Below are 449,832 nucleotides of genomic sequence, written 5' to 3'. Positions count from 1 at the left end.
GGATCCACGCCTTCCCTCCCCCTCATCACCTCTTCCCTATTCCCTCCCCACCCTGAAACACCCTATGCAAACCTATGCCCACAACTCCCTATATCAGGGCTTTTCAGACTGGGGCGTCGCAACACCCCAGTCTGTGGGCCCTGCCCTGTTTCCCCTTAAGGGGTGGGGGTAGCCAGGAGGCAGGGAGAAGGCAGTGGCACGATCCTCAGGATCGCACCTCTCGGGGGCTGCAGGGGCTTGGGTACACTTACCAGAGCCTCCTGCAGCCTCCCGGGGGGTGCAGGAAGCCCTGCATGGCTGTCCACAGGGCTCCCAGATGCTTCATAAGTGAAAGTGGAGCGATCGCACCTTGCCTCCGCTAGACCACTTAATTTCACTAACCTTAATTTTACAATAGCTTCCCTTATCCTCACTGAGCTTTAACAGGGTACCACTAGTTGGTGCTGTAAAACTTTCCACATTTGTATAAGTACAGCAGTGCAGTTTCCTTAAGGTAATTCTCTAAACTGGCATAAGCACTTCAAAGAGGGCATATAAATCAGCATTAACAGGAATAATATATTTTGTCCTCTAATGACACCCTTCTTATTAATAATAAAATGCAAAGGCCTAACTAGTAATTATAGCCAAGTCAATAGGACATATTACCTAACTTGAGTATGTTGAAGTTCATCCTTTTCCCTCTTACAACTGGTTGTTTTGCTTTCTAGTACAAAGTTATTGAAACTATCACCTGACTTTGATGATAATTAAGTACAAGTGTGATCTTAAATTGAAACACCTCTCAGAATGTACAGAATGAGCAGATTGCTAGGAAGCACAGTTCTCATATTTTAAAAATGTGCTCTCTTTTTTCCTGAATGGATGGTTAGTTGATTGGAATTTATTTTTGTGCTGCATTAACTATTTTGTTTCCTAATGGCTTAACCAAGATTATCTTGACATTTTAAAAATACTAATGAAAACAATTAAGTATGGGCTAATCCTATCCAGCTTTCCAGCTCTAGTGTAGTCACAATTCATCCCCATGGTGAGGGAACACATGCTCCCACACCTTGAGAAGGCCCCAGTGACTGTCCCTCCACCACAGGATGTAGCGCACACTCCTCTGGCACAACTGCACCAGCACTGGAAAATTGGATAGGATTGGGCCCTAGGCGAGTTAACATGGGGTGGGGGATAAAACATAATGGTATTTGTGTTGCGTATTTGGTTGGACAGCATCTAAAAATATATATATTAGGCTAATTTTATGATTCTGTAAATTTATATACTATACCTGTATTTGTTAATACATTTTACCGTCAAGTAGTCATTTCCATAGCAAAATGTAAAAAGTTCATAAAAACCTATAACTATAATTCATTGTAATATCTGAATATCATACTTGCGCTTAAACTGACTTACAGCGTAATCTTAAGTATATTAATCTAACACACGTTAGTCCCAATCATATGCATGTAGATTCTATTAGGCTATGCAGCCTACATTCCATCAACTTTGCCATCTCAAGTGATTTCTTATAGCTGAGAGCTACACTAAGTTGAGCTGAACTGTGTTTTAGATAAGAGATATGCCTCCTCTCCCTAGGAGTCACAAGGGTAGCAATATGATATCTATGCGATTATTTCTCCCATGGATTTTTACCCTGGAACATTCCAGGGTGGCAGTCATGGAGAGTATCTCTCCCCGTGATAAATGTTTGTCACTGCAGACAAAAACCAATCAAAGGGAAAAGAAGGTGGGGCTGGGAAGCCCAATCCTGGGCTGCTCTGGGTGCCCAACTTCAGCTGCACCAAGAACAGCTGCTGCTGGATCCTGCATGCCTCGCACTACTGCAGGCGGCACCTTGGGAGAAGGGGACTTTTGTCCCCTTCTCCTCAGTAAGGGAAGCAGACCTGCAATGGGGCTACTTACTTTACCACTGACCAAAAGGTCAGCGGTAAAGCAAAGCCATTCATGTAGGGTGCTGAGCCCTGCACGAACGGACAGGATCCGGTGGAGCAGAGCTCCACTGGACCCGGCTCCTGCCTCCCCGCTCCCTCCCCCGGCATGCCTCCTGCCTGCCCTCTCCCTGCCCCCACCTCCCTGTCACACCACCCCCGCCCTCTCTCCTCCCCCCGCCAGCCTCCCCCCTCCCTGGAACGCCTACTCCCCGCCCCCCTACCCACCCCGCTTACCATGCCATGGCTTGGAAGTCTGTGAGACCCCTGAGCAGCGGAGGCTGGGCGCCCACCCTGCAGTGAGGCTCACTAATGTCCCTTATGGCACATTTGCGATAGTGCACAGCGGCACAAAGCTGCAGCACCAAGCCCAAGATTAGCCTCTAAGTAAGCACAGGGGTGGGACTGACATTCTCTCACTTCCCTGCACACATACAGGTATACAGGTACATGCTGGAGAAATAATGCTTGACTATAATGCTTGACTATAGATTGCAACTGAATTGAAAAAAAAGCATGTTACAAATGCATCTGAAAGTCTGAAGTGGAAGTGTTCCTTTTGTAAATACGAATCCTTTTGTATCGTATGCTCAAGACAGCAAATTTCCCTAGTTCCCTATCAATTATACTGCCAATTCAAGGTGTTTTGTTTTTACCTCTATAAAGTATTTTACGACTTGAGCTCAGCTTATGTTAGGAAGTACCTCTCTCTATATGAGTCTGCCTGTCTGTCAACAAGAGAAGGATATCTTCTGTTGTAAGTCTCCCCCCCCCCCACCATAAAAGGTAAGTATGTTGGTGAAACACAGCACACCCCTTTTTGGTCCTTATTTTGAGAATTACATACCGAAAATGGCCAGCTATGACAACATTCAGATTCAAGTCAACGTATTCATGCTAAAATCAAATCAGGTATACCCTTAAAGACACATTTTATCATGTACATAAATATGGGTAATAACCTAAGTGCAAATCTATGCATGTCTACTCAGAAGCAAGTCCTATTGCATTCCGTGGGGCTTAACCCAAGGAAAGTGTGTATAGGATTTCAGCCTAGGAATTTAGAATTTAAAACCAGTGCAGTTGTATCTGCACTTCATTTCAGTTGAGACTAATTTAAATCGGAACACTCCACTTTAATTATTTTGTAGATCAAGTTGGTGATCTGGGCATGCAAATAGAAAGACTAATATTTGATTATTATGGGGAAAAGGTTTTGACATAAAACAGTAGATCAAGGTTCCTTCAAATCTAGTATGTTGACTGAAGATAGAAATTTACTTCCAACTCAAAGCATACAACACAAGCTAGCCAAGTCATTCCATTCAGTGGAATTTGCTCTGGAAAAATGCTTTGAGGGTCTGCTGATTGTTAAAACTAAAAAGAAAATCATAATGTATTCAGACATCTTTGCAGTGCTAAGGAAAATTCCATCTACTCTCTGAAGGTAATCAACATATGCCTTGAAACTATGTTCTTATGCACGCTGGCCATTCTCATATTCCTATCTTGTTTTGCTGTGGGTGCTCTTAAAAAATCATAAAATCATCCAGCCCTTTAAAAGACATGGCAATCATTTATTTTAACAGTATGGCAAACTCTAGTTGTAGATTTTTACTTATAACTGCTGCAGTGCATAAGACTGTTTTCTTTTTATATGTGTTAAAGAACATGGGCCATTAATTTTGTAGGAAGCATTTTCACTTACCTTTTGGGAGGGAGAGTAAAATGTGTTACTATTCATTCTCTCTCTCTCCCTCTCCCTCTCTCTCTCTCTCTCACACACACACACAAATCCAGAAATCCTCTTCAGTAGTTAACTAAACCGAGAATGTTGGACAATGCTCCTTTTGCATTCTGACAATAATTGTACTTTGTCAATATTTGCTTAATTTGAGACAGAATCACCAGTTGCCCAAGGTTTCATTTTGTAATGTTTAACTTATCAAGTATCAAGGTTTGATCCAGACAGTCCAGATAGGGTTATTTGTCCAGCCATGAAGTCCATACATTGTGTAATGCCTTTCTGCTGGAGGTCAGCTTAGCCCCACAGGCTCCAAGTTAATACATGGCTTTTTTGGTTGGCATTTGTGGGTAGCTGGGTTCAGCTCTTATGGGAGGCAGCTGATATTTGGTAGAGGCTGCTTGGGGTTATTTTGAGCATGCTATATTTATTGTTTTGTTGTCCTGCCTAATTATTCATTCTAGTTTTTGTTTTGATTTTTATTATATATGATTTCTTGTAGATTTTTGCTTCCGTTGACCATCTTGAATTGGTGATAAGAAAGCTTGTACTTTTAACTTTCTAAATAAAAAGCTATAATAAGTATACTTCCAAGAATGTTGTCTAGGTATTAGTGTAAGCCTGCTCTGGACTCAGCATGAACAGACTGATCTATTTTTTACAAATCTCTGGTTCTAGTTCCTGTCCTCTAACATTTTATTTGAATGTAGTAATTAAGCATGGCTTGTTATTCCCATGAAGTTGGATTTGATGTAGATATTTTTAGTCATCTACATTATGCATGTGGCTGGAGTAGGCTACTGACTATACTGGGATTACCAGTCATTCTGGTTTTTCTGTGGTGGAGGATTATACAAATACCTGTACAGAGATCACGAGTAAGCATGTTGAAATGTATTTGTTCTAATTGCATTTCTATTCCGACCGCCCAATCCTATTGAGCTTTAATGCTGGCAAACAAGCACTCTACCAGCTGCGACTGCCTTATGGCAGTTGCAAAAGGGATTCCAACAGCATGTGGAGCTGCCTGTTGCCAGTGCCAATGGGGGGGGCCAGTGACCCCGCAAGTGGCAGCAGCTCCCTCAGGACCTGCCAGCAGAGATAAATTGGTGGGGAGGGGCGAGACGGAGTGGGAAGAGGACAGAACAGGGTGGTGGCAGGGGAGGACCTATCGATGTGGGCCTCATCCAGGGACCTGGTTCCATCAATTTTACTAGCCCAGGTCTGAGTAGACTCCTGGGTAAGGGAACTAATGTTCCATTACAACTGCCCCCCCCCCCCCCGCAGGATGCAATGTGAACTATTTTGGGAGATTGGTATTGGCAGAGGATGTAGTGTGTGTGTAACTTGTGAACACTGAAAGACACTTTTGACCCCTGAAAGAGTGTATATTTTACTTCGATATGCACTGTCTGAGGGAGCCACAATTGGCTGCAGTCTTCCAGCACACAGTGCAGTGGGGCAAAAGATTAGAAACTATCTACAACTAACTTGAAATGCTCAACTGTTTGAACTGCAGTTGTTGATGTTTTAAGGTTTAGGTTTGTCTAAGAACTAGATCTACAGTTCCATTTAAACTAAGCATAACAGCCTTCTTTGTGGCATATAATTAATGAGAATATTTCATCCTTACCTTGCCAACAGCTTCCCTTGCTAGCCCCATCTCTTCCTTAAAGTCTGCAAGGAGAGGGCAAGGTGGTGTTGGGCACCCTACCTTAGGTGCCTAATACCTTAGGCTGCCCGTTTAACATATTTAATTTTATAAAGTACAGTTCAGAAACAACATGATGCTATAATACTGTTAGGCAAATTCTTGAGCAACACACAGCTTATCTTTTAACCCAATCCTGTCCTTCTGAAATGCATAGGAATTCAAAAGTCCATAAGAAACAATGGGGAAGGGGAAAATACTGGAAGATTTCAATTCCAAACATCACCTCTGCCCTGTCCACTTTCTGATAGCAGAGAATAGGATAAAGATATAATTTATTTAAAATAATTTACTGTTGTATTACTATTATTGCTTCCATTTAGTGGGAATCTCCAATTCTCACTGAGTTAAAAGACAAACATTCTATATGAAAACCTGTTGTGATTCTCCATTTCATAATGTTGAATGGCAGAAATAACACAGTATATCATATCTGTTCAGCAGAGGTCAGTATTGCAGCATCGCAAAATGTGTGTATAAGACTGCAGCCTTAGGAATCCTGCTTTCACACTACAATACCATATGACAGTAATCAAATCACACACACACCATAAGTAAAAGTAAAAACTGAACATCTCCCTATCACTGCTTAATTCTCCCATTGAAACAAATGAGTCTAACTACAGAGTCACGCAGGGCCAAGGTCATACCTGCATATCTGTGGATTCGGGACCCATGGTTTTACCTCACTGCAGGTCCGAACCCATGGATTTGCACAACCTATAATCCTCCAAACATTTGGAGAGCCTTCTGAGGGTTGAGGAGGCCATGCGCAGCCACTCCGATCCTCAGGAGGCCTTCTGAGGCCTTTGGAAGGCCAAGAACCCGTTATCAGTTCCAAACCAGAAGTGCCAATTTTCAGCCAAAAAATCAGCTGATTTGTGTGTGTGAGTGCAAGAGAGAGAGAGAGAGAGAGAGAGAGAGAGAGAGCATAGTAACAGTTACAAGGGGGAGAATGATTAAGATCAGGGCCTTGATCAAGTAATGTAGGATGGGGGGTTTCCTTTGCTTCACTTTATTTAATGGAAAATGTTAAGGTTATAGGGGGTTTTGTATCAAATTATGAGAGGATTGGTGTAGGTTCCCAGTCTTGTCCCAATGTGAGCAGGTTGCAAGAAAACACTTCAAATACAGCAGAGTACTTTCAGCAGTTGTATTGAGCAAGGGATATCACATTCAGAGTAGTCATTCAACAGTCCAAGAGTCAGCATGGAGAGCAGCCAGTTCCAGTATAACAAATCCAAATCAGTTCCAATAATACACAGTCAAAGGTTCAGTCCATAAGTCAGTAATATCATATACATACAGTATCCAGCCACTGGTAACAGTTATTCCATCAACTCCCCTACTGCTGCACTTGAGGCTCCATCTGACTAACCCTATATAGTCAGCTCAGCCAATCAGTACTGGCTTGGTCACACTCAGGGTGTGCCTGTCCCAGGTGCTTGCTGATTCTGCTGAATCATCCCTCTACACCTGCTCCCTGAACCAACATGTAAGCTGTAGTTCTGCTTTACTCAGAACACAAGCTGACAGAACCTACTCCCACGTAGATGTGTGTGTGGAATTATAGTCTTGAGAATCTTGCCTTCACTTTACAATAACCACCTATCATGGCTTTGTGCCTCCAAAGGAGTGAGGGAACCACACTGCATGGTCCACCACCACTTATTGATCTGGATGGATTCCTGAGGGCTCTGGGATTTTCCTGTTGCCAGAGCTGGTGACTCATCTAGTGACGTGGAAATGGGAATATGACCAGGACTCATGATCAGTCCTAAGCATCCTCTACCAGCTGTAGAGCTGAGAGCTGTTCCTTGGTTTATCAAGGAGCTGCAGACAATGAGGCTGCAGGGCAGACACTTACAGCAACAGTGGTGGAAAACTTGTGCTGAGTCAGATCATACATGGGCTAGAGCTCATTTTAGAGTGGTGGTGGTGATATTGGCAGCCAAGAGGGCTTTCTTCTCTGCCACCATTGCATCTGTAGAGAATCATCCAGCTAAATTTTTTTGTGTAGTCTGGGGTCTGCTCCATCTGCTCTCCCCCCCCCCACCAGTAGATGGGGAGGAACACACAGTGGTTTGCTGTGATGAGTTTGATAAGCAGTTCACTGATAAAGTCGATCAGATTCGGCATGTCTTGGACACCACATTAGGAATATCTAATGACGTCCCTTTGACACCTGACTATTCTTCCATCTGGGATTCATCTCAGCTTGTAGAACCTGAGGATATGGGCAGGGTTCCTTGGAGTGTGAGGCCATCTGATTGCCTGCTTGACCGTTGTCTGGCATGGCTGATTAAATCTGTACAAGATGGGCTGGCTTAGTGGACAGTTAGAGTGGTGAATTCCTCTCTAAAGTGGTATCATTGACATTGAAGCAGGCAATGATTTGCCCCCTTCTTTTTTGGACAACTTCTGGCCAGTCTCAAATATCCCATTTTTGGATGATTGAGTGGGTGGTGGCATTTTAACATCAGAGGGTCTTGGAAGAAACTGATTTAATCTGGATCCATTTCAATCTTGCTTCAGGCCAGGGTTTGGGATGGAGATGGACTTGATCACTTTGGTTGTTGACCTGCACTGGTGACTGGACAGGTGTGCCCCTGTTAGTCCTGTTGGATCTCTCAGTGGCTTTTGACATATGGTGTCCTGAATCAGTTGGCTGGATTGAGGTTTGGAGATTCTATCTAGGGGTGGTCCTACTCCTTGCTGGTTAACAGATCCCAAGGGGTGATGCTGGGAGATGTTTGCCTGGTCTCCTGGTCCTGATACAGGTATTGGACCATCACCCTGCTCTGAATGGTGTTGCACTCCCTCTGAAGGAGCAGATTTGCAGCATAAGGGATCTCCTGTGCAGTTGTTCCTGGATTCCCAGGTGATGACTGTGGCAAGGAGAGCCTTTGCTGAGCTTTGGCTGATCTGAGAGTTGCAAGCATACCTGAAATGTTCAGTCCTAGCTATAATAATAATAATAATAATAATAATAATAATAATAATAATAATAATAATAATAATAATAATAATAATAATAATAAACTTTATTTATACCCCGCCCTTCTCCCCAAAGGGACCCAGGGCGGCTTACAACATGTTAAAAACAGATTAAAAACATAATTTAACAATTTAACATAATAGTGACCCATGTCTTAGTGACATCTAGATTAGATTACTGCAATGCGCTCTACATGGGACATTTTGAAGTCAGCATGTTTCTACATGGGGCTGCCTTTGAAGACTGTCCAGAAACTGCAGTAAGTGCAGAATGTGGCCACCCGTATGGTTGTGGGGACTCATTGATTTGACTCAGGCTGGCTTCTGCACTGGCTGTTGGTTTGGTTCTGGGCACAATTCAAGGCGATAGTTTTGACCTTCAAAGCCCTTTACAGCTCAGGACCAGTGTATTTGAAGGACTGCCTCCTTACATGAGGCCTTCTGTTGGGACAGACAACAGAGGGAACCCTTTTAACTTGCCACCATTGTTGGAGGTAAGGGTAATGGCAGTGAGGAACGGGGCCTTCTCGGTGGTGACACCCCATCTGTGGAATTTCCTCCTCTTGGAATTGAATGGATTCCTCCTTGGAGACCTTTCAGTGGGACCTGAAGACCTTTTTATTCAAGATAGCATTCTATAGTTGACATAATAGGATGGCATTTTAATTAATGTAATTTTAACTGTTTTTACATGATCCATTGGTATTTGTCTTGCTATTATAATTTTAATTGTTTTTAATTACTGTTTTATAATTGTTTTATTACTGTTATGTTTAAAACTGTAAACTGCCTTGATCGCCCTCACTGGGAAAAAGGCAGAGTAAAAATTCTTGGTACACATGTGTTATAATGTGTTGTGTATCATTCTTTGATTTCACAATGTTTGCAGTTCTGAGAGCCCAAGCTTATCCATATCAGAAGTCAATGCCATTGTAGCTAATGGGGCTTACTCCTAGGTAAGTGTGGATAGGATTGCTGTCTGTGGGCCCAATCCTATCCAACTTTCCAGGACAGGTGCAGCTGCAATGCAGCCCCTAGGCAAGGGAACAAATGTTCCCTTATCTTGTGGAGGCCTATATAACTACCCTCTCACCACAGGATGCAGTGCACACCCCATTGGCACGGCTACACCAGGGCTGGAAAGCTGGATAGGATTTGGCACTCTGTTATGTTAAATGGATTTATGCACTTGTCTCTAAAAGGTGGCTGTATTGCATATAGCCAATTTGTTCCAAGAATTGTTGTGCAATTAAGTAACCCCATCACCTAGTTTTTAAATTCATGTGACAGTAGAGGTGATCAATTGATTACTGCAGTGCACAAATAGTAGCTAAAATGGGACCTGTTGTATATTGCAGAAAGCTGGGTTGTTCTGTGGATGCAACACTTAGGAACAGAGGCATTTCACACTCTGACACAAAGATGTATTCTTACATCTGGATCCTACTTATGTTTGTTTACCAGGATGTCTCACTGAATTCAGTAGGTTTAATTCCAAAGTAAATATGCCTAGAAATTAGAATTATAGTACTAGAAGTGGCTCAACAGAAGTTTTTTGATGTTTCTTTTGGCAATAGGGATACACATTCATTTTGTAAAAAATGGAACTCCTGAATTGAATCAGGCTCATACATTTCATTTGCTGCTAGTAATGAAATGAATGTGAAAGCCACAGCTTAGCTCAGAATAGCATATGCTTCATTTGGTAAATTCATTCCTTTTTATTTTTTCCCCTGAATGTGGAATAAGTCACGTTCAGGGTAAAAGAGTGCAGGAGCGAGTAAGGAGAGAAAGTCAGGAGAGCTTATATGTCAGTCTTCAGCTCTTAACATGTTTTAGTGGAATTGTCCATTTCTTTTTTTCAGATCAGAGCCCTTCAATTGCACTGGCAAGGGAAGAACTTGGAAGTCTGTAAAGACAAACCACAGGTTGCTGTTACCTCTGTGTATCTCCTTTTTGTTTTGGAGTCAGTGTTTTTCTAAGTGTTGCAAACACATTTCCCAGTCACCTCTTAGAGTTTCTTTCTTAATAAATTTCAGCCCATTCCCATCTGTGCTGTCTCCTTATCTTTCCTGTTCCCTTGTGATTAGTTACCTAGTGATTTGTTTAAAAATAGTGCAACTTGTTTAAAAAATAGTTTCTAATCTGATTTTTCTGAGGTTCAATCCATTGCACATTTTTCTGAAACTGCCCAATCCATATTGCCACGCTGCTGCGGTGGAGTAGGGCCAGTGCAGCTTCCACTGCATCCAGCATGGGATTTGTGGCTGCTGGAGTTGTCCTCAAGGTAAACGGCTGCTGGAGGTCTCCTCAAGGTAAGGGGACCTACTCTTATCCTGGGTAAAGCCCTGCAGCTTCTAAGGGCAGCAGTGCACATAGTGCCAGCAGAGGCCAGCATAGGATTGGGTTGCCTTCCCCATTGAACACAAAGGGACTTGCTCCTAAATAAACATATGGAATCTCCCTGTGAGTCTGTCAGCATTCTTTATTCCAGGGTTCTCCAAACATTTTGGCCGGAGGGCCGCATGAAATATCTGGCACAGTGCTGAGGGCCGGAAGAAAATTTAAATATAAAATTTAAATAAATTGGAGCTGAACTTAGATGAATGAATAAATGAATGAGTGGGCTCTTTCACTTAGCCTCTCCGCCCCTCAGAACACCCTCCAGATGCAATCAGAGCACAGCTCTGGTCATGTTCAGTCAAGTGGGCCTTAGGCTTTCAGGGGACAAGAGACTGGTAGTGGGCCAAATAGAGGCTTGCTGCGGATCGCACCTGGCCCCCAGACCGGGGTTTGGAGACCCCTGCTTTATTCATTAAACCTTATACTCTTTGAGTGAGTGGATTAAGAAGAAAAAGTTTTCTTTTGTAGCCTGGTGCTCATCTATGACACCTTTTCCCTGGCAGAGATGGGTGTTCCCCTGCCATGCCAATGCCTGCCACTCTAGTGCCTACATCTGGAGTACTCCACCATACCGAAGGTGGCCACTGAAGCACACTGGACAGACCTCAGAGAACTTACAGGAAGTAGCAGTAAAGCCAGGTTTCCTGTTGAAATCAATGGGACATGAAAATGAATTGTTTTAATGACAATTGAACAAATTCATTACAATCTAAATATGATGAAAAATGAAATTTATCATGAAAATGAATGTAAACATGATTTTTTTTTCTTATAGAGAAGGGCTGCCATAAAGAGTGTACAACTACATATGCAGTGGCTTATCCCTATGACTCCTTGTGAAAGGAGAGCACTTGCTAACTATTTTCCATCAGTCATTTTTAGTTAAAACAGCTTCTTGATGTCAGTTAACTCAAATCACAGTTTTAATCAACTATAATCTTAGCAATTTATAGCTTAAGATGCGTGTCAATGTTCATATTTAATTGGTTCATTTCATGTCAGTTTCACTCTAAGGGACACAGGCACACTCTGAAACACTGTGATCTTATTCTGATGTCACACATCAATGTTTCTCATAAGTTCTACATTTCGAACAAAATTCTTCTATGTGTTCTATGTTACAATAACTTTATTTGGCATTTAGTTTTTAGTCAAGCATTTTAGTTCATTGCAGTCAACTGAACCAGCAAAAATTTACAGTGAGCAAAGGGAGGGCAGAATGGGGGGGCAAAAGGGTGGAGGAAGGGCAGATCAGGTCTGGGATTTACAAACTGTTTTTTCCCTTCCCCATTACTCCTACCCTCCTCCTCTCTCACCAATATAATCCCTTCATTATCTTTTGGTAATTTTATCCAGCTTGGTTATCCTTAATGCTGAACCATGACAATAGAATAGCAACAATAACAAATATTAAAATACATAGTTGGAGATAATGATTCACTTGGTTGAAGATGGTAGCAAATTTTGACAGATCATATTAAATATCACTGAAGTACCCAAGAATGATTTTCATTCACCTTTATGTAGTCCAAGATAGCTAGATAAAGAAAACAATCAATACATAAATGAAACAAGTATATGTATAAAAAAGAGAAATAGAGCAAAGAAAAGAACGTTCTTTTAAACAGATCGTTCAATAGTAGCTGAGGGAGAGCAGAGCTGTAAGTGCTGCAAAAGTTGCCCTGTAAGCTGTCCCTCCTCCCCCTCACTCTCAGAGCCTGTCTTGGTGCAAAAGCCCCCAAGAGTGAGGGGGCAAAACTGCCCCTTACACCATGAGTTTTGGAGCCATCCAGGACTTACAGCTACGCTCCCCCCTCTGGCTCTGCTACTGTCATTCAGTAAACCATGACATATAATAAAATCATAATTTTCTCTAATACAGGAGAAGCACAAGTTTCACAGCAGGCCTGTTTATTCATTCCAAGGAACATACTGCAGCACATGTGAGTCCAGGTGGCTGTCTTCTCAGTTCTTCCTTGTGCTTCGATTTTCAGTCTCAGGGAAAGTTCCAGCGTTGCACTACTTTGTTCAGCCTCCTGTGAAGTTGTAAATTGCCTTGTCTCCATATCTGATGAAGAACAAAGCAAGAAATTTTGTGACTGTTTTGAGATTCTTCCCTTTGTTCTTCTATCTGACTTGAAAATGCAAATCTTCTGCCATCCTCTTTCTTCACCAGGCTGAAGAGCAATAAGATTTTATGGTTCCCTGAATCTTATTCTGTTAGCTAGCTCATGGTGGAATTTGGGATGGAGTACTAGCAGTTGGACAAAAGGTTCAACCTCACGGACATGCACACCCTGCAATCCAGTGCTATGGCTTTATCCAAATCAAGTCTTCTTAGCTCCTTTTGGGGGTGGGGGAAAGGCATTCATCATGGAACTCCTGAATAACATATAGTTTGGCCCTTGTGGGTTTAGGTAGCCTGTTAAAGTCAAACATTGGTATAAATACATTGGGCCAGGCAGAAAGTCACTCTGATAAAACATTGTTGTGTCCCCCTGTTGCCCCTCCCCCCTAGTCTCATTAGACCCTTGGAAGCTTCATGAAGTAACCATTAAGGCAGAGATGAGAGAGCTGGGATGCTGCTAAAACTCTCAGCCCACACCCCTCCACCCACAACACATCATTTCTTAAGCTGGAGTCATTTAAGAGGCAAAGCAAAAAAAAGGGGGGGGGGTGTCCAGCTAGAAATACAGTCCTTACTTGTCAGCTACTTACATTTGTCCAAGAAATCCCCAGCCTGTATCAGTTTTTCAAACTGTGCCACTGTCAGGAAAATCTGTGTGTGTGTGTACATGTATGTATGATGCACATGTATGTATGTATATGTATGTGCATGAGCAGATATCAAGGGTGGGCAAACTTGCTTAATATACAAACCACATGTTTGAGAGCCACAATATTTAAGAAGCATTTGCATTCTTAAATATACTTATCCACTATAAACACTAAACTTACATTTTAAGCCTGTAGACTCTCAGTTTGTATGCAGTAAATAATTATAAAGTTTGCAAATGTCTTATTTGCCTTTTATATTGGGATGCAAAAGAAGCTCAGCCAACATAGTTCCAGGAGCTGCACATTACATGTCAATATAATGACCTACGTATATTGGCTCCCTTGGTGTATATTTTTCATACCACAAAGACAATGTTCGCAAATACCAGGGGAGGAGTTATCTTATACCTGCCTGACTCATGCCAAAGTCAAATTGAAGCAGCTGGAGCCTTTTGAACAAATAATCCATCAGAAGGGGCCCATTACCATTAGTCGCACTAATGACCAATTGCACCATTAACTTAAGCAAACCTCTTGAGCAGCATATGTTCTGTTTTTCTTCCATCCATAGTTATTGCAGTCAAAGGTAGTTGGTAGATGAGAGAATGAGGTGATGGGTGCCTCTGCCTGGGAAGGACAGGCTGTCAAGATAGACAGCATGCTTTGCCATCTCTGATGCCCAGTCCAGGACAATCTTTTTCTTCCTTGGGCCAACTTACGGACATAGTCATCTTTCTGCAAAAGTACTTGTTCTAAAATCTTGATTGTCATGTAAATATAATTTTCCCTAACAGGGCCAGCCTGTTCATGACGTAGACTGAAGTGCCTGCCTTTAGGGGCAGATTATTCCCCCCAAAAGCTACCAATAGTGATGGGGGTCATCTCTGCTGTCCTGCTTCTGCACTTGCTGGATTTGAAAACAAAGAGAAAGGATAAGAATGTGGTGCACTTGAATAGAGCATCTCCTCACTGCTCTCCTCTCCCCCATTTCCTTTACAAATTCAGTGATTACCAGAAGAGGAAATGCAAGAGAGTGGGGGGCTGATGCTCTGTCTCTCCCCCCTCTTCTGTCCCCTTCCTCCTCATTTTAATCCAGCAAAAGTAACAGAAACCTGAGCAGCAGTGGTGGCTCTTCATTCTTGCTGGTTTGCCATTGGATAAGGAGGAAAATTTGGCACCTCAAGCACCAGAAAATCTTGATCTGTCTCTCTTCTCTATCTGTATTCAATAGCAGTGGACTTATTTTTTATTTTAGTTTTTTTTTTTAATTAAAAGCGATTTCTGCTCAACGTTGCATATCTGCAACAGGGATCAAATGTGTACACCTGTGGGCTAGGCAGAAATGGGTTAGCGTTTGCTTGGTGGGGGACCTTATGAACACAAGACTTACAGCCCTATCATCTTATCCTCCACCAGCCCAGAGTGTGCCGTGCTGCCAATTGAGAATGTGCTCCATGCACATTCTAGTCCAACCCCATTTCTAGCTTCTTAGACATATGTTCAGTGCAGAAGAGATGACCAAGGCACTTGGAGAGATGTATCATATCTGTTTGACTACTTTTAATGGTGTGCATCAGAGAAGTGTGGGGTGGGGCCGTGGAGCATCCCCCTCATAGCTGGAAAGATAGGGATGCCCTACTGTTCTCCTCCCAGCTGCTAAAAGGAGCCAAACAGTGGGGTAGCTATATTGGGAGCACTCGCTTGTCCTGGTCTCTCCACACTCCCTCTTGCCTGGCTGAGTGTGTGGCAGCAGAGTGTGGGCGCTGAAGCCTCTTCCACTGCCACCCATGGTTCCCACTCAGGGCGCTTTTCCACTCCCCTTCTCGCCTGCCTGAGGTTAAAGGGAGCCAAACAGAGGGGTCCTGCATGCCCCCAAGAATGAGGGAGCATGCACCTGAAAATCTCCAAGCATGCTCTCCTCTCCTCTTCTCTCCCCTCCTTTGAATGGGGCTGGGCAGTAGCACACTCACAGAGGAAAAGTGGCATGCTGCCTGCCCTGCATATGTGCAAGTCACTCTTTCTGTTTGTTTACTCTGTGTCTGGAAGCCTAAAATGGCTCCCCAAGGGTCTGTTTGCCCTTTTTCAAAATTGCCTCCTGGGTCTGTTTGCCCTTTTTTAAAATGGCACTACCTGGGTCTACTTGCCCTGTCTCAAAATGGCTCTGCCTGGGTCTACTTGCCCTTTCTCAAAATGTTGCCACCTGAGTCGATTTGCCCTTTCTCAAAATGGCACCACCTGGGTCACTTTGCCCTTTGCAAAATGGTGCCACTGACTTCATTTTGCCCTTTTTCAAGATGGTGGCTGCCATCTTATTACAACCCACCAGAAATTCAATCATGACCCACCAAGTGGGTCGCGACCCACAGTTTGAGAACCTCTGTTCTACACCAAATGTGACACTCTGGTGAGTGTGTTTTCTGCACTGATTGATGGCAACAGTGAGTCAAGCAGTGGCAGGTGACCAGTCACTTCAGCCAACAATTGAAGCACATCACTAGATAGACAAGACAAAACATTGGTAAAATCACCATTTAATTCATGTGTTGTAGTCTGAACACAGAAGTTGTGGCAAAATAATACACCAATGTGTTTTCAGTTTTGCTTTTCCGCTCTGTGATTTCATTGCCAACCATAAAAGGATTTCACATCCTTGAAGGCAAAGGCTGTCTTATCACTCAATGGTGCTGCAAAATAAATCTGTCTCCAGCATAATTAAAAGCAAGACACTTTGCACAGCAGCTGCAAATGAGTGCTAAATGCAGGAAACAAATGTTGTATCGATTATGCACTGATCTCCAATAAATAGTGTCAGTTCCAAGATTCTGGGGGCCTCTAGGACTGTGACTTCTGTGAGCCACCCAAACCTGAAAAAGGTAAGATGCAAACAGAATTATCTCACAGCAGAACCACACATCTCATGCAATGCCCTGATTTGTACTCTGAGAGCTCTTTTTGATCAGGAGAAAGCCATCAAATATAACTTCACACTGTGCAAAGGTGAACGTCTCCATTTTGCTCCCACCACCAGGAATAGCTCCAAAGGGGAGCGGGAGGGGCCACTTGCACGCCACAGTAAGGCTCCCTGCAAAACTTAGGGAGCTAACATAACCAACTTTCCAGCACTGGCAAAGCTGTACCAGTGGGGCATGTGCTGCATCCTGCAGTTGGGGGGCAGTGACCGAGGCCTCCTCAAGGTAAGGCAATGTTTGTTCCCTTACCTTGGAGTTGCATTGCTCTAACCTTGGTGCTGGAAAGCTGGTTAGGATTGTGCCCTTAGTGCTTTGTACCCCCTCTAGCTATGCCACTGCAGAGGACCAGTGGTAATGGGGAGGGGGAAAGAGTCTTTCTATAAACTTTTCCTTCTGATCCATTTCTTTGGTCAAAATTTCCCAAACACACCCCCAGGTGCTTTTTTTTTTTCCTCTGAGAAATTTAAGATTCAGGTGCCTGCACTTTTTATCTCTTGGGGAGGAAAACAGCTAGGGATGATTTTGAGTGGACGAATGTATGTGCAGGAAGGATCAAACATCTCTTCCTGCTGCCAGTTTTCTATTCAATCTGAAGCCATCTTTGGCTGCTCAATTCGATAAAAAAGAGCCCACCATTTAGGTGTTCAATGCAAAGAGAGAGTGGTGGTACTTGTGGGGCCGAGCAGTGGCGTAGCTAAACTGGGCTGGGGGGGTCCATTGCCCACTGCAGCAGAGTGGTGGTTTTACCATGATTGCCCAGCAAATGACATGAAATTAGTCCTTCTGCCCTTATCTCCATATGGCTCCAAATAGACCCATTTCCGGGGCCAAGGCTGTGCATGCATGGAGCAGGGGGTAACTGTGTAGGTGTGGGGATGATGCAACAACACAATGACACTGGGTAACCACCCCAACTACTGGGGGCTAGGTTCTTTCCTGTTATTGAGCCCCCAGCAAGTGTTCAGCCTCTCCACCCTTCAGATACAGCTTTGTTAATATATAAATGGCAATTTCCCCTAAGAACCTTCAGAAGAATTTGGTTTAAATGTCTGCTTCTTACCCTTAATCATTCTGAACCCTTAATCATTAAGTACTGAACCCTTAATCATTCAGTACTACATTTTTAATCTAAGCAACATCGTTTGAGATACAGCAACATGAGCAGTTTGACTCATTTAAGTTTTTATTGCACCTCCTGCTTAAAACATTTTGTGAAGAAATGAAATGGTTTTGATTTCAAAAAAATTACATCCTGGGAGAAAACCTGTGGAAAAAGTACCACAGCTCACAGCCCAATCCTATCCAACTTTCCAGCTCCAGTGTAGCCACAATGCAACCGCGTGGTCAGGGAACCCATGTTCCCATACCTTAAGAAGGCCCCAGTTACTGCCCCTCCACCACAGGATACAGTGCAAACCATACTGGCACAAGTGCACCAGCACTGCAAAATTGGATAGGATTGGGCCCTCAAATGGCCAAGATACTGTAAGGATATTGAATTTCCCAGAATTAGGCAGACTCAAGTTTTACTGAAAAAAGTTGATTAAAAGTCTAATAAAAAGAAAAGGAGATAACAAAACCAAAGAAACAAGGAAAAAAGTTAAGGAGAATTGAATTTGGCAGGTACATGGTTAATTGCCTGCCATCAATACTGAGCAGTGCAATAATACAAATTGCCAGCAGATGGTGACAAGGCACTGCAGAATCTCACATATGCCTTGTAATTCAGAGCTCCACAACAAGGTTTGGATGAGCTGATGATGCAGAGAAGGCAAACTAAAATCAACATGAAATTCATACAGTTTTTCTACCCATGTAAGCCCTTATCTGATGTTATCTGGGTATGGCGCTCTCTTTACACTCACCTACTGTGCGGGGCCTCTCCTGCCTGGAAACCCATGGAGTGAAGTGCTCTGGCTGTTGGAACAAGAAAGAATGACTTATCATTCAGTAGTAATGACTTCATCCTGCTACTTGATTTCTACATTTGCTCTCCTTGGGAGGGGGACTGCGGGAACACAGGCCACTGGCACCCCTTGAAACTGGATGAACCAGTTTTGCTGGCTGTAATTTGCATCCCAGTTCTGCATATATTATATTAGATTGGAGAAATATATTGAGGGCAATGAAATTCAAGTCAAAGTTCTATAAATAAAAAAGCCGGAACCCTAAATCGTGGCCCATAGTGTTTAACCATTATAAATGGCAAGGGGAAAAGCTTTCCATTAGTGTTAGTAGAGACAAGCTTTCATCTTATATTTTCTGGTGTGTTTTATATCCTTTATATACTGGCTGTCTTAAGACAAGACTTCATCTTTACATTTGCAAGTGTATAAATTGCAACCAAATTCATTTATGTGGGTGTAAATCTCATTGATTCTATAGAAACTAACATTCAGGTGTTCACACAGATGATTTAGCAATGAGCCCAACAGTAAGGAGTTTTCTTGCACCAGTCACAGAAGAAGTTTCTCAAATATATGGACTGATCCTGACGCGAGAGATACTGGGGATTTATCTTGGGACCTCAAACATGCTTAGCAGAGTTCAGAGCTCTAATTCAAATGTGCAGGTATGATCCTCTTGGATGACAGTGCCATCCCAAAATGTGCTTGGGGAATTCCGTCAAGGCTGGCCCATTCATGAGGCCAGCTGAAGCAGGTGCCTCAGGCAGCAGACTAGTGGGGGGTGCCTCCATTGCTGCTGCTCTTCCTCCTCCTTCCATTTCCTGAATTGGAGAAGGAAGAGGAGGCGAGAGAGGAAAAGGAAATGTGGAGAGGAGGAGAGTGCCGAGCCAGAACTCTGGAGAGCAAGAGAAACAGAGGCTGATACATCATTGGGTAAGAGATGGCAGCATTTGGCATACAGTCTCGCAGGGCCTCGGAGAGGAATTTTATCAGGGGGTACTAAGTTTCTTTTGGGCCCCTTTGCGAAGGGGGAAGGGTGAAACAGAGGGGGGAGGGTGGTGACAAGCAAGCAGAATGGGGGCAGGAAGGGGTGAAGCAGGGGAGAGTGAAGACAGCTAGAAAAGTCTTCAGAGCCCAGTCTACCCACCCAGTGGCATCATTAGCTAGATACAGGAATACAGAAAACCAGACACATTCCTAAGTCTCTCTAAAATCTTTTAAATATTGAAAATCGTGCAGAAAATTAGCATCATTGTATTTAGGCTCACACTAGAATGGAGAGGGTCCTGTGGGTACTAAAACTTTCTTCTGTAGCAGCTATAGTCTCGTAGCTGTGTCCCTGAGCTCCTATGCACTACTTCACGGTAAGCAGGTCCACCAGCCAAAGAGCTAGTGTAGCAGCTCTACAGTTTCCTCCCAGATTTGACACTGTGTTAAGGAGTGTCATGTATGCATTCCTCATCCCAGCATATATAGCTTACCAGTAGCTGTAGTAGCTGCAGCCGCACGCTCATGGTAATATCCCCAGCATCCTGTGCAGGCAACCAGTCAGAGTAGATAGAAAAATGTAAGATCCCAGGAAATTTCTGGGCCCCCTCTTTGGACTCCTGGGCCCCCTTCTTGACCCTGGGCCTGGGTCCAAATTACCCCCTTTACCCCTCTCTCCTAGGCCCTGGTCTCAGGCATTAGGAGGTCTTGGTCTAGCCCTTACTTCTGTCCTCCTAAAGAAAACTTCTTGCATATGAAAAGCTAACCTATCAGAAGATTTTAAGCCTAGGGTTCTCTCTGACAGGTGAGATTGCACATTAAACTCAGTGTGGAGTGCTTTCAAACAAGCAACCTATAGAGGCACTATACTGTGATGTATAGTATAACATCTGCATGCTTTTACATTTGAATTAGCTCTGTGACCAGACAAGGCCTGTAGAAAGAGTTTAAAAAAGAAGTAACAGTCAGAAGTATCTGGGATGTTGTCAAGAGGTTGGTAGCCAGGTAGAGCACTGGCCAAGTGCTAATACTAACCAGAGGGCCCTCCCAGCTGGCCTAAACCCTAAAGCTTCAGTACTGGTGCAAGTGGTACCACCCAATGTATTATCAGGTAGGAATGCCATGGGGATTCAGTGCAGGGCTTTGTCCCAGGGCCCCCAGCCACCTGGTGCCAGTATTGAGAAATGTTTTGGGTAGAGCATTGAATGAATGAATTTTTTAATGAATGTAATTTTAGTGTGTTTCATCAGCGCCTTATATGTTTTATTGTTTTAATTGTCTCATGTTTGAGCATTGTTTTAATATTTCATCTTGTAAAGATTGTATTATTGTAAACTGCCCTGGGTGCCCCAATATGTGGTAGAAAGGTGGGACGAAAATTCTTTAATGAGAGATTATCCAATAATCCAGCATTAATCCAGGGCAAAGGGTAGGAGTTGCTGTGTCCCGTTCAGTTTAAAAAATATATATATTCTTTTTTTTTATAGGAAGAGAAGAGACTTTTATATCAAAAAGGAACATAATTATCATAAGGAGATTTTGAAATCGACAACAAAATAACGAGAATGAATATTGACTAGCCGTCACGTCTGTGTTATCTAATGCACAGCACAGTATGTTTAGAAGACCTGAAGCATGCATGCTTCTTTTGCAATCTCTCCAGTAGCTTTTCTTTCTTTTCTTTTTCCTGTCTGTAGACACTGGCCCCCTTGTACTGAAGCTTCTGCAAAACCTGAGCCTGCTTTGGGGAAAAGCATCACCGTCAAAGAAAAAAAGCTCCTGCCTGTGAAAATGTCAGCCTGGGAACCACGCTAAGAAAAGTTGACTTGTAAAAGTCTGTTATATTTAAGCTGAAGCATTACAGATGTGAAGTGATGAAAACAAAGAAACAAGTTGTGAAGGCATGAGCTGTCAGGACTGGTATCACAATCAAGTTACAGAACAAATGACAAGTGCTGGTTTAATTGCCTTCTGGAAAAAAGAAAGGTTGAGCAGAACTGTTTAGTTGCTTTAAAAACCAAGCAGGTGAATCACTGCAGACACCCGCCCATAAGTCGATCCCACAGATAAGCCGAGGGCAGGGTTTGAGCCAACAATCATGGAATTTTCTTTGACCCTCCGATAAGTCGGGGGTTAAACTTGGGGGGGGGGGGGTCTGACTATAGTTTTGTCTGATTTTACCTGAGGCCAGATCCTGAAATATAACCTACCACTAAATGTTACTTAAGAACTATAGTCTCTAATTTATTAAAAACATAGTAAAAGATCATAAGATACATTTTTATTCTTTATTAAATTCTGGTCTTCACTACCTTTTTGTAAACACTATCAGAGTAAGTGCACTGTAAACTACATATCAATAAAACAGTGGTTCCCAACCTGGGATTCATGTACTCCCAGGGACACTCAACAGGACCTTTAGGGGTACTTGAAAAAGAATGGAATAATGGCAGAAAAGGCAGGCTGTGCTCCAGAATGCCTTGCAAGGCAGGAATGCCTTGCAAGGACCAGCAAGGCAGGAAGGGAGGTAGCTAGCTGACTGTGAAAGCCCCATCAATAGCTAGTTTTTGGTCATCAATTCATCTGTGAACCAATGATTGAAAACCAGCACAGTAAAAAAGCTGAAACATAATATGGAAAGTGTTCAATCACCCAGAATTTCTCAGGACACTTCTGGTGGAAAACAGTGCAAAGGCAGTGTCTTCTGTTCTTCAAACAGATAAAAAGAGAAAATATGTGATGAATACATGAAGTCTGGACTTTCATATGGAGTTGAAGGCTTGTATTCTTAATTACAAACATTTTGCTAATATGAAGGGTACAATTTATGGAAATGGGCTGCCAAGGGATATGCAAGTGAAAAAGGTTGGGAACCACTGCAGGAGATCCATGAATCAAATCCACCTTTAAGGTATCTGGTGTGTTAAGCCACTACATACAATGTATAACACATAACTGGGAGTGTGCAATTCAATTCACAGCAGAGAGATGCAGCTGCATATATTTGCAACCTTTTTACTCAGAGGTAGACCCACTGCTTTCCATGGGTGTTATTCTTAAGTAGTTGGCAACCTTCAGTTTTGAAAGACTATGGTATCACACTCTGAATGGTGGTTCTGGAACAGCATCTAGTGTGGCTGAAAAGGCCGATTCGGGAGTGACAATCCCTTCCACACTGGGAGCAAGTGCAGTCTGTCCCTAGGTCTGTCTCCCTGGCTATGGGCCTTCCTTCTTTGCCTCTTTGCCTCAGTCTGTTGGCCAAGTGTCTCTTCAAACTGGGAAAGGCCATGCTGCACAGCCTGCCTCCAAGCGGGCCGCTCAGAGGCCAGGGTTTCCCACTTGTTGAGGTCCACTCCTAAGGCCTTCAGATCGCTCTTGCAGATGTCCTTATATCGTAGCTGTGGTCTACCTGTAAGGCGCTTTCCTTGCACGAGTTCTCCATAGAGGAGATCCTTTGTGATCCAGCCATCATCCATTCTCACGACATGACCGAGCCAATGCAGGTGTCTCTGTTTCAGCAGTGCATACGTGCTAGGGATTCCAGCTCGTTCCAGGACTATGTTGTTTGGAACTTTGTCCTGCCAGGTGATGCCGAGAATGCGTCGGAGGCAGCACATGTGGAAAGCGTTCAGTTTCCTCTCCTGTTGTGAGCGAAGAGTCCATGACTCGCTGCAGTACAGAAGTGTACTCAGGACACAAGCTCTGTAGACCTGGATCTTGGTATGTTCCGTCAGCTTCTTGTTGGACCAGACTCTCTTTGTGATGACATTCTTAAGTAATGGTGCACTGAATTGTAGCCTGGGAAGGAGGGTCCTATCCTGGTGTTTCAAAAAACAGACCTGCTTTGCAAGCATTTGCCAAGCAGAACCAGAACCAGGCTGCAGCAGAAGGACGAAGAATAAAAGGTTAACTTTGGCTGGAATGTCCCAGGAAAGTAACTATAGCAACTAAGGAGGTTCCTGCTTGAGTTGAGCAACAGCTCAGCTGAGAAGCAAGCTGTTCAGAGTTGAAAGGCTCTGCCCTCTGATTGACCTGGAGATCAGGCCAAGTGAGAATTGGAGCTGGATTACTTGGCAAAAATTTCAATATACTATACTATATGATATAATATTATATAATAATATATAGTAATATATTATATAATTATAAATTATATTGTATTATATATTAAAATATATAATTATATAATATATCTAATAATATAATAATAATATATAACTATATAATATACTATACCTCTACAGTAGTTTGGAGTAGCCTCATCTCATCATGGCTAGAAAGTTAGATGTATCTGGGAGCTATCACATCCTGGGTGATCTTTCATCTTTCTTGGACTCATTCTGAAATTCCTATTTGGACAACCTATGTGAAGAAGAATCAAACGTTGGGAAAGGAAATGGATACCAAAAAGCAATAGATGAATTAGAGAATGGTTGTGTAGCATATGTATGATTAACAGCCCAATCCTATGCAGCCCAGTCACTTCTGCTGTCATGAAATGACTGCTGATGGAGCTTGCAGTGCTCTGTTGGTGGCCATTTTGCAAGTGCTGCCATGACAAGCAGGAGCAATGCATCTCACTGACGGATCCTGCCATGCCAGGTAAGGTAGTGGTGGGGGTGGAAGTTGGCAGGGAGGGTGCGGACTGGTGGCAAACCTGGTGGAGAGGAATGGAGGGCACGGAGGCAGTAGGAGAATATGGCTGCAGTGGAACATGCGGGATTTCTCTCCTTGTTTTTGAAGCTCCTGCCCTTTTGTTCTTCTCAGACTTGTGCCAGCTAAAGACCTGGATCAGATCTGAGGAGACTCATTGGAGAGTAGGAGGCTTATAGAGGGGTATGGGACAATTATACCCCTTTCCCTTCCCAAGCCTCCCGATCTCCCCCCCCCCCCACTGCCCTGGATGCAGTGCAGGCCCTTTTGGTGCAGCTGCATCAACGGAGGGTGAGAAGGACAGAATTGGGCTGTAACTTATGGGAATTGTTCATAATATCAGTCAGAGAGGGTGATTGCTATTAGCACAGGCAAGAATCCTTAAAGCAAAGTTAGCAAACATCCAGACAGAGATTATGGTGGAAAAACAGAAAGTACATAAGATCAAACAGAACATAAATACAAATGAAAAAACTATACTAGCTAAAATGTGAACAGGCTACAGAAGATAGGCAGCGATTTTCAACCACAGTGTTGTGGCACACTGGTGTGCCACAGATGTGCTGCGGGAGTTTGGGGAGGGTCATTTATTAGTAGGGCAATTGGGGGATTTGAGCCCCTACAGCATCATGGTGTGCCTTGTCAATGGTCAAAAAACTGATGGTGTGCCTTGCCATTTTTATCACCTTGTCAATGTGCCTTGAGATGAAAAAGATTGAAAATCTCTGAGATAGAGTATAAGAAAGATAAAGCCCAAGTATTGTTTTATTATGTATTAGCTATTTATTTATTTATAGCATAAGTATTAATTATAAATGTGGTAGACATGTTTTCCAAGGAAACAAGTAAATTTCTCTGAGCCTTGGCTTTGGCCAGATATGGAGGGTAGTAGAAAGACAAAGGTGTGAGTAGGTCTTGTTGTTTTATTATTCATTTTATTGTTAGTGTATTTTAATAATATTATGTATTGTATGTATTTTAAGTGTTGTTAGCCACCTTGGGTGCCCTTCAGGGAGAAAGGCGGATTAAAAATCAAATAAATAAAAGAAATAGGTGGCACGTGGTCCTCATCTGTGCAGCACGGCATGGTGGCAGAATAGGATTGGGTTGTTTGACCTTCACCAGATGAGAACTGATTGACACTAGATATGCAGACTAGCTCCTGTGTTGGTAAATCAGTTCTGCCCACTACATTATTTCAGATACGGCAATCCCTGCATCCATTCAAATCAATGTGTTCAAACAAATTCAGAAGTGAGTAATTTTTGCTACACATTTTAATATTGTTGAGGATGTCAATTAAATGTCAATGTCAAGGATGTCAGTGAAGACAGGCCACATTATGAATACAATAAATGCCAAATAGAAAGTTCAAAATGTCATTGAAATTTGATTTTGAAATCTGCAATATTGACAATAAATGGAAATGGAAAACATTGAAGCAGCACTGGTCCAAGATGTCCTGGCACCTTGGGCAGTGCACCCTTACGTGACAGCAGGCACAGCAGCACCTGCCTCTCCTCCTCCTCCTTCCTAGTTTTGAAAAGGAGATGTTTAGCTCAACACTGTTCTCTCCTCCTGACTTCCACGTTGTTTTCCTGTTTCTTTCCAAATCCAGGCAGTGAGAGAAGAGTTTGAAGGTGTGAGGAGGTGGGTGCCCTCCCCACCAATCCACTGCCTGAGGTCACTGCCTCAATTGGTCTTGTGTAGGGGACAATCTGGCATTAAAATGGTAAGAGCATAAGAAGAGTTCCATTAGATCACCTCGAGATCCCATCTAATCCAGCTTCCCATGTCGCTCAGTGGCCCACCAGATGCCTCAGGGAGCACGCAAGACGACATCTCTGTATCCTGTTGCCACCCCTTGCACCTAGCATGCAGAAAGAGGCTACTATCTGTGATAGTATGGTAACATGGTTTCTGACAGTATGGAAAAATTCATACTTAAATTCTGTGTTGCAGATACTTTTACTTTTAACTAGAATGCAAGCCAAGGATTAGGGGAAAAAACTGACATTTTTCAATATTTCAGAATTAAAAGCTATTGAACATTTTGATTCACTTATTCAGTGTTTTTAAAAAATGTGTATACCCCATGCCTCTCCCTCCCAATAAGCAGTGCTCAAGGTGGCTAACAATGAAAGCTGAAAACAACATTAAAATCCCCAAAATCCCATAAGAACAAAAACTCTGAAGCATTTGAGATAATATATAACAGCAGAGTGAGAAGAAAAGAAACTTCATTTTAATAGTTGGGGAAGCTTTTCAGCAAAGATAAAAGTTACAACATTTTCTCTGTCTGTTTGATGTCTTCGAAGAGAGGTTTAAACCCAAGCCACTTGTAATTCACCAGCAATATACAATAGACTCTAGTTGAAGGCACTATAAAACTAGTTTATGAGCACTTGGAGAGTAAAAAAATTGAGTTTTATTTTAAATTGTGCAGAAGAAGTGGCAGCTTATAAGCTCAAGGTCCGATTTTCTGTTGCCTAGCAGACTGTTGCCGCACTGAAAATGTGTGGAACGAGATCGAATTGTGTGATTTCACTTGCTTTGAGTGGATGTGGGTGAAAGGCTATGCAAGTGCATTGGAGCTCTTTTCCTCACCAATCTCCTAGCACCAAGTCCCATTGCTGAAATGACACCCACTACACACACTGTTATTGAAAATGTCTCCTTTGCCTACCATAGGATATTATGGGATATTGCAGAACTTCAATTTACTTTCACCATTCTGGGATCAAATCATTTCCTATGCTTGAGAGACAGGATCTTACAATTATTTTTAATTTTCATTATTTTTAGTTATCCCCTATACAACTGAGGTGTCCTCTTTCAGAGGAGAAACTAAGACTAAGATGAGTCCCCAGGAGAACCTCAACAGCACTCAGGGAAGCTAGGGAGCTGGTATCCCATGGCACAAAGACCTAGGCTGGGAGCCACAAAAGGCAGGTTTGTTAGCTTGCCATAGCCAAAAGCACACACGCTTTTGCATGGCTAGACAGCAACACCCATGGCAGGATAGAAGTGGAGACAGTGTATGTATTAAGATCACACTGGCCAGTCAACAAAGCTGCTCTCTAAGTGCCAAGATCCCCACAAACAGCACCTTGTAGAACATTTAGCATCCCACACCACTACAGACAGGCACATCTGGTTGCTTGGCTATAGCACACAGTGCAATGATTGGGCTAACCTGTGACACAGGGTTGCTATTTCAGCAGCCCACCCATTCAGCATCACACAAACACACACCCCATTCCCTTTGCATTCTTGCTGGCACCTGCCACACAGTAGCCCTGTCATTGGGCTGCAGAGAACCTGTGAGCAATAAGGAGTTTCCTCCCCTTACTGGAGCTAAAGTAATCAGAGAGTGGGGATGCTGTAGACCCTGAGCTGTGGTAGCAAAGAGGACCCTCATCTCTACCCTTCAGAGTCCCACCTTGAAGACAGATGAAGTAAGGAACACCCAGGGTAAAGAGGAGGGAGGCTTATCTGTTGTGAGTCTTTTCTTGGGTCAATCACCTTCCACCCTACCTCTTTGCCTCAGATATGTTAGAATAGTGGTTCCCAACCTTTACAAGCCCCCGGACCACTGAGACAAAAATTAGAATCGTCATGGAACACATACGGCGGGGGGGGGGGTCTGGTCTCCCATGGACTATCAGAGAGGACAGAGAATGGAATTTCCACAGCCACAGTGGCTGTGGGTGGTCAGTTTTCCATCCGCTTTGGAGGTCCCACTGGTCTGTGGGAGATTGTTTGCTCAGTGAGACACTGGAACTGATCAAAGGCAATTTTTTTTCCTGAGACCTCACGGACAACTTCTCAGGGTCTTGTGGGTCTCCAAGGTCCACAGGTTGGGAACCAGTGTGTTGGAGGGCAGGGAATTGAAATCTGCCTCATCCACATCTCCTGGCAACTTCCCGGGGTCTTAGCTATTCCGTTGACCAGCAGGTTGTGTGAGAAATCTATGTACGGACTCATTATTTCATACTATTGGCACTTCAGAGTGACTCTATCTACATTGTGACATTACACTTGAGGCATTCCATTATGCAGGAATGCATAGCATAAGCCTATGCATTTCTACTCAGAAGTAAACTCCACTGTATTCAGTGGAACTTACTCCCAGGTAAATGCGAGTATACAGTATTGGCAACCTTCAGTCTCGAAAGACTATGGTATCGCGCTCTGAAAGGTGGTCCTGGCACAGCGTCTAGTGTGGCTGAAAAGGCCAATCCGGGAGTGACAATCCCTTCCACACCGGGAGCAAGTGCAGTCTGTCCCCGGTCTGTCTCCCTGGCTATGGGCCTTCCTTCTTTGCCTCTTAGCCTCAGACTGTTGGCAAAGTGTCTCTTCAAACTGGGAAAGGCCATGCTGCACAGCCTGCCTCCAAGCGGGCCGCTCAGAGGCCAGGGTTTCCCACTTGTTGAGGTCCATCCCTAAGGCCTTCAGATCCCTCTTGCAGATGTCCTTGTATCGCAGCTGTGGTCTACCTGTAGGGCGCTTTCCTTGCACGAGTTCTCCATAGAGGAGATCCTTTGGGATCCGGCCATCATCCATTCTCACGACATGACCAAGCCAACGCAGGCGTCTCTGTTTCAGCAGTGAATACATGCTAGGGATTCCAGCACGTTCCAGGACTGTGTTGTTTGGAACTTTGTCCTGCCAGGTGATGCCGAGGATGCGTCGGAGGCAGCGCATGTGGAAAGCGCTCAGTTTCCTCTCCTGTTGTGAGTGAAGAGTCCATGACTCGCTGCAGTACAGAAGTGTACTCAGGACGCAAGCTCTGTAGACCTGGATCTTGGTATGTTCCGTCAGCTTCTTGTTGGACCAGACTCTCTTTGTGAGTCTGGAAAATGTGGTAGCTGCTTTACCGATGCGCTCGTTTAGCTCGGTATCGAGAGAAAGAGTGTCGGAGATCGTTGAGCCAAGGTACACAAAGTCATGGACAACCTCCAGTTCATGCTCAGAGATTGTAATGCAGGGAGGTAAGTCCACATCCTGAACCATGACCTGTGTTTTCTTCAGGCTGATTGTCAGTCCAAAATCTTGGCAGGCCTTGCTAAAACGATCCATGAGCTGCTGGAGATCTTTGGCAGAGTGGGTAGTGACAGCTGCATCGTCGGCAAAGAGGAAGTCACGCAGACATTTCAGCTGGACTTTGGATTTTGCTCTTAGTCTGGAGAGGTTGAAGAGCTTTCCGTCTGATCTGGTCCGGAGATAGATGCCTTCTGTTGCAGTTCCAAAGGCCTGCTTCAGCAGGACAGCGAAGAAAATCCCAAACAAGGTTGGTGCAAGAACACAGCCCTGCTTCACTCCGCTTCGGATGTCAAAAGGGTCTGATGTGGAGCCATCGAAGACAACAGTGCCCTTCATGTCCTTGTGGAAAGATCTGATGATGCTGAGGAGCCTGGGTGGACATCCAATCTTGGGGAGAATCTTGAAGAGGCCGTCTCTGCTGACCAGGTCGAAAGCCTTTGTGAGATCTATGAAGGCTATAAAGAGTGGCTGTCGTTGTTCCCTGCATTTCTCCTGCAGTTGTCTAAGGGAGAATACCATATCAGTGGTGGACCTGTTGGCTCGGAATCCACACTGCGATTCTGGATAGACGCTCTCTGCAAGTACCTGGAGCCTCTTTAGTACAACTCGGGCAAACAGCTTTCCTACAACGCTAAGGAGAGAGATGCCGCGGTAGTTGTTGCAGTCACCCCTGTCACCTTTGTTCTTGTACAGCGTGATGATGTTTGCATCCCTCATGTCTTGAGGTACTCCACCTTCTCTCCAGCAGAGACAGAGGATTTCATGCAGCTCAGTGACGATGATCTCTTTGCAGCACTTTAGGACTTCAGCAGGGATGCTGTCTTTTCCAGGTGCCTTGCCAAAGGCAAGGGAGTCCAGGGCCACGTGAAGTTCTTCTAGGGTTGGTTCACTGTCAAGCTCTTCCAGCACAGGCAGGCATTCAATGTTGTTCAGTGCTTCTTCGGTGACTACATTTTCTCTGGAATATAGCTCAGAGTAGTGCTGCACCCAGCGTTCCATCTGCTGCGCCCGATCCTGGATGACCTCGCCTGTGGCAGACTTCAGAGGGGCAATTTTCCTCTGTGTTGGACCTAGGGCCTGCTTGATACCATCATACATCCCCTTGATGTTGCCCGTGTCAGCTGCTATCTGTATCTCGGAACAGAGCTGGAGCCAGTAGTCGTTAGCACATCTCCTGGCAGTCTGTTGGACTTTGCTGCGAGCAGTTCGGAGGACCTGCAGGTTGCGCTCACTGGGACAGGCCTTGTATGCTGCTTGAGCTCTCCTCTTTTCCTCAATGACTGGTGTCAACTCCTCAGAGTGGGCTTCAAACCAGTCTGCCGCCTTGTTGGTCTTCTTGCCAAATATGGACAAGGTGGTGTTGTAAACGGTATTCTTGAAATGTTCCCATCTGTTGGATGCGTTTGCGTCAGCCGGGCCTGGAAGAGATTCCTCAAGCGCTTGTGCAAATTCCTCCACTTTTCTCTGATCCCGGGTCTTGCTGGTATCAATGCGAGGTCTTCCTTCCTTTTTCGTGTGATACAGTCGCTTTGCTTGCAGTTTCACTCTGCTGCACACCAGGGAGTGGTCAGTGTCGCAGGCAGCACCATGATAACTGCGTGTGATCTTGATGCTGGGAAGGCTGGAGCGTCTGGTGAGGATCAGGTCGAGCTGGTGCCAGTGCTTTGATCTTGGATGTCTCCAAGAGACTCTATGTTGGGGCTTTGTGTTGAAGAACGTGTTGCTGACACAGAGACCGTGATGACAGCAAAACTCTAGCAGGCGTTGGCCATTTTCGTTCATCCTCCCAGTGCCAAACTGACCTAAGCAAGTGGGCCATGAACTGTTATCAGCACCAACTCTAGCATTGAAATCGCCGAGGATGAACAATGGCTCTTTTACAGGGATTTTCTTGACAGTGGTGGCCAGGTCATCATAGAATTTGTCTTTGGCTTCTGCTGGAGACGACAGAGTCGGTGCATAAGCACTGATGAGAGTGACAGGTCCTGCTGATGACTGGAGCTGCAGGGACAAAATTCTTTCACTTCCCACAGTAGGTGGGATGATGGATTTCAGCAGGGTATTTCTGACCGCAAAGCCAACGCCATGTTCCCTGGTTTCGTTTGGTGGTTTTCCCTGCCAGAAAAATGAGAAATTTCTCTCCTTGACAGATCCGGAATCTGGCAGCCTAGTCTCTTGAAGGGCGACGATGTCCATCTGCAGTCTGCTCAGCTCCATGTCGATGACAGCTGTTTTGCGTGCGTCGTCTATTTCTTGCAGGTCATCAGAGAAGCCAGGTGTCATTGTCCTAATGTTCCAGGTGCCCAGCTTTAGGGCAGTAGTTTTCTGTTTTCTGTTGCATGGTGCAGAGTTGTCGATCCGCTTGTCGGTTTTCACCCTAAACCCCACGCACCCCATGAGGTTAACGGACCGTGGCGAGGCAACACCTTACTGGCTGGGGACTGCCCAGCTTAAGGCGGGCGGTAGCTGCCCAATGAGATGCAATGATCTCTCCCACCGTCGGAAGCGGCCCCTGGCGTCATGCTCTACGCCAATCAAGCAAAGACTTATAACCGGTAAACTGCTGCTTCCCGTGTTGTGCCGACACTGTATGGCGAAGTTGGAGTGTCCTCTCCAGTGCGCGAAGCCTGGGTAAAGAAGGTATGGAGGATAGGCTGTTACTCATGCAGCAAATCCCCCCTCTCCACGTCGCTGGAATGGTCCAATGGAAAGGCAGAAGCCAATACGGTTGGTTCTAGCGGCGTCGTAGGAGTTGCCAGAACGTGACTGTGTTCAGCCATGAACTGCCTAAGGGACTCCGGCTCCTGATTTTGCCTCGAGGTTGACTCCTGAAGCCTTTTCCACAACTGGATGTAGCCACAAGGCAGTGGAGGTTTGAGGTCAGAGTTTCCTTCTCTTAGATGAGCTGCCTTCCTAGGCTGACGAGTCCCATCTACCCGGATGGGGAACAATGCGAGTATAGCATTGCAGCTTCCGATTCCTTCTTTTGTAGACTTTTGACCAACAAGACTCATGCTGGTTTGAAGCCCTTCTACCACAGAGAGGAGGCTGGCTATTTTTAGGTTTGTCTTCATCAAAAGCAGAACTATCGTGCTTTGGAATGTTCAGGTCTTTTGTCGGGCCAACACCCCCCTTTCATGTCTGCTAGTGTTCTTTAGCAGAATGTGGGCAGCCTTCTAGCACAAACCTACTGCTTCCTCCTGTCTTAGGAGGAGGGTTTCTACCCAGGCAGCCTTCAGACAACTGCACCTAGGCATACCTGAAACTGGTGTGGTCAAAGGCATTGGGACAGGATCCACCGCTGCACTTCTCTGGTGTTTATTGCCAATAATGAAGTGATAACTGAATCATCTTTTAACCTGCTTTTGTCAATTATCTCACTTCTGGAGCTGCAAAGGATTGTGTGAAAGGCAGGGTGCAGCCTTCCAATGTGTTAGTAAATGGGAGCAGGAGTCCCAGGGAGAACAGCTAAATGCAGCTGAGCTCCACTCATGATTGATCTGCCTTCCTTTTAGTTTTAGAGAGTGCTCTCAAGTATTAAAACCTCCCCACTCCTCGGAGAGAGGTAACAAAATTAAGTGTAATCAAAGCAGTAATGCCTGAGATAAGTTCTGAGTGATTCATCATCAGTGATGCAGCTAAACTAGCCTGGCAACATAGGGAGAGTTGGGGGGAACAAAGCTGAGTTTGGGAGGCTGGGGGGGGGGGGTCCTCATCTGTCACAAACTGGGAGTTTGGGCTTCTTTTTGAAACCTGCAAGCACAGTCCTAGCGTGAATTGTGTGGTTGGCAACAGCAGCCATTTCCAAACATTTAACGCTAGCTTGGCTTTTCAGTTCTCAGACTGTAAATAGTACTGCAGAGCCATTAAGAAGACTCATGAATCAGACCATTGCCATAGAATCCTAAAGGGGGATGCAGACAGCTTGTAGCACATTACTCAGTTCATGGGGAAAGCCTCGCTAAATTCATGATCTTCTCCTTGGTTTCCAGGGTATATCCTTTAAGAGTCTTAAGGAAAAGCATCATTTTGCAGCAAATGTTCCATTCCTTGCTGTGCCCATGAATGCCACAAATAGGACCAGGCAGTAAATCTTGCATGATTTTGATCCTTCCGCTTAAATGGTTTTGTACCGACAATTTTCCAAGGTCTCAAGTACATGCACATTTTTTTGCAGTAGTTATAACACTGGATGGAATCACATTTAGGATGTCTCCTGCCAGGCGTGTACAAACAGTGAATCAAAATACTGCACACAGAACTGCCCTAGTCTGGAAGGAAGAGATGAGATGGGTAATACGTTTCTCTCTTACCTGGGAGAAGAGTGCTCAGAGAGAGAGAGAGAGAGAGCACGCGACATCACAGCAGGGAGGCAACCATGAGTGCAAGAAAAGAATTCATTACTTCTTATCCACACACCCCTTTTGTTCTCAAAATTGGACTCTCCAACGTGATTGGTCAGTCAAGGAAACATCTGCTACGTTTAGTTTGGCCCCTCTTGGTGCTCATCTTGTCATTCAGATAGCCTAGGTCCACCTGTTTTCAAGATGAGTTGATGAGGTGAATTTTGGCCAGGGTCCAGCATGCCTACCTGCTACTCTAAGAGCAGTGATGGTTCAGTATCCTAGTCTTTCACTTTGCAAGATTGCACACAGTCATGTGATTAGTGGAGACATATTCCCCCCCCCAAATCTCACAATCACAGTTAGCAACTCTCTTACTGTCCCTCCCCTCACTTGTCCACACCTTCCAAAGATACAGAATCACTGCCTCACATTCTCTCTCTCTCCCCCACCCCCAGTTTAATCCTGCACTTGTTTCAATCCTGTCTCTTCACTGCCCTTCACCCACTATGTGATCAGCCGGCCCTGTCCTTGTCAACACTTTCTGGCACTTTTGATAAGAATTTGAACATAGGATTTTTCCTCCTTTTCAGAAACCACATATACTTCCCTCTCCATGCTTCTTGTCAATTTTTTTTGTCATGTAATGATTTAATTGTATTAATTTTATTAATTCAAGATTAACTGTAATGTAGTAGTTTAATGTAACTAAAAAAACTGGTAGTGTGCCTTGACAATTTTAGTGCCTTGTCAGTGTGCCTTGAGCTGAAAAGGGTTGAAAATGGCTGATTTAAAGAGTTCTCTAACTGGGGGCACCTGTTTATTACTTCTGCCACACATACCCCACCCCCAAATGAGCTTCAGGAATCCCATATGAAAACAGAATGTTTAGAATACGTAGAATACAGAAACATATTGCACCATATTGTGGAGTCTTATGACTGTAGCTTGCAGAAGCCATTTGCAGCCATGTTTATTTCATCTCCCTCAGGCATGCTTACAATGTGCACTCTCAGTTTGCTTTCCTCCATGATCTTTTTAATTAGGCAGCTAAGTGCCTATAAAATTTTTAAACCCTTCAGAATACCAAAATCCAATCAAAGAACAAGACATTTATATAGCTAGTATATGGCAAGCTGCCACCTACTCCTTCTCCAGTGTCAGTCCCTATCCCCCATGCCTGACCTTCTCTCCTCAACATTATGCTACCTTGGATTTGTGTTTATTGATCATATAAGCATTTGGGTTATCAGGTCCTTTGGATCAGGTCCATTACCGATTTAACTCATATCTCCCTGATAGATATCTGATTCTAGACGTGAATTATCCCAGCAAGTGTTTTTTTGTGTGTGTGTGCTTTGTTGGTTGGCATAATGCAATCTACTTCTGAACCAATAATGCATATATCCCATAGGTTTTCAGAATCTCTGACCTTGAAGCTTGGCATTTCCGGTGCTTGCTTATGCTGTTTCTTTTTCTGATAGACACAAATAAATGTCTCAAAAATTGTTTGGTATTGGACCAAAAAAAAAAAAATTATGAAAGGGACTCTTCCACCCAACTACATAGAATTGTCTCTAAAAGCAATTTTTAAAAGTCTGAAGCTGTAAAACATTTCCTGAAAAATAATAAACGCCCCACCTTCTAATTAAAAGTCAATAGCTGAATATTGCTTCTTTGTGTAATATTGAAAAGGTATAACCAACGAACTTTGACATTGTACATTGAGTATAAGGCTACGATTTATGTTGGCACATAAAGGTAAAATTGTGTACAGTTGAAACTCCCTTAAATTCAACAAATATGTACTGTCTCTTTAAAAGCACGTATGAGAGATGTGGTAACTGAAGAAACAGCAGCTTTGTTCTCCTATTTCTGACTTGCTCCAGAGTATAAACAGAGTAAATGGAATGAAGGGGTGAAATTTGCCTGCAATATTTATACTGCTGTTTTTCTCTGTCTTTTGGGGGGGATCCTAGCCCATATACTTGAACATGCAGAAGTTGTTCGTGCATAAGATGTGTGCTGACTGTAGTAGTATAAGGAAACTGGCTGTTAGGAAGAAAACATTTATTCATGGCAGCATAAATCATCATGCATCTCATTAAATGCCAACTTCCAGTAGTCCTCTTTTTCTGAGAAAAGTCTTTTTCTAAGAACCCAGTGGTGCATTATGGAGAGACAAATGGACACGACATTTCTCCCTGCATCTCCATACCATGGAATTGAAGAGAGAGGAAAAACACATGGTATAACATCACATTCAGGCTGACTTTACTCGGGAGATGTGATAAGAGAGATAAGTTAGCAACATTTCCCATAACGTAATTTGGACGTAACAACGTGATATTCAAAAGTATGTTCAAAAGAATAGAAACATGAGAAAACGGTCATAGCTGAGGAGGGAAGAGTGCCATGCTGAATCCACAAATTATTGGTGCAATAGGTTGAAATGTAATTATATAAAGTCAAAGGTGAGAATACAGGCATACGCGTGGAATTCCTTGGCATACGTGTGGAATCTGTTCTCGGACCCCCTGTGGATACCAAAAAAGGCAGATAATGAAATCTATGGTTTTGGCTCCTTAAGCATTCCGGAGGTGATTGGAGCTGTGCTCTGGTTGTCTCCGGAGGGCTTTCTGAAGCCCACAGAGGCAATGCCTGCCTGTGGCCTCTGTGGGTTTCACAATGGTCCCAGAGTGCAAAAAAAGCAACTTCCACTTTCAAGAGGGAAACTGGAAATGATGGTTTTTGCCCTTACAAGGCATTCTGAGGCCTGGGAATGTCTTATAAGGGCAAACAACATCACTTCCAGTGGAAGTCATGTTCTCTCACACTCCTGGGACATTCTGAAACCCGCAGGGGGACATGACATGCGCTTCAGAATGTGGATTTCTGAAAGCCCTCTGGAGGTGACCACAGCACAGCTATGGTAGCCTCTGGGCACTTCATCAGGTAGGGGGAGGCAGCATTTGGCAGGCCTCCTCAGGCTTCAGAAAGTCTTAGGCTGGCCCAGAGTATGAGGCTACTTCATATGAAGGAAATTTTTTAGATGTCAGTTGCACACAAGGAAAAGTCTCCTCTTATCCCCAGACTAAGATCACTGAAAAACTGGGAACCTGCTGCTCTCACTTTCTTATGTCATCCAGCAGGAGATAGCAGCAAATAATAATGTCATTTCCTGAAGTGCTTGTCAAAAGAGAATTCTTATTGATGGCTTGCTCTGTTATTTAAGTAGCTACCTATTCCTATGAAATCCATTTTCCTAAATGGATGAATTTTCACCAGAATTCTTATTGATGGCTTGCTCTATTATTTAAGTAGCTACCTATTCCTATGAAATCCATTTTCCTAAATGGATGAATTTTCACCGTTTTGATTAGTTCCAAATCATCATGTACTGAGAATGACTCTCCCATCAGGCATAGAACAAACTGTCCCAGAGTTCTTCAGGTTTGTCATGATTATCATTGCCAACCTCACTGGCAGAAGGATTTTGCTTCTTGCACAAGAGAGGGTGGTTGGGCATTATTTAAGTCTCTGTGTGAACTTTGATTTGAATGAATGAATGAATGAATGAATGAATGAATGAATGAACATTTAAGGGGGCTTTTCTTCTTAAATAAGGAAAAAGAGCCTGCCTCATTTTAGCCAAAAAGAATGAGTTCATGTTTCGTTTTGAAAAGTGTGTACAGAGAATTCTAAAACCATGTACAATCTAGGTGTAAGGCCTAATTAGAAATATATGTTAGTCAAACCACTTTAATTCAAAGTGCAATCCAAAAACTATTGCAACTTCCATTCATTGCAATGGGGCGTACCCAAGAACCTGCAGTATTGGAAGTGGGAGCTTGGTCAGTAGGCTGGGTTTAGCAAGGGAGCCAGAGTTGGGCTCACAAAAGGAATGAGGAGCTTCCTTGTGGATCTGTTGGACCAGAACTGAGCAGTCAAAGACTGAGGGTTTTGTAGTGGTCCTGATGGACTCATCCTTTCTTAGGTCTGCTCAGAGACACATGGGGCTTGTCTCTCAACCAATCACCTTGCTCCATCACTCTCTTCTGTGGCAGCTTTGAGTTGAATTATGAAAATTTGGAGTACCATTGTGACACTACATTTTTATGTTGCACAAGTTCCACACAATGATTATAATTCTCCCATAAGCCCTCTAAGACACCTGGGGGCAATTCCCATTTCTATTTAGGGAAGGGAGGGAAGACGAAGTGTATTTCCTCAAAGTTAGTGCAGCTTCCTCTCTCACTTGGGATCAAACCAGAGAGGAAGAGGAAGGAATTGCTCTTAGCCCAGGTAAGCTAGAGGAGATTGGAAGAACTAGAAGAACATGCAAGGAGGGGAATTTGTACAAGGGGAATGGTAGGGAGGCAAATCAAGAAGTTCTGCATGAGGGGGATGGGTGAGTTGAAGAGGTTCACATGTGTAGGAGGAGAGGGAAGCAGAATTTGTGGGGTTAAGCTGGGAACTACTCGTAGTTCATTTGCAGATGACCTGGGACAAGGAACAGGGAGTGCATCAAAGGACGATGAATATGGGGTGATATACACAGGAACCTAGAACTTCAGGGCCTGGTTAATTCTGTTACCAGCCCTCCATCCTGTGTAGGGCAGATGGATTGGTGGTCTCAGATATAGAGCATGTCAGTGGCAGGTCTTGCTGGTGTGTTCAAGTTCAGCTTGTAACTATGGGGAAAGCATTGGCATAGCTTAGGGGGCAGGAGCTACATTCCCCCAGGTACCATGCCTTGAGGGAGTGTCTTAGAGGCACTTCCAATTTCAGAGGCCTTGAAGACACCCACTCAAGGCATGGTACCCACAGTCTCAGATGGTACGCAGTGCCCCCTGGGCCTCAGAAAGCCTCCTGGAGGCCTCTGAAAAGCACTTCTGGTTTTTGCTAAAATTCAGAAGTGCCTTTCCAAGGTTTCTAAGATGTTGTATCTAAGGTCTTGGGAGGTGTTAAAAATGGGGGGGGGGTGCTAAAGATTTTTGTCCTCCCAGGTGCCAGATGCCTTAGCTATACCACTGGGGGAAAGTTGTTCAGAGAAGGGGGGAAAAATCAGAGAAGGGGGGAGGTGATCTTTGGTGGGGGAAATGGTGAAAGAGGCAAGAGTTAACCTCCTGCTCCCTATACGCTGCAGTCCTAAACAGGATTGAGCCCCATAGCTTTTTGTGTGTGAAAAAAGGCATGCCTGGTTAGAAGCACACCTTTTAACTTGTTTTGGTGCACATCTAGCTGTGCTCTTAAATAAAAGAGTTTAGTGTGGTCTCTCGGTCTTCGGATTTTTAAAACCTACTCCAACAAAACGGAACTTCTGCAGATTTGTGTCCTGTGTGATAGCTGCTTAGTGCTCTGTCAAATAAATCATGAACATACCAGGTTTGTGTTAAGTTTTATGTTGCTCTGGCCGTGTCTGTAGCGTATAAGAATGAGAGCCGCATCTAAAATTTTACTCTGTTTGATAAAAAGATCCTTCGTGCTGCTATTTTATGTCTTCACCCTGACCCATTAAGGATTGGTGCAACATTCAGAACAATGACCCAACGTCAAACAACTAGTATCAACATTCTGAGGTTTAACAATGGGGGGGGGGGAAGGATTTTAGAAATGTTAGGATTTTTTTTTCTTAGTTGAAGGGTAAGGTTGGACCGTTTCCTCAGACTCCAAGCATCTCTTCTTAGGACAGTATGAAAAATCCAAGTTCTCTGTGTGCCTGTGTGTGTGTGTGTGTGTGTGTGTGTGTGTGTGTGTGTGTGTGTATTTGAGATGCAAGGCAGCCCAAGACCTCCTGATGCCTGAGGCAGTGTCCCAAATGCTGTCCTGCCCTTAGCAGGTGATGGGCCCACCTCTGGTCCTCCTAGTGAAGGCAATCTACTGCCTGACAGCCCAATCCTATCTAACTTTCCAGCACCGATGCAACCGCAATGCAGCCCCCGGGGTAAAGGAACAAATGTTCCCAAACCTGAAGGAGGCCTCTGTGACTGCACCCCCAACACAGGAAGCAGTGCAAACCCCATAGGCACAGCAGCACCGGCACTGGAAAATTGGATAGGATTGGGCTGTGAGGTGACAGCTTCAGTTGGGCTCCAGTTTGAACCATCCCTGGCGAGATGTCTGACAAATGACCAGCTCTAAGCAGGCTGAATTAGGGGGTGGAGAGCCCAATCCTAATGGTGGCAGTGCTGCCGAGTGCAGTGGCAGCAAAATGGAGACCACTGTATCCAGTGGCAGTGCCGGGACTGCAGGAAGCTTCCTTGGGCTGCACTGGTAGCCACAGATTCAGTGGTGGCAGGATGGTGCAGGCCTTCCTGCCTGCACTCCTTATTTACAAGTAATAAAAAAACACTTTATTGTGCTTTTGCACCAGCTCTAGCAAAACTTAGGATTGGACCGTAAGCCTCATCAAGCCATGTTATTCAATTAGATGCACACCTAATTTGACCCTAAAACTGCATGTGCAACCCTCCCCTCCCTCTGATATCTCATTTATGTCAATTTCTTGATTGTAGGTACCTCAAGGCAGGGACTTCCTTTCTCATTCTGTATAAAGTATCATGTATATTGACTGAGCAAGGAGTGTCAAGAAGATGTACACACATCGAATAGTGTCAAATTTATTATGCCATGATTCACATGGCATAATACTGTGATACTCGACTCACACATATTCTGCATATGGTGTACGCAGAAGCAGTTGCTTGACCCAGTTAGCTAAGTTAGTTCTTCTCCACAGACCTCAATGCCCAGCTAACACTGTTGACTAAGTGATCTGCAGACATCCACCAATGTGTGTGCTGGAATGTTTTCACACATCTCTTCAGCCTGACCTGGAAACATTTCTGTAGTCAGGCAGTACCCATTCTGGGATTCTGCTACAAACATGGCTCATAGCTGGTCTGGCTCTTGCATCTGATGCTCTGTATTTTGGCCAGAGCTGGATGGTGGAATATAGGCAGTACCTGGCAACTCTCAGATTGTCTCAAATCCTGACTCTCTTTAAGATGTGGAAGTGAAAGGTGTCAACCAGTAGTAACTGAACTAGCAGTCTATCAACCTGTTCTGTGTGCTGGCATGAAAAGTGTACAAGTTTTCCTAAAACTGTTGACAGTTTGATGCTATACAAAAAACAAGGAGCCTCCACGCTGCATTACTGAGATGCATCTATAGTACCAGGCTGGCTTTGAAATAGGTTTGACAAGGCAGAAACATTCAAACTGAATAAATGATTTGCCTTTGTTTGGAAAATCCAAGTGTCATTTACTTGGCTCGTGATATACAGAGTAAAGAGACACTCAAGAAAGAATTGTGATTATACAGCTTTTCATTTTGCTACATTGTTTATGCGCACAGCCTTGAAGATAAAGCTTGTAAAGACAATAAATCACTGATTATAACTTGTTTTTATTGTGTCACAGCCAGATATTTAAAAAGGGGATTAAACATAAGTAAGTTGCTTAGCCATTCCCTTCTTTGTTCCCATGTTCGGTGCTTTGCTTCAGGCAGCAAAATGTCATGGGCTGGCACTGCCTAGGGGAGCTCCATTAAAAAAAAACACTCTACAATATTCCAGATGGATCACTTTCATTTCCTTAGCAGTGATACTTGAGTAATTAAGCAATATGGTTCAACCAGCAGCACTTTTCCAAGGTCTATTCAAAGAGGTGGATAAAGAACTAGTGGTCAGTCTGTTCATATATTTATCTTGAGTGCTGCAGAGCACAATCCAGAGAACTCAACTGGCCCAGCAGGTCCCCTGCACTGGCCCAAGAGTGTTGCAAAATGTGCCATAAAGCATGTTTGCGACTACTCTCATGCTGACTAGGCTGGCATGAGGACGTGCACCAACCTTCCTGTGCCTGACCCGGACCTGGAGGGGGTAAGTAAGTGCCAGCTGAGGGGGTGGGAGTGGGTGGCGGTAGGGTTTAATAGAGAGAGGTTGCTTTTGGGCAGGGGAAGGAGGTCTAGTTTTCCTAAACTTGATAGGAGATAGATCAGGGAGACAGGATGGGCCACAGCAGTGCAGGCCGAATCCTAACCCCCGTCCCTGGCCTGATCCGCCTTACATAGACTGCTTGAATTTGCACTAGGGTAATCTCTGGTGCAGATCTGAGTAGCCCCACACTCACAAGATTTTGCTTGGGGTAAGGGGTAAAATATCCCCTCAAGTTACACTCCAGCCATCAACTACCTTGCACAGGATACAGCTCAGGCCACTTGGCCTCCCTTTTCCAGCACAAGTTAGGATTGGACTGCTCAGCAGACAATTATGCCTAATTAGAAAACACTCATATCCTTTCTGCAGCAGTCTGTTCCCAGATGAATGGCCACTCCTGTCATCCGGCTGAGCTGGAGAGGGCTGCTCTAGGCACAGAAAAGGCTGGCCCAAGACCTCCTGATGTTTCCCGAAATGCTGCCGCCCCTTATCCAGTGATGTGTCAGCCTCTACTCCTCCCACTGAGTGCTCTAGCTCAGCACTCTCCTCCCCTCCACATTTCCCCTTCCTATCTCTCCCCTCTTCCTTTTCCAATCCAGGGATCTGGAAGGAGCAGTGGAGGCAAGTAAGCAGATAGAGATGGGTGTCCCTCACCACACTGCTGCCTAATGGGGACCACTTACAGTTGTCCTCAAGGATGGGCCAGCCCAGGGCACAGAGCAGTACATTCAACAAGCTGCAGGGGACTACCAGGCAAGACAGCAAAATGAGGAAGCAAAATGAACCAAGAGGCCCAAGGTGCAAAGCTATAGAGGGACTCAACACAATCATCAAGATAGGAAGAATTACTAAAGAACTTCCAAAGGAATTCTGGAATGAAAGCTGTCATGCTAGCAGAGAACAAGGCCAGACTGGAAGTTTAATTAAGGTTCCAATCGAGAACCTTGTCTGAACCTGCATACACTGCCTGAGCAGGCCAAGTTGCAGCATGCCTTGGACTACCATGTGGGCACTTCTGCACTAGCTTGGGCTGCTGCACTGGTGTGGTGGCATCCCAGTTTTTTGTATCCTAGAGGTGACAGTGGAAGGGCACTGCTGGTCCGTGGTCCTTTTAGAGGTGCTTGATCCTGCACATCTCAGGCTTTCTAGAAGAGGGAAGGCCTAAGAGTTCCTCAATGGTCAGTTAATGGGTGGAGTAAGGACTCTGCAGAGGGCAGCTCCCTCTCTTCTTCGAATATAAATAATTAAAAGATGCATCATACATATGATACCGGGTAAGGCCTGAAGAGCAGGACTGGCCATGCCATGAATCAGGGAGAAGTGGGATGCTTCTGAGGGCAGATGCTGGGCCAGTTCTCACAGACAGCAGGGCAGCTCACCTAGTACCCTTCCCATGGATGGCCTACAAGGAAGAAAGTCAAAATGGCACAGCAACTTTTCTTCATCTTTTTTTGTTTTGTTAGGATGAGGTAGAGGTGTGAAAGGAAGGAAGGAAGGAACTGAGGTGTGTGGTCTTAACAGGAAAAAAGGACAGGGTAGGAGTTCCATTTGCTGCTTTGCTTTGTCTATGAACACCATTTTTAACACAAAATGAAAAACTCTTCACTGGCCTATTGAAAGCCAAGCTCAGAAGCAGAGCACCTGCCTTGCATGCCAAAGCCCTCAACATCAATAAGAGAGCTGTGAAAGGTTCCTGCTGGAACCCCAGATAGCTGAGAGTTAAGTAGACAATGGAGCTATGTAGTTCCATGGACCAATGGCCGGACTCTTTGTATGTCCAACCATAAGATTACCAGGACAGAAAGAAAAATGGTGTGTTCGTGTTTTTGTCTTGATCATATAGTTCATTTAGAACAGTATATGAACAGTATATCACAGTATATGAACACAGTATATGTGTGAGGACAGTACTTGCCTGGATTCAAGATTATAGAGAACAGTCTTGTCTTACTTGGAAGAAATATGGATTTTACTGAATTAGAATGATAGAAGAAAATGGAGAGATAAACATTTATAAACAGAAAATATTAATACCTTATTGAGTTTGTGCGATAAGCATAGCCGTAAGCTAGAACCCAGTGTTTCCTTTCTGAAATGTAAAGATGTCAGTTTAGTTAGGCCAGCAGTTAGGTTACTTTCATTCACAGGAAAAACATAAACTGTACTGCTGTGAAGTTGTGTTTCTGAATGATGCAAAATTTGAACTGCTCCATAAGCCCAGATGAAAAGGAAAGCTGCTCAGAACTACAGCATTATGTGTAATATTCCCGGTGCTGAGTGCATAATACCTAAATGATGCACAAAGAAATGGGAAAAAAGACTTTCAGTATGAAATCCCTGAAGACATCTGGTCTCTTTTGTTTTAAAAAGTTTAAGGTTGAATGTAAGGGGGAAACTGCTTTTAACGCAATGACATCTTGCAGCTTGGAAAATGGCAAATGTATGAATCCAGATACAGAATTGTTATTGTGATATTCTTCACACACAGTGATTATGTACTTACGCTAACACTTTTTGCAAAATAGTCATTAATATTATATCAGCAGTGTTAGGCATAAATTGCCACAAGTCCCATTGATACACTTATTAGTAAACCTTGTAAAGTTTACCAAATTGATATTCATTCATGATTTCCAGGGTCGTGATTATGCAGCTCTTAGAGTACTGAGGGATTGTTTTGGATTTAAGTAGGTTTGGCACTGAAAGAAGAAATGAATCTTTAGATGGGCACAAAAGGGTGATATGGGACCGTAGGAGTCATTTACTACTCAGTATTATTGGCAGGGATGCAATCTTCAGGCAGTCTTGGTCTGCAAATAGGGACCTTTAAAAACCAGAAGTTATAGACATACATAGTACTTCCAAAAGTTTTATGACACCCATGGGGTTTGACTAAAAATAAATCTTCCTGCAATATGTATCTGACATGGTGTGAGAGACTGGCGAATGCAGAGGACACGATAAAACAGTGGAGTGGAGATTATAATGAGGAAAAAGAAGGCTAGAAGGGTCATATGAGTAATGAGGGACCACAGTCAAGTCTGATATAGCATGTAAGTATGAAGCAAGGCTACACATGGCAGCCAACAGAAAAGAAACTAGAAATATGACCTCATCCTGACTAATGAGGGGCTAAATGGCAGTTGGAAGTTGTGCAGCAAACTGTGGGTCCAGCAGACCTTGTATGCCTCCTGAGGACATGGAATCTGCACAAAAATAGTGCCCCAAGATATCTGTTAGAAAGGAAGAAAGACATTGGGAGAGATTTCTGGCATGATGGAAGAAATGAAGAACTTGAAGACATCAAAGAACATATCGGTCTAAATCCAAATTCAGCATAACAGGGCTTATGAAATGACCAGGATGGCTCACCATCAACCTGAATAAAATGCAATTTAAATTGAATAAAATGCCATTTTAAAACATTTAAACAATCAAACAGTTGAAGAAGCTCTAACCAACACCAAAACAGATGGATAGCCAGTTTAGAGGCAGCTATCAGGTAACTATTCAAACCCCCAAAGCTAAGCAGGTCAAGTATGAAGGTGAAATGGTACCATAGATGGAACCAATCTGACTTCTTCGGATCCATGAGCTACCACTTGTCCTTAAATACCTGATAATACAGACAAGAATTCTCAGAGATACTGAAAGTGATTTGAGATGACCAAGCTGAGATGTTAGTAGCTAGTTCACATGAAATGGCCATTGTGGAACTTCTTTTTTCATTGATGTGATGGGTTCATGGACATAATCCAGACATATGACAAAATTAGAACTTTGAAGCTATCCTCTCTGGTGATGGACCATTGGTCCATCTAGGCTAATATTATCTATGCAGCCTAGTGGCCCCTCTCCAGGATTTCAGATAGGGGTGTTCCCCATATCTAACTGGAAATGTCAGAGATTAAACTTTAGACCTTCTACATACATAGCATATGCTCTATCAATGAGCTAGTGTCTCTGTTACGGCTTGGTAAGCGTTCACAGCAAGAGGCTGTCCAGCTGCACCGTGTGCCTATCTCTCAAGGCCAGAGTGTAGGCACTCCCGGGAACAAAGATGACAGACGGCAGAAGTTCTCCACCAAATGTCTCTTTACTATGTACAATATATACAACAACAGTCCAGATAACACACAATTACGAATCACACTGACGTAGCCTTCGGCACAAAATCCACTCTGCACGGAATCCACACTCCAGCTTGCCCTCGCTGGACTATATACTGGCTATAGCCAATCAGAGCGAACTAAAAGTGCAAAGTCACTCTGGTGGCATATGGGGTGACTCACCAGGTGACAGTCACCTGGTATGCATCACCAGATGTTGTATCATCTCCTCCCATGATGCTGTGCGCAGTCAGGCCAAGACTTAAGGGCCTGACACTATCCAACCTGCAGATTACCTGCAGGCCCGGGGATGATCCCATAACAAATCTCCCCAAACTCATGGTTGATACTTTATATAGTGAATTCTGACCTTGTCATATGCTTGCAATATGTCAAGTTACGGGCAGCCCAATCCCGAGCTGCCTGGGGCACCCAGCTTCTGCCCCAGAATCGGCTGCTGCCGCATCTTGTGTGCCCCAGGCTACCGCGGATCGCACCTCCGGAGAAGGGGACTTTTGTCCTCTTCTCCCAGGTAAGGGAAGCAGCCCTGCAATGGGGCTACTCAAGTTACCTTTAGGTAAAGGTGTTCATGTAGGGCGCCGAGCCCCACACGAACGCCTTGGATCCAGTGGAGCAGAGCTCCATGAGACCTGCCTCCCTCCCTCCCCCGGCATGTCTTCTCCCCACCCTCTCTCTGCCTCCCACCTCCCCATCATGCCTCCTCTCAGCCCTCCCTCTGCCTGCCTCCCCCCTCTCCAGAACACCTCCTCCCCATCCCCATCCCTGCCCTCGCTTACCATGCCACGGCTTGGTGGTCTGTGAGACCACCAAGCAGTGGAGGACGGGCGCTGGCCCAGCGGTAATCCTCTCAGACATGCCTTAAGGCTCGTTTGCAACAGTGCGTGCCAGTGGGAAGCCGGCGCACTGAGCTCAGGATTGGGCCGTCAGTCACTTCACCAAGAAATCACTCCTGTAACCATGTTAAACTGATCATTACACTCCATATATCTCTTTCCAGGTTGAAAAATTGTATACCAGATACAAAAGAAGGAGAAGTGTAATAGAGGAGTGAATTTACAAGTTATCTATGATGCTATCGCATTAACTGGATAGGATATTTATTTATTTATTTAATAAATTTATACCCTGCCTTTCCTATGCTGAACCAAATGCCCAAGTTGATTGGCAACCTTCAGTCTCAAAAGACTATGGTATAAGCCTACTGCACCCAGTATTCCCAGGCAGTCTCCCATCCAAGTACTAACCAGGCCTGACCCTGCTTAGCTTCTGAGATCAAACGAGATCAGGCATCTGCAGGGTAACAGTTGCTACAAATGCCCAAGGCAGCTTACAAAACTTTATAATCAAGTACAAAGCATCACAACAAGTAGAAATATCAAACAAGGCATTTAAACATTAATTTTGACATTGTATAGTGAAAAACAATATCAAAACAGAGCAAAAAGAAAAATTTTAAGAGAAAGAGAAAAGAACTCATTGAGCCAATGGGGAACCGATTAGTCCAGGGAGGCAGTCAAGTCATCACAGTATATCTGAGACACAAAGGGCAAAAATCCACTCAGCAACCAAATGCCAGATGAAACAGGAATGTATTGAGCCTTCACTGAAAAGCCATGAGAGAGGGAGTTATTCTCAGTTCCCCTGGGAGGGCATTCCATAGTTGTGGTGCCACCACAGAGAAGGCTTGCTCCCGAGTCGCCACCCCTCTGGCTTGGGACAAAGGCGGCACTTGTAGAAGAGCCCCTTCAGCTGACCTAAGAGGGTGGGCTGCAATGCATGAAAGGAGGCAGTCTTTCAGGTAGCCATGATCCAGGTCATGGAGGGCTTTAAAGGATAGAACTAGCACCTCAAATTGGGACCAGAAGCGTATGGGCAGCCAGTATAGCTGCTGAAGCAGTGAGCCAGCCAAGTCAGAACGTCTATCCCCTGTAACCATTCTGGCTGCCACATTCTGCACTAACTGCAGTTTCCGAACTGTTTTAGCAGGTAGCCTCACATAGAGCATATTGCAGTAGTCCAGTCTTGAGATTACTAAAGCATGGGTTACCATGGCCAGGTCCAAATGGCTCAAGTATGGTTTCAGTTGGTGCACCGGCTTAAGCTGGTGAACACACTTTTAGCAACTGCTGCTACCTGATTTTCCAGGGAGAGCTGAAAGTCTAAGAGAACTCCTAAGCTGTGCACCAGTTTTTGTAAAGGTAGTGCAACCCCATTCAAGTTGGGTAGGTGATTCAGTGGCTGCATTGAGGATTTCTTGATGAGGAGAACTTCTGAGAATAGTTTTCCAGACCGGCAGCAACACAGTTTAGTATCCAGTGTGTTGAAAAGGTAAACCACACAAGATGGCAATTACTATTCTATTCTGTTACATCAGGGGTGTCCAAAGATTTTGGCAGGAGGGCCACATCAGCTCTCTGACACTATGTCGGGGGCCAGGGAAAAAAAGAATTAATTTACATTTAAAATTTGAATACATTTACATAGGTTTACATAAGTGAATATATTAAAGATGAACTTACATGAATGAATGAAGCTCAAGGCCTATAAAAGGCCTTACACAAAGCAAGGCTGGCCTTTCCTTTGCTGCTGCTACTGCATCACAGACGTGAAACAGCAAGCAGTGGAGAGGGCTCTCATCCCACAGATCACGCAAGCAGTCAAACAGTCGCCCTCATGCTGAGAGCAGTTGCGTTGGGCCAGTGTGGGCTCCCATAAATCTCTGGAGGGCCAGAGGCTCATTGGAGACGGGTGCTCCTTGAGGGCCGCATTGAGAGGCCTCGAGGGCCACAAGTGGCCCCAGGGCCAGGGCTTGGGCACCCCTGTGTTACATTATTCTATTACTGCTGCAGTCAAAACAACACAGAGCCTTTTTATTAAAAGCTGACAAATTTCTTTTAGCATCAGTTTTCATAGGCTGCAGTCCACCTCATCAGATTCATTAAATCTTCAGTAACCTTAACCAGGGATATAAACAAAATAAGCACAGTGTCAATTCAAAATTGGTGATAACAACCTCTTAGCAATGCTAAGGGTCCAATCCTGTCCAGCTGTTTCAATTGGGCGTGTGAGGTGGCTAGTCACAGTGGCCGAAAGGTAAGATTTATTCCCTTATCTTGGGGCTACACTGTGGCTGCATTGGCACTGGAAAGTTGGAGAAGATTGGGTCTTAAGGGCACAATTCTATCTTGTGATGGAACAGGAAAGCCAGGAGGCTTGCGCTGTATCCAGTGCAAGATAGGGCTGGAATGTGGCTCAGCCAAAAGTAAGGGAAACTCTTCCCCTTACCCCCAGGTAAACCACTGCAGCCCCTATGGGTCTCCTTGAACTTGCGCCACATCAGGACAGTGGAACGGCTTGGGAACGGAGGCATAACAGCTGGATCCCAACCCCGCCTCCTGCTCCCCACCCGCCCTCGGACCACCTTCCACCCACCCACCCCATTCCAGAACGCCTCCCTCCTCCCCATCCACCCCAGAGCCTTGTGTAGGCTGACCTCGGCTGATGCAAGGTTCCTCCTGCAAGCCGCCACAGAAGCTGGATTCAGGCTCCATGTGCCAGCAAACCACTGTGTGGTGGTGCAGCTTACTCTAGAGGAGGTTCAAATGTGCTTTACAGCATGTTTGTGACCCTCCTAGGACTCACTGTTAGAATTGCGCTGCACGTCAATTAACTTTGCAATGTGATGAAAATCTATTTCCCTGGACTGAGGCCTGTTCCATCACCTGTGGAGATGGTGCCTAGTCTTGTTCTAAACTTCTGTTCAGCTAATTCTCTAATTGATCTCTTTTATTCATGTTGAAGAACTGTCACCTTGAGATGGATAAGAGAATGCCTAGACTTGTTGAAGCCCCTCTGGTTTCCCATGTTGCCAATTCTGTTATGTCTGTGTGGGTTGATTCTTTTACACAGAGGCTGTCTTTTATAGAGAGCAAAAGGTCATTGCTGGCAGATCTCACAGAACGTCACAACAAATCTCACTATATCATGTTGGAGGATGAACAAATGAATGAAACCCTGATGGTGTAGCTCAGGTTGTTGGGTCCTGCAATGGTGTTTCCTGTGCAGATATGGGAACAGAAATGGCACTGTGCTTTGTGGCAGAGTCTGTTCTCTATGCTTGCATCTCTGACATATCATTTATTGCTGCTTGGTAAACAGCCTTTTAAGATTCAAAGAACTCCAATTTCTGATGATACTTTTGTGTCATTATTACAAAAAAGGGTGCTTTCTTTCTCTACTATGCAAGACCCATTGACAGTCAGGTCATGTCCATTGGTCAGAACACAAAAGCTGTTCACTCCGGTTTTCTGCAGCACATATCAATTTGCAAGGAGCTAGAAGGGAGTGGAACCAAAGAAATGGGTCAAAGGAATTGGAAAGGGAAGTGGTTGTCTCATCTCATATTTGACAATCCAAAAGTATAATCCATCTCCCATGTTCCTAGGAAAAGAAGATGAACAATAACCATGTATTCTTATTGGCCTTGTGACATGGCCGCCTTTCTGCTCCAATTTCATTACTGTGAATCAGCCAGCTCTAGTTTTTATGAAGCTTCTTTCCTTGCCATGCTGAAAGAAACCAAATCTCACAGCACACAGGCTAACCCAAAGTATGAATCATGCCGAAAGCTTTCTGGTTTTGCCTTTGATTAATTCCTACGTGTCTTGCCTGGTTGAGACTACACTGTAGTCTCTTCTTCTTGGGCCTAATGAAGTTCTCCACTTGCAAATAGAACAGGCAACTCGTGGCTCAGATTTGTATCCGGAGGCTCACCTTAGTTTCATCACAATGCTGAAAACCTCTTATTCCAGCCTGGAGGTGACATTTCCTATTAAATGCTGATATTCAGAAGCACAAAATGTTACATTTTCCTTGAAATACATGAGAGTCTAGTAAACAAATGGCATTAGGCCTTTTCTCCTCATTGCATTTACTTCAGACAAAATATTACAGCAAGCAATTTGTGTTCTACTGGCAAACCCTTTTTCTTCATTTTGTGGGGAAAATAACAAAATGTTGGGCACAAGTACATTAATGCCAATGATTACGAGTGCAACTGACCAAGGAATGCAGGTTTGCCATCTTCATTTGTTTCAACGGAGTCTGCAGCGTAGTGTCACAGTCAGTGTCATCACCAGGCTTGGTGTTCACCCAGTGCGCCAATCCGCCTAGCTTGCCTGCAGATCACTGTCTGATATCTGCTACTTATTTATTTAAACTCTGATAACTGAGTAAGAGGCACTTTTATCTGACCTCTGCTATCTGACCTCTGCTAACTGAGTAAGAGGCACTTTTTCAAGTGGGTGCTCCTCTTTTTTTAGCAGGGGAAGAGTAACTGGCCCTCCTCACCCCAGCAGTGTCTTTTCTAGTGGCTGTCTGCTGGTGTTCTTTTGCATCTTTTTAGATTGTGAGCCCTATTGGGACAGGGAGCCATTAGTTATTTGATTTTTCTCTGTAAACCGCTTTGTGAACTTTTTGTTGAAAAGCGGTATATAAATACTGTTTAATAATAATAATAATAATAATAATAATAATAATAATAATAATAATAATAATAAACTGTGTATTTGTTGCATTTCTATCCCATTAATGGGGTCACCTGCTACTTTCCATCACACCATGCTACCTGCCAGTGATTATCTCATGGATTCTACATAATAAATCAATGAACAACAAATGGAAATTTCAGAGAAAAACAACCCTAGGCTTTATTCAAAATATTTTTCAAAAGAATTCATTATTTAAGAATATAAGAAGAGCCCCACTGGATCAGGCCAAGGGCCCATCTAGTCCAGCTTCCTGTATTTCACAAGTGGCCCAACAAATGCCCAGGGGAACACACAAGGCAACAACACAACCTGCATCCTGGTGCCCTCCCCTGCATCTGGCCATCAGAGGCAGCCTACCTCTACCTTGCACAGACCTACCATGACTTGTAACCCATAATGAACTTTTCCTCCAGAAATTTGTCCAATCCCCTCTTAAAGGCATCCAAGCAAGAGGCCATCAACATATCCTATGGCAAGGAGTTCCACAAACTAATTACACGCTGGGTAAAGAAAAATTTTCTTCAGTTTGTCCTAACTCTCCCAACTCTCAACTTTAGTGGATGTCCCCTGGTTTTGGTGTTATGTGAGAGGGAAAAGAGCATCTCTCTGTCCACTCTGTCCATCCCCTGCATGATTTTGTATGTCTCAATCATGTCCTCACTCAGGCGCCTGTTTTCTAGACTGAAGAGGCCCAAACGTTGTAGACTTTCCTCATAGGGAAGGTGCCCCAGCCCAGTAATCATTTTGGTTGCTCTCTTTTGCACCTTTTCCATCTCCACTATGTCCTTTTTGAGATGCAGTGACCAGAACTGGACACAATGCTCCAGGTGTGACCTTACCATTGAGTTGTACAATATTAGCTGTCTTATTCTCAATACCTTTCCTAATGATCCCAAGCATGGACTTAGCCCTCTTCACTGCTGCCACACTTTTATCAACACTTTTGATAAAAGCTGGTCAACACTTTTATCAAGCTGTCCACCAGCACCCGAAGATCTCTCAGACAGCTCAGAACCCGTTAGCTCATATGTAAAGTTTTGATTCTTTGCCCCAATGTGCATGACTTTACACTTACTTACATTGAAATGTATCTGCCATTTTGCTGCCCAGTCTCCCAGTTTGGAGAGATCCTTCTGGAGCTCTTCATAATCCCTTCTGGTCTTCACCACCTGGAAAAGTTTGATGTCATCTGCAAATGTTACCACCTCACTGCTCAACCCTGTCTCCAGGTCATTTACGAACAGGTTGAAAAGTACAGGTCGCAAGACAGATCCTTGGGGCACACCGCTTTTCACCTCTCTCCATTGTGAAAATTGCCCATTGACACCCATTCTCTGTTTCCTGGTCTTCAACCAGGTCTCAATCCAGGAGAGGACCTGACCTCTAATTCCCTGACTCTGGAGTTTCCTCAGAAGCCTTTGGTGAGGGACTGTATCAAACGCCTTCTGAAAATCCAGATATCTAATATCCACAGGTTCTCCTGCATCCGCATGCCTGTTGACCTTTTCAAAGAATTCTAAAAGGTTTGTGGCAAGACTTACCCTTACAGAAGCCATGCTGATTCTCCCTCAGCAAGGCTTGTTCATCTATATGTTTTAAGATTCTATCTTTGATGAAGCATTCTACCATCTTATCTGGAGCAGATGTTAGGCTGATCAACCTATAGTTTTCCATGACCTGTCCCTTTTTTAAAGATCGGTGTGACATTTGCTGTCCTCCAATAAGGAACAACTTGCATATTTTGATCAAGAGATCAGTGACTTCATTCTTCAGTTGCTTAATAACTCTTGGGTGGATGCCATCAGGGCCCAGTGACTTATTGATCTTTAATCTGTCAATGAGGTCTGAAACATCTTCTCTTTTAACCTCTATCTGACTTAATTCCTTGGTCAGGAGGGGCCGTTCGGGCAGCGGTATCTGCCCGAGGTCTTCTGCTGTGAAGACAAATACAAATAACTCATTTAATTTCTCTGCCATCTCTAAGTCTCCTTTTATCTCCCCTTTCCCTCCCTCACCATCCAGAGGGCCAACCGCTTCTCTGGCGGGTTTCCTGCTTCTAACATATTTGAAGAAGCTTTTATTATTCCTCTTAATGTTGCTGGTCATGCGTTTCTCATAGTCTTGCTTGCCCTCCCGTATCACCTTCTTACATTTCTTTTACCACAGTTTATGTTCCTTCTTATTCTCCTCATTAGGGCACGACTTCAGTTTCCGGAAGGAAGCTTCCTTGCCCTTTACAGCCTCTCTTACTTGGCTCGTTAACCATGCGGGCACCCTTCCTTTGCGGTATACACTTCTCCTGGGCTTCTATTACTATTGTTTTAAACAGCTTCCACACACTCTGGAAACTGCGTGAAGATTGAACCCTCTTTGCCTTCCCTTTCAAGTTCTTCCTAACTAGCCTCCTCATCTGTGGAAAGTCTGCCCTTCAGAAGTCAAGGGTTTTTATGCTAGATTTGTTTGGCACTCTTCCCCCAACATGCATGGTGAAACTAATTGCAGCATGGTCACTGTTCCCCAATGGCTCAGTAACCTCTCTAACTAGGTCCTGAGTGCCACGCAATATTAAATCCAGAGTTACCTGTCCTCTGATGGGCTCCATGACTAGTTGCTCCATGACTAGTTGCCACAGTCATTTGTGGCATTCTACTCATTATGAGATGTTTTAAACAGAGATTCCTTGATACAAAAATTAGATTACTGCTAATTAATCTCTTGAGATTCACAGTCACTGTTGGCACCAGGTTGCTGTCAACTCTGGGGTAAAATTCTGCAAAGGGCCCTCCATGCCCCCATCTTATGGTGGTGGCTTGGCCACTGCCACTGTCACCAGGGTTAGGGGGTCTGGCCACGGAGGACTTTTTATGGCTGTGGACTGTTGCTTTTTTTTTTTTTTAATTGGATGCATGATACATTTGTAAACACATGCAAATGATGCTGGGTGCCTGCCAAGAGAGCAGGCCAATAATGTGGCGTCAGATTCCAGACAAGAAGCTTCAGCTCCCAGAGGCCTCAAGGAATTTGCCAGACCCATCACTCCCCAGACTCTAGCAGGCTGGTTTGGGAGAAGTCTTCCCTGGCTGTTGTTTCTCAGAAAATGCTGTGAGTGGCCACACCTTGCTTGCACAGCACATGAGAACTGGTGAATACAGCCACATACTGGCAGCTTCCTAACAGAGTAAACAAAAACATCAGCAATCGCAAAAGAAGGGTTCCCAACCCTAGCTGCCCTCACCACTTCCATGACTAAATTCAATCAAAGAGTCCAAGCCAATCAAGCTGCTGGCCTCCACAGGTAACTGCTGTACCTTTGGTAGGATGAAAAACAATAGAAGCATCTATTTAGAGCTGCTGCTGATGAATCAAAGGCCATCAAAGGAAGGTTCCTTGAAGAGATCACTCCTCTAAAGATTCCACAGGGTTACAAACATACTAAGGCTTTCCTGGCTGAATGAGTTTAAAACATAATTTATCATGTTGCTCAGGTCTTTAAGCTATGGATTAAAACATATTAGAGGATCTAGTCCTATATAGATCTATATATCCTATATAGGAATAGAACCTATAATGTGTTTTAATCTGTGGCTTAAAGAGTTGAGCAACATGTTAAATTATGCTTTAAATCCCACAGGGTTCTTTGACAGAAAAGCTGTGTCATCCTACATATTTCTCATTCCACATTCTGCCTTACAGTAGACACTTTCAATGACCCTCCCCAATTCTGTTTAAAGCACCCCTAGTTTTGCCACCACACAAGAACTGCAGTGCCAAGTACACAGGATTGGTAGCTACTGAATCCCTTCTCTTTCTAACTTTTTCCTTTCTTCCTTTCCATGAGGACAAACCAAGAAACTGCTGCTGTAGTGCCACTGAGCAGACACCCTTCCTAGCATAAAGCCACTGCACCAGCACATGCTGGGCACACATCAGCAGAAATGGATAGGTAACCTTGCTTTATGGCAAAGCCTAGCTATTGACCCACAAAACCCGCTTCTCTTTCCCTGTCTCATTAGTCAAACTGATAGCATGCTTAGTGCTTCTGTCATTTCCCTCCTTGCATGTGAGTGGTGTGTTCATGTATACATTTAGAACTTTTAATTGAAAGATTGCACTGCTTTTATTTTGGATCCCCTTCCCTGCACTTGTATTACAGTAATATTCCCACAATAAAGGTCTTGTTGTAGCACCTCTTCTTTTTATGGCAAACCGCTAAACTGTACCATTTTACCCACTGCTCACAGTCTTGGCACATGCAATTAATTTCCTTCATGTGCACATGGTACACGTGATTTGAAAAGCACACTTGCTGTCAGGCCCCTCAACCAATGTTCCATTGGGCTGACCCAATGCCACTCCTACTCACAGTTTGTTGCTTCTATGTAGGTATATGGTGTTGGAAGTACTATATTTTCTACTCTTTTCCGGTAAGGGCTGCCCCATTAAATTCCGTTTAAAATTCTCTTTGATCTTTGTGTGGGTACAATCAGGCTGATGGGTCCATTAAACCAAACTAAACTGTCAGCTTTTGGATCACAGAGATAAGGTAGAACTCTGAAGGTAGACTTTTCAATAAATATTTTAATAGTGGAGCACGTCTTCTGTTTTGTTTTTTAACTGGCATGTTTTCTCATGGATAACTTTTCCTGTGAGGGGTTCTCTCCACATACATTTACAAGTCGTTTAACCAGAAGAAAAATACATATCCTTTTTGGAAGCCAAATGTGTTTTAGTTGTGTTAGGTTGCAGAGATTGAATGTGGAAATGTGTTTATTTCAGAGTGACACATAATTACATACTTCTAGGTTGCTCTGTCTGCTTTAAATTACTTTATGCAAATCTCATTTTCAAGGATTATATGGAGAGCAAAAGTGAAATTATTCTACGTATTCATCATTGTACTATCTTTCCCTTCTAATGATAATTTTTAGATGCAATATATTTATTTTATTTGGAGGGGGGGGAGAGAGAGAGAGAGAGAGAGAGAGAGAGAGAGGTAATTTGGCCATTCGTTATGTGACAATATCCCTCAGAGAAAAGTTAAGTAACATAATATAAAAATGCAGAATCTCAAAAGATATTCAAATAGGAAGCACCAATATGCAATTTTCCTGATTGTGTGTATGTGTTTCTGCAGCTGGATAATGAGGAAAAGACACAAAACCTTCTAAACATGCATGGTTTGTATAAAAATGAATGAATTTCCATCATTTGGACATGAGAGATTTGCAGTGTGATTTCTTTGTATAAAGTGGCGAAAGATGAACTTTCAAAAAAAAGGATAATGAGTGTAACAACTAGAGATTGCTTCTAGAGCTAGAAAATTGCTTAGATCTTTTCTAATGTCTACATGGTATATGATGGCTGTCAGCCTTTGACACCTGAACAAATACAACTATCTTCTCCTGAGTTAGACCTTTAGTGCATCAGTCTCAGGATGGTCTACTCTGACCTGGCAGAAGCTCTCCAAGTTTTCAGATGGGGGTGTTCCCCTATGGGGATGCCAAGGATTGAACCTGGATCTCTGTGCATGCAAAATGTGCACTCTGTCATGGTGCTATGGTCCTCATGGTCCAATCCTAAAAGGGCCTTAAACGTATGAGCATTCATAGAAATATGGGCACACATCAGTCTATCTTTATTAGATGTTTTGTCATGTATTACACACAGAGAGCATGAGTACATAGAGTGTTTCATTTTAGAAGTTCAAATGCTTTTCAGGCAGAAGGTTGCAGGTGCAACCCATGGCATCTATGGGCAGCCAAGGGAAACTGTGAAACACTCTATATAAAACTTGTGAGAACTGTTGCCAAATAAACCAAGGATCTGACTCACTAAGGGCCCAATCCTATCCTACTTTCCAGCACTGATTCAGCTGAGCTAATGGGGTGTACGCTTTATCCTGCATTGGGAGGGCAGGGGCCATTCTCAATGTAAGGGAATATTTGTTTCTTTACCATGAGGCTGCATCTGCACTGGAAAATTAGATAGGATTGGGCCTTTAGGCTGTTTCATACATAGGATCATCTTAGTTAGCAGCTGTCCAGGTTCAAGAGCTAGAGTAAGTGCAATTCTCTCTGGCTAGTGATGGTTACGTAGTTCAGGGGTCAAAAAAACTGTGTATAGCCTAGAAGTGTGTATACGTATAGTTTCGTGGTGACTCCATTTTATCTCTATATGCAACTTCGAGTGGACATAAATGTGCATAAATGTTCAACCTGTTCATAAATGACCTGGAGAAAGGGCTGAGCAGCGAGGTGGCTAAGTTTGCAGATGAAACCAAACTTTTCCGAGTGGTGAAGACCAGAAGTGATTGTGAGGAGCTCCAGAAGGATCTCTCCAAACTGGCAGGATGGGCAGTAAAATGGCAGATGTGTTTCAATGTAAGTAAGTGTAAAGTCATGCACATTGGGGCAAAGAATCAAAACTTCACATATGCTAATGGGTTCTGAGCTGTCTGTGACAGATCAGGAGAGAGATCTTGGGGTGGTTGTGGACAGCTCGATGAAAGTGTTGACCCAATGTGCGGCAGCAGTGAAGAAGGCAATTATATGCTTGGGATCATTAGAAAAGGTATTGAGAACAAAATGGTTAATATTATAATGCCATTGTACAAATGGATAGTAAGGCCACACCTGGAGTAGTGTCCAGTTCTGGTTGCCACAAATCAAAAAGAACATAGTAGAAATGGAAAAGGTGCAAAAGAGAGCGACTAACAACCCAATCCTAAGCATGTCTACTCAGAAGTAAGACCCATTAGAGTCAATGGGGCTTACTCCCAGGAAAGTGAGGATAGGATTGGGCTGTAAGATTATTACTGGGCTGGGGCACCTTCCTTATGATGAAAAGTTACAGCGTTTGGGCCTCTTAAGCCTAGAAAAGAGGCGCCTGAAGGGAGGCATGATTGAGACATACAAAATTATGCATGAGAAGGATAGACTGGATAGAGAGATGCTCTTTACACTCTCACATAACACCTGAACCAGGGGACATCCACTAAAATTGAATGTTGGGAGAGTTAGGACAGACAAAAGAAAATATTTCTTTACTTAGCGTGTGGTTGCTCTGTGGAACTCCTTGCCACAGGATGTGGTGATGGCATCTGGCCTAGATGCCTTTAAAAAGGGATTGGACAAATTTCTGGAGAAAAATCCATTACAGGTTACAAGCCATGATGTGTATGTGCAACCTCCTGATTTTAGAAATGGGCTATGTCAGATGCAAGGAAGTGCACCAGGATGCAGGTCTCTTGTTATCTGGTGTGCTCCCTGGGGCATTTGGTGAGCTGCTGTGAGATACAGGAAGCTGGACTAGATGGGCCTATGGCCTGATCCAGTGGGTACGTCTGAGGTGTTTTGCACCATTTGACAAGAAACTCAGAAAGTGTCCAGGTCTTTCCACTGTATGGAACTCCCAAGCTTTTTGGTCAGGGTACCTTTCATGAGTGGTGCTGAAGTCAGTTTTGGCACAGCCTATCAAATTCAGTTCTCACATTAGACAATGCCTGATTGACTTTTCACCAGTGATGCATCATACAACACTTGTGAACATTGCTAAGGCAGTACAAAAGTGGGAAAGATGTATAATCAAATAAAATACCTTCTGTTCCATGTAGAATTTACATTCAGTGAGAACCAGTGTGGTGTTGTATAGAGTGTGTTGAACTTTGGCTGGAGAGGTGGGGTGGTCACCTGGAGAGCTTTTAACTATTGAGAAGAGGATCTTCTACCTCAAAATATGTGACTTTCCATTTGGGGGGAGAGAGGAATGTACATGTTCCCTAACCCTAATCACTATGTAATTCTAGAAATTTTGTTTCTATTGACTCTTTACCTAGTACACTACTTCAAATTAGTCTCCAGCTTTCTCAGAATAAACTCTATGTTTTTCTTTATTTCTGCCCTACAAGGAATCTGTTTGTTATCCTTAGTGTTGGATATAGAACCAAGTAATTGTTGGCTTTCATATTGGTTTTTTCAGCCTGGCCTGGTCACAATCTGAAATCTGTTTGGCACCTAGCACAAGTTAACCAAAGCAAGTTTGCAAAGCACCTTCATCAGTTGGAAACTATAGACTTACATGCTTTTCTAGCACACTCAGGGCCCAATTCTAACCAATTTTCCAGCACTGGTGCAGCCACAATGCTGCCCCAAGGTAAGGGTGTTCCCATACCTTAAGGAGGACTCTGTGACTGCTGCCCCACCACAAGATGCAGTACATGCCCCACTGGCACAGTTGCACCAGCATTGGAAAATTGGATAGGATCGGGTCCTCAGATTTCTCTCTCTGAGTGCCCCCCCCCCCAAGATCTACTTGAAGAAGAGCCCTGGGGAATCTGAAAGATTGCTCACTGTAATACTGAAAGAATCACTCCTTGTTTTTTAAATAGCTCTAAGAAGCCTGAATCAGAAGGAAATCCAAGTCAGGTCTTGCAAAAGACAGATGTAGAGACAGAGGCCTGGCCTGACTGCAGTGAAGGATCAGCTTCATTGATATCTACTTATTTTTACTACCCACTTGGACACAGTAAAAGTAGCACAATTGCTGTGAATACTTCTCTGTTTCTTCTGGGAAGGATCTCTGAAGAATCTTACATTCCTGGCTGTGCTACATCTGAATGGGACTTCCTAATAAAGGCATTGCCATACTACTGTATACGGGCCCACCCCTGGAGGGGCCTGGAGCAGGCTTGTTCCACCCCCAGGGAGGCCTCAGATTAGCTGGAGGGGAAGGGGTTCCAGTTCCCTTGTCCTTCTCCTTAGCAGAGCTGCCACACCTGGCTTGGGAGCAGAAGCTGTTCACCTCACAGCTCCCTACTTCACACTGCCTCCTCTCATCTCTGGCTTCCCTGTTTTATGGAGCAAGCCAGCCCCCTTTTGGCCCCTCCCCTTCCTCCAGGTGGGGCAGAAAAGGCCTGTCCTGTTCCTGGCTTGTTTGCCCTGCCAGCCCCCTCTGTCTGGTGGGGGTGAGCCAACCTTCCTTGCTCCCCTCAAGGGCAGGGAAGCCTCCCCACCTTGGGCATGGGGTGCCTGCTCCAGGGTAAGTCGGGGGTCAGGGCATCTAGGAGGGGCCCCGACATACTACTACTACTACTACTACTACTACTACTTGGAGTGACCTTAGGCAAATTGTACTCTCTCAGCCTGACTTACCACAAAGGTTTGCTATATAAATGGAATAAAATCTTATGATCTATAAAATCTTAAAATCTATATAAACAGAATGAAATCTTATAAAACCTTAAGAAGGGTGGGATGGAAGACAAGTGAGGTAAAGATCATACTACAGACATGGGAAATTAATGCAAAAATCTGATTTCAGCATCACGGATGAAAGAAAGCCATAGAACTGACATCTTTTGACTTTTGATCTTGCAGTTGTGACAAGCCTTGTGACAACTCATAATTGTCTTGCAGCAACTCATAATTTCACATTTCAGACTAGCGCCTAAAGGCAGTGTGCCAGTAAGACTCTGTAGGTCCCAACAGGGGCAGACCTTTGATCTCCAGGTTCTTGACCTGGTAACTTGACCTGCTGCTTCAATGAGCTGGTGACCTCCACTCCTGCAGTGTGAGAAGAACAGCAGGATGTGGGAACTGGCAAGAAGTGAAGTGCAGATGAAGGGGGAGTGGAGTTTGTGACCCATAGTCCACTTCGCAGGCCCAGCAGGGACTTGCGGTAGGTGGGGAGGCAGATACTCCCCACTGAAGTCCTTCAAAAAGTACACCGTGTAGGGTGTACCAGCACTCACAACCCACGTGCAAAAGTGCGTGGGCAGGGTGACCAATGTCATAACCGAAAAATGTGCGACATCCAAGAAAAACGCAGGACACCACAAAATGAAAGCTAAAAACACTCGGATATTGATTTCATGTGGTTAATTTAAACACTCTCTTACTTACTAAATTTGAAACTGTTACATTGTGTTGGCAACCTTCAGTCTCGAGAGACTCTGGTATCGCGCTCTGAAAGGTGGTTTTGGAACATCGTCTAGTGTGGCTGAAAAGGCCAATTCGGGAGTGACAATCCCTTCCACACCGGGAGCAAGTGCAGTCTGTCCCTGGCCTGTCTCCCTGGCATATAATTTATTAATTAGGAGAAGACTAAGCGCTGCCTACAGGGAAAAGGAGGGAGCCAATGAAGAGGCCACGTCTGGTCACCCTGCAGGGCGTGGGCCTCACAAGGCCCAAGGTGGTGCTTTTCGAAGGACTCTGCTGGGGAGGCTCCCCCCCCCCCACTGCGCGTCTCTTAGGCCCAGGAGTTTTTCTTTGGAACAAGGCGTGGCAAGCACCCTGGAAGGACCCCAGTGGATGCGCCTAGCCCCCCTCAGCGAGACCCCGCCTCCCGCCTTGGCTCCACCCAATCGGGCTCTCCGGGCCAGTCGGGGCAACTTTTGCGGGCAGGCGGCGCGAGCGTGCTTCGCTCTTGCAAGGGCGCGAGTGGAGCTGGCGCGCGCTCTTCTCACTGCGCCCACGCCAGGCGCCGGGGCAGCAGCAGCAGCAGCTCTCTTCCCTTCTGCAGGCTGTAGCTGGAGAAGCCCCTCCTCTGCGGCCACGCCTCGCACCGACCGTCTCGCCCCCCTCGGCTTCGAACAATAGCCCCCCCCGCCCCCGAGGACCGCCACGAGCCGTCCGGGAGGGCACCCCTCTCCACTTGCTCGTGGAGACGCCCGCGCCTGCCATTGGCAGAGGCTCTCCGCCGTGCCCGCAGCACCATTCACAGTTCCGCGCTCCCATTCACAAGTCCCGTTCACAGACCCCCCTTTCCCTCCCTGCCAGCCACACGCCCACCCCAGCCTTCCCCTGAGCACAGGGGCGCAGGCGGGCAGCGACGGACTGCTGGTGCTCTCCGCTCCGCTCGGACCAGGCGGAGGCAGAGGGGAGCGCCCCCCTGCCAGCCTCGAACAAAGGGATCTGGGCCGACGCACGAGGCGAGGGCGGCCGCGGGCTCCGTCCGGATGCGGTGAGAGCGGCGAGAGGAGGAGGGAAGGCGGCGTTGCCGGCATCGCGGAGCTGCCTCCACCATGGGCTGCTGCACCGGGCGCTGCACTCTGATCTTCCTCTGCACGCTGCAGCTGGTGAGTGGCTGGCAGGCTGGCTGGCTGCCTTGGCCGCTGGGCACTGGTGGGGCTGCCAAAGGACCCTCTCGCCTCCCCCCTTCCTGCTACCCCAGTCCTGGGCTGACTACCCCATGACCCCCCTCCCCGCCTTCCCCAGATGCTCTCCCTACCCATGCATGCTGCACCTGAAGGACTGGTCCTTCTCCATCCCGCTTCGCCCCATCAGGCACTGCCAACTCTCCTGCACTTGTCCCCTGCTGGCTACCGCCTGACTGTAAGCACGACCTTTTTCTGAACAGCCGGGCAGGAGGATGATGATGGTCATCATGGCATTGAAGTGCCCCTCGCCAGTTCATTGCGGGACACGGGATGTGGCAGGTGGAAGGCCACTGGCGCCCCCTCCCTGACCAGTGGTGCTACCTCCTTTGGGGTACTTGGCCACCTGAGAGTGTGGGCTGCCCTTGCCCACCCCCAGAGGGGCAGCTGCACCTGCTGAGGGTCAGGGGACACCTTCCTACCTCAGAAGGATTAGTTACAGATTCTGAAGGATTGCTAACCCCTGTGTTGATTGTTCCAAGCAGTTTCCCCGTTGCCACAGGCACAGGCTACAATCCTATCCACACTTTCCTGGGAGTAAGCCGCATTGACTATAACGGGACTTACTTCTGAGTAGACATGCATAGGATTGGGCTCTTACTCCCTTGAGAGGAAGGGTGACATCTGTTTAATAGCTGGCATTGCTCCCCCCTAGCCAAGAAATGGGTAGACTGTTTCATATTACCCACTGCTTACCTATAACAAGTAGTGATCCCAGCAGAAATCCTGGATATTGTCCATGAGAGCAACCTGATTCTTCCAGACCTGAAGCAATGCCAGTTCAGGTTCCTGTTGGGATTTAAGTTATAATATGTGCATCTGTCTAAATGTCAAAGTCTATTGTGCTTGGTAGAAAGTATGTTCAGTTGTTGGCTGAGGATCCCCCCCCCCCCCCCCAAGAAAGGCACTTAGTAATGCTGCCTGGTTTTTGCTTTGGTCTCTTGTGGGCTGTTGAAGGTTTTCTGTGCTGGCCAAGTCTCATGGACTTTAAAGGCAGGCTTTCATCCTGGCTTCATTTCAAGGCAGTTTGAAGCATCTTTGTGGTGCGAGGAAGAGCTTTCCTCTCTTCCCCTGCAGTGTGTTTAAATCAGAGAGTTAAATATTGCAAGGCTCTGTGGAAACCTCGCTCATTCACGGTTTCTCAGTTTGACAGCTGGATATTAAGACCACTTGGTGATCAATATGAGGTCAAGGTGTTCAGGCGGCACTGAAGGATAATGGGGGTAACTTGTGTCTTCGTTAATGGTTTGGAGGTTACAAGGTTAACTCTTAACTCTGATTTTTTTTTTGTTCTAAAGTTGGATTTTACAGTGTAGTTTCAAGAAACGCACTTTTAAAAAACATATTTATTTTCCTGTTGTGTTCATGCAGTCAGGAGTCACTGACTTATTTCTGTCAAAGGTGAAGCAAATAGATCTGAATTTTAAGAAGGAAGATCAGGGGTGGGGAAGTATTTTGCTCAGAGGAAATGCCCATTGTGACTCCATGGTTAAGGGGCCTGGCTTTGCTGTTGTAGGTTGCCAGATCAAGCCCCACATTCTGCTGTGCCTTGAATAAAAACAGTTGTCTTCATATGATCTTGTTTCTCCCTGTCAGGGGGTTTTCATTCCTTAGTGAAGCTAGTATGACAGCTTCAGTATTAAAATATTTGAATCTCAACAGTGCATTAAAAGAGAATTTTTTCTTTTAAGTTGAATTTAGAACATTGTTGCTGATACACCTGACTCATGCCATGTATCTGTGATATGTATGTTTTAACCTGTTTGATGCAGTGGTGCCAAAAAGTGGTGCCAAAAAGGTGCCAAAAAGGTGGAAGCTAATGTTTGCTCTTGGTACATTGATTGAAAAATAGAATATTGTGGTTGCAATGTGGTTGGTTCCCTTTTTGCATCTCATGATGTTTCCAAGGAAGAATCCCATGTAGTCTGAAATGAGAGGAGAAAAGCAGAGTGGGAAGAACTGCCATCTATCCTCTCAAAGAGCACTCCTTGTTACTTGCTGTATATGCTAATCTTGAGGAGTTGTCACTTTACCTCTAAAGAGTGCCTAGAGCTTTTTCAAGGTAACCGATGCCATGAGCTAAGGCTAACTGCAGTAAACATCTAAGGTAACAGAGAGAGAGATGGCATCAATCCTGGCTTATATCACAAAATGAAATGAGTTTATGATGATTCATTAACTTCATTCATCCCACTGTATTCAGAGGGTCTTACTCTTAGGTTACTTTGCACAGGGCTGCAGCCTGCTGCAACCATGGAGCGCAGTCAGTGATGGTATCAGGTTGCTGGGAGTCCTGGAGAAACTTGTCTCTTGCTGGTGTGTTGGGCACTACTGCTGCCACTAGTAGTGAAGAGTCATAGTCAACTTGGCCTGATGGACCCTTTGATTGATGTGCCCCTTGGCTGGTGCCCAGCCTTGCTGACCTCTCTTGCCACCTTTGAGGACAGTGGGATTTAACTTCCAAATATTCATAAGATTGTGTCGTCAACCACTTTCCCCACATAGTCTCTAATGCTGCATGCAAAGAAAGTATTATAATTCAAACTTCTGGTTTGTTACTGAAGTGTTGTGGTGCGGGATGGGAGAAAATGGAAAACCTTTCTGTGGTCTCCATGAGATTTTGGTAAGAACAAGGAGATAGCGTACTATAGTTGATTTTTAACTCATTGCTCTGCTTCACTGCTCCATTCTCATCTTTAGATAGCATGTTCATAGGCTGTAGAAATAACTAGAGCACAACAACATGACTGTATTAGACTTCTAAAGAACATGTTGGTAGTTTGCACTTTCAGGTGAGGAAAGCCCACTGGGAACCTGATTTTTACATGGCTGAAAACTGATCTGTTACTATAGTACTGTTCTGCCCCAAAATTATTATTTTCAGTGGTCTAAGAGATGGAATTTCAAACAACAAACAAAAATCCTTCATTTTGAAGACCAGATAGGGCAAATCCTATCCAAATTTTCAGCACTGATGGAGTTGTGCTAATGGGGCGCACACTGCATTCTGCAGCTTGAGTGCAGTCATGGAGGCCTCCGCATGGTAAGGGAACATTTGTTTCCTTACTTTGTGACTTCATTGCAGCTGCATTGATGCTGGAAAGTTGGATAGGATTGGGCCCTATGACATTAACATGTCTCTGAAGGTTACAGTGGAAGTGCCACATTTCCTGAAAGCTGTAAAGCAGCGATTTTCAACCACTGGTGTGCCACGGTTGGTCTACAGGCGTGCTGCGGGAGTTTGGGGAGGGCCATTTATTACTAGGGCAATTGCGGGATTTGAGCTCCCTACCAGCAGCATGGTGTGCCTTGTCAGTGGTAAAAAAACTGATGTTTGCCTTGACAATTTTAGCACCTTCTCAGTGTGCCATGAGATGAAAAAGGTTGAAAATCACTGATATAAGGACTGTTAACATACTGTATGTGAATAGCCACCATATATGTAGAAGGCTATGCATAAAATTCATCAGAAACATACTATACTAAACGATCAAGCAGCTTTCAAAAGTGGTTCTAACACGAAGACTTTCATTTGTTCTAATACTTACACTATGTATTGCCCACTGTCAAATCTCATATCATTTTAGTGCCTAATAAATATCTGTCCAGATAGATTGTTTTAGTGGAATTTATTTTTTGTGCTTAAAAAAAAAATGAAACAAAGCTGTAATATGTTTGGGTGGGTTTGAGAACTAAATCTAATCTGGTAGACATCAATCGAAAGGTCCAGGGTGTTTCCAGATGATGAAATAATAGGGATGTTGAGCTAATGATTGCTGATATTGTTACCAGTGGAGATGTAGGGAGTGGGGTCAAATCTTCATTACATCACAGGTTTTATGGGCAGTGAGCACACCCAACCCAGTGGCATCCCCAGGCATTGCTGTCATTAAAAGAGATTTATTTTTTCCCTTGCATTGATTTGTCCCATTGATTGTGGAAAATCTCTTGACTAAGTGATAACAAAAGCCAAATCACTTGCCTTGCTAACCTGCCTGAGTACCAAACACACAAATGACGTATGTGGGCTAATGATTATCTGGGCTAAAAAGTGCAGGGGAGAAAAGCATTTTTTTTTATCATGCTTGCTGCCTAATAAACACATGATGAAATCAGAATATGGGTCTGTTTAGCCCAGTATTGTCTATTTTCTACTGAGAATAATTTTCCAGTGTCTCAGGAAGGGATCCTTAGAGATGCCAAGGATTTAACCACAGATTTTCTGCATGCATAGCTTTACCAATAAGCTGTAGTTCCACTACTGATTAGAAGTATTTATATAATATATAATAATAATATAATATACAGTATTTATATACCGCCTTTCTTGGTCTTTATTCAAGACTTTATTCAAGGCGGTTTACATAGGCAGGCTTATTAAATCCACGCAGGGATTTTTACAAATTGAAAGAAGGTTCTCTCTTTCAAGAACCACCACATTCAAGCTGTTACACTCCGATCTGGTTTAACATTCTGGCCTCCATCCTCCCACGCTCCGAGCAGATGGAACAGCTCAGCTGCAGCTTGCCAGCTGCTTCAAGGTCGCACGGTGCCAGTGGCCTCGAACTGGCGACCTTGTGGATGTTAATCTTCAGGCAAATGGAGGCTCTACCCTCTAGACCAGACCTCCTGCCCAGAATGTATTTAGAAATACATTCTAATGAGTTGAAAAGGACTTGCTTTGGGTTTCAGCCCAAGTAGTGTTACAGTACCAGTGCTTCCCAAACTGGTGGGACATGATCCACCTGCCAGGGAAGCACTCATTCCTGGTCCCTTAAGGGGCAGGGCAAGGAGATAGCAGCAACACAGTCCCGGGGCCAGAGAGGGGTTGTTTAACTTCCAGCATCAAGCACCGGTATCCAGGGAGTGTGGAGATCTCATTGCTGCCATCCCCCCACCCCTCCATAAAGACTTACTGCAGTCCCAAAGTCCTACTCAGAACCACTGTGTTACACTAAATGTATGGCTGCTGCTAAAAAAACATTTCCACACATATAGTTTTTCCCTCTTTCCATCATATCTCGTACATCTTTTCTTGTGTAATGCCCAATGCACCTTATTCACCTATTCCATATCACTGGCTGCTAGTGGTGGTGGGAACCTGTGATAGCTTAGTTATTCTAGACATTGTAATATAAACTTTATAAAATTGTAAACTTTAGTTGAAAAGCGGTATATAAATACTGTTAATAATAATAATAATAATAATAATAATAATAATAGAAGCAGGGGAAGTAACTTATACTTAACCATTGATGGCAGGACAATTTAACATGAATCAGGGTCATTTTGGGTGAATAAAAAAAGCAGCAGCATTGAAAGTTAGCTGGAGTCAGTTTGTCAGTTTTACTGATGTTTCAGTGGGGTTGAAATTCAAGTATGTTTTTATTCACAGAAAAAGAACAGTGTATGGTATCTTCCTACATTTTGGAGATGTTATGGACCCATGCGTTATCTAGAAGGGCAAACTTGTGGCACTATTAACTTTTGACGATTAACTATTAACAGCAACTGTTACCCTGCACATGCGCAATCTCGTCTGATCTCAGAAGCTAAGCAGGGTCAGGCCTGGTTAGTACTTGGATGGGAGATTGCCTGGGAATACCAGGTGCTGTAGGCTTATACCATAGTCTTTCGAGATTGAAGGTTGCCAACCATTAACTTGAAGGTTTTTACAAGAGATATGCCTCTGGTATAGTATAGTACCTCACATAGCAGGTTAAAGGTTTTAATATGAAACAAAAAGCATTAATGGGTGAAGTTAATTTTATAAAATATAGAACACTGTACTTCTGGAGTACATCACTCCAGCACTGTGCATGCTATATTGACAAGTAGTGTGTTTCCAGACGCACTTCAAGGTGTTTTTTGACCTTTATAGCCCCAGCTGTTGTGACTAATGTACCTTAAGGGCCACTTTCTCCATATATGCTAAGATACTTGTTCATATAGTGCATAATTAGTCTGTGGAATTCATTGCCACAGGATGGAGTGATGGCTGCTAGTTTGGTTGGCTTTGAAGGGGATTGGACACATTCATGGAGGACAGGTCTAACAGTGGCGATTAGTTATGATTGCTATGCCTACCTCCAGTTTTGGCATCAGTGTGCCTCTGAATTACCAATTGCAAGGGAAAGAAGTATGCTTCTCTCCTGCTTCTCTCCTGCAAGAGGCAGCTGGTTGGCCATTGTGGGAAGTATAATGCTGTACTAGATGTACCCTGTGGCCTGATCCTTTTCTTATGTTCTTTCACTCTTCATTCCATTGCTGAGGTTCTATTCTGCATGTGGCTTTTCTAAGATAACTAATTAGGGTTTTCTCTGTGCTGGCTCTGCCATTGTGGAACTCCTTCATATTAGAAGCATGCTTGGCCCCCACATTGGCTCCTTCAGATGTTTATTTAAGACAACCTGGTTTCCTTTTGTATTGTGTTTGGTTTGGATTAGTTTGGTTTGCTGCATATTTTTGTTTGCTCTGCTTCCAGTAGTTTTATTTTGCATTGGGAAAAGCGAAGTAAAAATATTTTGAAATAATTTCATAGTCTGGTAGTTTTGTAAAAAGTGCAGAATCTACCTGAATTTTTAGCCAGTTGCCCATTTTTGCAGATACCACGTTGCCAGCTTTGTCTCTGTGTGTGTCCTAAATGACCATGTTTCACAACTCCCTGGGAATATGGTTTTCAGAAATGGTTAATAAATGGAAGTCAGTGCTATATGTCAGTGTCAGTGTCAGTGCTATAAGTTCAGCTGAAATGTCTGCGTGACTTCCTCTTTGCCGACGATGCAGCTGTCACTACCCACTCTGCCAAAGATCTCCAGCAGCTCATGGATCGTTTTAGCAAGGCCTGCCAAGATTTTGGACTGACAATCAGCCTGAAGAAAACACAGGTCATGGTTCAGGATGTGGACTCACCTCCCTGCATTACAATCTCTGAGCATGAACTGGAGGTTGTCCATGACTTTGTGTACCTTGGCTCAACGATCTCCGACACTCTTTCTCTCGATACCGAGCTAAACAAACGCATCAGTAAAGCAGCTACCACGTTTTCCAGACTCACAAAGAGAGTCTGGTCCAACAAGAAGCTGACGGAACATACCAAGATCCAGGACTACAGAGTTTGCGTCCTGAATACACTTCTGTACTGCAGTGAGTCATGGACTCTTCGCTCACAACAGGAGAGGAAACTGAACACATTCCAGATGCGCTGCCTCCGATGCATCCTCGGCATCACCTGGCAGGACAAAGTTCCAAGCAACACAGTCCTGGAACGAGCTGGAATCCCTAGCATGTATGCACTGCTGAAACAGAGACCCCTGCGTTGGCTTGGTCATGTTGTGAGAATGGATGATGGCCGGATCCCAAAGGATCTCCTCTATGGAGAACTCGTGCAAGGAAAGCGCCCTACAGGTAGACCACAGCTGCGATACAAGGACATCTGCAAGAGGGATCTGAAGGCCTTAGGAATGGACCTCAACAAGTGGGAAACCCTGGCCTCTGAACGGCCCGCTTGGAGGCAGGCTGTGCAGCATGGCCTCTCCCAGTTTGAAGAGACACTTGGCCGACAGTCTGAGGCAAAGAGGCAAAGAAGGAAGGCCCATAGCCAGGGAGACAGACCAGGGACACACTACACTTGCTCCCAGTGTGGAAGGGATTGTCACTCCCGAATCGGCCTTTTCAGCCACACTAGACGCTGTTCCAGAACCACCATCCAGAGCATGATACCATAGTCTTCCGAGACTGAAGGTTGCCAACACAAAAAGATGTCAGTGCTATATAGATTTTTTCTGTTGTCTGAAGTGGGAAGTCTTTTCAGACCAGTTTTAAGGAACTACACTTTCCATCTCACGATGTACTGTTTGTAGCTCTGTATTTGGAATATCTCATCCTGAACTTCAGGTAGTTGTTTGGTGGTCAACTTAGGATATGGAGAACTCATTCCTTCTATATGAGAACAATTTTATTTAAGTATGATCTTGAGCCATAAAATGGGTGCAACAGACCCTGTCTGTCATCTTTTATTTAAGTTCTGTGAATTGGAAAACCATGGCCATATTATGCATTGTCTTTTTTCTTTCATATATATTATCCTACGTTTTACCCATTATGACATAGACATAACTGGGTGGAAATATAACCCAAACTATTGGGTGGGCAAACATCAGCATTTATAAATCCCTTCTTAGCTGCAGTGATTTTAATTCTTTTAAATACATATACTTTAGATGTTGTAAGTGGAGAAGTGAAACGTTTAATCTTTTGTGTGTGTGGAATTTTAAAATTAAACGTTTAAAGTTTCTGTAATTTTTGGGTCATTGTAATCTAGATCTTCTTGGATTTTAATAAAATATCAGAATTTGGTCTTGTTGTCACAGGTAGGTGCTGATGTCAACCCAAGTGCCAAAATCCAAACAATGTGATTTTAAAAGAAAAACTAGACCAGATAATCAAGAATCAGAAGTCAGATTGCAAATCTTAATTACCGATCAAAATTAATGAACTGTCACCTGGATTCATTATAAGCCATGTGGCTCAACCAAGGGCAGTACTGGTTGGCTGAAGGATGAGCAAAAAGATGCAAGTTTGGATAGAAAAGGAACATAAGAGAAAGCATTATGCAAGTTTTCTGGTGCTTACAGAACACTTTGGAGAGAAGAAGTGTTGGTGAACTCTTTCATTTGCATTGCAGTTTGGAGAAGGTCAGAAATAAACCTCATAAGTCTTCTGTTCTTTAGAAGAGATTCCTGCTGCTTATTATCTCATCCAACTCACATGTACAATACAAATGAGAGGTCAAGGGAAAGGACATGTGCTGATGGGCAGGCTTGTGAGAAGGCCAAGAATGCTTGTCTTTGGCAGGTGGGTATGTGGATGCCCTGTCTGTCTTTTCACCAGACTGTGGCCTGTCACAAAATGCAATCTAGTCCTTGCTTCTGCCTTTCAAATTTTAAACATAATGCAGAAATTACATTGGTCAGTGACACTGTGGCTTTATGTATAGCCATAGAAGGCTGAGCTGGTTAAGAATTACAGCACAATCCTATACCTGTATATTCAGAAGTAAGCCCCACTGACTTCAAGGGACTCTTATTCCCATGACAGTGACAACCCTAGACAGTTCGCTTGACAGTGAACCAACCCTAGAAGAACTTCACGTGGCCCTGGACTCCCTTGCCTTTGGCAAGGCACCTGGAAAAGACAGCATCCCTGCTGAAGTCCTAAAATGCTGCAAAGACATCATCGTCACTGAGCTGCATGAAATCCTCTGTCTCTGCTGGAGAGAAGGTGGAGTACCTCAAGACATGAGGGATGCAAACATCATCACGCTGTACAAGAACAAAGGTGACAGGGGTGACTGCAACAACTACCGCGGCATCTCTCTCCTTAGCGTTGTAGGAAAGCTGTTTGCCCGAGTTGTACTAAAGAGGCTCCAGGTACTTGCAGAGAGCGTCTATCCAGAATCGCAGTGTGGATTCCGAGCCAACAGGTCCACCACTGATATGGTATTCTCCCTTAGACAACTGCAGGAGAAATGCAGGGAACAATGACAGCCACTCTTTATAGCCTTCATAGATCTCACAAAGGCTTTCGACCTGGTCAGCAGAGACGGCCTCTTCAAGATTCTCCCCAAGATTGGATGTCCACCCAGGCTCCTCAGCATCATCAGATCTTTCCACAAGGACATGAAGGGCACTGTTGTCTTCGATGGCTCCACATCAGACCCTTTTGACATCCGAAGCGGAGTGAAGCAGGGCTGTGTTCTTGCACCAACCTTGTTTGGGATTTTCTTCGCTGTCCTGCTGAAGCAGGCCTTTGGAACTGCAACAGAAGGCATCTATCTCCGGACCAGATCAGACGGAAAGCTCTTCAACCTCTCCAGACTGAGAGCAAAATCCAAAGTCCAGCTGAAATGTCTGCGTGACTTCCTCTTTGCCGACGATGCAGCTGTCACTACCCACTCTGCCAAAGATCTCCAGCAGCTCATGGATCGTTTTAGCAAGGCCTGCCAAGATTTTGGACTGACAATCAGCCTGAAGAAAACACAGGTCATGGTTCAGGATGTGGACTCACCTCCCTGCATTACAATCTCTGAGCATGAACTGGAGGTTGTCCATGACTTTGTGTACCTTGGCTCAATGATCTCCGACACACATTCTCTCGATACCGAGCTAAACAAGCGCATCGGTAAAGCAGCTACCACGTTTTCCAGACTCACAAAGAGAGTCTGGTCCAACAAGAAGCTGACGGAACATACCAAGATCCAGGTCTACAGAGCTTGTGTCCTGAGTACACTTCTGTACTGCAGCGAGTCATGGACTCTTCGCTCACAACAGGAGAGGAAACTGAGCGCTTTCCAGATGCGCTGCCTCCGACGCATCCTCGGCATCACCTGGCAGGACAAAGTTCCAAACAACACAGTCCTGGAACGTGCTGGAATCCCTAGCATGTATTCACTGCTGAAACAGAGACGCCTGCGTTGGCTTGGTCATGTCGTGAGAATGGATGATGGCCGGATCCCAAAGGATCTCCTCTATGGAGAACTCGTGCAAGGAAAGCGCCCTACAGGTAGACCACAGCTGCGATACAAGGACATCTGCAAGAGGGATCTGAAGGCCTTAGGGATGGACCTCAACAAGTGGGAAACCCTGGCCTCTGAGCGGCCCTCTTGGAGGCAGGCTGTGCAGCATGGCCTTTCCCAGTTTGAAGAGACACTTTGCCAACAGTCTGAGGCTAAGAGGCAAAGAAGGAAGGCCCATAGCCAGGGAGACAGACCAGGGACAGACTGCACTTGCTCCCGGTGTGGAAGGGATTGTCACTCCTGGATTGGCCTTTTCAGCCACACTAGACGCTGTGCCAGAACCACCTTTCAGAGCGCGATACCATAGTCTTTCGAGACTGAAGGTTGCCAATACAATACAATATTCCCATGTAAGAGAGTGTATAGGATTTAAACCTTAGGTAGGCAACTAAACACTTTGCTGGTCAATTTTATATTATTTCACTGTCAACTTGTACACATCTTTTTTTTTCTTAAATAAAACATCTTCTGTGGTGGTTTATAAAGGGGTTTAAAACCAGTCTAATTACTTAGAAGTAGTTACTTCTGAATAGTTAGCTTATTGCAACTTTCAGCGTCTACGGAACAGAGGAATTCCAAGGTGTGTTAGCTACTCCTGAACTCTGCTCATGAGTCAGTAGGGAACAGTAGAGATGGAAGCAATGAGTCTCGAGACTCTGATTTGTCAGGAGTGGTTAATCCTCCTCTAGCCTCTCATTTACTCTCTCTCCTTAATATAATATATGCAGTATAATACTGTTTATAAGATTGCTTCCTGTAGCACCATTTTGTTATGAAACTTTGTCTAGAGTGTAATTTTTATCGCATTGTAAAAATGTAATAGGTTAAAATCCATAAAATTGTTCAAAAGATTGGTGCAGAAAAGTATAGTTGTCTGTTCTGTGCTTTCAGCCAGTGGAAGCTATGTATTCTAACACTGCTTTCACTTGTACAGTAGCTCCTGGCTAGTGCAAGGACAGCTGCTTGCTACTGAGAAATGCTTTGGAAGAGGAAGCAGTGAACGAGGCAATCTGCCCTAGGTGCCTTCAACAAAAAGCTGTAGTTTAGTTCCCAAGGCTGAGTCACAGCCTAGCTCTGGGGTCGGCAACCTGCCATTCTGGAGCTGCAAGCGGCTCTTTCAGCCTTCTGCTGCGGCTCCCTGCGGGGCCAACCCGTGGGGGGGAGGGGCTCACCCCTCCCGTGACGCAGCCGCTGCTCACCAGCCCAAGCGCACACACGCAGCTCTCACGCTGCTGCTGACGTTCCCTCCCGCCTGAGCCAAAGCGCCAGCCGCCTGCCTGTGTAGGGGAGGGCGCGTAAATGAACAGGGTTTGAACACCCTGATGACCCCCTTCCCACAAGCAGCCCTGACCCCACGGAGCCAAGGCAAAAGCAAGCAATTGAATGCAGCTGCTCTGTCCTCCTCCCAAGCTTAGAGCACAGTCCTGTGCGTGTCTCCTCAGAAGTAAGTCCCATTGTGCTTGCTCCCAGGAAAGTGTGCACAGGATTACAGCCTTCAAGCTCCCCACTCAGCATCCCCCCACACTCACTCACGTTCTCACTGCTCCATTTCCTTCACTTGGAAACTTGAAAGGGGTTTGGAGACCCCTGCACCAGATGGTATTCTGTATATGTTTGTATACTGTATGTGTAACATACTGTATATGTAGCACCAAAGCATATTTCATGGTTGGGAAGTAATCACTGTTAGTATGCCTTTTATTTTATGCAGTTTTGAACTCTGAGCTTGTTTGTTCAGGAGCACCTTTGTGAACAGTGTTCAGTAATACTAAGTGGTCTTGTTCAGAGGTAGTATTGTGTGGAAAGGCATTTACAGAAGTACAGAAGTAAATGACAGTAAAGAATGACAGTATCCTTCACAAGCAGTTCATCTGTGCACAATCTAAAACAGTTGTTCTCCAACTGTGGGTCTGGACCTGATTTTTAGTGGGACCTATAAGAGGGGAGTGTATTATATAACTGTGACCTACAAGAGGGGAGTGTATTATATAACTGGGACCTATAAGAGGGGAGCGCAAACTATATATGCAGTGTTATCTTCATTTTAGATGTCAAAAGGGTTTTGTGGCTCCTGCGGTTTTCTTTTTTCCGGAAATGGGTCCAAAAGGCTCTTTGAGTGTTTAAGGTTGCTGACCCCTGGCCTAGCTCATCCTATCATCTTCCACAGCTGCTAAGTAGCGAGAAGCTGGTCAATTACACAGTGAGCTCCCATCTGATGGACTGTTGAGTGCAATATTGTGAAGACATCTACTTTAGAACTACAGCTTGAGATTAATTATTCTCATGAGTTCCAAGCACTCATGTGGATGGCAAAAAACATAGGAAATCAATTTAAAAAACAAAGTTTCTTTGCTCCTGTGATTTAAAAACAGCCTTGCTGACCTTTGTGATGTAAGATAAGAGTCATTAACACGACAATCCATCAATCAGTCCTCCTCCAAGAGCTTACAAAGAGCTGAGAGCTTACATTCAGCCCCTCCCTTCACCAATGCAAAGGGATCACCTTTCTTTCACGTGCTCAGGGGGAAGGGAGGGGTCCACTGGGGAGAGAAGGATTGATGGATTGTCAGCGAGCTGCCTTCTCTCTCTCTCTCTCTCTCTCTCTCTCTCTCTCTCTCTCTCTCATTAAGGAGGCTATTGTTAAAGGACTATTCAAACTTAACAGTCTATTGTTAAGGGACCTTGGTGATGTAAGATAAGACTCATTAGGAAGACAATCTATAAATCACTCCAAGTGCTTCACTCAGCCCCTCCCTTCACCCATGCAAAGTGATCACCTTTCTTTCACATGCTCAGAGGGAAGGGTCGCCTGGAGAGAGAAGGATTGATGGATTGTCAGACAGCTGCTCCCCCGTCTCTCATTAACGAGGCTATTGTTAAAGGACTGTTCAGTTTTTAAAACTGATTTTAAAGGGATGCATTTTTCCTCTTCTCCAGGGATCAGCACATTCCTTCTCATTTGCAGGGGGGTATTTGTGTTGAGTCAAATCCGTGTATAAAAATTCTGTGTATAAATAGGCTGGACCTGTATGTTATAATTACCACCCATAGTACTGTTTTCCAGGAATATGCCCATGGTATTATTGTAGTTATTACTGTTTATATATAATGAATCAGAACTCAAGTGATTCCTTAAATGGAGGATTGGGATATGCCCCTGCTAACTGGGCAAAGAGGCATCTTTTAAAGCAGTGTTTCTCAGACTGTGAGTTGGAACTCACTAGGTGGGTCACGAGCCAATTTCAGGTGGGTCCCCATTCATTTCAATATTTTATTTTTAATACATTAAACTTGGTGCTACCCTGGTAAGTGACTGCATTTGGGGCAAATGTCACAAATCTATATGGTTAACAGACTACTATGAAGATGCTTTTAACAATGATAGTAAATGGGACATACTCCTGGATAAGTGTGGGTAAAATTGCAGCCTAGGATTGTTAAAAATTTTCTTGTTTGATGATGTCACTTCCAGTCATGACATCGCTTCTGGTGGGTCCTGACAGATTCTCATTCTAAAAAGTGAGTTCTGGTGCTAAAGGAGTGAGAACCACTGTTTTACAGTGACATTCTCTTATATTCGTCAGATTTAGTGCAACTCTCCCTTTTTACCCCCGCATGATGTCTTTTTCAGTGGCTATTGCTGGTGATTTTTCTGCACCTCTTTTTAGACCAGGGGTCTCCAAACTTTTTGGCCAGAGGGCCGCATCAAATATCTGGTGTGGTGTGGAGGGCCAGAAAAAAAATTTAAATATAAAATTTAAATAAATAAATTAGAGATGCAACTTAGATGAGTGAATAAATGAATGAATGGGCTCATTCATTCAACCTCTTTGGCCCTCAGAACACTCTCCAGGCACAATGAGAGCACAGTTCTGGTCATATTCAGTTGAGTGGTCCAGAGGCTTTCAAGAGGTTGGCTGTGGGCCGGAAAGAGGCTTGCTGTGGGCCGAGGTTTGGAGACCCCTGTTTTAGACTGAGCCCTTTGGGGACAGAAAACCATTTACTGATTTATTTTGCTATGTAAACTGCTTTGTGAACTACTTTTTGTTGAAAAGTGATATGTAAATAATATTATTATGGTGTCAGAGTATCATATATGCATTTGAGGCATTTGGTGGGCCACTGTGAGACACAGGAAGCTGGACTAGATGGGCCTGTGACCCTATCTAGCTGGGCTCTTCTTACATTGTCACAGGTGTATATCCCAACTTTTTCTTTTGCTCAAGGTGACTCACAAACAAAAATTACAAGTGCAATTTTTTAAAAAAACTCCCAAAAACAAAAGTTGTCTGATCACACTATCAAAACATGCATCAGAAAGTAAAAAAAGAGATAAGAGCATAATAATCAGTCATGATAAATAGTAGTTGGAGAAGGCCAACTGGAACAGAGATGCCTTTAGCCTTTTCTGGGAAATTAGAAGGGAGCAAAAGAAACCTCCCACAGGAGGGAATGTCACAGGGAGGGGGCCACCATTAAGAGAAGCCTCTTAAAGATCTGCACCAGAAGCTGCTCTTCAGACAGAGGCAGTACACATAGGAGAGCCTTCCCAGAAGATCTTAGAGAACAGGTAAACTCATGAGGAAGAAGATGGACCTTCCTTGATCCCAAGCCATTTAAAGGTTTTGCCAGCACCTTGGATTGCGCCAAGAAACAAACACATGAACACTGCTTTGTTTTTGCTGTATGCGCCGCAAAGGGGATAATGGGTGGTTGTCCGGCATCACCATGCTATACCTAGACGCTGTTAGTATCCCTTTTGTGATGAATGAACTCCCCTTGATAGCTGTTTTTTCTATGACACTTTGAAATCAGCCCCATTACAACATTGTTTTGTGTGTTCTTTCTGTTCTGCGTTTAGCAAGAACTGTAGCTCCTAGACTGCTAGTCTGCTGGGATTTGCATGCATCAGTTTATTGGCCATCCAAGCCCTCCTGACCAGTTGACAGTACAAGTAGGGGTGTCTAGATGGTAATAAACTGTCCAGTCAGGACCAGGACTGACAGCACCCTAAGTTTCTTAAGGTCATCCTCAAGGTTTCTTAGGTGTGTTTTGTCTTGGTTCCCTCAAACAGGTCACATGTGTTACCATGCTCTTATCTGCCTCCTGGAAATCCAAGCAGTGTGGTGGATTCTTCAGATAAGGAAACAGTGAGATTTAGCCCTGCGGAAAGCCAGGGAATTATGTTCATATTCCCTGTTATCATCTGCTTGTATTTAACCAAGATTCATCCTTGGGTACTGCCAATGCCCAAGCCATTTCCTAAACCTGCTTATTGTATTCTTTCCTACTTGCCTTATCCAACCCCATTACCACCCTGTATTTTAAATAATCCATTTGTTAACCCTTTATCTGCCTGTAGTTTGTTGAACTCATTCAACAAACCCTTGCCCTAATCCAGGGGTGCTCAATAGGTGGATCGCGATCTACCGGTAGATCGCGAGGCAAAATGAGTAGATCGCGGAGTGCCGACCCCCCCTTTCAGGTGCCTCTGGGAGGAAACGCCGGGAGTAAGGCCCATTGTACTCAATGGGGCTTACTCCCAGGTAAGTGTGGCTAGGATTGGAGCCTCACAGCCTAATCCTAGGCATGTCTCAGGAGTAAGTCCTGTTATACTCAGTGGGGCTCAAGGTACACCAACATACATTGTACACATAAATGTTATATGTTATGATGGCGCGAACATTGTAAAAAAAAACTCTGATAGATCTCCGGGCCTTGCTGGGTTTCAAAGTAGCTCTCGAGCCAAAAAAGTGTGAGCGCCCCTGCCCTAATCCTTCTCTGACCTTCCGTTATATGCTCCTGCATTAAAATTGTGACAATTGGAGGGAAGCTTTTGAGGATGTTCTTTTTCTATCTGGCTTGTTCTCATGGTGGCAGTGGAGTATATTGGTTTTGGCTCTGACATAGAGACAGATGTGGAGAAAGAAGGGAAGCACCATCATCGGAGCTTCTCCCCCCCCCCCCAATAAGCACAACTCATTTTTTCTTCAGGGTAGAAGCATTGCAAAGTTTTCCTACTTTAAAAAATAATTTCAACAGAACCTTGTAGTGCTTTAAAGGCCAACCAGTTTTAAAACAAAGTCTTTTACACCACCACAAGACTCTTTTTGGTTTCTGCTGCAGCAGACAGGAAAGCCAGGAGGCTTGCGCTGTACCCAGCGCAGGATAGGGGCCCAAGGGCACACCTGATGTCACTATCTTAATTTGGTGGCACACCAGCTGTCATTTGAGAGGAGGGATACAAAGAAATGTTTCCCCTTGCCTCGGGCCAAGCATCAGCCAGCCCCAAACCTGCGCTGGATTCAGTGCAGGCCCATTGGTTTGCCTGTTGCAGAGCAAGTTAAGATTGCGCTGAAAGTCATTTAAGGAGAATTAATTGAAGTCTGTTGGTTACAGGTCATAACTTCACTATCTTTGGAACATTTAATGCCAATAAAGGTTTGTTTGATTGATTGATCGATCTTTGGAACATCTGCCTAGAGTTCTTGCGTTTTTTAAGTATGTGTTTGTTTTCTGTGTTTTACTCCATAACAAAATAGTTTTAGCTTTCAAACAAGCCAGCTAACATGAAAAAATAACTACCAACCCAGCTAAAGCTACTCATGAGTAAGTTATTTTGGAAATGATGGAACAAATTAGTCTTAATTAAATACTGTTGCTTTATCTTAATTGCAGCCTTCATTAAACTTTTTTGGCTTAGTGTACGTGGCTGTGAATTGGCTTGAATGGCTGGTGTTGTGGGAGGATATTTTACTATTGCCAAGTTCCAGATTTAAAATCCGTGCAGCAGAGCTGCTGTTAACCCAATAGGGAGAAAAAAAATATAGGGTAACCGGCGATTGCTGCTATAGCTATGTGGAATTTGTTGAACCCAGGGAGGACCCTGGGAAGCCAGCTGTTGGGTGAACCACAGGTTTGAATATGTTATACTGTATAATTGAATGTTCAAAGTCCATCCAGTTTTAGTGGTTCTGTGTTGCATTCTAACTTTCTTCTCACTATCCAGGCAGTTCTTGAAAGTCATGTTTACATTTGGATCTGGATTAATGGGTAAACTTGTGCTTTGTGATGCTTATGGGTAGCTTCTTTTGGAATGTTTTCATTTAGGTGCTTTACATTGTGGCTTGCAGAGTGAAATTCAGGATGACACTTGATCAGCTTTTCTGTACACTTCAACAGCTTGAGCAAACATGATACCCAGCATATATTAGATGCAGTTTGTCTAGCAGGCACAGACTGAGTTGCCCCATTGTACTGGCAGGTGCTTTCCTGAGAATGAGGGGATGAATGTCCTCTTTCCCTGAGGAGACCACCAGAATTGCAAAAAAACCCACTAGGTTGCAGTGCAGGCTGCGGTGGCAGAATTGGCATGCGTGGGTGTTGGTGTATAGGACTGGGCTGTTAATGATTCAGCAAGGTGAAAACCTTTTGTACAGTTAGCTAGGTAAGCTAATTGCTGTTGGTCAAAGAACCACAAGACCATTTTGTTGGAGAAGGATAATCTGCCTATTGGTAAGAGGAAAAGAGGAGGCTACCTTTATGTATATGAACAGCAGAATTGATTAATTGTACTGGCAAATGCAGTGAATGCGGGAAGTAGTGTGTTGTTTTTAGCAAGGGAAGCAGATGTACAGGTTCATTATGAGCTCAATTTCTTGAGCTAAGTTCTTACTGATATAGATTGCTACTTACATGGGAGTAGTTGGTGAAACTCCCAAACACAGTTCATAAAGATGGCCTTTATTCTGTGGTATTTGATCAGCTATTGGTGTGTGACATTATGGGACTACTAATGTCTTTAATATAGGGAGCATGTACCTAAGTGACGAATGAGCTAATTCTATCTAAGGTGTTCAATACTGTGCACAATTATGACCAAGGCAAGTTCTGCCAAATCTTTATTGGAGCCAAAACATTCTGGTTTTGTGTACAGTATTTGAGAACAATTTAATTCTAAAATGTTAGTGCTGGATTCTAATTTGTGAAACCTGTTTTTGGTTGGTTATTGTATTCTGTTGGTGTGTAGAAGTTGGAACTGAGAGATGTCTTGTCCCATCATTCATAGATTTCATTTTGATGAAGGTGAAGTGGGGAGAAGCTTGAGATTTTTGGCTGCCATCTTTCCTAATAATACTTGTTTTCTCTGTCTTTGTCACCAACTTGTCTTTCAATAACCTTTTGAGTAGATTTATAGAGTGAACACTTTCTGTGCTCTTGGTTTCAACTTTGATATTTCATAAGAAAAGCCCTACTGGATCAGAGTAAAGCCCCATGTAGTCCAGCATCCTGTTTCTCACGTGGCCCACCAGCTTCGTTTGAGAAGCCCACAAGCAGGAGGGGAAGGCATATTTATCTCACTCTATTGCTTCCCTGCAGCTGGTATTCAGAGGCATACTGCTGCTGGATCTGGAGACTGTGCCTAACCATCATTACCATCATAGTACCTTGTGGAACAAAAATCACAGATTAATTATGGGCTTTGTGGACAAGCATGTCTTTTGGCCCAATCCTGACTGGGCCTGATGCTGTTTCACTGATGGAGGCTGCTTTACAGCAGTTATAAAGCAACCTCCTCCAGTGTGTGTTGCCAGGACACTGGTGGGGAGGCCGAAGTGGCCTTTCATATGCCAACAAATGCCCGAAGACCCGCCAGAGTAGGTAAGGCTGTGCAGGGGGTAGTATGGTGAGGGGCTGGGTGGAACGGAGCAGTGATGGGGAGGCATGGGTGGTGAGTTCAGCCGTGGCAATGCTTGCCAAATCCAGACTCTCTTCCTGGCCCTGATCTGCCTTCCTGGAACAATGCAGACTTGTGCCAGGGATATTGCTGGCACAGGTTCAAGTTGACCTAGAGCTTCTGCTGGAGGTTACTGTGGGGCAAGGGAACTAATACTTTCTTATCCCAGAGGAGGCCTCCAGCGGCCAAAAATCCCCCTGGGGATTCAGAAGAAGCTGCACCAGCGCCATGGCATTACTGCACGTGAATATAGTTGGGATTGGGCTGCCAGTTTCTGTCCTAGATCTCTCCCTCCAATCAGTTGCATTGGATGATCTCTCATTGTGAGTGTGTGTGAGAGAGAAAGAGAGGGAGCAAGATATCTCTCTCTACTTCATGCATCTTCAGATACATTGCTTGGATTCTGAACCCATGTAACTGTGGTGTTTCCAGGCTTATCTTCGAAGACAATTATTCTATTCATTATCAGCTAGCATGGCAGATTAAAAACTCACAGTTCATGCTAACAGAAATGGAAAAGTATGAAATATTCAGTTCCACAAATTACTTTTTCCAGTATAGTTAATAATTATCTTACATTAGATAGCTTGTGAATTGTAATTTCAGATTTTCAGAAATCCAAAATCTTGTAGACAAGTTGTCTGCTTTCATTTAGTAGATCATTCTGAACAGTAGTTCAGACTCCTATTAGTGGTGTAACCAACTGCTACTTAGATATAATTGAACATCCCATTATGTGTATGTGGAAAGATTTAGGTCCGGAGGTCTTTGTGATAGTACTTATTAGTCAATCACAAGGAACTAAAGACACAATTACGTGTTCCCTTAATTGTGCAATTGCATCCTAGGAGGAGTTTGTTTTAAAAATTGTGGATGGGATGTAAAACTGGGCATAACTTTAGCAGAGGGATGGGGGGGGGGCTTCAGTAGTTACTCCCACTGGGAATTGGATCACATTTATGCCCTCCCCCCATGTTACCCCATTGATTTATTTTTAAATAAAAAGGAAAATCTTCCACTGGCTTTTAATGAAAGTGCTTTTTTCCCTACTTTCAAAAGTAGCACATGAGAGAGTGAAACTGGGATCAAAGTCATGGCAACTGAGATGAAAATCATGGATGAATTAAAAAACTTTTGAACTTTGTTAAGAAATCAAGTAATAAATTTGGAGCAACTAAAGTTGCACCCCTAAAGCAGCTTTTCTGGGAGTAAACTCCATAGATCACAATGGGACTTACTTCTGAGTATTGTATTGTATTGTGACAAGTGCCTAATTTGGGACTCATTAACGAAACATGAACAATGTATATTCTTAAAATCCAGCTTTTCCATGAAGCTTTTGGCCCATTGCCTTAGACTAGTGTTTGTCAATCTTTTTCATCACACGGCACACTGGCAAGGCACTAAAATTGTCAAGGCATGCCATCAGTTTTTTGACAAATGACAAGGTACACCATGCTGCCAGTGGGGACTCACATCCCCCAACAGCCCTTCTAATAAATGACCCTCTCCCAATTCCCATGGGCACACCTGGGGATCATTAGTGGCACGCCAGTGTGCCATGGCGCAGTGGTTGAAAATGGCTACTTTAGACCCTTTCCTCGTTTTCTCTTTTCTCTATCTAGATGTTAACACCCTCAGGGCTAGGGAACAGTCCTCTCTTTCTGTGTAGGATGCCAGATGATAAGTAAATCTATATTCTTGAACAATCTTTATAAATCTCTAAATGTCATTCAGGAATAGTTACCCTTATCCAGGCTCAGTTCAAGTTCTCTGGTACCTAAGATGACACACCTGATGTCACTATCTTAATTTCGTGGCACACTAGCAACCATTTGAGAGGAGGGATACAAAGAAATCTGCTCTGTTCCTCTCTTTTTTTTCAAATTCAGGGAGTGAGTAGTAGTAGTGAAGCTGGATGGGCAGACAGAGGCCTAAGAAGGGCTCATGGATGAACCAGCTGTGCTTATCACGCAGACAGGATTACCAATGGCTTGTGCGCACCAGAGAAATGACACCAAAATCCGTTCTCACCCACCTGGGTGATTTCTACTCTAATTGTAATGTTAAGGAGAGTTATGGTTTATATAAAAGGGTTATCCTGTGAATACTTAAAGTGATGATAATCCTTTTATATAAGCCATTAGGTGTAGGTTTATTGCCAAAGGCAGGTATTCTCATGTGAGCATAATGTGTACTCAAACAGTTACAGGAACTAAGAGAGGCTCTACTCATTATATAGGACTTGACACAAAAAATGTATGTTTCCTCTGTAACATGTAGTCCAGTGTACCCATTCAGTGCCAAATAGAGTTTCTCTGTCCTCACCACCATCAGCCAAGGATACAGAATGGAAGAGGGGGAACCAACCACCAGTGTAATCAGTCTGTGAATTCAGGATTCAAGGAATGCTATAATAGTTGTTACATAGGAAGATGTGGGACCTTGAAATAGGGCTGCTATTTTTGAAGACTGCTAAGGGTTCCTTATGATCTGTAATTCTACTCAGAGACAAGTCTTTCATAGAAAAAGGATTTCTATCTAAAATATAGAGGCAAATCAGTCTTGAGGGATTCATTATCACGTTAAATGGTCATATGAGTAGTATTGGCAACCTTCAGTCTCGAAGGACTATGGTATTGCGCTCTGAAAGGTGGTTCTGGCACAGCGTCTAGTGTGGCTGAAAAGGCCAATCCGAGAGTGACAATCCCTTCCACACTGGCAGCAAGTGTAGTCTGTCGCTGGTCTGTCTCCCTGGCTATGGGCCTTCCTTCTTTGCCTCTTAGCCTCAGACTGTTGGCCAAGTGTCTCTTCAAACTGGGAAAGGCCATGCTGCACAGCCTGCCTCCAAGCAGGTCGCTCAGAGGCCAGGGTTTCCCACTTGTTGAGGTCCATCCCTAAGGCCTTCAGATCCCTCTTGCAGATGTCCTTGTATCGCAGCTGTGGTCTACCTGTAGGGCGCTTTCCTTGCACGAGTTCTCCATAGAGGAGATCCTTTGGGATCCGGCCATCATGCATTCTCACGACATGACCGAGCCAACGCACGCGTCTCTGTTTCAGAAGTGCATACATGCTAGGGATTCCAGCACGTTCCAGGACTGTGTTGTTAGGAACTTTGTCATGCAAAGTTTTTTTTTTTTTTTCATATGAGTAGACTTTTGGATAAAACCAAATTTCAGATGTAATCAAAGTAATTTAAAGTTCTTCTGTCTCTAGGAGGTATCAGTGAGTATAGATTCAGAATTATGTGCTCCTTCTCTTACCATGAATTGCAGTTCCTTAACAGAGCAGTGCTAGAGGCAGTATCACAGTTTTTACTGTCATCTTTTGTTTTCTTCTCCCCTTTGTGTGGCCAATGAAATCTTTATGATCTTGCTAAGAATTTGTGTCTTATGGCAGTTTTTGTTAAAGAAAAGAACCCTCCTGCAAAGAGCTATCAAAACACACAGTATATAATTATGAACTGGAATCTGTTGCCATTAAAAAAAAATGATATAATGTACCTAATTACAAATCATGGTGATACAAAAGGTAGTGAGCAGCTGTAACAATGTTTTCTTTGCATTTTCTTATTGCTTTTACCTCCCTACAGAGATGTGAAGGTAGGTGCATAAGCACATAATGCATCCAATTGTCTTCTCTCAGACAGCATAAAAGCTGATTATATTGTACTGGTCTGGCCTCTGAGCCTCAAAACTCTCAAATTCATCAGAAGTCACCAAGTATCAAACCAGCATCTTTAAAATGATAGGCTCAATCAGAAAGAGCAATAAACACTTTCTTGTGGTAAACCCAAGCCAAAAATTGGTGTTTGCTTTTGTAATAAGTTGGATCTGCTGTATCATGAGTGGAACCTACTCTCTTCTATACTGCAGACAACCCTCGAAAAGCTGGACTTGACCATTAAAGAACCTTTGGGAATACTGTGTGATACGACATAGGAGGTATAGAAAGAGCAGTAGAAATGGTCCCTCCTTTGCACTAGTGGAAGTGCTGTTCTACTTGTGCAAACTGTTATGTATGCAAGTTATGCAGGATCGAAATCTTGCATTACTGATTGGCTCAGACTTATTGCTGGTGAGGGATTGAAATCCTACCATCCGATTGGCCCTCTAGTTAAGGTTTCAGCTGCACCAATCATGGGATGTCTGGGCAGAGCTAAAGGCTATAAAAAGCCAAGGGTGTTTGCCTTAAGTCAGATTCATTCAGATTCATTGCCAGGTCCTGTTCTGAAGATGGAATAAATGTATTGAGCTGTTATCTCTATGCCTTCCTTTATTCGCATGGACCCACTATATAACACAAACTCTTCTCCGGATCTAACCCAATGTTTCTGAGACTGCATGTTTGCCAGACAGGTGACTAAGATGGAAAACTCCAATTGGGACTAAGGTCCCAAAATTTAGTGTTTTCCTCATAAAAGGAGATTTGGAAGCTTACCTCTGTAGTGAGTATTTGATCTGGAGATACTACAGAAATACAGTCCAGTGCTGTAGTTTCTGGAATATGTTTTTTCAAAAAGATTATAGGCAGTTGGTTTATAAGTTTGCTGCTTTCGTTTTAGGATACATTTGAACACTATCAGAATCAATGATCTTAGTAGTTGAGCTATCCCTGCTATCCCTCTGCAATCCCCCATTACCCTCATCCCTGCTCTCCCTCTGCAATTCTCCATTATCCTCATCCCTTCTCTCCCTCTGCAATTCTCCATTACCCACAACTCCCCTCTCTCCTCCCTCCCTCTCTGCAATCCTGCATTACCCTCATCCTCCCTCTCCCTCTGCAGTCCTCCATTCCCCACAACCCTCATCTCTCACCCTGCAGTCCTCCATCCCCCACAATCTCCCTTTCTGCCCTTCCACTCCTGCATCATCCCCTGGGGGCTGGGGATAAGAACAGGCCCTCAGTTTGGCTGTACTTGTTGTAAGAGGCGACCAAACAGCCACCGGGTAGATGGGACTCGTTAGCCTGGGAAGGCAGCTCATCTAAGAGAAGGAAACTCTGACCTCAAACCTCCACGGCCTTGTGGATACATCCCGTTATGGAAAAGGCTTAAGGAGTCAACTTCCAGGCAAAATCCGGAGCTGGAGTCCCTGAGGCAGTTCGCGGCTGTACACAGTCACGCTCTGGCAACTCCTGCGACGCCGCTGGAACCAACCGTATTGGCTTCTGCCTTTCCATTGTACCATTCCAGCGACATGGAGAGGGGGGATTTGCTGCATGGGTAACAGTCTATCCTCCATACCTTCTTTACCCAGGCTTTGCACACTGGAGAGGAACCACCATTCAGAACGCGATACCTTAGTCTTTCGAGACTGAAGGTTGCTAACTATATATAGTAGCTGAGCCTCTGGAGCTTTACCTTATTGGTGATTTCTTAGATTACAGGGGGTTATATCCTATTACAGTTAATCATGACTAAGTGCCACTGCAAACAGAGAGACACGTTAGTCCTAATCCTAATCCTGTACTCAGAAGTGTGTTAGATGGGGTTTACTCCTAGTAAAGTGCACATAGGAATTGCAGTCTTATTTCCATTAATTTCAGTGGCATTTCGGAATTTTGCAGTGCAATCCTATGTGCTGGAACAGGCAAACCAGGAGACTTGCACTGTATCCAGCACAAGATAGGGCTCCAAAGTGGCTCAGCTGAAATAAGGGGAAACTTTTCCCCTTACCCCTGGGTAAGCCACTGCAGCCCCTATGGGTCTCCTTGAACATGCCACTTCCTGAGGTGGCACAAGTTCGAGAAGAGTGGAGAGGTTGAAGCTGCACCGCACTGCTCGGGTATGGGGACTAGGATCTGGCATAACTGCTGGATCTGAGCCCTGCCTCCTGCTCCCCTCCCACTCACCCCTGGGTCTGCCCTCTGGCTGTCCAACCCCCCCCCCGCCCTGGAATACCTCCCTTGTGCCTCCTCCCCGCCCTTCCCAGAGCTTGTGCAGGCAAGCTTGGCTGACACAAGGCTCTGGGGAGGGTGGAGAGGAGGCCAAACTTGGCTGACACAAGGCACGCTCCCTATGTCAGTGTGGAGGCTGGATTCAGCCTCTGCGGGCCGGTGCACCTCTGTGTGCCAGCCCAGCCAACTCTTGACGAGGAACAAGGGACTTGTGCCAGCCTAAGGGAAAGTCAGGATTGCACCCTTAATGTTCTTGGATACATCCAGTATAGTGCTTAAACAGGTTCCAGTTTTCTGAAAACTCAGTATGCATTGCTAAGAATATATTCCTCTATGGTTATGTTGTTTAGTCTCCTGATTTTTTTAAATTGAAAATGGAATTGCTGGTGTTTTGATCTCCTATTAAGCCTTGTTAGTATTGTATTGGCAACCTTCAGTCTCGAAAGACTATGGTATCGCGCTCTGAAAGGTGGTTCTGGCACAGCGTCTAGTGTGGCTGAAAAGGCCAATCCGGGAGTGACAATCCCTTCCACACCGGGAGCAAGTGCAGTCTGTCCCTGGTCTGTCTCCCTGGCTATGGGCCTTCCTTCTTTGCCTCTTAGCCTCAGACTGTTGGCAAAGTGTCTCTTCAAACTGGGAAAGGCCATGCTGCACAGCCTGCCTCCAAGCGGGCCGCTCAGAGGCCAGGGTTTCCCACTTGTTGAGGTCCATCCCTAAGGCCTTCAGATCCCTCTTGCAGATGTCCTTGTATCGCAGCTGTGGTCTACCTGTAGGGCGCTTTCCTTGCACGAGTTCTCCATAGAGGAGATCCTTTGGGATCCGGCCATCATCCATTCTCACGACATGACCGAGCCAACGCAGGCGTCTCTGTTTCAGCAGTGAATACATGCTAGGGATTCCAGCATGTTCCAGGACTGTGTTGTTTGGAACTTTGTCCTGCCAGGTGATGCCGAGGATGCGTCGGAGGCAGCGCATGTGGAAAGCGCTCAGTTTCCTCTCCTGTTGTGAGCGAAGAGTCCATGACTCGCTGCAGTACAGAAGTGTACTCAGGACGCAAGCTCTGTAGACCTGGATCTTGGTATGTTCCGTCAGCTTCTTGTTGGACCAGACTCTCTTTGTGAGTCTGGAAAACGTGGTAGCTGCTTTACTGATGCGTTTGTTTAGCTCGGTATCGAGAGAAAGAGTTATTTTCTCAAATATGGGGTTATTTTGAGATTCATCAACATTCAGCAGTATCTACATGGAATGTATAGAAAACAGTCATTTACTAAATGCAACAGCTCCTGCTAAGGGAAATAAAATATGAAAAGTCATAAATTATGTGCTAGAGATAACATCTCAGAAATGTATAACACTACCCAACTCAAACATTCCGCATATCCCAAGTGTTCTTTGATGAGGGAGCTATTTGTCCTTCTGGGGCTGGCTCCTCATAAGACAGTTGCATTTTCTCTCAGAAGCACTTAAATTATATCCTGAGTCCTAAAGAGAGCATTCCCCATGGTTTTAAAGAACATGGAACAGAGGCCTATAGTCTAACCCTCCAGGTAGTTGAGTGCTTCCTGATACATTTTCAGCTCTTCACTTGAAACAATAGGAGCTAAGAGTTTGTTCAGTATCTCTCAAAAGGCACTCAAGCCTGCCAGGATGAGACCTTAACTACTGCAACCGTTGCACTGAATGGCTTAGGTAAGTGCAGACACACTTAGATAGGACCATTAGATGAAGTCATTGAACCATTAGGAAGCGGAGGGAAAAAAGTTACTATTTCTAATCTAAAAATGTTGTGGTTGAGGATATACACACAGAGTCATCCTTAGGGGAGGATTTCTTTCACACTTTCCAGGACTGCGTGCACTACTGTCTAGCATTTCACTTCTAGGAGAGTTTCAGTTTGTAATGTTTCACAGATATCGACACCATGCTGAGTGTCTTGGGTCATCTATTATTCACATGTGAGCAATTTTGCCAGGCTAAAAATGTGTTCTCCTTATTCGTACTTCTTTATTTCCCTTCTGCTGTTGAGGACCTCTTGCAGGTCTACTGTTACCACATTCTTAAGATTTTCCAACAAAATGATCTCCGGTACCCACACCTGCAGACTTTTCTTTCAAGATTCATACAAAAAGGCAAGCTACCTATTGAATTTCAAGAAAGCACCCCGGATTTTGAGCCTGTCCTATCAGGTTATTACAAACACTCACTCAGTTACTCTAAACCTGCCTTCCAGAAAAGATGATTTCATCTGTGGAAACTGTTGCACTATCTGCATGGCTAACAGCAAAAAGAAGAGTTGAGAGTGCATTCTTCTGCCACCAAGGAAGTAGCATAACTATTGTAGAAAGTAGCTGTCTGTAATTTGAGGAGCTTATATTCTGAAGATTTCTAAAGCAACAGTTTTCAGCCAGTGTGCTGCGGTGCATTGGTGTGCCATGAATGGTCTGCAGGTGTGCCACGAGAGTTTGGGGCAGGTCATTTATTAGTAGGGCCATTGGATGATGTGAACGCCCAACAGCAACATGGCGTGCCTTGTCAATAGTTAAAAAAAACTGATGGTGTCCCTTGACAAGTTTAGCGTCAGTGTGCCTTGAGATGGTTGAAAATCGCTGCTCTGGAGGGTAAAGCAAATCTGGCTATGGTGACACATGCCTTTGTTACATCAAGACTGGATTATTATAACATTCTTTAAGCCTAGACCTATAGGCATGTTGCACTGCCAGAACTTGTATACCAGCAGCATAGCCTGCGTTATGGTGGTCGCAAAACACAACCCATCAATCTGTGCATCTGTGTTCATGCTGCAAGCAGTGAGCTACTGCAACTGTGCATCGCTGGCCTCCAGAAAAGCCTTGGCACTGCAAGTTGGGTGGGGTGGTGTGCAGAACGGGGTGGTGTGCAGAACATGGTGGAGAACAGGGCAAGGAGTCGAGTGTTGAGCTGGGACGGGGTTGATATTGGTAGCACCAGTGTGACCAGTATCCTGTTCCCCTTCCTAGCCTTGATCCACCTTCCCAGACCCACCTTGCTACAGAAAAATAGCAGGATCAGAGGCTTACCCCCAGGCAAGTTTTGGATAGGATTGGGCTGTTGTCATGGTACTGCCCTTAAAAAGTGTTTGAGAACTTCAGTTTGTGCAAAAGCCAAATGGGTTATGAATTGTGTGTGTTTGGACTGTTTGTGTAATTAGGACACATTTCATCCTTGGTCCCAAAGTAGCACAGTGCCTTGGGTTTGCCCTATGTCTTTCTGCTTAAGTGATATTTTGTTATCCTTTGAAGTTTCTAGCATAGTTGTTTTTAAAAACCTAGCGCATGAACTTGTAGTACTTGTGGACAGATACTAACTTAATTAAATGCAGACAGGAAATAAATGCAAACCATGCAATTGTTATGTTTCAGAAATAGTGGAATGTTAGATTTTAATGGGTACATCATAATGATCAGTCTTTGTTATAGTGCTTTGGGAAGTAATTATCTATGCTTGAATGGCAACAGAAAATATACAGGCTAGGACTGGGAAAGAAGAGAGAACAAAGGTGAGAAGTGGAACAGTATCTTGAGATAGGAAAAGGAACAGGAAACGGTTCCCTCCATACCCTCCAACGGAATGTTGTTTCTGTATCTGTAACTTGATCCCGAACCAGCAATATGGTACAAATCTTTGTTGCTCTGTGCAGGTGGATCAGGCCAAGGAAGGGGTTTGGGATTTGGCATGTGCCACCGCTAATCCCATCCCCTCCCAGACCAGTTTTGCCCTATCTTCACTCTCCTCCTACCCTGTTCCAGCCCCACACAGGTCTTACTTTCTTCAGTAGGCCTCCTGACAACCCCTGACATGTGTGGGAAGGCACTGGCCTTCACGACGGCACGCTTGCTGCTTGTGCTTCCACAAAGCACTTTACGGCTGCTTTGTGGCAACCTGTACCAGCAGAATACGTGTTCCACCAGCACACCTTTGAGATAGGATTAGGCCTTTTGTCTTACTAAAGTATTTCACTGATTTCAGCTGTGTTTAATTATGACCATCTTTCTTTGTGTAGTGCTCATTCTCTGTAATTTGTTGCAAGATTTGGATCATGTGATTGGATTGATGGTTATTTCTAATTAATGTAGCCACATACAATAGGTATATAGCTTGTTGACAATTGTAGTTCATCAAAAATAAAACTGTGTTTGAAAATTTCTGCACTGGGTCTCATCCCATCCCATTCCCCTCCCCCATTTGCTCAACAATACTATTAAGAGCTGTAGCTTGTGCACTAATTGATAATTCCAGGAGTTGGTGTTACTTGGGATTGATCTGTGATTTGAATGACAGAAAGTCCTTAGCCTTGTCATGTGAATTTTTTTTAAATTGTCCTATTCATGTCTGTCTCCTTTATACTGGGCATTCATTAGACATATGAGGGGTTGTCATACTTCTCTTTTGCTTGTTAATGAATTTTAGAGATTCACTGTACAATATATAATCTCTTTCTGATGTTTCTTTAGAACTTTGCAATTTTTAGTCAACTATTTAATACTTGCTTTTGGGCACTTTTTGCTTGTTAAAGTTAAAAGTAAAGGCCATATGCTTATGAATTGTTGCACATAATTGATCACTATGCTACACGTACAGGCCCATTGTTATATTCCTATAAATATATCTCTGACCTTTGGGAGGGGTAGCTTGCCACCTCTCTTGTCTTTTCAGCAAGTCGGAAAGTAGACCAAGTAAAAGTAATAAGTAATTTCAGAATAAGTAAGCTTGCTTAATTTTTAATTTGCCACCATGAATCAGACCTTCAGTAAGCTCACTGTCACAGGGGCATGACATCAGTCTAGAAGCCATTTTGGAAATATGTGTTTATTTCTAATGATTTCTAATGATTCAAACTAGTAAAGCTACTTTAAAAAAAGAAAACACATGAATGAAAGTTATGTCATGATTGAAAGTGACATCATCAAGCAGGAAAATGTGTAACCATCCTAGGCCGCAATCCTACCCACCCTTACCCAGGGGTAAGTCCCATTGACTGTCATTGTTAAAAGAATATGCATAGTGGCTTGTTACAAGTACAGGTCTGTAACATTTCCCCAAATGCAGTCACATCCCATGGTAGCATCAAGTCTAATATTTTAAAAATAAAATATTGAAATGAATGGGGACCCACTTGAAATTGGCTTGTGACTCACCTAGTGGGTCCTGTCCTATCCTACTGACTACGCCAATTTGTCCTGCCCAAAAAATATCCCGTCTCCAAATGCCCGCTTTTTGGCTAATTAACACAGCAAGAACAGTAGCTGCAGTGTGCAAAGGAAATGAATAAAGAACTCCTTATCAGTTTGAGCAATTAATACAATTTATTGCTCCAAACACAGACACTCCCTGTAATTCCTCATGTCCAGAAGCTTTCCGCTCCCCAAAACTCGACTTAACTTAGTGGGTAAAGGTCTGAAGCCTCCAGTCCCCAAAGTACAGTCCAGTCTTCCCAGTTCAATCTTTCCCATAGTAGTCTACTGCAGTACAGTCCCTCCTCTGTGTCAGAGTCCTACAGCAGGGTCCTGGTAGTCCTCTCCTGTTTGTGTCCTTCCAGCAGAGTCCTAGCAATCCCTTTCACCCAGTGTATGGGTGTAGGTCCGTCCATGTTGATAGGTCTGGGCATCCCTTAGGTCTTTGTAATGTCCTGTAGGTCTGGGGTCTTGCGCCTTCTGAAGCTGCCCTTTATCCCTGTTTGTCCCATTATCCAAGATGCAGCTCAACTGTGAGCTGCGTTGTTAGTCCATGTCCATTCAAAGTCCCATCAAGGTCAAATGAAGCTCAGGTGTCCATCAGAGTCTCCAAAGGCCTTGATTGATTACAGCTGTGGAGCCAGCCCTGCCCTTCCCAAAGCTGTCAAACAGCTGTCAAAATATGGGAATCGCTGTCAACACCACATCATCCACTTGATGATCTTCAGATCTTCCATTACAGGTTCCGACCCACAGTTTGAGAAACACTGCTGTAGATTCATGTCTGGTAGTGCTGCTCTCTAACCAATATCTGAGTCTGGGCACAACTAATCTGATGTCAGTACTGAATTTTTCCTTATTCTTGCCTGCTTTACAGTCCTATCCTATCAACGCTTTCCTGGGAGTAAACCCCACTGACTTTTATGAGACTTACTTCTGAGTAGACATGCATAGGATTGGGCTCTTATTCACCTATTTTGGACCTTCCTGCCTTGTTGCTTAGAGTTCTCATTACCCTGAAGGGGCTGCTGGGTCATCCAGATGCAATCGCTGTTGTTGTTGATCACCTTCTTCCCAAAGTGAAAGTTACAAAGAACTTGGAGTCAAGCAAGCTCATTGGACTGTGTGAAGCATACCTGATTTCCCAGAGCAAGAAGGTCAGTGGTTAAGCTCCTTCCCCCCAGTATCCAATGCATGGGTAATGGCTTCAAGTTATAAAAAGTGGAATCGCACACATCCCTTTGCACATTTGTCATGATCTGGTGCCTGGAGCATCTGATTCTTCAACAGGGGCCGCCGCCGCCACCTTGTTTACCATGGTTAAGTGTGGGTGCAAGAATCATGTTCCTGGACCAGTGTATTTAGGGTAGAGAATGTACCCAGAAAAGTCATGTTAATGGTTTGTTTTATTTTCATTTTGCATTTTAGCATCATTGCCAGCTTTTGCTGACCTCCTGCAGATGGATTAATTGTGTCTTGCTCTTGACCATTGCATTTTTTCCCCTCCATTGTTCAGATGTCTTGGACAGGCATTAATCAACTTCTTGTGTTTTTGCCATTTTACCTGCCTGGTCTCAGTTTACTAGAGAGGGAGCTTTTTCTGCTCTGTCTTCCTAGGCTGCTACTGTCTGGCTTCTAAGGGGACCCCCAGGTATTTTGGGGTTATCTGGGAGGCTTCGTCAAGTCAACTTCCTTCTGCCGTATTTCTGGCTTTAGGGGGTGGCAGCAATAGCTTCCATTCCAGTTAAAACCAGTTGCAGGACAAGATGGAGTGGGTGTCAGTTGCTAGGTGCTAAACCCTGCACTCATCTGTCTAACTTCCAGACTGTCATACCAGGAATTCCTTGGTTATTTAAAATAGAAAGAATTGCACCTGTGCCTCTCTGATGTATGTTGGAGTGTATGCTTGAGTCATTCCACAAATTCAGCAAATAAATCTAAAGAATATGACAGGAATAAGGGCATTAGGAACAGTCAGCTAGGTCATACCAATTATTTTTAATAAGAGCTGGTGAGGGTTTCATAGCTTGTTTCTTCTTTAAATCCTACATGTCTGAGTCTTACATGTACAGTTCAAGGATTTCAGTTTGTTCACTTAATTGTGTCTCTTGGTGTTTTTTTTGCAAACAAGTTATTCCCCCCCCCCCGACATTAAATCCTTATTTGTATGACATTTTCCAAGTATTGGATGCCTTCGACATAAATTTCTGCAAATGATGTGTGGCAGCTATTGAAGAGAATTAGCTGTGGTTGCTGGGGAGTGAGAGAGCACTTTTGCCTGAATTGTTAAGAATATTTATATAGGTATAGCGCTTTTTAATTTCATAAACCCACTTCCTTTCATTTTGTGAAAGAGGCCACTTCAGTTATCAAAAGATGAAAAATGATATTCTCCTTCACTGTTACAAATATTGTTTCATGTCATTCCTAACCTAGAGGCAAAAGATACTCAAAGTGTTTGTTGAAGTATTGCTTCATCCACAGCTTCAGCAAAGATGGGATAAATGAAAGCTATTGAGCTTTTATAAAGAAAGAAGTTGAACTTTTAAAATGGCTAGGACTTCTGGTTATCAAAGGAGGACCTGTGTCCTAGGATTGTGAATTGTTTGTTGTGTTGTTTAAAAGTTAAAAAAGAATCTCCAGTTTGAGCATTGGAAGGTGGAATATAAGAAAGATACTGATGTTCAAATGGGACCTTCCAGTGTGTTTGTGTATGTGTGATTGTGAGGCTAAAGGGATACAAATAATGATGGTTTAGTTATTTCAGGTTTGTATGCAGAATATATCATCAGTTGCCTTCTCTTCTCTATATGAATTCTTCTCTCCATTTGAATACAGGTATGCTGTATTCAGGTCCTACTGCATTTGGAAGTATAGTGGGTGAGTACTCGAGATAGGGCTTTCTTGGTTGTGTCATCCTTCTGGAACAGCCTCCACAGCAGTTATTTATGCTGCCTTTTTCAGGTGAGCAGCAAGTGCAGTTTTATTTCAGTGAGCTTTTGAAGATGTACATTTGTAACCAGGGTTGGGATTATCACCATTACTTAGTTTTATCCTGGTGAAGTAATTGGTAGTTATTATTTGTATGAATTTTATTGTACTCTATTCTACGAATACCATAGAAAAACATAACTGCTTTCAGATTTATAGATCAGTTTGTTAGCATAAACGTGAAGCTTTAATTAAACATTCCAAGGTCAAGACCAACTACACGTGATGTTAATGACATAATTGTGAGCACACCAGAGCTATTTCTTTTTGTAAATTGCATGCACCTGTGGCAGTGGTGCTCAGACTTTTAGCACCAGGATCTGGAATGTTTTTAGAATGAGAATCTGTCAGGACCCACTGGAAGTGATGTCATGACCGTAAGTGACATTGTCAAGCAGGAACATTTTTAACAATCCTAGGCTACAAACCTACCCATACTTACCCAGGAGTAAGTCACATTGAGTATCATTGTTAAAATATCCGAGAGACTGCTGAGCCGCAGAAGCTGGGCAATTGCCCCGCGCTAGCCCAGCACCGGCCGTCACTGGGTTAGCACTGGTGGGAGCCTGGCGCTGAGGCTCGCAAACGTGCTTTATGGCACATTTGTGACAGTGCTCGGCAGCATGGAGCCGTACCGCTGAGCACAGGATTGGCCCCTGAGTAGGGCCAGCCTTAGGAACTGTGGGTCAAAACAGTGAGAAGAGACTGTACCAAGCTGGAAAAGGAGGGAGGGGAGGGTTAAAGCTGAGTGTGAACAAGACCCCCTGCAGCTACCATCTCCTCTCTAAAAACCAAACAGAGAGAATCTTGCAGTCTAAGAGCCCAATCCTATCCAATTTTCCAGTGCTGGTGCAGCCGTGCCAGTGGGGTATGTGCTGCATCCTGCAGTGGGGAGGCAGTCACAGAGGCCTCCTCAAGGTATGGGAACAATTGTTCCCTTACGTCGGGGCTGCTACACTGATGCTGAAAAGTTGGATAGGATTTGGCCCCAAATCTTATAATTATGATTAATGCCCTTCAGAACTTTAGGAGTCCTTTAGAGCCAACTCTATTTATTTTATTTTTCCTGCTCCTTTATTTGTTGTTTTGTATCCATAATGAAATCTACAATTTTTAGTTTAGTGCCTTAATTCTAAGGCACTTTTAGTCTAGTGCTTTCATGATTGAAAATTCTCTGAAGAGTTAGAACAATCACAGGCCAGAGTAGGAAGGGTAGCTTTGTTGTTCTACCTTTTGATATAAACGCTGTAAGACTTCATATGTCCTTGAAAATGTGTATTTTAGAATGAAGTGGTAGCTGTTGTAAAGGTAGGGTTGATAATGCAACTAGAAATGGGTTCAAGTATGTGTTGAAATGTTGGCTGTTTAGCAAATATATTAAATGTTTTGGTTGAAGCAGCTGTTGACTGCAGTGACTAATCCTGTGACAACTAAGGGCCCAATCCTATCCAATTTTCCTGTGCTGGTGCAGTTGTGCCAGTGGGGTGTGCACTACATCCTGTGGTGGAGGGGCAATCACTGGAGCCTTCTTAACGTATGGGAACATGTTATCCCTTACCTCAGGGCTGCATTGTGGCTACACTGAAGCTGAAAAGTTGAATAGGATTGGGCCCTAAGATGAAATGTGAGAACCGCTGAATTATCTCTGTAGCAGCACAATAAAATTGGCTAAAATTCATAGTAGAAAGTAGATTGCTTCATTTTAATTTGTAGAAGCAATCACAAGACTTGGGAAATATAGCCTTTTATCCGCTATCTAATTTCTACGTTGCCTAGCCCTGATTTCTTCATGCATTTTTAATATGAACTAAACAAAAAAAATAGTTTTTTTGTGTGAATCAAACTATTTCATAATACCCTGGTGAGCTTCCTCAGCAGGGATCACTCTATTTAATTGCAGGGGAAACTGCCTCAAAGCTGTTATTCTTTTACAGGATTTGTGGGTTAATGTGCAAAAGACTGACAGTCCAATCCTGAGCTGCCCAGGGCGCGAGGCTGTGGCAGCGCCGAAAATAGCTGCTGCCACATCCTGTGAGCTTTGGGCAGCCGCTGCCAGCTCCTTGGGAGAAGATGACTTTCGTCCTCTTGCCCTGGGTAAAGCGAGCAGCCCCGCAATGGAGCTACTCGATTCACTGCCAATGAAAAGGTCAGCAGTGAATCAAGAGCCTCCATGGAGGGTGGCGAGCCCAACACAGATGCTCTGGATCCGGTACCACCTCCCTCCCTCCCCACTCCCTACCCCGGCACACCTCCCGCCCTCTCCCCACCTCCCTGACATGCCTCCTCCCCACCCTTCACCTGCCCTCCCCCTGCCTCCCCCCACCCTGGAACGCCTCCTCCCCACCTCCCTCTACGCCCCCGCTTACCTCTCCCGTTTGGCAGTCTGCACAACTGCGGTTGGGTGCCTGCCCGGCAGCTGGGCTACCACCGGTGCTCGCCTGGCGGTAGGGCCCGCAATCATGCCTTACGGCATGTTTGCGACAGTGCGCGCTGGTGGTGAGCCAGCGCGCCGAGCCCAGGTTTGGCTTCATAGTAGTTTTTATAAAACCTTGCCCCAAAGGCAAACAACCTTGCCTTTTGCATACATTTGTATAGAACCTTAGGATCAGTCCAGAAGACCACCAAGTGTTAAATCTTCTATTGGGAATTGCCATATAACTTGTGACCCTGCACAATGCAAAAGCAGAAATAGTTCTTTAGCTCTTGGGAGTTATTCAAAACCCATCCAAGATGTGGCTGTCGCTCAGGTAAAACGCACACTGGAATGTTCAGGGCCCCAAGTTCAATCCGCAGCATCTCCAAGTATGTCTGGTAAAGACCCCTGGTGTTATATTGCTGGCAGTCAATATAGCCAGTGCTGCCACTTGATGGATTAGTGGCCTGACTTGGAATAATGCTGTTCTATGTTATTAAGATTAATTAATAACAGGGGCTTGGGTGCACTTACCAGAGCCTCCTGCAGCCTCCCTGTGCGAGCGTCTGCAGGGCTCACCAATGCTTCAAAAGTGAAAGTGGGGTGATTGTGCTTCACTTCTGGTTTAGTGGAAGTGGAGTGCGATCGCTCTAATTTCACTTTTCAAGAATCGGGAGCCCTGCAGACACTTGCGCAGGGCTCCCTGCACCCCCGGGAGGCTGCAGGAGGCTCAGGTAAGTGCACCCAAGCCCCTGTAGCCTCCTGAGTGGCTTGACTCTGGGGATCTGCCGCTGCCCCCTCCCTGCCTCCTGGCTGCCCCGCCCCTTAAGGGGGCAGAGGACAGGGCCCACAGGATGGGGCATCGCGATGCCCCAGTTTGAAAAGCCTTGCTATATGCATTTTCCTGGGAATAAGGAATCATTGAACACGTTACTTCTGAGTAGACATACATAGGTTTGCAATATAAGAGAAGTACTTGTTTTCTGAACACCTGCCAGTGCAGTTCAAGAGAGTTTTAGTGCTTGTGGTGCAGAGAGTTTTAAGAAAGGAGAGAAAGGAAAATAAAACTTTTTAAAGAATGTTCCACTCTCTTCTGACCTTTACTAATGTTGGTTGGTTGGCAACCTTCAGTCTCGAAAGACTATGGTATAAGCCTACAGCACCCAGTATTCCCAGGTGGTCTCCCATCCAAGTACTAACCACGCCTGACCCTGCTTAGCTTCCAAGATCAGACGAGATTGGGCATGTGCAGGGTAACAGAACTGTTTTGACTGCCATTCCTGAATCTGGCCATTTCATTGATGGGGAGGGCAGGGGGATATCAGGCTTTTGGAGAGTTGGAAAGGGTAGAGTAGTCCTTTTCTTCCCTCCTGAAACACTCTTGTATAGTGCAAAGATGGAATTGATGAAGCTTTGGTAATTCTCCAACCCTAACCCCTCACTTTGGGATCTTTACTATATAGTGTTAAGGTCACTGGTTCTCACAGTGAAGGAAAAATGCAGACACAGTAGTTTCCACCACAGTCTATTTACAAATACGTACTGATATGTACAGCAGCAAAAAGTCCACAGCAATCTCTCAGCAATGTAGTTCATTTCAAATGATACAGAGCAGAGTGAAGAAGAAGAAGCCAGAAGCTACATCCTGGTCCTCCACCTTTACCTTTATATTTCAGTTAGCCAATCAGATTTAACATTACATCATTGTATTGCATTGTATTGCACCAGTTTTTGATGACTCAGCATGACTTAGCACTTTTAGCTTGGTTACAGACACCAGTTAGAATGACGTTTAGTGCCCTGTAAATTCTGCTTCCATATCCTGGCATATTGTCTAGCAGTTTATTTGAAAATTCTTCCCAAGAGAGGAAATTATTTACCATTAACGTACAAAAAAACAATACATTAAAATACAGATTAAAAACAAACAATATAAAATACACAACATTCAGCAATAAAATGCACAGTAAAATCATTAATTTGTAAAAGCAGCCATTATAAGGCCTTGAAGGCTTTCCTAAATAAAAAAGTCTTCAGGCCCTGCCGGAAAGTTAATAACAAGGAAGCTGTCGTCAGTTCAAAGAGGAGGGAATTCCATAATGCAGGTGCCACCACTGAGAAGGCCCTGTTTCTGGCTGCCATGCCCTTCACCTCTCTCAATGGCAGCACAATCAAAAGGGCCCTGATGGTCTCTGATGACCTCAGAGAATGGACCGGACTATACAGAAGAAGGCAGTCTCTCAAATACATTGGGCTTAGGGCCCAAGCCGTTTAGGGCTTTAAAGGTCAAAACCAGCACCTTGAATTCAAAGTGAACCAGAAACGAACCAGGCTGAATTGAAGGTGCTGAGGAAATATATGTTTCCTCAGAAGGATAGTTTCCTGAAGTTTTATGAATACACTCCTGTTTCTATATGATGGGCTATACAAGATGCTTGCTGAAGGGTGGTGGTGATTGTGGGGAGTTACTAGAAGACAGATTACATATGATATTAACAGATCACCCCTGCTAATTGGATAAGAGGCACTTTTTCAAGTGGGTGCTCCTCTTTTTAGCAGGGGGAGAGTAACTGGCCCACCTCACCCCAGCAGTGTCTTTTCTAGTGGCTGTCTGCTGGTGTTCTTTTTGCATCTTTTTAGATGGTGAGCCCTTTTGGGACAGGGAACCATTAGTTATTTGATTTTTCTCTGTAAAACGCTATGTGAACTTTTAGTTGAAAAGAGGTATATAAATACTGTTAATAATAATAATAATAATAATAATAATAATAATAATAATAATAATAATAATATTGATGTTAAGTTTGGGAGATGTGCAGAAGCTTATGAGAAGGGATTGTTCAAAAATGAATGGTTTATTATCCCTAGAAGGAGAGTGGCATGCATTAATTAACTATGGTAGCTTCTATAAAGCTACCATAGCTTGAGCAAGGAAGTGAAAGAGGCAGGGATGTTGGACAAAAGTCACTTTTTGGCATTCTTGATATCTAGGGAAAGGAAAGCTAAATGTTTTAGCATTTAGCTAAATGCTAAATTTTTGCAAAGCTGATTTCTGTGAGCTCAGAAAAAGTTAGTTCTAGCTCTGGGATAAATCTTGTTTAAAGGAGAAAACAGTTCAACAGGGATGGGATATTTTGAAAAATGAGATACTGAAGACAAAAGTGCAAAGTTTTCATGAGAAGAGAAATTGGGAGATGTCTATGAAAAGCAGCCTGGCTGCACAAAGAGTTTTCTGAAAAGTAAGAGGAACATGTGCAACAAGTGGAAGGAGGAACAGGTGACAAAGGGTCAGTATACAAGTGTAAACTGTATCTGCAGGGATGATGTCAGGAAGAATAACAGCCCAATCTTAAACCAAATTTCCAGTGCCAGTGCAGCCCTGAGGTAAGGGAACCTTGAGAAGGCCTCTGTGTCTGCCCCTAGAATGCAGCAGGTGGCCTGTTGGCACAGCTGCTGGAAAGGTGGATAGGATTGGGCTGTTAAACACAATGAACACAGAGGCTGGTGTGGGATGCCAAAAGCAATGAAAAAAAATTCAGTCAGAGGCTGGATCAAGGATGCTACAGTTGTCTTCACTGAGCTTGAGTACTGAGCTAGATTCTAACACTGAGTTGGACTCACTAGATGATCACTATCTTCCAACTCAAAGGTACCTTCCAACTCTAACATTCTATGATTCTATCAACACTGATCAAAGTTAAGACTTCTGAATAATGTCTTGACAGTATAGGTGTGCCCTGGTATCCATGCGGGTTCCATTCCAGAACTCCCCTGCTGTTGACTGAAACTGTGGAAACCGGTGAATAGCTCCCCACCCTCTGCTCCGCTTGCCTCCAAAGGATCCTTTGAGCCCAGCAGAGGCTGTGAACATCCGTCTGCAGGGTTCAGACTGACCCCTGGAATAAAAAAAGTCACTCCAGGTTTTTTTTTTGTAAAACTGGAAGTGACATTTTTAATGCCTTGTAAGTCATTATGAAGCCCTCAGGGACTTTCCTTGGCCTCCAGATGCCTTATAAGACATGAAAAATATCACTTTTGGTTTTACAAAAAAACAACCCAGAAGTGACTTTTTTCATTCTAGGGCACAGTCTCAGCTCAGACTGCTGGGATCAGATGACCCTCTGGAGACGAGGGGAAATGAGCTGGAGGGGGCGTGTGCCGGAGACTTGTGTGTGTGAGGGGGCGCAGAATCTAATCCGCGGATAAGTGGATCCACGGATATGGGATCCATGGATACAGTGGCTGTCCTGTAGTATGTTAACTATAAATGCAGTTGACACTCATAGTACTCTGATAACATGCTATATAGTGAGAAATTGCTCTCTGATATGTATGCCTTTTAATAGGTCAGCATTATTAAGGGGGAGAAGGAAGGTCAGGCTAAATCATTGGAGTCTTTTTTCAGGCTAAATCATTGGAGTCTTTTTTCTAGCCAAGAAGGCAACTGGCAGGATGCCAGAGAGTAAAAATAAAGCAACCAGCAAATATTGAAATACAAATTTTATATATTTATGGTTTATTTATTCTGTAGCCTTTGTTATACTTTCAGTCCTTTGGTATTGATGAAAGTATTTTAATTCTGCACTTTTGTTATTTTTTTTAATAAAATGATTTTGCATCTAATGAAATGAACCCCCCCCCCCAAGTATGCAAAGTTGATTTGATATTCATATCTTTGTGATCTCTTGGACTGAGATTTCTGCAAACAGAAAATATAATTTATTTCACATGGCTTATTTCATGTGCTGTGTTGGAAAATGATATACGGTGAGTAAATTTTAAGCAACAGGAAAGGAAGCTTTTCAGGAAAGATTTAAAGAGAGAAATTGACTCAGTAGCACCGGGCTGGGAGTATTGAATTTCAAATGAGCCAAGAGTAGGAGAAAGAAGAGGACTTTCCTGAGTTGGGAAAAATTATGAGAAATTTACAGAATTGAACAAACAGAGGAGAGAGGGAAAGAGAGAGAGCTAAAAAAAGATAATGTAAAACAAAGCATCTTCCATGAAGAAGGAGAATTGCTTGCTCAGTATTTGTAAGCACATGTCCCAAGGTTTTTAATGTATAATAAGAAAGGAATAACAGTAACAGTTTGAATGCAAGTAGAATGTTTTGTTCCACAATATTTACCACTTCTGTCTAATTTTAGAGCTGAATTTTTCGTGCAAGTCCTACCTTCCTAGTATTGTAACATGGTGAGGGATGTCTTACAAAAATGAACAATAAATCATGCATGATAACACAGGCCAACACACGTTTTGCTTCCTTAAACGTTACACCAATTCCGTGTATATTTGGGGTGCCGATTCAAAAAATGGCATCCGTTTCGCCCTGTCATGTCTAGTTTTGGAGATACGGCATAGCCTCTTTAGTGAATGGTTCAAGCAGCTTCCTCACGAGGAAGCTTTCATTTTCTGATGCTTGGGGAACTCTGCAGAGGGTCGTGCAGGGCTCTCCACATCCCTGGGAGACTGTTGCAGGGACTGGTAAGTACATGCCAGCCCCTGCGCCCCCCTTAATGACACGATCCTGGGGAGCGCATCATTGCCTTCCCCCTGCCCCTGCTGCCTTTCCTGCTCCCCTGCACACACTTACAGTGGTTCTTGAACTCCCTGGGAGTTTGAGGACCGCTGCTATAAGTGTTTGAAGGGGTGATGGCACTGCAGCGATTGTGTCACTGCTACAACCAAGGGGCTTCATAACATACCTGGGGGGTAGTGTTGACCATCTGGAGGGTGTGGGGAGGGGCTTGCAGCCCTCCCCACTGCGCCTAACAGTTCATGTCTCCAATAACAACCGACTTCCAATTGGAAGTGCAAACCAGAAGTGGATTGTGAGGTGGGTTGAGATACGAGCTGTTTGGCGCAGCGGGAAGGCCCACAGAGGGGACTGTGAGCCCCCCACACCCTCCAGATGGCCAGCCTTTACCTTTAATTCCTAAATGGCTTGGTATGGAGTACCTAAAGAAGTGCCTTCTCACCTATGAGCATACCCATTCATTATGATCTGCTTCAGTTCTCTTACCAGTTGACATGTGGCTTGAGTAAGGATGGAAACAGCAGAAGATATACCTATGGGGGCAGTGTCAGTGGCTCTTGCCCTGCTGAGGTGGCAAGGGGAATTTGTGATGTCTTAAAATATTAATAAACATGAATATTCATGTTCTGTAATGGGCAGCTGCATAGTTTGCATACAATTTCTCCTTTTTCTTTCTAGAATTTGAATTATATTTGAATATCATGTCAGAAGGAGTCAGGAAATAGGATTCTCTTTCTGTTGAGAAGAAAGCCTATGGGTGGTACAGAATATCACAACTAGATTGATGTTATACAGTGTTAAAATGGTAGGCAGCCTTAAGCAGTGTTCACAGATCAGTCCTAGAAACTTTGAAGATGCTTCAAAGCTAATAGTGTGGTGGGTGGTGGCATCTCATAAGAATCTGGCAGAAAATGAAGATCTTGCAGACAATTTAGAAAAAAAAATACTTATCTTTTACAGTTTTGCTTGTGTTTGAGCTCAGAGTGCTTAAGCTGCTTATATGCAAGTTAACAGAAGTGCTGCTGCTTAACCAAAACTTTAGGAAGTAAATTAAATGGTGCCCTTTAAAAAATTTCACTTGCAAATGTTTAGTTGAAGGTAACTGAGTTGTGGAAACATCAATCCCTTTGAAAACTCACCCTCCCATAACCAAAAGCTGTGATCCCTCAGGGAGTCTCTTAATGCACTAGTGTCTTTTACTCTAACTTGCAAAAACACTGGAAGCATTGAGGTTTCCTTGAAAATACAGCACTAACAGCTTTGTTTACGAGTTCAAATCTGTCACTGGAACACATTCATTTGGGTTTGGTGAGAGCTATTTTTCCCCATTTGCAAAGTTAGCCCTGGGAATTGTTCTCTTGAAATTTTAACAAAGCATTAATGTAACTGTACATAATAGATTATCTCTTAATTCAAAAGATCATTTTTTCTAAATGTTATAATTTGAAAACAATTGAGTTAATAATGATGTCTTATATTGGTTCCGTCCCTGACACATTAACTGCTCATTATGTCTTCGAACTGTGTATTGATCCATCTTATTATGCCTGCATCTTCCATTCTAAAGCAGGGAGAAAAAGCTTATCAATTGCACCCATGAGCCTGAATTTATTGGAAGAGTTAAATGACATTTAATGCACTGTATCTGGGAAATACTGCCAGCAGACAAGCCTATTATTATCTTAATGGAGTTTTTGAATTGTACTCCACTAAGCTCAGCAGTATCTTCTAAAGAATTTTCAAACTCATCAGCAGTTAAATATCGTCTGAATTGTGTGTATTCCTGATTTGTTTACTTAATAGGCATACAGATTCAGACAGTGTTTTCCCTTTTCTTCCAACTCTGCTTTAAGATAGTCGTAAACAATCCATTCAGTAAATATAGCACTAGGATATGGATTCATGTTTTGCCAGAATTTGACCGGGGAGGGGAGGTAGAATGTGCACAAGCAGTCAAAGAACTTGGGGAATGGTAGAACAATTGCGGTATATTAAAGAAAGAGGCAGGCTGGAAATGATTCTAAAACACAATGAAAGATGACATTCAGTAACATTTTGATCAGGAGTAACTGCTTGCTCCCTACTTTTGTTGACAGATCAAAGCTAATTTGAAAGATGTTTTGAAATATTCCCTTGATGCTCAATTTGTAAGTGATCACTTGCAGTAATTGAGAACTGACCTCCTTGGAATTCTAGACATTTAAAAGCCACAGGCAGATTTAGGGATGGTTTTTCAAAACTCTCCTCATCTGAATTTCTTCCTGAATTTGGGGGGCTTGAATTAAACAGTCTCGTTCCCAAATAGAAAGCACTTCATTGGGAATCCTACTGTTTTATACCTGACTTTTTGTGCAGAGTTCTCTCGTGTTAGATTTGCCACAACTTTTGATCATTTAGTCTCTTCTTATCTTCCTCCCCTCTTCATTACTCATGTGCATATACACATTGAAAGAACACTTGTATTCTTATTTCTAGGTCTAGCACCTGCTGCTGCTGGATCTAGTTGTTGTGATTAGTATTCATGAAAAACCTGTCTGTCATGAATTTATCCAGTTCCCTTTTGAAGACATCCAAGCTAGTGACCATCATTGTATCTTATGGCAACAAATTTCAGAGACCATGTATTGTATGAAGGAGTATTTCCATTTTCTGTCAAACCAAAATCTCAAACCAATCAATTTCATTGGATAACCTCAGGTCCTAGCATTGTGAGAGACTTCTCTATCTTTAAACATTATGCATAATTTTATAAGTGTTGTGGCCAATCCTATACTTACTGGCTGATGTTCTAGTGCAGGGGTGCCCAAACCCCGGCCAAGGAGCCACTTGCGGCCCTTGAGGACTCCTAATCCAGCCTGCAGGGAGCCCCCAGTCTCCAATGAGCCTCTGGCCCTCTGGAGACTTGCTGGAGCCTGCGCTGGCCCGATGCAACTGCTCTCAGCATGAGAGCAACTGTTCAATCTCTCGTGTGAGCTGTGGGATGAGGGCTCCCTCCACTGCTTGCGGTTTCACGTCTGTGATACAGTCGTGGCAGTGAAGTGCAAGGCCTTTTGAGCTATTGCAAGACATTCATTAATTCATATAAGTTCCATCTCTAATATATTCATTTATGTAAATTTATTCAAATTTGAAATGTAAATTAATTCTTTTTTTTTTTCTGGCCCCCATGTCAGAGAGATGATTTGACCCTCCTACCAAAAAGTTTGGACACCCTTGTTCTAGTGTCTCTTCTGCTGGTGCTGACATGGTGATACATGAAGCAACCTGCTCAGATCCATGGAGACAAAACTCTAGCAATAATCCAGTTTCAGATTGGGCACTTGGATTGAAATTCCACTGCAGGCTGCCCACACTGTCAACACTCCTACACAGTTTGAGTACGCCTGCCCCCTCCTGGTAAATTAAAAAGACTTCCAGACACCCATAGACCAAACTCCAGAATTGTACTTCCGCCATGGCCTCCAGCAGGTACAAATCAATACATTTCAGTGCACCTAAAACCAGGTCTCCATGAGATAATAATAACCACTTCCATTGGGGGGAGGGAGCTACTTTTAGGGAATTGGATCTTTGCCATCATGTCAGCCCAAAGTGGTGACTCTCATTAGATCTCCTCCTGCTTGCAAGTCAGTACAAGGATGAACTGCACCTCCCTTTGGAAGGAACTGAAAAGTCTGAAGTCCCTTGATGGAGCAGAGCTTGTTACTGGGCAGTGACTGAGCTGCACAAAATGATTTGGAGAGGCAAATGTCTTAGGATGACTTCCTTTTCTTTCTCTCTCTACCTAAGAGTCAAAAAAGAAGAAAGGTGAAACCTCCAAACGAATGATTTATTGGTACATATAAATTAACCAAACTCCTATATCCCCTGACATTCTTGATACATAGTTATCCTATCACTATTACAAGAATTGGTGATGGCCACTAGCTTATATATTTAAAAGTGTATATGCTATCAGTGTCCTAAATTCTGTGTAGAATTTAAAAAAGTGTTTCTAGCAATTCTATTTATTTTTCCCATTTGATGTGATAAGAGTTGGTAAAGACTTAAATCACATCCATGAGAAAGAGCATATGACCACATGAATTTGACCAATGAGATAAATCAGGTAGTTCATTAATTTTTAAGCTCCTTCCAGTTAATGGCTGGTTTGGCTATTGGACCGTGTCAGGATGGGTGGCTCAAAAAAGCTATATATTTGACTTGCAGAGTTATGTTACAGAGCTTGCCACCAAGAGAATTAACAAACCGCTTTCTTTCCGTTTGTAGTTCTTAGTTTTATAGGCAGTTTATTAATTCTTTCTTCAAATGCTATAAAGCTAAATGAATAAGAAAAATTTAAATTGAAATTTATTACTGTCTCTATAAAAAGTGCATTTGCAGATAAAAGAAGTAAGATTTAAGCTAAATGTGAAATGAATTCCAGTTTCCAGCAGGTAGTCTCTCCCTCCTGCCCTTCTCTCTCTCTCTTTCCCCCCTATTTAGCTAGCATGACATTAACCCCTGTGAGGTTCACCAATACTAAATTGCTTACTGGGCTAACTTCATGCTCTTCAAATGGACCCTTTGCAACTCAGCTGGCAGAATATAAGTTTGAAAATAAATACATACAATGAGATAAAGTAACTGCTGGGCAGCCATTCCACATCTTTTTCACATCATAGTGAATACCCTTCTCTGGTCTGGCAACCATATGCTTAGGAAAAGAAACTGATCTTTGCTAGTTTTGTGCCATCCAAAAATTATCTCTAACTCAGGACTGTGTAATAAGTAGCTCTCAAGGTAAAATGCAGCATAACAACACTTGATAAATCCTGTTTTTGTGGCCTGGGTCTGCAAAACCAAGAGCACTTGGCCAACTGAAAGTCATTTAATGCATGACTTAAATGCTGTGTGTAGGCTTCAAGAACTGTGCTTTGAACACTTGTGTTAATTTCATTGAAAGGGACAAATCAATGTTCTTTTAACTGCTGTGTGTGTTTCACTGATGCAGGTTTAACTATATAAATAGTTAACTGACCTCCCTCTTCAACAATACAGGTGTGTGCCCCTTAGCGATGTTCCGGCTTACGCCAGGATCGCATATGCAATGACCACGCATCCAGAGGGTTGTCTGAGCCTCGCAGACGCATCATATGTCTGAGCACTGCCACTGCAAGGCTCAGACTGAGGGAAATTAGGTCTCTTGAGTGATTTCTGGCTTCCTCTGTGAAACCGAAAGTCATGCAAGAGATGCGATTTCCCTCAGTCTGAGCCTTGCAGAGTCAGTGCTTGGATATGCACTGCCTCTGGGAGGCTCAGATAACTCTCCAGAGGGGAGAGAAACATCTCCTTCCCTGTGGAGGGTTCAGATTGCATCAAGTGCCACTTGACGATGGGGATCGCAGTCCCGATCCTCGTCATTAAGTGGCGCACGACTGTACTAGAGCCAGGGGTCATTCGTTAAAACTATTAAAACAGACAAAAAGAGGTGCTACACCCCACAGAATATTAATTAGTTTGTGGAATTTATTGCCACAGGAAGTGGTGAATACTAGACCCACTTTGTTGGCTGGCATCCAAGAGAGATTGGATGAATTCATGCTTTTTGCATGCAGGCGATCCTAAGTTCAGCACCTGGCATCTCCAGGTACAGCTTGGAAGGACTCTTTTGAAACCCTAGAGCAGTGATTTTCAGTCTTTTTTGTCTCGCAGCACACTGACAAGGTGCTAAAATTGTCAACACCATCAGTGTTTTGGCAATTGACAAGGCACACCATGCTGCTGGTGGGGGACTCACATCCCCCAATGGCTCTACTAATTAATAACCCTCCGCAAATTCCTGCGGCACACCTGCGAACCATTTGCGGCACACCAGTGTGCCACACCACACTGGTTGAAAATGGCTGCCCTAGACAGCCTCGACCAGACAATGTAGAACAGTGGTTTCCAAAGTGGTGGGTCGTGACCCACCATGGAAACAGGAAGCAGGGCATTCCCCCTTAAGGGGCGTGGGCCTACTCTGATGGCAGTGACAGTGCTGCAGAGATCCCAGCTTGGGGCTGGGGCTTGTTTTTTTACCTGAGGAGCAGAGCTGGCCTCTTGCAGGCTCCTGGAGGCTCGCAGCCCCCTCCAATTGTCCTCCATGGCTGTTTAATCAATCCTTATCTCTGATCAGCAGTCATTTTCATTTTCGGGTGTAAACCTGAACTAACTGCTGATCAGCGATAAGGGCTGTTTACACAGACACAGAGGACATCGGAGGGGGCTGCGAGCCTTCAAGAGGCTTGTTCGGTCTCTCAGGTAAAAAATAAGCCCCCTTGGTAGTGACGGAGCTGAGTTCGCTGCAGCACCATCACTGCCCCCTTCTCGCCCCCCTCCCTGCCCATGCAATTACTTACCTGGTTCCCAGCTCCCCTTTAGGGGTTTGTAAACAACTGGTGTAGATAATATTGGGCTAGATGAACCAGTGGTCTCACTCAGGAAAAGATAGTTTCATGTGTACATACTCCAAAGCTTGTTCTCTGAAAGAGGAATCTTGACCAGCCGTTTTGCTCTGTAAATCACTTTTCAGGAACATACTGCATAGACAGCATTATGGGATCGTTGTTCTAAGAGAACCAAGTTTCAGTCATACTGACACTGTCAATCAGCATCTCATGTTAAGCTTTTTCCATGAATGTGTAGTTTACAGATGTCGTAGTGGCAGTGTTTTAACTAACTAAACAGTGTTTTAACTAACTAAACAAACCAGCAAACCAGGGGCTTTCTATAGGGTGAAGGGTTCCTATTCACCACAGAAGGATTACAGTGTTCATTCTCTTTCTTCTCCTGATTCATAAATTCTCACACATATATTATTTCTATCCTCTGTTAATAATATCTGAAAATTCTTAGAATCTTTTCAAGGAAGGATATTGTAGTGTTGGTTTTATTTATGTAATCTTACAAAGATGTCTACAATGTAAAATGTCGTGTACTGATTAGAAAGAGTATGAGGATTGGGGTGTTACTTGCTATACATTGTTTCTTAAACTTCCAATGCAAATTACTTTCGGAAAATGGAGGTCAAGGAAAAGGTAGAAGACCACTCATTATCTAACAATTTTTTTTGCGTTTCTTAGAGGTATTCATTAGTTCATTTTCCTTCTAATGAGATTATAATAATGGCTTTCAGGAGCAGCATTATTGAACATTATTAGCTGATTTAAAGATGCCTTGCCCAGATGACTCTGCATATGAGTAAGAGATCCCTACTCAGTTTTCTGTAAACCTTCAATAATTCACTAATAATCTAAAGCAAAGTCACACTGTTGTTCTGTCATAGCATGCACATGAAGAATGGACAACATACACAAGTTTCTAAACATCAGTGCACATCCACCTGAAAATCTTGGTCCAATTTCCAGTCTCACTTTCGCACATATTTAAGGGTGTGTGTAAAAACTAACAGTTTCTTTTAAAAAGCATTAGTTTTTTCCTCCCACAAATGCCAGTGTAATCTCCTTATATGAGGAGCAACTGTATCTTCTACATGCAACCCTTAATTAATTTTTTAAATTAAAAAACCCAGACTAGACCAGAATTTGCTTGTAATCCAGAGTCAGACTAGATGAGTGCACGACCTTGGTTTTCAGAAGTGTGCTTTCAATTGGAAGCACATCATTAAGAAAGAAAACCTTAAAGCCAGTGGTTCTCACACATTTTGCACTGGGACCCACTTTTTTGAATGAGAATCTTTCAGGACCCATCGGAAGTGATGTCATGACCGTAAGTGACATAATCAAGCAGGAAATTTTTAACAATCCAAGGCTGCAATCCTACCCACACTTACCCAGGAGTAAGTCCCATTGATTATCATTGTTGAAAGAATATACATAGTAGCTTGTTAAGAGTACAGGTCTGTAATGTGGTCACATATCATGAGAGCATCAAGTGTAATATATTAAAAATAAAATATTGAAATGAAAGGGGACCCACCTAGAATTGGCTTGCAAACCACGTACTGGGTCCCTACCCATAGTTTTGAGAAACAGTGCCTTAAGCCATTTCTGTCCAACGTTGCATATACACAACAGGGACATAAGGTGTGGGTGGTCATCTCTTTTTTTGCATACTGTTTTCCTGCTGCAACTGGTATTTTGCCAAATATTGCCAAATCTTGAGGACAAAATGCAGCATTAGGGTACATTAGTCACAGACTACTGATGCTGGATTGGTGCTAGAGTGTCATGTTAGCAATAAGATGGAAACAGTGGTAAACCTAGTGCTTGGCAAATGGGGCAAATGCCCTGGGTACTGAGCCTGTGTGACTCCAGGACCACATGGGAAGCCTTTTGAGGCTCCCAACGCGATCAGACAATGGGAAAGCTTCAGAATGTTTCTCCAGTTGGTCCTGGAGTTGCACAAGGTTCTGTCACACTGGGTAAGTAGGGGGGTGGCATTGCAGACCTTTGCCCTGGGCATGGCGAGGGATAAGCCCATTTCTTGATGGAAACAGTGTCTATGATTCCACACAAATAATTTTCTGCATGCAGCTTAATGGAGCACAATGCTGGAAGCAAATAATGCTTTCATGTTGCAAAGTTTGTCTCTGCTTAATTTTCAGGACTGTTTAGAAAACCAAAATTTCTTATTTCTAGGACTCAATCAGCTTCTGAAATTAGAAAAGTGGGTTACTTTTCACAGGAGGAGACTGCCTTATAATTGGCCTGACTCCAGCATCTTTGACTTGAAGCCAAAGAGAATGTATGTGACTCGAGGAGCTTCTTGCATTATTGTTTTTCTAGCAGTGGGAGGTGAATTTCTCCATCACATTAAAAGGGAGGGTAGACAGTTGCCCACCACTGAATTTCAGTGGCACAATTAAGAGCAGCTTTACATGTTATACAGCAAGATGTTGCCCTGTAACTTGTGGAGTGTACACAGCAGATGTTTCCTGCAGCAGATCCATAAACTATAGATAAGAGACACTCACTTTAAAGCACTCAAGTGTAGGTGTTATGCTAACTCTGGTCAGATCAGGGTTCCCATTCCTCAAGTTCCTTTCTGAACATTACTACGGAAACACAGTGAGAGCTGACTCTGCTCCCTCTCCTGCTACTTTTTGAGAACATCGGAGAGGGAGAGGGTGGGAGAGGGTGAGGAAGTTGTCATTCCTTTTATCACACCTTTAGTGTAATCTTCAAAAAGATGCTTCAGTGAGGAAAGTGTGGAAGCTTTGGATGTAGAAACAGCTTAAATGTGGACACCTTTTATTTTAAAATGTGTATATTCCACTTTTACATTCACACTGTGGGCCCAGAGAAGCTAACAGTGATGGGAGAAAAGATCCAATAATCAACCATCAGGCCAAAATGCACAGCACCAGAGCAGGTTCATTAAGAAAACCACTAGGATGTCGTTTATGCTACTGAAACTCACTCCCAAGAGTTTGAGATGAAACTGCAGCTTTAAATGAAGTATGAGGCTGCAATCCTATGCACACTTTCCTGGGAGCAAGCCCAATGTAACACAGTAGATCTGCATAGGATTGTGCTGTGAGTTTCAGAGTCACTACAAGTAGCCTTTCCAGGATATTGAGCTATGTGTCTGGAGAATTGGAGTGGGAGCCAAGGTTGCAGTGATTCCTACATCATTGATAGGTTTCCAGGTTAACATAATTCCAGAGACACAAAGGACTGTGTCTTCTCTTCACTTCTCAGGAGTGTAACATTACATGGATTTGGAGGACAAGCTAGTATGACTAGGAAACTGAGATAATGCTCACCTCATCAGAGTAGTTCACTTGCCACAAACCTAAAAATGTAGACTGAAGACTTGCATTGTAGGTGACAAGTAACATCTATTTTTGGTACTGCTTCTTCTTGCACATAATATTTAGTAAACAGGCAGCCCAATCCTATCTAAACCCCCATGTGGTGATGCCACAGCACTGGCACAGCTACTGCGGTGTCCTGTGGGGGATTTTTGGCTGCTAGAGGTCTCCTCAGGGTCAGGGGGCATTTGTCCTCTTGCCCTGGGGTAAGCCTCGGCAGCCAGTATGTGTCAAACTGAACCTGCATCAGCTCAACAGTGTTGACCTGGGCAGGTGGTTCAGACCCAGGAAGGGGGTCAGAATTGGTGTGTGCCACTTTTGAATCTGCCACTCCCAGCCTGATCTGCCCTCTTTCCTGTCCCGTCACTGTCCCATTCTGTCCACCCCTCCTTTGTTCTGCTCACCTCATTCAACCCCTTACCTTCCTCCAAACCCCTGCATGGACTTACCTGCTCCTCCTCTACAGAGGCTGCTTTGTTTCTGCAGTAAAGCAGACTCTTGCCAATGCAGCACTAGTTACACCGACTTTGGAGTGGGATAGGTTTGGGGCATTAATATGCATTATATGACATTATTCTATATATCTTGCTCCTCTCTCCTTCATGGCGGAATGCCTTGTTTGTGGGACAGGACATCTCACATCTCAATGCAATAGCCAGGTTTGGGAGCACGAGTGGAGATGTGGAACTGCTTTTTTTTTTTTGCCACTTCCAACTTTAACTAAATTATAGAAAACCTAAGAGCAAAGTTCCTACAGATATCAAAGAAAGCCAGCATGAAATTTACTCTTTTGGTTCTCTGACTTTTCTTTAAAAAAGGAGAGTTGATTAAGCGAATGTGAACATAGAATGGTGTTCTGTTATTCGTTATGAGTAAGGGTAAAATACAACTTCTAGGTGCTATAGAAGTGCTCAAAAACACAAGTACAGAAGCAACTAGAACTCCATGACCATTTAAGTTATAAACAACTTCTAGGAACAAAGGCGCGCCTCTCTCTTTTACTCTTCCTCCTTTTCCTGCTTCTGCTTAATCATGCACAGCTGGAGTTAACTTTAGAGAGCACATTTTAAATAAGGGCTAACATAACTTACTGAAGTCACTAGTGGCCAAGACTGTGAAACATGTAGTTGAAACTAATTAATGTGATTCTTGTTCTTAATACCCCGAAGATCCAAAGGTAGTAGGTTGATAATTACTGTTCTTCATATTTAGTGAGAAAGGAGGTGATTAGAAATGCTGCAGCACTGTACAGGTCAATTGTGCATCATTATTAGCACCATTTAATGCATTTTAATGGTAGCTGATAAGGGGCAAAGTGCTATGTAAGCCAAAAGTAGATGTTTTGTTCCATTATGCATTAAATGTGTAGGCACAAATAGGCTCCCATTTGCATTCTTTATTGTTTGAGCTCCAGTGCTAAGGCTTGTTCTTGCATGAGGCTAGACAGCATAATTGTGTGGGAAATTACTTGTGCTGATGACAGCAGTCCATAATGTTTAGGTAAGTTTGGTTTTGGCGAGATCAGTTGACACACTGTGCTCAGCAGTGAAACCAAGGGGAAAAGTAATTTTTATACTTCCTCGATGGTAGGGCTGCTAATGGAATTAAAGAGCCTTTTTGTTGTTCAACTCTGTTCAGCTAAGGTACTATAGCTCCCAGTTTGTGCTGCTGCTGTACTCTGCAGTCAGAGGGGCATATCTCGCTGCTACTGTTCAACACAGAAGAAATGGTGCCATGAAGTGAGTTTTTCCATAAGGGGAAAAAACAGCAAGTTGCAGGAGAAGATTGTTCTAACTTGGTCTAGATTGTTTCAACTTTGTCCTATCCTTTGTGCCCTATCCTTGTGCTTATGATGCTATTGGGGAGGTGGTTGAATTGTCCCATGTGGGCCTTGGCTTAATATCATGTGCAGTATTTTGAAGCAGTTGCACACCACAATGGAAAAATGTGGAAGCACCCACAGTGTTGCCAGTCTTTAAGAAAATCACTCTGTACAAACCTGGAGTTACAGGTCATGGTTTGTGATCCACTGGGATTCTGTTCTGGAACCTTCAGTAGATAAAGCAAATCAGTGGATACTAAATCAGTGGAAAAATAGCTTTAAAGGCCCACTTCCAGGTTTCTTGTTCCTCCACTGTCACTCCAGAATGCATTGGTATAGATGCTGTACAGCAGGGGAGGTTTGAAAGCCTCACGTGGGAACGCATGAACCCCAGGGGCTTGGTGGACATTGGTGTGATGGGGTAAGGGCAATAAATAATGAATCCTCTGGTTTTGAGAGACTCAAGCTCAAATAAACTAGTTTTACATCAGAGACATAGTCCTCTGTAGTCTTTTTTTGGGAGTCTAGGCAGCTTTCCATACCACCAGTGTTGCATCCCTAAACCCTTTGCTGTGGACCTGTCCCTGTGGGAGAAGTCTGCAGGGGCTCTGGCCATAAAAGTGGTGATGGGGAATTTGTGTATTGGTTGTGCAGCCACAATAATGGAACCTGTCTACATCACTTGCATATTGGGTGCTGCCCTAACCTTTCCTGATCAAGTAGCAGGATCATGTGTTTGGTTCTGGTTTCTTGATTCACCTGAGAGATCTGCACATGGAAATCTATTTCTGCACACACATTTCTGAGCTTGATTGGGCTTCTGGATAGAAGAGTAAGATGAATCATTCTTAAAACTACCAGTGTTTATACAAGCAAGTGTCCTTAGTGAGATGAATGAACTGGAGAAGTTGGCAATAGCTTCTTGGAACTTCTGTAGAACTGGATTAACAACTTGACGATAATTTAAATTGCTAGATTACTGTTTTTGAATTTTTCAGAGTTTGTGGGTCACCGAAAATCAGGGAAAAAATGCCCCTCTTTTTCCCGTGATTTGTATAACCATTCGTCTCTGCAATGGTTGTGTGCTGCAGACTGACAGCTTCATTTTATGGTATTCCACTGAGTGCCCATCTAGTAAAATGCATAACCTAAAGATAATTGCCTTGTCCAAATTGGAACAGTAATTACTTCTTTCACAGACCCACAGCCCAATAGTAACCAGCTGGCGCAAATCTGGGAAACCAGATGTAATGCTGCAAGGTCTGGGAAGGGGGTCAGAATACAGCAGAGACCTGTTCTACTGATCCTACCCCCTCCCCCTGCCCCATTCCTTCCAATGTCTAGATGAGGTTTTAACATTATCTTTAGCACTTGATCAGGAGTGAGAGAATCTATAGAATTCAGTGAGGTATATATCAGTATAGATTATATGTTTGTTCAAGGACTGTCTTTTATTCTGTCTAATGTGATATTTTATGTTTCTACCTTTATTTTTCTCATCTTGTAGCTACAGGCATCCCTCCCCCAAATTTATTACATTTCATGCAAAGAAATTGTTGCTTATGCAGATGTGTCAATAGGTTTCTGGATATGCCACATTTTGTTCCCATTAAGTGAGAACATTAAAGCCAATTAGTGAATTACTTAATGTGGTGTAAAATGATTAGCATATGGAAAGTCAATTAACAAGATAAAATTTGCAATAATGCCTTAAAGGTGAATTACAACAGTTCTTAAAAAAAATTTTTTATAGCAAATCAGATGTGCCCAGTTTTTCTCAGAATCCAAGGCAATGGGATCTGACAGCTTCAAAATGGTATCTGTGCTATAGTGCTAGTTAAAGACTTCTGAAATTTGGGATGTGTTATGTTTCAAGGCAGAGAATCCAGCCTCTTCTTAGCCTACTGCATACATCCTATCCCATTCCTTCATACCACCCTTTCTCCAATCTCTTTCTCAGTCCCTAGAGATTCTGCTCACATGTGCATGATGCTCCCAGCTTTGGTAGGGGAAGGCAGTGATATGCTGCCTACCTTCTGTTCCCGTGAAGGCAGGCAGCATATTGCCCTGAGACAAGTTGAACCATCAAGAGACACTTACTCTCTTATCATCAGAGTGTTGAATGGGAAGCATTATTGTATCAGATCTAAAGCTACAGAAGCAATTCCAAGTCATTCGCAGCAGGGGTGCAATGTCAGTCATAACTTTTTAAGACTGACATTTAACAGATTGTAAACTGCAAAACGCTGAACATAAAATTATGCTCCTTCTTATGTGAACTGGCTAGTCTACAATGTTCACTCTTGTCCTGCACTGCTATGATGTAGTGGTAATGCCTGAAATGGGATGATATACATAATGCCTTCAATAGATGATACAGAGTGCTCTGTTCCGCTTCTTAAGAAGTAGAAATAAAATTGATATAATTGTTGTTGTGGGTTGTTTTCCTTCTTTTGCTTTTGAATATTCCCTGAGTACCATAGACTTGGAGAATATCTTCTCCCATATATGTTTCTCCTATCCTTACATAAGAGGGAAAGATTTTGCTTTGTTGTCCATCTTTGTTAGAGCACAGAATTCATCCTCTGAAAATCTAATGGAGCTGCAGTACTGCCCCCTCCTGCAGCAGTGCACACAAAATGTCCCCTGATGGCCAGCTGTGCGTCCCATCAGCAGCTATTTTACAACAGCAGAAGTGATTTCCACTGTCATAACTCCAGCCGCCCAGCAGCCCAATCCTGGACAGGATTGGGTTGCTAAATAGTGCCATTTGAAATATGAATGGAAGCAATAGCAGTGGTGCAAGGAATTAAGTTGGAGTTTTCACCAGCAGAGTTGATCAAATACATTTTGTCCAAAGATTGTGACCTGTTTCAGTCCAATGTTGTCATAGTTTTTAAATCAATATTGGAACCCCCAGCACATACACACAAATGGATGAACATTCAGATAGTCTGACAAATTTAAGACAATTTTCAAAACTTTAACTTCTGTTAGGGCTAAGTTGGTGGGGTAGGAGACTGTACCCAAATCTAACCTTATTCTCCAGGTTGAAACTTCTGAAGTCAGGGGCTTGCATGGAAGCTGAAACCTGAATGGTTGCAAACTACTGCATGCTGCCCACAAAGTTGGTGGTTGGGTCCCTAGCCCAATCAATCCAGAGGCTTTGTGCTGCTTGTCAGTCAAAGGGCTAGTGGTTCCTTGGATCAGTTAGGTGCTGTTGACAGATCTATGTTAGACTTTGGGAAACAAGAATAATGGCATAGGAACTGTGCTTCTGACCATAACCAGGAAGATCATAAAATTTTCATCTCTGTACCGTTTGGTAAGTGAAATCTACTAGAGCAGCATCAGCCATAGTTACTGGTACTCCTGCATTTGGAGAATCACTCTTAGCCATGCCACACAAGATATCTGAGGGAGGCACACCATTGAAGAAAAAATGGAGGAAAGCTGGTAGTTGTGAATTCTTTAGGTTACTGGAGCAGTCTTGTGTTCCTAACCTAGAAGTAGCTTTGGTTTGTATGGAAAGGAAGCAGTTGAGTTGAGGGTTCTTGAACATATGAAGCTGATCTGTACTCAGAACATGAATGTGTTAAAGTCAGATTATGTTCAATATTGCCTACAGTTACAGGCAGTAGCTTTCCAGTGCTTCAGGTTGGGGTCTTTCCAAGCCACACTCAGAGATGCCAGAGATTGAACTTGGGACCTTCTGCATGCAAAGCATGTGCCCTTCTATTGTGCTACAGCCCTTCTTCCATTGGCCAGAATAGCTGTCTGGCTTTGCCCCCGTACCACAGGGACAAGATGCCACTTAGTTTATTGTATGGTTTCAATTCTAAAAGTCTTGTTGGCAACCTTCAGTCTCGAAAGACTATGGTATCGCACTCTGAATGGTGGTTCTGGAGTTGCATGGTGCAGAGTTGTCGATCCGCTTGTCAGTTTTCACCCTAAACCCCACGCACCCCATGAGGTTAACGGACTGTGGCGAGGCAACACCTTACTGGCTGGGGACTGCCCAGCTTAAGGCAGGCGGTAGCTGCCCAATGAGATGCAATGATCTCTCCCACCATTGGAAGCAGCCCCTGGCGTCATGCTCTACACAAATCGAGCAAAGACTTATAACCAGTAAACTGCTGCTTCCCGTGTTGTGCCGACGCCATATGGCGAAGTTGGAGTGTCCCAGTGTCTTTACCCAGTGTCTTTACCCAGTGCGCGAAGCCTGGGTAAAGAAGGTATGAAGGATAGGCTGTTACCCATGCAGCAAATCCCCCCTCTCCACGTCGCTGGAATGGTCCAATGGAAAGGCAGAAGCCAATACGGTTGGTTCCAGCGGCGTCGCAGGAGTTGCCAGAGCGTGACTGTGTACAGCCGCGAACTGCCTCAGGGACTCCGGCTCCTGATTTTGCCTCGAGGTTGACTCCTGAAGCTTTTTCCACAACTGGATATAGCCACAAGGCAGTGGAGGTTTGAGGTCAGAGTTTCCTTCTCTTAGATGAGCTGCCTTCCTAGGCTGATGAGTGAAATTTAGTTCCTTTCAGAATCCCTTTCTGATCACTTTGTTAACTCACTGTGGATTTTTGTCAAGTTGTCTGATGAGATGGGCTTGGAAGGGTTTTTAGTTTAGATTTCTTTTTATTTTATGAACTTTAGGCTAAAGAACAAATGTACAGTATAATTACCAATGTGGCCTTTTAGATACTGGTAAAATAAGGTCTTTTCTTTTTGAACTGGCAGGCATTTTACCTTTATTGTTTAATCCCATTTGCTTTGCTTTATTTGGTATATTAAAAATGTATTCTTTGAATTGGTTAATAAAATGCTTCCCCAATCATATAAGTTTTCCTATATGGTTTTATCACTTTTACTGTGCTGTAAATTAGTAGAACTCTGATGTAAAAGGAAAAGAAAGCTAGTTATAACGGTTAAGTGTTTCTGAAGATTCACTCCCAAGTACACAGTGATGCAGGCTCAACAAGAAGGCTTTTCAGACTTGCAGTTTAAATTAACTATTTAAACTGCAAGTCTGAAAAGCCTTCTTGTTGAGCCTGCATCACTGTGTACTTGGAAGCGAATCTTCAGAAATAATCCTTGGTGAATGCATTTACAGTGACCTGATACGTTGTTTTTTGAGGTACCACTTTTTAAACCAGCTGGTCTTGTCTGAATGTGTTGATTGAATGGGTTGTTGTAGCCAAAAACTTAGTCAATCTGTCATACTGATATTCCTGTAAAATCTGTGAAGACTGAATTGAGAGTCATGATGTTTCAGGAGTCCTATTTGATAAATCAGACTGATAATTGTCCAGCTTATATACAGAGGTAGAATCTAATAAAGTAATGCTGAGTAGATGATTTGTTTGAAATCACAACTATCATGTAATGTAGGAACAGGTTGTTTTTAATTTGAATGATGATCTCTAGAAGTGTGGCTATTTAATTTGAGTGATCCAATATACATGCATTTTGTTGTTCCTATGAGTGGTCAAGGGGGTTAAGGACATGCTGTATCGCTTGCTGATGGTCATTTTTAGTATAAAGAGGCTCTAACTTTATATCACAAGACAATAGAGGGCATGGTATTTCTGTGAGCACAAAAACATTGATGTTTCAATGTTCGTAATGCAGGCCAGAATGATGTGCTCAGCCTCAAAGCAGGCATTCCAGTTTGCTTCATTGGTGAAATGGTTCAGCATTACGAGCAATTGCTGAGAAACAAGTTCAGTGGTGTACCTCCCCAGCCCTGCTCCTCAGGACAAAGGCCCTTGATGGCTCCACCCCACAGGGTGCTGTTGCCCCGCATGTGCAAATCTGTCCTCCCCACTTACCTGGAGTGCATGGAGCCTTGTGCGACTCCAGGGTGCATTGTGGAAGCCTCCTGGAGCTTCCCCGACACTTTAAACTGCTTCCAGCAAAGCGGAAGCAAAGTTTTCAACTGTGTCGGGAGCCTCAGTGAGGCTTCCGCACAGTCCTAGAGGCACATGAGGCTCTGTGCTTGGGGCATTTGCCCCTTTTGTTCAATGGCAGGTCTGCCACTGAATAACTTTCTAGAATGTGCACTTTTTTCCCTGATCATGCATCCCTGGCTCATCTAGATTGTGATGTTTGAGTAATATGAATGCGTAACACATATGACACTTCGCCCACTTTTCCCCATATCTGCACATCCCCAAATCTTTTCTCCACATAATGTGTACTGTCCCAAAATTACATCAAAGACGCTGTTTGTAAAACATGCAACCTTCGTCTGACCAAGACCAGGAATAGTAGTTTATTGATGGTCCCCCGAGGAAACAACCATTGTAAAATTGGTGTATGCCGCAACATAAAGAGGAGCAGACACAGCTGGTAGCCTGCTTCCAATTTCTCCAAGAAGTGTCGCATCTGGTGGAGATCAGAAAGAAAAGTTGATTCCTTTGCTTTGGGCTTATGGCAGCTTTCACCTTCAAAAGGAAAAAATATTGTTTGTCTTCCAGCAATTGACCCAGGTATAAAACTCTCCCATTTTGTTTCTCTTTCCTAATGTGCCCTTTCCCATTTTGTGTTCAGATAATACACACATAAAGTGCTTTGAAAGGATGTCAGCTGGCCTTGGAAATAAAATGTATGGAAATGTTTTATTGCTGCTGGTAATAATTCTAACGATTGCTTGCTTTAATTCAAGATTGATGTGGTTAAAATTTTTCTTTCACTACTTTCAGGCCTATTTCTACATGCACAGTATGTGCATTCAGAAGAAAGCTTAATTGACATGTTATAACTTTGCATTGCGTAAATATCTGCTGTAAGCTGCCATGAAGTTCCTTTGATTAACTGGTAAGATGTACATGTTAAAATAAACAGTAAATGAGCCTAGGATTGTAGCCTTAGCTTTTTCATGTCCCATCTTCTGCCCTCCTGAACTTCGCTTTTACCTACCTTTTGTTTTCTAGAATCTATGTGCTGTATTAAAAATGACAGCTACAGTATAGCTGATTTTGCTTATGCTTTTAAAAGCTCAGTGGACAGTGGCACATTGGGAAGCTGAGTTTGGCTGCAGCAGCTTCCCAGTGCATGTACTCTGCACATTACAGCCGTGTGTCTCTCCTATTTTCTTTATGGTGTTTGCCATGGCAATGTCTGCATCCAGTGTGAATTACCTCCAACCAAATTTCAGCATTTGTGTGAATCCCTACATTCCTCTTGTAAGAAAGTTCAACCTTCCTTTCTTTGAGTGCAGCCAAACAGACAAAAGGTAAGCACCCAGCTTTGATCATCCTGGGTTCGATGATAAAGCCTAGCTGCTGTGGAGTGGATTACTTTTGTGGAAAGAACCAAATCCATCCCTTCATTCACAGTTCTAGCTAAGGGATAATGTACAGTCCACTCATGGCAAGCAGTGATATCCAGCTATTAAATAGTTTAAAATGTTGTGCTAGAATAGATTATGTCTGAAATGGTGCTGCAGTAGCAATTCCCAGTTAGATTCCTCACTTTAGCAGTCATCTCAGCAAGTCAACTAATTTACGTACTTTCTATAAGTCTCTTACGCCTGTTTTCAATAGACTGGTGTATTGAGAGTTACTGCTAGTTTGTTGAAAAGACACAGGTCTGCACATGCTCTGTCACAGTTTTACATGTGACATGTAAATTTCATAAATGAGTGGAGTCCTGGGGAACAGGACACTGCTGGCGCCTAAGCCTTAATCATTAACTTTTAGAGAACCTTCTAAAAGATTCGCTTTCAGGAAATGACGTTTCACGCTTCCTAAAGTCCAGCGATTTTCAACTTTTTTCATCTCATGGCACACTGACAAGGTGCTAAAATTGCCAAGGCACACACCATCAGTATTTTGACCATTGACAACGCACACCATGCTGCTCATAGGGGGCTCAAATCTCCCAATGGCCCTACTAAAAATGACCCCCCCCCCAAACTCCTGCGGCACACCTGCGGACCATCCACGGCACACCAGTATGCCGCAGCACAGAGGTTGAAAATGGCTGCTATATTCAGTATCATAGCAGTATGTTTGGACTGTACAGGCAATTTATGTCTGTCTGAGGGATCCTTCATTGCAATGCCTTGTGCTGTGGTATTGTCAATGTTGCCAAACTGCCAGCTGCTACTTTAATTGCTCTGAAAGATATTGAAAATATATCTAGGTGAGAAATCAAGGTCACTTGAACTTGGGTTTGTGTCCAAGTGTGTCACATTATTTCAAATTGCATTTCTCATGAAATAGGAGCCCTGTTAAGTGTGGAGACGGTCTTGTCACTGCAATCTTTGGCCATACCACCTAACCCTCCCTTATGAGAGCATTTCTCTGCACAGACAAATGCTATCCTGAAGCCAGAGATTAGAGATGTTGGGCAGATAAACACTGTACTCAGGGGAGCAGAGGAAGGACTTTAGGTGGTGAGGTGGGGCTTGCTTCTCTTTTTCACCACATTTGTAAACCTGTATAACCACCTTGGTTATAAATGTCTGAAGGGGGCTCTCGTCCAGTGTTTCTCAACCAGTGGTACTACTTGAGGTAGTATCTAGTGGTACTTGTGGGACCCCCAGACCCCAGTGCCTGGCAGCAAGACCAACAAAGGAATGTGACAAGCAGCAGTAGGAAGCTTAGATCGGTAGGCAGCGCTCCAGCATGTACTTGCTGCATACTCAAAAAAGCCCTCGTATCTGACTTGAGCCTCTAACCAGTGTTGGTTGTGTTGCATCTGGTCTCCCAATCTGGAAGTACTTGGCAATGACATCATTGCCAGTTACTTCTGGTGGTACTTCTAATAGGTGGATCTTGTGAAGTGGTACAGTGGGGGACAAACTGAAAAACGCTGCACTAGTCTGTCTACTACCTTGTTAATTTCAGGCTGCTTCATAAAGAATGTGTATTATGGGCAAATAAGACAAAATTGAAGATTCATTTTAGTGATGTCATTAGTAATCTAAAGTTATAAAATGTAGGAAAAATGTCCCCAGAAATGCAACTTAGGATGGCACCATTCCCTGGATAAAGTGCTGGAAACAAACATCAGAACAATATCTCCAAAACACATTGCTCTCTACTCAGATAGTTGTTCAGTGCAACCCGATGCACTGCAGCCTTGAGAGTTTCAAAGCCTTATGTTCCTCAGTTGAAATAGTGAGGATAGAAAAGGGAAAGCTGTGGTCCATTGATAATGTTGCCTGTGAGGCATGGCAGATTGCTGGAGGCAAGAAAAACAGCAAAGAATCCCAAGTGCTAGAATTCAGAAGACAATGGGAGGATTTACCATCCTCTTGTTCCCTTAATAGAATCCATTTTCTTAATCTGTCTCATGTAGATTGTTAAAGCAGTGGTTTTTAAAGAGAGTGGTTTTTTAGAGAGTCTGGTCCAACAAGAAGCTGACGGAACATACCAAGATCCAGGTCTACAGAGCTTGTGTCCTGAGTACACTTCTGTACTGCAGCGAGTCATGGACTCTTCGCTCACAACAGGAGAGGAAACTGAACACATTCCACATGCGCTGCCTCCGACGCATTCTCGGCATCACATGGCAGGACAAAGTTCCTAACAACACAGTCCTGGAATGTGCTGGAATCCCTAGCATGTATGCACTGCTGAAACAGAAACGCCTGCGTTGGCTCGGTCATGTCGTGAGAATGGATGATGGCCGGATCCCAAAGGATCTCCTCTATGGAGAACTCGTGCAAGGAAAGCGCCCTACAGGTAGACCACAGCTGCGCTACAAGGACATCTGCAAGAGGGATCTGAAGGCCTTAGGAATGGACCTCAACAAGTAGGAAACCCTGGCCTCTGAGCGGCCTGCTTGGAGGCAGGCTGTGCAGCATGGCCTTTCCCAGTTTGAAGAGACACTTTGCCAACAGTCTGAGGCAAAGAGGCAAAGAAGGAAGGCCCATAGCCAGGGAGACAGACCAGGGACAGACTGCACTTGTTCCCGGTGTGGAAGGGATTGTCACTCCCGGATTGGCCATTTTAGCCACACTAGACGCTGTGCCAGAACCACCTTTCAGAGTGCGATACCATAGTCTTTCGAGACTGAAGGTTGCCAATGATATGATGATAATGGTTTTTAAATGAGGCAATAGCTGTTGAGCTATTTTGTCCTTTAATAGATGAGGAAAAGTATATATGAATTGTATGATCTACTGAATGACTTCTTTTCACACACAACATGATATAAACATTTTCTGTGATCACAGAGTATTGTAAGTAAAAGCATAGATGCTGGTCCACTTAAATCATTTTCATGTGCTCCATTATGTGATGACTCTGAATTTATGAGTGATTTCAGGCTACTGAAAGGGAACTCCCCCCCCCTCCCGGAACCCAATGAACCAACTTGTTTTTACATTGTATTGGAGTGTGTATGTGAACCCAAGGATCTTTAGAAGCTGTTTAATTTAACTCTGGTCTCCATATAACCACAGCTACATTTTACTTCCAAAGCATACCTTGAATCAGGATGGGAAAAAAGATTCAAATTTTTACGCCTGCAATCCTGGCCCCTGTGCTGCCCGGGGCCAGGATTGCAGAATGCCGCCCTCGCAGTTGCCCCCTTGGTGTCTGGGGCCATGTGCAGTCTCTTCTGGCCCTCCTGAAGCTTTTTGAGGCCTTTTCGTTTCCAACTAAAACCAGCAGTTTAAAGGCTGGGACCACCTCCCTGGGAGGCCTTCGAAGGCCACTGCAGAGTGGCAAAGGTGACTGCGGTGGGGGGGACATGGATGGTAGCAGTGGGGGGATCAGTTGGTGGTGCTAAGCCCGAAGGTGTAGCGCCCCAGGGCATTTGCCTCCTCTTGACCTCTCCCCAGGTACACTAGTGAATTTTTATGAACTTGTGTATTTTATGTATTGGGGATATTTAAGCACTTCTTGGATGTCCATTATGATTGTTTCTGCCCAGAAACGAGAGCACAGTGGAACACCACAAAATAGGTAGAGGTATCATTCCTTCTTCTGAACTAATAATGGCATAGAAGATAAAACAAAACAGCTGGACTGAGCTGACATTGTTCTATGAATTTATAGTTAAGGGATGGAAAACATCCTGAAAACTGAACGGATCAAATGAATCCTAGATATCTGGAGGTTGTAACCTTCTGCCTGCTAAATTCTGTAGATGTCTTGCATTATAATTCATGTGAAGTTTTAATCTGCTAGTGGCTGTGATTCTTCTCAACTCTTCACTATGCCACTATGTTTTTCATTCTCCTGTCTTGCTTGCCTAAAGGTTGTAGCAGTAATGGTCTTTGATTAACTTGGAATTGAGCTATAAGGCTTATTTTTGTTCAAGCAGATAACGCTGCCTTTCTCACAAATGCTTTTGAGCTTTGAAATGGCATTCAATCCAGCAAGTCTAAAGGCTGCGGTTTATTTGCAGTGATTCTAAAGTAAGCATGTTGAGGACTGTGGCTTTCAGCTCCTATATTTTCTAATAACATCCTGGATTACATTTGAAATGTCTGTTCCTAATGTGCAAGAGCATCATCACTTGTGTCCCTGAAATTGAGAAGCCATATACAGAGCAAAGAACTTGACCTTGCAAATGATTCTGAACCTCTTACAAAGGGGGCAAGACACTGTAAAATATCAGTAGAGATGAAAGACTTAGCAGCTAGCATAATGAGGTCCCATAGTTTTATTATGGGTATGCATCTTTAACAATATCTGTGACTTCAGATAAGGTATGGCAGGAAGGAAAATGTATTCACAGATCTCAAAGCATATAACTACTGTGAGAAGAATTTAGATAAGACTTGAATAACCTTAAAGAATGCTAGTAAAGTTTCCAGAAACCTTTCTGATACATTACATTAAAAAAGTTATTTTGCTTACTGAACCTCTTGATTATGCAAAGGAAAGGACTAGTACATTATAGTTATTGAACCATTAAATGGGAGTGCACTAGCCTATTAATTTTAATAGGTCAGCTTGGAACTGGGGTGGATGTAGAAGAAAATAAAAACCCATAGTGATTAGCTGTCAGAATGTTGCATCTGTTTGTCAAGCTGAATGGCACAACCAAACTTTTCTCTAATGGTCCATCTATTTTGCTTTATTATAATCCTGTGTGCCTTTCACCTTTAAAAGTTTCAGCTGAGAATTAAATGGAAATAGTATGCCCATCCTCTGCAACAAGAGTAGGAATAGTATAATCTAAAATGGTAAAATTGGTTTCATATTCAGTGCTCCTTATCTCCTTAGCTGCAGTATTGTCGGCAAGATCGCATATATTACTAAACAGCATGCAAAGTTATTAGTCACATGGTTACTGACTTGCAAGGTGTGGAATATATTGCAGGATGAAATGAGACATGCTGTCAGACTTTGCTGGTTGTGCAGAATGAAAATGGGGCTTGATGAATAGTCAGAGGCAAAAATAAATCAGGTTCCTTGCAGAAAATATATATAAAGTACCTGAACTTCTTGCTGTCATCTGGAGTGTGCCAGACTACAGTGTTCTTGTAGGCTGCGCTCACCCCAGTCTGGATGGAATTTAAACCTTCTTACTTTGGAGGTGGTTGGTAGTGGGGAGGGTTGTATTGCAGGAACTATTACTGCTTTTATCCTGCATACAAAATCTCTCTTCAGCCAGCACTTTTCCCAATCTGAATGAGACTCTCTCTGCCATCCTTTCATCATGCCTCTGGCAGCTCACGCACTGGAGGAAGTGTCAGGTAGCAACCCCATCAGGGGAGATGCTGGTTGCATGAAGGGCTTATATCACATCTAGAGGCAAAACTAAGAGCGCAATCCGAACTGTGTCTTGGGCTGACGCAAATCCCGTAAGATACGTTTGCACCTCCTTATGAGGATGCCGCGTCGGCACATCCAGTTGTGCTGACACACAGAGGCTGAATCCAGCCTCCATGGCAGCTTCCCCACCGAGTCTTGCGTCGGCCCACCTGGGCCGACACAAGAGCAAAAAGTAGATGTGGGGGAGGAGGGGAGGAGGCGAGGAGGCGGGAGGGAAGCATTCCTGGGTGGGGGGAGGGTGGGCAGGGAGTGGGAGGCAGTGCTGGGATCTGGCAGTTATGCTGAATCCCAACCCCCGTTCCGGGGAGAATGAAGTGGATTCAAGCTGTTCTGCTCTCTTTGGACTTGTGCTACCTCCAGAGATGCTGCAAATCAAGGAGATCCATAGGGGCCAGCAGTCCTTACTGAGGGGTAAGAGGAAAAGTTTCCCCTTGCCTCTGGTTAAGCCGCTTCTGGCCAGTATCCTGCACTGGATACAGCGCAAGCCTCCTGGCTTGTCTGTTCCAGCGCAGGATAGGATTGCATCCTAAATCTCATTGCCAAAAGTAGCCCAAGTGCGTAACCCCTAGGTTTAGACATTTGGGTTACTTTTGGCAATGGACTAGATTTAGTTTTGCCTTTGACTGTCAAGGGGTTCATGTACTCTCTTTTTGCATTTCTAGTCACAGGGACTGCAAAGGACCTGGGAGCTTTTTCAGCACATAATTGATCTTAGAAAGGATTAATTTTAGATGTCTGCGATGTCTTCTTAATTAATTTTCACTGAATCAGTTCCGAACCAAACATGGATGAGAGAGTGCTGGCCATAGCCAGTTCTGAAAAAGAGAAAGAGTACAACCAATATACGTTTGACTTATTAAAACTAGTTCAGTACTTGCAAGATTGGTATCGCTGTGGTGTCTCTCAGGAACAACACCATGGATATTAGCATAATTGAAATTAATGAGACTTGAGTAACAACTCACTTGTCCCATTGATTTTAGGGGTACTTCCTCATGCCCAGACCTTGGCTGCAGATTGCATCCTTCCCTTCAATCATACTAGACTTTGTCTTGTATGTAAATGAGAGAGAGCAAAGAATGAAGTAGGCTGGACCGTACACAGAGCAAATTCACTTTTATTTAGCTATAAGAATAAGAAGCAGGGGAGGGCAGGTATGTTTCTGTGAGATGTCAAACTGTGATTTCTGGATGTCTCAAATCATTTGTTGAGTGTTGACTTTAATCATTATGAGGTCTGGCTAGAAAAATCTGACAGAAGAAAAATGCACCATCCCCCTAAAGACCTTTCTTCTTTTTAAAACTGGTCATAAAATGCAAATTTTAAGTTTTATAAGACATTTTATTCCTGTTTCTCCTCTAACTGGAAACTGTAATAGCAGCGGAAGATAGGGCATAGAAAACAGCAATGATAAAAACGATGGCAAAGATAATATGAATAGCTCCTGTTAGCTCTGAAATTGAAAATCAATACAGATTTTAGTACATCATTAGTTTGTTGATACAACATAATAGTCTGAGTGGTTCTATATTTCCCATCTTTTATTAAATATTGAAACCTTCATAGCTGATGAAAAACCTTTCCTTTCATTTTCTTCATAACAAAGAGAAGTCTGTATATGTCCATGTTGCTTTTGTGAGGCTCTCGTTATCTGGTTAAGATCTTTGTTACTCCATGATTAAAATGGATTGCCATACAATCCATCTGGACTTGTGGAAGATTGGAATGAAAAGAAACTTTAACTGAAGCTTATTATTTAATCATCTTGGAAAAATATTGTAGGCAATTACATGTTCTGTACTTTTTTGAATCTACTTGAGTGGCATTTTTGGATACTTACCCTTTCTACAATGGAAATCCTTAAATATTCAATTAGTCCTTGTTCCTTACTGCTGAAAAGCAGGTATAAGGTAATAGAGGCTTGCCCCCATATCCACCTTGAGTCCACCTGCAGCCTCTGCTGGGCTCAGAATGATTTCTGGTCGAAAAACACATCTTCAAATTTTTGGCCATAAACTTTGAATTGAATACTAGTAAAATCTATATTTTTGCAGTCTTATATGACAATATTGCTCCTGAGGCAGTAGCCTTATATCGGGGATAAAATGGGATAGAAGTCCAAAGAAATGTTTTTCTCAAAAACAGGAGGGCCAAGAACAGTTTGAGAATTCATCATGTTAATTTTTCCTCTTGAAAACTGTGTCTTTGTTTCATTAATTGCTCCTGTAGCACCATCAAGGTACGCTCTTCTTCATTCTTCTGACATTGCAGTCTTCTTTGCAGTGAAATGTGAAGTGGTGAAGTTGGGCTTTCAAGCTTTATACAAAATACTTGTTATGCTTCTATGAAGAATATGAGTTAAAATTCCAAAGATTGGGATGTTAGTTGGAAAAAAGTGACAGAAGTTCCTCTGACCAAACCAAATAATTCTCAGATGTTGCATTTTTTTCATTTTTTAAAATATGCTTCAAAAGGTGTCACTATTTAGGGAAAATTTTTGACTGCCTTTGGAAAGAGTCCTACTTAGAACTTTGCACACTTCCTCAGCATCTCCTATTTGAAGCAAGCAATACTTCTGTAGGCTGGTCCTGTTGGGAGCAAATCAGGATTTAGCTAAAATAATCTGATAAGAAAGAAAACAAAGAGCAAATAGACCAGATGGGCTACAGAAGTAGTCTAGGTTTAGGGAAGATCAGAGGGGGCTATCAACTATCATCCTGCTGCTTTTTATGAGTTGCTAGAAAGCTTGAGCCAAAGGAAAGTAGGGAAGGTCAATTGGCGTACAGAGACTACAGACCAAAGCAGGCATGGAACAGGAGTGCTTCCTGATAGGTCCAAGCTGCAGGCTAATCTAGCTGTCTCCTAACTACACTTAAGGCCATTCATGCAGTCATGCTGCTTTCTCCAGCTGCCACTCCATCCTTCATTCATCTGCTGCTGCTGTTCTGAGGTTGTCTTTTCCGTTGTTTGTTCATACAGTTAGCCAGAGAGTGTCCAGTCCTTATGCAACCATAATTAATGAGATGTTGTAAGAAATGCAGCTGAGATCCTCTGCAAATAGTAAGAGTGAGAAGCAACACCAAACAAATGCAGAACAAAGGAAGACTCAAGGCAGCACATTGCTGCAACATAGTCCAATCTCCCACCCTTCCTGGAATGGTCCTAGCACTAGCAGAGTAAGGGCACAATCCTACCCTGCCCTGGAACAGGCAAGCTAGGAGGCTTGCACTGTATCCAGGGGCCAAAAGAAAGATAAAATAGAAAGAAGGAGAGGGAGAAAAAATAAAATAAATCCTTTATTAACTTGTGAGAAGCAAAGGAATATGGCTCAGTGGAAGAACATCTGCATTTCACATAGGAGGTTTTAATCCCTGGTTTTCTCAAGTGGGACAGAGAAAAATTCCTCTTGAAACTCTGGAGAGCTACTGCCAAGGTGTTGTCAGTGCTGACCTAGGCAGACCAACAGTCTGATTCAGCTTAAGTCGCTTTCAGTGAGCCTCGTGCTAACCTGAAGTATACATATAGGTTTTTTACAGATTCTGTATTACTTTTCGGCAGTGTACAAGGAGCCTTATTCTCTCCAGATCAAGCATGATTAAATACCCCACTGAGGGCCCAATCCTATTGAGTGTGCGCTGCCTCACTGTTGGTGCAGTGTCACAAACATGCCATAAGGCATGTTTTTTAGGCATCCAGTGCTGGAGCTGGCCCAAGCCTGCGCTGGGACACTGCTGGCCAGCAGCCAGCAATCCTCTGCCAGGCGCTCCATGCGAAGTGCCTGGTGGCAGACAGGTAAGTTGGGGCATGTGAGGAGGCGTTCTAGGGTGGAAGGAGGGTGGGGGAAGGTGTAGCGGGGAGAGGGAGCAGGGCGGGAAGGGGTGGGACTGGCAGAGCTAAGCTCCACCAGATTCAGAGCCCCATGTTGGGCCTGATGGCCCAACATGAGGCTTCTTGACTCAGTGCTGACTGAAGAGCTGCCGCGGAGTTGAGTAGCCCCATTGCAGGGCTACGTACCTTGCTTGGGGGAAGGGAATGAATGCCCCTTCTCCCAGGGAGCCACCACTTGCTGCCTCGTGCACGCAGCCATTTTTGGCGCTGTGGCAGCCCTGTACACCGTGCAGCTGAAGAATTGGGCTGCCCATCCTTCCTTCCCCATTCTGTATTCCTTTCTCCTCATTTTTTCAGTTGCATATACAAGAGGGTTGTAAGTACATGCCCAACAGTTTGCATTAGACATGAACTGAATAATGGCCATATCTAAAATTGATTTGAGCTATTGTTGTCACCATAGACTTCTAGTGAGAAATGAATGGTTGGAGACCATTGGTTGGAGCTGATAATTTTACTTTACTGCATCTGGTTACTTTCATTAATAAAGACAGGCGTGTTAAGAATTTCCTTCTACTGATTAACTTTAACTTTAACATTAGCAAACTAATTCGTGCAAACCAATAATTATCAATGAATCAGCACCCGCCCTTTAACACTAAGATCCTGCCAGAATTTTAATTTGCATAGCTTTAATAGAAATAAGTGTTAGCATTAGAAGATAGAGAATTGGGAGGGGGGTAGGACAGGGGAAGAGTCCAATTCTGATTTATATTTCCTCTTAGGTTGGAAGTGCTACCCCGTAAATGCATGAGGGCCCAATCCTATCCAGTTTTCCAGTGCTGCTGTGCCATTGGAGTATGAACTGCTTCCTGCGATGGGGAGGTGGTCACAGAGGCTTCCTCAAGATATGGGAACATTTGTTCCCTTACCTCGGGGCTGCCCTGAGGTTGTACATGGTTGTACATGAAAATGTTCAGCTGGAAAGTCGGAGAGGATTGGGCCCTGAGTAAGTATGATAAGAGAGAACACATTAGGATAATATATGCAATACTGTTCTTTAAAATGCACACTTACATTCCTCGTAAAGCAATTACCTTTCTGGAAAGAGACCACAAGTCAAGTATTGAGAATCTGATACTGAAAATTGTAGTGTTCAGTACATTTACACATTGTCCCATGTCTTAGTGGGAGGATGGTTTAATTATACTGTGCTGGGGACTGCTTTGTGATCTGAGGTTGGAATGCAGGCCTGGCTCACTATGCAGACTGGACCAGCAATCACTTACTTTTCATCTCCCTTTCTGTGTTCTTATGTTTTGCTTTTCACATCTATCCTGAAGAAGAGTTCTGGTGAGCTTGAAAGCAGGTTCCCTAGTTTATGTGATTTTTGAGGTGTTCCTGTTCTCTTGTCCCTGATCAGAATTTTTTTAATGGATCATCTTGGCTACTTGTGCATTTGCTCATGCCTTCGTGTGACTTGAGGTCTGCTGCTTCTGTTCAGGAGCACCACACAACCATTCTTGCCACTACCACCCAGGGTTCTAGGTTTACCATCCATTATCTAATTCAGTGGTTTTCAACCAGTGTGCTGCGGCATATTGGTGTGCCACGAATGATCCATGGGTGTGCTGCAGGAGTTTGGTGGAGGGCCTTTGGGGGATGTGAGTCCCCAGCCAGCAGCATGGTGTACCTTGTCAATTGTCCAAAATCTGATGGTGTGCTCTGACAATTTTAGCACGTTGTCAGTGCACCATGGAATGAAAAAGGATGAAAATTGCTGATCTAATGTCATATGAACAGTATTAAAAAAACTGGATATTGGTTTATATATGCACATAACAATCCCCCTGACCGACCATTCAAAGCAAAGTGATAAAAATATAGTTAACATTATGGTTCAAATATCAGATTTCTCCATAGTAGGCACAGTTGTGTCAGGTATGTCCATGTCAAACTCTTCAGATGGAAGCATAGTTGTTCCAAATTTATGTTTGTTTCTTAAAGGTGAGAATTGCTAGCTGTGTTTATCTTCCATGGTAAATTAACATGATGATATCTTAGAGGATTAGAATAAGGTGTATCTTTATAGCTGAAATGATTTGGCATGTCAGAATGTTGCAGTATGGAAATGTTCAGCAGCTTCACAGCATTATCTCAGATGAATCTTTTACAGAAGTGCCTTTTTCATGGTGAGAGGAGAGTGATCACCCCCTGACTCCTTGATGTTGAAGCAGAAGAAATATCATGCAGCACATGGTTGGTTAACTATGGGCATGATCTGGAAAGTGCGTCAATTAATAGTTTTTTGTTCTGACCACCAGCATAGAAGGACACATGCTGAATACCAGATGGAAGGATGACCTCCTAGGTGGCTACAGTTTATATTTCTTATCAATCCTTTTTGCTTTCTCTTTTATAAATCCTGCTGAGATGCAAATGAAAAGACTTTCCTCCAGTGCTTCTCAGTGCTCATAGTTCCTCAATGTTGTAGCAGTATATTATATATTTTAGAAAATAATCCTTCTTTTTTCAGAGCCTTCTCTAAAACTGTAATCCTGTGCACTCTTTCCTGGGAGTAAGCCCCATTGAATACAGTAGGATTTTCTTCTGAGTAAACATGCATAGGATTCTGCTGTAAGGATGACAATGGCCAGGGAATTTATCATGCATCTTGTCATTTATCATGCATTTATGAATTTATCATGCATCTTTATCATGCATCTTATAGTAAAGAGTTTCAAACCTGACATTGTTTAGAGTTGATCAGTGGGATTGGAATATGTGCTTATTTAATGAAGCTTTAGAACATAAGAACATAAGAACATAAGAACATAAGAACATAATTCCTTGCAGTTTCATGCTGGTATTTGTTAGGCTGATGTAAGGTGTTTTTTTTTTGGGGGGGGGGCAGGAGTCCCTCTGCAACATGTGAGTAGCAATGTCTGTAAGTGGACACAAATAAGAACCAAACTCTTGAGCAAGAAACCTGAACAATTCTTCCTGCTGGCCAGAAGCTTGAGTATATAATGGAAGACTCATTAGTTGACTCTAGTGGATAGACGAGCTGTAGGGAATAGTCTAGTTTCATGTTGACTTTCTCCAAATGTATCTTTGATCATCTCATGAACTAAGGAAAGTATTTGGTTTCTTCACAGCAAGCATTCCTGCAAGAACAGCTAGAATAATCTTTCATTAGCAAGCACTATCTTTTGCTAAAGTAAACGTTGATCACACAGACAATAGATCTTGTCAGAAACTTGACAGAAATGCCCAATTCAGCATCCTGTAAACCTCTGCTGACAGGCAAACTAGAAATATCCAGCTTTAGGTCAATCTTAAGACAGCCAGGTCAGGAAATCACCAGCCTTTAATATCAAATATGTATTTGTATTGGCAACCTTCAGTCTCGAAAGACTATGGTATCGCGCTCTGAAAGGTGGTTCTGGCACAGCGTCTAGTGTGGCTGAAAAGGCCAATCCGGGAGTGACAATCCCTTCCACACCGGGAGCAAGTGCAGTCTGTCCCTGGTCTGTCTCCCTGGCTATGGGCCTTCCTTCTTTGCCTCTTAGCCTCAGACTGTTGGCAAAGTGTCTCTTCAAACTGGGAAAGGCCATGCTGCACAGCCTGCCTCCAAGCGGGCCGCTCAGAGGCCAGGGTTTCCCACTTGTTGAGGTCCATCCCTAAGGCCTTCAGATCCCTCTTGCAGATGTCCTTGTATCGCAGCTGTGGTCTACCTGTAGGGCGCTTTCCTTGCATGAGTTCTCCATAGAGGAGATCCTTTGGGATCCGGCCATCATCCATTCTCACGACATGACCAAGCCAACGCAGGCGTCTCTGTTTCAGCAGTGAATACATGCTAGGGATTCCAGCACGTTCCAGGACTGTGTTGTTTGGAACTTTGTCCTGCCAGGTGATGCCGAGGATGCGTCGGAGGCAGCGCATGTGGAAAGCGCTCAGTTTCCTCTCCTGTTGTGGGCGAAGAGTCCATGACTCGCTGCAGTACAGAAGTGTACTCAGGACGCAAGCTCTGTAGACCTGGATCTTGGTATGTTCCGTCAGCTTCTTGTTGGACCAGACTCTCTTTGTGAGTCTGGAAAACGTGGTAGCTGCTTTACCGATGCGCCTGTTTAGCTCGGCATCGAGAGAATGAGTGTCGGAGATCGTTGAGCCAAGGTACACAAAGTCATGGACAACCTCCAGTTCATGCTCAGAGATTGTAATGCAGGGAGGTGAGTCCACATCCTGAACCATGACCTGTGTTTTCTTCAGGCTGATTGTCAGTCCAAAATCTTGGCAGGCCTTGCTAAAACGATCCATGAGCTGCTGGAGATCTTTGGCAGAGTGGGTAGTGACAGCTGCATCGTCGGCAAAGAGGAAGTCACGCAGACATTTCAGCTGGACTTTGGATTTTGCTCTCAGTCTGGAGAGGTTGAAGAGCTTTCCGTCTGATCTGGTCCGGAGATAGATGCCTTCTGTTGCAGTTCCAAAGGCCTGCTTCAGCAGGACAGCGAAGAAAATCCCAAACAAGGTTGGTGCAAGAACACAGCCCTGCTTCACTCCGCTTCGGATGTCAAAAGGGTCTGATGTGGAGCCATCGAAGACAACAGTGCCCTTCATGTCCTTGTGGAAGGATCTGATGATGCTGAGGAGCCTGGGTGGACATCCAATCTTGGGGAGAATCTTGAAGAGGCCGTCTCTGCTGACCAGGTCGAAAGCCTTTGTGAGATCTATGAAGGCTATAAAGAGTGGCTGAGTATAAAGAGTATCAAATATGAATATAGGGCAAAAGGATATAAATTCAGATTTATGCTGTAGTGCACTGCGGGTACACAAGGGCTGGATCATGTTGACAGGCTGTATGCTTTTAACATGCCAATTTTGGCAACAAGCATCTTATACTGTATAATATAAAAACAGAGAGAACATTCAGACATCAGTAGTCAAGACTGTACCCAGGTTGTTGCTGGAAAACCAACACAATTGGCAAAGGGCAATTCTAGATATCTGTGTTTTCTAAGTATTCTGAATTTCCTAATTACAGTCAACAGAATTTAGCATTGTAAATTAACTGTAGAGTTAGCATGAGGGTGAGTTTATATCATCATCAGTTCTTACAATAATTTTCCATGTGAACTATTGAAAAATGAAAGCGTAACCTCACAGCCCACATCGTTCATCAGTCATAGCTATAAGATAGTACCTTTGTTATGCTAATTGCAGCAAGAGATTGGAATGATGGGTCACTACGGGTTAACAGTGGTTTTTGCTCCTTTTTTTATTTGCAACCTCTACATAGGGATGTCAGCCTTGCAGGATTTTTCTTGGCCTACAGTTTTTGCTAGTCACAAGTGCAGGGGCATCTGTCCATCAAGATTCCAAAATGAGCAGAAAGGAAGATAAATCTTCTTAGAAGGAGGCCAGTGTGAACCAATGGTTGGAAATAAATGTTAGATATTGATATCATACATGTGGGATAATAGCAAAATTTAAAATAGATATTCAAGTGTCAAATGTGTCTCTCAACTTTGAAAGAACTGGGAATAACCAGTATGTCATAAGCAGTAACAATGCTTTTTGCATTACTTGAATTTAAGATGTGGTGATACTCTTTCTGTTTAAGCACAGAAATGTCATTTTCATGTTGTCATTTTCTATGCAGACACAACTGTCGTTTGCAAATTTGCTAGCTCACTGTTTGCAGGACATTTGAAGAAAAAAATCAGCCTTCATCAAAAGCCTACTAAAGTGAAATGTGTTAGTGTAATCCTTGAATATCCTTCACTGAATTTCTGCGCTGCTAGTTTTGATAATGCAAATAGACCTTAGCCCACTAAGAATTTCAGTGATGCTCTTGGGACTCATGGCCTAGTTTTACATTTCTTTAATATTAATGACCTTGTTATTGGGACTAGTTCACATTTAGATGTCAGTAAAATTGATTGGTGGACCAAGATGTGAATAAATTATTCACATGCAAACAAATGCATGAATGTTGGCTGTTAGAGAGAAAAAGTGGGCTAATATGTTCGTTGAAGAAGATACTGCGGAATGGTGGTATCAGCAGGAACATCATTATGATAAAAATATAAACTGTAACAATATTAGTGACCATCTAAAAAATGTAACTGTAGGTGTAACTCCATTGACGGGCAGTTTTCTATCAAAGTTTTCTATCAAAGTATTCAGCCACTTGCAGACTTCTCACCCCTCCTTCATTAGAAATGTGTACAGACAGTTCACCTTAATCTGGAATAAACACACTTGTTCAATGGGTAGACTGGTGGGAGGCCATGATGATGGAATTTTAAAAGTCTGTCACAAATGTACCAAGCAGGTCTGTAGAAGTCAGTGGCTATTAGCCTTTGTCCACCAACGATAGTAGAAAGTTATGAATCTGGTTGTGACGTTGAATGAAATAAAGTTAGCAAAATATTGTCAGGGGAATGCTGGTGGTTGAGGAACTAGGATTGGCAGTTTGAAGAACTCAGACCCAAACTGGTGTCTGGAGAAATACCATCTGGTCTCCAGTTGCAAAAGTAAAGTGATGTAGGATGTTATGAACCAGGAACTATTGGATTTGTGCTCTGTTGCCTCATGCGATGAAACACATGACTTCAGATCAGCCGTTCCTTCTGTAAGCAGCTGAGTCTGCCTTCTGTCCCTTTCCACTGTGCAGTCCATTGTCTTCTCTTGAGTTGGTAGGCTTTCTAGTTCAGACTGAGACTTTACCCAGGCAACAAGCAGTTTGGACTTGCCTGCCTGGGTGTGTGTTGACTCTCTCTCTACTGAATGACTGAAATGACTGAATTTCCCCTGAAGACCCAGGTGTTTGCACTCAGTTTTTCTCTAGACTTTGCTAAAGGCCTAGTATCTGGCAGGAGATGTACCGGAAGTGTGACTGTAACAAGGGAACCTGTTGTGAATTAACTTATGAGGACACTGCTAGCTTATCACCTTCATATACTGTTTCATAAAAATAGTGCGTATCAGATTTTAGAACAAACAGGGCCAGAAAGTCTAGTCACAGGACTTCATTCTGACAAGTATTGTCAGAACATATGCCAGTAGTAGTAGTAGTAGTAGTAGTAGTAGTAATAACTAGGTATTTGTATACTGCCTTTCTGGTCATCAGATTACTCCTCTGACTTTATTCAAGGTGGTTTACATAGGCAGGTGTTTCTAAATCCCTCAAGGGGATTTTTACAATCATAGAGGTTCTCTCTTTCAAGAACCAACAACATTTCAGAATGGATCTTCCTGGTTCGGTTGCACATCTGGTCTCCAGTTCTCCCATGCAGGCTGACAGGCACATAGAGTACATAGATATCTAGGTTATACTGAGATCTGGAAATGTATTTGCCTATCCTATTTTTAGAATCCTGTGCCTCTGTTAATAACTTGTTCAGAGAAAAGACATCACAGGGCTGGTTCATAAGGAATGACCTAATTGTGCCAAGTGAATGAAGTAATTGGGATGCTTCTCATTCCTCTAAAACAAATTAATGTCTCAGAATTTATGAATGAAATAATTTGCCTTTTTCAAACTATAACTAATGTTCTAATTCAACTTCAAAATGTAATAAAGAAAATGTTAAAATTATTAGTTCCCAAGTCTTCGCAGACCTGTCTCTATCCTGGAAATGACTCCTCTTGTCTTCCTGGGAGCAAAACAGAATGGGTTCCCAGATATTGTCATTGGCCTCCATGCACCTTGAAAAATTGGTATTTTCAGTATAGTGTAATGTGTAAATTATTATGGACAAGTTATATTATGGTGAAACCATAAACAAATTTTGAATTGAATCATGTCATGCTATTACTGGAAAATAATGTTCATTAAAAAAAATATTGTATATACTGTAGATACGCGCCTATAAGATGATCTCACAGATAAGGCAAGAGCTGGTTTTCAACCAAAAATCATGGAATGTTCCATGACCTCAGATAAGTTGGGGATAAAACTTAGGGAAAGGTGCTTGTGAAGAAGACCTGTGGCTTGCCCTGTACCTTGATTGAAAGGGGGAAAACAGTCTGAGTTGCACCACTGTTTTTCAAAACATAAACAAGGCGAACAACCAGGAGGGAGGGAAGAGAGAGGAAGCGAAGGGAATTCCTCCCCCCCATCTGCAGTTGTACTGAGTTTGTAGATGGCAAGCTTTAAGACCCAGTGGCAGCCTGCCTGCCAAGTCATGTGCTGGCTTGTTGCATGGAAGAGGCGTTGCCAGCCCAAGCCATGTGCCTGCCACTTCTCTGGCTTCTTCTGGCTGCTTCAACACCCCTGAACTGCTCTGACTCGCAGATAGGTTGAAGTCTATGATAGATTTATTTTTTTTGATAAAAATTCCTCATGTTTTAGGCGAGTATCTATGGTAGATTTTTTGGACAGGAACTATTTGAACATATTGGGGTTTTTAATATTGGAGAGTTCTATTTTGCTATCTAGTTTTATTTACATGGTTGATATTATAACTAGGAGAAATGATAAGATTTCATTTGCACATCTTAATAGTAAAGGCAAACAGTGATTTCTCAAATGTATTCTACTGTTATTCCATTTGCTCTTAATCTAGTAACATCAATAATTGAGATAATTGAAATTGGTAATTGATTTGGCTAGTAGTCTGGATACAAGAGTAATTACAGCAGGCTGAATACTCACCCTTTGGTTAATCATGTTAGGGAAATTAGCTTCCATTTCATGAGGAGGCTAACTTTATTAAATCGTGTGGTCGGTGGAGCTCAAGGTCCTGAAAGAATACATTTTAGATGGGATCTATAGGAATACTGGAAGAAATTAAAACAGGAAATCACTTTTAACCTAATTAGGAGGCAAAAAAAGTATTTGAAAAGTCAAAGACAGAACTCTTTGAACACAGGCCAGAGAGAACTTAGAATGTGAATGCAGGCTTCGTCATTTCAAAAAGTAGCGTAAGAATGAAAAGGGGAATGGAGACATGGCTGTTTTAGACAGCCATGTTGTTCAAATAATTGATTGCAGTCAGTATGTTGAGACTGTTTGGGCCTTGCTCAATGTGGTGAATGGTCCTCTTCAGAAACGAGTACCTATCCATAGAAAGAGAGCTTCCGAGTAATGAGAATATAACCATGTGAAAGGGTTGCCAAGTGGTTGTCTGAGCTTACTCAGATTTAAGTGTCGGGAATCCCATCTGGTAGAGCAGCTTCAGTCGTTCTTCAGCAAGTCCTTAACAGAAGCAGCTCATGAACTTTGTGCTCCTACGGTGAGGCACCTGATATCACCCCCTGCCTGCTGCTTTCTTACCTTATTGCAGCCACTACCCTTCTCTTCCATAGCCAGGCTTGGTGGCAGCATACAAAGAGCACAACTCCATTTTTGGACTAGGGATTGACGTAATTGATTTGTATATTTTTCATGGTCATGAGATCACAGGAACAGTTGCTTGCAAAGACCACTTAATGGCTTTGTTGCAGCGCAGAGATCCAAATGAGTTCTTCAGCCCGGTACAACTGAAACATTTGCAGAATCAGCTCCTGAGTTTCCAACTGTGAAGTTTTTTCCTCCCTGTATTTTCACATGATGTTTCTAACTTTTACAAATATTGTAGATTGTTTTCTCAAAGGCCAGGCTAAGCAGGAAATATATTTAGCGTACACAGTGCAAAAGCCAATTAGGATGATGTCTCCAGTGTAACTATTGTGCCAAGGCAAGAAATGTCCTTTGTTCAAAGGCTTTCAGATAGCAAATTGAGCTTTTTAACACATTTTTCTTACTGTGTTCAGTTTATCTCTGGCATAACCTTAGAGGTTCTCTTGCCACAATAGCAGACTGATGTTCTGAAACCCTTTTAGCTCAAATTTGGTTCTCAAAAAAGTGTGTTGTTTTTATTCCCTTTGTTGGAAGAAGGCTGTTCTGCAGTGAAGCAGAAAGCACATTAGTTGAGCATTCAGTTCCTAAAGAACATACAAAATATAGTATGAGAGAAACGCATAAATGAGATACATCAAACTTCTGCAGGCAAGGCTTTCACCAAACTACCTTCCCACACACACCTCCCCTTCCTTCTCTTAAGCAGCACGCCGTAACACCGTGACTGAGCTGTGACTAAACTACTCTCTGCACTTTCCTGTGCAGGAGGGAGAAGCACATGTCTTAATGACTTAGCTCTGTGTGACCAAGGCGCTCTGGTGCTTCATTGCCAAGCTGCCTGACCAATGGCAACCTTTCTCCCAACTGTGAACTGGGCAAGGGGCAGGGATTGCTGCAGCAATTTTGCCAGGGGGGAAAAAGCCCCAAGCCCCACACCTGCAGGCCTGTTGGGGCAGCATTGCTGTGGCACCCCCTGCCACAGTGCTGTCGCCTCCTCCGCCCACTCTCCAGAGCCATTCCAGGGGCAGGTGAGGCCCTGCGCTGCATCTACTCAGTGCTCTGAAAGTCTTCTGAGACCTCTGGAGCACCTTTAACAATACTGCTGGTTTCTGTTGGGAAACCACATGTACTGTTAAAGGTGCTCCAAAGGTATCATAAGGCTTTCGGAGCCCTGGAAAAAGGCTCTACAGCCTCTGCTCCCTGAGCCACTGCTTTCAAATGCTTTTAGAATCCCTCAAGACAGACACAAAGGTAACAGCTCTTTCTTGCGTGCGTGTGTGTGTGTGTGCGCGCACGCACGCGCGTCTCCAGCAATCATTTTTATACTGCTTCTGGGCAGTGAAGCTCCACTCAGCTGGCAAGGCCAATAACTGGATAGACCTCTTTTCCATAGAACAGATAGGACAGTGTAATCGCCATTGTTTTGCTGGTTCCAGCTACTACATATGTGGTCTGTCTGTCTGGCAACCATACAATTGGGCCTTTAAAGAATTTGGGTAGAAAAGAGATGGCATAATCAAGAATCTTGGAGACATGGAGCTAGCAACATTATAAGGAGGATCTGAATGCTACCAGTGCTACTCTTATGAAAAATTGTGCAATCAGCTCAACAGAAAAAAAAAAAGAATAGAGAAAAATTTGGCTAGTAATCCAGTTGTCATAATTCAAGACTGTCACCTTCTTTGAAGGAAATGTCTATTTGTGCAGAACGTGGTACATTAGTACTGAAAAGCATTAATTGCATCTCATTGCAGTTGTTTTACTTGACACATGATCAACAAGCATCATAACATGAACTTATTTGAAAGCTAACCATCTTAAATTTCATTGCTTACAGCCCTCGGAGAAAGCTGAGTCCACTGCTGCTTTGACCTAATTTTATTGATTTAGTCCATACCTGGGGTGATTTGGAATGAGCTAGAACTCTTGACATTTGAGTTTTCAGCTATTTGATCAAATTCATGGTCTTTTGCTCTTTCCTGATTAACATTAAACTCATTTAAAAATATGATGAAGTGAGCTAGCTACCTGCCAGTTTTCATACAAGATTCTGGTTTTTTCTGAATATTATAGTGATATTAAACTATGCAGTCATTGAAAATTGTGAAAAGAACTTGGTGTCTCCTTAATATGGCAGGAGGGGAAAGTGGCATGACAAAAATGGGGTAGATCCTGATGAGTATTTACATGGGTGCAATGGAACTGCTATTCCGTCAAGGAGAGAGTGGGATTTCTGCTAACTCCTCCCTCTCCATTGTCAGTCCCCTGCACCATATCCACACTTTTCCTGAGTGATCCCCAGCATTCTTCTTTTTGTGGGATAAAGGAAGGAATGGAAAAACCCCATCCCACATATTATGTATTGCTTGTCATTCTCTGAATCCAAACCACTAAGTACAAATTACATGACTTTGGGCACAATCCTGAAAATGAGCACAATCCAGGAGGATTGCAAATGTGCCGTAAAGCATGTTTGAGCCTCCTCAGGAGTAAGCCGCTTCAGCACACAGAGGTGCGCAGACACACGGAGGCTGAATCCAGCCTCCATGGCAGCTTGCTCCACAAATCTTGCATCGGCCCAGCTGGGCAGACACAAGACTCTGGGGTGGACGGGAGGGAGGTGTTCCTGTGGGCGAGCGGGAAGCAGGACTGGGATCTGGCAGTTATGCAGGATCCCAACCCCCATTCCTGGGGAGAATGGAGTGGCTTCAAGTCACTCCACTCTCTTTGAACTTGCGCCACTTCAGGAGGTGGTGCAAGTCTGAGGAGACTCATAGGAGAAAGGGCGTCTTACTCTAGGGTGAGGGGAAAAGTTTCCCCTTGCCTCTGGCTGAGCCACCTTGGGCCCCTATCCTGCGCTGGATACAGTGCAAACTGCTTGGCTTGGCTGTTCCAGAGTAGGGTAGGATTGCGCCCTTTGGTTATTCTGTCATCTTAGAGTTATTGACCATGAACTAAATATAAACTTCCCAGCAAGAGAAGAAACTCATCTGGGAGATTCTGAGGCTGCAGTTAATAAACCGTGATACCAAATATTTTATTGTTTCCTACTTATTGCTCTGAACATTGTTTGAGAAGCAATACAGTACACTCAGTACTCCATAATACACTAAAGTGTAGTCCTAAAGGCACTTTCCTAATGAATAAGTTCTGTTGACCACAGAGAGATTTACTTCCAGATAGACACTCATTGAACTGCTCTGTAGTTTGAATTAGTGAGAACTAAAAGAACTGAACAGACAAAAAGGTAACATCCATTTTCAGGGATGGGCCATGACTTGGATGACTCAGGCTTTAGTAGCAAAAGCTTAGGTCTTTCGCGACTTTTATGGACTTGAGTCACATGTGTCACAAACTTCGTCACTGACTCGGAACTTGGGGGTTTTACCCTAAAAATGAAAAGAGTAGACTTGTCAAGGCTTGCTTTTTGTGTGCTTGCGACTCTGTTTTGTGTGTGTGCATGCTTGCTTGCTTTTTTTTTCGGCGCTTCCACGACTTGATTTGCTTTTTGAAAAGACTCAGACTATAGTCAAAATGACTTGAAAAAAGACTGGATGAGTCATGACAGGACTTGTGGGTGACTCGTGGGCAACTTGTTATGACTTGTGGGCAACTTGAGTCAAGGGGCGGAGACTTGGGATTCAAGATTTGGTGCTGTAGCTCTAGCACATTCCTGTCAGTTTTTCCATCTCCATGGATGAACAGCTCAGCAGGGTAGAGGATAGAAGACAGATTTTCACATAGCAAAAATGGAGGCAGGCATATTTCCTGCCTTTACTGTTATGTGGGAAAATGCTTGTTATATCATGGCCTTGTAAATGAAATGTCAGAGAGCATTGCAAAGTGTAACTGAGTATATACTAGACTGTGAGCATCTTCTTAAAGCCGATGTCTCTGAATGTGAGGCCTTTTAAATTTCCTTCTTATCCAAGTTGACTGATGCTTACACGCACATGTCCTTCTGTCAAATTGTTGTATTGTTTTTGAGTCCCATGATGTCTCCTGTCTTGCTCAAAATGCTGATTTGTTGGTACAAGTTTTTTAAAATCTTTTTGTTTCCTGAACCAATCTCTTTCTTCAAGGAGAATTTTCTGCTTTTCAGAAATGCGTAATAGTACCCATCAGCAAGGTTTCATGGATATTCCTTACATACATACATTAATTTAGAAGTGACATGGGGCCCAATCCTATCCAATTTTCCAGTGCCGGTGCAGCCATGCCAATGGGGCATGCACTGCAACCTGTGGTGGAGGGACAGTCACAAAGGCTTCCTCAAGGTAAGGACACATTTGTTTCCTTACCTTGGGACTGCAGTCCAGCAGCACCAGTGCTGGAAAGTTGGATAGGATTGGCCCCTTAGTTGCCATGAAAACTGAGAAAAGATCATGGTACAATTACAGCCCATGCAAAATAGAATAGTGAACTGGAAACCATATTTTCTTATGGGCAGCTGAGTTGAATTTCCTAATTGGCATGGTCAAGAAATGTGCATTATCAGGAGGACCAAATTGTGCAAGACACCCATAACAGGGTCTTCTGATTTTTTGTTGTACTTTGGAACAATTCTGCAAGCTCTGAAATTGATTGGCACAAATTGTTGGTTGGCAACCTTCAGTCTGGAAAGACTATGGTATAAGCCTACAGCACCTGGTATTCCCAGGCGGTCTCCCATCCAAGTACTAACCAGGCCTGACCCTGCTTAGCTTCCAAGATCAGACGAGATCGGGCATGTGCAGGGTAACACAACACTGGTCAAGGAGACATTTTAGTTCTCTTTTTTAAATGTAAATTGTTGGTCTGATGTAGCTGTTAGTCCTGGGAAGGGGGAGGCATACAGGTGCAGATTATCTATATTTTGTTCTTACAAGACTAATAACAATTTTGGGGTGCAATTTTGATCAGGAAAATGGCAGGTTAAGGATTAAACACTACCTCATTCAGCACTGCTCCTCCAATAAAAATTGGAATTTCCTGTATCTGATTTAAACTAAAGAAATACACTGCGTTATCTAATTGTGAATCTCCTCTTTAACTTGTAGTTGGGCCCTATATGGTCATTTTGAGTGTTCAATTTAATTTTCAGCTGATTGTGTTAATGATAAGTTCAACATTTGCAGGTCTTATATGTTAAATGAGACAGGAATGTGAATCTAGCAGGTAATATGATGGAAAGTAGTTCCTATAAACACTATACAAATTACAGTATTTCCCTGGTTCCCTAATATCCTGTTTGCTCCTCTTCCCCTTCAGCTGAAAAGAAACAAAAATCAATTATCCGTTTATATGGAGGGTGAACAATTCTCCATGAAAAATATGCACACATATTCACCTGTTGCAAACAATAGTGACGTTTTGCTTCTGTTCAGTGTTGAAGATTGATTGTAGGAATATCGATGTCCAAGCAAACAAACCCCAAAGAGTAATAGTGTACGTCTTCGAAAAGTACCCAAAGGAAGTTGTAGTGACTACTATGAAAAATATGATTTAGTCTGAAGGAGGGATTTTCTTTTCTTTCTTTAAGTGAAATGTAACATTTAATACACAATTTCTAATTTGATGGGCCCATATCCGAACGCACTCAGGATACTCCTCGGCGGGAGGGGGGTCGGGGGCTTCTTGTAGTGGGGGATTCGATTATTAGAAACATAGAGAGGAGGGTTTGCGACGGATGTGAGGACCGCATGGTGACTTGCCTGCCTGGTGCGAAGGTTGCGGACATCACTTCTCGTCTAGACAGGCTAGTAGACAGTGCTGGGGGAGAGGTAGCGGCTGTGGTGCATGTCGGCACCAACAATGTGGGCAAGTATAGCTGGGAGGTCCTGGAGGCCAAATTTAGGCTTTTAGGCAGGAAGCTGAAAGCCAGGACCTCAAAGGTAGCGTTCTCTGAAGTGCTACCTGTTCCACGCGCAGGGCCAGCTAGGCAGGTGGAGATCAGGGGTCTCAATGCGTGGATGAGACGGTGGTGTAGGGAGGAGGGGTTTAGATTCGTTAGGCACTGGGGAACGTTTTGGGACAAGCGGGGCCTGTACAAGAGGGACGGGCTCCACTTGAACCAGAATGGAACCAGACTGCTGGCGCATAACATTAAAAAGGTGGCAGAGCAGCTTTTAAACTGATCCCTGGGGGAAGACCGACAGGAGCCAAGGGGCATCCGGTTCGGGACTCCTCATCCCTATGGGATGAGGATGGGGAGGTTAGAGAACAACAAGACAAAGGCAGAGTAGGAGAAGAAATTGGGAAAGGTAGTGTGATGGGATGTGATAGACAGTTTGGCATACTGAGAGGATGCGGGGACAAAGGAGCGAATAAGCAGCCCATCCTGGGGCATTCCGTGTACAAATGCTATTATGCGAATGCCCGAAGTCTACGAGCAAAGGTGGGAGAACTGGAATGTCTGGTGACAAGGGAAAATATTGACATAGTGGGCATAACGGAAACCTGGTGGAATGCGGAGAATCAGTGGGATACCGCAATCCCGGGCTATAAACTCTACAGGAGGGACAGGCAGGGGCGTGTTGGAGGTGGGGTGGCCCTTTATGTTAAGGAAGGGATAGAATCCAGCAAAGTAGAGATTGAAGGTGGGTCCGACTCCACCGTAGAATCTCTGTGGGTTAAATTACCAGGCTTGTGCAGCGATGTAATACTGGGGGCGTGCTATCGTCCTCCAGACCAGAAATCGGATGGGGACCTTGAAATGAGGAAACAGATCAGGGAGGTGACAAGGAGGGACAGGGTTGTAATCATGGGGGACTTCAATTATCCTCATATTGACTGGGTCAATTTGTGTTCTGGTCACGATAAGGAAACCGGATTTCTTGACGTGCGAAATGACTGTGGTTTAGAGCAGCTAGTCACGGAGCCCACCAGAGGACAGGTGACTCTGGATTTAATTTTGTGCGGTACGCAGGACCTGGTTAGAGATGTAAATGTTACTGAGCCATTGGGGAACAGTGATCATGCTGCGATCCGTTTTGACATGCACGTTGGGGGAAGAATACCAGGCAAATCTCTAACAAAAACCCTTGACTTCTGACGGGCAGACTTCCTCCAAATGAGGAGGCTGGTTAGAAGGAGGTTGAAAGGGAGGGTAAAAAGAGTCTAATCACTCCAGAGTGCATGGAGGCTGCTTAAAACAACAGAAATAGAGGCCCAGCAGAGGTGTATACCGCAAAGAAAGAAGGGTTCCACTAAATCCAGGAGGGTGCCTGCATGGCTAACCAGCCAAGTTAGAGAGGCTGTGAAGGGCAAGGAAGCTTCCTTCCGTAAATGGAAGTCTTGCCCTAATGAGGAGAATAAGAAGGAATATAAACTGTGGCAAAAGAAATGTAAGAAGGTGATATGGGAGGCCAAGCGAGACTATGAGGAACACATGGCCAGCAACATTAAGGGGAATAATAAAAGCTTCAAATATGTTAGAAGCAGGAAACCTGCCAGAGAAGCGGTTGGCCCTCTGGATGGTGAGGGAGGGAAAGGGGAGATAAAAGGAGACTTAGAGATGGCAGAGAAATTAAATGAGTTCTTTGCATCTGTCTTCGCGGCAGAAGACCTCGGGCAGATACCGCTGCCCGAACGGCCCCTCCTGACCGAGGAGTTAAGTCAGATAGAGGTTAAAAGAGAAGATGTTTCAGACCTCATTGATAAATTAAAGATCAATAAGTCACCGGGCCCTGATGGCATCCACCCAAGAGTTATTAAGGAATTGAAGAATGAAGTTGCAGATCTCTTGACTAAGGTATGCAACTTGTCCCTCAAAATGGCCATGGTGCCAGAAGATTGGAGGATAGCAAATGTCACGCCTATTTTTAAAAAGGGAACGAGGGGGGACCTGGGAAACTATAGGCCGGTCAGCCTAACATCCATACCGGCTAAGATGGTGGAATGCCTCATCAAAGATAGGATCTCAAAACACATAGATGAACAGGCCTTGCTGAGGGAGAGTCAGCATGGCTTCTGTAAAGGTAAGTCTTGCCTCACGAACCTTATAGAATTCTTTGAAAAGGTCAACAGGCATGTGGATGTGGGAGAACCCATGGACATTATATATCTGGACTTTCAGAAGGCGTTTGACACGGTCCCTCACCAAAGGCTACTGAAAAAACTCCACAGTCAGGGAATTAGAGGACAGGTCCTCTTGTGGATTGAGAACTGGTTGGAGGCCAGGAAGCAGAGAGTGGGTGTCAATGGGCAATTTTCACAATGGAGAGAGGTGGAAAACGGTGTGCCCCAAGGATCTGTCCTGGGACCGGTGCTTTTCAACCTCTTCATAAATGACCTGGAGACAGGATTGAGCAGTGAAGTGGCTAAGTTTGCAGATGACACCAAACTTTTCCGAGTGGTGAAGACCAGAAGTGATTGTGAGGAGCTCCAGAAGGATCTCTCCAGACTGGCAGAATGGGCAGCAAAATGGCAGATGTGCTTCAATGTCAGTAAGTGTAAAGTCATGCACATTGGGGCAAAAAATCAAAACTTTAGATATAGGCTGATGGGTTCTGAGCTGTCTGTGACAGATCAGGAGAGAGATCTTGGGGTGGTGGTGGACAAGTCGATGAAAGTGTCTACCCAATGTGCGGCGGCAGTGAAGAAGGCCAATTCTATGCTTGGGATCATTAGGAAGGGTATTGAGAACAAAACGGCTAGTATTATAATGCCGTTGTACAAATCTATGGTAAGGCCACACCTGGAGTATTGTGTCCAGTTCTGGTTGCTGCATCTCAAAAAAGACATAGTGGAAATGGAAAAGGTGCAAAAGAGAGCGACTAAGATGATTACGGGGCTGGGGCACCTTCCTTATGAGGAAAGGCTACGGCGTTTGGGCCTCTTCAGCCTAGAAAAGAGACGCTTGAGGGGGAACATGATTGAGACATACAAAATTATGCAGGGAATGGACAGAGTGGATAGGGAGATGCTCTTTACACTCTCACATAATACCAGAACCAGGGGACATCCACTAAAATTGAGTGTTGGGCGGGTTAGGACAGACAAAAGAAAATATTGCTTTACTCAGCGTGTGGTCGGTCTGTGGAACTCCTTGCCACAGGATGTGGTGCTGGCGTCTAGCCTAGACACCTTTAAAAGGGGATTGGACAAGTTTCTGGAGGGAAAATCCATTATGGGGTACAAGCCATGATGTGTATGCGCAACCTCCTGATTTTAGAAATGGGTTAAGTCAGAATGCCAGATGTCGGGAAGGGCACCAGGATGAGGTCTCTTGTTATCTGGTGTGCTCCCTGGGGCATTTGGTGGGCCGCTGTGAGATACAGGAAGCTGGACTAGATGGGCCTATGGCCTGATCCAGTGGGGCTGTTCTTATGTTCTTATGTTATGTTAATAGCTTGATTGAGGCAAACAGGATATTTCAAAATACAAGTAAGCAGTAACAGAGATAAGAGTTTAGAGCAGTCCTGTAAGTGTATCTTCCTTTGACAGGCCATTCATCATACCTGAAATAGAATGTTGTTGTTTGCAAGGAGGGCTTAATCATCGCAAATAGGCCACCGAAATTTTGTCTGGGATGCGTATGGGCTATTCCAGCCTCATATTTCAGAATACCTGAGAAGTACTGACAGACTGTTGACAGCGGGCTTGTATGTTATTGTCCACAATGTGTTACTTCAGAAAGGGCTTCTGCCCAGTGCCTTTCCCATCATTTCTTCTAAAACAGAGTCTATATTTTTCCATTTTGTTTATTTCCCCAATTTGCTTCTTGCCTGTTCTTACAGCAAAACTGATTTGTATATAAGAGACACAAAACAGCCCAAGCAGTCTAGGAAGCATCTGTTCTGGTCATGATAAGGTCTCTGTCCTTAGGAGCAAAGGGAATTGACCGAGCAAACTACCTCTGTGTCAAAAGAGAGAGCTCCTGTGTCTTTTACACTACTGTCCGCGGAAAACTCTCCATGGTGTTGATGTGACCCAAGGGGTATGTGCATTAAAATAAATCTGTGTTAAATGGTTCATATTAGCATGATATTTGAATGCTATCATATTAGGCTTGCACTTTATCTTTTCTCAAGCTGCCTTTGATCATTTTTGGGGGGAGGCAGAGTTCAGTGCCAAGAATAGCCATTCTGGAAGAAAATGCAAATAGTATGTGTTAAGTTCTCAAAACTTGCTCCTGCTACTGAGCACGACTCAGGCTGCAACTTGATTGTCACTTTCCTGGGAGTAAGCCCCATTGGCTACTATGGGGTTTACTTCTGAGTAGACATGCATAGGGTTGGGCACGAAGGCGGTTGTTGCCTGCCTGCGTGCTGATTGCCCAACCAGAGAAGCCTGGAGGAGCCAGGAGGTGGGAGCTGCGGAGTGAGTGAGAAGAGGGAACCAGAAGTGGGCAAGTAGGTACATAGCGAGTGAGTCTGCTGAGGCCCCCAACCTAAGGACTGGCTGCCTGAAAAGGGTTCCTGAAAGTTCCTTTTCTTTGCCAGTTTGCCTGCAATTCCCCAAAGCAACCCTCCCTGCACTTTGGGGCTTTTAGAGGAAGGACGCTGGGCCACAATCCTATCCACACATACCTGGCTTATTATTGACTATAATGGGGCTTACTTCTGAGCGGGCATGCATAGAAGGCATGCATTGGGTTCTGGGGGTGCTATCCCATCCACACTCACCTGGAAGTAAGCCCATTGACTATAATGGGACTTTTTTCTGAGCAGGCATGCATAGGATTGGGCTCTGGGGGTGCTATGCCATCCACACTTACCTGGGAGTAAGCCCCATTTATAATAAAACTCCCCACTGATAAAAAAAAAAACGCACTATAGCAAATCAATTTAAAAAACAAAAGTTTCTTTGCTCCAGTGATTGAAAGACAGCCTTGCTGACCTTTTGACTCTAAGATAAGAGTCATTAAGAAGACAATCCATCAGCACTTCACTCAGCCCCTCCCTTCACCAATGCAAATTGATCACGTTTCTTTCAGGTGCTGGGGGAAGGGAGGGGTCCAAAGGAGAGAGAAGGATTGATGGATTGTTAGCCTGTTGCCCCCCCCTCATTAAGGAGGTTGTTGTTAAAGGACTGTTCAGTTTTTAAAACTGATTTTAAAGGGGTGCATTTTCCCCTTCTCCAGGGATCAGCATATTCTTTCTCATTTGCAGTGGCCATTCGTGTTGAGTCAAATCTGTGTATAAAAAATCCGTGTATAAATAGGCTGGACCTGTATACTTCCCTCTCCATGCTTCTTGTCAATTTTTTTTGTCATGTAATGATTTAATTGTATTAATTTTATTAATTCAAGATTAACTGTAATGTAGTAATTTAATGTAAGTAAAAAACTGGTAGTGTGCCTTGACAATTTTAGTGCCTTGTCAGTGTACCATGAGCTGAAAAAGGTTGAAAATGGCTGGTCTATCTGCTGACTTCCCACTCTGATTCCTGGATTATACTTATTTAGGAATGCCCTAAAATGAGTCTCCCACAATAATGGAGATTGTGTAATTTTTTAAAAAAACAAATTTCAGGCATGAACCCTACTGATGGTGGGGGTAGTGCAGTGGCTGCCATGTTTTTCTCCAATTGCTCTGCCTTCATCCCAGTGGAGGTTCTGAGGCAAAGTGGAGACCACCTTCTTTTTCTGCAGAACACCTTTGGACTGATGCTATGTCATGATATAGTATTATTCTACTTAGGAACTGTGGGGACCAGTGCATTATTAGGAACAGTGTTCACCAGTGCATTATTGCTGCAACCACCACCTCTGCCATGAAACACAGGTGCTGTGTGAAATGTCTAAATTTCAGTCCCCTTTCACTTCTGAAAAGCTAAAAATGTTGGCTAAAGCTGTTGATGGATCACGTTTGACCCAGCCCTACTTTATGTATTACTTATTATTTCTAGATCTATTTACCCATTCTTCCTTCTAAAGGTTTACATGACAATATTTTGGGCTGTCACTTGCAGTCTAATCCACCATAACTCCCCATGTGGCAATGCAGCAGTGCTGGCATGGTTTCAGCTGCATCCCGTGGGGTAGTTTTAGCCTCCTTGGGATAAGCCCCTGCAGGCCCGGTGGGTCAAATTGGGACTGAGCCAGATCAGTTCAGGCTCCGAGGAATGCCTATAGCCTGCTTGCCTGAAGTGCCCAGTACAAGCCAAGCTGCTACTCTGTGAGTCCACTGGTACACACATTCTAGTCAGGCCCTGTGACATTGCAAAAGCTGTGGCAGACTGTGAACCAACTGGTGCAACCAGACGTCACTGTCATCTCTTACTTAGCTGTCTGTTGGATCACTTGCAATGACATAGCAGCCCTGCTAGGAGGAGATAGTTGGCAACCACACCTTTGTGTTTCTGTTGCAGATGCTGCTCTATTATTGATCGAGTTATAGTTCAATAAAAACTTTGACTGGATAACAGTTTTTGTCTTGATAGGGATTCCTTCTTTCCACCCTAATTGTTTCTAAATCAGCTGTCCTCAGGGTGGGATCTCCCAGGGTCTATAGCATCCCTATGAGATGATATAGGGATGCTGGATCATGCTGGATCATGAGGGCTCCAGTAGATGATGTGGGGAGAAGTCAAGTCTACAAGTTTCTGAAGTTTTTCTGTTTCCCATTGTTCCCTATGAGTTTCTCTTACCAACACCAGCTCTATTGTTGTTGTTTTGTACATGATGGGGACAATGTACTGTCAGGGCTGTGTCCTTCATCTGAAGGAGGATTGGGGTATGGTGTGCATCAACACCCATATCATGCCCCAGTCGCCTCACTTAACCAGCAGAGTTGCTCCAGCATCCAAGTGATATTTGAGCTACAATGGTGTGACTGTTCTCCAGTGTTGGGCTGGCATCCATGGTGCATCTCTCAGTGGATAGACTTCTACACCAGCAGGGCTGACATGTCAGCATAAATGGAAATACACTGGCATCTCTCAAGGATAGGATTGGACTGTTAATAAGTTACTCTTAGTGGAGTTGTTTTTAATAATTGTGTGGATGTAGAATAGCACCATGTCAAGCTGGCACAGATTTACTGTTGAGGAGAGTCTCATTTGATGCCAAGAGTTTAATAACTTACAGAAGTGAGTGAACAGACCACAGAGAATACTGGGAAGCTAAGGTGATAGCATCAAACTGGATAATGAACAGTGCAATCATTCCAAGAACAACAGGAAAAACAGATAAGACTGGGTTATCTCTGTCTTCAGGGAAACATGAAACGAAGTATAGATTCTTGTGTGCTGTTTTCTGATTTAAAGGGAACAAAATGTAACCTGTAATGTAACCTGAATAATTTAGAATAGAAGATTGAGATTTGCCATATGGAACAAATTTCCTCCAGCCAAGAAAATACATGAAAGATGCTAGAGAATAGCAGGTACCAGAGAATTAAAATGACATGACTGGATCTTGGCACCTTTATCCTGTAGAGCTGTTTGCTTCATCTTTAGAAGGAAATATGTAAGCTTGTGACACAACACAAAAGACTAAAGCTAGATTTCTAAACAGTTCTCAAGAGCAGTCAACTGTGCTTTTGTCCCTTGTGCTTTTTCCCTTGCTTTGGCTTAATTACAGTTCAGAATTTTACCCCACACTGATTCAGCAAACAGTCCCTCAGCATTTGAATTCATACTGGATACATTTTAGAAATGGAACTGCAATTAGAAAAAGAATCATTAGCTACATTCAACAAACCACATGGTCTAAATCAGCCATTCTCAAACTTTTTTGGCTATGACCCCTTCTCAGGTTTCAGGGCCACCCTATCAAACAAGGGTACAACTTGAACAGATAAACATAAAATCCCGTACTCACAGTTTTCAGTCTTTGCCTCCCTTAAAATGTGCCAGGGCACCCCAGGAGGCCATTTGGCTCCCATTAAGAATGCCTGATTTAGATTGGTAGAAGAACTGTGTTTGTAGATTCAGGATCTCAAAATATGAAAGATGCCCTCTTAATAAAGTCCTGGCTGTTGCTAGGTGAAATGTGACATTCTCCAACACCTATGTACATTCTTGAATGTGCCGTATATACTCACTTCTGTGCATTGTATGTTCCTCCTCTTGTTGTCTTGAATGAATGATACTGATGACCCGTTAAACTCTCTTGTTTCTTTAATATTACAATTTACATCTTGCTTTTCTAGACATAATGTCCAGTCAAGGCAGCTTACATTAAAATAACATAATATAATGAAACAATATGAAATACAACTATCCAAAAATAAACATAAGAATAAAAGCAACAGGAACAGAAGAAGAAAAACACAGCCAGAGGAAATTAACTAAAAACTTAACAAATTAGCAGCCAATGAATTTGATAGAAAGCTGGCTTGTTATTATGCCTTTGTTAATGCCTGTACCTATCTGGTAATAATATTCTGGACCAGTCTGCAGGAGATAATGACTTTTAGCCATATATACAACAGGAATCAAATGTGTACACCTGTGGGCTGGACAGAAATGGGTTAAGGAGAGTATTTGTTGGTGGGAAAAGGTTCACATCCTCCTTCCATGCACCACAGTCCCTAACTGGATCTATCCCTTCCTCTCTGCTGAATTTTCTGATGAGAGGGTGTGAGCCATACCTGAGCACATTGTTTTTAAATGCATCTAATGTAATGTGGAGTTTGCCTCACTGAAAATGCATGTTCATATAAAATGTCATGTATCTGATTAAACAGGTAAGAAAATACTGCCAACTTCCACAGGGAAGTGAATGACCAAATCTACTTGTAAAGAGACACAGTAGGACAATATCTTGAATCTTCAATTTCTTTTAATAGTATATTCTCTGTTGCTGCATCCCAGCAGTTTGCCATGCAAGAATGTTAAAAGCTTCTGGCTTTAGGACATGAGACAAAAACAAATTTCTATGCTTTTTGTTAGTTGAAAAACACTGTGTTTGGAGGAGTGGGTTGGAGGACTTGTCAAACTTCTCAACCTCTTTACCTCTGGCTGTGTTTTGTAGAACATTAGTTCAAATGACTGGCATATCAGATGGCAGTGAGTACATTCCATTGGAAATGGGTCACTGCTTTTCCCATTTGTACCTGAAATACGATGCACATCTTGAGCAAGTATATTTATGCAAGCGTTGGCAAGTTGTAGTCCTAATCAGAACAGTAAACTCATTTGTATTATGAAGCAAGGAATGCAATAAACCTTTGTTATAAATGATGCATACAAATTGGATGCAATTGGATGTTTGATTTTTTTCCCCTTGTTGTAATTTTTAATGCAATTTGCACTATAATATGAAGTAATAAAGTGGCACAGAAATCAGAGACCAAAGAACTGCCAAATGAAATGCCAAATATCTGTAATTAACAGTGACAAAAGCTTCCAGGGGAAGGATCTTGAGTAAAACGCATACAGAACTTGCCTTGTGTTCCTGCTCACTCTTACTCAATTGCAGTAGTGAACTTGCCATACACTGAAGAGGGCAAATACCCCAGGTGCAGAGCCCCGCCTGCCTCTAGGACCATGCACAAGCCTCTCCAAGGCTCCCGCCACGGTCGGAAACTGCAGGGAAGCCTCAGGAGTCTTCTCTGGTGTATCCTGGAGTTGCATGAGGCTTCATCTCATTGTGGTGAGTGGGGGGGGGAGTGGATTTGTGTGGGGGGCAGGCATCTTGTGGGCAGCACCATTGCAGACATTTGCCTCCTGCTTGGGACTGGGGAAGCCCACCACTTCGCAACTGGCAAAATAGCTGTGGGATCCTTTAAAATAAAGGAACCTTAAAATTGGTTTTAAAATATGAGTGTCTTTGTGTATGTGTGTCTGCATGCCCACACTTACCTTGTATAGATTATATAAAGAATTCACTCAATTGATTGTTTCAGAAATGTGTTCAAATACTTCTAGGGTAGAGAAAACCAGGTTTCATAACCAGGAGAAACAGTGCCTTGTTCAGATTTTATTTATTTACTTTTCGTATTTAGTCTAGCTCTTTCAGATTAGGGTAGCAGTTTCCAAATTTGATGGTGGTGCTGGGGGAGCCAGTAAGAAGAGGCTGCCAGGGACATCCCATGGTGCCCCTATGACTTTGCTGTTGCACACAACTTAAGAAGGGCCGTGGTTCCCAAACTGTGAGCCGTGGCTCCCTGGGGAGCCATGAAAACCATCTAGGATAATGGTTCTCACACTTTTAGCATGGGACCCACTTTTTAGAATGAGTATCTGTCAGGACCCACCAGAAGTGATGTCATGACCGGAGGTGCCATCATAGAGCAGGAAAATCTTTAACAATCCTAGGCTGCAATCCAACTAACTCATACCCAGGAGTAAGCCCCATTCACTATCATTGTTAAAAGCACGTAGATAGTAGCCTGTTAAAAGTACTGATCTATAACATTTCCCCCAAAGCAGTCGCATACCATGGTAGCATCAAGTCTAATATATTAAAAATAAAATATTGAAATAAATGGGGACGCACATGAAATTGGTTCTACCTAGTGGGTCCCGACCCACAGTTTGAGAAACACTGATCTAGGGAATCATTGAGAAAAACCTGTAACCCTATACATTGTATAGGATTGTAGCCCTAATGGAGAGCTCAATGGTCTATTACAGGGGTGCCCAAACCCTGGCCCTGGGGCCACTTGCGGCCCTCAAAGCCTCTCAATGCGGCCCTCAGGCAGCCCCCGGTCTCCAGTGAGCCTCTGGAGCTTCGTTGGAGCCCACACTGGCCCAACGCAACTGCTCTCAGAGTGAGGGCGACTGTTTGACCTCTCACATTAGCTGTGTGATGAGGGCTCCCTCCACTGTTTGTTGTTTCACGTCTGTGATGCAGTAGCAGCAGCAAAGGAAAGGCCAGCCTTGCTTTGTGCAAGGCCTTTTATAGGCCTTGAGCTATTGCAAGACCTTCATTCATTCATATAAGTTCATCTTTAATATATTTATTTATTTAAACTTATGTAAATTTATTCAAATTTTAAATGTAAATTAATTCTTTTTTCCCCCTGGCCCCCAACAGACTGTCAGAGAGATGATGTGGCCCTCCTGCCAAAAACTTTGGACACCCCAGGTCTAGTAGATCAAGGGAGCTGCCAGTCGAAAAAGTTTGGGAAGCTCTGGGTTAGGGAGAAAAACAAATGGCAAACAACAACAACAAAAATTCAGTAAAGGAAATTAGTAACAATAAGATTACATACAAATAATAAACCAATAAAATACTATCACAGTGGTAGCAAGCAAGTGAACCATCAAAAGCCTGGGCAAATAGAGTTGTCCTTGCCAGGCACCTGCCATGTGAGAGAGGTGTTGGCGAAGGTGTTGCACAATCAAGTAATGAGCAGTACCACTGCAAAGGCTCAGTCTCTGATACCTGTGTATATAAGCTTTTTTTGACTAATTTGAGGGAGTAATCATGAGAATCCTTAAACACAAATCCAAATGAATCACATTTTTAAAAATCATGAAAATAGGTGACATTTGAGTGCTAGTGCTGCGTGGACCTCACTGGCATATAAGGGCTTTTGCCAGTTGATGAGATGTGGTGAGGTCATGGGATTCCTAGGGAAACCCAGAGATGTATTCTCATCTTAGGGTTTAATGCCTAGATCTATGGAGCTATGGCATAATCTGGGCTTGCAGACTCTCTGACAACTCAACAGTGTTTACTATTACAGTCTATGCATAAACTTGACTTCATGAAGAACTGTACTAGTCAGATAACTGCATCCTGATTTCTTTTCATAGTTGACTGGGAGCATTAATAAATGCTGAAGGTATAAAATATTTAAAGCCCCATGAAGCACTGCACATTGTCAAAGTGATCTGTTCTGTATATGCATCACTACCCTGTGTGTTTAATGACAGTGTGTGCAGATTATAGTAACCATAGCTAGAATCACAGTTTTCTTTTCATTGAGTTGCATCATAAAAGTGGCAAACATTTTTTTAAAGGAGGATTGCTCATCACAGTTGGAACGCAGTCATAATTTTGAAATGGAAATTAACTTGGATGCTAGATGAGCTTACCTTTGTGTGTGTGTGTGTGTGTGTGTGTGTGTTATTTTGTTTTTTAAATCTCCAGCTTATTTTTATCTTGCCAATTTGTCAGCATGAATTGATCCTGGCAAAACTGGAGTTCAGAGTATAATAAGTCATGTTATTGTCACAAAACTTCTCTTCAGGCCTAAAGGAAACTCATTAATACTCACTGTATGTGGCCTTTCATGCTCGGTTTGCCTCCTGACATGAATCGAACCCAACAACAGTGATTAAAAAGAATGGGAAGAAGAGAAGATATGCATATGTAATAATAATCTGTTAAAAGGTGTAGTGCTCTTAAGGGAGAAATATGGGAAGTTTATTTGCAGTGATATAAAATATCTTTCAAAGTCAGTTGTTTTCTCTGCAATTAAAGCACATTTACTTTGCAGTGATTTTTAAATTCTGTTTTTCTTGGCAAGAGTTTACACAAATGGAATTTGCATCAAAATGTTGCCATGTATCCCACCTTCCCAAGAGGAGGGCTCCTCCTCAGGGCTTCAGCCAGCCTATAATAGGAGCCTAGCTGGGATGGAGAGCCAGGAAGAAGAAGGGGGGGGGGTGAGACACTTATTTTCTCTCCCAAGCTGTACTATGTTGCACTAGCTCAGGTTTGGGACTAGCTGGCAGCCCTGAACCTAAGCATGTTATTGCTGTGTAATGGAGTGGGAGTTGTTCTTGAGAGTGGGAAGAGATCGAGGAGAATTGATCGGCCCACGTCCTCTCCCCAAGGTATCAGACATGAGTACCAGACAGTACTCTTGCCCTCTCCAGACAATAAGATGTGTCACTCCAGGATTTTCCTATCTCCAAACCATCAGTGGCCCTTTAAGCTTAGGGAAGTTTGCAAGAATGTTTTAGGGCTTTAAAAAATGATTTCTCATTTACAAACATATACACTGCTGCATACAAGGGTATGCATTAGAGGTCTGTAGACACCACTCTCATATTTTTGGAAGGCCTTGTTTCATTTCCAAAGTGACAGGCATTCAGCCACCTGAGTTTTGTTGTTCTTATATATCAGGGGTCTCAAAACTTTTTGGCCAGAGGGCCACATCGTTCTGGCATGGTGTAGAGCAGGGGTGTCCAAACTTTTTGGCAAGAGGGCCACATCATCTCTCTGACACTGTGTCGGGGGCCGAATTAATTTACATTTCAAATTAGAATAAATTTACATAAATGAATATATTAGAGATGGAACTTGTATAAATGAATGAAGGTCTTGCAATAGCTCAAGGCCTATAAAAGTCCTTGCACAAAGCAAGGCTAGCCTTTCCTTCACTGCAATTGTGGCATCACAGACATGAAACAGCAAGTAGTGGAGGGAGCCCTCATCCCACAGGTCATGCAAGAGGTCAAACAGTCATCCTCACACTGAGAGCAGTTGCTTCAGGCCAGCATGGGCTCCAGCAAGTCTCCAGAGGGCCAGATGGTCATTGGAGACTGAGGACTCCCCGCAGGCCGGATTGTGAGTCCCCAAGGGCCGCAAGTGACCCCCGGGCCGGGGTTTGGGCACCCCTGGTGTAGAGGACCAGAAAAATTTTTTAAATATAAAATTTATATTAAAAAGTTAGAGATGGAACTTAGATGAGTGAATAAATGAATGAATGTGCTCATTCATTCAACCTTTCTGCGGATACCCTCCAGATGCAACCAGAGCACAGCTCCAATCATGTTTGGCCAAGTGGGCCAGAGTCTTTAAGGGGACAAGAGGCTGGCCGTGGGCCACATCTGGCCCCCGGGCTGGGGTTGGAGACCCCTGTTATATATGATAGTGTTTGTCCCTCAGTGCTGTTATTTGTCATTTGGAAAGCAGGAATCAGTCAATTTAGGAAGAGAAAACATTTTTCCTGAAGATTTAAAAGGAGAATTAAGTATAATTTAGGTAACCTGCTCTAAATTCAAAAAGCAACTTAATCAATCAGAAGAGACAGTTATTCAGTGTATGAATCAACACAAAAATCTTCTGCTATTACTGCCACTCACCCCTAGAAAGAAATCTGTTTTTGTAGATGCAAATGTTGTTAATCAAGGGAGTATTTATCACTGTTATGATTTTTCTTTTGTTATTGATACTAGTGACAGTTGACATTAATCTCTTGAATATTTTAGTGTATTGTTGTAATAGCTGAAGACACCCGAAGAAATAAATTTTTAAACAATATGTAAGCTATTCTGCCCTTCATTTGGTTTTTGTTTTTCCAGTTATGTGCTTTGATACAGAAGGTTAAAAGATAAATATTTTACTTGCCTGAATTGTCTTGGGGTTCATGGGTGCAGGTACAGTTTGATTCTGACCAGAAATTGGTGGAACAGTGTTATTAGCACAGTTGTGACTAGACTGGAAATCTGAGCATAGGGCACTAAAGTTTATTTCTCCACAGGAGCCCTGAAGAGGGAGATTAAATAGAATGACTCATCTGACTGTATTTTCATAACAGCAGTCAGAATTCAGTTGGTTCGATCTCCTGGGCGCTCTGTGTATATGTATAATGGAAAAAATATGAAATCTCATCCAAATGTGGGGAAACTGGTAGTCAGCACTGAATGGGAGGCAAATCTATACATGCTCAAAAATATGCATTTATTTATAGTTGACAAGGCTGAGCCCTGCTTTAAATTGTTTCAGTGGCAGGGATTAATTTGTCTCAGACTTTATCTCTACAGTAGATTTTAATACCAGGGCTCACTGTACAACTTAGCGGTATGACTGTTCCACTTATTGGATTGTGGAGGGACATGTGGATGTGCAAAATGTAGAAGGGCAAGAGCAAAGAGAAGGGGAATAGGATGTTTTCCATTTAGGAAGAAAACGGGAAGATGTTATTGTTTAGGAAAATTAGGGGGATTATCCAGAAGGGGCCAGGGGTAAGAAACTGGAGTTTGAGTGGAATTTGGGGAAGGAGGGGAGGATGGAAAATAAACTAAGTTTCCAACAGGGGTGAAAGATTTTGGCTCAGTTTGGAGTTCACAGTAAGCTGGAATGGTGGCTACAGACAAAGAGAGCTCCTTGCACTTTGTCTGTGGCCATTGGAAGAGTGCTGCCACAACAGCTGCCCATCTGTCACTGGACCCCCTGTGGCTGTCAGAGCAGGTAAAGAAGCAACAGGAATGGGGGGGGGAGGTTGCAGGATGGGTGGATCCAGCGTTGATGGCACATGCCAGATCCTATCCCCTCCATCAGCAGACTTCTGCCCTCTTTCTTTCCTCAGACTTGTGCCAGCCTAAGAGCCGGTGCAGGTCTGAGAAAACCACTCAGATTGGGAGGTTTATGTAGGGGTAAGGGGATTTAAATCTCTTTCCCTTCAAAGCATCCTGATCAGCCCCACCCACTCCCCAGCTGCACCAGCAAGGGGGAGGGAGGATAGTATTGGGCTCTTCAATCCTGTGTAAATTCCTGCCAAGTGGACAACTTTTCTTCCCACAGAGACACTGGACTACAAACATTTGGATATGTTTTTCTCCTTAGAAACTGGATGGTTTGTGAACATTCCGTAGCTTCACACCAAATTATCCAGTTGTTGACAAAGGATTCACTGCTGCAAGAAAAGTGCAGTATAGATTGTGTTTTAACCTGGAAGACTTTAATGTAAATTTTTCTCCTTCAATCATGTGAAGTTATTTACAAGATTTGTTTTATCCATTTCATCCTACTTCTTTGAGCACATTTCAATTTCAGGTAAGCTCAAGAGAAATGTTGGCATCGACTTTGTTGGAAGCAGCTTTGCTGCCTTTGATTTTCAGCATTGTAATACAAAGCCTATTTCATCTATGTGCATCCTGTTACAATACAATGTCATTTCATTGCTGTGATTTGCCGTTTTACTTGCAGAGTATAATCAATGAAGCAACTGAGTGAAGAAATTCACTGATTCAAACTTATACCCAAACAGAAATACTTTCAAAGAAGCATCTACTGTTAATAACCCACCATATGTAGCACATTGTCTTTACATGCAGAAATCATTAGGAATCATGCTTAATATACGTTTAATTTCTAGTTAGGTGGCATTTCTATCATAATTTTTTATAGGGCATGTGGTCAAATTAACTGAAGTTACTGTAGTAAATTCATGATCGATTACTAGGATATTTTCTTTTCTTTTCATTTGGATTGTGTCTTTTGGCATCAAAGATTCAGTGCAAGTATGTCAGTCTACTTCCCTTCAGTTTTCTGGTGCCTCAGTTTCTGGAAGAACAGAAAGGTTGATAACAGAATGGGCAATAAGAGGCATATAATTATCACTCTCTATGTTTATCTGACGTTGCAATTAGTTCTTCTTGCACATTTCCCAGCTAGGGTCCAACACTTTGTGCTTCCATCCGTCTTTTCCATTTTCAGTCTCTGTAGCTGATACTAAAACCAGGAACTGGTAAACAACGCTCTGTGTTATCAAGTTGGGATCCCTGCAAAACTTCAGTAGGCATAGCAATCCTATTCCTGGCAAGCGAGGCAGAGCCATATGGCTCTAGCCCCTGCCAATCACATCTTCTCCCTAATCACATTACAGATTCAAGTAGTAGCAGAACTGTCTGAGAAGGCACCCACTGGCCTAAAGGTCTGCAAGGTGATTTTCTTGGGAATCCCATTGGCCCTTCGCCTTGCTCAAGCAGTGGACGTGTTTTTGTATCAGTGTGTATGCTGCCATTCGGTGACTAAAGCATGATTTTTTTGGTCTTTTACAAGCTGTTATGGGCTCTATAGTTGTGCTGCAATAAAACATGTCAATCCATGGAGTATAATAATTTTATGTTTTTGAAATAAGTGCTAATAAACATGCCTTCTCCTCTCTTCAGGGAGAGTTGAACTGCAGTAAGTTCTTGTGGGGGCTTGGGGGGAGGCAGCGACGCAATCCCCAGGATCATGTTGCTCAGGGGCTGCAGGGACTGGGATGCACTCACCAGTCCCTGCAGCAGCCTTCCTGGGGTGCAGGGAAACCTGCTCGAGGGTCTGCAGGGCTCCCCAGGTCTTGAAAAGTGAAAGCGCAGTGATCCCACTCCACTTTGGCAAAACTGGAAGTGGAGCGCGATCTCTGCACTCTCACTTTTCAAGACCAGGGTAGCCCTGCAGACCCTCGCACAGGGCTCTCCGCACCCCCGGGAGGCTGCCGCAGGGACTGATAAGTAAATGCCAGTCCCTGCAGTCCCCTTAGCGATGCACTCCTGGAAATCGCGTCACTGCCTTCCCTCCACCCCTTAAGGGGAAAGTGGCCAGGGCTCACAGGCTGGGGCATCATGATGCCCCAGTTTGAAAAGCCCTGCCTTCAACCACTGTTCCATCTAGGTCAGTATTATCTGGTTTACTGGCAGCAGCTATCCACAATTTCAGATAATGGTCTTTTCAAGTCTTAGCTGGAGATGCCTCAGATTGAACCTGGAATGCTCTGCCTTCAAAGCAGGTGCTGCACCATTCAGATACAGTTGGCCACTCAAATACACAGCTGTCCTGTAGATCAAAATAATCTAATGGATACCTGGATTAGTCAATTAGCTTAGGAGCATAAACAACTGGTTTTTCCTGTTTCTGAGGTAGTACACTGTTGCAGGTAGCTCATATATGGCCTGCTGCTTTCCCAGCAATAGGTACAGAATGTAGCGCGGTTGCTTACTATCAAGCAACATTTGATCATTCAATGCATGTTGGATCTTATCCATTGTGTTGTAAACCTCTCCATTCCTTTTTCCTCCTCAGACATATGTCACCAAAGTAGATCGTGTACTATACGTCCAAGGAGATCTATAGGTAACCCCAAGGGCTGTGTGGAGATAAATAAACATCATTTTTATTTCCTTCTCATTTGCCTTTGCCATCCCCCCCCCCCCGCCGTTGCATTTGTATGCCTTTTTGGCTTGTGGCTGCATCAGCACTGGTGGTAGAGGATAGGATTGGGCTGTTATCTAGAGATCGGAAAATATCAGAATCTGTACAGATCTCCCCATATCCATGGGTGTTCCATTCTGCACAGATACAGAAACCAGGGGTTCAGAAGAACCCTATATACATACAGGTTGTGCCTCAGTATCCACCAGGGTTTTGTTCCCAGATCCCTCGCTGATGTCAAAACCCTCAGATAATGAAATCCCTGGGTCAGGGCACCCAGACCTCCAAATGCGACCAGAGGGTATTCTGACCCATGAACAAAGTAGCAGTTGCAGCCAGGAGACTCAGTGGGTCTTCAGCTGGATCCAGGACAGGCCCCCCACTTTCATTTTCCTTTAGTAGTACTTGAAGCACAGGTGTTTCTGAACCAAGCAACATTCTTGCTTAACTGAGGAATGAGACATGCAAGCAACCAGCCTGCACGCTACAGGGAGAAGACTAACAGAATATTATCAGGAAGCAGGACAGTTCCTGCTTCCTGCTAATGTTCAATTAGTTTTCTACTAATGAATCACTAGTTCTGTGTGACTGCAATTCTCACTGCAGCCAATGGGTGCCACACTTATGCCACACTTATGATAGTGCCACACTTATGATAGTGTGGGCGGGGGGGGGATGTTGCAGAAGCAAGCCTGATTGGCTGGTGGGGAAAGAGGAGGAGGAAGTACCCACCTTATTGAGGTGGCCTCGGAGGGAAAACAGCTGCAGGTCTGCCAGAAAACCAATAAATTGGGAAAAGATGGAGGAGGGGTTCAAAGTGATGGTTGCCCCAGGACCAAGCAGAACCAGACACTAACCCTATTTAGTATTATGGCATTGTAATTGCACATAAAAAGAAAAATAAAGAGAATGGATCTGTTTTGCCCTGTGAATTTATATCCTTTATTTCAGCATTACAGTATTACAAGCTCCATAATTTTGAGGGCTCAAACAATTGTACCACTCTGTAAATAACTTCGTGTGCTTCTCTGTGTGTACCATGTGAAATACGTTTGAACTAGCTCCTGTCTGACTATAGTGTGCTTTGTGAAATCAAATTGTGATATTGGAATACGATACACTGAAACTAACTCTTGACACAGTTCTTATCTCAACAATCTCATCTTCATCACTCAGGAATGTACTACTGAAGGCAATGTATTCATTTCTGTATGTTGATGCATTTTAAAGATGTGCTACCATTTAAAACATTCCTGCTATGAGCCTGAAAGCAAAAGAAATGGTTGATTCCTAATAGAAGAGGGAAATCTTAAATAGAAGTATTTGATTCTCTTAAAAAGAGAAGCTTAAAGTAAGTTTTCAAAGTCAAGGAATACAATAATTCTTGTCTCTTCCCCCCCCCCCCGTAAGTGACATCATTCTGTTCATGCAGTGTATGAAGCCATCATCACAAATAGATCTGCCATCATAGATCTGTTCATTGGACCATGTATTTTGGCTCATTATGATGACTGCCACATTATAACTAACTCTTGCAGGATAACAAAACTAATGGGTGAAAACAAACAACAAATAATGGCAGATTGTTTTGTGTACAAATTGCTGCTCATGAGCTGCCAAGCCTAGGATCGGGGTTTGTCTAGCCAGGCCAGCGACACTTGAGCCTTCCCACCCCCACTCAGGGGGATTGGTGGGAAGCTGGAGCGAGACAGGGCCTGAGGACCCAAGCCAAGCACACTTCCTTTTTGCACATGGACATGCAAAAATGACCCCAAATGATGGTGGTGGGGTAGCCTCATTTCATGTCATTGCAAACACATACAGTAGCCTTTACCATATCTACCTTAGCTGTCTGTATTCAGGCAGGAAGAAAAGGCTTCATTACTGTCCCTTGTTGTTGCTTCCTCCACCCCCCATCCCAACTTAATACTGTGCACCACAAGATACTTGTGCCAAATTATACAGTATTCAACATATAGAGCCTGTAGTACTTGATTTAATCAAGGAATCAATTTGAAATGTTTTATTTATACAGGACTAAACTCTAGAATGGAATGCCAGACATCAGGGTATATGAAAATGCCTTTTAAAGCAGCTTCTATCAATTAAATATAATTTTCAGTTTAAGTCTGTGGCTTTCAAACTACTTTTATTTTTTGGTAAAACCTTTTCAGCTATAAGTTTGCTACCTGCTGGTGCCATTTGTAACTGCTAATTCTTTTAATCTTAATTCCAATTAAACACTTTCCAGTTATTGGGGACACACACCCTGTGAATTATGTTTCTACTTCTTGCAGTTGTCATCCTAGTTAATTAGCTCTTGGCATGCCTGAGTGTCTAAAGAGGTTACAGAAAGGATTTGTAATTGTTTACTGAAGTAGAGGCACTATTTTTTTTTTCCCCAAAGTGCATAAATACTGGAGAAGTATATTTTTATCCAACATATCATTTAGTTTTTAATTTTGTCAGCAGGGTAGGAGAAGGCTTGTTTATGTGTTGAATGCAGAAGTAATTATGGATTTGCTTCCTATATCTTCAGTTGAACTTAGCAAAATCATAATACATAAGACTGCAGCATGAAAATTGGCAAATAAAATATGTAGAAAGAATTTGTTTCTACTGTAATACCTCTGGCCTAAAATTGAGTCTTGTTTAAATAACTTTCTGTTCAGTGTTTTCCAGTCTGATAGTATCAATGAGTATCCACTGAGGCTTTTAGATTGTATAGGGACTGGAAGAAAGCAATTAAATATCAAGCAAGGTGCAAATGCAAGGGCTAGATGAAGGTTTCATCGTTGCTTGCACTTTTATAGTTGAAAATAGCCCTAAAGCTAGCATGGCTACTTAACAAAGTCACCACCTACTGTTGTTTATAGCAGCTCATAACAGAATATTGATGACAATTCATGGTTGCAGTGTTCTGCACTGTTTGATATAAGGTGGGCATTGCATACATCCTTGAAGGCAGCTTCAGGCACTGTTAAATTAGGACCCTTCCTTCCTGGGCCTGCTTCAGTTTGCAACAGCAACTTGTAAATTTGCTTGTCAGCTATGTCTGGAGTTGAGTCCATTTGTCTTTATAGGTCAGTTGGCTTTGTGGGTAGGAAGCATGCAAACCTGTAATATATTAGGGTGGTCCTGATTGTCTAGTATGTATAACTAGAAAATGTCATTCATATTTTTGTGAACATTATTAGCATCAATCCTGGATAGTGTTGTTTTTTTTTTCTCTACTGACGATTAGAATTAATTCAGTGGCTGCTGCCACATCTGACCTCTTTGCCTGAAAATCCTGCTATCTTGATAGTGGTAGTGTGAGCAGTGGGGAGCTTTTTCCTTCTCCCTAAGGTCTGTGGCCCCAAGTAGGAAGTTTCCTTTCTGTCCCAGTTACTGGGAAAGCTTGCCACATCCACTTCTGCAGACTCCTCCCAGGCCTCTTCCTGGTATCTCCAGCAAACTGTTGTCAGCTGCTAAGCCAGCAGCACCCTCCCAGCCAATGGCACCTTGTCACGTCATCACCAGATGCTGTCAGAACAAGCCAACTTCTGTGGCCTTGCTTGTTCTGCAGAGCAGCAGGCCATGTACTTCAGGCAGGAAATGTCACTTGCAGCTGGTTAGAGGTCCAGAAGCCTCCTCAAGGTATGGGAACATTGCAGCTGCACTGGTGCTGAAAAGTTGGATAGGTTTGGACACCGGCTCACCACCAGCACGCACTGTCACAAATGTGCCATAGGGCATGTTTTCAGGCCCTAGTGCCAGTGCTCCGCTGGTGCTAGCCCATCGCTGGCCAGTGCTGGACTAGTGCCAGAGCAGCACGGACGGACCGCTGAGCAGCAGAGAGGTAGGTGGAGGTGTGGGGGGAGGCAGGGAGGAGGCGTTCCAGGGAGGGTGCAGAAAGGGCGGGGAGGAGGCGTCCTAGGGGAGGGAGTGGGGCAGGAGGGAGGTGGGGCCGATGGAGCTTTGCCTCATCAGATCCAGAGCCTCTGTGTTGGGCTGGTTGCCTGACACAGAGGCTCTTGATTCTATGCCTTTGGGTCACCGTAGAATCAAGTAGCCCCATTGTGGGGCTACTCACTTTACTCGGGGGAAGGGTATGAAAGTCCACTTCTCCTGAGGAGCCACCGGCAGCTTCCTGGAGCATATTGGATGCGGTGGCAGCAATTTCAGTGCTGCTGCAGCCCCGCGCACAAGGCAGCTCAGGATTGGGCTGCCCATCAGTTATAACACATTTGAGGAATCAATTAAATTTTCTTAAATAGGTTTGGAACAGCCCTACTAACTAGCAAAATCCAAAACCCCAGCTTTTTGTTGTTCATCAGTCTTTCAAATCTTTTATATATGTTTAACAGAAGTTGCCAAGTGCCTTGTTAATGCAGAAATTTTATTGTACTGCAATAAGAGCAACAGATAATTAGGCTGACAGCACAAAAGGCTTTCCGACAACTCTGATGGCATAAACATTTTAGAAAGTACAGTATTTCACATTCCAGAATTAGCTGATAAAAAAATGTTCAAAATAAAGTGCTGAAGTTTGCTGGTTGAATTCTTATTTTGGTGACCTTCACTTATAAAATGATTTCTGACTCACTTTATTTGCCTGCTTCTCCCTTGACATGAGCTCTTTGGCTCTGAGAAAAGCACGCTGCCAGTGTGTCATTAATACTCATAACTAGATCAGAAAGCAGTGTGGTGTGAAAACAGTGTTTTCACAAACAATCACTATTACAATAATGCTACAGTGGTTTTGTAACATAGTATTTTGTCACCTTACACTGAATAACTTGTATGGAAGTTCTATTCTTATAGGTCAGTTTTGTGCAGGAGAAGAGTCAGTGTTTTTTAAAATAAACATGAAATAATGCACTCTCCCCTTCCCACCCACACATGCAATTTGATTGTGTAAACTGGGTAAATGCAAATCAAATGAACACATGTAGAACATAGTTTGGTTTTCCTGTCCTTACTTTTAAAGGAGAGGTAGAAGTGGCTGCTGCTTTGCCATACTACAGATAAACCACCTCTTACAAAACGTCTCTGCATTTGTTTGTAATAAATGAAAAATTAACTGAATGGACACCATTTAGTTCACATTTTTCATTTGCTCCCAGATGGAGGCACACTCCTATGATATGCTTAGTTCATTTGCTTGCCTGTAATCTCTGCACGAATAGTCTCACTCTAGCTAACTCTTTAGTATGTCCTCTCAATGACAGTGGGCATCTGCTAGTTTGTTGCTTTTTAAGAGAGAGCAGCTTGTTGTCTAGCACCTAACATGGAGTGTTATGTGGCAAGTCTGCGTCCCTGGATATGATCATTCAACACACATAGGTCATGTTTTTATTGTCCAAGCTGTTCAAAATCATATTTGAAAAACTTCTTAATATTGAGTCTCTCCCAAGCCTGGTCCTGATAACCACATTTTTTTTCCCTTTAGCTTGGCCAACAGTATAGGATCAGATTCTGTTTGTTAATTGAAAGCCTTGTTTTTATATGATTTTATATAATCTCTTTATATATCTATTATCTGTGGCATAATTTTTGGACTGATAAGGAAAAGATATAAATTTTAGTAACATACTTTTGAAATAAGTGAAAACCCTGCTTGGGATAGTATTGAAGAGAGAGAAGGAAAAAAATGGGTTCCAGGAAATGTCTGAATAGGTTTCCAATAATCCAAAATGAATGAATTTGTTACCCCTGGCAAGCAGACATGGAAATGAGGGGGTGTAATCTAATAACAAAGAAATTAGAACTGTAAAATGGCCTAAACTGGTCACAAGGGAATAAACATATGGGATCAATTATTTCCAATCATGGATCAAGTGGAGAAGCATTACTGCTTCACTTTGCTTCCTAGAAAGACTGGTCCCAATTTTTCCTGGTATGAGTGTGTATGAATTTAAATGGTAAGCATAAGTTTGGGTGTCTCAGAGCAAGGCTTTATCCTTCTTACAGACTGACTACTCCACCCTTTGTTTACAGGCAGAGAGGCTATTGCACTATATCAGAATGCCAGGTGCACCAGGATGCAGGTCTCTTGTCTTGTGAGCTCCCTGGGGCATTTGGTGGGCCACTGTGAGACACAGGAAGCTGGACTAGAAGGGCCCATGGCCTGATCCAGCAGGGCTGTTCTTGTGTTAGCTCTAATCCGGTACCAACAGCCAGTGGCGTAACTCGGTCATTTGACATCTGGGGCCCATAAATTTTTGTCACTCCCTCATATGACAAAATTAATTTGTCAGTGAGTAAAGACGCCCACCAGGATGGGGATTCAGTTGGAATGAGAGCCCAGGACTACCCAGCAGGTGGATCTGGGCTCCAAGTCCAGATGGGAGCCCAAGTCTACCCACCTGGAAGAGGTGACTCCAGTGGGCAGTTGGAATGGGAGCCCAGATCTTCCCAGCAGATAGATCTGGGGTCCAAGTCCAGACAGGAACCCAGGTCTACCCACTCAGCAAACCTTCACCACAGAGGCCAAAGTTCATCCAGGAGCCCAGGTGTACCCACCTGGTTGACCTGGGCTCTGGTGTGTTCATGATGCCCCCCCAACACAAACACTGGATCAACCCCCTGTGTCACCCCCAGGGTGTCACCTTGCTAACGCCTTATTGGTTCCATGCTGTGTCATAATAACATCTCATTGGCTCTTTGAACAATCAGTCTCATTGATCTGTTTTGAGTTAAGGAAATTGTGCTTTTTGTTACATTATCAACCATTTTCAACCACTGTGCTGTGATACACTGGTGTGCCGCAAATGGTCTGCAGGGGAGTTTGGGAGAGAGTCATTTATTAGTAGGGCCATTGGGGAATATGAGCCCCCTTCTGGCAGTACAGTGTGCCTTGTCTCAGCCCAGGATGATAGATCATCCAAACGAAGTTGTTTGGCTGCTTTCATCGGTGAGACCTAACCCAAGGGAGTTTGCTTGTGCTTCTTTTTCTTACACTGATGAAGGAAATATCCATTTACAGGTTGAGCCTCATTATTCGCATGGGTTTGGTTCTAAGAACTCACATAGATGGCAAAAAATGTGGTATAGCAAATTAATTTAAAAAAAACAAAGTTTCTTTGCTCTGGTGATTTAAAAACAGCCTTGCTGACCTTGGTGATGTAAGATAAGAGATTAAGAAGACAATCCATAAATCACTTCAAGGGCTTCACTCGGCCCCTCCCTTCACCCATGCAAAGTGGTCACCTTTCTTTCACATGCTCAGGGGGAAGGGAGGGGTCACTTGGAGAGAGAAGGATTGATGGATTGTCAGCCAGCTGCCCCCTCTCTCTCTCATTAACGAGGCTATTGTTAAAGGACTGTTCAGTTTTTTAAACTGATTTTAAAGGGATGCATTTTCCCCCTTCTCCAGGGATCAGCACATTCCTTCTCATTTGCAGTGGCCATTTGTGATGAGTCAAATCCGTGTATAAATTTCCGTGTATAATAAGGCTGGACCTGTATTTTTGATAGGTTAGTAGCATCAATACTGTGTGGGTTTTTTTCCTGCACTTTTTAAAATTGGTGTGACCCAGGGATTCCTTGTTTGATGTGCAATTTTTCCTTTAAGTGAGGAAGATCAAGCTGAAACCTGAGATTACCCAGGCCAGTGGCATCACTAGGATTCGTGTCACCTGGTGTGGGAGGCCTGTGCGTCACCCCATGCAGTGGGCGGGGCAACACCCCAGGTGGTGAGTGTGGTGATGTAGCATCGCCCTGCCCCCACTGCTTTTTTGGCAGTACCTTTTGATAGAACACAGATATTTCAATGTAGTTTGTTTCATTGCATTCTGCATGAAGTTACGCATTGATTGATATATAACATGATGGTATTATTCCTCCAAATTCTGATTTTAGTGATTTTGAAAACTTGTGGAGTCACACACACACACACACACACACACACACACCCCCGTGTCAGCTTACTAACACCTTATTGCAGCAGTCCTCAAACCTTTAGCATTGGGACCCACTTTTTAGAATGACAATCTGTCCAGGACCCATTGGAAGTGATGTCATGGCCAGAAGTGACATCATCAAGCAAATTAAAATAAATAATTATAAATAAATTAAATTAAAAGAAATAATTAAATAAGGGGGAGCCAGTCCTGTTCCACCTAGTGAATTTTCTCAGTAGTTTGCCTGCAATAACACCCCCCCCAAAAGAATCAGTGAGATCTTCAGCCCTCCCCAGTGCCCAGTTTAGTCCTTCTGTTTCAAGCACATCAATACAAAGGCCCACCCGGCTTTACAAGTCTGAAAGCCCAATCCTATGCCTGTCTACTCAGAAGTAAGTCCCATTCGAGTCAATGGGATTTACTCCCAGGAAAGTGGGGATAGGAGTCTAGCCTCAGAGCCCAATTCTATACATGTCTACTCAGAAGTAAGTCCCATTAGAGTCAGTTGGGCTTGCTCCCAGGAAAGTGTGGATAGGATTGGGCTGTGAGGGAAACTTTGCTTGCAGAATAGAAAACTTTCCCCTTACCAGTTCAAGCCTCTTTGTTGGTCCTTTCTAGTGTGGGGGGGGGGAGGCTGCCTTCTGGGGCTTTTGTTGCACTCCATTCCCATCAGATCAGGACCATTCTGATGTCCTCACATTCCCCTTTGCCTGGCCTGACCACCAGCCAAGGCACGTCTGCCTACTTGCGAGTAAACGCTAAGTGAGGCTGCTTCGCTTCCCATAGGGCTCCATACATTCGCAGCTGGGGGGGAGGGACCTCCTCCTCAGGTGTTTTTGGGGCTGTATTCATTGGATCAGGACCATTCTGACATTGGAGTCCTCTCAGCCCGCCCTTTTGGATGGAGCAAGGCAAGGTCGCCTACTTGCGAATAAATGTGGTCATGTGGCTTCCTTTCCCTTCCCATAGAGCTGAACACATTCGCAGCTGGGAGGGGGAACCTCCTTCTCGGGTGTTTTTTGGGGGTCTGCCCTGTACCCATCCAGGGAGGCTGGGCAAATGGCACTGGGGCTTAAGGTGCACCAGCACAAATCCGTTCTGCGTGCATAAGCCTGTTTCACACAGCTAACATTATACAACTGATGTGTTTGCAAATTCACACACAGAAAATGCACAGATTATTTTTCCTCTTCTCACAGTTCTCTGGAGCACAGCAGCTTTTAGGCATTTATTATTTATTTTTAAGTATTAATCTTTTGCTCCAAAAGATCTGTTGTGATCTATCATAACATTAGAATGTTGTATGAATCTTCACAGTGGTACATTTTTATATTGCCCGTTGTCCAAGGAGCTCAGAATGATGTATATGGTTCTGTACTTGACACAGTTGATTATGCCATGTATGGGATTCCACACAATTAGCAAATGTGCCTGCAATACCTCTAGAGAAGTACCTTTCCTTGTCTGTTATCCCTGTGACAAAATCCAAAGATTACAGTAGTTGGCACCCCTTATGGAAAGCGTCACTGCTTGATACAGAGGTGTTGCTCAAGTTTGGGTTACCTGGTGCAAGTGCTCATTGTGTCATGTGTCAAGTGCTCATTGTGTCATGTTGGACCTTGTCCTGTACCAGCCCATATAGAATACATTACAACAATGGTTTGGGAACCACTGCATTACAATAACATATGCAGAGCCTAAAGGCAGAGGCATCACTAGGGTTGTTGTCATGCCCATTAACTTTATTTATTTTAATATATCACAGTACAGGTCACCCAGCAAATCTGTAACCAACAAAAAACTAGTAGCCACACACAGCTGTGACACTCACACAGCTGAATAAGAGTTCTACTATTAGCTCTGATCCATGGAAATGAGAGCTAACTCATACTAACACCTTATTGGTTCCCTGCCATGTCATAATAACACTTCATTGGCTCTCAGAACAATCAGTCTCATTGGTCAGTATTGAGTCAAGAAAATCCACTTTTTGTTGCATAAAGCAATTGTGTTTTCCTTTTCTGGTTATTTGGCCGTAACTTTGGATAGAATGCAGATATTTAAATATGGTTTGTTTAATTTCATTCTACATTAAATTACACATCAAATGATATATAATGTGATGGTATTATTCAAAAATACCAAGATTTTTACAATTTTGGTCAGTAGTGGTTTAACCCCCCGGTGCATTATCCGGTGTGGTCTGTATCCCCTTAGCAATGCCATTGGCTTGATAAACTCACTGTCTGTTTGCTACAGTTGCTTTAGAAATCCTGCATCACAGAAATTAAAAACCAGAAGTTGACTGTTTCCTGTCCCTAAAGTGTTGGGTGGATGAATTAAGGCAAAACATCCCCTTATTGTGTCTGTTGTCAGTAAAGATGATGTATGAGATTTTTGGAGTCTCCTTTATCACTTAACAGGTTTTTATTTTTATTTTTTAATTATACTTCACCTTTCTCTTACAAGAGAACTCCAGGTGGCTTACAAACTTAATTAAAAAATAGAGTATTTTCCTACCCAGACCGTAATTTGCTGTAAATCTCCTATGGTTGAGGCTTGATTCCAGCCCTGAAAAACCAGACTTCAGTCTGTAGAAATTTGTGTACATAGTGTGTCTCTGTGTATGCTTTGTGTAGATATGTGTGTACTGATTTACTGATTGATTGGTGACTTGGTCTAATTGCTGCTTTATATTATAATTATATTGCTGTATAATATAATACAACAGAGATTAAGGCCCAAATCCTAACCAACTTTCCATCATAGCTGTGCTATGCTGTGGCATAGCTGTGCTAATGGAACATGTGCTGCATCCTGCAGTTGGATGTCACTCACAGAGGCCTCCTCAAAGTAAGGGAATGTTTGTTCCTTTACCCTGGAGCTGCATTGCCCTTATGTCAGTGCTGGAAAGTGGGTTAGGATTGCAACCTAAGCCCAACGTTGCATATATGTAACCAGGATCAAATGTGTACACCTGTGAGCTGGTCAGAAATGGGTTTTAAAAAAAGTATCATTCTGATATATTGCTTTGAATTAATTGCACATTTCAGAGTGTCTAAGAAACAAAAGATTCAATGGCATCTTTTAAAACGAACGAGAAGCCCTACTTCACCTTTAAATGGAAGGTGCATTTTAACCACTTTTTCTTGGTGCCATCTTCTAATCACTGCCAGTTAGCAAACTAATGCACATTTTTGATAACTTCTGGCTGGTTTCTGGCATATTTAGTCAGCGCATTATTTAGGTAAGTAAGAAAACCCCCTCAGAACAAACCAAATGAATTGATTAGGGGTTTCTTAATTGCTTCCTATTCTTCAAGACAGTTTGTCTGTAAAATTTTGTACTTCCAGTCTGCCAGGATTTGAGTTAATTATTGATTGAAAGAAACCCACAATGGAGGATGTCAATGATCACAAATTCCTCTGTATATTTGCCTGCGGGATAGGGACTGATATTTTCACTAAGGAAATGGGGCCAAAATGAACAAATTATCCCTAAGGGTACAGTTGGGTCTCTTGGTTTTCACTGTAAAGCATTGATTAGCCTGAACTGCATTCAGCAATTGCTAGTGTATAAAACTCTTACAAAAAATACTCCTTTTATCCACTATGCCAGAGTAATCCTCGAGAATTTTCAAAATGTTTGACTTTCTTTTAAAATATAACAAGTCTGATATTCAAAGTCTTTATCATAGTGTTCTGTCCATTCTGTATGGAGCACAGCCTGCTCCATGCTCGTTACCAAGTACATCTTGACATTTTGAAACTGAACATGAGTCTCCTGAGGATGAGCAGTATACTCACACAAGCGGGTGCATAATCTAGCTATGTATACAGTTGAATTAAAAATATATTAACTGCGCCTCATGATGAATGCTGACTGAAGGGTCTTGGAAAACAGACCCACTCAGCAGCAATCCATTAGCATTACCTAGGATTATGTTGAGGCACATGATGTAGGAAGAGGAGAAAATGGTGAGTGAGCTCATGTGGAGTTCTTCAATCAACACTAGCATAATAGTTTTGGCTGTAAGCCATCAAGTAGTCATCCCTGTCTCTAACAGAGCATTGTAGGGAGATTTCTACCTCTTAATGAGGCCTTGATTACATTAAAAAAAATGCTTATTAGGGAAATGGTACCAAAGTGTGAATTATAATCATTCAAACACTTAAATTTTGAAAGGAACACATTTTAAGGGGCAAGAAAACTGTAGTTGAAAAAATATGGTTCTCACAAAAATCCAATTAAAATGTCAAGAAAATATGTACAAACAGTTTGCCTGGTTTCCCCTGCCTCCTTATTGCTTGGATCAGGGGCTCTGAGTTTTAGTATGATTCTGTAGGACACCCAGGAACCCTAATGAACCATTTTTTTTGACCATAGTCAGGGCATATTTTTTTTGAGCTTGAGTACCATATTTCAACTGAATGTCTTGCAGCAACTCTTCTTGGTTAATTATTTTTTCCCCCCCAGCAGTTGAAGAATTAAGTGACTTAATTAAAAAACTTTGTGTGGGCTCCATAAATGAGCTTGGAATGTATGTGTTCACATAAAGCCTCCATGAAGAAGGGAATTACTAGTAGTTAGTAGCTGGCAACCTTCAGTCTCGAAACCATTCAGTCTCGCGCTCTGAATGGTGGTTCTGGAACAGCGTCTAGTGTGGCTGAAAAGGCTGATTCCAGAGTGACAATCCCTTCCACACTGGGAGCAATTGCAGTCTGTCCCTGGTCTGTCTCCCTGGCTATGGGCCTTCCTTCTTTGCCTCTTTGCCTCAGTCTGTTGGCCAAGTGTCTCTTCAAACTGGGAGAGGCCATGCTGCACAGCCTGCCTCCAAGCGGGCCGCTCAGAGGCTAGGGTTTCCCACTTGTTGAGGTCCATTCCTAAGGCCTTCAGATTCCTCTTGCAGATGTCCTTGTATCGCAGCTGTGGTCTTCCTGTAGGGCGCTTTCCCTGCACGAGTTCTCCATAGAGGAGATCCTTTGGGATCTGGCCATTATCCATTCTCACGACATGACCGAGCCAACACAGGCATCTCTGTTTCAGCAGTGCATACATGCTAGGGATTCCAGCACGTTCCAGGACTGTGTTGTTTGGAACTTTGTCCTGCCAGGTGATGCCAGGGATGCGTCGGAGACAGCGCATGTGGAAAGCGTTCAGTTTCCTCTCCTGTTGTGAGCGAAGAGTCCATGACTCACTGCAGTACAGAAGTGTACTCAGGACGCAAGCTCTGTAGACCTGGATCTTGGTATGTTCCGTCAGCTTCTTGTTGGACCAGACTCTCTTTGTGAGTCTGGAAAACGTGGTAGCTGCTTTACCAATTCGTTTGTTTAGCTCGGTATTGAGAGAAAGAGTGTCAGAGTTTGTTGAGCCAAGGTACACAAAGTCATGGACATCCTCCAGTTCATGCGCAGAGATTGTAATGCAGGGAGGTGAGCCCACATCCTGAACCATGACCTGTGTTTTCTTCAGGCTGATTGTCAGTCCAAAATCTTGGCAGGCCTTGCTAAAACGAATCATGAGCTGCTGGAGATCTTTGGCAGAGTGGGTGGTGACAGCTGCATCCTTGGCAAAGAGGAAGTCATGCAGACATTTCCGCTGGACTTTGGACTTTGCTCTCAGTCTGGAGAGGTTGAAGAGCTTTCCCTGGTCTGGAGATAGATGCCTTCTGTTGCAGTTCCAAAGGCATGCTTCAGCAGGACAGCGTAGAAAATGGAATGTATCTTGGAATGTATCAGTTCACATAAAACCTCCATGAAGAAGGGAATAACTATACATAAAGTAACACCATGGAATCTTGAAAACTTGCATGATTCCTTATCCTATCTCATGCAGTGATTAGTAACTGCTAGCCTTGGTCTGTAACAATTTTAATTTTCCATGTTAATCTGTATAAGCTTTGATTTGTACTTGCCTGAAAAAAGGGTTGCAAACCAGGGTAGTTGGAGGCAAGCACCTGTTTGGGAACCTTCTAAGAAGGAAAACAGGGACCATGTGAGCCAGATAACTTCACAGTGCTGCCAAACAGTAGTATTACGCCTGGCAGAGACTCCAGGACTTAAACCAGAAACTTTGTGGTCAATTACTTGGACGTAGCCTCATGCTCTACAATGGACTGTGCGTATTCAATCCTTAGAGATGTCTCCAATTGAATAAGTGATAGGTATATGAGGCATCAATCCCTCTGATCCAGGGGGATTCCTTTCCTAGAACCCCCCGCATATGCTGAAACCTGTGGATAAGCGAATCTGTAGGTTTGGTGCAGAAGTCACTGGACTTCTGGATGCGCATTCAGAGGTGTTTGGAAAGGCAGTTCTGGTTTTTGTATAAACCAGAGGTACATTTCCAACATCTCTAGGGGCCTTTCTGACGTCTGTAGTGACCGCACATCTCCAAGGGCCTCAGAAAGTCTTTTAGATGCAACCAGAAGGTGCTTCTAGTCATGTTTGGGAGCTCAGGTGAGGTCCTCCACTGCAGGTTCCGAACCAACAAAGAGTTAAATCTGTAGGTTCCAAACTTGCAGGTAAACAGGGTGGACCAGTAGTATGGCACATCTGAATTGGTCCTGTCTTCTTTTCTGTTGAAGCAGGGGCAACGCATTGTTATGTCTGATTCCAGCTTTCTGCTCAAGCCATTGAACTGAGGAATTCTGAGTTAGAAAGCACAGTTTCAGATACAGCCATCCATGTCCCAACCTAGCCATATACTCTTTGTAAGTCTGTTCTGGATGGAAGATCCTTCACATGACCAAAGTCAGCATCAAAGGAGAACATGGTAGTGCCGATGTCTTTTATTAAGTGTATATATTTATAAAATTTATATAGCACTTTTCTAAAACTCAGAAGGTATGGGTCTAACTAACTGATGATGTTTTGTTGGGGGGGGGCCTCTCTTTTCCATATAATTAGCAAGGCTGCCAAAGGCCTTGTATAATTATTTTTTCTTCTTTAAGCAGGAAAGAAAGAGTGTGAACTTAAATTTGAATAAATTTGAGTGTTTTGAGACGGATACAGGATAAGGGCAAACCATTAAGTACTACAAAATTGTGGGTTTGCTAGGAATGAAGGTAGGACACTTTTTAGAGCAAGATTAATGAAGTACTTGTGGTAGCCTATAATTAACCTTATTTTCAGACAGTGAGACCATAATGAATTCAAGCACTTGGTAGACATGTTCATTGGTTTGTTCTTGTATTGTGGCTGATTCTTGCATTTATAGGACATGTATATGCTTATGTCATAGAACAATATAAATGAATAAAATATTTCCAGAACTTTATATGTTATGGTTGCTCCAAAAGAGAAAGTGAGAGATAGTTAGAAAAACAACATGGAAAAAATGAAGCTGCTACGTTTGAAAGCTTAATGGAAGCTTTTCCAGCAATCATTAGCTATGAAGCAAATTCCCTAGTGTTGTGTATAAGTAATGTTAGAGTAAAGCTTACAGAACCCTTAATTTATCTTCTAAAGTGATGCTTTCTATAGTTCCTGATACATATTTTAACCATTAGGTGTGATGGGGATTTTTCTACTAAAAATAGAAATTATTCCATCTGGCAGTTATCCATCAAGTTAGACCATCTGCTTACAAAAATACATGTTTAGTGACTTTCTTGGTATGTGTGGTAAAAAACAGCAAATAGGAAAATAATCTTTGCATTGTTTTCATGAATTGCTGCTGTTATTAGAGTTTTAGGCTTCAATCTTATGCCCACTTACCTGGGAGTAAGCTCCAGTAATCATGTATAGGATTGCACTGTTATGGACCAAAATGGTATGCATCTAATTAATGAAATAAGTACTAAAAATTGAATATGAACTTTCCTTCTAGCAATGAGGAAATAGGTTGCTGCTCTGGGTGAATAAATTATGATTGTCACTTTAGCATTTACCTTCTATAAGAGGAGTAAGAGTTCAAGCTGTCTAACTGTATCTAGGTAGTAATGGAGAATGTGTACATGGAAGACAGGAGAGCTATCTTTCATTTGTGTAATGTTCAAAATTGAATTTACACACCAGACCTCAGACAAGGTTTATATTGTATGTTGTTGTGTTTCAACATGCATGACTCTGCACTTTCCTCATTTGGGGCTGGCCCATACAGGAGGCTAATTGAGACAGTGGCCTGAGGCAGAAGTTTAGTGCAGAGCAGCCAAGTCTGTCCACCTACTTGTTTCCACTGCTTCTCCTCTCTGCTGTGTGGTTGGTTTGGAAAAGGAAAAATGAGATGGAGGTAGATGCCCACCTCCACACTTCCAATTCTACACTAAAAGAAAGAAGAGGACAGAACAAGTGTCCATGGAGTGGGAGGAAGCAGAGGCTGGCTCATCAGTAGGTAAAGAGGAATAGCATTTGGCATTCTGCTTCAGGTGTGCTGGGAAGTTGTGAACTGGCCCTGCTCTCATCTTTCCCAGGTTTAATTTTTCATCTTCCTTCTTACACTTCTCCCTTCTTACTTTTCCACATTGCTTCATCTCTGGCAGCCATTTAGTAGCTTGTGAGAAAGGTATGGAATTAATATAAAATGAACTCTGATAAGTGAGAATTTAAGGACGCAATCCTAACTTGTGCCAGTTAGAACAGGCAAGCCAGGAGGCTTAGCCAGAGGCAAGGGGAAACTTTTCCCCTTACCCCTGGGTAAGGGCTGCTGGCCACAATGGGTCTGGAGGTGTACAAGTCCAAGGAGAGCGGAGTGGCTTGAAGCTGCTCCGTTATCCCTGGGGACAGGGTTGGGATCTGGCATAACTGGATCCCAGCCCCGCCTCCCTCTCTTCGCCCGCCTGCCCCTGGGGCCACCCATCGCCCTCCCCCGCCCCCCCCTCCCTGCCCCCCCAGCCTTCCTTTTTCACTTGAGGGGCCAACACAAGCACTAAAGGGAAAGCCTGATACAGCAGGGCTCTTCTTATGTTCTTTCTACATTCAATCCAAACTACAATACCCTCAAAGCTCTTTCCTTTCTTACCTCACCTTTTTCTTCCTTTTTTCCCCACTATATCATTACCCATCATCTTTGTTTTTTGAGTCCACTGCAAGGATTTGAAGAGAGGTGTTGCTGGACTGAGCAAGTGAGAGAGGTGAATGATCTGGGCAATGGAATTAATTTTATTTTTTAACAATTTTTAAAAAAATATAAAGCAATGAGTTCAAACAAAGTAAAAAAAAACCCCATCTTTGTTAGACTATTTAGATAGAGTAAGTTTGACTGTCCTTGACTTTAATTGCATTATTAGCTTCTTTGTGCTTGTTTTTTCTTATGCAAATATCATATATGGGTGGGATCTATCAAAGCCATGGGGGAGATGTCCCAATGTAGATCAGTCCCCAGCATGTAGTGTTTGTCCTGGAAAAAAAGAGTTTCCATTTGATCCCTTGGGAAATTTTTCCAGGGCGTACATGGGAGCCCAATATGAAAGCATGTCAGCTTAAAAAAAAAACCTTCCCTTGCCATGGTTCTCATTTGGCTCCCACATGTATTCCTTATGTCAGTGTTTCTCAGACTGTGGGTTGGGACCCACCAGGTGGGTCGTGAGCCCATTTCCGATGGGTCCCCATTCTTTTCAATATGTATTTTATTTTTAATATATTAGACTTGCTACCATGCTATATGAATGCATTTGGGGAAACGTTAGAGATCTGTACTTTTACCAGGCTGCTATGCTTTTAACAATACAATATACAATGGGGCTTACTCCTGGATAAATATGGACAGGATTGCAGTCTCTGGGATGTTTGGGGAATTTTTTCTAAAACAGATCAGCAACTGTTTGGGTTGGTTAGGAGGACTCTTTTTTATTTTAAATAAATTTTTGAACTTATACTTATTGTAAACTTTTAATTGATTGATTTAATTTGATTGATTTGATTTTGTCATATAGGGGGTGTTAAAAAATGTTCCTGCCTGATGATGTCACTTCTGGCCATGGCATCACTTCTGGTGGGTCCCAACAGATTGTCATTCTAAAAAATGGGTCCCAGTGCTAAAAGGTTTGAGAACCACTTCTCTAAAGCAGTGATTTTCAAACTTTCTCCTCTCACAACACACTGACAAAGTGCTAAAATTGTCAAGGCACACCATCAGTTTTTTGACAATTGATAAAATACCCTGCACTGTTGGCCAGGGGCTCAGATCCCCCAATGGCCCTACTAATATATAACTGTCCCCGAAGTCCTGCAGCACGCCTGCAAACCATTTGCGACACACCAGTGTGTCGCTACACAGTGGTTGAAAATGGCTGCTCTAGAGTGCCTCCCATTATTTTAATGATATATCAGGATGTATTTTAAATTCAAAAAGGCAGTCTTAAATTCTTATGAAACAGCCATGTCTTATTCACTGGGAGAATTAAGGTTCTGTTTATCAATGATTATGCCTGCTTGTTTGTGCTTATAATTTGCTATCAGTATAGCACCTTTATTCTGAACCGTAGTAAACTCTCAGTTACTGTATTCCCTGTGGAAATTGCTTTCTCTTTAATGTTTCTAAAGTAGTGAAGTAACTGGATTCATATGCTAGGTTATTGACACATAGCAGAGTATTAACAGATGGCCTTTCTCTTCTTAGCTTGCTAATAAGCTTATTACACTCCTTTGCTGGAATTCAGTTCCAAGTTGCTTGCATATTCCATTTATAATTCATAAAGAAATTTTTGCTAAATATATGGGCCTCAATCCAGCAAAATACATCCATTTATAGATGCAGGTTCAGGCATGCATTTCATTTGTTGGGTGGGGAACTACAAACAAAAGTCAGGTGCACTCCTGAATGCACATTGAAGTGCATTATACAGATAAGGGGACAATCCTAACCTGCGCTGGAACAGGCTAGCCAAGAGGCTTGCGCTGTATCCAGTGCGGGATGGGGCCCAATGTAACTCAGCCAGAGGTAAGGTACCCTGGCCCCTATGGGTCTCTTCGGACTTGCGCTACCTCCTGAGTGACTTGAAGCCGCTCCGAACTTCCCGAGAACAGGGGTTGGGATCTGGCATAGCTACTGGGTCCCAGCCTTGCTTCCTGCTCCCCTCCTGCCCGCTTGCCCATGGGGCCGCCCACCGCCTGCCCTCCCTCTGTCTCAGAACGCCTCTCTCCCACCTCCTCCCTGCCCACCCCAGAGCCTTGCGCACTGGAATCAGCCTCCACGTGCGTGCAGACCTCCATGCACTGTTGCGGCTTACTAATGAGGAGGCGCAAACATGCCTTATGGCACATTTGCGACCCTCCTGGGCCGGTACAAGGGACTTGTGCCGGCCCAAGTTCTTCTCTGAATTGCGCTCTAAGTGTGCTTATCTGTACAGTAGTGTTTTGAATTTGGTGTGTGATGTGTGCATTTGGATGCACTTCTCCATCCCGTGTTCTTGCACAACGAGTGCTAAAGTCTTATTTGAACATTCCTAGGACTGGATTAGGCTGTTGGGTTCTACAGCAAAGAAAAAGTGTCATGTTATCAGTTGTTGTTTCAAGTCTGTTGACAAACTTTTTCCAAGAATAATTGTCAAAACTAGAATTTCTTTTTTCCCCTTCTATTTGAAAAGCAAACGTAGCACTAGTTGATAGCAACTGGCGAAAGGAAGCCTCTTGAAGAATGCTGTGCCTGTGTCTACTGGAAGTGCAGTTATTTTTTTTTTTATTACCAAAGTTTTATGAATGGAAAATGTTGTAGTACAAAGGACACATTGCACAGATCACTGCACTGCACTGCACATGGTATTGTGCCTAAATCCATAAAATGAAAAGTCACCAAATCATTTTTTTTTAAATTTTGTGGAACTTCAGCAGTCAGGCAGTGAGTGAGCAAGGAAGTTAGTTTATTCACTTCAGGATTCTTGCCCTGCTTCCTTTTTTTCACTCTGGCTATTGCCCTGCCAGGATTAACAATCCTGTATCCCAGCAGTTCCCAAACTTTCCCTGGTCACGGTGCCCTTAGTGTCATAGAATTTCTTTCACAGTGGTTTGTTGAAGTTGTGCCATGCCATGGGAGGACAAGATAGCTGCCAGTATGACGGAACATACCAAGATCCAGGTCTACAGAGCTTGCGTCCTGAGTACACTTCTGTACTGCAGCGAGTCATGGACTCTCCGCCCACAACAGGAGAGGAAACTGAACGCTTTCCACATGCGCTGCCTCCGACGCATTCTCGGCATCACCTGGCAGGACAAAGTTCCAAACAACACAGTCCTGGAATGTGCTGGAATCCCTAGCATGTATGCACTGCTGAAACAGAGACGCCTGCGTTGGCCCAGTCATGTCGTGAGAATGGATGATGGCCAGATCCCAAAGGATCTCCTCTATGGAGAACTCGTGCAAGGAAAGCGCCCTACAGGTAGACCACAGCTGCAATACAAGGACATCTGCAAGAGGGATCTGAAGGCCTTAGGGATGGACCTCAACAAGTGGGAAACCCTGGCCTCTGAGCGGCCTGCTTGGAGGCAGGCTGTGCAGCATGGCCTTTCCCAGTTTGAAGAGACACTTGGCCAACAGTCTGAGGCAAAGAAGGAAGGCCCATAGCCAGGGAAACAGACCAGGGACAGACTGCACTTGCTCCTGGTGTGGAAGGGATTGTCACTCCCGGATTGGCCTTTTCAGCCACACTAGACGCTGTGCCAGAACCACCTTTCAGAGCGCGATACCATAGTCTTTCGAGACTGAAGGTTGCCAATATGTGTGTATATGTGCATTATCTCGGCCCGGCCAAGATGGTGATGCCCGGGAGAGCTGGTGCCCCTGTGAATTGAGCTGATACCCCTCCCCCAAAAAAAGAGTTGCCATGACCATTTTCAGTCTGGTGATAGATTCAGACTGCGGAAAGCGTCAACTCTGTATCCAGTTGGGATGTCCACAGCATCCTTCATTTTTGCAGAGATTTATGAGGCCATCATAGACACCATGCTGGTGTTGGCCATTAGCTTTGGTAACATGCAGTTCATCATTGGGGCACTTCCTGCTTCCTTTTAACATTCAGTTAGTCTCCCTCTAGTGTGCAGACTGGTTGTCTGCATGTCACCTTCTTCAGTGAAGCAGGAAACATCTATGTTTCCAGTGTTCCTAACAAAAAATGGACATGTGGAGGGCCATGCCCGCCCAAATCTGAAGATAACTACATTGGCACATACGAGATCAGCAGGTATGGGAGGGGGGATACACCCGGACTTTGCAGAAACTGCCTTTTTGTTAGCTCAAAAGATAAAATTAGCTTGAAAGGGAATAAGTTGCTAACTGAGCACTTCGTGATGATGCAGTAATTCCTAATGCTTAGTCATCTGTTCAGGTAGGGGCAGTCTATTGGGATAGACATATCGAATTTAATTCTGTAGCTCAGTGAGTTTGTATAAACTAGAGCTTTATAAAGTGTAGAGCATGAAAAATGGAGAATTGGGGCTGGTTTTTGGATTGCTAGTAGAGCTATTCTTTTGTATGGTAAGCTATTCTTTAAAGGAGAAAAACTGTAAATTTAATGGTTTTTGCTTAGTCTTTGTTGACATTTAAATAGTATTATACTTCAGAAGTCTTTTCAACCAAAGGTCTCAGCACTAGACTTTTGGGGTCAGTTATGGCATTGCTGGAGGGTAGAAATTCAGTCGGAAACCATTTTCTTCCATGTTGGTTCTGTGGGTCTGCACTGCAGTAGCTAGGCTATTACTAGTCCAGGGTATCTCTTCAGAGAGAGAAGAAATATTTGCTTAGAGAAAAGGCAAGTGTCAAGCTATGAAATAGTCTGGTTGGAAACATAAGCGATCTAGGAAGCAGGATTGTCTTTGACAGATGTGTTTTAGGAAATAATGTTAACAAATGTTTCTTTCTGTTGACTCTGACTTTGAACAATGGTGTTTTTAGCCCTGATAATTAAAGATACGGATGACTGCCAGTTTTCTTCTGCTCTAGTCATTGGTTTTGCCTCCCATCTGTGTGTGCTTAAACTCAGCCTCAGTTCTAAGCAGTGGGCAGCTGACATTTGCATATCATTATTGTTGTTGATGCAATACTTCCATCCCATCCTTCCTCCAAGGAGTTCAAGGTGACTTCTTCCCATTATGGGCCAAAACAGAATGATTAAAGTGTTGGACTTGGGCCAAGACAATCCAGATTCAAATAACTCCTCAAGATCCCTGGGTGTTCATGGGCTAATCACCAGCTCTTAAGAGTTGTTGTAAAGATAGAGCCAGACGGTATTGGGTTGAGAACAATCATAAACAACAGCCAACTTGAACACCAAGGATTTATATGTTCTACTTCTTAAGTGTCTTGCAGGGGTGTAGATGTCCCAAGTATCTGCCTAAGATAATGGCCATGAAGGAGAGATACTCATTTACCCTTAGCATGAGATTCTGGAAGTCTGTGATGTGTAAAAGATTTGCATATTCATTTTCAACTTGGTATATAATGTTTAAAGCTATGAATTGTGCAGTGCTAAAGGAATGAGGCTTTGGAGAAGAGGGAACTGATATGAAGGACAAACAAAATGGCAAACTAACAAAGGAAAGAACCCATTTTTCCTGATGGTTCAAGCTTGGAGAAAGGAAGAAAATATGTTCCTTTCTCCAATGGATGTTTGTGTGCATGTTCACACTCTCTTTTCTGAGGCATCTATACACTCCTTAAGAAACGTCACGCTATTTTCTTGCTGACATCCTTGTGATTTCTTTTTGATGTATTAGAAATTTGGTACACAGTTTATAAACAACAAACATTCTTGAACTCTCAAATCTCAGATATGAGAATTCAGCTACACACAGCGAGGGTAGAAAGCTGAAGATTAGATTCAGATAAATTTATACACTTCTAATATCATAAACCCAAATAGATATTGCACAGGAAGAACATGGCTAATTTAAAGTGTGTTATCTCATTTGGATTCATTAGAGAAAAAGTCATTTATGAAATGTTTCCTTTCTAAAACAAATGAATTCTAATGATCCTTTAAGTCTCTAAATGACCTATTGGTTAGAATACTAGCCAAGATCTGGGAACCCTTAAAAGGCTGTGTATGCTCTCTGTGTTTGGCTTGGTGGGTGTGTATTACATTCCCCAGAAACCCAGTAATCCTAATTAATTAGGTAAAAAATGACATATGTTTCCTTAATTTTCATAATTTATTCTCATTGCATCAGTGTGTACATATATTATTGAACTGGAAAGTGGAGGGAAGTATGGAATATGGTAGATACAAGCCACAAGCCACAGTGTGAGCATGGGAGCATTGAACACAACTTTTGCCAAAAGACAGAATCTCTTTCAGATCATCGTTAATATTTGTGCCTTTTAACAACGTCAAACGGAATTTTTGTGCTGGGTTATTAACAGATGAGGGAACTGTGTGTTTTCATAGGATTAGGGAGCTGAGTTTGCACCCTTGTTTGACTTCCTTCATTTTTGGTGGTATATAATTATCATTGATCTACCATCCTATATCCACTAACCTGCAAATAAGCCCTTTCAACATAATGGGACTTAGAGCACAATCCAGAGCTGCAGATGGGCTGCTGCGACCCAGGAGTGTCTTAAACGTGTTGGAAAGCATGTTTGTGCCTCCTTGCGTGCTGACCTTCTGGTGCTGGATCCGGACCAGCGTCGGATAAGTTCACATGGGTCTAGAGAGGCTGGGGTGGGGGCTTGGAGAGTGTGGCAGGAGGGCAGAAAGGGGGCATGGGAACTGTCTGGGAAACATAGGCTGGATCCTAACCCCCCTCCTGACCAGCTCAGTGTTACACCGGGCTGCTCGGATTTGTACCAGCAATTTAGAAAATTGGTTGTGTCTGGTTATTTTCTCTGTGTGGTTGGGGACAGATTCCAACTTTTGTTGCTAGTGGTGTTCCTGAGGATGTTGACAGCTCTGTGACGAAAACTTTTCTAACCTAAGGAATTTTATTCTTTACAAGTTTTGGTTTTCACTTTATAAAGTGACTAGTATGGTTGACTCTGAGAATGACCTGGACATAATGGGCCTAATTTCATGGATATCTTCTACAGTCTTAAGGTAGTAAAATGTGGCTGTAGGTGACACCTACAGCTCAAAGTTGGTTGAAAACCAATGCCAAGCAAGTGCTGCTAAATGGCTTCACATCAGTTTGAATGGAGGTATCGAATGGAGCGGCACAGGCTCTGTCTTGGGACCTGTGCTGCTCAACATTTTTATGACCTGGAAACGGGAGGGTGGTGGTAAAAGAAATGCCAACAAATTCTCAGATGGGGAGATCTTGTGTAAGATCAGGAACATCAATGAATTCTGTAAAGGGACTTTAAAAAAAGTACAGTATTAATCAACAAGATCTGTCATACCATTAGCTACATTTTATTTGAAGAATTAACAACATTTTTTTTCTTTACATCTTGCTTTAGTTAGCAATAACAAACATACCCATATGCCACTTTTGCAGCCATTAAGAAATTCCTTTAAAATAGAAGTAAGGTTAATTATCAGGCTTGTTCTAAAAGGTGAGTGCTAGCTCTCTGGGGCTGGATGGTTTAATAATGAATGAGACTCTGGTCTAATCCTAACTCAGACCATTTTTTCCTGTTACGTTTTGTTCCAGTTAGCTGCCCTGGAGAGACAGATCTTCGACTTCCTTGGATTCCAGTGGGCCCCCATCCTTGGTAATTTCTTGCACATAATTGCCGTCATTTTGGGTTTGTTTGGAACAATACAGTACAGACCTCGCTATATAGTTGTGGTAAGTTTTGTTTTCATTGTTTTGTTTCATAAAGTAATATTTTGTGTGTGTGTGTGTGTGTGAGAGAGAGAGAGAGAGAGAGAGAGAGAGAGAGAGAGAGATCATTAGAATTGTTTCTTTTTGATAATCTCGTGCTGGTTCAGTTCTCCAATCGATGTACTGCATATCATTTCTTTTGTGCATACGAAACAGTAGATAAAAGATAATGTGATGTGAGCATGGGATATTTTATTGCTGGTTGGTGTTTAAATACATTTGAATATGCGATTACGTACTTGTGCTGTTTCAGGTTATTTCTGGCACTTCAAATGAAGTGGTGTGTAAATAAGTTGATTCAAGTTCTTAATAAGAAAATGAAATTATGGAAAATGTATATGGAAGGAATAGAAGTGTATTTCACAGAAGTAAGAACCAGTGAAAATAAGTGTCAAGAATGCAGGGTAGTACTTGACCTTGGGGGCACAATGCCCTCTATGGCCAATTCCTTTTCTTCATCTCCTGACCAATCCTTTAAGTTCCAAAGAGAAGTTCCCTTCACAGATTCAGTTACACTGAGTTCAGTTCCCCTCCCCGGGTGGCCTTTTGAAATTGTGGTCGCTCTTTAAAGAATCTCTAATGGCCAAGCAGCTCTGATCTCCAAGCTGCTCATCATACAGGCTTTAATGTTTGAGTATGGAGGACAAAGCAAGATCAGAGTGCCTATAAATTAAAAATATACACACACATTGTAGAGTGTCATTTACTTTTACTGTATCTGTGTGAACTAACACCCAATTCCAGACATAGTCAATTTATAACTTTGCACTGAGAAAGGATCTCTTAGAAACATAATCCATCCAGAAATCAAGAATTGTAAAGCCCCTTGAAAAACCAGCAGCCTTCACATTTTGCTGACCCTTAGCTGGCTGCAAAGGTTGACCGTTTATTGCTTTTTCTCCTGAAAATGCCAGCATTTGGGATCTCTGTGAAATATCAGCTGTGGGTTTTGAGTTGTAAATATCACGTTGGGGGGGGGGGATATCCATTTTTAAAGTTATTTGTGAAATTGTCAATTTGAGTTGTGCAGTTCTTTTTCATTTCTAACAACATAGTGACACCAAGGAAGAAACCCCCAGAACTCTAGGGCACTAGCCTTTTAAGGAGCTGAAATTTGAAAATTGGTTATAATTTTTATGAGTGCATGCTTTCAAACAAGCTGTGGAAACGGAGGGCCAAACAACGCCATATGTGAAGGCTAAGGGCCAAACAGTGTCATATATATGATTGGATTTCTTGTTGGTTCCCGCCTGCCCCCAGCTTCATAGCAGTTCTGTGCATGAGACTGAGTGGGAGGGTGGTCTCTAATGGGACATAGGTACTGGGAAAAAGGGTCTCACCCTTTCATTTGTGCCTTTTTTTCCAATGCAAAGTTATGTGCCCAGTGGTGGAAACTTACAGGTTCTCATAAATAGAAACTATATTTACGTATTTAAGCTTTTAACTGGGATAAGTAGTAGTAGAACAGGGTTGACCCACTTCCCTTCAGTGATGTGGCCTTGGGCCATATTACTCCTCTTCACATGTCTGTAGTTGCCTTTTTAAAAAAGCAAAAGACCCAATCAGAGATCTCCAAAAGGCACACCTCATTCACGGGGTGTGAATCCTATCCACACTTTCCTGGGAGTAAGCCCGTTGACTCAAATGGAACTTACTTCTGAGTAGACATGCATAGGATTGGGATGTCGGTCCTGAGATGATACAGTTTTGTGGGAGAACCTTATCTCAGTCCATGAATGCTTAGACTAGCCCCCCAATTCCACCTATATAGTTTCTAGATATTTTTATATTTCCAAAGTTTCAAATGTCTTTTAAAAAATGTATTCCCTGCCACAATGTCCAGCCCTTCCAGAGGACAGCAAATTGAAAAGAAACCATTGCAGTAAGAATAAAAAGGCTTTCAGTTTGAATTCAGAGACATTTTCTACTATGTTTGCATCTGATGCTGAATATTCCTTATTATTTAGCAGATGTAACATATGACCAGATACTGAACTCCACAAATGAATCTGCTTTGCTTCAGGATCTGGCCAATCAGTCTGAATTTTTAACAGAACTTAAAAAGGAAACATTCATTAGCTTGTTTCTTATACTGACTCAGGCTGCTTCACACATAGTAGAAAACAACCATAGTGGTGCTTCAAAAACTTGTGCACTGGCTCCCCAAATTTCAGGTGTCTCAGTTATGGGCAGCTGTGTCAGTGCTTTGTGTAAGTACAGTACATCCTTTGAAAGTGCTTTTGTATAGTTGCAATAGTGCTGGTCCAGCAAGAGATGAATTTTTCGTGCTGCATATGTTCTGACTTCCGTACAGACCCCTAGAACTGAAGCAGTATGTACATGGTGTGTACATTTCATGGGAAACTCAAAGCGATCACAGCTCTTTAGCATGCATGTATATTCTATGTATCTGTAAAAATACCATGTATGAAGAATTGCAAGCATGCTTGCAGGGTATTGAGAACTACATTTGAATTCTTTCTCTGTGGTAAATGGCACAGCTTTAAGTACTTCAGTAAAGCTATTTCTCTGTTCATTCTTTTTTTAATTCCTGCCACATTTTCCCAGAGATTCCCAAGCTGTTAAAACTGATTAAGGGAGATGAGATGTGCTTACTAGGTTTTCCCGAGTATTTCTTGACTTCAAAAGCCTGTGAAATGATGATTCATATAGTTAAGATTGGCCAAACATAGTCCAGCATCCATACAACAACAAAAAAAGCAATTTACACTTTTCTCTGATCTATGAAAATAGGACATGTTTTTCTCTCAGGGAAGTGTATTGGAATTGCCTATTTGCATAGGTAATTTTATTCTACCTAGTGTGCTCTTATAGCATTGGAATGTGTGTAATATAAATGTCCACAGAGACAGAGTTAGATTAGTGGGAAGAAGAAACTGAATCTCCTGAGAGTAATAAATGCAATATCCACAAGGAGCGAAACCAGATTACTTGGATTTTAGGCAGCAAAAAGCAACAAAAAGGCAATTCCACACAGGCTCCAAAAATACTATAAATTGTTTGATAAGGCCGAGTTTTTCTGTGAAAGTGATTTTGGTAAATTTTTGAGCTGATCACTTTCATTTTCTATCATATTGCCTTGGTCTGTAATTTCCCTTGTCACTCACAAGCTGAGCAGGGCTGGGTCAGAGAAGATTGTAAGGTGCACTACCTTGTTATGGGAGGCTGTTACTGGCATCCTTAATGCATTGTAGAGCTATGAAGACAGTGCAGCTGGACAGATTTCTTACCAGCTTTGAAGTTTTTGCTCCTTAAAGTTCTAAATGCTTCCATGCTCTTTCCTTCCTGACACACAACCTCTTGAAGTTAACATTTCTTTACTTATAATACCAGCCTGTTTTATAGGGCTGTTGTATAACTGAGCTAATGTCTATGATAGTGTTTCTCAAACTGTGGGTCAGGACCCACTAAGTGGGACACGAGCCAATTTCTGGTGGGTCCCAATTCATTTCAATGTTTGTTTGTTGGCAATCTTCAGTCTCAAAAGGCTATGGTATCGCGCTCTGAAAGGTGGTTCTGGAACAGCGTCTAGTGTGGCTGAAAAGGCCATTTTCATTTCATTCATTTCAATATTTTATTTTTAATATATTAGACTTGATGCTGCCATGGTGTGTGATTGCATTTGGGGAAATGTTACAGATCTGTACTTTTAATAGGCTACTCTGTATATGCTTTTAACAATGATAGTGAATGGGGCTTACTCCTGGGTATGTGTGGGTTGGATTGCAACCTAGGATTGTTAAAAATTTTCCTGCTTAATGTCACTTCCTGATATGACATCACTTCCTGATATTTAAGTCCTGACAGAGTCTGATTCTAAAAAGTGGGTCCCAATGCTAAAAGTGTGGAGAAGCAATGGTCTGTGACGCGGTTTGAATCCTTAATGTGTGACAGATCAGTGCTAGATATCAAATGCTAGTCTCAAATACTGTGATCATCATAAGAATGTAAGAAGTGCCCTGCTGGATTAGCCAAAGGCCCAAATAGTCCAGCAACCCTGTCTCCAATAGCAATTGACAATTAATAAATCAGTGGCATACCTGGGTGGACAAGGGGAGCAAATATCCAGGGTGAAATGCCTGGGGGGGGGGGTGGCACCACCAGCCTCCTCTCCTTGCCACCCATTTATCTTTTTTTTTTTTAAAGAGAAAGAAGCCAGCAGCTCAGCCAGCTTCTTTCCCTTTAAACAAACACCCTCCTCTTGATGAAGGAAGGTGCGACATCAAATCGTTCCCGGAGTGGCTGTGAGGGGTGGCAAACAGAGGGGTTGCCCCACGTGGAAAAATGCCCAGAACCACCACTAGTGTGAATTTCCCATTCATGTGTTATCTACAGAATGTTTTCTGTGCATGTTTTGTGGTTTTGAATATAAAGTGTAAAATATGAACAATGTCTGCTTATTTTGACTTATAAATCAACTCGTACAATAAACAGGGAGTTCCTGTTATAAGTCTCCCCATTATTTGTTTTCCCACATTTAAGTCCTCAGCTTTTTGATAACCTGGACATTACATTTCTCCACACTTCATCCTGTACACAATTCTTTTTACTCCAGGCTTTGAAAGGAAGAGCCTTGGATTTTGCCCATGCTGTCCGTGAAGGTTTTTTTTCTCCCCCAAGCTCTTAAAAGGATGATGCTGAACACTAACATTTTCCCTGTGTGGTAATTTTACATCCACCCTCTAAGTTCTTAAAAGGACATCATTATTTAAAGTATCACAATACTGTATTTTGAATTTTGGCATGTGTCGTGTTTTTGTCTTGTGTGTCATCATTAACTGGAGTAACAGGGATAGTATTTTTCATTGCAATGCTATCCATGTCTACTCGGATATTAGTCCCGTTGACTTCAATAGAATTTACTCCCAGGAAGCTATGTATAGGATTGCAGCCATCGTGTCTTGCTTTCCTTGCATACCTGGAGTCGCTGCTCAGACACTATTTCAGCTGCTAATTCCTGGTAACCCCTATTTACAACCCCTTATTTCTTATTGGGGAAGATAACCTGCTCCTTGGGATGGAAAAAGAATGGAAGAGGGGGACGGAATGAAGAGGAAGTGTGCAAGAGAGGAGAGTGGTGGACTAGAGTGCCCTGACCCACAACTCTCCCCACCTCCACACTTTCTCTTCCACTCTGTGTCTACTTCGTTTCAATCCAAGGAGTGAGAGAAGGAGAAGCAGGAGAGGTAACTAAGTGCCCAATCCTATCCACACTTTCCTGGGAGTAAGCCCCATTGACTCTAATGGGACTTACTTATGTGTAGACATGCATAGGATTGGGCTGTAAGTGGACAGAGATTGACCAGGGAGAGCCCATCTTCTGCCTGAATATCGCAGGGATGAGCCACTCCTGAACATTTGCCATTTGCAGAGATATTTCGAACATATTGCTTTTGCCCTTCCTTCTTCCTGTTATGCATACATTCCTGCATACATACAATATGTATGTTTGTGTATTGTAATTATTCCAAACCTTCATGATAATTTAGGATGCCAGGTAAACCCATAAAGAGAAATGGTTATCTGAGGTTTTCATTTCAGTCCACTTAGCGTGTCCTTCATGCAACCTCTTATTGGTATAATAAACAAATGTAAAATGTTTCCTATGTATCCCAGCATCTGATTAGCTGAATTCTTTGGACACTCCTCAGTCCATTCTGCAAAATGAGGTGATTATTTTTATATATTTATGTGGAAGGATATATCATGACAAGAAAAAGGTAGAGTACCAAATCTGTAATTGGGTCAACATTTGGGAATTTATGGGTGTCAGTAGGCTAATACAGTGCCATAAAGCTAAGCAGGGTCAGGCCTGGTTAGTACTTGGATGGGAGACCGCCTGGGAATACCGGGTGCTGTAGTCTTATACCATAGTCTTTCGAGACTGAAGGTTGCCAACCAAATAATAAATATAACTTTTCCTTGAGTGTAGTTAGAATATTGGATTTGCAATTGGCTTCAATCCTAAGGGCTTTCAGCCGAGAGAGGTCTTTCTGGCTACTCCCTGCTGCATTAATTGATCTTTTAGATTATTGATCTGCATCTTGTACAATGTTTTCATCTTCACATTTTCTTTTCTTCCTATTTTTAGTACTCGGTATGGACTGTTCTGTGGGTCACGTGGAATGTTTTCATTATCTGCTTCTATTTGGAAGTGGGCGGGCTTTCAAAGGTAGGTGCCATATAATTTCTGAGTTGAGGGCAACATGGCATTGGTAGCAACATTATAGGGTGGGCTAATTTAAAAAAACACACATAAAGATACAGTGTCCTTTTTCTTGTGGTACGTTGACTGTGAACAGTGACAGTAAATGTTTTGACTGGCTGATTGGCTAGTTTTGCTGTAGTGCAGAATGACCCTGCGCAAACATTATATGAAGTGGTCAAGGAAAGGGTTACAGGGTTTCTGAAGAATGTATCTGTACCACAGGTAAACCTATTCTTCTTATCTGCAGTGCTAGTTAATTCACCATGTGCTGACTTGGTATTTCTAAAGTGGGAAGGTTGTCTTCAAAAGTTGTCTACATGAAGTTGGAGTGGCTTTGGCATAATAATTTGTTTTCTTAGTCAACTCTGGTTTTCTTCTTGTTATTGATAACGAAAACTCTTAAATCCTTCCTTTTCCCTATGAAACTCTTAAATCCTTCCTTTTTCCTATGAAGGAGACCAGTATTTCTACATTACTTGCGCATTTGAAAATTTGAGAAAATTATGGTTGTCAACACACCTTCAAAGCCCAACATTTCTTCTCCCCACCTGGCTTCTCAACTCTTAATATCTTACTACATTTCTGCCTATGACTTCTACTTCTCCATATCCACTATCCTCAAACATTTCATTGAAGAAAGAAGGAAGGCCCATAGCCAGGGAGACAGACCAGGGACAGACTGCACTTGCTCCCGGTGTGGAAGGGATTGTCACTCCCGGATTGGCCTTTTCAGCCACACTAGACGCTGTGCCAGAACCATCTTTCAGAGCGCGATACCATAGTCTTTCGAGACTGAAGGTTGCCAATACCAAACATTTCTACTCATTCTGCTTTGTCAAACCTTATGCCAGGAGTTTGCTCCAGAAACTCCTGGGAGAGGTCTCCTCCCTTATTTTCTTCAAATCCCTTCTTAAAACCCACTTTTACTTGCAGACTGCGGCTCAAAGCCTTAGAGCTCAATACGCCTCCCCCCTGTCAGTGCAGCCATCCCAAAAAGGCACATGCTACATCCAGTGGAGGGTGGGAACCCAAGGGCAAATGGGAGGCAAGTATAAAACATTTACGCTTACCTCCCGGTAAGCCCTGCAGCCACCTATGGGTCTCTTCAGTCATACACCACCACTTTTGGCATCACAAAGGAAGGGATAAGATCCGGTACATGCCATTGCTGCTGGATCCATCCCTTCCTGCTGCTTATCTGCTCCCCACTCAGTTATGCCCTCAGTGCTTCCTCTCCTGACCAACCCCTGCTCCTACCGCTGACTTACCAGTTCCAGTGGGCACAGCAGGTCCAGTGGCAGAGCTGCTTCTTCTTGGAGCAGCATGCACAAAATGGCCACCAAACGAGCACTGCATGTGCCATCAATAACCATTATGTGAAGGCAGAAGTCACTTCTTCTGTCTCAACCTGCTCCACCTGGCAGCCCAGTCCTGCATATTATAGCTAAGCTTAAGAATGTCTAACGGAAATAATGGCATTTACTTCCATTGCCTTCTCTTGCCTCCATTTCCCTCCCTCATTTCCCTTGTAGTCGTATAAATTGTAAGCCTCTCAAGGTGGACAACCTTACTTCTCATTCTGTCTAGATTGCTGTGTACAGTACATTGATGGTACTATATAAATTTAATAATGATAATAATAGTGCACAACAAGAATTAGGAAGACACCTGTCCTATTAGTCATTGTGGCTCATTTGGACCAAAAAGAAGGAAGATGGTACAGGGAAGAAATGTTCATCAACCAGGCCACATACAGTCTAGGGCAATAGAGTCTTTACCAGTCCTGTACATTGGATAGTGCCCTAGTGGTCAAATGAGAATAACTGAAAAGGCACAGTTAAAGGCCTGTTTTAAAAATGGCAGATATATTATCCCATGATCTTAAGATACCTGATGTAGTAACTTTTGTGCAACTAAGCAGGTGTGGTCTAGTCAGTACCTGGATGGTAGATCACTGAGCTACCCTAGGCACGCCACCTTGAGTTCTACCATGGAAGATAGGCAGGATGACTCTGATCTTGTGGCATGTGTTTTACATACTAGAGGCAATTTTGCCTGATGCACACCAAAGTGTGGCCTAAGCAAATTCGACAAGGGGAAAAATGGACTTTTAAGTAGCTCTGTGCAACCGTGTTGCACACGGTTGAAGTATTCACAATATCTCATATTCTTTTGTCCCCTTTTCTATACTGCACCTTGGAGCAACAAACAAGTGTGACTATGGGCATATGAAAGCAGCACGCAAACATTTCCTTGTTGCACCAGCGTGGTCCAGTTCAAATGACAGGCAATGTTAAGTTGGAAGGATGGAATTTCAGTTATCTTTGTGCTTTTAGACTCTATAAAGAACAACTTGACAAAAGTGATCCTTTTTTTCCCAAAAGCATTGCTATAGCTTTAGTGGAAGCCTTGACTATGCAAATGAAAAATGCATTTTTCCTCACTTGAAGCTGTTTTTGTAGCCTAAAAGGGACTGACTAAGAAGGTCAGTGTGACAACTTGTTGAGTAAATGGGTCTCACTGAAAAATGCTAATACAGCCTCTAATATAAAAGTTCAGTTTTCATTTATTCAACACTTAACCCTTAGGTGCCAGTATTTCATTAAAAAAATGATCTGAGAAATATTGGGTGCATGAAATAGCAAGTACATTTTGCGTTGTTGCACTTAACATTAGCATAGCATTCACAGTGCACTCTGTGTATTTGTGGATTTCTCAGTAACGTGTGAAAAGTATGGTCACTGGGTTCATTTTTTTCTGTTTTTATATAACAGTTCATATATTGATGGGTCTGATAAAAGCTTGAAACTGGTAAAGCCGGTTCCAGGTTTGGATTCAAGCTTGCCCATCACGTGCTTAGAAATTAACATGACACTGTAGACCTGTGGCTTTCAAACTCTCCCGGAGTTTGAAACCCGCAGTAAGTCCTTGCGGGTGGAGGAGGCATCGGGGGCGGGGGGAAGACAAGGACGCGATTCCCAGGATCGTGCCACTCTGGGGGGCTGCAGGGACAGGGGTGCACTAACCAGTCCCTGCAGCAGCGTCCTGGGGGTGCAGGAGCCCTGCTCGAGCCTCTGCAGGACTCCCCAGGTCAGTAGCCGTGAAAGTGAGCGATCGCGCTCTGCCTCTGCAAAACCGGAAGTGGCGCGCAATTGCTCACTTTCACGGCTGCTGACCTGGGGAGCCCTGCAGAGGCTCGCACAGGGCTCCCCGCACCCAGGGACGGCTGCTGCAGGGACTGGTGAGTTCACCCCTGTCTCTGCAGCCCCATCAGAAGTAAAAGTGGAGTGATAGCGCTCTGCTTCCAGTTTAGCGGAGTCGGGGCGCAATTGCCCCACTTTCACTTTGGAAGCTTCGAGAAGCCCTGCGGGCAGCCACGCAGCACTCCCCACACCCCTGGGAGGCTGCAGGAGGCTGTGGTAAGTGCAGCCAAGCCCCTGCAACCCCCTGTGCGGTGCGATCCTGGGGATCGTGCCGCTGCCTCCTCCTTGCCTCCTGGCTGCCCCTGCCCCTTAAGGGCAAAGAGGCCAGGACCCTCAGGCATTGCGACACCCCAGTCTGAAAACCTCTGCTGTAGACCATACTGTTCCATTACTGTAAGTTTGATGTTCAAATTATAGGAAAAATTTGCAAAGGCCCCAATGATGATCACAAGTTGAACCTCTGGACTTCAGCCCCCCCCCCCACTTTTAAGTCGAAACAGAATCTCCTCAAAAGACTATGCAGACCATGAAGAATAAGTGCCCCAGTGACTCTGTGTACATATTCCAATTATCTCCAAATGCCTGTTGCGGAGGAGAAACCGTCAAGGCATGCCTTATTGGTGGGCCCAAAAGCTTCTGAACCAGATACCTTTGATCTGATCCATAAGGGGTCTTATATGGTTGCATGTAAAGTTGGAAAAAATGAAAAAGAAGGTAATCAAAATGATCTGTTGGCTCAAGCACTCTCCTTATGAGGAAAAACTACCACAGGGGCTTTTTAGCTGGGATAAAGGTAATTAACCTAGAGACATGATTGATGGCCTTATCCTGTCTGGCCTTGTGTTGATGAAACGTTTGCTCCATCAGCACAAGGCCTGATGGAGCAAACGTTTCATCAACACAAGGCCTGGGCTGCTGGCACAGAAGCTGCTGTGATGGCACATGGGCTGGAGTCACCAGGGCAATCGACTGGCAGTCCCATGGGCATGCCAGTGAGCTCCAGAGCCCCCACAGGAGGAGATAAATTGGCAGCGGGGGCATTCTAGGGGAGAATCAGGGCAGGGATCAGTACTGGACAGGGAGAATGTCACTAGCCAGGGAGAGTATCAGCAGCCATGGAGTCACCAATGTCATATGCCCCCAGCCTGAATTTGACATACGCCTTTGGGCCCACTTGGATTTATGGTAGCCAAAGAGGTGGCACAGATCCAGGTAGACCCATTGGGGGGCAAGCAGTGTCAGAGGAGGTAAGTGAACTGGCCTTTCCATTGCTGCTGATCCCTAGCAGGTCCATAGTATTTAGCAGAGGCTGCACCACTGCCATTGCACACTCAGTGCCAGGATAGGGTTGGGCAGTGAGACTTATAGAATTATGTATGGTGTGGGAAGAGTGAATAGAGAAAAGTTGTTCTCCCTTTTTCACAATGCTTGGGCAATCCAAAAATGCAATCCAGAGCATTGATGGGCAGGTTTAGGATGAATAAAAGGAGGTGGTACTTCATACAGTATATAATTAGTCTGTGGAAATCACTGACTAATGAGTGAAGTGAAGCAGTGAAGTGGAGCAGTGAAGTGGCTAAGTTTGCAGACGACACCAAACTTTTCCGAGTGGTAAAGACCAGAAGTGATTGTGAGGAGCTCCAGAAGGATCTCTCCAGACTGGCAGAATGGGCAGCAAAATGGCAGATGCGCTTCAATGTCAGTAAGTGTAAAGTCATGCACATTGGGGCAAAAAATCAAAACTTTAGATATAGGCTGATGGGTTCTGAGCTGTCTGTGACAGATCAGGAGAGAGATCTTGGGGTGGTGGTGGACAGGTCGATGAAAGTGTCGACCCAATGTGCGGTGGCAGTGAAGAAGGCCAATTCTATGCTTGGGATCATTAGGAAGGGTATTGAGAACAAAACGGTTAGTATTATAATGCCGTTGTACAAATCGATGGTAAGGCCACACCTGGAGTATTGTGTCCAGTTCTGGTTGCCGCATCTCAAAAAAGACATAGTGGAAATGGAAAAGGTGCAAAAGAGAGCGACTAAGATGATTACGGGGCTGGGGCACCTTCCTTATGAGGAAAGGCTACGGCGTTTGGGCCTCTTCAGCCTAGAAAAGAGACGCTTGAGGGGGGACATGATTGAGACATACAAAATTATGCAGGGGATGGACAGAGTGGATAGGGAGATGCTCTTTACACTCTCACATAATACCAGAACCAGGGGACATCCACTAAAATTGAGTGTTGGGCAGGTTAGGACAGACAAAAGAAAATATTTCTTTACTCAGCGTGTGGTCGGTCTGTGGAACTCCTTGCCACAGGATGTGGTGCTGGCGTCTAGCCTAGACGCCTTTAAAAGGGGATTGGACGAGTTTCTGGAGGAAAAATCCATTATGGGGTACAAGCCATGATGTGTATGCGCAACCTCCTGATTTTAGGAATGGGTTAAGTCAGAATGCCAGATGTAGGGGAGAGCACCAGGATGAGGTCTCTTGTTATCTGGTGTGCTCCCTGGGGCATTTGGTGGGCCGCTGTGAGATACAGGAAGCTGGACTAGATGGGCCTATGGCCTGATCCAGTGGGGCTGTTCTTATGTTCTTATGTTCTTACTGCCACAAGATGTAATGATGGCAACTACTGTAGCTTGGTTGGCTTTATATGGGAATTGGACAGATTCATGGAAGGGGGCAGTCTATCAGTGGCTACCAGGCTATGTGTCTGGGTTCAACAGCAGTGTACCTCTTGGAGTACCAGAGTGCAGGGGAGCAATGATGGGAGAGAGGTATGCCTTTCTCTCCTGTGGGTTTCCAGAGGCAGCTGGAAGCAGGGTGCTGTACTAGATGCGCCTTTGATCTGATTCAGCAGGGCTTTTATTATGTAACATAATTAAAAAGTTAATACATCACTGAAAAAGCAGCTCATACCCCTGTATGTTGGATCTATGATACAGTGAGAAAGATAAGCTTGATGTGGATTGATTGCATGTCTGATGATTATGAGGAATATGTGTAAGAAGCACAGGAATGAAATATTCCTTTCGGTATTGCATCAGTTTCATGACATGAGAATGAATGTTGATATTGAGCTAGGATCATCAAAATGAATGCATACTGAGTGGGAGCGCATAAATGGATTAAGCTTTTGCCTCTTACTCTAGATGTCACCTTTAGTTTTCAGATACATTTATGATATAGGTCTGTGTCCATTGCACTAGTGCAGTGGTTCTCAAACTGGTGGGTCATGATCCACCAGCCTGAGAACCACGGCAAGGGGCAGGGTAAGGAGCAAGGCAGCGACACAATCCCCAGGATCGCGCCACTGTGGGGGACCTAAGGGCTTTTTTAAAACATACCTGAGTTCCTGCCAGTGTCCATGGAGTGTGGGGAGTCCTGCGGCGTCCTCTGCAAGGCTCCCTGCAACCCAGAAGTGGGTTGCAATTGTGTTTGTCAATGTTTAGAAGTGTGGAGAGTCTTGCAGAGGGCTCCCCACACCCCGTGGACACTGGCAAGTACTCAGGTATGTTTAAAAAAAAAAAGCAGCCCCCTAGGTCCGCAGTGGCGAGATCCTGGGAATCACATCGTTGCTTTCACCCTGCCCCCGCAAAGACTTATCCTGGTCCTCAAACTCCCTGAGAGTTTGAGAACAGTACACTGTTGTGTATCTAATATAACCAGTGCATATGAAACCCTCATCAGAGAGCAACGATCATAGCCTCTGTGTACAGATGGAGAGAAAAAATTCTGGTTGCTGTCTTTGTGGCATTTATACACATAACAGCATTAAAACAAATAGCACCAGCTGTCTGAAGAAACACAATACAGCAATAGCATGCTGTGTTATTACTATTTCATAGCTATAGTAGTATTACTTTTTCCATTTAAAGCTCTCATTTGCGCACACACATACACCCCCCCCCCCGTTTAGCATCCTATGATTGGGTGTTGTGTATCTCTATATATTGGTATGTAAGACTTTTGTAGCTATATCAAGAATACATGAACTAGCAGTTTACACAGTGATGTATGAAAAAGTGTTAAGCAAGTCAACAGGAAATGTAAGGTTAAACTAAACATGTACACATGTGGGCCACATGTGTTGTATATATGCAACGTTGGACAGAAATGGCTTAAGAATTACTTCCTCTCCTTTTACAAACTAAGAGCCCAATCCTATGCATGTCTACTCAGAAGTAAGTCCCATTGCAGTCAATGGGGCTTACTTCCAGGAAAGTGTGTATAGGATTGGGCTGTAAGGCTACAATCCTGTCCACACTTTCCTGGGAGCAAGTCCCATTGTCTATAATGGAACTTACTTCTGAGTAGACATGCATAGGATTGGGCTCTAAGTAGTTTTCAGGACAGTGCTTAACATGGTGCAGTATAAAGAATATGTGGTATAAACTAGTCAAAGTTGAGCACTTTTTTTCATCCAGTTTCATCCAGTGGGCGCCCCAGTCTGATGTAGTGCTTGACAATAACAAGAGAGGTCTGGTTCAATTCCTTTCTCAGACATGTAGCTCACTAGATGACATTGAGCTGGTCACCACCAGTCAGAGTTGTGAGGATAAAGGGGGGGATTGGAGAGCAACATGTGCTACCCTGAGTTCCTTGCAGGAAGGGTGGGCTGTAAATGTTTTAAAATAAACATAAAGTAGACATGTTCAAATCTCTTCCATGCAAGCTAAACGAATTGTAAACCATTCACTTTGTCTGGATCATTTTCATTATTTTTACAAATGATATCATGGTGCTTTTCAAGTAAAAGATTAAAAGTAATCTCTAATATAAAAATTTCCATTTTTAAAGCTAAGTTTTTAAATGTTATTCATCCTATTATTTGTATAATTACTTTGAACTCATTGTAAAATATATATTAGCCTGTCAGCAATGGTTTGTTATCTACCATATCCTTGTATTTTTTCCCCTGCTACCTATTGTTGAAAGTCTCAAATGTCTAGTATTTTTATATTCTCTTCTCTCATTCTTTCTGTAATGACAAATTTAACTACTTACCAACTAAACTGCACACATGTAAAAGCAATTGGTTCAGTCTTCCAAGATGAGCAAGTTTCATACTTGGACCAAATACAGACCAAATCGTTTTTCTACTAATGGAGCTCACAGATCCCATGCAAGAGCTGTCAAAAAGGACAGTGGCAGGAAAGTCACTGGAGAGAAGAATACCCTCTCTGTTCCCTTCATTCTGCTACCAGCAGTAACTCACTGCCAGAGGCACTAGCATGCAGATCAGATGATTTTGGCTTCTAAAAGTGTTGACTAGCACCCTGTTCTCACCTTTTTCTGCATATTGTATATTGACTGAATTCATGGAGGGAAATTGCACTGGCTAATCAGAGCAGCAGTTTTCATGCTTTTGCCCTAATTTCATGCATCTGCTCCTGTGGCAGTCTCCAGAGTAGTACTGAGGACCACATTCCTCTGGGAAATCCAGTGCTTCTGAGATTTCGGCACTCTGATATCACATCAAAACCACACACACAGTCATGTCGTGCCTGCACATGGGTTAAATTTACTGTCACTAGAAATGTAAGCTCAGAGTTGCATTTCTACAGAACTGGCCCATCAATGAGACCAGCTGAAATGATCACTTCGGACAGCATACTGGGGAAGGGTGCCCATCTCTTTCTGCCTACTTGCCTCCATTGCTCATCCTCCTCTTTTGACTCCCAGAATTGGAAAAGGAAGAGGAAGATAGAGAGGAAGAGGAATGTGGAGGGGAAGAAAGTGCTGAGCCTGAGCATTAGACACTGAGAGGAGCAGAGGCTGGCATATCATTGGGTAGAGAGGGGTGCTCCTCACCAATCTGCTGTCTGAAGTGACCATTTCAGTTGATCTCCTTGTTGTTGGGAGATCTTGGGCCAGCCCTGCATATCTACCTCTTCATTCAGCTGGAGATCTGCCTGCCAGCCAACCAACAACCCTCGTACTTAGATCCCTGAGGAGGGAGAAGGATGGGGAGCATCTTGAGTGAGCTCCTTGCTTCACTTCTGACCTTCTTTTACCCACATATCTCCATACAATTGCACACATTCAAGTCTTTTCTGGTTAGTGATCAAGGCTGAGCAAAGTATAAGAGATGGGAGGCCAATTGCTTTATTGCTGCATTTAAAGCACAGTGCAGGTTGGTTTTATTCAGATCAAAGGAAAAGATTGGTTGAGGATTAAAACAGAATACAGAAAGGAACAGACAAACAGATAATCAGATTCTATACTTGAGATCAAGAAGTAAAGTTCAAAATGAAGCACAACAGATTCTAACTAAGATTTCCCTGGCTTGAATCATCCACTTACAACTGATAATCCTCCTGGCACTTGGAGGGAAATATCTTCATAATAGTTAACTGTTTCTTAGCCGGACAGCATCACGGTTTGCATCTTGGTTTGGCTGGCATCTTGAAAAGCCCAAATTACACCTTGCATCTCCTGCACTTCTTGCCCAACTGGGGCAGATCTCTTTTATCCTGTTTTAGGAAGCCTAGCCTCAAGCTCTGATATGGTGGTTTTCAATTAACCAACACTCAGATTTCCCTCTCTCAAGTCAGGTGAGCGACTGGACCAATGACCAGGTGTGAGCTAGGTTTCAGTCAAGCCTGTTGTTCTCTGGCAATACCAGGCACTCCTGGGACATTAGTTTACATTTGAAAGAGGAAGACTAGGTGGGGTATGCAACTCTGCAACTTGAGTAGTGCTTTCCAAACTCCTACAAGGGAGTTGGGCATTGTAAGTGTGTGCAGGGGAGAAGGGAAAGCAGCAACATGATCCCCAGGATCATGCTACTGCTGGGGGGAGGGGTTTCACCTTACTTTAGTGACTGCTGTCCTCTGGGGGTGCAGGGAGCCCTGCAGATGCCTCTGCAGGGCTCCCCAAGCTTCTGTAATAGTAAAAAAAAAATCTATTTAAAAGCCTCTTCCTGTTCTCAATTGAAAACCAGAAGTGGCTTTCTATCAAGTATTTTTTTTTTTTTTTTTACTATTACAGATCTGCAGGGCTCCTCACACCCCTGGAGGCCAACATTCCATCTGGTAAGTTGAGAAGACCCCCCCTCCCCCCAGCAACAGCTTGATCCTGGAGATTGTATTGCTGCCTCCCCACCTCCCAAGGAACCAGAGCTACATGCTTCCCAGGCTGGTGGGTTACAACCCACCAGTTTGGGAACCACTGGACTAGAGAATCCAACAGGTTACTTCCTAGATCAGCCTCAGTATATACAGAGAACTGTCACTTGGGGTGCGGGTGAGTTTTTTTCAGGGGTTCTTACTCATGACAGCTTTAGGCCAAATAGGAGAATGGTTTCTATCCTTGTTAGAACTGTGTGTGCAGAATGCATGTGGATGCAGTTGGAACCCTTGTGTTCCTTGTGTACAGGTGTATTGTCTGTTTTTGCCTTTGGTCCAAACTTCAACGAATGGGGGGTAGAGTCTGTTGGCGTCTGGTAAACACAGACAGTTTACTCCCACTGCCCAAGGTCTCACAGCTTGGCACAGTTCCTGGGGAGTGTGTGCAGCAGCCATGCTGGAAAGCTTGCTTCGAGACGCAGACAGCAGGGTCTGTCACCAAACGTGTATTTACATCAGATACAGTGCAGTTCAGTACAGGCATTCAGCATTGGTCCCACACAGGGAACCCAGAGCTACTCACTGTCACAATATTTAGAGCACAGCAACAAAGTGCTCCACAGCCATCCATCCAACAACCCCCTTAGTCTAGCAGTAGCTGCTTTGGCTTGATACAAAAGCTGGCCAATGGGTGCCTGTTTCAGGGCAGGCTTGGGCTCATCAGGCCCACCCATTTCCACCTGTGTCTGTAGTCACTCTGCAAGCAATCAACTAGCACCTGCTGAGTTACTCAGCACTTCTTGCCTGTAGCAGGCTTTTGCTGCCTCTGCTGGGGCCAAGCTTTACACAGGCCTCCTGTGTCAAACCCAGGGGCATCCTCCAGCAACTCCCAGCTAAGGGATTGGGCACAAACCTTGACAGAGCCAACTGGCATTACCCCCCTCCGTTTATTTGATCAATGCACCAAGGCAGAGCTGAGAACCGGGCTTCTAATACTGCTGGACCAGAGTTTTGTGGAACAAACGAGGCACTTTAACGCCCTTCCCTGCAACTTTAGAATATCACGGTGCTATTAGGTATGTTTCATTTCAGCAATTGCATTCCTTGGCACTTAATTAGAAACACTTTCCAGATGGTGCCAAGAATAGAATTTTGCATCTTCCCTGGTGACATTTACAGTGGTTTCATTGGATTGCATAAAACAGAGTCATAAAACGACAATATTGCTTTTAAGTAGAAAATTCATTTTCTTTTATGACATTGTTGTATTCTATTTTAAAACTGACACTCAGCCTAGTTGTGTAATTCCACCCCACCCCCCCACCCCAGCATAAATGACATTTAGAGAGATTGTGGATCCCTCTGCTGATGTAGCAGAAGTAACAGAAGCAAAGGTTGTGGTTTCCTTCAAAACAGCCTGGTCAGGGAAGAAGACAGGTAAATACTGAGTTGCTGGTTCCCAAGCAAAGGAGTGAAAGGAACCAGTAACCATTGCCATAATGAGGATGTTTAATTAGAGCAGGGGGAGTAAGGGCCCAATCCTTTGCAGTGAGTTCTGGTTCACCGCCAGCGTGCACTGTTGCAAATGTGCTGTAAGGCACATTTGTAGCTTTGCACTGGCTGACTGCCGGAACTAGCCCAGCAACAACAGGCACTGGGCTAGCGCTGGGGGATAGCCAGTGCTCCACTACTTCACAGTCACCCAAACTGCCGGGCTGCGGAGAGGTAGGTGGGTCGTGGGAGGAGACGGGGAGGAAGTGTTCCAGAGCAGGGGGAGGTGGGCAGAGGGCAGGGAAGAGGTGTTCCGGGGAAGGGAGCAGGGTAGGTGGAGGGCAGGACTAGTAGCTCCACTCGATCCTGAGCTCCGTGTCGGGCCACATAGTCCGAAACAGCTCTTTGATTCTGTGCCAGCCCAAGGATTGCAGCAGAATCAAGTAGCCCCATTGCAAGGCTACTTTCCTTTCCCGCGGGAAAGGGGACAAACGTCCGCCAGTGGCTGCTTGGTTGTGTGTGGGATGCTGCGGCAGCCATTTTCTGCACCGCAGCAGCCCCGTGCTCTGGGTAGCCAGAATTGGGCTATAAGTCTCCTGTTTCTAAAATAAGTGCCTAAAGTTTCCACAGCTTCTTCCTGACCCTTATCAATTGCTTGTTATTAATAAAACTGTGACCAAGTCTTCAGCCAGAAAAGATTTATAAAGTTTCACATTGGAAAGCACTTGACTGAGACAGCTCCTATGTACCTCATGTAAATTTCCATGTAGTCTTTACACCTTCTAGCTAAATTTTTCTCATTGCATAATAGCAACATTTGTATGGCACTTTTTTCAGTGCATACGTAGTATCCTCATGTAATTCTGACAACAACTCTGTGAAGTAAGTGAAACTGAGAGGGAATAATTTGCTAATACCACCAGGTGAGTTCATGGCAGAGTTGAGATTTGAATCAGGGAAGTCCTGGTTTATAAATGGCTCTCATAGTCTCTATGTTGCACCAGCTCACCACATGTGAGTTCACTGTCTCAGAAACAGATACTTAAATTGGGCTTTCATTGGGTGAACATATCAATGCAAGAGGTTTTTTTCCATGAGTCAATCTTGATCCACTAATATAACTCCTTTGAAGACTTTAGACAATGTGGTAGTGTTTTGCAGGACTGTTCACTCTGTTTTATTTTGATCTGCTTGTCTCTTAGTGGAGTGCAAAGGTCTGTATTGACAAGTTTGTATTGTGTTTCATCCTGGGGCTTGTTTATACGTTACTCCAGCTGTGTTAGAAGTCACTCTGAAATGCTTCCCCATAATTATGGATACACAGATGGTGAAAAATGTAGAAATCAATGACTACTAGTCATGATGGCTCTGCTGTATCTCCCAGTACAGCAGCAATATGTCTATGAATACCAGTTGCAGGGGGGCAATGGCAGGAGACAAATGTGTCTTTCTCTCCTGCTAGTGGACTTCCCAGAGGCAGCTGGTGGGCAACCTGGGGAAACATAAAGGTGGTCTAGATTGGCCTGTGGTCGGATCCAGCAGGGCATTTCTTTTGTTCTTATGAAACCCTTACAACCTTGTTTAGTGAATCATGGAGTCTCTCTGAATCCACATCAGGGCCAACCAGCAAAGAGTAGCACTGTTATGAAGAAGCTAAATGTGAACTGTGGTAGACATTTCTATGCTACAGATACCCAGGTGAAGCTGCTGTCATGAGGAAGTACTTCTGTGTGTTTAGGAAACCTGTATTATAACAGCCCAATCCAACCCCCTTCCCCACAGGCATAATTTGCATTGTGCCAGTGGAGGCTGCTTTACAGCAGTCACAAAACAGCCTCCACCATGGTGGAAATGGACAGATTTTCAGAAATTTTGGATCACCAATGAAAACCGACACAAATTGAGCAATGGAAACTTTTTATGCTTGGTTGAAAATGAAGTTTTAGAAATATATGATGGGGCATTTGGATGATTGTACTACATGTATATTATATATGATATGATAGATCAGGGGTGTCCAAAGTTTTTGGCAGGAGGGCCACGTCGTCTCTCTGACATTGTGTCGGGGGCCGGGGAAAAAAAAGAATTAATTTATATTTAAAATTTGAATAAATTTACATAATTTAAAATGAATATATTAAGGATGAACTTATATGAATGAATGAAGGTCTTGCAATAGCTCAAGGCCTATAAAAGGCCTTGCACAAAGCAAGGCTGGCTTTTCCTTTGCTACCACTACTGCATCACAGACGTGAAACAAGCAGCAGAGGGAGCCCTCATCCCACAGCTCACGCGAGAGGTCAAAGAGTCGCCCTCACGCTGAGAGCAGTTGCATCAGGCCAGTGTGGCTCCAACAAATCTCCGGAGGGCAAGAGGCTCATTGGAGACTGGGGGCTCCCTGAGGGCCGCATTGAGAGGCCTCGAGGGCTGCAAGTGGCCCCAGGGCCGGGGTTTGGGCACCCATGTGATAGATGAATGATGAATGAAAAATGATATTAACAGGTAAATTTAGAAGAGGAAATTGATTAAGATATGTAATGTTTTCTTAGTTTTAGTGATATATGATAATGATATGATTTCCTGCACCCTTTTTTGTGTTGTGAAGTGTGTTATGTTTTTTGTATTATGTGTGTTTGTTTATATATTTTGTTTGAAAAATATTTGAAAAATATTTAAAAAATAAAAAAACAGTCTCCACCAACAAGCACAATGAGTCTGCAGGGAGAGAGGCTGGAGCAGCATCCTGCTCACAAGTGGACCCCTTGGAGACCTGCCTGAGCACATAAGCCCATGTAGGGGTTTGGAGGAAGGTGAAGAGGGGGTTGAACTGGGCAGGAGGTGGGCAGAATGGGACAGTGATAGGATGGGAGGAGGGTAAATCAGGCCCAGGAAGGGGGCAGGATCAGCAGTGTACCCTGAATACTGCCCCCCTTCCGAGCATGATACACCTTCCCAGATCAGTGTGGTTTCCGTGGACTGTAAGTTTCCATGACAAATTAGAAAAATAGGAATCTCCTTGGCGCATGTCTGCTACATATGTACAACTCTCCTGACATTTTGAACTTTTTTCTAGTTTACACTATGGTAGCAAAAGTATCCAGGCTGCTGTAAAAATGTAAAGTAAGTCTCAAGTCTGACTAGCGTCACAAAATGATTGTAAGACTAAAATATTTGGACTGTCTCAAAAGAAACATAATAAATGTTAAAGAGCTATAATACAAATTCCTTTTAGAGAATATTTTGGAAAATCCCTTATAAGGTTTTGGAAGCAGTATGTTTTCAACTTACATTGTTCAAATGTAGGATTTTCATATATGAGGGCTGCAAAAAGCTATAACTAGAAGTTACACGCACATGCAAGGCTTTCTGAAACAGTATCACCTCCGCCAATCCCCATAACAAGTAGAACTAATTATGATGTCATAACAGTGCACATTTTCTCACCCCACATTCCCCTTCATTGGCTGCATCTGGCAGCAAAATGTACAGCATAAGAACATAAGAACATAAGAACAGCCCCACTGGATCAGGCCATAGGCCCATCTAGTCCAGCTTCCTGTATCTCACAGCAGCCCACCAAATGCCCCAGGGAGCACACCAGATAACAAGAGACCTCATCCTGGTGCTCTCCCCTACATCTGGCATTCTGACTTAACCCATTCCTAAAATCAGGAGGTTGCGCATACACATCATGGCTTGTACCCCATAATGGATTTTTCCTCCAGAAACTCGTCCAATCCCCTTTTAAAGGCGTCTAGGCTAGACGCCAGCACCACATCCTGTGGCAAGGAGTTCCACAGACCGACCACGCGCTGAGTAAAGAAATATTTTCTTTTGTCTGTCCTAACCCGCCCAACACTCAATTTTAGTGGATGTCCCCTGGTTCTGGTATTATGTGAGAGTGTAAAGAGCATCTCCCTATCCACTCTGTCCATCCCCTGCATAATTTTGTATGTCTCAATCATGTCCCCCCTCAAGCGTCTCTTTTCTAGGCTGAAGAGGCCCAAACGCCGTAGCCTTTCCTCATAAGGAAGGTGCCCCAGCCCCGTAATCATCTTAGTCGCTCTCTTTTGCACCTTTTGCATCTGGTGTCGCTGTCCTGACACCAGATGTTACTGTTAGATGTTTAGTAAGGAGGGGAAGATCACAATACAGACGTTCTGTCAGTTTGCTGTCTCCCCTTCTGCTTAGTTCTGAGTTCTGCTAAACTCCTTTCAGTCTGAATACTTCTGTATTTGTCCCTTGTCATCTTGACAGATGAATCTAGTCTTAATGATAAAGAGAGTGCATGTGGTATTCTCTCTGTGACTTGTACTCTAAACCTGATCTAAAACTTATTTGAGTAAAGGTGAGTGGCCTTCATCAAATATTTCAGAGCCCCTATAATGCAGGTCTTTGTGTTTTTGAAAATTGGCCACTTGCATTGTACTTGTGATGCTTTTCTCAGTCTTGACTGTCATTTAAACAAAAGCCTGCTCATGGCGATGCTTATTCTTGCTACGTTTCTTATAGAACCAGCACCTTAAGTATGATGAATAAGCCCTGAAATGCTTTGGGATTATTTTATTGATTGATTGCAATATTAATAATTTTACCTTTGTGAAGAAGAAGAAGGGGCAGAAAAGGCAGAAGGAAAAGAAAGAAAAGTGAAAGGTTTCTGAAATCAAAGATTCTAAGGATTGCCCAAGTGTTGAATCTTATGTATGAATAATTTAAGACTGTTTTGTTTAAATGTGCAAAAGTCAAGTTATCCTTGCAGTGAGACACATTGTCAATTGCCAGCAATTTCCGATGTTATTGAAAACGGCAGGCAGCAATTTCCAGGAAAGATTAGGGCTGTTACTATACATTGTGTGACATTTTCTTGATTTAAACTGTCATTCAGAAAAGCTGTTAACTGGGATCTGAAGTTGGAGTACAGGTATAAAGTTTAGTGGAGGATTTTTTTTTTTTTTTAACTGAGCCTCAGCTCTGTTTTTGCTTGTTAAGAAATAAGCATATTGGGCTGGCCCAGAAGCTAAAGTATGCGCGCGTGCAGATTTGCATTTTGAAGGAAAATTATACATGCTCTTTTTTGGCATTCATGTGATGTGGTGGTATATGCTGCAGCAGTGACATTTTGCATCTCATAAGCACTGTAATATATTTCTTAAATATCACCACTGTTCTGAGGATATGTCAGGAGTTTGATCATAAATGTTTCAGACAGCTGGCACCAAAACATTATATAGTAGTTTTATCTTGCTGAGTCTCTTCAAAGCGAATGCTCAGGAATTTATATTTGAAACAGGGGTAACCGTGAGGTGAGGTGATGCGGGTAGCATCAGTGGCAGATTGCAGGGGATGAGAAGGTGGTAGATTTGGGCTCACCCCAAGTCGGCCTGCCACCACTACTTCTCTCCACGCTACCATGAACACGAGCCACATTGATTCACTTTCTGCTGGCTAAAAGCAGACTGTGGGACTTCTGGTTTTATTTAGGGACTGTGAAAATGAAGGAGCACCTTCATTTATACGGTCCTTTTTAATAAAATCAAAAGTCCTGCACTTCTGCATTTGAAGAAACCACATAATGAGCATGGTTTGGGGCGTTTTCTCCCCTGTAATGCAGAGGTTGTAGTGATGGGCCTTTGGCAGCATTCATTGGCATTCTGGGTCATACTGCCCTGTACCTAAAAACAATTCATAGAATCATAAGGGTTGGAAGGGACCAAAAGGTAATCTAGTCCAATCTCCTGCCTGCAATAGGAAATCCTCCTAGAGTATCTCAAGCAGATGCCTGCTGACCTTCTGCTTGATGATCTCTAGTGAGAAAGAATCTACCACCTCCCTCAGCAATCTTAGACTTGTATTTCAGTCACATGTAAGGGGAAGATTTGGATGGACTCCACCCTTGCGGAATCAGAAGACTGGGGAAGTGTACCAGAAGGGGATCCAGGTCATGATTGTGCATGTTCCTAATCACATTGCAGTGCAGGTCAGAAAAGTATCATTCAAACTAACTCTTTAAAGATTAGGCTATGAGTTTCCAAAAGGATTTATTTAAATTGTTAAAGGAATGGAAGCATGTGCCACCAATTCTGGAGTGGATCATAAGCATAAACTGAAGCCAAATTCTAAAAGCCATTTTGTGGCTAAATATGGAAATTAGGGCACAATTCTGAGGCGCCCTTGGGCCGGCACAAGTCCCTTGCGCCAGCCCAGGAGGGTCGCAAACGTGCCGTAAGGAACGTTTTTGCCTCCTTGTGTGTCATTTAGGCTGGTGCGCAGAGATGCCCTGGCCCGCGGAGGTTGAATTCAGCCTCTGCACCAACAGAGGGACTGAACCTTGCATCAGCTGAGCTAGGCCAACACTAGGCTCTGGGATGGGTGGGGAGGAGGCGGAAGGGAGGCGCCTGAGCAAGGGGAGGGCGAGTGGTGGGCGGCCCCGGGGGCAGGTGGGCAGGGAGCGGGAGGCGGGACTGGGACCTGGCAGTTATGCTGGATCCCAACCCCCGAGCAGCACAGAGTGCCTTCAAGTCACTCCACTCTCCTGAGACTTGTGCCACCTCAGGAGGTGGTGCAAGTCCAAAGAGATCCATAGGGGCCGCAGTGGCTTACCTGGGGGTAAAGGGAAAGATTTACCCCTTACCTTTGGCTGAGCCACTGTGGTGCTCTATCTCGTGCTGGATACAGTGCAAGCCTTCTGGCTTGCTTGTTCCATCACAAGATAGAATTGTGCACTTAGTTGTTCATTCTAACAGAAACATCACCTGGTAGTGTCTTTTTAAAAACCCACTAATTCTACTTTAGTTCTTTTTAATCTTTAGTCATTTATTTTGTATCAGAATGACTTCTGAAGTGCAAGGATTAGGAAAAAGAAACAAGGGTCCTATGCAGTAATTTTATAATTCTGTTTCTTAATGTTCATGTATCCAACCTGGAAAGTATGGAGCTGTATAAAAGAGTCAAGTGGGCAACAAATAAAAATGAATATTATAGTGCAATTCTATGCATCTTTACTGAGAAGTAAGTTCCATCATATTCAGTGGGTGACTCCCAGAAAAGTATATGTATAAGATTGCAACCTAAGAATTTAGATGCAGGGTGACTTCTACAATGTGTGAGAGTTCTCCAATTCGGGCAAATGTGGCTTGAACCTCAGGTTTTGTGGTAAGATTTTTTTGCAGTTTCTCTTTTTGTTTACAAGTGTTCTAAATTGACCTCTTTGTGCAAAAAAACAAGCAATAGTTTATTTCAGTTACCACTGTGTTTGAAGTTTTCTTGAAATTAGAACTTTGGAATTTGAAAATGCTGTTTACTATTGCAAGACAAGTCTTGCAAACAAGTCTACTAAAATCACTGGTCCACGAATAGCTTTTTACTAGTCAGTGCCTCAACCCTTCAGTGGGTTGAGAGAGAGAACCAGCTTTCTTCCAACTTACCAAACTTCCTCTTGCCTGCTCAGGTACTGGTATACAGTCATTTACCAATCCGGAATTACCTCGCTACAACGGTCTCCAAATGCATAAAGTTCACCAAAAGTTTTGATAAAATATACTTCTTGGCTTCTCTGCCACCTTACTCCATATCACATCCAGTGGGTTGCATGTGTCTTTCATTTGGGTCTTTAGGACATCCATTATGTGCGCTCCTATCTAGAAAGGCTACTAAGATGTTGAATTATTTTTACTTGCTGTAATCCAGGAGTGTCCAGGAGGGCCACATCATCTCTCTGTGTTGGGAGCCAGAAAAAGAGAATTAATTTACATTTAAAATTTGAATAAATTTACTAAATGAATATATTAAAGATGGAACTTGAATGAATGAATGAAGGTCTCGCGATAGCTCAAGGCTTATAAAAGGTCTTGTGCAAAGCAAGGCCGGCCTTTCCTTTGCTGCTATTGCAGCTTCTAAGACATGAAACAGCAAGCAACAGAGAGAGCCCTCAGCTTGCGGGGGAGGTCGAATAGTTAGCCCTCATTCTGAGAGCAGTTGTGTCAGACCAGCGAGGGCTCCAGCAAGTTTCTAGTGGGTCAGAGGCTCATTGGAGTCTGGGTGCTCCCTGCAGTCCCTGAGGGCTGCAAATGGCCATCTGGCTGGGGTTTGGGCACCCTGTTATAATCTAAACTCATCTCACCAACCTGAGGCAGATCCAAAACATTTGATTCAGTTTTTAGAGAATCAAACATTTATTTTGAGATTGGCTCTTTTTTTGTGTGTCCCATTACAACCTCTGCAGCAGACAGTGAGGTTTGCTTATCAGATAGAATTTCCTATGCACAGTCACAATATTGTGGCTGTGTCACTTCTTTTTAGTTGTCTCACTCTTAAGGTTTGCTAAAGCCCCAATGCAGGAATTCTTGCAGAAGCAATTTGAAATGCGTTTATTTGAGATGGCATTAGGTGGCTAAGAGGAAGTGTGTTTAGTTGCATTGTTCTTTTAAAATGAGTTCCATAGTTTTACTCTGTTGTATCATTAGAATAGAAAAAAAGGAGAGAGACTTGGCATATGGTATGGAATAAACTGAAACAAATATTACTTATGAGAATTTATATCTGTGCAAAGAAATGATAATAGTTTGATGTATGGGAACGTAATAGCACATTCCATCCTGTCTGCAGCAAGGAAGAAAGCCATATATAAGCAACAGCAGAGGAATTGCTACTACTCTCGGCTGTAGTGATATGTTTATTAGATGCTTATCATGTGCCTGAATAAGGATATATTCAAGTGACAATCATTGTGAACAGCTGAGTGCTCATTTTATTGGTTTGCAACAGCTCTTCTATTTTATAACACCCTGACATATTCTTTTCTGGAAATCAACATACCGCTTAGGATGCAGTATTTTGGCTGTTGCTGAGATTTGAGGAGTGTCGCTTCAGTCTGGATAAACACCCAGTCCAAGCCAAGTTCCAGCTGTACTAGCCCATGCACTAAACTCAGCTCAGGTTCTAGCACACCACTACTAACACAGAAATTTTCAACCTTTTTCACTTCATGGCACACTGACAAGGCACTAAAATTGTCAAGGCACACCATCAGGTTTTTGCCAATTGACAAGGCATGCCATGCTGCCAGTGGGGGGTTCACATATCCCCTTGGCCCTACTAATAAATGACCTTCCCCCAAATTCCTGTGGCACATCTGTGGACCACTCGTGGCACACAAATGTGCCACAGCACAGTGGTTGAAAATGATTGGACTCTAGCATGTCAGTGTGTAAAAACGCACTATGTGCCTTTGTCTAAAAAGGCAATATAGCATGAGCATGGTTTTGTTCATGACTGTTTTAGATAGTGCTCATAATGAGCCATGCTCGACATCTGAAGGCCAAAATGGTTTTGGAGCATATACATGCATAAAATGACAGCTGCACAAGTGGGTCTTGTATAAGAAGGGAGAACAAAATACAAACACCTGTCCCTCCCCTAAATAACTTTTATTTCTTATTTGACTAAGGCCATAATCCTAACCCAGTTTCCTGCATTGACATAAGGGTAATGCAACTCCGAGGTAAGGGAATGAACATTGCCTTACCTTGAGGAGGCCTCCGTGATTGCTTCCCAAATGCAGGATGCAGCACATTCCCCACTGACACAGCTATGCCAGTGCTGGAAAGTTGGTTAGGATTGCGCCCTAAACTAGTCAATTTCACAACTTCATTGGTTTGTATGAAACTAAACATATGCAAACCTATGAAAATCTGTTCAGAAGTATCACAGTCTTCAGTGGGGCTTACTCTTAGATAACTGTTTATAGCAGTGGTATTCAGACTGGGGCGTCGCAACGCCCCAGCCATAGGGACCTGGCCTCTGCCCCTTAAGGGGCGGAGGCAGGGGGGAAGGCAGTGATGTGATCCCCAGGATCGCGTCACTAATGGGGCTACAGGGACTGGGATGTACTCACCAGTCCCTGCAGCAGCCTTCCCGGGGTGCAGGGAGCCCTGTGCAAGTGCCTGCAGGGCTTCCCAGCTGGTTCGAAGTGAAAGTAATGCAATTGCGCTCCACTTCCGGTTTTGCACAAAGGTAAGCAAGGCTGTTTTTAAATCGCCTAGCAAAAGGACATTGTTTTTTAAATGGATTTGCTTTAACACAATTTTTGCCATCCACATGAGTTCTGGGAACGGAACCCAGCAAATAACGAGATTCAACCTGTGCATCAATTTTTTATTCCATAGCAAGGTTTTATCCTTGTCTCATTCTCCATAATATTAGTACATGCTGAATTACCAATGTTGGATTGGATCTAGGATTGTGGTATTCTTAAGAAAAAGTCACAATAAATTGTATGCAGTCTAAGAAAGTGCTGCACTAAAATAAATCATTTCTAATCCTTTGTCATTCTTATAGTTCCATTCTCTGCTCACCTGAGCTACACAGGCTTCTGTCAGATGTTAAATTTGAGTACTTTTGCACAGATATGCATTATACCTAAGTGAATGAAATTGTCACTCTTGGGAAGTGACTCTGTGACAGAGATTAGCATGTGGTGGTGATTCATCTAGAATTTAATTATAATGTTATCTCTTAAGAGTTTTAACATTCTTAAGAGGAATGTTTAATCTCTAGTATGGTTTGTATCCTAAATTAGCCGTCAGCTTGCATAAGGTGGCTTGAACACATGGAAGTGATAATGCAAGGTTGTCACACACAGAAATCCAAGTGGAATCCTGACTAGGCTTTGCATGTCTACAGCTCATTACGCAACATGTCGCTGGTGGGTGTAACATTCTAAATTTGGTTATTGCACTGTCTTCTCCTTGTGCATGTGTAACTGCATGTGTAACTGAACTCATCACAAACTTTCTGGCTATGAACCTCCTGTGACAGAGCTTAAAGGATCTCTTTGTCCAACATTTTAGTCAGCTTGCCTGCATTTGCTTCAGACAGTTTGTTGATGTATTTTGCATTTTGAATTCTGTTTTGTTGGGGGACGAGTCTTTCCTGAAAGGTGGTTAAGCAGTTGCTGAATTATTGATGTGCTCATCATACTTCTCAGTGAAGCTCAACAGCTGTTCATCTCTCTGGTGGGATCCAATTTGCATGCAGCATTTTTCCAAAAGCCATTGCAGGGCACCTATTTTTCAATATTACAAATAGGGATGCCTATATTTCGATCTCATTAAATAAATTATTTCACCAGGGAGATCAAGGATGCAATCCTAAGCATGTTCAAAGTCAGAAATAAGTTTTACTGAACTCAGTAGAGCACACCTCCTCGTCAGTATGTTAAGGATGGTTATTGCAGCCCATAAGAATGACAAACTGGTACATAATAATACAGTAATTTTCATTTAAGGACTAAGGGCCCAATCCTATCCAATTTTCCAGAACTGGTGCAACTGCAATGCAACCCCAAGGTAAGGGAATAAATGTCCCCATACCTTAAGAGGGCGTCTTGTGACTTCCTCCTCGTCAAAGGATACAGTGCATGCCCCACTGGCATGGCTGCACTGGCACTGGAAAATTGGATAGGATTGGACCCTAATTTATTTAAAATATTTCTAGGCTGCTCTTTGGTCCCATTGGCCAAAGAGATCATCAAGATGGCATTGGGCAAAACAATATTTAAGTCATAAGTGGGAGGGCTTGAAGCAATAACCAGATTCCTGTGAACTATTTTTTTTAAATGTCACAGCTAATGAGCCGCCTTGAGTGTCCTCGTTGGATTGAAAGGTGGGATATAAATATCTAAAATAAAAATAAATAATGATAATACTACTTATTTTTATAATATTTAAGGTTTTTGAATTTAAGGTTGATTGTGATGCATATTGCTAGTAATCAGATCCCATTTTGCTTTAACTAAAACAATAGTCCTTATTAGGGGGGAAAAGTAATATGGGGATACATTGCAGCTGTAAACTTTTGTTTTTCCAGAAGCAAAAAAGCCACAAAGGGGAGGGCGGATGTTGTTCTTGTCTTTATGTGATACTGCAAATGAGCAACAGAAGGAATGTTCCGAAAAGGATAGTGTCTGTCTGTTGCATTGTCTTCCTGCAAGTAAGTTTACATTTATTTTTGTAGGCTGATGTCTTATTTTCCCCCCAAGTGCCATTGCAAATTTGAAAAATGGGGATACTTGCATTGCTCCTCTTTGACTTTAGGGAACATTTATCATATGGAGCTGATAAAGAACGACATTTTACAGACTTCCTGTCAGAAAATGGGAAGTGGCTGCTGGTGATAAAGTTAATTATTAATGGAATTGGAAACTAGGCCTTCCCAGCCACAGGCGCCATCCTCAATCTATTTTTGGCTTTGAAGGAATAAAGTCATAACCACTCTGTTGCATCACAAAATTGCATCTGTGCTCCACAGCCCAGGTTAGAAGTTTGAGCATAGCTAATTGTTTGGGCTCTTGATCTATCTTATATGATTTACTCAAGAAGCCATATGCCCATAAACTATGACCTTTGGAAACAAAAAATTCCAGATGAAATTTTTCTGTTTGATATTTCACCAAATACCCGGGGCGGGGGAGGGGAGGGGAGAATAAAGCACCTGAATGCATGTCATGAACCTGTATTGTGGACTCTCAGAGACTTCATATCCCCTTCCTACAGTTTTTGCTGTCCCAAGCAGTTGGTAAAAGTGTATTAAACCCTGGTGGCCTGTATTAGCTTGCTGAATCATGAGTTGAGCAGGTCTATCATAAGAAAGAGGTATAGTGATTCAGTAAGGCCACTAAAGACCCTCTTCTTTCATGGTGATGGCAGGGAATTGAGGCACATAGCCTGCCCGCCTGACCTTCCTATGCATCATCGGGTATTTTATGGGCATATAAGAGCCATTTGAAAAAGGGGTAGATGCTACCAGCAAGAAGAGGTTGGGGAGCGGTGTGTGTGTGTGTGTGTGTGTGTGTATTGTCAGATTAAGGCAAGCGGGCACAGTCACCTCAATCAAAGAACTGATTACTTTCTCAAACAACTTAGTCTGTCTACAACTGGCACTGGAATGCCCTAAATATGAGGCAATTATACATTTAATTATTGGCCTAGTAGTGTAATGTCTAACATTGCAAGCCTAGCCATGTCTAGGGAAGTAAGTCCCATTGTGTTATTGGGGTTTGATCCCCAGGAAAGTGTGTGTAGGATTGCAGACTAGTTGACTGAGCTGAAAAAACACCACTTCCAGGTTGAATCTTGTTTCTCATTTGAATTCACCTGGTGGCCTTAGGCAAACCAGCTACAATACGGGTATAATGATACTTGCTTTACAGGGTTGTTATAAGAACAGCATCAAGATAATCCAAAGGAAATATTTTGCTGCTACTCATTATCTCATTTTTTCCAAATTATATTGTTATGAATCTTGTACTTGACTACATATTTGGCTCCTGTAAATTGCTACTGATGATTTAATCTCTTTAGTAATAGAAATGTTGCAGGCAATTTTTACAAATATACTTTTCAAATTGTTTGCTGCAGCGTCATAGATTGGCATGCAACTATTGCCCTTGAATCCAAAAAGGTAGTGTGAGGTTTGTTACCGGAGTGCTATATCCCAATTTAACACTCTGAGGGAAGGTATAGCAGAAAACAGCTTGTTTATTGCTGGTACCAAAGCAAAGCAGCAAGGAGGCCAGTTGCCTGAGATCATGCACAAGTATAGCTAGATGCAGCTAGCTTTTTATACTCATTTCAACTCATAAGTGTGGCTAGTAAAGGGGACAAGGATCCAGTAACTTTCCACTTTTGTGGCCCAGTCCCCACCCACTGGCCTACCCCTCCACCCTTTGCCATAGTGAGCTGAACCATACGGCATCACAGCTGAAAGTCTGGGAAATGCTGGGGAAAGTTGGCTCAGTGTTTTGTATGCAGAAATTCCAGGGTTCAGTCTCCAGTTGCAAAATCATCTTATGTAGCAATTTGGTACCATCTTGGGTAGCAATTTGGCTCCAGTTGCAAAAGCATCTTAAGTCCCTATTTGGAGAGCCAGCTGGTTTATTATTAGTATTAGTGTTAGTATTAGTATTAGTATTAGTATTAGTATTAGTATACCGCTTTTCAACTAAAAGTTCACAAAGCGGTTTACAGAGAAAATCAAATATCTATTGGCTCCCTGTCCTAAAAGGACTCACAATCTAAAAAGATACAAAAGAACATCAGCAGACAGTCACTAGAAAAGACACTGCTGGGGTGAGGTGGGCTAGTTACTCTCCCCCTGCTATAAAGAGGAGCACCCACTTGAAAGCGTGCCTCTTACCCAGTTAGCAGGGTTTAGACTGTTTTGGGCTGAACAGATGAATGGTGTGTCTCAAAATGCAACTGCTTAATTTGTTAAGTTGGGGGGGGGGGAAAGCCTCTCTGTGTTCATGTTACAGTAAAGTTAATTTTGTTTTTCATATATCATTATTAAAAATTATCCAACAATTAATCCCTTAATAATGTCCAGTTCTAAAATGAGCAAACAACTGCTACAATCCAAACAGCTAACCTAACTAACAGTTCAATATAGCTAGGAATATTGTTCTAAAGGTGGTTGGGAAATGATCCAGACAAACTTTTATTTTCAGACTGTCAGGGGAATTTGGCCAATGTTTCCCTTATGTCAGAGACGAATTGTTGAGGAACTGTCCAAGAAATTGACCCCATAGAGAGCATAAAGCGTATTTTTAAAAGCTCCAGTGATCTGTAGCACAACATTAAATTTAAAGTTGTAGGAACATTCATGTCATCCAAGAAGACTGCCCGAAACCATGTGGAGAGAGGCTCTTTTGTAAATGCCAAAACCGATTACTAGAACTGTCTGCTTTGCTCTGCCTTGCTAACATAGTGGAGAAGTTGTTCCCATGTTAACAGATGAGAAATGTCATTGGATTTGTCAAAGCTATAATAACTGAGTTTCTGGGGTGTAGTAATAAGAGAGAGAAGGGATCATTAACTTGAGCTGCATGGACAGTTTAAAGAAAAAATCTTGGACATTAGAAGAATAACTGCCAAACTTAACTTCTTAAATTCTTCACACTCCTGTTAAAAATCCCAGAAACCCATTAAATTTTATGTGGCAGAAAGAAGAGCCCAATTTTTGATTCTGTTTGATCTCAGGCAAAATGGAAACAAGAGAAAATAATTAGAAGAGCTGAGCTAAAAATAGATTTGGGAGAATAGACCCTTCTCCTTTGTGATGCGTAAATCAACTGTCATATATTATCCAGTATTTAAGAGCAGGTAGATTTTAATACATTGTAAATAAGTAGTGATGGCGAACTCTTCTCAGGTCAATTTAGAATGGGGTTCAGAAAATCCGACTATATTTAACCAAAAAAAAGTCTGCTTTTGACAGCTTTTTGCAGAATAGTCTGCAGAATAACTGCAAATAGTGCATTTTGGCCCAGTTCTGAATTTGGAAACCCCAGTCAGCCCCTTCTGAATCCCCCTCCCCACCCACCCCCTGCAACTCCTGCTTGAAGCCATAAACCCTGCTCTGTCACATCTTCCCTTCTCCCCAACTTACCTGGTAGCAGGAATGGCACAAGGGCAATGACAAGGTTATTTCAAACCTTTTTGTGAGGCTTTTGTGCTCACATTCAGAAATAAGAGATGAGCATTGGCGTCACTAGGGGTGCAAGCATGTCCACCATCTGGGGCATTGCTCCACCCCACTTCATGGGAGGAGGTCCATCATGGGGGTGACATGCTGACCTCCTGCACAGGGTGACACAAACCCTAGTGACATCGCTGGAGATGAGACATCTGTATTGGATTAAACTTGAACCATAACTTGATTACGGAATATGAGCTCAATCCTATCCAATTTGCCAGTGCCAGTGCAGCCATGCCAATGGGGCATGCACTGTATATTGTGATGGAGAGGCAGTGACAGAGGCCTCCTAAAGGTATGGGAACATTTATTCCCTTAGCTCGGGACTGCATTGCAGCTGCACCAGTGCTATAATGTTGGATGGGATTGGGCCCTATATCAGTATAACAAAGATCTGCAGCGTATCAATCAAGGGCAGATGATAATTGTCCTCTCACCGTAACAGTGCTTCCAGGTGCATACCAATGATACCTGAAATGATTCCTCAATATTTGCACTCATTTGCTGGTGTGGCCATTGAGCACCACTCACTAAGCATCAGTCCAGTCAGGCATCAGTAAGGACTGGGCAAAAAACCACTCATTAAGAAGCAATAGTGGAAGAAAAAAATGGTTCTTGGCCCTTAAGTGGCCATCTAGTTCCATACTGAAATAGGAAAATGGTTTCCAAGCCATGCTCAAAAAAGGGCTGGCAGTGGGGTAAAGTCATCTGAAATAGACTCACTGTGCCACATCTGATTGGCCCATTGGTTTAAGAGCTGGAACAATGGTGCTCCACCATCATGACTGTCCTATCTTCCTAGGCTGGATGCACAGAATAAACAGCCCATCCAACCCAACCCCAACCACCCCCAAAAGCAAATCTAAATAAAACACCTTCCAGAACATCTGCAAAACAAGGGCAGTTCTTCAGCCACAGGGGAGTTCCACAGCTGCAGTGCCATCACAGAGAAGACTCTACTTCCTGCTTCCATGCCCAGCTTCTATTAAGGGCGGCACCTGCAGCAGGGCCCCTCTCAAATGATCTTAAAGGAACAGACCAGAATGTATTGAAGCAGACAGTCCCTCTCAGATGCTTTGGTCCCAGATCATAAAAGATAAAATTGGCACCTTGGCTGGAAATGAACTGGCAGCCAGTGCAGCCATTGGAGCAGTGGCCCCATAGAGTCAGACTGCCAAGCCCAGAGACCACGTGGGCTTGAATACCTTACATGTTACTTGTACATTTGTGGACAGTTGAATCAGAATTGCTCATCTTAAACTGGATCCAAACACTGATTTGAATGGAGACCTAGTAGCTTGGCACTTGCTCATAACATTACCTGTGAGGCATAAGCGAGAAAATAAACAGCCGCAATAAAAAATTCCCCAAACACCAAAATAAGATTCAAAAATTGTGGTCAGATGAAGCAACACAATTGCTTCCAGTAAGAGGAACCTGCCATGCCTGGGCATGTTGGGGTCCAAAGAAGAGAAAGGACAGTTAGGATAGTATAGAATCCAAAAGTATACAGGGAAATTTAGTAAGAATGGGCTGCTATTATGGGCAAATGTAGGCCAGTTTTAGAACCCCATATAGGCAAAAGGCAGAATATTTTTTTCTGTCTCCTGTTCCTTTAAGAATTCCTCCTCCACAACAGCAACTCCAGATCTGAAAATCTAAATCAGTCAAAAAATGTCACAATTGGCCAATATTTAGGAAGCAGTAAAACAGAAGATAGAATAATGAATATGACTGATGAGGAAGAAGGGACAGCATTTTCCCATTTATCTACTGTTGTCACCAACAAACGTATAACAAATCTTATGTCTGCATAAACAAACAAGCAGGAACAATGAGAGTAAAGAATAATAATCCAGCTGATGGAGAAGAAATAGGAAAGTGCTAGTCCTGGAAACTAGTGCTTTCAGAAAAGTGATACAACCAATGGTAGTACCATGAATTGAATTTCTAAATACTCAGATTTTCAGTCAGCTCCACAGAATGAACCAGTTTAAATATCTGGCCTGTGTGGACAATCTAAACTCTTTTTGCGAGCTCTTCCTTCAAATTTTAGACCGAAATTAATATCATTTTGCCACATGCATTATATCCAAAGGGTGCCATAATGGAGAAGGTTGGAATGACCAAAAGCTCAAGTCTCCAGCAAGTTGAGCCCCAGTGTAAATTTCAGCAAAATCAGCCATGGGGGGGGGGGGCGGACACAAAAACACAGCTGTATGCCAGGGGAGAGAAAAAACCCTTGGATAATGCTGTGTCACTATGAGCGCTTAAAAAACTCAGGTAAGCATGATTTGTACACCCAGTTCTATATGGTGGAGTTCTGTTGACAAGGCAGCAATGTATTACTAAGAACAGTTATCTGTTGAAGCAGAATAATGTTCATGGATGTTCAAGCATGCATGAAGCATGTGCTTTCAAGACAAGTATGCTTTGACATGTGTAATGCTGTATAGAACAATGGTGTTCCCTCACTGTTGAAATGTAGTCATATTGGAGTTATTATTTTTATTCCCTTTTCCGCAAGTGTTAACTCTCTAACAGACGATGCACCTGAGTTTGCAGACTCTTGCTCCTGCCTGTATCTATTATGTCTGTTTCCATGAAACTTGAAAAAATGCTGGGAGGTTTAGATTGGAAGCCCTAAGGAAGCCAGCAGCCAACACATGCTCTCTCACTGAGGATTCTCAACAGAATAAAGCAATTTAAATATGCTGTGTCTTTCCCTCTTTGCGCACTATTATGAAATTAGAATGTTATATGTGAATGGAGTTGGCTGCCCTCAGACAATGCCTGGTAATTGGGAAATTGACCAAAAAAAAAAAAAATCTAGTGACTGTTAATGGTACAGGCTGGGCTGCTCTATCTCCATCAAGACTTAAGATTTTCAGCCTTTTTCAGCTCATGGCACACTGACAAGATGCTAACATTGTAAAGGCACATCATTATTTTTTGGACAATTAACAAGGCACACTGCCCTGTCGGGGGGGAGGGGGTTCACATCTCCCTAAAGTCTTACTAATAAATGACTGTACCCCAAACTCTCATGGCACATCTGCATACCATTCTCAGCACACCAGTGTGCTGCGGCACAGTGGCTTACAAGATTCTCATGTAAAACCTACCAGATGGTAGGGGTTGAAGTATAACCTGACTCTTTCCTCTGCCTTTGTGTGGTCAGCATATTGTAAGACAAGGCAAAGGAAGCATTTTCTGGTTATTTTCTGAGTAATAACAGATAGTTGATTTGGCTTGAGTGTGGGACATACTAAAATCGACAAACTGGGTAGGGTCAAAGCACCTTAGGGTACAGAAATGCTTAGAAAACTGATCTGCTATCTCTATCCAATGCCTAACCCAGCAGGCCAAGTGTGCCACGGCACATTGGTGTGCCACACATGGTCTGCAGGTGTGTCACGGGAGTTTGAGGGAGGGTGATCCTTGCCAGCAGCATGGTGTGTCTTGTCATTTGTCAAAGAAACTGATAGTGTGCCTTGACAATTTTAGCCTCTTGTCAGTGTGCTGTGAGATGAAAAAGGATGAAAATCACTGGCCTAACCTGCAGATTTGTAATTAAGACAAATATTGCAAAGACTCCATAAGTTTCCAGTGCTTTCCCCTTCAAAGGAAGCCAGAACCTGATTAACATTGTGCCCCTGGACCTACTCATCACTCAGGGAAGTGATGCAAGCATGTAACTGTACTTTCAGAATTCTTTTAGCAGTGTATATTATGCACCCTTTGGTGTCTTTGCATGATTCTTTGAGCAAGCGGTGTTTAGCTCTAATTAAGTGCTGGGGGGAAAAATATAACAGACTAATATCTGAATGACTGATTTTATTTCTCTGTTGATCATCAGTAAATGTGGGTATTTGTAGATGGTGTGCTCCATTACAGTATTGATTTTAGGAGGAGGATATGTCAGCAGGAAGACAGAAAAAGCATTTGGTATATTTTTAAAATATTTGCTGACAGGTGAGTGTTTGCAAGCATGTTTAGCGATTGCTTTCTGTGTCTTCATCATTCACACAAGGGTTTCAAAATAAAGACTTTCAAGGTTCTCTTACAGGAATCAGACAGACTGTGCAGTGCCTTTCCTTTTAAATGAGCCATCTTCATTTTGCTCTTCCTACTAAGAGAAGTTTCTATTAAAAATGCTATACCGTTGTCTCCTCACAGTATCTTAATTGAGCCTTTTAACTGCATTAAAAAGCATGCAATAGCCTCCAATAAGATGTATATTTTTGAACTGCATCTGCATTTGAGTATCTTTTCTTGCTTCCAACCTACACCTGCAAAGAGAGAGAGAGAGAGAGAGACAGAGAGAGAGAGAACTGTTTAAAAAGAAAAGTGGAGGGGGAAGAGAGAGGAAAAGAGAATATATTTGCAAGTTTAATTTCCCTGGGGAGAAGTGGGCTTTTCAGAGCACTTTGATATGTTTTCCCCTTCTTTTTTGTGTAACCTGTGGTTTAATTCTTGCTCACATTTTTTGCATTCATATTTGCATGATAAAAGAATGTCACATCTTTTTTTTTTTAAGTCCCCTCTTGAAAGTCTGAATTGTTTGAGAAAATTCCAAAGAGCAAAACAGGAATAAAGTAAATCTCTCTCAAAAATTAGCATAATCTTCTAACAGTCACCATTTTAAGAGCCTCCCTACTGTTGTCTTTTCGAAAGCGCATGGACAAGGGTGCCTTCAGTGTGAGTCTATAATTCCATTTTTAATGGAATCACCTCAGTGCTGAAATTCTTGGCCTTCTGTGTTAGAAACATTTCCTGTGAATTTTCTCCAGACCAAATAAAGCAATTATCTTACTTATTTTCCCCTCTTCCCAGCAATGTCTAGCATAATACAGCATATATTATGTCATTAGACGGTTTTATTTTCCCTCCTCTGCTGTCAATAGATATAGCATAGAAAGTCCTCTGTCTGAATCTGTGGAGAGCCGCTGCTAACATACAGACAATGCTGAGCTTGATGGACTACATTTGATGCTACAAGGAAAAAGGAAGAGATTTTGAATGGTAGCAATTCTTTGTCTTTTAATTAACTCATGGTGGTCCAACTGCATGCGGGCTGTGAAGCCCTTTTTGGTGACCCCCGAAATTCCAGCTGCAGCCCCTGATACTGCCTCCTCCTTCTCCTCCAGAAGCTTCTTGGTCTCCCTGCCACGCTGTTGCAGCCTCTCAAGGAGACACCAGAATGGTGTGGCTTGGGGATCAAAAAGTCCTACTGCACCCACTGCTGCCCCCTCTCCTTGCGTCCCAAGCCTGCCAAATGACTTAGGCAGACTCAGACTTTGGAAATAATTGGTGGTGAAGTCATCACATCGCCGCCAATTACATCCAGATTGGCGTAGCCGGGGATCAAGGAAGGGTCATGCCCCCCCAGCTGCCAAAAGTTGGACTGCCCTGATCTAACTCCACTCTAAGTGGAATGTCTGAGAATGGGGGCAAAAGGGGTAGCAGGTGCAAATGGCAGGTTATTATCCACTCTGGCAGACCCTGGACCTTGTTTCCCATGTTGCTTCTTGGACTGCTGGTTGAATGCTAACAGAAGAGACAACAGTTACCATACCTGCTGAGGAACATGCAGAGGTGGACCTACATATAAATTCAAAACAAGAACATTAAGGGATCTTTGGTCCAGACCAAAGGTGCAGAAACCCACATAGAGCTTAAGTGCTTTCATTGTCCCTGGCCAGGGCAAATTCAGTATGGGGCTTATAGGGGACAGTGTTGATTACAGTGTATTGCTCTATTATGTTACCAGATGACTTTGTTCTTGTGCAGAATTCTCTGTATCTTCAGAGTTTATTGAGCACTGGGTGTGATCTGGAACTTACAGCCACTTTGAGGAAATTAACATACTAGTGCTGTGCTCATAATAACATGAGGAGCCAGGGAGCAGGTGGAGACGACAGGAGACAAGGCGTTTTGCATCTGGCCTGACCTTGAGCAAAGTTTGAAGAACACAACAGGGTACCACCACCACCAATTTGTAACAGAACTGTCGGGCAGCCCAATTCTAACTTGCTCTGGAACTTGGAACAGGCAGGCCGGCGGGGCTGCGCTATATCCAGCTCAAGTTTCGGGCTCCTTGTGGGTAAGCCCAGGGCGAGGGAAGGCTTTCCCCCTTACCCTGGGGAGAGCCACAGCAGCCCCAGTGGGGCTACTTGGATCTGTATCACCTAAAGAGGTGGCACAAATCCAAGCAGCCCGGGACTGGGGCTAGTATCCAGCCCCATATCCCTCTCCGTATTTGCCAAACCCCTGGGAATGCCCACCACCTGCCCTCCCCCCACCCCGAAATGCCTCCCTCCCACCCCCTCTCTGCGCTTCCCACACACCCCCAGGACCCCTGAGCCGGCCAAGCTTGGCCGATGTAAACTCAACGTCCCTGGTGCCTGCGTCAGTGCGGGGAGGCCAGCACACATTTGTGCGTGGGCCTGTCTCCCCTTATGTCAGTGCAAAAGTGCTTTACAGCACTTTCACGATGACATTGGACCGGCGCAAAGGACTTGCGTTGGTCCAAAGGCACCTCTGGATTGTGCCTTTAGTTATTCCCTTTCTCAAAATTAACAAAATAACTTGCTTTGTTAGGACACAGATCATTCACTGTTTTGTTTGTAATTTTGTATGTAGAGGTGATAGAACTATTGAGAGAAAAGAGCAGCCAAGTAATTTCAGAAACAGTAGTATAAATCCTACTGTGCCAATGATATTCTTCTATAGAAATTCCTTATTATGCATTCCTGAAATTTTACCAACAGTGTTTAGCATCATTTGTGTATCACTGAGTAGTCACCAGATAGCATATTTATAGTTACTGTAAGAAGCCAAATGTTAATGGAAAAAAGTCTTTGAAGAATGGTACTGTATTAAGTTTCAGCCTCTTCTGAACATAGGAATGGAACATGCAATGTGTAGAGTAGAGCAGTGAAAAGTGAATGATAGGTGTGTATTGCTAAGCAGCAAAGCTGTTGATTTCCCACCAATGGGAAATATTGGGCTAAGTTGCATGGCTTGATTTCACAGTGGAATGATATTGATGATCATGAATTCTATGCTCACTCATGTAGACATACAGTTGCAATCTGTATAGGCTAGTTGAGTCCAAAGCTTATTAATCCAGGGTATATCTTCAGATTCATGGCATCTGTGCTAAGTACTCTTTGCCTGAGCTTTCTAAAGTCTGTGTTTATAAGCCTTGGAAATAAATTGTGCAATGGGACAAGTACCTGGCTTAACCCATTTTTGCCTGGCCCACAGGTGTACACATTTGGTTCCTGTTGCGTATATGCAACGTTGGGCAGAAATGGCTTAAGCTGCTGGACACTGGATGTGTTTTTCCTGCATTTTGAGTTATTGCTCACTTAAATTTTCCATAGACCGACATGTCTGTTTTTTCCCCTCTCACCCACAGACTCTGAAACCTGCTTCCAGTCTTTGAGTTAGACATTTTCTGGCTTAATGCAACTTCCTGATTTCTTGCTTTGATTTTTGAATTCTAGGTTTGCACCATCAGACCTGAACAAGCAAAAATTTCTCAGTTCAGCACTGCTCTTAAAGCCAGTAGAGAAAGAAAAAGCAATGGGCAGGATTTGAATATACCCTTGTGCAGGTGGAAAGTGTCTTTCACTCACCGAAAGATTGTTCCTAAATCTCATGCCAGAGTATTATGTGAGAAAAGTGACACTAAATCCAAGAACAGTGTTTTGCTTGCAGAAGCATGAGAACTGCTATAGCATTCATCACGCTGACAATGGTTAGTCTGATCATTACTTGCTGTGGGACTTTGTGTGGCCAGTGTGTAGCGAGGGCCTGATCCTATCCAATTTTTCACTGCCAGTGCAGCTATGCCAATGGGATGTGCAGTACATCCTCTAGCGGGCAGGCAGTGATAGAGGCCTGCTCAAGGTATGGGAGCCCCCTTACCATGGGGCTGCATTGCAGCTGCACCGATACTGGAAAGTTGGATAGGATTGGGCCCTGAGTCTCCAACCACTGGTGCTCCGGGATCTTCTATCCTTCCTCCCTTTCAGTCGTAGATAGGAGGGAAGAAGCAGCTACTTGTACCAGCAGGCCCTAGGAGAGGGAATAAAGGGGGCAATTTGTACCTGGGTCAAAAAGGAGGCCCATGAGCTAAAGGGGCCCAGAAATTTGCTGGGATCTTACATTTTCCTAACTGCTCAGACTTGCTGCCCACACTAGATGCTGGGGACACTACCACAACCATACAGCTTCAGCTACTGCAACTACTGTCAAGCCATGCATGCTGGGCCAAGGAATGCATACATGACACTCTTTACACAGTGTCAAATCTGGGAGGAAACTGGCCTGCTACAGGAACTCTTTGGCTTGTTGATCTGCTTATCATGAAATGTGTATTGGCAACCTTCAGTCTCGAAAGACTATGGTATCGCGCTCTGAAAGGTGGTTCTGGCACAGCGTCTAGTGTGGCTGAAAAGGCCAATCCGGGAGTGACAATCCCTTCCACACCGGGAGCAAGTGCAGTCTGTCCCTGGTCTGTCTCCCTGGCTATGGGCCTTCCTTCTTTGCCTCTTAGCCTCAGACTGTTGGCCAAGTGTCTCTTCAAACTGGGAAAGGCCATGCTGCACAGCCTGCCTCCAAGCGGGCCGCTCAGAGGCCAGGGTCTCCCACTTGTTGAGGTCCATCCCTAAGGCCTTCAGATCCCTCTTGCAGATGTCCTTGTATCACAGCTGTGGTCTACCTGTAGGGCGCTTTCCTTGCACGAGTTCTCCATAGAGGAGATCCTTTGGGATCCGGCCATCATCCATTCTCACGACATGACCAAGCCAACGCAGGCGTCTCTGTTTCAGCAGTGAATACATGCTAGGGATTCCAGCACGTTCCAGGACTGTGTTGTTTGGAACTTTGTCCTGCCAGGTGATGCCGAGGATGAAAGAGTGTATAGGAACTCAGGGACACAGCTGTGGGGCTACAGCTACTGCAGAAGAAAGTTTTGGTACACACAGAACACTTTCCATTCTAGTGTGAGCCTTAATATGATACTAATTTTCTGCATGATTTTCTGTATTTAAAAGATTTTAGAAAGATGTAGGAATGTGTTTGGTTTTCTGTATTATTGTATCTAGCTGCCAATGCCACATGGGCTGGCACACCTGGGCTCCAAGGACTATCTCCCTCCTCCCACCCTGTTTCGCCCTTTCCTGCCCCCATTTTGCTTGCCCGTCACCACTCTCTCCCACTCTGTTTCACCCCTCTACCTGTGCAAAGGGACCCCAAAGAAACTTTGTACCCCCTGTTAAAATTCATCTCAGAGGCCCTGTGTACTGGCTTTCCTTACCCAGCAAAGAGCTCTTTTGAGGATACGGTGAACCAACCCACTCATCCAATAACTTGTTTTCTCTTTTTCTCCTTTGCCACAATCCATTCACAGGATTAGAAGAGTCCCACTCTTGTTGACAAGTGTACTTTGCATGCATTTTGAGTCTCTTATTAATTTTCTCAGGTTCAAAAGAGGAGGGAGGCTTCCAAGGGTTCTCTTAAGAGCCTCTGAGAGTCTGCCTCGTGTTCTCACTATCTTCTTCCACTTGGTTAGTTAAAACTGTCATTTTCAATCTGTCTGTCTGTCTAGTGCAGCTGGATGGAGAAAGCCTTGTCATCGTGACAAAAATAGTCTGGAATCCTACAAAGTGTTTTATATATTGTAGCAAAGCTGTAGCATTTACACAAGGCTGTAGACTCTAATCTACAGTGAAGAGTTTTTGTTTTGGAATTTGTTTTCTCAAACTTGGCTTTCTGTTCAAATTGGGGAGGGGGGGTAATTGAACATTTTTTCTTATAACAACTAAGTATATTGGACTATGAATTTTTACCTAACTTTTCAGCTCAGTACTTTTATGCTACAGCAGGTGAAGGCATGCTGACAAAGTTGCCTCAGCTCAGAATGACTTCTGTACCAGATAGAACCCAAAGATCTCTGTTTGAGATTTTCTTTACTATTTAAACTTTTCTCCTAACCCCCAAAATCAACTTGCCTCAGGAATGGAATGTGCTGAACTGGTCCAGGTATTAAAAGTCATGATAATAGAAAGTTTTTTCTTCAGCATTACCCCCTCAACCTTGATATTTAGACTTACTTGGCAAACGCCCTATTGTTTACATTTTGAAAATCTTGCAATTGTATTCAGCTCTTGGCGAAACAAATCAAGTTCTTAAGATTTCTCTTTTCTCAGTTTTGGAATTTCTACATGCTAATGGAATGGAATTTCTACATGCTAATGCTTTTTTGCCCCCTTTACACAAATCATACACCCATAGTATTAAGAAGAGGAATATATTATCACCGCAAACTCAATTCCTATCCCATTAGCAGACAGACTCCTTTGGAGTGTGAGGCCGTCTGCCTGCCTGTTTGACCCTTGCCCAGCTTGGCTGATTAGAGCGGTCCGGGGGGGACTGGCTGAGTGGACGGGGAGGGTGGTCAACTCTTCTTTGATGAAGGGGACGTTGCCGCTCGCCTTGAAGCGGGCGGTGGTTCGCCCCCTCCTGAAGAAGCCCTCCCTGGATTCCACTGTGTTGAATAACTATCGGCCAGTCTCCAACATCCCGTTTCTTGGCAAGGTAATTGAGCGAGTGGTGGCGGCCCAACTCCAGAGGGTCTTGGATGAAGCGGATTATCTGGATCCTTTTCAATCTGGTTTCAGGCCGGGCTTTGGGATGGAAACTGCCTTGGTCGCCTTGGTGGATGACCTACGCCGGGGACTGGACAGGGGGAGTGCGTCCCTGTTGGTCCTGCTGGATCTCTCGGCGGCTTTCGATACCATCGACCATGGTATCCTTCTGTGCCGATTGGCCGAGTTGGGAGTTGGAGGCACTGTTTTGCGGTGGTTCCGCTCCTACTTGGAGGGTCGGTCCCAGATGGTGGTGCTGGGGGATGCCTGTTCGACACCCTGGCCCTTGAGGTGCGGGGTGCCGCAGGGTTCAATTCTGTCCCCCATGCTATTTAATATCTACATGAAACCGCTGGGAGAGGTCATCCGGGGGTTTGGAGTGAGGTGTCATCAATATGCTGATGACACCCAGCTCTATCTCTCCTTTCCTCCAGACTCCAGGGTGGCGGTTGAGGGCCTGGAGCGCTGTCTGGAAGCAGTGAGGATCTGGATGGGGGCTAACAAACTGAAATTAAATCCGGATAAGACAGAGGCTCTCCTGGTTCGGAAATCCTTGATGCAGGTGCTGGATTATCGACTTGCTCTGAATGGGGTTGCACTCCCTCTGAAGGAGCAGGTTCGCAGCTTGGGGGTCCTCCTGGACTCGCAGCTGCTCCTGGATTCCCAGGTGGCGGCTGTGGCTAGGGGGGGCCTTTGCTCAGCTTCGGCTGGTGCGCCAGCTGCGTCCGTACTTGGATCGTGCAGACCTGGCCACGGTGATCCATGCCACGGTGACATCTAGGTTAGATTACTGTAACGCGCTCTATGTGGGGCTGCCCCTGAAGACGGTTCGGAAACTACAATTAGTACAGAATGCGGCGGCCCGTGTGGTCACCGGAGCCAGGCGGTTTGACTCTGTCAGCCCGCTTCTCCGGGGGCTACATTGGCTGCCCATTCGTTTCCGGGCCCAATTCAAGGTGCTGGTTTTCACCTTTAAAGCCCTATACTGCTCTGGGCCAGGATATCTTAGAGACCGCCTACTTCCGTACAGTCCGGCTCGTCCTCTCAGGTCATCAGAGAAGGCCTTTTTGCAAGTGCCGCCACCCAAGGAGGTCCAGGGGGCGGCTGCAAGAAATAGGGCCTTCTCGGTAGTGGCACCAACATTATGGAACTCCCTTCCCCTTGACTTGAGAATGGCTCCCTCCCTTGAGAGTTTTCGGCGAGGCCTGAAAACACTGTTGTTTAAACAAGACTTCTGATTTCTGGCCTTCTTAACTTTTTTATACATCTTTTAGTTTTACAGGCTTGATTCCTCGGTGATCTGCTCTTTTACTCTTTTAATCTGACTACTGTTTTTATGGCGTCTGTAGTGTGTTTTTAAATGTTTTTATCTGCTTCTATCAATGTTTTTAAAATTTGTTTTTTTAGTATGTTGTTAGCCGCCCTGGGTCCCGTTAGGGAGAAGGGCGGGATAAAAATAAAGTTTTATTATTATTATTATTATTACTGGGATGTTCCTTGCTGTCTGTTTTCAAGAGTTCTATCTTGTATTCATGGCCTTAAAGTACAATTATGTTGATTTGCCCATGGAGTGTGTGGTTTTGAAGTCTTATTGAAAATGCTGAGAAGACTTTGGTCTTCTTCATCTTCTACTACTACTGCTGCTGCTGCTACTACTACAATTAGGTTTCTAATGCAAGAGTGTAATTTACACAATGTATGCAATTGGCATTTGCAGACTTCCTCAGTGAACAAATCTTTAAAGCATCGCTTCTGTTAACAGTTGCATTGTTGACTGGAAACAAACTCCAGTTCAGAACTTTTGAGCCAGCTTTTATAAGCGAGGTTTGTTTTTTTTCCTGTTGACAGGTTAATTTTTGCAATTCAGATCACAAACTCAGCTAGATTCTGTCAGCAATATTTGTTGATAGTATAGCAAATGATAATGAATATGGTAGAATATAGTCATTATTTGCCCATTTCTACCCTGATTTTCTGTCAACATCTCACACTATAATAAATATATATATACAGTACTCAGGTAGTTGACTTCATAATGGTTTGTGTGCCAGAGCCACCCATAGACAAGGTAGTAGTTTCTGTATCCCTCGGTGCACAGAAGTACATCAGTTTTCAAATGAGAAGGGGGAAAAAGGGAGGGAGAAAACGCGCCCAAACATCCTGTGCATGCTTAGTGGCCTCAAGAAACCATGAAACAGTGATATCATTTAAGATAAGTGTGCACTCGGGTGGGGGGGAGGATTGGCCTACTTCAGTTAATTGGAGCCGGTGAACATTTTGCTCCAGGTCCGACGTGGGCTCAAGAATACCAGTTTACTTATTATGGGTAAATTCTGTTTTTGGACAAGTGAATCCTGCCACAAAACGTGACAGCATCTAAGAAGAGTGCTGTGGGTCAGGTTTCTAGCAGTCTGGAACAAGAGTCTGGTTGTGATGTTCAGCACTTGCAGGGTATGTGTGTTTCAGGAAGGGCACGAAGCATACACTTGTCTTTCCCAGCTCCATTGGTTGGCAACCTTCAGTCTTGAAAGACTATGGTATAAGCCTACAGCACCCAGTATTCCCAGGCGGTCTCCCATCCAAGTACTAACCAGGCCTGACCCTGCTTAGCTTCCGAGATCAGATGAGATTGGGCATGTGCAGGGTGAAAAATGCTGTACTATATAGCTCTGCACAGTGAAGTTGGAACTGAATGCAAACCCCGAACCTGAGCTGTTGCTTATTATTATTCTGTCTCTTCTCCTGCTGTCCATTGTCCTGTATTTTTTTAACCTCTGTGTTCTTTGTGTCAGCTGCTCTATGCACTCAAGATCCCTTAGGGGCTTCAGAGCTCTCAGAACTATTTGTTTGGTCTTTTTCTTTAGAAAGGAATTTTTACACGTTCCACACACAAACTTATATACTTTTGTATGCCTAGGAAGCCTCTTGAAAGAATCTACCACTTCATTTTTGGGTGACCTTCTTCCAAACAAGAGGCACTCATCTACTAAGGCTGTAATCCTAACCCACTCTCCAGCACTGACATAAGGGCAGTGCAACTCCGAGGTAAGGGAACAAACATTGCCTTACCTTGAAGGGGCCTCCATGACCACTCCCCACTGCAAGATGAAGCACATGCCTCACTGGCACAGCTATGCCAGTGCTGGAAATTTGGTTAGGATTGTGCCCTAAGTTCCCTAGTGGTGTTTATCATACCAGTAGGATTTTGTGGAAGTGCATTCTAGCAGTGCTCATTTATTTTGAGAGTCTTCACAATAATTTAAAATAACTTGTGGGAGAGCAGGTCCTTGTCTGCAGTGGGCCTACTGAGTCATGTGCCAGAGACTTTGCTGGTACACATCTGAGGAAAGTATGGGATAGGAAGGCTGCAGAAAAGGAGATTAGAATCCAGTGCACGCCATTGCCACTGGATTAACCACTTCCCACAGTCTTCCCACCCAGTTTTGCCCCCTCCTCACTTTGTCCTGCCTTTCCTGCTGTTGTATTTTCTCCAGCTGGTGGTCAGTGATCTGCTGACGGGTGCAGGAAGACTCCAGCCTTCCCACCAGCAGTTAGGCAGTGTACTACTTTGTGCACTACCTTTTTCGGCAGCGGTAAAGCAGGTAGTACTGATGGAATACTTGCTCTGCTAGCGCTATAATCCTATAAGGTGACAGAGGTGAAGAAGAGGTGGCAGAGGTGATCCTATAAGGATTATAGGATTGGGCCATAAGTAGCGTGGTACCTAATTGGTGGTTTACTTTCTGCCCTAATACTACTTTGGAGTGCACAGAGAGCACTGTCTGTCACATATTTCTCCAGTTCCACAATGCAGTGTCTTGGTGATTACAGTGTACAAGTGGATGAAATTATAGTAGACCTTTAGTATATAATTGCAACTTACCCTCAGTCTTCTATAAATCAACACTATCAAAATTACAGATTAGATGGCAATTAATCAGTGAAGAAACAGGACTTCAAACAAAGAGTAGCAAAGGATCTGTTATGTTGTGTCAGGGCTGGGATGCGAGAGGGAGAGGATTAAGAACAGCCCCACTGGATCAGGCCATAGGCCCATCTAGTCCAGCTTCCTGTATCTCACAGCGGCCCACCAAATGCCCCAGGGAGCACACCAGATAACAAGAGACCTCATCCTGGTGCTCTCCCCTACATCTGGCATTCTGACTTAACCCATTCCTAAAATCAGGAGGTTGCGCATACACATCATGGCTTGTACCCCATAATGGATTTTTCCTCCAGAAACTCGTCCAATCCCCTTTTAAAGGCGTCTAGGCTAGACGCCAGCACCACATCCTGTGGCAAGGAGTTCCACAGACCGACCACGCGCTGAGTAAAGAAATATTTTCTTTTGTCTGTCCTAACCCGCCCAACACTCAATTTTAGTGGATGTCCCCTGGTTCTGGTATTATGTGAGAGTGTAAAGAGCATCTCCCTATCCACTCTGTCCATCCCCTGCATAATTTTGTATGTCTCAATCATGTCCCCCCTCAAGCGTCTCTTTTCTAGGCTGAAGAGGCCCAAACGCCGTAGCCTTTCCTCATAAGGAAGGTGCCCCAGCCCCGTAATCATCTTAGTCGCTCTCTTTTGCACCTTTTCCATTTCCACTATGTCTTTTTTGAGATGCGGCGACCAGAACTGGACACAATACTCCAGGTGTGGCCTTACCATCGATTTGTACAACGGCATTATAATACTAACCGTTTTGTTCTCAATACCCTTCCTAATGATCCCAAGCATAGAATTGGCCTTCTTCACTGCCGCCGCACATTGTGTCGACACTTTCATCGACCTGTCCACCACCACCCCAAGATCTCTCTCCTGATCTGTCACAGACAGCTCAGAACCCATCAGCCTATATCTAAAGTTTTGATTTTTTGCCCCAATGTGCATGACTTTACACTTACTGACATTGAAGCGCATCTGCCATTTTGCTGCCCATTCTGCCAGTCTGGAGAGATCCTTCTGGAGCTCCTCACAATCACTTCTGGTCTTTACCACTCGGAAAAGTTTGGTGTCGTCTGATTAAGTGTTGTGTGTTGTGGAAATGGCAATAATTCAGTTGTAGAGCATGTCTTTTTTTGCATACAGAAGAACCCATGGTCAGGAAGAGCAGGGAAAAACTACTGTATGAAATTCTGATGAACCACTGCCAGTGAGTGTCAACAAAACTGTGCTAGATTGACCAATGTTCTCTCTTGGTATGACAACTTCCTATGTTGTGTGTACTGTGGACTCAAAATCCTTAGATACTTCTTAAGCCTTGACTCAAAAAAGTCAGTGAATTTCTAAGGTCCTAGTAGCCTCACAATTACTTCAGTTGCATCCCAGATATTGTTTATAGGGAGTGAATGGCTCTGAGGCTTTCATTAACATTGGTAACTGTACTAAGCCATTATTTGCTTCTGTTTTATTTTTCTTCACCTCTGTCATACTAGCTCTCCTCACTCTTGCCCTGCTCATAACAGCTATATACACTGAATTTGCCCCCTGAGTAATCCAATACAGAACTGTGCTAAAATTTTCCTAATTTAACTTAATAAACTACCCCTACTGTTAGAGGAAAATTCTTATCCATCTTGTCTGAATATTCTAGGATCAATAGGTGAAGGTGGAGAAAAATCATTTTGAAGATAATTTACCCACAAAAATCGGTCAAAAGTGAAAATTTGTCCCTAAAAATTGATAAGAAAACTGGTTCTCAGAGGAAAATTTGTTAAGGTAAAAGTAGTATAAAGCAAAAATCTATGAATAAAATACATACAGAAGGGATTTATTAAAAGTAAAGATAAAAGTGTGTCCATGACCTCGGAGAGACCAAGGAACAACTAGGTTAAAAAAAAAAATAACATCACCACAGATTAACAAAAATTGGAGAAAGTCAAAATAAAAAGCTTCCTTTTTCCTTCCCTAGATTCATGTACTTTTCTACTCAAACATCATGCCTCATTTAATTTATTCCATCAATTTTCTTCAGATTGAAAGTTTTTGGATTCCATAGTGTGTTTGTTGGCCATAACATAATATCCCATCTTGGACATAATTTGTCACTAACGAAGTCCCCTTTGTTTTCAGAATGAGTTTAAAAATACTACGTGTGATTTTCTTTAGTGCCTAATACGCAACGTTGGGCTGTTATGTTATCCTCAGTCTGGCCACCCTCTTGCAGCTCAATCCTATCTGGATGCCACACCAGTGGCACACGGATGCTGGTGCAACCTCAGTCATATCCTGGCAATGCCACAGTGATAGCACACCACTTTTATGCAGCAAAGTCTAAATGCCATGTCTGTCTTGGCAAAGCAGTGCTGGCTCAGTGCTTCGCAGTGCCTATGGAAACAATGACACAGCATGTTATGCCCAGAGCAGCATTGTGATGAAAGTGAGTAATAATCATGATGTTGGCACATCATCCTTGTGTCACTGCTGTGACATCAGCATGTCATTTATGTGACAACATTGTATAATTGCTGTGAAGTTAGCATGTCTTCCATGTGACATCTCTGTGTTACTGCCATTAAGTTCCATGCTCATCAAAAGCTCCTGAGCACTCTGGCTCTGGAAGCACTCAAGATATATCTATATCCTGCTGCCACCCCATTACACTTGGCATTCAGACATAGGCTATCTGTAAACCCTGGAGGTTGCATATAGTCACCATGGCTTGTAACCTGTGATGGTTGTTTTCTCCATAAATCTGTCAATAAATCTTTTAAAGGCATCTAGTCCAGGTGCCATTGCAGTGTCCTATGGCAAGGAGCTGATGCAGCTGGTTTTCCACATGCTGTTTGGTGTGCACATGTTACTTCTGTTTTGAAAAATAAAATTTTAAAAATGTGGACTTTTGTTTAATGGTTCAGAATTTTGAATAGAGGATTGGCTGCTTTTAGCCTCTTAGCTCTGAATCTCTCTTGGGTTTTCTTCTCCTTTTCTAGTTCATTTGCTGGCACTTAAAACTTGGATTGGTGATTTTTTTCCCCAGGTCTAGGAGAAACAAGGGGGAAATTAGTTATGGGCTGGAGTAGCAAGTGGAAGGGCCAGAGTGCCAGGAATTCTCTGGCCTTGGAAAGAACTTCAGTTTTCTTTTGGGGCATGTTGGCCTTGGTTTATCTTTGCCGCACAACCATTTGTCAGCAGAAAAGTGAAAGCAGTACCTCTGCAGATTTAGGATGACCTTCTGTATAATGGCCTGGAATAATTTTTATGCAGAAGTGAAAGATAGGGTTAGACCTCCTTCATTATAATTCAAGCTATAGCAAGAGTTATAGACCCCAAAGGATTTTTTCAGTCAGATGAATGCAGTGTGAGATATTGGTTAAAAGACACTAAGTCATTTCCAAAGTACAGCTGCCCCTAAGCCACTGACTGCTTTATGGGGGCAAATTACTTTAAAGTCATTGCTTACAGTCTTTTGATCTACAGGAATGTTCTAATCAATCTGTCATCACACAGCAATTGATAAGTAATGATTACTCATGAGTGATCTATTTCCCTATTACTCAGGCTATTTTTCTCTGATGTATAAATGTTTATGATGTCATATCCCTCAGCTAGCAGATAGTCACTTCTTCAAAAGTGAATTAACCTAATTAATGTTCCTCAGAAAGCAGAATGATACATGTACAGTATACCAAATCTCTGCAGTCAGATAATCAAACATCAACCCAACCATTCTGCAGCCACAGCAGTGGAGGATTATTCATCTTTATTTGATTAATTTTAGAAAAAAAGGTCTCTTATTCCTAAATTGTTTCCAATACCATCATGATTTGTGAAGGCAAAATTGGTTTCTTCACTGAGACTTTTCACTGAATATTTAGAGTATCTGCCACATGTTTTACCTGTTCTCCTTGTCGGCTTAACAGAGAGTGCTGCATTTTGAGTAAGGAAAATGGTTGGTTGATGCTTCCCCATTATAGAATTTAAAATGTCTGCCACGTAGTACATTGGCCATAATTTTGGAATCGTCAGTTGCTATATATGTACAAAGGCCAGGAAATCCTGCTGTAACAAAAGCATTCTCATTTTCTATTGAAACGCTAATAGGGAGGACACCAGCCATATCTTACAGAGGAGGCTGTTCTGCATAATGCGGGCTGTTACACAGAAAGCCCCTCCATGCATCACCACCAACTAAACATCAGAAAGTGGAACACACAGAGCGGTGTCCAAACAGGATCATCTAGGGAAGTTTTAGGCTCTTCATCTAGCTCTGACCTTTGTCAGAGCAATTTACTCCTTGGGAGTTGTCTAGGGTACTGTGAACTGCCTTGTCTCCTTGCTTGTCTGCAACTGTCCAGTCTTGCCTTCATGGGCCTCCACTTTTGGTCTGGAAGCAACACCTACAGCCCCTTTATCTTCAGGAAAAGACAGTAGGGAAGAAGTGGATGTCAAGACCTAGAAGACCAGGGGAATCAGATTGCATTTCACGCAGCGGTCTTAATAGCGTTTATGGCACCTGTTGAGGACTGGAAGTGACATTAGTAAGCAGGAAGTGATGTAATTAAGCAAATGACCAGAGACAGGAAAACTGTGTAGGAAAACTAATAACCCCAGCTTTGCAGTAGGTATGTACAGTGAACCCTTGGTATCTGTAGGAGATCTGGTTCAGGACACATACACCCATGCACAGATAATGAAATCTGTGGGGGTGGGGCTGTGTTGGCAAACCGGGATTGCCTTCCAGTCACATCCAGGAAGCCCACTGAGGCACACAGAAGCCACATGCAGCCCCCCTGTGCCTCAAAAGACCTTCCTGACACAGTCAGAAGGCACTTCTGGTCAAGTCCGGGAGGTCCTTTAAGGCCCTCCTGCCAGGGCTCAGCATCTGCAGATATTCACATCTGCAGTTGATGAGCCAGCAGATTAGGAAGACCCACTTATTTATGTAACAAATTAGAAAGCAGAACAATTGCAGATTTACCAGCATCTCTCCAACCTTTTTTATACGTAAGCAGTGAGATTTCCAGCATATTCATTACAAGCTACTTCTGGTGATGTGTTTTGTTTTTTTCTCATACTGACTCCCCCCCTCCCCCTCCCCCCGGTTCAGTCTATTTTTCCTAGTTGTTGTCTGGATTTCTTTCTCTCTCATTGACATTTACAATTTTAGTGCATTGTTATATATGACTTACGCCATTGCCATCTGGCAAAGTTAAGGACGATTTATTCTGCTAACATGTTCTGATACATCAGCTCATCCACTGTTTCAGTAATTTTCACTTGCTTTTCTGTAAAGCTTTTTGTTTTTCAAGACCATTCTGCTTCTAAATAGCTTAGAACTCATGTTACAAGTGAAAAGTAGATGAAAACCTTGGGAGTTGACACTTTTCTTTTTTTTTAACACTTGCCTGAATGAAGTGTGTTCTTTATTAATCTAGTGTGGGGGTCAGATATACCCCAAAGTAAGTCATAAAAAATAATCACTTCGGGCATCAACTTCAAAGAAATACAAACAACCCTTGAGTGAATGTTTTATTTGGGCAGTGCAGGAAGAGAAAAGCAGCAAAGACAATGGGCTCAATAATAATGATGTTTTTGTACACACACAAATGACATTTAGCTTGTACCTTCGGTTTTCAGTTCAATTCAGCCAGAATAAAAATAGTCCCAACATTTTCAGAGTGTGCATGGCAATTTACAGAAAAAAATTGCAATTGATGTTGCATGAAAGACGGTTGGGCAATTGAACTCATTAAAGGTTGAACACTACGAGCAGCAGAATGGAGTTGTAAAATATTGAAATCAATTTTTCAGTTTTTCAATTCATTAATTTTTGCACTTGTCCAGGGCAGTTTAATCCTGATATCTAGCTGAAGGTTGTGGGATGGTTGTTTCATACCAAGAAGATGCTCATAGGGGAAACTAGCAAACCTGTTCAGAACTACCTTCTTTTTGAATAGGTTGGTTATCTACACATGTAGAATATAGTATATCTTAATAAGTTGGGTTCACATATGTGTTACCATAGTTGGTAATATGAATACAGGTTGAGTCTCATTATTCGCTAGGGTTCTGTTCCCAGAACTCACGTGGATGGCAAAATTTGCACTAAAGCAAATTAATTTAAAAAACAAAGGGCACAATCCTGAGAACTACCTGGGCTGGCGCAAGTCCCTTGTGCCAGCCCAGGAGGGTCACATATGTGCTGTAAAGCACGTTTGCGCCTCCTCAAGAGTAAGCCATGCCAGCACACCAAAGTGTGCCAGCCTGTGGAGGCTGACACAAGCCTCCACCCTGGCTTCTTCAGTGAGGCCTGCGTCAGCCCAGCTGTTACCAAAAGGGCTGTTTTGTTTAGGGGAATTATTCCACTGCCCTTATTGGAACCTTAGGATCGCAGGCTGGATAACAAGATGGCGTAATGCAGAGAAATTCCCTTTTGCTTATAGAGGAGACTGAGAGAAAGATAACTTTTAATAAAAGATGATAGTTTTATTACAAAAGCACAAAGGTAAACATAATGCACATGGAGAAATGATAAGTATACATTTCTTGGTCCTAATACTTGAATCCAGTGTACCCAGCATTCATGGTGGTTGCATGTGGAGAGTATTTGGTGCATCCGAGGAAATCAGAAAAAGGAAAGGTTGTAGGGAAGGATTTTAGGGGTCTCTGGTCTGCCAAATGCAGTTGCTAACTAAAGATGGGGAGAGAAGGGGAGAAAAAGGGGGGGAAGAAGGGAAAGAGTTACAGGTGCAAGATAGTTACCTGTCCTGTAGAGCAGTTGGGGGGGGGGGAGTCCTGTGTAGAGGACTCTCTGACACAACACAGATGTGTTGGTCCTTGGAGGGAGAGCCAGAGAGAGAGCATGTGGGAGGAAGCCCTCTCTTAAAAAGGGGTTTGCTTACTGTCTGAGCTGGATTGTAGCTTGCTTACTACCACACAGCCGGGTACTTGGGAGTCAGTAAAACATTGAAAGGATCAGTTATCAGCAAAATCAATGGGGTCTATGGCTGGCTTCCTAGAAACAATACAATGAATAAGAAGGCAGTTCAAGTTTGCATAAACAGTGATTGGGTTAAAACAATACAGTGAATACAGTAATGTAGGAGACACTTAAGCAGTGATTTAAGATGCCAGACTTCCTCCCATAATGTGTGACCACAGGGAGGTAGAGGTTGTGTAAGCTTGTGACTTGACCTGATTGTTGAATGTAGGAGACACTTAAACAATGATTTAAGATGCCAGACTTCCTCCCATAATGTGTGACCATAGGGAGGTGGATTTAAGATGCCAGACTTCTTCCCATAATGTGTGACCATGGGGAGGTGGTTTTTGTGTAACCATGAGCTTGTGACTTGACCAGAGTTTTGGAAAAGTGTGCTGGGAGAAGTTTAGCCTGCATGATATTTTAGTAACATAACCAGATAGAGAGAGAAAATTACAACTAAAAGGAAAAAGGGGATTTTCATGTAACACAGCTGGGCTGTGGATGAGATGGTGGTGTAGGGAGGAGGGGTTTAGATTCGTTAGGCACTGGGGAACTTTTTGGGACAAGCGGGGCCTGTACAAGAGGGACGGGCTCCACTTGAACCAGAATGGAACCAGACTGCTGGCGCATAACATTAAAAAGGTGGCAGAGCAGCTTTTAAACTGATCCCTGGGGGAAGGCCGACAGGAGCCGAGGGGCATCCGGTTCGGGACTCCTCATCCCTATGGGATGAGGATGGGGAGGTTAGAGAACAACAAGACAAAGGCAGAGTAGGAGAAGAAATTGGGAAAGGTAGGGTGATGGGATGTGATAGATGGTTTGGCACAATGAGAGGATGCGGGGACAAAGGAGCGAATAAGCAGCACATCCTGGGGCATTCCGTGTATAAATGCTTTTATGCGAATGCCCGAAGTCTACGAGCAAAGGTGGGAGAACTGGAATGTCTGGTGACAAGGGAAAATATTGACATAGTGGGCATAATGGAAACCTGGTGGAATGCAGAGAATCAGTGGGATACCGCAATCCCTGGCTATAAACTCTACAGGAGGGACAGGCAGGGGCGTATTGGAGGTGGGGTGGCCGTTTATGTTAAGGAAGGGATAGAATCCAGCAAAGTAGAGATTGAAGGTGGGTCCGACTCCACCGTAGAATCTCTGTGGGTTAAATTACCAGGCTTGTGCAGCGATGTAATACTGGGGGCGTGCTATCGTCCTCCAGACCAGAAATCGGATGGGGACCTTGAAATGAGGAAACAGATCAGGGAGGTGACAAGGAGGGACAGGGTTGTAATCATGGGGGACTTCAATTATCCTCATATTGACTGGGTCAATTTGTGTTCTGGTCACGATAAGGAAACCGGATTTCTTGACATGCTAAATGACTGTGGCTTAGATCAGCTAGTCACGGAGCCCACCAGAGGACAGGTGACTCTGGATTTAATATTGTGTGGTACGCAGGACCTGGTTAGAGATGTAAACGTTACTGAGCCATTGGGGAACAGTGATCATGCTGCGATCCGTTTTGACATGCACGTTGGGGGAAGAATACCAGGCAAATCTCTAACAAAAACCCTTGACTTCCGACGGGCGGACTTCCCTCAAATGAGGAGGCTGGTTAGAAGACGGTTGAAAGGGAGGGTAAAAAGAGTCTAATCACTCCAGAGTGCATGGAGGCTGCTTAAAACAACAGTAATAGAGGCCCAGCAAAGAAAGAAGGGTTCCGCTAAATCCAGGAGAGTGCCCGCATGGCTAACCAGCCAAGTTAGAGAGGCTGTGAAGGGCAAGGAAGCTTCCTTCCGTAAATGGAAGTCTTGCCCTAATGAGGAGAATAAAAAGGAACATAAACTGTGGCAAAAGAAATGTAAGAAGGTGATACTGGAGGCCAAGCGAGACTATGAGGAACGCATGGCCGGCAACATTAAGGGGAATAATAAAAGCTTCTTCAAATATGTTAGAAGCAGGAAACCCGCCAGAGAAGCGGTTGGCCCTCTGGATGGTGAGGGAGGGAAAGGGGAGATAAAAGGAGACTTAGAGATGGCAGAGAAATTAAATGAGTTCTTTGCATCTGTCTTCACGGCACAAGACCTCGGGCAGATACTGCTGCCCAAACGGCCCCTTCTAACCGAGGAGTTAAGTCAGATAGAGGTTAAAAGAGAAGATGTTTCAGACCTCATTGATAAATTAAAGATCAATAAGTCACCGGGCCCTGATAGCATCCACCCAAGGGTTATTAAGGAATTGAAGAATGAAGTTGCAGATCTCTTGACTAAGATATGCAACTTGTCCCTCAAAACGGCCATGGTGCCAGAAGATTGGAGGATAGCAAATGTCACGCCTATTTTTAAAAAGGGAAAGAGGGGGGACCCGGGAAACTATAGGCCGGTCAGCCTAACATCCATACCGGGTAAGATGGTGGAATGCCTCATCAAAGATAGGATCTCAAAACACATAGACGAACAGGCCTTGCTGAGGGAGAGTCAGCATGGCTTCTGTAAGGGTAAGTCTTGCCTCACGAACCTTATAGAATTCTTTGAAAAGGTCAACAGGCATGTGGATGCGGGAGAACCCGTAGACATTATATATCTGGACTTTCAGAAGGCGTTTGACATGGTCCCTCACCAAAGGCTACTGAAAAAACTCCACAGCAGTTCTGCTGGATCCCAACCCCTGTTCCGGGGGAGTTCGGAATGGCTTCAAGTCACTCAGCTCTCCTTGGACTTGTGCCACCTCAGGAGGTGGCGCAAGTCCGAGGAGACCCATAGGGGCCAGTTTTCCTTACCCGAAGGTAAGGAGAAAAGTTTCCCCTTGCCTCTGGCTGAGCCGCTTTGGGCCCCTATCCTGAGCTAGATACAGTGCAGGACAGGATTGTGTCCAAAGTTCCTTTGCTACGTGATATAAAAACAGCCTTGCTGACCTTTGTGATGTAAGATAGAGTCAAGATAGAGTAAGAAGACAATCCAACTATCAGTCTCTCTCCAGGCACTTTGAAAGGCTTCCCCAGATACCCCTCCCTTCACCAATGTGAAGTATCCTTCTTTCATGTGCTGAGGGGAAAGGGAGGGATCTTGGAGCTGAAGCTGCCTGGAGAGGGAACGATTGATGGATTGTCAGCTGACTGCCCTCTTGCATTTGAAGGACCCTTCTCATTGCTTTGAGATAGAAAAATCTGTGGATAATTAGGTTATACCTGTAGTCACTTGCATGGCTATCTCTCTGTAACAGTAAAAAGCAGTTTTTTAAACTGATTTTAAAGGGACGCATTTTTCCCCTTCTCCAGGGATCAGCACCTTCCTTCTCATTTGCTGTGGCCATTCATGTTGAGTCAAAAAAAAAAAAAATCTGTGTATAACAAGGTTGGAACTGACTATTAACGCAGATAATCTGCCGTGTCATCAGTAGTAGCTTTGCCTAAAATACAAAACCTCAATATACAGAGCAACCCTCATTATCCACGGGGATTCTGTTACCAAATCAGCGGATGTTTGAATCTGCAGATTTGGGCTGCCAAGATCTTCTGAACATGACCAAAACAAGATTTCTGACACATCTGGAGACCTTCTGAGACCTGCAGAGTCTTCACGCTGCCTCTCTGGGCCTCATAATGCCACCTGGAGGCTTTTAAAGTAAACTTCTGGTTTTCAGCAAAAACCTGAAGTTCGCTTTAAAATCTTCCAGGCAGCATTCTGAGGCCCAGGAGACAATGTGCAGCTGTGCGCTGCCTATGTGGGCCCCAGAATGCCTCCTAAATTCGACTGGAACCTTGGTCTGGTTGCATCTGGGAGGTCTTCAGTGGGGTCCAACCGTGGGTTCAGAACCTGCAGACGATGAAATCCACGGCTTCCGAATCTGCCAATATGGAGGGCCCATTGTGTGCTATGAGTTGAATCCTAAGCTAAACTAATCACAGTAGGAGAACTGCACTCATACAAGTCTCTTTCCTCCATAAACAGAAGGTGTCCTTCTGAGAGATGTCCTTTTGGCCCGTCTTGGTTATGACAGGTCCTCTGCTGATCTCAGAAGTCATCCTTCTGAGATCAGCAGAGGACCTGCCATAACTGAGACGGGGCAAAAGCCTCAGGTGCCGGCCGCTAGGATCCCGCGGAAGCCTCTCTGAGGTTCCCGATGGGAGCGAAAACTGTGGTTCTGGTTTCCCGGAAGCACAGTTTAAAGTGTCGGGGAACCTCACAGAGGTTTTCGCAAAGCAGCTGGAGGTTACGCGAGGCTCCGTGAATCTCAGGTGAATGGGGGGGACGGCTTTGTGAGCGAGGGGGCGGCAACAGCCCGTGGGGGGGCGCCATCGCACACCTTTGCCCCAGAGCTGAGGAAGTCCACTGCTGATTGAGAGGGTGCAACATTCCTTCAACAAGCACAAGGATTGTTTGAGGATGAAGCTGTGCTTTGTAAAATTAGAATGCAGTGCAGTGCTTGCAAGTGGTTTTCAGTTAACCGATTTTCTTCAACTGATGTAAGAATTGCTATCTGTATTTTATGGATAAATTAAACCTTGAATTTAATCAGAGACTCTTTAGTTCCTGCTAAGTAGTAAACTAAAGACAAAGTCTATGAGCTGCATTGTGCAAAGGAAGAAAGACATAACATCTCGTTTGGTTCTGAGTTAGTAATCTACATAGACAGATAGCTTTATTTGATGACTACTGATTCAAGAATCAGTCTTGAGAGATGCTGAAAAGGTTCATCTGTCGAACTCCTTCCATATTATGTTCTGAAAATTTGCACCTAGCAATTCAGTGGCATCACCTGAACATATGCTATCAGCTGAACTGAGACCAACTGCTATTGGACTCCCACATCTGTCACCTTCAGTGGCTGTTTCACCTGGTTATAACAAATACCTGAGCCTGCATATTTTAGTCTACCTTTACCATACCATTTTCCTTTTATTTCTTTTATGCAATATCCTTTTATGCAATATCCTTCTTTATCCTTTTATGCAATAACTACTATATTATTTGAATTGTAAATTGTGTGGAATATGTCTTTAATACAAATACAAGGGCAAAATAGTGATATGTAAATGTATGAATACAAATCTATGTGAATGTGAACAGCATGTGCTTACAAATACAAGGGCAAAATGGTGGTACTTAGTGTGGAAGGGATTGTCACTCCCGAATCGGCCTTTTCAGCCACACTAGTTCCAGGACCACCATTCAGAGTGCGATACCATAGTCTTCTGAGACTGAAGGATGCCAGCAAAATATATGAATACAAATCTATGTGAATGTGAACAGTATGTGCTTGAAAAACTCTTGGGAATCTTTCAAAAGACTACAAAATCGGTATTACTATATTACCCTTACAGTGCAATTCTATATGCAGTATATTTACTCAGAAGTAAGTCCCATGGAGCTCAATTGTGTTTAGGATTATAATGCACATTAAGTAGCATGCCTATTTCTATCCATTAAAAGTCAATAAGCACTTTGGATTGGTAGAATTAAACAATTCTGAAATATTGATTCTTGATGAATGAAAAGAAAAATCCAATTTTCTTACTGTCTTCACTGACTCTTTGTTCCAATCTTAACTAATGATTTAATCCTGAGATAAATTGTCATTATCGTTTCCTTTTTGTCTTTGTTCCTCACTTTTAAAATAAAGAACGGATCAGTTACTTTCCAAAGAGTGTATTGGAAAATTCTGTCCGCTCCCCTATTCTAACTTCCAAAGTATTAATTAGCTTTTGTGGATAGTGGCCATTTGTTTGATGTAAGGTAATTGGAAGATCAGAATTTCAACAGGGTTGTTAAGAGAAATCAGAAGTTACATGTATGTTATCATTAATCCTTGTTCTCTGAAGTAACCCTTCACTTAGAGCAGCCTGAATGTTATGCCAGTAGATTATTTACTCTTATGAGATGTTTTAGAAATAGTGCAATCCTTATTCCCAGGTCACCAACTTGAGTAGTATCTTCTGTTTTATTCCATTTTATTATCTTTCCAATCATCACCAGGAAATGATACAAATTTAATAAATTCTCATTCCCTTCTACTGGCTCTTTGCAGCAAACCAATTTCTTTTGGCATTTAATAAATAACAGTGATTCTTTCCTAACATATTGGTTTACTTTTTTTATCAAGAGTAGTTGAGAAACTTTTAGCCCAAAATGAATAGAAACATTTTCCCCTTCAGTAAAATCTATTTTATTTTGTGTGTAGTCACAGCAATATTCAAGGGATTTTCCACTAATGCCAGCATCAGGTAGCTGAAGACTCTGGGCAAAACCCTACAGTAATCCCAGGGTACATGGGACTCTCCCAGCTTACTGCATCAGTAGGTTCCTTCCATTTTGGCAGCAGGACCACATCATCTCTTTGACACTGTGTTGGAGACTGGGGAAAAAAGGAATTAATTTTCATTTCAAATTTGAATAAATTTACATGAATGAATATATTCGACATGGAACTTGTACGAATGAATGCATTTTACTGAGCTTATTTATAATACACATGAGAACTATAATACAGGCATGCAGAACCTCATGAGAATTATGAACCGTTTGCCACAGACCTCTTGCACAGTGAAAACATACAGACCAAGCCAGAAACACATGGAGACATAAGTTGTTCAGAGGCAATTGGGGGGGAAGATTTAAAATAATTCCCAGGGAAAAGGAGAAAACATGTGGAAACTGTAAAAGGTCTTGCTGTAACTTGGCCCGCAGCTCGCATCTGGCAGTCATGGGCCAGTGCAGGCTTCAACAGACTCCAACAGGCCAAAGGTTCATTGGAAACTGGGGGCTCCCTGCAGGCCGGGTTGGGGGTCCCTGAGGGCTGCAGATGGTGCACGGGCTGGGGTTTACCCACCCCTGATCTTGGTCATCAGCCATAAATTGAGATTGTGGCACAAAAGAGATATGTGACTGTTAACGGCAACAACTGGATAAGTGGTTGTGAGGTAGCTCATTGCAAGCAAAAGACCTAAAGAGTAACTCACTCCCTTTACTTTAAAAAGAACTATTTCTTTGTCTTAACCCAGGAGTATGCATAGTTATGATGATTTATTGAGATGATATCTCCTTGAAAATAGTGAAAATATTGTCTGCATCCACAAATTTAACTGTCTGCAGATTTAAAACATATATTTTTTAAAAAATTTCTACCTACCCTGCTGTAGCTTCCCACCATTTCACAGCTCTGTCTGGCTGCAGAACTCATCTCATTCGTACAAGTTTAGGCAATTTATGTACGTTTATGCAATTTGTGTGAGTTTAGGCAATTAATGCAAGTTCAGGAAGTTTATACAATTTGTGCCATTTTCCTAGCCTTAAAACTGCGGGCTGGAGCATCTGCTGATTTTGGCATCTGCATGGGGTCTTGAAACCAACCCCCATGCATACAGAGGGCCCACTGTGCTAGTTTCCAGAAGTATACAACAGTTTATGAGGAAGTCTATAGTAGTTTATCAGGGTAAACTCGGGGAGAAATTCCAGGTATTTTGCTAACTGTGTTTTAGAATTGATTTTGGAATTGTTATGAATAAATAACTGAAAAACTACAATAACTGAAAAAATTGGGCTCCTAATCAAGTCCGTCTTCAGTATGGCGTAACTTTGCAGCAGAAAAACTTTTCAGTGTAATGAAAGTCAAACAAATAAGTCAAAGTTAAATATTAATTTAACTATGTGCCATGCAGATGGATACTTCTTTTTTGGTTTTCTTTCTTAACTAGCATGTGGGGGGGGGGGATTCCAAATTGAGCCCATAGTGAGGCAGAGGGTTTTAACCTTTTGTATCTCCAGTGGTGTCAGCCCACATCACAGCCCAGTGGCTGTAATTTGACCCCCCCCCCCAAAAAAAAGCTCCCATTTGCACGTAGAAGGCATGGAACAGGAGAACTCATGGCTATGTTGCATTTCACTATTGCTGGTCCCTCAAAGTACACGAGAGAGGTATCATCTCTTAAGTAATGACCCAGCAAACCTAATTTCAATGGGACTTGGACACACCCATTCTTCACAGCCTTGCTGTTTGCACTTTTGTTAGGGTAACATTCACAGTGACTTTATTTCAGGCGTTGATATTCTGCCTTTCTAGCAAAGCAATAAAGGCAGCAAATAATAACATAAAAGCAAAAAAAATGCAGTAAATTAAATAATTATCTGCTTGTCATCAAGAGTGAACCTAGTCATTCAAACAAATTACGGTACAAATTAGTAAGAAAGAAACATGTTGTTACAAGATTAGGAAATTAGTTTTGAAACATATAATTTTGATATTACATCAGCTGCTCCTGATAGAACTCCAGCTGGCCAGCTCTTTGTGTTAACCTAAGAATCTTGTTAGTGTGTGCCTCCCTTCAGATAAGACCAGGAGGCAGGGGAAGAGAAATCACAAATCCTTCATACTTCCTTTCTTGTTGCTTCTTTGCAACAACTGAAATGCATCTAGATTAGCTGTTGCCACTCCCTAAAGTGAACTTCATCATTCATCTATCACACATTCGCCATCTTCTTTGGTGGCTGGCCATCAGTTTTCTCTGCACTGGACCAAGCAAGTTCATTTTACCTTCTGAAAACTGAATATCTTTATGAAACATTTAAACAGGGAATAAAATAGAATTAATAAGGTGTGTTTTTTTTGGTTTTATCTTTACTGCTCCATGAATATACATGTGATGATCAAGATGAGTAGACCTTGTATTTGCAGTCTTGGTTGCAACAGTCGAGTGTCTGGTATATAAGTAATATATGCAGAGTTTGAGAACAAAGAGTTCTCAGTCTACTCTTAAACTTGACTATTTGTTCTTTTGTTTAGAGTGTCTTTTACCAAATTTGCTGCAAAGTCCTGAGCTATGTTCCTTTAGCAGGGCTAATATACTCCTGCTGCTCACAACATAATATCAACTAACCCAGTGGTTCTCACACGTTTAGCACTGAGACCCACTTTTTAGAATGAGAATTTGTCAGGACCCACCAGAAGTGATGTCATGACCAGAAGTGACATCATCAAGCAGGAAAATTTTTCACAAGCCTAGGCTGCAATTCTACCCACACTTACCTAGGAGTAAGTCCCATTTACTATCATTTTAAAAAATGTATACATAGTAGCTTGTTAAAAGTAGAGGTCTGTAGCATTTCCCCCAATGCAGTCACATACCAGGGTAGCATCAAGTCTAATATATTAAATATAAAATATTGAAATGAATGGGGACCCACCTGAAATTGGCTCGCAACCCACCTAGTGGGTCCCAACCCACAGTTTGAGAAACACTGAACTAACCAATCATAACCAATTTTCTGATATGCCATGGGTGGGGTTGAATGAAGAGGTTGCAGCAGTCATCTGGGGCCTTCAATGGACTGTGTTGGGGTTTTACGAACTCAATTTTTTAATTTTTTTTATTGGTGTAACATTATGATAGAGTTGGGAACAGGACTTCTCAGTAAAAAGAAGATTCTTCTAAATTCTACTCATCCCCTGAGTAGTTGCACAGTCTCCAACCCAAGTCCACCCATCTCTGCCCATTGTAGTACATTGATGCATTCATTATACTAGTATTATTAAAACCAGTTTAAATTCCCTTTGCGAGTAGAACATTTTGCTCTAATACCATGAGGAAATTTAGCATTCCTGTCCTTTTCCAACTGGTATCTGAAGATAAGATTGTGCTGGAAGTCCTGCTTTATGCTTAGTGTTTATTTTTAGAGCAAGATAAAAGGAAAATTTTTCTATTAGGAACTGAAATGAAATCCCAGTGATTACCTTTATTCTAACAATTTAGAATAAGCAAGTTTTTGAATTAATTTTTTTAAATAGTTCACATTTTAAGATGACCATAATAATTTGTGTGATGCAGCACAGAATGTGTTATAGCTGTAGTCCTGTAACTGGACTTTTCTCCATTTGGCCTTTTCTTATAGTCAGAGAAGAGCTTTAGCTATGGCCTCTCCTTCTCAAAGGCTGCCTTAGAAGAGAGAGCCACCACATAGCAATTACTTAAAGTTGTTTCTCCAGTAGCACTTGCTCCAGGGAAGATATGTTTTCCCAGACTGACCCCTCTACACAATGGGCAATGAGAGTGTGCTTTCCTTCCATGTACAACTGCCCTGCTGTTTCTTCAAGGGACTCTGGCTCTGGGAAATATAGATTGGGGGGGGGGGGGAGTGATATAGATTTTTATTTAAAAAGTTTCATACTACAATAAATAATACAAAGGAAAGAAATCACATTTTACAATTTCAACTACAGTCACATTACATCAACTGTTTAACTAGAACACAGATACATCACATTATAGGTGGATTCACCCCATCTAACCACTCCCACCTTTTTTTCCCACTGGTTCTCACCCTTTCATAAGCCACAACGCCGTATACTCTGGAGACCACAAAGTGGACCCATCCCTGCATGTTGGTGGACTTTTTCTCCTTTATTTCTTTGCCCCTTTCGATACCCAGTGCTAAAAGGACATACAGATTTATCAGTCATACCGTAGACCATGGCACCTCCCACCTATCGTCTCCTCCCCTCCGTTGTCCCGCATTACTCCTCCTCTTGGGTCCCCCATACCTCCTGCCGGCTCCTTCCCAGAGACGATAGTCTCCCAGGTCTGTTGGGCCAGTTCGGGCCACTTGCTACGCCCCTCCACAACTCCTTCGCCAGCATACACTCTTGGACGAAATGGGCTACCGTTTCTATCAGCGGTGGGACACCTACCGATCTAGACGGTCCCGACCCTGAACAGGTCGGCCTCTTGCACCTCTTCTGATCTTCTTGCAACCATGGGTTTGCCGCTCCCACCCTGACGACCTGATGGAAAGCCCTCCACCTTAATTCCCATAAACTAAAGGGAATTCTCTTCTCACTAAAGGTACTGTGCGCCACCTTCTCCTTCAAGAGGTACGTGGAAAGGTACGCCCACCATTTCTGTCCCTAGGTCGTCGTTTCCCAAGTGTCTCCGAATTGGGCCCATACAGATGAAAAAGCTCCCCCTTCCTGTGGCCTCTGCCTCCATTTTGCCCAGTTGCCAAATTTATAGGAGACAAAAGTCGCCAAGAACAAAGGTCCCAGGGCCCAAACCGCTAGTCCTCCTCCTTTCACTTTCTTATATGCCATCACTCGGGCAAGAGGGAAGAAGGCAGTACCCTACAAGAAAACAAAAACCTGATGGGTAACCTTGTCCACCACCTGTTTCGGCGGGGGATAGATCACCGCCAGATTGGACGCCATCGGAACGCAACACACATTGACATAACACGCCCTCTGGTACAGGTTCAAGTTCCATTTTTTCTACCTCTTCAGTTTTTCAACCACCTTAGAGGCCCACAGTTTCTAGTTCTCTTCCCACCCTCTTTGTTTCAGTCCAAAAATAATACCTAAAATTTTTACAGATTCCACCTTTTGAACCTCTGTTTTCCTCTCATCCGTTTCAAAAACAGCCCCCATGGCTCTCACCTCTATACTTTTCCCCCTTGACCCAAGAGAATAACATTTGGTTTTATCCTCGTTTATCACCGCTCCCGTGGCCCTGCTGTATTTGTCTATTATTCCCTTCAATGTCTCCATCTCACCCACGTCTCTAACCATAACGTACACATCATCTGCGTGGGCTACCGTTTTTTTTGGCATTCCCAGCCTCTGTGCTATTCCCTTCCCCACCCATGGTGATTCCCTTTATTCTGGGCTCTGCCTGGAGTATGACCAGCAACGGATCTAACGCCAATACATAGAGGAGCGGGCTCAGTGGACATCCTTGGCGTATCCCTGATTCTATGGTTTTGATTTTTCTCTTCCATCCATTTACCTGCGGCATAACCGATGCCTGCTCATACAGAGTTTTTATATAGTTTATGAAGACCTCTGGCACACCCTTTGCCATCAGCATTTGCCAGTGATACTTTCTGTTTATTCTGTCAAAGGCCTCAGTTCTTGCATCTCTGCCTTCAGCATTGTTGGCTTGCAGATCCAGGCCACAGTCTAATGTAGGGATCTGTGATGGCATTGTGGGCTCCTCTTTTCAGCCCTGCTATTCCCTAGTAGCTACTGCTGGAGTGGCACCATGAGAGCAGAACAGTTGCCAGGTGGATGGGAAAAGGAGGATTGTTTTCACTCCCAACCTTGAGTGTGGGCTAGATCAAGGAGTTATATTTCCAGTCTCCTAGTCATGAAGCCACATTGTGTGCATTAGCAAGCCTTACAATTCTTTCCTGTTCAATTCATTCCATTTTGTCTCTAGATCACCACTAGAAGTTTGGCATTCTTTCTAGTGGCCAAATGGTTTGTTTTTTTTCAAACTGGAAATTTTAAAAGGTATAATTTTGTCTTGATAACACACTGAGTAGTATTGGGTTGCTGTTGGCATAACACCCATGATGTGCTGATCATCATTTGAAAATACTATGATGGTCATATTAATCTTTATACGATTCAAAACATTATTGTGCAAAGAAATGCTCAATTGTGGAAATAAACTGATTGATTTAACCCTAGAACAGTGTTTCTCAACCAGTGGTATGGGTACCACCAGTGCTGCTTGAGGTGGTGTCTGGTGATACTTCTGGGATCCCTGGAAATGTGCCACCTAGCAGCGAGACCAGGAATGCAACACTACAAACAGCAGTAAGAGGCTTGGCTTGGTGGGCAAAGCTCCAAAACGTGCTTTGGGAACCACTGACCTAGACTGAGACAAAATACATGTATGTACTTGAGTGAGCTCACTTCTTCTTTTGAATGTGAATTCTTTGGACTTGGATTTGAAATGGATTTCCCTTTTTTCCATGAAATTTAGCTCCAAACTAGATGAAATACCTGTTGTGTGATTGGGGGCTGCCTGTGTGGGTTTTTAAAAATATAAATAGCAGCTGCGATACAAGGACATCTGCAAGAGGGATCTGAAGGCCTTAGGAATGGACCTCAACAAGTGGGAAACCCTGGCCTCTGAGCGGCCCGCTTGGAGGCAGGCTGTGCAGCATGGCCTTTCCCAGTTTGAAGAGACACTTGGCCAACAGACTGAAGCAAAGAGGCAAAGAAGGAAGGCCCATAGCCAGGGAGACAGACCAGGGACAGACTGCACTTGCTCCCAATATGGAAGGGATTGTCACTCCCGGATTGGCCTTTTCAGCCACACTAGACGCTGTGCCAGAACCACCTTTCAGAGCGCGATACCATAGTCCTTCGAGACTGAAGGTTGCCAATACAAATAAATAGCAGCCATGCCAGGGTTTGGACTTGGATTTGGACTATAGAGTGGAGTGGAGCGTTAACCAATCCTGGGGCAAGATTTCATTATTTTAGAGACTGTTCCCAATATTAAAATTTTCAGTCACCAGAATGTTTTGACAAGACACTCTCATGAGAAAAAAAATATTAAGATGAAATGATTTATGCCCATTTTAACCCAGAAGTCAGGTACACATGCAGGAATTCCACACTGTGTTGAGATTGGCAACACATCAATGCCTAGCTTGAGAGTGAAGTGAAATGTTTATCTTTCTTTATGCCCCAGTTACTAATGGTTGTTCCTTATATGTCATGACTATGTCAAAGATACTGGGAACTGTACAAAATCTGTACTTGTAGTGTGATAGTAGTCAAGTGAAATAGAAGTATTGCAAGGATGGAGGTCTCATTTGACTCATTAAAGAAACTCTTCTCTCAGTTGTTGTGAGTCATTAAACAATTGGTGTCATGCAACATTTAGGGTATTCCTACAGTATCTATTTTTGTACAATGTAGAATTGTGACCTATTTGTTGGTGCAATCCAAACACCTCCCCTTGATTTTGTGCTTCTGTTGCAGATAGATCACACTTCTACAGCACTCAGTGGACTATTTTATAGCTGTAATTGTGGCATATTCTTTGTTCATTACAATGGTTGTTATTCTCTAGTATTGCTTTTAGCGTGTTGTCTGGATAGTCAGTCACCAGGAAAAAACAGTGAAGTTTAGTGTCCAGCTTCTCAGTACAAATGCTTCTGTGTGAGGGGAAAAGAATACTACACTATTAATGACTCTACAAGACACAATTAAGTGATGAGATTCTAATGAGTCAATGTGTCATTCTAATGAGACCATCTGATCTGAACATTTTGCTGCTGAAGGATTCATTATCTTCAATGGGATTCATTCCAGTTGGCTATCATCATATTATTACATAATACCTAAAAAACAGAGCTCCTTACAAAAAGTTAAAAAGAAATCCCACCAACCAGCTAAGGAAGGAAAAAAAATAAAATAGCATTACAAAGCAAAGTTTTAAAAGTGTTTTTAAAACTGTAGGGGATTGGTTTGCAAGTCTTCCCTGCATTCTTGTAATTTGTCCCATTCTTTTAGCGATACTTACCCTTCCCCTCGCTTCCCTTTTCAACTTTTATGACCCAGTCATATGGAGTCCTTGCACTGCCAGAACTTGCGTTCTGGCAGCACAGTCCTTCACAGCTGCCACAATGGCAACTTGCCATTCAGCATGGCTGGGCTTCCGTTGCTTGTGGCCCATCAACAACACCCAGCGCAGGTAAGCTCGTGCAAGAGGTGGGAGGGAGGTAGGGAGTGGGCAGAAATGGATGAAGGAGGAGGAGAAACAGAGCAGAGACAGGGAAGGGAAGGGTGGATCAAGGTCAAGAAGGGGGTGGTGTTGGCGGCTGCAGCGCTGCCTATATCCTATCCCCCTCTCAGGCCTTGATCCACTTTCCCAGCTCCACTTGGACTTGCTCCAGCACAGTAGCTGTGCCAGCAAAGGGCTTACCCCTTGGTAATGGAACAAAGATCACCTAGAGGTGATCTATGGGATTGTTGCCCACCTCAGGATGCAGTGTGTGCTCTGGTGGCACAGTTGCATTGGAGGGGCAGTTAGGCAGGACTGGGCTGTTATCAATCATTTTGTCTGCACTCAGGTTGGCTTAAACCAGAGTTGGAAGCTGCTTTGCAAATCCCAGTTAAACCAGTGGTACAGACATATTGCTTCACAGTGGTTAATGCTAAAGGGAGGGGAATTCATAGGAGAGGGGGTATGTGTGTGGAAAGCTTTTGATATTTTATGAGATATCTGGAAACCTTACATCTGCCCTGGACTTATGTGATAATTACATAGAATGTAATGTCAACCCCTGCTAATTGGGTAAGAGGCACTTTTTCAAGTGGGTGCTCCTTTTTTTTAGCAGGGGCAGAGTAACTGGCCCACCTCACCCCAGCACTGTCTGTTCTAGTGGCTATCTGCTGGTATTCATTTGCATCTTTTTAGATTGTGAGCCCTTTTGGGACAGGGAGCCATTTAGTTATTTGATTTTTCTCTGTAAACCGCTTTGTGAACTTTTAGTTGAAAAGCGGTATATAAATACTGTTAATACTGTTAATTAATGTACAGCAGAAGAGCTTTTCCCCCATTTAGTACAATTATATTTTAAAGAAATGTTATTTATGGTTTACAAAATTAATTATTCTGTAATGCCTAGCAGTCATAAACAGAGAAACTATCATACTTTCAAGATATGTTCCCTGTGCAAGGGAAGTACAATACAAATACTCACTACAGTTTCAAAAGATGGGGAACATTTTGTGCCTTTTATTTTAATTCAGCAATTTCATTCTTGCCTTTTTTTTATCAAAGGGGATGAAATCCTTGTTCAACTTTTAAAACACATCAAGGATACCAATTCACTACACTTGCTCAATTTTACAGGTGAATCAAAATCTCCATTAATATAGCATGTATTTTCTTTGCAATAGATTTCCCCTAGGACACTCTTAAGCAGAATCATTATACTGTTTCCTTTAAATAAGGGCTGTATTGTGGCAAAAGGTTTCATCCTCCTTGTTCTCTTTGTTTACTAGGAAACTGATCTCATGACCTTTAACATCTCAATGCATCGATCCTGGTGGCGAGAACATGGTCCAGGCTGCATACGGAGAGTGGTGCGTCCCTCAGCTCCTGGAATCTTAGATGATTTTTCGTATGTCTCTGTGACAGGCTGCATCATTGACTTCCAATACCTAGAGGTCATTCACAGCGCCATCCAAATATTACTCTCTGTAAGTCTTTGTTAGCTCCTAAAATGAGTTTATACCATTCTTTGTTGCCTTCTTGCACAAGTTAACTTGTTGCTGCTTTTTATTGAATTACCTTGACCTCTACACAGCAACCTAAATGTTTTTATTAATTCAAGATAAAAAGGGGGAGGCATAAGAAATAATTGTGAAATAATTTTATTTTGAGTATAGCTTCAATACTTAGAAGATTTTACCAGTTTTTGATGAAACCAGTTTTGTTTTCTTTTTGTGTGTGTGACTTGGCATGTCCTCAGGTGGGCTGCCTGATTGACACATACATATTATGCAAAATGGTTAAGTTATATTCTCCTGGCATTTGCATTCCCCTTGTTGATGGCGAAGTAGATTTTTAATGTTTATGGTTTTCATTTAGATTTTATGTTGTAAGCCACTTTGAATGCCCTTCAGGGAGATAAAGCGAGTTAGAAATTTAGTAAGTAAGGACCCAATCCTGTCCCAGCTTTCTAGCACCAATACTGCCACAATGCAGCCCCAAAGTAAGGAAACAAACATTCCTTTACCTTGAGGAGTCCTCTGTGACTGTTTCTCCACTGAAGAATGTAGTGCGCACCCCATTGGCATGATTGCATCGGCTCAGGAAAGTTGGATAGGATTGGGCCCTAAGTAAGTAAGGGCGCAATCTAAACTGCACCCTATGCCAGCCCAAGTCCCTTGGGCCTGCCTAGGAGGGTCGCAAATGTGCTGTAAATGATGTTTGCACGTCCTTAAGAGGAAGCCAGGCCGGTGCTCCAAGAAGCGCCGGCCTGTGGAGGCTGACATAAGCCTCCAGGCTGGCTTCCTCTCAGCCGCTTGTGTCGGCCTGCCTGCACCAACACAAGCGGAAAAGGTAGGTGGGGGCGGGGAGGAGGCGGAAGGGAGGTGTTCCTGGGCAGGGGGAGGGTGGGTGATGGGCAGCCCTGGGGGCAGGCGGGCGGGGAACAGGAGGCGAGGCTGGGATCCGGCAGTTATGCCATGTCCCAACCCCCGTTCCCGGGGAGTTCAGAATAGCTTTAAGCTGCTCTGCTCTCCTCGGACTTGCGCCGCCTCCAGAGGTGGTGCAAGTTTGAGGAGACCCATTGTGGCCAGCAGCACTTACCCAGGGCTAAGAGGAAAAGTTTCCCCTTACCTCCGGCTGAGCCGCTTCTGGCGTCCTGACTTGCCTGTTCCAGTGCAGGTTAGGATTGTGCCCTAAGTCAGATATAATAATTTATAAGTATTACACTAAATCTTCACATGTAGATGTTTATCCTTTTATAGAAACTAGCATTCACTTGCGCAGACATTGTCTCAAGCATCCTCAGAAGGTCATCCACAATATTTACTTTCATGAACACAAATCACCTTTTGTTTCATAAACACTTGGTGCATTAGGCTATGTGTACAGCAGTTCCAGGGACAAAGCTGCTACTGGAAAGGAAGAGAAGCAGTCTTTCATTACTTGCAGTACTGTTTACCCTTTTGAGAAAGGCCTAGCTTAACACCATTAGAGAAACCCATGGAAGTGGATAGGAATTTGAACCAGAAGGAAGGCTGAGTTCAATTAAAGAATCTGGTGGAGTTTCACAAGCCCAAGTGGAAAGAGGTAGAAGACGTAGCTCATGAATGGAAAGTTATACAGGTTGGCCCTCCTTATCCTCAGGTTTGGGACTTGTGAATTTGACACAGTAGAGGTTAGGGGACCTCCCTGAAGATTCTTCCAGTCAGGTCTGGGAGATACAGGGATGGCCAGCCTGCAGATTTGATTATCTGCAGGTTTTGGTATCTGTGGGGTGCCCAAAAACAGATCCCCCACAGGAACCAGTACCTCACCATACTTGCTTCAACTGGAGCTTTGTAGCTGTTTTAGTCATGGCAGGTAAAATCCATATGTCAAAATTATCCAGTGATATCTATAGCCTAAATATATTCATACCAAAGCAAGTGGAAACCTCATCCAAATGTAGTCAAACCAATTTTTAGTGATCTTCTTTCTAGTTATTCCTTAGTTTTCATGTACCTGCTTACCCAATACAATTGTTACTTCTTTTATAAATGAGGTCATTTGTAAGAGGAAATAAATGGGAAAAGGTCACAAAAGCTGTAATCATTAGGAAAGCATTATAGAATGGAGTCCATTTTGAATGGATTTTCATTTTGTCTGTACAATATGGCTGCCCACACAGTCTTATTATGCAAATTAGTGTAAATCATTATGTCAATTTGCAAATGAAATCACAGAAACTAGCATGGGAATAAAGACAGTTAGATGTCTCAATTAGTCAGACAGGGGTTATTTGCCTGGGGGGAAGCTTCAAAACATCAATGGAATCTGAATTTGCAAGTGTGAAAGTCTTCTACAGTAGATTTGTCAATTACAGGTAATTGCCCATTAAGATATGAAAGCATTTGATTAGAGTAGTGCAGTGGTCTCTTTGCTCCTTTGGTATCCAAGATCCAGGCAAGATCACTGTCTGAATTAACCTCTTCTTGTATCTAATGAACAGAGAATTATGTTTAAAAGTTGGATACAGTATGCAGTACAATACAGTATGCAGCTTCATATATTCTGCATGGAATCTTAAAATAGGCTCTACAGTGTATTTGCATATAGCCTTTTTTACTGACCTGTGTTGTGTATTGTAACCAAGCTCATCCTCCAGTAGTTTTCTCATCTCTTTTCTCAAATATAGCTATGATCTTGGCATAGCCATTAATTGCCGTATTGTAAGCAGTCCAAATCAAAGTAGTGAATACGTGCGGGAAGAGGGAGAGGGCTCCTATGTAATGTTAGTGAGCAGAAATAATATTTATTTTGGCAGGATACGATTTGATGAAATTGAAGGCCATCAACAGGTATTCTTGAAACTGTTATTAATGTGGCAGAATTTATTTCTCATGTAATGCGTCTGACAAGATTCACTCACACAATCTAGAAAGTTTGTGAAGGGTCATTATTCTCGAAGTATCTGCCCTCACCTCTTCAATTTGATCTGATCCACACTTTGAGAGCAATACTGGCTACAGGCCATTATGCTAAGAGATTTTCCATTGTAACATGTAAGGCAGTATAAAAAGCACTCAAAGTTGAAGTGTAACAACAAATGTATCAAAGCAACTGGATTTTCTCTCATTTTAAAGAAAAGCATTTAGTGCACCAACAGAAGCTGTCCTGCATGCTGTGGTGAGTGAGCAATCAGACAACCTGCAGGAACTGAGAAAAAATTTACTTAGGGCACAATCCTAACCCCTTATGTCAGTGCTTTCCGGCACTGGCATAGCGATGCCAATGGGACATGTACTGCATCCTGCAGTTGGGTGTCACTCACGGAGGCCTCCTCAAAGTAATGGAATATTTGTTCCCTTACCTCAGAGCTGCATTGCCCTTATGTCAGTGCTGGAAAGCACTGGGGCTTATTCTCAGGAAAGTGTGGTTAGTATTGCAGCCTAAATGTAGGAATAAAACTCAGAGAATAAGCATATTTGAGGCATATTTCAGATTTTCTAGATCAGCAGATTATTGATATTATTAAAACTTTCAATCATAGCAATGCAGAAAATCGGGCTTACTAATTTCAAATATAAGTGGTCAACACAATTTAAGATCGAAAGTATGAAAAGTATTGAAAAGCCAATTATTGCAGAAGTAACCACCACAAAGCCCAATACTGTCCAACTTTCCAGTGCTGGTGCAACTGTAATGCGGCCCCAAGGTAAGTGAATACATGTTCACATATTGATGGGGGCTCTGTGTGCCCTCCACCATAGGATGCAGTGCATACCTCATTGGCACACCTGCACCAGCACTGGAAAATTGGATAGGATTAGTTAAATCCTTAACCTTCCTCCCCTTCACCCCTGAGTCTCCACCTCCTAGAGCCAACCTATCCCACCATGTCTGCTGGTGCCAGCGGTCTAAAACATCGGCTTCCTGACAGCCCCAGAGGTCTTTGGCACAAAACAGAAGCAGCAAAAAAAAAAAAAAAAAAAAAGGAAGCAAGCACACACACACACACACACAAACCAAGTTGTCACTCAGGTTAATTTGAGTTGTGACTCTTTTCCAAGTCAGTGACATTTGTGACTCAAGTTGACACGAGTCATAGAAAATCGGTGTTTTTGCAACTTGAGTCAAGTCATCAGGACTTGAGCGCCCATTCCTGGAAAAGCCTGCTAAGTGTGGAAAAGTACATAGCTATAGGAAATGCCTTCCTTTAGAAGTGAGGTTAACATAGGAGGACTGCCATTCATGCAGCTTAGTAAAGAAGATAATGGTTAAGATGCAATTACATGACATAATTGGTAGGAGCAAGTTGAACCTAACATAGGGAATAACGCAAGTTTCCAGTTCTCTAACGTGACACTAACAAATCTCTTTTGTGGTTCTTGCTGTTTTTTATTTTTATTTTTAATATTGCCTAAATATTACCTAAAAATTTATACTAGAACACCCTCTGGTTTAATCCCCCTCCCAAAAAAGCACTATCAGTTTCACAAAGAAACTCTTAAGTATACATGCCGTAATTATTGCCTGCAGTTCTGATTTTTCATGACTGATCAACGTTATTGTTCCTTATTTTGCATACATTCAACTAAACACCTGACCCTCCTTAAGAGTTTTAACAACAATTGTTTTCTTCTTTGCACAAAATTAATTTCAATTGAAATGTTCTGGACCTGTTCCTCCTTTGACAGTCCATCGTTTTTACCTCCATGTGATCTCCTTGATTTTATTAATGATTTCTGCCCTGCTGTTTTCAAAGCATCTGCCAGGCATTGATTGTTTAATGTAAGGATGAGCAATGACATTTTGTGATCCTAAATACAATTTCATCAAAGGAAATAATTTAATTAGTGACCATTTAATTAGCAATCTTTAGCACATCAGCTGCTAGAATGGAATACATGAGGAACATGTCCATTATTAATCAAATGCTGTGACTTCTCGGCTCCAGAGAAGCTTATGGTCTTTTCAGATTATTGTTTTGCAGAAAAATAAATGCACAGCTGCCATTCAGCTTTTATGGACAATGTAGACACTGTTAAGGAGTCATGTGCAGTGCGATCCTATGCTGTGCTGGAACCAGCAAGCTAGGAGGCTTCCGCTGTATCCAGCGAAAGATAGGGCGCCAAAGGGGCTCAGCCAGGGGTAAGGGGAAACTCTTCCCCTTACCCATGGGTAAGCCACTGCAGCCCCTATGCATCTCCTCAGACTTGTGCCACTTCCTGAGGTGGCATAAGTCAGAGGAGAGTGGAGTGGCTTGAAGCAGCTCCGCGCTGCTTGAGAAATGGGTTTGGGATCCGGCATAAAAGCAAGGTACCAGCCCCACCTCCTGCTACCCACCCACCCGCCTCTGGGACAACCACCTGACCACCCTCCCCCTGCCCTGGAACACCTCCCTCCTGCCTCCTCCCCACCTCCTTTCTGCCCACCCCAGAGTCTTTCATTGGCTGAGCTCGGCTGATGCAAGCCTCCCTCCCCAGGTCAGCACAGAGGCTAGATTCAGCCTTCAGGGGCCGGCGCATGTCCGGAGGCCAGCCCAGCCAACTTTCAAGAAGGCTCAAACATGCCTTATGGCACGTTTGCAACCCTCCTGGGCCAGCACAAGGGACTTGCGCTGGCCCAAGGGCAAGCCAGGGTTGTGCCCTTAGGGCGCAATCCTAACCCTTTCTAGCACTGACATAAGAACAATGCAGCTCTGAGGTAAGGGAACAAACATTTCCTTACTTTGAGGAGGCCTCCGTGAGTGATACCCAACTATAGGATGCAGCACACATCCCATTGACACTACTATGCCAGTGCTGGAAAGCACTGAGATAAGGGGTTAGGATTGTGTCCTTAGAGTGAGTTCACATTTGCCTAGCATGACAATATTTTTTTCCACCAATTAGGAGTGAGGGGAAGAAGTTAGATCACGATGTACTGATAGGTTCCCAGGTCATTTGCAGAAAATCTTTATTTCTGACTTAAAAGGGTTTTTTTAGCAATAGGAGTGACAAAACAGCTCCTTTCTGCTTCAGCTAAGTTGTTAGATTCCTTTATCTGTACCAAGCCAAGTCAGTACCAAGCCAAGTGTAGCATTAACCATATTTTTGGCCCTGCAGTTTTGTCTGTGTGTTTTATTTTCAGTGTGTAAGGTTTGTGATGGATACTTAGCATTATCTCTCTGTTACAAACAGCACCCTGTGCATGAGGTAATTGAATGTTGGGACATATGTGCATGAAGTATGATTCCTTGTACCTTTTGAGTTCCAGTTTTGCTGCTTTTGTCACATTTTTTTTGCTAGAAACAGTAGTCTGTCCATGGAAAAGTAAAAGACCACTGAACAATACGTGGCCTTATAGCACAACCAAAGACAATCCACAATGAAAACTTCTTTTGTGATAATTATAGTGAAAAAGGCATGACATGAACAATTTGTTTCATTTTAAACCACGTGTATTTCAAAGATTCCTTAGCAACTTTGGGATGTGTAGAGCTTGAACCACTTTTGGTTGTTTTTGCTGTTTTTAAAAATGTCTCCGTCTGAGCAATAAGGCTCTGTGGGTCCCTTTTAAGCCTGTTAAAGCAGGAATTATGCTATTTTATCTTCAGTCTCTCTACATGCTTGATGGAGCTTCTATTACATGCAACTTTTGTTATTCAACTGGAACTAAAGGCCAGCTTTAAAACACTGTGTAGCATAACAGAGATGAACACTGAACTGGACTGATTTTCTAGGACGGATTTATCTTCTCATTTTCCTTTTACTTTATTTGCTGGTCTAGTTTAGTTTTCAGATGATCCAGAATCCTGATGCAAATTAGTTTGTGTAAAGCCAGAATCCAACATACAACTAACTTCCCATCTACTTTATAGAAAACAGAAGGTGTTGCAACCCCACCCAACCCCATTTTTAATTTGCTAAATCACTGTAAACCTCCTGAGCCAGTGTGCCTCCATCTGGGGAATTTCACTGTTGGCTTTGATATTTGGTATGAATATGATCAAGTGAGTTCAGTAACCACAGAAAGGAGATCCTATGGTTATGTCACTTTAGGCTCTCCTAATTCAGACAGTAACTCAGTGGTGTCGCTAGGGGGGTGCAGAGGCTGTGGGCTGCACTGGGTGATGCTCATGGGGGGGTGACACCACTATTGGCCAAAATTTTTAAAATCTTTGTATTTTTTGAATATGCCATCATATATATCATTTGATGTGTAATTTCACACAGAATGCACTGAAACAAACCACATTGAAATATCTCAATTATATAGAAAGTTATAATCAACAGACCAGCAGGTGTGGGACAATGGTGCATCACCACTCTCATCACTGGGGTGTTGCTCTGCCCACTACATGGGAGGAGGTCCATCATGGGGTGATGTGCTGATCCATCATGGGGTCCATCATGGGCTGACATTGCGGAAGAGGTGTAAGGCAAAGCGAAAGACTGCTTCTGATCTGGTACAGAATTAAGGATTGCAGAGTACCACATGAAACTGTTCTTGTTCAAGTATGTACTTTGTGATGAAAAGAAATGTGCTAATAAAATGTCATCTCTCGCTAAACCAGAGCAGACATGACAGCTTCCCCTTAATTCCAGATGAGTTGTATAACTTTGCTCTTCTACTAATGTTTATAGAAGGAATGTGACCTCACTGCTTCAAGGAATCTTTTCCTTCAGCTATGAGTCTTGATTCATTATTTTATTGTGAAATGGAATGAAAAGAGTTGGAATTGGCATTTCACAATGCAGACATCTGAAGCGTTGTTGTAACTAGTTTTCGCTTTCTTCCTAAGAAGCTAAGGGTTGGGTCCTAACATGCCCTTCTTTGTGCAAGCAGTGCTTTCTGCAAAGACAGCTTTACATCTTGCAGGGAACTAGAACAGCAGTCTCCAAACTGTAGACCACTGCGCACTGGAAAAACCTTCTCCAGCACGAGCGGTGCTTACTGTGCCGCACTGCAGCTTCTCTGGGCACCAGATCTGGACGACCTCATGCTCTGGGCAGTCACGTCTATGGTCCATGCCCCAGCACGCATTGCACCTGGGTTTCCGGGCAGATGCAACTGCCCAAAGCATCACATTGTCCGAATCTGGTGCACAGAAGGGCCACTGCAGAATGGTAAGCTCTACCCGCAGGCTTACACTGGGCAAAGCCACAGCGCAAGAGACTTGCGCTGGCCCAAGTATGGGTATGGATTGTACCCTAAATGTTTTAAATGAAATGAAAAATATAGTGAGCCAAATGAAAATTAAGGAGGAAGTAAGAATGGTAGATACATACTGAGCTTTTTTTTAGGAATTTAACTGTAGTTTGAGTTTTCAAAGGCTGGATTGCAAGCTTTGATTCTCCTTTTCCTCTTAACAAAATTAAAGATGCAAACAGAGTTGGCCAAATAGCAGATTCTCCCTACATTTGCTAGGCAGCTTTGAAGCTCCGGTTGCTGCAGCAGCCACTTTTATGATCAAGCATCTCTCAAAACAAAAAGATAAAAGTAATGCTCTAATGAAACATTCCCTATGCTTTTAGCATATGCAAAGCAGTTCCCTTGCAAAATGGTCCACATTTCCATGCAGAACTTAATCGTTTTAGTGAAGATTTCTTTCATTTGAGGAAAAAGAGGCTCTTGAGAATGAGAGTGCAAATTCCTGTTCTCACTTAACACATTCTCTCCCTTTCATCTCCCGTATTTCTCTGCTTCCAATTTATGGCTGAAATCATCATTTCATGCTTTTTCCTTCTATGGTTATTTTTCTGATAAAGGGAACCTGCTTTCTCTAGTAACTGAAATATCAGTTTTGGGGAGCTAAATAATCACACTTATGGTCTAATCCTAACTCCTCCCCCCACTGCCTGATGCAGCAGTGCCGAAATGGCTACTGCTCCATCCTGTGGTGGGGGCAGTTGCAGAGGTCTCCTCTGGACAAAGGAACAGTTACCCTCCACAGGGAGGCAGTGGTCTACTCAGACTTGGTGCAGGTCCGCATGGACCCGTGCTGCAGGATTGGGTCCAGGAAGGAGTTACGATTCCCTGCTCCTGTTCCACCCTCCCCACCCCCTTTCACCTTTCCCACTGACTCACTGCTCCAATGAGCAGTGGGAGAAGCAAAGATGTGGGCTGAAAGGCATGGGCCTTCCTGCCATTGCTCTCAGCAGCATGCTGAATAGTGCACTGTTGGAGCATCCTTGACAACTGGCACCAACTGATTTGTGGCAGTCAGCTCTGGTGGATCAGCAGAAATGACATTGGACAGTAAGTATAGGATTGGGCTCTTAGAAAGGTTTATATCTCTAGCATAGTCAGATCCAGGGCTGGATTAAGCTAGAGTGGGGCCTGTAGCATAAAGCCCCCCCCCTTATCACCTGACCCCATAAGACCCTCTCCCTGTTCCACCCTCTTCTGATCCTTCCTATGTGGCACACGCTGGTTTTCCATGGGCACTGGCAAGCCCACATAGGCCTTCCCACCTTCGCCTTAAACTCTTCTGCTGTCACATGTTTGCAACAGCCAGCACTGGCCCACCGCTGAGGAACAACAGAATTGTGCCCACAGTGAAGATAAATGAAATCATTTATTCATATTATATCATTAATGACATCTATAATAATTATGTAGCATGCAGCTTCCCCAACATGTAAGCAAAGGGGTTACCAGATCATGAGATGCTGATTTCACCAGACAGCTTGCAAGTATTTAGTGTGGGGCCCTCAAGAATGCAGTACCCATAGTATATGCTACTTTTCTACTAGGTTAATTCAGCCCTGGTCAGTTCATTTTTGCTGTCAGAAGTAATGGCATCTTCCAAATGTTCTAACCTGCATTAAATTAAATTGATGAAAATCACTCATCTTGTATCTGCTCTCTGTATTTCCACTGTCTTTTTAAATATTATTTTAAAAAGCCATAACAACTAAATTCATTCTTTTTTTATTTACTTTTGGCTAGTCACATTCTCTTGCAGGGAATCTTCTATTAAGGTGACAAAATTACAAAATTCTGTAGATATGACGAGTAGGGTGCATTTTAGCCATGCTTCATGGTTCTCAGAAGTGTCTCTTAATGCTACCACACAGTGAATCCTGGGTAAGTCTTGGCAATCGTTTTGAAGTTTTGTTTCCTTACAACTTCAGTCCCTTAAGAACATAAGAACAGCCCCACTGGATCAGGCCATAGGCCCATCTAGTCCAGCTTCCTGTATCTCACAGCGGCCCACCAAATGCCCCAGGGAGCACACCAGATAACAAGAGACCCTGGTGCCCTCCCTTGCATCTGGCATTCTGACATAACCCATTTCTAAAATCAGGAGGTTGCGCATACACATCATGGCTTGTACCCCGTAATGGATTTTTCCTCCAGAAACTTGTCCAATCCCCTTTTAAAGGCGTCTAGGCTAGACGCCAGCACCACATCCTGTGGCAAGGAGTTCCACAGACCGACCACACGCTGAGTAAAGAAATATTTTCTTTTGTCTGTCCTAACCCGCCCAACACTCAATTTTAGTGGATGTCCCCTGGTTCTGGTATTATGTGAGAGTGTAAAGAGCATCTCCCTATCCACTCTGTCCATCCCCTGCATAATTTTGTATGTCTCAATCATGTCCCCCCTCAGGCATCTCTTTTCTAGGCTGAAGAGGCCCAAACGCCGTAGCCTTTCCTCATAAGGAAAGTGCCCCAGCCCCGTAATCATCTTAGTCGCTCTCTTTTGCACCTTTTCCATTTCCACTATGTCTTTTTTGAGATGCGGCAACCAGAACTGGACACAATACTCCAGGTGTGGCCTTACCATCGATTTGTACAACGGCATTATAATGTTATCCGTTTTGTTCTCAATACCTTTCCTAATGATCCCAAGCATAGAATTGGCCTTCTTCACTGCCGCCGCACATTGGGTCGACACTTTCAGCGACCTGTCCACCACCACCCCAAGATCTCTCTCCTGATCTGTCAGGATCTTGAGACCCTAATTGTACAAAAGAAGAAGACCCTAATTGTACAAAAGAAGAAGTGACATAATCTTGAGACCCTAATTGTACAAAAGAAGTGTTGGGAGACTGCTGGATCAGACCAGTGGCTCATCTAGTCCAGCATCTAGTTCTCATCTAGTCCAGCATCCTGTCTGCCATAGTGGCCCGTTAGATTAATCTGAAAAGTTCACAACCATGAAGAGAGCTTTGCTCCCCAGCCAATGGTGTTCCGTGGCACCTTGCCTCAGAATCTGGGAGTTCTGTCTGACCATGAGGACTAATATCTGAATGCAGTAGTCAGAGTATTTTACATCAGAATGCATTTGCTTATTCAATAGACTGGTTTTTTCTTGTAATTGAGTGATAAATAAACTTGGCATTCACTTTGCTATGCCATACAAGTACAAGGAGATTTTATGGCAAGAACTGTTTTTACAGCATAAAAGTCAGTATTTTGGTTATTACTTAATAAATTGGATGATGTCAGTACCCAGTTCACAGGTGTACTAGACAGTCTGTCTTACACACCAGTCTTTCCAAACTGTGCACATGGCTGCATACACATAAGGTGGACTTTGACTTTGGGATGGTGGCAGCGATGATGTGGTAATCATAGATCAGCTGACATCTGATGAACACCTCTGCACATGCAATCATTCTTGGTAAAAGAATGAGGATCAAGGAAAATAAAAGCAAGAATAAAAACAAATACATGGAGCTTAAAGTAGCTTTTGCTTCCATTGATTTGTAAGGCAAACATAAAGCTTTCACTGCCTGGAATGCACATTCTGTTTACAAACCTCTCATCAACATTCTCTTCCACATTTATAGTGATCAGATGTCAGCATAAATGCCACAAAACAAAACTGCTTGGCAATTTAAGCATCAGGGATGAAAATATTCAAAGAGGGTGCAATGAATGTGGGAAATTCAGCTTCAGAGTAGCACTTAACTATGCAACTCAATAAGCCTTGAGCAACTCACAATCCCTCAACCTGACCTCTCCCTCTTACACACAGGATTTTCATAAGAATCTAATAGGAGAATTCAATATACGTCACCCTGAGGAGGGATAGGATACAAATGTGATAAGTAAATCAATATTGCAGATATTACTAGCCTGACATACACAAGTCTGCCTAAACAGAGGGGGTTTGGGCAGATGGCTAATAGTTAGAGGTGGGTGAAAACAGTTTTAATTTTTTGCGGATTTTGGTGCTTTCCAAAGTTAGAGGTGCAGAAAGCAGTGTTATGTGCTTTCATATTTCAAGCGTGCATTTTTGTGAATTAAAATTTATAAAAGATAAAGACATGGTTATTTAGATCAGCCTTTTGAATCCAGGTATTTTAGTATTGGATATTGTGGATTTTTTTGCAGGTTAGGTTTTTTATGGGGCTGAGCCCTTTTTTGGTTGCTGCTAGTTTTATGAGTTTTGTCTTTGTATTTTAATGCTGCCTTGTTTTAAGTAGATTTTTAACGTTTATGATTTTTATTGTGATTTTATGTTGTAAGCTGCTTTTGAATGCCCTTTGGGGAGATAAAGTAGGGTAGAAATTAAGTAAGTAAGTGCTTTTAAAGTGTGCTAGGTGAGTGATATAGGTTGTATAGTGTCAGCAGATGCAGCCACATGCACACAGAGGTGCTAGACAGATTAGAAAATGGATATATTTTTTCACAGATTTTTTTTTACAAAAATGAGAAGTGCAGAAAGCTGTGTTATGTGTTTTTATTTCATTATCACTGAAAAAAACACCTCTACTAATAGCAGTTATCCCTGGTTGATGAAACTGGGAGGCCAATACCATCTGCTGCAGCAGCTTAAGTATAAGAAGCGTATTTTTAATATGAAGGCTGTGGAATAGCTAAAATGTTGCCAGCCCATCTTCAGGCATTTTTTTAGCTTGCCCTTGGCCATTTTTTCATTCATAGGAATTTTTTTGTAATGTAGGGTTCAAATCAGTAGTTTGAGTCTTGACTACAGTGTTCTAATGATGGGGTGGGAGAGGTAACCCGGCTTACTAATCTTTTGTGCTTACTCAGCCCCATTTGCTTCTCTTTTTATAAGCTTTAGAGACCATTATTTGGATAAGATCAATGGAGAGTCAGGATGTGCCTTGTGAATTTCTTTCAGGGACCCAACCTTTCTCCCATGATTCTTGCACTGCTTGGCTATAACCAAACACATTTCCCTGATCTCCTCTGTGCCTTTCAGAGTGTCAGAATTTCTCTGGCTGGCATCAAGGGAAAGACTATATCAGCTGGCATCCCCTTCTCTGACTAAAAAATAACCCTCTCCAACTGCCAAGTGTCCAGAGATTGGAGAAGCAAGTGATGGCATCCTCTGGCCTCTGTCATCAGCTAAAGGACTAAGGGTTTCTGGGTTTCTTTTTTTATTGAGAAGCCATCTTGGGGATCATTTTGCTTGAAAGGCACACAGTGTAAAATAAATAAATGAAGCACTGGATCAAATTGTATGTTCCCTGTGACCATTTAGACAATTTATTATTTATGTAAATTGAAAATTTAAAAGTTTTGAAAACTGAATTGAAAAAGTCAAAAATGGAAAACAGGCCCAATAACCCCTAGGATAAATTCTAATCTACTCCCAGTGGACTTCTGCCAACAATAAAATATCAGGGTCTGTTTTCTTTTACAAAATAAATTTTCCCAAATTAAGAACCATTCCCACTCCTCATTGTTGTCTGTTCTCTCTGGTTTGATTTACCAGCCAGGACTCTCATTTTAAATTGTGGTCCATGTTGTGCTGTTGACTGATTGCTTCCAAGGGATGTAAAGACTATAACAATTTTTCCAATAATCTGTCTAATGATCCCATAAAGCTTTGCCCTGTTTGAAAATTTCATGTCTAACTGGTCATTACTGCTTATATGGAAAGTACATAGACTAGCAAAGAGATTAAAAATGTTGCTAAAAGCATTGATAGATGGATACAGGTTCAGCCCAGTGCACAAATCAATGGTCTCAAATCATGCTAAATACCTTTTCACTATCAGTACCAAACAATGCTAATTAAGCCTGACATTTCTGAATTAAATAATATCAATAAGTGCTGACATTTTTCATCAAGTAACAAAAAGATATAACTAATGAAGTACTTGCAGGGAGACTGTCCAAACCTCTTAACATGATTGTCCTGGTTTTGTTGCATAGAGAGCAGGTGCATGTAGAATCTTTCACAACTTCCTATTTTAGGTCTCATTCTAAATCTCTCAGGCTGCCAGTTGGACTGAGTTTCCTCCACCAGAGACTACCCAGTGGCACAGAAGGATAAAATTACCAGGAGTTTTAAACAGGGACTGGGAAATGGAGGATTTTAGAAGGGAGGATAAGTAATTATTAGGGCTAGGAAGAACAGAGAATAGAAATTACTTATCCTTAATCTGCAGGGTAGAGTGGAGTACAATTACTTTCTGTGAAGTGGGGCTGGGGCATGGCTTCAGAGCTTGGGGAAAAAGGAAAAATTCAACCAAAAAGGTACCCCTTCCTGAATAGGGAAGCAGCTTGTTCAGAGATGAGGACAGCTACCAAGGCAAGAGACTCTCCAATCAGAAAAACCTCACAAGAACCAACAGAGTGAAAATCTGTAATGAAGGGAGAGATTACCAAAACAGTCAATGAGGACACATTCAGTGAGGGAAGAAAATGCCAAAATTCTGTTTCCAGAGTAGGGATAGTTATAGGAATTTGGACAAAGAATACAATGGCATTTCTAGGTGAATATTGGTATCTGGAACATCTCTTGGGTGTGCAGCCAGGAGTTGCCTGTGCTTGATTGAGTTAAGGTATGTCCTTTCACCTTATCTCAGTCAAGCACAGGAAAATGAGAATTGTCTTCCAACTTTTTATTAATTGTTAACTGTTCAGTAGTTTTTCTGTTTCGGATGCTCAAAATACAGGTGAATCTCAATGTATTTAAACTTTAGTCTACTTCCCTATGTTGTATCAAACACATGAGCCATGAATTGAGTCCTGACAGTGTTTGATTTTCTAAGCAGAACATGCAAAGCTTATTCAGCGTCACTCAGTGACTGCTTCTAAGCCCGGGCCATTGCCCCCAAATCCCATTCACTAACCTGCTTCACCTGTCCTGTCCTGTCCTGAACACCACCATCTCTATGGCCGAAATCCTAACCAACTTCCCAGCACCAACATAAGGGCAATGCAGCTCCTAGGTAAGGAAACAAACATTCCCTTACTTTGAGGAGGCCTCCATGAGTGTCCCCCAACTGCAGGATGCAGCACATGCCCCACTGGCACAGCTATGCCAGTGCTGGAAAGTTGGTTAGGATTGCGCCTAAAGTATTCATTAATTTCTATTAAAATGGTACCATTCTGGTGGAAGAATCCATGGAAAAGCAACTCCCACAGTGCTGTTTAAACAGAACTTCAGGGAGGTTGACCAGGTATTTGGTATCTGATCCGTCAAAGCATGAAAAGTATGGTTATTAGGAATTTAGGTGTTAGCAATTTCATTTGGCTGTAATTGGAATAATATGGTAAGTTTAATAATTAGAAGTTATATATAATTAGAAGTTAATAATTAGAAGGAATTAGAAGTTTGGAACCCTATTCCATCTTTAAGACATGAAGTACTGTGATTCAAAAATGTTCTAATATGACTGCTGAAGGGGAAAAAAAACTAAAATGGAACTACACCTGGCAATGCCTTGGATGCTGTCTGCTGCAACAAGAGATTGCAGCGGTGTGACATTTAAAGTGCTTGGCAATTAAAATCAGTTCCATTCAGAGTAGTTGCTTCTCTTCTATTTTGGCAATCAAGCCAACTTGCCATTACAACACTCTACTAATGAATGTCTTACGGGCATGCACCACCTTGTTCAATTTAATAGACATCTCTAAAACATCTAATTGTACAGCCGTGTTTCTCTAATGACTCCACAGGGACTAACATCTGAGGAAGACCTTCAGTTGCAAACGAGAATGGGAAATGATCCCAGTTTGAACTAATCTCATTACAATGATGTAATAATATTATTTTGGTGCATAGTCTTGGCAAACACACAGGTCCTGCATACATACATTTCTGCACCTGCTTATCTGCTTTCAGGATGCTTATTACATGTTCAAGGATAATCAAGTTACAGAAATTATTTATAATATTAAAGGCAGCACAGGAATTTGAACAATAACCTGAAAACATTCATGACCCCTCAGCAGGCTCTCACAAGATAACCAATGAAAGGTCATGACTTCTTTAAGTTGTGCAGTGCTTTTTCCTTTATGGCAAAAACCAAGCCATGTCAAACAGTACATAAACAAGCTCAGTCAAATTCTGCTAAGCCATTTCTTAAATTCTCAAAGCCTTTCTTATGCCCCTAGTAACTTCTGTTGGTTTTGGACACCTTTACACTACAGCATAGCCCAGATCTATGGAAACGCTCAACACAAGGGATCTTCGTTTTTTTCCTAGCAAAGTTGTACAGACATAGAACATTCATTTTTATTTTCTGCTCTTTTTGTTAGTACAGTATATTAAACAAGCTAGACTACAATATAATGAGAGTCTTCTTGAATATTTGAAAGAGATATGCATTACCTTATTTGAAAGATTTATGCCCCCACTTCACTCCAAGGGGCTGGAGGTGACTAACAACAATGTTTAAAACAAAATAGCCAACATAAAATAAAGACCAAAAAATTGCAAAAACCATACAAGAGAAAGAGACAGAGTGATAACCAGTGAGAAGAGAAAATTACAGATATCCCAGAAACCCAAACAAAATTCAGGGGGCCAGCATTATCCACGGGTTCAGCATCTACAGATTCCATCATCTACAGTGCCAAATAGTTGCAACTGCCCCCCCCCCGCCCTCTGAACCCAACTGGAACCTTTCTGGGCCTCAAAATGCCTTATAAGGGCAAAAAAGTCACTTTCAATTTCCCAAGGAATCTGGATTTTTTTTGGCCCAAACTGTCGTTCTGAAGCATCCAAAGGCTGTGGGCAGACACATGCAACCTCTGCAGGCCTCAAAGAAGCCTCCAGATGGTTTGGAGGGCTACATATACACTCATACGTATACACACTCTTTAAAAAAACCCTCAAACCCAAAATATGTGAGTAATGCAAAGTGTTCTACTATCATATAAGTTAGTAATATGATTAGTGTTTTTCCTATAAAGAGAAACAATACTTTTAAGAGGTCCAATACTTTTCAAAGTGACTGTCTCTTGTGTGCCTAATTAGTTTGTGAAACTCTTTGCCACAAGAAGTAGTTATGGCATCTTGCCTGGATGCCTTTAAGAGGGGATTGGACAAATTTCCAGAGGAGAAGTTCATTACGGGTTACAAGTCATAGTAGGTATGTGCAAGCTCTTGGTTTTAGAGGCAGGCTGCCTCTGATTGCCAGAAGCAGGGGAGGGCACCAGGACACAGGTTGTGCCTGGTGTCTTGTGTGCTCCCTGGGGCATTTGGTGGGCCATTGTGAGATACAGGAAGCTGGACTAGATGGGCCTTTGGCCTGATTTAGCGGGGCTCTTCTTATGTTCTTATGAGTATGCATCAAGGTCAGAGATTATGAAGGAGACATATTTCAATGGAGGATCACGTGTTCTGTGCTCAGGAAGTTCTGGGTTCCAAGTATCTCCAGAAAGGGCTTCAAAAGTCCCCTGTCTGAAACACTGGCAAGCTGCTGTCTATAGCTGTACACAATGCTGAACTTAATGGACCAATAGTCTAACTCGGTATAAAGCAGCTATCTTAGTACTGAGTCATTTAAGAGCTTACCAGGCTATTGAGAGCATACCAGGAATTAACTTATCTTAATCTTCAGATCTCCTCTCATGTTCCCCTTCAGCAGTGTTTCTTGTCTGGGTCTGCAAACAAGTTACATTGCCCAAGGCCACTGGAACTTTTCTTCTGAGTACACAGTCAGTGCACAAGAGAGGAGAGGGAGTGAGAAATCTTCTTTCCCCCCTTCCCTCTTAACATGGCTAGGGTGTCTCTGATGCCCTGGAAAAGAAAGTGTTGTTGAAAGGGAAAGTGGATGTCAGCTTGGGGCAGAGGAGGTGGGGTAGGAGAGTGGTTGGAACAATCTATAACTCCAAACATCAGATTGATTTGGAAAAGCTATTCCTAATTTTTTTAAAGTACTTTAGTTATATTCCCATTCAATCCAATGTGAGTGGGGCAGGGGGAGGCGAGAGCAGCAGCTCACTCATTTCTAATTGGCAGTTTTCAAAGGGCAAACCATATCAGAATTTTAATTTATTTGTCTTTATCCAGAGTGTATTTAACCACATACTAACGTCATAGGCATTGTTAAAAGGGCTTCAAGGGCAGTGCATAGAAAGGAGCCATTTTTTGCATTATTTTTCCAGTAAAGCATTAGTGACAATTTCTGCTGGAAAGAAGAGTACAAGGTGTTTTTCTCTCTTGGTGAGCAGTATTTTTAGCTGAGGAATTTTTTTTCCTTCCTGCTCTCCATTTGGAATGGACTAATGGCCCAATCCTATCCATGTGATGCACTGGCAGATCTCACAGGCTGGCATCACGGCAGCCACTCCAGCAGTGGTGGGCTGCAGACCAGCCATTAGTTAGTGCAGGTATGGTGGCAGTGGGGGGATTGGGGTGAGGATTGGGGCAAGTCGAGGCTGACTTCAATGGCTGCAGTACCCACAGGATGCCTATCATTCCAGACCCAACATGTCCCCTTTGGCCTAATTTACACCAGCAAAATAGTTAGCATAGGTTTGAGTAGGTCCATTGGGAACCAGGGAGCAGCAGCAGAAGTAAGTAAAAAAAAAAGGGGGGGGTTACTTTTCTCTCCCGACTGACCTGGTTCCCAACTGGCCAGTGGGATGGTGCGGAGGCTGCATCAGCATCCTTGCATTGCTCAGGCTGGCCTTGACTAGGACTGGGCAGTTAGCTATATATTTTTCCATTAGCCACTTGAAAAAGTGGGCTAAAAATAGGAAGTTTCATAAGTGTTAGGTACTTGTAAGTAATGCTACTTGTAATGAATTCACATGCATTTATAATGACCATGTTTCATTTTCATGCGAGGCTCAGAGGAACAGGCTATCGCAAGGCTTATTATTAACAGTATTTTATTATTAACAGTATTTATATACCGCTTTTCAACAAAAAGTTCACAGAGTGGTTTACAGAGAAAAATCAAATAATTAATGGCTCCCTGTCACAATAGGGCTCACAATCTAAAAAATGCAAAAGAACACCAGCAAGCAGCTACTAGAAAAGACACTGCTGGGGTGAGGAGGGCCAGTTACTCTCCCCCTGCTAAATAAAAGAGGAGCACCCACTTGAAAAAGTGCCTCTACTCAGTTAGCAGGCTTATCAGTGTCCAACATGGAATAGATAATAACGCAGCTTTTCTGACTCTTGCTTCCATTCCTGCAGACAGAAGTAATTGTGGACACAGTTTTCAAATGACAGGTTCTCTTGAGTGCAACAGTACTGTAAACAAGGATCTGATAGATAAAGGGAAACAAAAAAGAGGAAATCATTATACTGGTTAAAGAGCTACAGTCCTCGTTATCCACTAGGGTTAGGTTCCTGGAAAACCCAGTTGATACTGAATTAGTGGATACTGAATCACTGAACCTTTGGGAAAAATGGGGTTAGGTTCCAAAGGACCCTCTTAAAGTCTCAAGGAGTTTGAAAATCGCTCTCTTTTGGGGGCGGGGGAGGAGGCAGCAGGGGCGGGCAGAAGGCAGCAATGTGATCCCCAGCATCACATTGCTCAGGGGACTGCAGGGGCTTTGCTGTACTTACCAGAGCTCCTACAGCCTCCTGGAGGTGCGGGGAGTAGTGCACAACTGTCTGCAGGGCTCCCCGAAGCTTTGGAAGTGAAAGTGGAGCACTTCCGGTTTTGTGGAGGCTTGGCATGATCGCTCCACTTTCACTTCTAAAGATTCGGGGAGCCCTGCAGATAGTCGTGCAGGGCTCCCCACACCCCCGGAAGGCTGCAGGAGGCTCTGGTAAGTACAGCCAAGCCCCTGCAGCGCCCTGAGCAACGCGATCTTGGGGATCTTGCTGCCCCCAACGCTTAAGGGGAAATAGGCCAGGCCCCTCAGGCTGGGGCCTCATGACGCCCCAGTTTGAAAAGCCTGCCTTACACTCTATGCAACTGAGTCTTAACTTGAAGTCTGTGGGGCTGGGTAATGCTGCACGCTCATCAACATCTGCAACATCTGATGCTTCTCTTCCAAGCTGGTATCCCTTGACTCATTGAAGGTTGCTGGAGCAACAACTAGGCCTTGGAGTTCAGCAGCAGTGGGGGTTGCTTTACCCATCCTTGTTTTAATCCAGTGCATGACAATGAGCAACATGTCCTACTTCAAAGAGACACTGTACTGCATTACTCAGACTTGTGAGGAGACACATACATCAATCTGTCTATCATTATGATTTGACCTGAAATTGCAGGAAGACTCTCATGGGTGACATTCATAATCTAGCAGCATGGAGTGTAGATAAAGTAATGAAGTGATGTCTGCTTGAAGACTACTGGAATTCCATTTCAGAAAGGCTTACCTATACAAGTGAACCTTCCTTCTGGTAGTAAACTGTGACTAAGGAATAACTTATTTAACAGTGAAGTCTTCTCTTCTGATAAGACTTTTTACATTGTCAGCTGTAAACACCAAACATTACTCTTTAACATCAACAAATGTTCCAGTTTGTTGTGTCCAAAGAGACTTAATGGAGATTCCAAAAACTGACTGCAATATTTCAGGATCAGTACAAATATTCTAGCAGTCTTGTCTGCTAACATTTTTTCACAGAGTCTCTAGGCTATTAAATTGCTTTTTTAAAAAAACAAAAAACCATCATTATCTGAAGACATGACACATTGTTCTGAGATTATTGAAAGGTGAACTGAGTGGCAAGCTGTGTGTTTCATTAAATTGCATGTAATCTGTTCTGAAATAGCTAAAGTATATTTCTTAAGGGAAAAAGTCTGCCAAACTAAATTTGATTGCAATGGCAATCCATATCTTGCGACACAAGTAATTAGCGCTCTCTGAGAGCTCTTGATCAGAAGTGACAAGATAGAGCCTTGCTTAAATTATAAAATATAGATTCCAGATATGGATTTGGGTTAGAGCTTCTTAAAGAATAGAGAAGCCAGTGTGTTTCAGAAAGGGGAATATGCACTTCAAGATAGCAATTAGTTTTCAATAGATTTAACTGCCTTGAAAAAACAGCAGCGGTAACAGAATACAGTAAATCATATCACTCAGAGGGGAATTTTTACTTGATGCATAAATGATAACAGTGAGACATCAAAGGAGTATGTAGGGAGAGAGCCTGTTCTGCAATTGAGGCATCATCCCAGAGGAAGGCCCTGTGACTTGCCACCACCCACAAAGTCCACAAAAGCAATGGGATTGGAAGAAGGGTCTCAATTAATTTCATGTGACCAAAGGTAATCCAACACCCATGAGCACTCTTATGCCTAGAGTGGCATAGTAATACAGCGGAGGCATGATGGCCCAATCAGAGCACTGGTTTTGGAAAAGTAGCCCTCTGTCCCTAGAGCAGTGGTACTCAAACTTTTCCAGCCAGTGACTCCCTTGACCCCCCGTGGCTGTTGGCCATGACTCCCCATCACGTTCCTGAGGGCTGGAAGTGACATCATTAAACACGAAGTGGCCAGAAATATTAACTATATTAAATATATTAAATATAATATAATATATTTATTATAATATAATATTAAATATATATTATACTAATATTAATTATATTAATCATATCATTAATTAAATGCAGATCTTAAAAATATATTATTAATACACAGCAATATACATGCTTTATAAATGATCAGCTGCTGATCACTGTTGGAGACAGGATGCTGGAGTAGGTAGATTTTGTCTGGTCCAGGAGGACTAATTTTTTTAAACTTTGTAAGCATACCATTAGAATTGTTTTATCAAATGAACTTTGTGAACAACCAGTCTGACCAACATTACACACACACACACACCCCTGTGGACCCCAATCCAACTAGTCATTTCTCCCATTCTCCTTGGATAGGATTGAACCCTTTATTAATTTAATGAAATTAAATTTTTCCAGCAGCTGGTAGGGAAAACAAAAATAGACCATGAAAATATATCAGAGCTGATAAGGGTTTGGTTAGGAAGCTGATTTGTCTCCTATACTAGGAGATGCACAGCTCAAGCCTATGCATGTCTACTCAGAAGTAAGTCCCATTAGAGTCAATGGGGCTTACTCCCAGGAAAATGTGGATAGGATTGGGCTGGTAATCACTTCATCAATGGTTGATAAGTATTCCCTTCAAATAGCAAGATTCATCACTTTAAAAATACAGCCTTTCCTCTTCAGTCAAACAACAAGATTAATAAATCACTTTAAAAACAGTACCCTTTTCCTGCTCCTGGCCAAGTAAAGTGTGTGCTTCTCTCTCTCCCCTCCCCCTTTGCCAACTGCATGGAAACAACTTTAAGACCCCTGGTGACTGGTAAAATAGGAAGCGTTTTATTTGGGGAGGGGGACGAAAGCAGGAAGGTTTGGAGATCGAAAGGGGAGAGTGGAAGAGGGAGGGGGTTGAAAAGAGAGATTTCACTTTGATGAGAAGCAATCCCAGGCTGGGAACTAGGAACCAACCAGACAAGGATCAGCGAGGGTTAAGGACTGCAAGCTGAGCATGCTCGGTACTTGCCAGATGGGGGTTGGAGTTGAAGAGCGAACACAGAAGGCGGCAGCCTCGGAGTGGAGGGAGAAGAAGGTGGGGTGGCAGCAGCCACTCTCGCAGCTGAGCAACTCCCATTTCTTCTGCTTTAAAAAAAGCGCAGACGACGCGCAGAAGTCAGGTTCGTATTCTGCCCAGGGGTGTGACTGTATCACTGCGAGAGGACATCCCACGCCTCCCTTTTGAGTTCCTGGCACCTCCTTAAAGAGCCGTGCCACACAGTTTGAATAACACTGCCCTAGAGCAGGGGTGCCCAAACCCTGGCCCTGGGGCCACTTGCGGCCCTCGAGGACTCTCAATGTGGCCCTCAGGGAGCCCCCAGTCTCCAGTGAGCCTCTGGTGCTCCGGAGATTTGTTGGGGCCCTACTGGCCCGACACAGCTGCTCTTAGCGTGAGGGCAACTGTTTGACCTCTTGCGTGAGCTATGGAATGAGGGCTCCTGCCACTGCTTGCAGTTTCACATCTGTGATGCAGCACAGGCAGCAAAGGAAAGGCCAGCCTTGCTTTGTGCAAGGCCTTTTATAGGCCTTGAGCTATTGCAAGACCTTCATTCATATAAGTTCATCTTTAATATATTCATTTATGTAAACTTATGTAAATTTATTCAAATTTTAAATGTAAATTAATTCTTTTTTTTCCCTGCCCCCGACACAGTGTCAGATAGATGATGTGGCCCTCCTGCCAAAAACTTTGGACATCCCTGCCCTGGAGGAACAAAGTTTTATGTTTTGGAAAATTTTGAATGAATTTGTGCCTACAAAGCAGTTGACTATCACTTATAGATTAATAATTACTTTTTTATTTCTTTCCAAAGCTCAGGTGCAAATTAGAGATCTCATTTTCTTCCCTTAAATCAGTATTTTTATTCTAATATGTCAGATAGCTTGGCAGAGAGAAATACTTTGAAAGAAAGTGACTTACCCAAGAGCACCTTGTTTAATGGCTGAGTGAACCTGGGATTTCCACACCTAAGCTCAGCACTAGTTGTTGCATTGATCTGAATTCTCTGTATGGTGTTTATTAATACCTTGCTTTCATGCACCTTAAATGGAGTGTTTTTATCACCTATAGGCATGCACATATGAATCTGCATGATTTTGAAACCTAAGAGTCCCACTAACCAATTTGTGGTTTTGTAATTAGCTCTTGCGATTTAGAGCAGTGGTTCCCAAACTGTGGGTCATGACCCAATTTTTGGTGGGTTGCAGAACTGGCAAGGCAGATTAGGCTATGTGCATTAGTAGTAAACAAGCTACTACTTAGGGGTGGGGAGCACTACTCCCCAATCACCATTATGGCCACACCTCTTGGCATTCATAAATGAGTTAGCAGCCTTTAGGGCAGGGATGTTTCAAATTTAACATTCATGGTGCCTCTGAGGTCCAGAAGTGACATCATTAAGCAGGAAGTGAAATTATTAAGCAGATGATGGCCAGAAATAAGCACTTTGTTCTCACATAGAAACTTGTTAGCTGCAAATAACAAAAGAGAAAATATGCAAATCTTGGTCATATTTTCAAGATATGAGAGAGCTCAATTATCAAGCTGGGAGAGCCCAATTATAACCAGGGTAGATATTTGTTTCCAGGGGCTGCATTCAGTCCATGTGCCTTATGTTTGACACCCCTGCTTTAGGGCTGCTGCAGCCTTTAGGGCATTTCACCAGAATGGTCCTGATCTGATGAATGTAGAGCTCAGCGAACGTTCCAGAAGGCAGTTCCAAACTCCACCCCCAACTATAGTAAAAAGTATAAAAACGGAAGCCTGAGCAGCTCATAAATTGAAACACTTTTTCTAGGCTTGTAAAGCTAGGTGGGTCTCGATAGAGTGCCATTTTTAAAAGTGGGTTCCAGTGCTAATAGTTTTGAGAACCACTGATTTAGAGGAGAGAGAGAAAGCTTTTTAGAGGAATTACATTAAATGAACTTATAGACCTTAATTTACAATGCAAGAGTTTCAAATTTGGAGTCTTGCAACATCTTAGGCCCTTAAGAAGGTACTAATCTGAACTAGCTCCATCATAGAATGCTGGTAACATTTTGGTCTGTATTATACAGGACATAAATTAATAAAAGCAAATGTAAAGTAGACTAAACTCCAACAGGTGCCTGAGCAGTGGAAACCCTTTTCATGTTAAACCGTGTGAGTAATTGCCCAGCAGGCAAGCCTGAAGCAATAGGAGCACTTGAGTTACTCAAACAAGAATTGAGAGGCATTTTGAAGAATCGTGCATTCGAGTAAGAGCAGAGGAAACAGCTGTTGTGGGGGCCAATTATTTCTGCTCAGTATGCTTACCTTCCTATCCTGTGCTAGTCTGATTATAAATCATTTCAGTAGACAATAGGAAAATTTAGGGCTTGGTTCTGCAAAGTCTCCCCTAGAGCATAGTTCTGCAGATTCAAGCTTCGCCTATCAAACTTCTCTTAGAATCAAGTTTTGCATACAATACTTCTGTTGTGACTGAATACTCAAATTCCTGTATTATGGTATTTTGCATTATCCTGCCCTATCAGCACAATCCAGAGCCCCAGTGAACACAGAGGTTTCTCATTCTCATACATTCATAAGGCAGAGAAAAGGATTCCATTTGTGTAAGAGGAAATGTTCAGGGATCACACCTTTTCACTGATGAGAACGGCAGTGTAGGACAATATGGGTGTATATATTTAGCTACAAATGTATACCTGCCTTTTAGCCCCCAAAGGCACTCACAACAGTACAAATAATAGAACAAAATAGAATGAAATAAACTTATCAACAGTTAAAAGCATCAGGATAATAAAAATTTAAAATCAAGGCACAGAGGTAAGTAAGGATCAAAATATTTTCTGCAGAGAGAGAAAATTTAACTCATCCAGAATGTTTTAAAAGTCTTAACCAAACACCAAAAGCATGATAAAGAGAGGACCAGACAGACCTCAAAGAGCAGTGGTTCTCAAACTTTTAGCTCCAAGACCCACTTTTTAGAATGAGAATCTGTCAGGAGCCACCAAAAGTGATGTCATGATCAAAAGTGTCATCATCAACAGGAAGAGTTTTAACAATCCTGTGCTGCAATCCTACCCACCCTTACCCAGGATTAAGTCCCATTTACTACCATTGTTAAAAGCAGATACATTGTAGCCTGTTAAAAGTACAGTTGTGTAACATTTCCCCAGATGCAGTCACATACCATGGTAGCATCGTCTAATATATTAAAAATAAAATGAATAGGGACCCACCTGAAATTGGCTCACAACCCACCTAGTGGGTCCTGACCCACAGTTTGAGAAACACTGTCAAAGAGAGTTCTGCAGCCTAGTGGCTACAGCTGAAAAGAACCCAACCAGATTTTCAAATGTGGGTCAGAATGAGAGTTACTTTTCCTACCCCAATTTCTGCAATGATGGGAGGCTTTCAGGATGCACCTTCTCTATCCTTCTCCTGCCAATCAAAAGTAACTAGAGTGCTTTTCTTCAGCAGATATTTCTCATCACCTGGAATAGCCTCATCTGATATGGACAGAAGGCAATTTAACCGTTCTATATTCCCTGTTGACTTCAGTGACTTTTAGATCAAGCTACTAGCCTCTAATGCAAGGTCAGACTATTGGCATGAATCAGTCCTAGAGAGCAATCAGGTGGAATTTACTTCTGCAGATTGCAAGCTAGGGCCATAATGTCTCATAGCATCTTGGTAATGTGAAACACATAACAGTAAGAGACCATTCTGGCTGATGTGTTGCTGTCAAAAGGACATTAAGGCCATTAGCACCCAGAAGTTGCTGCAGAATTACGATGAACCTGGCCAAGAAATTTTAAAAGTTGTGTATCAGCCGGTGATGCAGCTAGGAATGTCAGAATCAAAATAAACTGTTGCTATATTTTTAATGTTTATAGATACTAATTGAGTGTGGAGTGGATTAGCACAGAGAACTCAAGCAGGTGGTGAAATGTGTAGCAAGGAAAAATAAATAGAATTTGGAATGGTTCTCTGAAGTCTAACAAATAATTATTCCTTTCTCCCATCAGTATTAGAAAGCAAGACAAGATTTGTGAAATGGGCAGGTGGGGATTCTTCACGGTTTTCATTTTTCTAATTAGGAGAGAGATGTGTCTTTCCTGTTGCTTAATATTCAGGAAGATGGATACCCTGCTAATTACTGGAGATTGATATTTTTAAATTGCAGCCCATGTGGGGATTCCTAACAACCAGAAACCTTTGTTTGAGCTTCTAATGAACCGTAGTGCCAGTTATTGGAATAATGTGCACCAGGCATTTTTACCTACTGTGTTATTCATTTAACAAATATTCAGCTTTCTGTTATGCACTGTTTAAAAGCAGAGTGAAGTATAATAAATGCTAGCATGATGTACTCCTAACTCTGTTAGGTTTCCTGCTTCCTTGGTTATCTCCGTCCACTCTCCCTTGGCACCTCTTGTGCCTAGAACCGCCTCCCAGTATACTTGTGCGATACCTCCTCCCTCCCTTCCAGTCGCTTCTTCGCGACCACCTTTCCTTGGAGCCTTTGGCACCATGTGTTAGCAGTTCTCTCCCTCTCGTAACTAGGCGTGGAAGTACTTTGGCTCCCACAGTTGCATATCCTTCTTACGCTTAACCTTGGCCTCCATTTCTCAAACTACTGCATGGGAATTGGGGCCACTATAAGTTTTGATGGGGGCAGGTGGATGTGTCCCAACGGCACTGCAGTGATCACAGTGCTGTGGTGACCCAGGGTCATTTGAACATATCGGGGAGGGGTTGTGAAACCTGGATGCTCTCAGCCCCTTCTGTGAAACTCCCCACTGCTGTACTGAGCTCCAGTCAGTACAGCTTAGTGCAGTGCTGAGAGCTTAGTGCAGCGCTGAGAGCTTAGTGCAGCCGTGCGGAGAGTCGCCTCCATGCAAGCCTCCATGACCCACTGGAAGATTTCACAACACCTCCCCCCCCAGGCATGTTGAAATGACCCTGGATCCCTACAGTGCTGTGACCGTTGTGGCGCCCTTGGGTCACCTTAAGGGGTGTGGCCCTCTTCTGGTTTCCCTGGTGCGTCACAACCTACCAGTTTGGGAACTGCTGATCTAGATACAATAAGCTGCTTAGATCAAGAACTTGTCCTCTCATTCTGTGCAAAGCATCACCTCCACATGCAATGGTAGTGCAGTATAAATAATAATAAGGGAAATAGAGTAATTGCCCAAAAGGCGAGCAGTTATTTCATATTGCAACCTGCTTGTGAAATGAATAGATTCTCTACCGTCTATGAGGTACTTCTAGAACTCTCATTATTGCCACAGTGATTGAAGTCTCTGGTATTATTAAATCAGTGTCCCCTCTTGCAGTCACTTTCCCATTTCATGTTCTAAAAGTGCAGTCCTTTTCCGTTTTCCTTAGGGATAAGACGCACTAAGTTCAATGGGACTTGTTCTTTGGTAGGTGTCTTTAAGATTGCAGCCTAATATCACTGGGATTGGCAAGGCAAGCTGTGTCTCTGAAAGACTCAGAATAGGTGGTAGTAACTGTGTTGTCATGCTAGGGCCTTCCTTTTCTTCATAGTCTTCAGAAACGCTCTTCTGAGTGCTATAGGATATGGCATACATCTTGGTATGTTGGTGCAATTACAGTCTCACCAGTAGCAGTGAAGCCCCTCCAGTGCAGCTCCTACCAGTGATTATGCTTTGGACACCAGCACAATGCTACACCAGTAAACCCTTACTGCTGGTACTGTTCCAGTCCCTAAAACAAGACAAACACATGGTTGGGATTGGAAGAAGCTATTGTCTGCTGTATCCTAAACCCCTTTCAGATGATGGATATGCCCCAAACAATGGAATACCGCACCAATGATGGAGCTGTTATGCAAATTAAAAAAAAATCACAGAGATGGTGAAAACACCATCTCTAGCCACCCCTTCTGCCATGCCCATTTTCCTGTGGCAGAGCATTGGATACAGTCTGCACTCTGCAGCCAATTACAGTTCACCAATCCCAGTGCATAACGCCCCAACTAGAGTAATCAGACTTCCCAGATATGCTAGGGTCTGCTGTAGTCGCACAGGTATTTGTTGGCAGGGTGTGTTTCTATGAATAGCATAAAGGGACTTGTATTCTTAGGGCTGGGATTCCTTATCGCTCTGTCTTCTTTTGTTCCCTTGCTTCCTATTCCCCAGTATCACCTGCATTGAGAGGTGATGTGGCATCCTTGAGTGAGGCAGGTTATCTGTGGGTTGTCACACAGGTGGATCCCCATGATGGATGGTGGTGACTGCTATATTACTCTTTAGTGGGGACCACCTGGAGGAGGTTGTTGGCCTGGGATTGGCCACTCATTGGACCTGCATCTTCTGATTCATCCTGGCAGCACTACCATGGCCACTGGCATTGAGGCTGGTTGGATTGAAGTGATTGTCTCCTTGCACATCTGACCAGTGTGGGGGGCTGCCACTCCATAATTAGTAGATGGTGTTGGGGTTTCTATGAATGCTGGCAGAGTTACTGGAAGGGTGGCATCTCCATGAGGTTATTCATGCTTATTTCCCCCTTCTACTTTGTGCGAATTAGGATATGATGAACATTGCTTGGATAGGCCATTGATGTAGCTGGGACACCAGTGCTACTTAGGAATAGAATTGTACCATAGCTCTGTGATTCCCCACAAAGTAGAGAATTGTCAGATGCTTCTCTATCAATTTAACAATTATTTCCAGCAAATGAATAGTGTGCTCTGATGTTACCTGGTGTGCTCCCTGGGGCATTAGGTGGGCCGCTGTGAGATACAGGAAGCTGGACTAGATGGGCCTATGGCCTGATCCAGTGGGGCTGTTCTTATGTTCTTAAATGAAAAAGTAAAAATAACTCATTTTTCTTCATCTCTTACATACACGCTTAAGACTCTGCTGGAGAGACTAGAGAGAGGTGCTACTGCCAGTGCAGTTATTTCTGCCACATATAAGAGAAGGTTGGCTTTTCTCTATTTAGCTGTTACACAGCACATTAATGCTGATCATAGAATGAAACTACAAAAATACAACTGTAACCATCTGTGCAAACCTTGGCCCAGACACTGCATATAGGCAGACCTGCAGCAGCCGATTTCTGTACTCCTGGCATCCCAGTTTCTGATTACAGAAGTGTGACAATCTACTCCTGGAGACTAAGGGCAGAGCTAGATTTTGCAAAGATCCTAGGGCTACAGTTCTATGCATACTTACCTGGGAGTAGCCCCGCTGAACAAAGTAGGACTGAATTCTGAGTAGAGGTCTTAAGTCTATCACTGAAAATAACATCTCCATTCCCAATCTCTAGTTCAGCATCTCCCTTGTCCTGATATCAGGTGTCATTAGAACATGTTTTTCTGCCTCTTCCCAACATCACTGATCTCTTCCCCATGTCCTTTGGTTATTTTGTGGCCACTTGATTTCATTCTTTTGTCATGGACTTACTTGAAGAGGTTTAAATTAATAGCATCCCAAAGCAGGATTCACCTGCCGACAGGAGCTGATGACTCTTGATGGTTGTAGGAGAATTTCCACATAACATGAAAAGCATCCCTATGAAAATTTTGTTAGAAAAATTTTCTCAATGAATGTCAGCAGAAGTGTCTTTTTGCCACAAGTATTTATATTGGAATGGTTTGATTTCTTACCTCTTTCAGATAGATAGCACATTGAAAGCAGCTTCACTAAACACGGAAACAATTGTGGTGCAGTCCAGGAGTTCTCTGAACCCTTAGTACAACTTTTTAGACATAATAACTTTTCCTTCTCATAAATGTAATGTAAAAATTTTATCAGTGAAATGTAGTACAATATGGTTACTTTACAGTCTACTGATAATGTCACTAATTGATACTGCAATTGTCATAAAATTGAATACTTCATTTGAGCTGAATTATTAGAAACTCTTTTAGCCCTTTAAAAAAAAGAAAAAAAGAAGAAGCCAGAAATCTGCCCAGGGAGACACAACTGAGCTGGAAGAGAATTTGGATATTTTTATTGGGAAATTTTCAGTCATGCTCAGCAAAGTACTAATTCATTCTGATCCAAATTCAGTTCAGCTGTAGATTGACAATTGAACTACCAAACAAATTGCATCAAAATCGTCACTCTTTTTCTCATCAGGAAGAAGGATTTAAAATATGTACAACTATATTATTTGCAAACATTTGATATGTGAATTTCAAGAGTTTCCATCTGTGAAACCCAGCTGTAATGCATTGTACGTATCAGTATCTGAATGATGAAACATGCGTTTGCAACAAAACTGAATTCTGTCCCCGAACCGGAACTGAAAAAAAATCAGACAGTTCAGTTTTGATAGAAGATTAAAAACATGCCTTACCTGCAAACTGTATGCTTCTCCCTGAAGTGATCAGCCTTGTACTTGTCAATCCAAAGTTTAGACCAGTGGTTTAACTGTTGTCCCTAGCTAAGGAACGGACAACAGAGAAGGGTCTAGTCACGTTAGCACCCTCAACAATAAAAAAGAGACCACCATACTGTGCTGCATGGATGATTTACTAGGACTATTTCTATGTTTCTTTTATCAAGCAGCGTACTTGATATTTGCAGCGTATCAGCAGCGTATCAGGATATTTGTCCACCACGGAAATGTTAATTGCCCCTTTAATTTTCTATGGGCACAGTAAGTAAGTTTTAAGTGAAAATGACTTCTCTGACACAAACTTTATTCATTTCAGTAAGAATTTATCCTGGAGCAATACATTCATGTGAAGCTCCCCATTCCCTGGCTCAGGCTGAGAGGGTCTCCTCCATTCTCATGTTCACAGTACCACCATGCTGGGCTTCATCTATTCATCTGTCCTCGCCTCTGGAGAGCCTTCCCCTCTTGCCTCATTTTGGCTTGGAGAGGGGCAGATGGGTGGGGGGCTTTACAGCACCTGCTTCCATCTTTGCTTCCTCTTCAGGTTACTGTCTCCTTTTTTTGGCTGTCGAGCCAGAGCACTCAGCCTTGCATCCTGCTCATCATTGGCAGTGGCTAAACCCTTTAAACTTGGACCTGCCCTATGAGCATGTGTGGCCCTGCCCCTCTCCAGCCCAGAACCTTCCTCCCTGGTGTCCTTGTTGCCCTAGCAACCAGGTAACCTGTCTTGGGAGAAGCATAAGTAGTCATAGGAGCTGCCAGGGATGCCTTCTGCTGGCTGCAGTGCTAGCTGTGGGGTCAGCAAGTAGGCGACGCTGACACAAGGCACACTGATCACATGGAGAGGGGCATCAGCCTCCCCTGGTAGGCCAGGTGAATGCAAAGACAGGGTGAGGGGGCAATGCTGCTCCTGAGCCATTCAATAGAATACTTTGCATATTGAAGTTCTAGGATCATCCGTCATTGTCCTCTCTTCTCCCCTCCCCTTTTAGCCTCACAACAGCATCATGATAAATATAAGGATAAGTGCAAGTCCTTATAGCTATCATCCTATCTTGGCCCATCCTACTGACTTCTTGGCTGTTAGGATTTGAACTTGAGTTTTCTGTTCCCAACACCCTAATCCAACCATTTTCCACCTTTTTCATCTTATGGCACACTGACAAGGCACTCAGATTTTCAAGGCACACAGGGCACACTGTGCTGCCACTGGGGGCTCACATCCCCCATTGGCCCTACTAATAAATGAGCTCCCCCCCCCAAATTCCTGTGGCACACCTGTGAACCACTCACAGCACACCAATGTGCCAAGGCACAGTGGTTGAAAATAGCTGCTCTAATCACTGCAGCATTGGACATCTTGTACTCAGTTACTCTTACAAAAGTTTCACTGAACTCAGTAGGATTTACCCTTGCGTAACTGATGGACTGGATAATGCTTTTATTGGGCATTTAATTGGTGCTGTCAATTAGGTAAATAGTTTTATCAATCATTTGTCCCAAGTGCTTTTTCTTCAGATGATCAATGTAGTAAGGATGTGTCTGTATCTGGAACAGTTTAATTAAACTTTCAGTAAATCTGACATGTCACCATGTAGTTTTTAGATTAACCATCTGCATTTGATTTTATCTCAAGAAATATTAAAATGTGAAATATTGCCTTCCGTTAACAGATTGAAAATGCTGGCATGGTTGTAATCCTGTAAATGTCAATCTCAGAATGAGTCATGTGTCAGTGACAAAGCACATTTGATCCTATAAACATTTCCTATGTAATTCCATTTGCTTTGTTGCTTGGGGATTGGTAGTCAAAAAATTTAAGAATTCTCACCTCTTTATGTATTCATCAAAACAAAATTAGTTCCTAAAGTGTTTAGAAATCCAGGAAGGAAAGAGTCATAGTTCATTGCTAGAGCACATGATTTTTCTGCAGAAGATCTTGGGTGCAGTAGTTGGTAACTCCAGGTAGAACTGGGAAGTACCTGGAACGCTGGAGAGTTTCTGCCAGTCAGTATAGACACGTGAACTTAGATAGATCAGTGTTCTGACTTGGTATAAGGAACTTTCTGTGTAATCCTGTTTTGTTTAGTGTAGCCCTGCTACACATATGTGTATTAATATGTAGAAATGATAAAATGAAGAGGGAAAAAAAACCTACATGTACTTTTTCAGTTGTAGGTTTTGTTGTTTATATCATTACATGTGTACAAGATGAGTTTAAAAAAATCCAAATTATAAATCTATACATAGAACAAGAAGCACATGGCAAACAAAATTCTTGGGTCATAATTCAGTAAGGAACATTCATCCAAGGAGTGGTCATGTTCAGTGGTGTCATTTAGAGTGAGCAGGTGGAATTGCCCTATTGCAGTGATACCCAACCTTTAGAAACCCACAGACCACTGGTGCAAAAATTTGAATCATCATGGACTACTTGTGGCTGTGGGGGGGGGGGGGGTCTGGTCTTCACCCATTCTGGTAGTCTGTCCCCCAAGTGCTCCCCCACAGATTATCAGAGAGGACAGAGAATGGACCACCCACAACCCAGCTGACACTTCAGTGGTTATGGCTGTGGACAGTCTGTTCTCTGCCCTCATTGGTGGTCCATGGCAGGTTCCATGAGACACTGGAAGTGATCAAAGGTGATTTTTTTTTCCTGAGACCTGTAGTCCATGGACCATGGGTTGGAAACCAATGCTTTATCGTGTTTCGGAGCACACATCTGTGCTTACCAGGTGACCAAAATTTCTTACCAAGTGACCAAAATTTCCCCTCTTTGTACTGAAATGTGAAATGGTGCCCCAATTATATTTAAACTGTTTATGAACATTTTGTTTTTCCCATTTAACTGTTGAGGTGGAAGATTTGTCCATTTAGATTTCACAGAATGCTGACAGACAGGTATTAAACTGAACTGTCCTTATGTTTCACTGAAGACTAATTTGCAAGACACAATATGTAAACATGTGTCATTTCATCGGAGTCATATTACCTGGTGTAGAAAATGCATTGAGCCCTTTGGGAAATATTCTGTGCCTTCCATTATTCAGGGTTTGGATGGCTTCCTTGCATCTAGCTTTCTTTCTTCCATTGCTATTAAATTTGGGCTAATTGATCCTCAAAGGCAGGTTAGGTTTTGCCTTTCCAGGGCTTAGCATGCTGTGGCCTTAAAAGGTATTCTAATTAATCACAGAAGAGCAATAGGCTAATGAAAACCCTGGAAACTGATGTGATATCATTGTAATATTCAGCAAATATGTAATCCATCTATGACCCATTACTAGGTTGCAACCCAGGGACTGATGATATACCTTAAAATTCCTTCTGAAACCTGCAGTGGAACACTTGCTATTTCTCCTATTTATTTTCTCCCTGATCCTTTGATTGTCTCCTTCTGCTGTATGGCACAGAGTCTGTCTCATTACAGCAAGTACAGTAGATAAGGAGGGAATGAGGACACAGGTGGGAGAAATTGTGACTCCCTTCAACTGGGATTTCAAAGATCTATTATTAGTTTTCAGGTTGCATCCTGTCAACTCTCCACATAACCTTTTCAGGCATTATAAAGTACCACATTGTCCTTCAAAAGACAGACACAACGAACACACAAGTCTCCAGGCTGCAAAAACATGAGGACAGCACCTTAAGTGAGTGCATGTTAAGCAGTGGAAGACTGAGCGTTGACCAGATCTGTCTCTATTCAGAAATACTATACTTTTAATTGACAATCTGCACATGGAGGGGTTTACTTGTGAGCATTAATTATGGACCTTGCTTTCATGCTTTCCTGGCAGCTGGTGGCAGAGGAATGAATAATTAAAGCACTGGTAAAATGCATTGATGTGTTTATTATAATGCATTGGATGTACTGCTTCAGAACACCAGTCATGGAATGAATCTCTGCAGTAGGAAACAATATCTGACCACTCATAAATCCTCCCAATCCATGTCACAAAGCATAATTGCCACAGCAAGGGTTAGAACAGATATTTTCTCAGGTCATGTTGACTGACAGCCATGTGTGACATATCCATGCATGTTGTTGCATGTCTCACTGCTTCAGCCTTTCTGTAGGCATGTCTTACAAGAACCATGGCCTTGCACATTTCAGCTGCCCTTGACACCTGGTTATGACACACTGGAATTTGGGTGCTATGAAACAGGGATAAGGGAAATGAAGGATCCTGACCTTACTGCAGTTGGATACAGTTGGATGTTTTGGACCACCTCCTGATCTGCTGTGTATTTTGATGAAACACAGCGCAAAGTTCTCAATGTAATGGAACATAGAATCATAGAATCCTTCCATAGTTGGAAGTACCCTTAAAGGTCATCTAGTCCAACCCCCTGTATGTAGCAGGAAATCCTTCTAGTGCATCTAGGAGACACAACGGTTTGTGTCTCAAAAGGAAAAGTATAGCTTATAATAAGCATTTATTTAAGGAAACTAAACATTGTTAAATGAAAACTTCTTTCTGCAACACATTATTTCTTAGGGGGTCTCATGAACAATTCCTGGAGATGTCTTTTGAAGCACAGGTGCTTCTGTGAAATACTGCTGTTTACTTTTCTCTTCAGTACAGCAGTGTATCGAAAGGCATCTTTCTCTGTGCACATTCTTTGATCGGTGCTTGCATTATCTTAATATGAGACAGCCTTGTTACCACAAGTGAAAAGTTATTCTGGTGAAAACGATTTCTCTTCAATATAAACCGAGTCTCATTATGTATAAGAAAGGCTTTTGAGGCATTTGGAACGGCTGCGTTTTTTTGGAAACGGCTGCTAACTGGAAACGGCTGCCAGTTAATGGAAGACATCTTAGGAAAAAAAGCAAAGCAACTTTGTGATAATATGATAGTAGTTATGGACCCCAAACCAAAACTCCCATTTGTCCTGCACAGCTTGAAGTCTGACAAAGATATGCAGCCTCTATTCCATAATGCTTCAGGTAGTCAATCAAAGTGAAGATATATGTGGAAGAGGATTATTTACCATTTAAGATTACAGGGAAGGAAATTCTAAGATTCTAAGATTCTAAGAGCTGCAAGTGATATTCCATTCAAGACAGGAGATTTTCCACTTCTGTCCTCCTGCAATATACTGTGGACCTGAAGAGCTGTTCTTGAGGATTGGGGAGACCATCTGTAATACAGTGAAAGAGAATCAGTGGTAATTCAGGGCATGCATCACCCACCACCACCTCCTCATGTGCTCTATTGGAAAAAGCCGTTCTTCCGCATTGTTGTGGAATAATATATTTTATATATGGCAAATACAACATGTAATGATACAGTCAATTCTCTTTATATGTGAATTCACCATCTGTGAATTTGCTTATCTGTGATAGGCAGAATTGCCACCTTCTCTCGTTATCCGTAGGTCTGTTCTCATTATCCACTGTGCAGAGACCTTCCGGAGGCTGCAGGGACCTTCAGAATGGCATCTACAACCAGCACAGATCCCTTTAAAATGGACGGCAGAAACTTCCATTAGTCATTTTAAATGGATCTGTGCGGTGGTTGCATGTGCCATTCTGAAGGTCCCTGCAGCCTCTAGAAGGTTTCTGCAGCATTTAGAGATTTGCATTGGCACCCCCCAAAGAAGCATGCGAGACATAGGCCTGAAATGATTTAAAGTTTATTAATAAAACAACAAACCTGCAGCCGGGGAAAACTTATCTAAAGACCCACAGCATGCTGGCATCTAATTGCTTGGGGGAAATGGCGCTGGCCATCTACCGCCTCCTGACCCCAATTGGGCATCACATCCTGGCTCAAAGTTTCACTCAATCAACAATTGAGTTAACCTTTTCTGGACAACTCTGAAGGGTCAAGGCAGTCAGCCAGCACAGACCCACACTGAAAGACCTTATATGGGCCTTTGCTTAACCCAGCCAAGGGCTTTGCCAGCCAGCCTCATCAACCAGGACAAGTGTTGTCAGAGTAGCAGGTAAAAATAATTATTCCTAACCACTTCTGGTTTCATGATTGCAAACCGGAAGTGGGTTTTTGAAGGCTTGAGGAGCCCTATGGAGGCTTCTGTGGGGCTCCCTGCACCCCCAGGAGCCTGCTGCTGCCTTCTGTAAGTAAAAGGCAGCCCCTGGTCCGTCCGTCCCCCGACAGCAGTGCGTTCCTGTAGATTGTGTCACTCCATTCCTCCTTTTCCTGCAAGAACATACTTTGGGAGTTTTAGTCCTGGGAAGTTTGAGAACCCCTGGTGTAGAGCATTCCTTATACTTTAAAGCAGGGCTTTTCAAACTGGGGCATCACAATGCCCCAGACAGAGGGTCCTGGCCTCTTTCCCCCTAAGGGGAGGAGACGGGGAAGGCAGGGACACAATTCCCAGGATCGTGTCGCTAAGGGGGCTGCAGGGATTAGCATGTACTCACCAATCCCTGCAGCAGCCTCCCTGGGGTGCGGAGAGCTCTGCGCGAGCGTCTGCAGAGCTCCCCAAAGCTTAAAAAGTGAAAGCACAGCAAACATGCCCCGCTTCCAGTTTTGTGGAGATGGGGCATGATCACTGTGCTTTACCTTTGAAGCTTTGGGGAGCCCTGCAGATGTTCGAACAGGGCTCCCTGCACCCCAGGGAGGCTGCTGCAGGGACTGGTGAGTACATGCCAGTCCCTGCAGTCACCTTAGCAACGAGATCCTGGGGATCACATCGCTGTCTTTCCCCCACCCCCGCTGCTTCCCCCTTCCCTGTAAGGACTTACTGCAGTCCTCAAACTACCTGCGAATTTGAGAACCGCAGCTTTAAAGAAAAAAAAATTGATTCTGTTCGCAAAGTAATGTTTTGTAGCACTGATCTTCCTTTTATTGTTCTTTTCATTAAACTGCAACTGAAGCATAACCTATCAAAGACCTCCCTTAACACAGGCAGCTTCCGGCATCCACTACCAATTAGTCCCGTCTGTGCAAGGGGCTGTGTGGGCCCAGAACTGTTGAGCACAGGAAATAAATTGAAGTGGAAATCAAAGGCAAATTAATTTCCAAGCTGGAATTCAGTCAAGGAACTAGTACAAGTGACCCTTTTTAATGACCACAAGCGTTGGGTATCTTAGTGCCTTTAATTTTCCATAAGGCTTGTATTAATTATTTATCATTAGTAGATAACTAATAGCTTAGTAGATTAGTACTAATCTAATAATTAGTAGATAATTAATAGTGCAGCTATCAGGGTGCTGCTTGCGACACCGACCATTCCCTGGTGTGCAGCAGAGTGAAACTGCAAACAAAGCAACTGTACCACACGAAAAAGGAAGGAAGACCTCGAATTGATACCAGCAAGACCCGGGATCAGAGAAAAGTGGAGGAATTTGCACGAGTGCTTGAGGAATCTCTTCCAGGCCCGGTCGATGCAAACGCATCCAACAGATGGGAACATTTCAAGAATGCCGTTTACAACAACGTCTTGTCCATATTTGGCAAGAAGACCAACAAGATGGCAGACTGGTTTGAAGCCCACTCTGAGGAGTTGACACCAGTCATTGAGGAAAAGAGGAGAGCTCAAGCAGCATACAAGGCCTGTCCCAGTGAGCGCAACCTGCAGGTCCTCCGAGCTGCTCGCAGCAAAGTCCAGCAGACTGCCAGGAGATGTGCTAACGACTACTGGCTCCAGCTCTGTTCCCAAATACAGATAGCAGCTGACACGGGCAACATCAAGGGGATGTATGATGGTATCAAGCAGGCCCTAGGTCCAACACAGAAGAAAATTGCCCCTCTGAAGTCTGCCACAGGCGAGGTCATCCAGGACTGGGTGCAGCAGATGGAACGCTGGGTGCAGCACTACTCTGAGCTATATTCCAGAGAAAATGTAGTCACCGAAGAAGCGCTGAACAACATTGAGTGCCTGCCTGTGCTGGAGGAGCTTGACAGTGAACCAACCCTAGAAGTACTTCACGTGGCCCTGGACTCCCTTGCCTTTGGCAAGGCACCTGGAAAAGACAGCATCCCTGCTGAAGTCCTAAAGTGCTGCAAAGAGATCATCGTCACTGAGCTGCATGAAATCCTCTGTCTCTGCTGGAGAGAAGGTGGAGTACCTCAAGACATGAGGGATGCAAACATCATCATGCTGTACAAGAACAAAGGCGACAGGGGTGACTGCAATAACTACCGTGGCATCTCTCTCCTTAGCATTGTAGGAAAGTTGTTTGCCCGAGTTGCACTAAAGAGGCTCCAGGTACTTGCAGAGAGCGTTTATCCAGAATCACAGTGCGGATTCCGAGCCAACAGGTCCACCACTGATATGGTATTCTCCCTTAGACAACTGCAGGAGAAATGCAGGGAACAGCGACAGCCACTCTTTATAGCCTTCATAGATCTCACGAAGGCCTTCAACCTGGTCAGCAGGGATGGCCTCTTCAAGATTCTCCCCAAGATTGGATGACCACCCAGGCTCCTCAGCATCATCAGATCCTTCCACAAGGACATGAAGGGCACTGTTGTCTTCGATGGCTCCAGATCAGACCCCTTTGACATCCGAAGTGGCGTGAAGCAGGGCTGTGTTCTTGCACCAACCTTGTTTGGGATTTTCTTCGCTGTCCTGCTGAAGCATGCCTTTGGAACCGCAACAGAAGGCATCTATCTCCGGACCAGATCAGACGGAAAGCTCTTCAACCTCTCCAGACTGAGAGCAAAGTCCAAAGTCCAGCTGAAATGTCTGCGTGACTTCCTCTTTGCCGACGATGCAGCTGTCACTACCCACTCTGCCAAAGATCTCCAGCAGCTCATGGATCGTTTTAGCAAGGCCTGCCAAGATTTTGGACTGACGATCAGCCTGAAGAAAACACAGGTCATGGTTCAGGATGTGGACTCACCTCCCTGCATTACAATCTCTGCGCACGAACTGGAGGTTGTCCATGACTTTGTGTACCTTGGCTCAACGATCTCTGACACTCTTTCTCTCGATACCGAACTAAACAAACGCATCAGTAAAGCAGCTACCACGTTTTCCAGACTCACAAAGAGAGTCTGGTCCAACAAGAAGCTGACGGAACATACCAAGATCCAGGTCTACAGAGCTTGAGTCCTGAGTACACTTCTGTACTGCAGCGAGTCATGGACTCTTCACTCACAACAGGAGAGGAAACTGAACGCTTTCCACATGCGCTGCCTCCGACGCATTCTCGGCATCACCTGGCAGGACAAAGTTCCAAACAACACAGTCCTGGAACGTGCTGGAATCCCTAGCATGTATGCACTGCTGAAACAGAGACACCTGCATTGGCTCGGTCATGTCGTGAGAATGGATGATGGCCGGATCCCAAAGGATCTCCTCTATGGAGAACTCGTGCAAGGAAAGCGCCCTACAGGTAGACCACAGCTGCGATACAAGGACATCTGCAAGAGGGATCTGAAGGCCTTAGGAGTGGACCTCAGCAAGTGGGAAACCTTGGCCTCTGAGCGGCCCGCTTGGAGGCAGGCTGTGCAGCATGGCCTTTCCCAGTTTGAAGAGACACTTGGCCAACAGTCTGAGGCTAAGAGGCAAAGATGGAAGGCCCATAGCCAGGGAGACAGACCAGGGTCAGACTGCACTTGCTCCCGTTGTGGAAGGGATTGTCACTCCCGAATTGGCCTTTTCAGCCACACTAGACGATGTTCCAAAACCACCTTTCAGAGCGCGATACCAAGTCTCAAGAGACTACTTGAGACTAGAGGTTGCCAACAAGTAGATAACTGAGCTAGTGCCTGATGCAGAGCAAAGATTGGCATCCTTCAGTCTTGGAAGACTATGGTATCATGCTCTGAATAGTGGTTCTGGAACAGAGTGTCCTCTCTAGTGCGCAAAGCCTGGGTAAAGTAGATATGGAGGATCGACTGTTACCCATGCAGCAAATCCCCCCTCTCCACGTTGCTGAAATGGTCCAATGGAAAGGCAGAAGCCAATACAGTTGGTTCCAGCAACGTCACAGGAGTTGCCAGAACGTGACTGTGTTCAGCCATGAACTGCCTCAGGGACTCCGGCTCCAGATTTTGCCTTGAGGTTGACTCCTGAAGCCTTTTCCTTAACTGGATGTAGCCACAAGGCAGTGGAAGTTTGGGATCAGAGTTTTCCTTCTCTCAGATGAGCTGCCTTCCCAGACTGACGAGTCCCATCTACCCGGTGGCTGTTTAGTCGCCTTTTATGACAAGTACAGCCAAACTGAGGGCTTATTCTTATCCCCAGCCCCCAGAGGAAAGAGCCTTTAAATAAGTGGAACCACTTTTGTGTTTTTGTTGGCAGTCTCCCTTGTACAGTATGTAATGTCAAGGCTACTTCGCACCTGTGATCCAACCAGTTAGCAACCAAACAAGCTTTATAAATTAAGGGACAAATTAACTGTCTGAGTTTGAATGACTGGAATTAAACAACAAAGTTGTGGTCACCTGCCCTCCCTCTCCCCCCCCCAAAAGAAGTTTCACTGGAGGTCTTGAAGCAGGTTTCTACATTTTGTGAATTTGCTCCTACATCTGTATTTGACTGATTAGAGAATAGCTTCTTCATTTTGCCCATAAATAGTTTGGCATATGGTGGAGGCATGCCCCCATAGCAGTCTTGTATTTGTAAATAGCGTTTCTGGTTGAAAGTAAAGTTTTTGCAAGTAAGCAGCCGTGTCTCTATGGCGATAACAGCTTGATCCTATGGAGGATTGGGCTGCTGGGCAGAGCCCATTGACTGCAGATGTGACTTCCATTGTTCTAAAGTGGTTGCCAATGGCACATGCAGAAAAGAAGGGGAAGGTGATACTCTTAGAATGCCCTTTCTCAATTTTTTCTTTTTTGTTGTATAGTTATCAAAGTTTTTTTTTTTTTTTTTGTTCTATATATTTTACTCTCACACACAAACACATACACTCTCTGTCAGACCAAGCAGCATTTCAGCAGCTTGCTGGCCTTCATGCCTTCTTGAATCCTTGTACTGGTTCTCCTTTTTGTGGTTCCCTTGATCATGAAGCACTCTGTTAGAACATCACAGCGATGCTGCATTAACATTTCAGTGATGTAATGTTAGATCAGAACTTTCTTTGGAGAGAAATAAAATGGCCTTTTCTCTGTGCAATTATTTTTTGTCATTCTTTTCTGCTATCATCCCTTTTACTCCTTACCTCTGTACAATGATATCCCCCAATTTAATTCACAAATATGGAATATTTCAAAGGCCACTTTGATCTATTGGCAGCCCAGAGATCCAACATTGTTTCAGTTCAGTCATTTCTCAGAAGGTGCTCTACTGTGCTAAACTCCCTCTGCTGGCTACCATCATACTTTAATTGGCTGTTAGGAAAAAAAAATCCCATAAGGCCTCTCCAAGCAATTGGTTTATTGCACAATAAATATGTGGGGGTTGCAAGGGTTCTAAATGCCTTTCCACAACCTAATAAGCCGGTTTTGTCAATCCACAACATTTTCTTACTACACACAACAATCACATAGATCAGTTATACTCTTGGCTTTAGCTTTCTCACTCCTAATACAGTAGTGCTTTTCGAGAGTATAAGTGTGCTAAGAGAGACAAACTGGGCAAAGTTGAAATGCAATTGTGCTTCTGTTGCGTGGTTGTGATTTGTCTTATTGTTTTGACTATTGTTTAAACTATTGTAGCATTTATACTATGGGATGGGCATGGGGGAGTTGGTGCTGACACTCAGTTGCAGAAAGCTGTGGGACAAAAGCCTACACTGGGCCCCTCCCCCAAGTTTACCAGTAGTGGGTTATGCATGGGAGAATCAGTTGCTGTGGGGCAATCATGTGGAGAGTCAGGTGGTCAGCCCGACTGTGTGGCCATTTGGGAGTATGAACCCTTGGCTTGTGTCCAAACTGACCAGTCCTGATGTTGTGCCTGTGCTGTGAGGAAGTGGAGATTATTTGGGTTGTTGTACAGAAAAAGAAGAAAAACTTTCAATGAAAAGTTAATAAAAATGTTTCCAGTTCTAGACAGTGTAACACACTGTAGTTGTTCTTACCATGATTAAGAATACATGGTAAGAACATGGTAATATACTGCATATACAAAAGTGGTCAAAGCACAACAAAGAGGCTGTTAATGAGGCAGTCAGGAATCCCATAGCCTGCACCAGAGTGTCTGTTTACACAACAGAGAGGCTCTTAATGCAAAGAAGAGGCAATCTGTCTCCAGTAGCCTGTGCAGCCAGTTAGTGTCTGGCAGGGATGTCTGTTTACACAACAAAGGCACTGATTGGGCTATATGTTCACTTGATGACCTACTGTGCAATTCTAAGTGGGACTTAGGCTGGTGCAAGTCCCTTGTGCCAGCCTATGAGGGTCGCAAATGTGCCGTAAAGCACATTTGCTCCTCCTCTACAGCAAGCTGTGCCAGCGCACAGAGGTTCCCAAACAGCGCAGAGCAACTTCAAGCGCTCTGCTCTCCTCAAGACTTATGCCACCTCAGGGAGTGGCGCAAGTCCGAGGAGACCCATAGGGGCTGCAGTGGCTTAGCCGGGGGTAAGGGGAAGAGTTTCCCTTTACCTTCGGCTGAGCCACTGTGCAGCCCTATCTCACTCTGGATACAGTGCAAGCTTCCTGGCTTGCCTGTTCCACTGCAAGATAGGATTGTGCCCTTAATTGCATAACAAAGGGGATAGGAGAACATATCCCCCCCATCAAAGTGATGCATACCTGTATTTATATAGTCTTTTAATTTTAAAAAAAAATTGCATAGCAGTTGACAGAAAAAATCAAATAGCTGATTGGTTTCCTGTCTCAAAAGGAATCATAATCCAAAAAGCTGCAGAAAAAAACAGTCGCAATCAGTCACAAGAAAGGACACTGTGCTGTGTGAAAGGTGACAGATATGTTCCCTCTGCTAAGTATAAGAGGAGAACCACTTTAAAAAATCCTTCCCAGCTAGCAGGGATTATACCAGGAAACCTTCCTATTGGGTGGAAGAGTCAGAGACCTGGCTATACCTTCTCTTGAAAATGTTTCATAGTTTGTTTTTTGTAGCATACTATTTCATCTCTTTGATTTATCAGTAAAACAGAAGGGCTCATATAACCTATAGCGTTCATAAGCATGGAAAACAGAAAATATGTTGTTTGTTCTCATCCTAAAATTCCACCTTCAGCAAGTCTATGGAGCACATATGTAGCTATTCTGGCAGTTTTATTTGTAACTCAGGTCAGAGACCCAGAGGAATGTTTAAAGCCATGATGTACGCCTCTGAAAGCTTTCTTTTATGCTTCTCAAGAATCAATGGTATTGATATTTAGGAAAACACAATAAACTAGTATAATTAAACATTCTACTAAAAGAAATAAAAGAGCTTACGTGAAACAGTGCCGAGAGAGAGAGAGAGTGAGAGAGAGACAGAGAGACAGTGAAGTTGTCTGGATGTAGACATTAACTATGATTAGTCAGTAAAATTTTGCAAGTCATGGTGGTCTCATCAGAGGGGAAAGGGTAATAAATAGATGTATACCATGTAACTCTTAGAAAAATCTAGGTGGGGGATTAAAACTTTGCAGTTGTGATAGTGATATTCTTATTTGTTTGTTTCCAAAACAGCTTTTGAATGATGAGGAAGGGGAAGAAAAACAATGATGCAAATGCTGGCAGTCCAAATCCCTTCTGGTCAACTTCAGCACAGAACTTATTACCCACAAAATTACTTTGAATTCTGGCAGACCCTGTTGGCTTTGTTGGTTCATTGTAATAGCCTGTGTTACAGAACAGTCTCACCCTTGGTGTTTGCCTGTGACTTATAGCTTTTCTTTGAATTATAAGACTGCATTGTAGCTCCAGTTGAGAGAATGACAAGGGGCTGGAAACTGCGGCTGTAAGCCCAGCATGGGGGAATGGCATCTCCTAAGTTTATATGTTGTGACATTCTAAAGTAGTGTAAAAGATCACACTGGGTTACATATGACCTACAAAGGCAGTTTCTAAAACTCATTAGGCAGTGCAGCCTGACAGAACGCATTGCTTCCTTGCTGCTCTTGATAGTTTTTCTGCCCACTGGGAATGCAACACTAAAGCCTTCCAGCGCAAATTTGAACTGGGAATACCTGTGCAGACAGATATTGCTGCTATTTTTATGGTAGCATTTTTTTTTCTTCCTGTCTTGTGGCAGATCATTTCACAAAGTGAGTGTGTACGAGCGAGTGTGTTGAAAACATTGTTCTACATTTATCAAGCTGATATATAGTGGCCTTTGTGGAAAATATAAGTGGGACCTCCATATCAGCGGATTCTGTATCTGCAGATCTGGCTCAGACCCAGAAACGCGTTGAGTCAGACTTAGCCCAACCTGAGTCCTCTGAAGCCTGCAGAGACTGCATGCATTTAGGATCGGGCTCTTATGAACTGGGGATGTCCTCTTTCACAGTGCAGTATCTTAGCCATGATGCTACAGAAGTTTTAATTTTAATCCATTTAATTTGATTACTTAATAGTGAGTTTGCTTGCATTCGCATATATAAGTAGACATTACGCATTCAAAATTTATCTGCATACATTTAGATTCTTCTCTTTCCCCCTCCTCCATATATAGCAACACTCTCTGTCCCAAAACTAGCCAGTGGTTTCATTTTAATGTGAGAATTTGAATGCGGGTCCCCTCATTTCTAGCCCTACACTTTAATAGCTGCACCATGCTAGCCCACTCATATAGATGAATATGGAGGGGGAGTCAGGATCACATCCACCAGCTTCACTCCCACTCTTTATGCCTGCAGTTTTCAAACTCTCAGGGTGTTTGAGGACTGCAGTAAGTCCTTGCAGGGGAGGGGAGGGAGGCAGTGGGGATGCGGGAAAGGCAGCAACACAATTCCCAGGATCATGTCACTAAGGGGGGCTGCAGAGACTGGGATGTACTCACCAGTCCCTGAAGCAGCCTGTCGAGGGTGCAGGGAGCGCTGCGCGACCATCTGCAGGGCTCCCCAGACTTCTAAAACTGAAAGCGGAGTGATCGCGCTCCCCTTCTGGTTTTGCGTAAGTGGAGTGCGATCGCTCCACTTTCACTTTTGGAACGCCAGGGAGCCCTACAGGCGCTCGCATAGGGCTCTCCGCACCCCCAACAGGAGCAAAGCAATGATGTCAGAGGCAGCATTATTTTTCTACCTCTATTTAAAACTGGATTTTAAAGGGGGAGTCAGTTGAAAACTCACTTAAAGAGGGAGAAACTTAGCGAAAACTGATTCAAACTTAAAGAGGAGTCAGCTTATCAGATGAGTTAAAATCCACCAAAACAGAACCCCTTGAAGCTAGATTAAGACTTCCTTTATCCTGTTGATGAAGTGCTAAAATGAAGCCTTCTATCTAGTTCTAAACTGGAATCATCCACTAAGAATTGATTCTAGTTACCTCTAGGGCTAAGTGGGTGTCTTTCAGGTTCTGGAACTTGCTTTTGAAGCACATTTCTTTGCCCACATTTCCTGGAAATCTTATTTGAAGTTTTCACTGGAGGGCTAATAAAGGCAGGCTAGCAAAAGCAGAGAGATATGCTTCTACACAGTTCACTAGCTCATGGAATATTTTCTAAGAATCAGTTATCTGATGATGGCTTAGGGTTTTTTTGGTGGTAAATTCCCACCCTTGGCATACAGGGAAAAGAATTCAATAACTGTCATTAATTGAGTTCGCTGAGCATTTCTTTTCTACAGTCCTTATGACATTCTTGTAACTTAATGTTCTTTGAAATGCAATAGTATTCCATCAATGTGTAAATGTTAATCTGTTTAAAAGGACCTGAAAGTAATGCAACCTAGAGGGGAAAGAAGGGAAAGACTTAGTAGCAAAGAATGTAACCGTTCTTAACTAATTCAATGTCCTCCCCTCTTAAAAGAACAACAAAAAAGTATCTTTACTAAAGAATAGATATTGAATCTTCATCTAGAAGAATTAAGGGTGCAAAATGACATGAATTTGCTAATGGCTGGCAAATAGTAAATATCAGAAGAGCAATAGCATGCCTTATGTGAGACTACAGGTGTGCACTGTTTAATAATCTTCCACTTAATGATGGACTGCATATATGATGGTGGTCAAAGCACAACAAAGAGGCTCTTAATGAAGCAGTCACGACTCCCATAGCCTGCAGCACAGTGTCTGTTTACACAACGAAGAGGCTCTTAATGCAAACAAGAATCAATTTGACTCCAGTGGTCTGTACTGCCAGCTAGTGTCTGGCAGGAAGTACCTGTTTATGCAGCAAAGGCGCTGGATAGGTTGAGTGTTCGCTTAATGACATAATCGCATAATGATGGAGATATGAGAATATATCCCCATTGTTAAGTGGCGCACACCTGTATTTGATTGGTGACTGCCATTTGTAACCCATTGGAGAATTTGTACTCTTTGAGTGAAATGTGTTTTTGTTATTTGGGTGTTTTCAATTTTTTTCTAATTGAAAAATGCCAGAACAAAGAAGAGGCAAATGCCATTATCAAGCTGGTGCTAAGAAACATTGATAGGGAAGACTGGCCAACTCATTCTGACTGTGAGTTCTTCCTCTAGGGGAGAGTCTCTATGGGCCATATTCTAGTACAGCAAAAATACCTCATTCAACAATATACTTGGAACACTGGAAAATACGTTATTGGGTAAGCTGTTTTTTGCTGTGTTGAAACTGGAAAATGCATTCTTGAGTAAACTGTTTTTTCTAAGAGTTGGAACAAACATTTGTTTTATTTTGTTGGAATGTGTTGACTTGGAATTTGTTCTATAATAGTTCTCCACATGAATTTGCAATCAGACATTCAAAGAATGGAATTATTAACCCATGTGATATTTCAGTAGGTCCCACCCTTCTCTGTGTCAGTCATTTGGAGGAGGTATTCAGGTACACTTCTGAATACTCACACATAACACAATGTTTTGTGAATTCTCTGTCAAACATTAGTTGAATGAAATGAAACAATTAGCTGAACAATTGTAGTTGGGGAAGGTGGGAGGAAGGGAGCTGTGTGGAAAAATAAACCCCAAATGAAAAACATCCATGTAGTGTTGCGCTCAGACAACCATAAAAACCACATGAAAAGAGCCAATCCACATATTAAAGTAGTATTTGCTGAGGCTCAAAAACACATAAAGGCACTTTGTCCCTGAAAAAAAAATCTGCATAATATGAATTATTCCTTTTTAGCACAAATTTTGGGTCTTCTGGTTTTTTGACATTGTCTCCATTCTCTTCTCCATATAAAGTGCAAGAGCTGCTTTAAATAACTCATTGTGGTGGTGTCCTCCATGTGGTGATATAGTACTATGCAATAATTCACAGCTGGGATAATGGTATTTTTCACACAGCACCATGGATATTACAGCAGACCATTTAAAATGTCCTGTGTAGTGTCAAAGTTTTGATTCCCTGGACTTCTGTGTATGAATATAACTATGAGAAGATTCTGAAATTAATTGGTACAAATGTGTTGGCACTCTGTTCCCCAGGAATTCAAACTATACACGATGCCTTTAAGAATTAAGTCCTTGGTGCACCTTTAAAAGATTCCTAGAAGGAGAGTTAAAGCAGTTGCAGCAGCATCTGTTTGGATGGGGATCAGAGGGCCAAGCAGGGATGTATGGTGTGGAGACATTGGGTGAGGCATAACCCCCCTACCTTAGTCCACAGAAAATAGCCTCATTCTCCCCGGTACTGTGCCTGTGCTCAGCCTCCATATGCATACACTGAGTCAGAAAGTGGGTGGAGTGCATGTGCAGTCACAGGGGAAGCTGCAGCTATTGGATTATGTGGATTATGGTAGGTTCATTCTGTCTCACCTACCACCCCCACACCACAAGTTCCTAGGGCCAAGAAGCACTGTGGCGAGCACTTAAGTAGAATTTCACATATGGATCTGAGCAGCTCAGGCAATTCTTTGACCGCAAGCCTCTCATTCATATGAATGTATCCAAAATTATAAAGATAGAATAAGCTAGGACGTATTCCTCTGAGATGGCTGTCCTGTTCTTATTACTCGTAAGAAAGAGCTATCTGCTTATCACAGTGGAGAAAGTTCTTTAAGTTAATTGGGTCAACATGACACCCCTAAACAGAGTAGTAGTACACCCATCACATTACAAATCAATGTGACTGCTAAAGAGCTTGAGGCAATGAAGGGTTGTATCAACTAGACCATGAAATATATGACTCTGGTCTTGTAATCTCAAATTCCAATTATCTGGTTAGAAGCTGTTGACTCCTTTCTAACTAGAGCTTTTAAATTAGTATTCTTTAAGGCACTAAATAAGTGACAGGTTTAGGAAATGATGCCACCCAGACCGCAGATAGATACTATGAATGAATCAAACTTTTTGTTTTTAAAGAGTCCTATGTAGAAAATGAAATATTTCTAAAATTATCTTAATCAGGCCTTAATTGTTACTCATTTTCATTCCATTTCTTTGGTTTTGATCTCTCCGTCTGTGGAGCCACATACAATACTGAGTAGTCAGACACATTCTTGGCACAGTAGATACAGAAGTGGTAGTTCAAAAATGTAGTAAGACCTGGAATTTTTTTTCAGGATCGCAGATCAGACAACAGCGCAGCAAGAAAATTGCAGTGCCACATCGCTGCCAACATTTAACAGGCTTGTACATGTGATGAAATCTTCCCTTTGTTAGAGGAAACATGGATTATGGCACATTCCAAAGCAGATTCTGCATGTACAGTTTGGATTGTTGTTCAGTTTTATACACATTATTTACATATTGAAAATTAATCTTTTATTCATAATGATGCAAAACAGCAGGTGGGACCTGCTTAGTTCACCACATCACACTCCAAGCAGGATAGCACTGCAACAACATCTTTAAATAAAGTTATATGGAAACTCTTGTTTAGACCTATATGCCAATATAACATGAAAAAATTCAGTTATACATCTGTTTTCCAGAGATGTACATTTGTATGTGGTTTAGAGAACACACTCTCTTCTTGGAAGAACAGACATTTATGTTTCCCTTCCAATAAAGGCTTTGTATTAATCTTAAAATACATTTATGTATGTTTGTATCTTCAAAAAAATAACATATAAATCAACCCTAAGCAGCAACAAGGTTCCCATCAACTTATTTACAGTGTCTGGTAGATAAAATTTGGGGTCTTATCCACGCATGAGGAGTCCCTCAGTGCTACACAATAAAGAAGCTCAGCACTTAAGCACCAGCTCTAATGAACACATATATATGAGTACTTCCAGAGAGAGAGATTTTCTCAAGAGCATTGAGCTTTGCCCTATCAACTCCAGTAAACTTAGTCTTGAGAGGAGGATGAATTAGGAGTTATTCACCTGGAAGAGCGAGGGGGGGGGAGGGGGAGAATCAGCTGCAAAAAAAGCAAAAGATGAGAGCTGTATACAAGCTACTTCTGTGTGAACTGCAGGTCTTTGTTTCAGTTTGCACAAACTCCAGGTTTCTGAATCTATAGATCTAATGATCTGATCCTATGTGTGTCTCCTCAGAAGTAACTCCCATTGAGTCCAAAGGGATGTGCTCCCTGGTAAGTGTATTGAGGACTGCAGGCTAAGGGCCCAATCCTAAACCAGCCCAGCTACAGCGCTAAGCCCTAGCACCAGCACTGGGTGCCATAAACGTGCTGTAAAGCACATTTATGGCACCCTCAGAATAGGGAGTGCCAGCGCTGCCCCCCCCCCCGGTCAGGCGCTGGGCCCAGCAACAGCAGAAGGAGGACGCTCCACCGGCAGGGGTGAGTGCAACCTCCTGGCAGTGGTACAGCCTCTGGGGGGTGGGGACAGGTGGAACGAGGCAGAACAAGGGTGGGTTGGGGGGAAGAACCAGGGCAGGAAGGGAGGAGGATCGGCGGAGCTGTCTCTCCTGGATCCTGAACTCCCATCTCAGGCCAAAAGGCCCAACACAGAGTTTCTCAAGTCTGTGCCTTGCAGACTTCTCTTTCTCGAGTCTTTCTCAAGTCTGCAAGTCTGCTGCAAAATAACTGGCGCAGACTTGAGAAGCCTTGTTGTGGGGAGTGCAGCTTTCCCCGGGGAAGGGAAGGAAAACTGCTTTGACACTGCTGCATCAGTGAACGACGGGGAAGCTCATGACTGGGCTGTAAATCAATCAATTGGTTGATGTTCCATTCAATGGGGGAATGTATTTCAGTTGAATTTTGGTAGAATTGGAACAAAACATTTGACAAAATCAAATTTGAAGTAATATTCTGGGTTCCTTCCAATGTGAAACATTTCAGAATTTTCAAGGGAAGCTAAATAAACTTCTATGAGCAAACATTATCAGAAGGAATCGTGCACATTCCTAGAGTGGCATGAATATGTTTGGGACAGAGATGGAGTGAATCTTTTAACCATAATCTTTCCTGGGTTCTTAATGTGTCCCAACTATAACCGTCACAATTCAAATTATAATGCAAAATAATCTGAAAAATTATCCAAAGATAATTGGGTTCACTGATTTTTGTTCTGTTATCAGTGAATATGGGTTACAGTCTACCAGTTGAGAACAGGCAAATTGCCAGCAACGGCTATTTTCATTAAGATGTCGAGAAACCAAGCAGTGCACACCAGTTGCCCCACTGCAAATTGGTGATTAACCTAACAGTTGGGTGGACTTTTGTGAGTGCAGCCTTATTAATTAAGCAGCAGTTGGGTTAATCAAGATACCAAAAGTAATTTGTTGGAATAAATATTTTATTACTTTGGCCATCAATAAAGCAAAAGGAGATACCTTAATGAATTCCGTTGTAATAAAGTTCAGAACATGACTACTAGGATGTTAATATATATTTAAAGAGGGACATTTGCAGTTAGTTAGAGAGGTCATTACAAATGCTTAATTTGTTCACATTTCTGTCACCCAAGTCTAATTACTGGTATGTCATTATTTAACTAAATATTTGTATTTGTTGTGAACAATTTATTGAGAAAGTGTTTAGGATTTTTTTTTCTTCCTGTTGTTTTTAACTGACATGGTCCTTCCATGTCACTTCTGTGCGTTATAGAACTGGATAAATGATATTGGACCATTCTGTTACTTAGATTACAGTGGTGGGAACATCTTTGAGGTTGCCTTGTTCTAACACAATCTCCTGAGAACATTGAAGGGCCAATTCAGAATGCTCAACCTCATGCAGCTAATCTCACTTGATTATTCGTATATATACTTGTGGTAAATATGTACTCAGAAGTAATGGATTGTATAGTTTCCTGATAAATGCTTCAAAATATGTTCCCCATGAGATCCTCAGAGTTGATACTCTACATGCAGTTCACACAATAATTGATTCATGGAATGCTTTTTGAAATAGAATGTATGACATTGCCATTATGTTCATGGTACACCAGAAATAAAAGAATAGGCTTCAGGAAGTAAGTTGTTGGATACACTTCCTGAAACTTTTATAGCAACATAGCTGCATGTTGGAGACTTAAGTTGTTGAATACAAATCTCCAGCATGCAGCTATGTTGCTACAAAAGTTTAGGTTCATCATACTTGTCTGTCCACTTACCCAGTAAGCGGAGAAGAGTCTCAGGCATTGAGCTGGATTGGGACCATGAGCCTGGCCCCAGAGGAGCTGGCAGGCTCCAAGCCAAGCCATAGAAGTTCCTGCCTATGCTCACCTCAGACAACAGAAGGGTGGCACTGTAAATAATAAAAAATGGCCAGAAAATAAATGCAGTGAATATTTCCCCATAAGCAATGGATGAATGCCAGTGCACTTCCCTGCTGTTGCTTCTCTGCACATAGTACTCAGTAACATACTGCCCCTGCATCTGGAGATTCAATGTAGCCAACGTGGTTAACAACCACTGATAATAACTACTATGAATTTTTAGAAGCTCCTTTAAAAGTCATCTAAGCCAATGACCAACAACACTCAAACATCCCACCAGTTGGCATCACTAGGGTTGGTGTCACCTGGTGAGGTAACACATGGTGTCACCATCATTTATTTATTTTACTATAGAACTGCAGGTCACCCGACAAATCACTAACCAACAAAAAACCAGTGGCCAAATTGATGACACACAACTGAACAGGAGTTCTTGTATTAGCTCTGATTTATGGAAAAGGGGATTGACTCAGAACAACTTATTGGTTCCATGCTGTGTCATAAAAACACCTTGTTAGCTCTCAGAACACTGTCTCGTTGATCAGTTTTGAGTTAAGGAAATCCACTGTTTATTACATAAGTCAGATGTGTTTTTTTCTGTTTATTTGGCTTTTGATAGAACAAAGATAATTATTAGGGTTACTTTCATTATATTCTGCCTTAAATTACGCACTGAGTGATATATATAACATGATGCTATTATTCCTAAATACCACGATTTCCAAAATTTTGGTTACTAGTGATGTCACCTCCCCAGGTTGTCACATTCTTGTAAGACCTTTCCATTGCAATGTCTGAGAACTCTTAACAGTAAAGTGCTGGGCATGTCTACCCAGAAGTAAATCTCATTGAATTCAGTGGGACTAACCCAAGTTAAGTGTGTATAGGATTTATGCCCTGCTGACCAATCTAACCTAAGTCTCCCCTCCCCAGCCAATGCAGATGCACCAATGGAATGCACACTGCATCCTGGGATGGGGGCAGTTGCAGAGGTCTCATCAGAATAAGGGAACTTTTGTTCCCGTTTGCTTTCTGCTTTCCCCATGGGTCTCCTCAGTCCTGCACTAGCTGTTTAGTTAGCTGTCAGGTGCAGGACTGAGGAGTGTAATGGTGGCAGAAAGGAGGGGTAGGATCCAGCAGTACACAAGTGATGCTGATCCCACTCCCTTCCTCCCCATTCCACCTCCCACCATGCACAAACACTTCCCTATTCCTCCCCCTGCTCTGCTACACCCACCACCCACCCCATTGCCACTCACCTCACACTGGTGGATGGAGTCTTCTTTACCAGTTGGTGCGCCACGTGCCGGTGATTGCGCTTGTGGCCTCACTACACTTGCTGGAGAAGTGATGTCCTGCCAGTATTCTCCTCTTTCCACTGGTGAAACATATATTCTGCTAGCATTAGTGGGGTGGGGGGTGGGTGGGATTGGGCTGTTAGTGCATTGTCTCCAGTGCAAAGTACATTTCTAGAGCAGAACACTTGATTAATATGTTCCATTTGCCCAGGGGAATGCCTCTGTCCTTTGTAACTGCTAAGGAAACATGATGTCATAGCTTGATGTCAAATAATTAGATTTCTGAGTTCTCATCATGCTTCTTTGTAGCACATACAACATTGGAATAAAAACTGTATCTGTATCAATATAGACATATTTCGGCATTCCACACTATTCAAAATACTATCACTCTGCATCTTATTTGTTCATTCTGGGTTTTGATATTGGTTTTGTGTGTTTGTTTGCTTGTTTGTTTTTGTTCCAATATCTGTGTAGCAAATCTTCAGGTGTTGCCTGGTGTTCATAAATCACAACATTGTAACTAAATTAAATGCCTGAAACAGTGAGTCATTAAAAGCTATGAGATGGTATTATACAATGTGTTTGTTTTTTTTTTAAACTGTTTGTAATGTCATTATGATTGTCTAAGTGGCTGTTAAGCAGGTATGTGCTTTCCAGTCCTACAGCAGAAAATGCTGACAGGTTTTCAACCCCTTTTTCTGCAACCTTGAAGGCTACCCCCTAATTTAAAAACTAAAGCTGGAATTCTCAGGAAGCCAAGTTTTACCCCATATTCCATTCGAATAATGTGTGCAGTCCAGAAAAGCTGGCCCAAGCTGCAGTTTGGATTGCACCCTCAGTGACATACCTAAGGAGGGTCCACACTTGCAAGTGTTCAAAGACGGCATGGCTTGGGGGCGGCACATGGCTTTAAAAAATCATTTCTGGAAGGTCCTCCGGAAGCCTTAGAAGGTGTGGAGTGGCACTTCCAGGCTTGTCCATGGCAGCACGGTGGCCAGGACCACCACTGTACAACTTTCTCTGAACTGCACCCATTTCCTTTAACTTTTTGGAATAGGTGATCATTCTGTAAGGGAGCTCTGATGCCATCCAGATTGCACATTTGAATTCAGTCCTGCACTAGCAACACATTTTTTAAATTTGTTTAAAAAAAACAAAAAAAACATGGATGGTTTTACATATATATTTGAGTATTTCATGTGTTCTCGTGCCTAACAGTTTTTCTTTTTCTGTTTTTTCCCCCTCTGCAGCTCGTTGGTTTTGTTTATGCCTGTTACGTGATCAGTGTTTTCATGGAGGAAGAGGACAGCTGTAAGTACTGATACAAACCTACTCATCTCTGGAGGCACAATCTTGGGGTGAGATTTAGTATTACACTAGTAGCCAATTGTATGGAACGGGGGGGGCAGCTTTGCAAAAGGTGTACCCCTTTTGAACACAGAGAACTGTCTAAAATCAATCCCTTTGCCTGGGCATTATGCAGTAATATAAGGTTAAGCATTTGTATGGGCTTCAGCAAAGCTCTACATCAGGGGTGCTCACACTTTTTTGGCTCGAGAGCTACTTTGAAACCCAGCAAGGCCCGGAGATTTACCAGAGTTTTTTTTACAATTTATGTGTACAATGTATGTTGGTGTACCTTGAGCCCCACTAAGTATAACAGGACTTACTCCTGAGTAGACATGCCTAGGATTAGGCTGTGAGGCTGCAATCCTAGCCACACTTACCTGGGAGTAAGCCCCATTGAGTACAATGGGCCTTACTCCCGGCGTTTCCTCCCAGAGGCACCTGAAGGGGGGGTCGGCACTCCGCGATCTACTCATTTTGCCTCGCGATCTACCGGTAGATCGCGATCCACCTATTGAGCACCCCTGCATGATCAACATTCTTTTTTAAATGTGTCTCCATTTTCATGTACCACAATAACATTTAATCCTAACATATCATAGCCGTATGCTGGCACCCTCCCTGTTTCCTTTTCCATTTTTGAAGCACGTTTCTGAACTGGTGAAGATATGACAGATAATTCAAACCTGAATTATATGTTATCATATAGTCATACTAATAGGGGACAGGGCTTTAGTTAGGCATTAGAGCATTTGCTTTGCATGCAGAAGGTCCCCAGTTCAATGCCCAGCTTTCCTGGGTAGCACAGGAAAATATTTCTGTCTGAGACCCAGAGCCAGTGCCAGTCATTGCAGACAGTGTAAGGCAGCAATGCATTGCATTCCAATGCATCCCAAGACCCTGTGCAAGGCAGCTTCTTACGTTCCTAAAATTAAAGAGCAAAAACAGTTCGGCAATCCAATTTCTTCATGATTAGGCTAGTTCTTTTTATAAGAATGTTTTGACTTTTTCCCCCCATACAGAGACCTGTTTTACAGGTCAGCCTGATTCTTGAGAAAAGATCATGTTGACACTTTGTATTTTGCCTCTAAACAGCTTTACAGGCAACTATGACAGCCTAATATTTCTTTTCCTACGGAATACGCACCACCAGCTCTGCTTTGGAGACGATCAACTTTGTGTGCAGTTAGTGCTTAATTCAGCGTAGAGCAAGCCCTGATTCATTGGCCTTTAAGACTCACCTCAATGAAATATCTCTGCATTATTCAGCTCACAAAACTTCTTGGACTGAAACCTGTCAGGAAGGCTTAAAAATTAATAACAGCCACCTCTTTCCTTACATTACGAGGCTTAAATAGATGCAGCTGAGGATCAGCTCGTGAGCACATTCCAAAGGGCAATAAATATACGAAGGAAGGTTCTCTACAGCCCTGGCTTTTGTACTTCACATTTTTAATTTTCTGGGGAGCACATTTCATTATTTATTTTCAGGATTCCGATGTACATACTTGAATTGTTCTTTTATGAGAAGTGCCATAGTTCAGTGGTCAGAATGCTTGATTTTTTTATATGCATGAGATCCCAGGTTCATTGGCCAGCATTTTTCATTAAAGAATCTCAGGTAGCAAGTCCAGGGCAGAGGGGAACCTGTGTCTGAAATGCCTGTTGACAGAATTACATTGCGTAGATAAACCATTGACATGAGCCAGGATAAGGGTATTCCTTACTATTATCCTATTTTCAGTTCCCTTTCCTTCTCCCATGCCATCTTTCTGATCTGAGCTGGGCCTCTCTCTCAGCTGCTATTTGTTGAAATGTATAGAGACAGGAGTTCTGATAACATATCTCTAATGACTCATCTGGTTTGGCTTTAACCACAACCAAAGTATCACAAGTGTGTGGGAGAGAGAATGACAATGTCTTCACTTACATCCTGTTCACATGTTCACCAGCTGAGTACAGCATATACAGGTACAAAGTAAATGGGAGTATGTGGTTGCACAGAGACTGCAGAGCAAGCAATGAAGTGAGTAGAGTAGGGGGCATGCATGGTCCCCTTCCCACTGTACCTGGGTACGCTATACCCAGTTGAAGAATAGCTGAACCGGGCTTCCTTTCTCCATGAACTGCAGAGCTGCTTCCAGATTGTTGACCTTATGAATGAGTCTTCTCACAAAATCAGTTCCATATATTATTAGTTCCATGTTGCCTCTTCATATATTTTCAGATGTGAAGGAATTCACAAATCTGGTACAGAGACACTGGAGCTCAAAACGAGTGTGATGGAAGGAATGTGAAAGAGTGTTAAAGGAACAGACTACGGTATTTTCTTCCAGAAGCAAATTCAGAAACTTTTTCTCTTGCCAGAGTTACAGCTGAAAAGCAAATGGGAGTTTATTTGGAGTCATAGTAATATGCAGTACAAAGACATTTATTTACCATTACAACAATAGTATACACATTGCTTACTTGGAGCCATTGTTGAAGTTATAAAACCTTTAGGATATTAAAAAAAAAAAAAAAAATAGCCACATGTGCTATCTTGAATTACCTATACAGTTCTGCATGTGTTTGAATTGACAAAACAAAATAACAAATCATGGCAGAAACAAATTTGTTTTACATTATAAAATGATTACACTTAGAACGCAATCCCAACCTCTGGTTGGGCCGGAGCAGGTCCCTAGCATGTAAAGCACTTTCGCACCACTGGGAAAGGAAGGAGGCTGACATGAGCCCTGCTCAGCCAGCACATAAGGTCAGCCCATGCCAGCCATTTCAGGGCAGGTGGCCCATGGGCAGGCAGCAGGTGAGGGATGTGGGCCAGGATCTGGCACTTATCCTGGATTCTGTCCCCATTCCTGGGCAGCTCAGGCATCTTGAGATGTCTCAAATCTGAGTAGCCCCATTGGGGCTGCTGCAGCTTTACCTGAGTTAAGGGGAAGCGATTCCCCTTGCCCCAGGCTGAGCCACTTTGCACCCCAACCCTGCTCTGGATGCTCTGGATTATAGCTTTCATACCCTAAAATACTAATTTTTTTTTTAAGTTCATAATGTCTGGGAAGTGAAGTTGCAGCTCCCATATTCATAACTGTTTGGCCATCCATAACCTACATCAAGCTGTTGTTCAAAATTAACATATTTAGAGGTGGTCTCCCTTATTACTCTTCACTGATTCTCACAAGGTTACATTGTATAATAGTGAGTTTTCACCACTCAGAAATAGCCTGCTGGCATGACTAGCAGTTATGTTAATTAACACATAACGCATTGCTGCCCCACCTGTAAAGCTGTAACATTCAACAATGTTGAATGAAATATAATACTGAGGGTACAATCCTAATCACCCCTTAGGCTGATGTAAGTCACTTGCGCTGGCCAAAGAGTGTCATGAAAGTGCTGTAAAGCACTTTTGCACCACTCTTCAAGGAGATAGGGCAGCGCCCGAACATGCACAAATGTGCACCGGCCTCCCCACACTGACATTGGGCCCCAGGGATGGGTGAGTTTGTGTTGGCCCAGCTTGGCTGGTGCAGGGATCTGGGGGAGTATGGGGAGGGCGGGGAGAAGGCAGAAAGGAGGCATTTTGGGGCAGGGAGAGGGCAGGAGGCAGTCGTTCTCAGGGGAGGCAGACAGAGAGTGGGAGGCAGGGGCAGGATCCAGCACTTATGCTGGATCCTAGCCCCATTCTGGGGTGGCCCAGGGCAGTCCCAGGCTGCTCAGATTTGCACCACCAGTTTTGTTGGTGCAGATCTGAGTAGCCCCATTGGGGCTGCTGCAGCTCTCCCCAGGGTAAGGGGGAAAGTTTCCCCTTGCCTTGAGTCAAGCCTCAGACAGTCAGAAAATTGTGCTGGATGCAGCACAGGCCCGCCAGCCTGCCTGTTCCAGCTCAAGTTAGAAATGTGCTGTGAATTTGAACATGCATACATGCCACCTGTTGTTAACATTCTAAATAGAATGACAATCCTATCCTATTGAGGGCCTGTGCTGGCAGAATAAGAATTCCGCCTGCATGCACTGTCACAAAAGTGCCATAAAGCACTTTGTGACAGTGCGAGGCTCAGGCATGCCAGCAAGAAGGCCAGAGCCATTCCACACCTGTCAGCAAATCGATGGAGGCCTGCCAGAGCAGGTAAACCCAGCACAGGAGTGGGGGAGGGAATTGATTGGGGCGGGGGAGAGCAGGGTAGGCAGATTAGGCCAGGGAGATGGGTAGGATGGGGAGAGGGGTAGGATCGGTGGCACTGGCATGCACCATATCCATGTCTGTATCCGTGTTCGTTGGCTGCTGGGGCTTGCCTCAGGACAAGGGATCTCCTAAGGAGACCTCCAGCAGCCAGAAATCCCCTGTGGAATACAGCATAGCCCACACAGCACCACTGCATCACCATGCCGGAATTTAGGATTGGATTGTGAGGTTTTTTTTTTTAGCTTTTGCATTCAGTATCTGCGGTGCTAGGTAGCGTGTAATCTTCCTCTGAGTAATGTTTAATGAATTAATAAAATTCACTTTAATAATTCATTTGGATGAATGTGTTCACATTAATGTTCTTATTAACAATGCTGTACTAGATTTTTTTGGCTGTATACTTTTAAAGTACAACTCCAAAGACTTATTAGAAAAGAGTGTCCATGATAAAAGACATTATGATTTGCACACTAATGTAGATTTACAGACTAACTAAAATCTTGTCAAACTGAGTTGAAAGTAAATATTGATGGAGAGAGAAGCTCTGCTTCCTTCCAGTCTCATTGCCTATATTCAAATTGCTTCCTTGGCCAAAGCAATGCTCCAGAATCTCATCTTTCACCCAGCATCATATTTCTCTCACTGAGAGAGAGAGAGAGAGAGAGAGAGAGAGCTTCTATCAAAATAAACTTCTCTGCATTGCCACCACCACAACATGGTACAAGTTGGCAAGGTCCTATTTCACTTGGACCACATGGTAGCAACAAAACAGACAGACACATTCAGACAGTGCATTCCTTTTGTGCTGCAACATGGGAAATGACTAACATGGATAATCAAGGAAACGAATCTCTGTATGACATACAATGCTTTGAGTTGTTTCCAGTTGTTGGTCATGCTTGTGCTTGACATAGAAAGCACACGACTTTTGCATAATAGAATAGATGACATCATTGGAACTTGCTCAGTATACATTTAATTAATAAGTGTTCACTTTGTCCAAAGTACTGTACAGCAAACTCTCCATTTATTAATAATAATAATAATCTCTGTATTTATATACTGCCTTTCTGGTTGGATTACTCCTCTGACTTTATTCAAAGCAGTTTACATAGGCAGGCGTTTCTAAATCCCTCAAGGGGATTTTTACAATCATAGAGGTTCTCTCTTCCAAGAACCAACAACATTTCAGAATGGATCTTCCTGGTTTGGTCTCACTTCTGGCCTCCAGATCTCCCACGCAGGCTGGCAAGCAGCTCCATCTCTCACATGGAGGGCAGCCAAGACGCTTCTTGCTCACACCAAGAGCAGGTGGAATCACTCAGCTGGGCTTGTCAGCTGCTTCAAGGTCGCACCATTCTCAGCCGTTCAGGGAGCTGCCGGTGTCCTCAAACTGGCGACCTTCTGATGTTATCTTCAGGCTAATGAAGGCTCTACCCTCTAGACCAGACCTCTACCTCTACCCTCTAGACCAATTTAATGGGCTAATGGAGGAGAAGAGAGGTTCCTTAATGCCAAAAATCAGTTAAGTCTGAAGGCATGTATGTCCATGGACATGTGTGTGCACAAAACATATATGACTCATTTTTAAGGAAGTAGGAAACATCTGTTCTTTCTGAAGTCTGTTGAATTGAGGGTTTACAGCAGGGGTGCTCAATAGGTGGATCGCGATCTACCGGTAGATCGCGAGGCAAAATGAGTAGATCGCGGAGTGCCGACCCCCCCCCTTCAGGTGCCTCTGGGAGGAAACGCCGGGAGTAAGGCCCATTGTACTCAATGGGGCTTACTCCCAGGTAAGTGTGGCTAGGATTGCAGCCTCACAGCCTAATCCTAGGCATGTCTACTCAGGAGTAAGTCCTGTTATACTCAGTGGGGCTCAAGGTACACCAACATACATTGTACACATAAATGTTATATGTTATGATGGCGCGAACATTGTAAAAAAAACTCTGGTAGATCTCCGGGCCTTGCTGGGTTTCAAAGTAGCTCTCGAGCCGAAAAAGTGTGAGCACCCCTGGTTTACAGTATCTCCAACAGGCCACATTTTCCCCACTCCTGCTGTAAACTTCCAGCATCCTATTTAAGCAACTTTGTTTGAATATTTTGAACTAGGAAAATTCTGTCTGGGCACTGTATTCTTTAGTTCACCAGAACTGAAGCTAAACTTGAGATGATTCATTTGCCTTTAATTTGATCCATAAACCAGAATGATCCATTCCACAGAATAGGTGTCATTCCACACCACTTTAAACATGCCAGGCTCTGAAGCCAGGCAGCAAGTCTTGCATGTCAGTGTTATCCAACTGCAGCACTATTACGATGTGTCTTTAGTCATGTTTCTCCAACAACCTATGCCTATCTACTTTGTGCTACTTTTTCCTTCTCTGATGTCCAGGCTTCAGATTCAGTCATCATTAGTTCATACTGGGGTTTTTTCCCCCTAAGGGGCAACTTTATTCCATTTTGTGGCTGCCATCGTATGAGGGCCCAGCTTCAGCAGAATGTCTTTTAGTAAGGTGTGCTTGGCACAGAGTTAATTACATGTTATGAGGTTGTGTATTGAGTGGAATAGATTATGGAATTAATTAATCAAGGCCTACACCTGATGTGCCCCAACCATAAATTATCTTAATTATATACTGGTGAGTAATCTTGGAATTCAGTTTAGATAAATTTCCCCACTGATATTTTACAGGTCTGTTTTGTTTTGGAGGGTTGCAAATGAATTCGTTTCCCCTACTGAGTGTATTAATATGCAGTGCTCGGTTTTTCTCTTGGGCCTCTTTGTTGTTTAGGTCACTGGGAAACTGCAGAAGAGAATCAGAGTTTTCATTTTGTGGGGGGGGGGGGGAAGGAAAGTACGTGAACGTTTGTCTGGAAAAAAATGTTGCTTCACACAGAACTGGCCTGACAGCTTGTCATTTGTGGGTTTTAGGTGTGTATGTTTTTTTAAAGGCCACCATTTATTTGCAGTTCTCACACAGCCACCTATGCCTCTCAGATATGATAGCTTGATATGGTGTCTTCCTCTCTCTTCGTGCCTTAGGATTTTTAGAGCTGACAGCTTCTCATGCTGCCTGGAAAATCTCAGTGTATTCATTGAGAACACAGACCAGTTCTACTGGAAAAAAAACTATTCTGCTTTTCGGTTTGTTTTGTTTAATGAGTTGGGCACTCTCAGAACAGGAGAGGAAAACACACACACACACACACACACACACACACAAATACATATAAACTCACATACACACAAAGTCCTATACTGGCCTGCCAGCACTCCACTCAGGAACAGTGCCAGTTGGAGGAGGTAGGCTCACACTGGGCAACACAGAAATGTGGGGAAGGTGGCAAGGAGAGGGCATTTATAGGTGGGAGATTGTAGAATGGGGGCAGATTGGATGCAGGGGGGCAGGATCAACAGAGGCCCCCTCCGCCTTAACCTAACCCCCTTCCTGGTCCTCCCAGTTTCTTATCAGGCTTTCTGGATTTGCACCAGGTAAACAGCTGGTGTGGATCTGAGAAGCCACATTAGACAGGCCTAGGGTTCAACAAGGGATAGGAAGGAAAATATCCCTTTACCCCACCAAGATGTTCAGCCATCAACTAACCTGTGCTGGATGCAGTGCAGGCCATGCAGCCTGGCTGTGACAATGCAGGTTAGGATTGGGCTGTGAGTGTGTTTTAGGCTGGAAAATGTATTCATTTTCTGAGCAAATTACATTTTTTTAAGGGGGATAGGAATAGCCCCTGCTGGAAAAAAAAAAAAGTAAGCCTAGGAACGTAATTTTCTTTTAATCAGTAGAATGTGTCTGTCTTTAACTGATAGAGCTGCACATACACCCATATCATATTGTTGGGAGTGCTGAACCCACTTCCAACAGTGCTTGGCTCGGGTAACTACGTGGATCCAAATGTATAGGCTACAGGGAAGACAAGGCAGATTTTTTAATGAAATTATTATCATTAATATAATGGATAAATTTAATGATGGTAGTACTAGTATTTTATAATAAATGAAATATTTTATTTAATCCCCCTTTCCACTGTCAAAAACTTTGGGTTGTCTAAGCAACTCCAGTTGACAATAGGAGCAGATGATAAATGCAGATAAAAAAACAGCAGCATAGTTGATAAAAACAGCACAACTCGTTAATAGTAAACTCCTGGGCATGGGGGATTGAACTGACATCCAAAAGGTGATGGGGAGAGACATCTAAAAGGTTTCCTGTGGAGAGGTTTCCACAGCCAGGGGCACGATCATGGAAAAGTTCCTCTTTCTGATAACCCTCCATCTTATCTCCAAGGGCAAAGTGGGCCTCAGAGGATCTTAATTGGTGGACAGGTCCACAGAAGAGAAGACAGTTCTTCGGCCTGTCTATCCTATTAGTGTAGGATGACTGTGCTTCCAGCTGTGCAAGTTAAACCCATCAATACAAAATGCTTGCGGCTCCTCAGCTGGCACTGTTTTGGTAAATATGAGCTGTTGATGTGGAGAAACCATCACCTGATTTCTCCTCTTAGTTCTGTTATTTTAAATGGGCTTTTATTTTACATTTCTAAACCCAGCAGCTTGGAAATACTGTGCAGAGGAGGAAACTGTTGAACGAATGCCATCAGCAAAGCATGCAGGGGTATCTGCTGTGTGTGACACCTGGTATTTCTTACAAAACAGTCAGAAGCTGGTGTCAGTGGGCCAAGTCCCAACACAGACAATTGTTGGTTGACCCACCACTCTCCTATAATCTCCTAGCACATAAAAGCAACCCTCTAGTCTTAGCTCTCCCCGCGGCGAGAGCAGCCCGGGAAGACGTGGCTGGGGGGAGGAGGGACCCCGAGCCCCCATGGGCAGGCTGGAGCCCGGCGCAGCCAGCAGGGCAGGGAAGCAGGAGCCCGCAGTACCTGGGAGGCTCGAGGCAGCCAGCAGTGGCGGCGGTGGCGGCCATGCAATTGCCCATCGGGCAAGTATATGGGGGAAACCCGAGATCTCACGAGATCTCGGGCCCGACCACCCAGCAGAAGGGGCTAAGCCTGGCAGGGCAGACGCCATAAGGAGCCCTGCAGGCAAGGAGGGAGATGGCACCTCCTGGAGCTCCCTGGCAAGGGAGAAAGGGAGCCAAGGGCAAGCCAGGCAGCAGCCCAGCCCCCTGCAGACAGCAGGGGACCCCACTGGGCAGGTGCTGCATCTCCCCAGCCAAGGCACCACCTGGGCAGGGAAGAGGGAGAACTCAACCCCCTTTCGGCCTGACTGGAGGGGTGAAAGAACCCCCACCTGGCCACCACATTGGGACCCCAGAAGGTCATCCAATCTGATCCACCACAACTGTGGGAAGCCCAGAGAACCACTAGCAACCCCAGAAGGAGGGGCTTCTTGGATGGCCTCCAGAGAGCCTTGGCCAGAGGGGGACAGACCTGGGGCCAGCAACCCAGCAGACCCAATCAAGCACATCCACTTCCCGCACCTGACCCCAAGTGGGGCAAGAACCACCCGGAAGCGGCACCTGTCGTGTTGAACCCAGCCTCCAGAGACTTGTGAGGAAACAAGGACTCAGTACGCAAGTGGGTGCATGCCAAATTGAACTTTATTATGGCTCACAGATCCAGGGGTCCTGTGCTGTAAACAGGCCCCTAAATGAATGTAAAAGCACTGACGCAATTAAATCGGGCTTGTAGACCATTCTTGGCTGCTCCTCGTGTTCATCACCGCCTGGGCAGGGTGTCCATCACCAGTGACATCACATCCAAAGCTTCTCCCCCAGGCTCCACCGCAGGGATGGACATCGCTCACCTTCAAGAAAGATGGAGAAATGGCCAGAAATGCACAGGCTGTGCTCTGCCCACCTGTTTTCTGGAGTCTTTTCTTCCCTCTGATGTGGGTTTGGTACTTTCAGCACTGACTAGCTGGTACCAGCAAGAAGGAAATGGTCATGAGTCAATCCAACTCTTTTTGCCAGCTCTTGCAAAATACTGCATAATTTTATTGCATCCTCTTGGTACCAGTTGTCCCCAGTGTTCCCCGTCACTACTGCAGGCAACACAGATCGTTTTCCACCACATAATATATCAGCTGCTATAAATCCTGCAGAGTCATACAGTATTTGCCCTTGGAAAACAAATTACATGGTTCAGGCTGTAGCAGCTAAAATAACTAGTTTCTTCTGCAACCAGCAGCGTTCAGCAGGTTGTTGAGAACTTCTCTCTTCAGCTCCACAAGATATTACTTAATAACTTAACTCCACGCAGAGCTCTTTTTCTAGTAGATAAGTATCACCACTGCTAAACTGTTTCTTTAATGCACAGGCTGTCTGCCTGCGTAAAAGATAAAATTGTGTTTCTATATGATTACATGTCCAGCATTTGTGGCTTTCCAAATTAAAGTTTATTTGCATCATTTTAAGAATCCATAACAGCTGTCTGCCATAGTCATCAACCAGGCATAAGATAAATAAACCAGGTTTTCCACTGTCACCTTTGGAGTAAATGATACAATTTTCTTTGGTGTGTTTATAAGTAGATTGATGTGGTCTGCACATGAATCCTTTAAAAGCTGCAAAAGCCTGCATTAAAAAAATCTTGTGTAATGGCTATGAAACATAGTAGCCCATTATAAAAATTTCAGTTCTGTAACCAACTAGGGTTTAGTCAAAGGGACATTAATCCTTCTAACTGCACTGAAAATTAATCTGCTGTTCAAATCGATTTGGCATGAGATTACTAATGATTTCATTATCACTTACCCCTCAAGATGATAAAACCTTTTAAAATATGCTGAGATGGTCACTTTGCATTATGTGACTGTAGCCACTTGACTAATGACCATGGGTGCTCCACAGCTAGATGTTCTATGTATATTCTGTAAAGACATCTCCAGATGATTTAATTTTGGTCATCAGCTGTTTCAGTACTTCCAAAGCACGTGGTACAGATGTTCATAGATATAGTATTGGCAACCTTCAGTCTCGAAAGACTATGGTATCGCGCTCTGAAAGGTGGTTCTGGCACAGCGTCTAGTGTGGCTGAAAAGGCCAATCCGGGAGTGACAATCCCTTCCACACCGGGAGCAAGTGCAGTCTGTCCCTGGTCTGTCTCCCTGGCTATGGGCCTTCCTTCTTTGCCTCTTAGCCTCAGACTGTTGGCAAAGTGTCTCTTCAAACTGGGAAAGGCCATGCTGCACAGCCTGCCTCCAAGCGGGCCGCTCAGAGGCCAGGGTTTCCCACTTGTTGAGGTCCATCCCTAAGGCCTTCAGATCCCTCTTGCAGATGTCCTTGTATCGCAGCTGTGGTCTACCTGTAGGGCGCTTTCCTTGCACGAGTTCTCCATAGAGGAGATCCTTTGGGATCCGGCCATCACCCATTCTCACGACATGACCGAGCCAACACAGGCGTCTCTGTTTCAGCAGTGAATACATGCTAGGGATTCCAGCACGTTCCAGGACTGTGTTGTTTGGAACTTTGTCCTGCCAGGTGATGCCAAGGATGCGTCGGAGGCAGCACATGTGGAAAGCGCTCAGTTTCCTCTCCTGTTGTGAGCGAAGAGTCCATGACTCGCTGCAGTACAGAAGTGTACTCAGGACGCAAGCTCTGTAGACCTGGATCTTGGTATGTTCCGTCAGCTTCTTGTTGGACCAGACTCTCTTTGTGAGTCTGGAAAACGTGGTAGCTGCTTTACCAATGCGCTTGTTTAGCTCGGTATCGAGAGAAAGAGTGTCGGAGATCGTTGAGCCAAGGTACACAAAGTCATGGACAACCTCCAGTTCATGCGCAGAGATTGTAATGCAGGGAGGTGAGTCCACATCCTGAACCATGACCTGTGTTTTCTTCAAGCTGATTGTCAGTCCAAAATCTTGGCAGGCCTTGCTAAAACGATCCATGAGCTGCTGGAGATCTTTGGCAGAGTGGGTAGTGACAGCTGCATCGTCGGCAAAGAGGAAGTCACGCAGACATTTCAGCTGGACTTTGGATTTTGCTCTCAGTCTGGAGAGGTTGAAGAGCTTTCCATCTGATCTGGTCCGGAGATAGATGCCTTCTGTTGCAGTTCCAAAGGCCTGCTTCAGCAGGACAGTGAAGAAAATCCCAAACAAGGTTGGCGCAAGAACACAGCCCTGCTTCACTCCGCTTCGGATGTCAAAAGGATATCTATGTTCATAGATAGATAATTCCTTTCCCAAGAACATCTCCTGTGTTCCTGATATACACTTCAACACCGAAGTGAGAGTGTCTGATGTGAACTTGGACTTCATGCAGTGAGAAAGCATGTCAGATCAGTAATGCTGAAAGAAAGAACAGAACCAACATTCCAGAAAGAGCAAAATATTCTATAGCAGTGGTTCTCAAACTTTTAGCACTGGGATCCACTTTTTAGAATAAGGATCTGTCAGGACCCACTTGAAGTGATGTCATGATTAGAAGTAACTTCATCAAGCAGGGAAATTTTTAACAATCCAACGCTGCAATCCTGCCCACACTTACCCAGGCGTAAGTCCTATCTGCTATCATTGTTAAAAGCCTATACATAGTAGCCTGTTAAAAGTATAGATGTGTAACATATCCCCAAATGCAGTCACATACCATGGTAGCATCAAGTCTAACATATTAAAAATAAAATATTGAAATGAATGGGGACCCACCTGAAATTGGCTTGCGACCCACCTAGTGGGTCCTGATCCACAGTTTGAGAAACACTGTTCTATAGAATTGTGGGCTTTTTTGCCATGCAAGGATTTCATTGTGAGCTGCATTTTGGAGCAAAATCAATACTGAAACTTTAGACACAGGTTGACCTGCAGCTATCATCATGGGCCAATGTATCATGGTGCAGGCAATTTTTAGGTCTGTTTGAAAGACATTTAAGTGATCTAGTCAAGCGAAGGTTAACCTTGACTCCAGCACAGAGTTTAAGGCAGGAAAGTGGTATGTCTGCATCATTTTCAGACCTTTTAGCACATCTCATCCCAGTGTGTATGCATATGGTTACTAATCAGACTATGTGTGTGTGTGCAGTATAGTTGGTAGATGTTAGTTTTCCCTGGGGACACAGAATATTTTTTCGAAGGACCTTGTGTTGCCTGTGCAGTTGGAAAGTGCAAATAGGATCCAATGAACGAAGAATTTCAATGATCAAGGTGAATTTCCATTAAAACCAAACTGCAGAAACAATTTGGGCAGTCAGTGAACTGTGCTATCCACTCTTTTCTTGATGCTTATCTGTCTGCTGTGTGGCAGGCTGCCCACTTGGCTTCACAATAAGGTAATTGGTATCAGTATCAGTTGCAAATAGGCCAGATAAGCTGCTATGTTCAGGACTAATGGGGCTTTCACTATCCAAATTGTGAAAAACTCAGTTCTCTTTCAGCTGAAAGCTGAAGGTAAAAGAGAAATGTATTTGCTAACTTTTATTAAGACCTGAAACAAAGTATATGCATTTTGATTGAGTTCCTCCCCCCCTCAACCATTCTTGCTGTTGAAAGAGTGCTATCTTGCATTTAGATTTCCAGTACACTCAATCCCAGAAGCCTTGGGGCAGGTAACCATCCATGGTGGATTTGAATTGACTCAAACTATTCAATTAAAAATGAATAAAAGTTATATAATGCATAGGCTAACACATTAGGTTAAAAGGCGAATCCTTTTTTCCCCTAGAACAGTGGTTCTCAAACTTTAAGGGAACTTTACTCTCTCAGTAAGTCTTTGTGGGGGAGGGGCTAGGGCAGCGACACAATCCCCGGGATCAAATCACTAAGGGGGGGAGGTGAGGGGTGGTACTTTCATGTAGGTAGGGCTGCTGGAAGCTGCAGGAGGTGTGGAGAGCCCTGCACAGCCCTTCGCAGTACTCCCGGAGGCTTGGAATGTTAAGTAAAAGCAGACACAAAGCACCTCCTGCAAAATGGAAGTGCTTCGCAGCTGCTTTTACTGAACGTTCCAAGCCTGGGGAGCGCTGCGGAGGGCTGCACGGGGATCCCCATACCTCCTGCAGCCTCCAGTAGCCCTACCTACTTAAAAGTAAGTGAAAGCACTCCTCCCTTCGCCCCCTATAGGGACATGATCCTGGAGATTACCTTTTCCCTTCCCCCACCCCTTAAAGGGATGGGGAAACCTTTACACAAACTGGTGGGTCATGACCCACCAATTTGCAGCATGTTCGTGACACCCAGAAGCCGGCTGCTGCCACATCCTACACTCCCACAGCAGCCGTGGGCGGCATCTCAGGAGAAGGGGACTTTCGTCCCCTTCCCCTGGGTAAAGGGAGTAGCCCCGCAATGGGGCTATTCAGTTCACCGACCAAAACATAAGATATGGTAAGAACCTTAAGATAAGAGTCTTAAGATAAGATGAGATAAGAGCTTTCGTGTCAGGTGCCAAGCCTGATGCGAAAGCTCTGGATCCTGTGGAGCATTGCTCCACTGGTCCCGCCTCCCTCCTTTCCTGCTCCCTCCCCCCAGCACACACCCCGCCCTCTTCCTGTCTCCGGCCTCCCTGTCACACCTCCCCCCCCCGCCCTCTTGAATATTTTAACAGTTGTTGGAACAATAACTTTAGGAAAATAAATGCTTGTATTTGATTATACCCATCTTCCTAGAAAAAAATACTAAACTTGGCTTGAGATGCATTCTGTAATTATTTCTCTCTCACACACATTCCGTTGAGAGATTTTGTTATTTCATATATCAGCTTTATAAAAAGCTGTTTTTTTTTATAAAAAGCTAGAGGCAGTTTTCAAAAACAGGATAAACCACAACAATATCCAAATACAGGAAACTGAACGCTTTCCACATGCGCTGCCTCCGACGCATTCTCGGCATCACCTGGCAGGACAAAGTTCCAAACAACACAGTCCTGGAACGTGCTGGAATCCCTAGCATGTATGCACTGCTGAAACAGAGATGCCTGCATTGGCTCGGTCATGTCGTGAGAATGGATGATGGCCGGATCCCAAAGGATCTCCTCTATGGAGAACTTGTGCAAGGAAAGTGCCCTACAGGTAGACCACAGCTGCAATACAAGGCCATCTGCAAGAGGGATCTGAAGGCCTTAGGGATGGACCTCAACAAGTGGGAAACCCTGGCCTCTGAGCGGCCCGCTTGGAGGCAGGCTGTGCAGCACGGCCTTTCCCAGTTTGAAGAGACACTTGGCCAACAGGCTGAGGCAAAGAGGCAAAGAAGGAAGGCCCATAGCCAGGGAGACAGACCAGGGACAGACTGCACTTGCTCCCAGTGTGGAAGGGATTGTCACTCCCGAATTGGCCTTTTCAGCCACACTAGACGCTGTTTAAGAAACACCATTCAGAGCGCGATACCATAGTCTTTCGAGACTGAAGGTTGCCTACAGAAAATCCAAATACAACAGTTTGCGACCATATAACTTTAAAATCAAGACAACCTAGTTGTACCATTGGAAACACAATTAGAATATGAAAAGCTCATCAGCTGAGTGAGTGGTAAAATAATCCATCAGGCTTCATAGATCACTGTGAACATTAGTCTGAATAAAATGCTTTGTATTATTTAAGAAAACACAGAGATCATTACCGAACCCATATAGAGCAGCAAATGACATACTTTTGGGGCTCTCTTCAGTAACTTGTATGTTCTCATTTCAGGTCGAAATAAGTAATGAGCATTGATGCAGCACTCGTACTGAGGAGTATTTTGTCGAGGAATCAGCATTGTCAAAGGAAAAGCATCGATTCTGTGAGCATCTCATAGAGGGCACACATCATCATGCACTTAACCTGGACTTTGGGTTCCTCTACCAACGTGTGATTGAGTCCTTCAATCGCAGCCTCTATTTTCTCATTATTGTTGTTAGGTGAATCCTTGTTAGATAATAATCTTGCATTTTTTATTCACTTTTATGGACACTTGTAAATTGTAACTTGTTTAATTTTTTAGATTTTTTTGTTTTGTTTTTTACAAATATCTAGTGTTTATGGCATGGAGCAACTGAATGTGTGAAAACAAAGAAAGATGTCTTCTTTTTCCAGAAAACAACCAGTATTATGGGACTAACACAGTGATACTGTGCCTGCATGTACTAGTGGTAATCTACACACATACCCTCCCTCATCCCTGAGTACTAGGCTGTGAGGTGGGAAGGACAGAGAGATGAAACTACAAGCATCCTGATCAGAACTGGTAGCACCAACCAAGATTAAACTAGGCACTTGGTGTCTGTATATCATTGCCTACTATGTTAGGGTTGCCAGTTTGCCAAAACTGACCCTGCTTCTCCAGCATGTTGTTTTTTTTCTCAGAAGGATGGACGTCAAAGGTTAATCTTTGGGCCACTGCAGGGTTCTGCTCCAGTATCCAATCACCCCCATTGTTCTAGAACAGAATCGTTCTAGAACAGTCCCACCTTATGAAATTACTAGACCCCACCTCAGAAACCTCAGGTTTGGAGATATATTCAACCTGGCAAGCCTATATTGTGTGTAGTCTGGGAACTGACCGCTAAAAAGTTTTTTCCTGTTATAAAGATCAGCATCATTTTTCTAAAATCCTCACCGTCTGTCTGTGCATGTTTACCCAGATGCAAGCCCCACCGGCTTCAGTGGTGCTTCCTTCCAAGTAAGTATGCATAGGATTCCAGCTAGTTTTGATAGGATTGCTTGCCCCACATGCATTCACTGGAGCTGTCAGTGGCTGGCCAAGAAATGAATGGGAATATCCTTCTGCAGAAATTTAGGGCAAATGTTTGTAATTTGCACATAGTTTTAATGTTTCTCTTCAGAAGGAGTCAAACATGAATGTGTGGTACACTGGAGGAGAGTCAGGGCTGGCACCAAACGCAGCCTTATCAGCCTCTGACCATTTGTTACATTCTTAATTTAAAAGCTGACCAGAAGGCTTTAGTTCTGAACATGTGTATAAAAATTTGTAAAGTTATCTGTAAATACCTTTAGAACAAGAATATGTATCAATGTGACTTTTTTTAAATTTAGTTTCCAATGGTATAAAAGGTGAGACACACAAGTGATTTTTCTGTGGCTTTCTGGCACTTTTTAAAATTATATGCTTCTCTTTGTTTCTTTTCTGTGTGCTGTATGAAAACGTATAGTCCTCTTGAGGTGTGTTCCTGGAGCCTCGTGTCAGCTGCCGACATAATCAGTCTGTTACAAGATGCAGCTTCCCGGGAAGCCAGTCATTCTGCCTGAACTCTGTTTGAGAGAGAACATGGAACTGCTTAGTGCCTCTTTGTGAAGCCCATTTCTGTTCTGCTTTAACTTTTTACTAATAAACTGAGAGCCCCATCCTAAGCAACACTGTCACGGCAGGGCCACATGGCCCACACTGTATCCAGCACTGGGACTGAGTAGGCTGAAGGTCTCCTTGGGGTAAGGCAGCATTTGTTCCCTTACCCCATGACAAGCCCCAGCCTGCTCAATGGAGCTACTCAATCTGTGCCCATGAAATTGCTGGCATAAGTCCAAGAAGCCCCATGTTGGGCTTTCCAAGCCTGGGAGGGGGAATAGGATTCTGCTTAGGCCAGTGCCGCCAATCCCTCCCCCTCTCTGCTCTTCCCCGTCTCCTGTTATACTCTGCTCCTACCCTGCACTGCTCACTGGCAGCTTACCTGCTCCATTGAGCAGGGCTTCTGAATTCAGCATAGGCGGGACAGCACAGGCCTTCCCACCAGCACTGCTTACTCTCTGAATGCTGCAAACATGCTGAATGGCATGTATGTGAGACCCTATGCCAGCAAATAGAATTGGAGCATAAATGCTGGCTCTTGTATAACATTTTCGATCCACAATATCATTGCTTCCAATAATGCCATAGGGTGCATACCTGCAAATGTGTTTCAGTGGAGTTGGTTACCCATCATGGTACAGCTTTTATGCTTTCTCCCTGAAACCCTGCTTTGCAATTCAGTATCTGGTCTTGGCATATGCTCCCTCACTCTTCCCATCTCTGGTGTTTATTGTCCCTCCCTTTGCTTTACCATTGCATGTTCACTTGTACAAAGAGAGCTGTCCCTTGGGTAGGACAACTCCTAGTTGCCCCAGACTCTGCATTTTCATGATCAATATATGACCATAGTGGAGGGGGTGTGGTAGTTCACACTGATTGAGTTGCCCTGGTTCTCTGCCTGCACCCATATAGGGTTGGCTCTGTACAAACCAAGGTTAATACTACTAAGGTTGTAATTTGAATGTGCAACCAGGATTTGAAATGAGTTTGCAACTACTGGTTCTGAGATATCCTAATTAGTATTAAGCATGCTTCATGTTGGTGTATGTATAAGCTACAATTGATGGAGAGTGGGGAATTTTGGAACTGTCATGGGAAAACAGGGAGGAAACTAAGCTTTGGGCTATCTCTCATATAACTTTTTAAAGGAATATTATATCAGAAGGTGATCGGAGCACTGGCATACCTGGGGGGGCAAGCGGGGCAAATGCCCCGGGCGCCAACCCTCCAGGAGCGCCTCAGAGCCTCCTCCGCCCCCACCCGGAGGAGTGCCTAGGAGCACTGTGGAGAGGCAGCTTGCTGCCTCTCCGTCAGCACCTGGGCGCTGACTGAGCTGCCCCTCCCCTCCTCCTTTATAAGCGGATAGGAGACAGGTGCCCTAGAGAGGCACTTACGCTCTAGGGCGCCCATCTTGTCTCCTCCTATAAAGGAGGGGAGAAGGGGGGTGGTCCAGTCGGCGCCAAGACGTTGCCTGTGAGGCAGCATCAGGCTGCCTCCCAGGAGCGCTCCTGGGCGCCTCTGCTCTGCCTCTGAGGGCGTCCCTCAGGGGTGGAGCGGAAGCAGGGCATGCCCCCTCTGACTTCAGAGGGAATGCGTGGCGCTTCCCGGCCGGATTGCCCTGCTCCGCCTCTGAGGGTGTCCCTCAGGGGCGGAGCGGAGTTGGCATGCACCCCCTCCAACTTTGGAGGGGATGCGCGCCGCTTCCCGGCCGGGTTGCCCTGCTCCACCTCTGAGGGCGTCCCTCAGGGGCAGAGCGCAAGTGGCGCTTGCCCCTTTCAACGTCGGAGGGGACAAATGCCGCTTCCCGGCCCCCACTGAGCCTTCCGTGCAGCTTACAAGCTGTGCGGAGGTCTCCACTGCAGCGGTCTGGGGCCGCTGGGAGCAGCCCCAGACCGCTGCCATGGAGACCCTTGCAGCGCGGAAGGCTCCATGGGGGGCTCGGATGCCCTCTCTGTTCCCCCTTGTTTTCAAAGGGGGAATGGAGGAGGCAGTTGCGCGGAAGTAATTGCGGTGACAATGACGTCACCGCAATTACTTCTGGGTCATGTGCACGGGGGGGCGGAGAAGGGGGGCGAAACGGGGTGTGGGGACGGAATTCTGGGGGTTGCTTCGGGCGCAGGGACCCCCAGGAAAGCCATTGGATCTGAGTTTACATTAAAATCACCTTCTAATGGATGATTGCACAATTTGCCACTATCCTGTAGGAGCCCTGTCCTGTAGGACTGTATTTTTTTTCAGCTACAAAGATATGAAAACTAAACTTTAGGTTATCTCTCATATAACTTTTTAAAAGATCCATGTATAAGTCTAATAGGCCACACATATCCGAAGAGATATCCAACATGGTTAAAGAGATTTTCATTCGAAGAACGTACATGAATGGCTGATTTCTATATGGATACCGATCCTTTCTACGTGGCATCACCAGAGAAATAATTTGTGGGCACCCTTGAATCTTCTACATTCTTGTGCAAAGAAATGGATTCCAATGGCCTTTTGACAACTTCTTAGCAAGTTGATAATATCTCATTACTTGGAAGTTTATCTCATCACTTGGAAGTTTTTTTCCTGATTGACTAATACTGCTCTTAGGAAATGAAAAAACTATCTCAGCAAGTCAATATGTGATGTCAATATGTGATAAGACACCCAGATGATTAGGCTGTCATGAGACAATAGGAACCATAATTCCATTGTCACTGAATATATGCCAAGCAGCCCTTACTGTCTGCTCTTTTGTCTGCCCACAAATGTAGGCTAGGCTAGGAGAAAAATGATCTGCCTTCTATTGACAATGTGTTGAGTCCCTCTTTTTCTCTGTTAATCATGTCTGATGACGTTTTCTCAGAATGGGCAGGTAGGTTTATGTAAAATTCACACAAGAACCCACTAATTATCTCATGTGTCCTCAATAATTTTGGGTTTGTGAATTCATTCATCCAAATACTGATGACTTAAACTAAAATTATTTTGAATGTTGTTCTCTCCTGTATCTTCCACAAAATCAAAGATTTTTTTTTTTACATAACCCCAAGAAAAGGTAGGAGAGGGGGAGGAGAGAACCCAAATCAACAGTATGTGCAGTCTGAATTTGGGTTGTTTCTTTCTTTGCTGTCTCAGAGCCTAGCAACTCTGGGCCAGCGCAGAGCCCACTTGGTACCCAGTCTCTATGGCACACAAAGTCTGACTGCAATATCTCTCTAAGGCTACAATCCTATAACACTTTTGTGGGAGTAAGCACCATTGGATACAATGGGACTTACTTCTGAGTAGATGTGTATAGGATTTGTGCTCTTAATCTCTTCCTGTGCTAGAACAGGTTCCAGAACCGAAAAAAAGAAAAATGCAGACCCCCTAATTTCAGCTGTGGTTACTATGTGCCCACACCTGCCTCTCTGTCTTCTTTCTAGCCAGTCAATCACACACATGTGCTTTGTTTCCACAAGTGGTTGTCTAACTGTCCCCTACAGGCAATTGTACTTGCCCCAGATAACTATTTACAACCTCAATTAAGGAGCAGGAACAGCAATTTAATTAAGCTCCTTGATGTCCTATAGTCCATAGCCAGTGGGCTGCCTAGGTGACTACTCCAATTCTATGGTTAGCAAATGGAGAGTGGGGTATATTTTTGGAAGACCGCCTGTGCCAAATTAAGAGGAAGAATTGGTCATATTCCAAAGGATAATTGCACATCACTGTGGTACTGCATATACTGCCCACCCTATTCTATTCTAGACTGTTTGATATAATTTCATTTTCCTCATCTGATTATATTTAAGCCTCTTAAAATGGGCATTTCATAATTAATAGGCTCCGGAGTTTTAACTGGAAAGCATTGCTTAACGTAAAAAAAAAATTTTTTTGCTTAACTTAAAAAAAATTGCCTTCCGAAATCTGCTCCTTCCAGTGCTCTGGTATTTAACATATCTTTTTCTATCTGCATATGCTTGAAAGAAATTGTTTATCACTCAGAAGGCAAAGAGGGAATTGGGTTGTCTCGTTCTTTGGTTGCTATATAAGCACTTTTGATATTGTATAATTGTGCTATTACAGACTTAGGGTACAATCCTATGCAGGTCTACTCAGAAGTAAGTCCTATTGCGTTCAATGGGACTTACTCCCAGGAAAGTGTGGTTAGGATTGCGGCCTGAAGCAGTATTAGAATATTTCAAGTGTGTAAATGGTTCCAATAGCAAAGAGATCAACAAGTGCCATGCCTGCTACTCATGCTGCAGGCTTGTTCAAGTGCCCCACCTGAGTAACAAATGAGGAAGAGGAAAAAGACAACAAGGGAGACTCAAGATGGATACCAGCCAACAGCATGCATTGGATCGCTCCTAAAATCTCAGCCAGGCCTGCCAGATTCTGAGTTTCTTTTCCTGCCATACCAAATTATTTTTTTCTGACAAGGACTCCCCTTTAGGGATCTGCTGATTTTATTTGATTTTACAACCAGCTAGCTGAGGATTGCTTTGGATACTAACAGATTGCTTTGGAAACAAACAAAAAGACATGCTTCATTTTTTTTTAAAAAGCCCAAAAATAAATAAAACTGACTCAGAGCCCAATGCTATCCCTCACCATGCCATAGCATGCATGGAGCTGATGGAGACTGTTGCATGATATAGGGGCAGGGGACACAACCCAAAGGCAAACTGGAAGTAAGTTTTTAAACAATACACAGGTAAGGTTTCAGTTTATACGAGGGTTGCATAGCTCTTATGACATGATTGACCATTAGATCATATCTTAGATGTCCACATGTACAGTTGTAGGAACGCTGCCACGTCGGCGCTGGCAAACCACGCCACCTGTGGTTCAGCCTCCTTGCACCAAACCCAAGCCAATTAACACAAAAGGCGTATGTGGCGTGAGATAATCAGGTTGTTTGATTATGCAAAGAGAGTTTCGGGAATGAGGGGGGGAGAGGGATAAAAATAAAGAGCTCTCGACAGAGAGGGGGAAGATCTTCCACCAAGCCCGCCTTCGTCTCTTTCTTAATCTCTATTGAGATCCCACATCTGGTGACCCCGACGTGATCCCAGGACCCAACTTACCTCAACTGGAACAGTCTTCGGTGCACCTCAGCTTCGGCTCCCTGGTAAGTATGGGGGACTCCTTGTCAAAGGAACAGAGCGAACATGCTCAAGAATTATATAAACTGGTCAAACAGACTGGCGAGGGCTCGGTTTCAGTGCAAGATTTTCAAGATCTTGTCAGGGAATTGGACGCCTCTTGTCCATGGTATCCGGAACGAGGCAGTCTTCTGACTACGGATTGGGGGAGGCTGGGGGAAAATCTGCAGGCAGAACCCCGGGCTCCCATCGCTCTAATCCTTACCTGGCAAAAGGTCTATAGGGCTTTGTGCCAGCTTAATCCACCTGATAATATGCTTATGAAAGGAACTCTCCCCTCTGCTACAGGGCCACCCCCATATCCAACACTCCTTCCAGCAGCACCAACCCTCGAAATAATTACATCGCCTCCCGTGCCTAGTGCTCCTTCGGAGCCGCCGCCGCAGTCTCAAATATCCGCTTCCATTGCTGCCGCCCGCACAGCAGGCACCCTAGATCTGGCTGACCACTGGGAGGGTGAATCCCCTGCCTTTTTTCCTTTAGAGCGCACACCAGATGATCAGGGGAACGTCCATCTTACATGGACTCCCCTGCCATATTCCATTCTGAGGGAGATTAATAAGTCAGCCAAGGAGGATGGATTACAGTCCACCTACTTTCAAGGTATGATAGAAGGACTAAGCAATGGGCACCACATGCTCCCAGTAGATTGGAAAGATCTAATGCGAATGATTCTTAGCCCTGCCCAATATGTTGTATGGAATAGTGAATTCCAGCAGGCTGCTCACCTAGGTGCTACCCCCAATATCACCGCTGAGCAAGTCTATGGCTCAGGGCAATTTGCGGCCATTGATATGCAATTACAGCTCACAGATGATCATCTACGGGCCACGGCTGTGTGCATACAGCGAGCACTATGTCGTGTCCCAGGAAAGAACGCCTCCCAAAAATCATTCTCTGCAGTAAAACAAGCGCCTACCGAGCCATACACGACCTTTGTAGACCGGCTGAAGGCTGCCATAGCCCGGCAAATTGACAACCTTGAAGCACAAAATGAGCTTCTGCTAAAATTAGCATATGAAAACGCAAATGGGGACTGTCGGAAAATTTTGCAGCCGCTAGTCCATAAATGAGGATATGATTTGGCAGAAATGCTCCGCGCTTGTGCAGATGTAGGAAGCAAAGGATATGAAATGAATCTTCTGGCCATGGCCCTAAGAGGCAGGAAAGGAAATTGCTACAATTGCCAGAAGCCCAGACATTATAAGGCTGAGTGTCGGGCCCCAGGGGGTGGCGCCTACAAAGGCGGGGAGAAAGGAAAGGGAGGAAATGGAGACAAGAAACCCTCCAAGAAATGTCCTAAGTGTTACAAAGGGTATCACTGGGCAAGTCAATGTCACTCCTCCCCCGCTACGCAACCCCCGCAGGGAAACTAATGTCCGGGCAGGTCTCTAGCCCGGAACCCAAAGGAGAACCTGCCATTTTTTTATGCGCCATTCATTCTCAAAGTCAACCTCTCCCAGGAGAATCACTCCTAGTCCCTATGGCTCCCTCCCGGCCGTTGTACGATGGCCCGCATTTAGTGCTTCCAACTCGACGAGCATTACAAGAAAATGTTTGCGTGTGTCCGGACATTGTTCATACTGTGCAGAGGGTCCCTATCGTGGCGCAATGCTCGAGCATTCTCCCACTTAATGTTTCTCCTGGGGCCATCTATGCACAATGTCTTCCTCTTTTCATCCCTCCAACGTCTACGGAGGCTCTTGCGTTTCCTTTGCAGGCTGGCTATCTTACCGAAACCATCTGGAAGACTAAGCCAACACATGAGTATCAAGTAGCAGGTAAAGTACTACGAGGCCTACTCGATACCGGAGCCGATGTATCAGTATTCACCCCAAATGATTGGGACGCTGCCTGGCCAACAGAGCATTCTTCCGCAGTTCGAGGCGTGGGTGGCATTTCCCCTGCAAAGGCTAGTGCTCGACCTCTTGAAGTGTGTTCAACACAGACAGGAAAAACAGTTGGCTATATTACCCCTGTTATCGTAGCCATCGGGGTCAATTTATGGGGCCGTGATCTTTTAGAACAACTACACGCTACCTTGGTCACAAATGATTAAACCTACTTCGGTAGCCTTAACCTGGACATCCACCACACCAGTATGGGTGGAGCAATGGCCCCTAACAGCAGAGAAACTTAAAGCACTCCACGCCCTTGTTTAATGAGCAGCTACAGAAAAACCACATTCAATCCTCAGTAAGTCCTTATAATACTCCAGTTTTTGTAATTAAAAAGAAGTCTGGGAAATGGCGTCTTTTACATGACTTGCGAGAAATTAATAAAATAATCCTTCCTATGGGGCCACTACAATGTGGCCTCCCTAACCCTAATTTGATTCCTCGTAATTGGGAATTAGCAGTTATCGATTTAGCTGACTGCTTCTTTACTATTCCCTTGCAATCAAAAGACTTCAAATATTTTGCTTTTACCGTGCCCCAATTAAATAACGAGTCTCCTACCGCTCGCTATGAGTGGAAAGTGCTACCCTAAGGGATGGTAAATTCTCCAACTATGTGCCAATTGTACGTTAATCAAGCACTTCTTCCATTTCGAAAACGCTATCCAGAATGCAAAGTTCTTCATTATATGGATGATATTGCTATCGCTGCCCCTAAGCTCCTAGACTCGTGGTTGCAAACCCTTATACAGATGTTAGCTAGTTTTGGATTAAAAATTGCCCCAGAAAAGGTCCAATTAGTTCCTCCATTTTTATATCTTGGTCACAAAGTATTAGCCACTTATGCAGCACCTTCATTTCCAACCTTAATTTTCCCTAAACAACTTACCTATGTACAACTCCAGCAGTTGCTAGGAAGCATAAACTGGATCAGACCCTATTATAAGATCACAACTGGGCAGCTTGCTCCCCTCTTCTCAGCTTTAAAAAGAGGAAAGGAACCTGCCGATTTGATTTGTTTAACCCCTGAAGAGTTACAAGTTGTAGATGCCCTTAAACAACAGATGGACCAACACTGGGTTGATCGTTGTGTGCCCAATCAACCACTGCACCTTGCAATTTGGAAACCAACAAAGCAGTGCTGCGCAGTCTTGTACCAACCTCTTCCCAAAGGTGTTGCAATTATTGAATGGCTCCACTTAGCTCACACTGCAAAAAATACCCTTACTACTCTTCCTAAGATGATAGCGCAGCTATTGGTAAAAGGCCGTTCTCATGCGAAATCGTTACTAGGGTGCGAGCCACACACAGTCAGTGTCCCACTTACCAATGCAGCCTGGCTACACCTCCTAGCTACTGACGACCATTTACAAATAGCTCTAGTAGGGTATGAGGGAGAAATTAAATTTCATCTCCCACGAGATCCTCGCATCCAAATTCAGGGTCAATTGCCTTTGTCCATCCATAGCATTCTCTCCCCCTCTCCTCTAGTTGGGACAACAGTATACACAGATGGGGGACTAAAAAGGGGCGTAGTCACATGGCAAGACTCAACCGCACAGTGGCATGCCCGCTTCACTGGGTCTCAAACCTCCCCCCAAAGAGCAGAGCTTGCTGCGGCCGTTTTAGCCATTAGCCTTTTCCCAACGCAACCTATAAATCTTATTACAGACAGCTTATATGTTGCTAATGTGTTAACACGCATTGAGCACAGCTATGTTTCCCCTGGATGTGATGAACACCTTCTTAGTTTGTTTTTAGCTCTTCAAGCACAATTACAAAACCGAAAAACCGCCCTCTTTGTTGCCCATATTCGTAGTCACCAACCATTTCCTGGACGCCTGTCCGAAGGCAACGCAAAGGCTGACTCTCTTGTTTCTATGTATCCTCTCACAGCAACAGAAAGCCATGCTTTACATCACCAAAATGCTAAAGCTTTAGCAAAGCAATTTAATCTGCCCCTTAATGAAGCTTCTGCTATCATACAGCAATGCCCCCAATGCTCACAACAACTCACTTTCCCCTCTCCCGGAGTCAATCCCTGTGGATTCGGAGCTAATCAACTCTGGCAAATGGATATTACCCATTTCTCTCCTTTTGCTCCCTGGAAATATATACACGTTGTAGTAGACACCTATTCTGACCATATTTTCGCCTCTCCACAAAAAGGCGAAAAGGCCCGCCACATAATCACTCATCTTGTCCGCGCCTTTGCCGTAATGGGTGCTCCCCGTACCTTAAAAACTGACAATGGCCCTGCCTACTGTTCCACTACATTTGCTCAGTTTTGTGAACGCTGGATCATTCGCCACTTGTTTGGCATTCCTTATAACTCAACCGGTCAGGCCATTGTTGAACGAGCAAACCGCACCCTAAAAACGATGCTCCAAAAATTAAAAGGAAAGGAGGGGATTGCCCTCTCTTTGCTTGATAAGGAAGCCTTGTTAGCCTCTGCGTTATTTACCATTAACCATCTTAATCTTATTCCCTTTAATTCTCAATTTTTGACTCGCACACAGCGTCATTTCCAGGTTGATACACCCCTGCCCCGTCCAGCTGTGTTGTACCGGCGCCTTCCAGATCCCGCGTGGCACGGGCCCGCTCCATTAATCACCTGGGGACGTGGGTACGCAGCAGTCCAGACACCAACAGGCCCGCTTTGGGTGCCCGCGTGGTGCATTCGCCCTGCCCTTAATGTCGTGGCATCAAGGCCTCCACGATCCGATACCGCAGTTCAACCAACGTCTGAAGGTGACAGTGACGCAACCTATGGAACCAAGAAAGCGAGGCCACCCCACAGCGAGCCCTCCAGTGTCTTGGGGGGGTCTCAAGAGGCTGTCTACCCAAGCTGAGCAGCTGCTGCAGGAAGAAAATGTGCAACCAACCCCACAAAACTTCCTTGCTGCAATCATAGCCTGCCTTAATGTTAATTCTGCTTTAACTATCATGATGTGCATTTTGTGCCTTAATATTTTAGGTGTTTCCGGAGTTCCCCTCCAGGAACGCCTTGAGTACAACATATGGATTCGCTTAGCTGAATTGTCCAATGTTTCTGATTTTTGTCTTGTCCAAGCCCCTGATATGCACGGCTTGTTAGGAACATGCCTGATCCCAGTGTGCAAAAGCCCAGGAGCTATAGCGCAGGATACAGGCCTCAGCAAGTTCCTAAATGAATCAGAAATACATTATGCCACACTCCCCAACTGGGGAACCCCCACATATCATTTACCCCAGACAGCCGTCCAGCTGTATACACCATATATAGCCAATCACGAAAACAATACATGTGTACGCATTGTGAATTGTACTACCCGACAGCGCAGCTGCCTCAATCCTGGAAAGGCACGCTGGAATTGTACTGCTTTTGAAAACGTTACCTTTAATTATGGCCACATTCCTTTACCAGTGGGTTGGTTTTTTTCTTGTGGTAGTCGTACGTACAACTATGTCCCCGCCAATTTAACTACCGCACAATGCTGTCTTAGCCGTCTAGTTGCTCTCTTTCCTTCTAAAAATCAACTACAAAGTGTTTTTCGATCCCGCCGCTCTTCTCAATTTGAACCAACATGTAATGGAAATGTTAGTGTTTTATCTCAAGCAGAGTATGTGTCTTTAGCAGCCAGTTTAGTAGGCGTCCCTGGCCTTGCAGTGAATAATGCAAAAACTATAGGCCAGATGGCCTGTTTGTTAGCAAAAGCCATCAACACCACTTCTACAGCCATTGGTCTCTTAGCAAAAGAACAGCACGAACTTCGCCATGCTATTCTAGATAACCGAGCTGCTATTGATTTTTTGCTTTTGCAACAACACCTAGGTTGTGAAGCAGTAAAAGATATGTGTTGTTTCAACCTAACCGACAATAGCAACCGAATTCAACAACAAATTAACAAACTTAAGAGCTATGCGCAGAGCATACATCAAGACATAACCCCTGCATGGTGGAATGCCCTTTTGTCTTGGCTTCCCACTGGCCTGCTTCGTACCTTAGTACAATATGGTACGCTAATTTGTATTGTTTTAATCATAGGATGTTGTTTTGTACAATGTATTCCTAATTTGTTAGCCCTCTGTATCCCTTATTGTCGGCCAAAGGCCTTAATGCCCACTCAATGCCAGATGTATTATGCATATCAACGCCTTAAAACAAAAAAGGGGGAGATGTAGGGACGCTGCCACGTCGGCGCTGGCAAACCACGCCACCCGTGGTTCAGCCTCCTTGCACCAAACCCAAGCCAATTAACACAAAAGGCGTATGTGGCATGAGATAATCAGGTTGTTTGATTATGCAAAGAGAGTTTCGGGAATGAGGGGGGGAGAGGGATAAAAATAAAGAGCTCTCGACAGAGAGGGGGAAGATCTTCCACCAAGCCCGCCTTCGTCTCTTTCTTCATCTCTGTTGAGATCCCACATACAGTAGTGATGTGAAGTGCTGTGAGCAACATGTTTGCCAGGGGCTCTCTAGAACAGTAGGTTTCAACCTTTTTTGTACCATGACCCAAGTATATATATATAAATAAATACCGTATGAGACTGGGGACCCACCATCGATCTGTCTACTCTCCCAGGACTCCATCCTCCCACCCCTGCCCCTGTCGCCACCCGCTCCCCTCCCCCATAATGCCTTCCCAGCACTGTTTACTGTAACCAGATGTTCTTATTAGAACAAAAAAGTTACCAAGCAGACTGGCACTAATGAAAACTATTTTAGCACAATTGCTAAGAACCTGAGCAGGACTGGGACACAATCTCCTGGTACCTGAAGGGGTACACCAGATGCCTCCCCCTTTACGTGGTGGTGATCTAGTCCAGTTGTCTTCAACCTTTTTCATTTTCAGTTGCCTCCACCCCAGAACTGAGGCTTCCCCATTGGGGTAGCTCTAAAACCCTCAATTTTAGTCTCCTGCTCTAGAACTCTTGATTTTAGTCCCCAGAATACAAGGGAAGTTGATCCCTCGATATCTGTTTGTCATATACCTTGCCTTGGCAGTTGCTGTGTGTGTGTTACTGTGCTGTATGTCTTTTTCTGCCAGGTTCCCCCTATTCCTTTTGCTTTAGAATCACCTGGTTAGGAAACCAAAGCCTGCAATCTATCAAGTTCCTGTAACAGCATTTGACAGCAGCAAACAAAAATTGATGTGCCAAATTAATTGGCCTCCCTCCTTCTAAATTCCATCTTGTTTAGTTTCATTATAATAAATTACAAGCCCTGAGCTGTTTTATGCATAGAAGAAAAAGATTGCCTCCTGGCCTTGTAAAACATTCATCTTGTATAAACATTATTTTTATGTCATCCCTTAGAGAACCCATTTTAGCTCTTGCCCATCGTCAAAACCGTTGAACAGAAAGTGACTGTGTGGGGTTTTTCCTCTGTCCATCTGGCATCCTGACCCTAAACATGTGCATCAGTCAGTCTGTTAAAGTGCTGGTATATCTGTTTGGGGATTTGCTTTTGCAGCCATCAGTCTCCCCTAGACTAAGCGTGTGTTTGCAGTCTATCCTCCATATCTGCCTTACCCAGGCTTCGCGCACTGGAGAGGACACTGTTCCAGAAGCACTATTCAGAGCGTGATACCATAGTCTTCCGAGGCGGAAGGATGCCAACTGTACCTCATTGCCCTTACCTTGGCGCAGGGAAGTTGGTTAGGATTGTGCCATGAGCTGGTTTGCACCACAGCAGCTAAAGCCCTGTGCTGTGCTTAGCAAGTAGAGTAAGGGCATCCAGCTGTACCCTATTTGCCATAAAAATTCATGACCCATTTGGTATATCAATATGATGGTATGTGTGGGTGCAATACAAACCCAAGCCTACCTCTGTAACCACTGTTAGGAAACCCATTCTCGTCATTGACTTGGCACTGGTTGACCTACAAATGTCCAGATCCAGTGAGTTTACAGCATTCTTGTCTCCTATTTCCAAATACTAAGTACTGATGTCACTCTGGCCTCCTAAGGTTAGTCCTTGGACATGCTCCAAAAACTGGAGTCCAATTTAATAGGTTGTATAGGAGCAGTCATATTGTGGCAATGGTTCATAACAGACATCCATAATATGCATATTGTAGGCATGAAGCTCAGTGCAGGGTTGGCATTAGGGCAATTTGATCAAATTGGGCCCCACACCTGGAGGGGACCCGCCCTGGGGCAGTGAGCGGAGCACCTGCAGCCAGCACCTCACTCTGTTGTTGATGTTCCAGCATGGAATCTTCCGTGCTGAGGTGTCACGGGAAAAATGTGCCACTGGACAACCCTCCTGCCCACTCTGGGTCTGATTGGCTTGAAATTGCCCCCCAGAAGAGTTGGTGGTGATGCCAGCTGCCTCACCTATGCCACTCATCCTAGTGAGTGGGAGGCCAAAGGGGGGGTTGCAAAAATGATTGCATTGGGCCCCACAGCTCCTAAGGCTGGCCCTGTCTCAGTATTCAGAATGTATGTGCAGCATGCAGGAGGTCTCAGATTCAATCCCTGGCATCTCCCTTGAGAGCCGCTGCCAGTAAGTGTAACTGCTGAGCTCAATGGACCAGAGATGTGACTCAGTATAAGGCAATTTCCTAAGATCAGTCTTCATAGATGTTTTGCAGAAAGTTCTGTTGAAGGAAAGGTACACATCTCCTATCCTTAATTTTCCTTCTCCATCAATTTTAATGATTTGACAGTATTTTACTGCCCTGTTGTTTCTATACAGCAATACTTTGCACTTTTGTATACAGCAATACCTTGCACTTTCATCTGGTTAGGGATCAGAACATGGATGAAAGTCAAGAATTCATGAATGTCAAAGCAGAGCCTTGTTTAGCTTTCACATTTATTTTGATCAGTGACAACCAAAAATAACTGTGTAATACATGTGAATGCATGCAAAATAAAAATAATCAGAAATAAAAGAAAAGCCATAAGAATGTTGATGAACATCGTGGAAGTTTGTATGAAATTGGATGCATGTGGATGAAATTTGAAATGTGGTCATACCTGAAAACGGATGAAAGAGCAAAGTGATGCAAGTCAAGTGGATGAAAGTCAAGGTATTGCAGCAATCAATATTTTTCATTCTAGCATTCATCTGAGAGGAGGTTGCCAATGCCATTTCAGTGATGCTGAGGCCCTGTAAAACATTATTTTTCTACACTGTAATAAGGCTGTTTCCATTTTTAGTAAAACTAATGGTAGTGCGAAGAGGAGACAAGAAGGGACAAATTGCTCTGCTTTCTTCATAAATGTCAAATGCAACAAGAATAGGAAAGCAACGCAGTGCGCCTTTCAGTAAGCAAATTAATCTGAGCCGTAATTCCATCTCAGTCACGAAGTAGTCTGTGGTCCGCTGAGGTGCAAACCTGAGGCTGTTGCTGGGGGAGTCTGAGGACTGTGGCTGAGTAGCTTGAGCCAGGAAATGGGGGCTGAAGGGACTGGGATGCGCTCACCAGTCCCTGCAGCAGCCTTCCCGGGGCTGGACACGCAAGCGTCTGCAGGGCTCCCCAGCCTTCTGAAAGTGAAAGCGGAGCGATCGCGCTCCACTTCCGGTTTTGCGGAGGTGGCATGCGATTGCTCCACTTTCACTTTTAGAAGGCTGGGGAGCCCTGCAGTCGCTTGCGCAGGGCTCCCTGCACCCCCTACAGGCTGCTGCAGGGATTGGTGAGTACATTTCAGTCCCTGCAGCCCTCCTGAGTGACACAATCCTGGGGAGCACATTGCTGCCTTCCCCCTGCCCCTGCCCCTTAAGGGGGCAGAAGCCAGAGCTGTCAGGCTGGGGCGTCGCATCGCCCCAGTTTGAATAGCTCTGGACTAGGCCAATGGTTCCCAAACGTTTTAGCACAGGGACCAGCTTCTTCAAAACCAGTCTATCAGGACCCGCCTAACTTTATGAGGCTTAAAAAAAGTGTTTCACTTTACCAGTTAATCAAGCCATCTTTTCTACTATAGTGGGGGGGGGGAGTTGCCTTCTGGATCATTTGGTGAGCTCCATGTTCATCAGATTGGGACCATTCTGGTGGCCTTGTATTCCCCCTCACCTGGCCTTTGATAAGAGCAGAGGTACCTTTACCTAAAGGCTTCTGCTGCCTGGTTTATGAATGCCAAGGGATGTGGCTACAATGGGCAGCAGTGCTCCCCTCCCAAGTAGCAGCTTAATGCACATAGCCTAATCTGCTTGTCAGTTCCATGACCCACCAAAAATTGGATCTTTATCCACTGGTGCATCCTGACCCACAGTTTGGGAATCACTGAATTAGGCATTATGTATTAATCCAGGGGTGTCTAACATAAGGCCCAGGGGCCGGATGTGGCCCATGGAAGCTTTTTATCTGGCCCTCAGGCTCTCAGTGGGTGAGCAGTGCTGAAAGGGCAGCCCACATGAAAATTGGGCTCCCTCATACCTTGAAATATGATCAAGATTTGAGTACTTTCTCTTCTGTCATTGGCAGCTAATGCGTTCCTAAGAGAGGAAAAAGTGCTTATTTTTGGTTATGACCTGTTTAATGACATCACTTTCTGCCTAATGACATCACTTCTGGCCCTCCGCAGGCATTATGAATGCTGTTCGGCCCTTGGTATGAAACGAGTTTGACACTCCTGTATTAATCATTCACTTGTTATTGTTGAGACACAGTGTTTTGTTCTCTTTTCTCCCTTAAATCTGTACTCTTCTGCACCATATTTGCAAGTGATGATGGTGATGGCATTGGGATGTGTGACTCAGAGCTGCGACTGTGGAACTATCTTTCATGGCTGTCAAAGACAGGATCTCAGATTACAGCAGGTGGGCTTCTGGTTACCCTATCTCAAAATGGATTTGTAAAACTGAAAAAGATGCAAAAATGGCAATGAAACAATAAGAAGGTTAGGGTAGCTTCCCTGCACTGAATGACTGAAGCTCATAGGATATTTGATGAGATATGAGACTAAGGGAAGGGAGTATGATAGAGGGTTTGCTTGTGTGTTCATTTTATGTTATACCAGTTAATGGGTAGCAAAGGCAGGAGAGTGATATTCCATTCCATGTTTGTGGGCTTCCTAATGAGAGACGAGTCACTGTGGGAAACTGAAAGGGCTAGATGCACCTTTGGCCTGATCCAGCAGGGCTGCCTTTATGTTCCCAAACAATGCTAGCATTAAAAAAAAAAAAAAGCATCCTTGTCCTCCTCTTCCTTTAGAAACTGGAATGATACTGTAAGTTTGGGACACCCATTGCTGGCCCATTCATAGGGCTACTTTATATGTTATAGGGTTAGATGTAAACCCCAAACCTTTCAGCGGCAGGTCTCAAAATGTGAAGTGCAGCTGTGGCAGGCACCTCAACCAAACAGGTATGCTTAATCGAGGAGCAATAAAGGACTGCCACTCTCTCCTGCTTGTACACTTCATGACAACCATGGGATACAGTTGAATAATTTGTGAAATGACCTTTACTGGTCAATTTCTACACAGTGGTGGGCCTGGGGGGGGGGCAGGTGGGCAAAAGCCCCAGGCACCATGCCCATCTCCGCCTGCCGGTTGAAGCTGTTCCGCAGACAGGCAAAGCCCTGAACTCTGACTGCCTCCAAAGCTTTCTGAGGCTTCTGGCATGATCTTAAAGAGTACTTCCCAGTTTTAGTCAGAAAATCAGCTTTTGGAGCTGGGCGACGCATTGCACAAGGCTCCATGTGCTTAAGTATCCCTGGTGAGGGGCGACATGTTGCAGACCTGCAGCCCCGGGTGGCATTGAGGCCAGGTCTGTAACTGTTTCTGCCTTGAACTCGACTATTCATATGGGCCACGCATACATGCTTGATGCATGGAAATGAGGGCGCTTGGCGGATTCATGATGCTGCAACACCCAGTGAGTCAGCAACTACAACAGATGGCTCACCTTTGAGGAGGTGTACTTTCCCAAAATAATTATGTATTAAACAAACAAATGAAGATGGGAGACGAGTGACACCAAGCACCTTTCGTCAGATGTTTAATTAGGCAGAACAGACATACCACATTTTAATTGCTTTGGTTTCTTTAGTAGTGCAGTCGAAAATTGCCTCAGTGAACGGCTTTAATTTGTCTTCCTTAGTAGCTAGATTAAAATTTACCAATAAAAGCCCACAGTAAAATCGGGAAAAACCATCATCTAGAAAGGTGCTTGTCGTTAAACTGGAAGACTCTTTTTCATTACTGTTCATGTAATTAAGCATTCATTTAAGCTGTTGTCAATAGTGCACCAGATATTTGAGTAATAAATAGAAATGCAGTCCTTAAATTCATAGATAGCATAACATAATTTTATAATAGAAACTAAGTGTGTCAATGGCAGAACTGAATGTTTAATTTTCCAGGTGGAAAATATTTTTATTAAGAATTTTATAGTGCTTTCGGAATGTGCAAACATGTATGATCTTGGTATTGCCCTAACCTTACAGCAGTGGTTCCTAAAATGTGAGCCGTGGCTCCCCAGGGAGCCACAGAAACCAGCCAGGGAGCCGTGGAACATAAGACCATAAGAACAGCCCCACTGGATCAGGCTATAGGCCCATCTAGTCCAGCTTCCTGTATCTCACAGCGGCCCACCAAATGCCCCAGGGAGCACACCAGATAACAGGAGACCTCATCCTGGTGCCCTCCCTTGCATCTGGCATTCTGACATAACCCATTTCTAAAATCAGGAGGTTGCACATACACATCATGGCTTGTACCCCATAATGGATTTTTCCTCCAGAAACTGTCCAATCCCCTTTTAAAGGCGTCTAGGCTAGACGCCAGCACCACATCCTGAGGCAAGGAATTCCACAGACCGACCACACGCCGAGTAAAGAAATATTTTCTTTTGTCTGTCCTAACCCGCCCAACACTCAATTTTAGTGGATGTCTCCTGCTTCTGGTATTATGTGAGAGTGTAAAGAGCATCTCCCTATCCACTCTGTCCATCCCCTGCATAATTTTGTATGTCTCAATCATGTCCCCCCTCAGGCGTCTCTTTTCTAGGCTGAAGAGGCCCAAACGCCGTAGCCTTTCCTCATAAGGAAGGTGCCCCAGCCCCGTAATCATCTTAGTCGCTCCCTTTTGCACCTTTTCCATTTCCACTATGTCTTTTTTGAGATGCGGCGACCAGAACTGGACACAATACTCCAGGTGTGGCCTTACCATAGATTTGTACAACGGCATTATAATACTAGCCGTTTTGTTCTCAATACCCTTCCTAATGATCCCAAGCATAGAATTGGCCTTCTTCACTGCCGCCTCACATTGGGTCGACACTTTCATCGACCTGTCCACCACCACCCCAAGATCTCTCTCCTGATCTGTCACAGACAGCGCAGAACCCATCAGCCTATATCTAAAGTTTTGATTTTTTGCCCCAATGTGCATGACTTGGAATCCTCACAAAAACCCCACTGCCCCGCACAATGATTGTAGCCCTTGTGGGGAGCCACAACCCAGTAGGTCAAGGAGGCTACCAGTCAAAAACATTTGGGAATCACTGCATTACAGAGTTGTAAGCACAATTAGCCCTATATTGAAGTTGAAGAGCTGGGGCTGAGAGACTTGCTTTAATCATCTGTGCCTGTGAGTGTACACATGCAACATATAAGGGCCGCCTGCAGGAAAAGTAGGCAGATATGGGTTAAGGCCACCTGTCGAATTTGCACAAGACAAGCTCTGAGCCAGGAAAGTCCCGAGCCACGGCGGCAGTCAGGGTTTGAACAGAAAAATTCCTGCTACTGCTAGTTAGATTGTAATCATATGTCCATGATGGCAATCAAGACTTCAACAATGTTGAATGATTATAAACATCATGGCTTGTCTTTCCAGTAATGTACCTTTCCAAAGAACGACCTTTGACACAGTTACATAGTTGACCTGACGTAGATACATATTACCTACTCCTGCTCAATTTCAAGTTTGACAAGATCACGCATAGGAAGGAGCAATTATAGTTATGCAGAGATTAAGAATGCTGTCCTCGAAACAATGTGTGTGTATGGCAAATGCCAACATCTGAAAAGGCTCTAAGGTACTGTTGCATCTTGACTTCCAGCTTCTACTCCATATTTAAGGCTGCAATCCTAACCACACTTTCCTGAGAGTAAGCCCCATTGAACAAAATAAGACTTACTTCTTAGTAGACCTGGTTAGGATTGTGCCCTAAGACTCCATTTCCCTTGTTGTTTGTTAATACTGTACTGGTCATGCAGTGCTCATGACACTGTATTGTGTTACAGCAGAACTTGTGTTTTGGTGTATAATTGTAGAAAATACAGGCTCAGTTCAGTCTGACCAAAGTATAAAGATATACTGTATTTTCTAAAATAATGGGATCAAATTATTTCCAATAAGAATCTTTTAAAAATACATTATTAAGGCTGTAGTCCTTTGCACATTCATTTGGAAGTCCCAATTGTATTTATTTTAAAAGAGAATATACTGGCTGCCTTTCCAGTTCAATGAAGGCATCAAAAGCCTACCGTTCCAGTAAAAACAGTGTGAGACTCAAATACACCATAACCATAAGTCAAATGAAACAATGTAAAGAGAAATCCAGAAACAGGAGCCACAGAACTGAAAGCAAAGCACCTATTTAAAGAAAAGCCAGGTGGGGGGGGGGGAGTCTTGAGTGCTTGCTGAAAATCAGGTAATGCTGGCTTTCTCAGGAGAGGAAATGCCATAGCCAGGGAATCACCACCAAAAAGGCCCTGCACTATTTCTTCATCAGCGGCATCTCAGTAGGTTGAACCTAGTGGCACCTGCTTCTTAGTTAAGCCGTTTCTGCCCAAAGTTGTATATACTCAACAGGGACCAAAAGTGTACACCTGTGGACCGGGTAAAAATAGATTAAAAGGCATGCAATTCAGATGCTTCATAGCTTTAAACACTGACTGGATTGTGCCTGAGGTTTATTGTTGCATACCTGTGATTTAATAGCACTAGGTAGACAACGTTGTGTTCAGGTGGCAGCTGCTTTTTGGATTCCCTCTTAGCCAAGCACAGGGATTATGTAAACTGTATGAGTTGACCCTCCTACAACAGCTTGTTCATGCCAAAGGCTTGGGAAGAGAGAATCCTTATGGCTTCTCTTGTGACAAATGGCTGCCTTACTTTTCTATTCAACAAATGCAGCTTGGAGAACAGTTGCTTTCCCAATGCTGACCCAAATGAGACTACCACCTTATAATAAACCTTTTCAGAAGGGTTTTTGTTTCCTTCTATTTCTCTCAGATTTCTTTTTTGTGATCAGGTGGTGAAATGAAAATCTGATAAGATGATTCATTGAGGCCATCTAGTGCCAAAAATGCAATAGTACCATTTTAAAAAAAAGTTACATCTGCTGTTCCTGAAGAGATTGAAAATAGAATAGGCTCCTTGAAGCTGTAATTTTTCTGCTCTCCTGGGTTTTGGACTTTCATATACAACTGACAGTGTCACAAGTGTCCCAGATAGAGGCAGGGATGCTTCTCCAGGTTACAGCCTGCCCTCATTTGACATAGTTGACTACATGAGCCTTCCTCCTCAAGCCCTTTTCAAAGTTAATATTATTCTTTTATAATAATAGCTGAGAGGTGGGAATGAGGATGCAATACCAGAAAAAGCACTATTGAACATCAGGCTATAGCATCCTTTATTATAAAGAATTACAAGCATAAATAGCAAATACAAAGGGTATCACCTTCCATTCAAGTATTTAGTGATTGCAGTAAATTCTGGCTTAAACAGCAATGACAAATAATTTACTCCATTAAATGATGCACCAATATCCAGATCTTCAGCTGTGAGCTGGTTTTACTACTAGTCTAACTTTGTGCTAGCACTTATAATTAGGTATAGGAAGAGTGCAATATTAAAAACAGGGCTACAGTTAGATGTGATTGAAAACTGTGATCTTTACCTTACTCAGAAGTAAGGCCATTGTGTTCAATAAGACTTAGGGTGCAAAAGGGTGCAACCCTTATGTCAGTATTTTCCACCACTGGCATAGCGGTGCCAATGGGATGTGTGCTGCATCCTGCAGTTGGATGTCACTCACGGAGGCCTCCTCAAAGTAAGGGAATGTTTGTTCCCTTACCTCAGAACTGCATTGCCCTTATGTCAAGGCTGGAAAGCACTGACATAAGGGGTTAGGATTGCGCCCTTAGGCTGTAATCCTATATTACTAACTGGAAACAAACACCTCTAGCTACAGCACACAACTGACAATCTTGTGCTCTCTACAGCCTGCTCCCGAATTTGCTTAAACCTGCTGCTTCCACCCCTAAGCCTACAGGCCACAACCACCTGTGGTGAGGGTGAAGCTGCATTTGCACTTGATTCAAGCCCAAATCGGAAACACCTGCATTTGGAGCCACTAGGATAGTAGGCACTGCCAATATTTTACAAAAATATAGAAGTTTGGTGTAGGGGTCAAAATTATCTCTGGGAACTTAGTGCCTTGCATAAGATCTTGTAGCAGGAGGATGTGGTGTGCTCCCTGGGGCATTTGGTGGGCCGCTGTGAGATACAGGAAGCTGGACTAGATGGGCCTGTGGCCTGATCCAGTGGGGCTGTTCTTATGTTCTTATGAGGAGACTGAACCAGAAAATGTACAACACACGCTACGGGCCTTCCATACTGGTAAATATCTCCCAGTGTGTGAATATCCTGGTTTGTGACACTACGGTTCAAAACACCTCACCTTGGAGTGTTCAGACACAATGCTGGTTAGATGTGCAGCAGCTTAATAGTCACACTTTAGAGCTGCTAGGTAGATTTAGCACTTGGGTTGTCACTCAGTAAAAGAACCAATATGGCAATAGATGATTTCACCAAGTGAGTGTACATTTGAGATGAATAAAAAGTCAATAGTTCTGGGGAAAAAATTGCACACTTTTTCTGTTTTTAGATTATAGATGCATGTGTCAGCAGTAGCAGCAGCAGCGTCTTAGAACAGACATTCATTTCTGTAGGAAAGGAATGCCTTTTCTAAACTGGCATTTTCCTTCCACAAATTTTGTAAGTGCTTGCATTAAAAACTTTTTTAAAGTTTGCTATCTATTTAGAGAAGCCTACTAAAAATGGATCAATTAATCTAACTGGAGTGAAGGTTTCAGCCCCATTTAGCACCAAACACCCAAGAACTGCACTCCAGAGAGACAGTTCCAGAAGGTCAGTTTGGAGGGACAGCCAAGGAATGCATAGAATTAAAAAGGAAAGCCTTGGGTAGGAATGAAAGAAACAAGGGTAAGAATTTACAGGACCAAGCAATTGGTCAAGAAATACCAAGCCAATGATGAAGTGGCATAGACTTGATCACAGTATGGATGGAACAGCAGTTAAGAGTCCAAGTTGCTAGAAGGAAAACTAGGATAAAGTAACTTTTTAAAGACAGTGTTGTTCAGGAGAAGGAAGTGAAGGAAGTGTAAAAGAGAAAGAAAGCATCTTGGTCATTGGAGTGGCAGCATGGTTGGATGGGTGGGGCTTACAGACATGGGGCATTGCATAACAAAAATCACAAGCACACCAGCCAGGAGAAGGGTCTGTAGAACATGGGAATAAGAGTCAAAGGAAACCAGTCAATGACTCAGTGCGGACAAAACTACCTCCCCTTTGTGTTTCCAAAGCAGAAGTCCTGTCCTTGGTCAAATGGTTGATTACCTGAGAATTTTTTATATCTAAGCACTATTAAATAATAATACTGTTTCCATATGAACAAAGACAATTATGTCACAATCTTCCCTGCACACTAATCTTATCACAGATGTAAATTTATTTTTTTCAGTCACATGAAGTCAGGAGTTTGCAATTATGCTAAAAAAAAATTAAAATGTGTCTGCATTCAGACAGATGTGCTAAAAGTGTACTTCAATTTCATAACATAAATTAAAAAGTGCCAGCAAGTACAGTTATAGCCACAATCCTCAAATCAAACTTTGCTCCAAATCTATTCTGGACTAAGTTTGGTTCTGGGGTTAACACAGGAATTCTACGAAATGGTTAAGAAGCAGGTTTGTACCTATATGTGCAGGGCCATACATAAAAGAAAATAACGTGCTGCATGGTGCACGCTTGGAGGAGGTGTGTACCCAGGCCTACTGCTTCATCTCACAATACATAAATGGTACCCTGGTAGGAGCAGCACCGAGTGATCTCACTGAACAGTAGTTTAGCGGATGACGACAGGGAAATCCTTCAGAACAAAAGTACCACTGCAGTGCTCTTGCAAATACTCCATTAATTTCAATGGGCCTTCACAGCAGATCTTCCCAGTGCCTTGTGCTGTTTCAGAACAAAAAATTGGGATTCCACAGATAACATTGGGGAAAATTTTTTTAGAAGGAACTGTAAGCAGCCCAATTTCCTACTGTTTGCAAAATGCTGCAGTTCAATTCTGCAAATATGTTGCAGCTAAATAGTCCGGAAACCACTTCCGGCTGAGCATTTAGTCAAAAAAATAAGCCTGTTCAAATGAAGAAAATGCGTCAGTATATAGAGGGTTGAAGTTATAAATCAATGCTTTGGTCTCGGCATCTTTGCTGGCAAAGTGATGGAAGCTCTTCCGGGCTGCAAAAGATTTGAGAAGTACAAATTAGGTCCACGTTACCAGACCAGCTTCTTTCTCAAATGTAATTTCAGGACCTCAGTCCTTGAAGACCTGTAACAGGTCAGAGTCTGACCATGCAGGACAGTGGTGTCACTACGGTTTGTGTCACCCGGTATGGGAAGCTAGCATGTCACCCCTATGATGCGGTGGGGTCACTCCTCCCATGTGGTGGGCAGAGCAATGCCCCAGGCGGTGAACGTGGTGACATAGCATCATCCCACCACTGCTGGTTTTTTGGCTATAACTTCTGACAGAATTGAGATATTTCAACACAGTTTGTATCACTGCATTCTGCATGAAATTACGCATTGATTGATGTATAACATTAGGTATTATTCAAAAATACCAAGATTTAAAATTTTTGGTGAGTAGTGGTATCCCCTGGGGGCTGGAGATAAGAATAGGCCCTCGGTTTGGCTGTACTTGTCATAAAAGGCGACTAAACAGCCACTGGGTAGATGGGACTCGTTAGCCTGGGAAGGCAGCTCATTGGAGAGAAGGAAAACTCTCATCCCAAACCTCCACCGCCTTGTGGCTACATCTAGTTATGGAAAAGGCTTCAGGAGTCAACCTCCAGGCAAAATCCAGAGCCCCTGAGGCAGTTCATGGCTGAACACAGTCACGTTCTGGCAACTCCTGCGACGCTGCTGGAACCAACCGTATTGGCTTCTGCCTTTCCATTAGACCATTTCAGCAATGTGGAGAGAGGGGATTTGCTGCATGGGTAACAGCCTATCCTCCATATCTACCTTACCCAGGCTTCGCGCACTGGAGAGGACACTCTGTTTCAGAACCACCATTCAGAGCGCGATACCATAGTCTTCCAAGACTGAAGGATGCCAACAAGTGGTATCACCACTCCCCCCCCCATGCACATCACCTGGTGTGGCCCACAACCCCCTAGTGATGCCACTGATGCAGAGAGACTTCCTGACATTCTCTGTGAGAAAGGAAGCATCAGAGGTGCACTGCAGAAATGTCCCCACACATGCGAAGTTCCTTTCTCCAAAAGGTGAACAGGAAATTAGTGTACATCGTTTCCATCACATGTAAACAAGACATGGTGCAATCAAGAACATGTCAGGAAGGACATTCCACTGAAATCAGCCACAAGGTAGCCTTATCAGTAAGGAGGAAGTTGCACATTACAGTCCTACTGACATCAGTGTAACATAAGCAGATTTAACTGTTCTGTTTATTTAGCTCTTAGCTTGTGGCAATGAGCCCATAAACTTGCCTTCTCCAAGTCAAAGTTCATTATACCAATCTATAAACTTAAAATATGTTCCTCAGAGAACTTCCATACCTTCACTAACAAAGAAGTCAGCTGTGTAATAAGTTACTTTCATAGCTGATCGAGAATGTGGTATGCCCTTCGGTTTCTTCCATTCATATGGATTTTTCTCTGGATGCCACTGGACGCCATAAATTGGGTATTTGATAGCTAAGAAACAAAAAAAATGCATTAAGGCATGAAAATAAGACAAGGGCCTTCTCAGAAACATTCGCAAGCACAATTTTACAATAACAATGAGTTTACCAATGAGTTTACTTTTAGATTGTGAGCCCTTTTGGGACAGGGAGCCATTTGGTTATTTGATTTTTCTCTGTAAACCGCTTTGTGAACTTTTAGTTGAAAAGCGGTATATAAATACTGTTAATAATGTTAATAATAATAATAATACCAAGGCAATTCCACATAAAATGTCACAGCACAGATAGTAAGCACATTCAGCCAGTGCTTTACAATCCTCAAAGAACTTCATGTGCAATATTTCTTTGTAATGATTGTAAACATCTTTAATTGGGTCAATATTAATACAGTGAACCCTTGGTTTAATGGACTGAGAGGTGGGAAGGAGTGTCCATTAGTGCTAAAAGTTGATTAAATCTGAATGCATTCATCACAATGTGCACAAACACGAGCAACACAATGTGCACAACACAAGCAATGAGGTGAAAAGCGGTGTGCCCCAAGGTTGTGTCCTGGGACCAGTGCTCTTCAACCTCTTCATAAATGACCTGGAGACAGGGGTGAGCAGTGAGGTGGTAAAGTTTGCAGATGACACCCAACTTTTCCGAGTGGTGAAGACCAGAAGTGATTGTGAGGAGGTCCAGAAGGATCTCTCCAGACTGGCAGAATGGGCAGCAAAATGGCAGATGCGCTTCAATGTCAGTAAGTGTAAAGTCATGCACACTGGGGCAAAAAATCAAAACTTCACATATAGGCTAATGGGTTCTGAGCTGTCTGTGACAGATCAGGAGAGAGATCTTGGGGTGGTGGTGGACAAGTCAATGAAAGTGTCGACCCAATGTGTGGCAGCAGTGAAGAAGGCCAATTCTATGCCTGGGATCATTGGAAAAGGTATTGAGAACAGACCAGCTAATATTATAATGCTGTTGTACAAATCTATGGTAAGGCCACACCTGGAGTATTGTGTCCAGTTCTGGTCGCCACATCTCAAAGAGGACATAGTGGAAATGGAAGAGGTGCAAAAGAGAGCGACTAAAATGATTATTGGGTTGGGGCACCTTCCTTATGAGGAAAGGCTACAGCGTTTGGGCCTCTTCAGCCTAGAAAAGAGACGCCTGAGGGGGGACATGATTGAGACATACAAAGTTATGCATGGGAACGATAAAGTGGATAGAGAGATGCTCTTTACACTCTCACATAACACCAGAACCAGGGGACATCCACTAAAATTAAGTGTTGGGAGAGTTAGGACAGACAAAAGAAAATATTTCTTTACTCAGCATGCGGTTGGTCTGTGGAAATCCTTGCCACAGGATGTGGTGATGGCATCTGGCCTGGATGCCTTTAAAAGGGGATTGGACAAGTTTCTGGAGGAAAAATCCATTACGGGTTACAAGCCATGATGTGTATGTGCAATCTCCTGATTTTAGAAATGGGCTATGTCAGATGCAAGGGAGGGCACCAGGATGCAGGTCTCTTGTTATCAGGTGTGCTCCCTGGGGCATTAGGTAGGCTGCTGTGAGATACAGGAAGCTGAACTAGATGGGCCTATGGCCTGATCCAGTGGGGCTGTTCTTATGTTCTAACACATAAAACTGGTTTTTAAAGAAGCAGACAATGTCTGTTATTTCTGGTCTCTTATTGAGGTCTGTCAGATCAAGAGTTCACTGTATACTCATAGTATGGAGGGAAGGAGCTGAGAAAGGAAAAAAGTAGTTATTCTACATCTAATTTATTACTTCATAGCAGAGGCGGGATTCAAACTCAGATCTTCCTTAGTCACAGGTTAGTTGCTTTACCACTACGCTACATCTGTTTCCATTTTTTAAGTTGTAGTGTAATAGTCAAACTCTAACATATTGCTAGTGTGGAAGTGCTACACTCTAATCTGACTACAGGTCCAGCCTATTTATACATGGATCTTTTATACACTGATTTGACTCAACATGAATCGCCCCTGCAAATGAGAAGGAAGGTGCTGATCCCTAGAGAAGGGGAAAAATGCATCCCTTTAAAATCAGTTTAAAAAAACTGAGTAGTCCTTTAACAATAGCCTCTTAATGAGAGAAGGGGGGCAGCTGGCTAACAATCCATCAATCCTTCTCTCTCCAGGCAACCCCTCCCTTCCCCGTGAGCACAATCACTTTGCATTAGTGAAGGGAGGGGCTGAGCGAAGCACCTTTCTAAGCCCTTGGAGGAGGACTGATTGATGGATTGTCTTCTTAATGACTCTTCTGTTACATGACAAAGGTCAGCAAAGCTGTTTTTAAATCACCGGAGCAAAGAAACTTTGTTTTTTTAATTGATTTGCTATAGTGCGTTTTTTGCCATCCACATGAGCGCTTGGAACGGAACCCACACGAACAATGAGGCTCAACCTGTATTATTATATTCCTGTGACCTAAAACTGAGTTTAAGAGCATAGAGCACCATAATTACTATCAAGGTAAGTAGTTGGTGGTGCCACCAAGTAAGCAGTTGGTGGTGCCAGAATGTTAACACAGATACTGTAAAATATACACTTGGAATCACATTTTCAAAAATAAAATAATTTTGGAGTGATCAAGTCCTTCCAACCTCAAATACATCATAACATTATAGAACACTAAAGTTATCACAGCAGCAGAGATCTCCTACAAGCAAAGGGTCTAACCTAGCTAGAAACTGGAACTGTGTGTTATGACCAATGCATGGAGGACTCTAAATCAGCAGCCCCACGTTTCATCCATCTGCTAGGCATGGCAAGACATGTGACGTGTTCTATTCCTGCAAGTGGCAGTTAATGAAGTGGAGCAGAGGCAGAACATTGTAGCTAGTCCCACAAATCACTGGCAGCAGCTTGCAGGTGCAGAGGACTCTTAGGAATAGCAAATTGATAATATGCATTTAATATCACCAAACTGTACAGGGGACATATGAGGCCAAAAATACAAGCAGAGGATGCTGCGTGGGGCAGTGGCCACACCTGGGCTGCAGTCCTAAGTTCTGGTCCTAATTCAAGGGGCTGAATGAGACAAGTTACCTTCCATGGTGGATATAAACTTTATATTGTTATGAACGTTTGTTGTCAAGATCTTATAGAAGTTGCGCAATTTCTCATTATTTGTAAAATTCTGGAAGAGAAGAAAATCTTGTAAGTCAACATTTCAGTGGGACAATTTTCCTTTGGCTCATTCTGTTGCAAACAAGCATGCAATTACCTGCACAGAAAGGCTCCAGTAATGAAAGTTTGAAGTCACCGGCTCTGTAGCTAGCACGTGTAGCAACTTCTCTGGGAAATTCTGGAACATTCTGCTGCTTTTGCCATCTTTATCATGAGAAAGGTGAAGATAGTCAACAAGGTCATCTGCAGGGTGATTCCTAGTTCTTTGTGTTGACTCATAGTCTGATCTCTCCATAAGAGCTCAGGCAGGTAGATGCTTTTATTTTAGTCTAGGACAGCCATTTTCAACCACTGTGCCCTGGCACACCACAGGTGTGCCACAGGAATTTGGGAGAAGGTCATTTATTAGTAGGGTCAATGGGGGATGTGAGCCCCCCACTGGCAGCATGGTGTGCCTTGTCAATTGCCAAAAATCTGATGGTGTGCCTTGACAATTTTAGTGCCTTGTCAGTGTGCCATGAGACGAAAAAGGTTGAAAATTGCTGGTCTAAGACCTCACAAACATGTGGAAACCACAGCTGGAACCCAGTACAACAAAATGTTTTCTATTCATTAAGTTGATGCCAACAGTAATACATGCAGGACTGGCAGAGATCACATGAAACCTTTCACAAGCCACAGTCATAAAGACATCCCTTGTTCAGGGTTTAGCATGAGCAACTATTTCCCAGTGTCCTGTGAATATTCAGAAACCTCCTTTGAATTGTGTAATCAGTTAATGCAATTAATGTGTAATTGCACATGTGTAAAACCAGATGTGTAGGAGAAAGAGCAGCAGCAGGATTTGGCTCAAGGCCTTCCCAGACTCCTACTCATACAGTTTAGTGCTGTACTCACACTAGCAGAGAGCCAGAAGCAGCAGAGTTACACTCCACTGACAAATAATGAAGGTAGGATACCTTGCTATAGAACAGTGGTTCCCAACTGGTGGTCCAGAAGACCCTGAGAAGTGATCCATGAGGTCTCAAGGAAAAAAAAGACCACCTTCTATCACTTTCAGCATCTGGCCGAGCAAGTGCTCCCCCAGGGGCTATCAGAGAGAACAGAGACTGGACAGCTCACAGCTGCACCCAGTACTGAAGTGTCGGCTGTGGGCGATTCATTTGCCACCTTCTCTGGTAGTCCATGAGCAATTGCTCACTCACCAAGCATTCCTCCATGGACTACCAAGTTTACTATAGTACATAAAATTTTTGCCAAGTAATCCAGCTCCAATTCTCACTTGGCCTGATCTCTGGATCAATCAGAGGGCAGAACCTTTCAACTCTGAACAGTTTCCTTTCTCAGCTGAGCTGTTGCTCAGCTCAGGCAGGCACCTCCTTAGTTGCTCTAGTTACTTTCTAGGGACATTCCAGCCAAAGTTAACCTTTTAGTCTCCTTCCTTCTGCTGCAGCCTGGTTCTGCTTGGCAAACGCTTGCAAAGCAGGTCTGTTTTTGGAAACACCAGGATGGGACCCTCCTTCCCAGTCTACAATTCAGTGCACCATTACTTAAGAATAACACCCATGGAAAGCAGTGGGCTACTTCTGAACAAAAAGGGTTGCAAATATCTCATCTCTCTGCCGTGAATGGAATTGTGCACTCTCAGTTATGTGTTATGGGTTATATGTTGTATGTAGAGCTTTGGCTTAACACACCAGACACCTTAAAGGTGTCTGATTCATGGTTCTCCTCATGTCCACCTTAAAGGTGAATTTGATTCATGGATCTCCTGCAGTGGTTCCCAACCTTTTTCACTTGCATATCCCTTGGCAGCCCATTTCCATAAATTGTACCCTTCATATTAGCAAAATGTTTGTAATTAATAATACAACCCTTCATCTCCTCCATATGAAAGCCCAGACTTCATGTATTCATCACATATTTTCTCTTTTCATCTGTTCAAAGAACAGAAGACTCTGCCTTTGCACTGTTTTGCACCAGAAGTGTGCTGCGAAATTCTGGGTGATTGATCACTTTTCATATTATGTTTCAGCTTTTTTACTGTGCTGGTTTTCAATCACTGGTTCATAGATGAATTGATGATCAAAAACTAGCTATTGGTGGGGCTTTCACAGCCAACTAGCTACCCCCCTTCCTGCCTTGCAGGTCCTTGCAAGGCATTACTGCCTTGCAAGGCATTCTGGAGCATGGCCTGCCTTTTTCTGCCATTATTTCATTCTTTTTCAAGTACCCCTAAAGGTCCTGTTGAGTGTCCCTGGGAGTACATGAATACCAGGTTGGGAACCACTGATTTACTGGTATGTTGTTTACAGTGCACTTACTCTGATAGTGTTTACAAAAAGGTGGTGAAGACTAGAATTTAAAAAATAAAAATGTATCTTATGATATTTTACTATGTTTTTAATAAATTAGAGACTACAGTTCTTAGGTAACAATTAGTGGTAGGTTATTTTTCAGGATCTGGCCTAGGGTAAAATCAGACAAAACTATAGTCAGACACCCCCCCCCCAAGTTTAACCCCTGACTTATCCGAGGGTCATAGAAAATTCCATGATCGTTGGCTCAAGACCTGCCCTCGACTTATCTGTGGGGTCGACTTATAGGTGAGTGTCTGCGGTTATTGTATTTTTTGTATACAGTGGGGGGGGGGGTTTGCATGTGGTCCATGACAGTTTCATTTTTGCCTCAGTGGTCTACAGGCTCCTAAAGGTTGTGAACCACTGCTATAGAGGGAGAACGGTGCAATTATTATTATTTTTAAGTTGGGGAAAGAGGAGTGGTCTACTACCATGCTCCAGAGGAAAACAATCTTTAATTAAAAAAAAAAAAAAAGTGGCTCCCCAGGTTTTCAGGCAGGGGTCTTTTCAAACCCTATTGGGAGATACTAAGAACTGAAAAATGGTTAAGTCCCTACTATCTTCCAAGTGGGCTAGGCAACACCCATTGGAGAGCCAGTGCCAGTGAATGGAGACATTACTGAGTTAGCTAGACCAGTGGTCAGACTTGGTTTAAGGAAGCCTTTCTAAGGAGTGACAGTACCAGTGGTGGCTGTTATTCTAACACAGGCTGTGGGACCAAGGTACACTACTGACTCTTGCTCCAGATCCTGCCTGCTGCCATTCATATGCAGTGGAACACAATGCAAGATTGAAAGGTACACATTATACCACTTTGACTAATAAAACTGTAGGTACACCTGCCTCATATTTTATCCAAAAATGCAAAAAGAAAAAAAATGAATAAATGAACCAACATAGCCAGGGAAAATCTAACATAAGCTTTCACCTTTAGTAAAGTTGAGGGGGAGTGAAAAGCCTTCGGTATTAGTCCAGGTGAGCAAGTTCTCACCGCTAGTGAGATAGCTGAGCAGCTGGTGTCCCAGGCATGTCCCCCACACAGGAAAATAGTCTCCTTTGTCATAAGCCTTGGAAAAAAAAAAAAACCAATATGCAGAGATCAAAAACATTTAGATTCCTCACTATATCGCAGGGGTGTCCAAACTGTTTGGCAGGAGGGCCACATCATCTCTCTGACACTGTGTTGGGGACCAGGAAAAAAAGAATTAATTTACATATCAAATTTGAATAAATTTACATAAATGAATATATTAGAGATGGACCTTATATGAATGAATGAATGATCTTGCAATAGCTCAGGGCTGATAAAAGGCCTTGCACAAAGGCCTTTTATCAGCTTTCCTTCACTGCCGCTACTGCATCACAGATGTGAAAAAGTGGAGGAAGCCCTCATCCTATAGCTCAAGCGAAAGATCCAATAAATAAAATATTAATACAAATCCAATAAATAAAATATTAATTTTATATTAATATATTAATATTAATATTAATATTAATTAATATTAATACATCTATCTATCTCACGTCGAATATAGCAGGAGGTCTGGCTCAGTTGATAGAGCTGCTGCATTGTATGCCTGAAGATCTGAGGCTACCAGTTCGAAACAACTGGAAGTACCCGAAAACTGACGACACGCTGATATACTGCTGAGCTGACCCTTGGTGGCAGAGAGGAGTTGCCGTCAAGTGGAGCGTGGGAGGCGAAGGGCCAGAGAGAGGTCAGACCAGGAAGGAATCCAGCTGGAACAAGGAGTTCTATGAAAGACTAGAACTATTCAATTGTAAAAATCCCTTCGGGGGTTTAGAACAGCCTGCCTATGTAAACCGCCTTTGATTAAAAGTCTAAGGAGAAATCTAATGACCAAAGAAAGGTAATAGAAAAGAAAGGTAATAGAAAATGGTATTCAACAGGTATTTATAAATACCTGTATAAATAAATAATACGTTTTGGTTCAACATTGTGAGTTATGGCTGCGCAATGAACAGCTTTTAAATGCCCCATGGTGGCTCTTGCTTGTTTGTGTGATGAGGTCCAAAAAGGAAATTTTGTCTCTATTGCTACAAGCCAGAATGTCATTAAAAATAAAAGGAAAACAAATACGTGGATCTCAGATAGAAGTTCCTTTGAACTGGTCATGTTATTACTCAAGAGTATTGATACCTTGCATTTGCAGACAAAGATAAGGTGCATATGCTTATATATAAATGATCTGTGCTACCTGAAAACTGTGCAAATATAAACCACCTAAGTTTTTCATTCCTGATCGCTGCCAGCCCTGCGTATACAAATTCTTACCTCTAGTGCTTTATTGTAGAATATTCTAGCCACCCTGGAAAACTCAGAAGTTTCAAGGCTAACATCACCTCCTGGATACAGTATCCTAAAGAAAACCAAGCCAGAACAGCCTTATTAGCAGCAACACAGAGATGGCTTGGCAACACAGAGCATCATCTGGGTCATCCTGGACTGTAATGACAGAAGGATTTGCAAATGACATATTAAACCAACATTCAAGCTCTTTGGTTCGTCAAACAGTTCCTCATGTCATCCCGACTAATCCCAAGGAAGTGCAACTCAGCCAGTCTGGAACGTGGCAGCAGGAGATGAGGAAGGATGATAGTGATCCAAATTCTAAGCTTTGACTTCCAAGAAGTTTCTCATTCCGTCAATCACAGCACCAGCCATAGAGGTGCTAGGGGTGAAAATAGGACATGGTCCTCATTTACATTGGGCAATCAATAGTAGCTCGTATTGCACTGCGTTGTCTAAAACAGCACTGCCGGTCCTGGAAATCACTGCTGGGTCCCTCTTGCTCGTCACAGACTCCATTTCCACTCCCATAGCCAACCACATACTCCCATGGCCATAGCCGGGGAAACATGCAGTTGGCAGCCCACACAAAACACACAGTCATCTTGAGGCATGCTTACTTAAATGAATGCAGTTATCACTGGAGGCAAGAATCAAGATGGCTCAGGGTACTTTCAGTTGGAGTGTTTGGTGACAACTGCCACCACAGTTCACATTCAAGCCGGTGCAACTCTTATTCTGGTACTGATATTAAGGTGTCTGGTGACTAACTCTCACACACAAAAACAGAGGTCGGGGTGTCATTGTTAAAACGACATGGGAGATAAGGTTACCTCCCACACAGATCACAAAAAGAAATAAATCTTTGCAGTGCTTTTTTTGTAAAAAAAAAAAAAAAAAAAAGTGCAGGAACTCATGACTTGTTAATCTTTTATTTATTTATTTATTTATTTTTAATTATATATATATTTAATTATATATATATAATTATATATATATATATACATATATTTATATATATAAAATATGTATATATAAATATATAAAAAATTTTTTTATTTAAAATAAATCTTTTATTTATTTATTTATTTATTTATTTATTTATTTATTTATTTATTCATCTCATTTCTCTCTCTTTAAATCCCCATTCCCCAACTACTTAAGAACTAGAAAATGAGGGGAGACCTTCAAGAGAGAAGAACAAAAAGAGACGGACCACCTCTGGAGCACACACCAAGGATTATATCACGGCTTGTTGCATGTATTTGCAAATATGTAACAACCAAAAAAATTAATTAAAACTTTTAAAACATTTAATAAATATTGGTTAAAACAATTGATGAAGGCAAAATATAAAAAATGATTACATTACATCACTCTACAGATTTGTTTGAACCCAAATCAATTGGCACACAGGGGAGAGGGGGCACAAAAGATGGGTTAATTAATTGATTAATAAACAAGTTATGGATCAAAAATCATGTGGTCACATACCCTCTATTGGCTCAAGACATTGAAACATGATTGGTGCAAAAAAAAAAGAGAAATATGTGATCAGATAACAATGAATGCGCAATATAAGCACACAAGGGGGGGAGCAGAAGAATAAACACAAAAGATGGATTGTAAAATAGATAAATTATATAATACCGGAATATAATCTATTATACAACTCATCTTGAACCAATAGAGGGTGTGTGACCACATGATTTTTGATTCATAACTTCATAACTTAATCAATTCATTAACCCATCTTTTGTGGTTCCCCCCTTTCCTCTGTGTACTATTCCCCATTCCCCATTCCCCATTCTAATAATAGTGATTATTAAATATAGTCTAAAAAAACCAAAAATTAATAGACAACAATGATCTGACCTACTGCACAGAGGAATACATATTTCCTAAGTGTTGTTATAATGCAGCAAGGACACTTAAGCTTCCCCATTTATAGTTAAAAACCTAAATCTCCTGTTGATGACATTACAAAGCTACTAAATTATTAGTAATAATTTTTGCTTAATTAATTTAGATCAGCCAAGCCTTATATTAATAACTATAAAAATGAATGAATTACTTGCTTTTGAGTAGACCTGCATAGGCTTGGGCTGCAATCCCATCCACATTTTCCTGGGAGTAAGCCCCACAGAACACAAGGGGACACTTCTCAGTACACCTGCATAGGCTTGGGCTGCAATCCCATCCACATTTTCCTGGGAGTAAGCCCCACTGAGCACAAGGGGACTTACTTCTCAGTAGACATGCCTAGGCTGTCTCAGGTGCAGGGGCTGCACCAGCCAGCTTCCTTCCCCCCGCCTCTTGCCAAGCCAGTACCTGGGTGCTGCAACCCATCTCCCTGGCTTGCTGTCCCTCGTCGTCGTCCTCCTCCTCAGCACATGTCCCCACGCCCTCACCGGCTTGGTAGCTGAGCATGGGGAAGCAGAGTGCGGGGAGAGGAAAGGCGGGCTGGGCTCAGGCAAGAGCTGAGTGCGGTGAGGCAGGGGCAGTGCTTTCTTTGTAAAAAAAAATAAAATAAAAGGTGCAGGAACCCACTTACAAGAAAGTTTAAGATTAACAAGTGTAATCTTTTATTTATTTACCTCCCCACCTAAAAAAAAAAATTATTCCTTACGGGGATTTGAACCCCCAACCTCTGGCTCCACAGACCAGCACTTTAGTAACTGAGCCATTGGAAGTCTTAGGCTCAAAGTGTTTGGAACTAATACTTGAGGTGCTGATGGCCACCAGCTGGGCTCAGGACCTTATATATTAGTTCTGAACACTGTAACTCTAGGCTTTCCTATAGCCCAATGGAGAGTGTGCTGGGCTGTGGAGCACAAGGTTGGAGGTTTGAATCCCTCCTTAGCCAGCAGTGCTGGGTGGCGCAGGGAGGGAAAAAAGGTGGGGGCCAGGAGGAGGGTTGGAGGTTCGAATCCCTCCCTAGCCAGCAGTGCTGGACAGCGCAGGGAGGGAAAAAAAGGTGGGGGCCAGGAGGAGGGGGGAAAAGGTGGGGGCCAGGAGGAGGGGGAAAAAAAGGTGCCGGAACGCCGTTCCGGTGCATTCCATTACAAAAAAAGCCCTGAATCTTTGTATTACTTATCAATTCTGTGACACCATTTGAAGTACCAAGTACGTCACAATGCTTATGTTGCCAATATCCTTCTGAGATAAGCTAGTCTGCAAGATAGTAATTTGCCCCAGGTACCCAGTAAGAGTCATGGCTGAAAGGGGACTGCAACCTGGGCCTCTGAGACCCCTTGGGTCCCCACAATCCTCCTCTGCCCTACACCTCTACAGAGAGATGCAGTGCTTAGAGTCACCCACCAGAGTTAAGAAAAGTGGGATTTAAAACTACAAAGAATTGTATCACACTTACCCATTAATAGAGAAGAAAATCTTGTCATATTCTTCATCTGTCAGATTTAACCTGGACCAATTTGAAAGAAAGCTATAGCATAAATGCAAAGCTTCTGTAACAAGTTATAGCATAAATGAAAAAGCGATAGCACAAATGTAAACTGCACACCAGTTTAGAAGAGGTTTTTGGCACAGTAACTGAAATGCTATCTCAGTTTCCAGTGATAAAAGTTAATTTCGCGTTAAGCGAGTCAATACAACAGGCTTGCTGGAAATTGCCAAGGACTTCCGGGATAATGAAATTCTCATTCGGAAGACACCCACTCACCCTTTCTCAATCTCTGTCACTTGCAAATACTAAATAGTCAGCAAGCGTTCTGCTTCTATTGCATTTTATGCAACCCAAGCATGATAGCATCGTGTCCTTACCTGACCGGAACGACTCGTGCTCCAGCCGACTCAATAAACTTCGCATATGAAGCAGCGATATAAGAACTTCCATATTTCTGGAAGCTTTTAAAGTCAGTTTCCTGTGCCAATATCCCTAAAATGACCAAGAAAAATAAGGAATGTAGTATATATTAGATACTGAGAGCCCAATCCTAGGCATGTCTACTCAGAAGTAAGTCCTGTTATAGTCAATGGGGCTTACTCCCAAGAAAGTGTGGATAGGATTGTAGCCTATGGGTGCTATATAAGGTACAACAACACTTATATACCAGTGACAGAATAGCAGAGATACTGTAATACAGAGATACTCTTTCATAAATGTTTTAAGGCAAGAAAGTAAGTGAGGTTTGGCTAATCCATATGAATCATCAGAATGTTGCCTATGTGCACTTAAAACCACTATATTTACGACTTTGTTGCTTGTCATGGCCTGCCCAGGAGGTACCTTTGTGGAAAGAGCAGCAAGAAACCAATGGGTAAATTATCACATCCAATCATCATTCAGGTACAGCCTGGGAAATACACACACCTCTAGGAACATCCTGCTTTCTAGCTCCTCACACTTTGCACACCAGAGCACTGTACCATCATTGTTTCCAGGAAGCCAGGCAATGCAAGCATATGACCCATTGCACCATCATTTTGGAAAATAGTCTGTAACATTCCAGCACGTCTGTTCACAAGCTAGTGTTAAGTGGGGTAATGTCACTGGCTGTTCCTGTTGCCTGGGACTCCCACAATTGAGTAATAACGATGTGGAAAACAAATACCAGCTTTAAAAACCAAGAACATGTCAAAGTTGCAAGCAGATGCAAATAATGTACAGAACCAGACATCCTCATAGCACAATGTAAACGGAAAAAGGTGCCTGAAAAATGGAGGAACTGCCCAATTTGCCAATCAAACTGCTTTATTCATTTTCTGAAAGCCTCCAGCTTCAGATTCAGTTGAACAGCATCATTTCTAAGCTTGGTGGGGGAATTGCATTGCTCTTCTTGCAAGCAGTCCCGGGTTCCATCCCTGTACCTCCAGGTATGCAAGCCCAGCCCATCCAGGAAACCAATTGAAGCACTTGTCTCAGGTAGCAGATTGGCCAGGGGGACTCAACTCCATCTGCCCACTCATTTCCACTGCTCCTCCATCCAGTCTCAACGAATGTGAAGGCTCGTATGGGAAGCAGGTATTACTTAAGGAAGATCAGACCCAAGTCTTACAGAATTTTAATGGCCAGCTCAACACCAACTCCCTGGTTCCACAGTAAACAAGGCTAGAGTTGGTTCCAGGTCCTCATTCAACAGAGCTGCAAGTGTCAAGAAGACCCTAAACCAGGGGTCTCTAAACTTTTGGCCAGAGGACCGTATCAAATAACTGGTACAGTGTTGAGGGCCGGGAAAAAAATTTAAATATAAAATTTATATAAATAAATTAGAGATAGAACTTAGATGAGTGATTAAATTAATGAATGGGCTCATTCATTCAACCTCTCTGGCCCTTAGAACACCCTCCAGACACAACCCGGGCATAGTTCCTGTCACGTTTGGCAAGTGGGCCAGAAGCTTTCAGGGGACAAAGAGGCTGGCTGCGGGCCAGACAGAGGCTTGCCACGGGCCGCATTTGGCTCCCGGGCCGGGGTTTGGAGACCCCTGCCCTAAACAAATATGAATTCAACTGCATGCACAGATTATTTATAAAGGACAAACGTTTTCTAAGCTACACACTACAACTGTGTGATAAATTAAAAGACGTAGCACGCTCTGGCCATCGGCTGACAAACTAATAAGAACAGGCCACAAACTGAAAAAGGATTCAGAGGTATGAGAAAAACAAGCCAGTTCAGATACCAAAACTGTCCGGTTGCATAGTGATTAGTAACAATCAGTTTTCATATAGCAATAAATACAAATTCAGCTCAAGGCTGGAAAAAAAACAGACACACTGAATGTGAAAATGGAGTTTGACGATATCCCCACCCTCTGGCTTTCCTGGAAGGGGGGTCTAAAACCTGAATGTGGTGGTAATCTTACCACCAACAGGCTGTCTCCAATAAATAGGACGTGTGCTCTAAAGTTCTAGTGCAAATCTGCTCTTAGCATCATGGAGTACCCCTTGTCAGGGTCCATGAGAGGGAGATGAAGGGGGTACCTGAGCCTGGGATAAAATAGGGGGCCCAGTTGCCAAAGGAGAAAGCCTGGGTGATAATGGTTGCCAATCCTACCCCCTTCCAGGCATGATCTGCCCACCCTCTCCCATCACCACCCTCCTCTGCCCCATTTTGTCCCCTCCCTGCCCCTGTTCCTCACTGCCTCACTGCTCCGCCCTCACTGCCAGGCTGTCTAGAACAGAGGTGCCTGTTCTAGGTGCCTAGAACATAAGGCCTGCAGAAGCTCATTATCGAGCCCCTGATATAATGCGGCTCTCCCAGTGCTACCCTTTCAAGTAGCACCACTTCTGCTGAGGCTCTGAGAGGGAGAGATGGAAGGAAGCATCTGAAGACAAGAAAAGCTCCAGGCGAAGGAGCAGACCAAGTGGCATGAGACAGGGAGATAACGCAAAGGCACTGAGAGAGCTCAAGTATCACGCGGACAACCCTTTCAGTAGTGTTGCTTCTGCCAAAGCACCACTTCGCAGAGCACCTGAGCTGCACAGTGATGATGAAAGGGTGCCTGTAGAATTACTGGGCTCTCCCATACCTTGAAAATACACTCAAGTTTTGCATATTTTCTCTTCTGTTGCAGCTAACGAGTTCCTTTTTGTTTTTGTTTTTTTAAAGTGCTTTTTTCTGGCCATCAGCTGCTTAATGATATCCCTTCCAGCTCCCAGCAGGCACCATGAATGTTATTTGGCTGCTATAGGGCAGGAGTTTGATACCCCTGCTCTAGAAGGAAGCCATCGTCTCATACAACAAGTGTGGCTGAATTAAAAGGAAGAAAGCCAGGAAATGAGACCTTTGGCTCAAATGTCCTGTTGCAACCCCACAAAGGCGTCTGAACCAAAGATTGCTGCTTTGAGTAGGAAAAGGAAAGAGATGTTACAGTTCATGTTTCTTTTCTTCCCCTTTCCACCTCCTGTGTCAGATACACTAACTCAGTGGTACCCAAACTTTTTAGCACCAGGACCCACTTTTGTAAACAACACTCTATCGGAACCCACCAAGATTTACCAGACTTTTTAAAAAAGATCTAGAAAGAAATATTTTATTTATTTATTTATTTATAAGTAATAACCAGAAAAAGGTCTCATTTCCTGGCTTTCTTTTCAAGCATTTATCTCCCTATATTTACACAAACTTGCAAAATGAAGGAGCTGAGTTCTTTCAGGGTAATTAGCAGCAACAGTACAGGTGTGTGCCATTTTGTGACATTCTGGCTTACGTCAGGATCCCATAACCGATGACCGCATGTGGTCACATGGTCATTGGGGGGGCACACCCCAACCCTCCAAAAGCGAGGCTCCCCTCCTCCCCTCCCCTCCCCTCTGGAAGCTTGTTTGAGCCTCCCAGAGACTCAGACTGAGGGAAATTGCGTTCCTTTCTCCGATGCACACTGCCTCTGGGAAGCTCAGACAACCCTCTGGAGGGGAAGGGAGGGGAGTATCCCCTTCCCTTTAGAGGAACCAGATTGCGTCAAGCACTTGACGACAGAGATCGCAGTCCCGATCCCTGTCGTTTAGTGGCACATGACTTTATCTGATTTTCTCCTTGCAAACTGCAGGAGCTGAGCTCTTTGCAGGGTAATTAGCAGCTACAGTATCTGATTTTTGAGTAGCCTCAGGGCTTGAGGCTTTAGTTATCTGATGTTTCCACCACCCTTTGAGGACCCACCAAAACTCAGGTCACGACCCACCAGTGGGTCCTGACCCACAGTTTGGGAGTCACTGCACTAACTGTTCTCTCTCTCCCCTCCGCTCCTGCCCAGCCCTGCGACTCACCAATGATGGGCTTGTCATTGTAGCCCCGCAGCACAAAAGGGAGCACGGAGTGGCCGAAGAGCCCGAGGAGGCAGCACAGAACGCCCAGCGCAGAACGCAGTCCGGGCAGCAGGTTCAACAGGTCCATCTTCTCCTCCAGCAGCAGCAGCAACCAGGCTCTGCCAAGCACACTCGCTCCGCAGGCAGTGTGCAGCCCCACCTGCAAGCCCCGCCCCCGGGTCGCCCAAGGCATCCTGGGAAACTGAGTCATTCGGGGGCATCCGGACTCTGGCTGGACCTGGACTTCGCACCCAGTGCCTTGAAGTTTGGCATTGCTGCCAACCCTCCCACTGCAGCAAGTGGAAGCAAAGGGCTGCGCGGGAACGCCAAGCAAAAGGGTCAAGCGCCCTCTCTTCTGCCCAGAGGATGGATCAAAGCCCCCCCCTTACTATTTTAATAGGGGGGGTGTCTAAGTAGATGGTGACGTCTATGAGACGTGTATGACGTCACGTTTAGTCTGGGCTTCCCGCAACACGTATGTGCACCAGTGAATTGGAGGAAATCGTGCGTGGATAAGAGGGCAAGGGAAGGAGGCAGTTGGGAAGGCTCTCCTGGGCATCTGTGACCTACTACAACCTGGAGCAGGGCAGTCCCACAGCTGTGCCCAGCCCGGGTGCGTGTGGCGTTGCGTCACAAAGACACAGAGTGTCGCGCCTGTGACGACAGGGGTGGTGGAAAACCGAATGCAGGCTGATGGAAAGATGCGTCCCGTTCAGCCTGTATTTAGAGTACGCCTCCCCTCTCTCTGAACTCATGTCTGTGCCTGATGGATTCTACAGTGTGCATTTAGTTTAAATGACATTAAGTCCTAGCCTGTGCAGGTCTACTCAGAAGTAAGTCCCATTATAGTCAATGGGGCTTACTCTCAGGAAAGTGTGGATAGGATTGCAGCCTCAGAGTCCAAGGCTAGGCATGTCTACTCAGAAGTAAGTCTCATCAGAGTCAATAGGGCTTACTCCCAGGAAAGTGTGAATAGGATCTTAGCCATTCTTAAGCCATTTCTGCCCAACGTTGCATATATGCAACAGGGATCAAAAGTGTACACACCTGTGGGCCAGGGAAAAATGGGTTAATTTGGGCATGGGGCAGGGCATTGGAATAAAGGGCATTGGAATAAAGTTTCTCACAAAAAAAGAAAAAAGGACTGGTCAAGTTCCTATCCTATAGGGCACATTAGGAGAGGAGTACTGATAACATGGTTAGGCTGGTTGTGGTTATATATTTATTTTTTTCTCCTCAATCCTTTAGTAGTGAAAAGGTAAAAAAAAATACAACTTAAAAGAACAGAGCAAAAGGGGGGGGAAGAAATTCTCCTTAGGAGCTGAAGGCCAAGACAGGGAAAAGAGACTGTACAGGATTATATCAAGCTCTCCGTCTGTGTGTGTGTCTGTCTGTCTGTCTGTCTGTGTTTCCTTATCCCAAGGACTTTCAGCCTGCTCGAATTCAACCCTGGATATAGTGTGGGGCTGGTGGTCTGGCCTCCGCCCTCTGAAGTGGTCTGTCTCCTAAGCACGCCCCTACTGACTATCAGAGAGGACAGAGAATGGACTGCCCTCAGCCACAGCTGACACTTTGGTGGAGATTGCTTGCTCAGCAAGACACTGGAGGTGATTAATGGCAATTTTTTTCCCCTGCGACCTCATGGACCCCTTGTCAGGGTCTCGTGGACCACAGGTTGGGAACCAGTAGTCTAACACGAGTATTCTTAACTAGGGGTATCCAAATGAACCAAATGATGGGAGTATAGGACTTGATATCTGAACAATTTTTTAAAATTCTTGTTTGATTATTAACTATCACCATTACGGATTGAGGTGTTCAGTTCCGAGCTATCCGTATGTAAAGTGAAACCAAGCTATTGGCATCTTTTGAAATCATACTGGTACCTATTAGGACTTTTGACAGTTTGGTGACAGGGGCATGGGCACATATTGGACAATCCATTGAGTGTGGGTAATCATAAAAAGGTGAAGAACCTCTGCTCTAAAGCAGTGGTTCCCAAACTTTTTAGCACCAGGACCCACTTTTTAAAATGACAATGTATTGGAACCCACCTATGTTTATCAGATTTTACCTTTAAAAAAAAATCTAGAAAGAAAAAAATTCGTTGGCAACCTTCAGTCTCGAAAGACTCGAAAGATTATGGTATCGCGCTCTGAAAAAATATTTCAGAAAAAAAAGAAAAAAATATTTTATTTATAAGTAATAATAACCAGAAAAAGACTCTCAAACATTTATCTCCCTATATTAACACATGCTTGCAAACTGCAGGAGCTGAGCTCCTTGCAGGGTAATTAGCAGCTACAGTATCTGATTTTTGAATACTTGAGGCAACTAGTTATCTGATCTTACCATCACCCTTCTTGTATGTACCAACAGTCGCAACTCACCAGTGGGTCCCGACCCACAGATTGGAACCACTGCTCTAATACCTGCCATAATTATAAATACAGTATTGCCATTCTGCTGGTAGCAATAATTCCTATTTCACTATTAGCCTAGAAAACAAACAAACAAACAAACAAACAAACAAACAAACAAACAAAACCCCCTCTTGATTTTGACAGATTACTTTGTAAATGAAAGATTGCTATCTCAGTTGAAGACTTCCAGAGAGAAGATTCCTTTCCAATCTTCAATTCTAGGTTAGTCCACAATATTGTTTTGGCACAAATAATTATTGTGGTATAATATTCATTTTAAGTGTATGAATCTTACCCCAAAGGGGCAGATACCCTTTGCAGCCCACCTATCCAAATCCAAAAGATATATCATGTAACAATTTATTAAAATTTAACTCAATCATCTGTTTTATATTTCTAAGAAGTAAAATTTCTAAACATTTACTAATATCTAGAGACCATCAAAATTGCCATAACTTGAATAAATTTTGTAGTATACTGCCCCTTAGTGGCACAGTTAGACCAGTTAATTGAATATCCAGATAAATCTCCATTCATCTATTCAGGGATGGATACTTGGGGGTCAGAAATAAATAACAAGATAAAATCTGTGCACATTTGCTATGGTTAAGCGCCACAAAAGGCTTTGAATAGGCACTTCTGGTTTTCTGAAAAGTCAGGGTTAAATGCAAGCTATGGCTTAAATAAGCGATCACAAATATTCACTGCTTAGAAGTCCCTAAAATATTTCAAACAAAATGTCAAAAATTTATGATCCTAAATATACTGCAATGTGGTAACAGTTTACTTCTGTAATCCCTACAGTGTGTTCACTCATGAATAAGCTCATTATTCAGTAGGCCTTATTTCAAAGAGCAAATATAAGCTTGCAATTGGGATCATTATGAATCCTGCATTTTTGTTTTTGCGTTAATTAGAATTATTTGGGCACACAGTAGTTCATGCAGGAAAAGAGGGCATAAATAGTGAAATGGAAGCAATGGCTATGGGGAGAAAAAAAATGGGGAGGAGAGTGTAGAAGTCATTTTTCTACATACACTAAGGGCCCAATTGGGGACAGTAGAACTAGATGAGATCTTAGTGATTATCTAGTCTAGGGGTCTCCAAGCATTTTGGTCAAAGGGCTATATCAAATATCTGGCACAGTATCGAGGGCCAGAAAAAAAAAATTAAAATATAAAATTTAAATAAGTACATTAGAGATGGAACTTAAATGAATGAATGAATGAATGAATGAATGAATGAATGGGCTCAGATTTCCAGGATTTTTCCAAGCACCCACACACACCACAGAAATAAAGCACACACTTAAATAGACCCCCATTCCCCCACCCTACAAGCACAGCTCTGGTTGTATTTGGTCAACTGGGTCAGAGGCTCTCAGGGGACCAGAGGCTGGCCACAGGCCAAATAGAGACACACTGCAAACTGCATCTGGCCCTTGGGCCGGGATTTGGAGACCCCTGATCTAGTCCAAGATTCAGTTAATGTGAAGCTGCTTTATAGCAGCTTCTCCAGCCTCTTGATTGAGGCTGCAATCCTATGCACACTGACCTGGGATTAAGCCCCACTGAACACAATTAGACTTACTTCTGAGTAGTCATGCATAGGATTGAGCTGTAAGACATTGTTTAAAGCTGAATTTTTCACAACCTACTTAATTTAACACATAGGTTTTCTATGGCAGTTGAACTCACTTTGTAAAAAAAACAGACCACTTTTAAATGATAATATTTCCATCAAAATGACTGAGCTACTTGCTGAACATTTTCAGGTCCTCAGATTTAAAGTTGGAGGCTGAAAGAAGTTTGGCAATTTGAAAACTGAATGTGAAAGCCAGGTATCTCTCTTGTTTCACATTTTACAAAACTGATTCAAAATAGCCCAGCATATGAGTTCCATAACAATGCATTTCAAAGATACACAGAAGGGGAGAATTCGGGCAGTTGCAGCTTCTTCGATGACAGCATTAGGAAAATAAAATGAGATTGAGACTAAAACAGGGTTGACTGAACTAGTGACTGTGAAAGGGATCCTTTGAAATGACTGAGATTTTTATCTGGTTTGCAGAATGCTTCATGAAGAGTCTTCGTCTAGATACTGATCTGACTGAAATGAATGGATCATGGGAAAATGCCGCAGTTGTGACTGTTCAGGAATAGTGCTTTCAAGTACAGTAAAAAGCCTTTATTTTCTAGATATTAAATGTACTGTCTCACATTTCCAGCTTGAAAATCCTTAAAAGTCACTGCGAGAAGCATGGGCATGACTTTACCCCTCAACAAATAAGCAGCCTCTGAGTTTTATAGGTAACCTCTCTCAGAATGCCAGATGCAAGGGAGTGGCAAAATGATGCAGGTTTCTTGTCTCCCTGAAGTATCTGGTGGGCCACTGTGAGATACAGGAAGCTGGACTAGATGGGCCTTTGGCCTGATCCAGCAGGGCTCTTTTGATGTTCTTAAATTTATATTTTTTTCAAATATTGTTTGTCTTCAGATTTTGACTTTTTGATGAGCTACTTTTTAGGGTAAACAGTACTTACAGGTAGTCTATTTTGGAATAAAAATATTATTTCAACGTTCATTGGGATTAAAAAACAAAAAAAACACAGGACAGCTTGGTTCATTTATAGTATTTAATTTTCTTTGAGTGTTACAGTATACAAAATTATAAAATTTAGTGAAATAACACAGTGACAGTATATAACACATTGTATCAGTATTTAATGACAAATTTAAAAGGCACACTTGGCATAATCACATAGCATCAAAATATGTTTGCAGCTTCTTTTTCACTTCTGAACTACATCTGTTTCATTCTGCCCCACTCTGTTGTTGTCATGTTACTTTCTCAACCATGGCAGTCTAAAGGTGCCAATAAACATCAGAAAACCACATATATTTCCCATTAATAAAATTAACCCTGCACTCAAAATCTGTTCAGCATCTAGCAACATTCCAAGTTACTAGAAATGACACACCAAAATTCACCACAGCTGGGAATATCACATATTTTGTAAACAGCTATAATTAGAAATTAGTATTCCACAAGCTTGGAAATCCTTCTTCCCAGAGAATAGCAGCTGAATAAAATAACTAAAAGCAGAGCTTCCAGGCCTTAGGGGAAGAAAACAAACAGTTTTGTGTTATTTGTAGAGTAATAAATGGTATAACCTTTCAAAGGTCAGAACTCACTTTGACATTCATATGAAGCAACCACTTAGGCAAGTAGACCTGTATACATACTCCAAGTATAAAAAGAGAGAAAGAGACATTGAGGTTTTGTGTGTGGGCTGTGTGTGTTTTTCACAAAGGGAGTCCAAAACGTCAAGCAATGCAGCATCAAATTTGCTGATCAATGCCAATTTGGCCACACTGGAGCTTCCTTTTGAATCATTCAAGATTTGGCAACTAAAGTCTGCAACAGGATGTCCTAGGAGACAAATTCTAGATTGGCTGATTCATGAAAGTACGCATTGTCTTAAGGGGCTTGAAGACACATTCTCTTGCTAGACCTGTTTATCAACAGCTCCTGTCAAGAGCAGTCATACCCATGCTGATTGGCTTGAATTCATTTGATAGGATTCTGCATTCATTTGTGCCCAATCCTGTGGGCATTAGCACTCGTGCTAGGTGTTGCAACCATGCTTTATGGCACATTTATAGCACCATGGGGGGGAGGGAGTGCCAGCTCCGGGCCAGCACCAATTAGCGCTGGGCCCGGAGCTGGTTGGAGGACACCACACACCTGCCAGAGATAGGTGAGAGTGCCAGGCAGTGGTGCAGTCTTTTGGGCCAGGTGGTGTGTTCTGGGAATGGGGGGGGGTGGAACAGGGGAGGGGCTGGGCTGGTAGGGGTGTGGGACCAGTGGAGGCCTCCTCTGCCGGATCCTGTCCTCCGTGTTGGGCTGAAAAGGCAAAATAGCCGGCACAGGCCTGAGAAACCCCACTGCAGGGGCTGGGGCTTTCCTTAGGGGAAGAGGACAAAACTGTCCTTTTCCCGAGGAGACTTCTGGTGGCTTCCCCATGCCTTTGGGATAGAGCAGTCGCCATTTTGGTGCTGTTGTTCCTAGGATTGGGGGAACTTAGGATTGGGCTACTCGTTTTGTGATAAACTGCTGCTGCTTCTTGTATTACTTGATGTTTTGGCCTCTCTTTGTAAACACACACACACACACACACTTTATTTTGTCTTCTTCTCTTTGTGCTCAGGGCACATACACCACCCACTTCCTACGTCTAACAAAGTATACTCTGGTCCCAGAAAACCTCAACTTCCTTTCAGAAGGAGTTTGCTGTGCAGTCTGAAGGGGCCTGCTGTTTGAGAAAACCAGATTTGGGCTTATAGATATAGTTCCAACGTTATCTATAGTTCCATAGTCTCATTCCTCTCTCTGAAGTTGAAATGATATGTCGAAATTGCCATTTTGGGGGTTCAGCATTTCTTTTAAAAATAATTAAAAATTCATTTACAGTGCTCAAGTGAATCAAGAACTAGTGAGATGAAATACATAGTGCAAAGTGTTTGTTCATGTACTGATACTGCAACAGAACATGGGCAAATATCATACTTGTGAACATCAGTACAGTGAACAGAATATTAAATTGCATAGTATTAGCTAGAAAGTCTCTTCCAATTCTAAGAGAACTATTATTATCACATTGTTATTATTATCATTATTGCACTGAATGCCATATAAAGGTCTGTGGTGAAAGTTTGAGAGGTAAATGTTCAGTAGTAGAGCCATCTACTTTGCTCTTCCTGAAAACAAACTTTGAGGATGGGATATTTGCTCTTTGAATGCATAATGGACAACACATTATGCTGCAAGCCAATGTGGGAGCTTGTGCATTTGAAGATGGATATTTCAGCATAATTAGATTGAGAACAGCCTCTTGTGATAATTGTGCAGCTCAGAAATGAATGGAGAAAGGATATGGCATAGATAGGATGTGAGACAGCTATCATGTACCATCCTAAAGCCATTTCCGACACCAAAGAACCCTCTACTAGCTCATAGCACCCCAGTGTTTTCATAATGGTCCTGGAAAGTGATACACAGAATATAATGACACAGCTTTGCCACTTACTTTGCATAAGACATTGCTGTGGATTGCTGAATTGATGAGTTGCATAGCAGTCATCTGTATTGGTCACTGGTAGAAGGGAATATAGTCCGTTCATTCAGAGGCAAGTGCAGACAAAAGAGGGTTAAATAGCAGTCTCCCATTAAGAGTCTATTCCGTAGAATTGATCCTAAGCCAATCCATTTATTCTCCCCCTATTTTGACTAAATTACAGCTTATTAGAAACAAATATAACTTATTTTTAAAAACAAACAATACTGAAAAACTGCTCTGGAGAGAACAGCTCAAGCTTTCAGCCAGGTTTGTTGGTCATTTTTAGTGTGAGGTGTGCAAGGTTATGCTTCAGGAAAAGAAAAACACAGTAGGAGAACACATGCTTTGTAGCAGAAGGTCCCAAGCGCAGTCCTTAACTCCACTTAACGTTCTTTGGAAGAAGGACTGAGGCAAGGCCTCAGAGACCTCAGAGATCTGTGGCTAGTTAGAGCAGACCATACTAGGACCAAAACAACTAAATGGTCTGAGTCAGTATAAGGAAGCTCATATACATATAACATTTCTTGGATTTATATACATGTCTCAAACCATTAAGGTAGTAATCAAGCTTAGATTCTGCAGATAGTAGTACAAAAAAAAATGCTAAATTGCAAAGAAGCACACTGCATAGTAATTCCAAGTACAGTATTCTTTATCCTCTGCCCTCAGCCTAGGCATCTGTGCTATTGCATCATCCTGATATATTAAATTAGATCATTGTAACATAAGAATCATACCTTTTGGGATGTTGCTAGGTGTAACTTTGACCTTGTATTAACCTGTACTCATAGGTACAGCACCTTAACTTAAAAGTAATTTCTGCTAAAAGTATTACAGTCTACAAACCATAAGTATGAATAATTCAGCAGTACTGGCTTAGATCCATTATGACAGAATCCCAGGATTATTTTGTACTAAATAGTTATGACTTGGCACTTTATTGAATATTTCCTTTTTATAGAGAGAGAAATCCATCCTGGCTTAAACTTCATTTTGTTTAAGCCATTTTTAGCAGCATTTTAGCAGGCCATTTTTAGCAGCAGGGAAAATGTGCCTTGCTGTGCATGAAAGGAAGAGTTTATCAAAATTTCCAGACTGGCTACCTGGGTATCTCTTAGTACTAACTCTTCATCAAGGCTGAGAACGCTAAGTTTAACTACATGATTGGCAACAGTTGTAATTTTCCAGATGTGAGGAGGTGAGCAAGGTTGCATCAGCCAGTGACATCATCATTCTGGAAAGTTTGGATTGTCTAGGGCAGGGGTGCTCAATAGGTGGATCGCGATCTACCGGTAGATCGTGAGGCAAAATGAGTAGATCGCGGAGCCCTGTCTCTCCAAACTGTTAATATGTCAGTTTCGCCTAGTGACTAGACGAAACTAACATATTTAGCTGACACTAAACTGACACTGAAACTGACACTTTAGCTGCTCTTCAGGCATGCAGCAACATAACTGACGAAACTGACTAGACTCCAGCAGGGGCTCCATACATTAAAGGGGGTGTCTGTCAGACACTTCCTTCCCCCCTGGTAGATCTCCGGGCCTTGCTGGGTTTCAAAGTAGCTCTCAAGTCAAAAAAGTGTGAGCACCCCTGGTCTAGGGCAGTGGTTCTCAAACTTTTAGCACTGGGACCCACTTTTCAGAATGAGAATTTGTCAGGAACCACCAGAAGAGATGTCATGACCAGAAGTGAAGTCATTTAGCGGGAAACTTTTTAACAATCCTAAACTGCAATCCTACCCACAGTTACCCAGAAGTAAGTCCCATTTACTATCATTGCTAAAAGTATAAACACAATAGCCTGTTAAAGGTATAGATCTGTAACATTTCCCCAAATGCAGTCACATCCCATGGTAGCATCAAGTCTTATATTAAAAATAAAATATTGAAATGAATGGGGACCCACCTGAAATTGGCTTGCGACCCATCTGGTGGGTCCCAACCCACAGTTTGAGAAACACTGGTTTAGGGTTTGGACTGGAAAGAATAGCATTAAAATGTTGCTGGGCAGATATATAACCCTACTGCTAGGATCAATCAAGGTCCTCTCATATCCTTCCTACCATGGATTCTGCCAGTATTGCTGGTAGGAATGATCAAATTTTGCTTAAGCTCAAGAGGTTTACTTTACGAGGTGAGCTTCTGGACAGTAAGTCCAAAACTTACTGTTTACCTTACTGTATTTATTTTAGTGTTGTATGGTTGTAACTTATGCTTTATTTAAATATGTAAAATTCTGTATAATCTAATGGGCTAGGGTAGTGAGGAAAGATTACAGTGTTTGGGGCTCATAGAAGAAAGTGCCTGAGGGGGGATACAAAATTATGCAGGTGATGGATAGAGTGGATAAAGAGAGGCTCTTTTCCCTCTCGCACAACACCAGAATCAGGGGACAGCCACTAAAAGTAAGTGTTGGGAGAGTTAGGAAAGACAAAAGAAAATATTTATTTACCCAGCATGTAACTAGTCTATGGAACTCCTTGCCACAGGATGTGATGATGACAGCTGGCCTACTGTAGATACTCGCCTATAAATTGAGAAATTTCTGCCAATAAGTGTAAATAATCTCATCTGCAGGTCACTCAGGGGTCAAGGTTGTTCAGGTAGCTAGGAGAAGCCCAGAGGAGAACAAGAGGACAATGCAGCAATAATTAAGGGCTGTTAGTCTCCCGGGCAACCACGGTATTAGTATCTGCAAGCTGCAGCCAAAGTTAATGCTTTCACTCCTTCCTCCTGAGAAAACAGTAAGAAAGGGCTCAACACACCCATTTAAATCAAGCAAGCTTCATTCTCTTTGGCAGGATTACAGTCGATTTTTCTGCACTCTGCCTTCCAGTTTGCAAATGTTTGGCAGAGGTCTGGTTTTTAAAACACCGGGATAGAATTCTCCTTTCCATCTGAAACAAAGTCCCAAGTATTGTACTGTGCTGCCTGCAAAACATACTCTGCAGTTTCGGAACGCATTCGGCCACTTGTTAGTTGCCTTGCAATTTGCAATGTGGAAGAATAGCCAATTCCAATCCTATGGACATTTATCTAAGTGTAAGTCCTACTGAACACAGTGGGGCTTAGTTCTAAGTACATATACATAGGATTGAACTGAAAGTATAGTCCTTTCAGGAATTCCCTCTTCCATGAAGATGGAACACATGAAAGGCTTTTCATGCATGTCTGTGCACTTGGCAGGTTGATGAGGTGTGCCAGGATTCTGATCATGGGAAGAAACGATTCCCAAGTTCAGTATTTGCCTCTGCAGATAAATGTTAAACGGGGGAAGGAGTAGCTAGAAGGGGTTAGTGCATATAGGCCCACACAGTCTCAAAATCCCATAGAAGAGGGCTTATATTATTACTATGTATTATTGATGAAGAAGCTTAAGCCCTGTCTTGTATTCCAAATGTAGTATCAGTGATTCATGAACTCATGATGAATGAAATAAAGAAAGTATTGTTTCATACAATGTATACTTAATACATGGAATTCAGCACCACAAGAGGTGGAGATGGCCCCTAGCTTTGAGCCAGACTAGACATAAACAGCATGCATTCAACTAGAAGGTTTTCTTTTTAGCTAAAAAGAGATTCATGGTGATGACCTCAGTTGGGATCAGGACATGCAAGAAGGGGGGGGGCACTCTTTCCCCATGCACTGTTTTCAAGCTGAAAACCATCTCCTGGTGTGACAACTTGATAAAGCCACCATTTCAATGGGAAATTGTCTCTACTGGAGCATGTTTTTCTGGTTGAGACTAGCACATAGAGGAGGGGAAGTGAACCTCTATGCATCCCACTCCTGACTAGGATTATCCCCTCTACACGCCTGTTTTTAGCAAACAAAAAAAGTTGTACCTGGATAGCAAGTGTTTGCATCTATGTTTAATTTAGCCTCCAGATTGCTTTTAAGAAAGATAAGGCAACATCAGGTAGATAGGGCTATCAATGACTATTAGTCATGAGAGCGAAGTACAATCTTCATATTCTGAGTACCAGACAGACACTAAGAGTAGGCAAGAATAAACTTTTTCATTTTGCTGTGAGCTTCCTTAGTTGATCACTATTGAAGTCAGAGTGTTGGAGAGTGGCTCTCTGATTAGATCCAGTGTAGGTTTCTGCATTTATCTACATTTTAGCAGATAATGTTGTTAGCTTGCTAGAACTTGGCACAGTACCTTCCAGGAACAAAGAAATCCCTCTTAAGTCTAAAATGGAACGTTTCTTCACATTAACATAAAAATGCATTATATAGGACAATTTTTCTCAAGCAAAATTATTTGGTCATAACTCTTTTACATTGGTCCAAAAGTAATTTCACATTTCTCTAAATCAAGTCTATGTGTACAGTTATTTGCTTCACTAGCTTCTGTAGAATCTGAGTCTACTCCGATCTGGAGCAGCTGAAAACTACAATGGGTTTTGGATCAGGTTCAGTACTTTACAGTAGTAGTAGTAGTAGTAGTAGTACAAAACTCTCCCTGTTTGGTTAAATAACCACACTTCTCCCTGAAAAAGGTTTGCTACTAGTTAATCTACTATGCAAGCAGAGAAATACTCAGAAGATAACTTGCAGATTCCATGATGAAGTCAGTCCACTCTTGAGAAAGCTGTTCCATAGAGACTGTCTTGCCACCATATTCTTCAGGGAGAATGCTGGCTGGAAAACATTCTTGAAGGCTTTGTGTATAATCATCCCCATGCATGTGGATCTGCAAAAAGGAAGAACTGTTTACATTTTTTATCCAGCTTGTTTCTTTAGATAAAAAGCCTTTCCTGAACATTTTAACAGTGAAAGTTGTATCAAAACAAGTGTCTTCAATATAGAGACTCAAATATAGAGTCAAATTGATTACAAATCATGTGTTTGCTGTAAACTGCAAATGGATATCATCAAACTAGATGGTGATAACAACAGTCTTATGAATTAGAACACATTTGCAACCAAAATCTTAGCAAAGTAGGGAAGGGGAGGGATTTAAAGCACAACACTGATAGGAGCAGGTAATGAACCCATGACACATCTGTGCTTTCCTCTCTGAAACCACCTCCCCTTAGCTATTTTTCGACAGGTGGGAGTTCTGAGACTACAAATAAACCTGCATTCTAACGCATAGGTCACACTGCTGTAATATCTGGCTTGCCCCTTAACAGGCTTCTTTGGAATACTTTCAGAGTAAAGAGTGCTTGTTTCATAGATCAGAATTAAAAGATAGGATTTAAAGTTCAGTGGGCTCACACTAATACTGCAATCAATAAAACTCCTCTTCTGGTGAAAACCCACTAATTGCATTCAGAGGGATATTATTACTAGATCAATAATAATAATCCATATCCAAAATTAAACGTGGTAGGGCAAAACTGACTTTTATGGCAGCAAAATGCGTGTTGGCCTGTGTTACTGCGATGGCAAAGCTGGCGATAGAAGGAGCAGTGGGCGGGGATACTGCAATCTTGTTTTGGTCACTGACTTTCCAGAAGAGCAGTCAAAATGGAATTACTACTTTGACCACTTCCTTCTTCCCCAGGCAGCTACTTTTTCAAACAAACGTGGATGCATTTGCAACCTGTTTGTTGGAAAAAGTGGCCACTGAGCTACAGCCCATCCTGTCACAGCACAAACATTTACGTTGACTCACCCGATTCTTCATTTTTTCAGACATAAAAGGTTTAATCAGCGCAAAGACAGGGTGGAAGAACAATGGCTCATTAATCAGGTGGATGCCTCGAACCTTTAGTGGAAAGGAATCCTACCAAAAGAAAAGCACAAGAGTGTAAGCATAAGAGGGAGCTTCATAAATTATGACAACTGAATCACAGGTTAAATATGACCACAACACAAAGTATCAATGTGGGGGAATCTTTACCCCTTCCACAAAGTAAGGTGAATAAAGAGGGTCATGTTCTTGACTGAAGAGTTGGTGTGGGAGAAATCCAGGTAACTATCTGGACTGCAGCTTAGCTGCTTAGGAAAGTGGTGCAGCCTCCTCCTTCTGCACCAGTCCTGTTTCAAATGAACAGGAGTGTTGTCATGTTCTGCTCTTCCTGTTCATTTGAAACAGGACTGGTGTGGAGGCAGGAGGCTGCAACAAGAGAAGGCAAGGTATAGGGTGGGCTTGTCTCCCTTCTCTCTTATTATCCACTTGGAGGCAGAGGGGAATGTGCAAGAGGTGTGTGTTTTTTTTGGAGGGGGGTAAGGGTAATGTTGGGCTACCTAACTCAACAGCTGAGCTTTGGTTGGGCCTATTCTGAACTACAATTAAGTGTCAATACTTACTGAGAGAACAGCAGCTATCCTTTTGGCCATAGCTGGAGAGATCTGAAGAGCATGAGCAAATTTCCATCCTTGTAAGTCAAAGATAACCTTGACTCCGTTCCGCTGTGTCTCTACTTCTCTTACAATAAGTTCAGATGTGATGAGACTTACACGAAACACTTCAATTGCTGAGAACACTTTTGGGTCCCATCGTGCTGAATAATAAGGGAGAAGCATGCATAATATAAAAACGTATTTTAAAGTGTAAACACCTTATCATTCATAAACTGTTCTGGATCATCAGAATGAACACTTAGGGTTATTCAACTGGATGGGAGATCATAAGGATTTTATACTGACTCATATTGAGCATCTACAGCATCTCTGGCCCATATAAGAAATACACTCTACTACAGGGTTTCCCTAAGTGTAGGTCAGGACCCCATGTGGGGTGGGTTGCAAGTTGGGCCCTCCTGCCCCCTTGCTTCTGGTCTGTTCCAAATCTGAACCATTCCCGAAGCATTGGGGGGACCCAGGTGCCTCTCCCAGGTCGTGCTGGGCCAGTGACCCACTCTATTTGCCTCCATAGACCTCCAAATGGCCCACAAAAGTGATTTTTTTGGGTTTTGGATGAATGAATGAATGAATGAATAAACCTTTATTAGGCATAGATAAAAAAAATCATAAAAGCAAACATAATCAGTCCTAATCCCATTTATCAAAAACGGAGTTAAGATACTAAATTACTAATAATACATTTACAGTTCAACATAAAATACCAACATTTTTGACAAATTACATTAAGAAGGCTTAGAAATCGCTAAAAGTAAAAATTTAGAAACTCCCTCTAGCACATCTGGTGAGCAGTCATTTAGGAGACACTTCAGTTTTGCCTCATCTGAAAGCCCATTCATTTTGCCGAGAAGTGGAGTCATGTAAGTGTGGCGGGATCTAGTGTGCCGAAGATAATAAAAAAGAATGTGTACGATTGATTCAACATTTCCCAAATTACAAGGGCAGAGGCGTTCTTTATATGGTATTTGTCTATATCTGCCTTCTGTGACCTTGGATGGAAACACATTGAATCTTGCCAAGGAGACTGCATGACGTTCAGAAGGGTTGATCAGAATACTCAGATAAGGAGCCATTTGCCCATACTTAAGTGGGATAGAGAAATTAAGAGGGGAGCAAATTCTAGAAGCAAGTTCAAAGAGGTTTTGTGCCTCAATGTCTAGCATTCTTTGCTTTACCCTTTGATAAACTCCAGGGAATGGATAGAAACTTAAAAAATCCAATGAAAAACCAATTGATTCAATTTTTGATTTAATTTGGCTATACCATTTAGAAGAACCAGACTCAGATAACATTCTAGATAGGAGACTGCCTGGTTTCATGTTATAATGTAATTGGAGCCAATAGCGTATGGTTAAAAGCCATGCTCTTGATACTAAGAGCGATTGTCCGGTCTCCAAACATAATGCAGAGTATGGTACAGATTTAGGTAAACCCAAAATAGCCCTCAAAAATTTAGCTTGGTTACTCTCAAGGGTGTGATTTATAGCGCTAATCCAGATAGGGCACCCGTACAGGAGCTGTGCCGATACCTTGGCATTAAATACCTTGAGAGCAGCTGGTATATAACGATTGCCCTGACTAAAAAGAATCTATTGGTGAGTGACACGGGCCAAGTTTGTAACCAATTTTTGATGAGTACCCCAGCAAAGATTGTAGTGGAAGTGAATTCCAAGAAATTTAAAGCTTTTGACCTGTTCTAGTTTCTCCCCTCCAATAGACCAAGTGCCTGGGCTCCATGATTTTGAAAAGACCATAACTTTGGTTTTCTGAGAGTTCAATTCGAGTTTGTTACATTTCAGGTAGTCAGAAGTTCTATTTAAAAGTCGCTTAAGTCCAATAGCTGTACAGGAAACTAGCACTGCATCATCTGCATATTGCAGCATATTTGCATATTGCAGCAATAGTGCATATTAGCATATTATCCCTGCTAATTGGGTAAGAGGCACTTTTTCAAGTGGGTGTTCCTTTTTTTAGCAAGGGGAGAGTAACTGGCCCACCTCACCCCAGCACTGTCTGTTCTGGTGGCTGTCTGCTGGTATTAATTTGCATCTTTTTAGATTGTGAGCCCTTTTGGGACAGGGAGCCATTTAGTTATTTGATTTTTCTCTGTAAACCGCTTTGTGAACTTTTAGTTGAAAAGCGGTATATAAATACTGTTGTTAATAATAACAACAACAACAACAACAATAATAATAATAATAAGCAATGCTGGGTTTTGGATGCAACTTCCAGTTTCACTAGAAGTCACTTCCAGACGCTCACCACAACCCACCACGGAGGATGAGGTGGGTTGTGACACTGGGAAATTTGGGAGCCACTGCTGTACTAGCATTCATGTGCAAAGATTGATACTCACATGCCCTCATGCAAACAAGAGGGCTTTACCATCTGATCAGTTCAGAGCACAGCAGAGAGAGAGAGAGAGGTGTTCAGTTATTGAACAGGATTCAGCTGACTTCACTAACCATGTAATCCTATGCATGTCTAATCAGAAATAAGTCCCATTTATTTAACTGGGACTTGCTTCCAGGCAGGCAAGCATAGGATTGTGGCCTTAAGAAAGCACTTCTGTATCCAGAATTAACCATTTTCTAGCACTCAAAAAATAATTTACTATAGCTGGGAAAATAAAATTCTTTCCCAGCTGAGAGAGCCACTGGAGTCTGCAGTGTTCCTATCTCTGGCTGTGCAAGTGTCCCTAATGAATGGATGGTGTTTTGGACATTTCTAATGATACAATCTGGACTGGTGTTGAGAACTGACAATGGATTGCATGTAGGCTCGCACATGGAGCCTTAAATCAGAGCTGCTTCTGGTCCACAGAACTATTGGTCTTGAAATGGGGATTCTGCCTGTTTTGTATGTTTGCACGCTCCCTACAGAGTCAGGATCACAGCCTGGAGAGTGGCCTTGGAGCAGGTTTGCTCCTGGATGGTCAGTGACGGCTATGTTCAGGAGTGTGTTTGCCCAACTTAGACTGGTGCACCAGCTGCGCCTATCTTAGAGAAGGGGCACCTAGCAATGATCACTTACACATTAGTTACATCAAGGTTGGATTACAGCAATGTAAGTCCAGGTTGTGGCAGCTGGAGCCCATTTTGGAAAGTACTTGATTCCACTGCTCTTCCATCTTCACTAGTAGTAAATCTGTTTCTGAGCTGGGTTCAAAGCACCAGTTATTACCTTTATTCCTAAATGGCTTACAGCCCAATCCTATCGCCCAATTTACAGCAGCGAAACACTGTCCCTTTGCTGTAACTCAGTTGCTGATGAAGTGCAGACCATGCCACTAGGGGCTATTTTCAAGCTAGTGCTGCAAAGCAGCCCACTGCTGCAGCCAGCAGTTTGCTCCAGTGCAGGTAAGCTGGTGCAGAGGGTGGTTCATCAGTGGGGACAGGGAGTGATGGGGCATGTTGGAGGAGGAACAGGGCGGCATGCTGGGAGTGGGGGGGATCTGGCACCAGTTGCACACACCATTCCTACAGTCCCAGTGAAAGAAGGTGTAGAGCAGGGGAGTCAAACATAAAGCCCACAGGCTGGATACAGCCCTCAGAAGCTCTGTATCCAGCCGGTGTGATTTCTCCCAGCACCACCAGCTGCTAAGTGAGGAGGCTGGACGAAGAAATGTCAGAATATAGTCTGAAATCTCAGCAAGCTATAAGAAAAGTTACTTACCGACTCTGTAAATGATAACTCTACTGCCACTTGGGTCCCTCTCTTTTAGAACAGCATGGTAACCAGTGTGCAACAGGCTGAGAACAGAGTAAGGCCGTAGATCTGCATTTGCTTCTGGGTATTCAGTTCTGCACTTGTTATAGTTCTTCAACAGCTGGAAAAATAAGCAGCAGGCAGAAAAGAGAGAGGGGGGACGTATGAAATACCCAGCAATGCCATGGAACATTACTTCCCTTTCTCTGACTTTTAAAACAAGCTCACTCATTGAATTTTACAATGCATGCGTATACATTTTCATCTTTTTAGTCTTGTTTCTTTTCATTCTCACTTACGTCTCTGTCTTTCTCTTGTATTTTTTGCAAGGGATTCCAGAAAGTTTTTAGTATGATAAACAAATTTTAAAAATAAAACTTTAATGGGCTTTCAAAAATCAATTTTAATTATTTTTCTTTTAAGAAATAACCTGGTTTAAAATGAAATCTAAATTCAGAACAAACAAACATGTTAAAGTCTAATCTTATACCTTGAAACTGGAGCATCTATCAAACATACTGCCCTGTTTGACACAACTGATAAACCAGGGTTCATCGATTAGGAACGTGAGCCAAGTTTATGAGCTCCCTCCTCCTCCCGCCACCTTTACGTCCTGAACTCACACAGTGCCAGACATCCTGGCTTGTTAAATCATCTGTCTGCTGCATGTGCAAAGCCAAGAATTGTAGTTTAATTCTGAAATAAATAAAATTTACAAACCAAGACATGAAACCAACTTCAAACTGTGGTTTCATATCCTGATTTATAACCCAGCTCAATGGAGCTGAGGAGTTAAATTACAGTTTCTGGCTTTGCAAACTATGGTTTAAACAAGCCAGGATTGAAATGTCATGGCTCTTCAATGGAGCTGAGGAAGGTAAAGGGATGAGGAAGTTTGTGGGCTTGATACATATTTCCAATGAAACTATGGTTTCTAAATGTAAGAGTCTTCCTACAGGCTTTAATAATAATAATAATAATAATAATAATAATAATACAGGCATTTATATACCACCTTTCTTGGTCATCAGATTTCTCCTCAGACTTTAATTCAAGGCGGTTTACATGGGCAGACTGTTCTAAATCCCTGTAGGGATTTTTACAATTGAAGAAAGGTTATATCTTTCAAGAACCACAACATTTCAGATGGATCTTTTATGGTCTGTTATCACTTTCTGGCCTCCAGATTCCTCCCACGCAGGCTGACAAGCAGATCCCTCATCTCTCCAAGAGCAGATGGAATAACTCTGCTGGGCTTGTCAGCTGCTTCAAGGTCTCGCCGTTCACGCTGCCGGTGGCCTCGAACTGGCGACCTTCGGATGTTATCTTCAGGCAAACGGAGGCTCAACCCTCTAGACCAGACCTCCTGCCCAAGATCACATTCCTCAAGTTTAGTTATTCCTAACATTTTGTCTTTAGCTATGAATGGCATTGTCAAAAGACTAGAATGCTACCTAAAATACTGACACTACCTGTGCATCAGATCGGTTTTGTCCAGACATAGGTTAAAGAACAGCACTACCAAATATGGATTTTCAAAAAAACTGTAGAGATTCAGAAACATAATAGAAATATGAACTGTAAGGAAGAGACCCTCAGCAATGCCTGGACCCCTGTGCTCAAAAGAATCAGTGCACCAGAATCTTAAAGTTCAACAGAGAGCAGGGAGGAACAGTGGGTGCGCCTTTAGGAAGAATGGAGCAGGACAGAAAGGAGGTGGAATAGGTGGTTGATGACTTAATTGGGGGCACAAAGAAGGCAATCACAGAGCTGGTTTGCTGGGACTTCCTGAACCAGAGAAGCCTCTTCCTTATCAAAAGGGAAACCTGTGGGGGAAAGTAGCTTACTTCTACACCTGGGGTCGACAACCTGTGTTTTCAGAGCCGCATGCAGCTCTTTCAGTCCTCTGATGCGGCTCCCCAGTGGGGGCTGGAAGCAGGGCGCCTTCCCCTTGGCCTCTGCCCAGCCAGCCCAACCTGAGGGCACCTCACTCCGGCGCAATGTGCTGCGGGCGCTGGCTGCTGGTGAGTGCGGGGCGCCGCTCCTTCCTGCAAAGCTGCAGCTCCTTCCCTGCAGCTCCTTCCCTGCAAAGCGCCCCCCCCCCCCCGCGCTCACAGCAGCTCCTTCCTTGGCAGGCAGGCATGGGCAGTGGCGCTCTCCTGGACCTGCTCTCTGCGCCCCACTGCAAGCAGGTGCGGGGGGCAGCCGAGCACCTCTTCCCTGCACTCTTCCTTCCTTCGCCCTGCACTGGGCAGGGGGCTGAACGGAAGAGGTGAGGCTGGTCAGAGAAGCGCGGGAGATGCAGCGCTGCTGAGGCAATGGGCAGGAAGGAGCGAGGTGAGCTGCATTCCTGTCCACACTTCCCAGGGAGGAAGCCCCGTTCCCTCTACTGGGGCTGACTTCTGAGGAGACAGGCAGAGGAGCCTGTCCACACTTCCCTGGGAGGAAGCCCCGTTCCCTCTACTGGGGCTGACTTCTGAGGAGACAGGCAGAGGAACCTGTCCACACTTCCCTGGGAGGAAACCCCGTTCCCTCTACTGGGGCTGACTTCTGAGGAGACAGGCAGAGGAGCCTGTCCACACTTCCCTGGGAGGAAACCCCGTTCCCTCTACTGGGGCTGACTTCTGAGGAGACAGGCAGAGGAGCCTGTCCACACTTCCCTGGGAGGAAACCCCGTTCCCTCTACTGGGGCTGACTTCTGAGGAGACAGGCAGAGGAGCCTGTCCACACTTCCCTGGGAGGAAACCCCGTTCACTCTACTGGGGCTGACTTCTGAGGAGACAGGCAGAGGAGCCTGTACACACTTCCCTGGGAGGAAACCCCGTTCCCTCTACTGGGGCTGACTTCTGAGGAGACAGGCAGAGGAGCCTGTACACACTTCCCTGGGAGGAAACCCCGTTCCCTCTACTGGGGCTGACTTCTGAGGAGACAGGCAGAGGAGCCTGTCCACACTTCCCTGGGAGGAAGTCCCATTCACTCTACTGGGGCTGACTTCTGAGTAGACAGGCAGAGGATGTCCCCTGGTTCTGGTGTTATGTGAGAGTGTAAAGAGCATCTCCCTATCCACTCTGTCCATCCCCTGCATAATTTTGTATGTCTCAATCATATCCCCCCTCAGGCGCCTCTTTTCTAGGCTGAAGAGGCCCAAACGCCGTAGCCTTTCCTCATAAGGAAGGTGCCCCAGCACCTACAAGGGAGCTACAAGAAGGGGTTACATTATAAAAATGGGACCTGTAAGAGGGGAGCGCATTATAAAAGTTGCATATACAAGAGGGGAGTGCATTATAAATTGGGACATACAAGGGGGAGTAATAACTATAAATCTCTTTATTGTATTGAAAAATACTAGTCATTAGATTTTGTATTTCATTGTACCTCTTTTACATTACTGTGGAAAAGACACAAAGATGACTATTTACTGTTGGTCAGGATTTTCTGCTAGGGAGGGCACCAGCCCAAGTCTTGCCTATAGCACCAAATTGGCTAGGGCAGGCCCTGGGAAAATAAATTAGTATTTAATTTAAATGTATTTTATTTTAGCTCTTTCATTTTTTATATGTAATTCTAAATTTAAGATTATGGTGATCTTGTAACATTAAAATATGTTACATATTGTTTTCTCTGTAGCAGTTCATTCATTTCAAAAATGCAACACACTATAGTTTTTTTATACATAGCATAAAGGTAAAAAAAACTATATATGCAGTGTTATCTTCATTTTAGATGTCAAAAGGGTTTTGTGGCTCCCGGGGTTTTCTTTTCTCCAGAAAACGGGTCCAAATGGTTCTTTGAATGTTTAAGGTTGCCGACCCCAGTTCTACACACATGATGTTCCGCAGTATTCAGGAAAATGGTGCCTACAAAGGTGGCACTCAGAAAAGTGCACAAAAAGAGAGACTGAAAAGCCCTGATCAGAATTCCTAAGATATGCAGCGTGCTCGGCTTTCATGTTAATAGCTTTATCAGCCAAGCTGTAGAACTCTATTCTACCAACAGTATAATCTTATACTCCAGTCTGAATAGCAGAGCATATGTCACCTTAGTTCCACCATCATAGCCCCTCTTCTACTGCCACTGGGGCAATGAACACAAATGCCACACTGCACTGTCAGATCTTTGACACTGGGGCAACCATCACCAGTGTAACAACCGCCCCCCCCCCCAAAATGTGGAGACATTGCAGAGAGTTAATAGCAGAGAGTCAGCACCAGTCCTTGCTCTTGCAGGAAGCAAGTGGATGCTTCTCTCATTACCTGTTACAACAGGGATGGGCAAACTTACAATTTTAGGAATCCTGGACCTTTAACAATTGTACAGAAGAGGAAATTTTCTCTCCTAAAGGTCCAGGATCCCTAAAGCTGAAAGTCTGCCCACCCCTGCATTACAAAGTCTTTACAAATAGACATGGGCCCTTATTCATATAATATACAATACCAGCTTTATCTAGTGCAGTGATTTTCAGCCTTTTTCATCTGACAAGGCACTAAAATTGTCAAGGCACACCATCAGGTTTTTAACAATGGGCAAGGCACACCATGCTGCTTGTGGGGGGTTCACATCCACCATTGACCCAATAAAGAAATGACCTTCCCCCAAATCCCTGTGGCACACCTGAGGGCCATTTGCGGCACACCAATGTGCCCCAGCACAGTGGTTGAAAATGGCTGATCTAGTGGTTTGTTGGTTGACCAAGACATCTGTCATATAAAGATGTGTGCTTTGTCTTTTTTAAAAAAAAACACTAAAAGTAGTTATGAGAGACCCTGATTCAGATAGGGACCATGATATGCGGAGAATGAAGAGTTAACCCTTTCTCCCACTGCTATTTTCCTGCCAAAAATCCTCCCAAACGGACACAGTACGTGTCCCTGAATTGTCTATTTACTGCAGATGGCTGCTTTGGAGCAATAAGCAAATACTATGAACAAACAGAAACTTTGAGGGATGACTTTTAGCAGGAAAACAGTACCAGGACAAAAGGGTAACTCTTATCACTCTGTGTGCTGCAGTCCTCATCTGAATCCTCTCCTCCTCTTGACTGCTGTTATATTAAAAGTTCTGCCTGGATTATGCCCATCTCTTTAAGACACAAGTAACCACATGTTTAATTTGAGCATAAGTCAATTTAACTGGAGTTGCATGGTTAGCATTTACTAAGGGGTCTTTAATGCCTAACTTTCACATGCTTCTTTAAAAGCATGTTAATCTTGACCACTAACACAGTTCCTCCTAGGCCTTCTCATTCATCATTAATTAGCATAGGCCTTCATTTATGAAAGTGGATGAAATGCAAAAGTATCCAAGTATGTGGATATATATATATGGTGCATCCAAGTATATCTGTTCAAAAGTTGCCATCTCCTACCTTAATGAGATGAACCTTGCACTTGTTTCACAGACAAAATTGCATTAGTTCAGCTTGACTTCAGAGTTGGAAGTTCAGTTTGCACTGCTTGTATAACATCATGGAGTGGACATTTTTAACAGGAAAGCCATTATGGACACATAACTCAAAGCAGAAGTGACACTTACCTAGTACTAAATAGATAATAAATTTATAGTTCTAGTGGTTTCTGAGCTTTTCATGCAAAGCTCCCATTTCAGTTCATTACACTACAGACTTCCAGCAGGACACACTTGAGGATAAACACATAGACAACATTTACAGCCCAAGCCAATTAAGAAGTAAGTCCCATTATAGTCAATGGGGCTTACTCTCAGGCAAGTGTGGATAGGATTTCAGACCTAGGGCCCAATCCTATCCAATTCTCCAGTGCTGGTATAGTTGTGCCAGTCGGGTGTGCACTGCTTTCTGAGGTGGAGGGGCAGTCACTGGGGCCTTCTTAAGGGAACACATGTTCTCATACCTTACCATGGAGCTGCATTGTAGCTACACCAGAGCTGGAAAGTTGGATAGGATGGGCCCATAGTCTCACTTGGCTGGGTCAATATTGAATTCTTACTTTTCTCTTTACTTGCAGTTGGATTCTCATCCTGTTAAAAACACTATAGCTTTCTGGCATTATTTTCTTGTATCCCAAGAAGTTATGAATTATCTTGAAGATACCTTTTTATAACCTATTTTAAATACATTATGGTGTAATGTGATGTACAACTCAAGTTTTAAGCAAGCATGACTACAATTATAGAAAGCATATAATGCCCTTATCTTTAAGCACTTCTGAGATCTTTGCTAGAAGCCAATGTGGTGTAGTGGTAGGGTTTTGGAGGAGGACTTGGGTAACAGAGGCTGAATTCCCCACCCAGCCAAGAAGCTTCTTGCATGACCCTGGGCCAGCTACCATCCCCTAGCCTAGAGTGAAAAATGAGAAATTAAATGTGCTGCTGTCCTGAACTCCTTGGAGTGATGGGATATAAACACAATAAATAAATCTACTACATTGGCCCAACCTCAAGTACATACTGCACAACCTTATGATATAACATGGCACATCAATGATGCACTAGGCAACTACCAAGAGTAGCAACTCAATGCATGCCTTTAAAAAAACCTAAGTTTGCTGATGTAATAGGTTCAGCCAATTGGAGGAGTGAAGGTCACCTAAGACCTGCCATCCCTTTACCTAGCCACCCACCTGGGCTTGACTGCCCATAAGAGTGCATGCCAATCTCAGCAGGAGGGCTGGCCAGCATGTGGATATAAAGAAGCCTGAGCATGAAGAGGGAATTCATGTTCTGAGATCTGGTTCTTTGGTAATGGTATTGCGTTTACTTTGCATAACAATATAGGAATTCCTCTAATTTAGTGGGAACATACACTACACATGATAGCACTCTTCAAATATCTGAAGAGCTGTCATACTGAAGAGGGTAAGGATTTTCTCTGAGCTGTTTAGAGGGCAGGACTATATCCGAAGGACTTAAATTACAGGAGGGCAGGTTTCAGTTGAACATTAGAAGACACTTCTGAACAGTAAGAACAGTTTGAAAATGGAACCAATTATCTAATAAGTATTATGTTCTCCCTCACTGAACAACTTCAAGCAGAGGCTGGACAGTTGTCTGTGGGGGATACTCTAGCTATTTTCCTGCATTGAGCAAGAGGTTGGACTAGATGACCTACAAGATCCCTCCCAATTCCATGATTCTATGGTTTAGTTGCACACCTTGCATTGAAGAGCTCCCTGGGGCAAAGCCAGGGAATCGGCTAGCAGAAAAACATTTTGTATTTACAAACAAAGTCAGCTGAAGAAGAAATGGAATGCAACTGACTGGATGGTGTCCAATCAATACCATGGGTCATGTTTAAGATCATGCGATAGTAAGTAACATAGTTTTCCATGAAATTGCCACATTGTTAGCATTCCTTTTTCAGAATGAGATCTGAGCAAAAGACACAACAGTAAGACTATACAGAGGGTGCCAGAACAATGGGTCAGATAGTACTTTTGGCTAGTTCTGCCAAGGATTAGCTTGCTACACAGTTCATGAACCAAGATTCAGTTACAGCAACAGAAATGTCTGTGCTTTAGTTCAGGGGCAGCTCTGTAATAAATCACTGAGAAATGTTCATCTTCTTGCTGTCAGGGCATGAGGGATGGAGCTTTCCTTATTCAAGAGGAGCCCTTCCAAGTGAGCAGCATGTACTGGCCAGTGGACACTGCTGCTTTGCCCTCTGCAACTATAATATGCTGAAACCAGCTCCTTTGATGGGAGGAAGCAAATCCTATCTATAAGTTCATCCCAACCATTGGCTGAGGCACGCCATTATCACACACATTCGTTGCTCGGAATTAAATAATGGAATGTTGAACGTAACTTTTTGCAGTTACAAAGGAAGGTGAAAAAATAGGAACAGCTGTTCATAGAAAGGGTGCAGAGAACTGAAGAAGTCTGAATTCAAAATAAGGTGTTGCCTGGTGTTTCTATAACACAATCCTACAATCATACAATCTTACCCATCCTCTTAGGTCATCAGAAGGGGCCCTCTTGACTGTGCCCCCACCAGCAGAGGTAAGGGGGATGGTGGCCAGAAATAGGGCCTTCTCGGTGGTGGCTCCTCATCTGAGCCCCTTTCAGAACGGCTCCCTCTTTGGAGAAGTTTTGATAGGGCCTTAAGAATTTTTTTTTAAATTCAAAGAGGGTTTTAATTGTTGACACAATGCACTGGCACTTTTTAATTAATGTTATTTCAATAGTGTGATCCATTGGGGTTTGTTTTATTGTTTTAATTGCTTTGGCTTTAATGTTTTAATACTGTTAATTTTTTACTTGTGTTTTTTATGTTGTAAGCTGCCTTGGGTGACCCAGTGAGTGGCAGAAGGGAGTAGAATTTTTTTAAAAATAAATATGCAACAACAGTGCATGCTTGTAAAGCATGTTACCTTCCTAAATCATACTACATTTCTTTGCCAAATGTGCAATTTCTCAAGCATTTAGAGGAAAGCTGCTGAATGTGATAGTTGTAGTAGATTTTTTGCAGTAGGCATAACAGCAAACATTGCTAGTGCACTTTTATTTGTTATTGATCCAACAAGAAGATAGGGACATAGCTTTGCTTGAATCCAGGCATATGTATGAATAAAACAAATGTTGCCTTTGCAGCAATTTCAGTTGTTCAATTTTGCTCTAGTCTGCCTGTGAATGAATAATTGTTCTTCCATGAAACACTTGCAAAAGGGGAGTCTGCATGGCAATTCTTCCCATTTCAGATGTCAACCTCTATCAGTGTTCTCTGTTTCAAGGGTTTGTTCCCTCAAACTGGCATACACGTGACCACAATGAACCAGAACAACAAAAATTAGATACATGTACACTTCATGAGGAAACTTTTAATTAGTGATAAATAATTCAGCGTCCTCACAATCCACTGAACTAGTAACCCAATTAAAGAAGAGTGAGATAAGATTAGCCTAGCACAGTGGTCGGGGAACAGGGGTAAATTACCCCAAATGGGGTAAAAGTGAAAATCTGGGGGTAATAAGGTTGCCTTACCTAACTGTGTGCGGGCGCCGGGCGGGGAGGTAGCGGAGGGAGTCAGCGCACCCGCTCTCCACCCGCTCCAGGGGGCCGGCAGCGGGCTGGTGCGCTGTGTGCACACCGCCCGCTGCCCTGCTCCCTTCCGCTCACCTTCAGATGCGGTGAGCGGAAGGGAGCAGGCGATACACTCAGGCTGTATCGCAGCCGCCCGCTCTCTCCGCTCTGTGCGGGAGACTGGAGCTGCCCGGCGCTGTAGTGATGATGTCATCACACAGCGCCGGGCCGTCAGTGTCTCCCGCCGAGCGGACAGAGCGGGAGGAAGAAGAAAAGCCGCGCCGACCGACGTGGGATCGAGGTAAGGTGAGTATTGTTTATTTATTTTTATTGTTTATTTATTTTATTTCCTTACTTTCAAATCAAGGGGGTAACGTCTGCGTTTATAAATTTTTGGGGGGGTAAGAGGTAAAAAAGTTCCCTGACCCCTGGCCTAGCAGGATATTTTCTTGACAATTCCATGCTGGGAACTGTTTATCACTACAGGTGCAACCTATATAGCCACAGATTTTTTATCTGCGGATTTGTCTCAACGGGGGGGGGGGGGACTGAAAGTCACACACACCTTTGCCTCCTTTGCCCTGGGTTGGTGTCTCACTCCTTTTCAAGGCAGCCCAAAACACTGCAAAAAGGCTCTGCCTGGCACAGGCAGGGAAATAGCCCTGGAGCCCTGGAAGAGGTTCTCCTTGCAAAGGAACAGTAACATTCCTGGAGCCCCTGAGCCAGCAAAGAGGCTGAAGAGGGGAAGGGGGGGGCGAGAACCTCTGCAGCCAGAACACGTGCAGTGCTCCCTCTCTCTCTCACTCACTCACACACAGGGGGAGGTTCGGTCATAACAGAGGGGATTGCTTTAAAAAACCCAGGGAATGTTTGCCCAATTCCCCCCCCCCCTTCAGACTGAGATGGTGCAGGCTCCAGCCTACACAAACAAAACAGCCCAGCAAGCAAGTCTTCCAGCAAGCCAAAGCATGAGATTTAGGCTACAATCTGATCCACACTTTCCTGGGAATAAGCCCCATTGACTAGAATGGGACTTACTTTTGAGTAGGCAGGCATAGAACGGGACTCTTAAAAGCTCAGCATCCCACCTGTAAAAGAAGCTGGGACAGCCGGCAACGGGGAGGGCTGAGTACTGGGCGGGGGAGGGGGAGGCAATTGAGAACCACTGCCTTACTTTCCTTCCAGCCCCAAGTGTACTTTCCTTGCAGCCCCCAGGCTGCAGCATATTTGCGTAACTCTATGCAATTTAGTAAAAAATTTACTGTTTTTTAAATCACGCTGAGTCATTAATGAAACTCAGCGCATAAATAGGCTCCACCTGTATATTGTTGTCGAGATGTCTAGATCTAATCTATTGTATGTACAAACATAGATTAGATCTGTACAAACACAGATATTGCATTATCTATTAGATATTACATTAGGCATTACTCAAAATATTGCTACAGACATTGTTCCCGAGATGTTTGCCCTATCACTCTGTAGTCTGGGGATAAGACCTCCATCTTTTTTCTTGCTTTCTTTTGCACCTTAACAGCAGCTGACATGAACTACAAAAAGAGAAGCACACATTTAACGCTTCAACTGTTCAAGAATACGTTGACATAAACAATATGTGAACAGTGCAGAAGTGAGATGCTTAATCACCTGAATAACCTTGGCAAGTTTGCCTTTTGCAATGACTCTCAAAACCCTGAAGCTGCACCAGTATGCATGTAGCTTACAGTATGGACTACTAAGTCCATACTAAAGAGTATGGACTACTAAGACAGCACAAGAGACACAGCGATTCCACTACTCTGCACTGCCCTGTTCCCCCCACCACAAACTAATGACACTGAGGCAGGGAACACACAATACAGGCCATATCCACAGGGGATATTCTCCTCCCCCCATGGATACAGAACCTGCAGTTAAAAGGGGGCCCTATACTTACTGAGCACTTGGTGCCACATCTCTCTTCCACTGCAGCCTGTTATAGAACTCTAGAGAGGATGGCAAGAAGCAGAGATCCAGAATGCTAGAGGAGAGAGACCAAGGGCCCAATCCTATCCAGCTTGCCAGCACTAATGCAGCCATATCAATAGGGCACATGCTGCATTCTGTGGTGGTGGTGGGGGGGGGGACATTCACAGAGGCCTCTCCAAGGTAAGGGAATGTTAGTTCCCTTATCTCAGGGATGCATTGCTGCTGCATCAGGATTAGAAATTTGGATAGGATTGGGCCCTTAGAACGCTAACAGGAATCAGGAAGCTTCCTCCTTCCTGTTAGCATTCTGGCTGTCTCACTCCTCCAATGTGCCAGCTGGCTGCTTCTCATGTTCCTCTTCTTGCGTTCTATAACAGGCTGTAAAGGAAGAGACAAGAGTGCTTGGTGCCTCGATAAGTATAGGGTACCCTTTTACAGATAAGTAATGGGTGTGCAGGGGTGAAGATATGCGGATAAGTGAATCTGTGGATAGGGGATCTGTGGATACGGGGAGATGCCTGTACATTGTCTTATATATCGTGCTACAAGAGAGAAAGGGAGAAGAGGCTCAGTAGCAGCAACTTATTATCTCTCATAACACATAGGGCGCAATCCTAACCCCAGTGCTTCCCAGCACTGACATAAGGGCAATGCAGCTCTAAGGTAAGGGAACAAACATTCCCTTACTTTGAGGAGGCCTCTGTGAGTGACACCCAACTGTAGGATGCAGCACACGTCCCATTGGCACCACTATGCCAGTGCTAGAAAGTACTGACATAAGGGGTTAGGATTGCGCCCATAATTAGATCCTTAGTTCAAACTGCCTCTTTGAATCCAACAAGAAGTCTTGTGGCAACTTCATTAGCAAGTTATTAACTTGCCTTTATTAGCAAGCCCTCTGGTGAGAGCTAAAGACTTTCCTGCCTGGTTTTCCCTGGTTAATTAGTTGCTTTGGGGGTCTTGTGGTTGTGTTTTGTGTCTAACCTGTTTTAAAAATTGTACTATGCAGTACTTTATTATTTTTTTTATTATTGCACTTTATATTTTGTTCCTATTTTGGCATTTTACTATTTTCTCTTTGTGTTGCAAGTTGCTCCGAGTGCTCTGTATATTCAAGGGGAAGGCGGGATAGAAAACATTTTAATAAATAAATTTACTGCAGCACAAGCTTTTGAGTCCAGTTTATCAGAAGCAAGTGGACTGTATATATAATACATTGAAACAAATGCATATTCTTCCCATTTAACATCTGCTTCCATTTTCCTTGTTTTCCTTCCTCTGTGTCCTCTTTGTTTTAATCAATATCTAGATTGAAAGCCCCTCAGGACACAGCTCTATCATCCCATTCTTTGTAAAATGCATGTGTGTGGATGTGCTATACAGCAGGTCCCTGATTCATGGAAGCCTCAACTTACGTGTTTTTTTCAATTTTATTTTATAGGACTTGGCTCAAAATGTAGCTCTTTCCTCCAGATCTCCCCCCTTCCTCCACCCAGGCACTTTAAATGAATGAGGAAATGTGAAGCATGTGGAGATTGCTCTCAATGCAGTCCATGTTTCCACTTTCATTGAAAAAACCCATGTGGAGGAAGGGGCAGGTGGTTCTGCCCCTTGGCTGGCTCTGTCTACAGAAGACTGGATGGGGTTGGTGATGATTCATCAGTGCTTATGCTGGCTGTACTTATATAAGTTGGGGATTTGCTGTAGTAGCAACTACCTGGGTCTCTCACTCCCCTCCTTGCCCTGCAACTGTGTGAACTAGGATTTTACCTTACATAAAAGTCAACTTACATAAGGTTGTCTGGACAAGCAAGTGCTACCCTGGATGCTCCCCTTTGTTATGTCTATTGCAAGGGTGCCCAAACCCCAGCCCTGGGGCCACTTGCGGCCCTGAAGGACTCCCAATCTGGCCCCCAGGGAGCCCTCAGTCTTCAATGAGCCTCTGGCCCTCAGGAGACTTGCTAGAGCGTGCGCTGGCCTGATGCAACGGCTCTCAGCCAACTGTTTGACCTCTCCTGTGAGCTGTGGGATGAGGGCTCCCTCCACTGCTTGCTGTTTCACATCTGTGATGCAGCATCAACAGCCAAGGAAAGGCTGGCCTTGCTTTGTGCAAGGCCTTTAATAGGCCTTGAGCTATTGCAAGACCTTCATTCATTCATATAAGTTCAATCTCCAATATATACATTTATTTAAATTTATTCAAATTTGAAAAATAATTCTTTCCCCCCCCCGGCCCCCGACACAGTGTCAGAGAGAGGATGTGGCCCTCCTGCCAAAAAGTCTGGACACCGCTGGTCTATTGCAACAAACTAACATGACTGTACCTGTTTCAATTCAGTTTCACTTGCAGTGTGCACACAGAGACAGTGACTAGAGCAGCAGCCTGTCCTGTTCCTTGTTCTCTCTGGGATAAGGTGTTAAAAGGCAGCTCCTCAAAAGGAGTCAAACTGGTTTAACTCTGTGGTGTACCTCACCAAGCTGAGCAACGCAGCATAGAGCAGCAATTTTCAATCTTTCTCATCTCAGGGCACACTGACAAAGCACTAAAATTTTCAAGGCATACCATTGGTTTCTTGACAATTGACAAGGCCCACCATGCTGATGGTGGGGGGTTCACATCCCCCAATGGCCCTACTAAGAGATGACTCTCCCCCAAACACCTATGGCACACCTGCAGACCATTTGTTGCACACCAATGCGCCCTGGCACACAGATTTAAAAACACTGACATAGAGTCTCTTCGAGTGGCTGCTTACTGGTGGTGCGCCTTCTACATCGTTTGAGATTGTGAGCCCTTTTGGCACAATGAATTGTTACTTTGTTGTGCTCTGTGACCTACTCTGGGAAACTTTTGTTCCTCCAACATTCCTCCTGCTGCTTCTTTGTGATCTGCAAAACCACTTTTAGAGTACACCCTGTCAGGGATTTCCAACTGTGGGAAGATTGTGACCCAGATAATCCCAGGATGGTTTCAGCCATTGCATTTTAGGCAAACCCAATGGCATAGCTGGGGGAGGGGCAAAGCACTAAGTTTTGCAGGGAGCCTCACTGCAGCGCGCAAGTGGCCCCCCTCAGTCCCCTTCGGAGCCATTCTGGGTGGTGAGTGCAAAACGTAGACTTCGGTTTGCTCCCACCACCAGGAATGGCTCCGAGGAAGAGGGGCTGCTTACGTGCTATGGTGAGGCTCCCTGCAGAACTTCGTGCTTTGCCCCCCTCTAGCTACGCCACTGGTAAACCTTAAAGAAACCATGGTGTGCACCTAGTGCTTCTTACACCTCTACGCGGGCCAGGGAGGGCTCCCCTCGCCTAGTAATGCGTGAGAAGGTCCTCAGCGCAGCACTGCCTCTGTGCCTTCTGAAACGCTGAGAGCAAACCCAAGCAGTCGAACCAGAGGCAGCTTCGGAACGTCCCAAGGAAAAGCTTTTGGGCTCCTTTTGCAGCACTCTGCAGTGGGAAGGGGCGGGCTGCCGGAGCTCCCCCGTGAGGAAGGTGTCTGCAACGTGGGGGGGCAGTGGGACCCCCGTGCTTGGGACGCCCCCCAGGCTGCGCAGTGCCCCTCTTTACCTTCCACGCCAAGTCGTGCTGGAAGTCCCGGGCGCGCAGGAAGCGCACCAGGGAGGCGTCGGAGAGGGCGATGGACCAGGGCTGGATGTCCTCGCGCTTGGCTCTGCGCCTCAGCTCGGCCACGGCGGCTTGCACGAGGGGCGAGTCGTCCGGCAGCTCGTTGAGGTTCCGCTGCCGCTCCTCCTCTTCCTCCTGACTCATGGCGCTGCCGCAGCCAAGGCCTGGCCGGAGTTATCCCCCTCCTCTCCTCGCCCCCTTGCCTTGCGCCCGGGTGGCCGGAGCCGGGTCTCCTCCCGTCCCCGCGTTACATAAGCCAGCCAGAGAGGCGCAGCGGGCACTGCCAGGCTAGCAGCGGGCAATGCCACCGAAAGGGACCCGCCTGCAGCCTGGATCGCGCCGTACCTCCCCATGGCAAGCAGCTCTGCTGGTAAACAAGCCTGCCGGCTGCTCTTTCCCCCAGCTCCGCTGCCAGCTCCTTGCGGGTAGGGAAAGGGCGCCCTCCGCTGGGCAGGCAGCACCAAAGCCTCGACCAGTCCTGCGCAAGCTCCATTGGCCGGCCAAGGCTGCGGATGGCCATCTCCTGGGTGACTGCCGGACAACTTTTGGCCACACAGAAGGCTGCAGTCGGGATCAACCAATAGGACCCTCCGTGGGGTGGGGCGTGGTGATGGTGAAACAATATACGTGAGTGCTGCTGGAGAGTTCAGGGCTGAATCTGAATTGGGAAGCACCCAGATTCAGCCTCCCTCCTCCCCCCTTTCCAACTCCTTTGCAATGTCAAGATGCAACACTGGACTATCTAAAGTAGTACATCTCTGATAATGTGTAGAATGATTTTTCCAGAATCACCCAGGAACTAGAGTGTGGCAGGGAGCCGTCTTATATCAGAGATCACTGGAAAGCCTTCTCTGGGAGAGAGGGGCAACTTCCACACAGTCTTGAGCCCTGGCACTTCTGCCACCCAAAGCCAGTATTTCTCTTAAACCAGCTGTCCTAGTGCAATCCCAATAAACACATGACTGATGAGACTGGGGACCCACTGCTGATCCTGCCCCCCCCTCCTGGGACCCGATCCGCCCGCCCACTGCCCTGGTCCCCACCCACCTCTCACCCCCACCCACCCCATTTCCCCCTACCTCTTGTCTCTTCACAACAACCCTGTGAGGTAGCAGGGCCAGCCTTAGGCGTTGTGGGGCAAAACAGCAAGAAGAGACTGTGCAGGATTAGATCAAAAACTCAGTTCTGATAAGGCAGTACCATTATTGGATTGAATCCAAGCCCTCTCTTGCACAGGCTTTGAAAGGTTGCCACCATCCCCCACATGAGAATTCATGACCTCATTGGAGTCACAACTCAACTGGAAGAACACTGTCTTAAACCAACTGTTTTCCGAGCAAGCTGAAGGTGTTAAAAAAAACAACCTGCCACAGATGAAAGGTGCCAAAGCCCCTGATATAAGTGCAACTGCTCAACCCTATGCATGACTACTCAAAAGTAAACTCCACTGTGTTCAATGGGGCTTTCTCCCAGGAAAGTGTGTATAGAGAAAGCTGCAATCCTATCCATACTTTCCTGGGAGTAAGCCCCATTGACTATAATGGGATTTATTTCTGAGTAGACATGCATAGGGTTGGGCTCTGACACCTATATTATGAAATCCACGTGATCTTTTACCCTCAAGGTCCTCCCAGCAGGAAATACACAGTGCCTCCCAGGAATGTGCTGGAGCCATAGTACTCAGACTTGAGTCAAGTCCTGAGGTTGCACCCCCTTCACTTGAGTCATCCACGAGTCATAACAGAGGCCATCACAACTCATTCAGAGCCATTTTTTCAGTCATTTTTACAAGAGTCAGTCTTTTTGAAAAGCGAGTCAAGCTGCAGAAGTGGCGTAAAAAGCAAGCAAGCACACACAGAAAACTTGGGTAAAACCCCAGTCAGTGCCCAAGTTTCTGACACAAGTGACTTGAGTCTGTATGACCTGCGAAAAACATGTGTTTTCGTGATTTGAGTCCAAGTCATCTGAGTCTCGGCCCATCTCTGGTGCCTCCTTTAACCAAATTGAGCTGGCTAAATGGCACTGCTATCTTGTGAAAAACAACACCAACTCACTATGTTCTAACTCCCTACTCCAGAAATGATCCTATTATTCTTACCAAGTTAAATATAGGCTTATCTCATTCAAGAAGCACCCCTCTCTTTTTTGAATTGTACCAGAAGAGCACCCTCTTTAAAAGTTGCCTTTCCTGTGTAGAAAAACAGAGACTGTCTGGAATATAAGCAGGAGTGCGTGCACGTGAACATGTGAAAGCTCATGTACATACACATATGGGTATATGTGAGGGAATTGCTTTGGCCAAGTTGTCACTTTGATTTCAAGCTGAATCATTGCGCAGCTTCAAAAACAGATAACATCAACTCCTTTCTGCCACCTTGGTTTTCTCTTTCTTCTCCCCCTCCCCCCATTAAGCAAGGCCTCTGCCTGGAACCTCCTGCTTTTTTTAAAGGAGAAGTATATTTAACAAACATCTTCCTGGTTCTTTATGTATTTCTTTTCTCCTCACCTGTCATGTGTACTTAGTTATTAGTGGCTTCAAACATTTACACTATTTCTTTGTATTAAGGTGCAATCCCGGACTGCTTGGGTTGTCAACAACACAGGATGAGCCACACACAGTGTTGATACACCAACAATGTTGTAGGCCCATGGCAGCACACCTTCAAGCTACTTGCAGCATGCATTGCCACTGTAAGGCTGTACAGTGGCAAGGGGTAAGCAAGGGAGGTAGAAAGTGACAGGGAAAATGGGAGACAAGGAAAGAAGCCAGGGTATGCTATTACCTTCTGCCCTTTCCATGTGCCCAAGGGTGGAGATGGTGCATAGCAGCTGCCTGGACAGCATGGCCCTGCCCCTGTTCAACACCACAGCCCACACCCAGAGAAGAACTCCAGCTGTGATGCCAACCAGCCAAATAAGCTCTTGGAGAGGTATCTGTGACTGCTCCAGCCGTTCCACAATTTCTTGGGCCGCCTCCACTGCTTCTAGCAGGTTGGTGTGTGCTAGCAGGTCAGCAGGGCACAGATGCCAGCCTCAATGTAGTCCAGTTTTCAACATGTTTTAATATGGCCATGTTTTGCTAGCATCCATTGTGTCCTCGTTTTGTTTGGGGAGGGGAGGGCAGGCCCCCCTACATTCAGTGTCTCCAATCCCTCCGTTCTTCTTCCGAGGACCTAAATCTAGCTCTATGGAATCTGACCCAGAGGCTCTTCCTGACTAACAGCACACTCACCTTTCACATAACTGGGTAGAAACATTCATTGCAGGGTCCAGAGAAGAGGCAGATGTGGGTCTTGAATCCACAGTGACCAGTCCACAGTTGCTCGTTACCCACTCACAGCCACAGCAGGAGACACGTACAATCCCAGCACAAATAGGCAGCCCTGACTAGGACACTGTAATTCTTGGCAATATCAGAGGAGCAGTGCCTGAATCAGTCATTGGGCTTGCATGTGACACCATGTACATTATAGCAGCCCACTGTGTAGCCACACACATCCTTTGCATCACTGTTCGGACCTACCACATAGTAGCCCAAGGTAGTTCACATTCTGTTGCCTTTCCTGTCTTCTGGAATGGTCTGCCTTATACATGACAGTAGCAGTGAACAGGTGAATTGTGACCAAAATGGGCTGTACCTCTCGAGAATGAGGAAGAATGTTTTTGGCAGAAGCATGGCAAACCTGACTAGGAAGATTTTAAAGAGAAGGGAGTTTGAGATGTAAACCTGAAGTTTAATTCACAGGTAGTGAACTCGTGGGACACCACAGTAAGCATTTGAAAGCATTTGGAGGCCCAGCCTAACTAAAGGAGGTTCATAACCTCCAGGTCTTATGTTATATATACACAAGAATACACAGAGTATGGGAAAAAAACAGAACGAGCCTGAAGTCCTAGCAAGTGAAGGTAAATTTGACGTGATAGGAATAAACGAAACCTGGTGGGATGACTCTCATGATTGGAATACACAAATGGAAGGCGATCAGTTGTTCAGGAAGAACAGATGCGGTATAAGGCAAGGGAAGTGGCATTATGTTAAAAATGTATACATTTGCTCAGAAATCCAACAAAATGGACAAGATAGCCCCGTGGTCAAGATGAGACCATCTGGGCAAATACTAGGGGAAAAGCAACAAACAACATTGTGAAGGGCATGAATTATGGACTGCCAGGCCAAGGGAAGAATGTGGATGATGCTTTCTTGAAACAACTTACAGACTTTACAAGGTTACATGAGGTTGTTGTAATGCGGGACTTCATTCTGATACCCGTTGGGTGACTAAGGGCCCATTCCTATCCAACTTCCAGTGCTGATGCAGCCATGCCAATGGGATGTGTGCTGCATCGGGGAGGGGTGGATGGGACGGATGAACGACAACAACTTGCACGTAGGCAAGATAACTGAATATTTGTTCCTTTACTTCGGGCTGCACTGTGGTTGCACCAGTGCTGGAACATGGGATAGGATTGAGTCTTACACTGCTAACTAAGGGCACCCAAAAAGGGTCACATCCACAGCACAGGGGCAAGGGGCTAACATCTTATGCTGCTGTTGTTCCCATCTTGATTGTACCCTACCACCTCCACACCATTTACATTATTTTAAAAGCATCAATTGAAAGAACAGGAGATCTGATATAATTTAGTTCGCTTGTGGAAGTGAGCAATCATGTTCACAACTGTGGTGGCAATAGACTGTTTCCCCCCACACCCACCAAGTTTCAGTTCATTTTGGGTACCTTTCTGCTGCACCATTTTTAATCCATTTTTGCCCAGCCCACAGGTGTACACATTTGGTCCCTGTTGCGTATATGCAACATTGGGCAGAAATGGCTTTTAAGCAGAAAAAAACAGGCCAGCACATACACTTAATATGTGTGGTTTGGCCCTAAGCTATGAACTCTCCCTGCTATGCTGTGCTGTTTTTTTTTAATGCCTTCTTAAACCACTGATCTGAAACCTTTTTACAAAACAAATTATTTGGCAAATTTTGTGTTCCATTCAAAAGTTTAGTTTCTCTCAAATTTAAGAGGCTATTTATTCAGGAACTGCTTTGATTAGAAAAAGATTGGACTGTGGGGAAAACAGTAAATAAAAGTCCAGTGTGGCTAAATAACCATCTACCATATTCTTCATTATTCCTTACATCTGTGCATTTCAGTTTTTTATGACTGCATGCTTAATCCAGCTCTTTATTTTACACCCCTGGGAGCCATTCTCAGAATTCTCTGCTGTCTTTGCAACTTGTTCAAATTTCTGCTGTTCAAGCACTCTCTCACATGCTAACTGAAGATGCTAACTAAAGCTTTCTGGCACTAATAGCCATGGAAAGAAACAGACTTCCACACACAAACTTCATGAAGAATGGTTTCTCTCTAGATAACAAATACTAAAATGCTATTTTGATTCAGGTGTTTTACAGTCTGTAGAGCAAAACCTCAATTAATGTGTTGAGATATACTGCTGCTTTGAAAGTCAAATACTGCCCTCTAGTATCAAAGGACCAACCTGCATGGTATGACTAATTTTAAGTGGCTAAGGGCCCAATCCTATTCAACTTCCCAGCCCTCACGTAGCCCTGCCAATGGGCATTTACTACATCTTGTGGTGGTGGGGAGTCAGTCATGGACACCTCCTGAAAGCAAGAGAACAAATGTTCTCTTACCTCAGCTGAATTAGTGCGGAAAGCTGCCTTGAGAACCCTTAAATGGGGTGGAAAGGTAGGGTATATTTCAATCAATCAATCAATCAATCAATCAATCAATCAATCAATCAATCAAGGTTGGACCCAAAGTCACATTCATTCCCTAGCTAACAAGTTCATAGATTAGTTTTCAGGATGTTGTAATGTTCAGAATGTTGTATTTATTGCTCTTGGGGTTATGTTCCCAAGCCTACAACATGACCACTGAAGGGAAAAAACACCAAATTTATGTTTTAAAAGTCATCCAAGGGAACCTTAGAAAGCTCTTTTTCGATCAGGGTTACAAGAAGGTGAATGAATTGAGGGGAATATCCACGTAGAAGACAGTTGATGTTGATAGAATAGATACTATTTTGAGAAACTGCACTGAGTAATTCAAATTCATTTCTGTAGATTTGTTTTTGTTATTCATATACATCACACAGAATTGATGTATGAATAGTGCAGTTCTAGGCATGTTTACTCAGCAGTCACATTATGTTCAATGGGGTTTACTTCCACTTCCATATTCATAGGATTTCAGTCTATGCCAATATAAATATTTGAACTGTTACTGGATTTGGTTATGCTACTACTGAAGAGGAATTATTTTTCTAAGAACAGGCCTATCGCTTATAAATGCCTATTCAGAATGAAACAGGTAGGAGGAAGGGCATCCATTTGGACACTGGAGTTTGATTTCTTTTTTTTACCTGACTGGTTAAAGTTCTTTCTGGTCACAATGCTATTCTAATATTCATTTACCTTAACTGGATGGACAAATAGAGCTATTCTTCTATCCATATCATTTTGACAAGATTAGAAAGACTGCATTAATAAAACTACAATCCAATACACTTAAATCTCATTAAATAGGGCTTATATCTCTACTGTACCTGGTGCACACCAATCAGCTGGTCTTTTTGCTGAGTCATGATCTGCTCTTTCCCTTACTAAGACATGTACACTCTACTCCCAAATGTCTGGCAGGTATCCAAATAATGGTTTGTTACCTATACCCTTGGCACAGCTCATAGCTTGGCAGCTCATCAGAAAATGGCCACCTGGAGGGCAATTCCCTTTTGCTCAAAGGGCAGTAAACCCCCTCCCCTATGCTTTCTCCTGACATCTCTAAATTGCCAGCTTATTTTACTGGGAAAGGTAATCTCTAACCATCCATGCTAACTTCAAAAGGGGAACTTTAACACTCACCCATTACCCATTTCAGAGGAAGAGAATTTCCACTTCAGTGTCCCCTTCCCCACATCCAACATCCACCTTTCACTTACCCAGAGAGCAATGTGGCAGAGAAGGAAAGCACCAACTCCATTACAAAAAATAATATGTTATAATAATAATAATGTTGGCAACCTTCAGTCTCGAAAGACTATGGTATCGCGCTCTGAATGGTGGTTCTGGAACAGCGTCTAGTGTGGCTGAAAAGACCGATTCGGGAGTAACAATCCCTTCCACACCGGGAGCAAGTGCAGTCTGTCCCTGGTCTGTCTCCCTGGTTATGGACCTTCCTTCTTTGCCTCTTTGCCTCAGACTGTTGGCCAAGTGTCTCTTCAAACTGGGAAAGGCCATGCTGCACAGCCTGCCTCCAAGCGGGCTGCTCAGAGGCCAGGGTTTCCCACTTGTTGAGGTCCACTCCTAAGGCCTTCAGATTACAAAAAATATTCTATTACTTTTTAATTGACTTACTGATGCAAGTAGAAGCAAGGGAACCCATAATAGTTGATCACTAACTGGTCCAAAAACTCTTTGTACTCATAGTCAAGTACAAATTTGGACTCCCTGATTTGAGTCTCACCTTTGCAAGAGTATCCTACAACTGCTAAGCACTGTCATTACTATTAGATCTCTCAGGTTTTTTACCCAAGATCGTTAGGAGTGGGAAAGAATACCAAGTCCACAAAAGCTTAATTTGCAGTAAATTTTATTTGCCTAATTAAGATTCCAGAAAGCAAATCTGATATACACACATGAATACATTTAAATTAAAAAACATGAACTATACACATTTACAAATGGAAAATACAGGCAATATAAGATTTAACCATTCGTCCTTTGAACCATGCACCCTCTTACTAAGCCAATATCACTTACCCTGAAAACAAATTCCAAGTGCTTGAGATTTTTGTTGAAGATGTAGATAATGTATGCTATTTAAAAGTTAGCACTACAAACTGCATGCTTGACAGTCAGAAGACCTCTCAAACTTTAGCGAAGCTTTTCAGAAGTATTTGAAAACAAATACCGCTAAACAAATACTACTGAAAAAAACAGTTTCATGAACTAAACCGTACGACCTTCTTTAGACTAGAAGAGTACATTGATATTCATTTCCTTAAAATTCCTATAATTTAGCGCTACTTCTCCAAGACAGCTACTTGCTTTATCAATATTGTTTGGTGCTTAAAAAAGATTAGATATATTAAGTGGATGTTTGCATTCATTCATTTCTAAATGACTCTATCTGGGATGGGTTTTACCATTTATTAGGAGAGGGTTATCAAAATTTTAAACTAAATTATTCATTTTTTTTAACCCAAAGTTGCCCCTAGTCTGAGAGAGAAGTAAAAAGTTGCCCATGTAGTAGTTCTAAAATTCCAATATAATACAATTGTGTTTACATGTCTTCTCAGTATCACAGGAATTGCACATCATTCAGTGGATCCCCAACAACTGGGAATTGCATCTAAATGACCCCAACTACATGGGCGGGTCACTGATTATCCCTTGAGATGAAATCTCCAAATAGAACAGTTCATAGCTAAGGAGCTCCCATAAAAGTGAAGGAACATTTGAATGGTTCTTACATCTGTCAAAAGTTAAATAAAAATATTTGTATTTTATTCTACCATATCCAAACAGAGGCTTCTACAGCTCACCCCATAAGTCTTCTAATAAATTAATGTTGGGCAAATATTCTATTGAAGTTCTCCTTTTAACACCATTCACAGCAGTAACAGAATTGTTACTATTTGAGTTTGTATTATTTTAAAATGCAGTATTAACACAAACACTTCAATATTAACGCAGTCATCATAGTTGTATCATGCATGGATCAACTTGTTGCATACTAGGATAGTTAACTTTTTCCTTCTGCCTGTTTTTTAGAATATTACTAAGAGGACATTTGCATAACCAGTGAAGTTGGTGTAGCCTGTGCAGGTCACTTCCGACTGCAGAAAAAAGTAGTGATCTATTACAAGGAAGCTTCCAGTTATGAACTACAGAACACAAGCATGGGTCTATGTTCTGAACTTGTGGCTACAACCCAAGCCAAATTGTGCTAAATATGGGAGAAATGTTCAAGTATTAAATTTCATACTGTACAGTTTTGAACATCTTTAAGTGGCAAAGCAGGGCAGCAACTACTTTGGGCCTTTTAATTATTTTTAAAATACGCTTATTAGGAGAACAAGAAATGCAACTGATGACACACTTAAGAGTGTAATCCTGTGTCTGCTTACTTAGAAGTAAGTTCTGCCATCTTCAACAGGGATTACCATTCAGTAAGCATGTTTAGGATTGCATGCCTGTGTTTTGGGCATGCCCGTATAGCCATTTCACATTCTATCCTTAATATTTAAAAGGACCAAGACAGCACCTTACAATAGCCCAACTTCACTTTTCTTCTTCTTTTTTTAAATGAGAGAATTGGGGTGTGTGGGTGAGCTTCAAGTTACAGACGAGTAAACAGTGTACATGCCAATTTGTTTGCAGTGGAATATAGCTGTAAGGAGTCAAGTATTTTCTACAACAGTCTTGGTGTACTGAGCTGATTAAAAAGATGCATGTATGGCTACACACTTCAGTTCCCGTGGAAATGCAATGGTTTTCACAACAAGGGAAGCCTGCCATGGAATAACAGATAGTGATTGGATTCAATTCTTATAGCAAACTAAACAAGGTAGTACATTTTCTAGTTGCTTGCCACTTTTACTGACATCATTGTCATGATTACTCCAAAGTCTTGAACAAACAAAAGCACATTCATACTCTTCTTCTTTCTTTAAAGTAGCAAAAACATTCTGCATAAGTTTCATTCACGTGTGGCAGAAATGTGGCAGAGTAACAGCTTTTGGGACAGGACATCCAGTTCTTTGAATGTTCATTGGTCTAGATGCACCATAAAGCCAACTTGCTGGTATGAACCACACCATAAAAGCAAATTTAGACAGGACAGGTACTTAAAAAGGAAAATTAAAGAATCCACAAATCAACTGTCAAATCTGGGCATAAATATGATATGTAATCCCTTGTTTGCAGAAGTAGAAGTTTATGATGCATCCACAAAAGTTCACTGTAAATTTCTAACAAGATTATTAAATTCTATATATAAATTGGATGATACTGTTTATAACCAAGTTTCTTTCTACAAGTTGGACAAGAGTTAACATTTCTTAGAGAATCACGGAGGCACTGACTACAGAAGACATGACCACACTTTGTTGATACAATGAGTCGTCCACTCTGCACAATCTCCGAATAGCCATCCATGCAGATTGGACAACTCACAGTTCCTGAACGTCTTGAACTTGCAATTCCATCTTCTAATAATTCCAATTCTCTGGGCAATGTACTAGTCAACACCACATCATTATCTCTTGGTTCATCATCGTCGCTACTTAATACACAGCTGTCAGGTAGAAGCTGGCTTCTTGATTCTCGGTTTCGCCGTTGCTGAATGTTCTCTTCAACAATCACCACGGAATCATTGTGTGTCAGATCAACAACTACTGGTTCTGAAGACTCACAGGTGAGGTCAACTACTTCTTCACAAGCATTTTCCTCAAGGTCAATTGGCTCTACTTGTGAAGCTATTTCTGCAGCTGAAGTAGCCAATCTACTTTGTTTGCGAGTTTGTCTAGAATTAATTGTTCCTCCACAACGTTTTTTTTTAACCTCGGCATTCTCCGTTCTTTCACTAGAAGTCAAGGGAGAAGCTGCTACCAGGAGATCATTCCCAGTGCTAGGAGAAGGAGTGGCAGCAGCTGTTTGCAAAGAGAATACTACAGAGGAAGTGGATGGGGAAGAGGAGGAAGAGGGGATAGTGGCTGAGGAAACAGACCCTGCAGTCTTTATTTCCAGGGCACTGACTGGGCTTGATGGGCCAAGATGACCCTTCTTATTCTTCCTGCGCTTGGTACCATTGCGCTTGGCATCAGTTGGGCTCATGGTACGTGGAGGCAGGAATAGGGAAGCTCCCAATCAATCTGGTGGTCTTCTAGGAATAAGATAAACAAGTGAAGGATCTTGACACATAAATACAAGTACCCCTGAGAGACTGCCTGGGACAATGGTCTTCAACCTTTCTTGTGTCACTGCCTGCCTGCCTAAACAAAATAAATAAATCTAGGGACCCACAACTGATCCCAGCCCCTCTTGGGACTGATCTGCCCACCCTCTGCCCTTGTCACCACCCTGCCTCTTATGTCTTCACAACAACTCTGCGAGGTAGCAGCCTGAGCAGTCAGCCTTAAGAACAGGGCAAGAGAGCAAGAAGAGGCTATGCAGGATTATATCAAGAACTCTGTTCAGTACCGTTAGTGGGTTGGATCCAAGTTTTCTCTTGCACAGGCTTTGAAACTGAAATGTCGCTGCAACCCCCCCCCCCCAAAATGAGGCTTCACCACCCCATTGGGGTCACGACCCTCAGGTTGAAGACTACTGGCCTACAACCTTCCAAGAGGCTGCCATGCTGTCCACATTTTCCTGGGAGTAAAGGCCATTGACTGCAATTGACTTACTTCTGAGTAGACAGGCTCTGAGCACAAAAACAGGACGCCTCCCTCCACACTTCCTGTTTCTACTTATAAGGCTACAGAGCTGCTCAGGACATGCCTCCCCACCCACAACCCTCCTCACTGCTAAGTTCCCTCCCTTCCTCCCCCCCACAGGCCTGCTTAAGGAAGACCACCTCAGAGCTGCGCAGAGACCAGGAAGGGCCGGCTGGGGGTGACTGCAGCCTGAACAGGAAGCAGCCTCGCGACGACTCAGGCTGCCACCCTCCACACCTACCTGGGAGCAAGCCCCATTGACTGCAGTGGGACTTACTTCTGAGTAGACACGCAAGGCTTGGCTCTCACACCCCTCCCCCACGCCGGCTCCCACCACGACACAGGCCGCCTTGACCCCCCTTCCCAGCATCGGCTAGGGCCTCAGAGGGGCCGCGTCCCCTCCACAGGCCCTCCTCTATGCCACGGCTAGAGCGGCTTCCCTCAGCCAGCGAGACCCACGTACCTCCTCGCCCCCTACACGCTCCCACCAGCTCCCTCAGCACTCCAGCTCTCGGAGGGGGACGTCACTTCCGCCTCCACCCTACCACGGCCACAGCTCCAGCCCCGCATGCGCAAACGCACGTTCACTCGCTTGCTCGCGCTCAACACCTGCTGCGCATGCGCAAACGTACACGCGCGCGCAACGAACACTCGCTCAAACGCGCGCGCGTAAGAGAACACTCACTTCCACACGCACGCGCGCAGCTGCAGGTGCGCAGGCGCAAACAAATGCGCGCTCACAGACACGCGCGCGCTAAGCTTTAGACGCGCATGGGCAAACGCAAACGGTCTTTGCGGCTCCTATCCTATATAGGGGCACTAAAGGCGAGTTCGGGCTCGCACGCATGCGCGCTGCTGAGGGGAGCGGGGGGGGGTTGTTCCCACGTGACATGAGGCGGAAAAGGAAAAGCGACTGCGACGTCGGCAGCGGAGGAGGGGCGAAGAGCGGAAGGTCAGGGCGCCGCCAAGCGGAAGTGGGAGCCGGAGCGGGTCCGCCATTGTGGGGAAGCTGAGCCCGGAGTAGGGGAGGGAGGCGGAGCGGAGCGTCCGGCGGGTGGCTTGGAAGGCGCCGACAGGGAGCGTGCGGGCTGCGCAGACAATCAAGCGAGGGCGGCTCGAGGAGGCGGCGGGGCCGAGCGGAGCTGGGTGGGGATCGCGCTCCCCGTGAAGAATGTCAGCCACCAGCGTCGACCAGGTACGGCCGGGCCGGTGGGGGAGCGGCCGGCCTCCCCTTCCCCCGCCTCCCCTCCGCAGGGTATAGCGGGAAGCCGCGCCGCTACCTGCGAGGCCGCCGGCTCCTCCCCTGCGCCCAGCACCGCCCCCTCGCAGGCCTGGAGGCCGCTCGCCCCGGCTCCAGGCCTCCGCCAGGCGCCCGCCCCTCCGCCGCCTCCCTCCGCAGGCGGGCCGCGCTCCCGCTCCCTTCCCGCCTCGGTCCCCTATCGGGGAGCGCGCCTGAGGCCTCGGTCTCCGCCTCTTCTCCCTGGCGGCGCTCTTCGTGTGGGCTTTTGGGCACCGGGTGGGGGTTTGGGCAGCGGGTGCCCTTCTCCGCGATCGGCCTTCCGCAGCCTTCCTGCCCCGTTCCCCGCCCGGTGGGTCTGTCTCGTGGCTGCAAACCACTCTTCGGCGCGGCTGCTCGCATACTTCCTTGGGAGCAGCCCCGCTGGGCTCGCTGGGCCTGGCTTCTGAGCAGGCGGGCTCCGGGCTGGGGGTGGGGGGATCATGCGGTTTCTCCCACCCCAATTTCTTAGCAAGCGTTTTCCTGTCCTGATCCTCAGTAAGTATCTCCCTGGTCCTGATCCCCACAGCCTGACCTTTCCGGGCTTGGCGCTGCTCTTCTTCCCGTGTACACCAGCCTTGGGGTGTGCTACCCCCATGGTACTCAGAAAAGAATTGAGTAATGGTGGGGAAAAGCAGGTCTCTTGGCATGCCTTGCGGGGCTAACACGGGGGGGGGTACAAGGTTTTGGAGTGCGCTGCCAAGGGGTATGCAAGTGGAAAAACTTTGGGAGCTGCTGGTTTAGCCAAAGGCTAGCAATCAAGGTCTCTAATGCAGGGGTCTCCAGACTGCAGCCCCAGGTGCAGGGTGACCAGATATAATGGAGGACAGAGTGCCTATTCCAGGGTGGGCAAACCCTGGGTCTCAGGGGAGCCCCAAGTCTCCAGTGAGCTTCTGGCCCATTGGAGACTGTTGGAGCCAGCGTTGGCCCATGGCTGCCAGTCACAACCACCAGACGCAAGCTGGGGGCCAAGTTAGAGCAAGGCCTTTTATAGTCTCCATGTGTTTTCTGCTTTATCCTTGGCATTATTATTAACCCCAGCCCACTCCTGTGAGCAACTTATGTCTCCATGTGTTTCTGGCTTGGTTTGTCTGTTTTCACTGTGCAAGAGGAGCGTGGCAAAGAATTCATAGTTCTCATGTGGTTTTACATATCTCTGTTATAATTCTTGTGTATTATAAATAAACTCAGTAATATTTATTCATATAACTTCTGTCTCTAATATATTCCTTTATGTAAATTTATTCAGATTTGATATGTAAATTCATTCTCCCCCCCCTGCCCCTGACACAGTGTCAGAGAGATTATGTGGCCCTCCTACCAAAATGTTTGCCCACCCTGGCCTATACCTTTAACCATTGTATAGAAGGGGGAATTCCAAGATTCCCTCTTCTATATAATGGTTAAGGGTATAGGCACTCTGTCCTCCATTGTATCTGGTCACCCTTCCTGGGGGCCATATCTGCCAGAAGATTTTATTGAACTCTCAGCAACTTGTCTTTTTTGTCAGAGCATTTGCTAATGTTTGGCATTTTTACTCATTATGTATCATTTCTCAGTTTAAACATGGTATTATTTCTTTGTAATTGTCACATTTCTTTATTGTCCTGAATCATATCAAGCTGCTTATATAAAAGAATCAAAGTAAAACTTACCTAATCATTTAAATTCATTTTTAGATTGTGAGCCCTATTGGGACAGGGAGCCATTAGTTATTTGATTTTTCTCTGTAAACCGCTTTGTGAACTTTTTGTTGAAAAGCGGTATATAAATAATATTAATAATAATAATAATAAATTTCATTCGTTCATAAAACTGACTTTTTTCCGCCTGTGAAAATGTATGAAATATACAATGTGTCTATGTTGTGGTCCTCATACTGAAAAGTTTTGGGGACCCTTGCTCTGATGAATGCCATGCTGAACCAAATCCATAGCTTTTGTGTTATCCAAGTTTTACCCTCTCTTAGTACAATTTCTTTTTGAAATTCAGTGTGTCGCTTTTAAATTTGTGGTTACTACCTGTCCAAAGGTAGACCAGTGCAGATTATTTTTAAGTTTTATTAGGATTTAGGTAATGTGAAAAAACTAAAGAGAGAACATAGCATGCAAATAACTGGATTATTTATTTGAGGATGGGGGAATTAACTTGGGCTGTAGATCCTAAACATACTTTCCTAGAGTCAGATCCATGCAACTCAATAGGTCTTACTTCTGAGTTTGTGCACATAGGATTGTGTTTCTAAAAATTATTTTATTTGAGTGTTGTTATTTAGTTCTTATGGTGACTAGTTGGTCTTTCAGTGGTTCTGACTGTATTCAAAATGGAAGTGTACTTTGTTTTCTTGTGCATTTATGTAACAATATGTAGTTGACAGTGTAAGCCTATATATACATATATATCTACTTAGAAATCGTATTGAGTTCAATAGACTTATTCCCATGTAAGCATGTTGGGAGTGCATCCTGAGTACCTTATTGGTACTCTGCTCAATTTTCTCTCTATAATAATGTCTTGTTTTACAAGCAACTTTCTCTAATTGAGGGGATGTTATTTCTTAAATGTGTTTTGAGTGATTAGAGGCTATGGTACTCTAAGTGTCAGCTGAAAAAATCTCACATGATGCTAACAGCCTTAGGCTGCCAAGCATAAGATACTGTATAGTCTCTGGTTTCTTTTATATTTCTCACAGATAAAATGTAGGTAGGGGGGCAATTCTATGCATACTTTTCTGGGAGAAACTAAGTTCCAGTGAACGCAGTGGGACTTATTTTTGTGTACACTTACACAGGATTGCCTTGTAAGTGCTTTTTCATTCGCTTAATAGAAATGACATTCCAAGCAGTGTATTTTAACTCACTTAGAACTTATTGATCATGCAGAACTCCAGTCTCATTGTTTCCGGTTGGTAAAATAGTTTAACGTCTCGATGTACAGTCGCCCCTCATTTTACATGCAGTTGACTTAACACAAATTCAACTTTAAACTTTTGGCAAACCCCTCTCCCCCCCACAGAGAAACAGTTTAAACAGTGATGCTGATTCCACTTATTAAATCCATGCCTGAGATCTGAGAATGGAGCTGCTGCTCCCTGAGTTAGTCTCAGTTCTTGTCTATGTCTTGTAATTTTTACCTTTTTTTTCTTATGTAAGGAAATTTTCAAAGTAATTTTGAGCATATGTGATTTTTAGCTCTGTGCACTGACTGTAACCTTCATGTATGATGAGGGGTAAACGTAAATCATACTTAGTTGATCTCTGAGATGGTTTTAATGTTTGATTCCTCTAATATTTATTTTCTTCTGCTTTGTTACTAACAGAGACCTAAAGGACAGGGAAATAAAGGTAAGTTGCTTAGTTTGTGTTTATTGTCCCAGTGGCTATCCTTGAGTGCACAGTTCTGGAACTGTAACAGTTGGTGACAGTGTAGTTCTCTGACACCTTATACTGGTATAGTCATTACTTTTATTAGGCTGATCCAGTGTAAGTAGGCAGTAATTCATTTTTATGTGCTTCTAAAGTAGAATTTCCCAACACTTTAGCATGTTATAACATTGTTAATATCTTGATCTTGCTGAGTAAACTGAATGCCATGGGTAATCTTTTGTTAGCTATCTCCCAATGGAAATCATGTTGGTCTTGCATCTGGAGTACCTTTAAAATTTAAGTAGACTTTCTAATAAGATCAATATTCAAGTCTAAATAGTTTTGACAGCCTTTGATTTGTCTCTTATTCAAATGGTTTTCTGTTTGAAAATTCAGTAATGGAGCTTTCTTTGGGAATTTTCTACATATCCAGCTGCTCCTACTTTGTATTTCTTTGTGGTTGTTAGGCTCTGATTTTTTTCATATTATACCTGTGATTATGAGCTGTATATGGGTTGCCTTCTAGATTAGATCTGATGAAGGTGTTTTCCAGACCGTGGCTTGGGAGCTGATTGTTGATGGGTGGTAAAACTGTCAAGTTGATAGCTGACAAGAAAAGTACATTGAGCTCTATGGAAAGCATGTCTTTACTTGTGAGTAAGTGAATGTGCCTCAGTCCATTTCAAAGGGCAGGCCAAGAAGAATGCAGCACCACCAGAATGGTCCGAATGGGATAAACACAGCCTCAAAAAAAAAAAAAAAAGCACTATAGAAGGAAGTTCCATCTCCCAGCAGACAATGTATTGAGCCCTATGGGAAGCAAAATTGAACCATACAAGCATGTAGGCAAATGTGCCTTGATTGCTGTTGAAGACCAGGCAAAGGAAAATGCAAGAACAGTAGAATTGTTGCAACCTGATGAACCTGAGCTCAGCTAACACTCCAGAAGGCAGCCCCCCTTCCCCACCATAGTAAAAGAGATAAAAAACAGATGCTTGTGCAGCTGGTAAAGTGAAACCTTTTTTGAGTCTTGTAAAGCTAAATCTGTTCCAATAGTGTCATTTTAAAAAGTTGTTCCCAGTGCTAAAAGGTTTGGGAACCACTGCTCTATAATGTGGTAAAGGAAGTTCTATGAAGTGGGAGGACCCTTGCATCCAGCACCAAGAGTTATATGTTTAGTTTCCTGTGTGGATTTGGGCTTTTCATGCACATGCCCGCTATGCAGTGGTTACACTGGCGAGTCAAGGAGGGCAAATACCCCAGGGTGTCACATCTGCAGGGATGGCGCCCTCCTCCTGCCTTCCTCAGCCCCTATATGGAGGCCTTTGGAGGGTCAGGGAGGCCACATGTGGCCTCCCCAGCCCTTCTAAGGCCTCTGGGGAATCTTCAAACCATACCTCTGGTTTTCATCCTAAAACCGGAAGTGGCGTTTTAGGCCCTTGGAAGGCCTTTTGAGGGCTGGGGAGGCCCTGGGAGGCTTCCCCGGCCCTCCAAAGGCCTTCTATGGGCCTAAAATACCACTTCTGGTTTTAGGACGAAAATCAGAAGTGTGGTTTGAAGGCCTTCAGAGAAACAGGGAGGCTGTGTGCTGCCTCCTCCAACCCTCTGAAGGCCCCATGGGGGCAGGGCAGCATACTTCTCATGGGGGGGGGACATTCTGCAGACCTGCTCTAAGTGGCACAGGGGCCAGGCTAGCCATTCTGACAGTGCTTATAATTGGTTTGAGGACGACTACTTTTTTCAACAGCCCTTCGCTACAGCCAGTGATCAGACTTGTCCAAACTAATGTTGCCCACATTAGTTGCTGTGATAGTGTTTTGTTGCTAAATTAATTACTTGGTATCAAGTAATTCATGAAGCATATAACATCTTCCATTTGTGTGTGAAAAGGCTTAGCAGGAAGTATATGTAAACTGGCATAGTTGTGTAGGAATTGTTCTTCAGTTGACATAGTCAGTGTCTTAAATTTGTTTTGGGAACAGGAAAGAAGATCTGAACATGACAACTTGAATGCTTTTCAAACCATGATAAATGTAGTTCAAACAGGCTCCAATATCTCTTTCATTTGGAATACCCCTTGGTAATAAAAGATATCATACGGATGCTAAGTTGTAGTTATACAACAGTTATACAACAATGGGTGTCTGCTTTTAGACTTAGAGCCAACGTTCCAGCATAAGAACATAAGAACAGCCCCACTGGATCAGGCCATAGGCCCATCTAGTCCAGCTTCCTGTATCTCACAGCAGCCCCACCAAATGCCCCAGGGAGCACACCTGATAACTAGAGACGTGCATCCTGGTGCCCTCCCTTGCATCTGACATAGCCCATTTCTAAAATCAGGAGGTTGCACATACACATCATGGTTTGTACCCCGTAATGGATTTTTCCTCCAGAAATTTGTCCAATCCCCTTTTAAAGGCATCCAGGCCAGCTGCAGTCACCACATCCTGTGGCAAGGAGTTCCATAGACCAACCACACGCTGAGTTTTCTTTTGTCCTAACTCTCCCAACACTCAATTTTAGTGGATGTCTCTTGGTTTTGGTGTTGTGTGAGAGTGTAAAGAGCATCTCTCTATCCACTCTGTCCATCCCCTGCATAATTTTGTATGTTTCAATCATGTCCCCCCTCAGGCGTCTTTTTTCTAGGCTGAAGAGGCCCAAACGCCGTAGCCTTTCCTCATAAGGAAGGTGCCGCAGCCCAGCAATCATCTTAGTTGCCCTCTTTTGCACCTTTTCCATTTCCACTATGTCCTTTTTGAGATGTGGTGACCAGAACTGAACACAATACTCCAGGTGTGGCCTTACCATAGATTTGTACAACGGCATTATAATATTAGCTGTTTTGTTCTCAACACCTTTACTAATGATCCCAAGCATAGAGTTGACCTTCTTTACTGCCGCCGCACACTGGGTCGACAATTTCATCGACCTGTCCACCACCACCCCAAGTTCTCTCTCCTGATCTGTCACAGACAGCTCAGAACCCATTAGCCTATATGTGAAGTTTTGATTTTTCCCCCCTATGTGCATGACTTTACACTTACATTGAAACGCATCTGCCATTTTGCTGCCCATTCTGCCAGTTTGGAGAGATCCTTCTAGAGCTCCTCACAATCACTTCTGGTCTTCACCACTTGGAAAAGTTTGGTGTTGTCTGCAAACTTAGCCACCTCACTGCTTAACCCTGCATAAAAGCATTTGTACATGGAATGCCCTAGGATGGGCTGCTTATTAGCTCCTTTATCCTTGAATCCTCGCATTGTGCCAAACTGTCTTATCATATCCCATCGTGCTACCATTTCCAGTTTTTTCTCCTACTCTGTCTTTACCTTGTTGTTCTCTAACCTCCCCATCCTCGTCCCATAGGGATGAGGAGTCCTGAACCGGATGCCCCTCTGCTCCTGTCGGCTTTCCCCCAGGGATCAGTTTAAAAGCTGCTCTGTCACCTTTTTAATGTTATGCACCAGCAGTCTGGCTTCATTCTGGTTCAAGTGAAGCCCGTCCCTCTTGTACAGGCCCCACTTGTCCCAAAACGTTTCCCAGTGCCTAACTAATCTAAACCCTTCCTTCCTACATCACCGTCTGATCCACACATTGACACCCCTGATTTCCGCCTGCCTAGCTGGCCCTGCGCGTGGAACAGGTAGCACTTCAGAGAATGCTACCTTTGAGGTCCTGGCTTTCAGCTTCCTACCTAATAGCCTAAATTTGGCCTCCAGGACCTCCTGGCTACACTTGCCCATGTTGTTGGTGCCGACATGCACCACAATCGCTACCTCCTTCCCAGCACTATCTACCAGCTTGTCTAGACAAGAAGTGATGTTCGCAACCTTCACACCAGGCAGGCAAGTTGCCATGCGATCCTCACACCCGTTGCAAACCCCCCTATTTATGTTTTTAATAATCGAATCCCCCACTACAAAAAGCCCCTGATCCTTCAGCCGAGGAGTATCTTGAGTGCGTTCAGATACGGGCCCGTCCCCTGGAGAAGGGGTCCCCCCCTAGGGGATTGTTTCCCTCCTCTCCAGGATGATGTCCTCCAGCCCCGGGACTTCCCACCAAGGCAGCTGAGGAGCTGCACACCTGAGGTTGGGATGAAGCCTGATTGTTCCCGGAAGTCTCCCCATGGTCCTTCTCTGCCTGCCTCTGCTTCTCCAGGTCGGCCACCAAGGCTTCAAGGGAGTGGACGTGTTCCCTGAGACCCTGGAGCTCCTTGCACTGAGGACACACCCATGACTTATGCCCCAGAGGCATATAGTCATACATGTGGCACTCGATGCAAAACACTGGATAGCTCCCACCCACTGGATAGCTGGCTGTCTGACTGCATAGCTTTTTTGTTTGTTTGTTTGTTTAGGGGTACTTAAAAACCCGACACTGGTTTGCTGCCTTCTTCTCAAGGGAAGTGAAGGGCAGTTTCTGGGGCCCTGGCTTCCTCGCCCTGCTGTCGAACTCGCACAGAGGCTAAACTCTTGGTACCTTACCTGGCACTTTGTTCCTGAGGCACTTGGTGTCCCAGAGGCCTTGCGTGTTTCTGCAGAAAGGCTCATGTAGTGGCAGGCACTAGCTTTATACTTCTAGCTGGCTCCTCCTCCCTCCCTCCTTGCTGATTGAAAGGGGGCTGGTCTTCTCAGGTGAGATTTCCCTGAATGGGGTGCTTGGATTTGCCTAATGGGGCTCTTATCAACTCCTAAAGGTCAATTTCTATGACCTAAAGGACAGTGACTATGCTAAACTGCCCTGGCTGGGTGGAAACTGCTCCTTCCTAGGTTCTTACCCTCCTACTTCAGTTCTCTGAGGCTGGACTGTTTTTTAACCTCAAGCTGGTTTTTTATTTGAGTTTAAACTGCACTGGTTTAAGAGTTTTTTGGGCTTGGCAGAACTTACACACTAAGGTTTAAATCCTGTTTAGCCCTGCTAAAATCCTGCTTTTATTAAGTGTGCACCTTTATTGATTGACTGATTGATTGCTCTCACCTAGATCCTGTGTCCTAATTTACTGAACCTTTAGATTACAGGTATTTTCTAACTTAGGTTAAGTTTGACTTGGGTTAAATATAGGATTAATTTAAATCAAGTAGAAAAACTTGCTTTCTACTTTATCCTTCTCTGTCTTTATTTTTTCAAGTACCTGTACCTTGGGCTCTTACTCACAAGTAGGACTCTTCTGCTCAGAGTGTGCACACTTACTGATTTATTTTTATTGCCCTCTCCTAGCTCCTGTGCCCCAACTTGCTGGACCTTAGAATCCCTCCCTCAGCTTACATTAGTTGCTAACTTAGGTAAAGCTTAGGTAAAGCTAAGCTAAAGGTAAAGTTAAATTTCTATGTTGATCTAAGGTTGATTTAAGGTTAGAAGACAAAGAGTTAGAAAGAGTACACTTACCTTCTCCTTCTCTTCCTCCTCTCCTCTTCACAACTCAGGGAGTCTTCCCTCTCCTTCTCCAAAACTCAGAGGTCCACTTGCCTTCCCCTTCTCCTCGCCCAGATGCTAAACTCACAGTGCCTTCCCTGGCACTTCGTTCCCAAGGCACTTGGTGTCCACAGCATAGCTGTGCCAGTGGGGCATATACTGCATCCTGCAGATGGGGGACAGTCACAGAAACCTCCTCAAGGTAAGGGAATGTTTGTTCCCTTACCTTGGAGTTGCATTGCCCTTATGTTGGTGCTGGAAAGGATTGCACCCTTAATACTATTGCAGGCTACGCATTGAAGAGCTACAAACCTGGGTTTAGAAACTGAATACTATAGTGTTAATGGTACTAATAGACTTAATACTATCTTAAGCTACATGTTGAAACCTAGGTTTGTAAGAGGGGAGTGATAATACATGTTAAAATAGTTTTGGATGATTGTTTACAGAGGATGACATTAAGTTGATATTCATAGGCTCAGTGTTTTATACTGGGGCTCAGCTGTTGGATTCCTAAAAACTTGGTTGCTACACATGTTGCAGCATATTTGAATTAGAATAGTTTACTATGCTTGATATTTCTAGAGAGCACCTTCTAATAGAAGCATCAGAGAATTTGTCAGTGTTAAATATATTTGTTTTCTTTTAATGCTACAATATTAGAAGAAAATCTTGGCAGAAAAATAATTTCTATCATTGTAAAAATTTTTAACTTCTGAGTTGTACTTCTGAAATCTTGCATCTCAGGTATTCATATTTGTTTACTCAGAAATCACACTTAGTGGATTGATTTCCTTGTAAGTGTGTATAATGCTGCAACCTTAAATGTGTACACTTTAATTCAAGATGATTTTAAGTTTATTGTGTGTTTTTAATATTGTGGTTTTTTTTACAAAGGAAGAAATGTTTAAGTTAAGGCAAATCTTGCAAGGGGTTCTGGATAACAGAATATTATAAATGTACTGCTTTTCCTGGGGTCAGATAGTTAGATGAAAGGAAATATTTTCAGAGAAAAAGATACATATTGGCTGAGTATATTCTTTGTGCCTCTATATATTGAGAACTTTTACTCTACTAGCACATAACTGTTGCTGAGTTGATAAATCTTTTTAAAGCACTTTATTAGCTGAGGACAGTCAGCGGAATATGACTCTACCAAGTGAGGCTTGATTTCCTTTCAAACATGCTATCAATTGAACTACAGGGAAAAGTGCTGTTGACTTTCTATTGAAATATTGGGCTGGGGCGTTCCCAGCAAACGAAACACAAATTAAGGTTTTCTTTCTTAACCCTTTGTTCAGAATGAACTATACAAATTGAGTGACGTTTCATACCTTGTTTAAAAATTAGTGTTTTCAGACTTGTAGATCTATGTAAGAAGAGTTGGAGTAATGTCACTCTTTGCAAGCAACAAGATCCTTTTGAGCTCATGTCAATATAAACTTGTAGTTTGTGGTTCCACCCAATTTATGTTTCCGAACTTAACTTACAGTAGGAAATGTCATGTGGGAGATCATAATGCAGTAGTTCCTCCCCTTGAAAAAGAAAGTAAATGTCAAATATTTGTAAGATACAGTTTTGTTGAAAACTGGAAGTCTTTCTGGTACATCCAGAGGCCTTTCTGAGCCCCACAAAGGCTGTGTGCAGCCTCTGCAGTCTTCAGAAGATCTCTGAACACAACAGGAGGGCATCTCTCATTGCATCCAGAGGTCCTATGGACCAGACCCGCAGATTCCAGATGTGTGTGATTCCAGACCAGGTATGTGTGTGTCCAGGAATGGATTTGGACTGAGGCCTCTGCAGGCCCCAGGAATGGATCTGTACTGCCTCAGACAGCCTCCCAGGTGTGGCCAGAAAACACCTCTGGTAACGTCTGGGAGCTCAGGGTCCAGCTGTTCACCACAAGTTCAGAACCCACGGTGACTTGAATTTGTGGCTAAAAAGGCCAGTTCTGTACTGTGTTTGACTGGGGCAACATTTTCAGTCTCTGACTTGCAGAAAATGTACAGATAGCAGTAAGGAAATAAAATATATTGAGAAATGAGTACAGAGTTTAGATTAGGTGATTACATTCGAATGATGGGAATGTTGTGATTACAAAGTCGCACAAAGCATTCTATTGAAAGTTATTGATTAAATCTTGTAGCCTCAAAATGGGCAATTAGAATACATGAATAGGAAAACCCAGACTATTGATAAGCAAAGATTTTTTTCATGGAGATTTGTTACTTGTGGCAGTGCACAGGATTGAATATAGACTTCTTCCTGTTGGTTTTGTATGTTAAAATCCTGGGCACTGTACTAGATGTTTCTGACTGCTCTACAATTTTATCTAGAATTATGACTTGGAAAAATTTATTTCAGTTGCATCTTCTCTGAGCGCAGTAGTGGGTGAGATTTCTGTGTGTGAAGACCAGAGATTCATAGGGCAGGAGGTCTGGCTCAGTTGGTAGAGCTGCCGCCTTGTATGCCTGAAGATCTGAGGCTGCCAGTTCGAAACAACCAGAAGTACCCGAGAACTGACGACACGCTGATATACTGATGAGCTGACCCTAGGTTGCAGAGAAGAGTTGCTGTCAAGTGGAAGGCGAAGGGCCAGAGAGAGGCCAGACAGGGAAGGAATCCACCTGGAATGAGGAGTTCTATGAAAGACTAGAACTATTCAATTGTAAAAATCCTTATGGGGGTTTAAAATAGCCTGCCTATGTAAACCACCTTGGATTAAAGTCTGAGGAGAAATCTGACGACCAAAGAAAGGCGGTATATAAATACATGTATAAATAAATAGTTTCTCACTCACTAACTCTAACCAATTATGGGATCAGGTAGCAGTCTTCTGCTAGTCCATCTTCTAGCAGAATTCGCTAATGGATTGTGTTGTGTTGAAGAATAAAGCCCCCCAAAATGGAAAGTGGTCTCTTTTTAAAATTAAGGATGAGGACAGACAGAAACCTTTATTGGCATATTGGATGAGGACTGAATGGCCTCCAACTCTTTACTACTAGTTTTTTACTCCCCCCCCCAAAAAAAAAAATCTATGGATCTTTGGTCAATATGGGTTTAACCACTTTAAAAATTAATATTGGTACTGTGAAAGCTTAAATACTTTACTTGCGAGAAGAATTCCTGCTCATGAATGCTTCTCGAAAGAGTGCATCTTCAGCGATCCAAATGTGAGCCAAAAAAGGGCAGATTCAAGAGTGATTAATGCTGTAACATAAAAATAAAACCCAAGGGGAGACCAAGGGCCCTTATCAAAATAGATTCTTGACCTTTGCCCCCATCCCTTTGAATGGATAAAGGGACAAGGCCCTTCAGCAGCTATTTTCAGGCAATAGCTTCTTTCCAAGAAGCATGTAGAAGGGCAGGTGAAAATATTCATCGTCTAGGTGACAGTCTCTTTCCACAGTCTTGCCTTGATGGAGAGAACCCCAAATTTGAGGAACTGTCTTTTTAAAATTAGAAATGAGGCAAAGATTCACTTTGGACTGATTGGGCTTTGTGCTTACAAAGTGAAATTGGAAACTTCTCTATTAGATGGAACTGGAAACTATTAGAAAAGGAATAGATTTTAAATGCTTGGAGCATTCTGGTTTGGGGCTTGTTGAACATTAGAGAAAAAATAAGCATGTATCTATTTTTTCCCCTGTGTATATAGCATATTATAGCTGCAATATCACATAGCCCAGCACACATTTTGGAGCCTTAAGACCTGTTCTTGGATGTATTTGAGTGCTGATTCAAAAAATGGCATCAGTTGTGCTTTATTGGCTCTAGTTTTGGCAATTTGGCATACGCACCTTATATGCTGATTAAACCGACCGCCTGCATGCCATCGTCCACTCTAAGGTGAGTATGCTGTATCTCCAAAACTAGAGCTGATAGGGCAAAATCAATGTCATTTTTGGAATTGGGGCCTCAAATATATCCAAGAATAGGTCTAGCTTTTGAAGCACCAGAACAATTTTTTTTGTTGTTGGGCAGTGTTATCCTTATTCTTTCCAGATTAAAAAGGAGAAACAGCAAGTAAATATTGGCGTTTAGAATTGTTTTGTGGGCTGTGGTGAGAGATCCACTTCTGGCAACGTAAACAGACTTAAATATTGTACTGTATTGGAAGAGCAGGTTCTGTCAGGCAAGGTTCAAGCTTGTATGAGAATATTTACCTTGAAAGTTGTTCCAGTGTGCCCTGTGATTCTGTTGCAGAGACAAGCACACATGGCTTAGAAATGGGAGTGGAATTCAAGTATAGAGTGTAAGGGATCCATCTGTAGAGCAAGTCTGTGTTTAGTTTGTAGATTGGCTGAATGTCTCAGGAATTGGTTTACAGAAAGCCATCAGTTGCATAAAATGTCACTGTCTGCCTTCTTTGTTTAAGGAACTGGGTCTTGTGTACAGTAAATGTAGAATATTAGGTAAAGAAATCTGTTAATGATACCTGCAAACTTCATTATTTTAATAAGCGTCTATCACAGAAATAGCATTTCTTTAGCAGTGTAAGAAATGACACTTCACTAGTTAAGCACTTATATATGGTTTGTCTGTTCCTTCAGTAGGCTTTTTGGCATTCTATCCTGGGATATTAGCTTGCTGAATGTACCTGCAGAGGAGTTGTATTCTTGAGTGAGTGCTTAGTTGAAGTTATTTGTTCAAAGTAATTCATGTAGTGTTGATGTTTGCATATAGATCCATGAAGCTTTGACAGCAGTAGTCATAACTAGACAGAAAAGTATACTTTGCTAAACTCGCATTCATTGGGAGGTTTCTTTAAAGTAATTTTAATACAATCTTTGTCTTGGTATACTATAGTTTATGGTCTCCAAAGAATCTGATTAATAGCTTTATTCCTCACAATGGGTTGTATCCTAAATCAGTGTTCACTGATTGTGTCACTATTATTCCATACCTGGCTCCAAGGTAAACTGGAGCTGTAAAAACAAAATGCAGTTCATTTGGGGAGTTGCAGCAAGCTTTCCAAGCCTGTGCAAGAGAGAGTTTGGATCCAATCCATTAACAGTATTGCCTTATCAAAACTGAGTTCTTCATATAATCCTGCATAGCCTCTTTTTGCTGCCTTGCCCCGCAACACCCAAGTCTGGCCCTTGTCAGGCTGCTACCTCTCAGGGTTGTTGTGAAGACACAAGAGGTAGGAGGAAACAGGGCAGAATGGGAAGTAGGTCTCCAGTTTCATACTTTAGTTGTTTTGGGGAGTTTTGGGGAGCCACATGAAAAAGTGGATCAGGCTAAATTCTTTAATTAAGTGGATCATAACTAACTAAATTTAGTTTACCACCATTTTAGTTATATAATCCATTTCATATTATAGATGTTCTTATAGGTACATTGGACTGTTGGTTTGATGGCCATTTGTTTTTTCTGTTTTAGCAAGTTGTTTCTGGTATAATTACCTACCAAAGAAGTAATGTTGTTCTGATTTTAAAATATTTTAGTTTCTATCAGGTATTGTAAAAAAAACAGCATTTCTAAAAGATGTTTAATTCTCGTTGCATTTCAGTTTCAGTGCAAAACGGTTCGATTCATCAAAAGGATGCAGTAAATGATGATGATTTTGAGCCATATCTAAGTAGCCAGACTAATCAGGTGAGTATTGTACATGTTTTTGTTGCCTAGTCCTGTGAATTAAACAATTAACATTAAATTGCTGTATGTAATTTTACATCTGACCAGTATGATGTTTTGAGCACAATATTTGTACATATTTCCAATACATGGTTACGTGTATATCTTTTTAGAACTGATTTTTCTGCTTAAGTTCTAATACGTGGAATAATTTCATGCTAATTATTTGTGTATGTTTATGGAACTTGAGATTTGTGACTCAATTGATAATATGGTCTATATTTGCAAGCTTTTAATGTCCTTTGTGGCCTCACATTGCTGTTACTGTTTGTAACCGTTTTTCTCTATGTATTTCTGTGGTTAATGCATGGCAAATGACACATGGGCGTGATGACCAAAGGGATGCTAGACCCTCCATTCAGCACTTGGTATCTCCATTGTATTTGCTGGCTTTTTGGATTTTTCTATCAGAAATGGTTTAGTGTTGGCTGCTAGTGGATAAAGGTTGACAACAGAAACAAGAATCATTGGCATTAAATTCATTAACAAGTATTAGCACTATAAAATGATCTAGAATAAGTACATGTTATTACCCACTAGAACTGACTGAGGTTTAAGAGCCTAATCTGGATCTCTGCATGCAAGCTTACTACCTGCACACTCTGTCATAAGCATGCCATAAGGCATGTTTGTGGGGCTTGGCGCCAGCCCAACACTCAAACTAGCCCAGTGCGAGCTTATGCTGGGCTAATACCGGTGGAAAGCCAATGCCCCGCTGCTTGCTGAGCAGTGGAGAGGTAAGTGAGGGGAGGCGGGGAGGCAGCAGGGCAAGACTGGTGGATCTCAGCTCCACTGGATTCTGAGCTCTGTGTTAGGTCACGTGACCTGACATGGAACTCTTTGATTCTGCAGCAACTCCAGAGCTGCCGCAGAATCAAGTAGCCCCATGGTGGGGCTACTTTCCTTACCTGGGAGAAGGGAACAAATGTCCCCTTCCTCCGAGGAGCTGGCGATGGTGCCCAGTTGTGCTCAGGATGCAGCGGCAGCCATTTTTGGCACCACAGTAGCCCTGCACTCCAGGCAGCTCAGGATTAGGCTACCCATCTGCTAGAGCAGTGGTTTTCGAACTGGTGGGTCCCTGTAAGGGGCAGGGGAAGGGGAGAGGCAGGGAAGCAATTTCCAGGATTGCATCCCTATGGGGTGTTAGGGGGTGGGTTGCTTTCCACTTTTATGTAGGTAGGGCTGCTGGAGGTTGCAGGCGGTTTGGGGAGCCCTCCGCAGCCCTCCGCAGCACTCCCTGAGGCTTGGAATCTTTAGTAAAAGTAGGTGCAAAGACTTCTGTTTTGCAGGAGGTGTTTTGCATCCACTTTTGCTGACTGCTCCAAGCCTCGGGGAGCAAAGCAGAGGGCTGTGCAGGGTTCCCCACACCTCCTGCAATCTCAAGCAGCCCTACCTACATAATAGTGGAAAGCACCCCCCTTCGCCCCCCCCACAATGTGATCCTGTGCCCTAGATCCTCCCCCACAAGGACTTACTGAGGGAGTAAAGTTTCCTCAAAGTTTGAGAAACACTGTGCTAGAGTTCAATGGATGATATTCCCAAAAGAATAAAAACATTTGTGGGACCTTAGACTAACAATTTATGAAATTATATGACTGGATCCTGCTACATTAGAGGTATTCAATTGAAGTTACTGCTCTCCTACTAATTGCTCATGTTTCTAATACTCATACTGGAATTTCTAATGGAAAACATGCAGTTTTTCAGAAAGACTTTTCAAGAAGTTGAGGTTGGATCTTTACAGCTGTTTGGATTGAAGCCCTGTCAATTCCATGTATTTTTTCCCTTCTTATCAGAGCCCCATACAATATCCATGCCATTCTGAGAACTTTGACCCTTGTGGGGATGGGAAAGGCAGGAATTTACAGCAGAAAATCTTTTTTCTTAAGGTAACATTTGCTTGCAGTTCTTAGGATCCAACACTTGATTAGGTAACTGTTACCTGCTTCCCTTTTTAATTTTTATACAACTCATGCTGCCATCAAGAATTTCTCAGGATATGTGTTTTGGCAGTATTAAACAGTGTAGGCTATTCAGGATAATAAAGAATGCTTGTAACATGTTGTATATGTGTACTATGAAGGCAGAAATGGAGTTTGAATGAGTACACATCCTTCTGTTTAGCTGGCAACTGTATGCTCTAGAGCAGGGGTCTCCAAACTTTTTGACCAGAGGGCCGCTTGAAATATCTGGCGCTGTGCTGAGGGCCGGAAAAATTTTTAAATATAAAATTTAAATAAATAAATTAGAGATGGAACTTAGATGAATGAATGAGTGGGCTCATTCACTCAGCCTCTCCAGCCCTCAGAACGCCCTCCAGATACAATCAGAGCACAGCTCTGGTCATGGTCAGTCGAGTGGGCCAGAGGCTTTTAGGGGACAAGAGGCTGGCTGCGGGCTGGATAGAGGCTTGCTGTGGGCCGCATCTGGCCCCCAGGCCAGGGCTTGGAGACCCCTGCTCTAGAGAAACAAAAGTGAAATAAGATATTTGTTGGTCCAGTTTCTGTTAATGTAGAACAGCCCTGCACTAGGGTACCCGTCAACCAAGTAACTTCCTCAATTATTTTATTTAATAAAATTTTATCCTGCTTTTCTTCCCAAAGGGCCCTCAGAATGGTTTAGAAAAAGTCATAGAACCACATTTTAAACCATCAGTACAGTACATCATAAGATATCCTAAATATTTGTTAAAAACCTTTTAAAAATTGCAATTTTTGAATTGTTTGAGACAGTGCCAACACAAATGTCGTTTTCATTATATAGACTGAGATCCAAAGCTTTTCTGCTTGCAGTAACCATCAGTTGCTTTTGGTTACCACTCAGACCACCCTATGACCCATAAATAGTTTTGGAGAGGTGATAATAAACAGTGGTGGCATAGTTCTATGCAAGTGTTTGAACTTAAACAGAAGTGTTCCACCAAATGAAGTCTTGTGTATGCCTAAAACATATATTGTCTTTTCTATTGTATTTAGCAGTGTAAATACTGGTAACAAATATGGGCAGAAATTAGCCAAGAGGCTAAAGCAGACTCGGATAACAAGCCAGCATCTAATACCAGTAAACCATAAAATAGCATACATTTATACAAAAGCATGAAACACAAAAAGAATCTCTTTATGCAATAGAATTTTGCTGGTGCAAGAGGGGTGTGTAAACATCAGGCATATGCTTTTCTTTAATGCTTGATCACCATGTGGTAGGATTATCCAAATGCAAGGAGGTTTCTCATGGGAAGCATGACTTGGGTTTTTTGGTTCTTTATGGCTGAATCATTTTAAGAAATCTTTGCTATGTATTACGCATGCTCCATTGCTGCTGCTTCTGTGTATGTTCAACTCTTCTCCTTCATGGGTCCTGTACATTTTTGTGTTCTTTATCCTTGCCTTTAAAAAAAGAAACAGAGCAAAAGGTAAATTAATCAAGAAGTTACTTGCTACCCAATTACTCCCCAATAATGACATGTCTGTCTAAGTTATTAGACTTTTATGGCACGTGGACAACTTGAAAAGAAGAGAATCTGTTTTGCAAAGTTTATACAAACAATCTCTTATTCTCTGTTGGGAGCTAGTAGAGTACAAGCTGGGTCAGTTCTTGTCTGTCTTGTTAAGTGAACTCATTTGCACTTTTCATAAGGAACACAGTGAGTTATTAACCATTTTAGATGCTGTGATTACTGATCCAGAGCCAAATTCTTCAGGAGAGTGTTAGTGTATATATACACACTGGACAGATAGGCAGTACTATCAGTACTATCAGTAGTGATTACACATGGTAGAATGTTTTTTAGTTTCTCAGAAAATGTTTAAGCAATTGATTGCACCAGCTTAATTAAAATTAATTAATTTAATTAAATTAATTTTTAATTAAAATTATGCAATCTTCTTCAAATCCAATGGTCTATCTCATCAACTACCACCTTAACCATAGTTATGTAAGTAGGTTTAAAGATGGCAAGTGTTAGCCTTTTCAGTTCGTTCTCTTTGACTTGTGTTCTGTTTATAAAGCTAATTAAAGGAAATGAACAATGTTCAGCATTTGTATTTAAAAAGATCTGAGACAGTTTGTCATTAACACTGTATCTGTTGCATCAAAATGTGTTTCTTATGCTGACTTTTGTTTTCCTGCAGAGTAATAGCTATCCACCAATGTCAGACCCATACATGCCTAGTTACTATGCTCCATCCATTGGTTTTCCATATTCTCTGGGTGAAGCGGCATGGTCCACTGCGGGAGATCCTCCAATGCCATACTTGACAACTTACGGACAAATGAGCAATGGTGAACACCACTACATCCCAGATGGTGTATTTAGTCAACCTGGCGCTTTAGGAAATACCCCTCCATTCCTTGGTCAACATGGATTTAATTTTTTTCCTGGGAATGCTGACTTCTCTACATGGGGGACAAGCGGATCTCAGGGACAATCAACCCAAAGCTCTGCTTATAGCAGCAGCTATGGCTACCCACCTAGCTCTCTTGGTAGAGCAATAGCTGATGGACAGGCTGGATTTGGTAATGACACCTTGAGCAAGGTGCCTGGCATTAGCAGCATTGAGCAAGGCATGACTGGACTGAAAATTGGTGGTGATATGACAGTTGCTGTAACAAAAACGGTTGGTTCGGCACTGAGCAGTGCAGGTATGACAAGCATTGCAGCCAATAGTGTGCCCGCAGTTAGCAGTTCAGCCCCTAAACCAACCTCATGGGCTGCCATTGCTAGGAAGCCTGCCAAGCCTCAGCCAAAACTTAAGCCTAAAGGTAATGTGGGAATTGGGGGTCCTGCTGTACCACCACCCCCTATAAAACACAACATGAATATTGGAACTTGGGATGACAAAGGGTCTGTGGTAAAAGCTCCCCCAACCCAACCAGTCCTGCCTCCTCAGACTATAATTCAGCAGCCTCAGCCATTAATTCAGCCACCACCAATGGTGCAAAGCCAACTGCCTCAGCAGCCGCCGCAGCCACAGCCGCCGCAAGGACCTCAGCAACAGGCCCCGCCTCATCAGCTGCAACAGCAGCAGCAGCTGCAGAATCGCTGGGTGGCTCCTCGCAATAGGGGTGTGGGCTTCAATCAGAGCAATGGAGCTGGCAATGAGAATTATGGTCTAGGTGTTCTACCAGTTAGCTCTTCACCTTCTGGTGTAGAAGTGCACCCAGTGTTGGAGAAACTAAAGGCCATAAATAACTATAATCCCAAAGACTTTGACTGGAGCCTGAAGAACGGTCGTGTGTTTATAATCAAAAGCTATTCAGAGGATGATATACATCGTTCCATTAAGTATTCTATCTGGTGTAGTACTGAACACGGTAATAAGCGCTTGGATGCCGCCTACCGTTCCCTGACTGGAAAAGGCCCACTCTATTTACTTTTCAGCGTGAATGGCAGTGGACACTTTTGTGGAGTGGCTGAGATGAAGTCTGTCGTGGACTACAATGCGTACGCTGGTGTCTGGTCTCAGGATAAATGGAAGGGAAAGTTTGATGTTAAGTGGATCTTTGTTAAAGACGTTCCGAACAACCAGCTGCGGCACATTCGCTTGGAAAACAATGACAACAAACCCGTCACCAATTCAAGGGACACTCAAGAAGTACCCCTAGAAAAAGCCAAGCAAGTACTTAAAATAATTGCTACTTTCAAGCATACCACCTCAATCTTTGATGACTTTGCACATTATGAAAAGCGTCAAGAGGAGGAGGAAGCCATGCGTAGGGTAAGAGCCTGTTAAATTGAATTCAGGTTTTGGGGTTGGCTTTTTTAAATGGAACTGGACTTGGTCTTCTCCTACTGTAATAATATTTTAAAGCATTAAGTGCTGTTTTTTAAGCTTAGAAAACCTTTAGTATTTCAGTTTGGGCATACAGTTATGTCTGATATTGAGCAAGTTAACTATAGTCTTTGAGAAACCCAAGGTTTTCAGTTGGTGTGCTTTGTACTTGTTAAAAACTGTGCAATTCTATGCATGACTACTTGGAAGATAGTTGTCGTATTAATGGGATTTCAATCCTATGCATACTTTCCTGGGAGTAAGTTCCATTATTCTTAGTGGAGCTTACTTCTGAGTTTGACATTGATAGACTTGCACTGCAAGTTACTTAATTGTTAAGTTTGAAATTTCATTATTTTAATGGTTTCAATGGCAAAATGGACTGGTCCTCAAATGTTGTGGTAGAAATCATACTTTTTATACATGTTTTGAAGCAGGTGGGGATAGGATTGTTTAGGAACTACTGGTATCTTTGGAGTGATTTCATTAGATCAGCAAGAGTTTGACTGCAAGTAACAAGTTATTCCCCCCCCCCCCCGGCAAAAAAAAAAGGCTTCTGAGAGAATCTCTGTTCTATAGTAGCTCAGATATAGCCTGGCACTTAAATAGATTATCCCGTTATGTGGCTCATGAGGTGCAGAAGATCATTGACTGCATTCTGCCAATTTTTTAAAAATTCTAATTGTGTCACTACTGTTCCATACCTGGCTCCAAGTGGTGGCCCTGGGTTTCTAAGTAAAAACAAAGTGCAATTCATTGTCACATAGTAGCAATAATAATGGGACATGTTTTAAACATTAGGTTTTCAAAAACTGCTTGTCTGGTGTCAGAATTTTAGAGGTGGTCAACCATAACTCTTAAATGTGCCCCATTGCAACTGCTACAAAGTACTAATGGATAGTATCCCAAATTGCCTGGGTAGGAATCTGTTTGTGGATTCTATTTGTGGAAATTTATTTATTTATTTTTCACATTTTTATACCACCCTTCCTCCAAAGAGCTCAGGAGGTAGGTGAGGCTGAGAGAAAGTGATTGGTCCACAGTTATCCAGGAAGCTTTGTGGCTGAGGGGAGACTTGAACCTGGATCTTCCAGGTCTAAGTCCACCTCTCTAACCATTACACCATCCTGGCTCTCTGCCAGTTCCTGCAGGAAGTTGTCTCTGCCCAACTTCCTGCAATTTTTTCCTGTCCCCTGCAACCTTCATGCTCCCCTTTCCTCAGAGGCTTTCTCAGGAGCGGGGGGGGGGGATTCTGGAGAGGGGTGTATTGGGAAAACTGCATTGTGAAAATATATTTCTGCTTGTGCAACTTTCGGATATGATCCAATATTTTTTGTAAAATGTGCTAGGTCATGAGGAAGGACAGGAGAACATACGAGGCAGTCCAGTTCTATGCTTCCCTGGCACTGCATGGTGCAGCGGTGCCGAAATATATCCTGCAGGGCCAGAGCAGCTGCCAGAGGTCTCCTTGGGGTAAAGGAACATTAGTTCTCTTACCCTGTGTAGCTGTCCCAGTTGGATCTCCTTTGGATCTGTGCCAGCTCAGGAGCTGGTGCAAAATGGAGGAGACACATATCGAGTTCTGTGACTTGGGAAATGGGATAGGATACTACAGCAGCCTCTGCCCTCCTGGGTCTGATCTGCCCTTGGGCCCACTCTCCCTTTGCCCAGTTTCACTCCTCCTTGCCTTCCCCCCGCCCTGGCATAGGCCTTTCTGCCAGCGCAGAGTGTCTCCTGCTGGAGGCAAAGTACGGCACTACTGGAACATCCAGCGCCACAATGTTGGCATGGAAATCAGTCGGTTTGGGCCCTAAGTTAACCTAAGCCAGTGGTTGTTCTTAAAGTATGATACAATTTTCCTAGGACAGTGAAAAGAGTTACAGGGGAGACCTGCGCTTCTCCCTTGCCTGTTCTAGTGGGCATCCTGAGCATGTCCCAGATATTCCCCCACCCTTAACCAGTTTGCATCAAGAAGACTAGTTTGCCCTGTCTGGAGTGTTATTGAGCTGATTGCAATAAAGGACTAACTTAATTTTGTCCTTAAGTGATCAAAAAAAACTTTAGTTGCCTTACAGGCAAACACCTGGTGAATTATCATTTTTGGTTGGTGAGGTATTATAACTTTTCTTTGTTTAGAGTATCTTGCTGAGAACCTGTTTTTGCAGTACAGGTAAAGGAAGGTCTTGGACCATGAAATTAAAACATGGCAACCTTTACCTCACTGCATTCCTCTTGATTCTCTCCCACTTTCCTCTGCCCATCCTAGTAACTTACTCAGACTATAGACAGTAAACACATCTGTATAAAAATTTAAATGTCATTAAGTTACTCCCTTTGTCCCCCTGCTCCAGTAGAAAGATATGATATGTTTCTAAGGATAAGAAACCTTTTAAGGATAAGAAACCTTTTAAGAGATTTGTTTGTTTAGTTCTGCTCTTAAAACTTAGTCATATAGGGTGTTCACTTTTACATTAAAGAGAAAAATTTGGCTCAGGGTCCCTGAAGGGCTTCAAATGCAGTTCCTATTCTGCTGTGTTTCAGATTATATCCTCCACTAACAGTCTTCCTTCTCCCCTGCTTTATTTTTTATGAGATAGTTTTGTGAGATATTTTTGGCACGTAGTTGGTAGTTTATACAAACAGGATGGTACCTAGATTTTTACAGTCTCTTCTTGTCAGCTATACACCTAGCTGTGTGTGTCTGATGGAGTCTGCATTCTGAAAGGAACAAGATATAATACAGGTGCTTAAGCTACACCAGGTGCAGTCCAGAAGAAGACAAATATTATGTATTTGCATGTGACATGGCTGCGATATAATAATGAATCTAGAGTGCTTGGATGCAACTTGGTCATGGAATCTTTACTGGTAGCTATTAGTACATAATATATGTAAAAATTGAGATTAATGCTGAGTCTACTGCTTAAACACTTCATCCTAACCCTGAGAAGTGCTTGTAGTTAAAATGAAAGCACGAATAAGCATATTAATTTGTATTTAAAAATTGACATGCCATTTTTCATTTCTAACTTCACTGTAAAATTTTTGTGCACCATGTTGGCAAGATTTTGAAAGAATATGCACATTAACAGCTACTGTCAGCTGAAGAAATGGACTATGGGTATGTTTGACAGCTTGCTGAGGTTGCTTCATATTTGAGCCACATCCAGTTCACAGTAAATCATTAACTGCATCATAATAAATAAACTTAATGGGGTTGCATCCCAAGTGATTGAGAGGCGCTGCATGCTCTATGGTTCTGTAGTCAGTTGGTTATCTTCCAACCTGTTTAATTACTCTTCAAAAATTTCCATATAGAGAAACTCTTCATCTTCTTTCCATCTTTCCATTGGGGTGCCTCAGGGCTGCTATTGTGTCTATGTACAGTATCCCTAGGTGAACTCTTTACTACCCATGGCCATCAATACCACCTGTCTGCTACTTCCCACAATACCTTTCTGCAAGCCATTCCTCAAAATTGCTTTTTCTGTGAAGTCTTTAGCCTACCCCTTAGTTCTCCATACTTTTTTGTAATAAAGTCTGTATGTGAAATAGCACATCCTACATAAGAACAGCCCCACTGGATCAGGCCATAGGCCCATCTAGTCCAGCTTCCTGTATCTCACAGCGGCCCACCAAATGCCCCAGGGAGCACACCAAATAACAAGAGACCTCATCCTGGTGCCCTCCCCTACATCTGGCATTCTGACATAACCCATTTCTAAAATCAGGAGGTTGCGCATACACATCATGGCTTGTACCCCATAATGGATTTTTCCTCCAGAAACTCGTCCAATCCCCTTTTAAAGGTGTCTAGGCTAGACGCCAGCACCACATCCTGTGGCAAGGAGTTCCACAGACCGACCACGAAGAGTAAAGAAATATTTTCTTTTGTCTGTTCTAACTCTCCCAACACTCAATTTTAGTGGATGTCCCCTGGTTCTGGTGTTATGTGAGAGTGTAAAGAGCATATCTCTATCTACTTTATCCTTCTCATGCATAATTTTGTATGTCTCAATCATGTCCCCCCTCAGGCGCCTCTTTACTAGGCTGAAGAGGCCCAAACGCCATAGCCTTTCCTCATAAGGAAGGTGCCCCAGCCCAGCAATCATTTTAGTTGCCCTCCTTTGCACCTTTTCCATTTCCACTATATCCTTTTTGAGATGTGGCGACCAGAACTGGACACAATACTCCAGGTGTGGCCTTACCATCGATTTGTACAACGGCATTATAATACTAGCCGTTTTGTTCTCAATACCCTTCCTAATGATCCCAGGCATAGAATTGGCCTCCCTCCTGCCTCCTCCCCACCCTCCACAAAGCCTTGCATCAGCCGAGCTCAGCTAAAGCAAGGCTTGCTCCCTCTGCTGGTGCAGTGGCTGAAGTCAACTTCCATGGGCTGGCATGCCTCAGTGTGCTGGCCTAATCAACTCTTGAGGACGTGCAAACGTGCCTTATGGCACGTTTGCGACCCTCGTGGGCCTTGCGCCGGCCCAAGGACAAATCAGGATTGCGCCTGTAGTCACAGTTCTGTAACTGGACTAGTGATTTTACTCTCTGGTATGAATTTGATTTATCAGTAAACTGCTCTATGAACATTTTTGTTGAAAAGTGATACATAAATATTCTTAGTGTAATGTTTAATCACAAACACTTTTTGAATAGAGCAAGTAATTATGTGTTCGGTAAAATCTAAAGTTGTGAAAATAGTCTTAAGGGCCTTTAAATGCAAATACATTCTTGGTTTTTTACATTAACTGAAAAAATTTCCTATAGCAACTGTTACGGGATAGTCGTTTGCTTAGTTTCAGCACAAGGCTAAACCAATTGTGTATATGACCAGGCATGAGCCTTGGGCTTGCATGCTTCCCCTTCATATTTGAGGAGAAGAGTTCACGGTTTGAAGCAAATGGCAGTTTCACATTTCACCTGAATTCAGGATAGAGCTGTATCAGTATAGAAGTGGGTCAAACTGTTAATTGACCAAGTTCAGATCCTGGTTTAACTTTGGTTTGAACAGATCAGTTTTCCATAGTTGAATAAGACAAACTGGGGGTTGTTCCAAACCATGAACAGAGGTATTAAATCTCCCTGCCCATCTGAAGAGATTGGTGAGTATGTGAAACCAAAGCTCAGGCCTGCTCAAGTACACAGCACAAAACCATGTTATGTTGTTGCATCTGAATTAGGCTGTTTATGTTTAAAGTAGATGCCGTGGTTCATTTCTAGTCACAAGCAAGGTGACGCAATCCTTGTAAGTATTCTTAAGCGATCCATAATTACTGTAGATTGGGGCTCAACAAATTTGATTTGGATTTAGGAACCAGTAATTTTCTAAGATTTTTGTTTTAAAGCTGTGCACCAGCCTCCCTGTGCTGATGTGGGCCCCAGACCGGGTGAGTTTGCATTGGCCTAGCTTGACTGGCGCAGGACTCTGGGGGAGGGGGGCATGGGGAGGGCAAGGCAGGAGGGGAGGCATTTTGGTGTGAGGGTGGGTGGGCAGCGGGTGTTTCCAGGGGCAGGCAGGTGGGGAACAGGAGGTGGGGCCAGGATCTGGTACTTAAGCTGGATCCTAGCTCTGTCATGGGCTGCTCAGATTCGCCCCACCTCTTTAGGTGGCACAGTTCTGAGTAGCCCTATTCCCCAGGATAAGGGGAAAGTCTCTCCTTGCCTTGGTGTGACCCATGAGCAGCCCAAAATTTGTGCTGGATACAGCGCAGGTCTGCTGCCCTGCCTGTTTCAGTGCAAGTTGGGATTGGGTTGCCTGCTGAACTCGCTTATCTGGGTGTCAGTCCCCTTGCATTCAGTGGACTTCTGAGTCCATGTACTTCCTTTCCTGCAAAGAGAGGGGGGCACACCTAGAGTGCTGAAGGGAAGGAGAAGTGTGCGTGTGCTCACATGAGAAACTGCTTCACCTTGTTGTATGAGACAAGCTCTCTGCAAAACCAAGTCTGCTTAGAGTTCTGCTTCTGTCCTGACAAGTTTCCATTTCACAGAAGAAAGCTTATTTGTATTGCATCTGCAGTAAGCAGATTCAATATTAATCTGTATGACGGTAACCACACTTCAGAAGTCCCCCAGATTAGGAATAAATTCAATAAGGAGGGGAGGAGTTGACACCATTAAAAGCCCCCTGGCTTCAATATCCAAACCTTTTGTGCCTTCCATGCCACCATTCTTTCCCCAACAACTTCTTCCTCTCTCTGGGCTTCCTTAAGCACTTCCAAATTCTAATTTGGTAAGCTGCTACAACTGTATACAGGTAATTATACATCCATAGCTCCAGATGCCTGAGCTAGGACACCTTAAGAATTTACTTTTACCTCTTATTACAAAGCATATCCAAGGCCATCAAATGTAGACTGAGTGTCTTTTTGATCATCTCGGGCAATACACTCCACCAAAATGCTCGTGTTTATTTAAAGATAAGATTATATAAGAGAGAACTTAAAGCTCTTAGTAAAGCTCTCAGTAAGCATAAGGACAGGCGTACAATACAGCAATAAAACAAAAAAGATATCTAAAACTAACTCCCTCATACCACTTTATTAGCAGATTTTCCTAAAGAATGTTGCGAAGTCTTAGGTTAGCAGTGGAAGCAATCCATAATTCACAGGCTGCTGCCCACAGACAACCAGTTCTAAGCCCCCCAAGAGGTTGGAAAAAAGCAAAGGGCAGCAAGCAATAGAGCAGACAAATACAAACTCCCAAGCCTTCCTTTTTTATACCTTTTCCTGTTCTCCTGAAAATGTATCTTAATCGCATGACTGTGTTAATGAGCTCCAGCTGGCATTAATGACCTTTCCTGTCCAACTCTGTTTCTGGGTGCCACAGCCTGGCAGGGCAAGAAGAAAACAGGTGCTGATCCTAATACTTACTACTCTTCAGTCTTCTGATGCTGCTCCTTGTTTGCTCCAGGACTACATCTAGTCACTGACCAGAGAGCAAGAGTAATGCAGCGTTCCATGAACTCTGCCCCCCCCAGTCTCCAGTTTGGAGTCTATAAACCTAAGCCCCCCTCAGTCTCTGTTCTGATCTCCCAGATTGCGTCAGGTGTCCCCAATTTCATCTATTTGACCTGGATTTAGAAACTGTTTATTCTCACAGTTCTCCTACAGTTTTCTGTATAGTCCTGTTTGCCAGTCTGAAACATCTAAAACCTTATATCCAATTCTCGTATCTTTACCGTCTGCTAGATAACACATATACATAAGAAAATTCTACAAACTGTACAGAAAGTTGAATGTAATGGAGAATAGGGAAGATATGCAGGGATTGAGTTACTTCATATGTAACCTGAAGTCTGAGAACTTGCATTGATAAATGAGATGACAAACTGATGCTGTTGAACCAGAGTTCAGCTGGGTGATAGGGTAGAGGGGATACTTATCAAATTTGCAGCTGGAACAAGGTGGTAATAGCAAGACCGAATTAGGATTCACAATGTTCTTGATGGGTTCCACCAGTGAGCCCACACCAACAAGATGAAGTTGAACAGAGACAGATGTAAAGTATGTATGGTTCCTTTGAACTCTAGCCTTCTATGAACCTTCTTCTGCAGTGATCCATAGTAGGCAAATTACTATCAACCAGTTGTTGGATTGTCAAGTCCATTTAATATAAATGCTAGTTGCTTGTCAGCAATCAGTAAAATCCACCATGAGGTTTGCTTGTTGATTTCTCAAGAAGTAATGCTAAAATCATGTGTGACATTGTGTTGCCTGTTGGACAAAATCCTGAATATATTGAAGTTTGTCCCTTTGGATGGGGAGAAATTGACAAAGCTTTCTGTGCTTTTTTCATTTTGCTGCCTGATAGGTTTTGTAAATAGTATACAAGTAATGCAGTATATTAGGAAAAGTAGCAGCGTGGAAGTGCTTTCATATTTCAGTAGTTGTAAGCTGATTATAAAGTATTTTATAAATATTCCGGAGACAATATTATCAAAATAAATATCTTTTCCCTTCTAAAGGATTGTTAAGTAGAATGCTGTTATTCACTAACTAAACTTCAGTTCTCATAAAATAGTGATGTCTGCTGTTATGCTCACATGGAAACTGGGTTTAAATAGTCTTCCATTTGCTTTAGTGATCAGAACAACATTTTGCTAAAAGTATTATGGATTAGCGTGCATAACACCATGGTATGTGTCTGTACAGTAAATATGCCTAATGTTAAATACTGGTGCAAACACAGTTCATGGTTCATTTTTCTGCCGTATAGAACCTTGTGGTGTTCTTATTTTTTCTCCAAGTTTGCATGATGCTGATTCCTCATCAAAGAGAGAGACTGTTAACCCACCAAGTTGTTTAAACTGCCAGTCTTCACAGGCTGGATTCAGGAAATGAACCTTTGCTCAACTAATAGCCTCCATGTTTCTGTAAAATTGACTACATACTTATATGAAATATTTATAGTAGAACAGCTGCTCTATTCTGTTACACAGAGCAGAAGACTTTTGTGACAGTGCTATGCTAATTTTCCTTTCTTCTCTTCTGCAGGAGAGGAATAGAAACAAACAATAACTATATGACGATGGTCCTGCTAGAATTACAACACTAATGATGTAGACTCTGGAAATGCCTAATATGTCTAAGAAGACGTTATTAAAGCTTTGTTCCTGCTTAAGGTGACATCTTTGAACACTTTAACACAAAATTGACTTTTCTTGTAATGGTTCTCATCAGTGCATCTACCCTTATACTCTCTCACCAAACACACTTGAGAACTGTAACTTCGTCAAGCACTTTCTGTCTGAAGCTTTTACCAGTATCTGCTGTCTTTTGTAATTATGCATCCTAGCTAAGGCACAGGAGATGGAACGAATGCAAGGATTCATTAACTCTTTGAATTTGTTAAATACTAACAATTAACCATCATAAGTGGTTCAATGATGTGAGATTCACATTGCTTCAACTTATTTTTCTTTGATGTAGTTTTTTAATTGTCAGTTTTTAGCTATTCAACAGAATTAAAGCAAAATCATGCCATATTTAGTCCTGGAGTAAAACTCAAGTCTAAATGTTCATGTGAAAATTATTGTAGTAAACTTTTACTATGGCAAAGCAACTTTGAGCTGCAGTTTAGCCAAATGAATTATAACATGAAATTATATTAGAATGACATTTCCCTTGTTTCAAACTGTTTGGTGTAGAGAATATTAATATATGCAGCTTGGTGGGCCGCACCAGTTAATGCACATTTTCTTTTTTTCTGTAACATGTATACTGAAAAAGTGCATTTGTCTGAGGAACTGTTTGTTTGCTACCACTCAATCTCAGTTTTGAGTACATGTACCTCAGTCTAAATCAGACTTTTTATGACCTTTATAACTACATTTAAAATCTTTAATTCCTATTTCTGGGTGTTTGCAAGCCTGAAAAGATTGCTTATCATGGACGTGAAAATTTACTCCTCTAGGTGATTTCACTAGCTAAATAAACATAATTCTTGTTTTAGCAAGCATTTACTGTTTCTCAGATTTTGTTTGTTCCCAGCTCTGCAGAATAGTCTGATATTCAATTCAGAACACTTTGGGAAATAAACGTTTATCCATGGTTTTGGTTTGTATGCTCATGGCTGTGTTTACATGTTATTTGTTAGTGCTATATAATAAAAGCCTAGGTACCATATTCACCTGAATATTCTCTATGCTACTTCTTAAATTTTTCTTTTAGCTTCAAATTTCTGCTTGCACAGCACTATGAATAATGGCCCGATGGTAATGTAAAGCAGTTGTCTTAGTTCATAAAATGCTGAACAGCCTTGTTCTGGAGTTCGCCAGTGTTTTTAGAAGATCAGGATGGAAGGCAGATACGAAGTTGAAAATAACTATTGTATGAATGCTTAATATATCTGTCAAATGAATGTTTACATAATGTCTCAAATTTTTCATTGACATCTCTATTTCTGAAACTTGGAGGGATGCTTAAAACTGTTTCATTCCATACCTAGAGGTGGAGACTGTTTATCAGCGAATTTTATATCCATGGATCTGGCTCAATGTGGGTCCCCTGTTGGACCCACACTGACCCAGACTCGGCCCAACCTGAATCCTCTGAAGGTGGCTGGAACCTTTGGAGGGCTTTCTGAAGCCTACAGAGGCTGCATGCATTCGCCTGCATCCTCTGTGGGAGAATACCTCCTAGAGGCAGAAAAACACAAAGCCCACAGAGGCTGTTGGTGAATGTGTGCAGTTCTGGTCACCTTCGGAGGTTTTAAGCAAAGCTCTGATCGCCTCTGAAGGTTTTAAGGGGCCAAAAACCAGGCTTATCTTGTGTTTTCAGTATCTGTGGAGGGTCTGAACAGATTTCCCACAAATACTGAGACTTCACCTGTATTCTCTTCTACTTTGTGCTTATTACACGAGCTTAAGAAGAGAAATAACATATTTGAGAAGTGTGAGCAGGCATTTTGCCACTGAAAACTTTGCATCATATTACTCGTCTTGAGCTTTTGTGGAAAGCTACTTGCTCCACTGAGCTCTCAGAGACTGATTTTCAAGTACATAAACTATGATTTAGGATATTTTATAGTTCTAGTGTGAAGAATTTGCTGCAGCAAAACAGTGGATAAGCTAGTAGTAAGACTACCTGACCTCCAAAGAAAGCTATAACATCCACCTGACTATTTTAAAAGGTTATGTAGTACTGAACTTCTTATTCGTATCCAGCACAGAATTAAAAGTTTTGAGGTCTGATGTAGACCTGCAGTATCCCACATTGTGTTGCCACTTGCAGAACAATCATGTGCACCAAGGTTGCTAGTGATAACTTTGAGTCTCGATGTGAATTTTTACTGTGCCAGTGCAAACTTTAAATAGAGGGGTTTTCTTGATGTTGCCGAAATTGGCTTGACTGACACAAGGAGCTACTTATTTGACTAAATGGACCCCAGACCACTTGATGGTGTTACAGGTGGCATGTGTATGAGTGAATTGAGTTGATGTTGACACATGTGTTCAGTGTTAGTGGTGATGGTTAACAAAGCTTCAGTGGAATGCCAA

The 449,832-nt window shown here is 43.4% G+C and overlaps 5 protein-coding genes and 3 pseudogenes across 7 annotated transcripts; 2 read left to right on the top strand and 6 right to left on the bottom strand.

Moving 5' to 3' along the window:
- The first annotated feature begins 62,122 nt into the window (after positions 1-62,122).
- NKAIN3 (sodium/potassium transporting ATPase interacting 3) lies at positions 62,123-315,754 on the top strand. The gene is made up of 5 exons (XM_066625584.1): positions 62,123-62,176; positions 189,309-189,446; positions 195,595-195,675; positions 260,383-260,580; positions 315,683-315,754. The coding sequence occupies exons 1-5, from the start codon at positions 62,123-62,125 to the stop codon at positions 315,752-315,754; spliced, it is 543 nt and encodes a 180-aa protein (XP_066481681.1).
- LOC136650045 (5S ribosomal RNA) lies at positions 99,231-99,349 on the bottom strand (annotated as a pseudogene).
- LOC136650156 (5S ribosomal RNA) lies at positions 145,786-145,904 on the bottom strand (annotated as a pseudogene).
- Positions 236,207-236,326, bottom strand: LOC136649808 (5S ribosomal RNA; annotated as a pseudogene).
- Positions 315,755-353,772: 38,018 nt separating the features above from the next.
- On the bottom strand, positions 353,773-373,829 carry GGH (gamma-glutamyl hydrolase). The gene is made up of 9 exons (XM_066624951.1): positions 373,694-373,829; positions 369,746-369,860; positions 369,336-369,386; positions 365,948-366,032; positions 364,580-364,718; positions 361,389-361,495; positions 361,211-361,301; positions 358,021-358,158; positions 353,773-356,674 (listed from the first exon to the last, which is right to left on the bottom strand). The coding sequence occupies exons 1-9, from the start codon at positions 373,818-373,820 to the stop codon at positions 356,553-356,555; spliced, it is 975 nt and encodes a 324-aa protein (XP_066481048.1). The 5' UTR covers positions 373,821-373,829; the 3' UTR covers positions 353,773-356,552.
- An 11,733-nt stretch (positions 373,830-385,562) lies between these two features.
- Positions 385,563-406,405, bottom strand: TTPA (alpha tocopherol transfer protein). The gene is made up of 5 exons (XM_066625887.1): positions 405,832-406,405; positions 391,273-391,426; positions 387,544-387,737; positions 386,906-387,016; positions 385,563-385,978 (listed from the first exon to the last, which is right to left on the bottom strand). The coding sequence occupies exons 1-5, from the start codon at positions 406,030-406,032 to the stop codon at positions 385,805-385,807; spliced, it is 834 nt and encodes a 277-aa protein (XP_066481984.1). The 5' UTR covers positions 406,033-406,405; the 3' UTR covers positions 385,563-385,804.
- A 7,088-nt stretch (positions 406,406-413,493) lies between these two features.
- Positions 413,494-417,899, bottom strand: RNF4 (ring finger protein 4). The gene is made up of 2 exons (XM_066625019.1): positions 417,824-417,899; positions 413,494-416,807 (listed from the first exon to the last, which is right to left on the bottom strand). Exon 2 carries the CDS (start codon positions 416,756-416,758, stop codon positions 415,913-415,915), a length of 846 nt encoding a protein of 281 aa, XP_066481116.1. The 5' UTR covers positions 416,759-416,807; positions 417,824-417,899; the 3' UTR covers positions 413,494-415,912.
- A 421-nt stretch (positions 417,900-418,320) lies between these two features.
- Positions 418,321-448,469, top strand: YTHDF3 (YTH N6-methyladenosine RNA binding protein F3). 3 transcript variants are annotated; one of them, XM_066625251.1, is made up of 5 exons: positions 418,450-418,555; positions 421,956-421,980; positions 432,932-433,017; positions 437,187-438,773; positions 447,329-448,469. In XM_066625251.1, exons 1-5 carry the CDS (start codon positions 418,532-418,534, stop codon positions 447,350-447,352), a joined length of 1,746 nt encoding a protein of 581 aa, XP_066481348.1. In that variant the 5' UTR covers positions 418,450-418,531; the 3' UTR covers positions 447,353-448,469. The 3 variants fall into 3 exon arrangements, with proteins under 3 accessions (XP_066481350.1, XP_066481348.1, XP_066481349.1); XM_066625252.1 differs by lacking the exon at positions 418,450-418,555 and adding an exon at positions 431,970-432,039; XM_066625253.1 differs by lacking the exon at positions 421,956-421,980 and having other exon boundaries at positions 418,321-418,555.
- Positions 448,470-449,832: the final 1,363 nt, after the last annotated feature.

The sequence above is a fragment of the Tiliqua scincoides genome, chromosome 4, assembly GCF_035046505.1.
Source record: "Tiliqua scincoides isolate rTilSci1 chromosome 4, rTilSci1.hap2, whole genome shotgun sequence".
In the NCBI taxonomy this organism is placed as follows: domain Eukaryota; kingdom Metazoa; phylum Chordata; class Lepidosauria; order Squamata; family Scincidae; genus Tiliqua; species Tiliqua scincoides.
This window is presented reverse-complemented; position numbering and strand designations above follow the sequence as displayed.

What these genes read in the sequence shown, in the direction of transcription:
- TTPA (XM_066625887.1), bottom strand. Translation starts at nt 406,032, where the DNA reads ATGAGTCAGGAGGAAGAGGAGGAGCGGCAGCGGAACCTCAACGAGCTG. An exon ending in AGCACGACTTGGCGTGGAAG is followed by an intron (nt 391,427 to 405,831) that starts GTAAAGAGGGGC and finishes TTATTTTTCCAG; the next exon opens with CTGTTGAAGAACTATAACAA. An exon ending in CTGAAAAAATGAAGAATCGG is followed by an intron (nt 385,979 to 386,905) that starts GTGAGTCAACGT and finishes TCCTTTTTGCAG; the next exon opens with ATCCACATGCATGGGGATGA.
- GGH (XM_066624951.1), bottom strand. Translation starts at nt 373,820, where the DNA reads ATGGACCTGTTGAACCTGCTGCCCGGACTGCGTTCTGCGCTGGGCGTT. An exon ending in GCACGAGTCGTTCCGGTCAG is followed by an intron (nt 369,387 to 369,745) that starts GTAAGGACACGA and finishes AAATTGGTCCAG; the next exon opens with GTTAAATCTGACAGATGAAG. An exon ending in TCTACAATAAAGCACTAGAG is followed by an intron (nt 364,719 to 365,947) that starts GTAAGAATTTGT and finishes TTTTTTTCCAAG; the next exon opens with GCTTATGACAAAGGAGACTA.
- YTHDF3 (XM_066625251.1), top strand. Translation starts at nt 418,532, where the DNA reads ATGTCAGCCACCAGCGTCGACCAG. An exon ending in TAAAGGACAGGGAAATAAAG is followed by an intron (nt 421,981 to 432,931) that starts GTAAGTTGCTTA and finishes GTTGCATTTCAG; the next exon opens with TTTCAGTGCAAAACGGTTCG. An exon ending in AGGAGGAAGCCATGCGTAGG is followed by an intron (nt 438,774 to 447,328) that starts GTAAGAGCCTGT and finishes TCTCTTCTGCAG; the next exon opens with GAGAGGAATAGAAACAAACA.
- NKAIN3 (XM_066625584.1), top strand. Translation starts at nt 62,123, where the DNA reads ATGGGCTGCTGCACCGGGCGCTGCACTCTGATCTTCCTCTGCACGCTG. An exon ending in TCCTCTGCACGCTGCAGCTG is followed by an intron (nt 62,177 to 189,308) that starts GTGAGTGGCTGG and finishes GTTTTGTTCCAG; the next exon opens with TTAGCTGCCCTGGAGAGACA. An exon ending in AAGTGGGCGGGCTTTCAAAG is followed by an intron (nt 195,676 to 260,382) that starts GTAGGTGCCATA and finishes TTTGTTTACTAG; the next exon opens with GAAACTGATCTCATGACCTT.
- RNF4 (XM_066625019.1), bottom strand. Translation starts at nt 416,758, where the DNA reads ATGAGCCCAACTGATGCCAAGCGCAATGGTACCAAGCGCAGGAAGAAT.